Below are 569,143 nucleotides of genomic sequence, written 5' to 3'. Positions count from 1 at the left end.
GAGGAGGAGAAGAAGAAGGAGAGGAAGAAGGAGAGTTCAAGAAACTTCCCAGATAAAAAAAAGACACGTTTTTCACCTGTGCAGCACAACTCTAAAAGGACCCAAGGCATCACAAGATTTCAGAACTAGTGGCTAAAAAGAGAAACTAGTTTCTAAAAAGGAAGAAAAGTTACATTTCAGCCAGCAGAAATCAGAATGGCATGGAATTATTCAGAATTACAGGAAGCTAAAATGTAGTGGATTTTCAACTTCAAAACTGGAGAAAATAATTCTAACAGAATCTGCTTTTAGGTCAAAACATCAGGTAACTGGTGCTTATGAGAGTGTCAGGGCGTGTACTAGGTATGGCTGGGCTGTAACACCCAACATTAAGAACCGGGTTGGGTATGGGCCAGTTGGGCAAGGATACTGTTTCTGCCAGGACAGGTTTAGTACTAAATCAGGCCAAGCCAAGGACCCACTGTTGTGTGCAACATCTGCCACTGGGAGGAGACCTGATAGAGGAACTTGGGGAACTCCTTTGTCAGGATTCGGTCCTTGCAGGTGAGCACAGGAACCAAGGTTGGGAGCAGCCCAGGGCAGCCCAGGTTACAGTATCTGTCAGCATGCATGTGCTCAGGTATGGGGGCAGGTCAGGCTGGGCCAGTTTATAACACCCACTGGCAGATCTGAGAACCAGGATGGGTGCAGGACAGGCCGAGTCAGGCCACAACACCAGCCAGTTCACATTAGGACCAGGACTTGGGGCTGACTGTGCCAGGTTGAATGGTAGCTCCAGCCAGCATGAGCTGCAATGGGGGCAGACCAGGTCCAGCCAGGCTATAGCATCTGCTGGCAAATGCTGAGGTGAGACAGGGAGCACCAGACTGGGCTGCAGCACCCATCAGCACATATGAGATGGGCGAGGGGTGGGGGGTGTGTCTGATAGGGGAATACTGGGGACTCCACTGCTGGGCCACCAATCATGTTGGCAAGCATGAGAGGTGGGGCTGGGGGCAGACCAAGCTGGGCAGGGCTGCAGTACCTGTTGGCCTACATGTGAACTGGGTTGGGGGAGAGCCAGGCTGGGGTAACCAGCTGTATCTACTGGTATAGGCATGAGCCAGAATAGGGGCAGAAGGGTTGGGCTTTGCAGTAGCATCAACTAGCAAGTTCTGGGACTGGGGGCAAGTCTTGTTGAGCTAGGCTGCAGAACCACCGGGAGAGTACAATATCCAGGGAAGGGAAAAGGTCCGGTGGGGAGGCTATGAGCACCTCTCTAATGGGCTGCAGCTCCCACTGGTAAGCATGAGAACCAGGACTGTAGGCAGGCCTGGCTGGACACGCAGTGGCACCCAATGGCATGAGTGTGGGCTGGAGTGTAGATTCAGTTGGGTTGAGTAAGGCTTCAGTGCCCAATGATCTGTATGAGATCTCAGTGGGATATGGGGCAATCAGAACCAGTCCACTGCACATGCTGGCAGTGAACCAGAGCTGGGGGACTGGTCCACTGGGAGTTATTGGGGATCACTCTGACAGGGCTGTAGTTCTCCACGGTGTGCATGAGGGCCAAGCATGTTTTGGGAAGGACTGGGTTGGGCTGCAGCACCCATTGGTTTATTGAGGATGAAGGGCAGAACAAACTGATGAACTATCCCAGTGAAGCTTTAACAGCAAATTTCTGGGCCAATGGAGACTCGGAGGTGGACTATGACAACCAATCGACCTTGGAAGGATTGCCTCGTCCTTGGAGCAGTGATATGAGAACTATCAAAACCACATGAGCAGAACCCTCAGAAAATGCTCCACAATGGGGATCCTGGGATGGCATCAGGTGGCAAGTTGCCATCCCTCAAGTAATGTGGTGATTAGGAGGTTGGGCATGGTTTCTTCTCTTGTATCCTCCTCTCCCTTATATACAGGAAGAAGCAAAAGAAAATGTGTAAACAATGGTCTCACCTACTATCCCCTGATCCCCAACCTCAACCCTTCCCACCCTGATCAACTATGTAAACATCATCAAAAAATTTTTGTAAAAATCAGGTAAATCTGTGGCTAGGAGAGAGGTATTTTCAGAAATGTACACCAGTAGGCCAGGCATTGTGGGAGAGGGTTAAGCCATGTATGTGATGCTGACAACCCGTATGTCCTCATTTGTGTCATGGTTGCTCTGCTTTCAATCCAGCTCCCTGCAAATGCACCTAGGAAAGCTGTAGCAGATGCACCAAGTATTTAAGTCCCTGCTACTCATGTGTGGGAGACCGACATGGAACTCCTGGCTCCTGACTTGAACCTAGTTCAACCATGGCTGATCTATCCATTAGGAGATTGAGCCAGTGAGCAGATTTCTTTGTCTTCCCCTTCTCTGTAATAGTGATTTTCAAATAAGTAAATACATCTTCTTAAAACTGTACACCTAAAGTTTCTAAACACCTCATCCCAGATGCTACAGAGGGTATCCTTAAAATTCACTTGTTAAAAAGAGGGAGGTCAAGGGCCCAGTGAAAAAAGAATCCAAATGACAAGCATGAGGAAGAAAAGTCCATGATGAAAGTCAGAAACTACTAAATTGGGGATAAAGGCCTCTAGAAGAAATATTTTTGGGCCTGGCATGGTGGCCCAGTGGCTAAATTGTCACCTTGCATGTGCCATGATCCCATATGGGTGCCAGTTCATGTTGTGGCTGCCCCACTTTCCATCCAGCTCCCTGCTGGTGGCCTGGGAAAGCAGTAGAGCATGTCCCAAACCCTTGGGACCCTGCATACCCACACAGGAGACATAGAAGAAGCTCCTGGATCCTGGGCTTTAGATTGTCTCAGCTCCGGCCACTGCGGCCACTTGGGGAATGAACCAGTGGACAGATCTTTCTGTCTCTCCTTCTCTCTGTAACTCTACCTTTCCTATAAAGATAAATAAACATTTCAAAAAAATAAAGCTTTTCAGAAAAAATGGAAGCTCATGGCTCACTTTTTGTATTAAAGGAAGAAAAGACAGCCCAACCTGACAGTTAGGATCTCATTTATGAGGCCTGTTTCCCACATCACAGTACGTTGGCTCCATGCCGACTCCTACTCCTGACTCCAGGGCAATGGTTCAAGTGTTTGAACCCCTGCCACTCACATGGGAGACCTGGGTGGATTACTTGACTCCTGGTCCAGACCTGGGTTCTGAGGTCATTGGAGGCGTGAACCAGCAGAAGGTTAGTCATTATCTGTGATCTCTCTCTTCCTCCTCCTCCTCTGGAGCTCTTTTAGGTTAGTCTTTAATAAAACCCAGAAGATAGAGCTAAGAGGTAAATATAGCGGAAGGAATTCAGAATGGGGATTTGTGGACAACTGCTAACTTTATTACAAATCTAAAAATACTATTTGATACAATCTGTAAGTATGTTATTTTGATAAGGGGAACAATTAAGTTTTGAAAAGTAAATAACCAGTACAAGTGGTAATCATAGTTTGATGACTCAAACTGCCATCAGTGGAGTCCAGTGTTTCCTACCTTACTACAACCTCTCTGGGAGGAGGGCAGTCAGACTGTGTCTCTGCTTCTCATCACAGACTTCCATGAGGATGGGGAGAGAGGGAAAGAAGAAAAGTAACTGTGCTGCCAGCATGCATTCATGGCTTCTGTTGGCACAGGCAGACTCATGGGGGCCGGGGGTGTGGGCTTGTGGGGGGCCTGTGGAAGGTGCCAGTGGGGGTGTTCAGGGACCTGAGGACTTGCTCCCAGGCAGGTGGAGGAAGCTTGGAGATTTCCACATGCTCTTGATCCTGAGTGGGGGAAGGGGGAGAGCCAGAGAGCCCTAGGTTAGCATACTAGTGTGGTTGGCTTGGGGAACTGTGAACATACTTGGACATGGTGGACAGAGGAGTGGGGTCCCAGGTCAGCATGTGTGCCAGGAGCTTGGGTCCCTGATGGGCAGGCGGGACTCCAGGCTAGTGAGCAGCCCCTCCAGAAGACTGGGCTTAGGAAGACAGAGCTGGGGAACCCATGTGCTCCCAGGCATAGGGACTATAGAAGCTCAGGGAGGGGGAATGGGGATGTATGGGAATGAGGACCACTGAGAGAGTATGTTGCAAATGGCTTCTGGGAGACTGCTACCAATGAGACCACTGTACTTGTATGTAAGTTAGGGGAGTGAGACCCAGCAATTAAGAGGGAAGCTGGAGGACCTTTCTGGGTCGGACTAATGCACCTACCCACATGGGAGACCTGAGCTGGGCTGGTTAGCATTGACCACTACCAACCCTATCCACTGACACACACTAAAGCTAGGGCTGGAGGCCTACCTGGCAGGACCAGGCAACAGTACCCACCAGTGAGTGTCAGAACAGTGGACAGGTTAGGCTGGGCCATGACATTGACCAGTACATGACAGAACCAAGTCTGTGGGCATATTCTGTGGGGGATATGCAGGCTCATCCCTGTGGAACTGCTATACTAGCTGGTTTGACCATGGAACCCCTAACACTCATGGGTATTGGGGTGAAGAACAGGCCTGGAGGCTGCAGCACCTGTAGGCACACCCAAGAATTGATGTGGGGTGAGCTGGGTCACAACATTCACCAACACACACAAAGGCCAAGACAGAGGGGGCAGACTTTGCCAGGTAAGGCCTAGCACCCACTGACACCCATGAGATCTGGGTGTGGGAGTGGGCCTGGTGGGAGAACTTGGGAAACACCCCTGGTGGGTTTTAGTTCCTGCTGGTCAGTATGTGAGTTATGCTGGGTGTTGGTCACGCCAGGCAATGTAGCTCCACCTGTCACCAAGGGTGTTGGTTGGTTCTGGGAAGGGGGAACTGGGCAGGGCTGGGCCAAACTTTAGCATACTGGCAGGTGCAGGAGGCAGGATGGAGTGTGGGCCAAGCTGGTGTAGGTTTGCATGAAAGCCAGGGATGGTGGCAGACTGAGCAGAACTAGGCTATAGCACCCACCAGTGAGAGTCAAGATTGGGGGCAGTCCGGACCAGGCCTGACTACAATATCTAATGGCAAAGGCCAAGACTGGGAGCAGCCCAGAACAGGCCAGGTTACAGTACCTACCAGCATATATGTGGGTCAGTTCTGGAGGCAAGTCAGGATGGGCCAGATCATAACACCCACTGGCAGATATGAGAACCAGGACCGGGTACAGGACAAGCCAGATTGGGCCACAATGCCAGCCAATTCATATTAGGGCCAGGACTAGGAGCAGTCCAGGTGAGCTACGCTGTAATACCCACCAGCATGAGCTAGATTTGGCGGCAGGCTGGGTTGGGCCAGGCTAAAACACCCACCAGTGAATGCTGAGGTGAGGCTGGTCATGCCAGACTGGGCTTGCAGCAGGACAAATAGGACCCAGGGGTAGAGGGAGGGGTGGTGGCGAGCCCAGTAGGGGGCAGGGCTCCCCTGCTGGGCCTCTGCTCCTGCTGGTAAGCATGAACACTGGGATCTGGGGCAGAGCAAGCCAGGCAGGACTACAACATACATTGGCCTGCATGTGAGATGGGTTGGGGGCTAAGCAACTGTATCCACTGGTGCATGCATGAGCCAAAGTATGTACAGGCTGGTTGGCCTTTGCCATGGTATCAGCTGGCAAATGCCAGGACTGTCAGACTAGACTGCAGTATCACTTGAGAAGTACAAGATGTAGGGTGGGAATGGGTCTAGTAGGGAAACTGTGAGAATCCCTCTGATGGGCTGCAGCTCCCACCAGTGAGTGAGCATTTGAACCAGATTTTGGGGTGGACCTGGCTGGACATGTGGTGGCACCAAGCAGCATGAGTGTGGGCTGGACAGTGGGGTCAGTTGAGCTGAACTAGACTTTAGCACCCATTGCTGTGTACAAAAGCTGAATAGTATGCAGGATATATTGGACCAGTCTGCTGCAAATACTGGCATGCACAAGAACTGGGTCTGGGGGTGGGACTGATGAGGGTTATTGGGTGTTGCTCCAACTGGGCTGCTGTTCCTCTTGGTGTAGGTGAGGGCTGAATGTGTGGTGGGCAGGTTTGGGCTGGGCCTCAGCATCCATTGGTTTGCATAAGAGATGAAGCTGGAGACAAAATTGACGCAGCAATTGCAACCATGATGTGGGTGATGTGGGTAACAGACTGAGCCAGACCCTGTACTGACTGGCACATAGGAGCCAGGTCTGGGGTCACCTCTGGTGAGGTTTTTTGGGAAGCCCCCCAACTGGATCCTTGAACACAGCACTCCAGGATCTGTGGCCTGACTATGGAGTAAATGCGTCAGAACTGGGCCTCATCAATTGCTGAAGACTGTGCAATGAATGACATGCCCAGGTGCACATGGGAGATATGGCAGTCCATGGAGACCTGCAGAGGACATCTAGTACCATTGCAGAGGATGGAGGACAGAACAAATTGGACAATTCTCTTAGCCAAGCTTTGACAGCAAGTCCCTGGGTAAATGGAAACTATAACATGGACTATGTCAGCCAATGGACCTTGGAAGGACCTTGGATCAATTAAATCAACAGCATTTCAGAACTATCAAAACCACTTGAGCAATATCCTCAGAGCATGCTCCACATCGGATATCATTGGATATCCGATGATATCCGGGATAACATTGGATATCTGTTCCCTATCTCTTACACTGATGTGGTTAGGATGCTAGGTGCAGCTTCTCCCCTTCTCTCCTCTCTTACCCCAGATACAGGAAGAATAAGTAAGGCAACCGCTCGCTAGGCTGCCTGCTACCTGGTAGGCGTGGCTTAGAGCTCACCTCCCTATGACATGAGGCACAGCTTCCAGGCCTTCATGTGGGACATGACCTCTGACATGGCTAGAGGGTCAAGGGGAATACACGTGGGACATGACCTCTGACATGGCTAGAGGGTCAAGGGAAGCAGACATGTTGTATAGCCAATTACAGTGTCTTAGGTGGGCGGGGGGGGGGGGCTGCCAGAAGGCACTCTTCTGCCTTCCCCTTCAGTAATTTTTATAACCCTGGGATCTGTATTGAATAAACGGGCATTTCTCACCAGCTTGTCTCCGGTGGTTCTTATGGCCAAAGAGCACCGTCGTCACCCTTGGTGACCTTGTGGCCTCCTGGCAGGGTAAAACCCCTGAGAAACAAATTTGAAATCAGTGGTCTCAAATACCTTCCCCTATTCCTCGAACCTCCCTACCCTAATCAGTGGTCCACATGGGCATGTACCCTTCTCAAGCAGTAATCATCAAAAAACAAATAAAAACAAAACAACAAACACCTGTAGGTGGACACTGGAAGGTAATGGAGAGTGAGATGTTGAAGAGGAAGACTTCCTTCCACTGAAGAAGAAAACATGGAAAATTAAATGGGCATGGTAGGCATGGAACAGATGTTTCTTGGTACATGTTGTCACTTTAAATACATCATGATTTCTTTGCAAGGAACTTTTACTTGAATGCTGATCTGAATTTCCATGTAGACAAAACCAATTGATCCCCAAATTTCATTTGAATAAATCCACATTCCAGAGAGCAACAACCACAAACATACTGTGTACATTAGATATTCCTGGGGTGTTTCATTGAGGATAGAGGTGTCAGACATTGTCGTGTCTATGATGTCTGGGACAGCGACAGAGAGAGGCAGCCAGGAGATAGAGCTCACCCACAGGCTGAGCATGGCATTGTAGAAGGATGAAGGGTATCCTAGACCCAACTGCTAAACTAACCAGCATTTAATACAGGGTTTTCTGTTACTTGCAATCAGAAGCATATGGTCTGTTCTAGCTTCTTACAGGACTTGTCCTCCGGCTATGAGTAGTTACAAGACAAGACAAAATTAAAACGACTGTTTTCAGGGAGGAAAGCATGGACAATCTTGATTTCTGCATGAATAACACAGGCTGTTCTTGGAAGAGAGCAGCAGAGGCAATGAGGACGATGCCGCCATGGCTCCAGAGAGTTCACGGGAAGGACAGATTATGGGAAAACAATCTGTAGGGTTTTGCACTCAAATGGATTTACCTTTTAATTTCCTTTCACAATAACTGTTTGTAGTACCTAGTTCTGATCCTGGGGAAAGAAAATACAGATCATGGAAGACATTACCACTTCAGACATGTCACAGCAAAGAGGCAAAAGAACGCTATGCAAGAAATTCCTCGAACTGAGGAGAAACAGAAAACTTGACTAACAATTCAGTTTTCACATTAAAGAAGCAGAATTTCTGGGTCCAGTGTTGTGCTGCGGGTTAAGCCACCCATGATGCTGGCATCCCATATGAGTATCCAAGTTACTGCTGTAGTTGCTCTACTTCTGATCCAACTCCCAGTTGATGCACCTGGGAAAACAGCAGACGATGGCTCCTGGGCCCCGTCACCCATGTGCGAGACCTAGATAAAGCTCAGACTCTGGCTTTGGCTCAGCCCAATCCTAGCCATTGCAGACTTTTGTGGGGAGGTAAACCAACAGACAGGAGGATCTCATTCTCGCTCTCTCTGTCAGGCTGCCTCTCAAATCAATACTTTAAAGAAGAAAGAAAGAAACTGAACTTCTAAGAAAGCAAATTTTGTCAGGCTTAATTTTAAGGAAGAAATTTTATTTTCACTTTTCCAGGAGCTGGAAAGGCTGCTGAGGTCTGTAGGTCCACTGTCACAGTGGACCCAAGGAAAACAGATTGTTCACTCCTGCCGCGTTGGTCTCAGACCTACATGCTCTAAGTCAGAGTGGCTTCCTGTCCTCTTGGCGAGTTGGCAGGCAGACTCCACACTGAGGTAGTGAGGGGCTCTCTGCTGGCAAGGGTGGGTGGATTCTGGCTAACACTCAGGACCTGGGTTGGCTCCCCTCTGGTAAGCAAACTGGGCATCTCACTACATCTACTTAGGAATCCCCACACCAGTGAGTCCAGAAAAGAGAATGCTCCACAGTCGTTAGGAATGAGGCTGTGTGCACAGCACCCCCACCCCCACATTCCCAAAAGAAAACGAGGCATCTTGACTGCTGCTCCCACTGTGTTTCCTGATGCGAGAGGCTGAGTTGAAGGACGGACGGGTTGTAAGGTCAGTGTTTAGAAAGCATCTAGAAATGTGTTGATCCAAAAGTGAAAATCTTGCCTGAACCTGTCCCTTTCCCTCCAGCTCCACCCAGGCTGTGTGTCGCTAGGGCCTTTTTCTACAGCCCATTTACTGGAGGAGGGCCTGGAAAGCTGGTATCCTAGCAGCCAGGGCAGAAGGCCCATTCATATACCGCGGAGGGGAAGGAGGGAGAGTGTGGTTTCCTTCAACAGTCTGTCTTCATTCACAGTCTGATGTCCATGTGCATTGTGACAGCCACAATGGGCTAAAGGGCTTATTGTGGCTGAAAACAAACCAAGGAGAATAAGGGATGCTAAGATAAAGGAGACAGGCAGCAAAACTGCTCAGGAAACTGTAGTCTTACATCTGAGATTTATGTTACCTTTTGGCTGTGCGGCCTAATGACCGACAGTTGTGATAACCACTAGAGTTTAATGCACATAAAGATCAATGGGAACTTTATGTGCATTTTAAACGACCCGCGAGTGCGCCAGCGCTGGGGCTGGGTCATGATCGGTGTCCTTCGTGTGCCACCGGCCACAACACACAGGAGATGCTGCTGTGGTCCACGCCCTCAGCAGCAACAGGTGCAAGGTTGAATAACTTCACACGTTTTCAGGAGGGGTGGGCAGGCGCGCGCGGGGGGGGGGGGCGGCTTTGGGGAACCGATTTAAGGATTAGATCAGATGTTATTGCTGGTGAAAAATTAAACAGGCCGGTGCTCTGGGGAGAGCAGATTAATACATTTAGTGACTCGATGCACAAAGGCCGCCCATTGTAACGGCTTCTGAATGCCTGTGAATGGGGGGAACATATGTGGCCTGTCACCGCAGGTGCCCACATCTGTTCCCCGCCGCGCTCGCTGAGGGCGCGCGGAGGCACAGGGACTCCGTGGGCCACCGGGGCCGCGCCCGCCACCCTCGCAGGCCCTTTCTTCCACTCATCGCTCTGGGCAGAGTCGTACCGAGCGCAGGGACCGGGGCGACAAGGACCTGTCGCCCTTGCCCGCGGGTCACGCTCCCGCGACCCCTGGCCTGCTCAACGGTCCCTAGTACCAAATGCCACCATCACCAGGAAGCCCTCAGGGCTCCCGCTCCGTGGTGTGGGTCTCGGTCAGCGTGCTCCTAACCCACGTGCCCGCCCCCACCGTGGCCTGTCCCCGCGGTAAGGCCTTCTTGAGGCCGCTCAGGCCTGGCGCGGGCGGACGCGAGCAGCTGCTGCGTAATCGGATCCCGGGACAAAGGCGCCCGCAGTGCCGGCGCAGGTAACCGCGCTTTGTCATGGAGATGAGGCGGCACGGGGGCAGCGGCTGGACTGTGCGGGCTCTTTACCGTGCAGAAGCGCGCGTGCCTTCGCAGGCAGGCCAGAGGCCCCACTCATGCCCGTGTTCGTGTTCCCCTGTAAGCACGTCCAACGAACGCCCCGAGCGGGCTGGGTGGGAAGCGCCTCCCTCCTGCTGTACGTGAGGCCGCCACGCGGGGACCTGTCCCTGCCCCTCTCCCCGCTCCACGACCAATATCCAGCTTTGCGAGGCCGGGTGGACTGCGGACTTTGTGCCTCAGCACAGGTGTAGCCTGGTGTCCCTTGGGGTCTTCCCCGAGTTGAGGGTTAGTGCCGCCTTGGGCTAAGGGTTAGGGAGCCCGGTGCAGGCAGTCCTGGCCAGCCCGCGCCACTGCTTTCCTACCGTGCTCAGATTCTAAAAGCAGAGAGCTGGCGAGATGCGAGCCTAATACTAATGAACGCACAGGCTCTGCGCCCCCTGCTTCTGCTCCTTTTTTTTTTTTTTTCTCTTTTTTTCCTCAGGGAAGCTGGCATGTTTGACCAACACCAGCTTTGCTGCCGGGAAGTGTTTTATTTTGTTGTTGTGAACAAGGACCCTAATTCTTCTTGGGGAGAAGAGAACCTCTGTGATGGGTATACAGCCTTCAGCTGGGCTGAGGAACACAAGCCCACTCAAGCCTCCATAGGAAACCCGACCTGGCCTGCAGGGATGCAGCCAGCGCGGACTGCTAGGGACAGCCCCTCAACCCCCACCCACTGCGCCACCGCACCTTTATGCCCAAGGGGACTCAGGAAGAGGGGCACAGCTGCGGTGGGGCCTGGCAAACAGCAGCAGCACCAGCACCAGGCAGACACTGGGTGCACGTGAACCCTGATGAGCCTAGTGTGGGCAGGGAATTTGCTGAGACATCAAAAAGTATTTAAAAGAAACTTTCCTGTTTTTTCCTAGGGAGCTAGGTGAGGATTTATGATGTGTGGGGAGGTGGGACTTGGTCTGTTTAACCAGCTCTGGCGCAGCTCCCTCCCAGGCGGGGTGTCCCAGGCGCTGGGCTGTGGAGTATAGAGACATGCAGCTTCGCAGTGAAAAAACGCCATTTGGTTCAGAGCAGATGGCTGGCTAGGGGGCTGATGGCGTCTAAAGGCGTGTCACCCCCTCCAGCTCCCATCCCCAAGGGCCCCCCTTGTCCTCCCAATCAATGAAAATTAAAGTGCAGAGAAAGGGTGAATAGTCGGCCTCCAGCCCTCTTTTGTTCATCCCGCTCCTGGTGTGCAGGAGTTACCCTGCAGCAGCCCCATGGAAACACCCAAGTTAAACAGTCTCCCCGGCCGAAGTGAGGGTGGGGGCAGAGGAGGAGGAGGACGGAGAGGAGGAGGAGAAAAGGGCTTTCTGCTTGATTTCCCCAATATAGAATCGCGTGGCATAAATTAAGTCGGAAAAGAATGAACCTTGGTCAGGATTCTGACGGATTTTACGCCGCCTTTCAGCCCTGCTTTGCCGCTGTAATCGAGAAATCTGTGCCGTGTCAGTTTAACAAATGCCTGATGCTGAGGGGGGTTGTTCAGGACTTGGGGCAAGTGCTTTCCCCCCGAGGTCCGGGCCCTTGCGCGTGGGGCTTTTTATGTCCTCTTCTAAACAGGCATTCAGGAGAGCCTGCTCCCCCACTTCCATTTTCTAATTAAAAGGTTCCTGATATTTTGTTTCTTGCTGAAACCCATGCCCAGGCTCCGGCCCTCACAGAGTGTTCTGGACTCTGACGTCACATCTCTGTCCCCGGCCCCTCACCCCCCAGGAGCTGCGCTGGAGCCTCGCAGACAGTGGCTTTCCGCTTCCAAGAGAAATGTGGACCTAGTGAGAGAGGGCTGCCGACACTAGGTGGCAAGATTAAATTAGGATTGGAACAGGCTCCAATCTGCAGGCTAGCTCCCACCGCAGAGGTGTCAGGGCTTCTGAAAGCTCCATTTGCTCCTAACAGAATTGCGGGGCTCTCAGTGGGGGATCTAAGGGGGGCTCCTGAGTGACCCTACAGATCATGCAACTCTGGAGATGCGGGGGGGGCGGGGTTGGCAGCGGGGGGGGGTGGGCAGCAGCGGGGTCTTAACATCTGTGGCTGCCGGTTGCTTCCCCCAGGGCCCCAGGCATTCTTTCTGGGCTGAGGACAGGATGACCGCGACCCGGGCCATCTTTCTGCCCGGGGCACAGGGCAGTCCTGCCCTCCCCCCCGCCCACACCTTGCGCCCCAGGAGGCCGTCCTGGGCCTCAGCTCGCTCTGGGGCAGGACGGGACAGGAAAGCGGTGGCACAGGGCAGGCCCAGCACAAAGCTGGACGCCAGAGCACTGGCAGGAGCCCCCGCCCCGGGCTTCCTTCCCCGGCGCGCCCGCGAGTGTGAGCGCAATTTAGATAATTCATTGTGTGGTGCTGTGTTCTCAGCCCTCCCAATAAACTCATTTCCCTTTAAAAACCGAAAACAAAAGTTCCAGTGTCTGTCGGACGTGTAGAAACCTAATAAGGTGACGGTTGTGTAAAGGTGGGGGGCGGGGGCGCCGGGCCAGGGGCTCCCGCAACATGTGCCGGACATTGTGGCGGAGGCCGCGGCGCGCGCGGAGGGGAGCTGCCCGCTCGGCATTGTGCGCGGAGCAGGTGCTGCCCACATTACCATACAGCTGAGCGCACAAAGAGCCAGTGACAGCCGCGCACAATAACAGACTGCCTTAATGACAGCCACGCGAGCGACACACACCAAGCCCACTCTTTACCAGGCCGGGGAGGCCGCGGGGGGAATGCCCAGGAGAGCGGGGCCGAGACCTGGGGAAGGAGGCGGCCGCGTACCGGCGAGGGGCAGCCCGGGCTCGGGGGCGAGGGATGGGGGGGGACCCCACCCCCAAAGACCCTGGGCGATCTGGAACCCGAGGCCGCAGAGACGCCGGGGTCCCCGTGGGGGAGGGGTTACGCTCCAGATGCGCGCTCACCACCCTCCGCCAGGAGGTGAATCCCGGTCGACCTCCCCAAACTTCTCGAGATCAGGGGCACTGCCGCCGCCCTCCGCCCCGCCCACCCCTGTCCTTCCAAGCCCCCGTCTCCCGGCTCCTCCTCAGTCAGAGCCTGCGCAGCAGAGGGGGCTCGGGACCTCGGACTCCGAACTTGGACCCCCCACCCGACTCCCGCCCTGACCACCACCACCGCACCGCGCTGTGCCGCCGCCTCCCTAATCTCCGGGGCGGGGGCGAGGAGCCCGTGGGGGCGTCACAGCCCGGTCAGGGCTGGTGGGGATCCGAGGTACTGCCGGCAGGGTCCGTGCGCCAACGGGTGAGCGCGAGGGGCCCGGGGCGGCAGCTCCAGCCCCGCGAGCGCCAGGGCTCCGGCGGCGAGCGTTTCGCAGGAATGTAAATGAGCGCGCTCCGTGCGGGGCGGGGGCGGGAGGGGGCGGGAGCGGGGGCGGGTTGCACATTTTACAGCTCACTGACCATTTGGCGAGCCATTGAGCGCCGGGTTTGGAAAAGTGGCTCCTTTGTGGCCGCGCTCGCCAGATTGGGGGGCTGCCCATTTGCATCTCATCAGCCATGCGGGCGGCCGGCGCGATATAAGCGCGGGCGCAGCGCCGGCGCGGCCAGGGCGCAGCGGAGACCCAGCCAGGGCGGAGCGGGGCGGGCAGCGCGCGGAGCCGCCTCCCACGCCCGGCGAGCCTGTGCGCGCCGCCGCGGATGGCACTGGCTGGCTCGGGCCGAGAGACGCGGGCCTCGGCGGTGGCGCAGGAGGCTCGGACGCTGCACGCTCGTTGACACGGTCACTGCCCGGCCGCCGCCACGGCCGCCGGCACCCAGGTAGCGTCTGCGCTCGCGGCCAAATCACCGCCGCGCCGGGACACGCAGAACCGCGTTCGGGTCGGCTGCGAGGTTCCCTCCGCCGCGCGTACGCGGGCGCGCCCTCCTCCCTCGGTCCAGCCGGGACGCCCGAGACAAAACCAGGAAGGCGACGACGCCGACCCGCCTGCGCAGCTGGGACGCTGACTGCGGCCGGCACCCCGCACTGGGCAGAAGGAGCCTGGCGTCAAGCGCGGCCCGGCGGAAGGGACGAGAAGTGGGTGCCATGGGCCGCCGCGGCGCGCTGGCCCTCGCCATGGTCTCGGCTCTGCTGTGCCAGGTGGGTCTCACGGGTTGCGGCGTTCTCCCCCTCTATCCTCCCATCCCCGCAATCCACACTGGCTCCCGCGGCTCACGCCCCCTCCCCCGCCTGCCAGGTCTGGAGCTCGGGGGTGTTCGAGCTGAAGCTTCAGGAGTTCGTCAACAAGAAGGGGCTCTTGGGGAACCGCAGCTGCTGCCGCGCTGCCACGGGGCCGCCGTGCGCTTGCCGGACCTTCTTCCGCGTGTGCCTCAAGCACTACCAGGCCAGCGTGTCCCCCGAGCCACCCTGCACCTACGGCAGTGCCGTCACTCCCGTGTTGGGCGTGGACTCCTTCAGCCTGCCCGAAGGCTCGGGTGCCGACCCCGCCTTCAGCAACCCCATCCGCTTCCCCTTCGGCTTCACCTGGCCGGTGAGCACCGGCGCGTGCCCGGGGAGGAGGGGCGGGGATGAGGGGCAACTCGGGGAGTAGGGTTTGGCAGGGGGACCTTGGAAACACCCCCTCGCACCAGCCCTGCAAGGAGGCCACGCCTGCGTGCGCACCAAGGGCAGGGGTGGGGAGGATGGAGGCAGATGGCGGGGACGTCTGGACCCCCAAGTCCAGGTGTGGCCTTCAGGTCAGGGATGACCCTGCCAGCGAGAGTACTAAGCGAGGAGGACCTCATACCTGGGCATATTCATGCCCTGTCTACTTCAGTGGTTCTCCGCTCAAGGGAAAAGCACTCGCGGCTCCAGCGCCTCGCCCACAGCCGGGCCCCTGTACCCGCAGGTGCGCCCTCTGCAGCCCTGCATTCTTCTCCCGGCTCTGCCAGCATTCACCTCTCTGCTTTGCCCGCATTCCCGCAGGGCACCTTCTCCCTCATCATTGAAGCCCTGCACACGGATTCCCCGGATGACTTGGCTACAGGTAAACAAACCCTGCTGCCCGACTTGTCCTGCCGCCCATGGAAGGCCCTGTGGACCCTCTGGGCGCCAACTCCCACGATTTCTGCACAGAGAATCCAGAGCGTCTCATCAGTCGCCTGGCCACGCAGAGGCACCTGACCGTGGGCGAGGAATGGTCCCAGGACCTGCACAGCAATGGCCGCACCGACCTTAAGTACTCCTACCGCTTCGTGTGCGACGAGCACTACTACGGCGAGGGCTGCTCTGTGTTCTGCCGGCCCAGGGACGATGCCTTCGGCCACTTCACCTGCGGGGAGCGGGGCGAGAAGGTCTGCAACTCTGGCTGGAAAGGCCAGTACTGCACGGAACGTGAGTGCCTGGACAGACAGGGTTCAGAAACTCAAGTCAGCGTCAGCAGAGGGACAGTACTGCGTTGCACGTGGGTGCCCAGGCAGGCCAGGGGCCAGGAAGTGTGTCTGGTGTAGCCTGGGACATGTGTGGGAAGGAAGGGAGCATGGGACCTGCTTCCAGCCCGTGCGCACTCAGGTCCGTGGCATGTGCCTTGTGCATGGGTAGGGATCTGGCTGGCCCCAGGGAGAGGGAGGGGCTGGGCTGCTGGCCTGGGGAGGGTGTGTATTTGCCTGCCTGGAATACCAGGATGCCCCCCGCCAGGCTAAGCTGCCTGGGTCCCCGGCTGGTTCTGCCTCAGGAGCTTGCGGCGCTGCTGGTGGGTGATGTTTCCTTTTGTCACTGGCACACTGAGCCAGCTCAAAGCCACAGCCGCTGCCTCTGGCCCCCCAGGGCACCCTGGTCGCATGGCCTGCCCCGCCCCAACCTTTTCTGCTCCGCTGACTTGTTCATACACTGGAGTCCGAGCTCGCGTGCCGTAGATTAGATCTCTGTGAGATGGGCAGCCCAGGCTGCCTGCGCTTGGCAGAAGGGGTGTGTGTGTGTGTTTACAAAGGCATGCTGGGGTATGGCATGTGTGTCTCTGCTTACATGTGTGTATGCTGACTGTGCACTCAAGTGTATGCCTGCCTGTCTGCATATGTGTATGTGTGTGCCTGTCTGTGTGAGTACATGCTGGATGTGTGTGTATGCACATACTATGTGTCTATATGCTTGGCTATGCGTGTGGTATATGTGTGTGTCTGTGTGCTTGGTGTTGGTATGTGTATGTGTGTACATGTGTATTGTAATGCTGTGGCTACATGCTTTGTGTGTATATGTGTGATATGTGTACTTGTATTATGTGTATATGTTGCGTTTGTACACAGTTGGTTTGTGTATGTGTGTGTGAAACCCTGGTGTGCATGTACGTGCCTGTGTGTACATGCTTGATGTTTGCATGTGTGTGCATATGCTTGGTGTATGTGTGCATGTGTGTGGTTTGTGTTTGTACATATGTGTATATGCGGTATGTTTGGTGTTTGTGCGTGTAACCTTGGATGCACAGGTGTATACGTAGTATGTGTGTACATTCTTGATGTTTGTACACATATGTGCACAATGCATGTGTGCTGGTGTACATGCTAGGCGTGTGCGTGTGTGTGTACGTGTGTGTACACACGCAGGGCACTTGTGCTTGCTGGCCCTATAGGGTGGGGGTGGGGCAGGAGCGCATTGTTGGGCTGGGGCAGCTGCTGGGAGAGGAGACACAATGGAGCAGCTGTCCGGCCCTGGCACCCTGCATGCCAGCTGTCCACTCTTATCTACAGTTCTGGATGTGGGGGGTGGAGCTTTGTGTGCAGAACCGGGAGTGGGGGAAGGGAAGAGAGGACTTCTGACCCTCTCGGAAGAAAAGGGGAGGGGGCTCCGGAGAGCCCTTTTGTCCTGAGCCACTGTGTGGCAGGGAGGAGTGGACGGGAGTGGCGGGGGTGGGGCGCGGTCACCCCCGGTGGGTGGGCTCAGCTCTGTTTGTCTTCCACAACAGCAATCTGCCTCCCGGGGTGCGACGAGCAGCACGGCTTCTGCGACAGGCCAGGCGAGTGCAAGTACGTGTGCGTGTCCTCGGGGTTGATGCTGCCTGCCGTGGGGTGGGGGTGTCTGCCACGTGACTGGATGCACTGAGTGTGCCGTATTCCATCCAAGGTGCAGAGTGGGCTGGCAGGGCCGATATTGTGATCAGTGCATCCGCTACCCTGGCTGTCTCCATGGCACCTGCCAGCAGCCCTGGCAGTGCAACTGCCAGGAGGGCTGGGGAGGCCTCTTCTGCAACCAAGGTAAGGGCAGCTCTGGACTCCCCTGCCCTGTGCATGACCGTCAGAGAGGCAAGTCTCCCCGTGAGTGACCCTGCCCTTTCTTTCTCCTCCTCCCCCACCCAACGTGCCCCGATAGATCTCAACTACTGCACGCACCACAAGCCCTGCAGGAACGGGGCCACCTGCACCAACACAGGCCAGGGCAGCTACACCTGTTCCTGCCGGCCAGGCTACTCGGGTGCTAACTGCGAGCTGGAGACAGACGAGTGTGAGGCTGGCCCCTGCAGGAATGGCGGCAGCTGCACGGTGAGGCAGGGTCCAGGGCTGGCCTTTGCCAGGGGTCCAGCACCTATGCCTTGGCAGTTCTGGAAAGCATTTCCTATCCTCTCTCATGCAGGACCTGGAGAACAGCTTCTCCTGTACCTGTCCACCTGGCTTCTATGGCAGGCTCTGTGAGTTGAGTGCCATGACCTGCGCTGATGGCCCCTGTTTCAACGGGGGCCGCTGCACAGACAACCCTGAAGGTGGCTACACCTGCCACTGCCCCCTGGGCTACTCTGGCTTCAACTGCGAGAAGAAGACAGATGCCTGCAGCTCCTCACCCTGCTCCAACGGTGAGGGCGAGAAACCATGCATGGGTCAGGGAGGTGGGTGCCCTGAATGTCCTGTGGAGGATACCATGTGTGGGTACCTTGTTCTCAGGAACACTGATGGGGAGCCACACAAACCCCAGGCTCAGACTGCCCGCAGCCCCCCTGTTCAGGAGCAAGTTCTCCCACCCCTGTGTGCCTTCACCCTGTGACACAGACTGGTTTCTGCCTAGATGGGGATCCCCTGCTTAGGTGCCCAGGACAAATGGACAGCAGGGCCCGTCTTGGTGCCTGTTCCCAGGGGTGAACGTGCTGTCCTCTGTGACTAACTCCCAGGTGGCTGGGATGGTGACTGACCCCCTGTGGGAACAGAGTTCTGTGCAGAGCTGTGGTTAGGGCTCATGGCTGGAGCACAGGCTCTGGGAAGTTTGTGCTTGTGTAGCCGAACCTGGCCCCTCAGAGCCTCCTCTTGCAGTTTGAACTTGTCCAGGATTCTCCGTGTCTTTGGCTTGTCTGGTGCTTCTGGGGACCTGCTGACACAGAGATTGTTTAAGGGTGCGTGTGATGGTCACAGTGTGACTGTTCATGTTCTGTGTCTGGGACCCAAGTGATGTGAGGGTGTGAGACTGCTCATGTGCTGTCCGTGTGGTATGTGAGGTTACAGTGTGACTGTTCATGTGTTGTCTATGTGGTGTGAGGCTGTGTGAGGACATAGTATCATGTGCTGTTGATGTGGTGTGAGGGTGTGTGAGGTTACAATGTGACTGTTCATGTACTGTGGCTGGGACCCACATAGTATGAGGCTGCGTGAAGTCACAGTGTGACTGTTGATGTGTTGCTAATGTGTGAGTGTGAGGTCACAGTGTGACTGTTGATGTGTTGTTAAGTGGTGTGAGGGTGTGAGTGTGAGGTCACAGTGTGACTGTTCATGTGTTGTTAATGTGGTGTGAGGGTGTGAGGTTACACTGTGACTGCTGTGCATGTGCTGTGTCTGGGACCCACATGGTGGAAGGCTGTGTGGGTGAGGTCACAGTGTGACTGTTCAGTGCTGTCATGTGGTGTGAGGGTGTGTGTGTGTGAGGATGTATTGTGACTACTGTAACCTTTGTTTTACAGGTGCCACCTGTGTAGATCTTGGCAACGCCTACCTGTGCCGCTGCCCAGCGGGCTTCTCTGGGAGGCACTGTGAGAACAATCTGGATGACTGTGCCTCCTCACCATGCTCACATGGAGGCACCTGCCGGGACGGTGTCAATGACTACTCCTGTACCTGCCCCCCAGGCTACATGGGCAGGAACTGCAGTGCCCCTGTCAGCCGCTGCGAGCACGCACCCTGCCACAACGGGGCCACCTGCCATGAGAGAGGACACCGGTACCTGTGCGAGTGCGCCCAGGGCTACGGTGGCCCCAACTGCCAATTCCTGCTGCCAGAGCCACCCCCGGGCCCCGTGGTAGTGGACCTCACAGAGAAGTTGGTTGAAAGCCAGGGTGGACCATTCCCCTGGGTGGCTGTGTGTGCCGGCATCATCCTGGTCCTCATGCTGCTGCTGGGCTGTGCTGCCACCATCGTGTGCATGCGGCTACGGCTGCAAAAGCGCCGGCCACCTGCCGATCCCTGCCGGGGCGAGGCAGGGACCATGAACAACCTGGCTAGCTGTCAGCGGGAGAAGGACTTGGCGGTGAGCGTCATTGGGCCTGCACAAATCAAGAACACCAACAAGAAGGCTGACTTCCAGGGGGACCACGGCGCCGCCGACAGGAATGGCTTCCGAGCCCGCTACCCTGCTGTGGACTATAATCTGGTGCCAGACCTCACAGGCAGTGATACCGGCAGCAGTGACACTCCTGGGCACCCAGACATCAAGGGGCAGCCCCAGGGCTGTACCGGGGAGGAGAAGGGCAGCTCTGCCACACTCAGGGGGTGCGTGCTGTAGGTTGGGCAGGGGTGGGCACAGCAGGGCGGCCTTGGGACCTTGACCACCAGCACAGGCCAGTGTTCTCACTGTGGTTCTTTGATTTTCTCCAGTGGGGAAGCCACAGAGAGGCGAAGACCTGACCCTTCCTACCCCAGCATGAAGGACACCAAGTACCAGTCGGTGTACGTCATATCGGAGGAGAAGGACGAGTGCGTCATCGCCACCGAGGTTGGTGCCGCCTGCCAGGCGGACGGGCAGACGGGCACCCCAGGGCATGTCCTGAACTCACTTCCCTTCTGTCTTCAGGTGTAGACTGGAAGCCAGGTGGTGAGATCCCCGTTTCTCTGCCCTGAAATTCCCAGGATATTTGCCCCGACGAATGCTGCTGAGTGGTGAGGGAGGCGCCCAGGGCTGCTGCTGAGGAGCCCCCAGCTCGAGCTGGTTCTCTCCCAAGGCTGCAGGGGCTTCAGGGGCTGGCCACCCGCCGCACTGCCTTCATGTCACCCTGTTGCACTATGGGCTGTTGTGTCCGCAGGCATGTGTGACCTGGTGAGCACCGACCATGCGCATACTGCCTGAGGTGGGCCCCTTGGAGTCCTGTGAGCCAGCCTTGAGTTAGAAACACCCACTGCCTTCATTGTCCTTTTTGATACTAAAAATGTGTTTTTCTAGATGAAAAAAATGTGTTATTTTTTGATTTGTAAAAATATTTTCATGATATCTGTAAAGCTTGAGTATTTTGTGATGTTCATTTTTTATAATTTAAAATTTGGTAAATATGTATAAAGGCACTTCGGGTCTATGTGACTATATTTTTTGTATATAAATGTATTTATGGAATATTGTGCAAATGTTATTTGAGTTTTTTACAGTTTTGTTAATGAAGAAATTCCTTTTTAAGATATTTTTCCAAAATAAATATTATGAACAGCACCACAGGTGTGGTTGCTGCCTCACTGCTTGGGGCTCCACCCCTTCTGGACAACCCTGCGGGGTCTCTCAGGAGCTGAGTGTGTCCTGTGTCTAGGGGGCTGCCCTCAGGAGGTGCATCTGCCCCTGAACTGCATTGGGATGTCTGTGTGGGGCCTGGGTCAGCGCCAAGGGGCCCAGTCTGCAGCCAGGAAGCACTTCCATCTGCCTGGGACAAGACCTGTTGCCCTGGAGCAGTGCTTACATGTCCATTTCCTTGGTCAGCTAAAAAATCTGAGTCATCTCTCAGATGTGCTGAGGAGCAGGACGACCATGTCAGCAGGCTCCAATGGGTGACTTGATCCCTGGCCCCATCTGCCATGTGGCTGTGGTGGGCTCCATGCCCTGGGGCCAGAGGGTGGTGTCGGTGAAGGGCAGCTGCTGGCTGAGGACCCGGGCTGGGGGCTCAGTGTTTAGGTCTGGGAGCAAGTCTCCAGGCCCAGTTTGGTTGCTGGTGCCCCTTGGTACAGTCCTAGATGGGAAGAAGCAAGAGGTGCTTTGGAGTGCTAAGGCCCAGGCCATGGTCATGGCCTCCTCAGCCTTGGGAGCCAGCAGTGGTCAGCAAGCCTGCCCTACACATACACTGGAGCTTGTTGGGGTACAGTAGGGGGCTGGACATCCTCTGTCTCCCTCTGGGCAGTGGCTTCAGTGTGGACATTTGGTAGGTTGACCATATCTGCATGCAGAAGCTGCGGCTGCACCCCCAAGGCCAGCAGAGCTGGCTCTGCCAAGGCTGCTGCTTGGGCCATCACTGCTCGGCTCGCATGAGTCAACCCCCATGCCAGTTATGTGATCTCCATGTATGCCTAGACCCTTTGTGTCCTAGAATACATCACATGCCAGGATCCTGGTGAAATCATCCTGCCAGCCTAGCATCCCACATCCAGGAAGTAGCCACAGCAGGTAATGTCGGCCTCCCCACCCCTCAACTTGCAGGCTGTGGGCTTCTGTGGTCAACCTCGGAGGAGCATAGCCAGTGCCATGGGGCTTAGGCCTGGCCCAGTTCTGGCCCAGGTGTGCATCTGGGGAGTGACCCAAGCAGGTGGGTGCTTGCTGCTGTTGTCAGTCTGCCTTTGAAGTAAAAATAAATGAGCATTGAATAAGGCAGCTTCCGAGCCAGCTGTGTTGGGGGGCAGTGGAGGGGGCATGTCAGATGTCGGAGCAGCACCCAGCATGGGACTAACAGCTGCAGCAGTAGCCAAAGCATTAACTCAACAGGCCCCACCTGATGGGACTCGGGGGGTCCCTGCGCAGCAAGGACACAGGGAGGTGGTCTGAGCTGTAGCTCCCTGGGCACTGATGCCATGGGGTCTATTCCATCAGACAGCAGGGCACACGCAGCCTGCTTAGGGGCACTGGTACAGCCCAGGAGGGACAGGGCTGGGTCTCCCCTTTCACACTGCCCCTGGGCATGTCTCGTGGGGCACCTGCCGCCCACGCTGGGTTCATTTCTGGTGCCAGTTGCATTCTCTGCAGCTCTGCATGAACATCCATGCACAGGGCACAGTGGCTGCCTCCCACATTTTCACGATAACAGATCCCTGACAGGGGAACTAGTTTGTTGAAGAAAAGAAGCATTTCCAAGACTATTGTGTCTGTGCATGTTTATGAACTTCCATCAGGAACTGCTTCCAGCAGCACAGTGTTGAAGACACTGTCCAGTCTGGGAGTTGATCCTGCCCAGTGGCCTTTCTCTCCCTACCTAATGGGTCAGTGTCTGTTCAGAGTTTCCTTTTCATTGAGGCCGCAGGCAGTGAAGCAAAGGCTGCTGCCCATGACTGCTGACCCCCGGTGGGCCTGAGGGTGGGCCTGAGCAGTGGAGCAGAGAAGGGAGAAGGAACTGGAAGAGCAGGTGTGGGTCTCTGCAGGTCTGCACAGCTCGTGTAGTGTCAGTTGCCTTTTCCTGTTCTCCCTGCCTGCATCTGGAAGTGGTGCTGGCCTGTGCACCTGCATTTCACCTGCTCTCTCCGGCTGCAGGTCCAGTCCTCTTTTAGGAAGCTAGGGGATCAGGGTGGGTGGAGGCAGGGACATCGGGTGGCAGCTTTGCTGAGCAGCCCCATGAGTGTGTGTGTGTGGGAAAAGCTGTTGCTACGGGCTTGGCCTTCATGGATTCCTCCATTTCAGCATTCACAGAGGCAGTTCTGGGAGATTTTCCGCCCTCTCCACCCTGCCCTCTCCACCCTGCCCTCCCCCAGTGACTTTTCTCTCTCTGCAGACATAAACACACCTGCTCACCTGCTCAGAAAGACTGTCTAGAAGTGCCTGGCTCCTTGTCCCCTCTTCAATGTAGCTGTCTTCTGCTCTGAGCCTTGGAGGTGTGGGAGTTGGGGACAGGGCAGCCAGGCAGGGCCAGGCCACCTGTTCCTCCTAAGGGCATTGTGTCATTGGGTGGCCACTCTGGGCTTGTGGCCTCACTTTCCGACCTGGCAGGGGATCTCAGAGACAAGCCTCTCCATGGTTCCTGCCAAGCCCCACCCAGTACTCAGCCCCTCTCACCTGCATGGGTGCCTGGCAGTAGAGATGACGGTGATGGTCTTGGGGAATGTGAGGGCAGTGACCCAGAAACCCAAGTGAGGCGGGTTGCTGAGATGGTGGCTGGGATCTTTCCAAAGCCCACTGTGACATGAGCAGTCCTGGCATTTCAAAGGGAAGCCGAGATGCAGGTGGCGCTTGTGGCAGCTCTGGGGGTCAGGCCAGGGGCAGGTGCCAGGCAGTGCCATGGAGGTCCACGAGGGGAGACTCAAGGCAAAACTGGCCGCTTTCTCGGCATGCTGCTGGCCAGCACAGGGCTCGTGCCTGGGTGCCTGTGTCAGGATGGTGCTGTGGTACTACCTAGTATTTTGCCTCAAATTGAACACCTGTTCTCCCACTATTTCCACCCAAGACACTTATCTAATTAAGTTGAAAATATTTAGAAAGGACTCAGAATCAAAACTGGATATGACAGCGTCAATGACTGGCTCATAGGACATCACCTGTGGGGCTGGCCTTGTGGCTCAGGGTCCCCTGCTGATGCAGCTGGGAACTGAGCAGATGTCAGCCTCTGTGCTGGGGCTCCTGTCAGCACGTGGGAGATCAGGTGGAGCTCCCCGGCCCCGGCACTGAGGCCTTGTAGAGAGTGAACCAAGAGTGGAAGATCTCTCTCTGTGTCATTCCACCTTTCAAAAGGTGAATAAATCTTTAAAAACCGCCCCTGGCTGTACTGTGGGTGTCTGCTGTGGGCAGGAGCAGAAGACTCAGCAGGGAAAAACTGACCCATGTAGAGGAGACCAGAGCAGAAGGAAAATAGGCCCGGAAAGGCAACAGCTGTTGGCCTGCGCTGCTCCTGGTCCATGGCAGGACGCTAAGGGGAGGTGCCAGCTGCCCAGGCCATGGGCAAATAGGCCTCCCTGCTTCTTCACTGTGGGAATCAGGCTCATGTCTTCCCTCCCCCAAAAGAACTGAATCCTGGGTTCCTGCACCTGACCCTTCTGTGTGCTAACACCCATTTCAAATGAGGAGCCCTCAGGAGCAATCACTCACCCACCCTGACTTCAGCCTGGGGCACCCAGGCCGACTCCTGCTCTCTGTAGCTGTGGATGATGGTGTGTGAGCTGCAGGACGGTGACACACACAGGCCCACAGTGCTCTGGCCTGCAGTCTGGTGCCAGGCCTCCATGACAGGTAGGGACACTGCATGCAGAGAAAAGAGGGAGTCATGGAGCTGCTCCTGATGCCTGGGGGCAGTCCAGACGCTCCTCAAAGAGCCAAAGACCCTTGAGGACACTGGGCTGGGCCTCTGCTTCCTCCTGACCTCATGCTCCTCCTTTCAGCCCATTTCTTGGGGAGATGCAGGCCCCCCCAGTACTTTGCTCTGAGAATCTTGGTGATGTTTCCTGCCCTGCCTTCCCTTTTGTGCAGTCTGAGTTGAGCCAGGAGGCCCAGGAAGCATGGGAGCAGCAGGTCAACAGCAAAGTGTGTTCTGACCCCAACCTGGTCAGGCCTTCATTGGCTTTGTCCCCAGGCATCTTGGAGTATGCATGGCCCACCTGCTCCCTGCACATAGGCCCCCAGCCTAGGGAGGATCATTGGTGGTGCCCAGCCTAGGGAGCACCAATGGTGGTGCCCAGCCTCTAACCCTCAGCAAATATTTGTCAGGTTCCTTTGTTCTGTTCCTGGCTTGAAGGGCACAACATTTATGGTCTGCAAGACAGGTGTGAAGTGTGCCTTGGTGTTTGCCAGACGGGGAGCTCTGGTGCAGACTGAACCATCAGAGGCAGAGCCTTGCTCTGGGATCGGCAGGTCCGGCATAGACTGAGCCACCCTAAGGCAGGGCCTTGCCATGCTTGAATTTTGCTCATCTATGCACCTTCTGAACAGTTTGACTTGAGTCAGTTAAACAATCTCTCAGCTTGATGGCTGCAGGCTTTCCTCTTGCCCACATAGCTGCCCCAGGCCTCAGCATGCTCTTATTGGTGGAGAGTGAGGTGTGCCCTCCAAGGCATCTTGTAACAACAGGTACCACATGCTCACCGCGTGCTTAACTTGTGCCATAGCACTTCAAAGTAAAAACAGGCTGTCGGGACCATTTGCCTGGTGCATGGTACACTTCCCTCCCACACTAGGTACTTGGCCTCGCATCTCCTTCCAGCTTTCTGTTGGCGTCCACTGTAGGAGACAGTGGGTGATGGCTTAGGTTTTTGGACCCCTGCCACCCATGAGGAGACCTGAATGGCATTCAGACCCAGCTCTGACTTACAGAGGTGCTTGGGAGAGAATCAGTGGGTAGGAAAGCCCTCTCTGTCTTTCTAAGTAAGTAACTAAGAATTAAAATATGACCACCTTTCAAATCAAGAATAGGTTGTCCTGGTAGTGTTGCTTGGCCTGCTCACTGGCAATGTTGGGCATGGCTATTCACAGCTTCATCTCCACGTGGGTGCCCTACAAGTCAGAGTAGGAGTCGTCTCCACATTCTGCAGTCACATGAGGAGAGCAGCAGCTGACTGCCTGAAGTCTCTGGCTTCTGCCTGGTAGGGTGAGGGGCTGGTATCTTGTTTATTCCATGGTTGTCCATGTAGATAAGGATTCAAGCCCCATGCTCTCAGGTGAGTGCTCAGGACACCCAAGGTCTTGCCTGCTGCCCCCTCTAGCAGGCAGGAAGTTGGCCATGGAGCAGGGAGAGAGCTGTTCTGATTCCTGCAGAAGTAGAGGGTGAGGGCAGAGGAGGAGCCTCATGGCCGTGGAGGTGAAACCTTGCAGCAGGTGGGACCTTCCTGTCTTTGGTCCCTTGCAGCAGGTGGGACCTTCCTGTCTTTGGTCCCTAAGCGTCATTTCCCGGTCAGTTTGAGGAAGACAGAAACATAATTGTACAGCTGTGGGAATCAGCAGACTGAGACTGAAGTGCTCAAGTGGGGTTCTCACACAGGCTCAAGAGAGCTGGCAAGCTGCAAGTGAGGGGGCCGCACTGCATAGCATGGGACATCCTTGTCATCGCCTTACCCTCCTCATCCTCAACATCCCATTCACCTTTTCCTGCCTCCTCATCCCCTCACTCCCCTCACCCTCCTCACCCCTTATCTCTTCACCCATAATATCCTCCTCATCTCCTCATTCCCCCTCACCCCTCATCCCCTCACTCCCCTCACCCTCCTCACCTCTCATCCCCTCACTCCCCTCACCCTCCTCACCCCTTATCTCTTCATCCCTAATATCCCCCTCATCTCCTCATTGCCCCTCACCCCTCTTCTCCTCACTGCCCTCACCCTCCTCACCCCTCATTTTGTCATCTCCTCGCCTGCTCCCTCCTCCTCCCTCTCCTCTTCCTAGTTACCCTCCCCACCCCCTTCATCCTCCTCTCCCTCCAGGCGCTCCATGCACCCTTGCTTCTGTACAGAACCTTCCTCTCTGTCCCCTCTTTGTCTTCCCTGTCTTCTCTTGTGTCCCTGGGTCTGGACCCCACCCTAATCTGATAGGAACCTTATCTTTGCTTTATCTAACTTTAATGACCCCACTTCCAAGTGTGGTCCATCAGGATGTCCTGGCTGGAGGTTCGTTCTGGTGGACTTTGCTTAATGCACTGAGTTGCTTGTGCTGCTGGCCATAATCAGCTTCCCCAAAGCTGCCTGTCACACATTTACTCCAATGAGCATTTTCTCTGATGACCCAGGCAGCATAGGTGAAGCAGGAAAGAGCTATTCCTGGAGAGGGGTGAGCATGCTGAAGGAACCCATGTGAAAACTCAAGAAGGAGAATGTTCCAGACCAGACAGTGAGTGGGTGCTGACCAATTTGCAAGGATCCTGGGAAGCTCCTGAGTGGATCGGTGTCTCATGTAGAAACCTCAAATGGTCACAGTCCCTGTCCCCCGAGAGGCTGGTTAGCAGAGATGCCTGGGCAACCAACCACTCTTTCTGAACATAAGAAACTGAATTACCTTCTGTGCTAGAAAACTATTTCACAATTTTCTCCATCCCTAACCAACCCCCAGGGGTTTTAAATCCCTTTATCTGGAGACAAATAGAATAATTGGAGCTTATATTCCTGCCAGCTGTTGGGGACACATGCAAAAATAAAAGTGGGGGGGCAGTGAGATCTGGCTGGCGTTGGTGTTTTGTGACCAAAGTGTGTTTTTCTGGGGTTGTTTTCCAATAACCCAAATCTCAGAACCCCACCCATCTCCAGATCCCAGCCTGTGACCTCCGTGATCCTATTGACCAAAACAACTGCAATCGGACGGTGGCCACAGCTGGGTGTGATGACTTCACGTCCATATGGATTCAACAGCAGTCAGGAAGTTGCCTCTTGTGCTAAGCTTTCAACTCTGGCTCTCCTGAGTAACACAATGGGACCTTGCTGGACACACGGACACTGCCTCTCTGTGCACGGCTCAGTACCCAGGAACCTCGATCAATTGCTTGAGGTCACCCAGAGGCCAGACATGGGCCAGAGTTGGCTGCATATTGGAACCTAAGGGAGGAAGGATGAGGTGGATGGGAGGAGGGACCTTCATTCTGCCTGACCTCCTGCACACTTGTGGACACACAGCCCCCCTGGACATCCCCGGTAATCCTGGAATCAGAGACAGTCTGTGGGTGGGCAGTTTGGGTCCCTGCAAAGCCCCAACTTTTCCTTCATGTTTAGGATGGAGAATACAATGGGAGTACCAGAGGCAAGTGAGAGGCCCTGCCAGCTCCTGGTCATCATAAAGTTCATTCAGTATCAGGTTCCAGGCTGATAAAACAGTAAGACTGGAAGCTAGGGAAAGAGGAGGTTCTTGACCCTGGCTCTGCAACTGTGCTGTCTGCTGTACTGCCTCTGGGTTCAGCAGGTCGTGACCCTGGGCCATGAATGTGGTACCTGTGCTTCTCTTGCACCCTGCATGTATTGTGTGCAGGATTGCGCTTATTAATGTTCTGCTGGACATCAACTGGCTAAGAATTCTCTGCTGCTGCTGACAGGTCCCCCTTCCCTGCCCCACCCCGTGAGTCCTGGGTCAGGGGACCTGGACGGATGCGTTCCTCTGCACTTGTTGAGGCTCTCCCTAGATGCTGAACTGATGACTCAGAGGACCTGTTTGGTCAGGACTTGTTCTGAACATTTTTGTAGCATAATAAGGCAAGCAATCATTCATAAGCTACTTGACCAACAGCAAATTTGGCCAATCCCTCATTCAGGCTTCTAATTTGCCTTTTGCTTTATTCTAGCAGGGATGCTAAAGGCTGGAAGCAGGCGACACCCCCAGTGGTTCTGCTCTCCCTGCAGCCGTCAGGCCCTACCCTCACCCTCACCCCAGATCAGCATGAGCCCTGTTTGTTGCCCCATGGAGCCTGGGCTGGTCATCCCTGCATTCTGCCGTGGTGGTGACAGGCCTTGTTTAGCTGCCACGTGCAGATGGGCAGTGGCCAACGTGTGGACAACAGCAAGCTCCTGTCCTTCTCTGTAGCGGGTCAAACACTGCCCACCCTGCCCTGCCCCTGTCCGAGTGGCTTGGGCTGTGCACAGTGCACAGTCCTCTGCCAGAGCCATGCAGGTACAGCAGGACTCCCAAGGCCAGGATTAGCGAGGGCACTACAAGGGGACCCCTGCCAGCTCCCTTCCTGTGCCTCAGGCAGAGGGAACCTCAGCTGCCAGAACTCACAACCTCAACAGCTGGTGGGAATTCTGAGTAATCTTTCTGCTTCCAAAGAGGGCACCATAGTTGATGGAAGCCACTGCCATCCCTGGGGACCAGAAGATCATGGAAAGGAAGGCCATCTTTTGGGCCCAGACCTGTAGGACACGGTACCTGCCGCTGCTCCTGTTGCGTTTGGGATCTTACCTCTTATGTGACACTGCAGAGCTGACGGGGTGGGCAAAGACTCCGGTCCAACTAGGTGGTTGCTCAGTTCTCTTTATGTTTGCCCCACTGTGGTGTGAGTTGGCCACAGCCCTAAAAGCCCTGATGTGACTTGGGCCTCAGTCTCCAGCTGGGCTGGTCACAGTCTCTCTCTCCCTGTAGGCAGCAAACCTTCCCAGGAGGCTATAAGAGGGACTCTGTGTGTCCACTGCCTTTGGCACTGGCTGGGTGAGCGGGAACAGAGGTGAGCGGCCGGGCAGTGACCCAACAATTGATAATGGACATGGCCCCCATGTTTGCTTTGCTTGTCCTATGTCCTGTGGCTTGCTGTGCTGGTGGTGCCAGGTGGAGAGGCTGTGTCCTGAGGCAGGGCAGCGGGTCTCATGGCAAGATGGTGAGATGGGCCCACTGGCTACCTCACCTGGCCCTGACCACCCACCAGAGTCCCTACCTCACACCCTGGGAGGGGGTCAAAGTAGTTTGCATTCTGGCTATGGAGACAACAAGAACATGACTAGGGGTGTGAACCTGGAGATGACCTGGCTGCCTGGCCCCTGGCACGCCTTCCTCAGGCCGCCCCAGCCTGTGCTCATCCCTCAGAGGTTCCCACTGGCACAGGGCAAACCCATCCCTGGCTCAGAGCTGAAAAGTCCTGAGCACAGCGATCACCATGGGACATGGGGGACACAGGTTGGGGAAGCCCCTGTCTCCCCTGCTTGCTCTCCAAACTGCTCAGCCTCAGAGCCAACCCAGGGGGCTTCCTGGGGTGTCTGTCCTGCTTTTGACAAATGAGTAGATTTAGGCCTCTCAAGAGTGACGGTGGTACAGCCAGCTGTTTGGCATTTGTGGCAGAGACAGGACAGGCAGAGGGAGGTCAGCCCCATGTTAGGGTCTGCACACACCTGGAGCAGTGTGCTGCAAGAGAGGCCCAGCCCCTGGAGGGCCTCATGCCTTCCTCTTCGGGCCATCTCCCTGCTTGGCCTGGAAAAGGTTGAGGGTGGAGAAGGAGGAGGAGGAAGAGGAGGTCCAGGAGAACTGTGGATAGGGCTGTGGAGGGAAGTATTTGGGGCATGGAGACCCCAGCAGAAGGGTTTTGGGGTTTCAGCATCTCAGGAGCCCTGGTTCTGGACAGGCACCTGGTTGTCTTGGCTCCCTTCCCTTTCTCCTGGCTTGGGAGTCACTTCCTGATGCTTTGGGGAACTCGTGTTCCTTGAGGTATGGGCTTGACCCCTTGGGTTCGTCCTGTCTGCTCCCACTCTCCTGTGCAGCCAGGACTGGCGGCTTGCTGTGAGCAGGTGGGCTGTATGCACACAACACCAGGTGCATGCCAGCGCAGGATCCATGCCATTCCCAGCACCCACGTGGCATGAGCAGGTGTAGACTCACGGAGCCCACAGCCGTGACCTGAGAGTGAAGTCTTGGCTTCCTCCTTGGGTCCAGACAGCCTGGGCCAGGCAGCACCCTCATGGGAGGCTGGGTGGGCACAGGGGCAGCCCCAGAGTGGGAATGGTTCCGGGGGTGAGGACAGGGAGAGCATGGTGGCTGCTCTAGATACCCTTACTGGACGCTGGCATGGTCAGTAGCAGGTGTTTGCAGGCTGGACACACACGGCAACATCCACGCGAGAGGAGGCGGCCCCTCCCCCAGGCAGGCACCCGAGGCGGCACCGTGGGAACGGACGGACAATGTGTCCGGGGAGGCGCGAAGTGAGAAACAGCAGCAGATGCGGCCGCGGCCAGCAACAGATGCCTCCCGGCCTGGCGGCGGCCAGCCTGCCCCGCCCCCGCCTTTGTGGGCTGCTGCGGAGGAATTAGAAGCAGCAGATGGCGGCAGCAGGGTTGGGTGAGGTCAGTGCTAGGTGTAGGCACACATTTGGTGGTGGTATTAATCACGCCTCCTCCGGGAGCTGACCACCGCCCGGCCCCTTCCCAGGCTCCTCCCCTTCCATCAGCTTCTTGAGGTTTCATTTGATTTAGCACGGTCTAAAGAGAACATATGCTGAATACTTGGTTAATTCAGTCTGTGTTCAAATCAGTCAGGTGGGCTGTCCAGGAGCCCCAAGCTGGCCTGGGCTCCTGCCACCCTGCTGTGGGACCAGGCATTTGGTGCACCTTGCCACCTTGGGCCTCGTGGCTGCTGCCCAGGCCATGTGCCCACTGCCTAGGCTGTGTGCCTGGCGAGTGCCCAGGAGCAAAAGATTGGGAGCAGCAGAGACCCCCGAGGAAGACAGCCCCAGTCTTGGGACCTTGGGGTGTGGGATTTTCACTTGTGGGCGGCCAGAGGAGAATGCTCCTTTGTCATCAACAGAATGGAGCTGTGCTGTATTGGGGGCCCACGCCATGTCTGGAGTGCTTGGCTATGTCTGTCTGTGTCTGGTCAAGTATGTTCATATCTGCTCGTGTCTGGCGTTATCTGGTTGTATCTGGTCATGTTGTCCACGTTTGGCTGTGACTAGTTGTGTCTGGCTGTGTCTAATTGTGCCGGTCCTGCTTGGCGGTATCTAAGCCCACCAGAACAGAGAGAGCTTCACATTTGCAGCAGGAAATCGCCAACTGGCTAAATCTTCGCCTTGCAACTGCCAGGATCCCATAGAGGCACCGATTTGTGTCCTGGCAGCTCCACTTCTCATCTAACTGCCTGCTTGTGGCCTTGGAAAGCAGTCAAGGATGGCCCAAAGCCTTGGGTCCCTGCATGCAAATGGGAGACCTGGAGGAAGCTCCTGGCTCCTGGCTTTGGATCAGCTCAGCTCCAGCAGTTGTGGCCACTTGTGGAGTAAACCAGCAGATAGAAAATATTTCTCTTTCTCTCTCCTTCTCTCTGTATATATGCCTTTCCAATTAAAACAAAACAAAACAAAGCAAAAACTTAAAAAAAAACTTTACAGGGCCTGGTGCAGTAGCCTAGTAGCTAAAGTCTTTGCCTTGCACGCACCAGGATCCCAAATGGGTGTCGGTTTGTGTTCTGGCCCCACTTATCCAGATCCCTGTGTGTTGCCTGGGAAAGCAGTGGAGGATAGCTCAAAGCTTTGGGACCCTGCACCCACATGGGAGACCCGGAAAAAAACCCTGTCTCCTGGCTTTGAATCAGCTCAACTCCAGCTGTTGCAGCCGCTTGGGGAGTGAATCAGCAGATGGAAGATCTTCCTCGCTGTTTCTCCTCCTTTCTATATATCTGACTTTCCAATAAAAATTAATAAAATCTTTTTAAAAGTTATGGCAGCTCAGGGGCAGGGTTTCTTACATGGGCCTGGGTGCTGCACATTTCCTGTGGGTCAGAGGCATGCTTGCTTTGTAGAAGCACTCCATATGTAGCCATGCCTGTGCCCGTGGGCAGGGCCTATATCCTGAACCTCAGGTGCACGGGGCCCAGCAGGAGGCAGTGGGCAAAGCCTCAAGTATTTAGTTCTATAGCATACAGGTTCTACTTGAGGGCAGAGGTTTCCAGCCGTAGCTCCGTGTTAGAAGCCCCACTGGGGCGTCCTCCAGGCTCCTGCCCACCTGCTGGGCGGAGCCCTCTGTGGCACACATCACGTGATGCCCGACTTCACGGTCTGCTTGGGCACATCCTACTCCCTTGCGTGTTCTGTGACCTGATCGTCCAAGAACAGTAAATGCCTGAGGTTGTGACAGAAGTTTACGGACAATGCTGAGTTTTTATTTAAGCACGATTATCCAGAGCTGATCTAATTTTCCAGAGGTAGAATATTGTAGGAATATAAAAGATTGGTCTCTCTTTTCCTACTCCCGAAGGCAGCAGGCACTCACTGCACAAGCCAGCAGCAGAGGTGAGAGGGGGTTGGAAGGGACCCAACAGCCAGGCCTGCTGCAAACCTGCTCCTGTTCCACGTTGAGGGGCTCAGCTCTGTAACCAGCTCACGCCTTATACCTCACCTCTGGCAGCTTCCGGGGGTAGGACAGGGCTGGCTCACAGCTGGATTTGAATTCACTCTGCTGTCACCCAAGTTACTCAATATCCTTTAAAATCTGGCTCTAGCGCATTGAGCATTGGGGTGCAGCATGGGGAGCATCTCATTGCAGTGCTAGCTCAGGGACCAGCTGCTCTGAGCTTCAGATGCAGCTCCTGCTAGTGCCTGGGAGGCCACAGATGGTGGCTCAGGCGCCTGGGTCCCTGCTGCCCACCTGGGATGCCCACATGGAACTCCAGGCTGCTGGTATCTTCTGGCCCTGGCTTGGCTGTTGTGGGCATCTGGGTGGAAGATCTCTGCTTCTCTCTGTTGGTCTCTGTCACTCTACTTTTCAGATATAAGAGCAAAAATTTTTGAAGATTTATGTTTTAACATTTATTTGAAAGGCAGAGTTATAGAAAGAGGAAGACAGAGAGCATCTTTTCCCTACTGGTTTTCTCCCCAGATGGCTGCAACAGCCAGGGCTTGGGCAAGCCAAAGCCACGAGCCGGAAGCTTTATCTGGTTTTCCCAACACAGGGGCTCAAGGTTGGCCCATCCTCTTCTGCTTCCTCAGGCTATTAGCAGGAAGCTGGATCTGAAGTGCAGCAGTTAGGACTTGAACCTGTGCCCATGTGAGATGCCAGTGTCATAGGTTCTGTGCAGATCTCAGTCAACACGGTCTGTGACCCTTCCCTCACTGGGCCTCAGTGCCATGTGTACCCCCAGCATCTCATGTCTTCCCTGCACTGCCCCTTCTAGGAGCCTGCTGTGCAGTGAGCTGCTTTGAGGAGGGTGGTGTCCTTTTCCTGGCCCTTAAATGAGTGAAGTGCAACCCAGGGCCGCATGCCTGAGTCACAGGCTGCACACGTCTACTTGGTGAGCAGGTGGGACCTGTGCCAGCGCCTCAGGCCTTGGCTGGGTGACTTCCTGTCCTCGGCATGGAGGAATGTAGGGCTGCAGGCAAGGCTGGGAGTGCAGGGCAGAGGGTGCAGTGACAAGGAGGAGGCGCAGGCAGGGACTTGTGTCATCTCTGCCTAGGGTGGTGGCAGGCCAGGCCCTTCCTGCCCCAGGAATGAGGAGTAACAGTGATAGCACCCAGGCTCCAGACCCTGAAGCAGGGAAGCACCTGGGCACTGACCTCCCTTGGGGCACGGGGGCATCTTGAGGCCGTACAGACATGAGAGTGCAGGGCCTGGATCCCTGTGGATGCTGACGGCAGGGCCGGCCATCGTCTGCTCTTCCTCCTCCTCCTCTTCCTTCTCCTTCCCCATCTGGGCTGACCTCCATCTGTCCATGGTGATGATGATGAAGCTTTAGGTTCAGGTGAGTCAAAGCTGCCTGCAGGGGCTGTGTGGTGCTGCTGGAGAAGTGGGCACAGAAGCGGGTGCACTAGTACCTGACCCATAAGGTCTTCTGACCTGTGATGTGGGGTCAGGGATGCTAGGAGAGCCAGTGTGTGGGGGTCAGCTTGGGCCCATGTACTGACTGTGTAATAGTATACACCTGGCTCTCTCATGTGTGAGGAATCCCTGTGTAGCCAGTATAGCTGGTCTACCTGCCAGAGTGAGCATGTGAGGCAGGCCTGAAGACAACCCTGCTGCACTGCAGACGCTGTTCATCACATGTGGCTATGGCCCTGCAGAATGATCAGGCAGTGGGGCCAAGCAGACTTGGATGAGCTCTGCCCTGGCACTGTGCCCAGGGCAGCTGGACAGCCCCACTGCTGTGTCCACTCAGAAGCATCTGGGAGTTGCCACTGGCCCCATCCCGGGTGGCTCCTCCTTGCTCCTCATAGCCGGGTTGCCAGCTCCTCTCAGTCTAGCTCAGGGCTGGCTCTGGGTCCCCAAGGATACTGGCTGCACTAGACCAGGCGACGCCACTGCAGCCTGGAGGGCCTGTGGGGACTGATCTCTGGCCCTTGCACGCCTGGGTCGAGGATTCCTGGCAGCCAAGCCTGGTGTAGAGCACTGGGGAGTGAGGAGGAGAGGATCTCAGGGCAGGCGTGACAGGCGCTCAGACAAGCTTGAGGAGGGATTGGCAGCCCCCTTCATGTGAGCTGTAGGGAGGAACAGGTTGAGGTTTGGTTGAGCAGTGGAAGCAAAGCCTCTGCAAAGATCCTGGCATTGGTGCCCATCCAGGTGTTGTGATCAGTTGCAGTGCTTGCAGGGCTGGCTCAGCCTGACCAGCCTTTCCCAGAGACTCCCTAGGCAGTGCTGCCAATGCCAATGCCAATGCCGGTTCCCCCAGCACTGCAGGGAGAAGATGGCTGGTGTTTTGAGAGCCACCCCCATGGGTGTCGGTAGTTCCGCGCAGTGCTGTAGAGCCCCAGCGGAGGCCCATGTGGGTGTGAGAAAGAGAGGAGAAAGGCCGAGAAGGCTGCCAGGCAAGACCTCTGGGTCCAGCATGACAGGCCTCCATGGGCAAGGAGGGAGGGCTCCTCCTAAGGAGACAGAGTGCTCGATGGCAGCCTCAAAGGAGTTGCCACAGAGCCCTATTTCCATGAGTAAGGAAGCCAATGTATGCTGTGCAGGTGGGCCAAGGAACTAACCCCATTGGAAAGACAAGCATGAGTTACTGCTTTTCTTACCTTGGCCGCCAAGCCACAGAGACACCAACAGAGAGGAAGACAAGAACAAGATATTAAAAACAGACATGGAATGTGGAAAAGTGGAAGGACCATTTCCCCTTGTCAGTAATGACCTTGAATGTACAGGTTGCACCCACGCAGGTAGGTGGGCAAATGGGTGAGTGGCTGGTAGGAACCCCAATCCAGGTTCCCCACATGCAGACTCACAGGCGCTGGCAGTGGCAGGTGGGAGGAGTGACTGGATTATGACAGATAAGAGATGGATGCCCACTAGATAGTGGGCAAGGGACCAACTAGACCACACAGAGGGCAAGTCTGGCCATGTGTGCCCAATATTGAACCTCAGAGAACTGATACAACGACATGGGGACTCAGCCACCAGTTGCTGCATGAACCACAGATCGTGGAAGAAATCAGAAGAATGAAGAACCTCTTGAAGCAGATGGAGATGGAAACACACTGAAGTGTGTGTGTGGAGGCAAGAGTGGCCCAGAAGAAGCTACACATACTGACAGCTGGGAGAAGCTGCTAGAGAACCCAAGGGTCCTGAAGGTCACATGCAGAGATGAGAGCAGAAATAGGTAAAAGAAAAACCAAGAACTAACTGAGGGGTATCTTCAGAAAAGAGAAATTGGCCAATCTTCAGACAAAGAGAAAAAATCTAAAGAGGTAAAAGCCGGGATGAAAAACGCAGGGCTATGGCTGATACCAAAGACACACTGTCAGGGGCAGTCAAGCACAAGCAACTCAGAAAACCTGGAAGAAAATGGATAGATTTCCAGTTAATTTACAAAATGGAGCCATCCAGATCGAAAACCTGAACAGACCAGTAATGAGTGAGAAGGTGGAAGGCGTATCAACAAAGAAAAGCCTAGGACTGGAGGAACTTTTTGCTGAGATCTAGCAAAGTTCAAAGGGAGAACCAGCACCTATCCTTCTCAACTATTCCAAAAGCTCGTCTTCTAACAGCAGCATCAAAGCCAGATAGGGCCTTGGCAACAGGGGAAGGAAAACGTGGATAGCCCCTCTGGCTGGACTCAGACACGGCATGCAAACAGACCACATTGAGCCACACCTAAAAATGCCATTTGTCATGGGATCCCGGCACAATAGCGCAGTGGTTAAAGTCCTCGCCTTGCATGCACCAGGATCCCATATGGTCACCGGTTCGAATCCCAATGGCCCTGCTTCCCATCCAGCTCCCTGCTTGTGGCCTGGGAAAGCAGTTGAGAAAGGCCCAAGGCCTGGGGACCCTACACCTGCGTGGGAGATCCATAAGAGCTCCTGGCTTCAGATTGGCTCAGCTCCGGCCGTTGCGCTCACTTGGGGAGTGAACCATCAGATGAAAGATCTTCCTCTCTGTCTCTCTGTATGTCCGCCTTTCCAATAAAAATAAATAAATCTTTTTTTTAAAAAAATGCCATCTGTCATAATCAAGTGGGATTCATAACAGGAGCACACAGGCAACTTCACCTACGGAGATCTATGATTGTAATATGCTACATGAGGAGAATGAGGACCAGGATTCTCGATCATCTTGAAAGATGTACAAGTGTGTGGTAACAATCACGGTTCCTTCCTGACCAGCCCTTGTACAAACTCGTGTGCAAGGCTGAGGTCTCATTATAAAGTCTGCTTGGGAGGATTCAGCCCACATTTTATGAAGCATTTCCTCTATGACTGGGACTGGACACGGCTGTGGTGCTCACCAGTCTTGCTCCGTTCTGGAGTTAGGCAGAATGAAGACACAGGGGCCCAGAAACAGGAAGCAGTGTGTTAGCTGGCATCTGCAGACAACCAATTCCACAGCCAACAGTCACGGCCGAAGTGAACTCAGCACAGCAGCAGGGTACATCATGAGCATGCAGGAGCTACACACTGACAGAGAACCTGCCCAAAGGGACTTGAAGGCCAGCTTCTTCAAGTTAGCTACAAAAGCCGGAGGAAGAGCCCAGAAGTACAGACAGTAACAACACTCAGAGTCCTCTGCTTGGCAAAAGGGTCGCTTGGTAGAGGATGGAGACTCGTGACAGAATGGGAGGACATAGTAGCAAGCTACAGGCTACAAATGATACTGAGTATTCAAGAACTCAGAAAGAGAAACAGTCATTGCAAGCAAGCAGTGGGCAAAGGACTTGCGTAGATTATTTTCAAAAGAAGATGTGCAATGGCCAACGAACACATGAAGAGATGCTCACACCAGCAGCCATCAGGGAGACTGGGATCACATCAACTATGGGTGTCTATCATCCTGTCAGATGGTTTGCTAGACTGTGAGCAAGTGACAACTGATATGGGCATGTTGCAAACAACTCACCAGGGCTGGGACAGGAAGCCGGCAAGGTCCACAACAGTCAAGTTTGCAAACAAGCCAGGCGTCCACCATCACATGTGGTCAGAGACAGTGGACCAAGAGGGACAATCTGTGTCACTTCTTCAGCGAGTCCACTCACCCAACCCTGCCTCAGCACCCTGCCTCAGGCCTTCTCTCTCCTAGGAGGTGGAACAAGAGGTACCCCTCTGTCACACCAGTCTTGGGCTGACCAGGCCAGAGCTTGCTTCTGCATGGGAGTGATGGTGGGTCTGTTGTAGTAGGCACAGAACCAGGCCACTCAGAATGCAAGGCTGGTCTCTTTGCTGCCCTTGTGGCACTTGGCTGCTCCCCCCCCGGTGCCTCGGACTACTACAGGAAGCCACCTACTCACCTACACAGGGGACCTCAGGATTGACCCATGGAATGAGCCGCCCTGCTCAGACCCATGCCACAGTTCCCAGGCATGCCTCCTTGTAATTACATGTCCTCTTTTGCTTGCTGCTGATGGGAGCTCAGCCTGGCTCTGCCCGGACTCTGCCACGGTGTCCAGGACACAGAGCACCTATGGGGTGCTGAGTGAATGAGTGAGTGAGTGACCTGTGGCTATACTTCGAACCATTATCCTTAGTGTGTGGGGATGTCACTGATTTTCAACATGGGTTTTGCTGGATTCTGTCATTAGTCTAGGCTGGTTTTGTCACTATGGTTTTGTATGAAGATGATGACATTTCATGAGTAGGAGAGTTCTGACCATGTTTTATTCTTGCGTTTTTGTTTTAGCTCTTTGTAGTGCATTGTTGCCTTGGATGATTCTGTTGATCCTTTCCTGTTTCAGTCTTCCAGCAGTGCATTTTTCAACATGAATAAATGTACATTCATGTTAAACCCTTCTAAATAAGGCGTTGGTTGTAAACCATCCTGATGCCATAATTAGCGTAGACCATCAAGCTCTAGGCTAATGTGTTCCTTTTCTGTGTAGGGTCCCATGCTGCTTTCAGCAAGAGCTGGTCTGTAGCTGCACTGCTAGGTTCTCTTCATGTTAAGTCACCCTGCCTTCCACTTTTGACAAAGGAACTAGCCTATAATGGGACACAGCTCTGGTACACAGAGTTTCCCCAAGATCTTACTTACTTAAGCATTTTTGCATAAAACAGATCTAAAAAGTTCCTGCCCATACCATAGTCTAAATGTCCAAGGTCTCAGAAAGCTCCTAACCCCTAGCTCCCGAATGGCAGTGTGAGGAGCAGGGCTGTGGGCAGGGCTCTGGCGCGGGAGCCAGGACATCCTTGAGGGTCCTTGCTCTTTCTACCAACAGGAGCCACATTGCCCTTAGCCCAGAGCCAAGCCCTTCCCACCCCCTGGAGCTCAGGTCTTGGCATCTTTCTGTGAATTCAGAGAGCACAGCGTGCCATCCCTGCCTGGCACCTGGTGCCAAGGCCGTCACCAGGTAAACAATGTTTCCCACCCTGAAGCAGTGTGGCAGGACAGGAGTGCAATGGTGTGGTCCAGAAACTTCTGCCAAGGCCAACTGTGGCTGCAATTAAATGTTGTGTCGATAGTGCTTGAGTTAGTTTTCTGTCACATCTTGGTTTTGAGATTTACAAATGTACTGATTCACAGTTATTCATGGTGTTCTCTCGTAATTTTAAATAATTTCTACTGTTTTGTGGCATATGCCTCTGACTTCATTCCAAGTGATGTTTTCTTGAGTCTTTTTAGTGTCTTATTTATATCTTTAGTTTTTCAAAGAACCAACTCATTATGTTATTAGTTCTTTATTTTCCAACCCACTAATTTGTGTTCATTAGCAAGTGCGTCCTTCATTCTGTTTTCTTGTGACTTCTTTTCCTGGTGAGGTTGTTTGCTGCTGCCCGTGTCCCTACATTATAACTCCAGGTGAGCTGCACGGGCTGTGCTGGGCAGTGACATTCACATTCTTTTCATACCCATCTTCAGATGGGAGGGGGTGGTGTGTTAGCCCAGCAAGTGGCCATTTTTGGTAAATCCTTGCATTTTGAATGAAAGTGTATTCTGTATTTGTTGGATTTAGGTTTCTTTAGGTGATGCTATGGTCAAGTGTCTTGACTTTATTCTCAACATTTACACAAGTTTGTGTAACATTTGTTCTACTTTAATTCATCACTGTCTAAAGAGGTGCTAAAGCTTCCGACCAATTCTGTGCATTGTATCTTGTAGTTCAGTAACTTTTGGGTTATTTATTTACTTCAGGTGTGTGCGTATGTTCATGTGTGTTAGATTGATGTCATTGTCACATGATAGCTGTGTGGTGCATGTGTGTTCATGCATGTTAGATTGGTCTACAGGTCACATGATGGCTATATGGTGGATGCGTGTTCACGCATGTTAGGTTGTTCTGTGGTCGCAATACAGTGGCTGTGTTGCTGGGTACATGTATGTTACATTGATTTGTCATTGTTTTACAGGGCCTGGGTTTGTTTTGAACCCTAAGATTGCTTTGTCCTAAATTGTGTTTGACCCTATACTATACAACTGTGACAATTTTTATTTAAGGCTTTTATTATTTGTCATTTATCCTGACTTCATTGTTACTTTCTAGTTGATTTTGTGTGATTTTTCTAAATAAAACTAGTTGGACCTAAATAATGTTTAAAATTAGTCTTTTAAGAAGAAATGTTTAATTTCTGTGGTCCACTTATATATGCTGTAGCTACTTATTCTTTAGGTATATTTTTTAATGTTGTTTATGGTTTTGTCTTTTCTCAAAACTTCTGCCTGTTATTGGGTTAATCAAAATTTCTATCATTTCCACCTTTTCTTTCTTTGTTAAGGATAAAGTTGTATAATTTAGTGTTTTAGGATCCAACATTAAGTTTTAAAGGTGCATTCCTGTATTCATCATACCTTTAAAATGTGGAGAACATTATTCAGTATTCTTTCCTCTTACCTAGAATATAAATTATGTTTGCCACTATCTCTCCTCCAAGTTGTCATTTTGTATGGAGAGTCAGCCTAACCTTTTAAAATCAGAAGCTTATTTTTATAAATGATTTTTGAAATGTAAATGAGCTGGTTGGCAAGCCGGTCTCTTGCGTGTGGCTGCTTGTGCCTGCCGGGCTGGCAGGTCTCCAAGGTCTGTGTTCGCTCGGCTGGGCCAGGTGGTGGTAGGTGTGGTGCAGCAGGACAGAGCCTGCTCCCTGGCAAGGGAAGCAGAGGCCATGCAAGGAAGAGGCCTGGGTTGTGACAGTGAGGCCCTCGGAGTGTGGGTGGCTGGGGTTGGCAGCAGAGATGGAGACAGGCGCTCCACAGGCAGGTGTGCCCCGGTATCAGCGGGTTCTCTTTGCCTCTGCAATGGCTTGATGACCTCTGCGCAGTGGGGCACGTGTTGTCCCAGAGGCGCATCACATTCTGGCCCTACAGTAAGCAGTGCTAAAAGCTGTTCCTCCTGCAGTGAGGCCCAGCCAGGGTCCCTGCGCTTCATCTGCCCTTGTCCATGGCTGTTGTAAGACAGTGCGGCCCCCCATGCCTGTCCAGAGTGCAAGCCCATGCCTCTGGGTCTTGTGCCAACCAAGTGGGCTGTCTGAGGGACACCAGTACCCACATGAGCCCCTGAGCTGAACCAAGCCTCAGGTTTTCGCTGCACAGCTGTTTGAAAAGCGTGAGTGGATCTGGTCAGTGTGTTAATGTGCAGTCAGGGTCAATGTGCTGTTCTGGCACAGAGCCCCTGTGGCAGTGTGGCCAGGACAAGTCTCCTGCAGAGTTCCATCCCTGAGGACTCTCACTAATCTTATTGTGACCATGTTTAGAGGTGGAGTCTACTGGAGGAGAGATGCTGTGCCAGACTGGGATGCTCAGCACAAGAACCTCCAGTAAAGAGGCCCATGGGCCCATCAGTGTCAGTGGCCCCTTAGTCCTTCACTTGCTGATTGTTCTGACCCAACTTGCTGTCTGTCGGCTGAGGACGCAGCCACTCTCCTGGAACGGGCTAAGCTTGTCCATTCTGCTCCATGTGGAGTGTGGGCACAGGGAGGAAAGCCTTGCTGCTCCTGTGGAAGGCTGTGCAGGAGCAGAGGAGGTGGTAGCAGCTCAGACTCCAAGGTGTGTAAGGAGAGAGAGGAAATGCTACTCCAACCTGGGCGTTTGATCACAGCTGACCTCGGCCGGGGTGTTAGGTCATAGCTGACCCTGGCTGGGGTGTTAGGTCACAGCTAACCCTGGCCAGGGTGTTAGATCACAGCTGACCCTGGCTGGGGTGTTAGATCATTGATGACCTTGGCTGGGGTATTAGGTCACAGCTGAACCTGATGGGTTAGGGTTAGGGTTTGCAATCATCTTCCCTATGTATTCAGTAAGAGTCTTTCAAAGAACACCCATGAACTACCACACTGGCATTTTTACTCACACCAGGTGCAATTAATGAGCAGCAACATCTGGGAGAAGTACCAGAGGTGGCTCCGGCAGCTACCAGAGCTGTCTTGGTTGGGTGGAAGGCTGCCAGCTGGAGACCATGGACCTGAACCATGTGATGAACTCTGCACTTGCCCCATGTCACACTCCACAGTAGGTGCTGGTCCTGTCCTGAGAGGATACAGCTCTGGGGCGGCTGCTGGGTGGGTATCAGGTGTCTCTGCAGTGAGGACCATGGTGGAGCGGCCCTGCTCCAGGTGACACTGACCCCTGCCATACGTTGCTGACCCTGAGACCACATGAGCCACCAGGGACACTGAGGCATTGGCACTGAGCCAGGACCTGCACAGCCCATGAATCCCATCCATAGGCCTGGTACCTACCAGGGCTACCTCTGTAAGACTCACAGCCCAGCCTAAGAATGCAAGTGGGAAGCAAAGGGACCTGGCCTTGTCACACTGAAAGAGAAGCCACAGAGCTGAGCTCCCAGGCTGCCTCTAGAAAGGACAGGGAGACCCTGGCTTCACTGTGCCCAGAAGGCTTTGCTGGGGGCTGCCTGGAGGGTGCCCCGGCCTGCACTTGTGTACCTGCTGTACCCTGCATGCCAACAAGGCCAGCAGGATGCAAAGATCCCGGCCTATAAGGACAGTGGCACCTGCTGGGTTAGGCATGAGTAGTCCCATCCAAGCTGTGGTAAGGAAGCAGGAGGCCAGAGATAGAACTGGACAGAGGAGAGGTCAGCCTGCAGAGTCCATGTGCAGAGGTGCATGTGGTGGCCTCCAAGGGCAGCAGGTGGGGCCAGGAGCTCGGCAACCTAGGGACCGTGTGGGAGCTGACCTTCCATCTCCCTGGTCAGCAGTGGACCTTCGCCACATCTCACATGGCTATTTGTGGGCTGGGTTTCCTCCCTCTGTAGTGGCCGTGGTCTCACTCCCATCAATGTCCTCCCCTTTTTTGCAGCTGCCTGCCTTGCAGACTGCTGTTTCTATTCACCTTAGCTGTATCTCTTCAGTCTCCAAACCCTGGCAGCAGGGGACTGACTCTTCTTAGAGCCAGGAACTGGGCTTAGCAGAAGCTCCCTTCCCTTGGAAAAGGCAGAGGTGACAGCTCTGCCTCCCTGCCGACCCATGGGGGGCCGAGAGCCTCAAGAGCAAGACTGCTTGCCCCGGCCAGCCTTCTCAGCCCACAAGCTTCAGCTTCATTCAATCTGTGCTGAGTGGCCACAGCTGATCCGGCTTTGCCCCTCTGTCGCTTCCCTGGCCTCGAGCTCTGGCTGACACTGACTGGAAGCCAGTGTGACTGTGACCCTGGGAACATTGTGCTCTGTAAAGTTGGGGAATTAATCAGCGGGAATGAGTCGGTGCCAGGGGCTGGGACTGCCGGCAGGTCAAGGCTCCACAGGGGGCTAACGAAGATGTAGGGCCAGCCAGCATCCCCTTGGCCCATTTCTGCGGGCAGCAGGGCTACCCTGATGAATGCACAGCACGTCTGGAAGGGTTGCCAGCTTGGCAGCAGCAGGGCCTGGGGCTTCGTGGGGTGGGGCGAGGCGCCGCAGCCTGGAGCCCACATGTGTGTCACTGCCCAGCCTTGGGACCACGGTGGGTTACAGGGAGCTTGGTGGTTTGCTTCTCGGGGCTCATTCATGAATAACTCAGGTGGCCTTGGATTTGAGAGCATGGCCAGACAGGAGCTTAGGCGAAGGGTGAAGAGGTGGCTGGCTGACACCTCGCGCCGAGACTGAGTCGCCTTCTGCCAGGTCCTGGACACCTGCTCTCTCAGGTCGAACCTGTGTCCCTGAGTGTTCTAACTCACAGGACATGGCTCTGTGGGCCTCTAGCACTTCTCCTGGACAGTGGTGGGCATGCGAGGCCCCGACCAGGCCTCATCCCATGTCCTCTGAGTCTGACCATGTCAGGAAGGGCCCTGTTCCCATCCAAGACCTACAACAGAAAGTCCAGGAGTGGAAGTGAGCCAGAACATGACCATGCATCAATGCACAGTCTGCAGGATCACCCTCCACAGATCAAGGAGGAACTGCTGGTGAATGGGGTTGGCTCTATTCCCAAGGAAACAGGTGGGTAAGTTCAGGTTGCTGACACTGTTGTGTTACCCCTGCAAGGTCTGTGGACATAGGTGGAAAAGGTCAAGTCCAGGTGAGCTGAATTTTGTACTGGGAATGTGGAGTTAGGCTTCTTAAAGAGCCTACCCCAACTCCAGCATATGGCTCAGGGGGAACTCTGGGTACAATGTGGAGCTGTTTAGTGGTGACCTGGTGGTCAGTGTGTGGGGATGATTTGGTTGATCTGGTGGTCTGTGTGAGGATGGTTGGGGTGACCTGGTGGTCAGTGTGTGGGGATGGTTGGGGTGACCTGGTGGTCAGTGTGTGGGGATGGTTGGGGTGACTTAGTGGTCAGTGTGTGGAGATGGTTGGGGTGGTCGGCATGTGGAGATTGTCAGGGGTGACTTGGTGATCAGGTGGTGCAAGATGGGGACAGTGAGGACTCTAGGGACACTGCCTCTATACTTGCGTCTGTACTTGAGTCCTGTGTCTACTTCTCATTCCAGATTTTGCTCAGGTGCACCTCTGGTTAGTCAACAGTGGTGGCTTGGGTGATTGGACCCTTGCCACCCACATGAAAGACCTGGTTAGAGTTCCTATCCACTGGTGTCCTCCTGGCTCTGCCATTTGGGGAACAAGCCAGCAGGTGGGACATCTCTGATTTTCAAATAAAAATTCCAAGGGGCTGTGCTTTGGCCTCAATTAGGAAACAGGCCTTGAATTTGGTCTTGGCAGTAGGGAGAGGTTGTTGGCAGATAGGCAGACTGACCTCTGATGGTGACCCCAGGGGCTGCTGGATGTGACCTGTGTGCCTCAGGCTGACCTCATGTCACTGAATCCTCTGATGGTCACCCCCAGGGACCTGTTGCACTTGTCTGGCATTGCGCCACTCACCATGTTTTCGGCCCTGTCCTCTGTGTCTGCTGCTGTCTGAGGCAGCCCTGTTTGTCTCTGCAGAAATGGGCCAGGGCCACCCGTGGCTTGTGCTGCATGGATCCCAGGAACCTGGAGCCATTCATTGTCACTCTGTAAATATTGTCATTAAGTGAAGGATTTCCGTGGTTTTGCCAGCTTGGCCACTGTGCAAGGGGCCAGCCAAGGTCTCCCCCTGTGCCCTGAGGATCACTTTCCTGTACTTTTCTGGCTTCTGCTTGTAGTGAATCTGGGGTTCTCCAAAAAGTAGCTTGTTTCAACATCCCCAGTCCTCACTAAGAGTGCAGCTTTTACACAGGTGTCGATCTCGGGGGATTAGGGTCTTGGCTCAGAGCAGGTGAAGTCTGATGAGTCAGGCTCACAGATGGCAATATCTGCCTACCCCGACGGTCTGGGCTCTGACCGGTGGTGTTGGCAAGGGTCTCCTTAAAGTCTCCTCCCTTACAACACACCCAAAGATACAGCCCAGCTAGCCACCTGTGTCCAGCAGAGGTAGATACAGAATAATTAAATGCAAGAATAACCCAATGATTTAGAAAAAACAACCAAGGAGTCTTGCAACTCAGCATTAGGGGGACGTGATGTTGGCAAACAGATCAGTGGAACAGTATACAGGATCCAGAAAGGGGCCCACACAGAGGCAGCAGACTGTTTTTGACGTGTCCAGAGACAATTCAGTACAGATGAATATCTTTTCAACAAGTTATTTTAGAACAACCAGAGGCTGTTTACAGAAGGAATGAATGGGACCTGACCCTGAACTAGCACTAGGGGTGGGCATTGCAGTGCCATCACCACCCGGGCCTCCTACATCTGTACTGAGTGTTGTCGCTGATCTGAGCTGCACAGGGCAGGCAGCAGGTGTGACCTCACCCCAACATGAGAGCCAGGATGGAGCTCCCAGCTTTGGCCAGTCTGTACAACATTAACACTGAGTGTTCCACAGACTTCCATGTAAAAGAGGAACTTAGAACCTGAGGAAGAAATGAAAGTCCTTGCAGCCTGGTTCAATCAGGTTAAATGTGCCAAAGTTGACTTCTAGAGGAAGAAGTGCTTGCTCTCAGAACATCGTGTCAAGATGGCACGGACCTAGCTTGAGAGTCACAGACCAGGGGATGCTGCTGGCCAGGCCCACATCTAGCACCTAGGAACCCTCAGGGACAGCTGGTGACAGACCTGCATCCACCCTTTACCATGAAGACATGAGGAGGGCGTGTGGAGAGACAGTGCTTTGTCAGTCCTCCAGGAGGGGCAGGTTGGAAAAAGTCAACAGCGCAGAATTCTGGTGACACCAAGAGCCAATGCTGCTGAGTGCTTGTGGGGCCAAGCAGCAGAGAGGTGGAATTCTGGCAATGCCAGGTGCCAGGGAAGGTTGGTAGTTTTGGGTCTGTGGACAATGTTTCCCAATAGCCCAGGACAAAAGTTATGATGCCCCACCAGCAATGAGTGTTAAACACAGGCGCTTCCTGCAGCTCTGCAGCTCTGCTAGGCACCTGGGTCACATCTGGTCTCAGTCACAATGGCCACACAAGAAAGTCCTGAGGGGAAGGCAGCGGGGGCCAGGGTTTAAGGAGAGGGCAGTGCCTGTGCCTGTGGGCAGAGATTGTGGGAGTCCTGATAGGGTCATACCCAGAGTAGTAGGCTGCCCTGTGTGGTGGGCTTGAGGACTCAGGGAGGGAGCTGTCCTGTGTGGCTCGAGGTAGGCAGGCCACAGAAGCCCCGAGAGTTTGTTCCCAAGGCCCCAAGGCCAGAGGGGCACTGGCCTGGCTCTCATGGGGGCGTCAGGGAGGGTGCTGGCTGCCCGCCCAGCCTCCTGGACCCTGGAAAGCCCCGGCCCTGCATTGGGGGAGGGTGGATTGCTCTGGAAGGTTCCGGAATGTTAAATAGAGGAAACATCAGGCTCATTGGACAGAAATGCTCACTGGAGGGGGTGAGCACAGAAAATGTTCAGCTAACTTACAGTCATGGGCTGCGGGCACCGCCGCCAAGAACAGTGGCTTCTCAGCTGGATCCTGAGGCTGGCTGCCCTGGCCCCAAGGAGCTCAGCCCTGCCTGTGGAGCTGCTGGGCTGCAGGTGGCAATTTACACTTCACCTTGCTCCCTTACCCCAGCACAGCCGGCTTGGACCGGCTGGGGGTGTGAGCGGGGGCTGGTGCCTCAGGAACTGACCCAAGGACAGACTCCGTGAGGGCCAGCAGGCTGGTCCTCAGGGATGCAGAGTTTGGAGACTGGGGTGCACAGGGATTGCTTCTGGCTATGTGAGAGGGGCCCTGGGCAGTGTTGAGCTTCCGGGACCATGTGTCAGGCTTTGGTGAGGAGCTGAGTGGAGTCTACATTTGGCTGTGGCTGAGTCCAGCCTTGGCCCTCCTGGTGGCGCTGGAGGGGTGGCATGGAATGAGGCTCCAGAGAGGAACAGCCGGTAACCTGTGCACAGCTTGGATGGGAACCAGTGTGGTGGGGACTTCGCTTTGAATTCAGTTGCCTCACCAGGCACGATGTTGACAAAACATGAGATTTTCTCCTCCACTTCCTGTTCCTGCAGCGGCCTGTGGCCCCTTGCCCAGGACACTGTGCTGGGAGGTCCTCAGCCAGGCTGAATCAAGGGTACCTGTGCAACCCAACACCCTGTTCTGGGGTGCAGTTGGGGCTCTGGGAGCTTCCCTGTTGGGGCAGTAACACCCTATGGTGTCAGGGCAGAGGTTGGATCCAGCCCTGGAAAGGATCTGGGCTAGGAGTAGGGCACAGGTGTGGAAGACAAGCCTGGCCCAAGAATCTGCATTTGATCTGGATCCCTTCCTTGTGGACCTATAGATGGGGGCCTGGAGAGCACAGGCCAGGCCAACGCCACCTTCCAGAGCATGGCAGCAAGGCCCAGAGACCATGGGTGGGATCTGACCTGATGCCTCCCTGGGCTCCTCCTGCCTGCCCAGCAGGGGCAAGCGATGTTGGGATAGGGGTGAAGTGTGGGCCTCTCCTGGGGTGGGGACCTCCTATAAGGCAGGATCATGGGGTTCCTGGAGGAGTTGTAGTGGAGACACAAAGAGTGGGCCGTGTGGGCAAGGCCCTGAGGCTCCCCTGAGACCTGCGAGGCCTTAGGACGGAGCCTGGGAATGCAGCCCAGTGAGCCTTGGGTCCTAAGGGAACCTGATGGGGCAGTCTGAAGTCCCTGGGAGCCAGTGCCCAGTGGTCTGTGGCTGCTGCCACTAGCCTTGAATGTGATGCACATGGAGGGGTGCTGGCTCCATTGCACTCTGCCCAGGTAGTGTCTGTGGGGTGGCAGAATCCCCGGGGGTTGTATTCTGAAGGGGCAGTTCCCAGGAAGTTGTTTCACAGGGACATGTGTCTGCAGTGCCAGTATCAGTCTGTTGGCCCTGGGTCTGCACTTGCTCACAGCTAGCCCAGCCTGTCCCCCTTACTGACCCAGCTGTTGGCCTTTGCTGTTATCTTGGGAACTGGCAGCTGCTCTGTGATGCTGTTGTTCAGGCTGGCAGGGAAAGCCAGCTCCTGTCCACAGAGGAACTGACCCTGTCCACGGTGGAGTGGCCCTGTCCACGGTGGAGTGACCCTGTCCACAGAGGAACTGGCCCTGTCCACAGTAGACTGGCCCTGTTTGCAGCAGCGATGGCTCTGCCCATGGAGGAGCTGGCCCTGTCAGGGCCCTTCGGAGCAGGGGCTGCTGGGGCAGGGGCCCAGGACCCATGGCCATTGTGTCCTGTGCTGATCTATGCTTGGGAAAAGCAACCTGACAGTGGTTGATACCTGCATAGTTTCTTCAGAGACTCCCTACAGGCACCTGGTCCTGCATGGGGGTTCCTGTTGGACATGGGGGGTTGGGGACCAAGGCTGTGCTGCCCAGGATGACAGCAGAGGGCCCTGTGGGAGCCAGGCTCAGTGCAGCTTCTACCTTGAGAAGAAACAGCTGTTCCTAAGTTGAGATGGTAGTTGGCCTTTGCTGGCTGTGTTTCCCCTCACTGCTAGGTGGTGGCTGTGTCCCCACAGCGCTGCAGCTAGGTAGGCTGAGCACATATCTCAAGGTCTTAGTGGCATTCATGTGTGGATCCATGTTCTCATCACCTGCCAGCCAGTGGCAGATGCCTGGGTCTCGGCACGGCTCTGCTCAGCACTGCCCGGGTCTGGGCATGGCCCCTTCTCTGGGTGCCTTCTGGGTGGGGGCCACAGGCCCTTGGTCCTCCCTTCAGGGCAGCCTAGGCAATGCTTGAGCCACAGCGTCTCCCCACAGCCTGTGAGTGAGCCCCTTGATGCCTGTGTGGCCATCCTGGGCCTGCCAGAAGTTTTGCGCTGTGTGGCCTGTGGCTCTCAACCTGGGTCTCTCAGGAGAAGGATGTTGGCCTTCTGGGCAGTGGGTGCTAGTTCTATGAGACAGAGATCTGGGCCACTGAGATCCTGCACAGATGAGACAGTGCGGGGGCTTTGCTTTTTAAAGATATTTGAAAGGCAGAGTTTCAGATACACACACAGAACAAAAGCGAGAGTGAGAGAGCAAGAGAGTGAGAGAGAGAGCGTGTGCGAGAGAGAGAGAGAAAGGTCTTCCATCTGCTGGGCCACTCTCCAGATGCTCACAGCAGCCAGCTCCAGCTCCACCCTTGTATCCCATGTGATCGACAGGAACCCTCATACCTGGGTGCTCCCCTGCTGATTTCCCAGGTGCATTAGTGGAGAGCTGGGCCAGAGACACAGACCTCTGTGGGCTTGGCCATGGTTTCCACGGTGGTCACCTGCCAGCTCATGCTGGCTCCCCCAGGCTGCAGGAGAACAAGGTCTGGGGCTATGGATACATAGGTGCTACACTGGTCTGAGTCTTGTCCTCTGCTTTGATGAGCAAACTTGGAGATCTATTCATTCCTTGCTAGCTTTCTGTTTCCAGAGTGGAGCCACGGTCCTATGAGGGCAGGCAGAGAGGACTCCCCTGTGCCCTAGGGTGTTGCTGCAGGCCTACAGCCAGGCCACCGAGCTTTGGCTGCCCATGACCCTCAAAGCCCCTGAGAGTCTGTTTCCTCAGTTTGTGTAGGAGTGTATATAGGAAGGCTTGGTTGCAGCTGCACCGGCCTGGGCAGTGGCAGAGGCTGGCATAGTTCAGCTGGTGAGGACACCCACCCACAGTCAGGATGGAGGCCATTTTCCCACCCTTTCCTCCTTCCTGTCCTTCTTGGGGGTGCTGGGGTATAGGCGTTGTCTGATCCTTGACCCTGGGTCTGGATGGCTGTGCTACCCAGCAAATAGTGAGCACTGGCAGAAAAGTGATAAGACAGGCTCCAACCCACTGGCAGGGAGCCGAGCATCTTTCCAGCTTGGGAGAAGCAGGCACAGGGCAGTACCAGGTGGTGGTGGGGACTGTGGCTCTGGGGGCCAGGAGAAAGGATTGGGCAGGGTCCTCCAGGCCTGTTTAGGCCACCTTCCTAGGAGGGGAGATGGGGCTGAGTGAGGGACTGGCAGGTAGAGCACAAGTGCATCTTTGATGCCAGGAGCCTGTGGGGCCGTGTTCCAAGTCAGACATCTGATGGTCCCATCCCGGTGCAGAATGCTGAGCAGGCCAAGGCCCTCACAAATGCACATGCTTATCCAGTCTATATCCGTCCACACCTGCCCATGTCCATTAATGCCCACCCATACCTGTCCATACCCATCCACACCCCTCTACATCTGTCCATACCTGCCCACACCTACCCGCACCCATCTATGCTAACCCATACCTTTCCATGCCCGACGATGCTTGCCCACACTGGTCCACACATGCCCACACCTGTTCACACCCATTCACACAGGTCCACATCTGCCCACACCTATCTACACCTACCCACGCCCATCCATGCTAACCCGCACCTTTCTGCACCTGCCCACACCTTACCAAATCTGCCCACACTGTTCCACACCTACCTACACCCGCCCATGCTAACCCACATCTGTTCACACCTGCCCACACTGGTCCACACCTGCACACACCTGCCCATACCTGTTCACACTGGTCCACATCTGCCCACACCTTACCCACATCTGCCCACACTATTCCACACCTACCCACACCCGCCCATGCTAACTCACATCTGTTCACACCTGCCCACACTAGTCCACACCTGCACACACACCCTCCCACACCTGCCCAAACCCATCATGAGCACCCATACTTTTCCATGGCTGCTCATACCTGCCCACACATCTGGCTGCACTGCCCAGCCTTACCATGTGTGCCACACCGGGAGCATTGCAGCAGCAGTGCTGACACATGATCCTTGTCAGGACAGCCTACAGCAGGTGGCAGGATCCAAGGCTTTGACTTAACATCAACATCAAGTGGAGGAACCCAGGTGGGATGAGGGGAATCCAGGGAGGAGGCCAAGGAGGTCAGGAGCCATGGCCTTCTGGGGGGCCAAGAGGAGTCAGCTGTTCCCTCCCTCTCCTTCTAGGCCAGATACAGAGCTCTGGAGGCAAAGGAGATGTGGTGAAGTGGCGACAGCTTAAACATGCCTCCACACGGGGCTCATGAGCAGCAGACACCTGTGTCCTGACCTGCAGTGTGAGGGACACAGGCGAGGCAATGTCTCAAGCAGCTGAGGGGACCTGTGGAAGCATCTCCCCTCGTGTGCTGGATCTGACTCAGGCCCATGGGAGCAGCCAGACCCAGCACTCAGGGGCCCTGTGGCATCAGTACCATGACTCGCTGGGTGACCACCCTGGGGCTGTGAGCTGATACCACAGACCCTTACAGCAACACTGGGGACTGTCAGTGAGTGGACAGTGCCTCTGCCAGGGCAGCCACAAGTTAGGGATATAGCCTCATTGCTGGCTGGCCTGCAGTCAAGTGACTTCACCCTACCTTCCCCAGTTTGCCTTCAACAAAGCAGGGACCTTGAGAAGGAAGTTGTGTCCCAAGGCAGTTGCTCACACAAGGCCCAGAATCCTACCTGGTGCACAGTGGATGCATAGAGAGGGTCATGGCTGCCTTTGCTGATGGATGGCACTGTCTGTGCATGGTGATGTTGCTTGGTGGACCTGCATGCTGTGGGGTTTCCTGGGCAGGAGGCATGCCCACCCCTGGGTGTCCTTCCCTACCCGTGCAGATGAGTCACTCCACTCCTGCATGAACACTGGGCAGTGAGGAGTTGTCTGACCTCAGGAGTTCAGGCAGGGCTGTGATCCCACCCCATTCCTCTAGGTTGTGTGTGGTCCTCACTGCTGCCTATGTGGGGGCTGGAGCAGGTGGTGAAGGGCATTGGGCAGCCTCTGGGTGCCAGCTAGGCTGTGGGAGAAGAATGCACTGTGGGGTTTTCCCACTGGCGTGGAGCCCCTTGCTTGCATCTGTGGCTCATCACCGGCAGTTGTAGAGACTGCCCCACAGGGCCACCTCACTCTTCCATACCACAGTAGGACCAAGGCCCCTGCCAAAAGGTCTGAGGGGTCGAAGCTAGTTCCTCACCAAACCCTGTCTTGGGGGCTCTGGGGCTAGGCTGGACTCTATTTCCACTACCCCCTTGCTCCTTCATGGCAGCTCCTGGGATGGGCCATAGGGTACACCCTCTCTCAGAACCCGCTCTCAGATGCACAGTATCCTCTCTCTGTCTCAGAACCACAGTGTCTCTCTCTCTCTCTCTCTCTCTCTCTCTCTCTCTCTCTCTCTCTCAGATCCGTAGGGACCTCTCACATACAGAACCGCAGTCCTCTCACAGAACGGTGTCTATGTTACCTCACAACAGCGGATGGTCCTTTTGCCGCCTGCATCTGACATGGGCTGTGCTGCCACCAAGCAAAAGTTAAACAGATCCAGGTTTGTGAGGTTGTGTAAATGTCTTATTGTTGGCCGGTCTCTTCTGGACAGGCACCCTTGCATGGTGGGAAGACTGGGTAGGGCTGGCTGGGCTGCATTGTTCGCATATCCCACTGTCCGTGTCTGTCCTGCCTTCTGGTGCTGCACTAAGTGAGTGGCCTGCCTCTGGCAATCTGGTCGTGTTGATCATAAAAATTGTGCCATGGGAGAACTGGGCTGGTTCTTGCCCCACAAATGTTGTTGATCAAAGCAATGTCCCTACCTGAGCCAAACATGGGTGTATTTGTGTGGCCTCCCTGGCAAGGAGGAGTGTGCCAGGCCCTCTCAGCAGGTCCTTGCAAGAACCACAGCTGGGCCAGGCTGAAAACAGAGCTGGAAACACCATTTCAGTGTCCTGTGTGGTTGATACCTCTCAGGATGTGGACTGGATGCTGCCCATTCCATGGAGCCCATTAGGATGACAGCTGTGACCTCCCTGGGCAGGTGGCTCTGTGTAGTCAGTGAGTTGACAACAGACCTGCAATGGATGCCTTTGGGAAAGGTAGGATACTGGGAGCCAGGTGACATGTCATAGCCAGGTGACACCAGATGGGACACCAAAGGAGCTGAGATGCACCGGGGACTGCAGGAGCTGCATGGTGAGGTGGTCATCTCACCCTCCCCTGCACCATGAGGCTGACAGCAGCCCATGTGCAGAGCAGCCCTTTGTATCCTGTGCCCCTGGCTGCCCCCACACTGATGAGGATAGCAAGCTGAACTGTAGGGAGCAGGGCAGCTCTCTGGGTCTCTGCATGTCTGGGAGCCTGGAACTGCCTTTTTCAGTTTCCAGACTGCTGTGCAGAGTGGCTTTGGAGGACACCACAGGGTCCTCTGGAGTGGACATAACCATGCCAGCTGTGTCCACTCCTTTCACCCTGCTGGCCTAAGGGTCTGGGGCTAGGAAGCAGGCTAAGGGGGCACAGACTGTAGCTGAGGTGCCCCTGCCTGTATAATTCTGATCCAGATGTCTCCTGTCTTGTGCCAGCACCCACAGCTCCGGGACAAGCCCTCCAGTTAGCCCACAAGCAGCAGCTCTCTGAGTCCCGGAACTGTGTGTGTTGTCAGCAGCTGCCGGCTGCTCCTTTCTGATGGAGAAGCTGTCCCTCTGCAGGGTACTGAGATGGCATGTATTAGCCTGGGGCAGGCAGCCTGAGCTCCAGACAGATGAGCAGGAGAGGCAGGCTCAGCCCCTCACAGCTGAGGTTTGCTGGGGAGACTAAGTCCCCAGCATGGGACTGCACGTACAGCTGCAGGAAGTGCATCAGGTCCAGGCTCCTGCCATTCCTTCTGCCTGCTCCCCATCGTGGGCCCTGGGTACCCTGTGATTCCATGCTCACCCTGGGGGTTGGTGAGAGTGGTGGCCTGGCACAGGTGCACCTAAACTCAGCCCCAAAGCCAGGGAGGCACTGGGCTCTGCCCCAGGCAGCTCTGGACCCAACTGGGTTATTCTGGTCTGCAGAAGAGGGATGGGCAGTGTGTGCCCTCTCCCTCACACCAGGACAGGCTTTCCTCAAGACACTGCAGGCCTGGCTTGCATGAGGCATGCCAGGTGGCTCCCTGCCCAATGCCACCCATGCTGTGCCCTGTGAAATGGAGGCCAGGTGGCCCTGCTTCCCTGGCCTGCACCCCTGGCCCAAGGCAGAGAGGCATGGGCAGTTTGGTCTGAGTCATTGCCATCTCCTTGACTTACATAGCTGGAGAGAGGGGGTTGTCCCCCCAGGGCCTGGCAGGCAGGAAAAGGTTACCAGCCTCCCCAGGGGGAGGCAACAGGGCCCTGTTCTGTTCTAAATGTGGAGCTCAGCTAGGGAGACAGCTATTTTTAGGCAGCAAATGGCAATGATTAGCGCCTTGAGGCTAAATTTTCAGTGACAGAAAAGCAGCCACTCCCTCCCACTGGAGACGCCGCAGAGACGTTGGGCCCCAGTGTCCCCAGGATGTTGTTGGGACTCCCGCAATTCTTGGAGAATGGAGGAAGGATGGTTGTCTGGTCCTCCCTGATGGAAGAGACTCATTACAGACTCCCAAGCCCTTGCCTTCTGTCCAGGCAGGGCTTGGGGGGTGGGTGTGGAGCAAGCTCTCGGGTGGGCCCGGCACAGAGCAGACATGCCAGATGTCCAAGGGCAGGGCCAGCCCCACTGTTCAGCTGCAGTGGGAAGTGGAAGATGGGAGGGGGAATCTGCAGAGCAACTGGAGACTCAGTGACACCTTGTCCTGGCCTCCTAGGGAGGGGTCTGCATGGAGAGGAAAGCAGGGCAGCCTTCGTGGACAAAGCGTCCCACACCTTTTAGGCCCCACTCCTCTCCCAGTGGCCAGAATCTCGAGCCAGGCCTGAGTGGGCAAGGCCTCTCCTCCTTGGCACAGCCCAGGGCATGGGGCCCCCAGGGCTCACCACTTCTGGGTCCTGCCCTGGAGGGTGGGATGGCCAAGTCGATGGGAGCGGAGGGAGCTGAGCATGGCGCACTCCTGGACACAGCCTGGACAGAGAGCAGAGAAGCAGGCATCTCACAGTGGTATCAGCTTGGTGTCTGAGCCCCGTCTACCCTGCAGGCCAGGCCCACCTGGGACAGGCTTGGGACAGCGTGACAGGCAGGCCACAGCTCACAGGGTGCTGGAATGTCTAAGGGAGAGAGAGGATGTTATCCCTGCCACCATACTTGCCTCAGTGCAGGCTCTGGGACTAGAGGAGGAAGGCAGCCCCAGGGACTTGTGGGTTGGATGGACACAGGGGGTCAGGCACAGAGGGAAGACCAGAGATGCCCAGAAGGATACCAGAACAAGGGTTTGGACAGAAAGTATGCATGCCCCTCCTGTGGAGGGTCAGCTATCTGTCAGCAGAGATCTGTCCTGTCACTGACAGCTGACCAGGGCCTAGTGACCAGCCACCATGGCCCCATCATAGGCCATGAGTGCCAGCTCCCAGTGTCCAGATGGGGTTCACTGGAGGCAGTGTTAGGGGCATGGCTCAGAAAACAAACAAAAATCCTTAGGCAGTGCCCACAGTATAGCCCACACAGTATCCCTGTCCATTAGGGACCTTGATTGTGGTTCCATTTGTGACCATAGTCTTGGGCTACACAGTATCCCTGTCTAGTTAGGGATCATGGTCGTGGGTGTTCCTGCTCTTCCTGCTCGGGAAGGACCTGTCATGTGATCTCAGTCATGCCTGTTGTGGATCCCCTCCCCAGGCCATGCCCACTGTGCAGCCCCCTTCCCAGACCATGCCCACCATGCAGCCCCCTTCCCAGACCATGCCCATCGTGCTGTCCCTCCCTGGGTCATGCCCATCTTGCTGCCCCCTCCCCAGGCTATGCCCGTCATGCTGCCCCTCCCCAGGCCATGCCCATCTTGCAGTCCCTCCCCAGGCTATGCCCATCATGCTGCCCCACCCCAGGCCATGCCCGCTGTGCTGTCCCTCCCTGGGTCATGCCCGTCATGCTGCCCCCTCCCCAGGCCATGCCCATCTTGCAGTCCCTCCCCAGGCTATGCCCATCATGCTGCCCCACCCCAGGCCATGCCCGCTGTGCTGCCCCCTCCCCAGGCCATGCCCATCTTGCTGCCCCACCCCAGGCCATGCCCGCTGTGCTGTCCCTCCCTGGGTCATGCCCACCATGCTGCCCCACCCCAGGCCATGCCCGCTGTGCTGTCCCTCCCTGGGTCATGCCCGTCATGCTATCCCCTCCCCAAGCCATGCCCACTGTGCATTTCCTCCCCATGCCGTGCCGGTCATGCTGTCCCTCCCCAGGCCATCATGGTTCCCCTCCCAAGCTGTGCTCCTGTGCTGCCCCTTCCCATGTGCCCCTAGGGCCTTGGCAGAGCGTTCCCAGCCCAGGAACTGGTGTGGTGACACTTGGCCTGCAGCCTGGCCAGGCCCTGTGTGTAGGAGCAGCCACAGTGAGCCTTAATGACGCAGGACCACGGGTGCCAAGCCAGGATTCAGGCTTGTACAAATGCTCTGTAACCTGTCCCCTGTGAGTCTGCATGATGTGCTGTCTGTTGGTGCCCAAGGTGATGTCCTTGCCTGCTCCTCTGCCTTGGGTGAGTGGCGCTGTGGTTTCCCAGCCCCCCCGGGTCCATCTGCTCTCCCCCATCCTCACGGCTGCTGTGACAGGTCCTCATCTTGGCTGCCTGCCTTCAGATGCCTGTGCCAATCTCTGGGGTCCACATTGCAGGGTCTGCCTCTATTGCTGACAGTTTTGTATAAACAGTGGCTTCCACAGCCGAACACACAAGTAAATTTCCTGTAATACCATGTTGTAGACTCCCCACAGACTTGCAACAGCCCAGGGTGAATGCACGCAGTCCCATCTCCAGAGCCCTTCGAGCCTGTGGAGCTGTGGTTGGCTTTAGGTCTTGCTTGCTTCCTCTGCGATGCTACCTCACTCCTCTGCCCTTCCAAATTGCACACACCTGAAACTCTTCCTCTTTAGATCATACCAGGTGACCTCATTTCTTTCTCAACTATGTCCAAGAAATGAGAGGGTCTTGGGGAGGTGGAATTCAACAATGATACCTGGAGCTCGACTGACATCAGCTACACGAGTGGAAAGAAAGTTGAAGCTAAGACCAGGAACTCCAGCCATTTAGACTCTGAGCCAGGACGACATCCCGGGTCTAGTCTGGTACTTCTGGTGCCACCTGCACTATCAGAGTGTGACCCCGAGTCTTTGAACGGGAAGAGGGGAGATCCTGGAAAGGGTGTCCTCTAGGAGGTAGAACTGGAAGAGCAAAAGTCCCAGGGAGTGACCAAGGGGCTGTGTGACCAAGTGGGACTTCGAAGGGGTGTCCTGGGGTAGAGGGAGGCCCAGCAAACTAGGCTGGACAGCAGGTGGCTTGGGCAAAGAGATCTGGTGAACAAGGCCATCTCAAGAATGTCCTGGGGGTCAATCTGTTACCTGGGAAGAGCCCGGCCAGCCCATCAGTCGTCACCCAGAGATAGGACTTGTCAGCCCCAAATCCCTGATTGATACCATTTGCAAAATTAAATTCCACAGAGGATGAGGACTTGAAGTATTGTAGCATGCTGGAGAGTGGGGAAGGCTTTGAAGTAGGACAGAGCAACCAAATGAAGTAAAAGGAGCTGGGGGAGGCCTGGGGTTGGGCTGTGAGCACAGAGCAAGTGAGAGGCAGAGTGAGACAGGAAAGGGTCAGCACCAGAGACGTGGACACCGAGGGCAGGAGACACAGACAGTCTAAGAACAGGAATCTGTGAAGAGTGGTCAGAGGCCAGGGGCTGCAGAGGATCCATGCAGAGGATCCATGTCCTCTCAGAGGGCAAGGGAGAGATGGGAGCTGGGCCCAGAGACCTTTTCACTTTGGGGAATTCTGAGGGAATTTGTCAGTGCTGATGGAGTTCAGGCTGCACCTGCTCCTTGCTCAAGGATGCCGTTTCTCAGGATCCTGCAGGACAAGGACAGCAGCGAGGGGCCTGAGAGGGGGAGCAAGGACGGAGTGGAGTGGGGCTGCTGCAGCTGCATGTGCACTCTGTGCAGAACGGGGGAAGCCCAGGGTGATGACGCGCATGCAGCAGATGCATGCAATCCTAGCAGCAACACACAGCAGCAGCCAACAGCAGGGAGTGGCCCCCGCAGCCTAGGACCTCCAGCCTGGCCATCTCAGGATGTGTTCCAGGCCCTCCTCCCTCATCCCCAAGCCTAGTGCTTTGAGCAGAGCTTCCTTGGGCTCTGTGCCTGCTTGCCCTGCTCCTGCCTGCCCCTGGCTCCTGCTGCGGATACAGTGGGGTCTGCGGCCGAGGCAGGTATTACAGCAACCTTCTGAATGAGTGGGCACCAGACATGGACCAAGACTCTGGGCTCCTGGACGTACGCTTGGAACCAGAGCCACCCTTGTGCCCTTCTGCAGGGCGGAAGTATTGCTAGCCTCGGTTTTGCCAGCAACATGGTTTCCTGAGTGCAACATCTCACTCGAGGTCACTTTAACATGGCCTCCAGCCTCCCATGAGGCCCAGCCACCTGCTGTCCACCTTCCTGGGTGGGGCAGACTCTGCTCTGTGGTTTCTGCATGACAGGTGCCCTGTGTGGTCTGTAGGCGGTGGGAGTCATGCCTGTGAGATGCGGTGACCAAGCTGTTTCAGCTCTGAGAAGCAGCAGCTCTATTTTCGGAAAACGGAGCAATTTGTGGGTGTGTTGCCACACGGGCCTCCAGAGAGGCTGGCGAGACAGCAAAGTAGGTCACTGGGAGTCACCCACCAAGGCCTTCAAGACCCCTCCTTCCAGGAATGGAAACAGCCAAAAATCAAGACAGTCTGAGGGTCTTTATTCTTAGATTAGAGAGAAAAGAAAAACATCGCGTTACGTGAAAGAGGTTGGGCGGGCGGCTGCTGAGTCCTTTCTGTCAGACACACAGCTGCTGGGTTGTGCGGTGCACACGGCACAGCTCTGTCCCTTGAGAGAATCACACTGCAACGGTAACAACCAGAGGGACTGCAAGGACACCCCCAGCCCCAACATGGTGCTAAAAAAACGTGAGAAGCAGCTGTGGCAGAGAGGACGGACACATGTCGGTTCCTGAGTCCTTGAAGGGCAGGGACACGCCAGCTGGGGCCAGAGCTACATGGATGTGACCACAGGGACGTGCACCCTCAGAATGCAAATGCCCTTATGCAGTAGATCGATTCTTCAATTCAAAAACAGGCAGCCCCCCGTGCTTTTGCTGGGGCTTTGACACTGGCTGGCGTTTAGAAGGCAGATTCAGAATCCAGGACCTCTGGCGTCTGCCAGAGGCGCCCACCCACAGTGACAGCAAACTACTCTGTCATGACTTGTTGATGGGGAACTGCAGAAGTACACAGCAAAGTCAAGTGGACATGGGGCAGGTGGATGGACGTGAGGTCAGAGGGCAGGTGGATGGACGTGAGGTCAGAGGGCAGGTGGACAGACATGAGGTCAGAGGGCAGGTGGACGGACGTGAGGTCAGAGGGCAGGTGGATGGACGTGAGGTCAGAGGGCAGGTGGATGGACGTGAGGTCAGAGGGCAGGTGGACAGACATGAGGTCAGAGGGCAGGTGGACGGACGTGAGGTCAGAGGGCAGGTGGACGGACATGAGGAGGTCAGAGGGCAGGTGGACAGACATGAGGTCAGAGGGCAGGTAGACGGACGTGAGGAGGTCAGAGGGGCAGGTGGACAGACGTGAGGAGGTCAGAGGGCAGGTGGATGGGCGTGAGGTCAGAGGGCAGGTGACTGGAGTTGAGGAGGTCAGCAGGAAGGTGACAGACCTGAGGGGTCACCCAGGGAAGGCCCCCTGGGCTTGTCGTTCTTGCTGTGAGTCGGTGATATCTCCATGCTTTGCTGGTGCCACACACCTTGCGGTTCCTCTGAGTACCTTGGACCCAGGCCTGGCTGAACCGCTTTGGCAACCGTGTGTTTTCACACGTGCCCCTTAGCAGGTGCTCTTCCCCAGCCCCATGGCCACTCTTGTGAAACGCTCCCATGTGACAGTGTGCACTCACACAGGACGTCGTCCGCTCTACAAGGAGGAGGCCAGGGGTTTGCCATTGGCCCGTCGCTGTCATCTGGGCTTCGTGCCGCTCTCCCCCACCCTCTCCCAGGGCCTTCTCTTAGGGAATAGGAATGAGGACCCCTTATGGGAGACACAAGATCTAGGTTGGCCTTGAAGCAGGACCAGGCTGGGCCCAGGCAGCAGCTGTGCTCACCTCCCACCCACCCCCAATCCCATCCTGTCCCCTCCCCCTCTTTTGTGCCCCTCCTCTTTCTCTTCCCTTCTCTTCCCCTTGCTCCTTCTCTCTCCACTCGGCTCCTCTCCTCCTGCCTCCCTGATCTCCCTCCTCCTGTCCTTCCTCGGCTCCTCCTCCCATGCCCACCACAGCAACAGTCAGAACCCTTTCGGCTGCAGGAACAAATGCCATGGCCCTGCCTGGCCCTGGGGTCAGGAGGTTACAGTGGGCGGTCAGCCTGGACAGCAGATTGGGAGCCCCTGCCCCTGCAGCGTCATTAGACAAACAAGCAGATGGCAGGTGTCGGGGGGACAGGAGCCATCTGTGCAGCGAGGCTGCCCTCCGCCTCTCCCGTCAGGGAGCAGTGCCTGCCTGAGCCAGGGGCCCCGGCTTCTGATGAGGCAGCGGCCTGAGCTTGGGCCAGCCAGGGCCCAGGGCCCGGGCCTGCAATGCTCACAGCAGGGGCTTTTCACGTGACTATGAGGCTGGTGGAATCTTCTGCCCTCACCCTCCTTCCTGGCACCCCGCACCCCGCACCACCCTCCCTACCTAGCCTGAGCTGAGGAAGCAACAGCTCTGCCCCCTACCCTAACCCCAAAGGAAATCGAGTTGATGCCACGGTCTGGGGGAGAGGGCAAAGCAACAGGCTGGTGGCTTTGAGCCGACTGAAGCAGCTGAGATCCCTGGCTGGTGAGCCCCTAGCAGGTAACTTGCCCCTTGTTGCATATGCCCTATGTCTCCCTTGCAAGAAGCCAACAGTGGGCCCAGTGCGATAGCACAGTGGTTAAAGTCCTCGCCTTGAATGTGCCGGGATCCCATATGGGTGCCGGTTCTAGTCCCGGCAGCCCCACTTCCTATTCAGCTCCCTGGGAAAGCAGTTGAGGACGGCCCAGGGCTTTGGGACCTTATACCCGCATGGGAGACCTAGAGAGGCTCCTGGCTCCTGGCTTCAGATCGACTCAGCTCCGGCCGTTGCAGTCACTTGGGGAGTGAATCATTGATGGAAGATCTTCCTCTCTGCCTCTCCTCCTCTCTGTATATCTGACTTTCCAATAAAAATAAACAAATCTTAAAAAAAAAAAAAAGAAGCTGACAGTGCTCCAGGACAGGGAGCACTCTTGACCACAGAGGTCCCACTGGCCTTGTGTGCTCTTCCTCCGGTCACTCCAGCTCCTCCTGGTGACAAGGATGCTCCTGTGTCCTAGAGCTCCATTGAACTGATCGCCAGAAATGTGGAGGACACGGAACACTGAGGGGATCGTGATGATCAGTGACTCTGGTGACCAGAGCCGTGGTGGCCAGAGTCCGTGGTGGCCAGAGTCCGTGGTGGCCAGAGTCCGTGGTGGCCAGAGTCCGTGGTGACCAGAGCCGTGGTGGCCAGAGTCCGTGGTGACCAGAGCTGTGGTGACCAGAGCTGTGGTGGCCAGAGTCCGTGGTGGCCAGAGTCCGTGGTGACCAGAGCCGTGGTGGCCAGAGCCGTGGTGACCACGGACTGTGCTGAGCAGTTACTGTGGCTACCAGCAAATGTGGTGACTGGTGGCTGTGGTGACCAGGGACTGTGGTGACCTGGGACCATGGTGGCAGGGACTGTGGGTGAGCAGGGACGGTGGCAAGAAAGCAAGTGTTGCTGTAACCCTCCTAGTGGTAAGCAACTCCTCAAGCGACATGTGAAGTCTGAGACCCGTGAGACCAGAGACTACAGGCAGGACGCAAACTCTAACACATCCACAGCAGGGTTTTGTTTGTTTGTTTAGAAGGGAGGGAGAGAGGAAGAATGAAAATCCACCTTCAAATGGCTACAAGGAGCAGAACTGGTTTGAAGCCAGGAGTCAGGAGTTCCATCCTGGTCTCCCACGTGGGTGCAGGGGCCTCAGCACTTGGTCTCTACTGTTTTCCAAGATGTATTAGCAGGGACCTGACGAGGGAAGTGGAGCAGCCGGGACCAGGTGCTCAATTCCTGATGCCCCCTATGCCCAGGACTCCCAGGTCTTCCTAGGGTGGGCCACAGGCCAGGGAGTCTGCGCCACATGCGTCTACTGCCCCCACAGATCTTGGATTCGGATGGCAGGATGCCCAGCATGCATCTTGTCTGGCTGTGCGTGGGCCTGAAGTGCAGGAAGGACCCCATTCAAGCAGTAACTGTGCCTGAAGCTGTCATCTGGAGCCCACCCACACCTCACAGGAACAGGCACAGCCAAGCTCTGAGCCCAGCTTCTGGTAGCAGAAGTGTCACAGTGTCAGCATGGCTCTAGGTGCTGCTGTGGGAAGGGACTCCTCGTCCCAAGCCGGGGTGAGGGCCAGCAGCACCTGGTGACCTCCATTTGTGAGTGCGCTGGGATCCCAGAAGGAACTCACCCTCTGGTTCTTACAACATGGAAATGAATCCTGTGAGTGGGAGGAGCCAGCGAGATGAGTCATAGCTGCCCGCATGAGGATCTGCTAGCAGATCCAGCCACTCTCATATCCTTCCAGCCAGCCTATGGCCATGCCCACCGTGTTCCCAAAGCTGTAGCTGTCCCACCCTCCAGTCTCTCTCCCACATCCAGGGCCATCCTAGATACATCAGCCATCCCACAGCCATCCCCATCCCCTGCTCAGTACATGCCATATCCACCTCACTCCTTTGTCCACCCGTTTTAACACCTGTTGTTCGGGGGTCTGTTCTCACTTCTGTGACCACTGCCATTTCTACTTAGTCAACTCTCCCACATCCTTCCCCAGACCTACGTGTGTGTGCAGTCTTATATCCACACCCACTCACAGCCATCCGCCCAGGACCACATCCATGCCAACTCGGCACCCCTTGTCATTGTTCTTCACGTGCCAGTGCCCACACCCGTTGCCATTCCTCCTCTTCCTCGGTCCTACAGTCATACATTCCCACAGAGCAGCCCCAAAGTCTCTGGCTTTGGCCTCCATTGTGCAAGAGGTGGTGAAAACTTTCCTTTACTGAGGAACTAGAAGTTTTCAGGGTCGTCAAGGCCCAGTCCCAGAAGTAGCGCCAGTGCAACCTCTGAACAACTGTGAGCCTTTTGGAAGCCTCTGGCCTCCATCTCCGTGACCCCAGTGCTGGAGGCACAACTTCATTACTGTATGAAGCATGACGGGCCAAGTACAATGTGCCTGGCTGCAGATGCTGTGTCACCTGGGGTGGTGTGTGAGGTTGTGGTGTGTCCTGGTATAGCAGCTGTGTCCACTGGGACTGTGTGTGGTGAGGTCATGGTGTGTCCTGGTATAAAAACTGTGTCCCTTCTGAGCTCTGCATGAGGTATAGGAACTGTGTCCCCTGGGGCTGTGTGTGAGGTTGTGGTGTGTCCTGGTGTGTCCTGGTGTAGGAACTATGTTCCTCCTGAGCTGTGTGTGAAGCACCCATTTGTTGCCTGCACTTCCTTACCTGTAGTCCCTGCCATGTCTAGATTCAGGGCCTGACTTTACTTGGGTTGAACACATTATCAGTTGTGCTGGGTGATGGCCTCTTCGGGAGAAGCCCAGACCTCCTCCGTTCTCATCTCAGCTTCCCTTTCTTGCCTTAGACCCACGTGGCATGGGGTCTCCTTGAGAAATCGGGTTGTGGGATAGATGGTATTTGTGTCTCCATGGGACTGCTACCCTGGCACCTCTTCCCTTCTAGCATTCTGCTCAGTGAGTATTGGACATGTTGGGGCCTTGGTCAGTGAGGCCCAGTCACTGAGTCACTGGATCCATGTCTTCTAAGGGAAAACCTCAAAACATGAGCTTCCTATGAGCAGCTCATGGGAATTCAGCAGTGTGAGTTGTCATCTATGCTTTGGGAATGTGCTTGTCCCCCAGGAAGCTGGTGGAATCTCTCCCAGGCCTGCTGTCTGCAGCCCAGACTCCTAGATGCCTGGCCAGGACCCCAGGGACAGCATGGGCGAGAATGGGGCCTTCCGGGCGGCACCGCAATGGAAAGCCACCATGTCCCGACCATGAGGGAAGGCAGTGGTGAGGAAAGGCAGAGCCAGAGCGAGGGGCATCACATGAGCCAGGAAGCTTCATGGGATGCATGCCATACAACCCTGCCCCTGTGCACACAGCACCCTCATACGTACAAACCCCATATTGTACGCACACACCTGTTAGAAGAGAGAGATAAACATATAGATATATGGAAAGAGTTCTGTTTAATGACCCTCAAGCTCAGAGTTGATTCAATAACAAAGCAATCAGGAGAAGGTGCCCAGTGTGGTATGCAGTGGGCTGCTCCACTTCTGATTCAGCTTCCTGCTAAAACACTTGGGAAATAAACAAAGAATGGCCCCAAGTGCTTGGACCCCTGTACCCACATGGGAGACTCCTGATGGAACTCCAGGATCCTGGCATCAGCCTGGGCCAGCCTTGGCCATTGCAACCATTTGGCTAGATAACCAGAAGACATATGTCTCTCTTCTTTGTTTCTCTCTCTGCAACTCTGTCTTTCAAACAAATGATTTAAAAAGAACTGGGAGAAAAATGCAGACCAAGGAGCATGGGGGTGGAGAGGCAGGAAAGGAACAGATTCCACATCTGTTTAGGTTTTGTGAAACAAGTTCCCAGTGCAGGACTGTGCCAGCCAACCACTTCTGTGAATGCTGAGTGCACTTTCTAACCCCTTCAGGCACAGGGCACAGGCACAATTTTGGTCTTATTTTTCAGTGCAAACAGGCTTGTGAATATTTCCCTTCTCTCAAAAAGCTGCAGGCTAGAGAGGCCTGAAGGATCCAGCGGGTCCAGAGAGGGGCTGCAGGTGTTGGCAGGTGCACAGGCACAGAGAAGGGGGAGAGTAGGTGGAGGAGAAGGGCCAGGAGAGGAAGATAATGGGGAGAAGAGAAGTACAGGGCTGGATGTGCCCCTTGTTGCACTGCCAGGCAGCACCTGAGGTCCCCGCCGGCTGTCACGGCTGCGATGGGAATGATGGGCTTTGGGGCGGGGACCAAGAATGTCGTGGAGACCCCCACAGTCCTCAGGATAGTCTTAGGTACCCTCAAGGAGGAACTGGAGGGAGTCCCATCAGAGAGGGCAGTTGTAGCCACCATGGCCCTTGTTGTGCCTGTTGCCATGTGGCCCTGGCTTGTGGCCTGCTCTGCCTTCTCTTGGCTGAGGATTCAGCTCAGCTGCTGGGGCTGGGGTCCCAGCTGTCCTGCAGCCCCACTACCATGCACAGCCCCTAAGGTGAAGGCTGGTTCCATGCTGGGGAGAAGCTGGTTGGAGCCAGTGCACCAGATAGTGTTGCCAGGACAACCAGGGCCTCCCCTGCCTAGCAGCATTTCTTGGGCCCCCAGAAGCTTCATGGGTGCTTGCCGGTGGAAGGGAAGTGAGAAGTGCAACCCCGGGAGCCTAGCATGGATACCACATATGCATGAAGACCTTTATCTAATCTCTTGCTCTCATTTTTGCAACACAAACAAGAAAGAATGGGACCCATCCCCCTCAGGTCTCACTGGTTTGGAATTAGCTGTGGGGTCCCAGGGTGTGGCTGCTGCGAGAAGCTGGGCCTTCCAGATGGGCAGAGACAGTGGAGACCTGTGAGCTCCACTTAAAGAGCCCAACACCTAAGACACAATCACGTCTCCTCCTGTGGAGGTGTTGGACTGACGCGGGCCACGGCTGCCACACCATGTGACCATGTGTCCTGCTGTGGAGGTGCTGGACTGATGTGGGCTGTGGGGTATTGGTGGTACCTGTTTTGTGAAACTTGCAGGAAGACTTGCTGGAGAGTGATCTGTCAGCATCTTCACCAAGATTAGAACACGGAGCCTTGGCTGGCAGCTCCCAAGGGAGAGTTTCGGGAGGGGGTTTTCTGCTGGCAGACTTGGAGCCCTTTGACCGGCCCAGGCACACCCGGGAAAGGCCTGGCTTTATTTACTTGTGTTTATGTTGATTAATTTAAAAGGCGGGGAGATGCGCAGGGAGGAGGGGAGGGATAGAGAGACATCTCCCATCTGCTGCTGGTTTGCACCCAAATGCCTGCAGTGGTTAGAGCTGGGACAGGGATGAAAGCCGGGGACTGGGAACTCCAGCCAGGTCTTCCCCCTTGGAGGAGCTGTCGCCTGCTGTCCCCCAGGGTGCACATGAGCAGGGAGCTGGATCAGAAGAGGAGCTGGGACTCCAGCCAGGCTCCCTCGCAGCACATAGGCGCCCAAAATGGCTACACACCTGCCAAGGCTTACTTGAGACCGATGGAGAGAGCTCCCAGCAGCAGGTTCACTCCCTAGACATCTGCAGCAGCCTGGCCTGGGATGGGGTTACAAGCGGGGAGCTGGGAACTCCATCTGGATTTCCCACCTCCCCAGGAGTGTGTGAACAGGTCTGGAGGAGGGAGTCCAAGCTGCAGGTGGAACAGGCGCTCTGTGCCACCTGCTCCCCCATCCATGCCACAGGGTTCTCCCGGGGGAGCTCACTGCTGGCCCTGCCCCTACCTCCTCCTGTGGGTGTGACTCTGCTGACCACCTGCTCCAGCGGTCCTCTGGCTTTTGTGAAATGCATTCCTGGCTCCCCCTGACTTGAGGACCCCTTCCCCTCAGCAAGAGAGCCGGCCTCACGATCCCTCTGTCCCAGCCTCCCTCTGCCTGGAGGCTTCTCCTGGCTCTCTGGACCATGGGGTCACCTGGAAGTTCCCCTGTTGGACCTCAAACCTGCCTCTGAATGGAGCCCTGTCTGCTCCCAGCAGCTCTGCTCCTGTCTGTACCTCACCTGGGCTCCATCACTGCCCAGTCTCCACAAGCTCCCAGCCCAAGTGTGAAGCTCTGGTGTGCTGGCATGAATGACTTTTAAGAGCCTCCCTCACCTGTCCAAGCACAGCTAACTGCCATGAGCCCAGCCCAGAGTCACAGGAGGGAGATACCAACCCTTCCAGCTGCTCCAGAAAGCTGTTGTCCTGGAGATTCTGGGTCCTCACAGCCCCTTCCCCACACTCCCAGAGCCTCTAGTGGGCCCCAGCCCCAACTCCATTCTCTCCTCAGGATGCAGTGCAGTGAGGGCCTTGCCTCCCCAAGCCTTGTGTTTGAGAGAACCTGGGCATGTGTGTAACAGAGCTGGAATATCTCCCTGTGGCTCAGTCACCAAACTTCAGAGGGGCCGTGTCCTAACTCTGTTCCCCCACCTCCTCTGCAACCTTGCTGGCTTCTCCTGGCCCACCCCATGAGGTTGGTGTCCCCATTCTTAGGTGACCCCTCCGGAGCTTCCATGCCTTCCTGGCAGGTTCCACAGAGTCCATCTCTCAGGTTTGACCCAGGAAAGCCTCGGGATCCATAGCCTCTGTGCTAACAGTCATGCTGCCCCACTCCCGAGTGAGAGGCACTGCTGCCCGTTGGGCCACCATCCTCATGGGTGAGCAGCAGCAGGCTGGCCCCTGCCCAGTGCCTGGGGCGCCCACGACTGCATGCAGAGGTGCCAGTCTGCATGCTGCCCCAGGGACGGACTGCTGTGGGTGAGGTTTCAGATACATGGGATCCTAATGAGAGGCTTGGGGGAGGGCCATGGAAGGAAGATTGCACAACCAGGAAGCCATGGTAGGAAGGAGGAGGTTTCCGCTCGCGTGCTACAGGATGGATGGGAATTCCTGAGCTAGGGTCAGGAGCTGGAGCACGCGCCACCGCCCTGAGCAGCTTGGAAGCGCTGGGAGGTAATTCATGCCAGGTTGTCTGCCATGGGAGGGGCCCTTGGCACAGGTCCTGGGGTGCAGCCATCTGGGCCTAGACAGGCCCCGGCCATTCCCCATCCCACTCACAGCGTCAGTCTTAGAGCCTCAGCCTGCAGTGCTGGGTAAGAGGCTGGGGCCTAGAGGGACCAGGTGCCGGCAGCAAGGCCAGCAGCCACCCACTGGCCCCACATCCCCCACATGTCCGTGCAGCCCAAGCCTGGGTGTGTGTGGGAAGGTACACCCTGAAGGTAGAGATACAGCATTACATGCACAGGACAGGGCATGGCAGCTGGCAGAGGTGGCCTGGACTGCACTGCACAGGCAGGGCTATAGGCCCTCCATAACCTCTGGGGGTGGGCAGAGGAAGGAGGGAGGCCCAGGGCCTTAGCCCACACTGGGTACAGCTTTGCTCTACCGACCCAGGCCCCTTGTGCATGAAGTAGTTACCATTTGATGGCCCTCAGACTGAGTGGACCAGAGAGGGGCAGTGGCTGGGACTGCCAGGCATCTGTGTGAAGGGCTTCCCTTAGGCTGGGCAGGGGCTTCCTGGGGAGGTGACTGGAGACAGCCATGGCAAGGCCTCACAGGGGTTCATGTGGCCTGTGGCAGGCTGGAGGGCTCCGAGGTTGGCCCTGGCTGGGGCTTGGAGGTCGAGTGCTGGCTCAGCTACACGGGCTGGGTCCCTCAAGGCAGGTGGAAAGATGTGGGGCAGCTGCTGCCGGCCTCCTGAGTCCTGGATCTGGTGTGGGCCCCTTCCCTGAGGCAGCATCGGGGACAGTGAGGATCTCCCAGCTACATGTGGATTTGCAGCCAGGACTGCCAAGTGTGGGTAGGAGGTAGTTCTGGAACTGCTGTCAGAAGGCAGTCACCCCTCTCCCTTGTCCCTGTGCCCAGCGCACATGTGTACAGACACCCGATGCCCACCGCAAGCACATGCCTGGGGGTCTGAATCACACACACGCACATCTGGTACCTGCCTCACACACACGCACATACGGTGCCCTCCTTTCTCTCTCTCTCACACACGCACACGTACACACACATCTGCTGCCCACCTCTCTCACATACACATACACACCTCTCTCTCTCACACACATGCACATACCGTGCCCTCCTCTCTCTCTCTCTTACACACACACACACACACATATCTGATACCCACTTCACACACACATACACACACATCTGGTGCCCACCTCTCTCACACACACATACACACCTCTCTCTCTCTCACACACACGCACATACCGTGCCCTCCTCTCTCTCTCTCTTACACACACACACACACACACACATATCTGATACCCACTTCACACACACATACACACACATCTGCTGCCCACCTCTCTCACATACACATACACACCTCTCTCTCTCACACACACGCACATATCTGATACCCACTTCACACACACATACACACACATCTGGTGCCTACCTCTCACACGCACATATATGCACACATCTGGTACCCATCTCTCTCTCTCACACACGGTGCCCTCCTCTCTTTCTCTCCTCTCACACACACACATATACACACATCTGGTGCCCACCTCTCACACAGACACACATCTGGTGCCCACCTCTCACAAACACACACACACACCTGGTGCCCTACACACACACACACACACACACACACACACACATACCTGGTGCCCACTTCTTACCCAGATGTACACATCTGGTGCCCACCTCACACACACATCTGGTACCCACCTCTCACACACACACGGTGCCTACCTCACACACACTCCTGTGTGCTCACCTCACACACATACACCTGGTGTACACCTCATACAAACCCGGGCACAGCTGCCCCAGCAGGCAGGCCCCGAGGGGCCAGGTGTTAGGTGCCTCTGCTTTGGAATATGCTGGAGATGAGTCAGCAGCCTGGCACTCAGAGGTGGGGCTGTGGCTGCCCGGGCAGGTACTTCGTGCCCAGACTTCCACCAGGAATGCTCCTGGCTGCTCTGCAGGGACGCTGGCGCCCCCTCTCCTCCACCACCCCCCGACACAGCCGCAATCCCACCCCGAGGCTCCTGTCACCAGCCTGGGCATGAGGCCTGCCCCTCCCCTCTCAGGCCGGGCTTCCCCTACATTCCTTGTCCCGGAAGCCCCTCCCGCCATCACTGCCTGTGGAGATGGCAGCAGGCTGGACTGTGTGAGGCCAGGTTGATCTCTGGAGCAGGTGTTGGCATGGATGGGACCCCGGACAACATCCGAGGGAGGCTTCCCCTGAATCAGCTGTCCCTGCCCCACAGGGGCTACGTTGTGTTGATCCTGTGGCACAGTCGAAGACACGAGGCTCAAAAATGCATCCCAAACCAGACAGCTCGCCTAGCCACATCCTCCGACTGTGGCCCTGCAGCCCTGCTCTGGTGTCCTCAGGGACGCTAAGTGACTCAGGTCAGTGCTTAAGTAATGTACTTTCTCCACAGTAACCTCTTAACCCTCCACTTTATCTGTGAGAGTGGGAGCTCCACCTGCTGGTCCTCCCTGCCCCCAGTGCTAGGGCAACAGCCCGTGGCTCGGGTTCTTCCACAAGGCGGCAAAGACCCAGACCCTTGAGCCGCCCTGCTGCCTCCCAGGAACCAGAGCTAGCTAGGGGACTCAGACCCTCTGGTATGAGTGCAGGTGTCTTAGCCGCAGGTAAACATCAGCTCCCATCTTCCCCAGGACTCAGTGCCCATTTCTGTGGTTCAGAAACTGCTGTGGAGCTACAGACATGGCCACTCACTGCAGAGCTGGAGGCTCCAGGGTAGTGAGGGACCTGCAGGCAGAAATGACTCAGGGGCTCATATCTATACACAGGTGAGGGTGCTAGGCACTGGGTGGCCTTCCACATCACTGTGTCAGCATCCCTAGACCTGAGTGGGCCCTCCTTAACTTCTACTGGTCTAGCAGGGTTGGACCACACGATTTCCTGAGCCCCTGTCCATGGGTGGCCAGTGCCAGGGTCTCACATTCAGCAAGGCCAATTCTGCTCTGTGGGTGTGAAAGGGCCTGGCTGGCACCAACGGCTACTTCGCCAGGTAGGGCGGGCAGGCACACTGGCATCCAGCTGTATCTGCTGTGTCATCTGGGACTCCCCAACCCTCCCCCCATCTCCGCTTCTAGAATTCTCTGCGCCATGGCACTGAGGAAGCTGAGGGGGTGGAAGGGTGCTGAGAGAACTGAGGTCCTGCCTCAGCACTCCCACGCTACACCCTCCTTTGCAGACACATGCAGGGCAGCTCTGCCTCTGTGACACTGCCAGCCGGGTACCTGAGCTACCCTCCCTCCAGGGGCTGAGCGAGCTTGGCTCACCTGGCCCAGCCTCTCCTGGTGCCTCTTTGCCTAAAGTCTCAAAACACAGGGACACAAGAGGCAGCACTGTCTTCACATCTTTACTCAGGTCTGTAGGTTGCAAATGCGCGCCCCATTGCCAGAGCACATTGACAACAGAAAGTATGAATTCATGTTCCTGAACCTTACAGTTATGCAAATATTATAATTACACAGAAAAGCAAACACTTAAAGTACGTGGCAGGGTTTAAAGCTGTGTGCAGCAGCTTCACTTTTTCCTCTTCCGAGAATGTCAACAGAGACACACATGCACTGAGCAGACCTCTGCAGGGCATCCATGGGTCCCTCCCAGCAAGCTCGGTGGGCACCAGGCACAGAGCGTGTTCCATGGGTGAAGAAATGAGGGAAGGGCTGAGAAGAGGGAGTCATCCGAGAGGCCCAGTGCTGACTGCACCTCTTTGCCGATGGTCAGGCAGGCTCTCAGTGACCCCTGGTTTCGTTGTCTTTGCCTGATAGAGGCAGAAGCTATCATCCCAGAGACCCACCAAGCCTGTCGGAGCCACGTCCTTGTTTCATCTTCCTACCAGGCATCTTTGGGAAGACATGGTGACTGAGAGATGGGATCGGAGGTCCCAGAGACCGCGAGCGTGCTTAACTGCACCAAGCCTCCTTCCACATCTGTGAGTTAGGAGGGACAGGCAGAGGCTGGGTGAGCAAAGCCTCAAAAGTCATGGTGGCAGTCGGCAAGACGCTCTGAAGAGGTGCAGGTATGTATGCATGCTGTGCCTCGGGCTTCACAGTCAGACGAGGTCTTTCGCAGTCACTGGTGTGTCCTGAGAGCGGGTTCTCCCTGAGCCTCATCAGAGCTGCCTAGTGCTCTCAAGCAGCTGGGCAGTGGGGCAGGTGTGACCAGGCCAGGCCCATGTGGACAGAGTTCATCGTTGGCCAGGGAGCAGGAAGCTGCCTGTGTGCTGACGAGCCTGAGGGCCAGGGACAGGATGATGGGGACAGCAGGAGCTCTTAGCAAGCAGGCAGCCCGTCTCCCATAGAGGCCAGCCAGGCACCCGAGAGCTTCACTCCAGAACCAAGTGCCACATTTCTACCTCGTGGGACCAAAACACACCTGCCCCTTCCTCAGGGAGCTTTTCCACAGGAGAGCTGCAGGACAGGGGTTCTGTCCCACACCCGTGGCCTGGGTTCCTCTGTAGGTATGTAGACTGTGGGGACAACATGAAAGCTATGACAAGAAGGGGTGGGGCCCAGTGAGTCAAGCAAATGAGCGGCTCCTCCACCTTTCCCTGCAAGTCCTCCCAACGTCATCAACACAGAACCCAGACGCCAGGCTACTCTGCGACTTTAGGCCTTAACTGCCCAAATACTCATCTGTGTGTAGTGCGTGGACGCATAAGAGACCTCTCTATGCTGGAAGCTAAACTTAGAGCCAACCATCACACACCCAAGTGCACAATTGCAGGCTGCTATAGGTGCTGTGTAGGTGAAGTACAGGGTGTTGTAACAGGAGGGCTTAATTGAGGTCTTGAGCTGGGCAAGCCCTTCACGGAAGGGGTATTTACTGAGACCTGAGCTGTTGGGAGGGTGAGGTGGAGACCTAACGGCCTGGTGTTCCAGGAAAGGGACAGTGTAGTGTAGAACGGCCTTGAAGGATGAAAGGAGAATTGTGTACAGGCCATTAATTCACAGTGGTTGGGGTCCAGTCTCACGGGTCCCAGCAGACTTAGCTCCCCTCGGTCTCCATGTCTCTACTTGGGGTGGGTTTAGAGGAGCCCATTGCCTTCTGATGAACAGCTCCGTGGCCTCAGCCCCAGCCATGTGTTTCCCCCATATCCCCTCCTTTCTTGGAGCTCCCTGGCCCCGGCCCCCTTCTCTGCCTCGCCATGATCCAGCCTCTGTCTGTCCTGGTGAGCAACACCCACAGTACCTCATTACTGCCCTCTGGGTGCCGCTGCGGTGTGTCTCTTCCTGAACACCCGGGCCCTGTGCCCTCCTGCTGCCCTCGAGATCTCCACTCACACTTACAGAATCTCTTCCGGTTCCTCACCTCTCAGCCTGGGTGCTCACCTCCCCTGTCTTGAGTGCCCACCTGCACTTCACTGGCCCCAAACCTGTGAACCAAGCAAGGCTCCATGCAGGCCCCAGGCCTCCCTCACCTCCTGCAGCCTCCTTTGCCATCTGCCCAAGGGATGCAGGAGGCCCTCGCGGGCACTTAGAGCTGCCTGAGTGACCTGAGAGAGCACTTTGCTGCTCTTCCCTGCTTCCAGACTCCCAGGCCGATGGAAGCACCCAAAGTCATGCCCTGCCTGACTCAGTGCGTTCATCTGCACGGTCTCCTGCTCACCAGGTAAGCTGTGGTGACCCCAGCAAGACATCGCTGGGTCTCAAGGAACTTCCTGAAAATCCAAGGAGGAGGTAGTAACTCGTTTCAGGGAACGATGAGATTTCTGCCTGGTGGAGTTGCTTCTGCAAGCGTCCACATGCATCAGGCGGCTCTGCTGAGGACACCAGCACAGCAGACGTCAGATAAGCCTGCTGAGCTGCACAGTTGTCCAGAAGCCAGGACTGGATTCCAGCAATGTGGTTTTTGTTTGTTTGTTTGTTTTAAATGGCCTTAGTGAAGCCCTTCCAAAGTCACTAGGTGTGCATGGCCATTCTTAATGACTGTGGGCAGCAATTTCTCCTGAAGCAAGCCAATGATGCTCACATGTTATTCTCCTGAGCTTGCTGACTGATGGATGGGACCAGAGGCCACATCTAACATCGAGAGAAAAGAATCTTACTTTTCCACACTGCTACGTTCTCAGTCAGGATTTGCATTTCCCTAGGAGTTAAACAAACAGTGTGTTTCCAGGATTCATCTCACCCTCTGCATCAAAGGAGGAGGTTTCAGACAAGGTAAAAAGAGGACTCCTCAACGTGGTGACCTCACACCATCATCTGGAGATGGCCTGTGCCACCACTGTGGGAAGGCTTGAAGAGGAAGCAGTCACCCCACAGCCATTAAGGTCTCTCAGCAGACCGTAAAACAGGAATCTGAGCATAGGAGGGAAAGACCAGGCGGTCACCAGAACCAGAGCCTGAACTCCTCAGAAGAAAACCAGTCATTATTCCATCTACTAGAGGACAGGAGTTTATATCCGTCCAGCAACTGAAAGAGGAGGACATTTCCTTCCCAGGCCACCAAAGGTCATTGTTGTAATCCCAGCTTCATTGCTTCAGATTCTATTGTTAGTCCAAGCAGGATGTGCTCCAGGTGCCACTGTGTCCCTTTAGTGCTGGCCAAGTATGCTGGAGGGAGAGTGTGTGTGCTGTCACAGGGAACCCAGCCCATTCCAGGGAGTGTGTGCTATCACAGGGATCCCAGCCCATTCCAGGGAGAATGTGTGTGCTGTCACAGGGATCCCAGCCCATTCCAGGGAGAATGTGTGTGCTGTCAGAGATCCCAGCCCATACCAGGGAGAATGTGTGTGCTGTCACAGGGATTCCAGCCCATTCCAGGGACAGTGTGTGCTGTCAGATATCCCAGCCCATTCCAGGGAGTGTGTGTGCTGTCACAGGAATCCCAGCCCATTCCAGGGAGAGTGTGTGTGCTGTCACAGGGATCCCAGCCCATTCCAGAGTGTGTGTGCTGTCACAGGGATCCCAGCCCATTCCAGAGTGTGTGTGCTGTCACAGGGATTTCAGCCCATTCCAGAGTGTGTGTGCTGTCACAGGGATTTCAGCCCATTCCAGAGTGTGTGTGCTGTCATAGGGATCCCAGCCCATTCCAGGGAGAGTGTGTGTGTGCTGTCACAGGGATCCCAGCCCATTCCAGGGAGAGTGTGTGTGCTGTCACAGGGATCCCAGCCCATTCCAGAGTGTGTGTGCTGTCACAGGGATCCCAGCCCATTCCAGGGAGTGTGTGTGCTGTCAGAGATCCCAGCCCATACCAGGGAGTGTGTGTGCTGTCACAGGGATCCCAGCCCATTCCAGAGTGTGTGTGCTGTCACAGGGATCCCAGCCCATTCCAGAGTGTGTGTGCTGTCACAGGGATCCCAGCCCATTCCAGAGTGTGTGTGCTGTCACAGGGATCCCAGCCCATTCCAGGGAGTGTGTGGGCTGTCAGAGATCCCAGCCCATACCAGGGAGAGTGTGTGCTGTCACAGGGATCCCAGCCCATTCCAGGGAGAGTGTGTGTGCTGTCACAGGGATCCCAGCCCATTCCAGGGAGAGTGTGTGTGCTGTCACAGGGATCCCAGCCCATTCCAGGGAGTGTGTGTACTGTCATAGTTATATGATCCCATTGCCCCTCATGGGTGACACAGGCCTACTGTGTGGTCTGTCTATTTACAATGAACCCAATTTGGCTCAATTTTCTGTTTTCCATCCTGCGGCTAGGGACACAACTTTAATTTTATACCAGTGGGGTTCACCATGTGCTGTCAACTGCTGTCTCCGGGCCCACCTTGATTGCTTGGGATTCCCTTTCTTGAGCTGCTCTTGGGATGCTTCAAGTGTCGATACCTTGGAATTGAAGGCATCAGGTTTGTTGAGGATTGTATCTCTGTTTAAGTTAAAGAATCTGCGGTTATGGACCCGGTGCTATAGCGTAGTGGTTGAAGTCCTCGCCTTGCACACACCAGGATCCCATATGGTCGCCGGTTCTAATCCTGGCGACCCTGCTTCCCATCCAGCTCCCTGCTTGTGGTCTGGGACAGCAGTCGAGGACGGTCTAAATCCTTGCTGTTCTAAACCTGCAGCCTGAACTTCTGAGTGACAACAGCAAATATGGAACTGCTATCCCACAGCGGAGGTATAGTAGAAGCAAAAAATAAAACTGCTGTCTTTAGCAATAATTTATTTGTCATTGTGTGAGAGTGTTTTCACATACTGGTCCACTTCCCAAGTGGCTGAAAACAGGTACCTCTGGGCCAGGCTGAAGGCAGGAGCCAAGAACTCCCTCTAAGCCTTTCAAATGGGTGGCAGGGGCACAGTTCCTTTGGCCATCATGGGCTACTTTTCCAGGTACATAATCAGGAAGCTGACTAGAAAAGGAGTACCTGGGACTTGAATTGGCACTCCAATACAAGATGCAGGCACCGCAAATGATCGCTTAAAACCTTGCACCACAATGCTGGCCCCAAACCTGTTGTCTTTGATCCATCGAGACCGTGAAACTATTCGTTAGCACAGTGCGACCATCCCGTCCTGACTGCAGAGCTGGCCATGTAGCTGGCTGCCTGTCTGGGACAGTGAGTCCCAGTGCCCGAGCACTTTGCAGTGAACACGGACAAGCAGTGGGCACACGACTTGCACAGATCCTCACTGCAGAAGCCAGGCCAGAAAGCAGCATGGGAGTGACCAGCGTGGCAGGGCTAAAGGCAAGAGGGACAAGTTCCTAGAACACAGGCTTCTTCCCAGAAAGCAGACCGGGATCATCTCAAAGCCAACCACGACTCCCACTGCTGCTTTCATGGGGCAGCAACTTCCTTTTCCCTTACGCATGCTAACTCCTTCCCCTTTTCTGTACAGCTGGAAATCTTGAGGAGCGAGGAGAATCCCAATTACTGAAGCCAGTGAAACCTGCTCCAAGGGTGTCTGAGACGGCTTCTGTCAGTTCCTAGATTCACTGAATCCCCAAGTGCTCCTTAGGGTTTGTCATTTTACATTGCCAAAGATGCTGTATCTATTTTATTTGTCAGAGGAAATTTCCCACCTGTTGGTTCACTTCCAAATGCTTACAATGGCTAAGACGGCCAGACTGGAACTGGCAGCCAGGCACTGGGTGACATAAGCCTGATGACTTGAGCCAACTGGGACTGGAGCTCAGGGACGTGAAGTGAGATGCTAGTGCTGGTTTGTGTCCCCGCTGCTCTACTAACCTATCTAGCTTCTTGCTAGTGGCCTGGGGAAAGTAGTGGAAGACTGCCCAAGGGCTTGGGCCCCTGCTCCCCTGGCAGCTTATCCTTTAGGCCAAACGTTTGCCCTAAATCTGTTTTATCTGCAGTATAAATGATATACACATGGAATTTCCATTTTCCTAAAAAACGATAATATTCAAGGTCAGCATTTTGGCATAGCAGGAAAAGCCACGTGCTTAAATGCCAGTGTCCCTCATGAGTGCTGGTTTGTGGCCCAGACGCTCTACTGCTGTCTAGCTTCTTGCAAGTGGCCTAGGAAAAGTAGTAGAAGATGGCCCAAGGGCTTGGGCCTCTGCTCCCCATGTGGAAGACCCAGAGGGAGCTCCTGACTCCTGCCTTACTCTAGCCCTGGCCATTGTGGCCACTTGGGCAGTGAGCTAGCAGATGGAAAAGCTCTCTCTGTGATTTTCAAATAAACACTTAAAAAAAAAAAACCATGAACACTCAGATAACTCTCCACCCAGTGACAGAATTCCATGTTGGGTAGCAGCAGTCATCTTCACACTCTCAGGCTTGGGACAGTCCCGGGGGGCCAGCCCTGTGCGTGTGTCCTTGGGGGTTCCTCGCTAAGCAGAATCTTGGTTGTGTTCTTTCTCTGACAAGCGGTTCCTGGTGAGTGCTTGGCATCTGTGGAACCTGGTCACTTGCTGGCCCGCTGGGCTTGGCTGCCTTGTATCTGTCGACAAGTCTATAAATATCTGTCGATGTCTACCTACCCATTTTCAAACATGTGTCTACCTGTCATCTGTTCGCCATCATTTATGTGTCATCTCTCGTCTATTTACCTGTTGCAAGCCGCATCTGTATGCACTGGCCACATGCTGTGCCTAAAATGGCGCCGGCTGGAGAAGCCACACCTTCGCCTAGCGCATGCGCAGTGAGCTGCGGCGTGGCCGGCACGTGAACACTGGGACTGACGAATCCGGTCGCCCAGGACCCTGCGTGATCATGACGCTGACCTATCATCGGCGGAGGCGGGGCCAGTCAGCACATAAGAGCAGAAAGACTGCCGGGGTCCCTCCCCTTCCTCTTCCTCATCTTTGTGCGCGCAATAAACTTTACCGCAGAAGGCTTCACTCGCGTCTGCCTCTTACTGCTGGGCGGTAAGACACGTGGGCGCGACATTTACCCACTGTCACCTATCTATCAATCTATCGTGTCATATCTCTTGATCCATTTGGTTGCCTACCTACATACTTACCTAAAAACCATGGGAGAAAAATACTAGGAGGAATAACAGTAGGATTGACCTAACATTTACTGGTGAGTTTTCAGTTCTGCCATGATGGTTTTAACTATTCATTGTTGTCTCCTAAAATGACAAAGCAAAAACAATGCTCCACACCATATGTGGAGGAAAACAGACAGCTGATGGGACTTGCACTTCCCTGTGGAGTCTGAACTGTGCACTTCTGACATGGGAAGCAGGGCCCAAGCGGTCACCTGGATGGGCCTCTGGTGTCTGATATTGCACCTGAAGCCTGGGGATTCCCGTCTGTAGTCGACATCAGTGGACACCTGTGCCCACCTCTTGCTCTAAAGGACCAATTCCCTGCTGTTCTTATGAATGTGAATGGAGGGCCTCCTGGCTTCCTCTGTCTTGAGTTCTCGCCTCTGAGCCTCCCCTGTCAGAACACGCCCTTGAGGGTGGACAGGAGCCTCAGCTTTGGGTGGAGCCTGTGGCCCTTCTACAGGGCTTGTGGGTCGCAGACAGAGCTTCCCAGCCGTCTCACAGTGTGCATGCTGCTAACTAACATTGCCCTTGGCAAAGCTGAAGCTAACACTGCCTGGGAGGCAGCAGGGACAGCCCAAGGGCATGGGTGCCTGCACCCACATGGAAGATCAGGAGGGAGCCCCTGGCACCTGGCTTCCTTCTGGCCCAGCCCCAGCAGCTGCCACCATTTGGGGAGTGAACCAGTAGGCACAAGATCTCTTTCTCTTTCAGGGATGCACATCCAAATATACTGAATGTAGGCATTCCTTCAGTGTCTGGCCTCTGCCCACCCCATCCTGGTCAGCAGATTAGACGGAGGGGAGAGTGGGTGGGACCACTGCTCTGGGGTCCCATAGGAGGCACCTGCGTCAGAGAGGAGCTGTAAAGGCCTTCACCTAAATCCTTAGTGCTGCCTGTGAGTGTGGCCTGGAGCCCTTGGGCTGTATGGCCTGTGGGCGCTGGGCTCTAGCCAGTTTCCTTGTGCAGGCTCCAGAGGAGATGGAGCAGCAGACGCTACCTTCCTTGGGGCTGGCATCCTCTATAAGAGCACTGGTTTGAGTCCCAGCTGTGCACTCCCAGCCAGGGCCCTGCTAGTGCACCTGGGACAGCAATGAAAAGCAACCCAAGTGATTGCCGACATAGGAGACTTGGAACAAACTCCTGGCTTCAGATAGACTTAGCTTCAGCCTTTGTGGCCATCTGTGGAGTCAATCAGTGGATGGAATATCTTTTCTCCCTTTCTTTGCCCTTCAAATAAATACATCTTTAAATGAAACGCTATGGTACCTTGTTCAGTGTTGGGGGCACTGACCATTTCCTGCCCTGTGATTGGCCCTTTGCCCTGATTGGTGTGCCTTGGTTATCTTTAAGTTGATTGGTCAAGTTTGACAGTTAAGCGGGGGGGCTTGGCGGGGGAGGGGCTGGAGCATAACGGTCATAACAGTCACAACGGAGTTAACGGACGGAACGGAAGATCAGAATAAAAGCGCCTTGGAGACTCTCTCAAGTGTCGGGTGATTTCTTCCGCGGGACGGGAGGACCCCCGATATTTGGTACCGTGACTCGGATAGAATATATCTGGTGCTGTGACTCGGATAGAAGATAACTGGCGCTGTGAATCGATAGAAGTCAGCTGGTGAACGCCAGGAAGGTAAGCTGAGCAGATCGCTCAGGGAGCCGTTTAGAGCGGGGAATTAGTTTACAACTGAGCTTTTTGCTCAGGAAGCCGCAGCAGCAGGGGGCCCATTTAAGCTGAGGTTTCAGGTTACCTCAGGGAGCCGCTGATAGCAGCGGGGACGTGCATGTCAAGTTCGCGGATTAGCGACCAGCCAAGTTCGCAGGGTAGCGACGAGTCGAGTTAGTCAAGTTCGCGGGTAGCGACGAGTCAAGTTAGTCAAGTTCGCGGGTAGCGACCATTAAAGTTGGGTTTGCCGCCATTCACGATCGTGGTTTACCGCCATTCACGATCGCGGTTTACCGCCATTCAGGATTGCGATCTAGCACCCATTCAAGTTCGCAGTTAACGATCAATTTCGCGATTTGACAATCGGTCAAGTTTGCAGGTTAGCGGCGATCAGAGATGTTAAAAATATGGCCAATTTAACTTTTTCAGTGCACATGCAACCTTTATTGCAGAAACTGCTGATGGTACTGTTGTTTTTGCAAACTATGCAGAGGATCGCCCTATGGTTTCTGGAGGAGGGCCTTTTGATCCTGCCACAATGGGAACACTTAGGCAGAGACTTAGCTAGGGCAGAACGGCAGGAGCCCCTCTCTCCAGGAATGGTCAGGTTCTGGACATTGATTAAGTCTTGCCTGACAGATGGCACTGATAAATTCAGAGGACGTATACAGGAAGGTGAGAAAGTCTTATGGAAACGCAAAAAAAAAAAAAAAATCAGAATGGATGGTTTGAAGATCCTTAATGATTTCCAGCAGGTATTGGGGTATACTAATTGGATCCAACCATATTTTTGTATTATTAGACAATGCCAAAATTGTGTCCCATTTTTATCCCAGCCTTGCTTTGGGGTTAATCCCTGTGGTCTTATGCCTAAAAATCATATATGGCAGATGGATGTTACCCATGTTCCCAGTTTTGGTCGCCTTTCTTTTGTTCATGTCTCTATTGATACCTGCTCTGGGGTTCTTTATGCCTCAGCTCATACAGGGGAAAAGGTTCAAGATGTTATATCTCACTGCCTTCAGGCTTTTGCAGCCTGGGGAGTCCCCCAATGTTATAAGACTGATAATGGACCTGCCTATGCAGCCAAAGCATTTGGTAAGTTTTGTTCTGAATTTGCAATTAAACACTCTACTGGCATCCCATATAATCCTACGGGCCAGGCTGTGGTAGAGCGTGCCCATGCAACTCTCAAAGCATTATTAATAAAACAAAAAGGGGGAGTAGGAGCCACCCTATATCCCAAAAGTCCTAAACATCAATTGGCTTTAGTTACTTATATTTTTAACTTTTTGATTCTGGATTTGGATGGCCATTCTGCTGCCGAACGCCACACTGTTGGCGCAGGCCCCTGCAAAGATTGGGTGATGTGGAAGGATGTTTTAACAAAACAATGGATGGGCCCGCATCCTGTCTTACGACGGACGCGAGGAGCGGTTTGTGTTTTTCCGCAGGATTCTGATGGACCGGTGTGGGTGCCAGAACGTTTGACGCGAGTGATAAGAAAGCCGGAGCAAGATGAACCTGTGGACGTGGTGGATGCTGACCAGCCTGATGTTCATTCAGATACCGAGAGGAGACAACCAGAATCTCCAGCTAAAACTGCACCATAAAAGGTGTGCAGCAAATATTGACTCGCTGTCTAGGGCCTTGGAAATGGCCCCCAGAATGGACTGCTGTCAAAGTACTGTGACTCCTAGAAGAGTAGCACCTGATCTTGCTGTGACCAATTTATTTCCTACCTGTTCTAATTCTGCCTTTGTGGGGTATAACTATACACATGGTAACCTTGTTCAATCTGTTTCTGCTCAGTCTTGGAATGTCTGGGTACTTTGCACTAGTAGGGGTGGGTGTTCAGATATATCAGCTTTTGCATTTATTGATAAGGTAGTGATAAGAAATTGTAATTATAGTAGTAATAGTTCTAGAATATGGGAAGAAAATGTTAAAGTTAATTGTAGTTGTGATGTTATCTATAATGCTATTTATGTATGTGTACAAGCTCCATTTATGTTTATTGTTTCCATGAGTGCTAATGTTACCCTTTTGAATTGCTCTGTAGTTAAGTGAGCCCTTAACCAGTGTTGGAATGGTTCTGGCACTGTGGTGCTGGTATGCATTCCACAACTTATTTCCATCATATGGGGACCTCTTGTGTGCTTAGTCTACCTGGAATGTGTGTCACTCCCTCTATTGTCACCAATGGTTCCCGAGCACTGAATTTGTCCAGAGAATTATCCGCTATGCTATCCCCTAGTGGAAGCTGGTCCATACGATTCGATAATTTGACATAGGAACTAAGATCCCAAATTATAGCCATAAATAGCATAAAAGTAGAGATTGCCACAGTAAAGCAATGGACAAATTGCATACTAAAGGATCTTTCCTTTGCACACCAATGGGCTGGTATAGTAGCCCTGGGCCTTATATCATTCTTTGGGGTCTGTGGATGCTTCATCCTTGAGCACAGCGTCAGCAGCAGTAACAGCAGCTGCTAATGCAAGCTGTGCTTGCCCTTCACAACAGAGAATCCCCAGAAGTCTGGCTAGGCATGCTGGACTGGTAGCCAGAGATGGGTAAGTATCCGATACGGCTTCACCAACCTAAGACAGGCGCCACATTCCTAGCCACGTGGTTAGCCCATGACAGGTAAGGGGAGCCCAAACTCGGAACACCTAAGACAGGCACGGTCCCTTGCTTAATAAAACAAGAAGGGGGAGCTGTTGGGGGCACTGACCATTTCCTGCCCTGTGATTGGCCCTTTGCCCTGATTGGTGTGCCTTGGTTATCTTTAAGTTGATTGGTCAAGTTTGACAGTTAAGCAGGGGGCTTGGCGGGGGAGGGGCTGGAGCATAACGGTCATAACGGTCACAACGGAGTTAACGGACGGAACGGAAGATCAGAATAAAAGCGCCTTGGAGACTCTCTCAAGTGTCGGGTGATTTCTTCCGCGGGACGGGAGGACCCCCGATAGTTCAGCATCTTAGTTTAGACACAAAGCAGACCCCCTGGAGAGGCTGGGTTTCCCCTGGAGGTTTGTCCTGCCCGGGCTACACAGGAAAGTTGCAGGTGCCTTGGAGCAGGTATGTCAGGTGTCTGGGGAGCTCTCTGTGCCTGGGGCAGATAGCTGTTTCGCCTGCAAGGAAAACGCGGGAAGCTGGTGGTGCTGGCAGCTCAGACGGCATCTGTGTGGTCCGTGTCCAAAGAAGCACTGGCACCTTCCCTGCCCAGCTGCACATGATGCCCACATGCCCAAGCACGTGGGATCAAGTCTTGCCTCTGCCTCCCACTCAGTTTCCTGCTAGGGCTCCTTCCAAGGAGGCAGCAGGGACAGCCCAAGGGCACGGGTGCCTGCACCCACGTGGAAGATCAGGAGGGAGTCCCTGGCACCTGGCTTCCATCTGGCCCAGCCCCAGCAGCTGTCACTATCTGGAGAGTGAACCAGCAGGCACAAGATTCTTTCTCTTTCTACCAATAAACATAAAGCTAAAGCTTCATACATTATTTTTTAAAATTGAACTCACTTGGATTCTTAATACAAAGCAATGCATGCACACTGATACAGATCTGAACTATAGAAATCCTGAAATGAAGGGAAACTCTGCTAATAAAGCATGGATGCATATTCTAGTGTTCCCGGGGTGTGTGTTTACAAATTTAAGTCACTGTAGCTTAATATCTTAATCCTCTCTTAAAGAGTTAAAAAATCTGATGCTGCTTTTCGCTTAAACACCTTTGTAGTTCTCTAAAAATAAGTTTTAGTCAAGGAAGCACTTGCACTCCTTAACAATGACAACGCAGTAAAGCATTGTGAGAGCAGCAGCGCACAGAGCACACGTATGTCAGCAGTGTGTGCACACGTGGTCAGGAGCGTGTGCATGTGCCAGGAGTGTGCACACATGCATGTCATATCAGGTGTGTCAGGAGTGTGCACACGTGTATCAGGCACACACGCACCTGTGTCAGGAACCACCATGTGTTCAGGTTTTGGTGGCTGTGAGTTCTGCCACTCGGGAGACACAGGACCCGGAGAATGAGAGAGAAAACGTGCAAATGGTGCCGGAGTAGCCCTGCGAGCCTTGAGGTCCCGTCCTTGGGGTCTCCAAAGTGCCCATCTCGTTCCAGTTTGCAGCTCTGGTCTTTCTGTGGTCTGCAGCTAGGGCTTTCACACAGGGCTAGATGTACATCTCATACCGAGCAAGGTGAGCTTGTTAGAGATGAGCTCTTCTGAAGTCAGGCCCTTGGTGGTGGGCAGCTGAGGCCGGTGGGCGCTGGGGGACCCTGACCTCTGGGAAGTAAGCAATAGAGTTTTGGGGCCCAGCCTCAATCGGAGGATTCCAGAAGTTTCTTTCATTAGAGAGGCACCCAGAGAACCAAGCGCACGGCGTCTGCGCCAGGCACCTACTGGTTGATTCCTGTCGCTGTCCTGTGCTGACCCTGGGGTTGAGCCCGCCCTCTCTCCTTCCCACACCCAGCTTAAGCGCCAGGCTTCCCCGAAGTGTCAGGAGTCACCCCGAATCCTGCGCCCAGCCCCTGAAATCTCCAAGATGAAGGCCCTGGAGTGTCCCTCTCTTGTCTCTGCATCCCACGTTTCTAAGAAAGCCTTGTCTAGGGCGTTGGAGGTGTTCACAGGACCCCGCCGGCCAGGACGAGACTGGCCTTCCCAGCTCCTTCCCAGGATCCCCGGGCATCCCCACTGCGCCACCCTGCCCCGGTGTCCCTTCCCCCACCGCCTCCAGGCAGCTTGGCACTGGGCCAGGCGTCTGCGCGCTCACTCACCGCAGAAATGTCTAGGGTAACTGGGGTGAAAAATTACAAACAACGTTTATTTTGAGCGTAAACTCTGGCTGCCTGGTTACAAGCCAGAGAGGACCTCCACAAGGAGCTTTAAGAAGAGCACAAACGGCCTCATCAGCCGGGCAGCGCGGCGCGGGCCGGACGCCCCAGGTGGCGGCCCCTTTGTCATGCTAATGAGCCCTTTTCAAGGTTTCCACCTGAGGCGCTCGGCCGGCCCGCGGCTCGCCGTATCCTAGGAAACTCCAGGAATGCGGCTCCCGGATGCCGCGCTGACGTGGGGGGTCATTAAAACACCTGGCACAAGCGGACGCCTGCGACCATCTGCTTGCCACACTCATAAAATTTTGATTTTGAAATCGCAGCAGAGCGCCCCAGCCGCGTGACCGGCCCTCCCCGCGCCCAGCTCCGCGCCCGCGGGCTTCCAGAGCAGCCTCCGGGGGCCGAGGTGGGTCCAGGCCCAGGATCGTCCGGGTTTTCCTCGGGCGGCGCAGGAGGCGCGCACGCAGGTCTGCTCGCGACCACCTCACGGGAGACTGGGCCGCGGGAAGAAGCCTGGGGGTGGGGGAGGACGGGGAGAAAGCTGCCAGGATCCGAGTGCCATGCAGTGCCACCTGGAGCCTGCGGTGTCCCTCATGAGGGAGGGGGCTCCGGCCTGGCGTCGCAGCCCCTCATGGCGCCTCCCTGCTGGCGGTGGGGCCTAGGACATCGTTGGGAGGGGAATGCCGGCAGGGCCTGTCAAGTGGGGCCTGGGGGGCAGGGCTCCTGCCTCTTCTGGGGCCCCAGTCATTTCCAAGATGTGCCAACTCACCCTGGGGCAGAATCTGGGTAGGCGAGGCTGTGGTGTGGCAGGACCTTGGAGAAGGGTGCACAGCCTCACAGTGCGGAAGTCTGCAGCCATGGCTGCTGAGGCGGTGAGTACTAACCTGTGCGCTTCCGGCTGTGCAGCTTTAACCAACAGGGATGCCCCCTGATCTCTGCCTCACAGCCACGGGTGCGGTGAAGTGGGTTAGCACTGTGGGTGCCCCAGGGCTCATGGTGCTGTGACCCCAGGGAGGGTCTCAGAGGACCCTGGTCTCCCAGAACCCAGATCCCCGGCTATGGCCAGGAGGGGACTCCACAGGTGAATGGACCCTGGTGGAGAAGGGTTAGCTCACACACTGCAGGGCACTCTGCGCTCCTGGTCCAGGCTAAAGCCCGTCTCCTGTGGGCTGCCCGGGGAGGATGTGTGGAAGACAGGCTGGCCCACATGTGCCGCCTTGGCCAGACCATGGCAAACGGAAGGTGGCAGCTGCAGGGACTGTGGCCTGGGCCTGTCGTCCCTGAGCCCAGAGAGGCCAGTCAGATGGACATCCTAACCCTACTCAGGGCCCTGGGCAGACGCCAGGGGAGCCTAGGCTCCGGTCCCTCAGCAGATATGGGGATCAGAAGGGCCCTGCCTGACTTGAGGTGAAAGTCTGGCCTGCCAGCCCGTAGCCTTCCGCCCCAGACTGAGGTGACAGCAGTGTGTGTGTGAGACCAGGAAGGAGCTGTGGGCTGCACTAGAGTAGGGTGGCCCCTTCCTATGACCCACACCTTGGGTGTTGGAGGGTCCTGGTAAGGCCATCCCTTTGGCCACCTGCCAAGCACTGTGTTTGGAGGACCCAGGTCCTATAGACCAGAAGGTAGGCAGGATGGGTTACAGCCGCCCCAAAGCTGAGCAGGGAGCCCGTGCTGCCTACGAAAGCTCAGTGATTGGGGGTAGGGGTGGGCCGGGTCTTCTGCGGGAATCCCTCGCATCCCTGCAGCCCCAGCCAAGGCTCCTCTCCCCAGCTCACTCCTCCTGTGCAGGGATCTGCAACAGACTGGCTGTAATTCTTGTCTCTTGAATTTCAAAACCTTGAGTGGACCATACCTCTCTCCCCATGTGGGATGAGAAGATAGCTGTTTCCTTGCACTGGGGCAATCGGCTGTGCGGGTGCTGTGGGCGCGGCCTCTTCCAGATTAAAGACTCGGAGGACAATAGCTCAGATGCCTGCCATGTGCTTGGCGGCTTCACCACAGACAAAGGCCTGGCTTGGCTGCGTTTTGAATATGTTTTGTCTTCTTTTAAGAATTTGTTTTGCGAACCCTTCTTTGTACTCTCATTGTCTCCCGAGAATCCCCTGATATTTCAGGAGGTGCAGAAGTATAAAGGAGAAATCAGAGCCCCAGAGCAGCCTGCTGGGGGCATTCTGCCCCGTCCCTGCCACAGAGCCTGCTCCCAGGGGCCAGCTCTCGGACTGGACTCCCCTGCTGGGTTCCCCAGGCTGCGGCTGCCCGCTTTCCCTTCTCCTAAGCTCATGGGGTTTAGTTTTCTGTTGCAAGCAGCATGGCACCCACGTGGGCTTTCTTACTAGTAACCCTGCTGGTGGCCACAACAGGTGGGATGGGGATCTGCCTGCAAGATGGAGAGGGTGGAGGGAGCTCCCCTCGAAGACATGGTGCCTACATGAGGCTAGGAGACGCTCACCATGTGGCTCCCTGGGCCTCAGAACAGATTCCCGTGCGCTATCATCAGGGCTGCTTGTACAGCCCTGCATGCAGAGGTTGAAACTAGGGTGGGGGGAGGGGATGCAGGCGTGGGCATTCCTCGCTATTCTGCCTGAGCCTTCTGCATGCTGCTCGGCCAGCACAGACACAGCTGGAGACAAGCCTGGGTGAGGACCCGGCCAGAGAGGAGCCACGTGAGTAGACATCCACACAGCAAATGGGCTGCTTGTTGGCTCTGAGTGAGCTCAGCCCAGAAGCCCCATGTTTCCCACTTTACTCTCAGACGCACTGCCCAGAGGTTGTGGCTGCCTGCTGGGGTTCAGCCATACCCTTCAGTGGGTAGAGATTCCCATGCTGTGACCATTTGGGCCTCGGGACCAGAGAGTTTGCTGACGTCACCACCACTCAGCAGCGAGATGCTGGTTAGGCAGGGTTCCAGAGCTGGTGCTGCCCAGGATGGAATGAGCAGGGGAGATGCAGAGCCAGTCTGCGTTTCTGGAAGGTGGGTTCCCAGCCACCTCAGGGTCTGTGAAGGTGCTGGAAACAATGCTACAGTGGGTACTGCGGGCTGACCCCGGGGCTACAGGGAGTCAGATGGACCTAGAGACCCCTTTGTGGGGCCAGGACCCCACGAGAGCAGACTGTCAGCCAGGAGAGCACCTACCTGCTAGAGGAACTGGGTCACCTCAGAGGACAGGAAAGGGGATCCTTCAGGGAGTAAGGCTGAGCCATGGCTGAGATGCTGACAGCCCAGTGAGCCTGAAAAAGTCTACAGAGCACACAATTCTCGTTCCTGGAGCTGTCCAGGCACCTGCCCACTCGCCTTTCCTAGTGGTGAGCCGTGGAAGGTAGGGATTGTCTCCTAGGTCCCCAGTGCCCACCAGAGGCACACACTGGGCTTCGGTACCTTTAAAAATATGCAATATTATGTTTACTGCCTGAGCAGTTTCTAATATTCAGTTCAGTGGTTTTAGACGTGTTTATACCATCACATAGCCATTTTTAGAACTTTCTCATCTTGTAAATCTGAAACATTGTATCCCTTACCTTTTATATATGTGTGTGTGATTAATTCATTTGAAAGGCAAAGTGACAAGAGAGAAAGAGAGAGTTCGCGTCCACTTGTTCGCTCCACAAATGGATGCAGCAGCCAGGGTCAGATGGGCTGAAGCCAGGATCTTGGAGCTTCTTCTGGGCCTCTCATGTATGTGCAGTGGTCCAAGCAGCTGGGCCCTCCTCCATTGCCTCCCCAGGACCATCAGCAGAGAACTGGGTCAGAGGTGGAGCAGCTGGGACGTAAGCCGGTGTCCGTATGGAATCTGGTGCTGCAGGCAGTGGCGTACAATACCTGACAGCACGCTACCCACTTCCCCACTTCGCATAGCTATGGCCTGGACACCCCCTGCCCTCCGTAGGGTTCTTATTGAAGTTAAGTCTGGCACGATTTGTCATAGTAGGATGCCCTCTGGGTCCATGCCCTGTGGAGCGGGTATCACTGGGTCAGGGTGCCTCCTTTCTAAGACCACGGCTTCCAACCATGGTCAGTATACATTTTGCTTCCTTGCTCACCTGGTGATGGGCCTGGGGTCATGCTAAGTCTTGGTGTTGTGATTCATGTTGCTCTGATGTGGAGTACAAGTATCTCTTTGGGTCCTAGCTCACAGTCCCATGTCCTACACTGATGTTGGCTGATGGATGCTGACTGGAGACACGAAGGGGGCAGTGTGCTGAGACAGGGTCAGGCTCTAACCTAACCAACCATTGCCGATAGCGCATTAATCATGAACACTGACCCAGGAACTATGGATGTAGGGGCTGAACTCTGCATAAGCTTGGGGAGCCAGATTTTTAAAAAAAAGATTTATTCATTTGAAAGAGTTATAGAGAGTGACAGGGAGAGAGACATAGAGAGAAAGAATCTTCCATCTGTTGGTTCACTTGCCAAATGGCCATAATGGCCAGGCTGAGCTGGGCTGGGTGCTGCCCTCCCAGGTGCACTGCTGGGGAGCTGTACTGGGAGTGGAGCTTGGAGTGGCTGTTGGTGTGGCCGGTGGTAACTTGAATCATTCTAGCTTGATCGCTTTCCTCTGTTGAGTGGTGAGTTGGGCTCCTCAAGGCTTTCTGGCCCTCAGTCCACCAGCTTTCAGAAAGAGCCCCAACCCTTCTCCATGTTCCAAGTGGGTTATTTATGCTTTCTTGTTGAGTTTCAAGAGCTCTTTACGTGTTGGGCATTTTAGCCCATTTTCAGGTATATTCATTGTAGATTTTTTTCTCTCATATCATTGTTTGCCTTTCACTGTGTTGGTTTTGTTCTTTGATGCACAAATTCTTAAATCCTGAGATTTTACTGCTGTTGTCTATATGTTCAGTATCATATCTAAAGTATTCTTGCAACATTCAATATTAACAAGTTTCTCCATGTATGTTCTAAGAAGTGTGTAGTTTTGGTCTTTGATCCATTTGGGGTTGGGGTGAATTTGCAGGTGGAAGCTCAGGGTTCCCAACACCAGAGCCTTCCGCATTGGGTGGATGTTGTCCCAGTGAAAACCACCTGCCTCATAGCTCCTGCTCCGGGTCTGGCCCATCTTTACACCATTCCAGGCTACTCTGGTGACTCTGGGTGGCCCCTAATCCACTCTTTTCCACATCACTTTTGCTATACAGGGCCCTGTGGAAGTCATGTAATTCTTGGATGAATTCTTCTGAAAATAAAAACAATAGAAAGAAAGACAGGGCCTGGTGTGGTAGCCTAGTGGATAAAGTCCTCGCCCTGCATGTGCCAGTATCCCATATGGGTGCCAGTTCATGTCCTGGTGACCCCAGTTCCCATCCAGCTCCCTGCTTGTGGCCTGGGAAAGCAGTTGAGGACAGCCCAAAACTTTGGGACCCTATACTCATGTGGGAGACCCAGAAGAGGCTCCTGGCTCCTGGCTTTGGATAGGTGCAGCCCTGGCCAGTCATTGGATGGAAGATCTTCCTCTCTGCCTCTGTTCCTCTCTGTATATCTAATTTTCCAGTAAAAATAAAATAAATCTCAAAAAAAGAAAGACAAAAGTCATTGGGATTTTATCAGGAATGTAGGGAATCCCAAGGCAATATGGCCATCTCACCCATGTTGAATCATGTGACTGAGCACCAGGTCATGTTCTGTCATGTGACTGTGAGCACCAGGTCATGTTGTCATGTGACTGTGAGCATGGCTGGCTTGGGCTGTCTCAGCAACATCACAGTTCTCGGTGCTTCCAGCTTTGGGCTCTGTGGTCCAGCTTACTCCTGGCTCTTTCATTCTTGATTGACATAGCTATAAATGGCGTATTCATCCCCTCCAAGGGCTGCTCACTGCTGATGTACCGAAGCTGACTAATAGTTGCATGTTGGCTTTGGGTCGTGTGGCTCTGCTCTTTAGTCACTGAGGACTTTTGTGGAATAAACCCTCAGTCACTTCTCATGCAGAACTGGCACGTGCCGCAAATGGTACTCAGTAAGCATCTTTGTGCCAACCTCTTCCACGCAGTTCCTCATCTGATATTGGTGTTGAACACTTGACCTCTTCTGTTTATGTAGGCATACATGATCCCTCTGCATGCTCGGTATGCCTGCACATGAAATTTCTCCATTTTGCCCTGAAGAAAGCTGAGCCTCATGCCCTGGCACCATTGGACGGAGAGGTCAGAACCAGATGCTGGGTGCAGCTGGGTCTGTCTGTCAGCAGAACCGTGCTGTTGCCTTAGGACCAATGGGTAACTGGATCGTGCCACTTTTCATTCATGCATCTCCTTTGTTGTTTCTTTTGATTTGTAAAGAACCCTCCAACATCTTTCACTACCATCTGGAGCTTCAATTTAAAAACATTAGGAAAAGATCTTTCAAATTAGTTGGTCTGTATCCTCAAAGGACACCTCCATAACCAGTCCCGGCGTGGTCTGTTTCTCATATTGTACATGAGTCAGAGTTAATATCCTTCAGCACACCACACAGCCGATTCAAAAAGATGACTTCCGGGCTTTGTCATGAAAGTAGGAGAGACCCATGGCCAGCTCCGGAGCTAAGGGGTCCCTGGAGGGGGCAGGGCGCCATCCCGGAAAGCCTGTGGGAAGTTGCCCTGGCTACAGCTTACGCCTAAGAGCCACCCTTCCAGGGACAACAGATTCAGCTCCCCAGGGGCCACCAAGCTTTGCATGGGCCAGCTCCCCTGCAGAGTGCTGGACCCCAGCACGTTGTTCTGTGACCCATGTGGGTGTGCAGGGCAGGGCTGCTGCCTGAGAGCTGTGGCTCAGGCCCATCAGTTGATTCCTCTGGCCCACAGCTGGCCCACGGCTGGCCCACTGTCGCTGACCCACAGCTGGCTCACTGTCGCTGGCCGCACTCCTGGGAGCTACCCTTCATAGAGCTGGGGCACTAGGGACAGCTTGGGTAACATGGAGGACCTTGGTGCAGACTACGTGCCCCCAGAGAAGAGGGAGGCGCTGCATCCTGTATGATCTACTTGTCTACGTTTTGGCACAGGTGTCTCCTCACTGTGTTGGAACCCTGAGCGTTTAGACTTCAGATTGCAGAAGGGGCCAGCTGAGGACACCAGCTAGGACACCCTTTGCTGTGGCAGGGGCTTCCCAGCCCTAGGCCCTGCTCTACTTCTTGTAGAGACCCTAACCTGTGACTCCAGAAGCCAGCTCTGTGTAGCAGGAAGAAAGGTCGGGGTGGGGGCTGTGGGTTCAGGCTGGACTTTGGGCCATGCAGGGCTGGCATGGAATAGTCAGACCTTGTCCAAGGGGCTCCCTTCCTCAGACTGCAGAGCCTGGCGTGGCCCTGCCCTTTGTTCACCATACCTGCTCAGGGACCAGTGCCTCACCAAACAGCACAGCCAAGGGTGCACTGCCCAGACTGTGGCAGCCCCAAGCAGCCAGCAGCCTGCTCCCAGAATGCACCCTCATCTCCATTTCCTCCCTAGGGTACGGGAGGGGAAGCCCGTCACATCCGCTGCTCCCAGGGCTGGAGGAGGAAACTCCCAATTGACCTTTGCAGAGCAGGAGCTGGGCCAAGCAGCCCTCAGCTGGGGACAGGAATGGTGATGCCCTCAGCTCCCACCCCAGGGCGCAAGTGGGGCCACAGGCATTTCCTGAGCTAAGGACCAGGAGGGGGTGGCGTTGGGCCTCCCAGGCTCCCTGCTCCTGGCTGTCAGGATCTGCCCCAGTGCCAGGGAGATGGTCTCCAGTGAAGCCCAGAGCCTCTCAGTGCCTCCCTGCCCTGTCTATATCTGGGACCTGAGCCTGGATCAGTTTCTTCAATTGTCATTTCTGGGAGAATGAAGACATAGGAGCCACCATGCGTTCCAGGGTCCCAGCTTCTCCCACAGGACTGTGCCTCAGGAGCTTCAGAGTTAGTCCCAGGATAACGGAGAACACACCTCTGAGCTCAGAAAGAAGAAAGGAACGCCCAAGGACATGCTCTGCCCAGGAGGCCAGAGTGACAGCCCTGGATTGTGCCTCCCAGCCCATCATTTCTGATTCAGTTCTTTGTTTTCTACTAACTGCACCATAATGGGGACCTACTGGCTGCTCAGCCAAGGATGCACCTGCTGTCCTGGTCTCCCTTGGCTGAGGCTTAGCTCGGGAGAGGGCCTTGCTGTCCACACTGGTGCCCAGTCCAGGGAGAGCACGCCTGTCCACACTGGTGCCCAGCCCAGGGTCAGCAGGGGGAGGGAGCAGTGCTCAGGATAGCTGTGCCAACAGCAGGTGTGCCAGCCTCCTTCTGGGTGGGGCCCGGGGTCAGCGAGGCTGTAGGAGCTGTCTGGAGCTGCCCAGCTCCTGAGGCCGCTGCCAAGACTGGAATCCAGCCTGAAAATTGTGGCCTTGGGGGCTCTGCTCACCACATGGACTGACTTGGAGCTACCCTGCACCCTGCTAGACTCCAGGGTCCCCAGAAGCTGGGTCCTCATCAGGGACTCAGCACCAGATGCACCCCAAAATCCCAGACCACACCACCTGCCTGACAACTGGAAGTAGTTCAAAGCCCCGTGTTGCAAGTCAGGGCTCTCTAGTCTCCTTGGGCCCCATGCATGTGAGAAGGGCAGAAGAAACCGAGACAGAGAGATGGCAGCACAGCGTGGAGCCAAGCCAGTCTAGGCGCCTAATGCTCAGCTAGGGTAAACGGAGACCCAGGCCAGGCTGGGCTGGCCAGAGGACAGCATCAGCAATGCCCTGGGCTATCTTGGAGGCCAGAGCCATCTCAGTGAGCATGCAGTGTGGCACTCAGGGTATCTTTCAAATATGTCAAACCATAGGATCTTAAATCCTGAGTTGAGACCGGATCAGCCAGCTGGACTCTGTCCCTGCCCTGGGGGGCCCTGGCGTCCTTCCCAGAGGCAGCTCTGACAGGAAATGTTGAGCAGCAGCTCCCTGGCCTCTCCTGGCTGCTGAACGCCGCCCGGCTTTCTCGGAGGTGCTTTCCTTGTCTTAGTCTTCTTTGTAATGATTTGATTAATTTTTATTTGAAAGGCAGGTCCCCGAGAGGAGAGCGAGATCTTCCAATGCTTCTATCTACTCTGCAAATGGTTGCAACAGCTAGAGCCTTTTCCAGCTCTCCCACGTGGGTGCAGAGACCCAAGGACTTGCATTATCCTCTGCTACCACTCCCAGGCCTCAAAAAGGGAGCTGGATCAGAAGTGGAGCAGCCTGGGCTTGGACCAACGTTCACGTGGGATGGCAGCATTCCAAGCTGAAACTGTTACAGAGCCAGCTCCAGGGGAGGTGCCTTCTTAGCCATCACTCAGGTTGCACCGAATGGCCACAGGTGAGAAACTGGGCAGGGACACCACTCCTCTAGTCCTATGTCTGGGGCCAGAGCTTAAAATCTACTATGGAAGCCCTGCAACAGGTCCCTGGGTCCTTGGCCCCACCTCTGGAACTGGGATACAGGCTGTTTCCCCACTAGTGGTTGCTAGGATCTTGGCAGAGCTGTGTTCCTCCTGCCCCCAGGTCCTGGGAACAGATCCTGACCTGCAGCATCCCCCGCACTGCCCCATCTCATGTCTGCCAGAAACTCTTTTCGTCCATGCTAGGGCACATGGCGGCTGTCACCCTTGCAAGTCTCTGAGACCTAACTGTTGTGGCTGCTTCCCTGAGCTCAGCAAAGACCTGGCATCCATGGGCTTTTCTATGCACCTGAGACCCGAGTGAACAGAGCCAGGCAAGACCCAAGGGCCCGTCCACAGCCACTGGCTATGTGGCCTGGGTGTATGCAGGAAGTCACTTGATAGTCTCCCCCTGGCTGATTTCAAAGGGTACAAGGAGCTGTGGCTGGAGCAACTCAGGTCTGCCCAGAGAGTAGTGCCACCTAGGGTGTGGCTCAGGGGCCTGAAGACCAAGACGGGCCCTTCATGGCCTTGGACTTTCTGATGGGTTGGCTGGGGCTGGCGCCCCTCAGCTGCCCCTATGGGCGCCCAACAGTCCCTGAGGCTGACTGCAAGAAGGGCTCACTGCCGGCTGCCTGTCGCAGCTGCAGCCTTTGATCTAAATCCCTCATGGACTCCACGGCGGCCAGCCGCCCGCTCCCCTGGTGTCAAGTTGCCACGCAGGGCGGCCAGGGCTGCCCCTAGACTCCCCTAGGGCTCTGTGAGTGACGACAACACCTGGGGTGCCTGCTTACCTTCCTGGGGAGCAAGTGCGTGGCATCTGACCCCAGGGATCCCTGCCTTTCTCTCCCTGGCTGATGGCTTCCACAGAGCTGGCCACAATTCACCAGCTGTCACTGTCTCCAGCCAAGACACCCAGTCACATGCCTGTCCCAGAGGCCCCAAACCAGGAGACTGAAGTAGCTGTACTTTCAGTGTGTGTATGTGTGAGAAGGAGTGTGTGAAGGACTGTGTGTGTGAGTAAAGAGTCTATGTGTTGAAGTCTGTATGCGTGCAGTGTGTATGTGAGAAATATTGTGTGGATGTGAGTGCTGTGATGGTCTGTGTGTACGTGTGGGGTACTTCCTGTGTTGTCTGTGTGCACATGTGGGATACTTCCTGTCCTGTTGGTGTGCACATGTGTAGTACTTCCTGTCCTGTCTGTGTGCACATGTGGGGTACTTCCTGTCCCATCTGTATGTGCGTGTGTGGTACTTCCTGTCCCATCTGTATGTACATGTATGGTACTTCCTGTCTCATCTGTATGTACATGTAGAGTACTTCCTGTCTCATCTGTATGTACATGTAGGGTACTTCCTGTCCCATCTGTGTGAACATGTGTGGTACTTTCTGTCCTGTCTGTATGTACATGTATGGTACTTCCTGTCTCATATGTATGTACATGTAAGGTACTTCCTGTCCCATCTGTATGTACATGTGTGGTACTTCCTGTCCCGTCTGTGTGCACATGTGGGGTACTTTCTGTCCCATCTGTATGTGCATGTGTGGTACTTCCTGTTCCATCTGTATGTACATGTAGGGTACTTCCTGTCTCATTTGTATGTACATGTAGGGTACTTCCTGTCCCATCTGTGTGCACATGTGTGGTACTTCCTGTCCCATATGTATGTACATGTGTGGTACTTCCTGTCCCATCTGTGTGCACATGTGTGGTACTTCCTGTCCCATCTGTGTGCACATGTGTGGTACTTCCTGTCCCATATGTATGTACATGTAGGGTACTTCCTGTCCAATCTGTGTGTACATGTAGGGTACTTCCTGTCCAATCTGTGTGTACATGTAGGGTACTTCCTTTCCCATCTGTATGCACATGTGTGGTACTTCCTGTCCAGTCTGTATGCACATGTGGGTTGCTTCTTGTCCCATCTGTGTGCACACATGTTGCATACTTCCTGTCCAGTCTATGCACTCATGTTGGGTACACATATGTGGCCCCTTGTGCTCATTTCCGAGTTTTCGTTCGGCAGTGTGCCATGTCGGGAAGTCCCTCCAGTGCAAGTGTTATGGGGTTTTCCGTCTCGGCCTTCCACACTGTCCTGGGAAGTCACTTATAGCTGTCCCGCGGACACCCTGGTGCCCTCAGAGTGTCCCATGGCCTGGCTGCAGCCCTAATCTCAGGCCTGTTAGGGCACGCAGGGGGCTGCATCGGAGAGGGGAGGTCTCTCCCGGCCTGGGCAGAGCACCCCAAGCACCTCATCTTTCCTGCTGTGAATGAATCCTTGCCCGTCTGATCACAGTGAAGGTTTTGTTGATGCTATTCCCATGCCTGAACTTTCAGCACTGTTACCACTCGCCCAGCTTTGGGAGCCCCAGCAGGCTCTCACGGCACAAGAGCTCCCAGCTCCTGGTCAATCAGCATTCTTCCAGTGGCTTCCCGCCACTTGACCGTGCCTTCTGTGCTCTCGACTTCTCGACAGCATGGCCACTGACCTACGTGGAGCCCAGACCTAGCTGCCGCCCATCATTGTTCACCAGTCAGCCTAAGGGAATCGCCCTCTTCAGCCTGCTACTCAGCTACTCAGAAGAGATCAGCAGGAGTCCCTGCCACTTTATTTACCTGGGTGGAAACAGACTGGCTCAGCAGTCCCTCCAAGAACAGCTGGTCGGTTAGCTCTGTTTGTGACTGCATTTACGCACACAACAAGACCGCAGGGAATTCTCCTGCAGGAGTGAAGTGTGCGAAGAGGGAATCTCCTGGAACGTGCTTTTTTCTAGGTCAGTAATGTGTGTTAGGACATTGAGTAACAAGCACATCAGGAAGCAGTGTCTGTGTGCTGTGACACCAAGCACGGCTGTCCGCTATTGCTGGAACTGTCCCAGGAGCAGCTGTGGGGGCAGCGCCTTCGCTCGGCTCTGCTTTCCCGTGGGGTCTGCAGGCTGGGAGCCACTTCTAGGCATGCCCTGGGCTGGCTGCTCCCCATGGTCTTCCCTGCCACCTCGGTAGTTGGCAGCTGATGCGATTGGCAGTGTGGGACAACTGCGACTCTGTTTTGTGACCAGAGTGAGGAAAATTTGTGTCCACTTACATGGGGCCCAGCCTGGAACAGGGAGGAAGTGCACATGCGGGGAGCCCTCGCTTGTGATCTCAGAACACGGACTATGGCAGGACATGGTGGGGCCCTGGAGGTGTACAGGTGTACACTGCGCAGATCTCACCTAGCAAACTGTAAACACAATATGCTCACATGCACACCAGTCACACTGCCCAGGTAGAACCACAGGACAAACAGCTCTCCCCTCACATACAGAAAGCAGGCCTGTTGTTTCCTGGCAAGTGGGAGGTGGCAGAAAGCCTGGCTTCAGCGTGTTTGCAGCTGACGAGCAGCCAGCAGGGCTCGGGCGGGCCGCCAACGGCGGGTCCTGCAGCCCCAATACACTCTGGGCCAAGAGGCATGTGCCTTTGCTTCTGAGGCCACAGGAGCCCAGGGGCTGCAAGTGAAACTCCGGGCTCCTGGTTCATGCCTCCACTCGCCCCAGTAGGATCTGTAGTGAGAGGTCACACAATTCCTCTCTCACACATGGCCTTCTTAAAGGTTGCAGCAAGGTTTGGTGGAAACGCCGTTTCGTGAGGACCTTCACTTGTTCCAGGAAGCTTGCTGTGTCACAGTGGGATGGCAGGAAACAGGGGTCAGAAGCACCACGGTGGCAGAGGGCACCAAGAGGCCTAGGGGAACTGCTCTGGGTCGTACCTGTCACTGCACCCCTCTCCTTGTGGACCTGAGTGCCTGCTCATGTTGAGGTGTGGAGGGCATATTTCCGACAGACCTGGGCTCTCAGGACCCTTGAGGGGACACTACAGGGCAGTGTTGGTCTCCGTTGCAGGACCTGAGCCCATGGAAAGCTGCATCCATCCTGGGGGCTCTGTGAGCCTGCCCAGCACCCCACGCCTTTCCCATGGGGCACAGAGCACCTGTCAGGAAGCCTCAGTGCTTGAAGGGCTGCTGCAGCTCAGGAGGCCCTCCACAACAACGCCTGGTAGGGCGCAGGCTAACCCTAGCCGGAACCTCTATTGGCGCATTGGATTTGCATTTTGGATATTTCACTTTCTTTTTTGAAGATTTATTTATTTTTATTGAAAGGCAGATTTTTTACAGAGAAAGGAGAGACACAGAGAGAGGTCTTCCACTACTGGTTCACCCCCTAAATGACCACAATGTCCAGAGCTGAGCCTATTCATAGCCAGGAGCAAGCATCTCTTCTGAGTCTCCCATGTGGGTGCAGGGTCCCAAGGCTTTGGGCTGTTCTCCACTGCTTTCCCAGACCACAAGCAGGGAGCTGGATCAGAAATGAAGCAGGCAGGACATGAACCAGCACATTCATAGAATGCTGGCTTTTCCAGGTGGGGAATTAGCCAGTTGAGGTTCCATGCTGGGCCCTGGGTGCTTCACTTCTGATCTAACTCCCTGCCTGTGGCCTGGGAAGCAGAGGAAGGTGGCTAAGTACTTGTGTCCCTGCTGCCCCTGTGGGAGACCCAGGTGGAGCTCCAGCCTGCCCAGCCCTGGCTGCTGTGGCCACTTAGGGAATGGCACAGCAGATGGATAGCAATGCCTCCCTGTATGTCCAGGTCACACCGAGATGACTCGGGTACATCGGGTGCAGCCTGCACCCTCCCGCAAGTGGGCACTCTTCACCTTGTTCCTCCCCATGCCTGGCTGGTGTCTTGTCCTTGCACCCCTCCTTGGGCCCAGCCTCCCCCACACCCATGGCCAGCAGCGACAAAGCCCCCATAAATGGCTCCTGAATCTTTCCTGTGTCTCTCACCTCCCTTGGGCTACATGGCTTCACTCTACCTGTCTCTTGCTTTCCACTCTGCTGCGGACTGACTCTGTGAACCCACTGTGCCTGCTCCTTCTAGGAGCCACTGCGGTGTGGGAAGGATGGGAGCTGGCTCTGTGGTCCGCTGTGGGGAACCTGCTAACGCTCCTGGTCACCCTGGGGTTCTATTTTTTCCATTTGTCACAGTGTTGTCACCTACCTGAGACAGAGGTTTGGGAGGTGGATCTTGGCTGCAGGGCCAAGGGGGTGCCACCTTCCAGAGAGTCTCTGATCTGCGAGAGGACCGAGGAGGAACCCACCTCCCTCCAATGTACAGCTTCTAGGATTGATTTTTTGGTGGGTCGAAGAGCCAGACAGGCTATTACGTTGCTGGAAAGGTGAAAATGAGGGTTAAGAGTGCTTGCAGCCACTCCGTGGGAATTCCCAGGGCCCATGGACTCTTGGCTACAAAGAAGGGGGTGAGTCCTCCTGGGGCACACAGATTACATTTGGGATTCTGGGGCAGTAGACCTGAGTCTGTTCACCAGGGAATTGGAGGTGAGACTGGGATGCAGGGGTCCAACAGGGCTCTCCTGCTGCAACACACCCCTCCTGTCTTCCTCTGCCTCCCCAAGTCACCAAGCAGCCTCTCTGGGCGCCATCCCACACCATCCCTATGAGCTCACTCCAGTTGTCACTTAGAAATTAGAGCATTTTAACCTTGATGTTCAAGCTTATTTTCCTTTGTGATGGTGGCCATGATGTAGCTGGAGAACATTGACCCTTAGCTTTCACACTGTCCGCTACCCTGGCCTCATCCGGCAGAGACACCAGAAATCCCTGGCATCCAGTCCTCCCAAGCAATCTCGCAGAGCCACCCCTACCCCGTAGGGGAGACTGAGGGTTGCCATGCCCTTATCTTCCCAGGAACACCAGGAACAGTGGGCAAGGAGGGACATAGCGGGTGACCCACTGGCAAGAACCCAGAACCCAAGCTTCAAGCACTGGAGCCCAGCTTGTCTGGTGGGTGTGGGTCCTGCTCCTCAGGCCCTGCTTCTTTTCTGTCTCCTACTGGTCCACAGCCTCTGCCCTTTGTTTCCATCAACCAAAGGAAAACTCTGTTTGATTCATCTATGATGGGGCCTAGTACCGCTCAGGGAGAATGAAGCTTTGCTTTCTGAGTAAGATGCTGGGATCACTGAGTACACCTCTCCATCTCATGGCTAATCAAAGTTCAGGAGGTTCAGAGACCCCTCCAGAACTTGACCACAAGTGGCTGCATGTTGTCCAACTCTGCCTCATCCAGGGGATGAGCCCCTGGTGATTTGGGGCCATGCACTTCCATAAGTAAGCTTAACTGGAGCCATCAGCAAGGTCAAGAGGATTCTGGATGCTGAGACCACAGTTACCTGTCTGGGACTGGCAAGCAAACATCAAACCCTTTATTCACAGCAAAGTCCGAGAGGCAACAAACCACAGGGAAGAGAATTCTGCCTACTCTAGGGATAATGGGCAGAGGCCTCGGGACAATGCTAAAACAGACCCTGGCAGCCCCGAAGAGTAGGCTATATTCAGCCCCAACTTGGAGGGAACGTCAGACACTGGCCATGGGACCCCAAACTCCTGTGAAGCAGGTATTAGACATGGCATCTGAGCTGTTTGATAATGGAGACAGGGTGACAGGCAGGAAGGGCCCCAGCACAGCAAGCAGCAAGTTTGTGATACAGCAGCTGCGGTAGCCTGTGAGCTCAGGGCCCAAGTCCCAAGAGACAAGTTTCCGGGTGTGCAAAGCCAGCACTGGCACGCCCCTGCCTGAAAAGTCCACCTGGCCTCTGCCCTGAGATAAACAAGAGGGCACTGCAAACAGGTTTGGCCTAGCTCCTCAAATCCTTATATAAGGACTGATGTGGCTGGGACCCCAGACAGCCTCTACCACCTGTGAGACTGTCTTGGGTGATCCAGGGCATTACTGGTTGTTACAGGAGCTACCTGCTGGGCTATGAATTCCTGATGGGACCATCATCCAGGGTGCTGATGACTGTCTCCCGATGACTTCCCCCATCCTAGTTTTTATAATGCCGGAGTTCTGGCTCCCTTACTTGGCCAAGGTCTGCTGTCCTCCCTGGGCCCATAGAGCTGAATTGTTTGTTATGACGTTGATGGGAGCCATGACCCAACCTGCATGTTCTACCACTGAAATCCAAAGTAGAGTAGGTCCCGGGTCCGGGTTCACTGCTGCCGTCCTGGAGGACGTAGTAAAGCTGATGTCTGAGTCAGTAGTCACCCTGATAAGCGTCTCCACCAGAGGAACTTCATTTTGTGCCTCTGTTCTGCATTGTATAAGTCCAAGTAGGGAATGGCACATACTTCGGGTCCTTGGAGAAGAGATGGGGCTGGCATCCCTCCTCATCCTGTGATACTGAGTCTCACCATAGGCCAGGTATCTGAAGGCACACAGTCCTGGATTCAGAAGGTGTCTTAGTGCCTGACCCTTTCTTTTTTAAGGAAAACAAGAAGTTTAACATTAATATTTGCTCATGCTGAGACATACATTCCTTTTTTTTGCATGTAAATAGATTTAAATTCCATTTTACATGACCTTTTGTGGAATCTTCTTGTATCTCATCCAAAGTTATCTTTAAAAAAAATATATATAGGGCCCGGCGCGGTGGCGCAAGTGGTTAAGGTCCTCGCCTTGCACGCCCGGGATCCCATATGGGCGCCGGTTCTAATCCCGGCAGCCCCGCTTCCCTTCCAGCTCCCTGCTTGTGGCCTGGGAAAGCAGTCGAGGACGGCCCAAAGCTTTGGGACCCTGCACCCGCGTGGGAGACCCGGAAGAGGCTCCTGGCTTCGGATCGGCATAGTATCGACCCGTTGCGCTCACTTGGGGAGTGAATCATCGGATGGAAGATCTTCCTCTCTGTCTCTCCTCTATGTATATCCGCCTTTCCAATAAAAAATAATAAAAATAAATCTTTAAAAAAAATAAATAAAATAAATAAAAATAAAAAAATATATATATATATATTAATTTTGATAATCTTTACATAGCTGATTAGGGCACAATGGGTCAAGGGCTATAGGAAAGTGAGCAAGACCATTGTTTTACCATTTTTTTTCTGTATCTGGGGTAAAGGGAGAGATAAAGGGAGAAGCCCCACCCAGCCTCCCACCTATCCCAGATCCCCAAAAGGGGCATGCTCTGAGCGTCCCGCTCAAGTAGTTTTGATAGTTCAACAGTTCCAAGCATGATAAAATCTCTTCAGAATCCATTGGCTGACATAGTCTCTTCATAGTTGGGGTTCTGACATCAGCAGTTCAGTTGGAGGGATTCCCAAAGAAATTTCATCTGAGGTGATCCTAGACCTGATTCTTGTGTGTGCTTGCCAGTACAGGGTCCAGCACCTTCTGTTGCCCCAATCAGCTTATGCACATGCTGGTCATTGCAATTGCTGGGTCAGTTCTGTTTCCACACGAACCAATGGATGTTGCAGTCCAGCTGATTCTACCCACTTCACACTCAGCCCTCATGCAAACCAGTGGGAGCTGCAGCCTAGCTGGGAACCTCAGACTTGCACAGTCTGTCCCACATTCCATTCAGCTCTCCTACACATGAATGGGCATTGAAGCCTAGTTCAACCTAACCAGCCCTATTATCTAGCCCACACACATGCTGGTGGGTGCCGTTCTATCTAGCCACCCCTGCCCCAGTCCTGGTTTTCATACTCTCCAGCAGGAGTGGTAACCTAAATGCCCATTATTTCCCTACTATGCCACTCTCACTCCCAGATCATGCATTCTCCAGGTGGTTCTGTAGTTACACTTGACAATATTAGTCCCCAGTGCCAGCCTCTGCCAGCTGGTGCTGCGGCAAAGCCCAACCAACCCTCACCCACTCTGATTTTATGCTTGTACCAGTAGAACAGTCACTCCAGCCTGGTCTGGGTTGTTCCCTATCATGGTTCTTATGCTCAGCTGCAGGGACTGTGTCCCAACAGAGGAGTTTCCCAAGCTCCTCCATCAGAACCTCTCCCATTGCCAGATCTTGTGCATACCGATGCATCCTTGGGCAGCTCTACTTAATCCACCTCCTGTCCTAGTGCCTGACTTTTGACCCAGGATCTCAGACATGCCCCAACCGCACACTGGGATTGTCCCTTCTCAAGGCTGTAGGTGAGGCCTTCGTGCTTGGTAAAACACTCACAAGGAGCTCCAAACATGATGATGGGAGACTGGAACCATTCTATAGCACACAGGTGGTTTCCTCACATGTAGCCCTGCTGAAGGAGTCTCAGATGAACACGCTGTCTGACCCTTGCACTTTTTAGGGGAAGCAGGGTTTGAAGTTTCCCGTAGCAAAGCACAGATCCCTAAATGGGAAACAGCCCAAATGAGACATATGCTGTCTGTGGAAATTGTACTATGAGCTGAGAATACTCTAGGAATGGTAGGCTTCTGTAGGGTTAGGGGTTGACAGTAAACCTGTATGCGAAGCTTCCAGAGCCCTGATGCTAACACACCTGAACAGATGGCAGAAGAACACAGGGCTGTCTAAAGATTATAGGCTGTTGGCAGTGGCCCCTGCTCCAAGCAAGTTCTTCACCCTGGTTGTGGCCAACAGTTGAGGAGTATCTCTGAGTGTAAACCCCAAACTGGATCCATGGAAATGACCAATGGCCCAGTTCTTGGACAGATGGGCTCAGTGGCCACAGGACAGTCTAGATGACTTTTTTAGCAGAGGAAATTTAAAAACTGGCTTTACACAAGCCTCTGGTTGTTCAGACTCCACATCAGACACAAGGGGTTCAGAGGGCTCGCCACCAGACACCAAGCTCTGTTTGCAGGTCCATGAGAAGCAACTCAGAGCATATGCAGTCTGTGACCCAAGCTCTGTCCTCCTGCCATTGGAGGGCTGGAGCAGCTGAGCAGGCTCAATGGGTGGACACAGAGCAGGTCTGCTTCCACAGGCCAGACAAGCAAGGCCCATGGACACCTTGAGGCTGCTGAGCCCAGATAGCACAGCCTTACAGTCCATCCTGGTAGAGCAGCATGGAGAGTGCACAACACTGGCAGAAGGCTCATAGAGGAAGACACCAACAAGACCCATGGTCACCCCCACCAGGGAAGACCCCCAGGAAGACCCACGGCTGCCTCCACCTGGGAAGCAGCATGCTGTGCACACTCTCCCACCCTGGCCGTGGTTCCCATGCTGGCTCCTCCCCAGCATTCTCATCATCCTGCCATCTTGCCCAGAATTCCACAGTTCCAGGTAAAAGCAATGGCCATGCAGAGCCCCTTCCCTCAATGGGTGGAGAATCTCAGCTCCTTCAGCAGAGGCTATAGGTCTGCTGGCAAAGGGTTCTTATCCCCGGGCCAGGCACAGGATGAAGAGGGGCCAGGCAGAAAGGGACTGTCCACTTTTGGCCTTCCTCAAAGATGGAAAGGAGGAAGTCACTGATGGGGGGCAAGAGGAGGAACAGCAAGAAGACATGTGAGCAGCCTGGCTTGGAGACTCCACCTGCTGTTCCAGCAGCATGATTACAGACGCATGGACAGCGCCCAATACGATTCAAGGCTCATTGTGTTGTGATTACAAACAAATCCCCATACCTAGCCCACCAGCTCCCACTCTGCCCTCTAAGCACAGCCCTGGTGGCCCTTGAGGAAGGATAGGTGGTGTGTGTAAATATTGACACTGCAGAACAGCACCCACTGAACTCAGTTCAACCTATTGAACACCACCCCCATCTCCCTGGCCAAGGGAGTGAGGCCCACACCCACATGTGCACCTGACAACCCCCATCTCCCATCCACACAAAGTGAGGCCCATGTCCACATCTGCACCCAACATCACCCATCTCCCATCCACACAGGGTGAGGCCCACACCTACATGTCCATTTTCACTTTCAAGTCACACCTTGGATTGTGCCCTGGGGTTCCCCCAACCTAACTGGACATAAAGGAAGAGGGTTGAGTAATGAAAGTGCTTCCCTGGGCTGGAACACAGCAATTCCAGGTACAGAGCCAGTTGGTCTGAGGAAGTTGAAACTCCAGAAGCAAATATTTGGGCGACCTGACACTGGGGCCATGGCCTGGGAGCACAGCACTGCCCAGGTTTGGAGGAATCTGCTCAGTGTCTAAAGCCATCCGCACCTCCTCAGCTCCCTTCTCTGTGTTCCCCACTGTCCCCTCACACTCACAGGACCTCTAGACAATCTGAAAGCAAAAGCATACAGAGATGTCACCATGAGAACATAAGACCAGAGAAAAGCAACAGGATCAAGAAATGCCACACGTGACCAGAGAAACATCACAATACAGCCAGAGGATTGTTCCATGTGGCCGAGACACAGGGGCACAGTCAGCCCACAGCTGCCCATTAAAGGTCGTGAGCCTTGCCAGCCCTGCTCCTCCAAGCCCAGCTACACGGGAGTGACCATCCTGCGGACAGCATGCCTAGTCACAGTCCTGCATAGGGTCGTGAGCAAATGCCAGCCCAGTTGTAGTAGTCACACATGGCACATGGCCATGGCATGTGCCCCATCCATGTTGCCCCGTCATGGCTGTCATCCAGGGTACCCTCTAGGTGGCTTTCTCATGGACTGTGTGAGGGATGGGGAGTGTCACCCCAGGCCAGTCAGGCACTCGGGGGCCAAAGCACAGCTTGCTCTTACAGCTGGGACCTCCAGGCACACGCATTGGTGTGTGAGTAAGGAAGAGGAGGGGACTCCAGTAGGATGCTGACTGGGGCTGAGACCCTGATGCTGAGGAAGTGAGTGCCCACCCCTGCCCCATGGTCCGGCCCTATGTAATAGGGCTGACAGTGGTCCAACCCAGGAGTAGATGGCCCAGGCCTGTTCTCAGAATCCCTCAGAGAGATATCCTGGGTGGCCAGGACCTGGACATCTTGACTCTCTTTCAAGTCAAGGAAACGGTGGCCACCTAAGGGATGTCCATATGTCCCTGTGCAAGCAAGGTCAGTGCAAGGGCAGGTGCCCAGGGCAGCAGCCCAGAGAAGGGGAGCTCTTCCGTCTGACAACTGGCTTGAACGTTCTGAGCCCCACGTGAGGCTCGTGCCATGCATTCACCACAGGGTGGAGGTGGGGAGGGATGCTCTTCCCCAGGGTCAAGGGTAGATAGACAAAAACAGTCTGGGCGCAGGACTGGATTCCAGAGAAGGCTATTACCGCCTCACATAGTCACGGATGCTGCAAGTAGAAGGCATAGGCCATGCGGGAGTGGCCTGTCTGTTGGGCCCCGCAGCTGGGCAGGGCTCCTGGAGTGGCAGCCCAAGTTCTGCCCAGAGGAGCAGATTGGCAGAGGGTGGGGTGGCATTGTTGCATCAGCTATGCCTACAACCGCCTCCTCTTCGGAGCACCTGGTCCCAGCCCTGGCTGCCCAGGCCTCAGCTGCTGGTGAAAGTGGAGTGACAGCCTTCAGGGGACACTGTCAGAGCAGTGTGCTGGCTGGGGGTTCAGACATTTCTCTTACAAGTGCCACATGGGTATGTTGGGCACATGATGGCCAGACTCAGCAGTGCATGGGAGGTCCCTGTCAGCCCCCATGCCCGCCCTGGGAGCAGGAGGTGCCACCTGCTCTGCAGCTGGGGGACGCCATCTCCCTCGACTCTGTTGGCCACAAATGTCATGGTCTGGACGGGCTGACCACCCAGGCTCAGGGTCCATAGGGACTCCCGGGCAGAGCAGCCATCCTCACAGACGTTGGGGGGCAGCAGCTGTCCGGCTGGGAGCAATAAACGGGCGGATGCTGGCAATCGCCTTTGGCCTCCAGCTCCCAGGAGGTCCAACTGAGAAGAGGCTGATGTGGGAAACTTTGCCAGGTGCCCACAGACAGGAGGTGCTGGTTGGATGGGGCTAGCAAGTCCAGATGTTGCAGACTGGTGGGACACACGACTGGGAGCATCAGTAAGCCCCATACCATTACCAGGGCCACCATATGACAGTGATCAGGCAGGCCAGGCATGACTGAGGGGCTCCAATGGGGGAGGCAGGGTGTCACCTGGGCAGCAGTGTGCAAACCCTGTGGTGTGTGGGGCAGCCTGGCCCGCCGAGTCATGGCTGGGATTGCTCACCCACATCCTGCCTGCCCCTGGCAGCCATGTTGCAGCTCCTGGCCATGCCCGACATCTGATGTCCACACCCATCACCCACACCTATCTGGTGCTTTCCTTCCATACAGCCACTCCTGCCTTGCCTGACCCCTGGTACCAGGGCCTGTGGATCCAGAGAAAGGAGGAGCATGGTGGGAGTGTGTCCTCTGCTCCAGGCACACAAAGGGCTGAGGTGGGTGCTGGGCTGGAGACACCCAGCAGGAGGCAGCTGTTCCCAGCCCTTGCCTTCCTGGGCGCTGTGCTCTGGGATGGGTAGGAGTGTCCCTTTCTTCCTGCCCACTCTCCAGTCAGGATGGCATGGTAGAGGTCAGATGAGCTGTTGCCATTGAGTGACATGTGTACTTGAGTGTACGTGTGCATGCCGGTATATATGTGTGCTTGTGTATGTGTTCAGGTATGTCTGCGCACACGATATGCACTGTGTATACATGTCATTGTATGTGCACATACGCATGTACGAGCGTTCATGTGCAAGTGAGATGCAATGCATATACTCGTGCTTGTGTATTCATACATGCACATATATTCACATGTGATGTGCAATGTGCATACATGTGCTTGTGTGTATCCATATGTGCATGTGTGCATTGATATGCACTATGTACACACATGCTTGTATATGTGTGTACTCACACATGCACATGTATGCATGAGTGCAGTGATAGGGGAGAAGCCACACCCAGCCTCCCAAACGCCTCTGCACCCTGCAATCAAGGACAGCCACCTGCCACCACTGCCCCCAGGGTCCTAGATGTGGAGCATGCGCTGAGGGTCCTGCTCAAGAGGTTTTGATAATTCAACAGTTCTGAATTGTTGCCAATCTCGCCATTCTAAGCACAATGGAATCTCTCCAGAATCCACTGGTTGACATAGTCCACCTTAGAGTCTCTGTTTGCCCAGATTTTCACTGCCAACACTTGGCTGGGTTAGTGGATCAATTTGTTCTGTCCTCCATTCTCTGTTGCAGTCCCAGGTGTCCTCTGCAGACTCCAATGTCTGCCATCTCCTCCATGTGCATCTGGGTATGCTGTCCACTGCTCTGTCTGAGCCTCTGAGAAGGTCCAGCTCTGACACATGCACTCCATGGCCAGACCACAGAACTTGCAATTCTTTCCATGGTTGGGGTTCTGAGTCCAGCAATTCAGTTGAGAGGATTTCCAAAGAAACTTCATCTGAGGTGATCCCAGACCTAATTCTTGTGTGTGCTTGCTAGTACAGGGTCTGGCACCGTCTGTCTGAGCTCATGCACAGCTCCCATGCATAATACTGATGGGTGCAATTGCGTCTTCAACACAGACCAATGGGTGTTGCAGCGCAGCCTGATCCTGCCCACCACGCACTTGGCCCTCACACAAACCAATGGGAGCTGCAGCCTAGTCAGAGTGACCTGCAATAACCCCCACTAGGACCACCCCCTAACCTGGTTCACCTGCTTGCCAGTATGTGTAGCAGACTTGCTCAATCTGTCCCACATCCCATTCAGCTCTCATACATGTCAATGGGCATTGAAGCCTAGTTCAACCCAACAAGCTCCACTATCCAGCCCACACACATGCTGGCAGGTGCCACTCTGTGTCTAGCCCCAGTCTTGGTTCTCATGCTCACCAGTTGGAATGGCAACCCAAAAAGGAGGTACCCACTGCTTTCTTACTGGTAACACTCCCATTCCGGGATCTTGCACGCTCCAGGTGGTTCTGCAGTTTATTTAACTTCACAGAATTTGCCCCTCATGCCAGCATCTGCCAGATGGTGCTGTAGCAAAGCCCAACCAATCCATACCACTCAGACTTGTGCATGCATCAGTAGGAACAGTCAACCCAGGCTGGCTTTCCCCTGATCCAGCTCACATGAGGCCGACAGGTATTACAGCCCTGCCTGGTCTGGTCTGCCCCATCCCAATTGTCAGTCTCACCATCTCTGCTTCCTGGCTGCTGTTTCTCCACTTTCTGCTCACCACCGGACTCTGCCATCAGGCCCTAAGTGAACCCTGACTGCCAGGATGAGTGATAGTGGGTTCCATCATCCGACACCAGGGCCGGGCACTGGAAATTCAAGAGCTCTCCTGCAGCTCCAATTGCTGGGAGCACTCAGTCAATTCCAGCTAATCACGTTAGACCTTCCACTGCCCTCCACTAATGGGGTTTCAGGACAGACGCAGGGCGCTCCCAATTGCGCATCCCCGCCAAGTGCCGGCCACACAGCAGCTGTTCACAGAGGCTCTGCAGCGCCCGAGGGTGTGCAGCCGCGCTCCTGGGGCTGGTCCTGCGTGGCTGCCGCCTTTGTTGATGCCCTTACCATGCGGAATGCAGCTTTGTCCTGGGACTGGGGCCTTGCCAGCACCAAGCCACCACTGAGGGCAGACAAAGCAGCACTCTCCAAGGTCAGTGAATGAAACAGCCACGCAGAAGGACTGATCACGTGGTGCTCCCTTGAGGCTGCGTCCATGTGACTCAGCAGACATGCTTGTCCCAGGGAAGCAGTAAAGGGGCCAAGTGCCTCCACACCAAGGAAAGTGTGAATGCTGACCTGGGCCTGGACACCAGCCCTAGCTGCCATACGGGGCCTGGTCCAGCCACATGGTAGTGTGGGCAAGGAGGCAGGACCCAACACTGGCCCTTTCCACCATACCTACACAATTCACAAAGCTTTTCTTTAACAAGATTATCTTAGATTGTCTCCCAGAAGGTGCTGCTGCCATGCTGTGTTGTGGAGCACAGCTGTGTTCTCTGGCTCCCTGAATGCCCTTCCTGGCATGAGGCTGTCCACAAGGTTTGTCAGTGACTCCCTGTTCACCCACACAATGCCTGCTAACTGTGAACCCAGCAGGCATTCATGAGTGGGCACCAACACAGAGCAGGTGACAGCACAAGAAGGGGCTCTGCCAGCAGTGACCTGGAAACCAGTGACCGAGGTCCAGGGATGGTGAGACAAGGCCTAAAGAAGGAAGTTACAGAGGAAGGCGAATCTGCAGACTGGGGTCATGGGGCTGCCAATAGCGGTGTGGCTTGGGTGACAGCATGGAGAATACAAGAGTGATTTCTGTCCCGAAGCTACGCCTCAGATCCAGTTCCCAGGAAGGTTCTGGAAAAAGAAACAGCTTAGGTCTAAACTTGCTGCTTCTGGTGGGAGTAAGTAACATAGTTTGAAACCCAAACAACTTTCTGCCCTGGTAAAAATACAAATGTAAATCCTCAGTACTTCCTGTGCTGGGTCACTCTGTGCTCATGACCACTCAGTACTTCCTGTGCTGGCACTCGGCTGCACTCGACTCCTGTGGGCTCTGTGCTCATGGGACTCAGTACTTCCTGTGCTGGGTCACTCTGTGCTCACGACTACTCAGTACTTCCTGTGCTGGGTCACTCTGTGCTCATGACCCCTCAGTACTTCCTGTGCTGGGTCACTCTGTGCTCATGACCCCTCAGTACTTCCTGTGCTGGGTCACTCTGTGCTCATGACCACTCAGTACTTCCTGTGCTGGGTCATTCTGTGCTCATGGCCACTCAGTACTTCCTGTGCTGGGTCACTCTGTGCTCATGACCACTCAGTACTTCCTGTGCTGGGTCACTCTGTGCTCATGGCCACTCAGTACTTCCTGTGCTGGGTCACTCTGTGCTCATGGGACTCAGTACTTCCTGTGCTGGGTCACTCTGTGCTCATGGCCACTCAGTACTTCCTGTGCTGGGTCACTCTGTGCTCATGACTCCTCAGTACTTCCTGTGCTGGGTCACTCTGTGCTCATGACCACTCAGTACTTCCTGTGCTGGGTCACTCTGTGCTCATGGCCACTCAGTACTTCCTGTGCTGGGTCACTCTGTGCTCATGGGACTCAGTACTTCCTGTGCTGGGTCACTCTGTGCTCATGACCACTCAGTACTTCCTGTGCTGGGTCACTCTGTGCTCATGGCCACTCAGTACTTCCTGTGCTGGGTCACTCTGTGCACACGTCCCCTCAGTACTTCCTGTGCTTTGTACCTCTTCCTCCTGACTCGCTGCTGTGAACACTCATGTGCAGTGAAATGTCCTGTCCTTACTTCCTGTGTTTAACTGTGATGATGCCTGTGTGTGTCCCACGCACTGCACAGGCGTGTCCGCTTGTCCTGACTCCGCCAACACCATCCTCCCTGCCCTTCCTTCTCTTCTTCCAGTCACAGAGGAAGAGACACACCCAGTTCTTTCAGTTTTGGTTTCTCACTGAAAGGAGTCTTCAGCAATTTCAACTGCTCTAAGGAAAATTACAGTAAACATGGCTGTGTTTACAGTTCAAGTTTTAAGAGCTTGTTATATCTGGCATATTTCTTCCTGGGAAAACCACAGCTAAGCCCTTTGGAGTCCTCCCGAACCAAGCCAGGCCTTAGAGCACCCACGCCCATGGGAGCCCCAGCCGCGCTGTGAGCCTGGCTGCTCATGGGAGATCGTGTTGCAGGGATCTGCCCTAGGTGTACTTGCACGTCTCTGCCACCCTTGAAAGCCTTCATTTTTGCGTCATGCCTTCAGCTCTCTGCCTTCCTCCTCAGGGAGTCCCAGGTTGGATTTTCTGCTTAGTCAGCACCACGGCGTGCGCGATCCACCTGGCTGCGTCCTCCATGTATTCACCGCTGGGCTCTCCTGTCACAGGACTAAAGCCCTTCTGCTGTTAGGACACTGGATTGCTCGCCTTGGATGTTTGAGGATTTGTTCTGAGTGGGGCCCCTGGGCAGGAGAAGGCAGCAACCCAAGGTCATTGTCACCGACTTGGCTGCATGCAGGAGTGTGTTAGTGACTCCCATACCCTGGGCATTGTGCACCTGCTCGGCACAGATTTCCCTGCTCCAGGGGAGCTTGGTGGGGGCCCACTATGTGACTCTGTGGGTACTGCCTGACAGAGAGCCCTGGCAGTGAGTGCTCACAAAGTGGGTGGGGCTGGAGAATAAGAAGGCTAGATAAGGAGACAGCAAGTCTGGGTGGTTTGAGGCCTTCTCAGGATGCAAGCAGACCCAAGGGAGCAGAGAGGCTAGCCAGTGAAGGCCCTACAATAGGGTGTGGGTGCTCTTGGCACATGGCTTCCTAACCCAAGCTGCCCCGAGCACTTTGTCTGTCCAGGAAGCTCAGATGCACTTGTGAGAGCAGCATGGCACTTGATTGCTCTAACAGCAACCTGAGAACAGATGGAAGCTGGCAACTGCTGGTGGGGATGTGAGGGCAACGAGAGGATGACAAGATGCAGGGGTGGACCTCAGGCCGTCCCATGCCAAAGCCAAGGAAGCAAGGAATTTCACCCAGCAGAATTCTAAAAGGGGCTACTGGTAAAATGAATAGGAAAAGGTTTTGTGGGCCTGATGTGGTAGCCTAGTGGCTGGGGTCCTCACCTTGAACGTGCCAGGATCCTATATAGGCGCCGGTTCTAATCTCAGTGGCCCTGCTTCCCATCCAGCTCCCTGCTTATGGCCTGGGAAAGCAATAGAGGACGGCCCTGCACCCATGTGGGAGACCTGGAAGAGGTTCCTGGCTCTTGGCTTCGGATCTGCTCAGCTCCAGCCATTGTAACCACTTGGGTTACAATCAGCAGACAGAAGATCTTCCTCTCTGTCTCTCCTCTCTGCATATCTAACTTTGCAATAAAAATAATCAATCCTTAAAAAGGGGGAGGGTTGTGATATCTGGAACTGCAAGTTAACAAGCCTGTGTGGTATGTCTGTGCTCCTGTTGAAATTTTCTCAAATGGAGCTACAATTAGTACTCTAATGTTAAACAAAGAAAATGGGCAAAGGATGACTTGTTTAGATTCAAAGACATGACGTACAAAGTGCCCCATGGATGAAACCGACTTGCTGAAGTAAGGCTGGCTGGGAAGGGATAGTGGGGAAGGAAAAAGGGAACAGTTTGGTCTGTTGCTGGATGGCTTCAATGACTGTTGGGTATGTGGGATGGCTGGTGGGTTGGATGGCCAGGTTGGTGTTTGATGGTGGATGGGTGGGTGAGTTGGTTGAAGTTGATGGGTTGGTTGGTTCATTGGTGGGAGGCTGAGTTGGATGGCAGGTGGGTGTTTGGTGGTAGGTGGGTGGGTTGATCCTGCTTGGTTGCTGGGTTAGTGTTGGTATGAGCTGGTTAGGTTTAGAAGGGTGAGTGGGCTAATGGTTGCTGAGTTAGTGTGGACTGGTTATGTTTGGATGGGTGGGTGGGTTAGTAGGTGCAGGGTTGGCTCATTGTCTTGTATATCGGCTCATGTGTTTTTGGTCTCCTCCAGGGACTGGAGAGTGATCTTTCCAGAAAATGGATGCATTATCAGGTGTTCAAGGGCTGTAACTGGAACTCCAGGCCATTTCTAGGTGTACTGGGGACCCTCAGAGCCTTCAAGGCAGCCAAGGCTTGGCTCCAGTCTGCCTTGAGGCGGCAAAATCCTGGTCATGTCCTGTGTTCTCAGCTCCAGCCACTGTGCCTTATCCTTTGACAGGGTTAACATGAGCTTTAGGAGGCTGCTGGCCATGGCTTGCTCCCACTTGGCCCTCTTCTTCGCACCTGTGCCCCTGTGCTAGGCTGTCCTCCCCTTTGTGACGAGGGTGTGGACCCTGGGGTAGCCTCCCAGTGATGTCAGGACATAGCACATCCTAGGCGAGGTCTGTGTGCTGAGGCACCAGTGTCCCTGCTCTGCTCAGCCTAGGCACAGCTCACGGCCTGCTCTGCTCAGCCTAGGCACAACTCAGGGCTGTCCTGGCGCTGCATGTGCAGGCTTATCACTCCCCCCTGCCCGGGCTGGGGGCTTTGCCTTTCACCAGAGCACAGCCCAACGTTTGGTTCAACACTCAAAGCCTGAAAAACAGTCACAGAAACCTCCAAGCTGAGGTATATGCAACTTAACAAACACTGCCAATGAATTTATGAAGATGAGCTTCACACGCCACTTGGACTGCAGGACTCGGTGGCTTTAGCACTGGAACACAAGTGTATAATCATGACCACAGTCCAACATTAGGACGCTCACAGGGAGCTCTCTCCTCAGCCCTAACCCCTGAGCTCTGTCTCCATGGAGTCCCCTCCTGAACAGTTCTTGTGAATGGGATAATGCACCCTTAGGTCTTCAGACATTCATCACTTTTGCTTAGCCTAATGTTGAGGTTCATACCTCATTTTTCTTTGAAGGCTGGAATATATCCCACTTGATGTGTGTGCATAAACACATATGTGCACCTCTGCTCATCCATGGACACACCGTATGTATTGTGCACATATATGTGCATGAGCATGTTCATGCTAACACGTGCATGTATGTGCATAGTGTGTGTGAGGTGTGCATGTGTATGCACATATAGATACAGCAGTTCTTGCTCTCCAGTGGAGATCTGATTTAGGGCTTCTCTGCAAATCTGCAGATGCTCAGGATCCTCATGTAAGATGATGTAGTGTTTGTGTGGAACCCCCCTGGTCATTGGTCCTCAGCTCCTCAACTCCCAGAGGACCTTGCCACTGACTCAGACACTCGGGATTAAGTAGGCGGCCACGAACAACCCTGTTGGATTGGGGCTTGTACACAGCTTCACAGAGTAATAGGGGCCAGCTGTCCTCCAGAGGAGCTCTCCTGGGAAACAGGGACAGTCTTTTAGGGTTGTCATGGGGGTGTACTTCCTGCTGAGACCTTCCACACTCAAACACCTGGAGCCGGGGCACCACGTCCAGCCTTGCTTTCTTGGTAATGCTTGCTGCTGCCCTGTCCAGGGTGAGTCCAACTTTGTTGGGCTCCTATAGGTCTTTTGAGGCTGCTGGCCCCGAATCCGGGAACGCATGGTCATGTCTATAGACGCCGAGGGTCGACATAACTCCTTCTCAACCTGGCACACGGAGCTGACTGCTGTTGGCTCCCTCCATGGTTGTCTCCAAAGGACCTGTGGTTGTGACTTCCAAGGACCGTAGTCATGGCTGTCTCCAGGGGTCCATGGTCATGACCATCTCCAAGGATTCATGGTCATGACCATCTCCAAGGATCTGTGATCATGACTGTCTCCAAGGGCCTGTGGTCATGGCTATCAGAGGGCCCTATGGTCAGATTCAGCAAGTTCAGAAGTTTCCTGGCACAGCAAGTGTGGGGTCTTTGCAGCTCTATTAGTGTCATCTGGCCACTGTCCAGCTCCCAGACATTGCAGGAGGCCCAGGCACCCTCTGAGGTAGGCTGCCTGAGGTGGGTACTGGGAATCTGTCTCCCAGTGGCAGCCCCAGCTCTCTCAAAATCCCCCACTCCCAGACTTCAGGCTCACTACTTGCACAATTTTCTGCTTTCTACCTGCAATTCAAGCCACAGCTCACTTGCTCAGTATGTCCCACCCACAGGCTTGGTCTTCCACCTGCTGCCCACATGGCCCCTTTGCCGCACTTTGCATTCATCAGGGCATGCCCCTGAGGCCAGCAGGACCTGGTCCTCCTGACCAGGGTCCAGCTCTGTGCCCTGAGAATACGGGCACTGGATAAGGCTCTCCCAGAGCAGATGAATGGGTTCACAATTTGGGTATGGGAAATCCTCAATCTGGCCATGGCTGGCCCCACGGTCACATCCTCAGAGGGGCTGAACTCACACAGAACTAACCTTGTCTGTCCTAAGACCAAGGCCTCAGGGCTTCCTGCATGGGTGCTGGTTTGAGTCCTGACTGCTCCACTTCATTATTATTGGAAAATCAGATATACAGAGAGAAAAAGAGACAGAGAGGAAGATCTTCTGTCCGCTATTTTATTCCCCAAGTGACCACAGTGGCTGGAGCTGAGCAGATCTGAAACCAGGAGCCAGGAGCTTCTTCCAGGTTTCTCATGCAGGCACAGGATTCCAAGGCTTTGGGCCATCTTCTATTGCTTTCCCAGGCCTCAAGCAGGGAGCTAGATGGGAAGTAGGGCTGCCGGGATTAGAACCGGCACCCATCAGAACGGGATTCTGGCACGTGCAATGTGAGCACTTTTAACCACTAGGCTACCACGCTGGGTCCCCGACTGCTCCATTTCTGATCCAGCTAATGGGCTGGGAAAAGCAGCGGAAGGTAGGTACTCTCACACCTGTGTGGAGAAGCTCCTGGCTGCAGACAGGCCCAGTTTGGGCCATAGTGGCCATCTGTGGAACGAACTAGTGAATGAAAGATCTCTCCTTTTTTTTTTTTTTCGGTCTTTTCCTTCCGCTCTTTCTTTCCCTGGAAAGCTGACCTTGAAATTAATGAAATAAATCTTTTTTACAAATCATTCTTGGAAGGCAAGGCAAGGGAGAGACAGATGGCCTCAGCTGGGGCTGGCTCCTGTCCCGGTACGAGGGCATCTGTGTCACTCCCTTGATGGCAACTGCCTGCAGACAGGCGCGAGGTCACCTCGCCCAGGGGCAGGGAGGGGTGCAGGGCTCTGGATCCTCAGGGGCCGTGCCTTCTGGGATGGGTCGGGAGTGTGACTGCCCACCTGCAGATGATGCTCAGCATGGCCAAGTCTTTGTTGACCAGCACAGCTGAAAGCTGGGCACTGTGTCCCCATAATGTCCCAGTGGATAGCTAGGGCATACTAAGCCTCACACCCAGGGGGAGCTGATGCCACAGGGTCCTCAGACACCTACAGGTGTCTAGGACAAGCTGGCACTGAGCTCCCAGCATCCCGGCCATCTTGGGCTTGGTCTCCTGGCCACCTGGTGCACAAGTGTGGTGCCTATTCCTAGGATTCCTGCTGTCCCCAGGGTCCCTGCTGCATCTTTGGTCCCTGCTCTCCCTGGGCCCTTACTGTCCCTGGGTCCCTGGGAGGAGGCTGCTCTGCTCTGGTATTATGCAACCCAAGGCTCCTACAACCCTTACTGAGGTGGCCCAGCACCTGCTGGGACAGCTGCTCTACACTGGGCTCTGCCTACTCCCCGGCCTGACTGTGCCTGGGCTCCACACCCAGGGGACCAGACCTGAGAGAATCCCTGCCCAAGACAGGGCTGGCAGCTCTCTGAGGGCCCCCAGGAAGGAGTGAGCAGCAGCCCCACCCTGGGCTGTGTCCCAAGCCCTGGCACCCCCACCCTAGCTTGGCCCCACCTTTCACCACCCCCATGGAGCACGAGATGGCCCTCACAAGCTGGACAGGCCGTGGCTGTCACTCCTGGCCCATCTGCTGCCCAGGGCACACTTGGTCTGGCAGGGCTGACCCATGAGGATGAGTGAGTGACAGACCACTCCTTGAGCACACTCGGTCTGAGGCCAACACTTGCTGGGTGGGAGACTGGGTGGGTGAGGGGCATGTGTAGCACAGGGCTCACACCACAGGATGCAGGGTCTGCTTGGGCTCTGAAGGATGTTCCCCACCCCCCACCTGGAGGGGCTGGGGCAGGCAGTCACAGCCTGGTCAGCAGCCAGCAGTGGCTCAGGAAGCCCTACATCCTGTCCTCCCTTCCTGCCCTATAAACTCACCCAGTGTGAGTGCCTGGCAGATTTTCTGCTCAGCTCAGCAGGAGGGGCTGGGCCTCTGGAGGTACAGACCGGAGACCCCTTCCCATCCCTGTGGATGCAGGCTGTGGGCAGCCCCGCCTCCCATTCAGAGGAAATGACCAGCAGGAGTCCCAGGCCCCTAGTGGAGCTGGCCCCAAGTCTGGAGTGGGACACGGTGATTCTGTAACTGCAGATGGGGAACCCCACAGGGGCCCTGGAGGGAACAGGTGGGGGTGGGAGTGGGTCTGCATCTGGGGCAGGGGTCCTGGCGGGACTGCAGGGCCACACGGTCATTAGACCATGCAGTTGTTGGCCACGTGGTCATTGGCCATGTGATCATCGGGTCATGCAGTTGTTGGCCTCACTGTGGAGCTTGTGCCAGGACCAAGCAAGAAGCTAAGTGGAGCAAGCAAGGGGGTTCTGTGATGAGGACGCCCCAGGGACCCCTGTGGTGAGGGATATTTTCTTCGTGGGGAGTGGCTGGGGGGATGTGTGGGTGTCAGGGCATTGCCACAGCAGCTTCAACTGAGAGCACTTGCCAAGACAAACATCGAAGGTTTATGGGAGTTGGCTATGGGCGGATGCTTGGTTATCAGAGGGGCCAGGAGGAAATGGCGCCGTCCACTGCTGTTCAGCCTGTGGCAGGCACTGGGCTCCCTGTCCCTTTCTCCCTGGAGTTCACTGCCCCTGCCCTGAAGCAAGGCTGCTGTGCTCAGCACCAGGCCTTAGATCATCCCCTAGGACCATGAGCTACACAAGTCCCGCTTAAAAGCAGGCCCTCCTGGGACTACATTGAGCTCTGCTGGCTGTGGGTTCCAAGCATTATTCATGGGTTCCCAGCTCTTTCCATGGGTTCCAGGCTCTGTCTGTGGATTTCCAGCTCTTTTCGTGGGTTCCAGGCTCTGTCCGTGGGTTCCAGGCTCTGTCTGAAGGTTCCAGGCTCTGTCTGTAGGTCCAGGTTTTATTCATTTGTTCCAGGTTCTGTCTGTAGGTCCAGGTTTTATTCATTTGTTCCAGGTTCTGTCTGAAGGTTCCAGGTCCTATCTGTGGGTTCCAGGCTCTGTCCATGGCTTCCAGGCTCTGTCTGTGGGTTCTAGGCTCTGTCTGAAGGTTCCAGGCTCTGTCTGTGGGTTCCAGGCTCTGTCTGAAGGTCCAGGTTCTGTTCATTTGTTCCAGGCTCTGTCTGTGGGTTCCAGGCTCTGTCTGGGTTCCAGGTCCTATCTGTGGGTTCCAGGCTCTATCTGTGGGTTGTAGGTTCTGTCCAAGGGAAACAGATTCTGTCTGTTCAGGCTCTTCCTGTGGGTCCAGATTCTGTTCATCTGTTCCAGGTTCTGTCCATGGCTTCCAGGCTCTGTCTGAAGGTTCCAGGACCTATCTGTGGGTTCCAGGTTCTGTCTGTAGGTCCAGGTTCTGTCTGTGGTTTCCAGGCTCTGTCTGTGGGTTCCAGGCTCTGGCTGAGGTTTCTATGTGCTGTGAGTTCCAGACACTGCATTTGAGTTTCTGTCTGTGGGTTCTTATACACCCTTCTTCCTCGTGTGCTTGGTGGCCCACATTATTCCTGGGGAAGCAAGGTCCTACCAGCTCAGCCACCTCTGACCTCTCAGGGTAGCAGGGACAGGGTATAATCTGACGACAGCTCCCGGTGTGGAGCAACTGCAGTCCTCCTCCCCCTCTCCTGGTCCTGTTCTGTTGGGGATATGTTGATCTCAGTGTCTTCTCCAGGTCTCTGACTTCATCTTGGGGTTCCCTACACTTAGCACCTCCTGCACATCCCATCTTGTCCCAAGCCCCCTCTTCTCTCCTGGGGCCTTGGGATTCAGAATAGGGCTGGAGGCAACACAGTCCAGCCCCTGGCAGTCATGAGCCAGGGCCATCCTTTTCCTTCTCCCCCAGTAAGCCAGAGGGACTGGACACAGTGGCTACCTGACTGCTTGTCCTCTGCCTGCAGGGACTGTGCTTGTGGCCAGAGCTAGATTGCAAGCCCAGGCCAAAACAGGAATGACACCCATGGCTCTCTGACTGCTCACCAGGCTTCTTGGTACAGGAGAAGGGGAGCTGACAGATCCTTCCTGTACTGCCAAGGACCCTCAATGGCTCACCAGCAGGTCTACTTGGCCAGGGATGCCACAGCTGGAATGTCTGGTTGACCCCTCAGCACCTCTCCCACACCCAATGTAAGCACCGAGGGATGTAGATTCAGGAGCTAATAAAAAGCAGAGTACAGGATGACCTGGTAACCTGACTGCTGCAGTTGGGTTCAGCCACTTCCGGGCTGTATGCTTTCAACAAGAATCACAGCCTTGAGTCATCATCTGTGGTATTGTGGTGCTGGGCTCCTGGGTCTCAGCAGGGCTGACTCTGAGCTGTGCAGGGTTGGGACCGAGATGGTGCCAGCTCAGGGGTTCCTGGTGAGCCAGAGAAGAGGCAGTTATGTGTCTGGCAGGGCAGCCACATCCCAGCCTGATCATGGTGCCCATAGGTGCAGGCACAGCAGGCACCCCAGGAGATGCTGAGCCCTTCTCACTTCCCTACAGAGCACCCTGGTTGGTCCTCCCCCAGGCAGGGTTCTGCCAGCGACCTCAGAGGTGCTTGGCTTCCGAGGAGCCACCCACACAGTCAGCCGAGCACTCCCTATGTGAGCACAGTTAACAAACACCTATCACATTGCTCCACAGGTGTAGAAAAGGGCTGTTTCTGTGAGCATGTATCTGAATGCTCTAGAATGACCCCTTGGCCAGGGTTCTCAGACTCTGAACTCAGCTGTTTCCTATCTACTCTGGGCTCTCTGTCCACATGGGCAGGACCCTGGGACTCCTCAGGGAGGTGGTGGCTGTGCACCAAGGGACGACAGAGCAGCCTGTGCCCAACACCGCACTGATGTCTGCCAACATCAGAACATGGCTCAAGTGCGTGCCAGCCCAGCCAGGCCTTAATAGTTTAGCCTGACACATTTCACAGTACAGAATGAGCCAATTCCTCCCTGTGTTAATACACTGGGCAGCACCCAGCCAGGCCCAGGCAGTAGAGGGACTCATTTCTGGTCCTCCCACACCAGGCCACAGTGGGTGAGTGCCCAGACCTCCCTGGAGCAAGCCCACAGCCCTACACACAGCCTTCTGTCCTCCGCACTTCCTCCTCCCCAGGTGGTCCACCATGGGAAATGGGTCCTCAGGGGAGTAGCCTGACCAGTGACCCTGAAGATGGACCATATAAAAGTGTAAACCTTCACTCAGTCCGGGCTCCCAGGTGCAAGTCCCAGCTCCCACGTTTGGCCGTGGTAGCATCGACTGCGATGTGTCTCTTCCCTCTTGCTGACAACCTGCAGGTCCCTGTTCTGCGCACTGGTGGAGCCGCCACTCCAGCCCTGCCTGAGCCTCCACAGAAGGCAGCACAATCCTCCTTTGGGGGTGACATGGCTGTGATCACATAACCGGATCACAGAGGATTTGGGACTTGGACCTGGGAACTGGGAACATTGCCATCTCCAAGCAATAGACGAGTCTGCTGGAAATCTATGGGCCAGCAAACAGCCTGAGTCCCTGATACCTGCGAGTTTGCTCACAGTTAGCACAAAGCTCACACTCCGCCAGGCCCATGGAGGCATGCACCCTAAGACACTGTCCGTGGGACTCTGTGTCTCCTCTGTGATCTCAAAGGGGCTGGGCTTGGCGGCCTCAACCAGCCCAGCGTTCCTTCTGAATACAGGGGTCAGAGCCGTGGTTGAAACTTGCTCCTGAGTGGGACTCCATCTCCAGCAAGCCTGCATGAGGTGACGCCAGCTCGAGCCTGCCAGGGCAGCTCCCACAGTCCATGTGGCTTTCAGGTGCTGTAGTGTGTTCAGGCACTCAGTGACCCAGGCCAGAACTGACACGTGCATGCTTGTTTCCTTCTTGAACAGCTCACGTGACCTTCGATCCCGGGTGCTGCCCTGGGCACAACTCAGTCCTGAGGCTGTCCTAGGAGACTGCCCAGGGACCTCAGGCAAGGGGATGCCAGTGCAGGTTCAGGCTGGCAAGGGCCTTTGGCTGTGTCCAAGCACATTGAAGGAGGGGTAAGCTACGCCGTAGGGGAGCACTCAACTACCACTTGACCCTGACATGGAGGGCTGTCACAGGAAGTTTGGTAGCAGGGAAGGAGAACATGGCATGGAATTTACACCAAATAATCAGGGTTGACAGCATGGCATCAGGTACCTCATGAGTCAGTGGGACAGCAGTGCTGAGGGCACAAAACATCCACCAGCACTGAATAGTGCTGGGAGGCTTCCAGTGTGCTCCTGAACACACATGCACGGTACATATGAGTCAGGGAGGCTTCCAGTGTGCTCCTGAACACACATGCACTGTGCAGGAGTCAGGGCGGCTTCCAGTGTGCTCCTGAACACACATGCACTGTACAGGAGTCAGGGAGGCTTCCAGTGTGCTCCTGAACACACGTGCACTGTGCATATGAGTCAGGGAGGCTTCCAGTGTGCTCCTGAACACACGTGCGCTGTGTAGAAGTCAGCGAGGTCAGAGCACCTCAGTCAGGCAAGTTTCCAATCTTTTTGTATTCATCCATACCTGCTAGTGTATGGAAACACCAGCCGAGCAGCCTGGCTAATAAAGACGTAGTGGAAGCGACCATGACAATACAACCGTGTGCTTCAGACACTTACTTTCTAAGCTAAATCAAGAATTGCACTCATAAAAGATGTTTACTTAGAGGTGTACGTCTGTATTGCCAGTGTTCACGCACACACACATGCAGGCACTCCAGCATGAGCATGCTTGCATAAGCACACAGATCCATGCATACCCAATGCACACACACAAGGCACACATGCATGGGCCATGTGCATGTACAAACAGGGACTTACCCTGTGTATACACATATGCACACAAATGTGCCCATTGGATACATACCTGCACACACATACAGTCACTGGACACTGCACACATGCACAGGCACACACACAATCCCTCCCCAGCCGGACTGACCCCACATGCTCATGTCACTCAAAGCACGTGGCGTGCTCTGCACTTCACCTTGTGTCCCTCTGGCTGAGCTGCCTCTGTGCTCTCCTTGGTGCTGTCCCTCTCACTGTCAGATGCTTAGTGTCCCCTGTGACATGGCTCGGACAGAGGCTGGGCTTCATGTACGAGCCACAGAACTGGCCTCAGTGTTGGCCCCATAGCAAACACAGCAAGGGCTGACCTGTGCCAAGGATCTTCTAGACAGGTTGGTGAAGTAGATACCACCTCTTGAATCTGGAGTTGACGTCATTTGTCATTAGAGGCCACGCATAGGCCAGTTTACTCCATAGTCCAGGCTGTCTCCCAGGTGTCCTGAAACACAAATTGCACTGTACATTTGAAGTCAGGGAGGCTTCCAGTGTGCTCCTGAACACACGTGCACATATGAGTCAGGGCGGCTTCCAGTGTGCTCCTGAACACACATGCACTGTACAGGAGTCAGGGAGCTTCCAAGTGTGCTCCTGAACACCAACGTGCACTGTCATATGAGTCAGGGATGCTTCCAGTGTGCTCCTGAACACATTGCATGTACAGGAGTCAGGGAGGCTTCAGTGTGCTCCGGAAACACGTGAACTATGCAGGAGTCAGGGAGGCTTCCAGTGTGCTCCTGAACACACATGCACATATGAGTCAGGGAGGCTTCCAGTGTGCTCCTGAACACACGTGCACTGTACAGGAGTCAGGGAGGCTTCCAGTGTGCTCCTGAACACACATGCACTGTACAGGAGTCAGGGAGGCTTCCAGTGTGCTCCTGAACACACAGTGAAACTGGGCAGGAGTCAGGGAGGCTGGGCTACAGTGTGCTCCTGAACACCGTGAACATATGAGTCAGGGAGGGCTCGCCTGTGTGTCCTGAAACACGTGCACTTTTACAGGTGTCAGGGGAGGCTTCAGTGTGCTCCTGAACAACACCACATGCACATATGAGTCAGGGGGGCTTCCAGTGTGCTCCTTGCACACACATTGCACTGTACAGGAGTTCTGGGTGGGCTTCCAGTGTGCTCCTGAACACACATGCACTGTACAGGAGTCAGGGAGGCTTCCAGTTGTGCTCCTGAGAAAACACAAGTGAACTGTTACAGGAGTCAGGGAGGCTTCCAGTGTGCGCCTGAAAGCACGCGTGCACTGTGCAGGAGTCAGGGAGGCTTCCAGTGTGCTCCTGAACACTCGTGCACGGTACGTATGAGCAGGGAGGCTTCCTGTGTGCTCCGATCCACACGTGCACTGTACATATGAGTCAGGGAGGCTTCCAGTCTGCTCCTGAACACACGTGAACTTTGCAGGAGTCAGGGTGGCTTCCAGTGTGCTCCTGAACACACGTGCACTGTGCATATGAGTCAGGGAGGCTTCCAGTGTGCTCCTGAACACACGTGCGCTGGTAGAAGTCAGCGATGTCAGAGGCACCTCAGGTCTGGCAAGTTTCCAATCTTTTTGTATTATCCCATACCTGCTAGTGTATGGAAACCACAAGCGAGCTGCCTGGTAATAAAAGACGTGTGGAAGAACCATGACAATACAACCAGTGCTTCAGACACTTACTTTCTAAGCTAAATCAAGAATTGCACTCATAAAAGATGTTTACTTAGAGGTGTACGTCTGTATTGCCAGTGTTCACGCACACACACATGCAGGCACTCCAGCATGAGCATGCTTGCATAAGCACACAGATCCATGCATACCCAATGCACACACACAAGGCACACGTGCATGGGCCATGTGCATGTACAAACAGGGACTTACCCTGTGTATACACATATGCACACAAATGTGCCCATTGGATACATACCTGCACACACATACAGTCACTGGACACTGCACACATGCACAGGCACACACACAATCCCTCCCCAGCCGGACTGACCCCACATGCTCATGTCACTCAAAGCACGTGGCGTGCTCTGCACTTCACCTTGTGTCCCTCTGGCTGAGCTGCCTCTGTGCTCTCCTTGGTGCTGTCCCTCTCACTGTCAGATGCTTAGTGTCCCCTGTGACATGGCTCGGACAGAGGCTGGGCTTCATGTACGAGCCACAGAACTGGCCTCAGTGTTGGCCCCATAGCAAACACAGCAAGGGCTGACCTGTGCCAAGGATCTTCTAGACAGGTTGGTGAAGTAGATACCACCTCTTGAATCTGGAGTTGACGTCATTTGTCATTAGAGGCCACGCATAGGCCAGTTTACTCCATAGTCCAGGTCGTCTCCCAGGACCTGTGTGCACTTCCTGCAGGGATCCAGTCCCTACTGGTTCATTATGGTTGATGCCTGTAGTCTGGTTACTTGGACTCGTGCAGCCCTGAACCCTTTGGGTGCCAACATGGCATGGCCAACCGCAGTGGGTGTTCTGCAGCTCAAGTTGCCCCAGAGGCCCATGCATCACAGTGCTGTCTGTGGCCAGCACCCATCCACTCCACATGCTCCCACAAGAGAACTGCAAGAGGTGCCTCAAAGCTCTCATCACACGCATCCACAGACAGACACAGGGGCAGACACAGACACACAGAGAACACATGCACACACAGGAGTGGACACACACAGAGGACACATACACACAGGAGTGGACACACACAGAGGACACATGCACACAGGAGTGGACACACACAGAGGACACATGCACACACAGAGGACACATGCACACAGGAGTGGACACACACAGGAGTGGACACACACAGAGGACACATGCACACAGGAGTGGACACACACAGAGGACACATGCACACACAGGAGTGGACACACACAGAGGAGACATGCACATAGGAGTGGACACACACAGGGGACACATGCACACAGGAGTAGACACACACAGGAGTGAACACACACGAGTACATGCACATACACAGGAGTAGTGTCACACACACACACCTGCAGGCTGTTGATGTTTACACAAGGCACACATTAAAGGGGGAAGCCAAGTACCCATGAGTGCATGCATACAAAGGGAGCAAGAACCCATCACACATATGGACACATACATGAATGGGTGCACAGGAGTTGTAGGCACAACCGTGGTCACACATGCACACGTGTCTAGGTGCACATGCTGGGATAAACACACTCTTGTGTCCCTAAATGGAAATGCACTCATGCACACACATGCCATTGCTCTCTGTTCCCTGCCCCACACTGACACTGTCCCTTTGCCCTCACCTCAGGAATGACTACAGTCTCGGGACTATCTTGCCCTGTGACCTGGAGCTGTGGAAGGATGCAGGGGTCGGTGAGGCCCCGGTGAGCACCCTGGGAGAGTAGCAGCCTCGCTCCACCTTGCTGCTGTGTCCAACAGAGCAGATCACGCTGGATGTCACACTGCTTGGTCCTCACTGTGAGCAGCAAGTGAATGGGTGACTGTTGAGCTGAGCCCCCACTCGGCTGCCCACATCAGAGTTGCTGCATGTGTGTCTCCCCATCTGAACTCAGCCTCCCACTATTTGGCACCCTGGGAACAACCAGGGAGAGTTCAGTGCATAGGGGCGAACAAGTGGATGGGCATGCCTCCCTGCCTGTCTCTCTCTCTTCCTCTCCCTCTGCTTGTCACCTCTTGAAAAAATAGTGGACACCTTTTTAGAATCAGCCCTCGGTCCATGTGGAGTGTCAGGGTGGTTACCGCGAGTGCTCCGAGTGAGCCGGACAACGGAGGACTGGGCTGCCTTGACTCTGCATTTCTTGAGCTGGCACTGTGATCTTGCAGCTGCCCCTGGTCCTGGCCCTCAACTTGGCAAGACGCCTGTCTTTATCTAACCACCCAAGGCCTGACTGGCTGACTCTGCTGCCTTGAGTTGTGGTGACTTTCCAGACTTTGAGTCAACACACAGGAGGACAGCCGGCAAGGACAGCACGGGCAGCAGGCGTTCCAAGCATACAGCACAAGGTCGGCCAGCGAGATGCACACACAGCTCGGCCTGCATGCTCGCACTGGGGAATGCTGCACTGGCATCTGGCCTAGCCTTTCTGATTGGGTGGCCAAGACACAGTGTCCCTGGCCAACATTTGGGTAGCAGGATTGAGTCACCGTAGGCAGCTTGCTCAGGGCAACATCAGGGACACTCGGCAAGACATTGGCCTGGGAAAGAGTTCTTGGATCAAACCCCAGAAGCACAGGCTATGAGGACGAAAATAGACTTGGGGGACTGCAGCAAGCTGAGGACATGCTGGGCCAGGTGAGAGGCACTGGCACCAAGGGAGACCTGCAGACAGAGCATCCAGTAGGGGCTCAGGAAACAGCAACAACCAAGCAAACGGCCCAATTGGGAACTAGGAAAGGATATGAGCGAGCACCGGCAAAGGATGACACACCGAGGCATACTGCCCTGGATCACCAGTCATCAGAGAAACACAAATAAAATCCACTCTGAGACCTCACTGCACCTCAAGTAGAAGGGCTATTGGCCAGAGATTTGAAAATAATAAGTGCTGACAAGGAGGAGGAAAAGTCACCCCAATCCATTGCTAGTGGTGACGCAAACGAGCCTCAAAGGAAGATGGAATGAGCCTGCTCAGAGGCCACCCCAATTCACCACAGCTAAGACAGAGTCAACGCAGATGCCCGGCAGCTGACGACTGGCTAAAGGAAGCTGGCTTTCCATGTACACACTGGGATGGAATGCCGGCAGCGGCAGGGAGCATCCCATTTCTCACTGAGGAAGCTGGGTCACGCCGCTTGGCATTTAGCGACCCGTGTGGCTTCACGCGGTCACAGTGTGTGACAACACTTGCTATCCTCATGTCATGACCACAGTCACGCGTCCAATGCACACGTGTGCACAATGTCCATGTTCAGGATGAATAGGTTTGTTAGAAACCGGAAAGTAAGGATTTTCTCAAATGTAAGAGGAGAAAGTTGCTGACCCCAGACAGGAAGAGAAGGATTCTGGAGGGAGCACCCCTCTGTGGGGACTCCTGGAGCCAGGCGGGCCAGACGCCGGTGTCAGGTGGGGCCCTACTGGACGCAGACCAGACTGCCCCAACATGTGTGTGCTCTTAGCTAACTCGAGACAAACCCCACACAGCACGTGATTCAGCCCTGCCAGCCTTGCCATGCTGATGCCAAGGAGCCCCACGACCGCCCCCACCCTTCCCTGCCACAAGCGCAGCCAGGGCAGACCAAGTCCAGTGCCTGGAGGGCTCCTCTCTTCACCTCTGCGCTTTCTCCTACACTTCAGTGCCTCAGTGTACTGTTAGAGAACCATCTTTCATAAGCACGCTTGCGTAAAAACTCTAGCAGTGCTTTAAGGATTGAAAAGAAAGAAAATCCTGAGAAACTTGCACTGCTGTGGAGGCAGCAGTACATGATGCTGTCATGTAACAGGCACGTGAGCGTGCAGGTGCAGCCACAGGCACACACTGTGTGCACACGTGCAAGCTGTTCTGAGACAAGAGCCCACACCCGGGATGCTGGGCTGCCACACCTCTCTAGACCCTGCTCACTCAGGGTGACCACCCTCTCTCGCATCCTGCTCACTCACTGGTGGCCACTCCTCCCTCACATCCCTGTCACCCTCTGGTGGCTGTTCCTCCCTCAACCCGGTCTCTCATGGTCAACCACACAAACCTTGGGCTGCCCTGCTAGGTGCCATCTGCCCTCACCTCCACAGGGCACAGGACCACCAGGTGTCCATAGCTGAGGAGACATGGTCATAACTGCTGCTCGCTCTGATTCCTTCCTCCCTGAGGATGGCCTTGTCTGTGACGGCCACAACCCAGGCATTGTGGGAGCTGCCATGGGCTGCACGTGAGTGCCTTTTGGGACAGAGGCAAACGGCTGGCTTCCACCTGCTGCCTATACAGTATCCAGTTGAGTACTCCTGGTGACTCAGCCCACATCAGCAGTCATGACGCTGGTGGCAGTGCCATTTTACCTATGGTCCCTGTGGCTGGGAAAGGAGTGTGGGTAATTGATCAGGCTGCTGGCATGAACAGGAGAGCCCACATGAGACTTGGAAGAGGAGCTGTACCACTTCTAGAGGAAAGCCTGGTGTGTGCCTGATGGCTGCTGTGAACCAGCTTGGCTTTCAGATGGCTAGCACAAGACCATGAGGCTGCCCTGGCCACCTTGTGGCACGTGGGCCCCTGCCATCTCCACAGCCATGTCAGACAGCTGTGCAGGACACACCACCCATGTGCCTTACTGCTGCTGACTTAGTCTCTACCCCCACCTGATGTGTTAATCAGTGCATGGGCATGTGCATGGGAAGGTGTGTGTGGAAGCAGCGCCCACGGCTGTGTCCTAGCTGGGTGCTGGAGCCATCTGCACCTTCGAAAGCCCCGTTTCCATACTTGTCTGAGGGGGCAGGAGGCAGAGCCTCAGCCGCCCCCACCTGTGCTACTGCCCCCACAGGCTCCTGAAGGAGTAGTACGGACACCCATGCTATGGCCCCCACGGGCTCCTGGGAAGCAGTGTGGACACCTGTGCTATGGCCCTCACAGGCTGCAGAGTGAGTGGTGCAGACACCCGTGCTATGGCCCCCGCAGGTGCTGAGTGAGCGGTGTAGACACCCGGGCTATGGCCCCTATGGGTTCTGGGTGAGCCGTGTGGACACCCGTGTTACAGCCCCCATGGGCTCCTGGGTTAGCGGTGTGGATGCCAACACCACACCTCATTTCCCACTGGCCACTGTTCCAGTTCCCCCAGGCCATTTCCCTCCTCTGCACAGGAAGAGTGACGAGCGGCCTGAGTCACAGGTTGGTGACATCAAAGGGTGTTTGTCTTGGTGTAGAGCCCGGTTGGGTTAGCCCCAAGACAAACTGTCCATGGACTGGATCCATAAACACAGACCGACCAGGTCACGGCAGCTGAGGTGTGTCCAGTGTGTGCTGGCCTGTGCAGCGGCGGCTGCTCCTCGGGGGAACAGCATGGGGCGGGGGATGCTCATCGTACGTCTGCCACTCTGAGGGCCGCTGCACAGTCCCACCCGTTAAGGACTGCTGTCGTTTGGGGCTCCACTCTCGGCCCTGACAAGGGAGAGGGATCAGGGCTGTGCCAGGGTTAATTCCCTCTGCACCACCCTCGCTGAGTGTCACATTGCTCTGGGACAAGAACAAACCACCATGTCTTGCAGAAGTCAGGGGCATGCAGCCGGATGTCCCCACCAGAACCAAAACCTAGTCCTCAGGAGCAGTAGTGGAGCCCCAGAGCCACCATGCATCTTGGGGGCAGACCTGGCATGCATGCTCCTTTCGTGGTCACTCTCACGCAGGGAGGGGTCTCTCTCCCGAAGGGTGTGGTCACTCTCATGCAGGGTGGGGTCACTCTCCTGAAGGGAGGTTGGCCACCAGCTTTTACCACCCTTGTCTAGCTTAACTTCCAGGACATGCGTGTGACCTGTCAAAAGCAGCTAACCTTTACTGTCTCGTATAGAAGGGAATTTGTGCATCCATAAAGTGCATTCCCACACCTGTGCCTGTGCCCTGTGGAGGTGAGGGGAGATGGGTTGGTCCCACAACAATGTGTGGGCCATATGAGGGGAAGGCAGACGGGTTGGTCCCACAACCGTGTCTGAGCCCTGTGGAGGTGAGGGCTCGGTTGATGTGGTCATCCTGTGCCCAGACTTGCTGTTTTGCAGTCAGTCACAGTTGTTACAGAGTTGTGTCCAGTGTCCGCAGTTCGCCCTCAGCAGGCTAGCTAGCTGCACACTGTGTCCATGGCTGAGTGCCTCTTCTGGTTGTCACAATGAGGTCTTGTCCCCTGTTTCCACTCCAGCCTTGGCATGGGCCTTGTGGCAAAGCATGGCATCCACGGTCTCCCTTGGAGCTGAGATACAGTCTCTGGTGGTCACACAGCAGGAGAGCAGCCCCCAGAGCATGCACAATTCAAACCAGAACAGACCACCATCCCCGGGCCCAGCTTGGTAAGGCCCTGCAAGCGAGGCTTCCACCTCTATGGTGCAGCCTTGCCTGTTTGCCTGCACGTCTGTGTGTTTGCTGGTCTTCAAGCAGCTGCAGCCATTGTGCACACAGCAGGCTGAAGAGTGGCCATCTCCTGTGGCCCAGAAGAAGCCAGGATCACTGCAGGGAGTATCTGCGGTCAGGGTGCACAGACCACCAATGTGGGCAGCAAGCACAGAGCTCCTGTGCACCGAGCCTGGCTTCTCAGCCAAAAGGAAGGGAGCGGCTCTGAGACTGTATGGGCAACACTCCCCCAGCTTGGCTTCCGGAATCCTCCAAAGATTCTGGAAGGAAAGCACTGAGCTCAGGGGTGTGAGGTAGGCGGCCTGGAATCAGGCTGCCACGAGTAGTTGGCAGAGTCTGCAGCCCAGAGCCTGAAGCACTTACCTCTGCCGACATGAAGCCGCTGCTGACCAAAGATCACACCCCTGGCGGACGTGAGATGGAGGTTTCTCTTCTGGGTCTGCTTGAAACCAAAGCCCAATTCACTCCTCAGAAACAGGCACAGAGATGCACCTGCTTGGCAGGCAGCTTGGGGATGCTCACTCAGGTCTGAGCATGCTGGGCAGGACTGGGCGGTTCCATGACCTCCCTTCACACCTGAAGGAATCAAGGAAAATGCACAGTGGAGAAAGTGCAGGGCCCTCCAGCAAGGACCAGGTGGCCCCACGCTGTGGGCTGCCTCAGCGGTGCTGGGGTTGTCAGGGGCACAATGGGAGTGCTGGCCACAGTGGCTTTCATCCTGAGGAGCTGCAGCTCACGGCTGGGTACGGCCTGCAGTCATGTTGCATTCCTGCAGCTGGTACCCTCTGCAACTGGGTGTCACACAGTTCTGGTGCCTTGCCTTGTGTTACACAGGACGTGAAGGCAAACACAGTGTAAGAGCAAGCCAGCCAAAGCCATCACATCACAGCTCCTCTTCTGTTGCCACCTACCTGCCTGCAGCAAGAGGAAATCCATCTCTGGGTGATCCTGAATGGACGTGGTCCCTCCCACCAGCACCCCACAAGAGACACAGACGCTGACCTCCCGTTCTCACTGACTGCCTCTGGCTGCTGACGGAGTCGTCGGGGTAAGCAAGGTCGGGTTCCTTCAGGGCATGCTCTGGCAGGCTCCCCCATCAGAAAGGGAAGCAGGCCTAGGCTGGGCCCGCCGGGAGATCCAAGCCGGGCCACAGCCCTGGCAGGAAGCCGGCTGTGCTCCCAGGAGGCCTCGGGAGAAAGTCAGGGCTGGAGCGTCACCATCTTCCCTCACCGTCTGTACTTCCTGCTCAGACACAGGGAGCAAGGCCAAATGCAGGCACACGTGTGAGTTGCAGCTCCTGCGTACCTACTGCAAGCAAGACCTTGAGGCATGTTCTGGACCCAGTTCCTGTCAGGGCCAGCTTTGGCCCAGGACAGACCTGAAATCAGGCTGCACATGGCCTGGGATTGCACGTCCTGAATGTGGGAGTGCCTATTCCCGACAAAGCAGAAACTGCAATGCATTTCCTTTTTCCAGTGGAAAAAAAAAGAGTCCACTCCACACAAAAGAACTGCGAATGTCGGCTTCCTCGCGGGAACCATCGCCCAAGCACAGGAAGGGGCTGCGGGCAGCTCAGCCCCCATGGCGTGAGACCAGATGCCCGCTCCAAGTGACCTCACACTGGGGCCAGGAAGGGGTGGGCACAGCTGGACCGGAAATCCCCTCCCTGTCACCCTGTGGGTCTGGGAGGAGGAGGGATCCCCACTGCTGAGAGCCCTGAGTCCACGGGAGTCGGGTGGATGGTGCCATGTCTGCTCCCATTCCGGCCTCTGATCTGCAGGTTCCTGCTACAGTGGAACATGCCTGTGCTCACCCCTATTCTAGTTCATCTCAGCAGACATGAAAGTTCTAGAGACAAGGGAAGGTCAGAGGCACAGGTTTGGGAAAGAGCCATGTACCCACGTGGTGTAGACATGGCAGGGAGGACACATCAGAGGAAGCTGCCCAGGCCAGGCACAGGGCTGGGCTCCTGGGCTGGCTGCAGCTGTGGCTCTGCCACCAGGAACTTCTCTGCTGGCTCAGACACAGGGCTCAGCAATTAAACACATGTCCCGAGTGACCATCATGGACCCAAGCAAGCCACGTCCCATCCACTGCAGCCAGACAGACAGACTTGCTTTCGGGAGCTGACCATTGAGCTGCCCCAGCCTAGCAGCCGATCTACATCATGCTTTTCAAGTGTGCAACACACAGAAAAAAAGATTTTGAAAAGTCTGGCTTTCATTCGAGTTGGAAAGTCCTGACTTAAACAGCAAAGAACTTGCTAGAACAGAGCAACTTGTTAATTCTTGGGGAAAAAAGTCTGTCCAGCAACAACGGGCTGACATTTCTTCTTTGGGTTTCAGCTGGTGCCGTGAAGGACACACAGATGCACTGAGCTTGTGCTGGTGAGAATCAGGCAGTGCCAGGCCTCAGCCAGTGCTCTGGGCACAGCTCATCCCTGTGGGAGCCGGGCAGTGCCAGGCCTCAGCCAGTGTTCTGGGCACAGCTCATCCCTGTGGGAGCCGGGCAGTGCCAGGCCTTAGCCAGTGCTCTGGGCACAGCTCATCCCTGTGGGAGCCGGGCAGTGCCAGGCCTCAGCCAGTGTTCTGGGCACAGCTCACTCTGTGGGAGCCGGGCAGTGCCAGGCCTCAGCCAGTGTTCTGGGCACAGCTCATCCCTGTGGGAGCTGGGCAGTGCCAGGCCTCAGCCAGTGCTCTGGGCACAGCTCATCCCTGTGGGAGCTGGGCAGTGCCAGGCCTCAGCCAGTGCTCTGGGCACAGCTCACCCCGTGGGAGCTGGGCAGTGCCAAGCCTCAGCCAGTATTTTGGGTGCAACAGGTGCTGTAGGAGCTGGGCAGTACCTGCCCTCATTCAGCATTCTCGGTGAGGCTCACCCCATGGGAGTCAGGTAGTGCCAGGCCTTGGCCAGCATTCTGGGTGCAGTTCGCCCCATGAGAGCCGGACCATGCCAGGCTTCGGCCAACGTTTTGGGCACATCAGCACTGTGGGAGCCAGGCCATGCCAGGCCTCGGCCAGTGTTCTGGGTGCAGCTCGCCCCCATGGGAGCCTGGCCATGCCAGGCTTCGGCCAACGTTTTGGGCACATCAGCACTGTGGGAGCCGGGCCATGCCAGGTCTTGGCCAACGTTCTGGATGTAGCAGACACTGTGGGAGCCGGGCCATGCCAGGCCATGCCAATGTTCTGGGTGCAGCTCGCCCCCATGGGAGCCTGGCCATGCCAGGCTTCAGCCAACGTTCTGGGCGCATCGGGCACTGTGGGAGCCGGGCCATGCCAGGTCTTGGCCAACGTTCTGGATGTAGCAGACACTGTGGGAGCCAGGCCATGCCAGGCCATGCCTGTTCTGGGACACACAGCAGGCACCTGGTGCCTGGGACCTCTCTCTGCTGCCACCTCTGGATTCACAGTTTTCAGGGTCTGACTCTGATTTTCACCCCCCCTGTGTAACATATTTAAGAAGATATAATTACTGTAATTAAATTTAGAATGTAACTTTAATTAGAGACATTGAAGTTAAAATTTTATAATTAATTATAATTAACTTACAGTTTACATTTTATATATAATTTTGAAATATTGGATGAAATATATTTTAAGGTACAATTTTTAACTTTGTCTTACTTTAATTAAAGATGGCTATGCATCTGATTTGGGAACATGTTCAGTATAAATTCATTTTATTTAGACCCTAATTTAGCTCATTAATCTCAGTGGTACAAAAATTACAAGGCAAAATTATAATATTTTGAAACAAAATTAAACAAGTAAACATGATGATGTGGAAAACATGAATTCTGTATGTTTTTTAGTTTTATATAATACAACATTTACTGACCCACCAACAGACGGCCGACCTCATGAATAATAATAAATTTAAATTCAATTGTCTTTGGAGAGTTTGCCAATTTTCACCCTATTAAAAACCAGGGCTTTTCCACATTTTCATTTGTGTCTTGTGAACATCTATTGAACAGAACATATTATTGAGTTTCCCAGTGGGCTCACAGTTTGGCAGCAGCAGCATGTCGATAAGGCCGCCATGTGAGCCTCGTGTGTTAACACGTGTGGCAACACTGCTGTGCACCCAGCAAGCCTGTGAAGCTATGTGTGCCAAAACCGGTCCTAGCCCAGGCAGTCTGTGAGCACACATGTGAACAACATGTGCTGTAGGTCCCATGCTTAGCATGGCTGATACTTGGAATATGTGCCCAGCCTCTGTTTTGTATTTATGGGAACCATCCAGAAGAGCCCAGTGAGGAAAGGGTCTCCCCACAGGTCCAGGAGTCCTGCCTGCTACGGGCACAGCATCAAGAAGCGACAAGATTATGACGAGGGTCTGGGGCGGAGCTGGGCCTCATCTCCACCTTGCCAGCAGGAGGCTGTGCGAAATGCAGGCGCTATTCTGGGAACAAGGCCCAGAGCAGAGCAGGAGCACATGTGTGGGAAAGCCTCTTCCCTTGGCACCCTTGGGCCCACCTGTTTTCACTGGCCCAAAGCTTGAGTTGCAGCTGGCGGGACACCTCCGAGCTGGCTGAGTTTACAGGCAAGCTGGTGTGAGGGGCAGCCGGGGAAGTCCCATCCAGGGTTGGTGCTCACAGGAGCTCCCCCCTCCCCCCCCCCCTGTTGGAAAAAAACTCCCAACACTCACCGCAGCTGTGGCGACACCTGGGGCTACGTGTGGGGGCTCGCTCTTAGGAGACCAGAGTGCGGCTGAAGGGCGGCTCTGTTGGTTTCCAGCGTGAGTGCTGACAGGACGACCTCCCTGGGCTGCTCCATGGGCGCTGACGCAGTCAGATGACGTTGCACTTCGACGAGGCGCACACGTGTTCTGTCAGGTGAGGTCCACCTGAGAGGGGAATGTCCGTGAGCAGGTGAGTTTGCTGGGAGCCGCCGGGTCTGATGGGCTTCATCATCTGGTCCCCTTGAGACCTGCAGGGTGCCTGGATGGTGCTGAAAACTCCCTTCGCCAGAAATAAAAGGGGTCACGTTAGCAACAGTATGTGTGGTGGGGCAGTGATCCAACCCCAGGCGAAGCTCCGTCACACACCAAACACACGCCGCATGCACACCACCGGGAACCAGGCTCTGTCCACACACCCACACAACAGGAGACAGCTTCTGTCTTCACACACGCACACCCTCACACAGAGGAGACAGCTCTGTCTCCACACAACACATAGAAGGACAGCTCTGTCACACGGACACACACACACCACACACACACACACACAGGAGACAGCTCTGTCACACAGCACTCATAGAGGAGACAGCTCTGTCACACACACACCTCACACACACACACACACACAACTTGGAGACAACTCTGTCTCACACACACATGGGAACAGCTCTTGTCACACACACCCACACACAGAGGAGACTAGTCTGTCACACACACAGAGGAGACAGCTCTGTCACACAAACACAGGGGCAGTCTGTCACACAGGGGGGTCTGTCACACACACAGGAGCAGGCTCTGTCACACAAACACAGAGGGGAGACAGCTTTGTCTCTCACACACACATAAGAAAGAGACAGCTCTAGGCACACGACCACACACACACACAGGGAGACAGCTTCTGGCACACACACAGGGAGCAGCTCTGTACCACAAACACAGAGAGGAGACGCTCTGTCACACACAACCACACACACAGCTCTGTCACATGTTGTCACTAATTGCTGTCACTGTCCATTCAGGTTCTTAGCATCTGCCCTGTCAGAAGGGTGTGGGATTTTCAGTGAAATGAGCAATCATTGCACGGGTACCTGCGACCCCCCGTGTCAGAGCCTGGGCATAGCGGTTGTGCTGACTGGACAGCTCACAGGGTTGAGCCCTGGACCTCAGCTGATGGCTGATTTATCCCCAGGGGCAGGTGGCACTGGGGCAACGGCACACACTTCAGACAACCCAGGCTATTGCTGCAGAAGCCACACTTGCTTTCCTGGAACTTGTGTGAAGGGTGGTGGCAAGACTTTGTGGGAGCAGAGTGAAGGCTGGCAGGAGCACGTGTCCTGGCCCCCACCCATGAGGCAAATCCTGGTATAGTCACTCCCTGGGCCGTAGTAGGACCATGAGCAGGACCAGGTGCACCATGGGGTTGTGTGCCAGGCTGAGCTGGGCCAACCCCACACCAGAGCGGCACATTTGGCCTCCCGCGTAGGACCTCCTGCTGGTCGGCGACATGAACCACAAGGCCTGTTGTATATGAAAGCTGTGATCCTGTGGAATCTCTGCTTTTCAGATTTTAAATCTTCTGTGATCCAATAACTTGTATGTAACAGCACAGACCTGCTAATGGGCTGTGTTTATGCAGTCCAGTATGTCGCTTGCGGAGTGCTTGGCCTGTTTGTGTGCGGTTCTAAATATTTAGTTTCTGCCGGTAAATGGGGGTTCTGTGTACATTACGCAGAGTTCGCTTTCATCCAGCCGGGAGGGGTCTGCGGCAGCGGATGCGCGCTGCCAAACAAACACTGTGTCTTCCTGCAGCTGGAGGCTTCACCACCGCCTCGGACGGGCCTGCAGTTCCCGCGGGTACTCCTGGGCAGGGCCACAGATCAGAGCAGAAGGCACAGGGGAGGTGGCAGTGTGGGAGCTGTGGTGTGCGGTGCGGCTTGGTGCGGTGTGGTGTTAGAATGTCGTGCTGTGTGGTATGATATTGTATGTACCACAGCACAATGCGATGTTATTCTGTGGCATGTGTTGTGCTACACTGTGGTATGTTATATGTGGCATGATGTGATGCCACACAGAAGATGCGGTAATATGTATGTGGTGGGTTGTGTATCATGTAATGTGTGTGGTGTGTGTGGTATGATATTGTGGTGTGGTATGTGTGGCATCCTGTGTAGGACAGTGTATGGTGTGATATGTGTGGTGTGCTGTATATGGTATCATGTGTAGTACGGTGTGTTCTATGATATGTGTGGCGTGGTGTGTGTGGTATCATTTGTGTGGAACAGTGCATTGTATGATACGTGTGACGTGGTATTGTGGTATCCTGTGTGTAGTATGGTGTGTTCTATGATGTGTGTGGATCAGTGCATGTATGATACGTGTGGCGTGCTATGGTCCAGTCCCTGGCTGTGCTCTCAGCATCCTAAGGAAAATGCTGCTCTGCTCAGCGAAGGCTGTGGTCTGAGCCCTGGACCCTAGTGCTGTGAGGCTCTTGCTACTTCAAGGGCAGTGTGGCCAAGCCAGCCCAGCCTTCCTGCTCTCAGATGGATGGTCTACGTGGAGTAGAGTGAGCCAAGCGCCCCAACAGGGGTGCGTGGTAGTTGGGGGGGGGGGGAACCCAGGAGAGCTTCCTGTCAGAAGCAGCCCGCTCAGCTCCTCACACTCTGAGGGCGCCGCCTGCCGGCTTGCACGCAGCATGCTAGGGCAAGCCCAGAAGCCAGGACCCAGAGCGACTGGACGTTGGCTGAGTAGTTGGGCCTGCCTCCTCTTCTCAGCCAAGCTCCACTACACGTGTGCACACACACCCACGACCACACGCACATGCCACCAGACCCGAGGCCACACCTACCGTCTGGAAGCGGACACGGTCTCCCAAGTTCCCGCCCTCCAGTAGCCCAGGGCCCTGTCCCTCAGGGGAGGCCTGCTTGAGAGCTGGGCCCAGGCTGGAGGGCCAAGCAGAGCGCTCATCTCAGCTGGGGGGCAAGATTAGAATGAGTGACCGACTGGCTGTCACAGAGAGGTTGCAGCCCTGCAGGGGCCACAGGTGTTCCTCCACGAGTGCCCCCCGAACAGGGGTTGGGCCAAGGGTTCAGTGTGTGTGTGTTTATTGTTGCTAAAAATAAAGCCTGAAGCTAAACACCACTAGGCTGAATTATTTCCTCCGGCCAAGTGTGCGGCGCTTCCACTGTCTTTCCCATAACACTGCGTTTCCTTGGTTAAACACTGACAACATGGACATGAGACAACTGGGGCAGAGTGGCCACGAGGCCCGGGCTGCGTGCACGCGGCGGGGGCTGCTGTGCACGGCTGCTCCAAGTCATATTTATTCCAGGATAAATGGCATTTCCCCGGGGGCATTCCCCGCCTGCTGCTGATTACACAGCACTGCACACCCAGCCAGGGCAGGCTCGCACGCGGCGGGAGAGCAGGAAGTGGCCGGCGCTGACCTCCCTGACTCCCTGTGTCCCTGCCAAGAGCTTGCTGCCGTGGGGAGGTGGCCACGTGCACTGTGCCCACTGTGTCTAGGAAATGCTCCACAGGCCAGCCCGTGCGCCTAGAAGCGTCTGTCCCTGTGATTTGGCCAAACCAGCACTAAGTGGCCAAGCAGATGGTCCCCAGGGACTGCTGTCCGAGCCAAGTCACATATCCAGGAACCTTTCCCCCAGCCCAGCTACCAGGACTGGAGGCCTGGCGGCTCTTGGCCCTCACCACGTGGATCTTGCAGTCTGTATCTGAGGCGGACCCCAGGGGTCCTTGTAGTGGTGGCTCAAGTGCGGTTGCTGTGACCACACCCTCTCTGAAGCACAGCCAGTAGGAGCACTTCCATCTTCTCTCTGTCCACTCTGGCATCCCCTGGTCTCTCGCCCCAGACCGCCCAGCCCCAGATCTGGGCTCCACGTCCACCAGACAGGACCCACCGCCACACCTGGCTGTGGGGTTCTGACCAGAACCGCTTTGCTGTGGAAGCTGGGGCCTGCGCATGCGCAGAAGGAGAGCCTGGGATCCAAGGTCGAGCTGCTCAGGGGAGCCGCAGCCCTGGTACCTGTGCTGAGTCAGGCCTGGCTGCCACAGGTCTGGGTTCTGAGCAAGCTGAGATGGGAGTCCTGAGCCCCAGATGAAAGGGGCCTTGGGGGAGACTGCCAGCCTGTCCCCACGCCACCAGACATGCCAGCTGTGGTCCGTGCAGCAGCCGGAGTGTGAGCTGCAGCCTGGCCATCTGCCGCCCCTATGTGCCCTGGAGGAGCTGCAGCATGGCTGGCCATGTGAGGAGGCGGGTGGCCATGTTTGGATCAGGAACCACCGTCCAGAGCTGGTACCACTTCTTCAGTAGCTTTAGCTAAAGGCTGGCACGATCGCCATGGCCGGGGCTCACAGTCTTGTCGCAGATAACACAGTAATGGTCAGTACCGTTGTGTGTGGCTCTGCATGTGACAGTGTGTACCCGTATGTGTGCTGGTGCAGGTGGGTATGCATATGTGGGTGGGTGAACATGTGTGCTTGTGTGGGCATTTGTGGGGACTGCATACCTGTGTGGGGTGGTGCTGTGCCTTGAAGTCAGAAAGGTCCCACGATGTGAGCACAGATAGGCAAGCCCAGGAAAACTTTTTTTTTTTAGAATCTTATTTTATTTTTAGTGTTGCTTACATAGTTGAGAAGGATGTATGCCCATGTGGACCACTGATTCAGGTGGGGAAGGTTGACATATAGAGAGAGGAGTGTGAGAAAATTTTTTCCACCTTCTTTTTTAAGTATCTGTAGTGGGGAGGGGGCAGGGGAGAGAAGGGGCTGCTCCTTGCTCTGCCAAACTACATTGACACCCAGGGATGGGGGAACAGTCATTGGATGTCATTTTATAAACTCCAATGTGGGGAAGAAATGCAGAACTTTCTAGAAGAGGCAGTTTAGCTGGGAGGAAGCTGCCCCAGCCCATATGGCCAATGTCGAAATAGGACTGCCACGTCACAGTTACCCATGGCCACCGGAAGGTCAGCTCCCAGAGCTGGTTCTCAGCAGGCCTTGAAAACCCGCGTTTTCCAGCATTTCCCAATCTTCAGTTATTTGTAAACCACTAGTATGGCTGAGCCACACTGCCCATAAGGCATAACCGGGGCATCTGAGGCAGTGGCCTCCAGTCCTGATGACAACATCTGCTGCCTCCTGTTTACAAAATGCAGCACAGCGCATGCCAGGAGAGGTGGCTCACCTAGGTCCCTCCTCATGCAGGCCCCACCCTGGAGGCCGTCCCCTCCCAGGGCCTCAGCCAGCCCCCCCCACCCCGGGCCCCTGGCCACACCAAGGCTTCTCAACCACCCATGCAGGATACTGGCCTGGCTCTGTCCTGTGCCCGAGCCCCACCTGTACAAACATGCCCTCAGTTCATGCGTGGCCAGCTCCACTTGGGGCAGGAGAAGCTGACAGTCAGGAGGGCACGACCCAGCCCTGCAACCGACACATGGCCACAAGGACACAGGCTAGCCCCATGGATTCTTGCAGTGGCTGCCAGCTGTGATGCCAAGTGCTGACCTGAAGGCTTCTTTTACAAATCAATCTTGAGATACATGGCTGATCCCTGACCTTCGGTGGGCCTCCTTGCCGACCTAACCCCTGGAATTCCACGGATGGCTGGGAATACACGTGGGCACGAGTGTGCTGTCTGGGAAGAGCAGCTGTTTGGCAAAGGATGACCCAAACCCAGGGTCTCCTGCCAGCCAGCAAACATTCACCTCTCCAGCACCATGGCCAATGCTACATTTCTGGTCCCACATGAACTTTATGCAAAGTTCATATTTATGAGAGAGAGGAGAGGGATTTCATTCACAGGTTTGCTCCCCAGCTGAGCATGATCGCCAGAGCTGGGCCAGGTCCAAGTTGAGAGTGCAGCTCTCCATCTGCATGGGTGGGAGGGGCCCGTGTCTGCTACCCCCGCAAGGCTGTGTGTTAGCGGGGAGCTGGACTAGAAGAGGATGCTCCCCCTTGGGGGAGACAGGCCTCCGGAGAGGGGCTCCCCTGTGGAGCCTGATGTTGCTCCAGCAATGGCTTTATGAATCAGTTTTGGGGGGAGTGATCTGAGACCCTGGCTGATCTATTGAAATCCCATTCACTGGTTTGCTCCCCACTTGTGCACTATAGCCAGAGCTGGGCCAGGTCGAAGCAAGTTCGGCTTGTGTCTCAGCTGCTCCACTTCCTACTAATGGCCTGGGAAAGTGGGGGGTGGGGTGACTTAAAGCCTTGGAACCCTGCACCCACACGGGAGACCCCAAAGAAGCTTCTGCCTTCAGATCAGCCCAGATCTGGCTGTTGCAGCCACTTGGGGAGTGAATCAGCGGAAAGAAGAATTTTCTCTGTGTCTCTCCTCTCTGTAAGCCTGCCTTTCCGATAAAAATGAATAAATCTTAAAAAAAACAAGCAACATATAAACACAGAAGCAGTAGGCATGTCTACCCTCCTGTGGAATAACCACACAATGGCAGTGTATAAACCTGTGTGCTTTAGAAAGCTTGTGGGAGACGGAACTGAAGTCTATTTCAACGCAGAACACCAGGGGCCTTCGAGACCTTCACACAAAACAAGTACTATGAAAAAACAGGCAGCATTTCCAATTTTCTTTCAGCAAAATAAACATTTGGTTCCGTTTTCTTCAAACCCTCTAAAGTGTCCCCATGGGTATGTGCACACTCACTAGATGACCAGCATTTGCACACGTGCCTACACATGCTCACATGGAAGGGCGGGGAGCCGCTAGCGCCAGGGGGAAGGACATGCTGTCCTTTGTGACTGTGGGAGGCGGCTCCTCACAGAGCTCAACACAGATGCTGCTGCGGACTCCACACCACAGGGAGGATGTTGGCTGCTGGATGATCTCTGTGCTGTTAACCTTTCAACAAAGCCAGGCAAGCAGTGCACACAGGAGCCGGGAGAGGCAGGCGGGAGCGATCACTCCTCAGAGCAGAGCACAGCTGCCGTTTGCAGTTCTGGGAACATGGCCCCATGAAGCCACCCTGGCTCCATGCTCAGCTCTTCAGGGCTGAGACAGCTTCCCCACTGCTGGCCTGGGCCCCATGTGGCTGTGGTGGCGAATTGTCTGCACACAGGTGGCGGGGCCAGTGCCCAGGACTCAGTCAGACTCAGTCAGACTCAATTCAGACCTATCCAGGCACTGTCAAGAGGGTGCTGGCATGCATGAGCACTCCCGACCACATGGGTGGATCTGCCCAGAGGAGGGAAGGAAGGAAAGCAGGGCCTCCACCTTGAGATTGCCACCAGGCCACATGCCGCCCCCTCACCCAGTGAGGCCCACTACCTGACCCTAAGACCCAATCAGTCTAGGACCTGATGGGGCAAGACATGGGGCAAGTCAGAAGACGGGAGCCCACAGCAATCCAGCACAAAGAACTGGACTCCCAGCACAAGGCTATCTGAAGGGCTCGGCCGCCCTGGGCCCTGGGAACTGGTCCAGGTCTCCCATGTGATGCTGTGGAGCCCCCTCCTGCTGCCCCCGGGGGTCTATATTAACCAGATCTTGGAATCAGCAGCTGAGTCAGGCCAGGGACATGACATTCCAACTAGGTCCCCAGTGCTAGGCCGACATCCACCCGAATCCTGCTAATTTACCAGTTGCTCCTGAGGGCAATCGTTGAGCAGGGTTAACAGTCCCAGAGTGGAGCAAGGTTGATGGTCCCACGGTGGAGCAAGGTTGATGGTCCCACAGTGGATGCTGAGAGGGGCCTCGGGCACAGCAGTGCAGGATCAGCAACATCTCCAGGACAGCCTGGGCCTGGGAGTGTACAGCCACCCAAGACGCACACCAGGTGGTCACACAAACAGTCCTCTGATTCCAATCACATGTTCTGACTGGCACAAAGAAGGAACTGGAAGACCAGCGCAACAGAAGTCACACACTGACCATGGTAACGAGTAAACACACACCCCAATGAGAGCACAGCAAAGAAAACCTGAGGATGTAGGTACTCAGAAGAGCTCCAGATGGAGTCCAGGCATCACCTAACAGTGCACAGATCACAGCCAACTCCATGTGCAACAGTCCTGTCCACTGTATCCCATCAATGTGCACAGCACACACTGAGCTCCATGTCCATGCACTCCTGTCCACAGCATCCCCACACACTCACCTCCATGTCCATCCACTCCTGTCCACTGTATCCCCACACACTCACCTCCATGTCCATCCACTCCTGTCCACTGTATCCCCACACACTCACCTCCATGTCCATCCACTCCTGCCCACTGCATCCCCACACACTCACCTCCATGTCCATCCACTCCTGTCCACTGCACTCCCACACTCACCTCATGTCCATCCACTCTGTCCACTGTATCCACACACTCACTCCATGTCCATCCACTCCTGTCCACTGTATCCCCACACACTCACCTCCATGTCCATCCACTCCTGTCCACTGCACTCCCACACACTCACCTCCGTGTCCATCCACTCCTGTCCACTGTATCCCCACACACTCACCTCCATGTCCATCCACTCCTGCCCACTGTATCCCCACACACTCACCTCCATGTCCATCCACTCCTGTCCACTGCACTCCCACACACTCACCTCCATGTCCATCCACTCCTGTCCACTGTATCCACACACTCACTCCATGTCCATCCACTCCTGTCCACTGCACTCCCACACACTCACTCCATGTCCATCCACTCTGTCCATGTATCCCACATACTCACCTCCGTGTCCATCCACTCCTGTCCACAGCATCCCCACACACTCACCTCCATGTCCATCCACTCCTGTCCACTGTATCCCCACACACTCACCTCCATGTCCATCCACTCCTGTCCACTGCACTCCCACACACTCACCTCCATGTCCATCCACTCCTGTCCACTGCACTCCCACACACTCACCTCCATGTCCATCCACTCCTGTCCACTGCATCCCCACACACTCACCTCCACGTCCATCCACTCCTGTCCACTGCACTCCCACACACTCACCTCCATGTCCATCCACTCCTGTCCACAGCATCCCCACACACTCACCTCCATGTCCATTCACTCCTGTCCACAGCACTCCCACACACTCACCTCCATGTCCATCCACTCCTGTCCACTGCACTCCCACACACTCACCTCCATGTCCATCCACTCCTGTCCACAGTATCCACACACACTCACCTCCATGTCCATTCACTCCTGTCCACTGTATCCCCACACACTCACCTCCATGTCCATCCACTCCTGTCCACTGTATCCCCACACACTCACCTCCATGTCCATCCACTCCTGTCCACTGTATCCCCACACACTCACCTCCATGTCCATCCACTCCTGTCCACTGTATCCCCACACACTCACCTCCATGTCCATCCACTCCTGTCCACTGCACTCCCACACACTCACCTCCATGTCCATCCACTCCTGTCCACTGCACTCCCACACACTCACCTCCGTGTCCATCCACTCCTGTCCACTGTATCCCCACACACTCACCTCCACGTCCATCCACTCCTGTCCACTGCACTCCCACACACTCACCTCCATGTCCATCCACTCCTGTCCACTGCATCCCCACACACTCACCTCCACGTCCATCCACTCCTGTCCACTGCACTCCCCACACACTCACCTCCGTGTCCATCCACTCCTGTCCACAGCATCCCCACACACTCACCTCCATGTCCATCCACTCCTGTCCACAGTATCCCCACACACTCACCTCCATGTCCATCCACTCCTGTCCACTGCACTCCCACACACTCACCTCCATGTCCATCCTCTCCTGTCCACAGCATCCCCACACACTCACCTCCATGTCCATTCACTCCTGTCCACTGTATCCCCACACACTCACCTCCGTGTCCATCCACTCCTGTCCACTGTATCCCCACACACTCACCTCCATGTCCATCCACTCCTGTCCACTGTATCCCCACACACTCACCTCCATGTCCATCCACTCCTGTCCACTGCACTGTATCCCCACACACTCACCTCCACGTCCATCCACTCCTGTCCACTGCACTCCCACACACTCACCTCCATGTCCATCCACTCCTGTCCACTGCATCCCCACACACTCACCTCCATGTCCATCCACTCCTGTCCACTGTATCCCCACACACTCACCTCCGTGTCCATCCACTCCTGTCCACTGTATCCCCATACACTCACCTCCATGTCCATCCACTCCTGTCCACTGTATCCCCACACACTCACCTCCATGTCCATCCACTCCTGTCCACTGCACTGTATCCCCACACAGTCACCTCCATGTCCATCCACTCCTGTCCACTGCATCCCCACACACTCACCTCCATGTCCATCCACTCCTGTCCACTGTATCCCCACACACTCACCTCCATGTCCATCCACTCCTGTCCACTGCATCCCCACACACTCACCTCCATGTCCATCCACTCCTGCCCACTGTATCCCCACACACTCACCTCCATGTCCATCCACTCCTGTCCACTGCACTCCCACACACTCACCTCCATGTCCATCCACTCCTGTCCACTGTATCCCCACACACTCACCTCCATGTCCATCCACTCCTGTCCACTGCACTCCCACACACTCACCTCCATGTCCATCCACTCCTGTCCATTGTATCCCCACATACTCACCTCCGTGTCCATCCACTCCTGTCCACAGCATCCCCACACACTCACCTCCATGTCCATCCACTCCTGTCCACTGCATCCCCACACACTCACCTCCATGTCCATCCACTCCTGTCCACTGCACTCCCACACACTCACCTCCATGTCCATCCACTCCTGTCCACTGCACTCCCACACACTCACCTCCATGTCCATCCACTCCTGTCCACTGCACTCCCACACACTCACCTCCATGTCCATCCACTCCTGTCCACAGCATCCCCACACACTCACCTCCATGTCCATTCACTCCTGTCCACAGCACTCCCACACACTCACCTCCATGTCCATCCACTCCTGTCCACTGTATCCCCACACACTCACCTCCATGTCCATCCACTCCTGTCCACTGTATCCCCACACACTCACCTCCATGTCCATCCACTCCTGTCCACTGTATCCCCACACACTCACCTCCATGTCCATCCACTCCTGTCCACTGCACTCCCACACACTCACCTCCATGTCCATCCACTCCTGTCCACTGCACTCCCACACACTCACCTCCATGTCCATCCACTCCTGTCCACTGTATCCCCACACACTCACCTCCGTGTCCATCCACTCCTGTCCACTGCACTCCCACACACTCACCTCCATGTCCATCCACTCCTGTCCACTGCATCCCCACACACTCACCTCCACGTCCATCCACTCCTGTCCACTGCACTCCCCACACACTCACCTCCGTGTCCATCCACTCCTGTCCACAGCATCCCCACACACTCACCTCCATGTCCATCCACTCCTGTCCACTGTATCCCCACACACTCACCTCCATGTCCATCCACTCCTGTCCACTGCACTCCCACACACTCACCTCCATGTCCATCCTCTCCTGTCCACAGCATCCCCACACACTCACCTCCATGTCCATTCACTCCTGTCCACTGTATCCCCACACACTCACCTCCGTGTCCATCCACTCCTGTCCACTGTATCCCCACACACTCACCTCCATGTCCATCCACTCCTGTCCACTGTATCCCCACACACTCACCTCCATGTCCATCCACTCCTGTCCACTGCACTGTATCCCCACACACTCACCTCCACGTCCATCCACTCCTGTCCACTGCACTCCCACACACTCACCTCCATGTCCATCCACTCCTGTCCACTGCATCCCCACACACTCACCTCCATGTCCATCCACTCCTGTCCACTGTATCCCCACACACTCACCTCCGTGTCCATCCACTCCTGTCCACTGTATCCCCATACACTCACCTCCATGTCCATCCACTCCTGTCCACTGTATCCCCACACACTCACCTCCATGTCCATCCACTCCTGTCCACTGCACTGTATCCCCACACAGTCACCTCCGTGTCCATCCACTCCTGTCCACTGTATCCCCACACACTCACCTCCATGTTCATCCACTCCTGTCCACTGCATCCCCACACACTCACCTCCATGTCCATCCACTCCTGTCCACTGTATCCCCACACACTCACCTCCACGTCCATCCACTCCTGTCCACTGCACTCCCACACACTCACCTCCATGTCCATCCACTCCTGTCCACTGTATCCCCACACACTCACCTCCACGTCCATCCACTCCTGTCCACAGCACTCCCACACACTCACCTCCATGTCCATCCACTCCTGTCCACTGTATCCCCACACACTCACCTCCACGTCCATCCACTCCTGTCCACTGCACTCCCACACACTCACCTCCGTGTCCATCCACTCCTGTCCACAGCACTCCCACACACTCACCTCCATGTCCATCCACTCCTGTCCACTGCACTCCCACACACTCACCTCCATGTCCATCCACTCCTGTCCACTGTATCCCCACACACTCACCTCCATGTCCATCCACTCCTGTCCACTGTATCCCCACACACTCACCTCCATGTCCATGCACTCCTGTCCACAGTATCCACACACACTCACCTCCATGTCCATCCACTCCTGTCCACTGCACTCCCACACACTCACCTCCATGTCCATCCACTCCTGTCCACTGTATCCCCACACACTCACCTCCGTGTCCATCCACTCCTGTCCACTGCACTCCCACACACTCACCTCCATGTCCATCCACTCCTGTCCACTGTATCCCCACACACTCACCTCCACGTCCATCCACTCCTGTGCACTGCACTCCCCACACACTCACCTCCGTGTCCATCCACTCCTGTCCACTGCACTCCCACACACTCACCTCCATGTCCATCCACTCCTGTCCACTGCACTCCCACACACTCACCTCCGTGTCCATCCACTCCTGTCCACAGCATCCCCACACACTTTGTGCAGCACATACTCACCTCCGTCTTCATCTCAGTCATTTTCTGCAAATGCATTTTTAGTTTCATATTTTCATTTTCCCTCATGTCTTCTCTTCTGTGCATACCCCATTTTGTTTGCATGAGGCCCCATTTCTCCTCCCTCTGTATTTACTCGTAGTTTCCTCTCCTTGTGTTCATGCAGCACATGTGACGCCTGCGTTTGTCTCCCTTTTGCATCTGCTCATCTTTGTTCTTGCTGCCCCTGTTTGGTGCACACAGGTGTCATTTTAGCCATTCCCGATCATCGTCTTGTCATCCTTTGGTTGGGAAGTGCCAGCCCCAAGCTCAACCTCCACCATTTTCCTTTTTCCTGCCCTGGCACAGCTGAAGAGTCTCAGGTAAAGAGAACAGATACAACATTGCAGGAGAAAGAAGCCTCTGCCTGAGTCAGAATTTTCATCCATGGGAATTCCTGCAGAAACTGGCCTCCCTCTGTGTGGGGCACTGTCACCCTCACAACCATGCAGCTGCACTCAGATCTATAGAACCCCAAACTCCTGCCTGGGAGCATGAGAGTGTGGGGCATGGGAACAGGCATCCTATGGAGCAGCCTGAGCAGTGTACAGGGCACGAGCTGGGGCCACATGACAGGTTCAGGGTGCTGCTCTCTGCCAGGGCAACTCACAGAGCCACAAGCTGGGCTTGTGCTGTCCTTGGCACCAGCACTGGCTAGCCTGCCATCACAGCTGCCTGAGTCACCCCCTTAGGGGCATTAACCATAGGAGGAGCCCAGACCCCCACGGCCTGCTGTACGGAACCCACATGGCCTGGATACATCACTTCCGCTCTGGTCCCAGGCCTCAGGGTCACCTCCAGGGAGGGTCACGTGTCCCAGACACAGCACAGCAGGGGTTTACGGAAGCAGCCAGGCCCAGGTGTTTGATGGACTAATTACCACTTGCTGACACCAGCACGGGGCATCGTGTGCACATGCGGGGTTTGCCTCCCAAGCCCCTCATTAGGCGCCCTGCACACATCTGATCAGCACCCTCCCTGGGGACAGAGGCGGTAATTAGTCCACCAGGCCCTTGTCTCACCTGCTGGAGCTGAGGCCAAGTATGGCCATCTGTCAGCAGGCACCCAGGCCCTGCCCCTTGCTGCTCTGGGGGACCTGGAAGGGGCTGGGTGCACAGGCATCCACCTCTCCCTGAGGGGCCGGCAGCAAGGAGGAGAAACCTCTCAAGACACCCAGTCCACGAGACTGATGCACCCAAAGGAGCGTCTGACCTAGCAAGCATGCTAATGGAGCACGGGGAGGCCTGGGCAGGGCGAGGGGTCAAGACACGGGCTGGGCTGAGAAGGTCAAGGGTCATGGGACAGAACTCCCACTGACATGCCATGGAAGGCGTCAGAGAACAGCCCGAGTGCTCGTGTCCCTGCACCCACATGAGAAACTGGGATGGGGTTCTGGGCTCCTGCTTCAGCCTGGCCCGACCCCGGCCATGGCAGCTCTCTTGGGAGTCAGTTAACAGGGCGTGTTCTCTCTCTCCCATTCTGCCTTTCAAACAAAGGCTGCAGCCAGGATCCTGGAACTCAACCAAGATGTCCCCTGTAGGTGGCAGTGGCCCCAGTGCCTGAGCGCCTCCGCCACCTCCCAGGGGCAGCACTGGCAGGAAATTGTCTTTGAGTCGGTATTGAATCTAGGTGCCTTGACGGGCGTTTTAACTTACAGGTTGAGCTCCTGCCCATTAAACTAATCTGTCTGTGGGGCAGAGAGACACCATCTGCTGACTACTCCTCAAACACCTGCAGTGGATGCGGTGACAGCTGGGAGCAGGGAGCTTGATCCAGGTCTGCTACCAGGTGGCAGACTGCCAGTTGCCCGGGTCACCACTGCTGCCACCATGCTGGAGTCAGGAGCCTAAGCAAAGGTGCCAGGGAGGACCAGGAATCCTGACTGCTGGGCTGCACGCCCACCACCTGTTCACGTGCTTCGCTGGGAGAGTTGGCCCTGTCTGCCAGAGTCACCGGCCAGTGCATACTCTCCAGTGCTGTGTGGATGAAGAACTGGGCGCTATGGTCTGAGGGAGGAGAGAACGCTGGGTGTTGGTGCCAGGTGGCGGCAAATAGGCTTTCAGAGAGGGTGGACTGTTATAGACCCTGCCCACCCCGCCTGCCTTGCCCACTCCCTTCTGGACCCTGTTCCCACTGCGTGAGGCAAGGTGCAGGCACCTGCTGTGTAAGCCAGGCAGACTCCTTGGTGCCGGCTTGGGTCTGTGCGGTCTCATAAAAGCCCTGAGCTTCCTGTTCCACCTGCAGGGCTGTAATTATGGGGACTCATTTCTGTGTGAGTTGAAGCTTCAAGCAATCCTGGAAGCTTCTTTGGCTGATGCTGCCCGGCCCCGAGCTCTGTTCAGAGGGGACTCCTTGCTTTTTTCGCTACCCGATGGCTGGCGAGGAAGCAATGTGAGCTGGTTGCTTGTGGGCCAACCTCCACACTCTCCCTTCAGCCTGGGACCCATTCTGGCCCCTCAATCAGCAGCATGGTCCTGCTCTGTACAACTATAGCAGGTGTGGAGAGCAGGGAGTAGAGATCACTCAACTTGATTTTTCTTTTTAAAATTACAAACATTCTAGCTGCTGTAGGGTATAGCCTTTCTTGTTGGAGGCAGAGGGCGCATACTGCACCTCTAACTCAGAGCGTGTTGCCTCTAAATGCTGTGGCCCCAGCGTGCTCAAGGCAGATGTGAGCGGTCCTGCCTGCTGCCGCTGCCGGTGAGGGGAGCTCACAAAAGGACCGGGTGTGATGTGGCTTGGGAACACAGGCGCGGGGCAACTGCACACACTGCCAGCTCTCCTCTTCCCAATGCTAGTGCTCTCACCTAACAACACCCAAAAGGATGTTAGCTTCTCCTGGTTCTAAAATTCAGGCATGCACAGTGTTGAAACACGGAAACAAAATTGCTGAGGGTGCCATCATTCTCACAGCCAACATACACAGCTCTCTCAGAGTCTCGTATTTCAGTTGATTCTTCAGTTTTTGTTTTTGTGTTGCCTGTGACTGGATCACCCTGCGCTTGTGAACGGTGACACGGCAGCTGCGCCTGAGGGTTTGTCCGTCCCGTCCTGTCTTCCCGAATTCTCTTGCACCCACACACGTTGCAGCCTCAAACCTCGCTTTGCACTGGGTTTCTGTTCCTGCTCATGCCTCTGTCTGTGCAGACCTCCTGGCCACCTGTGAAGGGACCACCCAACCTCCCTCCACACGACTTTCCAGCAGAAGGTGTGGGAAGAGAACTTCAGCGGGAGGCAGCAACTCTGCGTTTCTGTTGAAGCCCATTCACTTCTGGAGACACTATGTGTCTACACTGTAGGTACGTTTGCAGGAAGCCAGATCAGGAGCAGAATGGTCAGGAATGCACCCACCATTCCAGTGTGGGCTGCCATCATTCCGAGTGGTGGTTTAACCCACAGTGCAACAGTGCTGGCCCTTCTTTAGTTCTCTGGAAATCATGGGTATCCCACACTCATGTACATCAATTCTCAGGACTTATTACTGTTCTAAAGAACGTGGTCGACTTGGAAAGCCAACGGTCTATCTACAACCAGGCCAAGCTTTTTTAATCAAGTCTTTGGGCCTGCCGACAGCAAGGCTGGGATATGGACGGGATTCATCCCTGGAACTCATGAAGGATTTAATCCCCAAAGTCAGTGTGCATGGCCCTGAGTGGGGGGAGACAGCGCAGCCATGATGTCCGGAAATGTGGCTTCTGGGAAGTGGCCTTGGGACTGGGTCTTCAAGGGGCGCCCTGACACCTGAGGGCTGCATGCCCAGAGTAGTTCCCCACAGCCCCTCCTGGTCTCTTTTATGCTTGCAGGGCTAGCTGCCTTGCGTGTCCCCATGGTGATTGTCCTCGTCCCCTTGGCCATCCCCTCAGAGGACAGAAGAACCTGTTGCAATGCACTGGTACCTTTCCAGATGCCCTTCTGCCCTTGGAAAGCTGTGGTGTTCTCTCCAGCGACATTTGTGGCTGCATCCATCCAGCTTGTGTTGCTGGTAACTGAGCACCATGAACAGGCCACGTCTTAAAGGAAAGAGCATTAGTTCTGGCTCATAGTTCCAGCAGGGAGAGGCAGGGGCACTGCTGATGGTGATGGCAGAGTCCTGAGGTGGTTTCCCCCAGCAAGCATCACCCTGCAGCTCTGGGCCTGCCAGGTGTGCCAGGCACTCTCGCATGGGGACCCCAGGGGACCCGCAGCTGTGCAGGGCGTGGCCAGTGCTGGGCCCTCCTGTCCTGTTGCCTTTCATGCTGTCAGACTCTGTGGCATCTAGCGTCTACACGGCACCTGCTCCTGTTACCATCCTTGTTTGAGGACCGCTGCTCCTCCATGCACACATGTGTATGCATGCATGTGAACACACGTGAACACATGTGCACTTACCCCTGTTAACACATTCCCCGTGTGCATGTATACACACACATACACACACCACTCTCCCTCTCTCTCTTCCTCTGTGTGTGTGTGTGTGTGTGCCTGTGTCTGACTTCCTCTCTCCATCTCTGTGTGGTGGGAGGGTTGGGGGTGAGGGGGACAGCACCCTGATGCCCAGGATGTGGGAGAGTAGTTTTATCTGGGAAAGAACTGCTGGGGCAGGGGCCCCAAACTCACTGGGGCTCAGCAATGTTCAGAGAGAGTGGGCAGCCCCGAGGCTCAGAGGCCCCCCACCCAGCAGCACCTGTCTCTGGGAGCTGCTTAGCCAGGCATTTACCAGAGGCAGTGGCAGGAGGCAGAGGGTCCCAGCCATGCCAACCAGGGCACAGTGTGCCACTGAGGTAGGGAGGAGCAGCGACAGCTTCAGCTTGGGGAGCACGCCAGCCGCCTGGGCCTGGAGGGGAAGACTGGAAGATGGGGATGTCCCTGAACACAGGCCCGCCAGCCTGTCAGAGCACACCTTTCCTGGAGGCCCTGCTTGCTTGCTCCTGAGAGAGGATGAGGCAAAAGGCTGAAGGCACCCCCATTTCCTCATCTCATTTCCCCACCGCTGCTCTCCAGCTTACTGAGAGTGTGTGTGTGCGTGTGTGTGCATACTGTGCATGGATGTGTGTGTACATGGATGTGTGTTCATGTGCATGGGTGTGTGTATGTGCATGGGTGTGTATATGTGCATGGGTGAGTATATGTGCATGGGTGTGTGTATATGCATGGATGTGTGTAGATGTGCATGGGTGTGTGTGTATGTGCATGGATGTGTGTATGTGCATGGGTGTGTGTATATGTGCATGGATGTGTATATGTGCATGGGTGTGTGTATATGTGCATGGGTGTGTGTATATGCATGGATGTGTGTATATGTGCATGGATGTGTGTATGTGCATGGGTGTGTGTATGTGCATGGGTGTGTGTATGTGCATGGATGTGTGTACATGTGCATGGATGTGTGTACATGCATGGATGTGTGTAGATGTGCATGGATGTGTGTATGTGCATGGGTGTGTGTATATGTGCATGGGTGTGTGTATGTGCATGGGTGTGTGTATATGTGCATGGATGTGTGTATGTGCATGGGTGAGTATATGTGCATGGGTGTGTGTACATGCATGGATGTGTGTATATGTGCATGGATGTGTGTATACGTGCATGGGTGTGTGTACGTGCATGGATGTGTGTATATGCATGGATGTGTGTATATGTGCATGGATGTGTGTATACGTGCATGGGTGTGTGTACGTGCATGGATGTGTGTATATGTGCATGGGTGTGTATATGTGCATGGATGTGTGTGCATGTGTTTCTATGTGTGTATATGTGCATGGATGTGTGTACATGTGCATGGGTGTGTATATGTGCATGGATGTGTATATGCATGGATGTGTGTATATGTGCATGGGTGTGTACATGCATGGATGTGTGTATATGTGCATGGGTGTGTACATGCATGGATGTGTGTATATGTGCATGGGTGTGTACATGCATGGATGTGTATATGTGCATGGATGTGTGTATGTGTGCGTGGATGTGTATATATGCATGGATGTGTGTATGTGTGCGTGGGTGTGTATATGTGCATGGATGTGTGTGCATGTGTTTCTATGTGTGTATGTGCATGGATGTGTGTATATGTGCATGAGTGTGTACATGCATGGATGTGTATATGTGCATGAATGTGTGTATGTGTGCATGGGTGTGTATATGTGCATGGGTGAGTATATATGCATGGATATGTGTATGTGCATGGATGTGTGTATGTGCATGGATGTGTGTATATGTGCATGGATGTGTGTATGTGCATGGATATGTGTATGTGCATGGATGTGTGTATGTGCATGGATGTGTGTGCATGTGTTTCTATGTGTGTACATGCATGGGTGTGTGTATAGGTGCATGGGTCTGTACATGCATGGATGTGTGTCTATGAGCATGGATGTGTGTACGTGCATGGATGTGTGTATGTGCATGGATGTGTGTACATGTGCATGGATGTGTGTACATGCATGGGTGTGTGTATATGTGCATGGATGTGTGTACATGCATGGGTGTGTGTATATGTGCATGGATGTGTGTATGTGCATGGATGTGTGTATATGTGCATGGATGTGTGTATGTGCATGGGTGTGTGTGCATGTGTTTCTATGTGTGTACATGCATGGATGTGTGTATATGTGCATGGATGTGTGTATGTCTGCATGGGTGTGTATATGTGCATGGATGTGTGTGCATGTGTTTCTATGTGTGTATATGTGCATGGATGTGTGTATATGTGCATGGATGTGTATATGTGCATGGATGTGTGTATATGTGCATGGATGTATGTATGTGCATGGATGTGTGTACATGTGCATGGATGTGTACATGCATGGATGTGTGTATATGTCCATGAGTGTGTACATGCATGGATGTGTATATGTGCATTGGTGTGTATATGTGCATGGGTGTGTATATACGCATGGATATGTGTATTGCATGGATATGTGTATGTGCATGGATGTGTGTGCATGTGTTTCTATGTGTGTAGTGTGGGCGGGAACTCTTGGGCAGGAAGCAAGCATGTCCTGGGTTTTGTTTCTCTCCAGACCCCACTGAGGACACCCCTGAAGTAAAGCACTGGCCCAGGCAAATCCGGTGTTGCCCACAGCTGGCTGGCTCCCAAGCGGCAGCCAAATGGGAGTCTCCAGACCCCGGCCCTGTCCCCTCACTGTGCCAACGCACCACAGGCTGGAGAGCATCCCCAGCTGGGCCTCGTCCACAGGTTAGGTGGGGGCAGCCGTCCAGGACCCAGGTGGACCCATGCCTGAAGCTGCCGCCCCCAGCTGGGACAGAATCTTGTCTGGCCAGGGGCTCCTGCTCCACCATTGTTCTGCACACAAGCCAAATGGCAGGCAGGCAGGCAGGCAGGCAGGCAGGCAGGCAGGCAGGCTGCCCCTCTCCCCCGCGACCTCCACCCCTGCCTGGGCCTCGGGTTTCATTTCTCTGGTTCCTAACAAATCCCTTTGTCCCTGGACTGCCGCTAGGTCAGCTGGCAAAGCCTGATAGGAATGCCCTGGGCCCTGCAGCCTGCCCCTAGTCACAGTGCCATACGCCAGGGTGGGCCCCAGACAATGCCGTGTTCTCCCTGAGCCCCTGACCACGGGCCTCTGTGGCTGAGATTAAGACCCTAATCCAGGCTTCATCTCCGGCCCTTTGAGGCCAGTTGGAGAGGGAATTCAGTGCGGCCTGGCGCGGGACAGGACCACAAAACCCCAGGCAGGCTGACCTTTGCCTCAGGTCGCCGCGCCTGCTAATGCTGCAACAGGTGAAGGCCTGACCCTCTGTGGACAGCTAATCTCCCCTTTGTGCTGGGCCAGGGGCTGGGCCACTTCTTTTGACTGTGGGTCTTTTAACTCCTCTAGTAAATCATAACACAACCCAAGGGCCTGGAATTAACTCCCACAGGAAGTGCCCTCCAGAGACTCCCGCTGACCAGTGCCTTCCCAGCCTGCACTTCCTCCCCCCATAGCCTGGAAACTAGGAGAAGCATCTGTGGGCTCCCAGCACTGGGGTTCCCAGATGGCAGAGCACAGAAGGGTGTGGCTGGAGAATGGCAGCTCCAGGGCTCTGCACCCTCCCAACCATAGCCCAGCAGAGGTGAGCCCAGGCCACAGGGCACTCTCACCTGGACATGGGTCAGACGCCCTCCCCTTGGCCGCTGGCCCCTCGCGCAGCGTGACAGCATGGAGCAGATGCCTTCACACCAAGCAAACTGGTCAGAGACAACCACATTTCCTGATGTCACCAGATCTTTAAGTCCTGCTCTCAGGAAACACATGCCCTCCCCAGGGTTTAACGCCCAGAGCCCCACTTTCTGCTCTCAGGTCAGCACCATCACAGAGCTATAACAACACGGCTCTGTGTGGTATGACTACTCATGTGGGCGCTGATCTATATGCTTGGGTCATTGTCATGGGCGCTGACCTGTGTGGTGTGGTCACTGCTGTGGGCACTGACCTGTGTGGTGTGTTCACTGCTGTGGGTGCTGACCTGTGTGGTGTGGTCACTGCCATGGGCGCTGACCTGTGGGGTGTGGTCACTGACCTGTGTGGTGTGTTCACTGCTGTGGGCACTGACCTGTGTGGTGTGTTCACTGCTGTGGGCACTGACCTGTGTAGTGTGTTCACTGCTGTGGGCACTGACCTGTGGGGTGTGGTCACTGCTGTGGGCACTGACCTGTGTGGTGTGTTCACTGCTGTGGGCACTGACCTGTGTGGTGTGTTCACTGCCATGGGCACTGACCTGTGTGGTGTGTTCACTGCCGTGGGCGCTGACCTGTGTGGTATGAGCACTGACCTGTGTGGTGTGGTCACTGCCATGGGCACTGACCTGCATGGGGTGTGGTAACTCCCATGGGCACTGACTTCTGCTGCCCTTTACTGCTTGGCACTCACAGGGCCCACAGAGCAGGACTCTGACAGGAGAGGTCACTGACCTCAAGCTGGGACAGTGACAGGGTTCACTTTAGTAATTGCAGGGTCAGACACGGGATGAGGCCAGCTGGTGAGCAGCTTGCTCTTGGCGGAAGGTGGTCAGTGGTGGGATTAGAGCCAAAAGGTTTTTCTTGAACCCATCAGCCAAGCCGAGAAGTACAGGCACTGTGGCGGGGGCAGTGACTCCTGAGACATGACCTAGAGACCCGGCAGCTCGCTCCTCATTGCCTCCGAGGCAGATATTTGCTCACCTGCGCACACAACTCTGGTGACAAGGCAAGGACATGAACTGGTGTTCAGGAGTGGATGCCAGTGTTGCACAGGGCACACCGAGTCTATGAGACAGTGGCACTCTGACATGCTCTGATATGCCACTGCATGGACAGGCCTGGAGCTCGCGTGAGCAGGACAATGGATATAGAGGGGCTGGGCTGGCCAGGCCCTCCCTCGACCAGCCCTGCCTGCTTGGCAAGCCCAGTCCTGGATGAAGCAACTACAGGTCATCAATGCCGGCCAACAAGCCAACAGCCAAAATGTTGACAGGTTCATAAAATGTGGAGCTCAGTTATAAATATTTTCTAAGTTCTGTTTGTAAAAATATATGTGTATATTTTTATTTGAATAGCATATTTTTACAGAGAGAGACACACAGTTTTCCATCTGTTGATTCACCCTCCAAGTGGCCACAACAGCCGCAGCTGAGCCAATCCGAAGCCAGGAGCCAGGAACCTCCTCCAGGTCTCCCACGTGGGTGCAGGGTCCCAAGGCTTTGGGCTGTCCTCTGTTGCTTTCCCAGACCACAAGCAGGGAGCTGGATGGGAAGTAGAGCAGCCAGCACATAAATGTGTGCCCACATGGTGCCACAGATGGAGAATTGGCATGCTATGCCATGGTGCCAGCCCCAGCATCTCCTATACTAAAAGCACAGTTTCACTGTAAAATTTCAGGCATCACATGCCTCAACAAGTGTTGTGTGGGGGTGGGGACACGTGTCTAACAATGAACACATGACCTATACCACCTGTCACATGTCTCATGCAGGAGTGCATGGGGAGACATGGGCCACACACACGTGTCTAACAATGACATACATGACCTATACCACCTGTCACATGTCTCACGCAGGTGTACATGGGGAGACATGGGACACACACATGTGTCTAACAATGAACACATGACCTATACCACCTGTCACATGTCTCACGCAGGTGTACATGGGGAGACATGGGCCACACACACGTGTCTAACAATGACATACATGACCTATACCACCTGTCACATGTCTCACGCAGGAGTACATGGGGAGACATGGGCCACACACACGTGTCTAACAATGACATACATGACCTATACCACCTGTCACATGTCTCACGCAGGAGTGCATGGGGAGACATGGGCCACACACACGTGTCTAACAATGACATACATGACCTATACCACCTGTCACATGTCTCACGCAGGTGTACATGGGGAGACATGGGCCACACACATGTGTCTAACAATGAACACATGACCTATACCACCTGTCACATGTCTCATGCAGGTGTACATGGGGAGACATGGCCACACACATGTGTCTAACAATGACATACATGACCTATACCACCTGTCACATGTCTCATGCAGGTGTACATGGGGAGACATGGGCCACACACATGTGTCTAACAATGAACACATGACCTATACCACCTGTCACATGTCTCACGCAGGTGTACATGGGGAGTCATGGGCCACACACACGTGTCTAACAATGACATACATGACCTATACCACCTGTCACATGTCTCACGCAGGTGTACATGGGGAGACATGGGCCACACACACGTGTCTAACAATGACATACATGACCTATACCACCTGTCACATGTCTCATGCAGGAGTGCATGGGGAGTCATGGGCCACACACACGTGTCTAACAATGACATACATGACCTATACCACCTGTCACATGTCTCACGCAGGTGTACATGGGGAGACATGGGCCACACACATGTGTCTAACAATGAACACATGACCTATACCACCTGTCACATGTCTCACGCAGGTGTACATGGGGAGACATGGCCACACACATGTGTCTAACAATGACATACATGACCTATACCACCTGTCACATGTCTCATGCAGGTGTACATGGGGAGACATGGGCCACACACATGTGTCTAACAATGAACACATGACCTATACCACCTGTCACATGTCTCATGCAGGTGTACATGGGGAGACATGGGCCACACACATGTGTCTAACAATGAACACATGACCTATACCACCTGTCACATGTCTCACGCAGGTGTACATGGGGAGACATGGGCCACACACACGTGTCTAACAATGACATACATGACCTATACCACCTGTCACATGTCTCACGCAGGTGTACATGGGGAGACATGGCCACACACATGTGTCTAACAATGACATACATGACCTATACCACCTGTCACATGTCTCACGCAGGTGTACATGGGGAGACATGGGCCACACACATGTGTCTAACAATGAACACATGACCTATACCACCTGTCACATGTCTCATGCAGGTGTACATGGGGAGACATGGGCCACACACGTGTCTAACAATGACATACATGACCTATACCACCTGTCACATGTCTCATGCAGGTGTACATGGGGAGACATGGGCCACACACATGTGTCTAACAATGAACACATGACCTATACCACCTGTCACATGTCTCACGCAGGTGTACATGGGGAGACATGGGCCACACACATGTCTAACAATGACATACATGACCTATACCACCTGTCACATGTCTCATGCAGGTGTACATGGGGAGACATGGGCCACACACATGTGTCTAACAATGACATACATGACCTATACCACCTGTCACATGTCTCACGCAGGTGTACATGGGGAGACATGGGCCACACACACGTGTCTAACAATGACATACATGACCTATACCACCTGTCACATGTCTCACGCAGGAGTACATGGGGAGACATGGGCCACACACACGTGTCTAACAATGACATACATGTCCTATACCACCTGTCACATGTCTCACGCAGGTGTGCTGTGTGGGCTGTGACTCACATTCATGTCACTTGCTGTCACGGGAATGTCCAGTGCTGGGGTTCTAGCATGCCAAGTCCAAGGTGTGTGCTGATTACAGTGCTGCCCACGAAAATGCCAACCTCAGAGCACATCTGAGTTCTCTGGAGCAGCCATCGGCCCACCCCCCTACAGAGTTCCCCGACCATGTGTCCAGTGCCACTGTGCTGCTGGGCCGTGAGCAGAACAGCCAGCAAGAGGGCAGATGGAGTGCAAGTTGAGGTTAGACATGGCCAGGCCCTCCGGGCCATAGCGCCTGGGCTGGTCTTGTCGAGCCCTGACAGCACAATGGGCAATCTGTCCTGAGGCCAGCACCAGGGCCCCCAATCTGCACAGACACTGGGTGACCACCAGGGCTGTGCAGGGAGGTCTGGAAGCCCCAGCCTGAGCCCAGCAACACACAACCACCCAGGAGTGGGCTCTGTGTCCGGCCTCCTGGCCACCCTGTACCCTACTTCCTGTGACTGAGGGCCGCCCCATGAGGCCCCTAAAACCACATGAGGCACCTGAGGCAATGACAGATGACCCCGAATGGCCCCCACCTGGCAGTTTGCCCTTGCTGAGCCAGAGCAAAGTCTTGGCAAAGTCTGGGAATCAGGTTGGCAGGTAGGGTCCCAAGAGAAAGGAGGGTGGAGAAATCCCCTGGCACACCTGTGCTGTGTCCCTGGCCAGTGTGAACTGCAGGGCCAGCAGGGCACACTGCCCAGCAAGAAGAGCAGCAGCTGGGGGCGCATGGGGAAGCCAGCCACCATGAACGCGTGGGACCTCCCAGCAGGAAGCAGGGCCCAGCAACAAGTGAGAATGAGGGGAGGGCGGGGGCCAGGGCTGCGGGCACCAGGTGAGGGCGGCTCCAGGGGCCAGGGGTGCAAGTGACAAACATTAACCAGATCACGAGGTTGGGCTCATTTGTCTCATTGTAGCTCCAGGGAAAGTTTATCTGGCAAACAGGTCCACCTGCTCTCCTTGTAAAACTTTGAGTTCTTAGGGCGCCTGCTATCTGTGCCTGAGCAAACAGGCCATGGAAGAGTTGGGCAAGAGGGGGCACATGTCTGGATCCCCAGTCCCTCCCCTCCTATGGGCATGGGGCCCTGAAGGGCTCTGGATGCAGCAGTGCTGGCAACGCCTAGGCTGGGCACGTAGATCGGGAAACCACTTTAGTTGGCTGTGAAATCTCCCAGACTCAGTCCCGGCCTCACCTCAGCTTCTGCCAGAGTGGACAGCGAGCATGCAACCCAGGGTGACAGCTGCCCTTGGGCCTTGGCCAGGCCATCCCTAACCCAGCCCTGGCTCAGCCCTGGCTCTGCCTGGAGGGAACTCAGGCTTGGGCCACAGCTGGCCTCTGCGTTCTGTGGCCAGGGTGTGCGGCGGGAAGCTGTGGGATCCTGGCTGCTGCTTGGCACAGACACCACAGGCTCTGAGATGTGATGGGGTCATGAGAATATGGGGTCATGCCTGTATGCCCCTCCTGTGCCTGGGGCAGGTCCAAGGCCACATGCAGGGCAGCAAGTCCACAGGGCAAGGACAGCGATTCCTCCCTGTGGGCCTCGCAGGGCCCTGTGGGCATGGGTCCTCTGTATTGCTATCCCCTGCCTGGCAGAGCAGCATCCCCCTGTGCCCCAAGCCACCCATGTTCCAGTCTGTGTGGTGACTGCAGTGAATGCCACCCACAGAGTCAGCGAGTGGACACACCGGGATGGACGTCCCATCCTTATGTCGGCCACACAACTTCTACAGCCACAGATGGGCTCAAGTGACAGTGAGCCCATCAGAACATGGGTGCCAAGACCCCTGCATCTCTGTCGAGCCCTCCCCAGCATTCATGAAGAGGAGTGCAGCTCAAGTCAGGAACAGTACAGGAGGGTGCTTGGCTGTTCACCTGCAGGACCCTGCCCAGCTCCTGGAGACTGCTGCCAGCAGACACATGACCTTGGTGACACAAACCATGTACTGGGCCGGGCACTGGAGGGGGCACAGATACATGGGCGTTCTGACAGGATGCTGGACAGGATGCCAGAGATGGGTGGATACATGTGACAAAGCCTGCAGATGGCTTCCGGTTTCTGGCAAGCACCAGTTCTGTGCCTGTGGAATAGGGGCTTCCCAATGCCTCAAGCCCCAAGAGACCCCAGAGCAGAGGCCAAGGTGCTCAGCATGTCTGGTGAGAGGGGCTCAGAGCAGGACTGTCCCTGGAGTCTGGCCGGGGCAGCAGCCCCTGATCTTCTCGATCCGTGTGTCCATGGCCTCCCCATTCATCTTGGCTGCTTGTCAAGACAGTGTGGTGGACGTGCTGCCTGCTCCTTCCCCCGTGCGAGAATCTGGGCTTGTGACTCCTGCCACGGCTGTGCTGCAAGGGTTTCTGGCTGCGACACGCAGCCAGAGGAGCCAACAAGGCTGCTAGGCTCTGGATGCCCTTCCAGAGAACCAGATTAGAAGGGCCCTTCAGATGCCACTGAAGGCAAAACTTCAGAAACCAGTAAAAGCAGCTTCAAAAGCTTGAGCAGATTCAAGGATGAAAAATAGACACATCTTCCTAGGGCTAGGGAAAAATGAAAAACCCAGTAAAACAGGATGAAGTAGCTGCTTTCTCGGGCAGGCAGGGAGCATGCCGGTTAAGATGCCAGGGTCCCATGTCAGAGCCTAAGTTGCAGAGGGGTGGCTCAAGCTTGTAGCTCAACTCTACCCAGGGAGGCAGTAGGTGACACCTCAGCTGGTCCCTGCCATGGTACTCCTGTACCTCAGCCCAGCCCCGGCTATCACAGGCACAGGAGAAGAACCAGCAAATGGAAACTCTGTCACATAGATGCAAAGGTATTTCTAAACACAGTAAGGTCTGTGCATCCCATTACAAAGTACAGCATCAGGCTAGAACCTTCCACGAATAAGAGAACTGAGGAAGAGAGCAGATGTGGCACTAGCACGCAGCAGCCAATATTGTGGGCCAGTGGGTTATGTGGCCCTATGATGCCAGCCTCCCACGTGAGCATCAGTGAGTCCCAGCTGCTCGACTCCCCATCCAGATCCCTGCTAATGACCTGGGAAGGTAGCAGAGGACGGCCCAAGTCCTGGGGCCCCTGGTTCCACGTGGGAGACCCTGACAGAGACCCAGGCTCCCAGCATTAGCCTGGCCCAGCCTGGCTGTTACAGCCATTTGAGAAATGAACCAGTAGGTGGAAGATGAGTCTTTCTGTCTCTCCCTCTTCTTCCATAACTCTCAAATTACACACACACACACACACACATACATGCAAATGTGCTGAAGTCAGAAGATAAATGAAAGAAATCACCTCCTTTTAATTAACAAATAAGCAAAATAAATAAGACAAAAACTGGGAATGAGCAGATGGGAGGCTGAGGCACACATGAATTAGGAGAGTAAAGGAGAATTCTCTTTAACACACTCAAAATTTCAACGAAAGAAAACTTAAACGCATGGAAAGATTGTTAATGCTGTTCTTGAACAGGAAAACCCAGCATCACAGAATATCAATTGACTCCAACTAACATCACGAATTATTGTCCCCCATAACAACACGGATGAATTAGGCTGTGGTCTGTCTGGCTCTTATCGTGCTGTAGGAGAGAACAGAGCATCTGATGTTCAGGTAGGAAAAGCAAATACAGGAATGGGTGGAAAAATCCTAAAAAGGAGAAAAGAAGGAGCTGAGCCCTGGCTGCAGCCTCTGCTGACACACAACCAAGAAAGCTGTAGCCACAACCGTCAGTGTGAGGCCCGAGCACTCAGCCGGCCCCTCGGCCTGCGCTGAGGACGGAGACCCAGAGGAAAGCCCCTCGATCCCCCTCGCAGCCTCCAACTCCAGCTCTTCTCCCAGCCCAGGAGAGACCCTGGGGAAGACACCGAGCCAGAAGGAGAGGCCAAGGGCGCTCTGCTCAGGTGCCCAGTGCCCTGGAGCGTGGACGTGGTTCTCCCGAGCAGTCCCCGGTTCCTCCATTGTAAGGGCATGAGGAGTATATGTACACACATTCTTTCTTATTTCATGGAAAATTCTGGGTTTTTTTTTTTAATCTCTCTAGAACTTAAAGCTGGAACCCAGTAACTCTGCTTTTGTGATGGAACTTCCTTTTTTTTCTCCTTGTCAAGTAAGTGCTGTCCTTGGTTATTGCTAACATACGGACAGACACCAGAACGCCTGCCAAAAAATGCTGCTCCTGGCTGTGCTACTCCGTCAGATCCAACCTGCAGATCTGTCACAATGAGCTGAGGCACACTCCCACAGTGCTCTGTCTTCACTGCTACGTTCAGAGTTAGTCTGACTTGTCCTAAATGGAAAATTCATGGAACCCATTAAAATGCTTTGGTCCTTTGAATGCTGCTGCTGGTATGAAGTTGTTATCCATTCTCTTCTGGTGCATGCATGAGCCAGAGTAGGTGCAGGAGCCACGGTATCAGTTGGCAAATGCCAGGACTGAGGGCAGGTCCTGTCAGTCTGATCCAGAATGCCACCTGGAAAGTGCAAGATGTGGGGCTGGAGTGGACCTATTAGGGAAACTATGGGCATCCCTCTGATGGGCTGTAGCTCCCACCAATGAACGTGAGAACCAGGGCTGGGGCAGGCCTGACTGGACAGGCAGTAGCACCCACTAGCATAAGTGTGAGCATAAGTGTGGACTGAGTAATGGGGTCAGTTTGGCTCAGCTAGGCTGCAGAACCCATTGATGTATACCAGAATCAAAAGGATGTGAGATGGTCCCAATCAGACTGCTGCACGTACCAGTATGCATATGAACCAGGGCTGGGGGCAGGCATGATGGGGGTTATTGGGCATGGTTTGACCAGGCTGCAGTTCCTGCTGGTGTGTACAGGGCCAAGTGTGTGGTGGACAGGGTTGGGCTGGGTTACAATGTCCATTTGTTTGTTTAAGAGATGGGGCTAGGGACCAGACAACCACCAGTGTGTGTAGGCTAATGTGGGTGATGGATTGAGCCAGACCCCACACTAGCTGACACACATGGGGGTCAGGTCTGGGGTCACCTCTGGCAAGGTTTCTTTGGGGATCCCACCCTCCTCCCCCCCGAACTGGAACACAGGACTCAACCACAGGGAAAATCACAAGATCTGTGGTCTGGCCATGGTGTGCATGTGTCAGAACTTGCCCTCCTCAATTGCTGAATCCTGTGGAGTAAACAGCATGCCAGGATGCACATGGGAGACATGACAGATCACTAATGGCCTGCAGAGAACGTCTAATATCATGGCAGGCAGAACAAAATGGACAACAGTTCTGGCCAAGCTTCATAGCAGGTGTCTGGGCAAGTAGAGACTCCGAGGTGGACTATATCAGCCAAGGAACTTGAGCGATTTCCTCAATCTTGGAGCAATAGTAGCTTAGAACTGTCAAAACCACTTAAGCAGTTCCCTCAGAACACAGTTCACATCAGGGACCCTGGGATGACATCCAGTGGCTGTCCCACATCCTTGGCTATTGATGCTGTTAGGCTGTTGGGAGCGGCCTCTCCTCCTCTCTCTCCTCTTCCCCAGAAACAGGAAGAAAAAAGGAGATTGGAGGCAGTTGTCCCAACCATTTTCCCCCATTGCTTGACTCTTCCGATCCTAATCAGTGGTTCACATGGACATGCATCCTTCTCAACTGTGAAACATAATCAAAAATAAAATCTATTATGAGGGGAAAAAAGATTAACATCACATTTTTCTGTGTGGTCTTTTTACACTTTGTGGAAAGAAGCGTTGCTTGTAAAAAAAAAAAAACTTTGATTTTTACTAAATACAAGTTTTGAAAATTAAAAACAAAAACCAAAAAACCTCTCTGGATGCTACACAGGAAAATGTCCAAGCCAAAGAACAAAGAGCATCCTAGATGCATCAATGTTCCTGCTACATAACAGGCAGGGAGAGGAAAAGTGATTCTATTTATTCGCACTTGTTGGCAATTCATGATTGCCTTGGAGAAGTCAATAACAATGAGTACAGCCTGAGTGGACAGGGGAAGGCATGCGTGGAAAGCAACATTTTCCTGAAAAATTCTGCCCAGTTTCTGCATTCTGAACCCTGTAAGTTATTACCCACCCAACAGCTTTAATTTGGAAATTCTAGTTGAAGGAATAAGATTATCATTTTAATTTAAACAATAATCTAATGTTCAGGGCTTCAAATAACAAATCTGCTGATTTTTTTTTCAACTGGACTAGCTCCCAGACTCCATGGCCCAATTATTCTGGCATCAAGGATGACAACAAAAAGTTGCCAAAATATCTCAGGTTGGGTCAATAGAAGCAATCTTTTGAAATGCTGCCTCATACTTTTTTCCAACATGATCTCTTATTTTCTTGTGTGCCCTTTGCCACCACCTTGCAATTCCGGGGTTCCACAAACCAATTCAGAGCAAGTCCTTTAAGTTCCACATGTGGACATTCCCTACGGCCAGCTTCTGCCAAGGCGGGAAAACCAACACTTCTGACTTTCCTTGTCAAGACCAAATCCAGGCCACAGGTGGCAGATGGGCTCCTGAGCAGTGCAGGGTCCTGGCATGCATGGAGCCAGCTGCAGAGTCTTCCTGAGTGCTGACTTTGGTCTTCTCTGCTCCCATTTCAGCCCCAACAGAACTGGTATCACTCAGACAGTCCGCCCAGTGCCAAGAATCCAGCAGGAGAGAGAGGAGCTCAACCACCCAAATGTGGCCAAATTGTGAAACTTGGATTTGTAACCCCATGGAGGTCATGGAGGCCGTCAGTTCCTGTGGAAGCTGTCAGTCCCCTTGGAAGCCACTGGTCCCATGGAGGCTGTGGGTCCTCATGGAGGCGCTGGGGTCTGCGGAGGCCATGGGTCCTCCTGGAGGCCATTGGGGTCTGTGGAGACCATGTGTCCCTCCTGGAGGCCGTTAGGGTCTGTGAAGACCATGGGTCCTCCTGGAGGCTGTTGAGGTCTGTGAAGGCCATGGGTCCCTGTGGAGGTTGTTGAGGTCTGTGGAGGCTTTGGGTCCCTGTGGAGGCCATTGGGGTCTGTGGAGACCATGTGTCCCTGTGGAGGCTGTTGGGGTCTGTGGAGGCCATGGGTCCTCCTGGAGGTCGTTGGGGGTCTATGGAAGCTATCAGTCCTCATGATCACTGGTTTTCCGTGGAAGCTGTGGGTCCCTGTGGAGGCCATCTAACTTTGGAGATCATAGATCCCCATGGAGGTCTTGGAAGGTCCCAGTGGAGGCTGTTGGTCCCTGTGGCGGTCACGCAGACTGTTGCTTTTGTCCCCTTGGATGCCGTGGGTCCCCCAGAGGTCAAGGCACTGACTTTTCCAGTTCTGAGCAGAGCCACAGCTGCCTGGCATGTATCCCTTGACATTCATGGTTCTACACACACAGGTGGCCACAGGCTCCAGGGTCTGGGCCAGACACTGCTTCCCAGTCCACCTGTCACAGATGAGCCAAACCTCTGACTACGGACCCCCCACTTTCATGGCCCATGTCCCCACAGTCTCCTGCCAGAACTGAGCTCCCTGGAGTCAAAAGGAGGCTGACAGAGCTGAGCAGCCTGGGCTACAGTGCCAGCTCCTCTCTAGAGGTTATGGCAGCGTCGCTCCCTGTGTCTCTCCAGCTATGTCTCTGTCTCCTCAGGATGCACATTCAGCCCCCTTTCTGGGCCAGAAGCACAACCCAAGCTCTTGGGGCCTCTGGGCATGCACTGGCCACCTCCCAACCCCCACATGGGCCCAGGCTGGTTCCTGTGCCTTGCACATTCTGCTCTGTCTGGCTCATCTTGGGACCTTTCTGTCCTTCGATCTGTCTCAGCTGCTGGAGGCTTGTAGTCACCATACAGCTGCAGATAGAGCTGAGGACGAGAAGAGGAGGGCAGGATGTCCCAGTGTCCCCTTTGCTTCTTTAAGCTGGCACAGAGAAAACATATGCCTACACCTGGCGAGGCTTATTCCTACAGTGGAGGCAACAATGCGGTGGTGCATGAACCATGGAGCAGGCAGTCGTAGATGAGGAAACTGTCAGAACAGGTTTGTACTCCACGGAGCAGGTGAGTGGTGTCAGGAACTGTGAATGAGTCCATGCTCTGGGGAAGAGACTGAAACGCACCCTCTCACTGCACTCTCTTACCCGGCGGACAGCTTCCTCTCAACCAGACTATGACTTTCTTTCTTTTTTTTTTTTTTAAGATTTCACTTATTTTTATCATAAAGTCAGATATACAGAGAGGAGAGATGAGAGGAAGATCTGTCCGATGATTCACTCCCCAAGTGACCACAACAGCTGGTGCTGCGCCAATCCAGAGCCAGTAGCCAGGAACCTCCTCCAGGTCTCCCACGCAGGTGCAGGGTCCCAAGGCTTTGGGCCGTCCTCGACTGCTTTCCCAGGCCACAAGCAGGGAGCTGGTTGGGAAGTCGAGCTACCGGGATTAGAACTGGCACCCATATGGGATCCTGGCACATTCAAGGTGAGGACTTTAGCCACTAGGCCACGCCACCGGGCCCCAAGACTATGACTTTGAGGCAGGTGACTATAATATGATTTTCATTTTCTGCTAAGCAGGAGACAGTGGTGTAAGGAGTTGAAACTCTGAGGGAGGTGATTGTGGTGTGAGGGGTTCATGCTGTGAGAGAGGGAGGTGATTGAGGCGTGAGGGGTTCACACCCAGAGAGTGATTGTGGTGTGAGGGGTTCACACCCAGAGAGGTGATTGTGGTGTGAGGGGTTCCCTCTGAGACAGATGACTGATGTAAGGCATTTACACCGAGGGAGGTGATTGAGGTGTGAGGGGTTCACACTGTGGAGGTGACTGCTATGAGAGCGTCACACTCTGAAGGAGGTGAGTGAGGTGTGAGGGGTTCACACTGTGGAGGTGACTGCTATGAGAGCTTCACACTCTGAAGGAGGTGAGTGAGGTGTGAGGTGGTCACACTGTGAGGGAGGTGACTGGTTGAGGCATTCACACCGAGGAAGGTAACCATGGTATGAGGGGATCACACTCTGAGGGAGGTGAGTGGCATGAGGTGTTCACTCTGAGATAGATGACTCTGTGGGGTGCTTATACTGAGTAAGGTGACTATGGTTTGAGGTGGTCACACTCCGAGAAAGGGGGGACCGTGGTGTGAGGTGGTCACACCCAGGGAGATGACTGTAGTGTTGTGTGTTCACACTCAGGGAACGGAGCGAGGCGTGATTTGAGGTGTTCATACTCAGGGAGGGACCATGGCGTGAGGTGTGCAGAGCCAGGGAGGTGATTGTGGTGTGATCACACTCCAAGGGAGGTGACTGGTGTCAGGGGTTAACACTCTGAGGGTTAACACCACTCAGACTGTGGTGTGAATTGTTCACACTCAAGGCAGGTGACTGAGGTGTTCCCACTTTCTATAAAAGATCACTCTATTGTGAAGCGAATCATAATTCTTATGCAGGTGAGTATTCTGTGTGATGGTCTCTCTCCAGGTGCTATGGTATGCTGGGCATTCATACTCCTCCTCTCTGACTTTCTCTGCTGGAAAGTGCACTCAGCAAGTTGGGAATTCATGGCTAAATAAAGTGAAGCTGAAACGGTAATTGTCATTCCACATCAGTCCTAGTGACCTAGGGAAGCCAGACTGTGCCGCTGTTGCCCGCCTAGCAGTGACCCATGAGCTACTGATGATCACAGCCACAAACTACAGCGCTCTCATCTCAAGGCAAGCCTTGTTGGCTGCTGCGAGAAAGAACTTGGGCCAGTCCCAAAGCATCAAACCACTGCTTCCGTGTGCCTCGGCGAGTGTCCCGTAGCCCTGCTCTGAAGAGTGGCAGTGGAAGAACGTAGGAAGATTTTGACTCCAGGTGAAGTTGCCTCGGTACTGCAGAAGGCTTGGAGACTTGGGAGTACAGCTGCAGTGTGGCAGGTAAAGCATCCCACATGGCACTGGTTCATGTCCCGGCTGCTCCACTTCCATCCAGGCCCTTGCTTGTGGCCTGGGAAAGCAGTGGAGCAGTGACCAAGTCCTTGGGACCCTGCATTCACATGGGAGACTTGGATGAAGCTCCTGGCCTCTAGTCTTGACCTGGTTCAACCCTGGCCATTGTGGCCATCTCAGAAATGAACCAGGAGATGGAAGATCCTTCTCTCTCTTTCCCTTGCCCCTTCTCTGTAACTCAAACAGGCAAATCTTTCTTTAAAAGTTAAGGACTTTCATTGGTGAGTCCTGGGAGATTTCATTACGCACAGGCAAGGGCAAAACAAAGGGTCACAGGATTAGGAGGGGGAGACAGGACAGGGCCACACCCAAGGATGCAAGCCATCGCAGGGACAGATGCTGGCTCTGTGCTCGTATACCACCCTGCTGCGGCCAAATGTGAGGGTGGTGACATTCCCACGTTGGTCTCTGCCTTCAAGGTATCACCCTCAGCCCCTACAGCACCCACGGCTTCCTGACCCTGGTGTGTATGGAGCAAACACTGCGAGGCCAGTGTCCTTTTCCTAACATCTCTGCAGTGACCCAACTCAGACTACACCTGTGACTTGGCAGACTGGCTAGGACAGGCAGCGCCAGCTCCCTGCAGGGCATCAGAAGGGAAGGCAAGACAGCAGTGCTGGCAGACGGCCTGTCACATTGGGGTAGGATCCAGATTTCTTTGTGGAAGGAAAAAGTGGGACCTGTTCGTGTGCCCCAAATGTTGGAGAGAACTTTGTTCTTGATCATCGTCCCACCCCCTGCGCTCTCCAAGTTGCTGCCCCCAGCCCTACCCCAGCCTACCTCTGTCCCTACTCTTGGCTATCTAAGCCCCTCAGCTGCTCTGGTTCTTGCCTAGAGCTGCTTTCCCCCTCCTGGGAAGTACCTGCCCCAGGTACTCAGCTCTCTTCCTCTCCTCCAGGCACCCCCACAGCCTGACTGCTCCCCACCTCTCCTGACCTTTCTGGAAAGAGGCAGCCCCGTGGCACATCCACGCTCCTCCATCAAGCCCCAGGGGACCCTCTGTCTTGGCTCAGCCTGAAGCTTGCTCTCATTACAGCCCAGATCTGTTCTTTCTGCTCACCCCTTTGTCCTGGCATGCAGGGTGCCCAACAGTGTCTCCCACATGCTCTGGTTTGGTGTGGGCCATCTTGGTCTTGCCTTGAGTCGCAGCACCACCACCCTCATCCAATGACCCATGCCTAGCAATGGGAGATGCCACAGGGATGGGGCATGATAACTCAATGACTTCCTGGCAGAGCTGTGCCCCCTGGTCCAGGCCTGGTATTACCACCTGCTCACTCTCATTCCTGCCCCACAGACCCTCCTTGGGGACTGCCAGGCATCAGTGGCTGTCCTGCGGGTTCCACCTCCCCTCTCTGATGCACTCTGAGCCCCAAGGTCAGGGGCCTCCTCTCACCACTTCCCACCTTCCTCCCAGGACGAGCACAGCAGTGCTCTGGAAGTCCTTAGGCGAGAACTGCTCATGCTGCTTATGGTGATGCTGTCAGGCAAGCCAGGAGTTGAGGCCACCTTGAGAGAAAAAAAAGCAACAAGGCCTGGAAATGCAGATGCCAGGCCCATGCCAAGAGCCAGTCACGCCCAGGCATGACGTGGAGACCGCATCAGGCAACCTGACCAAAGAGCCTGAACAGGCAGAGTGCCAGGGCAGTGAGAGTCAGAGCAGGGGCTTTCAGAGTGGACACAGCCACAGCCTGCAGCTGGTGAGCTTCTTCCACTGGCCATGGCATAGGAGGCTGGAATTGGAAGCCATTTCCACAGGACCCTTAGGGCCAAAGTGGACTGGAGAGCAGCAGGTATCTGTGCTCATGGTGCCCTGAGTGCCACCTGGGCCTCTCATGGACATCATTGCACAAACACCCAGCAGCCTGGGCCCAGCCTTGGGGGAGGCATGCCAGCCAGGCTGTGGAGCTCCAGCTTTCACATGTGTACAATGGGACCCAAACAGCCTCCTTCCCACGTGGCCCAGGATGAGCAGCCTGCCGCCTGTCAACCAGTGGATCACTGGGAGATTTATGTCCCCACAGGGAGGAAGAGCTGGGTCCTGTCATGAAGGAGACGCGAAGCCAGGAGGGGCGAGCCCCTGCAACGCTGGAGCTTGTCTCCTCCGTCTGGGTGGAGATAATGGCAGCGTCTGCTCGGACCATTATGGAGGACTGCGATTAATGGAGGCAAAGTGCTCTGGAGCAGCCGGGCCTGCGGGAGGGTGGGGCATGGTGCTCAGGATGGGTCTGTGGCTGCAGGCCTCAGACAGCCGGTAGTGGTGCGGGTATTGCCACGACGTGCCAAGAAGCGCTCCAGGCACCCACCAGGGTCTTGGCTTGCGTCTGTTGCAAGAAAAACCCAGATTTGATCAGAGGTCTTAATAGTCTGGACTTAATTCACGTGCATCCTTTTGTATCAGGTCTCCCAGTCTCCCAGACCCGCCCTCCTCCCGGGACACACAGACACTTTATGGGAAGTGTTCCCTCTGGCTACACTACAAATCACACCACAGCTACTCCTCTTGTCCAAGCGTTAGTGGTCTCCCAAGAGTCGGGCCCAGGCATGCATGCGACAGTACCCTCCGCAGTCTCTGCCACCCGTGGACTGATTTACAGGGACGCTGAGGTGCCAATCCAGACTGTGCCTCATAAATACAAGTCGTTAGGAGGCACCTTCCACAGCGAATTTGCACCCTGCCCATGGCGCAGCGGGGCTCAGCCTCCTCCTTCAGACAAAGAGCTGCCACCCCCACCGCCGCACATCTGATTAATGGCGATCCGCACGCCTCCCTCCCTCTCCGGGGACCGCCAAAGGCCATGCCGCTGTCAGCACAGGAGGGTAGGCCCGGTCCCCGTGGGATGCAGGGGTGATTTAGGGAGCATTTGCTCCTGTCGTCCATCAGCCACAAACCGGGAATGGAAAGCTCATTATAGGGCTGGGGTTCCAGGTCCTTGCTCACCTTCGCCATCTGGTGACGCCCAAACTCCACCTGCTCACAAAGGACAAAGACCACGTTACCTGAATGGAGTGAATGGAGGAGCCCTAGGATTTTCCCTACGCTTTCATCTGGCACTTAGCTGAAGGGAGTCCTGGGCTCCCGCTCATTTGCAGCCTTGTGTTAGCAAACAGTGCCACCCCGCGTCTTACTGGAAGAACTGCCGCACATCCCATCCCACTGCTTCCCCTCCCCCCGCAGGCCTGGCACGCGGTCAGCCATTCCTGCCCAGACATGAGTCTCCTGCCCACAGAAGTCGTGCCCTGGCCACCAGCGGTTCAGAGCCACAGCTCAAAGGCCCGTCTCCGCCAACCCTCAAGGGACAGGGCCTGCCAGATCTTTGCCCAGGGCTGCACAGAGGCTGACAGAGTGAGTGGGTGGGCGGCAGGGATGCCCAGGGATCCTGCGCCTGCGGCGGGATAGGGCCATGCAGAGGCGCTGGTGTCTGCAGCAGGAGCGGGCCTCGGCTCCCACTTCGCTGCCGGCCAGAAGCAGAGTGGCTGAGTTGGTGTGCCGCCTGCCCCTGCAGAGGAGCCCACAGACACAGGGGTCTTTCTCCCATGCCTCTGAGCTTCTGCCTCCTGTTTTGTCCTGGCTTACAACTTGGTCAGGAGCTTTTGTAGCAAAGGGCAGAGACTCAACCAGGAGGTTGCTAAAGGACACACTTGGCAAGGGGTCCAGGCAGTGCAGGGTGGACGGCCTTGCCTGGGGGAGGTAGCCATACCAACGCAATGCCTTGTTGCCGTGGGGGTGAGCTCATTTAGCCATCCTGGCTTTTGTGTCTGTGAATGTCAGTTTCAAATCTCCAGCTGGACCCTTCCTGGCACCCCTGTAAACTACCCACCCACCTGGGGATGGGCCTCCCTGAGCAGGTGTACAGAGAACCTGATGGGATGGCCCTGCTCTGTCCCCTCAAGGTGGAGTGGGAGGGGGGGCTGAAAGGGCCACGGATGAGGCAGCACCATGGGGCTATTCCGAACACAGTCCCTGGATAACAGCTTTCTGCAATTTCTGAGCCATTTGAGCAAAGCAGACCCTACAGCATGTCTTTGTCTCACTGTTCTTTGTGCTTCTATTGTCCTTCTAGAAGTGCCCACACCCTGCCCAAGCCACCTCTGAGCAACAGTGTGCAGCCGGCTCAGCCTGCAGGCCAGGGAGGGCCTGTCACATTCTCATGCGTTGGACGGTGTCCTGTCACCAACACTGTTACATGTTGGGAGGATCATGTCTGACATCGTCCCTGTATGTGATATATAATGGTGCTCTGCCACTGTACCACGGACTACATGACTGTGTCGCTGTCATGTGTGAGAGGACGGGGTCAGCCTCCATCATGGGCGATACACAGCAGTACTGGGTCACCATCACCAGGAATAGACAATCATGCTTTGTCACTGTGCTATCATACCCAGCTTCCCTGGAGTGTTGCAGTAGGAATTCTCCTGCCCTGTGGGACAGTCGTAACAGCAGTGGGGTGCAGGCAGCCACTCCCCTAGCTGGTTTGGCCATGGGAATGGTGTGCATACAAAGGTGAATGTATGTAAGAAACGCCAGCAGGGGCATCGGGTCATAGGGTCAGGTGGCAGTTCTCTGCAGGGTTTTTTCTTTTATTTTCAGGATGAAAGCACATTTACAACAACAGAAAGGGTGTTCAGGACACTCTAAGGGAGGATGGGTTCACAGCGCAGAATGGCAGGCCCCGACCTCAAAGGGTCTCCGCGGCCCATGTGCCCATCAGTTAGCAGGTCACAAGGTGTGCAGAGCTGAGGTTAGCTGCATCTACAGGAGAATGGATGTCTGCAGATTGACACCATGATAGGGGACCCAGCATAGTAGCCTAATGGCTAAAGTCCTTGCCTGGAAGGGCCAAGATCCCATATGGGCGCAAGTTCGTGTCCCAGCTGCTCCACTTCCCTTCTAGCTCCTTGCCCGTGGCTTGGGAAAGCAGTTAGGGATGGCCCAAAGCCTTGGGATCCTGTACCCATGAAGAGACCAGGAAGAAGTTCCTGGCTCAAGGCTTTGGTTCAGCTCAGCTCCAGCTGGGGCGGCCACCTGGGGAATGAACCAGCGGAGGGAAGATTTCCTCTCTATCCTTTGCTCTGTAAATTTGACCTTTCAATTAAAAAAAGAAGAAGAAATCTTTAAAAAAAAAAAAAAACCCACAACAGGGTTAATCTATAATGTGTCTGCCACCACATATTTGTCAAGAAGCACATAGTGGGCTGGGAAGGACAAGGACGATGCCCCTCAAAGGCCATGTGCTGTGCTCTGTGCAGTTGGCTGGGAGCGCACTGACCATCTGCATGGACCCAGAGCATGCTGTCCTCTCTGCACTGACCATCTGCATGGACCCAGAGCACACTGTCATGTCTGAGCAGGTGGCCAGGACAAGCTGTTCCATCTGCACAGACAGCCAGGAGTGTGCCAACTTGTTGGTTCAGCATGAGACCAGGACAGGATGGGTCACAGCTCCCATGTCAATACCAGGCCACACCTCAACACGCGGGGCTCTGAATGCTTTTTCCTGTGTCCTAGAACAATCTGGAACATTTCTTTCTGTACCCAAGCATGGGGAGGCCACCTTAACTTGGTAACAGCTGGTTGCTGCTGAAGGATTTTTGAAAAGGGGAGGGAAAGAAGGCACACCCATTCAGCAGTGCACCCCAGGGCTGGAGGCAGAAGTGGAAACTCAGTGCAGGTCCCCACGTGGCAGCAGGAACCCAGCTCCATGGGCCCTGCGTGCTGTCCCCCAAGGCTGTGCCAGCTGGAATCCTGCCCTTGTGGTCCTTGGTGGGGTGCAGGTGTCAAGAAACTGACTACACGCCCACTCCCACAACGACTGATACCACTGCTTTCAATGGAAAATCTAATCTCCACCTTTCCCCTTTTCCCCAGTGACTAAAGTCTGCTGAGGTCAGCCAGTAGGAAGAGAACAAAGGGAGCGGTAGGACGGGGGCTTGCTGCCCATCAGTCCTTTGAGTCCCTGCCCAGCACACGGACACTGCGGTTCAGCCAAGAGCAGCAAAGAGTGCTGAGAACAGTGATTCCTCTGAGGTGAGCCGCGACAGAGCCCATAGGAAACTGTGGGTGAAGTGGAGAAGACACAGCCGCACTTCGTGGGCTCCACTCCTCCACCCCTCAATTCCTCTGCAACCTCAGCATCCCTCGGAAGCAGTCCACTCACCTGGGAGCCAGCGGGTCTCTGCCGGAACACAGCACCCACCTCAGAGCTGCGGCTCCTCCAAGGGCAAGAGGGGCTGACAGCTGGGCAGTGTGGCCTGTGGTCACCACCCCTCTGCAGAAGCATAGCCCATGGCCGGGGGTCACCGCCCCTCTGCAGAAGCACAGTCCATGGCCGGGGGTCACCGCCCCTCTGCAGGAACACAGCCCATGGCCGGGGGTCACCGCCCCTCTGCAGGAACACAGCCCATGGCCGGGGGTCACCACCCCTCTGCAGGAACACAGCCCATGGCTGGGGTCACTGCCCTGGCATAAGGTAGCAGCAAACCTCGGACAGCACGCAGAAGCCCATAGGCACGGTCCTCCCAGCTCAGAGCCCAGACCAAGCCAGATGCACGACCAGGGCCGGCTGGTACCTAGCAGCATGCAGGCCAGCCTGCAGCCTCACCTTCATCCACAGCCCTACTGGGGCTGCACTGTGTCCACCCCTAATCCCCAACTAACAATGGCCCAGTTGGGATGGTACCACTTACTGCATTTGCCAGGTCTAGAAGGACAGGGCGTTATTCTGCTCCTTGAGTTTGAAGGAAGGACTGGCTGAGCCCACCCTCACCCCACAGGGAGGCCTGGTCCCTGTAGGTAGGGTCTTGGTGAGAGTGCCAACACTTGGGTGCAGCCAGCCTGAGTGATACCCGACCTGCTGCAGTCACATGGTGCACACACAAACAGCCTGAGCTCACCCCAGCCCAGGAAGCACAGCGTAGACAGTGGTGGGAAAGACAGCCTGGCCCCTGAGCACACACCCTGCCCACTCTTGTCCTGCTCCCCGCTTTCCACATGGCTCAGACCAATTGAATGGGATCTTCTGGTAGAACAACAACAGCCCAACCAACACAGGATTTTCACAGGGTGACTTCACTTGTGCATTTCTTAGCTAAGTGCATTAGCATTTGTTTCTTCTCATAAAAAGTCCAGATCTTCAACAAAACTGTTTGTGTCAGACTGATGGCGTCATGCCATTTGTTCTTCTCTGGGCTGGTGTAAACCGCCAGGTTCTCAGTGTACTGCAAGATTGATTTTAAGAACCTGTTAGAAAAAGAGCAAATGTAACTTCTTTATCCATTCAACTGTAGAATGCAATGAGGATTTGAATTTTTCATTCTTGGAATTATCCTTAAACTCCACCCTATTGAATGGTTGGCTGGGGATTCAAATCAAAAAGAAAAGGAAACAAACTGTTTTAGTCTAATTACATTTGTCTGCCTAGGAACTCAGAAAACTCAGGTCCAGCACAACGGGTCAACTGGTTAATTCTCCCTGCTGTATGCACCAGGACCCCAAGTGGGTCCCGGTGTGTGTCCTGGCTGCTCCAGTTCCCATCCAAGTCCCTGCATGTGTCCTGGAAGAGCAGCAAAGGATGTCTCAAAGCCTTGGAACCCTGAACCCATGTGGGAGATCTGGAAGAAGCTCTGGCTCCTGGCCTTTGCAGCCTCTTGGGGAGTGAACCAGCAGATGATCTTTCTCTGTCTGTCCCATTCTGGAAATAGGCCTTTTAAATTAAAAAATGAATAAAACTTACAAAAAAAAACGAGGAGGAGGAGTTGGAGAAGGATGAGGAGGAGGAGAAGGCGAGGAGGAACAGGATGAGGCGGAGAACAAAGAGGAGAGGACAAGGAGGGGGAAGAGAAGGAGAAGGAGAAAGAAATCCAGACTTCACTGCAAAGCTGTGGGGATGCTCAGGGCCCTGGGGCACCAGTCCTTGTGTTATGGAGAGCAGCCAGTGATAGCCAGCACCCATTGACAGTGGGCTAAGGAGTTGATTAGCGTTCATTGAGCTGGGCAGGAACAGGAACTGGGCTTTGGCTAAAAACACTTAGATTAACTGGACTCATCTGTACCCAATATCCTGGCTAAATTAAGACGTGGGGGGAAGAGTATATAAGGAGAAGTGAAGGAACAACAAAGCGAGACTTTGCAGACTTCCACCATCACTGGTCTCCTGTCGGTGCTTCACCCCCAGACCCTCTCCCTGTCCACGTTACTGGCTCTGCTGGTCAGAGCAATCATGGTCCCTGTGTACTGCTTTGATGGAACAATGGATATAGTAGTGTTGTTTCTGGTTTGTGTACTGTCAGGAGTTCCAGGAGAAGTGAGGCCTGGCAGTGATGGAATGTGGGCAGAGAAGCCAGGGAAAGGTGAATGTCTGCAGCTTTGTAAGTGTGCCCAGGTTATTCGTTGCATGTCTCTTTCGATAACTTATGTTGTTGGGGAAGCTGGGACATAGGTCTTCAGCTTAACGGATGGACTTCAGGGTAATGGCCATTTGTTCCCTTTTAGGATTATGTTTGGTTGGATTATAATTGGTTGGATTGCCGTATGGACTTGTGACCTGCTATGTCTAGTGTGCTGTATTATCACTAAGCTTAGTTAATAAAGACTCCTTAATAAACCTTAGACATGTCTGGTGTGATCTCACTCGCACCCTGTAACACTTTCTCACAGGGCTGGGCCAGGTGGCCTCTGAGGGAGGTGCCCACACCCTTGCTACTGGGAAGGCAGCGTCAGGGCCTCAGCATGGGCCAAGTACATATAGGCACCAACCTCCTAGATGCCAGCTTCCAGCAGCGCAAGAAATTTCCCAGGCATTCAGCAAGAGCCAAGGGAAACTAAGAGAAACAGAGTGAGGAGGCAGAACGCTGACGGGGGAGGCACAGGGTGCTCAGGTGAGGGCAGGGGGCACTGCAGGCGCTCTCAAGGGCACTTTCACACCTACCTTCCAAATCCAGCCACCATTTCTTCTTAAAAGATTTATTTATTTGAGCTTGGTGCAATAGCATAGTGGGCTCCGGTTCTAATCCTGGCAGCCCTGCTTCCCATCCAGCTCCCTGCTTGCAGCCTGGGAAAGCAGTCGAGGACGGCCCAAGGCTTTGGGACCCTGCACCTGTGTGGGATACCCACAGGAGGTTCCTGGATCCTGGCTTCGGATCGGCATAGTATCGGCCGTTGCGCTCACCTGGGGAGTGAATCATCGGACAGAAGATCTTCCTGTCTCTCCTCCTCTCTGTATATCTGACTTTGCAATACAAATAAATACAGCTTAAAAAAAAACAATAGTCGGAAGCTATGAGAGTCAGGGCTGGTGCTGTGGCAGAGGTTAAAGCAGCAGCCGACAGCACCCAAGTCATATTCATCCGAGTCCCGGCTGCTCCACTTTCGATCCAGCTTCCTGCTAATGGCTTGGGAAAGACAGCAGAAGACAACCCCAGTGTTTAGGTCCCTGTCACCCATGTAGGAGACCCAAAAGAAGCTCTTGGCCCTGGCTTTGGCCAAGCTTCAGCTGTTGTTGCACTATAACTACCTTTCAAATAAAATCCTTAAAAAGGAAAAGAAAAAGCATCTATGAGGTTAATAACAGTTACCTAGGAAAGTAACTGAGAAAGTACTGGAAAGTAACCCAGTATTCATTCACCCGTGTCCCCCCGCGATGCACTTACCCGAGGTAGTGCTGGTACTCAGGGGCCTATTCATTCACCCGTGCTCCCCCGCGATGCACTTACCCGAGGTAGTGCTGGTACTCAGGGGCCTATTCATTCACCCGTGCTCCCCCGCGATGCACTTACCTGAGGTAGTGCTGGTACTCAGGGGCCTTCTTTCCAAGGACGCTGTGAATGCTGAGCAGCTCCAGCGCAACGAGCAGTAGAAGCAGGTAAAGCACGGGGGACAGGAGCCTCATGCTAGGAACACATGAACACAGACGTGAGCAAGCACGCATCCTCCGCATCATGGGGACACCGATGTGCAGCCTAACCAGCACCTTTCTCCCTCAGGTCCAACCCCATCGGCAGCCCGACTCCAGCCTTCCAGCCATGGGACCTGTGGAGGCCAGGGTAGCCGGCCCCGGCCTCACCCTCCACTTCTCATCGTGCACGCCCGATGGCAACAGCCCGGCCTCCTGCTGGACAGCGTCCTCTCAGAGGATGCAGGGAAAGCTCGACTTCTCTGATACAACTGATACTCAACAACAAAGACAGCAGCCTGAGTATGAACACGTGCTGGGTGTCTCCAGACTCACTGAGACCTGGATCAAAGCTCGGCCTCATCTTGCCCATGAAACCACCAGCATTTTAAAACGGTTTCGGGAAGTAATGATTTGCAAACACATATCTTCCACTTTCACAAGGAAGATTATCTCATAGGCCGCAGGTAAGAACGAAGTGGACATTATCTTTCAGGAAGGCAGCCAGGCCCACTGAAGTCTTGAGAACAGAGCCATCGGGACAGTGCTATGGCCCAGCCGCAGCAGCCTGCAGCCCTAGCAGGCCATATCTGGAGGGCAGCTTCAAGCTCCGGCTGCTCGACTTCAGGTCCAGCTTCCTGCTCGTGTGCCTGGGAAGGCAGATGATGATGGCCCAAGCTCCTGGGCTCCCGCCACCATACGGGAGACCCAAATGGTATTCCTAGTTTCTGGCTTCAGCCTGGCCCAGCCACTGGAAGGGAACCAGCAGACGGGAAAATCTCACTTTGCTGTGCAAATAGATAACTCCATAAAATGTGGACTGATGGACAGACACTGATCCGGAGCGTGTACCAAGCGCTCTTAGAACACAGCCGTTCTGTAGCATTCCCTGAGAGTAAAGACTCAGCATGAACACAAGTCAAGCTGACCCTCCTGAGTGCTGCAGCCCACAGCCTACACTCCACGGCTATGGCTGTCTCTGGAAGGGAGTGCAGAGTGACACCCAAGGTCAGCCCGGAGGACATGTACCTGCTTGCCATGCACAAGTAGTTGTGCCGCTGGCGTGAGCGCAGCCTCCTCTCCAGCCACTGCCTGTGCCTGAGCGCTGCGGAGGCGGCCACCTGCTCAGACACACGCTGGCATTGCGAGCAGATGCTGCGCAGCACCGTGAGCACCTCAAGCACAGCCCTGGGGCAGAACAGGGTGGAGATGTGTGTAGAACACAGCGCCCCAAGCAGCTGCCGCCACCTACAAATCAAGAACAGCTCTCAGGGCATGTGGCTCAACACCCCTCAACCCCCTGCACGGACAGCCCGCCCTGTGAATGACCCCTGGTGAGACATCCCTGTGTGGACAGCCCCTCTGGTCAGCCAGCTGCCCTTTGTGGATGGCCCCCTCAGGTGAGCCAGCTGCCCCTTGTGGACGGCCCCTCTGGCCAGCCAGCTGCCCCTTGTGGACAGCCCCTATGGCCAGCCAGCTGTCCCTTGTGGACGGCCCTCTCAGGTGAGCCACACCCTGTGTGGATACCCCACCCCTCGTGAGCCACCCCTGTGTGGACGGCCGCCTCTGGTGAGCCACTCTGTGTGGATGGCACCCTTGAGTGAGCCTCCCACGGCAGGTGTTACGTGAACACTGCCTTGTGGGGAAGCCAATGTACGCCTATACCTCTCATCAGACACCCACACTCAACTGTCGAAGCCCACTGAGTAATTCCTCACGAGAAAGCTGAACAGACAGCTATGCCACATGCCCCACGGTGTCTTCTCTCGCACCAGCACTTACTGCTCTGTGGCAGGATGCTGCGAGTCAGCACACACACATTGCTCAGGCACATGCTGGCGCAGCTCTTCCAGAATCTTGGCAGTTAAAGAGCTGCAGGCGTCTGCTTCGGAATCGTCTTCTTGTCTGGAAAACAGGACACCTTCAAGAACATGCAATCATCGTTAAGATGCCCACTTCAGCCACAACACAAACAGGCTTTACTTTCATGCCTCACGAAGCTGAAACTCAGTTTCCCCAAACATAAAACGGGACAAGCCACTGCCACACAGACCACACGGAGTCCGATGCAGGCTGTCATTGCAAACAGGCGCTGTGGGGCCCGGCAGCGTGGCCTAGCAGCTAAAGTCCTCGCCTTGAACGTGCCAGGATCCCATATGGGCGCCGGTTCTAATCCCGGTTCTTCCCATCCAGCTCCCTGCTTGTGGCCTGGGAAAGCAGCTGAGGACGGCCCAAGGCCTTGGGACCCTGCACCCATGTGGGAGACCTGGAAGAAGTTCCTGGCTCCCGGCTTCGGATGGGCGCACTACCGGCCGTTGTGCTCACTTGGGGAGTGAATCATTTTTCGGAAGATTTCCTCCGTCTCTCCTCCTCTCTGTATATCTGACTTTGTAATTAAAAAAAAAAAAACAAAAAACAAAAACAGGCACTGTGCTGACGAAAATGACCCAAACATCACCAAGGACTGTGCCTACTCGGCCGACAGCTCAGCTCAACTCCACCACCCCACTTCCTCCTAGCCTCTGACCACCGTCTCCCTCCCACACAGAAGAGTCCTCAGTGGGGGCCCTCGGAGGGGGCTGCCCACAGTGGGGCCCCACCCCAAGGGTCCTGCTCAGCACCGTGTACAGCTCTCATGCCCGTTCCAGCCCAGATCAGCTGCCTTCCATCCATCTTCTAGCAGACTCATGAATGGAAAAGCATTTGAGTTTTTAAGTTTTTGAGAGTCAGGGATGGCAGGGGCTTCCTGAACACTGACTTACAGCCCCGATGTCTGCAGGAGAAGGGGCTAAGTCAGGCCCAAGCCAGGAGCCAGGAACTCCACCTGGGTCTCCCACCTGATTGACAGAGACTCTGCTCCTTGGGGGCGTTACATGAGAGAGATGCAGCACCAAGAGTACAGCTGGGATACACCTGGGATGCACTCGGCCCCACCAGCAGCGCGGCAGCCAGGTCAGACACCTGCCAGAGAAACACTGCTGACGATGTCACTGACAGCCCCAGTGGCACAGCACCTGCTTCAAGGAGCTCTGCTGCTGGCTACGAGGCCCTGATGACACACACCTGGTCGCCTTCCAGCTGGTTTCCTCAGGCAGAGGTAGCAGAGGCCAGATCCGGACACTCTCCTCACAGCTCAGCACCTGGGGTAACAGGGCTCACTTGTGACATTTTTGCAATGACATCCTGGGACACATGCATTTAGGCCACTTCACATGCTAAATCGGTCTCTGGAAAACCAGCACTTATGAATCTGTGATGACCCATGACACTTGAGAATTTGTTGGCAGTCTCAGGTATACCCCAGAGAAGCAGCTGGGGCCACACCGGTCAGCAGGGTGGGCTATCGAGGGCTGGGGGTGAGTGGGGATGGCCGTCAAGGACTGTGGGATCAGTGGGGGCAGCCATCCAGGGCTGCAGGGTCAGTGGCGATGGCCACCGAGGGCCTCAAGGTCAGTGGGGGTGGCAGTCCAAAGGTCATGGGATCAGCGGGGGTGGCCATTGAGGACTGTAGGGTCAGTGAGGGTGGCAGTCCAGGGCTCCAAGGTCAGCGTCGGGGCAGCCATCTGGGGCTGCGGGGTCAGTGGGATGACTGTTGAGGACTGTGGGGTCAGTGAGGGCAGGAGCCATCCACAACTGTGGGGTCAGTGTGGGGGCGGCAGTCCAGGGCTGCGGGGTCAGCGTGGGGGTGGCAGTCCAGGGTTGCAGGGTCAGTGGGGGCGGCAGTCCAGGGCTGCAGGGTTAGTGTGTGGGCAGCCATCCGGAGCTGTGGGGTCAGTAGGATGGCCGTCGAGGACTGTGGGGTCAGTGTGGGCAGTCATCTTGGGCTGCGGGGTCAGTGGGGATGGCTGTCGAGGACTGCAGATCTCCCATCAAGGCAGGCAGGGGTCGAGTGGCTCCAGGCCAGGCTGGAGATGGGTACGTCCTGGTTCTCAGCGCCCCACACCAACACCTGGGTCCCAGCCACCAAATAAAGCAGTATCCAGTGTTCGTGAGACTCCTGGCCAGCGTCCAACCTGCTCTGACGGGGCAGCGGCTTAGCAAACTCATGAAGAACCACAGCCCAACCCCAGGTGAAGCTGCAGAATGGACTCTGAGTTCACCCCAAATCACTCACGCCACAAGTGCACTAACTGGAGGCTGCCAACGCCCCAGGCTGGCTGACCAGCTGGCCAGCAGCAGTAACTGCAGTAGCGTGAAAGAGTGAAGTGTGATGGACCTGGCGGCAGAAGGCAGCAAGCCACTCCACCGAGGGGAAAGGGCAGGCCTTCCTGTGCAGGAACAGAACAACAGGACAAGGGGAAGCCGGAGAGGTGGGAGCCTGGACGGCTCAGGCCACAGAGACACACCCACCATCAAGGACGTCTCTCTGACTTCACACTCTCCCCACTGGCATCCCTAAAGGCTGGCCCGGTCCTTCTGCCTTGCAGACCCCTGTGAAGGGTTCGTGTGCTGATTCACAGCCAGGTGCACTGGCTCCAAGCTGTACCCCAGACCACTGGGCAGGAGGATGAAGCTGCCGGTGACTGCCCTCAGGGAGGCCCACCTCAGCTTTCCCTGCCATGGCCCACTTCCCGCTGGTATTCTGAGACACCACTGCTCAAGCTTGGCTTCTTCGGCTCTGTCTCTCCGACCTGCCCTGACTCACCCCCAGACCCCACGTTTAGACTTGCAGCTGTCTTAGAGGGTGTCCTTCTGGCGAGTGTCCACAGGTGACTACCTGGGGACCACGCCTTTCTGCACTAAGTCTCCCGTCCCACTAGACACAAGTACAATAAAGTGGCACCTTAGCCATGGTCCCAGTCCTGGCAGAATGCTGTCAAGTCTATTGTCTACAGGGATTCCTAGGTCAACACTGCAGATGGAGGAGAAGGCTGCCCCTCAGCATTGACAAAGGGTTACTGCCAGGGCCAGGCTGAGGGCACGGCCTCTGTGTTGCTACACCACACCTGAGCCAACACTCATCCACTACCAAACACACCCAGCATCACTGCCGTCCATCAGGTACCCGGAAGAGACTGCGTGGCCACAGCTGGAAGTGTACTCCCTTCCAAGCATCTCTCCAAGGCCTCACCCAACCACCCTGCGTTCAGCATACCTGCTTTCGAAGCTGGGACGCTGGATGGCAGTGAGAGCTGTAGCCCTCTGCCAGACTGAGCAGTGACCGGACTGCTGCACTTTCCTGTCGGAAGAGACCAGACAACAACCGAGACTGCAGCTCGCGGCTTTTGGTTCTGTTTTACTGAATGGCAGGTCATTTCAAGGACAGTTTTCATTATTTTCTCTTGAGCAGTTCTGTTCACTTTAACAAAGCAACAGGCCTGACAAGGGAGAGCCCGCAAAATGACCTGAAAGCCACAACCTCCCTCTGTCCACAACAAAATGACACACACAGAAGGAAGAGTCCAAGCTAACAGATTCTCCTCAGAAAAACAGAAAAATGATAATTTGAACATTATGTCTACACAATTAAGAGAACCGCACAGTGATAAAAACATAAAATGGTATTAAGCTTTGTCCTGTTGTTAAACATATAAATACTGAAAAAAACTGTAACATTTGCAGCTGATACACCTATACAACTGGAACCTACTAGAAACCAAAAGGAAATCAGCAAACGGACAGTTGGCAAGTCTGAAAACAGGAACAGAAAGCTCAACAATGGTGCAGGAACTAACAAACAGCTGAGATGAGTGCCAGGAAAACTCCCCACGACCACCGCCCACTGCGTCCAAAAGGCTGGGGTGGGACCCCTGGGTGGGGCCTTTCACACTTGACAAACTGCCAGCAGGTGGCAGATGTCTCTCTCCTTGTCTCTGACTTGCAAATCATTAAAGCACAGCTTCTGGAATTCACGTCGTGAGGAGCCCAGGCTGACCCCCCAGATTCATCTGCTGTGGTATAGATGGAAGAAAAAAGCAAAGGGAAGGGCAGGCTAATCCTCTGCCTGCATGCGCCAGCATTCCACATGGCTCCACTTCCCATAATGCCCTTGCTAAGGGTCTGGAAAAGCAGTGGAGGACAGACCAAGCCTTTGGGCTCCTGCACCCACGTGGGAGACCCAGGAGAAGCTCAGAGCTCCTGGCTTCAAAAGGCTCAGCCTCAGCCACTGAGGCCACTTGGGGGATGAACCAGAGGATGGAAGATTCTTTTTCTCTTTGTAAATATACCTTTCAAACACAAACATAAACAAACAAAACTTTAAAAAAGAAAAAAAAAAGAGAGAGAGAGAGAGAGCACAGAACCCAGTCTTGGAGTAGGCATCTGGCCCCAAGGTTGGAATGTTCGTGTCCTACCAGCAGACTCTTGCAGTACCTGGGTGGATTCCCACCAGGTTCCAGACTCCTGCTGGCAAACACTGAGCAGACGGATACTCCATGAATAAGACACAGTATGGAACAGCAACAAACAGATGGAGGCAGGACAAAGATGCCAAAACGAGGGTGCTGGGGAACCGTGCAACACCCCTTCAGTGTGTGGGGAAGGCGGCTGTTAGCAGCCACGGCTGCTTCAGAGTTTAGGCGCATGAGGCTTCTACTTCTTAGATCTATTTTTCTATCTTTTCTGAACTTCTAAACAATTTTTAATGACTACCACAAACATATTAAAATGTCAACATTAAAATTGTTTTGAAATAAGAAAAGAGTTATTAGTGCACTGACAGATGCACACGTCCCCTTTTGTGAGCTTAATAAATGTGTATTTGGTTAGCATGTTCCGTAATTTGTTTTCAATACCCTGTTAAAAACAGATGTGTTTTCAAGCAATAAGACTCTGTGTGAGTTTAGCCTGGATGCTGCTGCACTGACTGGCCTGTCACAGAGAAGCAAGCGAACGTGGAATCCAGTAGCAACTCCACATTGAACTCATCAGAACTGAAGAATCAACTACCCTTCCCTGGTCATGCCCGTCCTCACAGCTTACCTTACAAAGTGCCAGCAGCTTGGCATCCACACACCGTAGCAAAAGGACAACAGAAAACGCCAGCAGCTGACTGGTCACTTCTTTCGGAAAGTCAGCCAAGCTGATCTCTCCATGGCTTAAGTGGTCTCTAATCCGGGGGCCCTCCTGATGATTCAGGAAATCCCAGAGAAATTCCTTCCAAGAGAAGCAGAAGATACCTTATTAGTCACCTAGGAAAGGGGAGAGCAGATGCCAAGCCCAGAGAGGACCCATCCCAACCCAGTGTGGACAGAAGGTAGACCTCAGAGACCAAGCAGGTCCAAGGTTACCTACCAGGAGCAGAGCTGCAAGAGTGGCATAGGAGTGTCATGTTCCCCCCACCTCCTGCAAAGGAGGGAACCCCACCCGTGCAAGCACAGCCTGGAACCTGTGCTATCCTCACGCTCTCTTCTTTCACACACTCTTTCTGGAACCTTCTTGTCCCTCAGAAGCCAAAATGGAAATTGGTTTCTCCCATCAACAACTTAAGTTCAAGACCTCTCTCTCAGGTTACACAGCAAAAGGGTCAGGAAACAGCAGGCCTGGGAAATGGACCGCTGACAGAAGATGCAGACAAAGAGACAAGTAGACCAGAGGCAACAAAGAACCTGAGATACGAGATGACAAGCACAAGAACATGATAAAAAAAAGAATGAACAGGGGCCCGGTGGCGTGGCCTAGCAGTTAAAGTCCTTGCCTTGAATGCGCCAGGATTCCATATGGGCGCTGGTTCTAATCCTGGCAGCTCCACTTCCCATCCAGCTCCCTGCTTGTGGCCTGGGAAAGCAGTCAAGGACAGCCCAAAGCTTTGGGACCCTGCATCCGCGCGTGGGAGACCTGGTAGAAGTTCCTGGATCCTGGCTTCGGATCGGCATAGCATCAGCCACTGCGGTCACTTGGGGAGTGAGTCATCGGACGGAAGATCTTCCTCTCTGTCTCTCCTCCTCTCTGTATATCTGACTTTCCAATAAATAAATAAATCTTTAAAAAAGAAAAAGAATGAACAAGAGCAAACAAGGAAAGCTCCAACAGCTGGATCAGCCATCTTCCTGCTGGTGGCAGCAGTGGATGCCCAAAGAGCACAGGCAACTAACGAAGGAGCCCCTGGAGCTGCATCTTGGTCCACCGCCTCCTGGGGGGACACACGCTCACACACCCCACCCTTCTATACCCACAAGGCACAAACTGACACAAAAAATGGCTTCAAACACTAATTTTTTTATCTGACACCCAACCTTACTAGTCACATTTGATCCTAATTCTCTTCCATAAAATCATGACCAACAAATTCAAATGCTGCTTGGGAACAGGGTGGGCAGCCTTTGGGAAGGACAGTAAGCCACGTGTGTCAAGCAAATGTTTTGGCTGACAGGCAACATGGCAAAAATTACTCAGAAATGCCACAACCCAAGCCCAACGAGGACATTCTCATCACATTAAAAATGCCACAATAAACACTGAGAAACACATAACACCTTACCATGGCAGGCTCTCCAAGAAAAAGAGGAAGCTGATTGATTTTACCGTCATCCAAGTGCTTTGCCAGTATCTGAAACACCAAAAATAAACACAAGTGTGGAACCTGCACATCCAGACACACCCTGACACGCACAGATACATACACACACACCAAACACAGGCATGTGAAACCTGCACATCCAGACACACCCTGACATGCACACAGATACATACACACACACCAAACACAGGCGTGTGAAACCTGCACATCCAGACACACCCTGACACGCACACAGATACATACACACACACCAAACACAGGCGTGTGAAACCTGCACATCGACACTCTGACATGCACACAGATACACACACACCCTGACAGGCACACAAGCAAACACACTTGTCGCTAAGGCCAGTTTTTGTGAACCCTGGTGTCTAAGTCTTGGGAACAATCCATTTCATTTTGTTCATGTGGCAGGTAACCCTCTTGAACTGAGAGTTTTTGAGAGGACATGTGTATACAGTACAGTCACTTTAACAGTCACTTTCAACTCATCACGGTCAATGGAACTCAACCACCCCAACTCAAGATCTACCACCCTAAACACTCAATTCTTACAAGCCCAAATGTATTGTGCTTAGAGAACCAGCTGACTGCCAACAGAATCAATTCTGCAGGCAAGCAGGCACCACACAGCTATTTTAGAACCAGATGTCCTGAACGCCCCCAGCTCTCAAGCAGCCTCCTTTCTCAGTCCTTCCTGCAGCCTGAAGGGCCATCACCCCTCACACAAAGCAGCACCTCCTAGGAACCCCAGAGCCTGAGGCCTCCAAGGGTGACAGGAGGCATCTCCAACTGCAGGACCCACAGCAGCATGCACCTGCATCCGACAGCAGGGAACAGGAGGTGGCAGTAGATACCCAGAGGTAACAGGCGAGGGCCTTTCCTATGTTGAATCTAAATGGGAAGCCTCAGGATAACTACAGCCAATAACACGAGCAGCGGCATTTCCCAGCTTGGAGCTTCACAGGATCTCAAAAAGTGTGTTAGTAACAGTGGGTCCCAAAGTCAAAGTAAAAACTTGGCTTATACTACTATGAACATTTCTCTGTACACAGATCATTTATTGTTGAGTCTTAATTTTGTGCCTCAATTTGAAAAGATAACAACTGCGGCCAGCGTTACGATATAGTGGGTTGAGCCATAGTCTAAAACACTGGCACCCCTTATAAATGTAGTTCAAGTCCTGGCTACTCTACCTCTCATCTAGCTCCTTGATGTGCCTTGCAAAACAGCAGAAGATGGCCCAAGTTTTGGGGCCCCACCACCCATGTGGGAGACCCAGATGAAGGTCCAGGTTCCTAGCCTCAGAATATCCTGGCCTGGCTGCTGCAGCCATTTGGAAGATCTTTCACACAAACGAAAGAGGGACTGGTGCACCGGCATGGCAAGCTAATCCTCCAGCTGCAGCACTGGCATCCCAAATGCGCATCAGTTTGAGTCCTAGCTGCTCCACTTCCCATCCAGCTCCCTACCTACAGATAGGAAAAACAGTGGAGGATGGCTCAAGGCCCTGGACCCCTGCACCTACACGGGAGACCTGGAAGAAGCTTCTGGCTCCTGGCTTCAGATTGGCTCAACTCTGGCCATTGCATCTAGGGAGTGAACCAGTGGATTATCAGATCTCTATCTTTCCCTGCAAATCTTCCTCTCAAATAAAAATGAATAAATCTTAAAATTAATAAACAAATAAGAATGTTTTGATGGTTTCAAGCTACTTTGTAAGTATACTTACTTCATCAAAGGTGGTATAGAAAGCTGTTGACTTCAAAAAAGCAAAGAAATGAAAAGACATTATTAAAGCAAAACACAGGTACAGTAACATTCAAAATGGAAAATTTTTTGTGACATGCTCCAAGTCTAAAACTTTCTTATGCAAATGAACATTTAAACACCAACAATTTGGGGAAATCATCATAAATAAAAACAACATGTTGCAAAAGGCATGCAAATACAGTGCTCCTAAGAATCAAGCCATGTTCAGTGCTGCCCTTATAATCCTGTAGCTCAGTTAACAGTGAAATTGTCAATCCAGACCTTTACAAATCATCACTCATCAGAGTGTTTCTCCCAATGACTGGTATTTGCACACAAGTGAGCCCAACTCTACTGCACTTTCCAACAAAGCCAGGTTTAATGGCCCCTGACGCCATCAGCAGCCTGTGGGCACAGGCTGCAAGTGGTTCTCTCCTAGTTCCACCCCAGCCTCATAACTCTGCAAGGGAAGCCCAGGCACCTTAAGCAGCTCCACTGGCTTTCTCTTGAAACTTTCCAATGTAATGCAGGTTGATTCTTCCTTTATCAAAAAATGCTTGTGTCCAGAAATGTCTCCAGTACCTCTTGTTGGGGATTATAGACTATTTCCACATATGTAAGCCATCCAGGGCAGGAGATCCAAGTCCACATGAAATTCTCTTATGCTTCACTTACACCTTGCACATGGCCTGAAGGTGGCGATGTTCAACATGCCTGTGATTGGCTGCAGTCCAGCACACAGCCTGAAGGGGGCAATGTTCAGCATGCATGCACTTGGCTGCAGCCCAGCACACGGCCTGAAGGAGGTGATGTTCAGCACACCTGTGCATGGCTGCGGTCCACCACATGGCCTGAAGGGGGCAATGTTCAGCATGCATGCACTTGGCTGCAGCCCAGCACACGGCCTGAAGGAGGTGATGTTCAGCACACCTGTGCATGGCTGCGGTCCACCACATGGCCTGAAGGGGGCAATGTTCAGCATGCATGCACTTGGCTGCAGCCCAGCACACGGCCTGAAGGAGGTGATGTTCGGCACGCCTGTGATTGGCTGCGGTCCACCACATGGCCTGAAGGGGGCAATGTTCAGCATGGCTGTGGTCCACCAAACGGCCTGGAGGGGGCGATGTTCAGCATGCCTGTGCATGTAGTCCAGCAGCCCAGCAGCCCAGCCTCCCACCTGGGACATCCTGGATCTCCAACACTCACTTTTTGGCAGGTGGCCCTAAAATCTATCCTGAGCTCTAACCTGCCCTGCTGCCCTGGCATGTTGCCTGTCCTCTGTTCTAAACGTTTAACTAGATTCTAAATAGCCCCACTACTTTTTCCCAAAATACTACATTTTTTCCATAAATTACGTATATGTGAATTCTGTCTAGTTTCATAGAATGAGTAGTAACATCTTCTCTTCCATAACAGACAAGCTATTAAAAGCCAAATCTCTTGCTCATGGACATATTTTCGCAGATCCACAAGAGGGCTCACGTTGCAGACAGCACTTGGAATCCTTGACACATCTACAAAACAGCTTCACATACACATTGCCTTAACACTGGTCCTGTTCTTCTATCCAGAAACTTAGGCCATTTCTTGACAAATTACATGCTCTATATAAGCAGCCATGCTATTATTTGTGTAACCAACTGACAAAAATCATTTGACTTACTTTTTTTTAATTTTATTTTTATCTGAAAGGCAGATTTATAGAGGAAGAGACACCGAGTTCTTCCATCTGTGGTTTATTCCTCATGGTCACAATGGCTATAGCTGAGTCGACCTGAAACCAGGGGCCAAAAGCCTCTTCCGGGTCTTCCATGTGGGCCTTGAGCCATCTTCCATTGCCTTCCCAGGCCACAAGTCAGGAGCTGGAGTGGACTCAAGCCAGTGCTCACACTGGACCCCAGCACCACAGGTGGCGGTTTAATCCACACCACAGTGCAGAGCTCTCAGATTGGACATACATGGTCACGAGCAGCAACTCACTGCAAGCATGACCCTGAGAGCTCTGGGGCTCTGGTTCTTTCTGAGGTGACGCCTCCTTCCACAGCTGGGCTCTGAGAAAGCCTGCATCTTAGCCAGGAGCACGGCCCTGGCGCAGCCCCAGGATCCTCCACCAGAGTGCAGAGTGCACCAGTGTGAGTGCTCACTACTCACAGGCATCACTAAGCTTCAAACACAATTTGGAAATCGAACTACAAAACCATGGCCACAATAAGCAGAAATCTGAGAAAAGCATTAGAATAGGAGCAACAGCAAATGACAGTAAAGTCTTCCAAAGAAAGTTCTTCACTAATAAATTCACCTCAGTGATAAATGAACTTCCTTTTAAAGTTTCAGTTAGTTGGGGTTGGCACTGTGCACAGCAGTGAAGCTGCCACCTCCAGTTCTGGTTTCCTATATCAGCACCATGTTGTGCCCTAGCTGTTGCACTTCTGCTCCAGCTCCCTATCCAAGGCCTGGGAAGGCAGCACCCCCGTGGGAGATGTGGACAGAGCTCCTGGCTCCTGGCTTCGGCCCAGTGGAGCCTCTACTGCTGCAGCCTGGGGAGGAACGAGCCAGCAGGTGGAAGGCTGCACTCCCATGCTCTCACACTGCCTCGCTCCCTCAGTTTCTCTTTGTAACCCTGATTTTCAAACAAACAAATCTTAAAAAAAAAAAATAAAAAGGTTCAATTAGCCACAGAAAACTGTCAACAGAAGCACAATCTCACAGATGCCAGAGCTTATGTGTACCTCGGCCGTCAGGAGTCTTCTGGGACATTGGTTGACCTTGGCAAAGATGTTCCTAAGTCCAGCCTCAAGCTGTGTCAGTAACAATATGGCACAGTCTGCAAACCTGTGGAATCCAAGAAGCAGCAAAACCGCCCTTTTAAAACTGACCATTGGCACCACAGCAACCACGCTGTGGCCTAACGAGACCAAGGCCGTATTAAACAGGAAGGAACATCACTTACCAATAAGACACAACATCAAAGGCCCATTACATTAATATTTTTAAAGCCACATTCCAGTGTCTTAATTTTTAAAAAAGATTTGTTTATTTTTATTTGAAAGGCAGATTTACAGAGAGACCTTCCATCTGCTGGTTTGTTCTCCAAACAGTGGCAAAGGCCAGAGCTGAGCCGATCTGAACCCAGCAGCCAGAAGCTTCTTCTGAGTTTCCCATGTGGCTGTACAGAGGGAGCTGGATGGGAAGTGGAGCAGCCAGGACACAAACTAGCATCCATATGGAATGCCAGCACCACAGGAAGAGGCTTGGCCTACCACACCACAGTGCCAGCCCCCACTGTTAATTTTGGATGCACTTTGTAACTTCGCATGAATAAAATTTCATCAAGGACCAGCCTCACTAATTGCTTTATCTCTACCAAGCACTAAATGCCAGCACGCAGTAGGTTCTAAGGCATAAAAATGAGGACAGAGTCACCAAAGTGAGGCCGTCTCAGACCCGTCTGCTCTGCGCAAAGGCCTCACTCCCACACAGGGCTGGATCTCAGCAAAGAGAATTACGGGGAGTGTGTGCCCATCGGTGGAGGTGCCACCTGGCACACCCGGGGTGAGCCCCTCCCTGTTCCTGAGCTGTCTCCTGCTGGCATGCAGGAGCTGATGGCTCCAGTGGCTGTGTCCCTACACTGCAGCAGGGTACCTGGCTCAGCTTCCGGTTGTAGCTTCAGCCCCGTCCAGCACCCTGTGTCCTTTTAGAGTAAACCAGCAGGTGGAAGCTCTCTCTGCTTCAATTTCTCTTTCTCTCATCCACTCTTCATAGTTCTACCTCAAATTAAAAATGCAAACAAACAATTTTAAAAGCCTGAAAGAAAGAACAAAAAAGCTGACTCCCCTTCCCTTCATGATTCTTTAACACTGTACACATAGCAACAACTCAAAAATATATAAAACTTGGCGATGAAAAATAGCACCAACTGCAGCATACACATGTGCAAACATGATGACGAGCTGCCGCTTCAGTTTCACGTGAATACATTCCACGTTCCCACAGAGCTGGCCCCACCCCTGCAGCATAGTGTGGAAGACAGGGTGCTGGGGACACCAGCCACGCTGCCTCCTTACCTGCCTGCCTGGAACCTGGCCACGGCAGTCTCCCAGTATGGCAACATGACTTTCAACACAAAAGAGGACCTCGCCATCACTCCTTCTAATACTGAAAGTATTTCATCAGTAACATCTGCAAAACAGCAAGTGGTTTTAAACAAAATCACACTAAGCAACTGAAAAAGATGGACATGTGGAGTCCTGCCCTCTCCACAGGGCAGCCCTCCAAGACCAGCTAGAGCCACAGTGAGGTGGCCCAGGGCAGGGGGAGAGGGGACACACACACCTGCACTCTGCAATGCTTCCCTGACCGCGAGAAGTGGGAGACCCTTCCCAGCCCAGGCACCTGGGGCGCAGAGATCCTAAGCACCGACATTTGAGAGGAAAGGAGAAGATGTGCCAATCTGTCCAGTAATACAGAGGAGGAGCAAATGGGCCCTGAGCCACCTCGGGGAGATGGCATGCTTTGCCCGAGCGCCCAAACAGCCGGCACGTGGACCATGCTCCTGTGGCAGCGTTCCTCATTGCCTTCTTGTGCCCGATTACAAGCCCTGTCACGGGGAATGCAGTGAGGGCACTGCAGAACGGGGTACTTGCCGGGGAACACAAGCAAGTCCTCCACGTTCCTGAGAACCACCAGAGGTCGGTGTGTCACCCTCAAGGTGCTCTGCTGCAGGAAGCTCTTGAGCAGCTGTCCCAGCCCTGCTGTCAGCAGCAGCAGCATCGAACAGTACCTGAGGAAGCAGCATGCAGACCCGGGAGAAACATGAGGCCACTCACACACAGGGATGCCTTCATTTTCAAAAAAAAGTTAGATTTTTAAAACTAAAGCACCATTAAATTGCAGAAAAGTCCCCCTCGATGTGAGTGCAGCAACCCGGGTGAGCCACCACCAAATAAACAGTGACCATACAAGCACCCCTGCCCACACCTGGGACACGGGCACACTACCTTATCCTGGGTCACACCTGAAGAGCCCATAGCCTGGTGGTGCCCTCCCACCCCCTGCCACCCACACCCAGGACCTGGGACCTGGGCACACTACCCTGCCCCAGGTGGCCCCTGAAAGGACTGCAGACTGGTGGTACCTCCTCCCTGCTGTCCACACCCAGGACCTGGGCACACTACCTTATCCCGAGTGGCCCCTGAAGGGACAGCTCCTGGCAGCGCCTCCTCCCCTCTCAAGCCCTCCATCACTGCAGATCAACACAGAACTGAAGGTGCTTTCCAGCAGCTTACTTACTTGGGAGGAACCTCCTGGGGGGATGCAAAGCCGTGCCACAGGACATTGCGCAGGTTCAGTCCCCGTGGAGAGCCCAGGAAGACTTTCAGCACACTCATCTGACAAGGGGAGCACAGAGCCCTGGTTACGGAGCTGGCCGGAAGGGACACCACGCCTCCGGCTTTTGTCCCACCAGCAGCTAAACGGTTTGAGTGCAACAGAGTACTCAGCACGCCCAGAGTGTTTAACACAGTGACCACGGAACCCCTCCTCAGGAAGCAAATCCCATGGGTACACAACAGGGCAGAGCACACCCTAGCAAAGGTCCCAGGCGCGTCACAACAAGAACCAGTGCTGCGTAACCAAGGTCCCAGATGTATCAGCACAGGAACCAGAGAATCAGCAGCCTCTAACCAGGCAGTGAGCAGCTGAGTGGGAAGGCCCAGGAACGGAAGGAAAGCAAGGGAACAGTCCTGAAGGTCCCTCACAGCACACTGCTTCCAGAGCAAACTCCACTCTAACTGAGCACTCACCCTCACTCCATCTCTAACCACACTCAGCACTCACCCTCACTCCATCTCTAACCACACTCAGCACTCACCCTCACTCCATCTCTAACCACACTCACGGCTCACCCTCACTCCATCTCTAACCACACTGAGCACTCACCCTCACTCCATCTCTAACCACACTCAGCGCTCACCCTCACTCCATCTCTAACAACACTCAGCACTCACCCTCACTCCATCTCTAACCACACTCACGGCTCACCCTCACTCCATCTCTAACCACACTCAGCGCTCACCCTCACTCCATCTCTAACTACACTCAGCACTCACCCTCACTCCATCTCTAACCACACTCACGGCTCACCCTCACTCCATCTCTAGCCACACTCAGCACTCACCCTCACTCCATCTCTAACCACACTCAGCACTCACCCTCACTCCATCTCTAACCACACTCAGCACTCACCCTCACTCCATCTCTAACCACACTCAGCACTCACCCTCACTCCATCTCTAACTCAGCACTCACCCTCACTCCATCTCTAACCACACTCAGCACTCACCCTCACTCCATCTCTAACCACACTCAGCACTCACCCTCACTCCATCTCTAACCACACTGAACACTCACCCTCACTCCATCTCTAACCACACTCAGCACTCACCCTCACTCCATCTCTAACTCAGCACTCACCCTCACTCCATCTCTAACCACACTCAGCACTCACCCTCACTCCATCTCTAACCACACTCAGCGCTCACCCTCACTCCATCTCTAACTACACTCAGCACTCACCCTCACTCCATCTCTAACCACACTCACGGCTCACCCTCACTCCATCTCTAGCCACACTCAGCACTCACCCTCACTCCATCTCTAACCACACTCAGCACTCACCCTCACTCCATCTCTAACCACACTCAGCACTCACCCTCACTCCATCTCTAACCACACTCAGCACTCACCCTCACTCCATCTCTAACTCAGCACTCACCCTCACTCCATCTCTAACCACACTGAACACTCACCCTCACTCCATCTCTAACCACACTCAGCACTCACCCTCACTCCATCTCTAACCACACTGAACACTCACCCTCACTCCATCTCTAACCACACTCAGCACTCACCCTCACTCCATCTCTAACTCAGCACTCACCCTCACTCCATCTCTAACCACACTCAGCACTCACCCTCACTCCATCTCTAACCACACTGAACACTCACCCTCACTCCATCTCTAACCACACTCAGCACTCACCCTCACTCCATCTCTAACTCAGCACTCACCCTCACTCCATCTCTAACCACACTCAGCACTCACCCTCACTCCATCTCTAACCACACTGAACACTCACCCTCACTCCATCTCTAACCACACTCAGCACTCACCCTCACTCCATCTCTAACCACACTGAGCACTCACCCTCACTCCATTTCTAACCACACTCAGCACTCACACTCACTCCATCTCTAACCACACTTAGCGCTCACCCTCACTCCATTTCTTTCTTTTTTTTTTTTAAAGATTTATTTTTATTATTTTTTCATTGGAAAGGCGGATATACAGAGAGGAGAGACAGAGAGGAAGATCTTCCGTCCGATGATTCACTCCCCAAGTGAGCGCAACGGGCCGATACTATGCCGATCCAAAGCCAGGAGACTCTTCCGGGTCTCCCACGCGGGTGCAGGTTCCCAAAGCTTTGGGCCATCCTCGACTGCTTTCCCAGGCCACAGGCAGGGAGCTGGAAGGGAAGCGGGGCTGCCGGGATTAGAACCGGTGCCCATATGGGATCCCGGGCGTGCAAGGCGAGGACCTTTAACCACTTGCGCCACCGCGCCGGGCCCCTCACTCCATTTCTAACCACACTCAGCACTCACCCTCACTCCATCTCTAACCACACTTAGCACTCACCCTCACTCCATTTCTAACCACACTCAGCATTCACACTCACTCCATCTCTAACCACACTTAGCGCTCACCCTCACTCCATCTCTAACCACACTCAGCACTCACCCTCACTCCATCTCTAACCACACTTAGCGCTCACCCTCACTCCATTTCTAACCACACTCAGCACTCACCCTCACTCCATCTCTAACCACACTCAGCACTCACCCTCACTCCATCTCTAACCACACTGAGCACTCACTCACTGTGGTTATTTCAGTGACTATTGGAACATATCCAGAGCCCTGTTTCTGAACACCACGGTGTACCACAGCCATGGATAATAGTCAAAATGTACCACGTGAGCAAGAATGCCTGAGCGACCGGGGGCTCAAGGACAGAACCAAGCTTCTGTTTTTTCCCAGAACTCAGGCACGGTTAATCAGACAGGCCTGTCGAGTCTTTCTCTGTGGACAAGTGAGTCAGAAAGAGGATTTCTGCTTAACACATCAATAATGATAAGCAGGTCTTCATTCCATCTCCAACGAGTCTCTGCTCTCCCACTAATTGCATGTGTTTTGTTTACATTACCTGGGCAAACTGGAATAGCCATGGCAGTAGCACAGTTCCCGCCTGCAGTGGCTAAAGGGGTTCCAGTAGGGAAGGGAGCTAGCACCCAGACTTTGCCCAGAAGCAGAGCGCAGACTGATCCACACTCATTGGAACAGCCCTTGCTTTGGCAGAGGCAACAGTCAGGCTTCTGCGCAGTGGGTCTCAGCCAGACAAAGGCTGCGCTTTGGACTGCTGTGGCGAGCCCAGCTTTCTCAGCCTGGCTGTCCTGGGGTTCCACTTCATGGTAACCTGCTTCAGGATACACGTCAGTCTAAAGTGTAGAACAAGGTATAATAATGCAGGATTTCGGGCCTGGCGGCGTGGCCTAGCAGCTAAAGTCCTCGCCTTGAACGCCCCAGGATCCTATACGGGTGCTGGTTCTAATCCCGGCAGCTCCACTTCCCATCCAGCTCCCTGCTTGTGGCCTGGGAAAGCAGTCGAGGACGGCCCAAAGCCTTGGGACCCTGAATCTGTGTGGGAGACCTGGAAGAAGTTTCTGGATCCTAGCTTCGGATCGGCATAGCATCGGCCATTGCGCTCACTTGGGGAGTGAATCATCGGACAGAAGATCTTCCTCTCTCTCTTCTCCTCTCTGTTTATCTGACTTTCCAATAAATAAATAAGCTTAAAAAATTCTAAAAAAAATAATAATGCAGGATTTCCTTTTATCAGTACCTAATCTTTGGTTCTCAGTTAAAATGATTGCCAAGGGCCCAAGTTCTCACATGTCAAAACATTAAAATTCTAGAACCAAAGTGTGCTACCACTTTTTAAGGAGTCAACCCTTTCCTCTGAATTAAGTCGGTACTATAATTTAGAATGTGTGATTGAGCAAAGCCAAGTGCTTCCACTGTCTCTGGGCTCCCAAGATATCCAGCACTGGGAGGGGGTCGGGGGCAGCCTGGCTGGCTGCAAGAGCCACATCTTAATGATGGAAGGTGGGACGGGACGGCCTAGAGCACCATGGCAGCTCTCCTGAAGCGGCGTCTCCGCTGGAAGAACAGGAGAGGCTGCGGCCATGTGCCCTCTGTGGCCCTCACGCTCCAGGTTCAGAAAGGCTCACCACAGGCTGACCAAAGACTTGTGCAAGTTCCACGGAGGCGAGCAGATCTCTTAAAAGAAAGGGACACTCCTTGCCAACCAGCAGAAATACCTACAATCAGAACAGAAACTGTAATGACGGCACACGAATGCTCTTGCTACTCAGGCAAGTGATTGCAAGTTAACGTTGCTTAATGTGAAGAAAAAACAATCTACAAAGCATACAGAGGAGAAAAGTAAAATTAACTTTAAAATATTAAAAACTGGTAACAAATAGTTATATTTTATGAGAAAACAATAATCAAGAAAACTGAAGAAACTGTAAAACAGTTAAATGCTCATTCAGACAAATTTCATGGAGCAATAATGACAAGACTTACATCGCCCAAGGCCCGTTCCAGACATGACGTCAGTTTCATCAAGCTGAGAGAAATGGCCGGTGACTGCAGGCTTTTCAATGAGTCGAATATTTCAGGAAATAACTGTCCAGAATGAGCCACAAGTTAGATTTCACATTCAACAATAAATGTTTCTTATATATTATATATTGAATTTTAAAGTATAAACATTTTAAATGCCCTTTGCAACTGCTATATTTTCATTTTTTTGGCAAATATTATATATATATGTGTGTATATATATATATATATTCTATATAAAGAGTCAAGAAAAGCATTCGAATATCTGAGTTCTGAGAAAGTATTTCAATGTTTACTACAATCAGTAACTGGCAGAATAATGAATTTAAAAGCCAACCACTTTGACCTAGACCTCACCTCTCCAAGTTTGAGCTGTGTTTTGCCATAACACGGCAGCAATGGGCAGCCCAGCTGAGTTTGAAGTCACTGCTGTAAGGGGAGGCCTGCTTCTTCCATGTTAACACAGTCACTGCTGTAAGGGGAGGCCTGCTTCTTCCATGTTAACACAGTCACTGCTGTAAGGGGAGGCCTGCTCCTTCCACGCTAATAAGACGATGCGAAGCAGCTCAGATTTAGACCACAGTCACTACTCTTACAGCCACTGAACCTTCTAGACGACACAGAAGGTTCTGGTTAGGATCCCCGTTTCAAGAACAGCTCCCGATCTCTCTGACTCGGCAGCAATCTGCCTTGTCCCAGAAAGGGTGGCCCTGACCTGGGTACGCCAACCCATAGGTCTCACGATGCACCCTGACCTTGCTTTCTCCTGAGGGCCTGTGGCTCAGCTCAGGTTTTGGAGATCTTGCATCAAAGCTCAGGTTTCTTGAAACCAAGACTTTTTCTGGGGGCCTAGTGCAGCAGCCTAGTGGCTGAAGTCCTTGGCTTGCATGTGCCAGTATCCCACATGGGTTCTGGCTTGTGTTTCACTTCCCATCCAGCTCCCTGCCTGTGGCCTGGAAGAGCAGTCCAGAACAGTCCAAGCCCTTGGGACCCTGCACCCCTGTGGGAGACCCGGAAGAGGCTCCTGGTTCCTGCCTTCGGATCGGCTCAACTCCAACCACTGCGGCCACTTGGGGAGTGAATCAGCTGACATAACATCTTCCTCTGTCTCTCCTCCTCTCTGTATATCTGTCTTTCCAATGAAAATAAGTAAGTATTAAAAAAAAAAAAAAAGGACTTCTTCTGGCTGGACAGCCTAGGAATGGAGGTTCACTTTATTTATTTGGGAAACAGACTGCCTTCCATCCAAATGTCTGTAAGCACTGGAGCTGGGCCAGGCTGAACCAGGAGCCAGCAGGTCAGCCTGTGGCAGGAGAACCCAACCACTCAGAACGACACCTGCTGTCTCCCCAGCTGAACACAAAGAGCAAGACGGAACTGGGAGCAGAGCTGGGAATCAAATCTGCCACCCCATTGTGGGGGCTGGCTGCCCCCGAGACCACCTCAGAACTGGCAAATAAATGTGGACGAGCACTGTGACTTCCACCTGTGGCGCTGGCATTCCACACAGGCGCCAGTTCAAGTCCCAGTGGTGCCACTTTTGCTCTAGCTCCATGCTCATGATCTAGGAAAACGATAGAGGATGGATGGCTCAAGTCCTTGGGCCCTGCACCCACATGGGAGACCCAGAAGATGCTCCTGGCTGCTGGCTTCCAATTAACCCAGCTCTAGGCATGAGTGAACCAGCGGATGTAGACCTCTGTTTCTGCTATTCTCTGTAACTCCACCTTGCAAATAAAAATAAATTAAAATTAAAAAGCTGGCAAATAAAAATTACAAAGAGGCGCTAAGTGGTATTTGTAGTCTTTCATGTGTAAAAGTTACTCAAAAGCCAAACCTGGGGAACGCCTGTCCACTGGAACCATGGTGCGTATCGCGTCTCAAACTGCCCCTTGGTCAGAGAGAAGAAATGCAGCTGCACGGCATCACACACAGGGCCCAGCAGCCGCACACTGTCCCGGTAGTCCAGGTCACAGCCTAAAGAATGACAAAGCAAGTTTTACTATCATGGTTCCACATCATGCAATGAAAAACATCTAAAATATCATAGAAAAGGTGCTTTGACTATAAAATCTCCAGCAGCTTGTAACTGAACATATGAGAAATGTATAGTATTGAAATGAATTACATAATATTTACTCAGTTATAAAATAAAATATACTATCAATAGAGTTTGAAGAATACAGAAAAGTTCAAACAAGAGAGAAGTTTTTTCTTCCATGTCTTTTCACATAATTAAGTTTATACAACCAGGCTCATGTGCATGCAACAGTGCCTCTTCATCCAGCTCCAGCCGCTGGTGGTCAGCCAGAACCCCAAAACACTAACATATGCCAGAGAAAAGTAACTGCCACATTTCACCTCACATGAGATTGTACCTGCCTTCTTCATTTGGCCAGCACACACAATCACCCCTTGTCAAGCCCACGCACAGCAGATCTGCCCCCCAGCTCAGCACTGATGCAAAGTGCCCTCAACAGGCAAGGTCAGGAAAACTGGCCCCACGTGGCAATGCTGCCAGCCCCACAGGAACCAGCAGTGTGTGTGGTTCTGGTGCAGCCACGTTCCAGCATCTACCGGAGTGCTGGAGCTAACCCCCATGCCTGTGGGAGAGCCACTGCAAGTGTTGCCACTTGACTTTATTTCGCATAGAAATACCCAAGGTGAGTGTACCCACGTGGTGCCTCAATTCTCCATATAGCAGCTACTTTTACTAGTTTCCTGTGAGCACTTACAAATATTTATACCTATACAAGCAAATACAAATAAATGGGTTTTTTCTTTGGCTTACAGACTCCTCAGTCTCCCTCACCACTTCTGTATTCACTGTTGATTACTGAGCCGATCGCCTACCACAGCTCACAGCACAGCACAAGCTGCTTCCAGATATTAACCTATCACTTTATTCAGCTGTTACAAAGAATGTTACAATGAATAACCTTGCACAAACACATTGCTGGAAGTTTATATGTGGTTTGGCTCCTGAGCTGATGGCGTAAATTTAAACCCTAAAGTGATATGAACAGAAAGGACAGTGACGAGTTAGTGACAAGGCCTTTGTGTTGGCAGCTTACTTCCGCTTAGCTCCAAGATGGCGCCTGGCGCCCTGCCCAAAGCACCACCAGTTGTATACTGGTTTAAGTAAGTCTCTTCCCATTGGCTGTAAAAGGCGTGCCGTGCACGTGGACAGCGCATGACCTGTTTGAGGATTGGTGTGCGCTGTGCATGTTGGAATGACCTTTATGCAGACTGGTTTATGCTGTGTATATATATGCCTGTGCTCTTCCTTCCTGGGAGGAGGAGAAGTAAGCCGGAGAAATAAACGCTGAGCGCCTTGTTACTGAGTGTGGAGTGTCCTTTCAGCAGGCTGAAGAGGGAAGAACCCCACACCTTTGACTAGATCTGATGAAGTCGTTGGGGTGACAGCCCTGACCGGATCATGATGGCTTGAAAGGACAGATTCAGGCGGCACCCCTTGCTCTGAGACGCTCTGGCCGCCTCACAACTCTGTAAGCTCACCATCACATGAGCAACCAATGGGTCCTACCCAATCTACACCGGGCAGAACACAAGGCCAAACAGGCGTCTGATCAGAAGTAGCTTGTTTCAGATATTGAGTCATAATAACAAAACCCTGAGTAACACACACACCTTCAGACCCATGAGCACATCTCCTTGTGTCGGGAACAGAACTGCTAGGCCAGTGTTCACTGGTGAGTATTATATCAATGCTACTGTTGCTCTGTATACCAGCAACTCTCAACTATTTAAAATGATTTTACAACCTATGTTCAGTCACAGAGAATCTGGGGTCTGTGCCACTGCCTGCCCATCTCGCTCAGCCAGCTCTCATCAACATCCCACACTCCCTGGTCTCCTCCGTTGTTTTTCACACTGAAATCTCTTCTCGTTTAAACCAGGCTTGAATCACAACACTTTGAGTAGAGCGAGTCACTGACTTGGGGTTACCAACCTGTCTCCACGCACTTTACACATTTGGTGACTGCTTCCCAGTGTACCTCTCCCTTGTCAGACACAACACTACTGACAGCACAATGTTCTTGAACTTCAAAACCAAGCTTACAAATCATGTCATGCACCGAGGGAGAAAGACATGTGGCAATGGGCTCTCCTGTTAGCATCTGAAATACAAAACACAAACAGCACAGCTTAACAGGAAAAGGGAACACTACTTAAGTTACAAGAAGTCTACCTAAAACACAGAATTACTTGCATATAAATGCTGTTAACACGCTTCCTGGACATTAGGAAGACTATATGATTAAACCAGTGATTAGATGTTTAAGATAATGTAAGCACATGTTTTCACTAAAGGATATTTAAAGACTAAATATCATTTTACTGATGAGTTTAAGGTATGAGTTTCAGAAGCTCAGTCTTCTAAGCAGTGTGGCATCGCCATTAGTCTTCCTTTACTAGCTCAGAATTATCGAAATGGGCAATTTCTTAGGGGGATGGAAGAGCAGAAAATCTGCGACAATGAAAAACATAAAAGCCTGACTCGATATATTGAAGGAAACTAGAATATCACCTTGAGTTATGTTGCTTCGATATAGAAAACAGCAGCCAAGAGAGGAAAGTCTCTGTCCTCCTCTTCCTCCATGGAACAGCCAAGCTCTCCGTGGCTGGAGACAAGCTGAGATCCTCCTGAGCCCAGAGACGGGGCCCGGGAATCCGCAGATGAACCTTAAGCCACAGCTTCCTCCCCGTTTTCAACTGCTCCAGTTTCCAACCCAGACAAGCCTAAAACTGCTCTTCGTTCTGCCGTTTCTCTACAGATGAACTTCTGAGAGGCTGAGCAGGACAGCAGCCCCGTCCACTGACTCACTCCTAGATGCCGGCAATTAGGAAATCCATGCCTCCCACATGGCCGGCACGCTGGGCCCCAGTGGCTGGGACAGGAGCTGGAGCCAGTGATTTAACCACACACTCTGCTGTGGGGCCTGGGCTTCCTCACCAGATGCTCAACCCTTGGGCTAAAAGTCCACCACTGGAGGTCTGGGGGACTTTTCTTGAGGACTCAAATGCAATGTGCGCAGCATTGGCACCTGGCTCTGGTTACAGGGGTCTATTGCAACCAAGGACCAAGGTGGGTATGACCCAGGAACCGAGGTGGGTGTGACCAGAGAACCAAGGTGTGACCCAGGAACCAAGGTGGGCGTGACATAGAACAAGGTAGTTGTGAACCAGGAACGGAGGTGGGTGTGATCTGAGAACTGAGGCTTGTGTGAACTGAAAATGCTAGGTGGGTGTGCCCAGCAAACCGCAGGGATGCCCTCTTGCGTCTGGCTTTGCCTAGCGCAGGGAGGCGACAGCCAGACTCAGGGGCCACACTTCGGGAGTTCACAGTCCAACGTGCGCCTTTCAGAAAGGGCGGGACAGCAGCAAGACAAGAGGCAACTCTGGTTTTCCTGTGCAGTCTCGGGTTCCCGCTCCTGGAGATCTCTGGCCCCCCCGGCCCCCCGGCTTTCGGCCCCCCGGTCCCCCGGTCCCCCGTTCCCCCGGCCCCCCGGCCCCTCGGCCCCCCGGTCCCCCGTTCCCCGGTCCCCCGTTCCCCCGGCCCCCGGCCCCCCGGTCCCCCGTTCCCCGGTCCCCCGGCTTTCGGCCCCCCGGCCCCCCGGTCCCCCGTTCCCTCGGCCCCCCGGTCCCCCGTTCCCCCGGCCCCCCGGTCACCCCCCCGGCCTGCTACCTCCATGCTTGGGCCCGGCGCAGGCGGATGACGCGGCCCCAGCTCTCGCGAGAGGCGGCGTTGGCCGGCGGCGGCGGCGGGTGTGTCGGCATGGAGAGGCGGGAGCGCGGCGGGAAGGCGGCGCCGGGCCCGGCCCCTCAGGCGTCGCCCGGGCCGGCCCGGAGGGAGAGGCGGCCCAGCATGTTCGAGAAGGAAGCAGTGAGTACGGCAGGGAGACGCCCCCGGAGCCCTCGGCCCTGCCCGGGCTGGCCGGCGGCTCGGGTGCTTCTGTCCCGGGCCCTCTCCGCGGCCTGGGTCGGGCGGGTCGGTGTGGTCGGACGGGCCGACGAGCCGTCTTATCATACATTTTTTAACAGGAAGATCTCGTTTTGATACGTTTAGTGCCATGGTCCGATTTTCCCAGCCAAGGATGAGGTGTGTGTGTGTTTCATGTGGCATGTTATGTGACACACCAGGCAGGGAATGAGGTGTTTCGGATGTCACGAGCATCTGCAGTCACCACTGAAGGAAGATGTGTGCAAGAAGGGGTAGTTTCCGTTATTACCAGAGTCAACATTCCCACTCGTTTTGTGGAGACTTGAAGACAAAAATGATTATGCTCAAGGATCCAAACCTGACAGCAGAACTTGTGGCTCGGGACCCATGACCCACTTTTCTTATCCTTACCCCAGGGGACCCACAGTTGATAGGATGAGGAGTCAGTTTGAAAACTGAAGGAAAATCACTGCCAGGGAAGGAGAATTCTCAAAAACAAAAACACAACACTGGTCACACGTTTTAGGCTGCAATGGTCTTTGATGCCTGTGAGCTAGAAGGAAGAAAACCAAAGGAGGCCAAGCTCACATAGCTCAGAAAAGAACACATCAGAGCAGAGGCCTGGGTGTGTTGCACTGTGTTCCAAGCACTACATGGACCTGCCTGTCAGTAAGTCTGAAGTAACAACTTACCAGCAGTCAGGAAAAATTAGAGATTTGGAAACAACCCAGGGTGACTTCTATTAGAGGGTGTGATGGGCGTCTGAACTGCTCTTGAAAATTGAGGCAAGTTCAGAGTGAGGAGATGTGGGTGTTCTAGGTCAAGAAGTTAACGTCTGCACGTAAGAGGACTTGGGTCAGGCAGGTTTTTTTGTTTTAAGGTTTATTTATTTTTATTGGAAAGGCAGATATACAGAGAGAAAGCTCATCCATCCACTGGTTCACTCCCTAAGTGGCTGTAATGGCCACAGCTGAGCCTATCCAGGGGCCAGGAACTTCCTCCGGGTCTCCCACAAGGTACGGGGTCCCAAGGCTTTGGGCTGTCCTCGACTGCTTTCCCAGGCCACAAGCAGCAAGCTGGATGGGAAGTGGAGCTGCCGGGATTAGAACCAGTGCCCATATGGGATCCTGACGCTCGCAAGGCAAGGACTTTAGCTGCTAGGCTACCATATCGGGCCAAGTCAGGCAGTTTGTTTGAAGTGATTAGTCACAGCTTTTTTTTAAATCCAGTTTTCTAAAGTAAATAAATAGGGAAAAACCAACAATTGGAAAGAAATTGAGAAAGAGTCTCACAAATAGCCACTTAACTACACCTGAATGTGCCCCAGTGAGTCATTTCTAGCTGCACTAGCTGCTGATTATCATACTTTGAGCATAGGAAAAATCAGAACAGCTGCACTTACACTAATGAGTGCCTCTTGATTTTATCTGTCATGCATTTGTGTTTTCTAACAGTAGCACCTCAGTTTCCCTCCAGAAAACGCTTGTGTCTCATTACTGGATATAGATTTAATGTGATTATCAACCAAACCGGTGCCTATATGGGATCCTGGCGCTTGAAGAAGGATGATTAGCGAATTGAGCGATTGCACTGGGCCCAGAACTTAGTAGAACTTTAAGTGCCCCAATCTTGCAATTTGAGATACCAAGTGAGAAGAAAGATGGAGGTGTCTAAATGATTGTGGAAACTATGAAACATGAATCACTGAAGCTCAATTAAAAACTTCAAAAGACATGAAGAAAAAGTGTGTTAAGAAATACTTGAAGGGAGTGATAAAAAAATTGGAAGACAGCTAGAAAAAAGATGTACAGAGAAACAAATAACAGGCTCAGGGCCCAGCACAATGGCTCCAGTGGCTAATCCTCCCCTCATAAAACAACAGGATCCCATATGGGCATTGGTTCATGTCCCAGCTGCTCTATTTCTGATCGCACTTTCTGCTTACGGCCTAGGAAAGCAGTAGATGGTGGCCAAAAGCCTTGGGACCCTGCACCTGTATGGGAGACCCGGAAGAAGCACCTGGTCTCAGATCGGCTCACCTCTGGCTGTTGTAGCCAGTTGTGGTGTAAATTGGCAGTTGGAAGATCTTTCTGTCTCCTTTCTGTAAATCTGCCTTTGCAATGAAAATAAATAAGCCTTTAACAACAACAAAAAAGATGATTTCTTTGCCAAGCAAAAAGTAGAAAACATGGAAGCATTTTTTTTTACTGAAATAGATCTTCAATCTAGGATTCTATACCCAGCTAAAATATCTTCCAAAACATGAAAGGGAGCAGCGAGAGACATTTGGCCCAAGTCCCATAACCAGAGTGCCTGAATTGAACACCCAGCTGTTTCTCACTCCAACTTCCTGCTACCTAAAAACTCTGGAAGCAGCATGGTACCAGAATAATTGGGTTCCTGGCATGCATGTGTGAGTCTTGGATTGAGTTCTTGGCTTCCAGCTTTGACTCAAATCACAGACCTTTCCAGGCCTTTGGGAGAGTGGATCAATGGATTGGAGTACTCTGTATCTGTTCTCAAAATAAATAAAAAACAAAACTTAAAATAAGATTTTTGTTTCCAGTTCTACATGTGCGGATCTTGAAATCACTGCTTCATCTTGGCAACAACAACAACAAAACATCAACAACAACCAAAATGGTGGTCACACTGAAAATATAACTCTTAGGCCCCATTTGTAGGCAGCTACCCAGATTGCCTTGTGTCTAGGCAAGTGTTACATGGTTGGGAAAAATGGAGCCAATAGCTGGTGGGCATTCTGGGCTTGGTTAATGCCAAGTTTATGTCAACTGTACCAGTGTACCAGCGTGCCAGCATAGTTGCCTTTTTTTTTTTAAATATAGGTGGGAAAGGCAGGGAACACGGGGCTGAGACATGCCACACTGGCTCCCAATTTTCAGGGACTTCAGATTGGCCAGGGAAAAGGGTCTGGGGACACATTGTCGTGGGAAAGGCTGATGGCATGTTTGACAGGTGAGGAGTAACTTCTGAAGGCTTGCATGGGCCAGGCCACTGCACTCACAGGTAGGTGAACGAGTTGAGATGGAATGGTTTAGAGTGATGAATCCAGAGGGCATGTCTGGGTCAGGTCAAGGTACCCGCCCACATGGGGTACCTGGGCTGAGCTTAGTAGCATCATGTGCCATTACCCACAAAAGCAAGATGATACACAAGTTGGGCTGTGGCATCTGCTGGTATGTGTGAAGACTGGGCTGGGCTAAGCCACAGCATCTGTTCACTTCAGAGATGGGGCTGGTGCAGAACTGACCAGGCAGCTGCATCCGTCAATATGTGCGTTGGCTTGTACAGGTAACAGACCAAACCTGACCATGGACTAGCTAGCCCAGAGATTCAAGTCTGAAGTCATGGGGGATTTCCCAATTAGATTGCTGGATTCTAATCCCAGCCACAGGGAAAATGTCAAGATATGTGGTCCGCGCTTGGAGTATATGTGTCGGGACTGGACCTCCTCTGTTGCTGATGTCTGTGTAGTACAGCATGCCCAGACGCACACAGGAGATGTGACAGTCAGCTCCTCTAGGCCAGCAGAGGATGTTGCATGCCTCATCAGAGGATGAAAAGCGGAACACTCCTGGCAAGGCTTTGTAGCAGATGTCTGGTTCTGTGGATGCCCACAGAAGTGGACTTGGTCAGCCAACAGACCTGGAGAGGATTTTCCCAACTCTGGTGTAGTGAAACCGATATCTCAGAACTATCAAAAACACTGAAGTAGCACCTTCACAGCATTTCCCCACATCAGGGTCTCTAAGGCGTCATCAAATGACTGTCCCTCATCACTGGGTGCTGATTTAGTCTGACGGCAAGAAATGGTGCCCCTCTTCCCCGCTTTGCAGACACAGGAGGAAAAGTTGTCCCACACACCTTCCCTCATGCCTTGACCCTCTCCATGCTAATCAGAAGCCCACATGGGAATGCATCTCTGTCAACTATGTAAACAATATTAAATAAAATTTAGGGCCTGGCATGGTAGCCTAGTGGCTAAAGTTCTCGCCTTGCATGCAGCAGGATCCCATATGGGCACCGGTTCTAATCCCCACTGCTTCACTTCCCATCCAGCTCCCTGTTTGTTGCCTGGGAAAGCAGTTGAGGGCAGCCCAAAGCCTTGGGATCCTGCACTCGTGAGGGAGACCTGGAAGAAGCTCTAGGCTCCTGGCTTCAGATTGTCACAGCTTTAGCCATTGTGGTTACTTGGGGAGTGAACCAGTGGAGAAGATATTTCTCTGTCTCTCCTTATTGTCTGTAAATTGACTTTCCAGTAAAATAAATAAATGTTTTAAAAAAATTTATTTTCCCCAGCAATGTCTGGCATCAAGAAAAAACAAAAAAAATATTAAGAAATACTAAAGGACAGTGCAAACATCAGAACTAGACATGGCAGGAATGCCATAATTCTCATGAGACTTGATTATTTTGCTGAGAGCAATAGTTGATAAAATAGATAACATGTAAAAATAAATAAACAACATAAGAAAAAGTGTGGCTCTAGGGAAAAACAAGAAGAAATGCTATGGATAAAAATAAAAAGTGAAAGGTAACTTTGATGCTGTTGACTTATCGGACTGGACAAACCATGGGAAAGAACATAAGAGCTTTGGGTTCTATTGATAGAAACTGCCAAGGCTGCAAAGCAAGAACACAATTGGGAAAAAATCCAAGAGATATAAAATTAGAAAATGGCTCATAATGGTGATATTAGAAGGGGAAGAATGAAATAGAAATACTTTTAAGAAGCAATGAGATAATTTTTGGGTTTTTTTTTTTTCTTTTTATTGGAAAGTTAGATATACAAAGAGGAGGAGAGACAGAGAGGAAGATCTTCCTTCCGGTGACTCACTCCCCAAGTGGCCGCAACGGCTGAAGCTGAGCCAATTCGAATCCAGCAGCCAGGAATTTCTTCCGGATCTCCCACATGGGTATAGGGTCCCAAAGCTTTGGGCTGTGCTCAACTGCTTTCCCAGGCCACAAGCAGGGAGCCAGATGGGAAGTAGAACTGCCAGGATCAGAACTGGCGCCCATATGAAATCCTGCAGCATGCAAGGCGAGGACTTTAACCACTATGCTATCACGCTGGGCCTGTCAGAAAATTTTTGTAAAATTAATATCAAAGATCATATAGATTCAGGAAGATTAGAGGACACAGTGTGAAGTGCCAAAATAAAACAAATATATGTAGGCACAACCTTTTTTAAAAAAATTGCACAGGTTATAAATCAAATACCATACAAAGTTATTCTCAGGCTCTCAAGCAATGGCTCAAAATTGGCTAGTCCTCCATCTCCAAGCTCTGGAATCCCATATGGGCACCAGTTTGTATCCCAGCTTCTCCACTTCCTATCCAGCTCTCTGCCTCTGGCCTGAGGGGGCAGCAGAGGATGGACTAAAGCCTTGGGACCCTGCACCTACGTGGGAAACCGGAAGAAGTTCCTGGCTTCTGGCTTTGGATCGGCTCAGCTCCGGTGGTTGTGGCAAATTGGAAGAGTATACTGGCAGATGAACAATCTTTCTCTGTCTACCCTTATATCTTTAAGTCTGCCTTCCCAATAAAAATTAATAAGTAAATTATTTTTTAAAAAAGTTATCTTCAAATATGAAAGAACTAGAATGTGTCCACAGAAAAATTGAGGGAATTACTGTTAAACCTGGCATGCAGAGAATGTTAACAGATCTTCATTAAATAGAAGGAAAGTAATATTAATTAGTAACTTACATATATTTAAAGAAAGGAATATTGTTAAGAAAAGACTATATTTTTGTGTTCTTGATTCAACAGATAGCAGTTAATGATAGCCATGACATTCAGTTAAATATGTTTATCATTTACATTATGTATGCTTACATGAAACAATGACAGTAATGATGTTGCATGTTTCCATTTTATTTCTGGAAGTTACCACTTTTATTTTTGGTTATTACAAGTTACTATTACAAGCCATGAAGTAATGCGATAGTTGAAAGTGAGTTTGATTACTTCTAGATCAAAATCTGTAGTGGCCATACCTGATACACAAAGAACAGAAAATTAACTCATGGAAAATGCTCCGTTGAAATCTGGAGTCAGTCAGATGTCTGAAGGAAAGTTCCTGCAGTGCTTTCCTTCATAATGAAGAACGACTGCAAAGAATAATCATTAGCTGGTTAAAGTGAGAAGTGTGGTGTGTGATGGAGATGGGGCCTGGGGCAGACATATTGAAGAGCAAGGAGACACGTGATGGCTTATAAAGAAGGAAACTACAGAACCTGACATCCTGTCTGAAGATCAGTGCTGAGCTGGGAAACTTCCCTCACCCTAACCTTGTTAGTCCCTGTTAGCATCATGAACACACAAAGCTTTTCTTGCTAGAGAAACCTAGAGTTTACTTAGGCCCTGAGTCCAATTTGTTGCAGGAAAAATCACTGCATTACCACTAGAGAAAGAAACCAGCTCGGGGCTGGTGCTGTGGCTCAGCAAGCTAACCCTCCATCTTCAAGTGCCAGCATCCAATATGAGCACTAACTCATGTCCTGGCTGCTCCACTTCCCATCTAGCTCCCTGGTAATGGCCTGGGAAAACAGTGGAGTATTGCCCAAGTCCTTGGAACCCTGCATCTATGTGGGAAACCCAGAAGAAGCTCCTGGCTTTGGATTAGCTCAGCTCTTCCATTGCAGTAATCTGGGGAGAGAAGCAGCGGGTGGAAGGCCTCTCTTTCTCTCCTACCCTCTTTAAATCTGCCTTTCTAATTAAGATAAATCTTTTTAAAATAAAGAAACCAGCTCATGACTTGTCCTCCTACACTCGGATTTCTGCTGCAGTGCTATTATGAGATCTTGCCCATGTGTGGCACTATGAAGCAGTAAACTTCCCCCAGTATGTTAACTGACCCAGCTCCCAAGTGAAGCTCACCCTTATGGCTGCAGGAAGCATCGGAATAAACTGCCTTGCATTGTTGTATCCACTGAGGACCCTAGGAAACAGAATGGCTGGCTGGGGGATTGGGGGGGGTGGCACGGCAAGGCAGCCATTCCTGAGCAGCACAGCCTAATCATATGCGTGGTTCCAGGAAGCAGAATGGCAGTTCACACCAACCATTAGTCCATGAAAGGCAAGTGGCCCATCCACTGTCTTGCTGCCTCAGAAGCAGGCAGCCAACCAGCCTCAGTAGCTCCACCTGAAGAGACATTCGGTATTAGACGGGTAATCCCACCACCCATATTGGAACCCAGAAATGAGCAAAGCAGCCTGGGGTGCTCAGCCCAGCTACACTCTTGGGAAATGTCAAAGAATCTCTGCCCGTCCCCTTGCAGCCACAAGAAGTACATGGGCCCCCAGGAGTTTCCCTTGGTGCACTCGGACATTGCCAAGTGCACCATCTGGGCCTACTGGTACAGCCTGCACAGCTGCTATCACTCCACTCCAGGCCCCCCAAAACAGCTCCATACCCACAAGTTTCTCAGAAACCGACAGGTATCCACCATGCCTTGTCTGTAGTGCCCCACCCAACTGGGTGTGCTCTGGCCAAAGCTTGTGAATTGTGTCCCAGCCAGCTGTGCAATCCCATATTCCTTGAGTCTAGGCCACCGAGATGTTCAAAAACATTGCAAATGTTGACTACAACTGCACAAACACCAAAATGAAACACCCACCTGTAACCAAAGCCAATGAAGAGTACATGATTGACACCTGAGGGTATATTGCCAAAACAAAGTGGTTTGCTATGAAAGTCATTCTATACAATTGTTAAAGACCAGATGCACAAAAATAAAACAGGAAAAGAGGAAACCTGAATACCCAAAGTAACATACAAAAGTCTGAATAAAAGCAACACTCTGCTAACATACTGAGAGATTTATTGCCTAAAAAAGGAATTCAAAATCATCATTGTAAGAAAGTTTAGCGACACAAGAAAATGCAGACACTTCTATGAAATTAGGATAATATCCAGATATGAGTGAAAAACTGAATAAAAAGGGGCCAGCATCGTGGCACGATAAGTTGCACCACCAGCTGCAACACTAGCTCACCGGGTCTGAGTGCCAGTTAGAGCCCCAGATGCGCACATGCGCAGGAAGAGAAGACAGCCAGAACCCTGTCCCCTGCTGCACATGCAGCAGACCAGGTGCAGTTCCAGGCTGCTGGCTTTGGGCTGGCCCAGGCCTTGCTGTTGTACCAGCTGGGGAATGGGTCAGCAAGTGGAAAAATACCTCTGTCTCTTCTTTTGCTGTGTAAAACTTTCAAGTGAGTAAATAAATCATTAACGTGGGCGAGGGGAGGGAAAAGGGTCTATTCACCAAAGTAGTTTTTGGAAAATAAGTCTACAAACCTTGGAAAAGATACACACATCCAGACCCAAGGAACTCAAGAAGCTTCATAAATTGTATTGAAAAATTAAACCTTGATCAGAGAAGATTCTCTGAAATGTGGTATCTTCAAAAAGTTCATGAAATAGCTGTCTTATGAAAACATTGTGCATGATACAGATTCATCCTAAATGTGTATTATTATACTACGACATCTAAATAGTATCTTGCAAAGCCACTGAGAAGATTAACACATCAGATTGAAAGCCCCTATCAGAGCAACATAGATTCAGTTAAGATTGATAAATAATAAAAAAAAATCACATTTATGGTGAGAGTTGGATGCATGAGTAATTAAATTATTGCTGTTTTATAGAAGGTTTATGAGGAAAATCCACCAAGCAAATTTGTTCACAAACACCTAACTCATTTTTTTTTTAAAGATTTATTTATTTTTTACCGGAAAGGCAGATATACAGAGAGGAAATACAAAAAGAAATACATTCTGTTGGATGTGTTGGATGGCTCATTCCCCATGTGGCCGCAATGGTCAGAGCTGAGCTGATCTGGAGCCAGGAGTCATGAGCTTCTTCTGGGTCTCCTACATGGGTGCAGGGTCCCAAGGACTTGGACCATCCTCTGGTGCTTTCCCAGGCTGTAGGCATGGAGCTGGAAAAGAAGTGGAGGTTATGAACCGCTGCCCACATGAGATCATAGATAATGCAAGGCAGGGACTTTAGGCACTAGGCTACAATGCCAGGCCCATAAATAAATAAATCTTTAAAAAAATAAAACTGCAGGGGCCCAGCACGGTAGTCTAGCACTAAAGCCCTCACCTTGCACGTGTCAGGATCCCATGTATGCACTAGTTCTAATCCCAATAGCTCTGCTTCCCAGCCAGCTCCCTGCTTGTGGCTTGGCAAAGCAGTTGAGAATGGCCCAAAGCCTTGGGACCCTGCATCTGCATGGGAAAGTCGGAAGAGGTTCCAGGCTCCTGGCTTCAGATCGAGCTCAGCTCCAGCCATTGTGGCTGCTTGGGGTTAGGGTTAGGGTTAGGGACAGAAGATGTTCTCTGTTCTCTATATATCTGACTTTCCAATAAAAATTAAATAACTCTTCAAGAAAAATACTGCATGCCAATATCTTCTATGAATATTGATGCTGAAATTCTCACTGAATTGATCACTTATATTCAAAAGATCATACAACGTGATCAAGTGAGATTTATTCTTGCAATGCAAGCATGGTTCAACATATGAAAATGAATGTAGTCACCACATAAACAGAGTGAAGGACTAAACCACTTGGTCATGTCAATTGATAAAGAAAAAGCATTGATCAAGATTCAACACTCCGAAATGAAAAATAGATATACTCAACAATCCAGTACTAGAAAGAAACTACCTCAATATTATAAAAGCTATATTTGGAAGTTATGCAACAAGCATTATATTCCATAGGGAAAAAATGAAAGCTTTCCCTTCTAACATGAGGGAAAAATCAAAGATGCCCATTTTCACCATTTCCATTCAGCATACATCTAGAAGTTAGCTAGGAAAGTTTAGCTAAGAAAAAGAAATTCCTGGCTGTTATGAAAATGACACCTAAAGAATTTAGAGAACTAATCAAGAACACATTAGGCTCGAAATATTTCATTAATGTATGTTGGATGCCATAGAATGAATATTGCATGTCAAAAATTAACTGATGCATATTCCAAATAAAAAATTTTTATATTTTTCAACCTAACATTTATAAATATACTACTTGAATAATTGTATTTTTGAAGATAAATAGAATCATAAAGAATTTTAAAGAGGATAATGGACAGTAGTTTCATGGCCTCAGGGTAGGGAGCTGAAAGATTTTCTTGTATCCCTCTTCGGAAGTCACTCTTCTATCTAGTTCTTTTGGATTTCCCGTGTATGTATGCATGGAAATTTCTATGTTTGTTTCTCCATGTGAATAAATAAGAAGATAGGCAGAATTTTTAAGATTTTGTTTGCCAATTGACAGTTAAGAGCAAATCTTGAATTTGGTAAGTACATAGAAGTTCATTCTAACAAATTCCCAGGCTTTTGTTTGTTCAGCTCTGCCCCACTGTACCTCTACCAGGCCTGTTTAATATGAAATTGCATTTTACAATCTAAAACCTCTCTCTCTCTCTCTCTCTCTCTCTCTCTCTCTCCGCATTCTCTCCCCCTTCAGTATGCACAGATATTAAAGGAAAGACTGAGAGAATCTTTCCATGATGTTCAGTATGTTGAACCTCCATTTGATGACTCAATTGCTGATATAGGTAAAGAATGGAAGACGGCCCTGGCAAAACTAAAGTTTGCTAATTCATACAGAATGGAACCGTTGAAGAAATTCCAGGCTCATTCAGTAGAAACCAAAGTGCAGCAGATATTAAAGGTAGGCTGAGATATGTGTAATAGAAGCATTAAGTTTCTCCAGAGTAAGAAATCAAAAAGAGATTCTAAGAACCTTGTTGTGGGAACTGACTCATGCAGTTATGGAGGCCAAGAGACCCTGTAGTCTGCTCTGTAGAAGCTGGGAGGCTGCAAAAGCTTGTGGGAGTACATTGTGCATCCAGAGGCCTGATGGCCAGGGCGTCACTCAAGCCCAAAGTCCAGCAGTCTGCACAGCGCCAATGTCCAGGGGCAGGAGGACATGATGTCCCAGCTTGAGCAGACAGGAAGTTGACCCTCTCCGTCCACCTTCTGGTTTTTTGTTCCTGCCCTTTGCAGCTTGGATGATCGCCTTTTGCCTGGAAAAGGATAATCTTTCAGACTCAATCTGTCGTTTTCTGTTTTTATTAATCTCTTCAGGAAACACCCTCATAAACAGAACCAGACATGTCTCACCAGCTGTTGGGCTAGCCTTTAACCCAGTTACAATGACAATCGATCTTAAGAACCCCTTTTTCCAAATTGACACTAACACAAATATCCTGAAAAAATTAGTATCCAAATATATGGTAAAAATGTTACATAATATGATACTATTATCCTACCCACTAATGAAATATACTGATCCCTTCTCCAGAAGTGGTAACATCTCAGTGATGTTCACTCTTTCTGGTATGCCATGACTCAAATAGCATGATGTAAAATGAGAGAGCTTTCATACTGCTAAGTCAATACATCCTATGTTACAAGCTAAGGGAATACTAGAAAAGAGGAATGTGGAATTGGTGAGTTTTATTTTCCTATCAGAATAATGAATAGCAGCAAATGAGCACCTTCCAAAACCACATCTAAATGTCACAGCTGAATATAAATTCTTATATTTATACAAGAAGAGGTCTCCATAACTGGGAAGTAAATAATGTCTTTCCTGCAGTCTCTCAGAAGACGTATTTTCTTAATCTATGTGTGGCATATGCATCTCATACAGTGTGATATGCACACATTTTTGCAAAGAGAAAACATGACAGTCCTCTCTATATGTAAAGCATATGATATACAATATACAAGCAACATTGGGTGTGTGGTCATAGTAAGTAGTTATAGCTATCTTCCGCTGTCATGTGTTAGTTTGTCGTCGGGAAACATGTCGGCTGCTTTTGGTTCTTCCTCTGGCAGGCTAATTGAAGCCTTCATTCGTGGAGAGTGGGATATTTATAATGCTATCTGCTTTGGTAGTTAAAGTTTTCCAAGGTCGTTGTGACACAATCGGATAGTACTGAGAGCCATATTAAGGAATCTGCTTTATCCCGGACATACACACTCATGCTTACCTTTCTCCTTGATAATCATATTTGGTAGCCCTAGCCAAGACTGTAGCTCCTTTTTTTGCTTATTCATTCCAAGGCATTAAAAGACCAAAGAGGGCCCAATGTGATGGCCTAGTGGTTAAAGTCCTCGCCTTGAATGCTTATGGGTGCTGGTTCTAATCCCAGCAACTCCACTTCCCATCCAGCTCCCTGTTTGTGGCCTGGGAAAGCAGTTGAGGGCAGCCCAAAGCCTTGGGACCCTGCCCTGTGTGGGAGACCTGGAAAAGGCTCCAGGCTCCTGACTTCGGATCGGTGCAGCTCTGGCCATTGTGCTCACTTGGGGAGTGAGTCATCGGACAAAAGACCTTCCTCTCTGTCTTTCCTCCTCTCTGTCTTTCCTCCTCTCTGTATATCTGACTTTGCAGTGAAAATAAATCTTAAAAAAAAAAAAGAGGCCAAAGCATGGCTGTCATATCTTCCAAGTCAATGGGATATTGTTTCATCTAATATGCCATTCGTGTGGGCAGCCAGTTTGCATACAAGTTTGGAGACTGTGGTCAAGCACTCAGTCCCTCTGAAGAACCAGTAGCAGCAGGCCAAGATGGCAGGATGGCCTTGGTCCAAGTTTCCACAGGCATGTGCTGTGCTTCTCCATGGGGCCTCAAGGCTCGACAGTGTGCCTGTCCGCCTCTGACACTCAGGCAGAGCTGCATCTGTGAAACCATGGGCCACGTCTGGAGGTCACCTCCTGAAGTCAGGGCCTGTTGCAGAGCCTTGCTGTCGCCACTGTCCAGTAGTGGTGACACTAAAACGATGAGGCACGCTCTTGAAGGTCCGGGAAAGCCAGAACCACAACCGGACCCCTCACTGCCAAAAGCAGCTGTGTTTAAATCCTTATCTCTGCTGCTCCTGTCCCCATTGGTCTAAGCTTTCCTCCCCGCTTCCCCAGCCCTCTTTCCGCCACCCTTCTTCCCACGTTTCTTCCCGTACTTTCTGCTGCATTTCTCTGTTCTTGTCTCTGTACTGTGTTTATTGCTTCTGTATGTATCCCTCTTATGCAGCTTACACCTAGCTTTTCCACCCGAAGATCTTAACCCTTCTTCCCATCTCTGCTGCCCCATTCTTCCCGTTCTGTGTGTCATTCTTTCCCCAGTCTTTCTTCTCGTCGCTGTCTGTCTGCCCATCCATCCCGTCCTTCCGTCGTCCGTCCGTCCCTCGTCGTCTCTACCTAGCTTTTCCAGCTACTTTTATATCATTCTCCACCAATTACTTCTCCCCGTGGGTCCACTTGGTGCTGCGTGATAGGCCAGTAGTAATGACATAATTGCAGTGGGGGCATTAGCCTATCCCTGTGACTTCTTGTTTACCTGCTGGCGAGACCAACTCCGCCTCCTGGCCCTGAGCCCGGCCTCCATCTTGCGACAGCCCCTCTCATTCCCAGAGCGGGCTCAGCTCCCGGCTCCCCACACCTTGCTGTGTCAGACTCTGAGCCCACAGCGTGGCATGTTTCTTGGCAGATGAGTCAGAGTAACAGAGAAACTAGGAATGCTTTCTGCCAATATTCAAAGAGGCTAGACCTTGTGCTTGTACAAGAGCTTGTGCTTCTTGGTTATAGGATGGGCTGCATGCAATAAAACACTGTTAATTTTAGAAGGGATTCCTTGACATGCCCAACAATACTGGGTGCCTAGAAATCTCACAGAGCTATAAGATTCTTACTGGTCCACTTAGTATCTTACCCATAACCCCCAGACAGTTGCTTGTTTTCACTCACGGGGTCGAACCCACATCATATAATCAATGTGATGGAGCAACGGTATGTGGTGTCTTCCTGAAATGAAAGCACTTGAGATGTCTGTGAATTCAGCCATCATCTGGGGCAGGACACAGAAGGTTTGTTACTGGTTTTACCAACTGACAGCAAGTTGTTTTTAGAAGAGTTTATGGAGAGACAAGAAAAACGTGTTTTCTAGGTTAATAGCTACAAAGCAGGTGCTATAGAGATGCTAATCTTCTCGAGCAATCAAACTTCATCTCGTATGGAATCTACAGCTGGAGTCACAATCTGGTCAAGTTGATGACAATCTGCTGTCATTGTCACATATCTGCCTTCTGAACAGGCAGATGGAGCTGAATGACAACCTGCATGTCCTCAGTGATTGTGTCGGTTTCTGTAATTTCTTTGAAGAGACACTGCTGGACTGATTTCCTATTTTCCTAAGTAGAGGTGGGCATCACTGCTTCCCCCTGGGTCTGCCACTACAAGAGCCCTCCTTATGTCACAGTTTATGCCAGCTGTTAAGTGCAGCCACTCCAGCTGTGCATTCTGCAACTAGACACGGGAGGCTTGGGGCCCAGTGGTCCCAGTGTGAGAAGGACTTGGGTGTAACTCAGTCTGACTCTGAAGACCTGAAGCAGGGGAGCTGGTGGTGTGAGTTCAGGTGTAAGTCTGAATGCCCAGGGTCCAGGAGCACTGACATCCAAGGGCTGGGAACATCTCATCTCAAGCAGAGAGCAGATGTGCCTTTCTGTGTTTGAATCCTGTTCAAGCCCTCAGTGAGTCGAGTGATTTGACTCAGTCCGTTGATTTAAATGCACATGTCTTCCAGAAACACCTTCACAGATGTGCCTAGAAATGTTTTACTAGCTATTTGGGCAGTCCTCAGCACAGTCAAATTGGCATATAAAATTAGCCATCGCAAACATGTTGGTTTGGGTATTTGATAAGCTGTTTAAAAATATATGATGTAGGGCTGGCATGGCAGCCTATAGGCTAAAGTCCTCGCCTTGCATATGCCAGGATCTCATATGGGCAGTGGTTTGTCCCCTCTGCCCCACTTCCCATCCAGCTGCCTGCTTGTGGCCTGGGAAAGCAGTCAAAATTGGCCCAAACCCTTGGGACCCTGGACCCACGTAGAAGACCTGGAAGAGACTCCTGGCTCCTGGCTTCGGATTGGCACAGTTCCGGCCATTGTGGCCACTTGGGGAATGAATCAGTGGACAGAAGATCTTCCTCCCTGTTTCTCCTCCATCTTTATATCTGACTTTTCAATAAAACTAAAAAAATAAATCTTTAAAAATATATATATGTCATATGTATATATAACATAATGAGTAGCTGCTTTGGTTCATTTAGGTCCTAGTTCACCTTGGGGAATATATTCACATTCATTTTCTATGTGGCACTGCTGTATTAGGAATTCTGCATCTCAGTGTAGACCAACATGATCATTCCCTAATTTATTCCAGGTTTTGATCAGCAGAAATGTATTACATTCATGCGCATACACAAACCATTCATTTGATGGAACCAATCCTGTTGATTAAACAGCAACATCTTTGTGTGTTTTCATTTAAAAAATAAATATTTATTCTTTACTTGAAAGCCAGAATTACAGAGAGAAAAGAGACATAAAGAGAAATTTCCATATGCTGATTCACTCCCTAAGTGGTCCCAGTAACCAGAGCCAGGCCAGGCCCAAGCCAAGATCCAGAAACTCCAGGTCTCCCACACAGGTAGCAGGGCCCATGTTCCTGGGCCGTCTTTTGCTGCTTCACCAGCCACATTAGCAGGGAGCTGGGTCAGAAAGAGCGACCAAAACTCAAGCCAAAACCTGTGTGGGATGTTGGCATTGCAGGCAGTGGCTTAACGTGCTACACCACACTGTTGGCCCCAAATTATGTAGTATTAAACTTGAAGCTTTCGTTGTTTACATGCCAACATGGCCAAATCGCTTCAGAATTTTTTGTCAAATGCATTTGTCTTTATGGAAATAAACAAATTTCATTGTTAACATCTTAAGATTCACTTTTAGAAACTTAATTTTTAAAAAGTTAATACATTTACTTTGAAAGACACAGTTATATATGCTACATCTCACACCTGCTGGTTCACTTCCTAGAGGTTATGATGGCCAGTGTTGGGCCAGGAGCCAGCAACTTTAACTGGGTCTCTCTCATTGGTAACAGGGGCCCCCAAACTGGGACATTTCTGTTGCTTTTCCTAGGCCATGAGCAGGAAGCTGGATCAAAAGCGGAGTACCAACACAAACTGACCTCCACATGGCATGCTGGCATAGCAGTTGGCAACTTCATCCACCACACCATGATACCGGTCCCCACTTTTAAAAACTTAAATCATGCAAAAGGTGTTAGCCTAGCCGTTACGATACTTTGTATGTCTCAGGCACTGACATTGTAGCATGAGGGTAAAGCTAGTGATGCTGGTATCCCACATGGGTGCCAGTCCAAGTCCCAGTTGTTCCACTTCTAATCTAGCAGCCTGCTGATACACCAGGGATAGCAGTGCAAGATGACCCAAGTGCCTTAGGCACCTGCCAAATTATGGGAAACCTGGAAGAAGTTCCTGGCTATGGCGTGGCTCAGCCATGGCTATTGCAACATTTGGAAAATAAACCAGCAGATTGCAAGATTCCTTTCTCGCTGTCTCCCTCTGTAACTCTGCCTTTCAGAAAAATTAGTAAATACGTTTCTTTTATAAAGGGGGGGATACTGATGAATTTTAAGGACATTTCTGGAAAAGGTTAAGGAACATACAGATAATGAACAAAAGATTGGAGGCAGTTTGTGCTGTAGCGCATGAAGCCACCTCCTGCCATGCTGGCATCTCATACTGGTCACTGGCTCATGTCCCAGCTGCTCCATTTCCCATCCAGCTCCCTGCTGGGGGTCTGGGAAACAGTGGTGGATGGTCAACAGCCTTGGGACTCTGCACTCACATGGGAGACCCAGAAGAAGCTCCCTGTTCTTGGCTCTGGATCAGCTCAGCCCCAGCAGTTGCGGCCAGTGGATGGAAAATCTTTTTGTCTCTCCTTCTCCCAATTTGTCCCTCCAACAAAACCAAATTAATTTTAGAAGAAAAACAAAGATCCGCACATTAGGATTCAGGGTGTTCCTGCTCTGTGTTTGGGCTTTTCTTGGCATTACTTGAGGGAAAGTGCCATTGAGTACTGGTAGGAGGAGCCTGACTGATACAAGAAAAATGGGGATGTTTTTATTTTATAAAAGAAGTTGAAGTCAAAACATGAAATAGATTTTGAGCTGCAAAGCTTTAGACCATAGAATGTGGGAGACCTCGTCCCATTCACTTGTCCCCAAGAGAGCTTAAGACTTGGTGGTGCACGTTCTTTCCCCGAGGATGCTGAGACCAGAGCATACTTTGTGTTCTCTGGAGTGGGAGATGGGTCCAAGCTTCATCTAAACTCTTGCCCTTCCCTTAGAAAGCACTGTGAGCACTGCCACACACGGTGCAGAATTACAGTTTATTCAGAAGGTAAGAAACAAACACACAGAGTAGTTAGCGTGGGTCAGAGAGAAAAGGGAGTAGGGTAAGGGACATGTAGAGAGGGGGAACAGAGTCAGCACCTCTGAGCTCCTTCTTTTATGAGGCCATGTGGTCATGGGGAAAGCGTAGCGTATCTCCATGACATTCCACACAGAGCCTAACATACATGCTTACAGGGCGACCCTAGGAAAGGGGTGTTCTGACAGGCAGGGTCTTCAGCATGTGCCCTCCTGATATTGTCACCACCTCATCTCATTCCTATGCTGAGACGTGCATGTATCATTCAGCAGAACAGCCCAATTCCACAGAAAGGAATGCTTCCTGCTACCCTTTGCGCCACCACAAAGAGCTATACAAAGTGCCACTTTAGTTACCTGCTGTTCACGAGACAGTCTGTCGCCCTGCCTGCCCCTCTTAGGCACAGAAGAATGTTTAGGAGACACAATACAGAAGGTCAAGCTTCTTAACCTTTCTACATAGCCTAAAAATGAAACTGATGTGGAACAGAAACAGCTAGGCCCAAATGCCTAGGTACTAATTCAGAAAAAGATACCAATTTGTGAAAACATGACAGGAGAAATGTGTTTGGGCTAGGACAAATAATTGCAAAGACGTGATTAGAGAGAATGGAGTTGGCAAGGGTTGTGGTGAAATTGCTTAAGCACCCTGTGACACCGTCAGGCCATACAAAATGCCCATTTGAGTCCCAGCTACTCAGCTTCCAACCCAGCTTCCTGCAAGCATTCCGGGGAAGGTAGCAGATGATGGCCCAGATGCTCAGGTGCCTGGCACCCGAGAGATACCAGGATGGAGTTCTAGCTCCTGGCCTCAGCTGGACCCAGCCCTGGCTTATAGAGTCATCTGGAGAAGGTCTCTCTCTCTCTTTCAAAAAAATTATATATATATATATGTATATGCATATGCAACAGAGGCCTAAGGGCTGGAGCTGCCAACTGCTGCCCACCAGGGTGCCCGTGAACAGGATCTGGACTCAGCCACTCCAATATGGAATGTGGCTATCCTGACCAATGCACCAAATAGCCACTCTAGCATTCAGAGGTTTGTTTTGTTTTGTTTGTTTGTTTCTGTTTTTTTTTTTTTACACTAATTTACAGAGAGAAGGATTTTATTGCTGGGGAGATTTACACTTGTTGATTGGGGAGTAAATCAATAAATATGTTTACTCCCCAAGTGGCCACAGTGGCCAGAACTGAGCCAATCCGAAGCCAGGAGCCAGGTGCCTTTTTTAGATCTTCCAAAGCAGGGAGCTGGATGGGAAGTGGGGCAGCCAGGACATGAATTGGCACCCATATGGGATGCTGGTGCTTGGAGGTGGAAGATTAGCCAGTTGAACCAATGTACCATCTCTCACACTTTTTAACATAATCTACTATAGGCCAATTTCTGTGCTTTGAATTTTGAATTATGTGGTACAATTTTGTATAGGCTGGGATTGCACCCCCAGACAGATTTTCCCCATTTTACTACAATGGTATAGTCCTTCATAAGGAATCATAATTCCATCAGTCTTATTGACGTGTACCCCCTCAACATTGTTGGTACAGACAGCGTCCGACAGTCCAGCATCCCATTGTCTACACATGTTCAACAGTTTCATTGGGAATCCATCTTTCATCTGGAAGCAGGGATACATGTTCCATTATATTCCCACATCTATATATGATAGACCCAAGTACTCCATCACTATATATGCACATATTTGAGAAGCCAATAAGCAAGGTCATCAAGTGGTATGATTTAGAACAGCTACAACAACAACAAATTTCAGCACAATGAAAAAACCTGCCACTGAATAACCAACACATGAGTGACAAAAAGGAAGCACAAAAGTTTCTTGGGAAAATGATACCACGGCCAAAAAAAAAAAAAAAACCACCACACACACACAAAAAAACAAGAAAACAGTATGGATCATATTTTTGAAGTTACACTTTTCATACTGGTTTCCTTATATAAGAGAGAACATATTGTATTTGCTCTTTTTTGGTTGACTCATTTCACTGAGTATAATGATCTCCAGTTGTGACCACCTAGTTGTAAGCAGTATAATTTCTTTTTTTTTTTTTTTTTTTTTTTAAAGATTTATTTATTTATTTTTTATTGGAAAGGCGGATATACAGAGAGGAGAGACAGAGAGGAAGATCTTCCATCCGATGATTCACTCCCCAAGTGAGCGCAACGGGCCGATACTATGCCGATCCGAAGCCAGGAGCCTCTTCCGGGTCTCCCACGCGGGTGCAGGGTCCCAAAGCTTTGGGCCGTCCTCGACTGCTTTCCCAGGCCACAGGCAGGGAGCTGGAAGGGAAGCGGGGCTGCCGGGATTAGAACCGGCGCCCATATGGGATCCCGGGCGTGCAAGGCGAGGACTTAACCACTTGCGCCACCGCACGGGCCCGTAAGCAGTATAATTTCATTCTTCCTAATAGCTGAACAATATTCCATGGAGTAGATGTACCACAGTTCCTTTAACCACTCTTCTTTGGGCACACATCTAGATTGTTTCAATGTTTTTGCTATTGTAGATTGTGTTCATTCAAATACAGGATAATAGATCCCCTTCTCATATGCAGATTGCATTTCTATTGGGTATATTCCTAGGAGCAGGATAGCTGGGTCATATGGCAGGTTTATTTGCAATTCTCCAAGCACTCTCCATACTGATTTCCACACTGCTTGTACTAGCCTACACTCACACCAGCAGTGAAGGAGGGTACCTTTCTCCCCACATCCATGCCAGCAGGTGTTGTTACGTTGAGTTCTGAACGTAGGCCAATCTCACTGGAGTTAGCTGGTACCTCAATGTGGTTGTCATTTGTATCTCTCTGATGGCTAGGAAGCCTAAGCATCTTTTTCCTATGCCTGTTAGCCATTTGAATCTGTTCTTTTGAAAAATGTTCATTTCCTTTGCCCATTTTGCTATAGGGTTGTTTTGTTGTTGTTGTTTCTGAAGCTCTTTGTAAATCCTAAATATTAGTCCCCTATCGCTTGTGTAGTGTGCAAAAAATGTTCTCCCATTCTGTCGGTTGCATCTTCACTTTCTTAATTGTTTCCTTTTGTACAGAAGCTTTTAAGTTTGATGTAGTCTCATTTGTTCATTTTGGCTTTGATTGCCTTTGCTTTGGGCATCTTTTCTAAGAAGAAGTCTTTCCCTGTTCCTATATCTTAGAGTGTGTTTGCTATGTTTTCCTTTAATAGTTTGATGGTTTCTGGGTGCAGATTTAGGTCCTTGATCCATTTAGAGCTGATTTTTGTATAATGTGACAGGTGTGGGTCTTGCTTCTTAATTCTGCAAGCTGCTATCCAGTTGTCCCCACAGCATTTGTTGAATAGACCAGGCTTTTTGCCTGGATTGTTTTCAGTTTTCTTGTTAAAGATTAGTTGACTATACATGTATGGGCTCCTCCTGGTGTTTCTATTCTGTTCCACTGATCATCTTCTCTGTTTCTGCACCAGTACCAGACTGTTTGATAACCACTGCTCTGTAGTATGTCTTGAGGTCTGGAATTGTGATTCCTCCAGCTTGATTTCTATTTTTCAGGATAGCTTTGGTAATTCGCGGTCTTATGTGATTCCAGATGAACTTCTGTATCATCTTTTCTATTTCTGAAAAGAATGCTGTTGGGATTTTGATTGGGATTGTACTGAACTTGTATATTGCTTTTGGTAATATGGTCATTTTGATTATGTTGATCCCGCTAATCCAGGAACATGGCACGATTCCCCATTTTTCAGGGTATCTTATTTCCTTTTTTAATGTTTTGTGGTTTTTGTCATAGAGGTCTTCCACATATTTAGTTAGCTTGATTCCTAGGTATTTAAGATTTGTCTCCTCCTTTTAAAGGGGACTGTACTTACAATCTCTTTCTCATCCATGTACACTATTGCCATTGACTTGTGTTCATTAATTGTGTATCCTGCTACCTTGCCAAAGTCTCTTATGAGTTCCAACAGTCTCTTGACTGAGCCTGTTGGCTCTCCTATGTAGAGAATCATGTCATCTGCAAGTAGAGGGAATTTCATTTCCTCTTTTCCAATTTGGATTCCTTTAATTGCTTTTTCCTTGCCTAACAGCTCTGGCAAGGACTTTCAATACTATATTGACTAGTAGTGGTGACAGTGGACATTCCTGTCTAATTCTAGATTTTAGTGGAAAGGTTTCCAATCTTTCTCCATTTAGTATGATGCTGGCATTGGGATTTTCGTAAATTGTTTTGATTATGTTGTAGAATGTTCCTTCTATGCCTATCTTGCTTAGGGTTTTCAGCATGAAGTAGTGTTGGATTTTATCAAATACCTTCTCTGCATCTATTGAGAGGATCATATGGTTTTTATTTTTCAATTTGTTGATATGATGTATCATGTTTATTGATTTGCAGATGTTGAACCATCCCTGCATGCCTGGGATGAATCCCACCTGGTCCAGGTGAATGATCTGTCTGATGTGTTGTTGGATCCTGTTGGCTAGTATTTTATTGAGGATCTTTGCATCTATGTTTATCAAGGATATGGGTCTGTAGTTCTCTTTTTCTGTTGTTTCTCCATCTGGCTTTGGTATTAAGATGATATTAGCTTCATAGAAAGAGTTTGGAAGGATTGCCTCTCTTTCTTTTGTTTGGAAAAGCTTGTATAGGATTGAGATAAGTTCTCTTGAAACATTTGGTAGAATTCAGCAGTGAAGCCATCTGGTCCAGGGCTTTTCTTGGTTGGGCTTTAATTACTGATTCAATCTCCATGCATGTTATTGGTCTATTTAGATTTTTAATTGCTTCTTGATTCAACTTTGGTGGATTGTATGTGTCCAAAAATCTATCCATCTCTTCTGGGTCTTCTGATTTATTTGCATATAGTTGCTAGTCATAGTTCCTGATGATTCTTTGTATTTCTGAGGTATCTGTTGTTATATATCTCCTTTCTTGTCTCTGATGCTATTGATGTGTATTTTCTCCCTCCTGTTTTTGACTAGTTGGACTAGTGGGGAATTTATTTTGTTGATTTTCTCAAAGAACCAGCTCTTTGATTCATTGGTCCTATGTATAATCCTCTAGGTCTCTATTTGGCTTATTTTCTCCCTTATTTTGATGATTTCTTTTTTCCTACTAATCATTACATTGCTTTGCTATTCTTTTTCTAGTTCCTTCAGCTGTAAGGTTACCTGATTTACTTGATGCTTTTCCAGTTTCTTGACATAGCACTGATTGAGACGAACTTACTCTTAGCATCATCCTGATTGTGTCGCATAAGTTGTAATATGTTGTGCTGATGCCTTCATGTGTTTCAAGTAATTTTTTGATTTCCCCTTTGATTTCCTCTCTAACCCATTCCCGATTTGGTAACATACTGTCCAGTCTCCATGTGTTTTCAAGTCTTCTTGGGTGTTTTGAGATCTTGGTCTCTAGCATCACTCCACGATCGTCTTAGAAGATGCATGGTATGATTTTGATTTTTTAAAAATTTGTTGAGGCTTGTTTTGTGTCCTATAACATGGTCAATTCTGGAGAAGGTCCCATTTACTAATGAGAAAAAGTGTATTCTCTGTAGGATGAAAAGTTCGATAGATGTCAACTAAGTCTATTTGTTCTAGAATTTGGATGAGTTCTGTTGTTTCTTTGCTGAGTTTCTGTTTGTTTGTTTGTTTTTTTAATCTGTCCATTGATGTTAATGGGTATTATGGTCTTCCACTATGATCTTATTGGAGTCTATTTCTCCCTTTAAGTCCATTAATATTTGTTTCATGTAGCTAGATGCTTTGACATTTGGCATATATACATTTGTTATGCTGATCTCTTCTTGCTGAATGGATCCCTTGATCATTATTCATTACATCATTATTCATATCATTCTTCATCTCTTTTGATGCTCTTCACATCAAAGTCTACATCATCTGATATAAGAATGGCTACACTTGCACGTCTTTCCTTACCATTTGCTTGGAATATCTTTTTCTATCCTTTGACTTTCAATTTCTCTGACCTTTGTTGGTGAGATGTGTCTCCTGTAAGCCACAGATAGCTGGGTTTTGTTTTTTGATCCAGTCCTCTAATCTATAGTATTTGATTGATTAGTTTAAGCAATTCACAATCAGAGTTATTATGGATAAGGGGCAAATTGGTTCTGTCATTTTAGCGATGTGTTGTTCTATGATTGAGTCTTCTGTTAGTCTTTTAGTGGGATGTTCTCCACATTTGCCTTTGTTTCTGGTAGTTGCTATTTCTTTTTTCTTTCATGGGAGCATCCCTGAGTATCATTTGTAGAGCAGGTTTAGATTAAAAATATTTTGAAGTTTTTCTTTATTGTGGAAGAATTTATTTCATTTTCAAAGACAAAGGAGAGCTTTGCAGGATAAATTATTCTGGGCTGAAACTTTTTCTCTTTTAGAATTTGGAATATGTCACTCCATTCTCTTCTGGCCTGTAGTGTTTCCAATGAGAGGTCAGCTGTGAGTTTGTGTGGTTCCTCTATATGTCACTTGATTTTTTTCACGTGCACATTTAACCTTTTTTCTTTTCTTTTTTTTTTTCGACTGAAGAGTGCTTGCTTATCATGTGTTGTGGTCAAGTTCATTTTTGATCAACTCTGTTTGGTGTTCTGTGGCCCTCCTGTGTATTGTTTCCCAATTCTTTCCCCAGATTTGGAACGTTTTCATTTATTATTTCATTGAATACACCTTTAATACCAGCTTCTCTTTCTGCACCTTCTGGAACTCCCATAACTCTTATATTTGGCCTTTTAATAGTGTCTTTCAATTCTTGGATAGTTTTTTTTTAGCTTCACCCAGCTCTGCTTCCAGCTTTTTGTTTGTTTCTTCATGGTGATAGAAACTATCTTCCAATTCTGAAATTCTTTCTTCTGCCTCATTCATTTTATTTTTGAGATTCTCCACTGTACTTTTAATTTGATCTGCTGTGTTTTTAATTTCTGATATATCAGCCTTGATTTGAATCATTGCTGCTATTTCTTGTGTAACAAATTCCTTAAATTCTTTGAACTCTTGTATGTGCTTCTCATTGTTGATCAGAATCTTTATAATGAATTTTCTCAATTCTGTGTCCCCCATTTTCTCAATGTCTTCCTCCGTTAACTCTGTGGTTGGGCAAAACTTCTGCTCCTTTGCTGGAGAGTCTTCAGTAACATTCATGGTGCCTTTGTCTTTTCTTTTACCTTTTGTAGTTGCAATGCTGTTTGATGGTATCTTCTTTAAGATGTATTACCTACAGGTCTACAAGTTGATTTTTATGTTCAATCAGTGCCCTGGATTTGGAAAACACCATTGTCCCAAATAATTGCTTTGTTGGTGGCACTGATTTTGTAGGCGGCACTGATCTTGTCAAAACCTGCTGGCCGATAAGTCTGAGGGCCTCCTTGAGTTATTTTAGGTGGAGTTGGTGGTGTGCCTTGCCAGGGCTGTTTTTTCTGCGGAGCCTGTGCAGTGCTCTAAGATGGAGGTGATTTTGTTCCTAGCTTAGCTCTTGGGCAGCTCAGCTGTCCTCCCTTCAGTCTAACAGTGCCTGGTCCCATGACACTGATATCTGAGTGCTACTTATTTAGCACATGCGCAGTTTACCACTGCTCCTCCCGCAGTTTATCAGTGCTCTGGACCCTTGTCTGTCTGTGTAGGATGGTGCCTGTAGGGGCACCAACAAAGATCAAGGGGCTGGGCTGCTGGCCGTCAGCCTGAGGGACCACACAGACCCTGCAGGCTGCAAAGTTGGCACTGTGGGTTCAGCTCAGTGCAATTAGCTCTGGACCTTCACTTGAAATCCATACGTGCTGCCCTGCTACATGAGATGGTGCCAGATAGGATGCTCTGGAGAATTGGGGGCTGCTGGCTTTCAGCTCCAGGGACCACACAGACCCTGCAGAGAGCAAAACTGGTGCTGCCCTCCCCACTGGATCAGTTCCATGTGATTAGCCAGAAATGAGCCTCCTCTGGGCTGCTCCATCAACTCTATGCTCAGCCTCTCCACACAAGATGGCACCCTGAGTCTCCTACTCTTTCTTCACTTGTTGCTGGTCCAAGTCACCCAGCACTACTGCCAGGTCCCAGATCACACTCATCTCCCAATCTCCCCACGCGGACCCAGACTCCCACCTGGCGGTCACAAGAGCAGTGCAGAGACCACTGCATCTTGTACTTTACCTTCTATAAAGATTTTCCGTCACATAAAACATGTCGGTACCCTATGCTGCCATCTTGCCTCTTGTGCTTTTAAACTCTTAAACAATTAAACAAGTGTATGTGGTATTAGCCAACAAAGACAAAAGCAAAGCCCCGTTTTGCTCTTTTTAAATGGCTACAGAAACAAAGTTGCCAAATTATAACCTGGGCAGGTTGTAGAGGACTCTGACCCAGTGGCCACATCCCAGGGCTCAGAAGGTGGTCAGTGTGATGGTCAGTACATGGCTGGGAAGGTTTCTAGACAGACAGTCAAGAGTCAAGAGGGACCGTGAGCTGTGGCCAGCTTCGGAGCAGCAAAGAGCACTGGGAAGCAATGGGAGATAGCCACTGCCTGCGGCCCTGGTGCAAACTGCACTTCAGCTGCATGAGTCTCTATCAGTCACCAGAACTAAATCAAAGGATGAGCAGTGGGAAGGACAGGTTTGGTCTCTCTGGCTGTTCAGCCCAGGAACAAGCTGTTGGGGTTGGCTTGCCTGTGAGTAGGGCCAAGCAGTGGGAACTGCTAGTGCCTGCCTGAGCCGGTCCATCAAAGGCATCGTGGTATGCTCATCCATGGGCGGCTTTACCCTTGGTCTGTGGGAAGGCTTCATTTCCTCCAGGCTGCACACTGATTTCTCACTAAACACTAGTTACCATTAGCTTCTTTGCATTTCCCTGGAGGCCAAAGAGAAAGTGTGGCAGAATAAGGGGTTGTAGTTAGGAATACATGAAGAATGAGGAGGCCGATGAAGATAGCAAGGACCCAGTGCAGGACTGGATTTCAACATTGATGCATATTTTTAAATGTTGTCACTGCCCGGTCTGGGTAGCCCTCAGATCTGATGGCCAGCAGATCAAGAACTGTAGTGGTGGTACATGAGGTGCCATTTTGTACACTGTGGCAATAGCTTTAGGACTGCAGGGATAATAGTGAACTGAGCATGTGCTGAGCTCGCGAGAACTTGCTGAGTTCAGCGAATTGCACTGGTCCCACAGGAAAATAATACCAATTGTGGCATTGTACCAGTTAAAATAGGTCCGTGTGGCACTCAGACCTAGCGTCCAACAGGTTCTGACAAGTTCAATGCCACCAACAACCTAACTATATAGGACACCTGGTGTCTCCCTAATCCTGGGACCTGCTCCAACCGGAAGAGGGAGAAAGGCTGCAGAGATAACAGTGCAGCCTCAGTACAGTATCACAGGAGGAGGAGAGTGGTGAGCCAGGAGCTGGGGCTGTGGAGACCACAGTGGAAATCTAACATAAGAACTCAAACCTGGAAATCACTGGAGGTTGTGGCACAAGCGGCTGCCAGCAAAAAGTTGTGTACCAACTGCAATAAGTAAAATCGCATTGTAGACCTGTGGATGACAGAGCTTAGAAACCTGCCCCAAGGAGAAGACTCTGCTAACCAGAAATACAATGACCAAGAGCAAAAGAAGAGACAAAGGTACAATGCATATTACTGAAAACTCCCCTGCAAAGGAGCAAAACCCTATGCCAACCTCAGAGTTAACTGAGAAAGACATCAAGAAAATGGGGCATACAGAATTCATAAAACTCATTTTAAAGCTTCTGATAAAAAATGAGAAACACATACAAGAGTTCAAAGAACTTAAGGAAGCAATAAAGCAATCAAGGCTGATATATCAGAAATTAAGAACACAGTAGAGCAAATTAAAAGTACAATGGAGAGTCTCCAAAATAGAATGAAGCAAGCAGAAGAAAGAATCTCAGAATTGGAAGATATTTCCTGTCACCAGGGGGAAGCAAATAAAAAGCTGGAAGCAGAGCTGGGTCAGGCCAAAAAAAAAAAAGTATTCAAGAATTGAAAGACACTATTAAAAGGCCAAATATAAGAGTTATGGGAGTCCTAGAAGGTGCAGAAAGAGTTGAGTTTGCAAATGTATTTAATGAAATAATCAAGGAAAATTTCCCTAATCTGGAGAAAGAATTGGGAAACAAGATCCAGGAGGGACACAGAACTCCCAACAGGCTTGATCAAAAGCGATCTTCACCAAGACATATGATTATCAAGCTCTCTTCAGTTGAACATAAGGAAAAGATCCTTAAATGTGCACTTTAAAAAAATCAATTGACATATAAAGGAAGGCCAGTTAAGCTCACAGGAGATCTCTCACAGGAAACTCTACAGGAAAGAAGAGAATGGAGTGACATATTCCAGATTCTAAAAGAAAAAAATTGTCGGCCTAGGATAACATACCCTGCAAAGCTTTCTTTCATCTTTGAAAATGAAATAAAATTCTTCCACAGTCAAGAAAAGTTAAAAGAATTTGCCTCTTCCAAACCTGCTCTACAAATGATACTTCAAGATGTTCTTTTGGGCTCAGTGGCGTGGCCTGGCAGCTAAAGTCCTCGCCTTGAACGTGCCGGGGTCCCATATGGGCGCCGGTTCTAATCCCAGCAGCTCTACTTCCCGTCTAGCTCCCTGCTTGTGACCTGGAAAGCAGTCGAGGACGGCCCAAAGCCTTGGGACCCTGAATCTGTGTGGGAGACCTGGAAGAGGTTCCTGTTTCCCGGCTTTGGATCGGCAGCACTGGCCGGCCGTTGTGCTCACCTGGGGAGTGAGTCATCGGATGGAAGATCTTCCCCTCTCTCTCTCCTCTGTATATCTGACTTTGTAATAAAAAGAAATAAATCTTAAAAAAAATGTTCTTTTGTCAGAGAAGAGGAATAGCACCTACCAAAAACAAAGGCAAATGGGAAGAACCTCCCACTAAAATGACAACAGAAGACTAAACCAATGAACAACCCATTCCTAAAATTACAGGACCAAAGTACCATCCATACATGTTAAACTCTGAATGTAAATGGCTTAAGCTCAATCAAATGTCATAGATTAATAGACTGGATTAGAAAAAACAAAACAACATATATTTATTGTCTAGAAGAGACATACTTCACCAACAAAAATCAGCGGAAACTATATCGCATGGATTTTAATGTTTTCTGTTAGTTTCATCTCTTTAAAACACTTTTCTTCTGATTAAATCATTCAATGACTCACAGATCCTACAGTAGCATCATTTTCTTCAAGAAGGTTCTTGATTTTCATCTCTAGCTACACGTTAGGCATTTTGTAGCATGTTATTTAACTTCATGGTGTTGTTAATTTCTTTTTTCTCCCTGATACTGATTTTGTTTTGTGGTTTTTCAGTGAAGGGGAGGTATAGTAACTGTGTAATGGAGACTGTCATATCTAGTAACTTCATGGCATTGTAAATCTCTATTTTTCTTTCTGTTGATGATTTTGTACTGTGGCTTTTCATTTAAGGGGATGTACAGTAGCTGTAAAATGGAGACTAACATCCAGATGTGAGGATACAATATAGTATTAATTTCTACTTCCAGACAAAGATGGACTTACAATGAAACTGTTTACTATATCTTGACAATAGGATGCTGGACTCTCTGTCATTGTCCATGCCTGCAATGATGGACATATGACTGTGTATGGAGAACTATATTTTGGTAATGATATAGAGGAACTAGGTGGGGGGAGGTTTTGGGGAGGGGATAAGGGAAATGCCAGGAGCCTATGGAACTATATCATAAAATTATAATAATAATAATAATAAAATGTTAAAAAAAAAAAAGGTGTCCCTGCCCAAGAATTTCCAGAAACCTCCTTTGAAAATTCCCCTGCGTCTCCCTAATAATAGGTTAGCAGAGTAGTCTGGCCAAATAGAATTATATCGTTAGTGTAGGGCAAGCAATAAAGCATTAGAAAAAGCAAAACACATCATTTAAAGACCTGTTTGTTTGCTTACTTGAAAAGCAGATCATTAGAGAGGTGGAGCCAGAGCAGGCTTCCACCTGCTGGTTCTCCCCAAATGGCTGCAATCGTTGGAGCTGGGTATGTGCAGGCTGGAGCTGCATCCTGATACCCCACCTAGATAGCTAGGCCTGCTTCCCGGGGCATAGCTGCAGAAAACTGAAAGGACAGTGGCCAGGATTTGAATAAATACTTCAACAAGAAATGCTGGTATTGCAAGAAGCAGTTTAAGCCACTTTGCCATGGTACCAATAAAACAGAGTGATTCTTTTAAAACATCATTGAACTAATGTAGGAAGTACAAAATTTATTTACTGTTATTTGTTAGTAATGTGTATATGTTTAATTGTTTTAAATAGTGTATAACTTGGGTATGTTTCTACTTGTATTTTTACATTGAAAGTATTTAAATGGAAAACTAAACTGTTTTCTTCAAAATGTTTTCAAAGGAAAGTCTTAAAGATGTCAAATACGATGATAAAGTCTTCTCTCATTTGTCCCTTGAATTGGCAGACCGCATATTGTCAGCAGTCAAAGAATTCGGGTTCCATCGTTACAAGTTCATTATAAAAGTATTGTTTATTCAGAAAACTGGTCAAGCAATAAATGTAAGTAGCCATTGCTGTCTCCAGCAGTAGAATGCTGGCGATTTAAGGGTTCTGCGGTTGGCTCCAGGGCACAGCACTGCTCTGAGGGTGCCCTGGATGGGAGGATGCTTTTGTAAATACATTTTGTTTCACTGCAAATGATTTGAGAAGCATTGAGCTGGAAGCTGTGGTGTGTTGTTGATAGTTTATTAATCTGCACAGCTACCACATGCTTTGATCATACCAGCTTGGATGATTTAATGTTAATTAACAAGTAAGTTTTGAAGAGGAAAAAGGCCGTAAGCTTGTGTCTGGATGATAGATGGTGTAGAAAATACCTTGAATGTGACTGTAACTCTTGAGGTGTGCCCACCGCAGCCAACTTTGGGGATTGTGGAGACAGCCTCAGTCTCTGGGTGAGGCTGTCCACGAAGTTGAAGCAGCAGCCCACATGGCCATGGCCTTGGGATGTTGGCTTTATCTACAGATGGTGCTGTAATAGCTGCTCGCCAGAGCTGCTGTGAGGGATGATGAAATGACCCGTATTGCACTCCTCTGCATAGTCCCCAGCACAGGCCCCGCAGGAAGCAGTTGGTTACTGCCATTAGCCCACGTGGCTGTGTAGATATCTTAGGGAGTGACAGTGCATGTTGGGAACAATCTGTAGGCTTCCTGGAGGGGGACCTGCATACTGCAGCATGGGGAGGGAGATTGTGTGTGGGGCAGGCAAAATGTAATTCAGCAAGACTGACCCAACAGGGACGTTCTGGATAGCACTGGTGCTCCAGAAAGGAAACTGAGGAGGGCAATAGGCAGGTATGAGGCAAATGGTGACCTGGGGTCATCTGGAGAGGGGAAGACCCTCTGAGGTTCCAGTGGGAAAGTCTGGAGAGTAGACTTGGTGTGCTTAATTAATAACCAGGGTTTCTGTCTGCCTGTAGCTAAAGGAGACAGGAATGGGGCAATGGTTAGCCAGTATGACGTCATATCTAACCACTGAAGAGCCTGCCAGCTTGGAACCACAGCCATCCTTGGGCCAGCTCTCTCCGGAGCCACTGTTCGGTCAGCTGAGCCTGTAGCTCCACAGTACTCTCTTCAACATCTGAGAGCTGTTGCTGCTGCTCGGAGGGATGCCAGGGCTCTCCTACCGTGAGCAATGTGCCTCCGTTGCAGAGTGGGCGTCTACGCACAGCAGTCTGTGAGGGCAGGCGCTGCAAGACCTTGAAAGGATTAGGTCATAAGTTGCCTAGGGTCACTTTCTGTTGGCCAACAGATAAAGGCAACTCCATTCAGAGAGCGTGCACCAGGGCCAACCTTCTGGTAGGGAAAGCGCTACGGAGTGGATGGCCCCTTAGGCTGAAGTGTGGGTGCCATTGTAAATGGGACAAATGAGTCAGGATTTTCTGTAGCAGCCTTCCTGGATAATGAGCACCATTTCTCATTTCAGGCTGAGGTCCTTCGGTTCAAAGTACTTGAAGGGTGGGAGAACTTTGTGCAGACTGTAACGTGGAGTGCAGGCCACTCTGCAGTTGTTCACACCCTGCTGAGGTGGCACTGCCCTGTCAGATAGATCCTACCCTCTTCCAGAAGGAGGGTGGGCCCAGCAGCATGGAAGAAAAAACTGACAGATGGTACCAAGACACCTGCTTTGGAAACTCAAACTATTTAACAGAGATTTGAAAATCACTTTTTAGCGTGTTCAGTCTAAAGCTGGTCTTTTAAAAACTTTCCTCACAGATTGCCAGCAGATGGATCTGGGATGTTGCATGGGACAGCTGGGTTGAAGCTAAACATGAAACTGAATCGTACGTGGCACTGGCTTTGGTATTTGCTCTTTATTGTGAATAGCTTCTGACCTGTAACTGTTTAAAAATAAATGAGACGGAAAGATTGTGGCCCTTGTGGTGGTTTGGGTTAGCTGTCTTGTCGTCTACAGTTGGGGGCTTTTAATGAAATTCCTTTAACAGACAAGCAAACGCTGGGTTTTTACATTTAAATTAACCAATTATATTTATTAATATTCTGTCCCAAAAAAGTAGTATAGAAAGTGTGTATCTGTACCCATGTCTATATTTATGAATTTTATTGTGAATAATAGTACAGGAAAAATTTTCAGGTTTATGAAAATTAGAATTTGTTGCAAGAAATTTAGATGCAACCTTGTGAAATATTAAATTAAACATATTTTAAGATTAATTTTGGAAAACTTCTAAAGGCAGCTTCATTTTATATGGATTTAATAGTTTTTACTTATTCTTTTGAAAATAGTTGACAAGTTTGAAAGAAAGACACTACCATATTTGCTACTTCCATCGCTAATCAAAAAGTATAGTTTCTGTTTGTTAGTTGGGCTCCTTTCTAAATGTGTTATTTATTTATTTTCATTTTATTTGCCAATTAGTAAGACAAAGAGACAGCCAAGAGAGAGATGTTCAGGCACTGAAGCCTGTAGCAGCCAGGTCTGACTCAGGCCCAAGCTGTAGAACAGAACTCTGTCTGGCTCAGTGGCCTTCCCAGTGAACACATACTCCGTGATTGTCCGTGTCTGAGGTTTGGGATGCCGTCACAAACAACACTTCTCACGGTGCCGCCTGGGGCTGAGTGACTTCCTTTGTGCCCTCCAATACTAGCCTTTCCTGGCCCCATGCCCTCCCAAGCCTCTTCCCCTAAGCTATACTCAGGCTTGCAGCAGCCAACCTCTGCCGTGCTCTCCTTCACCCACCCCTCCTAGGCAGCATGTTGCCATGAGCCACTGAGCCATCACGCTGACCCTGCAGACCGAACTGCCCAGGCAAGGACCCCTCCTTGAGGAGCTGTCAGGGAAATGTACACCACAGCCACAGGATCACTGGAGTGCGGGATCCTGGCTGTTCCCTCAGGAAGACCCCCATTGTATTTTGAAAAAAAGTTATGCGTTCGTTCGAAAATTCTTCCTTTCTCTGCAAACCTTTTTTTTTTTTTTAAGATTTATTTTTATTATTTTTTTCATTGGAAAGGTGGATATACAGAGAGGAGAGACAGAGAGGAAGATCTTCCGTCCGATGATTCACTCCCCAAGTGAGCGCAACGGCTGATGCTATGCCGATCCAAAGCCAGGAGCCTCTTCCAGGTCTCCCACGCGGGTGCAGGGTCCCAAAGCCTTGGGCTGTCCTCGACTGCTTTCCCGGGCCACAGGCAGGGAGCTGGAAGGGAAGCGGGGCTGCCGGGATAGAACCGGTGCCCATATGGGATCCCGGGCGTGCAAGGCAAGGACCTTAACCACTGCGCCACCGCGCCGGGCCCTCTGCAAACCTTTTAAAGGCTGCTGGAACAGTCCTGTAGCTCTGTTGCTGCTGCCTGTAATTTGGCTTACTCCTGCCTTCGCTCAAGAACTGGACCCACTGGGCCAGCATCTTCCTCTCTTTTCCACTCCTGCCACGCCCATGGAAGGGCCTTTGAACAAGGGATCCTCTCACTCTCCTTGGTTCTGGCATATGCACATCTCAGCTATGCTTTAGGGAGACAGCACTGTCCTCCAACTACAGGGTTCACAGATCACTATGTATGTGACGGATGGGCCCTGTCTGTATCTTCTTAGGCTGCCACATGGAGCATCTTGGACAGGGTGGGCTCAACCATAAGCATTTCCTAAGATGCTGGTGTCCTGGGAGAGGGACTCCTGCTGGCGATACCTCCCAGGCCTTTCCTTGCTGAAAGAGGATCCTGTGTGTCTCCCTGCTTTCCGACCTGGAGCCCTCGTGAGTTTGTCTGGATTCAGCCGCCTCCTGAAGGCCTCACTTCGAGCACCATCACCCTGGGGATTTGCAACTTCCCCATATCAGCCGCAGGGGACACCCACATTCTGCCCACAGTGGTCTCACATCCTTTCTCCAAAACCCCCCGGACTTGGCTTGTTGCACATATCCAGCCGGTTCTTCCCTTTCTGCACAGTCACAGGTAGTTGTGCTGCCTTCTTGTTATCAATGACAAACCCATGTGGTGCTTTCTAAAAAGGTATCTCCAAAGGAGGGAGCTGGTTAACAAAAAGCAAAGTACAGCATGTAAATACAAAGTATCAGTGCTGGAAGCCTAACTATGTGATTACTTGAACATGACAATGGCAAAGCCAAGTGCAGATAAGGAGGCGTACACAAAAGTCACTGTGAGGGATGTGGAGAAAGACCAGGCTCGCAGAAACCACAGGTGTGCTTGTTTCAGTTGTCCTGGAAACAGAAGAGTGGTGATGTGGTAGTTGGGACTGGAGAGGGACTTTTCTCCCACTTTGCATTGAAGAACAAAAAGTCCCAAATAGTTTGATTAGAATTCGGGCCAACATGTTCAAGTCAGTTGCCATGTTTAAAGACGATAACTGCAAAGACATTGAAAAAGAATCTCTTTTTTCCCCAGTGAAGTCTGCTCTCATCAGTTTAGCAGCTGGCATGAACAAAGTGCGAAGCAACCCAGTGGAGATGCTGTCTAGCTCAGAGTGCTGGCATGAAATCTGCACAGTGGCCTCAGAGGTCACTAGGGTGGGTGTGGCAGAACCACTGAGATGGAACAGGGCAGGTTACTGGCTGGAGGTGTTTCACAATGCTGAAGACGCAAAGACAGTGCAAGCTCAGCAGAGTGTATTTGCTTTTCAATACACAAGAGCTAAGTCTCAGACAGCAGAAAGCCATCAGGCCACTGTCAGTACGAAGAAAGTCCTAGCACCCAATGTGATAACCTAGAGGCTAAAGTCCTCGTCTTGCATATGCCAGGATCCCACATGGGTGCCAGTTCATGTCCTGGAGGCCCCTCTTCCCAGCTAGCTCCCTAGCTGGTGGCCTGCGAAATCAGTACAGGATGGCCCAAAGCCTAGGGACCCTGCACTCTCATGGGAGACCTGGAATACGCTCCTGATCCTGGCTTTGGATCAGCTCAGCTCCAGCTGTTGCGGCCCCTTAGGGAGTAAATCAGCAGATGGTAGAGCATGCTTTCTGCTTCTCCTTTTTTGTAAATTGACTTTCCAATAAAAATAAACCTTCAAAAAAGAGCAAGCCTTAATGCTGCATGTTTCCCATGTAGTAAATGGCAATGCCCCAGATATGTATCTTAAAAACCCCGCACAGGGCCGGGTGCGGTGGCCAAGTGGCTAAAGTCCTTGTCTTGAACGTGCCAGGATACCATGTGGGCACAGGTTCATATTCTGGCAGCCCCACTTCCCATCCAGCTCCCTGCTTCTGGCCTGGAAAAGCAGTGGAGGATGGCCCAAAGCCTTGGGTCCCTGTGCTTGTGTGGGAGATGTGGAAGAAGCTCCTGGCTCCTGGCTTTGAATCGAGCTCAGCTCCAGCTGTTGCACTCACTTGGGGAGTGAATCGCTGCCCAGATCTTCCTCCCTGTCTCTCCTCCTTTCTGTATACCTGACTTTGCAATAAAAATAAATATTAAAAAAATTACATTTTAAAAATAAATAAATAGTTTTTAAAAAAAATGCCACACAGTTACAGTTAGCAGCAAGAGAGCTCTAGTGTTTTAGTAAAAGTTCACAACAATTGTGGCAGTTCTCTCTCGGGTTGATGTCTCTGTACAATGTCTCCATGGTCATTGGGTCCTGTGCTACTGCACACAGAACTTTGTACACTCCCTTCACACCTCTGACTCCTTACTTCTCTCTGTAGACCTCACCAGCCCAGGACTGCTTGTGAGGGGTGGGATTACAGCTGGTTTTCCCATGTTCTTCCCCCAACACGTGGGGCAACAATGGTGTAGAAAAGCAGCATGTATTCAAAAGTGACAGTACACACCCAGATCTCTCTCCAGCGAGGAACAAATGCTATTGCCCACACCCAACTGGGAGGCCCGAGGAAGGTCATGAGTGGGCTGGAGCTGAGCTGGCTTCCCCTGGGCTGTGCAAACGACTTTTCGGGGCGTGGGTGGGCTTCCTCTTTGGGGGCTAGGAAGCTGGAAAGGAGAGCAGGGGATTGGCTAGGCTGTTTGGCCTGGGAAAGCAGTGGCGGTAATCCAAGTCCTTGGAACTCTGCATCCATGTGGCTGACATGGAAGAAGTTCTTGGCTCCTGGCTTCGGATTAGCTCAGCTCTGCCCGTTGCGACCATTTGGGGAGTGAACAGTGCATGGAAGACCTCTTTCTCTCCTTCTGAATGTAAAATCTGCCTTCCAAGTAAGAATAAATTTTATAAAAAACGAATCCTGGTCCTTGTTTATTACTTAAAAAGCACGTTAAGCAACAGGCACATAAGCAGTGATAAAGCTTATTAAAAGCGAAGAAAACACAGCAGCAAGGTGAAGGAATGCACCATGGGGGGAGGGTTGGGGGTGGGGGGCTCCCAGAGCCTGTGAGACTGTGTCACATAATGCAATGTGATTAATAAAACATATATATAATTTAGAAAAAGCGAAGAAAAACACTCACACACGTGGGTATAGAGTGAGCGAGAGATAGAAGGGGTGGGGTGGAGGGAAGTAGTCGAGTTGAACCCCTATAATGCAAAAGCATGGCCAGACCCTGGTCCTCTCTCCTAGCTCTAGGTGGCCTGTCTGTTGCCCTCAGCAGTTCTCAGCCCCCATTTTCAATCTGTTAGCATCTTTACCCCTCACTCCTCAGGGAGCCTGGGAATTAACAATAGCCAGCTCCTTGCTCTGTGCTTTGCTTCCTGTGCAGTGGGTGAGCAGACCCAGTCTGGGGGTTCTACAACAATGCCTCCGACCAACTGCAGGAAGGGCACCTCAGCTCCTTACCTAGTCCATGTCTCCAAGGGAAGGAAGCGAGCACCCCTTTTCTGAGATAGTGTGCTGAGGGATTTATGACATGTCCATAGCATTCCACATGCTTGCACATGGGGCAGGGCCTGAAGCGTGTGCCCTGCAGCTCAGCCTGCTACCTCATGTCAGAGGTGCCCTCCTGAGGGAGGGTGTTTGTGGGGTCTTTTCTAAGCCAGGCCTCCATCCTGAACACCAGAAGGCAGCCTCAGTGCTGGCTGCTCTGGAAGGAAACGTTCTGATTTTGTATTCGACCCAAAAGAGAAAATCAGAACCAAATAAAGGAACAAATTCCAGCCCCCCTCCCCTTTGATTTAAACACTATCCAGAAAATCTGGGTTCCCAATCATACTCTCTTCTTGGCAGGGTCAGAAGCATGTTGGGGACAGGATGTCCCCGGCATTTCCTGCGGGTTCTCTCCCAGGAGAGGCTGGGAGGACAAAGCAAGCAGGTGGCCCCTGGGACTGCGAAGAGCAGGCAGTGGCAGCTCTGGGGGCACGTGATGGACACACTGCCCTTCCATGTGCAGATCTGGGTGGCAGGGAAGCCGAGCAGCTGGGCCTCACCTTCACTCAGCTGCCTGCAGGTCCCCTGAGGTTCTCCGTGTTTTTGGTGAAGTGGGCTGGCAAATTCCCCCAGCCACCGCCGCACCATCACCCTGAGGCCCGGGTGTCTTCACAGCTCACACGCCGGCAGACGCAGGTAGAGCAGGTAGAGCGGCGGCGGGAGTCCGGGGGCCCGCGCGGGGGGCCTCCCGGGGCGCTGCACCTGCACGTGCTAGGCCAGGGCGTCCCCGGAGGGAAACGGCCCGTCCTGGAGGCCCTGCGGGCCCGGGCCGCACGGCAGCCCGGAGAACAAAGGCTGCCGAGGGCGGCGGCCCAGGGCGCCGGGCGAGCCAGGGAGCGGCCAAGGCCGCGGCCGGGACCGAGCTCGGGGCGCCCAGGCAGGCGCGAAGCGAGCGCGCTCGGAGCGGGGCGCAGCCCTGCAGCGAGGGGCGGGCAGCCGGCAGGGCGGAGCGAGCAGGGACCCCGGCAGGGACCCCGGCTTGGGAGAGGAGGGGGCTCCACCGGGAGGCGTGCGGCGGGCACCGGGCGGGGTGCGGGGCTGGGCGGGCCCCCGTCGGGGAGGGCGGGCCGCCGCCCCCGGAGCCGGGGAGGAAGGGGCGGCGCGGGGACCCCCGAGCGGGGACGCGGCGCGGGCGGCGCGGTGGGAGGAGAGGGCTGACGTGTGGAGGGGCCGGGCCGGGGGCCGGGGAGGGGGCGGCGGCGAGCCGGGGCGGGGCGGGGGCCGAGGCGGCGGCGGGCCGAGGCGGGGCGCGCCGGGCCGGGGCTGAGGAGGACGCCGGGCCGAGCGCGGCGGCGGGCTGAGGGCGCCTGGGGCCGAGCCGAGCCGCGGGCCGAGCGCGGCGGGCCGCCGGGGCTGACGTGAGGAGCGCGCCCGCCGCCGCCGCCGCCGCGCCTCCTGCATCCGGGCCGCGCTCCTCAGGCCCGCGGCGGGCGGGCGGGCGCGCTGGCGGCGGCCATGGCGGCGGCGCTGGCGGGCCGCGGGGCGCGCGGCGGCAGGGGCCGGCCCCCGGGCGGGCGGGCGGAGGGGGCGGGGCCGGGGCGGCGGGCGGCCCGCGCGGCGGCGGCGGCGGCGGCGGCGGCGGCGGCGGCCGGGACGAGGCGGCGGCGGCGGCGGCGGCGACGGCGCGGGGCGCTCGGGCTCATGGCGGCGGCGGCCGGGCCCGGGGCGGCGCTGTCCCCGCGGCCGTGCGACAGCGACCCGGCCAGCCCCGGAGCGCAGTCCGCGAAGGTGAGGCCCGGGGCCGGCCGCTGGCTTCCCCGGGAGGGGCGGGGGCGGAGCGGGCCGCTGGCCCCGGCGGTGCCCCTCGGGACGGCGGAGAAAGTTCCGCGGGCCCGGAGCGCGGTGCCCTTCGGGCGGCCCCCCGCCGTGCCCGTCGCCGCAGGAGCCCGCGTCGGGCGCCCTCCCCGCCAGCCGGAGGCTCGGGGCGGAGAGTGCCTCGGAGGTGGACCCCGCGTGGGGTGGGACGCGTCCCGCGCGGCGCTTCTCAAGTTGGCGTGGCTTGTGGGGCGGGGGGACGGGTGTGACCCCCGAGCTGAGGCCGGCCTGCCCGGGCTGTCCACGCGGTCGCCTCCTGGGGCTGCAGGCACCGTGTCCCCAGCTGACCCCATACACCCGGCCCTGGAGGTCATTGCCGTGGGCCTCCGCTGTCCCGCGCGGCCCAGCTCCCGGGGTCGCCCCGGGTTCCCCCCAACACCCCGTGAGCCCAGTTCCCCCGCATACCCCCTATTCCCAGATTCCCCCCACACACTCTGGATCCCCCCACACCCCTCCTGAATCCCCCACGCCCCCTGCTCCCCCCACACCCCCTGGGGCCCCAGATCCACACACCCTGCTCCCCGGGCGCGGGTGTGCAGCAGCTGGGAGAACTGCCTGTAACTCAGGAACAGGTATGCAGGCTTCAGTGCGCTTGGGAGCTTGGTGGCCTCCACCTAAACCCCGGGTTGGGGTGCTGCTGCGACTTGACACTCCAGAAAGGGGCAGCTTCCCAGGGACCGCCTTTTTTGTTCCTGTGTGGAGAGCCTAGCCATTGATTATGGCCTGGGCATTTTTTCATACTTTGCCTTGAAAGTTTAGTCTGTTTTCAGATACTCATCCAGAGGTGGTTTTTAAAACAAATTGATATGGAATTTCTTAAAGTGCTCACAGGCAAGAAAGAAAAGCTGAAAAAGGTAGTATGAACTGTGTGAAATGCGAGTGCGTTATCACTGTTGGTTGGGAAGCTTGTTCTGCCAGCCTGGGTGCTGCCCTTGGAGGGTGTGGAGCCTTGAGTGGGATGCTGACCTGTGATGACTGAGAGGGAAGGGATGTGGGCTTCCCAGTTGGCACAAATGCTGGGGGAGGGGACACGATCCTAGTTTGATCTTTAGTGGACAGGTGTTTTGCTAGTCCTTGGCCCAAGTGCCGCTTTCTGTGTGTAAACCACTGGTAGTCACCTCGGTTTTCCAGAAATTCCCAGGAGAGTGAGCACCACACGCCAGTGGGCTCCCAAGTGCGGCCCAGCAGGCAGTCCCGGCAAGCTGGCCACGTGGAGTGCTGGTCTTTATTTGGTCAGGACTGTGTTTTTAAAAGAATTGTGTGAGCGTCAAGCTACGTTGGCTTGACTTAACAAGAGAAAAATGATCTGTTGTTACCTTAAATTTGGACTAGTATGCAGTTAAATCGGTTTCCGGAGGATGGCGCCTCACCACGTGCTTTGGTGGAAGGACTGGTTGCCGCAGCCTGGATGGTCGGTGCTTTTGGTAACTGCAGGGATGCCTCTCCTGTGTGTATGACCATTGCAGGTTGATGGCTCTTACTATGTGATATTTTTGCCAGAAATAGCTGTCTGGGTTCAGTCCTTGTACTCCAGGTCCCCTTCGCTCCCCTTTCTTACAGGGCTGTGACTGAAGGCACTCTGGCCTTAGTTAGACCTCCTCTAAGTCAGTTCAGTGACTGAAATACTCCTGTGTGCCGCTCCCCCCAGCTTAGGTGGGGTCATGCCATAGTTTTCTGTCTAGAAGCACAAGACATTTGTTGAGAAAGCAAAAGTAAGATCAGATTGATGGTTTATTTGGGAGTTTTCTTGTTTTGTTCGTAGTTTTGTTTCAGTTTGTGCTCAGTCTAGATGATTAGCTTCTTAACAGGAAGTTAATATTTGCATTATTGAGACTTTGTTCTTGTTGTTTATTCTCTAGTGATGACTGTTACTGGCTTTTTCAAATATACAGGATGACACTGAAGATAATTCAAATGACGGCACGCAGCCATCCAAGAGGAGGCGGATGGGCTCAGGAGACAGCTCCAGAAGTTGTGAGACTTCCAGTCAAGATCTCAGGTACTTCCTTTCTTGCTTGCTGCTCCAGCTGCGCAGCTGTGGCCAGGGCTAGGAGCGCTTATGTTTTCCTCCTGTTCATAATGTGATGGTAAAGTTGATATTGCCACTGGGAGCGAGGGAATAAAATATATCCTAGTAAAATTCGCCAAATTAATGGTTTTTAGGTCTAAAATCCAGTGGCGTTAATGAATCGCACTTACCAAGTGTTTGCTAAGCTCCTGTTGTCCCACATAGGCCCGCAGACATTCAGCGGAAACTGCACTTGGTGTCTTCCTGCCCCTGTAGCCTGGCACCCAGGAAGCCGAGCTCTCAGCAGCTGTGCATTTGGTGTAATGTCGTCACAGCTCCTGATGTGCCAGCCTGTGTCCCGTCAGAGCTGCCTCTCCAGGCCGAGTCCTTTCCCCTGCAATGTTCCGTGCTTTGTTCATCCCTGTCTCGAGGGATGCTGGGGTTGCGTCTACGCCTGGCTATGCACTGGTTGAGTCAGCCTGCCCATCATCAGCTCAACATCCATGTAGTTGGTGACTTCCTGTTTTGTTTTGGTCGTGTTGTCCTGCGAGGTGTGAGGTGTTGCATTTCCATGATGACTGGTGATGTTGAGTGTCTTGTGCTCACCAGCTGTTTATGCTTGGAAAAACGCTTCAACAAATCCTTGGTCCATTTTTCATATGGGTTTTGTATATATACATATATGTATTTTAGCAGTTCTTTATATATTCTGGACAGTATTCCCTTTTCAGATATATAATTTGAAAAATGGTTTTTCTTACATACTTTAGTGATAGTGTCTTTTGGTGCAGTTTTTAAAATTTGATAAAATCCAGATTATTTTTTCTTTTGTTGCTTGAGGTTTTGGTATTTTGTCTCATAATATGCTGCCAAATCCTAAATCATGAAGATTTACTGTGTTTTTATCTAAGAGTTTTCTAATTAGCTCCTATTTGGGTTGTTGATTCCTTGAAGTCATTTTTGTTTGTGATTTAAGGCCAGGGATCACCTTTTATATTTTTGCATGTGGCTTTCCCGTTTTCTAACACAAACATTGGGAACACTGACCTTGTCCATTTCTTGCTAAATGAATAGTTGCAGAAATAGCGTCACGTTTCTGCCTGTCCCATAGAAGTTGGCCGACCACAGCTCCTGAGGCCTGTCCTCAGTGCAGATGGACTGTGCCCTGGAGGACAGGTCATCCTGGCTCGTTTCCCTGCTGAGCTCTGCCCGGCCAGCTGCTCAAAACTTGTTGAGAATGAGACAGAAGCTGGTCACACTTTGGAGGATAGCAAAGCAGGACTATTAGAATGTGTATGGAAAAGCTCTTTTGTTTGGTACTCTGGTTTGAGTCCTGGCTGCTCTCCTGGTCCAGCTCCCTGCTAATGTGCCTGGGAGAGCAGTGGAGGATGGCCCCCCAGGTGTGTGGATCCTTGCCACTGGGGGCCCGGGCCTACCTGGATGGCCCTCCAGGCTTCTGGTTTCAGCCTGTCCCGGCCCAGCTGTTGGCATTCTTTGGAGAGTAAACCGACAGGTGGACCCTCTCTCTCTCACTTCTCTCTGGAGCTCTGCCTTTCAAATCAGATATTTTTTAAAAATATAGCAAAAAACAAACAAAAAAACCACAAAAACTGCATGATTTTCAAAATTCGTGATAAATTTCTTAAATTTAATTAACATTTCGCACAAACATTTGGCACTGCTGTCCTAGTGCCCATGGGCCCATGATGCAGTGGAGGGCCGCCCAGGCCTCGTGGGCCCCTTTCACCGTGTGGAAGGCTTTGGGCTTTGAAACATCAGGTGCTTGCTTCTCTGTTACCTGTTGTGCAATCTTTGATATTCGTGCGAAGTCATAACAGGCGAAGAATTTTCAAAATAACCTCCAGGGTAGAAGTAGCTAAAGTTTGCTGACATAAGGTATGCTTTGCACCAGCTTCAGTTACTATCCAGCAGAAAACCTGATCGAGTACAAGTGGCCGCCCGACGAAGCCGGCGAGTATTACATGCTCCAGGAGCAAGTCAGTGAATACCTGGGGGTGACGTCCTTTAAGCGCAAGTACCCAGGTACTGCAGTCCTCGTGTGGGAAGGGTGGGGTCGGACTCAGCTGAGAAGCTCTGTGACTCTGGTTCGAGTTCCCGAGCTTTGGCTTCTCTGCCTGCTTACTAATGTGTTCTAACGTCTGTGAACTGATTGAAAAGTGAGAAAGGTGGCTTTCTGGGGGAGTTTTACCAGAAAATCTCCGTGGCTGCGATTTCTTTCTTGAGTACTGCCGCTTGAGTTTGGGATGAAGGCGCAGCTGCCGGAGCTGAGGGCGGCCTCTGCTGACCTGCCCTGCACAGCTGTTTATGCTTGCTTGCTTGGATTATTCTGTTGCCAGTTTTATTTTTTCAGTTGATGGAGAGCTTGAGTAATCGCTTTAATATTATTTGAAATACATAACGAAGTACTTCTGAAAAAGTTTGTAAGCTTTCATAAGTGTTATCATGCCTGCCACTTTACTGTTAATAACACTCTTCTGTTCTTTGTTGTTGTTTTTGCTTTTTTGAGATTTAGAGAGGCGAGATTTGTCTCACAAGGAGAAGCTCTACCTGAGGGAGTTGAATGTCATCACGGAGACTCAGTGCACGCTAGGTAATGAGGATTCTTGCGACCTCGTCAAGCCGAACATGTGTGAGGGGACACCAGAGCCGCGTTTCCTCCAGAGCATTGATCAGTGGTGGAAATACGGTGAACTGCTTAAATTCTAGATTGTTTACTAAAATGCAAAGCTCATAATCTTTATATTCTGTAGCAACATAGACGTCTGTATTCCATGGCAATATGATTTTTAAATAATTTTTATGGAGCTATCAAAATATTTTATGTGCAAACCTTGTAGTTTTCTTTTTTTCCAAGATTTTATTTATGTATTTGAGATGTAGAGTGACAGAGGGAGGAACAGAGCGCCCACCCATCTGGTTCACTGCTAATGGCCACAGTGGTCGTATTTGGTCCAGGCCCAAGTTGGGATCCCAGAACTTCATTCAGGTCTGCTATGCAGGTGCAGGGTCCCAAGGCTTTGGGCTGCCCTCCGATGCTTTCCCAGGCCTTAAGCAGGTAGTTGGATCAGAAGTGGAGCAGGCGGGACACGAACTGGTACCCAGATGGGATCCCAGTGTTTTGCAAGGGGAGGGTTAGCTAATTGAGCTATTGCTCCAGGCCCTATTTTCAGGTGTTTTAAAATATTTTGCTTTGACTGTTTGAAAACCTTTTAAATGAGTTTGAAAGAGAAACAGATTTAAAGAGTGATTTTGTCCCGTCATCATTAAGAGCTTTACTTTTTATTTGTCTGTCATAGGGTTAACAGCATTGCGTAGTGACGAAGTGATTGATTTAATGATAAGAGAGTATCCAGCCAAACATGCAGAATACTCGGTGATTCTACAAGAAAAAGAACGCCAGCGAATCACCGACCATTATAAAGAATATTCTGTGAGTTGTGGGGTGACCCACTGCTTTTATCTGGGTCTGGGCAACTGACATTTAATACACGACTTTGAAAGATGCTGTTTTTATTTCAGCAAATGCAACAACAGAATACTCAAAAGGTCGAAGCCAGCAAAGTGCCTGAGTACATCAAGAAAGCTGCCAAGAAGGCAGCCGAGTTCAACAGCAACTTAAACCGGGAACGCATGGAGGAGAGAAGAGCTTATTTTGACTTACAGACACATGTAGGGTGATTTAAGTACTGTCGTTTCCGGGCGTGTACTGTGGCTTATTACTGCTTTTTTGTACTGCCTGAGTCCTTTCCTGTCCCAATTTGAGCTGTGGTTTGTGAGGAGTCGGTAGCCTCCCGCTGCTGTTTGCTGCTCACCCTGCCTGCTCTTTAGTGTTAAAGCATGTGCGTAGTCCTTCAGCTCTTGGTCACGTCCTGCTGCGTTGAGTGGTGAGTGTGAGATAGACTGCACTGCTGGAATTGTGCTTACAGGGAGGGATGGCCAGAGCGGCCCCGTGGAGACAGCACCGAGGCTCCTCAGGTTATGGCCCTGTTTCGCTTCAGTTTGTAGCTCTTTCACAGGGGAAGAATTGATGCAGTTGAGAGCAGGCGGTGGTTGCCATCCCAAGGGAATCCCATGATTCCCAGTGTGGAGTGAGCCCTGTTCCCCTTTGTGTTGGTACAGGTCATCCAGGTACCTCAGGGAAAGTACAAGGTGTTACCCACTGATCGGACGAAGGTCAGCTCTTACCCAGTGGCTCTCATCCCCGGCCAGTTCCAGGAGTATTACAAGAGGTATTCATCAGCTCTCGCCTTTGGTAATGGGTTTGGCAGCCTTGTGCTTGTTCCCGACAGACAGCTCGGAGGTCTGTAAGCATGCCCTAAGCACAGGGTGTGTGGCGGGTTAATCTCATCTGATTCTCTGATCAGGAACAGTTGACAGATTTGGGCTGTGGTGTCTGCTCCCCCGGGGCCTGGTGCCTCCCTGCTCCCAGTGTGAGGGCTCGTCACCACTGGTGGACGAGCTCAGAGCCTGTGTTCTGACAGATGCTTCTGTGGTCATGTGTGGGCTAAAACGGGCTGAAGACACTGGGAAAGGAGCAGGTGGCTCTGGCCTGTCCCTGTGACCGAGAGGCTGCCAGCCTCCTGCTTCCAGCCTGCGTTGTACTAAAAACTCAGGGCTGGTGGGTCATGTTGTGTTCACCTGAGCTGGGAACTATGTGTTCTTAGGGACAGAACATAATTTTGGGGGAATAGAATTTAAACTAGAGTACAGAATCCCTGCTGTCTGAAAGTCAAATTCAATTCATGGGCAGAAATTTCTATTTAAAATTTTTAAATTTTGGATTGGCAAGTGAGCAGGAGTCCTGTGCTGGTGTCCTGCCTCCTTTGTTTTCTGAGTGATGGCTGTGGAGGGACATGCTGTCCCAGGCCGTTCCTGTATGAACACTTGCTGAAGGCAAGAGCAGCATGTGGGCGGGGGGGTCTGGTCTAGCTTCAGACAGAATAGGTGATCAGTTTTGTTAAGGTGATGCTTCTAGATTGGTTTAAAATAACGTGTTACTGAAAGCTATTTCTTAAATGGTGTCATATACAACACAGTGCTGTGGTTGCTACGCGTTACTCTCCTTAAGCCTCATGTTCTGTGAGGCCTGCTCTGCCTCGGTTCTCATTGTACACATGGAGGAATGCAGCATGGAGAGCAGCTGAGCCGACCCAGGCTTTTCACCCCTGTCCGCTGACCTTCCTTGTTTTGTTATTTTTTATTTATCGATTGAAGGTGAAGGGGAGAGGCATTATCTTAGGTAATAAGAAATCAAATGCTTGTTTGATGTCATCAGTTTAGTAAAGAAATGTTTAAGCTTATTCCATCCTGGTGATGGAATGAAAAAAAAATGCCATGGTTATTGAGATGATGTGGAGTCCCTGAGGTAGTCTAAAGCTGTCTTCCTAGCCCAGTAGATTCAACCCCTCGTATTCAGTGATAAAGGAAAAGTGACTAGCTCCCTGTCCTTCAGGTACTCCCCGGATGAACTGCGATATTTGCCATTGAACACAGCCTTGTATGAGCCCCCCCTGGATCCTGAGCTCCCTGCCCTGGACAGTGAGGGTGACTCGGATGAAGCAGAAGATGGCCAAGGCGAGGAGAAGCGCAAGAGCAAAGGCGCCTCGGTGAGCACGCTTTCTTGATCAGGATGTGTTCCCCCAAAGTTGTGCTCATTTCTCTATGGAGACGTTAGATTGTCCCGTTTTTGTAAAAAGGTTTCACTTGTGTTTGTGGATAGACACAAGCTGTGTGTGGCCTTGGGTGTGTTTCACATTTGGAAATGCCCCTCGTTCCTGTGAGCGGCTTGGACAAACGAGGGTCCCGAATAGTTCACACTTTGCTCATCTAGCTACTCCAGAACAGAAACTGTGGAACAAAACAGAGCTGGATCTCTTGCCACTGAGAAAATGTAGTTCTTGTGTTGGGAGAGCATGGTAACTTGTGTTTCTGTTGCTTCGTTAGTCTGAGGCCCCTTAGAGAAAAACTCAGCTTTGCTAATGTGTTGTGCGGTGTGATTTGTTCATGACCCTGTTTTTGGAGTAGCCAGATGCAGCTGCAGGGCAGTGGGGGATCGATGAACTCGGGGTGAACAGAAGCCTCGATCCCATCCCAATGGCAGGCAGAGCTCAGGCTTTAAAACCTGAGAATGTGCTGCCTCTGCAAGGACCTTGTTTTCTGGTTGCCAGCATCTTCTAAATTGTGTCTAATGCTGCATAAACTAAGATGCCGTCGAGCTGCTAATGTTCACAGTGGATGAGACTGCACAACATTGGCAGGCTAGAAATACAGTACAGAGACTATCTGATGATGTAAGAAAGTACGCACTCACAGTGTTAGCAGGTTGGAAGCTGTGTATGTCTGGGCATCTGGACATATGGCCACAAGGAGAACAACCAAGAGATCATTGGTTCTTCCAGTGATTGTCTTTAGTGGCATGCTTGGATTTAAGCAAAACAAAAATTTAAAATTAAGTGTGTGGTTATTAAGCAGTCAGATATTGAGGTTTTAAACTTTGTGTAACATGTCACAGTATCCCTGATGCTGGGACTATTGGCCGCTGGTCATGTCTCCTGGAAGTGCAGCTTTGTTCTTGGTGATCACTGAGCACACACTCCCTTGTGGTCCCTCACTAGCTCCAGTGTGCAGCTGTATTGTTGACGTAACTCAGAAAGCAAGGAATGGATTAAGGCTTGTAACTGACAAAATGGAATTAACTTTGAGCTATATTGTGATTGTAAGCAGTAGATACTATTTTAGCTTCTCAAAAATCTCCACTGGAAAGTTTCCAACTACTTAGAATGATCTGCTTGCAAATGGACCTACGCTAATCTTGTTTTTTTGCCCTTTTCTTGTACTGTTCACAGTTCAGCCTCTAGTCGATCTTAACTCCAAGGAACCTTTGTTTTTGCCTTCTGCCCTCCAGGACAGCTCCTCTGGCAATGTATCTGAAGGAGAAAGCCCTCCTGACGGCCAGGAGGACTCGCTTCCGGGACGACAGAAGCCCAAAGACAAAGCTGCCACTCCAAGAAAAGATGGTTCCAAACGTTCTGTACTGTCCAAAACACTTCCTGGGTACAAGGTAGAAGAAAAAAGCCCCTGACTCAGCTTCTTTCCTGACCAGCCTCTCCCTGACGTATGTTCTCTCTGTGACCGGAGCCCCGCTTGCCGGCCTCCCTTGCTCTTCTGTGCTGTGCGCCCTGCAAGCCTCTTCCTCTCTGCTTGGTTCGCTGGTGGCTTTTCTGTCACTTTGGCTATGGATTAGCTTCTGTTCTCTGTGTGTGTATTACTTTAATATATTTTTTCTCATTTTAAATGACCAGGCAAGTATGGGTTTTTAAGTCATTGCTTCATAGGCAGAATTTTGTATTTTTCTTTCCTTGGAGTTAAGATCACAATTGTCTCATTTTAAATATCTAGCCATTGGCATAGCTCATGCTGAACTGTTAGGCTGAGGGGCTGTACCATCACACTAAGTTGGAAGTTTTTGTAGTGCCTTTCATTAAGAAAGATCTAAGCTTATTCTGAGGATTAATTTATCAGTCTGCCGAATTTAGCCAAGTATGAGATAGAAAATAGTAAATTTTCTGAATGTTATTTACATTGTGGTGATTTTTAGCATAACCTTGGCAATTAGCCTCTAGAATCTTATGACAAGGGTAAAGCATTCTTGTCAGCTTTGGGATCTGATGATTCTCAGAGGTTGTTAGCAAATGTCACTTTGAACATTTGCTCCCTCTGTCTTCCCCTTCCCGTTCTGAAGGTTAGGTGAGAGGTGAGTGATAGTATTTGCATGTGGGGGTTAAAGAATATCCTACCAGGAATAGAGATAACAGCACAGTTTATGTTTTGGGGTGATAGTGAATTGTGCAGCTCTTTATTCTGAACTGTTAGTGTGGTTTCTGTTGTCATGACGAAGGTGTACTGAAGGAGAACATTTGAGTAAGGTAATTTGCTGGGAAAGGTGTTAGATGCATTGATATCGAGCTGTACTAGAATTGCACTTGTGGTGAATAACCGAGGAAAACAGGTTGATGTGAACTGTTAGCTTCCCCACAACCTAATCAGAACGTGTGATAACAGTTTGTTTACCTTTGTTTTCTTGAAGTCACAAAGCGACCTAAAGCAGTTGGTGTCTTCCGTGTCATCAACTGGAATCGTGTGCTTGGCAGGCTTTGGCAAGTGGGAGCTTGAGTCATTGAGGGCTGGCTGCCACCATGGCTTCCTAGGCTGCACTCTTGGGATTTTTGCACTTGTTTTTACATACGTACTTATGTAATTTTTTTAAAGTAAAGATTTAAACTAGTGCTTGAAAGCAAATGAACTCCAAAGATTAAATTTCGGAAACATAGCCTCCACGAATGTGTGTGCTATTGGTCTCATGAGAGATCCAAGTGGGAGTGGCAGCTCGAAGCATGGTTGTGTTAACTCTTCACTGTAAACAGGGCTTTTGGACAGTGAGTCTGTTCATCATGGATTGAAAAAGATAATTTTGAAATAGATGTTTAATACAGGTTGCAAATGAGGAACTGTTCAATTCTATCATTGACTACAAAGTAGTATAATTTATCAGCTGGTATTTCAGATGGGAACTGCCAGTATCTAGACGTTAATGTGAACAAGTTTATTAAGAGTTAAGCTGTCTATAAAAAGTATTAATAAGCCAGGATGTGCCTCCATATTAGGTTACTTCAAACTTGAAGGTCATACTTATGTTTTAAAATATGAGTGTTAAATAAAAATGATAATGTATCTTGATGTATTGCTTAGTAAGATTCACTAGTGCTTGCCCTTAATTTGTAGGACAGTATTGCTTAGGTTATATTAACCTGAAATTAGGCATAATTGTTAGGATTCAGGCCTGTAAGCATGTAATTGAAGTCTACACTCTGCTAGAGCTACCATGAAGGACTCATGTAAGTGGACTGGTAGTGTGGTTTTCTCGTCAGCATAGCTAGGTCTCCGTCACACACACTAGGCCTCTGCTCCCTTCATCTCCGCAGGGTTCTCCCTGTTCCTTTCCCTCCTGCCTCTCAACTCTTCTGTTTGTGAATGGATACTAACTTCCCAGCCATGCTCATAGTGGGTGCACAGGGATCTGGGTTAGGCACACGGCTTCTCACAAGGTTGGGACCGAATGGGGTCCTTTTGTCTGAGTGTTGAGGCATTGTCGTAGCAAGTGTCCTGGAGCTCTCTGTTCCCCTCTTCTCCACTCTCCCTCTTATGATCAAGATGAAGATGTCGGATTGGGTAAGAAAAATTTCAAGTGGTTTGACAAACATGATTTGGGCTTGAAAGTAAGCCTAAATTTTCTTAGTGTCCCCCTCTATTGCAGGTGTCATATCTAATGATTATAGAACTTGAAGGGCACTGGAATGTGAATGACTAGTGTTGTATTTTATTTCCTTTGAATTTTGTTTTGTAAAGTATCTTCTATGAATAGTTCTCCTTAGAATTTGTTGTTGTATGATGACATCCTGACTTGAGTCAAAGCTAAGAGAGTACTTATCGTATGAGCATTAACTTAGACGACAAGTGTGGAGTCAGTGGCGCACCTGTTTGGTGGATTGAGTGGTAGCTTGCTGCTGTTCCATCATGGTAATTAGCAGGTTAGATTGCAACTGAACTAGATTTTGGATTACAGAAGAGCATTTCGTAGCTACTTTTTACTTAGATGTAGAACACATGAAGAGACCCTTACATTTAGAATGCAGTAGGAACCACAGAGGGCTGCTACACTACAAGACTTGAAAGGTTTGAGCATGTGACACTGTCTTGTTGAGGGGAGCAGGGTGCGAAGGTACATGTAGGAGATGTAGAATAGTTAATGAAAATGTTTTATATGTATGTTCAATTGCCATGATATTTATTATTTTGTAGACATTTGTCATTGTTTAGTTATTGTTTTTATTATGTGTAAGATTGATTTTTTTCTAAATAAATAAGCCAAAAATTCTTTTTGAATGCCTCTGTCATCTTTTGCAAAGAAAGAGAATTTTAAAAGAATTAGGATTAAGTTATTTAGATCATGAAAGAGGCAGTGAGATATTTCAAAGCTGGAATGTTGAATACAAAGTTGTTACTAGTTTTATTCAGAGTCCTGTTTGGCTCTGTAATTTAGGACAGAGAAATACTGAGAATTTGCCTGTGTTGGAGTAAGACAGAAGTGAACATGCCTCTTGGGCCCATTTTGTTGTCTGCCCCACTTGCTGTCTTTTCTGCTGGTTTTGGCACCGTAACGTGGGGGTGGCCTACAGCAGCGGTCCAGGCCTCCACCCTCTCTGTTCGTGTTTCTCTGTCCTTTCCCTTGTGCTGCCTACAGGGCTTCCCTGGACCATGTGTGTTTTACTATGAAATAGAAGTGGTGCTCAAAATAGGAGTGTGGATTTTTAAGTGAATACAGTGTTTTGCTTGTTTGAAACCTTGTTTTTTGTTTCTCTTTTTGTTTTGCATCTCATAGTGAATGCTTTTTTCTTTAGTGTAGGTTCTTTTATTACAAAAGTCACAAAACTCAGTTTCCCATAAACATTTATGAAATGTTAACAGAATATGAATGAGATATTTTCAATTAAAAATGTTGATTTTTATCTTGAAAACATTTTAAACAAATAATTGTCTTAACAAATCTTATCTTAACAAATCTATTTTATGACTTTGGAAAATACCAGCAGTCAATATATAAAACTGCCTAAAAAGTAAGTCCTTTATAATAATCTTAACTTTCATGTAATGGTCATTTGAATCATGATTTACTTCCAGTTAATGGACACTTGACATTGTATTTATTCTTGCTTCAAGTTCATTCATTATACAGATCTTACTGTGCATGTAGGGAGTGTAAAATGCTACATTTAATCTGAACATTACATCATGTTTACAGAATTTTAAAATTAAACCTAAGGCTTTGGTCAGTAAGTCCTAATGTTAACTGACTGCTGTCAGATTCTCTCTGGTAAAGATAAGGCAATGAAGTAACAGTTCCTTTGAACCCACATAAGCTCGTCTGACACACATTCATAGCCCTCTTCTGCCCTTCCAGCCAAAGGTCATTCCAAATGCTATATGTGGGATCTGTCTGAAGGGTAAGGAGTCCAACAAGAGAGGAAAGGCTGAGGCTCTCATACACTGCTCCCAGTGTGAGAACAGTGGTAAGTACGCCCATGTCTTCTTACGATGGTAACTTTTTTGCTTCAAAAACTATAATTTATCATTGTCTGCTAGACTTCAACCAAAAATTCAGCTTACTTGAGAGGCAAAGTCCTTGTGTTTTTATTTCTCTGGTGATTAAATGTGAGCCATTCTTGACAACTCCTGCAGCAGCCTCCTATTTTATATGCCATATGAAGTTGACATTCTTGTGTGAAATACTAACACTGATTTTGATTTAGGCCATCCTTCCTGCCTGGACATGACCATGGAGCTTGTTTCTATGATTAAGACCTACCCATGGCAATGTATGGAATGTAAAACATGCATTGTGTGTGGACAGCCCCACCACGAGGAAGAGATGATGTTCTGTGATGTGTGTGACAGAGGTTATCATACTTTTTGTGTGGGCCTTGGTGCTATTCCATCAGGTAAAGACTTGAGTGTGGCATGATGAGCCTGTCGATCCTGTTCAGATAGGACCAGAGTTTCCCAGGCCCTGCCCACTTGCTTTTTCATCCCTACATATCCAGCTGTGACGTCCTATTGACTAAGAGTGAGCTGGTATTTCCCATGGAAGTATCTGAAAACAGTCCATTTCAAAACCTTGATTTTATTTTCATAAGTCATTACTTGGAAAATTAATGACTACTTTACTTCCATAACATACTAAGCCAGGTTTCTATAAATTGAGGCAGCATAATTCCAGACAGCTTTTGCATGAACACAGAACTGAAATCACAATAACTGGACTGAAACATTACACACCTAGCTGTAATTTTAGAACTTCCTTGCATAGTTAGCCCTAAACAGTACTTCATGCGCCAATAGCTAAGTTTCTTGGGAATCGGTGAGCAGTTGTAGTGACTCAGCTCAGGTGTACAGTGCAGTTCACTCCTGGACAGCCAAGTGCCGTGCAGGTGTGGTACAGCAGGGCAGTGTGGCAGAAGGAGAACAAAGCTTCCAAAAAGTCAAATTCAGAGGCAGGTTTTAGTTTAGGCTTTATATTAACTGGATTTTTAACGTTTGGTAGTGTTTGGATTTGGGCAAGGATTCTCTAGTCATTTTTTAAGGGTTCATGTGCATAGCATTATTTTACCCTCTGCATGACACCGATTACAAGATTGTTTCAGTGGAAGTTTAGAAGTATTAGTGTCCTTACACTGCAAAGGTATAGGAGACGGTCATGAGTGACAGATAAGGAGGGCTTAAATCAGTCCTGTAAAAACAACATTTCATTGAATATTAACTAATTTTTCTCCTAGGTCGCTGGATTTGTGACTGTTGTCAGCGAGCCCCCCCAACACCCAGGAAAGTGGGCAGAAGGGGGAAAAGCAGCAAAGAGGGATAAAATAGTCTGTCACACCGCATATGCATTTATGTGGAATATTTGGTGCCAGTTTACATTTTCGTTTTTACGCTAATAAAGAGATTTTTTGAAAATAACTGTGAACTTAAAATCTGCAAGCTGATTTATTTCATTATAAATTGTTCTTACTCTTGAAAGTAATTTCAGGTAGAAAAATAATCTATCTTCCAAGGGATTTTTTTTTATCTCAGTGTTCCCTGCAGAAACCCAGGCGACAAATGTAACGACCCGACTGAAAATACTGAGCTGTGCCTCCACTGGCTCGAGAACTGCCTAGTTTCGTGAAGCTTTCCTAATTTTGCTTCTGGCCCACCACAGGTAGAATAACAAAGGAATTTAATAACAAGAACTTTCAATAGTCCAGGATGCAAAAAGAAAAACTTGTGGCTGGAGACTGGGTTGATGCTAACTGGTGGAAAACCCTAACGTTTACGAATGCCTGCCGAAGTCCGGGCTCAGGAAGTGTACAGAAAGCACTGTCTTGCTGAAAAGCTACAGTGGTAGCGTCCTCAGGTGCCAAGTTCCTGCAGTCTCCCCACCCGCTCGCGTGGGGTGGCCCTGGCGAGGGGCGCTCCGGGAGCAGCCGGGGGACGGACGCCCCGGCCGGCGTCCCCGCGGAGGAGCAGCCCCGGCAGCAGGAGGACGGACGCCCCGGCCGGCGTCCCCGCGGAGGAGCAGCCCCGGCCGGCGACCCCGCGGAGGAGCAGCCCCGGCAGCAGGAGGACGGACGCCGGCGTCCCCGCGGAGGAGCAGCCCCGGCAGCCGGAGGACGGACGCCCCGGCCGGCGTCCCCTCAGAAGAGCAGCTCCAGCAGCAGCTTGAGGACGCCGATGGCCAGCGTCCAGAGCACCGAGTCCTCGTCGGCGGGCGCGGGCTCGGGGCCGGCGGGGGCGGCGGGCTCGCCGGGCGCGGTGCGGTCGAGGTAGACCTTCATCTCGAACTCGCTGTCGCGGTGCGAGGGGTGCCCGTACACGCCGATGCCCACGGGCCGCCGGAAGCGCGCGGGCACGCACACGCCGTCGCGGCCGCAGGTGGCCGACTGCAGCTCGTAGTCGTCGAAGCTCGGGTGCAGCGTGCGGTCCGACACGTAGAGGTCGGCGTCCCCGCGCAGGCTGCGCATGCGGAGCACGACCCTGCCCTCGTGGTTCAGCCGCAGGTAGCTGTAGTTGCCGGCGCCGACGTGGCCCTGGACGACGTGCAGCAGCAGCCACTCGGCCGGCACCTCGTCGTCGTCGTCGTCGTGCGCGCAGCCGGCCGGCGCCGCGGCCTGCCAGGCCAGCAGCAGCAGCAGCAGCGGCAGCAGCGAGCCCCTCCGGGCGGCGGCCATGGCGGGGGCCGCTCGGCCGGCCGAGGCCGTCACGGGCGCCGCGGAGCCCCGAGCCTCACGTCCGCCTGCGCTGCCGGAAGGCAGGCCGCGCGCGGAAGTGACGCGCAACGCCGCTCTCGCGAGAACGGCCGAGCGGGCGCGCGGGCGGGGCGCTCGTCGCCATAGCGACGCGGCGGGGGCCGGCCCGGTTGCGGAGGTGCCCCGGGTGAGGCCTCCGTCCCCGGCGCCTACCCGGCCCCTTCCGTCGGGGGGCGCGGCGCCTTCCGTGGGGGGCGCGGGGCCGGGCGGCGTGGCCCGGGCTCGTCGTGCGGTCCGCCGTCCTCGGGCTTCGTGCGCGCCCGCCGAGTGCCGGGGCGGCGGACGGGAACTGCAGCGTGCGCCCGGGACAGCCGAGAGGACCCCGGAGTGGGGTTGGTGGCGGAAAGGCGGGCTCCGGTCCCTCGCCCGGGCCGGCGTCTGGGGTGAAAGGGGGGCACACGCGTTCTGACTGGCCTTGCCTCACTAAGATTGACAGCAGGCATTGGGGGCGGTGTCGGGCTGTAGTCCTGACAGCGCCCTGCTGTGTGTCGTGCTCACGCGTCCCACAGGCTTGCTTCTGGTCAGATGGGGACTCAGAGACCTGTGTGGCCTTCAGCCCTGGCCGGGGCGTCGGGAGAGCCAAGCGAGTCAGTGGTGGGAGGATGCGTGGGCCAGCCCTGTGAGGGGCCCACCTTGCCAGCCGCCTGGTGGTGCCGCCCTGCCCGGGGCTTCCCTCCCTGTAAGGGAAGCTTAGGGATGTGGCTTGGGTCTGCGCTGTGTGTCATGGTTCCTGCAGTTGTTGCTGTCTCACCGCTGCCGAGGAGCCCCACGGGGCGTGCAGCCGCCTGCTTGCTGCTCCCTGCTGTGCCCTGGACCTCACAGTCCAGGCCTGCTGTGGGCTGGGCAGGGTTCCACTCCCCAGCTTGGGCAGGAGTTGGAACCCTGGAGCTTTATGTTATGGGTGATGCATGACGGGTGGGGACCTGGTCTAATGATGGCGTCTGAGGGCCAAGTGCTGTCCACAGCTGTCTGCGATTCACACAGCATGCTCTTGTTTTCTTGTTTCTTCCTGATAGTCGTCCATGTAGTAAGTACTCATTGAGTCAGAGACAAGCTTGTGTTTGTAGGGAGCTTGGGTTTCCAGTGAGGAGAGGGCACTGCTGAGGTGATGGTGTTCCCAAGTGCACCGGCCAGCAGAGCCAGTAACGTGGACACGGCGAGAGTCTGGGAATGAAACACCACCGACGGGAGACCAGTAGTGGTGGAAGAGGTCTCTCTCCGGCCTCCCTTTATTCAGCCGTATACTTTTCCCCCAAGCCCCTTGGCAGAACAATAGGATGCCAATGAGTCTGATAGACCAGGTGCCACTAGCCTCAAGCTCATTTCCTGCAGGTACTAAGCTTAACAAATGCTAGTCAACTTATTAGCCCACAACACCCAAGCCCCCAGTGCCTGGGCAGGGAAGCAGGGTGTGGCCCTGGTTGCAGAGCTCCTGGGATTTGAGACTCAGGCGCCACAGCCGCTGGGATGGTAGGTTGTCAGAAAAGTGCTGTGGGTTCCATTTTTAGCTCTTTCCCTCAGATGCAGGTAGGGTTTTGTACTTGTCTTGTGATGCGAATACTTAAGAGAAAATGGGAGTGTCCCTGCAGACACAACAAGCTGCTTTCAACAGAAGGGAGCCCTGCACCTTGCAGTGTCAGTTCCCTGAGGTGTTTTCAGTGATGTTGTTGCCTTGAGTGCTGTGAGTGGCTTTCCCCATCAGAAAGAAGCTCACCTTGGAGGGTGTGCCCTATGGCACAAGCTTGAGCCAGGCTGGCAGAGGGCAAACATTGGTGGCGTCAGGTGGGCCTGACTTCAGCTGACTCGGTGTCAGCTTTGACTCGTTTGGTCAGATTGACACAGCGTGGCTGAAGGCCCAGCTATAAAAAACTCCACGCTCAGGCAGAACATCCCCAAGCCTGGAGTGGAGCTTTGTGGGGACTGTGCTAGGGCTGAGTGGCCCTGGTCTGCTGAGTCAACCTTTTCCTGCCACATCTCAGTGGAGCTCAGCTGTTCTACATTGTCTCTCACCAAGGTGAATTTTGCATGTAGTCAGCCCCACACGGGTGTCTCTTGTTTGCAAGCTGTGCATGTGTTCTGTGTGTGCGCAAGTGTATACATGATACATCATACTGGTTGAGTGTCCTGTGTGTGTGACGTCAGGCAGATTGTCCTCTGCATGTACACATGTGCATGATTCATCCTACAGGTTGAGTATCCTGTGTGTGCTCTGTGTATGTGCACATGATACATTCTGCAGGTTGAGAGTCCCTTACCCTAAATGCTTGAGATCAGAAGTGGTTTCCAAGTTTGTAGCGTTTCAGATTTTGTAACTTTTGCATAGATATTTCCAGTTGAATACCTCTTACCCTCAAATCAGAAATCCATAATTCTCCAGAATTCAGACCTCGATGATGCTCACAGCCTTTTGGATCAGAGCAGTTGTGGCTCTCTTGTAGTTGCTGTAGCCTATCTGCTTCTGGAAAGGGGGCCACTCTTGCTTGGGGGTACATCTGGAGATAGTTGAGGAAGAATTTATTTTCTTGGAGTTGTTTTGATTTTCTTACACAAAAATCAAAGACTAGAGTTATTTTCTAAAGATTTATTTATTTGGAGGCAGAGTTAGGGAGAGATACAGAATGATTTTCCATCTGCTGGGTCGTTCTCCAAATGGCCACAACCACCAAGAACCTGGAAGGCCACCTTGGTCTCCCATGTGGGGGCAGGTGCATTAACAGGGAGCTGAATGGCAAGCACAGCAGCCCGGGCATGAACCTGCTCTCAAGTGGAATGCTTAGCATCGCCTAACCTGTGCCGCAACGCTGGCCGGGTTTTGACCTGAATATGTTTTCATTTTAACTCTGTTCATTTTATGTGTTCCTACAGGGAAGCATTGAGGCATCTGCTGCTCTCATCTGCTCCTTGCCCTTGACCAGTGCTGCTTTCTCCTCAGCAGAGCCCAGCCAGATTCAGACTAGGATGGTGTGGGGATGGCCAACATGCCCCTTCCTCCTAACTGCAGATGAGACCTGGGGCTCTCTGTTCCATGGCAGGTGAAGAACCAGTGGTGACTAGTCCTGGAGGAACTTGGTGTTCCTGCCTGCTGTGATTGAGGGCGACTCTGGGAGGGTCATGTCCTGTGAATGTGAGGAGAGGCAGTGGAGTGATAAGGCCTAGCCCTGAGAACATCTGATACATGCTGGTCATGAGGGTTGCGAGCCTGACCCCTCCACAGCCTCTTTATCCTGTCTGCTACATGCTTCTCCCACATGTGTTTGTGCCGCGTGGCCATCCCACGTGTGTTCCCACTATGTGCTTTCCCACTATGTGTTCTCACCACGTGCTCCTTTACATGTTTTCCTGTCCTGTGGCACTGTCGTACCCTCAGCAGTGACAAGCACAAGCCAGCAGCCTGTCCGTGAGCTCTCAGAACTCCTTGTACCCTCCAGCCTTAGGCGTCATGCAACAGCAGATAGGGAAGGGGGCTTTTTCCTCATGGCTAGGCCATCTCAGGCATGGCCACCACCAGTGGTTCCAAGTTGCACGGAGGCTCTATTTCTCAGTCCTGTGTTATCTGATTGGAAGACCAGTCATCTTCCCAATCTCAGTGGTGACTCTAACAGATGGACGGGTTCGAACACCTGTGAGTAGTTGTGTTTTATTTTGGATGTGTCTTTGCAGTTTATTTGAAAAGCATGTCACAGTTTGTGCTAAAGATGCAAGCAGCTGAGGGAGGAGTCGGGACTGGGTGAAAAGAGAAGAGATAGTGCTCATGACTGGCTGGGCAAAGGGCTTGTGGGTGACAGAGCCAGGTGAGTCCTGGCCTTGATGCGACCTGGCTCTGCTCTCCTGGGGAAGGCAGCTTTTGCATCATTGGCCAGGGTGTTGACAAGGCTGTAGGGGGTGGGGTAAGGAGAAGAGCTCCTAAAAGAACTGTAGCTGCTGAAGGCAGCTCAGCAACAGTGACAGAACAGCGAGCAGTACACACTGGAAAGGGCCCCTGTCAGCTTCCCGTAGTCTACTAGGTTATGGAACCTGAATGGGACCAACCAAGGCAACAGCAGGTGGATACAGAATTGTATGTACCAGGATGGTAGATGAGCTTGGATTGAGTTGAGATGGGGGATTGAGATGGCTAGGGTTTGAGAAACCTGAATGTCAGAGTGGCCTGTCCCAGCCACGCTGTTTCCAGAGCCCCATCTCGTTCCCACACGGCCACTGTCTCCTTCTCTCACTTTGTCTCTATGGAGTCCAGTGTGCTTGTCAGCCTAACACAGGCAGTGTCCTGCAGTTGTTCAGTCTGGTATGAATCCCGTGTTTGTGTGTGTGTGTCCAGTTTGCATCCCTGCAGAGCTTGTGTTGTGTGGATGCACTGCTGGGTCTGTTCTGTGGCTGATGGGCCTATGGGTGGGTTCTGATCCGGAGTTAGGAACATTGCAGCTGTGGCATTCTTGGGTGCTGTGCATTTCTTGAGGCTTATATGTTCCACCTGAACACATGTAGCAGGGAGAGCTCCTGAACTTGTGTTCCCAGTGTAACCATACTAACCACCAAAGTGTTCTGTTGTCAGGGCCTGGTCTGCCACCCTGTGGCCCAGTGCTGTCTTCATGTAGACAGAGGTTTTCAGGATGTCAGCCAAGCATTCCTGGGTTGAATCAAGACAGCGTGGTGGTCTTCCAGCACAAGCCCCAGAGATATATCCTAGGTGTGAGGTGGGCCTGTTCTCTCTTTCATGGAAGGGGAAGGGCCGAGGACTGCCCAGGGCCCAATCTACCTGCCCTCCTGCCTCTTGGTCATGTCCCAGGGTGGTTAAGCTTCTGCCCAGTGGTGTCCCACACTTTCCTCCACTGTTTCCTTGTCTAGTCGGAAGACAAGTGGATAGTCCATCATTTAGTGTCCTGTTGTTGGTAGGAATAGAGCGCAGCCTCAGTAGCCTGAGAGAGAACTGCCCCCCCAAATCCTGGGCCAACAGACCTCCTGGGGCCTCATTGTGTGCTGCATGCATTCTCACTCTGAAGCGCTTGGCTCCATATGCGGAATCCAGCCTGCCTGCAGCCTCTCATCCACACAAAGCAGACACGTTCTTGTCTGGAGCTGCTAGTTACTCTGTTGGTATTGAAATGGGTGATCCTGTTAGGATTTGCATGATCTTGGCTCTTGCTGAGAATGAGGTCCAAATCTTGGACAGCAGGTCTTCCTCTCTGTCTCTCCTCCTCTCTGTAGATCTGCCTTTCCAATAAAAATAAATAAATAAACCTTTAAAAAATTTTAAGTCCTAAGAAGAAAGAAAAGGCTAGGGCTGGGAGATGAAGGAAGAGCAGGGGCTCAGAGGAGAGGAGGATGTGGAAGTGAGTGTTGTGTTCTAGTAGACAGAGGGGCAGACACCTCTCTGTCCCCTCCTCAAAACGGGCTCCAGACACTGAGCAGAGGAAACCGTTTACTCAGCAGCAGGCTCCGTTGGAGTCATCTCCCAAACATTGAGCTCCAAAGATTTCTTAGAATCACATTCTAGCATTGGTGGGTTCACTTTGCGGGTTCTGTGACGTAGGACCACACGTGGATAATTAGTCTACCTGACTTGAGACCACATTTGGGGGTTATCCCCCAGCGGTTCGAGATCTATGGAAGGAGATGCGGGGAACAGATGTCAGGATAATTTTCTTTGGAGACAGGGTAGTCACAGGCCACCGTGTCACTGATAATTGGAAGCAGCCAATTTCAGATAACTTTTCGGAGTTATCTTGCTGGCTTGGTTAGCCCTCCCTTTGTAGTCCCCCTTCAGTATGACCCCCTGTTCTCTTGGACACAGGAGTTGGACCTTGTGTTGGTGTTCTCTTCGACACCACACTCTGTCGATTGTGTTCACCTTGCTGTTGGCTTTTCCTACATGGCAACTGTAATTTTCTCCCTTCTTTCTTCAGTAACCATCAATGTCTCCAAGTTTAAGTACAACCCTTTCTTTATGATATCCCATCTGCTGGCCATGGCATAGCCAATAAGTTGCTAGTTTTATAAACCACAGAATGCTGTGAAATGTTTGAGTACAACTCAGCTAGCTATAGGGATCTGGCTTGGTCTTGGCATCTACCACTCCTAACTCAGCTGATTAATTTAGGCAAAAATCTGTGGCCCAGCTACCAAGAACCCCCTTTGAGTGCTCTGTGCAGTTCCCAGCATTGCTTTTGCCTCTGTGAGGTAGGTCACATTTTACAATTGTGGGGCATATCCAAGTGAAGACTCCTGTGTGGGAGGGGGGAGGGTTGGACCCAAAGCATCTTGGATTGGGAGGTGCAGGAGGCCTCGGGTACTCATGGCTGTGGAAGCCCCAGGGTTTCCTGGGATGGCACGATGTGGGGCTCGCGGAGTTGTGCCAACAGTTGTGACGCATGCTTCTCTTCCCTCCAGTGCAGAGCCCTCTCTGAAATCAATCTCCTCTGTTTTCAGGCTGAAGATGGAAGGCCCTCATCAGGGCCTCTGTGCTAGGGACAGCTGTGGGAGCAAGGTGGTCGTAGAAAAGTACCTGCTGGAGTCCGGGGAGTCTGCCTCTCACGTGCAGCTGGCATGCCGCGGTCGGCACTGTGCTTTCCCACGTGACGGAAACCAGCTGTGCGTGTGGGATGTCGAGGGCCCAGCTCATGAGGTATTTAACAAGCATCTGAGTTTCTTGTCCAGTGCAAAGTCATGAAGTTTCTGTTTGAACCGCATTGCCCCCTGTGGATTCAGCTACCAGCTGTGGGTGGAAGATGTTAATAAAATCAAAGCAAATTATATTATCAGGAACAAGTGTTTTTAAACAATAGTTATTCACTAAGAACAAGCGAAAATTCTTCTGCAGGGCTCTTGAGTTTGGATCTTTGGTCGGCACCTCTGCCTCTCTTCAGAGGGCCTAGGTGCACATAGTAACACGCCCTAGGCACCCACCGCCCAGTCTTGCCTACTCTCCCACATACAACCAGCAACCTCCTGACTTCTGTCGGTCTAGGTTAGGTCCTCATGTCTGAGCTTCAGTCAGATGGATCCCTTGTGACGTGTTCACTTGTGCTGGTGTCTTTGTTTTACCACGCCGTTCATCGTATCATTGCTGCCCGGTATTATGTCATAAAAAGACCACATGTGGTCCTTTCTGTGCCGGCAGACATATGTTTCATGCCCTGCCGTTGGCCGCTACAAGCATTCCTCTATGACCTTTATGTCGAGGGGTGTGCGGGTGCTGAGTTATAGGGCCTGTGTGTGCTGAGTCGATTTTGCCCCACACGCCTTCTTCAAATGCTTGGTGAGAGTCTAGTTGATCCACGTGTTCACACGCACGTATTCCTTTTACTGTCAGTCCTGCTGGGAGTGAGTGATAACCTGTTTTAATTCTCAGTTCCTTGATGAGGAGCCATGTTCTACATCTTACTGTCATTTATGTATTCCCTTTTGTGATGTATGTGTTCGCGTTTCTTGACGTTTCTCTACTGGATTATCTTTTTTCTGTTGATTTGAAGCAGTTCCTTATATGTTGTAAGTGTAAATTTTCTGTCACTTTGCAGTTTCTCTAATTTTATAGGAATGGAATTTCACTTTATTGTTTTGTTTTAGCTTTTTTTTTTTTTACTGAAAATAATCATTTTGAGATTTGTTTCCATTGTTGCATGTACCAGTAGTCTACTCTTGTATTACTGGTAATATTCTCTTATGTGAGTACTCTAAACTGTGCTTATTCATTCTTCTGTTGTTGCATGTTGATGTTGCTTATTAATTGATTAATTAACAAATGAAATGACCACAAATATTTGAGTTTTGTTTTATGAATGTCAGTTAGGTCAAGTTGGCTAGTAGTGCACTTTAAGTCTTCTATATTCTTACTGATTTTAGGTTTACTTGTTTTATCAATTTTTCAGAGGGGCATATTCAAATCCATGGATTTGGCCATAATAGCAAAGACATGACCCCAAAATATTTGTGGCAAAATTTAAAAATTATCTAAATGACATTTATGTTTTTAAAAGGAGATTTCAGAAACATATTCAGACATAGCATTTCAGAAGCCCCTTGGCACAATGGAATAGTTAATAACAATTCACATATACTGGGGCTGGAAGAGTGGCGTAGCAGGCTAATCCTGTGCCCATAGCGTTGTTATCCCACATAGGTGTCAGTTCAGGTTGTCTGCTCCACTTCTTATCCAGCTCCCACTTTGGGCCTGGGAAAGCAGCACAGGATGACCCAAGGCCCTGGGGCCTTGCACCTGCGTGGAAGACCCAGAAAGAAGGTCCTGGCTCTCATCCTCAGTAAGGCTGAGCTCATTTCATCTAGGGAGTGAACCAGCAGATGGAAGATCTCGTTCTCTCCCTTCCTGTGTAACTCTGACCTACAAGTAGAATAAACAAATATTAAAAATACACATGTTTTTACAAGTATAAATTCTCAGGTAGGTCAGTGACAGGTACAACTGCTGTGAGTAGATGAGCCATGTTCATAAAATGCATGAACATGAGTTACTCTTGCTGGTGACTGTGTGCACCCGGTCCTACTGCTGCAGTTGGCTGAAACACATGAAGGACAGTCCACATGTTTGGGTGACGTCATTCACAGCCCACAAGGGTCACCCAAAGGGCAAGAACTTGGAGGAACGTTCTGTCTCACAAGTGCAAGTGTGAGGAAAGCACATATCTTCATTTTGTGAGGGAGTTCTGATATATTTGTCTACACTCACAATGAGTACATAGAGTCAACATTGCAATAATTTTCTTGAGGCAAATTTGCAAAAAAAAATGCATAAAATGAATTAAAATTCTCTGAAGTTTATAGTTGATTGCTCTGGTATTGGAAATGCTGTGTAGATGTTGCATAGCATAGTACATTGCTAAAAATAATGTAGACAATTTAAAGTAGTGGAGAGAAAACTACAAAAAGAATTAGAAAAATAAAGAGAAACTAAAAAGAAAGCAATCGGAACCAGAAGAAGTGTTGATGTGCTGGGCAGATGCCGGGGGGAGTTGTAGAGACTGCAGCTCCACCTCAGTGGGTGTTTGGGAGTCTTGCATGCCATGGATTGCTGCTTTTTGTCTTTGTGGATAAGGCTGTCCTTGGAGAACATATTCATGTTCTTTTCCTACCTGGCCCTGGTCTTTCCAAAGTCCTCTGACCCAGAAAATGGGATGTGAGCATACCCTGCTAGGTTCCCGACCCACCATGACTCTGCTAGGGACTGCTGGAGCTGCACTCCGCCCACACTCACACACAGACCACGTGTCTGCTGGCTGCTGGAGCTGCACTCCGCAAACACTCACACACAGACCACGAGTCTACTGGCTGCTGGAGCTGCACTCCGCAAACACTCACACACAGACCACGGGTCTGCTGGCTGCTGGAGCTGCACTCCGCACACACTCGCACACAGACCACGGGTCTGCTGGCTGCTGGAGCTGCACTCTGCAAACACTCACACACAGACCACGTGTCTGCTGGCTGCTGGAGCTGCACTCCACACACACTCGCACACAGACCACGGGTCTACTGGCTGCTGGAGCTGCACTCCGCCCACACTCACACACAGACCACGGGTCTGCTGGCTGCTGGAGCTGCACTCTGCACACACTAACACACAGACCACGGGTCTGCTGGCTGCTGGAGCTGCACTCTGCACACACTCACACACAGACCACGAGTCTACTGGCTGCTGGAGCTGCACTCCACACACACTCGCACACAGACCACGAGTCTGCTGGCTGCTGGAGCTGCACTCCGCACACACTCACACACAGACCACGGGTCTGCTGGCTGCTGGAGCTGCACTCCGCACACACTCGCACACAGACCACGAGTCTGCTGGCTGCTGGAGCTGCACTCCGCAAACACTCACACACAGACCACGGGTCTGCTGGCTGCTGGAGCTGCACTCCGCACACACTCACACACAGACCACGGGTCTGCTGGCTGCTGGAGCTGCACTCTGCAAACACTCACACATAGACCACGAGTCTACTGGCTGCTGGAGCTGCACTCCGCAAACACTCACACACAGACCACGAGTCTGCTGGCTGCTGGAGCTGCACTCCACACACACTCGCACACAGACCACGGGTCTGCTGGCTGCTGGAGCTGCACTCTGCACACACTTGCACATGGACATTGATCTGCTGGTACCCAGCAGCACCTTGTGTGTATGCAGTGCCATGGATTCCTCAGGCAAATGTGGCTTTCATTCATTAAAAGTCATTGTGATTTGGCCCAGTGTGGTAACTTAGTGAATCAAGTCCTCACCTGCATGCCCAGGGAGCCCGTATGGCTGCTGGTTTGTGTCCCAGCAGACCTGCTTTCTACCCAGCACCTTGCTTGTGGTTGGGAAAGCAGTTGAGGATGGCCCAAAGCATTGGGACCCTGCACCCCTGTGGGAGACCCGGAAGAAGTTCCAGTTCCTGGCTTCAGGTCAGTGCAAATGCAGTCATTGTGGACGTGTGGGGAGTGAATCATCAGATGGAAGATCTTCCTCTCTAGCTCTGCTGCTCTTTCTATATCAGATTTTTCAATAAAAACAAATAAAATTAAAACAAAGTCACCAGGATTTCATCAGCTGTATGGAGTGTAAGTAGTGTATCTTGAGCTGCATCTAAACAGCTGGCCTTGCATCTAAACAGAGCTGACGCACCACATAGCCCACCAGATACAGAGTGCTAATCGCCACATAGTCAGCCTCTCAGATGCAGCGGGCTGATATGCCACATAATCATCCCACCAAATGCAGAGAGTTGATGCACCACATAGCCCACCAGATGCAGAGAGCGGATGGCACATAGCACACCAGATACAGAGAGCTAATGCACCTTATACTCAACCCAGCAGTAGCAGAGAGCTGATGTGCCACATAACTAGCCCTAGATGCAGAGAGCTGCTGCAGCACATAGCCCACCAGATGCAGAACTGATGTGCCACATACCAAGCCAACCAGATGCAGAGAGATGTTGCACTACGGAATCAGTTCACCAGTTACAGAGTGCTGATGCGACACTTAACCCACCAGATGCAGTGGGCTGATGCACCATGTAGTCAGCTCACGAGATTCACAGAGCTGATGCAGCATATAGTCAACCCACACGGTGCATTGGGCTGATGCCACATAGTCAGTCCACCTGATGTACAGAGCTGAAGCCACACAGTCAGCCCACTAGATGTAGAGAGCTGATATACCACATAGCCCACCAGATGCAGTTGCCTGATGCACCACATATTCCTCCAGATGCAGAGAACTGATGCCACTTATTGAGCCCACCAGATGCAGAGAGAATTGCACCAACATAGCCCACCAGATGCAGAGAGGTGATGCCACATCATCAGCTCACCAGATGCAGAGAATTGATGTGTCATATATATAGCCCACTGATGCAAACAGCTGATGCCGTGTATTACCTGACCCGATCCAGCAAAGTGATGAACCACATAGCCAGCCCACCAAATGCAGGGAGCTGATGTACCACATAGTCAACCTACCAGACGCAGAGCTGATGCGGCACATACTGAGCCCACCAGATACATAGAGTGGAGGCACCATGAAGTCAGCCTACCAATGCAGTGTGCTGATGCACTGCTAGTCTTCCCACCAGATGGTGAGAGCTGATGCCACGTAGTCAGCTCACCAGATGCAGAGAGCTGATATACCACATAGTAACTACCAGATCACAGAACTGATGCGCCACATAGTCAGCCACGTGATGCAGAGAGCTGGTGAGAAAATAGTCAGCTCAGGAGATGCAGTGGGTTAATGTGCCACATAATCACCCACCAGGTGCAGAGAGCTGATGCACAAGATAGCCCACCAGATGCAGTATGCTCATGTCACATATAGTGCCCATCAGATGCAGAGAGCTGATGTGCCATATGGCCAGCCCACCAAATGCCACAGTCAGCCCACGAGATGAAGAGAGCAGATGCAAAACTGATGCGCCACATAGCCAGCCCACTGCATGCAGAGAGAATTTGCACTACATAGCCCCCCACTGATGCTGTATGCTCTTGCCACCTAGTCTGCCCAGCAGGTGCAGGAAGCTGATGCCACCTTGTCAGCTGACCAGGTGCTGGGAGTTCATGTACCACGTAGTCAGCACAGCAGATGCAGAGAGATGATGAATGCCATAGTCAGTCCAGCTGATGGAGTGGGCTGATGCACCGCGTAATCAGCCCATGAGATGTCGAGAGCTGATGCCACATAGCTCACCAGATGCAGAGAGCTGATATACCACATGGTCAGCTCACCAGATGCAGAGAGCTGATATACCACATGGTCAGCACACCAGATGCAGAGAGCTGATATACCACATGGTCAGCTCACCAGATGCAGAGAGCTGATATACCACATGGTCAGCTCACCAGATGCAGAGAGCTGATATACCACATGGTCAGCACACCAGATGCAGAGAGCTGATATACCACATGGTCAGCTCACCAGATGCAGAGAGCTGATATACCACATGGTCAGCTCATCAGATGCAGAGAGCTGATATACCACATGGTCAGCTCACCAGATGCAGAGAGCTGATATACCACATGGTCAGCACACCAGATGCAGAGAGCTGATATACCACATGGTCAGCTCACCAGATGCAGAGAGCTGATATACCACATGGTCAGCTCACCAGATGCAGAGAGCTGATATACCACATGGTCAGCTCACCAGATGCAGAGAGCTCAATGGATGAAACATACTAGACTTTTGGAAGACTTGCTTGTATTTATCTTCACATCTCTTATCCTAATTTGGGATTTAGTTGGAATCCATTTTCTTTTTTGGAAGTTCACCAAATTTTCACATGAATGTTTGTATAATGCTTTCGTTTCCCCAGTAATCCACGTTCACTGAATTTGGGACAAGTCCTCCACTTTCTGGATGGCAAGACTGTGATGTCACTTGTTGGTAGGGGAGTGGGGACACAGAGGACACACCTTGTCCTGGCACTAAGTGTGCAGTGTGGCTGCTTTTCAGAGGACTCATAATTGGTGTGTTTAATGGGGCTGTTGTTGGGGTTTTCCTTACAGATCAACAGTGGGAAGATGTTTTTCAGTTTTTGTCTTTCAGAATTGTGGTTGTCACTGGCAGACTGACTGTAATTGTGAATTTCTGTTTACCAGTTTCTGCTCATGTGTTTTGAAGCTATTTGTGAATACATAAATGCTTGTTATTTTTGTATCCTCTTGACTCCTAGTATGAAGTAGCATTTTTAAGTTTTTTTTTTTTAAATTTGTAAGGCAAACTTACAGAGAAACGGGGGGGAGGGGGAGAAGACAGGGGAAAAGATGGAGAGGGAGATATAAGAAGAGAAAAGAGGAGAGAGGGGAGAGGAAACAGGAGAGGAGGAGAGAAAGGGAGACGCGAGGAGAGAAGAGTGGAGGGGAAAGGAGAACTCTTCATCGGCTGGATTACTCCCAAGTGGGCACAGTGGCTGTGGCTGTGGCTGTGTCTACCCCGAAGGCAGGAGTCTGGACTCCATCCTGGTCAGTCTGAGTCTTGGCCATCTTCCCCTGCTTTCCCCATGCAATAGTAGGAAGTTGGCTCTGAAGTGGAGCAGTTGAAGCAGTGTTCACATGGGATGCTGGCACCACACGCAGTAACTCCCCACAATGTCAGCACCCTGAAGTGATGTGTTTAAATGTAAATAAGTACTATTTGCTCTAAAATTTACTTTGGCTGATTTTTTTTCCTTTTGAAGATTTAGTTGTTTATTTGGAAAGCCATATTTACAGAGTGGAGTTACAGAGAGAAAGATCTTCCATTTGCTGGTTCACTCCACAACAATGAGAGTTGAGCCCATCTGAAGCCAGGAGCCAGGAGCTTCTTCTGGGTGTCCCTTGAAGGTGCAAGGTCCCAAGGCCCCGAGACATCCTCTACTCCTTTTCCAGGCCACAAGACAGGAGACAGGAGCTTCTTCTGGGTCTCCCTTACAGGTGCAGAGTCCAAAGGCCCTGGGACGTCCTCTGCTGCTTTCCAAAGCCACAAGTAGGGAACTAGATGAAGTGGAGAGACCAGGATACAAACTGGTGCCCATATGGGATCCTGGTGCATGCAAGGTGAGGGTTTAGCTACTAGGTTACTGTGCCAGGCCCTTTGGTTACTTTTTAAATTTTTTTACTTCTTCATCTTCTTACTATTATTTTATAATACAGTTTCATAGGCCCTTGGATTTCCCTTTTCCCCTTCCCAAATCCCTCCCCCCTCACTGAGTTCCCTTACATTATTACTATAATATAGTTCTTCATAAACAGTAATATGTCCATCATTGTGGGCATGGACAATGGCAGAGAGTCCAACATCCTATTGTCAGGTTATAGTAAGCAGTTTCATTGAGAGTCCATCTTTAGTCTGGAGGTAGAGATGCATACTGCATTGTATCCTCACATCTGGATATGACAGTCTCCATTACACAGTTACTGTACATCCCCTTAAATGAAAAGCCACAGTACAAAATCATCAACAGGAAGAAAAGTAGAAATTTACAATGCCATGAAGTTAAATAACATGCTACTAGATATGATAGTCTCCATTACACAGTTACTATACATCCCCTTAAATGAAAAGCCACAAAACAAAATCAACAACAGGAAAAAAAAAAAGAAATTAACAACACCATGAAGTTAAATACTATGCTATTGAATGACTGATGTGTTGCTGAAGAAATGAAAAAGAAAATCAAGAACTTTCTTGAAGAAAATGATGCTACTTTATGTTCTAGGGGTCAGTGACAAATTTAATAAAAAAGTGTTATAAAGAGATGAAGCTAACAACAAAAAAAATCCATGAGACATAGTTTCTGCTGATCTTTCTTGGTGAGATATGTCTCCGGTAGGCAACCACTAGATGGGTTTTATTTTTTCTAATAAAATCTACCAATCGTTTGATTGATGAGTTTAAGCCATTTACACTCAGGGTTGATATGAATGCGTGGTACTTTGGTCCTGTCATTTTAGCAATGAGTTGCTCATTGATTTAGTCTTCTGTTATTTTACTGGGATGTTCTTCACATTTGCCTTTGGTTTTCGTGTGTGTGGTATTCATTTTCTCTATCAAGAGAACATCTTTATCCTTTGTAGGGTAGGTTTGGAACAGGCATGTTCTTTTAACTCTTCCTTACTGTGGAAGATTTTATTTCCTTTTCAAAGAAAAAGGAAAGCTTTGCTGGATATGTTATCCTGGGCTGACAATTTTTTGCTTATAGAATCTGGAATATGTCACTCCCTTCTCTTCTGGCCTGTAGAGTTTCCTGTGAATTTAATTAGCATTCCTTTATATATCAATTGATTTTTTTAAAGTGCACATTTAAGGATCTTTTCCTTATGTTCAACTGAAGAGAGTTTGATTATCTGTGTCTTGGTGAAGTTCGCTTTTGGTCAAGCCTGTTGGGAGTTCTGTGCCCCTCCTGGATCATGTTTCCCAATTCTTTCTCCAGATTATGGAAATTTTCCCTTATTTCATTAAATACACTTTTAATTGCAGTTTCTCTTTCTGCACCTTCTAGGACTCCCATAACTCTTATATTTGGCCTTTTAATAGTGTCTTTCAATTCTTGAATACTTTTTTGGCCTGATCCAGTTCTGCTTTCAGCTTTTTGTTTGTCTCCACCTGGTGAAAGGAAATATCTTCCAATTCTGAGATTCTCCTTCATTCTATTTTGGAGACTCTCCACTGTACTTGTAATTTGCTCTACTGTGTTCTTAATTTCTGATATATCAGCTTTTATTTGATTCTTTTCCTGTGTGACATATTCCTTGAATTCCTTGAACGCCTGCGTTACATGCTTCTCATTGTTGATAAGAAGCTTTATAAAGTGTTTTGAATTCTGTATCCCCCATTTTCTTGATGTCTTCCTCAGTAACTCTGAGGTTGGCATAGGGTTTTGCTCCTTTGCAAGGGAGTCTTCAGTAATATTCACTGTGGCTTTGTCTCTTTTTTTTGCTCTTGGTCATTGTACTTCTGGTTAGCAGAGTCTTCTCCTTGGGACAGGTTTCTAAGCTCTGTCAGCCACAGGTCTACAGTTCGATTTTACTTACTGCAGTTGGTACACAGCTCATTATTTGTAGTCAGTTTTGCCACCCCCTCCAGAGTGTTCCAGGTTGGGTTCTTATGTTAGACTTCCACCATGGTCTCTGTAGCCCCAGCTCCTGGCTCACCAGTCTCTACCTCCTGTGATACCGTATTGAGGTTGCACCATTGTCTGAGCAACCTTTCTGTCACTTTCGGTTGGAGCAGGTCCCAGGATTAGGGAGATACCAGGTGTCTATATACCTAAGTTGTTGGTGGTGAGCTTGCTGGACCCTTTTGGCCATTAGGTCAGAGGGCCACATGGACCTATTTTGATCCGTAAGATAGCATAGTCAGTATTATTTTCCTGTGGGACCAGTGCAATGCACTGAGCTCAGTGAGTTCTCACTACCCAAAGCTGTCTTGGGTGGAACCTGTAGGATGCCATGTTGCTGCAGTTCACTGAACCCCAAATGAGTTCGCTCCCAGCTCAGTGGGTGCGCTGTCCTTTCCCTGGCCCTTGCCTCCTTAAACAAAATGGTGCCCAATTCAGCTCTAGGGGGTGGACTGGGCTGTGAAATGCACCTCACTGCCTGTCTGGGACCTGCTGCTCTGTCTTTGCTCTTGGTCCAATCAGACAGACCAGCAGGACAGGCAGTTCTTTGTCTGGGTTCATCTCCTGAGCTCCTGGTGAAAGTGCTTTCCCACCTTGTTGCTGGTGGAGTTCCAGCTGCTGGTGCAAATCAGATCACCACTTGTTGACTGCTGCTGGGATATCAGTCACTGCAGCGCTCTATCATTGTCCGCTGCTTTCCTTTATCTGTCAGTCTCCAGGTTTCCCTCTGCTGTTGTTCTGTCCTCTCCTGTTTCCTGGAATGTGCCCTCTCTGCTTCACACTGGCCAATGTTTTTCTATCCATTTAAATGTGTCCTTAACCTATTCCACCATCTTGATTCTCCACAGTGCACCCCTTTGGCTACTTTTTATTGCTTTCATCAATGTTACCAGTTTCTTTTGCCTCACAATCTTTAGTTATTGCATTTTACCTTTAGGCCTGTTATCAGACTCACAATGCTTCACTACTTTTGCGAAGCAGTTATTTAATTGCAGCAGGATCCCTGTGGTATCCTGGCCTCTATGTGGCCTGAGTGTTTAAAGGTACTTGGCATGCCTGAAGAAGTTTTTATTCTGCTTCTGGGTGGAGGGTTGCAGCTGCACAGCTATCTCCTGCAGTCATCCTGGGCTTGTGAAAGGGACGTATTCCTGGGCTTCTTTATGCCATTTTTCCAAGTCTGAGCAATTTGGTCATACGTATGTCAGTTAGCACACTCCTGTTTCTTATTCCTGTGGTTCTGTAGGTTTTGGTTCTCATCAAATCAGGAAAAATATATTGCCAATTCTTTAACATTTCATCCTCCCGGACCAAAAGCCAGGAGCAGGAGCTTTGTCTGGGTCTCCCGCATAGCTGTCTTCCAGCATGCATGTCTACTTGCAGCTGGATTGTAAGCACAGGATCTGGGGCTGGCACTGGGCCTTGGGATCGGGAATGCAGCATCCTCAGCGACGTCCTCACCGCCAGCAGAGTGGTTGTCCTTCAGAGCAGGTGTGTTCTTAACACTTTCTTTGCCATGCTCTTCAGGAGGGTGGGTGCAGATGAAGCAGCGAGTCTGAGCCGAGAAGCATGGCTTTGCTGGTCTGCCCTTTGGAGTGATGGCTCTCAGCCTCCATTGGTCACTTGTTTGGTGGCCACTGGAAGAGCCTCAGCACTGCACCACGACCTTCTTGCTGCTCTCCTTCTCTCTCATCTGCAGGGCCATTTTGTGTCTGCCTCAGTGTCTTCACACACCCCCAGGGTCCCCATCATCCCCTGACACTGGCAGCAGAGCTGGGTTCCTGAGGCAGCTCTCCCTCTGCCCCCACATTTTTCTTGCTCCCCTGAGGCTCTGGCCCTGGCACCAACTTGCTCCTTGCCTGGCATCCACAGTGTCTTGCTTATGGCTTCCTTTGGCACCTACCCGGAGGGTTGTTGCTTCTAGTCCTGCCTGCCTTGGTCTTTCAGTGTTCACCGTGGCTGTTGTTCTTTTGGGCTGCGGTGGGTTTGTTCAGCTAACAACCAATGCCTCTTTTTGTGCATGTGTGATACTGAGTACCAGTGACCTGGTGAACTGGAGAGAACTTTAGGCACATGTATACGTGTGTTAATGAAAGTTAAAATGAAACTGTGAAAACTGTATTTAAAAAATTCAGCCTATTCCATTTTTAGGATTGAGGCTATGTTGTCACACTTTGTGCTTTTGAAGTGTTGTCTATCCTCCACACCTTTGGTATCTGTGAACTTTTTCAGCTTCTGACCTTACACGGACACCGCCAGTCTATCACGGCCCTAGCATTTGGGAACGCAGTGGACCCCCTTCTGCTCTGCTCTGCGTCTGCGGATTGTGTTGTGGTGTGGAACCTGGATGCATGCAGCAGAAAGATGCTGCAAGGTAAATGGAAATGTTCAGTGTGTTGTTTTAAATGTACAAAGGGAACGATTCATGTTCAAATATACCTGATAATACAAGTGTGTGTCTGGGATCCTTTTTTCTTTAAAAAATTTTTATTTATTTTTACTTGAGAGTCAGAGTTAGAGAGAGCGTGAGCCACTGGCCTACTTCTCAAAGGGCAACAGTGACTAGAGCTGGCTGATCTGAAGCCAGAAGCCAGGAGCTTCCTCTGTGTCTTCCATGTGAGTGCAGGGCCCAGGCATCAACAGGGAGCTGGACGGAAAGTGGAGCAGCTGGCACTCAAACCTGTGCTCATGTGGGTTGCTGGCATTGCAGGTGGAGAATAAGCCTTCCGTGTCACCATGCCAGCATCGGGTGTCCTTTGTCACTCATTCAAGCCTGAGTGCAGAACTTTGGGCCGGATGCTCTATGTGGCAAACATCCCAAACTGTTACAGCAGATTCTCTTTGCTGCATGCAAAGCTGGGATGGATATTACAACTGTTGTTTTTTATGTCCTAGTATATTTTATACACAGTGAATTTTTAAAAGCTATAAGACATTAGGAAAACTATGAAAAATTGAGACATCTCTTTACCCAGCGAGTGTTTAATCCCTGCCACATTTTAGGTGAGCTATAGGCATTTATTTCTGCCTTCTGTGGAATGAAAATAAATCTATTTTTATTTGTTTATTTATTTGAAAGGTAGCTGGGGAGAGAATTTTCCAGCTCCTGGCTCATTCCTTAAGGAACTCTGTGTGGGTTTGCCAAGGATTTTGGGCTGTCATCTGCCACCTCAGCAAGGAGTCTGTTAGCAGGGAGCTGCTGTCAGACGTGGGTGTGGGACTCCAGCCCAGAGCCCACTGTGCTAAAACCTGCTCTGTCTGTGCAGGTCCTCTCTTAGAGGGGCAGAGGGGGCAGTCCATGAACAGGAAGTCAGTGGCTATGGAACAGGTAGGTGCTATAGAGCAGTAACAAAGTGCTGGTCTCGAGGCTGGGCCAGCCTGGGGACGATTAGCGGTGTTGGAACTGAACAATTGGGTGGTGGATGGAGGGGTTGTGGTGAAGGCACCATGGTGGCTGGGCTGATGGAAATCTCTGGGCATGTGCAAGGAAGTATATGAGGGGCTTGGTCTTGGGGTGCTTGAGTGCAGAGCTGAGGCCATGTCAGGTTAGTGGTGGCCACTTGTCACTGCTCTCTTATTTCCTAATGCTGGAAGATAGGCTTTTCAAACTTTTATGTGTCAGCACCCACCCTTCACCCTGCACCGCATTGCTGGTTTGGCTTCAAGCAACATCCAAATGCCCACATGTGGTAACTGTCTATGTCTGGTTCTTGCTGAGCTCTCTCCCTTGGCCTCAGACTTCCACTCACAACCCACCTGACCCTGTCCACCTGCTCGGGATGGACTCCCTCTTGCCACCTTCCCAGGATGTCCACTGTGCAGTTCGCCAGCACACCCTGTCTGCCTTGCTGTCAGAATGCATGTGGAGTTTGAGAGGTTCTATGCGCCTGTGGCTGCCTCCCACACCCTGGCCCCAAGCTAGCACCTGGTTCTGAATGCAGCCATCAGGGATTCCTTTTGATGTAGCTCTGGGCCCCACACAGCCTAGGGACACTCCAGCTGTGATGTTGCCTCAAGGCATTTGCAGTTGTGGCTTCATCACAGTCAGGGCTGCTGGTGGGCCTGCCTAGTCCTTCAGGACTCTGCCCAAAGGCCCCTTTGCTGTGGGCCTTTGCTGCTTCTCTTGCACCCTTACCTCCTTTCCTGGTTTACTTTGGTCCACAGTGCTTGTGTCAGTGTGGACTGACACAAGTCATGGGATTTGTTGATTTTGGTCTTCAGTGCCTCACTGCCCCTTGCCTGATTATTGGAAAGAGGCTGGTTTAGTGTCAGCTTGTGCTGCTGCCTGTTCACCTCTTTCGCACAGGTCCTGGATTCTGATGTTTTCAGAGCTATTTCAGTGTTCTCAGTGCTTTTCAAGTACCAAAGTCAAGTGAGAGCCTGCTGCAGTTTTGTGAAAGTGAATTGTATGGTCAGCACCTCTGCTGACAGTGATGAATGTTCAGTGAGCCTGACAGCTAACACGAATCTGGAACTCGTTCTAGGACGGAATCCTCAAGGGACTGTCTTGGGCACCTGTCTGGGAACAGTCCTGTGTGTAAGATTTGGTCTGGAGGATCACATGGTGGCAATGGGTGCTGGAAATACAATATTGGTGCAGGATGCCAAGGTAAGACCTAGTTTGCCATGCCATCTGTTCTTTTTTGCTCTCTCTTTTCACAGTATGTTTAGTTATAAGACATTAGGAAACCCAAAGGAAAATTTATGTTGTAACTGGGAAGTCCCTGGAATCAGATACTGCTGTTTATGTTAATCGTAATAACTGTACTTCAAGTGTGGGTGTTGGAGATGGTTGTAAACAGTTCTAGAATAATACTGATTTCTTGGGTCTTCTACTCTCCGTGGCCCTTCCAGCACAGTGCTACTGTTGGACTCCTTTGTCTACATTTTTTCTGTCAAGAATCAGACTTGTCTCACTTCCTTGTTTTTGAAGTTTATTTGTTCAGGTGAAAGGCAGAGAGACAGAGGGTGATCATCCATGCAGTGGTCACAAGAGCTAGACTGGGTACATTGAAGCCCGGAGCTAGAAATTCCCATCTGGGACTCCCACATGGGTGGCAGGGGGCCAAATAGCTGAGTTCTCATCATAGGCTTTCAGGAAACACTTAGCAGGAAGCTGGGGTGGAAGCAGAGGTGGAACTCAGGCTCAGGCCCTTGGATACAGAATGGGGGGTACCATGTGGTACCCCAACTTCGTACCAAACAGCTTGCTTCACTTATTGCCTAATTGGGAATAGCTGTAAGTGGCACTCCTTCCAGGTTGTGAAACTGTCAATCTAGCATTTATTGGAAATTACATCTTCAAACAATGTTTGGCCTAATTCTGAAATTGAAACAACACTAGGACAAAATCATCATTGAGGGTACAGGCAGACTCAGTGTGTGTGTGTGTGTGTGTGTGACATTCAGTGAGGGCATGGGCAGTCTCAGTGTGTGTATGTGTGTGTGTGTGTGTATGTGACATTCAATGAGGACACAGGCAGACTGTGTGTGTGTGTGTGTGTGTGTGTGTGTGTGAGAGAGAGAGACACACCCAGTGAGGGCATGGGCAGACTCAGTGTGTGTGTGTGACAGTGAGGGCACAGGCAGACTCAGAGTGTGTGTGTGTGTGTGTGTGTGTGTGTGTGTGTGTGAGTGAGACACCCAGTGAGGGCACAGGCAGACTCAGAGTGTGTGTGTGTATGTGACACCCAGTGAGGGCACAGGCAGACTCAGTGTGTGTGTGTGACACCCAGTGAGGGCACAGGCAGACTCAGAGTGTGTGTGTGTGTGTGTGTATGTGACACCCAGTGAGGGTACAGGCAGACTCAGTGTGTGTGTGTGACACCCAGTGAGGGCACAGGCAGACTCAGAGTGTGTGTGTGTGTGTGTGTGTGACACCCAGTGAGGGCACAGGCAGACTCAGTGTGTGTGTGTGTGTGTGACTCATGAGGTAGCGATCGTGTGTGTGTGTGTGTGTGTGTGTGACACTCAATGAGGGTACAGGCAGACTCAGTGTGTGTGTGTGTGTGTGTGTGTGTGTGTGTGTGTGTGTGTGTGACACTCAATGAGGGTACAGGCAGACTCAGTGTGTGTGAGACACTCAGTGAGGGTAGAGGCAGACTCAGTGTGGGTGTGTGAGACACTCAGGGCACAAGCAGACTCAGTGTGTTTGATCTGCTTCAGTTGGTCAGTGGTAGACACCCCCTTAGCTTGGGTAGGAGACAGAGATGTAGTACTCTTGATTTTGTTGTTGTGAAGCCTGCTAGCTGAAGTGTTTTGTGCAGGCTTCTTCTGTGAACTAACCACTCAAGTGGAATGAATAGTATTACCTGAGGTAAAGTTTAATTGGATAAATTAGGAACACAGTTGCTTCTGTGGGTGTTGGAGGAAACCCTGGCGGGGCCAGGTCTCAGCCACACTCTAGCAGGTTTGTTTGCATAGAGTGAGCTCTGTGAGCCCCACCAGCTCCCTTGTGGGTCCATAGGATAGTTTATTATGAGAAGTACTTGGACAGAATGCGTGACAGTGCTGCCTGGCCACCGTGCAGAGCTGCCACTAGATGACAGTCTTTAGCAGGACACTCAGCAAGTAAACATGAGCTCCTGCAGTTTGATCCAGGACTGTGGAGTCCTTTTTGTAAAGGTACTTTATAGTCAATCTGAAAAACAGCCATAAAATGTCACAGTGTTCAGGTTGTCATGCTGTCTTATAGTTGCCTCCGCTTAGTTTGTGGAATTGGGAAGGAACGAGAACACCCACCAGTCTGATAACTATTGCTGTTTTTAATTTTAGCAATATGATGCTAAGTGATATAATACACTCTGTATTCTAAGTTGTGGCTATCAATGACTGTATACTCTTTTATTAAAGCCAGGCTATCTGGGTAGGTGTTTGGGTTCAGCTGGTTGGTTAAGCTGTTTTGTGGTAACCTGGTTCCAAAACAGAGTACCTGGTTCGAGTTTGACTCTACGTCTGATCTAGTTTCCTGCTAATGCAGGACATCATTTGAATTAGCAAATTAAGGCTCCAGTCCCTTTGTCCTGCCGCTCATGTGGGGGACACAGGTGGAGTTCTGGGCTCATGGCTTTGGTGAAGCCTCCCAGCTTTTGTGGCAACTGGGGAGAGAAACAACCAATGGAAGGCCCATCTCTCTTTCACTCTTTCCCCCTCCCCATCTCTATCTCTGTCACTCTTTCTTTCAAACAAGTAATAAAAATGAATAAGCTTACAAAAAAGGTCTTTGAGAGTGTAGTTATCTAAGTTAAGTACCTGTAATTCTCTTGTATGTTACTTTTCTTGTTAAAACTTAACCGAAAGTTCAAGGAAAATGCCCCACCCCATGGGACCCTGGCATCCCACTGGAGGTACTCAAAGGATGGGGACTGTGACTCTATGGTCCCTGCACGGTGACATCCTGGGTGCTGGTGGACTGCAAGGAGGGACAGGCAAGCTATTAGCAGCCGTTAGCACACAGTCTTGCTAAGATGAGTCCTCATTTGTAGAGTAGACATGGTGGAACACAGCATGGACGCATTCTGATTGAGGGAGGAAGGGGTTACTGCCTGGCTCGAAGGTAAGGGGAAGTGCATTCTTACTGGTAAAGGAGATTTATCTTCTGATTGTCTGGCTGGGGGACAGGGGAAGACACTGGGATTGCTGGAGGGAGGCAGAGGGACTGACAGACTCACTGGAGCCCAAGGGAAGATAGGTTCTGATGAAATCAAAAGTGGGAATCACTAACTCAGAGGCCGGGGAGGCATTCTAGTAAAGTAAGGCGCATTCTGACAGATCAGGGAGGCACTGGAGGGGGGTGCAGCAACGTTCTCATGAATGAAGGAACGGATCACCTGCCTGCTTCCGTGTAGCCAGATGTGCCCGTCCTCTGCCTGCCTCTCAGGGCTGCCCGGCTTTCCAGAGCAGAGACAGAGCCCCGTGGGGGGAGTGTGAACAGAGGCTGGGTGGTAGTCTTGTCCATGGTCAGCCTCAGGGAGTTCTGTCTCTGCAAAGGGCGCTTGATGGAGCCGTGACTGCTGGTGCTGTCCCTGTGACTCAGGCATTGAGGTTCAGCTTCTGGCTTTATAAAGATGGTTCCAGATTTGGAAGAGATAATTATGGAAAAAGAATCTCTTTTAGTAGGAACCTTTTGCTGTGATGTACATGTAACCTTGAGTGTATTCCCAGACAACTCTGTTAGTAAGCTTCCTTTCAATGCTCTTAGGATAAGTGTGTCATCGGAGAGCTGCATGGCCATGCCGGCCCAGTGACCGCTCTTGAGTTCTGTCCTTGGCAAGCCAGTATAATCATTTCCGTGTCTGAAGACAGAAGCTTTAAGGTGAGGGGTGGGCACTGGACACCTGCCACAACGGTTTGTGCTAATTGCCCATAATGTTTAAGAAGCTCATTTGTTTGAGAGGGAGAGAGAAAAAGATTATGACTGCTGGTTTATTTCCTGTAAGCCTCCACAGCTCAGTGTGGGCTAGGCTGCTACACAGAGTCCAGAACTCAATCTAGATGACCTATGTGGGTGCCAAGAACCTGAAGCTTGAGCCACCATGGGAGGGTGGCATCAGCAGTGCTGCTGGGGCTGAAACCACGCCCTCTGCTGTGGGTGCAGGTGTCTGTAACACTGGCCACAGCTCTGAGCAGCCCTCTGCTGTCTGGAGTTTTGGGGTGGTTGCCTGGCTGGAGTCTGCACTCTCACATTGCTTGACATCAACAGCAGGACCCCTCCACAAACTCACATTCCAGAGCTCCATGTCTCTGTGTTCTGTTCACAGTCTCACATGCAGCTTCCCAACAGCTGACCATAACTGAGCAGCCTTCCTCAGTATTAACCCTCTGAGCTCCATGTTAACTACTTACTCTTCGACTGAAGAAGAGGGCGCTATGCCATCAGTTTGATGGTCAGAAGAGGGACGCTGTGAAAATGTTTCCTTTGTCATTTGAACATTGCCACCTGGTCTCCCCCTGAAGCCATAGTAAAGGGTGTTGGATCTCCCTGCTAGCGCAGCGGGGTACACTGCAGTGAACTTGGGGACATAGTCGACAGCAGCTGGAGGGTTGGGCTGTGTGTGCTTCCCCGCCCTCCCCTGCCTGTTGCTGCACTGGTGGGTCTCTGACACTCTGTTGGCCTTTAGAACTGTGCCTGCAGGTGGAAACTGAGTATCTCCTGGGAAGGAGCATGGCCTGCAGCCTGGGGAGTGGGCTTCTCTCTCATTTGATCTTGACAGCTTCTAGCCTTGTCCTATCTCTGTGTCTTCTGGTTTCTTTTAAATCCATATGTAGTTATTTCTGGAAGTGTTGTTACTTTTTTTTCCCTATGATTTTGCCATCTCTTATTGTGTTTCCATAGTTATATTATTTGTATAATGCTTATTTCATTATTTTCTCTTTTAGTTAGCCATTCACATACATAAGGTCAGTCTGTGATTAGATAGGATTTTCCTTCAAGCTATAGTGAGAATGGCAAATTTGCACCTGTTCTAAAGAGTCCTGTGTTTGTTTGAAGGTCTGGGACCTGTCTCGTGCTTCATTACTGTATAGCTCGTGTGTGCTCACAGGTAAGCTGCAGGCCTCTCCTGGGATTGGGCCCTAGGTGACCCATGCTCCCCATGCATCTGTTCTCCAGGGAGACACCCCCGGGCCCTAAGGCAGCATCTCCCCTCCCATCTGCACATGGGAAGAGTTCACTTAATAGCTACTGTCTTTGACAGTTTTCACTTAACGTTCAGCAGCTGGTTGGAATCCCAGCCTGGTTGTTCCCAGGAAGAGTGTGATTCCCTGGCCTCAGCTGGTGCGGTCAGGAGGGACCCTGTGATTCCCGGTGCTCCTGTGCTGGAAGGGCAGTGGGTGGATTCACACAGCCTACTCTGCCCCAGCTGTGTTGCTGGGGGTCGCAGAGCTGCTCCTGTCCGCATGTGAGGGTGCCCGGCGTCTCCTGCGCACGGGTGGGTGCTGGGAGTGTTGTCCTCCGACCCAGGTTACCTGCAGCCCAGGCCTCTTTCCCTCTGGTGTGCTGGTACTGGCATCTGGTCTGCTTGTCCCATGTGCACACTGTTTCTCTGTGGAAGGGTTGATTAGTGTGGATGGTTCTTTTCCTGGGCTGAGTGACAGGGATATGCCACTGGAAGATCTTGGGTGACCTGGGAGGGTTATGTTTTCAACAAGATTCAGCAATTAATTTTTCATTTGTAGAATATGGTATTTTAATAACTTGAATACATCTGCCAATCTCAGGATTAAAGCAAATTTCTTTGAAGTATGCTGGCATCATTACTCAAAAATTAATAACATTGTTTTTGGATGTTTTTCCATATTCACTTATTTCTCTTTCTAAATTTGACAATTTTGAGAAAAATTTAATTGAGGTAATGATAGTCTTTTTAAAAGATTTATTTATTTGAAAGAGTTGCAGAGAAAGAGATGAACGCACACACACAGAGACCACCCATCTCACTCACTCCCCAGACATCAACAGTGGCCAGGTTGAGCCAGACCAAAGCCAGGAACCAGGCGCTTCACCCAGGACTCCCATGTGGGTATAGGTGCCCAAACACTTGAGCCGTCTTCTGCTGCTTTGCTCAGGCCATTAAGGTCGCTGAATCACAGGTGGAGCATCAAGGCCACAAACTGGTATCCATGTGGGATGTGGCATTGCAACTGGTAGCTTTATGTGCTGTGCCATAATATTGGCCCCAACAAGGGGCCAGAAGTAGGAAGAAGAAAATTTCTCTCTGCTTTCCAGATACCTTCAACAGCCACAGCTGGGCCAGGCTGAAGCCAGGAAACAAAAATCAGTGTGGGTCTCCTGTGTGGGTATTTGAACCCCCTCTGCTGCTTCCCAGAGTACACCTGTGCAGCAAATGGATCAGAAGTGCAGTGCTGGGAGTCAAGTCACATAATTGGATATGGGATATATGTATCTGAATCAGTGACCTAACCAGTGTGCTATGTTGATGGCTCAAGGGCAACATTTTATTTTTTAAAAGCTGCTTGGCTACTATGTCTGCTGGTATTATCCTGGATGACTCAGAGATTGTTTGGGTCCTGGCACCTATGCTGGCCTATCTGTGGCTCCAGGCCACACAAAGGTAGATTTGGCAGGTGCCACTGATGGGTCAATGAAATTCACAGCCATTGGGAACTTTTTAGAAAGAATTTTAAAGATTTATTTTTTTTTTTTATTATTTTTTCATTGGAAAGGCGGATATACAGAGAGGAGAGACAGAGAGGAAGATCTTCCGTCCGATGATTCACTCCCCAAGTGAGCGCAACGGGCCGATGCTATGCCGATCCGAAGCCAGGAGCCTCTTCCGGGTCTCCCATGTGGGTGCAGGGTCCCAAAGCTTTGGGCCATCCTCGACTGCTTTCCCAGGCCACAAGCAGGGAGCTGGAAGGGAAGCGGGGCTGCCGGGATTAGAACCGGCGCCCATATGGGATCCCGGGCGGCAAGGCGAGGACCTTTAACCACTTGCGCCACCGCGCCGGGCCCTAGAAAGAATTTTAAAAAGATGTATTTATTTTTATTGGAAAGGCAGATCAGATTTATGGAGGAAAGGAGTGATGGACAAAGAAAATCTTCCATCTGCTGGTTCACTCCCCAAATGAAAGCCAGAGCCTAGCCAATCTGAAGCCAGGAGCCAAGAGCTTCTTCTGGGTCTTCTTTGTGGATTCATGGTCCTAAGGCTTTGGGTCATCCTCAACTGCTTTCCCAGGCCACAAGCAGGGAGCTGGATGGGAAGTGGAGCAGCTGGGTTACGAACTGGCACTCATAAGGGATGCTGGCACTTGCAAGGTGAGCATTCAGTCATTGAACCATCACACTGGGCCCCCTTGGGTGTTTTTTTCTTTGGGGCAACTGCATCGTCTTTCTCATGCTCATGAGGTTCCTAGAATTTTTATTCATTTACAGTTTTCATTTTTTGGCAAAGAAGTAGTTTCAAAATAGTTTAAACCTAGTTTAAAGTTGACTGCAAGACATAATGAGTGGAGCTGGCATTATAATGTAGTGGGTTTAGCTGTCACCTGTGATACTGGCACCCCATGTGAAGCACTGATTCTAGTCCCAGCAGCTTCACTTCTGCTCGTGGCCCAAGAAAAGCAGCAGCAAATGGCCCAAGTGCTTGGGTTCCTGCCCCGTGTGGGAGACGTGGGTGAATCTCCTACATCTGCCTGAGCCCGGTGATGGGGAGAGAGCCAGCAGACTGGTGATCTCCTTTTCTCCGTCCCTCCCTCTCTCACTGTAACTCTGCCTTTCAAATAGGAGAAATCTTTAACAAGAGATGTTATGAGTAAAATGGGTAACTTTTAAAAACATTTATTTATTTTCAGTGCAAAGGCAGATTTACAGAGAGAAGGAGATAAAGATACTCTGCAGGCTCACTCCCCAAGCAGCCGCAATGGCCAGAGCCAAGCTGATCTGAAGCCAAGAGCCAGGAGCCTCCTCCAGGTCTCCCATGTTGGTGCAGGGTCCCAAGGCTTTGGGCCATTCCCACTACTTTCCCAGGTCACAAACGGATGGGAAGTAGAGCAGCTGGGACACGGACCAGCTCCTATATGGGATCCCAGCGGTTGCAAGGTGTGAAGGTTTAGCCACTAGTCACCCTCCTGGGCCCCAGTGGATGTTTTTTAGCGTCAGAGACGGCAGGCGTTCATGGAGCTCCGTGTTCTCTGCTCTTTGCCCAGCATGTCCTCTCCTGAGTTTGTTCCTGGATGCAGACACCGAGCAGCTTGTCACCGGCTCAGCCGACGGCCAGGTGAGAGGCCTGTGGCTGGGGGACATGTGGTACTCACCAGGTCCCCCATGTGCAGGAGCAGTGAGTGAGTGAACATGTGTTCCAGAAGCTGGGCAGTTGGTTCTGCAAGTCGCCAGGGTGTGCGGGTGCCAGCACCGGAAGACATGGAACAGGAGGGGCAGAGTTCTGTCAGGTTACTTCACGGATGAAGTCGGATAAAGTCGCTGTGGACTTGCTGATGTGTTAGTGGAGACAATTCCTACAAAGCTGTGTCAGGACCTGGAGGACACACTGGCCTTAGCCCCGTGTGGAGGGGCTGGGTGTGGGCTGTTGGAGACCGTGTGCACTGTGAACACCAGCTGGGGAGGGGTTTGCACAGCAGTGTCAGAGGCAGAGATGCCTGCGGGTACCACGCGGGGTGCTGCCAAGTGAGCTGTGTGTGCCTTGGTTCTTCTCTCGCAGCTGTGGGTCTTCAGTTTGGTGGAAAGACATCATTACCGCCACGTTGCCTGTGTCAACCTGAGGAAGAAGAGGGAGGTTTTCTACGCTCGAAGGCTGTGGCCTGGGCTGCACTGCCTGCCCGGTATGTTGTTCAACTTCCCTGCCAGCACTGTCTGTCTCCACATCCCAGGGCCCTTGCCGTGTACAGTGGAGTATATCTGCAAACAGTCAGGGTCCTGGCAGGTCATGTGAGGGACATGTGTGGGCCATGCAGATCCAGGCATGAGGGGTGTGAGGTAGGGCGTGGGGAGCAAGCATACTCAGCCTGCCGCTCAGGGCACACGCACCCTGTTGTGCAGCTGCAGTCCTGCCCCCTCGTTGCAGGTGGCCACCTGCTGCCACTGGCGCTGCCCTGACTGTGCCTTAGCCCTGCTGGGAGCCCTGCTGGTTCCTATGGGGAGTTTTGTGATCACAGGGGATGTCTTTGCTTCCTGCTCAGTCTTCTTGCAGTGTTTTTACAGTTGGCTTCATGGGATTTCTTTCTGTGTGAGGCTGGAGATTAACCCTTTCTAATAGGTCAGTTGGTTTTTAATGTCTTAGACCCCGGCTCTCATCTCTGTGTTTATATCTACTGATTATGAACATAATTACTTTGTGAAAGATTTGTTTATTTTTATTTGGAAGGCAGAGTTACAGAGAGAGAGCAAGAGAGAGCGAGTGCTTCTATCCACTGGTTCACTTCCTAAATGGTCATAAAGATTGGAGCTGGGCAGATCCAAAGCCAGAAGCCTGGAAGCTTCTTCCAGGTTTCTCTTGTGGTTGCAAGGTCCCAAGGCTTTGAGCCATCCTCCACTGCTTTCCCAGCCACAGGCAGGGGGCTGGATGGAAGTGGGGCAGCCAGGTCTTCCACTGGTGCCCACATGGGATGTCTGCCTTGCAGGCGGAGGCTTAATGTACTGTAGCCCCACACTTTCCTCTGCTGATGTTAATTCTTAAACACATTTCAAGAAACATGAGCTTAACATTTTGGTAAACCATTTCTTTTCTACTACCTTCTAGTGTTATATTGGGAATTCCATCCCTCAGAGATAATACAGGTATATGTGGTTTTAATCCTGTTTTCTATTATGGGTAAGCGGATGACTTATATTTTTCAATTCTTTTAAAAACTTTTATTGATTTTTGTACAGTTGGCCATGGTGGGAAGGTTAAGGATTAAGGGAAAGTGGGTATGATCATTGTTTCTTCCTGCTGTATCTGGGGGAAGGGGGGAGACAAGGGGAGAAGCTGCACCCAGCCCCTCAACTGCCTCAGCACCCAGGGATGGGGAACAGCCACCTGATGACATGCAAGGGTTCCCAATGTGGAGCATGCTCTGAGAGTTCCACTCAAGTGATTTTGATAGTTTTGAAGCATTGGAGCCAGGACTCAAGCCCAGCACTCTTAAGGATGTAGGTGCCCCTGGCCTGGCATGATAGCATAGTGGTTAAAGTCCTCGCCTTGCACACGCCTGGATCCCATATGGGTGCCAGTTCTAATCTCAGTGGCCCTGCTTCCCATCCAGCTCCCTGCTTGTGGCCTGGGAAAGCAGTTGAGGATGGCCCAAAGCCTTAGGACCCTGCACCCGCGAGGGAGACCTGGAAGAGCTCCTGGCTTCGGAATGGCTCAGCTCCAGCTGTTGCAGTCACTTGGGGAGTGAACCATCAGACAGAAGATCTTCCTCTCTGTCTCTCCTCTCTGTACGTCTGACTATCCAATAAAAATAAATAAATCTTTAAAAAAAAAAAAGGATGTAGGAGAGAATCAAGATGGCGGAATAGGGTAAGGACACGTTTAAACGGACGGAGAAGCATTTAACCAGAATGAAGCAGAGAGGACATATTTCAGGAAATACGAAAGGACAGAACAACAGCAGAGGGGTACCTGGAGACTGACAGACACAGGAAAGCAGCGGGCACAGCACTGTGGTGTTGCAGTGAATGATATTCCAGCACGGCGATCTAAACTCCACCAGCAGCCGGAACTCCACCAGCAACCAGGTGGGAAGGGACTTTGACTGGGAGCTTGGGTGGTGAACCAAGACGGGGAACTGTCTGTCCTGCTGGTCCGTTTGATTTGACCAGGAGCAGAGACAGAGCAGCAGGTCCCAGGCGGGCAGTGCGAGAACAGCGAGGATTTCATAGCCCAGTCAGCACCCTAGAGCTGAATTGTTCGCCATTTTGCCTAAGGAGGAAAGGGCAAGGGAAAGGACTGAGCATGCTCTGAGAGGGAGTGAGTTCATTTCTGACTCGGTGAACTGCAACGACGTGGCATTCTACGGGTTCCATCCAGGGCAGGTCTGGGTAACCCTCAGATCTGTCAGCGAGCAGATCAGGAACTGTTGTGGTAGCATGTCGGGTGCCATTTTGCGCACTGTGGCAAAAGCTTTGGGACTGCAGGGGACAACAGCATGTGCTGAGCTTGCGAGAACTTGCTGAGGTCCCGCAGGAAAATAATACCGACTGTGGCATCGTACCGGTCAAAACATGTCCGTGTGGCACTCAGACCTAGCGTCCAACAAGTTCCCACAAGATTAGCGCCACCAACAACCTAACTAGATAGGACACCTGGTGTCTCTTTAATCCTGGAACCCACTCCAACCGGAAGAGGGAGAAAGGTTCAGAGACAACAATGCAGCCTCAGCACAGTATCACAGGAGGAGGAGAGTGGTGAGCCAAGAGCTGGGGCTACAGAGACCACGGTGGATATCTGACATAAGAACCCAGACCTGGAACCCGCTGGAGGTTGTGGCACAAGCGGCTGCCAGCAAAAAGTTGTATACCAACTGCAATAAGTAAAATCGCATTGTAGACCTGTGGGTGACACAGCTTAGAAACCTGTCCCAAGGAGAAGACTCTGCTAACCAGAAGTACAATGATCAAGAGCAAAAGAAGAGACAAAGGTACAATGAATATTACTGAGCACTCCCCTGCAAAGGAGCAAAACCCTATGCCAACCTCAGAGTTAACAGAGGAAGACATTGAGAAAATGGGGCACACAGAATCCATAAGACTCATTTTAAAGATTCTGGTCAAAAATGAGAAGTTAATGCAAGAGTTCAAAGAATTTAAGGAAGCAGTAAAGGAAATCAAGGCTGGTATATCAGAAATTAAGAACACAGTAGAGCAAATTACAAGTACAGTGGAGAGTCTCCAAAATAGAATGAAGCAAGCCGAAGAAAGAATCTCAGAATTGGCAGATATCTCCTGTCACCAGGGGGAAGCAAACAAAAAGCTGGAAGCAGAGCTGGATCAGGCCAAAAAAAGTATTCAATAATTGAAAGACACTATTAAGAGGCCAAATACAAGAGTTATGGGAGTCCCGGAAGGTGCAGAAAGAGAAGCTGAGTTTGCAAATGTATTTAATAAAATAATCAAGGAAAATTTCCCTAATCTGGAGAAAGAATTGGGAAACAAGATCCAGGAGGGACACAGAACTCCCAACAGGCTTGATCAAAAGCGATCTTCACCAAGACATATGATTATCAAGCTCTCTTCAATTGAACATAAGGAAAAGATCCTTAAATGTGCACGTGAAAAGCATCAATTGACATATAAAGGAAGGCCAGTTAAGCTCACAGGAGATCTCTCATAGGAAACTCTACAGGCCAGAAGAGAATGGAGTGACATATTCCAGATTCTAAAAGAAAAAAATTGTCGGCCTAGGATAACATACCCTGCAAAGCTTTCTTTCATCTTTGAAAATGAAATAAAATTCTTCCATAGTAAAGAAAAGCTAAAAGAATTTGCCTCTTCCAAACCTGCTCTCTAATGATACTTCAAGATGTTCTCTTGACAGAGAAGAGGAATAGCACCTACCAAAACCAAAGGCAAACGGGAAGAACATCCCAGTAAAATGACAACAGAAGACTAAATCAATGAACAACCCATTCTTAAAATTACAGGACCAAAGTACCACCTATGTATATTTAACTCTGAATGTAAATTGCTTAAGCTCAATCAAACATCATAGATTAGTAGACTGGATTAAAAAACAAAACCCATCTGTTTATTGTCAGGAGGAGACACACTCCAACAAGGATCAGCAAAAACTCTATCACATGGGTTTTGTTGTTTTTTGTTGGTTTCATCTCTTTAAAACACTTTTCTTCTGATTAAATCATTCAATGACTCGTAGATCATACAGTGGCATCATTTTCTTCAAGAAGGTTCTTGATTTTCACTTCTTCAGCTACGCATTATACATTTAATAGCATGTTGTTTAACTTCTTGGTGTTGTTAATTTCTTTTTTCTCCTGGAAGTTGATTTTGTTTTGTGGCTCTGCATTTAAGGGAAGGTATAGTAGCTGTGTAATGGAGACTGTCATATCTAGTAACATGTCATTTAACTTCATGGCATTGTAAATTTCTATTTTTCTTTCTATTGTTGATTTTGTATCATGACTTTTCATTTAAGGGAATGTACAGTAGTTATGTAATGGAGACTATCAACCAGATGTGAGGATGCAGTGTGGTATGCATCTCTGTTTCCAGACAAAGATGGACTTACAGTGAAACTGTTTATATTATATTTTGACAATAGGATTCTGGACTCTCTGCCATTGTCCATGCCCGCAATGATGAACATATGACTGAGTATGAAGAACTATATGTTAATAATGATATAAAGAAACTGGGGGGGGAGGGAATTGGGGAGGGGATAGGGGAATATGGAACTGTATCGTAAAATGATAGCAATAATAATAAAATGTGAAAAGAAAAAAAGGATGTAGGGGCCCCATGCCCCACACGCACATCTCCAAGGTGTAGGTTTTTTTCATATTCATGGTTATGATTTATTCCAGTAAAATCAAGCACAGACAGTTAAGGAGAGGGCTGTATAAGTTTGTGAGGAAACATTTGCAGACTTCCGTTGTCTTCTCCCATCAGAGTTACACGGCTGCTTGTGACAATGCCTACAAGGCTCACCAAGGGGGAGTTTTCTTGTAGGTTTGTGTGCAAGCACAGGATGTCTGCCTGTGATCCAAGTCCTTCCAGTGGGCACCCCAGTCACATGTGCTGCAAGACCCAAGACAGGCAAAGGAACTCCCCAAGCAAGATGTTCTCGGGGTTTAGAGCATGTGTCCCTGGAACCCCAAGGTCAGTCTTAGTGGGAAGTATTTGGACACTCCCTACATTGAAAACTTTCTCTTTACTGTATGTCTATTTAATTCCACAGCGTGAAAATGTCCCAAAGGAATGAGGGACCAGCACTGTGGTATAGTGATACTGTAGTGAGAGCTGCCCATGATAACAGCATCCTACATGGGCACCAGTTCAGAGTCGGCTTCAGTTCTGATCCAGCTCCCTGCTCATGGTTTGGGAAAGACAGTAGAAAATGGCCCAAGGGCTTGGGCCCCTGTCGCCCATATGGGAGACCTGGATGAGACTCCTGACTCCTGGCTCCAGCCCGGCTTAGTTGTGGCATTTCAGCCACTTGATGGAGCAGTTGGAGGAGCTCTCTGTCCCTCTCTTTCTCTCCCTCTCTGTGTAACTTTGACTTTCAAACAGATACATTAGAAAAGACAATTAGAATGATCCCGTGTCCATCCTGAGCCATCATGAGAAGTGGTTAGACTGGCATTCCTAAGTCACAGGAGATAGCTAGAGGATCCTGAGTGCATCCTAAGCCATTGTGGGGATTGGATTGAGTTCCTGGCACCCGGTTTCCTTTGTGCCCATCTTAACCACTTGGGGAGCACTCTCTGTATGTCCCCCTGTCCCTTTGCTCTCTATAAACATCTCCACTAACACACCTGCCAGCATAACTCACTCCTCTGTAAGGTGTGTAGGACTGAAGGGATTGATGGTGGGCTCTGTCCTTCCTGCTTTGGCTACTGTTGTGAGGGGAGCAGACGAGGGTCTTGTGTCTTTGAGCATGAGATGTAGATGAAGTGTGGTAGAGGAAGAGGACTTAGTAGCAAAGTAAAGTTTACACTCAGGAGGGAGTGCAGCATGCTCCTTCCGACTGTCTCAGTTAGTTTAGGAATATATTGACTGCTAAATTCCATTGTGTTACTCGTTGGCCTTCAAAAACTTTGAAAAAATTTGTCTTCAATTTCTTTGAGGAGCAGAGACAGAGATAGACACACACACACCCCCACCCAGATCTTCCCTCTGCTGATTTATTCCCCAAATATCCACAATACACAGGGCTTGACTAAGCAAAGCCAGGAGCCAGGTCCTCCCTCTGGGTTTCCCATGTGGATGGCAGGGACCCAAGTCATTGAGCCTCTCTGTGTGTGCATTGACCGGAACCTGGATGTGAAGTTGAGCAGATGGCTCTGGTCAGGCGCTTGGGTACACAGTGCAGGCGTCCCAGCTGGCTTCTTAAACCCACCAGGTGCCCTCTCGTGCTGTTTGCCTGTGAAGTTTGTGGGTAGTGTTACTCTCGCCTCTCATCAGTGATTCCTTTCCTTAGAAGAGCTTCCCTCCACCAAGTACCTGGGGGGAGAAGAAGTTGAAGTGATGCATCCCATCCTGAGCCTTGCACACTGTGACCTCTCAGCCGTCTTGAGTTCTGACTGCAGTTGGTAAGTATGATGAGCCTGGCCAAAGCCAGAGAAAGAAAGCCTCTTAAATGGCTTAAATGGCCAATCGGTTCTTTTAAGGATGACTAAGATGAAAACAAATAGCTTCTAATCATGGCTAACCCTGATTGTCCTCATTGTGCCCTTTAGTTAAGTCTTACATGTAGTGAAGGTGGGGTCAGTTATGTCCAAGAATGGACCTTGAGGAGAGGAATACTGCATCTACTCCGGCTAAGCTTGGATGGGAACAATGATGGCTTGTGAGCAAGCCTGGGCTCGAGGCCATGGGCCCAAGTCTGGCCTGGCACACCTTGGCAGAGCCTTGTCAGGTTCTTTGCTGACAGCTCCAGCAGTCACACCTCTAGTTGTCTTCATGTTGCTGCTGTCATGGGCCTGTGGGCTTATTGCATTAGAAACACCGCTGGCAGCATCTTTTAAGTACAGTGGCTGCAGCATAAAAAATAGTACACTCACCAAAGCCAGGTGTTCACTTGAGAAGAACACTCACCCCAGCTGAGACATTGACCTGAGGGAGAAGCTCACCTGAGGGAGACACTCAGCTGAGCTGACACTAACCTGAGGGAGATGGTTGCCTGAGGAAGGCGTTCACCTGAGGGAGGCGCTTACCTGAGAGAGGGAGACACACCTGAGCTGACATTCACCTGAGGGAGACCCTCACCTGAGGGAGATGCTCACTTGAGGGAGAGACCCTCACCTGAGGGAGATGCTCACCTGAGCTGAGATGTTCACCTGAGCTGACATTCACCTGAGTTGATACTCACCTGAGGGAGATGCTCACCTGAGCTGAGATGCTCACTTGAGGGAGACACTCACCTGAGTGCTGACTTCATAAAGGTGCAGATTCTTTGGGTACCTCAGAAAGCAGTGAGTTCCTTACAGACCAGGGTGGAGCTGGGTCAGGTGTCAGGCTGTGGCCATTTTGAGTTAGTTGTGTTTAGTAGACGGTGGATATCCGGAAACCCAACACTGAGGTCAGAACATAAAAATCCTTAGAGCCACCCAAGGGTGTAGCAAGCAGACGGCCCCCTTAGGGGCCCACAGCCACTCAGGTGTGTCTGTGGGTGGAGACCTGGCAGGTGCCCAGTGGGATGTCCAGCCTGGCCATGAGGAGTCTGGCCAGCAGGATGCTCTTCCCTCTTAGTGTCAGCCTCTCTGCCGAGCACACCAGGTGCTTGTGGATTGGGAGCTCCGCTGGCCTGTTCCTGCTTAATCTGGCGAACCTGGAGCTGGAAGCTGTCTTACAGTACAAGGGTAAGATCGTGAATTCAATCTTTGCTGTAAACCACATATGGCTGTAGTACTTTTCCCTGGCTGGTGTATGGGTTGGTGAAAATTGTGGTGTAGAAATCTTGTCACTTAGATTTGAGGACAAGAGCTGTTTAGCTATTAGTGGCAAATGCCTTATGCCATGGTGCTTGGCAGCTGTGGCCCTTCACCTTGTATGTGTCAGGCATGCCCAAAGGCGTTTCCTGCCACCATCGCCCCTTGTTTCTGTGGGACACCCGTCTCTGCTCCAGACATCCTTGCAAGCTCCTCAGCCTCAGATGTCTCAGCTTGAGCCAAGGCCCTCTCCACTCTTGTCCTCTACCCTGGTGTGTCATGAGCAGCAATGCAGAAGCAGTTACCCCAGCTTACCTGCTTCCCCCAGCAGATATTCTAGCAGTGAGTAGTCCACTAGAATTCAGTTTCTCCTCTTCCCCTGTCATGTTCTCCCAGTTGGTCTCCAGTTCCTGCTGGAAGTCCAGGAGCCACCTGGATTCTTACTGCAAATTCGATGGCATTGCTGCCCTTGGCCTTCAGAGGGTCCTGGTATTTGCTCATGACCCTTGGTCTTGCCTGGGTCTCACTCCTCAGGTGGTGTGCTCTGGTCAGGTGACTGCCTGTGTGGCTCCCGTGTCACAAGTTCTTGTGGAGAACTGACTTCAGCCCTGCACCACTTACTCAGATTTTCAGTTTTGTGCTGATGTTCAGCTGCATGAGAGAAGGGACCCACCTCCCGGCGAGGTCCCCAGTGCTGTGCTGGTGCATGGTGGGTGCTTGGATGGGCTGTGGGAGTCGGCAAATGCTCATCTCTTAGATGTTGTATGTTTGTGTTTCTGAAGATTTCAGGAGTCTCAGCATTCAGGTTGCTGGTTCATGTTCTGTGACAAGTGGAACCTCTGGTCTCAAGGTCAGTCGTCAGCTGCTTCCCATGGTAGAGCTAGCTGTAGCACACCCAACCTTTGGCACAGTGTTCTAACAGCCTGCCAAGCAGTGAGATGTTACACATGAAGAAGTGCTTTTGTCTGCTATACAACACCGAGTAGCTGCCGTTCCAGCCAGGTGGAGTGACTGAGTGTGAGTGAAGCTCATGCTTGTGGTTGCACTTGAGTTCTGTGTCAGTGGTGAAGTCTGCTTGTAGCTGGACCTGTGTCCTGTTGGTCAGCAATGTGACACTCATCCTGTGGTTCTGTTCCTCACAGTCACTTTGCCTGCTCACCTCCTTGTTTGGAAACCAGATCGCTGTGCTGGAGATTGACCTGGCAGCCCTGGCAAGGGCACAGTGGAGCTTGGCCGAGGGGTGGGGTCTCTCTGTGTTGGCCAGGTACAGTCTTCTCCTCGTAGTATTCTCATGGCTGGGTCTCAGTTCAAAGCATTCTGCTGGCCTTTGATTGTTGAGAAACGTAAATTGACTCCCAACTACACCACCTGAATCCACATCCGAATGTTCAGAGTGGATTTCAGTGCAAAATATTGCTTTAATTAATGGAAATTGTAAAATGGCACTGTAATTAAAGTGCATTAGCTTTTCTGTTGCCAGAGTAAGAATAAGCTGGATAATTCCCTATCCAAATATTGTCTGTCCACATCACTTAATTGCTGTGATTACCTTTAAGTGTGTGCTTCCTGGAAACGACTCTGTCTTGTAATTGTTCTCGCATCGTGGCTTTGCTTTCATTTTAGCTCCTGTGTCCTGCCAACATCTCCGCTCTATCTTGGAACTATTCAGGGAAAAAGTGCTAAGCCTGCCAGTCAAAAGCAATCTGGTAAGAATAGGAAAGCTGTAAACTCCAGACCTTCACCTTGCAGCCAATGTGTGCGCGCCCCATGAAGGCACACCTGCCAGCCCTCTACTGTCAGCTGCCCTGTGCTCTGCTCCTGCGCCAGGTGACTGCTGCCCTCCTGCTGGGAAGCATGTCCCTGGCTCTCCCTGAGCTGACTCACAGGGATTTTAAAGACTGGCAAGAACCTGTGGGTGGTTTCTCTGGTGTTGGATCAGAGGGGTGTTGAGCTGTGGTGTCTGTGGTCACTGTGTGGAGGTGTGTGGTCAGACAGATCATTCATTTGGACCATCTCTGGAATGCAGAGATGGTATAATTTATACAAGTCAATACATGTGATACAGCACATCAAAAAATTGAAGAATACAAACCCTAAGCAAGATAAGCTTAAAAAGAACATTCTAGAACACAATCAAAACAATATATGGGGCCTGGCTAGCCTAGTGGCTAAAGTCCTTGCTTTGCAACTGCTGGGATCCCATATGGGTGCTGATTTATATTCTGGCTGCTCCACTTCCTTTCTAGCTACCTGCTTGTGGCCTGGAAAGGTAGTGGAGGATGACCTAAAGCCTTGGAACCCTGCAGCCATGTGGCAGACCTGAAAGGCTCCTGGCTTCTGACTTTGGATCAACTCAGCTTTGGTGGTTTTGGGCACTTGGGGAGTGAGCCAGTGGATGAAAGACCTTTCCCTCTGTCTCTACTTCTCTCTGCAAATCTGACTGCAATAAAAACAAAATAAATCTTCAAAAAAAGAGAATATATGAAAAACTAAACACCAACATCATACTGAATAGGGAAAGACTGGAAGCTTTTCTACTAAAATCTGGGACTAGACAAGGATGCCTGCTTTCTCCACTGAAACATAGTATTGGAAATGTTGAACACAGTATTAGAAGTCCTGGCTAGGGCAGTTAGGCAAGAAAAATAAATTAAATGAATTGAAATAAAAAATGAGGAATTAAAATTATCCCTATTTGCAGATGGCATGATTCCCTACATAGGAGAACCGAAGGACTCAATAATCAAGAGACTACTGGATCTTGCAAGAGAGTCTGGCAGGGTAGCAGGGCGCAAAACGAAATGATGGCCCTGGTATACAGCAGTGACTTGTAACCACACTCCCTTTAGAATAGTGGAGAAGAACCTTAAATACCTTGGAATAAACCCAACCAAAGACTTGGAAGACTCTGTGATGAAAATAATAAAAACAGAAGAGAGAGCTAGAAGAAGACATTGAAAGATAGAGTACCAACACAATCAAAATGTGCATATTACCAGAAGTAATACACAGATTCAGTGCAATCCCAGTCAAAATCCCTACAGCATCCTCCTCAGAAATAGAAATGATAATAGGAAAATTCACCTGGAAACACAAGACACCATGAATAGACAAAGCTAACCTGAAGAATTAAAATAAAGCTGGAAGAATCACAATTTCAGACCTCAAGACATACTACAGGGCAGTGGAAATCACAGCAGTCAGGTACTAGTACAGAAGCAGAGAAGATTAGTGGAACAGAATAGAAACCCTGGAAGGGAGCCCACATGTGGTACAGCCAGATAATAATCTGCAAGAGAACTGAAAATAACCCAGGGAAAAGGGTTGATCTCTCAAATGCTGTTGGGGTAATTGGATAGCAGTTTGCAGAAGTACAAATACCCTAAATGGATCAAGGATCTGAATCTGTACCCAGAACTCATCAGACTATTAGAAGAAAACATAGGAAGCACTCTCCAAGATAAAGGAATTGTGAAAGACTTCTGCTTAGAAAAGTCAGCAAAAGCACAGGCAGTCAAAGGCAAAATAAACAAATGGGACTAACTGCATCAGGTGGAGAAGCTTCTTTATAGCAAAGGAGATAATCAGCAAAGTGGAGAAGCAACCAACAGGGAGAAAATTGTTGCACACTGTACAATCAACAGGGAACCAATGTCCAGGATTTATAAAGAGCTTCAGGGACTCAACAACAGCAAAACAGACAACCCTGTGAAGAAATGGGTGAAGGAAGTGAACATTTTTCGAAAGGACAGATTGAAATGGCTAACAGACTTAGGAAAAGATGCTCAGGTTCCCTAGCTGTCAGGGAGATACAAATGAAAACCACATTGAGATCCACCTAACTCCAGTGAGATTGGCCAATACTCAGAGCTCTACTAACAACACCTGCTGTTAGGGGCGTGGGGAGAATGGTACCCTGCCTCACTGCTGGTGGGTGTTGACTGGTGCAATCAATCAGTGTCACTGTGGAGAGTGCCAAGAGATCTGAAAATTGACCTGCTGTATGACCCCGCAACCCCACTTCTGGGAATAGATCCAAACGGAAATAAAGCTGCATGTGAGAAAGGGATCTGTAATCCTGTATTTACCATTGCACAATCTGTAGTAGTGAAGATATGGAAACAACCCAGATGCCTGTTGAAAGAGTAATGGATAAAGAAACTGTGGTATATCTACTCCATGGAATACTACTTAGTTATTAAAAAGAATGAAGTTCTACCATTTGCAACAAAGTGGTCCCAACTAGAGACCATTATGCTCAATGAAATAAGATAATCCCAAAGGATAAATATATGTTCTTTATGATATAAGGCAACCTTCATGAACAATGCAAGATCAACAGATAGGTAAACATGCATGTTCATATATTTATAATGTGGATGAACTGTATAATAGAGGCAAGTACATCATGAAATGAAGATGCATTGCAATATGAATCTTTACTCCTGAGTAAAAAGATCCCCAGTGAGATTATTAAATATGTGTTGAGAGGGCCTGGTGTGGTAGCCTAGCAGCTAAAGTTCTTGCCTTGCAAGTGCCAGGATTCCAAAAGGCCTCCAGTTCTAATCCCATCAGCCCTGCTTCCCATTCAGCTCCCTGCTTGTGGCATGGGAGGCAGTCGAGGACGACCCAAAATCTGCACCTGTGTGGGAGATCTGGAAGAGCTCCTGGCTCCTGGCTTTGGATTGGCTCAACTCCAGCTGTTGCGGCTGCTTGGGGAGTGAATCATCGGATGGAAGATCATGCTCTGTGTCTCTTCTCCTGTCTGTATATCTGCTGCTCCAATAAAAATAAATAAATCTTCAGAAGAAAAGAACCCTGGCTCTGCCCTGCCATCACCATCTTGTGGCAGGAAGAGCCAGGGCAGTATTCAGCCCTGGGGCTGGGGCGAAAGGAGCCCCCTACAGTGTGGCTGCTGCACGGGTTGGAGACCGAACTCCAACACTTGGGACTCAGGCCATGGTCACTGCTGCCACGCGGTGACCGAGTCCTAGCTTTGAGCGGCCAGTTCGCCCGTACAGTGCCAGGCTCTGCTTGCTGGTTGCCTGGCAGTGAGTGCTAGGGTTTTTAGGGTATGTAATTGCTGCCAAAGGGACATCTAGGGATAATGTCAATGTGAGTAGGTGAGGGATGAATCCTGTGTGACTCCCAGCGACAGGGTCACAGAACTTGCTGACAAGCGTGGTGACTGAGTCCTGGTGATTTGGAGGGGAGAGTCCATTACATTCATTTTGGCCAGACTGATTCACCAGCCCATATGGGAGTTCTCAGGCTGTTAGCGTAGAGCATCTCTGGCTGTCACATGCCAGTCCACATGAAAGCTATGGCTGGGGGCATGTCTGGCAGTGCTAGGTACCTGACAGAGTGCTGGAACAGAGGATGGATCACATTATGCAGGGTCATGACACGAGAGAAACAGGTCCAGGGGTAGATTTTGTGGGGGATGTGTGGGGAAAACCCCATGGAAATACAAGTCCAGAGGGCCTGGAAGTGGATCAACTTGGGGAACTTGAGAAATCCCCTGGTGGATCACAACTCTCACTGCTGACCACTGGTCCAGGCCTGGGGTCGGGCAAGCTGGGCATAGTAGTTCCAAAGCCTGGGTAAAGTGTGGTTTGGTTATGGAAGGAGGTGGACTGGGCAGGACCGAGCAAACCTTAACTCACAAGCAAAAACAGAAATCAGGATGGAGTACAGGTCATGCTGAGCTAGGCTCTTACACTGGCTGGTTTGCATGAACCAGGGAGGCCAGGACACAGCATTGAAGGCAAAGGCCAAGACAGGTAGGGTCTGTGCCACGATGAGTCAGAGCAGCCACTAGCATGTGCACGATCTGTGGCTGGGAGTGGGCCTTGTTGGGGAGCTAAAAGAACACCCTGATTGGGTTGGGGTTCCCACTGGTGAGTGCGGCGGCCAGAGTGGAGGCTGTGTCCTGGTCTGGACATGGCTGCAGTCTCCCTTGGCACAAGTGTGGACTAGGGTTCAACACTCCAAGTTGGGCTAGACTCCAGCCCCATCTGGTGCTCTGGAGGACCAGGGTAGGTGTAGAACAGACTAGGCTAGGTCTCTGCCCCTACTGAGCCATGTGTGAGCTGTGTTTGGGTATGGAGAAGCCTTGGCTGGGCTGAAACATCCACCAGTAAGAACCAGAATGTGTTGAAGGCCAGTTAGGAAAGACTACTGTTCCTACCAAGACAGGAGGTGGACTGAGTCGGGCTGGCTCATAGACCCACCAGTATGCACAAGATCTGGCACTGGGACAAGTCCTGATGGAGGAGCCTGGGGAACTCCTCTGGCAGGACACAGTCCCTGCAGGTGAGCACAAGAAACACGATAAGGAGAAGCCCAGACCAGGCCAGGTTACGGTACCTACTGTCATGCATTGCACAGATTGGGGTGGATCAGGCTGAACCAGTTCACATCACCTGCTGATGAATTGGAGCACCAGAACGGTGTGGGTTGGGCCAGGTATGGTCGCAATGCATACTAGTACAGATTACAGCTGGAGTAGGGTGTATGCTGGGCTGGGCTAGGCTATAACCATCACCAGCGTGAACTGGAATTGAGGGTGGGCTGGGCCAGGCTGCAGCACTCACTGGCAAATGCCAAGGCGAGGGGTACCAAGCCAGACTGGGCTGCAGCATCCAACCAACACTAGTAAGAACCAGTGGGGGATGGGGGAAAGCTGGCAGGAAGAATGGGGAGGGCTCCCCTGTTGGACGGCCACTCCCAGTGGAGAGCGTGAGTTGGGATGGGGCCAGACCAGACTGGGCAGGGCTACAACACCTGTGGGCCTCATGTGAGCTAGATCAGGGGAAAGCCAGGTTGGACTGACTCTTCCTACTAGTGCAAGCATAAATCAGATTGGGTGAGGGTTGTTTGGGCTTTGCTGTAATGTCACCCCGGAGAGGCTGACACTGGGACCTAATTCTATCAAACTGCAGAATCACCTGAGGAGAGCATGATCTGGGAGTGGAGTTGCTCAGTAGGGAAAAAGTGGGCACCCCACTCTTGGGCTACCACTCCCACTAGACAGCATGAAAACCAGGACTAGGGCAGGGGTGGCTAGACAGAATGGCACCTGCCAGCATGTATGTGGGCTGGAAAGTAGGGCTGGTTGGGTTGAACTAGGTTTCAATGCCCATAGACATGTGTGAGAGCTGAATGGGATGTGGGACAGACTGGACCAGTCTGTGATACATACTGGCAAGCATGGGGACCAGGATAGGGGCAGGCCCAACTAGGCTGCAGCTCTCACTGGTTTGCTAGATGGTCAAGTGTGTGCTGGGCAGAATCAGGCTTGAGTGCAACACCCATTGGTTTATGTGGAAGACAGGTCTGGAAATAGAAATGACCCAGCAAATGCAACCACCAGCATATGCATATGCTGATTGGGGTGACACTGTGTGACCCTGTACTGGCAAGCACATACAAGAATCAGGTCTGGGATCATATTAGATGAAGTTTCTTTGGGGATCCCTCCAACTGAACTGCTGATCTCAGAACCCCAACCATGAAGAGACTTTCTGCCAGTGGATTCTGAATAGATTTCATTGTGCTTGGAAAGGCAAGATTGGCAACAATTCAGAACTAATGAGCTATCAAAACTGCATGAGCAGGACCCTTGGAGCATGCCCCATGCCAGGGAACTGGGATGGGTGGGGGATTGGGTGGGGCTTTTCCCTTTATCTCTCCCCTGACCCCAGATAGAGAAAAAAAAAATTAATGTGGAAACAATGATCTTACCCACTTTCCTGCAGCCCTTGACCCTTTATGCCCTAATCAGCTATGTGAAGATTATCAAAATGAAATAATTTTAAAAAATATTAATAATTTAAAGTGGGAACCGTGGATTCCCCTAGCTAACACTGGGTGGCAGCATGTGGCAGCTTTCTCCCCTTTGAGCTGTGATGTGGCTGGTCCGTGGTGCTTCCACAGCAGCCACTCTGTCTTCTCTAGTGCCTCAGGGCCTTTGTTTTTTCTCTTCTTCACTAGAAATTTCTATAAGATCTCTGGAAACATAGCCCTTCCTTTTTCCTTTTCATATCCCAGTATCATTTGGGTAGCGGGATATTTCTCTCAGATTAATTAAATGGGGCTGAGAAAACAATTTCACATGAGAGCAAAAACATAAAATCGAACCCCAATCTTAACCCACACCCAAAAATGAATCTAAAGTATAGGAAGGACTTAAAGAGAAGATTAGAAAGTATAAAACTGCTAGTTGAGAACTCAGGAGAGGTGTGCCTGGTCTTGGTGTGGCAGAGATTTCCTTGGACTCGCCAAAAGGTCAGACCCCAAAGCAAAAATAAATCAGTGTGATCCTGGTTTGCACAGCAAAGAAAAAGTAAACAGAATAAAACAACAGCTAAGATCTAGGAAAATTATTTGTAAATCACATGTCTGATAAGGGTTAGTATCCAAAATTTATTTATTTATTTTTTTTATTATTAATAAATTTTATTTTGACATTCTTTACATAGTTAATTAGGGTAAGAAGGTTCGAGGGCTACAGGAAAGTGGATAATACTAATATGTTTTCCATATTGTTACCTTCATGTTTAAAAGGGGGGTATTAAGGGAGAAGGCCCACCCAATTTCCCACCCTCCCCAAGTCCCGGGTGTAGGGCATGCTCTGAGGTTCTTGCTCAAGTGGTTTTGATATTGCAACAGTTATGAATCGCTGTCAATCTTGCCGCTCCAAGCACTATGAGGTCTTTGAAAAATCCACTGATTGACATAGTCCATCATAGCTTAGATGGTTGGTTGACCCGTTCTGTCTTCTCTCTTTTCTTTGTTATGGTTCTGAGTCCAGCATTTAGATTAGGAAGATCTCCAAAGAAACTTCTTGTATGTGCTAACAAGTACCGGGCCTGGCACCGTCCATCGCTCCAATCAGCTGGTGGTTGCAATTCCTGGGTTGGTTCTGTTTTCACTCCCGTCTTCCACTGGAGCCAATGGGTGTTGCAGTCCAGTCTGGTTCTGCCCAGCACATACTTGGCCCTCACATAAACCAGCGGGAGCTGTAGCCTAGGTTGGAGCGACCCACAATAACCCCAACCAGGCCCACCCCCTACCCTGGTTTGCCAGTAAGTGTAGCAGTAATCCAGTCTGTCCCACATCCCATTCCACCCCAGCCGCTGTCTTAGTTTTATGTCCTCCCATGGAAGTGGTAACCCAAGAGGGATGAGCCCACTATTTCCCTCCCAGGCCTCTCCCACTCCCAGATTCCAGTTGATGCTGCCCAAACAAACCTCACCCACTTTAATTTTGTTTGCACCAGTAGGAATAATCCGCCCAGCCTGGCTTTTCCCTGATCTAGTCCACATGAGGCGCACAGGTGTGGTAGCTCTGCCTAGTCTGGTCTGCCCCCATCCCAGCCCATGCTCTCCTGCGGTAGTAGCTGTCCAGCAAAGGAACCCTCCCTTATTCCCCTGCCAGCTCTGCCCACTTCCTTGCTTGTTCTCAGGCTGGTTGGGCGCTGCGGTCCCTTCTGGTACAGGCAACCTCACCTCGGCATTCCATAATGTGCACTAGTCTTTGTTGCGACCGAACCTGGGTCGACCCACACTGGTGCCTGGATTTGCCAGGGGATGATGTGGACAGATTCAGCCTGGTCTTGCCCCCACGTCTGCCAACTGTATGCCAGTGGGTAGGTTTCCATGGCCTTTTCTGGGCTGTTTCCTATCATGTTTCTTGCGTTTACCTGCTGGGTCTGTGTCCTGCCAGAGGAGTTGCCCAGGCTCCTCCATCAGAACCTCTCCCAATGCCAGGTTTCACGCTTACCAGTGGGTCCATGAGCCAACCCTACTCAGTCCACCTCCTGTCATAGCAGGAACTGTGGCTTTTCCTGACTGGCCTTCAACCCAATCTGGTTCTTGCTGTTGGATGTTCCAGCCCAGCCATGGTTTGTCCATACCCACGTATGGCTCACACATGGCTCAGTAAGGGTTTGAGACCCTGCCTAGTCCATCCCACATCTGCCCTGGTCCTCCAGAACACCAGGGGGAGTCGGGGTCCGGCCCAGTTCGGTGCATCCAATCCCAGTCCACACTTGTGCCAAGGGAGACTACAACTGTTTCCAGATCAGAACGCAGCCCCCTTCCAGGCCACGCGCCTCTTGGTGGGAACCTCAGCCCAGCTAGGGTTGTCCCCTTTGCTCCCCAACCGGGTCCGTTCCCAGCCATAGATCACATGCCTGCCAATGGATGCTCTGACTCAGCTTGGCACAACCCCTCCCCTGTCCCGAACTCTGCCTTAGACACTGTGGCTTAGTGTCCCAGGCTCCCACAGACCAGCAGGTACAAGAGCCTAGCTCGGCATGACCTCTGCTCCCTCCTGGTTTCTAGTTTTACTTGTGGGCTAAGGTTTGTTCAGTCGTGCCTAATCTACTCTGTTCCATTACCAGTTGACACATTGGCCAACTGTTGGAGCTACTTGTGCAGGGCAAGCCCCAAGCCATAGCTTCTGCATGACTGGTATTTGGTGCTCAGAATTATTAGTGATTACAAGTTTTGCTAAGGAAGAGTTACTGCCTCTTTCAGGTCCAAGAAGCACAATGGGTTCAACCTGGAGCTAATTAAGCAGCAACTCAAAGAACCAAATCCCCAGAGCTCCCCAGCAGGGCGGCCAGCAGGCAGAGCCTGGCACCAAATGGCGCACTGGCCGCCCGGGGAGGACGGCTCACCATGTGCCCATGGCGGCCGTCCGGGATCCAGGCATGAGACGCCCCGTCCTGAGACCCACCAGCTGCCAGGAGGCAGCTGGAGGTTTAAATAACCCAGGCCCAAGGTCGCGCCCCTCCCAAATCCCATTCACCGCCCCATGAAGGCGGCGGGTGGGCCCCGGACCTGCCCAGTCCCGGAGGTCTCCCCCCCTCGGTCTACTCACCCCGAAGGAAGCGGCCCCCGAAACCCAGCAGGCCCGGGGAGGACGGCTCACCATGTGCCCATGGCGGCCGTCCGGGATCCAGGCATGAGACGCCCCGTCCTGAGACCCACCAGCTGCCAGGAGGCAGCTGGAGGTTTAAATAACCCAGGCCCAAGGTCGCGCCCCTCCCAAATCCCATTCACCGCCCCATGAAGGCGGCGGGTGGGCCCCGGACCTGCCCAGTCCCGGAGGTCTCCCCCCCTCGGTCTACTCACCCCGAAGGAAGCGGCCCCCGAAACCCAGCAGGCCCGGGGAGGACGGCTCACCATGTGCCCATGGCGGCCGTCCGGGATCCAGGCATGAGACGCCCCGTCCTGAGACCCACCAGCTGCCAGGAGGCAGCTGGAGGTTTAAATCTATCCAAAATTTATAAAGAGCTCATTAAAAAATAACCTGAGTAGGAAATGGGCAGACTTAGATATGTGTATAGTCCCTCATCTCCAGGAACACCGTGCGCTAGTGCTGAGGCTCCAGCTCGTGTCTGTTGGGATGGCTCTTAGTGGCTCAAGGTTGGTGGGTGGACTGTGGCGAGAATAGGAACTCTGGGCAGTGAGGGTAGAACTGCAGATTGGCACAGCCATTATGGAAGATGATGGAAGCTTGCGAAGAAATTAAAAATGGAATTAATGTTCCACTCAGCATAGCCTCCTCCTGACAAGAATTCCCAGGAGACAAGGGGGCCACCTGCACTTGGACCTCGATTGTTGCAGTGTGTGGAGAAACCGCAGGGAGGCAGTGGGTGAATGCACACATGTGCCCCAGAGTCACTCAGCCATTGCTGCGCACAAGTGAGCCTGCAGTGAGTTCATGAAGTGACTCACTATGCCAACACAAGAGGAAGCTTGAATCTTTCCAACTTTTATACAGAAATAGTGTGGGCAGTGATGGAGAGAGGGAGTCGGATGGCAGATCTGTGGGGTGAGCTAGTCTAGAGATGCATGTAGGGTCTGGCTTATGGGATTTATGCTGAGGAGGAGGTATGCTTAGCAGCTGTTGAAACATGCGTGAGTTGACTGTGAGACAATGCATGTGTTCACACATGCACACACACAGGGTAACTGTGAGATGATACGTTCACACACACATGGTGATGGGGGTGTTTGCTGTCTTCAGTTTAACCCCTGTTTATGTTCTACGTGTGTCCCTGGTCATGCTGAATGCCTTCTGGGACTTGAGGGTGTCTGCGATGGTCTCCCACATTGTCATTGCACTCAGCAGGCTGTGCTCACGCCCTGTTGCCTTGAGCTCTGGGTGTTGTGTGCTGCCGTTCTATCACAGCACAGACACAAGGGGAGACATTTGGATTAAGATCACTGATGCTGCTGATGAGTGGGGCTTCAGAGTGAGTGTCTCATGGGGCCCTTTCCTCCTCTTCCATGGGTGGAGTTGCATGCGCCGTGCAGTCCTGTGATACTCACCTTCTCTGCCTCGTGTTCCTGTGTCCACGGGTGGGAAAGTCGCTGTAGCAGATGTGCAGAATGGGGTGAAAGAATGGGATTTCCTCATACATTTAGTGCCTTGGTTGACTCTCCTTTTGCTGGTTTTGGTTGACGTGGCTTCAGGTAGGAAACCTCAAGTTTATGGGTCAGAAACGTCGTTATACCTGTGTGACTGTTTCTAAGAGCGTGCTCTTTCTGTGTCTGTTAATGATAAATATTTGCTTCTCCTTTAAACTTGCCTTCATGCAGCAGTCAAGAGTATCATAAAGGACCGACCTCTGGTTTTTCACAGCAAAATCCGGTCATCGGGTTACACATCAGCACCATGGTAAGCACGGTAGCTTGCATGTCGCTTTGTGTCAGCAACAGACAGAAGCAGTGCTGTGTTGTAATGCAGGGTTTAGTTGGGCAGAAAATGTGTCTGATGTTGTGAGTGGGGCATTCCATGGGGAGAGGAGGCAGAAATGTGGGCAGCCCCGGAGCGTCATGTCAGGGCAGTGGCAGCCATTGCTCAGTGTGTGCTGCGTTGAATTGGCCTGTGAGGTCCTTGTCAGGTTATACCAGAATTCCTGGTGAGTTGAAAAGTGGGCAGAGCCTGCATCAGGGGCAGGTGGTCTTCCAGGTCCCATCCACAGGGCTCTTTGTTAGAACACAGCTCCGTGTGAGCCAGACTGCCTGCTGGAGGTGGTTCAGCAGGGAGACAGGAAATGGAAATGGCCTTGCACTCTGACCATGAGCCTTAGGGACCCCCAGATTTCTTACTGGCAAAGTGAGTTTTTTTGTGTGTGTACAGTACTGACACACATCTCTTCTCTTAGTCCAAATCTGGACTATTTCCTGATCCCTTACTATAGTGGTTGACCCTGCGTTCAGAATGCCAAGGCCCCTGGTGAGGTACTAAGCTTCTCTTTGGTTGGCTGGCTAACTTTTGTCCTCTCCTCCATCAAGCACCCAACACCTGTTGACCTCTAGCTTCACTCACCTGAGCCCTTTGCTCGGAGGACTCCAGACCTCCATCCCAAGTTGCTTTGTGTAAACGTATGGCTGCCACCACCCTTGCCATCCATTTCTTGCCTTTCTGTTTCTCTTTGACATGACCAATGATAGATGGACCTTTGTTTGCTCAAGACCTGTTCATCAGACACTTACATGGGGAGGGAGTGAGGAATGCAAACAGAGGCAGTGGGTGGAGAAAGAAATGGATGATAGTGGGGACAAGAATGGATAAGTGTGTGGATGGTTGAAGAGTAGAATGATGTGGAGAGAGGAATGAATACAAGGATGGAGAGACGGTAGAATGAATTGAGGGATGAGTTGAATGTAAAGATAGTGACACGGGAAGATAGGTGGAGGGGCAGTGAATGGAGAGTGATGGATGGAAGAGCACGTGAGCAGATATTTAGAGCAATGGAGGAGTTCAGGACTTGGTCCTCAGCAAAATGATGCCTCAGTCCATGTCCCAGACCGGTCAAGGCCTTGATGCTGAGTGTGGACTTTCAGGGTGTAGGACTGTGTGTGAAAGCCCAGGAGAGTAAGTGCATCTCTGTACCAGGGATGGCCCTGGGCTCCACTCAGGCCTTGGTGTTAAGAAAGTACAGGGGGATAACACAGGATTTTAAACAGTCACAAAGAAACATGGACTGCAAGACGTGTTCCCTGAGGCTGGAGTAGTTGGGACTGTGAGGCAGAATGAGGAGTTGGAAAAGAGGAACAGCTGGAAGATTTGGTGTTCAGATATATGAGGTTTTTCATTATGAAAAATGAAAAATTAATTTAAATTAATTAACTAATTAATTAATTAAAAATTAAACCCTTACATCTTTGGAGTTATACAGTAGTTTTCTTTCCACAGTGTAACCATGTTTTCACCGAAGACTAACAGCAGGAGAGATGGTAGAAAATCTTCAAAATTCAGTAACAGTTACAAATGGTATGTGACCAGTGTGCATGTGCAAAGTCAACTTGAAGTAATTCAAGAAAGGCACTTTAAATGTGTCAACTGGTAGTTTTCCATGAATGTGATATTAATGTGTGTATGTGTGCACATGTATATAAGGAGGTGTAGATACGTGTGTGTGTGATTTTTATATATTTGTGTTAACAACATCAGCCATATTATTTTATTATGTTATTAGTTGTGAAAGCAACATTTTTTATTAATACCTGAATATAGAGAATGATATAGACAGGACCCTATTTGTGAGAATCTAAAAGAAAATGCTATAGTCATGATGCTGTTGGTGAGTGTGTCACGGGGAATGCTGTGGCTGTGAGGCTGTTGGTGAGTGTGTCACGGGGAATGCAGTGGCCGTGACGCTGTTGGTGAGTGTGTCACAGGGAATGCAGTGGCCGTGACGCTGTTGGTGAGTGTGTCACAGGGAATGCTGTGGCTGTGACGCTGTTGGTGAGTGTGTCACAGGGAATGCTGTGGCTGTGAGGCTGTTGGTGAGTGTGTCACGGGGAATGCTGTGGTCACAATGCTGTTGGTGAGTGTGTCATAGGGAATGCTGTGGCTGTGAGGCTGTTGGTGAGTGTGTCACAGGGAATGCTGTGGCCGTGACGCTGTTGGTGAGTGTTATCACGGGGAACGCTGTGGTCACAAGCCTGTTGCTGGTTTTTCGAAGAGAAGAGTTGAGGAATACCCTGAGCCCTTCTCAGGCTATGCCCTCTTATGGACATCCTGCCTGTGTTTATACAGTCATTGCATTCACAGAATTCTGGCCGCTAGAGATACTGTGCTGTGTGGGGGCACTCTCGGCCTTGTCGCTGGTCTGCTCCTTGCTGTTGCGCTCTTTCAGTAGGTCAGTAAGGCTGTGCTGCCTGTGACAATGTGTACCTAGTAAAGTCTGAAAGATTCTGAGCTCAGCTATTTGTAATCCTTGAATACAATCGATGCAGGCACTTCTGTACCCAGCTGGTAGGTCCTTGTGGGTGAGGGACATGCCAAGGTTGAGGAGAGCTGCCTTTCTAGAGCTCTGCTTGCTCCTCAGATATGTAGCTTCCTGGACTGTGGCAATGGGGACCTTCTGCCTCAGTCAGATGTCCTCATCACTGCACTGTGCTGGACTTTAGGGTTAGCTTCTCTCTACCTTCCTCCGCTTTTTAAAATATGAAGCCATGGGACTATTCTCATGGCAATGAAACCATTTGTAGATGGCAGGTCACTCATCAATTAGTGCTTCAGATGTTCTTGTGTGCTCTCTGGAGATGGCTGTTCGGGTCTGCGTTGGTTCTTTCCAGGGGCCGTGTGCAGTGAACCTGCTCACTGTGCTGGGTAGACCCAGGGTGTCAAAGGTGAATGACCAATGCAGAGTGGTGGCTTGGTAACATGTTCTTCAGATTTCTCACTACCTGCAGCTCAGTGTCCTTAAGACATTTTCAAATTACAGTTCTTTCTTCTAGTGGGATGGAAACCTATTGCTTTCAGGATGTGTCTGCGGCAACTTTTGTAATGGCCATGAGGAGAGCAGAGAAAGAAAAATGGGATTTTTTTTCTTACTGAAAATGTACATACCAGCTTGTGTCTACCATGAGAGATTGTGTTTGCCATGAGAAATGCTGCTACTTTATGTTTAAAATACATACATGGTATAATTTTTAAAGAATAATTTGATTTTGAATAGAAGATACAAGACACATTCAAATTCAGTGCAATGAAACATATGAGCCAGTGGCAGGAGAGATCCACTTTATCTCCATTTTATCTTTTATTTGAAATTTCATTTTATTTTTTTTATTTCTGCTTGTTTTCTTTATAGCAAGGACTACCCTTGGGAGAATTCTGTACCAACCAAACCTGGCCAGCAGGTGGCTGTGGCGCACAAGCCAGTGGCTGTGTGCTGCATTCAGTACTCAGGTAGGCAGAATCTAGGTGTTCAGTCCTCAGGGGTGGAGCGTGGGTGTTTAATACTCAGGGTGGAGCGAGGGTGTTCAGTACTCAGGGTGGAGCGAGGGTGTTCAGTACTCAGGGTGGAACGTGGGTGTTCAGTACTTGGGTAGAGTGTAGGTGCTTAGTACTCGGGGTGGAGTGTGGGTGCTCAGTACTCAGGGATGGAGCGTGGGTGTTCAGTACTCAGGGGTAGAGTGTAGGTGCTTAGTACTCGGGGTGGAGTGTGGGTGCTCAGTACTCAGGGATGGAGCATGGGTGTTCAGTACTCAGGGGTAGAGTATAGGTGCTTAGTACTCGGGGTGGAGTGTGGGTGTTCAGTACTCAGGGATGGAGCGTGGGTGTTCAGTACTCAGGGTGGAGCGTGGGTGTTTAATACTCAGGGTGGAGTGTGGGTGCTCAGTACTCAGGGTGGAGTGTGGGTGTTCAGTACTCAGGGGTAGAGTGTAGGTGCTTAGTACTCGGGGTGGAGTGTGGGTGCTCATTACTCAGGGTGGAGCGTGGGTGTTCAGTACTCAGGGTGGAGCGTGGGTGTTCAGTACTCAGGGTGGAGCATGGGTGTTTGGTACTTAGTACCTGGCTTGTCTGCCGGTGCTGCAAGCTTGGCCCGCAGGTCTGTCATCTGTTCTTAAGCTCTTGTTTGAACAACAGCTGGCTTGTCAGGCCCCACCCCCACTAACAGCAGCTTGACGTCAGGCAGCTCCTGTGTGAAGGTTGCTGTGCTAATGGTTAGCAGCCAGGTGCTTCAGATTTTTCACTACCTGAGGCAGTGAACAGAGGGTTAACAGAACTGCACATATTCCCTACTGTCATGGTGCTTACAGGATATTCATGTGTCTTACACAGGAGATGGACGTAGGTTGGCCTGTGGCTTGGCCAACCATCTCTCCATGGTCTTTGATGCCAGCCTTACTGGAAAGCCCGTTGTTTTTTCAGGTAATATTTTAGTGTGAGTTTAGGGCTGGGTGGTTATTTGCTGGGTGGTCATTTGCTTTAAATAACAACGGAACAGAGCCTAGACTCAAATTGCTTCTTGTGGCTGTGGTGTCAGGATGAGCTTTGTACACCGGACTGCTCCTGGCATGTCCCTGGACTGAGCGAGTGTGGCTGGTGAGACCCACATAGCAGCTACTGCGATGGCAGGCCCTCTGTCTGCCAAGAGCCAAGTGTTTGTAGAATCCTAGGAATCACACGTACTTGTATATCAGTGCACATCCCCCACACATGTGCCTGCACACATATAACACCCACACAACCCTCATATATTTCTCTGCAGCTCATCTGTCTGAGCAGCAGTGGGCTCTGCCTCCAGGGGTGTACTTGTTGGGAACCAGGGGGCCAAGCTTGCAAGCATGAAGTGTGCTGTTGCCCACATTTCTGAGCCTGTCAGGCTGGCATTTTCTGCTGTGTCTGGTGCCCCTAATTGCCCCCATGAATCCAGGGAGGCCCTTTGTGGTGTGCTGTATGGAGAGCTGCAGGCACCTGGAGGCTCTGCATGTGAGCAGCTGAGGCAAACGGTTGTGAGGTTAACTGGCATCCTTGTGGGTTTTCACCGTGGGCCTGCTGTGAGTTCAGCAGGGATGCGGGGTATGCAGCATTCCTTTGGAGTGGTACCCTCGCCATCCTCTCACACAGCCCCAGTCACTGTGTGTTTAACTGTTTAAGTGCCATAGCATTTGACTTTGAAAATACTGTTGGTTCCTCAGCACACACTCAGGAAACATGAAAAGGGGTGTTTCTCTTTCCATCCTAATGGAGACACATCAGGCTACTGTGAATTGAAGTTATCTCCTGGGAGAATGCAGGGCCTCTGAGGTTGTGGCCAGGTGTGCTGCCCAGCTTGAAGACCATCAGGAGTGACCATGTCTGATTCAGCACTGGAGTTCAGTGTTGTTGCTTCCAAGTTTAGACTGTTCTCCATCAAAACCCTTCATGGCCAGTGTCAGGTGCACCAGGCACAGGCAGACTCTCTGGGTTCTGTTGGGTCGGGTGGGCAGAGCCCTGCACCTGCCAGGGGTGCTCTTCCTGCTGTCTGCTCCTTACTCCCTGTGTTCCTTCTCCCATGGACAGTGGCACATGTTGGCTCCACCTGCTGTACCCCTGTGGACTGACTCCTTTCTTCCTGTGTGGACCCCAGTCCTGATGGAGGACACTGGCTCAGGTGGTGACCAGTAGGAGTCAGCTGTCATGTAGCATCAAGTGGTAGCCTGCCTGTCTTCAGTGTCTTCAGTTGACATGACAATTGATCCCCGTGGAGAGCCCCGTGGAAGGAGCTTGGCCGAGTCTTCCCACCTGCTTCTGGGGTCTGGGAATCTGAGGGCTCCAGAAGGTACCCCCAGGGCTACAGCAAGGCACATCCAGGTTTTGGGGGCTAGAGTCTGAAAGAGGAAAGGGGCCTGGTTTTGGCCAGTCCCATAGCAATTGGTGTTCTCACTCATGGAGCACGGCAGTCCCTGTGTAAGGTGTCCTGGCCACTTCCTCTGCTGGGCAGGAAATGGGCAGTCAGTGAGCATATGTGAGGTCAAGGGCAGAGACCCAGGAAATTGCTTCCCATCCTGCTGCTCCCTCCTCTTCCCCTCTGTGAGACTGGCCACAAGCGGGCTTGGCTTTGGCATGTGGACCTTCAGGGTCTGCCAGGGCTGGCCCCTGAGAGAGAACTTTCATGGTAGCGTGGAGTCTCAGGCTGAACTGCCACTTAGATGGGTGTCTTGGGTGCTGTCTGCAGGCGACTCCTCAAGCCCTACCCTTGGTGCGCTTCTCTGGCCAGCTCAGGGGCAGGGGAGCAGGTTTGAGTCTGGTCTAATAGGCCTCAATATGATGTTGGAACTACCCAAAGTCTACACAAGGGGGTAGCAAAGCTACATCAGAGGATTACCTGCTCAGTAGATTTTTGGCTCTAAGGTTTCTTGAGCTCGGACTACAGAGTGAGTTATAGATGTCTTTGTGTCATTCTATTTTTCCTTGTTGGTTTTCTGACCCATGTGATTTTGTGATTTGTGATTCATGCTCTCATCTTTAGATTGCTATGTGCCCTGTGTGTGCCAGACCGACATGCTGGTGGTGGCCACCCTCCCTGGATGACCAGGCTTTTCCCAGAGTGGTAACTTAGGTCACTTGTCCTTGGTGCTAGAGGCAAAATGCAATCCCTCAGCAATCAGGGCACCGCTGCCTGCCCCATCTGGCCCGGCCACTCCTGTCCCCCGCTGTTGTCCTTCACGGCCTCTGCACAGCGCCCAGCGGCCCTTTGTGCAGCATACACATCGCTCTGCTTTTCTCAGGATAGGAGGTGGTAACCTGGGGACACTTAGCAGGTGGGACACTTAGCAGTCTTATTTGAGTGACCTCCCTGGGCCTGAGGCACGCCCACAGTTCCAGGCCAGCCAGATGGACCCAGAAGTCAGGTCTGGAGATGAGGGCCCACCCTAAAGCAGCAGGCCTGAGCTGGGCCACAGCCAGGCTGGTGTAGGAGCAGGTGGGTGGCTGTACAGTAAGTACAGTAAGTAAGCACTCTTATCTCACCAGCTGTGTCCCCCAGGCCCACATCCCAACTGTGCAGGACTTTTAATGCTAAAGAGCATGTTAGCTCCACGGTCCATAGTCAGAACAGCCTTCTTAGGGGTGATGTTGTAGCACAGCCAGTTAAGCTGCAACTGTGACACTGATACCCCATATGGGCACTTGTTCAAGTCCTGGCTACTGCACCTTTAATCCAGTGCCCTGCTAATGGACAAGATGACGCAAGTGCTTGGGCCCTTGCACCCACATGGAGACTTGGGTGAAGCTTCTGGCTCCTTTCTTTGGCCTGGCTTGGCCCTAGCTGTTATGGCCTTCTCGGCAGTGGACCAGTCAAACTCTATCTTTCCATTTCTCTGTCTCTCTGCCCCCCAGCCTCACTCCTTCCCTGCCTCCCCCTCTATTTGTAATTTTTTCATAAATAAATAAATAAATGAATAAATAGATAAATCTACCTGTCTATCTATCTATTTAAAGACAGTCTTTTAAAGTTCAGATAAATGTTCAAATCTCACAGAACGTGATCAGATCCTACATGAGTAAATAATTTTCCTTCCATGTTAGAAAAATCTTGGTTTGAAAAGACTCATTTACCCACAGACCTCCTTAGAGTTGTGCTGTTCACCATTTGCTAAAACGTGTGCTCACAGATGCACAGCTATTTTGAATGTTGCTCTTTACGAACTATGAGGCCAGAACTGTCCACCTTCAGACTGGCGTCTGGTCCTGTCCATTTGGTGTCCCTGGGAGCTGCAGGTGCAGGGGTGCTGTGCAGGGCGGACACTACTGACCCTGTCTACACCCCCTTCCCGTGCCGCCAGGTCACAACGGAGCTGTGAGCACTGTCTGCTGGAGCCACGACAAGAGGTGGCTGCTGTCAGTGGCCCAGGACGGGGCCTTGCGGGTGTGGTCCCTCTGCAGGAAGCAGCTCCTGTTACTTCTGGTAAGGGGTGCTGCCCTCGGGTGGCCACAGCAGTCCTGCTCTCTTACCTTACTAGAGGTCGGGACCTGGACTCCCATCAGGAATTTGCTTCAATGCAGTGACAATTACTAAGTAAGGAAGCGCTTAGTTAAATGTGTGTTCATGCTGTTCACCCATGTAATTTGCACACATGCGTGTACACATGTAGTTACCTGACAGCCAAGCCAGAAGCCACTGGTTTAGTGTTGGTTTATGACAGAGGTGACACTCCTGGCAAAAGGGATACTGCACGAATCTCTTGGGAGAAACATGGCTTGTCTGAACAGATGGGGACAGTGGGACCAGATGGCCATAACGAGATGCCATGACAGGAAAGGAAGAGGTGGTTGCACCAAGTGGCTCTGATTTGTGAAATTGCGAGACATGGCATGCAAAGTGTTGACATTTCATAGGGATGCTTACTGTAGAGTGGACTGAAACGGAGGGTGGATGCAGCCCGACAGCCACGCGTGGGTGCCTGTTTAGGTGGCTGACACTGTCTGCTCTGAGAGGTAGAGCCTTAGCACCAAGTTTTGAAATCCAGCTGTAATAACATTCCTGCTACTTACTATGCTCATTCATGGTTTGAACTTTCTTTCATCTGAAAGGTTTTAAGTGGCTAGAATCCCTGCCCCGTTTAGGAGCAGAGAGCCTGTGGTTAAAGTCAGCAGACCTGGGGTGCTCAGATGGGGCCACTGGTGCCTGTTAACCTTCCTGGTTTGCATCCTAGGGGAAAGGAGTGTTCCCCAGACCCGTGCACTCAGCACAGTTCTACTACGTGGATGCCTTCTTGCTGCTGTCCTCCGGCCCCGATGTGCACCTGCTGAGATATCACCTGGACCCTTGCAGGGACGAGCTCAACAGGTGAGAGACCCGTCCCTCAGCAGGACAGCACCCACATCCTGTGATGTCCTCGCGGGGGCCCAGGCGCCCATCAGGGCTGGGGCTCTGACCTCTCTTTGTTCTGATTCTCGTATGATTCTGTGCTTGACAGCATGGCTTAGCTGGTGACATGTGGGATGGTTGCCACTTAGAGTAGAAGTTCACACTGGGAAGTGGAGACACCTGTGCGGAATAATACACACAGGCTGGACAGGAGACAATGTCGGGCTGTCTTTGCTATCAAAATTTGTATAGCTTTAAGGATAATGTATTTCTAAATATTTCTATTGTTATTTGAAAGACAGAGAAAGATAAATCCCATGTACATCTGCCAGCTTACTCCCCAAATGCCTGCATAGCTGTGCTTGGGCCAGGATGCAGTCAGGAGCCCCGAAATGCATCCAGGTTTCACACACGGATTGGCAGTGGTCCAAGCATTAAAGCTGCTGCTTGCTGCCTCCATGGGTGCACATTAGCATGAAAATACGCTCAGGCATTGGAGCTGAGCACTGCCCTGTGGGATGTGGGCGTCTCCCCAGGCCAAACACCAGCCTCTCCTCTCTGTCCTGTGCTGGTGCTCGTATCCCAGCTGTGGCTCGTGTTTTCTGTAGCTATGTATGCATGTAATTTTACACTCTTGCATGTTCAAATGTGCAAGCACGCTCTTCTTAATCCAAGTTGTGTGTCTGAGCTGTGTGGTTTTGGGTTTCAGCTGCTGAGACACCTGCAGCAGGAGTGTGCCTGGCAGCCCAGCCTTCAGCTGCGGATTGGTGCCTTGTCACAGGGACAGGACACTTCTGTTGAGCCCCATGTGCACAGTGCACACCTTGCAGCTCCTTCCTGCTTGGTGGCGGGAGAGGAAGGCGTGGCTCTGTGCTGGGGGCTGACCTCAGACCTGTGGCAACTGTGCTCCTGGCTTCCATTTCTGCAGCCTCACACCCTGGCAGTGTGGCTCACCTGGTAGGCTTCTCCTTCATGTTGGTGCCTTGGAGGGGCGAGATGCCTACTTTGTTCCCAGGCATGGCAGTCTTGGGTCTGTGTAGGGCAAGCCTGTCCACCTCTGCTTGAATGGGTGTGAGGTGTCGCCATTGCTCAGCAGTCTCACGGTTCACTCTGTAGCCCTTGGAAGCCACCTTGCCACTCTGGGTTTGGAGCCCTCTAGGCAACAGGCCCATGCCATGGACTCAGGGCGCCAGTCCCTCTGCGGTGGGCATGCCTTCCTGGGTGCCATGTCATGGATTCAGGTGGCAGTCCTTCTGCAGGGGTGTGCCTCCCTGGGTGCTGAGTGCCTCAGAAGGGTGGTTGTACCTGGCTGGGTGCTGTGTAATGGACTCAGGGTGCCGGTTCTTCTGTGGTAGGCATCTCTGGGTGTTGTGTCATATATTCAGGGTGACAGTCTCCTGTGATAGGTGTGCCTCACAGTGCTATGTCTTCAGTTCACCGTGTGTGCCTCTTTAAGGCTGAGGGATGTTTTGTTGTATGACTAACCTGTTCATCCCTGGCCACGCACTAGGGCTCATTCACACCTTGTCCCTGTGGGCAGTGCTGTGATGATGTGGACGCACACATGTCTCTCTGAGATTTCAGTGTCAGTCCTTCTGGTTGTACACTTGGAGGTGGGGTCTGAGTCATGCGGCTTTGAGGACACCCCTGTGGTTTTCTGCTTGCCTGCCCATTTTGCGCTGCCACTCGAAGCGTCATCTTCTGCTCTTTGCTCTTGTTGGGCGAGATGTGAGCAAGCCATGCTGGCAGATGTGAGGTGGTGTCCTGTGGTGGCTTCGATTTGCATTTCCCTACTTTTTAGTAACATTGAACATTTTTTCATATTTGTGCTGGCCATTTACTTTTAAAACTAAGACTAAATGTGTGTTCAAGTCTTAAGCCTATTTTTAATCTGGTTATTATTATTATTATTATTATTTTGCCTGTTGGGTTGTAGGATTTTCTTATGTGTTATGGGGGTTAACTCTGATCAGAATCTGGTTTGCAAACATGTTTGCCATTCTGCGGGCTATCTCTCCACTCTGTTGGTTGTGTCCTTTGCTATTTAGAAGGTTTTCTTTTGATGGACAATTGTTAGTACTACAAAATAAACTTAGTAAAATTGGAGGGATCAAATCTAGCATGCAAAAAAATCTATTACTTTCATATTTAATAATCTTTATCTTAATTATCTTAAATTTAAATTTTAAAGAGTAACAGTTATTTCAAAGAAAAAATTAGAAAACAAATCTTGTTTATAATAACACCAAAATAGTAAAATACTTAAGAATAAAGTTGACCAAGGGAGCAAACATTTGCATACCAAGAACTGCAGAACATTAATGAAAGAAATTAAAGAGGACAAAGATGAGAAGAAGCTCATGTTCATGGATTGAAAGGCTTATTGTTAAACTGTCAGTGCTGTCCAAGCAATCCCAACTGAAAATCTGTGTCTTACAGAAATTGAAAATAAAATGAAACTTATAAGGAAGGATCCACAAAAGACTCCAGATAATTAAAGCAGTCCTGAGGAAGAAAAGCTGGAGGCACCCTATTCAATGACTCCAATTATGTTACAAAGCTGCAATGATCAAAACAGTGTGGTAAATCAGGCCATAAACCTGTGAAGGGGGAAAGGCCTCCTCAGCTAATGGCTTTGGAAAACTGGCTGGCCATATGCCAAAGAAGGAAAGGACCCTGTTTCACACACACACACACACACACACACACACACACACACACGGGCTTAAAATGGATGAGACTTGAAACTGTGGAATCAGGAGAGTGCTCAGAGTGGATTGGGTCTGGCCATGATTTCAAGGCTGTGACCCCAATGACACAGGCAACAAGATGAAAAATGAACAAGGAGGCATCCAGATTCTTTCTATTCTCTCGCGATTTCATGTCTGCTTCTCACTGGATGGACCCAGGTATAGGTGAGTGGCTTTTCCTGGCTTGGCTGAGCCCATTGCTCATTCACCGGCAAGGAGCTGTGATCCTCTGTGATGCCGGCATCCCATATGGTGCTGTTCATGTACGTTGAGGGCTGCAGAAAATCTCTATCTGTTGCTGTTTGTAATTCCGGTTCTCAAATAAGCCAATAAAGCTTTATTAAATATAAGAGCTGGAAGTCACTGCAATGGAAAGGTGGGCAGCACAGACAACCCCTGCTGACCTACCTGTCCCTGTTGGTTGCTGAGTTGGACCCTGGTTCCTGGGGGGCAGTGCAGTCACTGCAGGGCCACACACCCTCCCCTGGTTCATAGGAGCAGTGCTGTGGCTCCAGGACCACACTCCCTGCTCTAGGTCGTAGGGGCAGTGCTGTGGCTCCAGTGCCACACCCCTCCCCTGAGTCATAGGGGGTCATAGGGGCAGTGCAGTGACTCCAGGGCCACACCCCTCCCTGGGTCATAGGGGCAGTGCAGTGACTCCAGGGCCACACCCCTCCCCTGGGTCATAGGGGCAGTGCAGTGACTCCAGTGCCACACCCCTCCCCTGGGTCATAGGGGGTCATAGGGGCAGTGCAGTGACTCCAGGGCCACACCCCTCCCCTGGGTCATAGGGGGTCATAGGGGCAGTGCAGTGACTCCAGGGCCACACCCCTCCCCTGGGTCATAGGGGGTCATAGGGGCAGTGCAGTGACTCCAGGGCCACACCCCTCCCCGGGGTCATAGGGGGTCATAGGGGCAGTGCAGTGACTCCAGGGCCACACCCCTCCCCTGGGTCATAGGGAGTCATGGGGGCAGTGCAGTGGCTCTAGGGCCACACCCCTCCCCTGGGTCATAGGGGGTCATGGGGGCAGTGCAGTGACTCCAGGGCCACACCCCTCCCCTGGGTCATAGGGGGTCATGGGGGCAGTGCAGTGACTCCAGGGCCACACCCCTCCCCTGGGTCATAGGGGCAGTGCAGTGACTCCAGGGCCACACCCCTCCCCTGGGTCATAGGGGGTCATGGGGGCAGTGCAGTGACTCCAGGGCTACACCCCTCCCCTGAGTCATAGGGAGTTATAGGGGCAGTGCAGTGACTCCAGGGCCATACCCCTTCCCCTGGTTCACGGGGGTGTGGTGGGGAGGAGTGATAAGATGAATCAAAAAGCTGGTTCTTTGAGAAAATCAACAAAATAAATTCCCCACTAGCCCAACTAATCAACAAAATGAGGGAGAAAATACACATCAATAGCATCAGAGCCGAGAAAGGAGATATATAACAACAGATACCTCAGAAATACAAAGAATCATCAGGAACTATGACTAGCAACTATATGCAAACAAATCAGAAGACCCAGAAGAGATGGATAGATTTTTGGACACATACAATCCACCAAAGTTGAATCAAGAAGCAATTAAAAATCTAAATAGACCAATAACATGCATGGAGATTGAATCAGCAATTAAAGCCCTCCCAACCAAGAAAAGCCCTGGACCAGATGGCTTCACTGCTGAATTCTACCAAATGTTTCAAGAACTTATCCCAATCCTATACAAGCTTTTCCAAATAAAAGAAAGAGAGGCAATCCTTCCAAACTCTATGAAGCTAATATCATCTTAATACCAAAGCCAGATGGAGAAACAACAGAAAAAGAGAACTACAGACCAATATCCTTGATGAACATAGATGCAAAGATCCTCAATAAAATACTAGCCAACAGGATCCAACAACACATCAGACAGATCATTCACCCGGACCAGGTGGGATTCATCCCAGGCATGCAGGGATGGTTCAACATCTGCAAATCAATAAACATGATACATCATTTCAACAAATTGAAAAATAAAAACCATATGATCCTCTCAATAGATGCAGAGAAGGTATTTGATAAAATCCAACACTACTTCATGCTGAAAACCCTAAGCAAGATAGGCATAGAAGGAACATTCTACTACATAATCAAAACAATTTACGAAAATCCCAATGCCAGCATCATACTAAATGGAGAAAGAGATTGGAAACCTTTCCACTAAAATCTAGAACTAGACAGAAATGTCCGCTGTCACCACTACTAGTCAATATAGTATTGAAAGTCCTTGCCAGAGCTGTTAGGCAAGGAAAAAGCAATTAAAGGAATTCCAAATTGGAAAAGAGGAAATGAAATTCCCTCTACTTGCAGATGACATGATTCTCTACATAGGAGAGCCAACAGGCTCAGTCAAGAGACTGTTGGAACTCATAAGAGACTTTGGCAAGGTAGCAGGATACACAATTAATGAACACAAGTCAATGGCAATAGTGTACATGGATGAGAAAGAGATTGTAAGTACAGTCCCCTTTAAAAGGAGGAGACAAATCTTAAATACCTAGGAATCAAGCTAACTAAATATGTGGAAGACCTCTATGACAAAAACCACAAAACATTAAAAAAGGAAATAAGATACCCTGAAAAATGGGGAATCGTGCCATGTTCCTGGATTAGCGGGATCAACATAATCAAAATGACCATATTACCAAAAGCAATATACAAGTTCAGTACAATCCCAATCAAAATCCCAACAGCATTCTTTTCAGAAATAGAAAAGATGATACAGAAGTTCATCTGGAATCACATAAGACCGCGAATTACCAAAGCTATCCTGAAAAATAGAAATCAAGCTGGAGGAATCACAATTCCAGACCTCAAGACATACTACAGAGCAGTGGTTATCAAACAGTCTGGTACTGGTGCAGAAACAGAGAAGATGATCAGTGGAACAGAATAGAAACACCAGGAGGAGCCCATACATGTATAGTCAACTAATCTTTAACAAGAAAACTGAAAATAATCCAGGCAAAAAGCCTGGTCTATTCAACAAATGCTGTTGGGACAACTGGACAGCAGCTTGCAGAATTAAGAAGCAAGACCCACACCTGTCACATTATACAAAAATCAGCTCTAAATGGATCAAGGACCTAAATCTGCACCCAGAAACCATCAAACTATTAAAGGAAAACATAGCAAGCACACTCTTAAGATATAGGAACAGGGAAAGACTTCTTAGAAAAGATGCCCAAAGCAAAGGCAATCAAAGCCAAAATGAACAAATGAGACTACATCAAACTAAAAAGCTTCTGTACAGCAAAGGAAACAATTAACAAAGTGAGGAAGCAACCAACAGAATGGGAGAACATTTTTTGCACACTACACAAGCGATAGGGGACTAATATTTAGGATTTACAAAGAGCTTCAGAAACAACAACAACAAAACAACCCTATAGCAAAATGGGCAAAGGAAATGAACATTTTTCAAAAGAACAGATTCAAATGGCTAACAGGCATAGGAAAAAGATGCTTAGGCTTCCTAGCCATCAGAGAGATACAAATGACAACCACATTGAGGTACCAGCTAACTCCAGTGAGATTGGCCTACGTTCAGAACTCAACGTAACAACACCTGCTGGCATGGATGTGGGGAGAAAGGTACCCTCCTTCACTGCTGGTGTGAGTGTAGGCTAGTACAAGCAGTGTGGAAATCAGTATGGAGAGTGCTTGGAGAATTGCCATATGACCCAGCTATCCTGCTCCTAGGAATATACCCAATAGAAATGCAATCTGCATATGAGAAGGGGATCTATTATCCTGTATTTGAAGCAACACAATCTGCAATAGCAAAAACATGGAAACAATCTAGATGTGTGCCCAAAGAAGAGTGGTTAAAGGAACTGTGGTACATCTACTCCATGGAATATTGTTCAGCTATTAGGAAGAATGAAATTATACTGCTTACAACTAGGTGGTCACAACTGGAGATCATTATACTCAGTGAAATGAGTCAACCAAAAAAGAGCAAATACAATATGTTCTCTCTTATATAAGGAAACCAGTATGAAAAGTGTAACTTCAAAAATATGATCCAGGGCCCGGCGCGGTGGCGCAAGTGGCTAAGTCCTCGCCTAGCACGCCCGGGATCCCATATGGGCGCCGGTTCTAATCCCGGCAGCCCCGCTTCCCTTCCAGCTCCCTGCCTGTGGCCTGGGAAAGCAGTCGAGGACGGCCCAAAGCTTTGGGACCCTGCACCCGCGCGGGAGACCCAAGAGGCTCCTGGCTTCGGATCGGCATAGTATCGGCCCGTTGCGCTCACTTGGGGAGTGAATCATCGGACGGAAGATCTTCCTCTCTGTCTCTCCTCTCTGTATATCCGCCTTTCCAATGAAAAAATAATAAAAATAAATCTTTAAAAAAAAAATATGATCCATACTGTTTCTTGCTCTTTTTTTTTTTTTGCTGTGTCCCATGTGATTCAATGTTGTTTCATTTCTGTTTTATTTATTCCAAACAATTTCTTTTCTCTTGTTGAATTCATCACTGGCTCATGGATTACACAGTGGCATCATTTTCCCCAAGAGACTTTTGTGTTTCCTTTTTGTCACCCATGTGTTGGTTATTCAGTTGTGTTTTTTTTTCATGGTGCTGAAGTTTGTTGTTGTTGTTGAGGCTGTTGTTCTAACTCATACCAGTTGTTGACCTTGTTTCATGGCTTCTCCATTATGGAAATGTTTAATGATGAGTACTGGGGGTCTACCATATGTGGTGGTATAATGCAACATGCATCCGTGCTTCCAGGCAAAAGATGGATTCCCAATGAAACTGCTGGACATGTGTAGACAGTGGGATGCTGGACTGTTTGACAGAAGAAAGATCGTCTGTGTGCTGATTCACTCCCCAAATGACCACAACAACAACAAAAAATTATATCCGATAGAGACCAATAAGGAAAGCTTAGAACAGGCAGGAAATAGTCAGCTTGGGCTCACATATACCTATTAGGTAGGACACAAAGATTAGTCACTCCTCACTAAGGTATTGAAGATTTCTCTGCACACCCCTCCTAAAATTGTTTTGCGCCTCAAGTGTTAACATGTGCCTTGTTAGAGTTATAAGCCTGTTTGGACTATCCTAAAATTTGCCAACTTCAGTAAAAATTGTGCTTGAATACTATAAGCTGCTCAATATGAAAGTGAAAATAGACACAAGACTACTGAATAGTACCCTATAACCATTTTAAGGTATATAGCTTCCGGTTGTGTATAAATTAAAATTGAAAGGTCAATGAAGCAGTCACAGGATGTGGTTAAGAACTTGCACTTTCTAACATATTGGTCACACAATGCCTTGTCAATTAACTCCATAGTGTTGTAAATTGCTGTTGTGTTGTGGCTTTTCATTGGAGGGGATGATATTCTGCCAGCTAAACTTTCAGACCAGGGATGGGCTCCCAGTGAAACTGTTGAATTTATCTGGACAATAAGATGCTGGACTCTATGCATGATAAATGCTTGCAACGACAGAATCGTGAGTGGATTTAAACTGTACTACTGCAACAATGTGGAGGAACACAATATTGGGGGAGGGCTTTTTGGAGGGGTTGGGGGAATCCCAGAGCCTATGAAATTTTGTCATAAAATGAGATAAAAAGAAAAAAATAATGTGATTCTGGATTAAAAAAAATAACCCAGAAAATAAACAAACAAACCCAAAACACTAATTCTGACTTATAATTGAGAAATGAGCCGGATTAGCTAAGGCACTTCAGCTCTCCTCAGCCTGTGGTCCTGAACTACAGGAAGGAAGCAGGGCTCAATTAAAGCAGAGATGGCATTGCCCAAGGTAACACGGAGCAGTAACCATGTGCCCAGGGCGTGTCTGTCAGCCCCTGCATGGTGTGTGCCCAGGGCGTGTCTCTCAGCCCTTGGGATGGTGTGTGCCCAGGACATGTCTGTCAACCCCTGGGATGGTGTGTGCCCAGGACGTGTCTGTCAACCCCTGCATGGTGTGTGCCCAGGACGTGTCTGTCAACCCCTGGGATGGTGTGTGCCCAGGACGTGTCTGTCAACCCCTGGGATGGTGTGTGCCCAGGACGTGTTTGTCAACCCCTGGGATGGTGTGTGCCCAGGACGTGTCTGTCAGCCCCTGGGGTGGTGTGTGCCCAGGACGTGTCTGTCAACCCCTGGGATGGTGTGTGCCCAGGACGTGTCTGTCAGCCCCTGGGGATATGTGTGCCCAGGACATGTCTGTCAACCCCTGCATGGTGTGTGCCCAGGATGTGTCTGTCAACCCCTGGGATGGTGTGTGCCCAGGACGTGTCTGTCAACCCTGGGATGGTGTGTGCCCAGGACGTGTCTGTCAGCCCCTGGGGTGGTGTGTGCCCAGGACGTGTCTCTCAACCCCTGCATGGTGTGTGCCCAGGACGTGTCTCTCAACCCTGGGATGGTGTGTGCCCAGGACGTGTCTGTCAACCCCTGCATGGTGTGTGCCCAGGACGTGTCTCTCAACCCTGGGATGGTGTGTGCCCAGGGCGTGTCTGTCAGCCCCTGTGGAGGTGTGTACCCAGGACATGTCTGTCGGCCCCTGGGATGGTGTGTGCCCAGGGTGTGTCTCTCAGTCCCTGGGGTGGTGTGTGCCCAGGACGTGTCTGTCAGCCCCTGCATGGTGTGTGCTCAGGACGTGTTTGTCAGCTCTTGGGTGATGTGTTGAAGTTGGCAAATCTTTTTGCTTTCCAAGGGGGAGGCATGGACCTCTGTGATGGGTAGTTCACATATGTGTGGCACCAGTTGGCAAAAGCAATTGCCACTGCACAGCTCTGTTGGCAGAGTGGGTGAAGAAGCTTCCTGGTCTGGTAGTGTCGCTGGTGGGCTGGACCCAGGTATAGAGCAGTCATTCCAGAACCACAGCCCAGATTAGAAAGCACAGACCCTCAAGTGTAGGGTATGACAGAATGTAAGGAAGGAAGGAGGTGGCAGGTGGCAGGAGTGTCACTATACTCTTAAGTCTGTGTTTATGGAACACATGATATTCATTCACTTATCTAAATTAAAAAGGTTAGTAAGAAGCCGGACAGCCAGGTGCGGTTATGCCCTGCAGGCTGCCCTGGCGTCACAGTGCCTCGGTCCTCCTCGCTGTAAGGACATTGCTATTTGTCTTCAGGTTGGATGTCCACTCCCGGTGGTTCCTGTCTCCCTGTACTTCTCTGTCCTGATCCTAGGTTGCCCACTGAGCATCCTCCAAAGACATGATGTTGATGACTGTGGTCCCTGTCAGCTCAGACCCTGACGTCACTGCTCCCTCCTGCACCCCAGGCTGGCCTCCACTGGGCCTGGGCCTGTTCCTTCTCCCATGCAGCTCCCTGTGGCTGCTGGGGTGTAGTCTCCCTCCTGGACCCCCCCCCCCCCCATGGGCTGCTTGGCCGCCCTAGAGTGTTGTAAGCCTTAGGCTCGAGTGGAAAGGCTGGTAATGTGTATGTGTTAGGAGCCACATTCTGTCCTGTGAGTAGGAATACGTTATTTCTGACTGTATGCAATATATTATTTTTTATGAAGTTTTCCTAAACAAAAAATCAGGGTTTCCCAATGGAAAACTAACTTTTCTAAGGCAGTTCTCTGCTTTCCTCAGAATCAGAGTGGTGCAAGGAGAGCTTCCTGTGCTGTCCTCTGGGAGAGAGAAGCCAAGTGTCTTCTGTCTCCATCTTTCTTCCAGATACAGCCCGAAGAGCTGGTTCCAGCCAGTGCACAGGCTCTCGGTGGCCAGCAGTGCCCACGTGACCAGCCTGTCTGCAGTGAATGACTTCTACTCTCGTATCCTTTCCTTAGGTTCTCCAGGACTTGGGTGCTGTGCATTGTCCTTGTACAAAGGCATCTGTTGAGTGTCCACTGGTCCAGGCTATGCTGGGCACTGGGATGTGCTCCTCACAGGGAGTGTGTGCTCATTTGCAAGACTAAAAAAATCTTTTAATCTGCCTTAAAAGCAGAGCAAGGGGTGGGAAGGGAGAGAGAGTAGGAGTGGAAAATAAGAGGGAGAGGGAGAGAAGGGGAGAAGACAGTTCTTTCATGCACTGATTCACTCTGCAGAGGCCCACAGCAGGAGGGCTGGGCCATGCTGACAGTGGGAGCCAGGGACTCCTCTGGGTCTCAGGCACAGGGACCCCAGTACTGTGTCATCACCTGCAGGCTCCTAGGGTACATTAGCAGAAAGCTAGATGGACTTAGCCCTGGCCCTCTGGTGGGAGTGCAGGTGTCCCTGCATGAATGACCATGGCACTATGGTGATGCTGCCACATGCCTTGGTTGTACCTGCACTGATTTTGTGATAGTGTGAGGAGCATCTTGGAGTAGACAGACCTGGCACCACAATCTTACGCCAGTCAGCAGGGGGGGTCAACCTGTGCTGGGTGTGTCGCTGGGTGTGAGCTGGTAGTTATGGGGTGCTCTGAACCAAAGGCGGCCCTACTCGTTTTGTGTGTAGGCTCTACCCCTGTGGGGGACTGACAGATCATAGCCTTTGCTAATGGCGTGTGATGTTGAGGTCAAGACTTCAATTTCTGAGTTTGGGGGCCATTTCTTTTCATTAAAAAGCATTGATTTTGGGGCTGACCCTGTGGTGTGGTGTGTTAAGTTACTGCCTGCAGTGCACACTGCTACCACCAAATATGGGCATGCATTTGAATCCTGGCTGCTCCACTTCCCATTCATCTCTCTGCTCATGCTCCTGGGGAAGCAGCAGAGGAAGGCCCACATGGGACACCCTGAAGATGCTTCTGGCTTAGTCTGGCCCAGCTATGCTTGTTGTGTGGCCATCTTGGGAGTGAGCCAGCTGATGGAAGATCTTGCTGTCTCTCATCTCTCTGTAACTCTGCCTTCCAAGTGAATAATCTTTTTTAAAAAAGACAATTTTAAATTATTTAACATCAAAGCTCCTAGTGGTTAAGAATTATCTTTATAGAACTTTAATTTATTCCAAGATTGAATTTTATTTATTTATTTTTGTTTCACCTTCTATTTAATTTATTGGCAGGCAGAGAGTCAGAGGAGTCTTCTACCCACTGGCTCTCCCCCTTGATGCCCACGACAGCCAGGTCTGGGCCCCTGGGTGCCAGGCACATGAGCCACCTCCACTGCCTCCAGGGTATGTGTAAGCAGGAATCCTGAGTCAGGAGTGGGCTAGTGTCCCTCACAATGGCCCAGGCTGGCCCTGGCTGCCCTCTGTGGAAGGGTTTCCATTTGCTGGTAGATGTTCAAAAGGACTGAGGGGACCCTAGTGGATGTGAGTTCCAGGGGGGTTGTTTTTAAGTGTATTGTTTATTAACACCATGTGGGAAGGATATATTGCCCTTAAGGTTATTCTGGCTTCCATCACCACTCCTGGACACCTTTCCATCAGCCAGGGGCAGTTCCCCCAGACAGCAGCATTTAAGGGTAAACACCAGAGTTCTGATGTGTCCCATTAAAGCAGGGCCAAAAACTGTACCTCTAGCCTGCTCAGGGCAGCGTTGCTCCCAGCATCCCAATATTGTTTGCCCAGTACTTGAGGTTTAGCTGTGGCTTGGTGTCTCAGACACTATCTGGTGGTGAACTCCAGGTCTCTGCCTCTAGGTGTGCACCTGCCCAGGCTTCTGCATTCCCTAGCAGAAGCCCACCTGGAGTCAGATGGGGACTGTTGGAACCTGGGAAATCTCTGGGCACCCGTGAGTCCCCTAAGAGCACTGTACGCTCTGCGGGCCACTGCTTCCTAGAGGGCCTCCTAACAAGGCATGCAGACATTGTGCTCACAGCTGCCCGGGACAGAAGCCTGGAAGTCTTCGACCTCAATGTGGGCCGCAGTGCTGCGGTGATCGCCGAGGCCCATTCACGCCCTGTCCATCAGATCTGTCAAAACAAGGTGAGTCTTGACTGGGCTACAGGTGGAGGATTAGTGTGCTGCACCACCGTGTTGTCACCTCATCATAATGTGTGCATTTGGCCTGAACCAACAGGATTTTGGTTGGAGATGATGCAATCCAGGGTCTATTTTTGGAAACAAGATCTAGTGTTTTCCTGAAAGGACCGTCGGTAGGTCGAAACTACGGAAGAGGAGGTCTAACTTACAGCGCACAGTGCTGACTCTGCTGTTGTACTTCAGTTGCAGGCTCTGTTGGTAAAACATGGCCACCTACGCTTGGCAGCGTGAACCAAGAGGGATGACCTCTTCCCTGGTGGACGCTGCTGTGGCGTCACACTGTGTGGTCACAGCAGGGAGGCACAGGCTGGGGATTTGGGATCAGGGGTCAGGGTCCTGGCCCTTGTGCTGAGTTCATGATCCCAGAGCTGTTCAGTCTGAAAGATACTTTGTTACCCCAAGGGCATTGAAAATTTGTGAGCAAAATTCTTTCTGTTTGGCTTTAACTAAAGCTGCAATTTTGATCCTCAGTATGTTTGGAAAGGCTTTTCCTGCTAAGGGTTTAACTTAAAATGCTTTTTGAACTACGTTATAATTCAAGGGTCTCATTTTACTAAGTGACGTCTTAGCATTTTGGTTAAAAAGACTTTTTTGTCCATAGCTTACCAGTTTTCCAGGCTTATATTGAATTTGGTCTGATAATTGGTGAGGTTTATAAACTGCTTCTGTGGGAAAGGGAGCTGGACTTTGGGTCCCTGGGGCTTTGTTGGAGCCAGTGGGTCTCCAGGGAGGGTACAGGAAGCCTGTCCTTGCAGGTCTCAGTGTGGTGGCTTTGCAGGAGGTGGATCACCCACACTTGTGGGGGACCCTTAGAGGTGTGGGAGGCCAACCCCCTGGGCTTGTGGGGGCACTTAGAAGGCAGACAGGGCTTGATGTGGACATGTGAATGTGCTTTCTCAGTTTTCTTCGCTGGACGCTCAGGGACAGGACACTTGCCGTTAGTTCAGAAGGAGGCATTTCTAGTCCGTGTAGCTCTGTGGCAGACACCCGCCAACAGAGTGTCATGGGACAGACAGTTGTGCCTTTTGTCCATGCCCCAGGATGGTGTTGAGCAGGACAGGCCTCTTTTAGACACTGTGTGCTGTGTCTCTCCAGGAACAGAGGTACCCTTGGAGGAGTTTCACATGTGTGTGTAATTCCCATGTTTCAGTTCTGGTAAGAGCTGTGAAGAGATGGGGCCAGTGAGAACAGGTACACTGTTCTGTCTGCTGACTGTGACTTCAGGCTTCTGGCTGCACTGCTGGGTCCAGCCTAGGCTGACTGTAAGGCTGACTAGCAGAATTCACAAATGTCAGGCTTCTAAAGGAGGTAGCTTTCACAGTGATGGTTAGCATTGCCTTGAACTCAAGTGTGGCTCTGGGAGACACTGGTGGTTGGTGCTTTGATGTTCTGGGTTTGTGGGACTGGGTTTGTTTAGCATGCTCTCAGGCAAAAGCTTTGGGATCAGTTTCCAGTCACCTGCCTGGCCTCGGTGGCATTGAGAGCCTGAAGTGTACTTGACCAGCACCTGCTGTTTGAGCCGTTGTGCACATCAAGGAAGACAGATGAAAATCCAGAGAGGAAGTGGTTTTATATTGTATCTTTGTGTTTCACTTATTTACCTATTTTAGAGAAGGAGACAGGCAGACAGATGTCTGGCTCACTGATTCACTCCACAGACACCTGTTCTAGCGCACGTGTCTCCCAGATGTTCCTCCTGGGGGCTTATTAGCAGGAGGTTCGAGTTATCACACAGGCACTTGCCCAGCTGGAGACCAAGTGCCCACACAGTGGAAAGCTAGTCAGCAAGGACATGTAAAAGGCTAAAATTTCATGAGTGGACTTTTGAACTTTTAAATGTATTATTATCAAAATATGCTATGTAAACATTTATTTCAAGATATTATTGTTCATGTTAAAACATCTTCCTTAAGTAGTTGTGCATTTAGATAAATTTGAAATACCTTTTTAAAATAACACCTCAGTTTTAAACTGTTTAGTGGGAACAGTTCTTTCCTAGATGATTTTTCTCATACTTAGAGATTTTGGAACATAATCTGGAGTTCTGGGCAATACCTTGTTATTTTCTTGTTTTTTTCCCCTCTTGTTCTCAGGTCTTAGTAAGCTTCGTTTCTCAGTGCCGAAGATGACCTGTGCTTTCACATTGCTTAGCAGGTGCCAGGCCCATGGGACTGATGCCAGCACTCTTGCTTCTTGGTGTGTCCTCTGTGAAGGCCTTAAAAGCTCATCATTCTCCACAGCCTGAAGCACATACTCCCCACGTTCTTGGGAGAGCTGCGATAGAGGCTGGCACTACTTTCAGGGAAATCCCAGGGCAGGAGGTTGTAGATGTGGGCTGGTTGTGCGGGACACTTAGTGACGTGAGAGTGTCACAGTGACATGTGATACTCAACTTGTGTTCTTACATGTTATGGAGCACACAGAAGCTGGAGTCTGGCCTGCTACAGCCAGAGAGGAAAAGCCACATGGTTGAACCTCCCTGTTCTTGCAGATAAGAAGGTGAGAACAGGGGCTTGGTGCTGCAGTAATGGCAACTCTTGGCTTGTCCCTGGGTTCAAGTCTCAGCACCACTCAGGATTCTAGCTTCCTGCTAACACAGACCATGGGAGACAGCAAATAATGGCTCCAAGTCCTCGGGTCTCTGCCACTCATATGAGAGACTTGGGTTGAGAACCAGAGTGTTGGCTTCTGCCTTGCCCAGCTTTGGCCATGTGGGGCTTGTGGAGTGAACACAGACACACATGCATGAGATGGAATCATGGGTGTGCGTGCATGTGAGTGAAGGCCTGCTGGCTGAGTTGTCAGTCCATTAAGGCTGCTGGGCCTAAATGCCTCACACAGGGGCAACTGCACCACAGCAAAGCCACATTGTCCCAGTATCTGAGATGGGGGTCTCTGTGTTCTCTTTGTAAGCATGTGAGCCCTGTGTGGCCACCTCACCTATCTGTACTGTTACCTTGGGGTGAGGTTTAAATGACATTCAGACCTGAGCGGTGAGTGACCATGAGGACATCTGTAGGCACTGTGTGGGTAGACTGTGGGAGTGTCGTTGCTGACAACCTGTGCTTGGCCAGGCCCTTTGTTGTCCTCATATTCTCACAGCCTCTAGGGAGGACACTTTGTGGAGAATAGTGCTGGTTGGCACTGATGGGGCTTGCTTCTTAGCCTGGACACCTATTCCTCTCCTCTGCACCATATGAACCGTCCCAGGTGAGCACGCTCTGTCATGGGGGACTGAGTCTGGCCAGTACGCCCTGCATGCTCCCCAAAGCATCTGTGTCTGTCTGTGGGTGATGGTGTGTGCCTCAGGTTTACTCTGTGTTGGGGGTGGAGATGAGGTAAGTAGCTGCTGCTGGCAGGCAGGAGGCAGGACACATGGGTGTATAAAGGACGCCAAGCAGAATGGCTTCTTTATTTCTCCATCTAGTACAGAGTGCTTGCAACTTCTTGAAGTAAACTAAACTTCTGGAGTTCACTGATGAAGCTCATTTTTTCCGCTAAGACAGACAGCAGGGACGTGCAGGTGTGTGTGGGTCTGGGTTACTGAGACAGGAGGTCCAATCAGCAGAGTGTACAGAAGTGCTCCGTGGGCACACAGCACAGTATACGGAAGTGCTCCGTGGGCACACAGCACAGTGTACAGAAGTGTTCTGTGGGCACACAGCAGAGTGTACCTGGGATATGCCCTCTCCTCTCTGTTAATCTAAGCCCTGTTTTGCCACAGCTATTTACCTGTTGGTCTGTAACTGGCTGTCTCCTACCTGTGATTTGCTGCAACTCTGTGGGAAGTGCTTTTGGCACAGTTCCTCTCCTCTTCTGTACCTGGTGTTCCCCACTCTCCTCATCTCTCCTGCCCTCTCCTCCCCTCCTGCTTCCCACCCCTTCTGCTCCCCCCACCTCCCCTCCTGCTCCTGGCTGCTTGGAGACTTGGTAACTGATAGTTCTGTGTATCAGCTGTTCAGAGTGAACTTGCTCTGCTGTTGTATCTTTTTGTATCTGTAGTTATTGGTGCTTCTCTCTGGATTCTGAGCAGTGGTGCACCAGCCATGGACTTCTACATGGTTAGTAACCAGCCATGGTTACTCTACAGTCACAAGGAGCGTGTTCTGAAGGCTGTTGCTGCTGACAGAGTGCATGGCCTGTACAGGGCAGAAATTTAAGACTGCATTGGTGTGATGGCGATGTGGTTGTGCACACCAGTTTTCTTGACCCTGTGTCAGCACCACACCTGCGAGTTGAGTTAGGGAGCTGCTGTCTTTGTGATTGGTGTGGAGGGTGTTATGTTCCTGCCTTCCTGCCTGGGGCCTCTCTTGCATTCCTTTTGTCTTCTGTTAGGATTTTGGCGTCTGGTCTTTAGGAAGCAGGTCTGCACTCAGTGCACACTTCGTAATGGCTTTTGCAATGACCGCACAGTAGTCTGACTCTTCCTCAAGTGTCTGTGGTCTCTTGGTGGTGACCATAATATTTTGGGAATCACTGTGGTGTGCTGTTGGATGAGCAGTATTATATTAAGAAAAATTATTATGATGGTTTTTTTTATGGGAAAATAACTGGTTTTGAGTCCTGAAAGTAAACCTCTGAGTGGTATGTGATGGAATGAAAAGGAAGCATTGTAGGGTTATGCTGTCTTAATAGCTTGTCTTCTAATGAGCTTTTTCACATTTTTGTTCAGTTACACAATGGACATCAAAGGGCTCAATCCACCCATAGCCATATGGGAGCCACTGATCATCTGCTGCCCACCCCACAGACTGTACTCACTCAAATGCCATGTTCCAGTAAAATAGGAACTAGGCCAGTTTTGATTCCTTCTCAGCTCGATGGCCAGCTCAGTGTGTTTGGCCTCAGGACTACGTAATGCTTTTTCACAAGCACCCAGTGCCTGGCCTTGTGATCTCTTCTGAGAAGTGCTGTGGCTCGAGCCGCAGTGTGTGTACCCCAGGATGATGGCACATTTTCCTTTCTTAGTTTTATCATTTATTGACTCATGGTAGGTTGAAATTCACAAACCTTTTTATAATTTATTGATATCTCTTAAAGTCAAAACACATGTTTATCAATTGTAAAACTTGATAGGCTATTCTTTTCATATTATTGAGTAAGGTGTGGATTGTTTTCTATAGATTCATTTATTTTTATTGGAAAGGCAGATTTACAGAGAGGAGAGAAAGTTCTTCCCTGCACTGGCTCACTCCCCAAATGGCCACAACTGCCAGAGCTGAGTTGGTCTGAAACCAGGAGCCAGAAGCTTCCTTCAGGTCTCCCAGGCAGATATGGGGCTCCATCCTTTGGGCCGTCCTCCACTGCTTTCCTAGGTCACAAATAAGGAGAGGCTGTGTGGGAAGTGGAGCAGCTGAGACATGATTTCAAATCAGTATGGGATCCTGGTGCTTACAAGTGGAGGAATAGCCAATTGAACCATTACATCAGGCCCAAGGTGTTGGCTTTTTATAAGTATATAGTACTAAACCACCAGTTTGAAGTGAAAATTAAAAATTGACTGCATTGACAGTCAGAGGTGGAGAAAACAGAGATCAATTCCACCTGAGGGGAGTGCCACACATCTCTGTTTGATGGGCCAAGGGATAAGCCAGGAGCTGGGAACTAACCCAGGTCTCTCACGTGGGTGGCAGAATCCAGTTATGGAACCATCACATGCTGCTTCCCAGTGTTAATGTTAGCAGGAAGCTGGACCCAGGGCTGAAAATGGGCTCAGCACACACCCTCAGGGCACAGCACACACCCTCAGAGGTCAGTACCCACCCTCAGGGCTCAGCACACACCCTCAGGGCTCAGCACACATCCTCAGGGCTCAGCACACACCCTCAGGGCTCAGCACACACCCTCAGGGCACAGCACACACCCTCTGGGCTGAGGACACACCCTCAGGGCTCAGCACACACCCTCAGGGCTCAGCACACACCCTCTGGGCTGAGGACACACCCTCAGGGCTCAGCACAGACCCTCAGGGCTCAGCACACACCCTTGTGGCTCAGCACACACCCCCAGGGCTCAGCACACACCCTAAGGGCTCAGCACACACCCTCAGGGCTCAGCACATACCCTCAGGGCTCAGTACACACCCTCAGGGCTGAGGACACATCCTCAGGGCTGAGCACACACCCTCTGGGCTCAGCACACACCCTCAGGGCTGAGGACACACCCTCAGGGCTCAGCACACACCCTCAGGGCACAGCACAGACCCTCAGGGCTCAGCACATACCCTCAGGGCTCAGCACATACCCTCAGGGCTCAGTACACACCCTCTGGGCTCAGCACACACCCTCTGGGCTGAGGACACACCCTCAGGGCTCAGCACATACCCTCAGGGCTCAGCACACACCCTCAGAGTTCAGGACACACCCTCAGGGCTGAGGAAACACCCTACAGGTTCAGGACACACCCTCTGGGCTTAGCACACACCCTCAGGGCTCAGCACTCCTCCTTCAAAGAGGCCTTTGGTATCTTAGTTGCCATGTTGAATGTCCCCCGGACCCCAGTAGCTTTTTTAATTAAACAGTTATACAGAATCTTAGATTTCAGAGTCATTTGTGTTGATATTTTGATTGAATTTGATTTAGAGGGTTTTGTTCTGTTTTAAAGAGATAAAGTGATTATTGCTGCAGATAGCTGTCTCCTCCTGGCTTCTTCTATCCTGGCCACCTGCTGCTGGATTTGAATCTGCTCTGGTGTGCGCCTGGGAGCAGCCTAATGCCTCGTTCTGTATGTGATTTTCTGTCTACCTTGGTGTGTTCTTCTGAACACTGCTGACCACATTGGCCAGCTCTGGAATATTCTGTTTTGGTTGTTCAGCACGTCACGTGTTTTCTCTCTGTTCTTGTGGGTTGTTGCAAGTTGGCTTTTGCTGTTCACTGAAGCTTCCTGTCTGTGAGATGATCCCTGCTCTGCAGAAATGTTGTTCTTGATGTCTCTGGAGGTTTTCTCACCCTCCCTCTGGGCCATGTCTGTGGGAGCTCGGAGGCTGGGCCGCCTTGTGCGTACTCACACTGTTCTTGGTTTCCGACATTTTGCTTGTTTGGTATTTAATGGGTGTGCAAATCTCCCATTTTGGTTGCAGCCCTGTTCGTTTCTCCTTATAGATCTATTAATTTTTGGTAAGTTTGGTGTTTGAAGATGGTTTTACTTGTGGTCTGGGCTTCCTGTATCTACCTGTGCCGCTGTTCCTGCTGTCTGGAGGGAAGCTGGATGTGATGGAGTGTCGTGTCTTCCAGCCATCCTCGGGTCTCCTGCTTGTCTGCATTTGCTGTTTTCCTCCTACTCATCACGTTCAGCTTTTTAAAAACTTGACGTTTTTCTTGAATCCAACACTAAGAGTAGACTGGGCCATTGTGTTTAATCTGCTTGGCAGTAGTCAGGAATGCTGACGCATTTGTTCTTGTTTATTACTTTCCTTCCTACCTAGCTTCTCTGTTTCCCCACCCCCACTGGGCTGACATCATATTTTACAGCTCTATTTTCCCCGAGTGGTTTCATCGCACATCCCGACTTCCGGCTGAGATTGGTGGTGCCGGGAGGTTGGCTGTTGTCATGGTTTTTCTTCCCCTTGGTCTATGCTGCATTGCCTCCCACTCTGCTTCATAGATGATCTCTCTGCTTGTGTTGGGATGTGCTAGGCTCGTTGGGCTCCACCATGAGCTCCCATCTGGCCCTCCGCAGCTGTGGCAGGCCAACAAGGAACGGTGCCCTCTGTCTGCACATTTCTTGCCTACAGATGGATGGAAGGGACTTTCTACTTTGCTGGTGTGTGAAGAAGTGGACAGAAAGGAGAATGCCGGAGTCAGGCTCCCGCTGAGTTTGGAGCTCGAGAAGGGTGCATGGAGTTGGCGATAAAGAAAGGCACAGACACTGTCACTTGGTGCCTTTTTGCTGCTTTTTTGCTCAAGAAGCTGTCCTTTTTATTTACTTAGACACATCACAAGTCTCTGCACAAACATTTGGTTTTTTTATCTTTAACTTTAGAACTAAGACAGCATGCACAGATGTTCAGTTAAGTTTTATTTCATGGTCAACCAGGTGCTCTTAAAGATAATTCTGTAAGTTACTATAATCAGTTTCTTTAAAGCAAGCCGTTATTCATTCTTCAGAAGTGGCCATTAGGTGACAGCCAGAACTCCAAGGCCAAGGCACAAATGGTTACCTGCTAATCAGCAAAACATTCCTCCTACATTTTATTTTCACAACTTATCTATCACTTAATGGGAGAAATACATCAAAAGAGAAAAAACATAAGGATCTAAGACAAAAAGTTTCAAACATGAAATCCCCCTACAACTGCAGGCTCTACAACCTCATAAGCAATCAAACAATAATCAAAAGTATATCTCTCTGATGTTAAAAAAAATTACCCTATACTTCCTTTAGTTAAAAAATTATGAAAGTGGCTAAAACAGCTACATTTTCTTTTTTTTAAAAGATTTATTTTATTTTTATTGGAAAGGTGAATATACAGAGAGGAGAGACAGAGAGGAAGATCTTCCATGCGATGGTTCATTCCCCAAGTGAGTGCAACGGCCGACGCTATGCCGATCCGAAGCCAGGAGCCTCTTGGGTTCCAAAGCTTTGGGCCGTCCTCGACTGCTTTCCCAGGCCACAGGCAGGGAGCTGGATGGGAAGTGGGGCCGCTGGGATTAGAACCGGCACCCATATGGGATCCCAGGCGTGCAAGGCGAGGACCATAACCACTGCCGGGCCCAAAACAGCTACATTTTCAATGCTCCAAAGAAACTGCAAAGACAGACTAGCCTTTGAGATAACAATAACTATATTTATTGCCATAGCAGTTTCAGCCCTCACTCCCATCACATGCATTAATATTTAGGATATTTTCAAGCTCTTTCCCAGAAGGTGTGCTGCATGTCTGGGCCAGATTCTGAGGCAATGGTTAGCACACAATAAGGTGTCCAGAAATGTCACGGGCTTAATTGTGCTCCTGTGTGTAAATTGTTAAAGGCCCACTCACCAAGACATTATCAGTGACATTAATTCTCAAGCTCTCATCCATTGTAAAAACCATCCCACAGGGGCAAACAACAATGGCTCAATACATTACAGAATTCTTAGTGGGGTGCTTGAGTGTCCATGCAAATGGGGGTGAGACCTTGTCAAGGTGGGCAGAGAGAAATCCACTGGGCCCTGCCAGCAGCTGGAAGCTCCCCCGGCCCTGCCAAGCAGGGAGCTATTCTCTTCACACCTTCATGCACTCTACACCTACTGCATGGACCCCAGCAGGAGAAGATTGGGATGGAGTGGAGGCCATGCAGGTGCCTGGTTGCTGTGGTCATTGGCCCCTCAGTGAAGGAAAAGCAGCTTCCGGGGGGGGCGTCCTGTATTAAAAGTGGCAATCTCTTCACCTGGAGGGGTGGGAACCTGTAGCCTGTTAACCCTTTATAGCATGAGTGGGCCAGGTGCTCATTTGGGTGGAGGTCTGGTCAGACCTTCTCAGGCTTCCAGGCGATGCTGGCAGTTCAGACAGCAGCAGCAGGTCAGGGCCAGGGCTGGGAATGGTGCCCACACAGGGGACGTGTGGTTCTCCCAAGGGATCTGCTTTGCACATTTTAGGATTTGACCTTTCATAAATTCATGGCTGACCTGGCCTCTAGTACCTTGATCTGTGCTAGGCAAATAGACTTTGTAGTTATTATCCTGGTCTTCAGGTTTTTCACTGTGTAGTCCTAAGGCCAGCAGTCTGTAGTGACTGCAGCCCAGGAGCTTCCTCTCACTGTTTCCATGGACGTTCTGGAGTGTGATTCTGAGATCCTTAGGCGTAAGAGCAGTTTGTGCTGAGGCTTGCCTTGGGTTCAGGTGTGAGGAGCTGTTGTTGGCTCAGTGCTTACTAGTTCAGTCTAGAGATGCACCTGTTTTTCCTTTTCCAATTGTAGGGGTCATTGTTCACTGCCCAGCAGCCCAAGGCATACGACCTTTTCCTAACCACAGCCATTGGTGATGGGCTCAGACTGTGGGACCTGAGAACTCTGAGGTAAGGCTGGTGGCCAGGCCACAGAGGGTGAAGCCACAGGATGGTGCACTCACTTTGATCTGCTTGCACACGCTGACAGTGTCAGCGAAGAACAAGTGACACATGAGGCAGCTGGCTTGTGCATTTGGAATGGGCAGTCAGGGAGCTGCTCTCTGCTTTGAAGGGAGGAAGGCCCCGGGTTCTGAGTGCCAAGGCCCCATGGGAAGCAATGAGGCATCCTTCCGCTGCAGCTCCCTGAGACGGGATGGGCTGTGGTTGGGTGCTGTCACCAGGCTCTGAGAAGCCAGTCTGATTCTCTACCTGATTTGTGTGAAGCGTGTGGTCTGCCTCTTTCCAGAAGCTTCTCTCTGCCCTCCCAGGTGTGTGCGCCGATTTGAAGGACACCCAAATCGCTGCTACCCCTGCGGCATTGCGTTCAGCCCTTGTGGGCGATTCGTGGCCTGTGGTGCTGAGGACCGCCATGTAAGTGTGCTCTTGGCTTGCTCATGTGGGCTCTGAGGTTGACTCCTGCTTTTTCTATATTGAATTTTATGGTATAATTACATAGAGTCTGGGATCCCCCCCCAATTCCCTCTCCCAACTGATTTTCCCATATTATTACAATAGTATAGTTTTTCATAACAAATTATAATTCCATCAGTCTGTTGTTTAAGTGTGCCCCGACATTGCTGGACTGTCTTGACTCTGTACCAGCAATCAGTGTCAAGACAGTCCAGCAATCCATTGTCTAGTTATATCCAACAGTTTCATTTGGAGTCCATCTTTGATTTGAAAGTAGGGATACATATTGCATTGTATCCTTACATCTGGATGTGCTAGTCTCCATTACTCTATCACTATATAGTCCCTTAAATGAGAAGTCACAAAACAAGGTTGACAACAGACATGAAGATAAAACCAAGACAAAAAAAAATACATCACCATAGAGTTGAAAAAATATGCCACTGATTAACCAATGCATGGCTGACAAAAATAAAGCACAAAAGCCTAATTTGCATGATGGCTTCCTTAGATTAGAGAGAGTATATGGTATTTCTCCTTTTGGGTTTGACTTATTTCATTGAGGATGATGATCTCTAGTTGGGACCATCTAGTTGCAAATGCTATTATTTCATTCTTTTTAATGGTTGAGTAATATTGCATGGAGTAGATATACCACAGTTTTTTTAACCACTCCTCTCTGAATGGGTATCTGTATTGTTTCCATGTCTTTGCTATTGTAGATTGTGCCACTATAAATATAGGATTACAGATCCCTTTTGCATATGCAGTTTTTATTTCCTTTATGTATATTCCTAGGAGTGGGATCACTGGGTCATATGGCAATTTTTTGTTTGTTGTCTTTTTTTTTTTTTTTGCAAATCTGTTATTACTCTCCATACTGATTTCCATAGTGGTTGCACTAGTCTGTACTCCAACCAGCAGTGAAGGAGGGTACCTTTCTCTCCACGTTCTCGGCAGCAGGACACCTGCTTGACGTGGGTTTGTGTGTGGCCATGTGAGGTGTGAAGGGTTCACATGTGTTCTAATGACATACAATACACACTGATCATCCATTCCTCCGCAGTTGTGAGTTGTCTCAAAGAGACACGTGCAGGCCCCTCCCGTGAAAGGACTTGATTTCTGTGAATTCTGTGATGGTAACACCAGCAGCTCAGCTGTGGTCTGAGTTAGCTCCCACCAAACAGTGAGCTCATCCCAAGGAAGTCCCTGCTGTGTCTTCACATGTCTCATGTGTCACACACATGTATCTGTGATGGACCCTCCCCCACCTGCACATGTCACACACATGCATCTGTGATGGCCTCTCCTCTTCATGTGTCACACACATGTATCTGTGATGGACCCTCCCCCACCTGCACATGTCACACACATGCATCTGTGATGGACCCTCGCCCACCTGCACATGTCACACACATGCATCTGTGATGGCCTCTCCTCTTCATGTGTCACACACATGTATCTGTGGTGGACCCTCCTCTTCACATGTCACATATGTGCATTTGTGATGGACCCTCTTCTTCACATGTCACACATGTGTATCTGCAATGGACCTTCCTCTTCTTGTGTCACACACATGTATCTGTGATAGACCCTCCTCTTCACGTGTCACACATGTGTATCTGTGATAGACCCTCTTTTCATGTGTCACACACATGTATTTGTAATGGACCCTCCTCTGCCTGTTTTATACACACAATACACACACACATCCAGTGAAGAACTGAAACAAAGCTGAAGGGGACCCACCTGTCCTCACAAAAATGACCGGATTGGGCCCTGGGCAGTAGTCCTGTGGCTAAATCCTTGCCTTGTATGCTCTGGGAGTGCTGGTTCATGTCCTGGCTCCTCCACTTCCAATCCAGCTTCCTGCCTGTGGCCAAGTCTCCTGCATGGGTGCAGGGTCCCAAGGCCTTGAACCAAGGTCATGGGCTGGGAGCTGGAGCTGAAGTAGAACAGCTGGGGCTTGAACTATTGCCCATTTGGGATGCCGGTGCCACAGGCAAGGGATTAAAATGCTGTACCATTGCTTCCACCTATAATTGGTTGTCTTTGAAAAGCAGAAGCAAAATGAATTTTATCCAACCAATTAAAAAAATTAGTGAAAGTTTAATATATAATAAAAGATGAGGAGAGAAAACATGGATCAGGGAACATTAGATCATGAGACTGCTTTCCAGAATATAAAATGTTAATGATTATAGTTAATATGAAACCTCCATCAAAATGGGCAGTTTGTAGAAAAGTCTGTGTTTTACAAGTTTCCTCAGAAGAAGAAATAAATATAGGTCAGTTTTCATTAAAGAATTAGAAAAAAATTCCCAAGAGCTGTTTTGGGAAAAAAGTAGGAGGTACAGATGATTTCTCAAGTCATTCTTTTTTATCAAACATTTGTTTTGTTTATTTCAAAGACAGAGTTATGGAGGAAAAGAGAGAGAGGAATAGTCAAAGCCAGGAGCCAAAGTTGCGTTGGGAGTCTCCCATGTGGGTGCAGGGGCCCAAGCACTTGGGCTGTCCTCCATGAGCAGGGAGCTGGATTGGAACCAGCATGCTTGTGGGATGGGGCCCTTCAGTCCGTGGCTTAACCTGTCATGCCCTTCTCAGGGGTTTTATAGTAACACTTAGTTGTTTCTGAGCATAGATAAGGAAATCACCCAGATTGGTTTCTTGATGTGGGTATGTCCTACAAAAGAATTTAGATAAAATTTCAGTAAAAACAACTAAGACTCCAACCCCAACTCCACCATGGTTGCTGGGGTGGCTGGTGACACTCAGCTTTGCGTATGACAGCATCAGGTCCCCTCCTCGCCTCCAGTGGCCCCAGTCCTTCTTCAACGGGATGATGGGCATTCTCCCCAGAAACTGCTCTGCAAAGTTCGGTGGCTTAACTATCCTACACAAGCTTCTCCAGAAATGCTTTTTTTTCCCCTTGTTTGTTTGTTTGTTTCTTCTGTGAGCAGAATTCAAACAAGTAATGTCTTATTGAGCTTGCTGGCTCAGGCTAGATCCTGTTTAATTAACTGAACAAGTCAGAACCAGTTTCTTTGTTTTTGTTTTTTGTTTTTTGATGGAGAAAGCTTTTCAGTCCATGCAGTTTTGCTAAACACACATTCTCCATCAAATTAGAAGACTTCAGACTTGCCTGGAATTTCTTTTTATAAGTAATGCATATTCATATACAGATATTATACATCATTCCTAGAAACATCGTTGTTTTATGAGAATAGTAAATGATGACTTCCTGTCAGTTGAGTTCCCTGGTGACAACATCGCTCACCTTGACAGACTGGGTCACTTCTGGCTTCCTGTGTGCTCCAGGTGGAGGCACATGGGAGCTGCTGGCAAAAGGACATGGAGGACTGCAGGGAGAGGACAAGGAGGACTGCAGGGAGAGGACATGGAGCACTGCAGGGAGAGGACATGGAGGACCGCAGGGAGAGGACATGGAGGACTGCAGGGAGAGGAGATGGAGGACTGCAGGGAGAGGAGATGGAGGACTGCAGGGAGAGGACATGGAGGACAGCAGGGAGAGGACATGGAGGACCGCAGGGAGAGGACATGGAGGACTGCAGGGAGAGGAGATGGAGGACAGCAGGGAGAGGACATGGAGGACAGCAGGGAGAGGACATGGAGGACTGCAGGGAGAGGACATGGAGGACAGCAGGGAGAGGAGATGGAGGACAGCAGGGAGAGGAGATGGAGGACTGCAGTGAGAGGAGATGGAGGACTGCAGGGAGAGGAGATGGAGGACAGCAGGGAGAGGACATGGAGGACAGCAGGGAGAGGACATGGAGGACTGCAGGGAGAGGACATGGAGGACAGCAGGGAGAGGAGATGGAGGACTGCAGGGAGAGGAGATGGAGGACAGCAGGGAGAGGAGATGGAGGACTGCAGGGAGAGGAGATGGAGGACTGCAGGGAGAGGAGATGGAGGACTGCAGGGAGAGGACATGGAGGACTGCAGGGAGAGGAGATGGAGGACTGCAGGCAGAGGACATGGAGGACTGCAGGGAGAGGAGATGGAGGACTGCAGGGAGAGGACATGGAGGAATGCAGGGAGAGGAGATGGAGGACAGCAGGGAGAGGACATGGAGGACTGCAGGGGGAGGAGATGGAGGACAGCAGGAGAGGACATGGAGGACTGCAGGGAGAGGACATGGAGGACTGCAGTGAGAGGAGATGGAGCACTGCAGGAGAGGACATGGAGGACTGCAGGGAGAGGAGATGGAGGACTGCAGGGAGAGGAGATGGAGGACAGCAGGGAGAGGACATGGAGCACTGCAGTGAGAGGAGATGGAGGACAGCAGGGAGAGGAGATGGAGCACTGCAGGGAGAGGACATGGAGGACTGCAGGGAGAGGAGATGGAGGACTGCAGGGAGATGGAGGACAGCAGGAGAGGACATGGAGGACAGCAGGGAGAGGAGATGGAGGACTGCAGGGGGAGGAGATGGAGGACTGCAGGGAGAGGACATGGAGGACAGCAGGGAGAGGACATGGAGCACTGCAGGGAGAGGACATGGAGGACTGCAGGGAGAGGAGATGGAGGACTGCAGGCAGAGGACATGGAGGACTGCAGGGAGAGGAGATGGAGGACTGCAGGGAGAGGAGATGGAGCACTGCAGGGAGAGGACATGGAGCACTGCAGGGTGAGGACATGGAGGACTGCAGTGAGAGGAGATGGAGCACTGCAGGGAGAGGACATGGACGACTGCAGTGAGAGGAGATGGAGGACTGCAGGGTGAGGACATGGAGGACAGCAGGGTGAGGACATGGAGGACTGCAGGGAGAGGAGATGGAGGACTGCAGGGAGAGGACATGGAGGACTGCAGGGAGAGGAGATGGAGCACTGCAGGGTGAGGACATGGAGGACAGCAGGGTGAGGACATGGAGGACTGCAGCGTGAGGAGATGGAGGACTGCAGGGAGAATCTCCTGGGGGAAGACAAAACAAAACCGCTTTCTTCTCACTCCTTTTTTTAGGCCATGCTAACCCACGGTGGCTTCAGCTTGGCTCCAGGGTCTTGATTCCATTGCCTTTGAATGGTTGGCATTTTAGTTTCTAGCTTCTCTGATTGGATCGAAGGAACATCGTGCACTTTCTCTTCCTGGTGAACTCTGGGGGAATTTGCAGTTACTCAGTGCTGTCCTGCTGTGTAGCATGCAGTACGTCTCCTTCTTCGGGAGCTGCTGAGCCTGGAGGAAGTTCCAAGGCTTCCAGGATATGGACCTTGTGGTGTGCATGAGGTTCAGGTTTTAGGGACCCTGCAGAAGCTCCGAGCCATGGAAGACTTGCTGTGGCTCCATGTGCAAACCTGCTGCTTGTAGGACTTTTCCAGCCACCTTCAGAAACCCAGGGCACTGTTTCCCATAACACACATGAATCCTTTTAAGATTCTATACAAATGAAAAGCAAGACTTAATTCTCACTAAGAATTAGTGGGGGGACCTAATGAGTATCAGGTAATTGTATAATGGAAGCTGATCTGCTGTAAAATATCCCTGTCTTTCCACGCTGTCTTCAGTGAGTGGAGTATTCTGACATCAGACCTAAGAAACACAAGAAAAATCCCACTTTGTAACTGTTAATACAGGCAAGAAACCTCATTTACATGCACAGCAAGTCATAGCCAGAGTGAGAATTGTAACGGAATCGTGGCATTCTTCCCGAGTCCCTCCTGCCTGTCCTGAGGTCATTCCTACCCTTGTCTGTGCCCGCACCTGCAAGACCGTGCTCTCACTCCTCAGGCAGTGCAGTCCTCAGGCAGTGCGGTCCTCCCTGTGTCCTGAAGTGACTGTGCTCCCCCTCCTCAGGCAGTGCGGTCCTCCCTGTGTCCTGAAGTGACTGTGCTCCCTCTCCTCAGGCAGTGCAGTCCTCCCTGTGTCCTGAAGTGACTGTGCTCCCACTCCTCAGGCAGTGCGGTCCTCCCCATGTCCTGAAGTGATTGTCCTCCCACTCCTCAGGCAGTGTGGTCCTCGCTGTGTCCTGAAGTGACTGTGCTCCCACTCCTCAGGCAGTACAGTCCTCAGGCAGTGCGGTCCTCCCTGTATCCTGAAGTGACTTTGCTCCCACTCCTCAGGCAGTGCGGTCCTCCCCTGTCCTGAAGTGATTGTCCTCCCACTCCTCAGGCAGTGCGGTCCTCCCTGTGTCCTGAAGTGACTGTGCTCCCTCTCCTCAGGCAGTGCGGTCCTCCCTGTGTCCTGAAATGACTGTGCTCTCACTCCTCAGGCAGTGTGGTCCTCCCTGTGTCCTGAAGTGACTGTGCTCTCACTCCTCAGGCAGTGTGGTCCTCCCCGTGTCCTGAAGTGACTGTGCTCTCACTCCTCAGGCAGTGCGGTCCTCCCTGTGTCTTGAAGTGACTGTGCTCCCACTCCTCAGGCAGTGCAGTCCTCGCTGTGTCCTGAAATGACTGTGCTCCCTCTCCTCAGACAGTGCGGTCCTCCCCTGTCCTGAAGTGAGTTCATTCTCACTGCATGCGCAGTGCTCCCCAGATGACTACAATGGTGTGGGCGCGAGCAGGGGTTTCATCTGTCTCCCACATGGATGGCAGCCGCCCATTTTTGCTGCTTTCATAGATGCTCCTGCAAAGAGATGCATCAGAATGGGAGCAGCTAGGATTTGAACTGGCACCCTCTGGGTTGCTGGCACTCAGGCCACAATGCTGGGATCTTTCTATATTTTCCCATCTTTTCTCAGCTGCTCTCCACCGCTGCCTTTTCCTCTTGCTCCTTGTCTGGGTTGTTTCAAAAGACTTCTGTTCTTTTTCTTTTGCTTGATCAGTTCTGCAATGAAGGGTCTCAACTGGATTTTTAATTTTTAATTTATTTTATTTGAAAGTGCTAGAGAGAGAGAGAGAGAGAGAGAGAGAGAGAGAGAGAGAGAGAGAGAGAGAGGAGAGAGAGTATGAATGAGAATTATTATCTCTTATGCACTAGTTCCTTCCCCAGATGGCCAAAATGGCCTGTGCTGGGCCAGGCCAGAGCCAGGTGCTGGGAGCTTCTTCCAGGTCTCTTCCATAGCTGCTTGTCATATGTACATGGTTCAGGGCCCAAGCACTTGAGTCATCATCATCTGTGGCTTTCCCAGGCGCATTAGCAGGGACCTGGATTGGAAGTGGTGCAGCTGGGACTTGAACCAGCACTCACATGGGAAGCTGGCACTGGGGGTGGAGGCTGGCACTGGGGGTGGCGCTACACCAGCTCCACTCTCGACTGTGTTTACTTTCAGTTGTTTAGCTGCACGATTCCTGGATGGATTCTTGTTTGAAATCTCTGATGTCACTGAATCTTCTGCTTTAGAACTACTGCCCCGGTGTGAACAGTCATTGGCCACATCCCAAACTGAAGGACTCATTCTTGGCTAAGATTGTGGCTTGTGGGCAGCAGCACAGCCTCAAGGCTCTTCTGCCACCAGGCTTCCCTACCTGCCATAGCCATTGGCAAATGGGGGTGCCCTTGCCCTGTGCCCTGCGTTGTCAGATGAGGAACTCAAACTGGGCCCTGTCAGGGTGTTGTGTCAACACTGGAGTCTTGTCCTAAAGTCAGAGCCAGAGAGAACACTGCCAGATGGCAGTGTTATCAGAGAACCGTCGTCTTACCAGTACTTAGGGAGAAAAATTAGGGAGTACTGGATTACTCAGCTGGGAAGCAAAGTATAGGACATGCAGTTCTCTCAAGATTCTGGACAATATAACCTTGGTTTATTTCACTCGCTGTGGAACACTGAAGTTGGAATACAGAATTCCCTTACTGTCCTTAAAGTAAGCGCTAAAATGAGTATGTGTGTGTGTGTACACATGTGTATAGGTAGTATTGTGTACGTATGTACGCATGTGTATGGGTGGTATGTCTGTACAAGTATGTATAGGTGGTGTGTGTACACATATGTATAGGTAGCATCTGTGTGCACGTGTGTATAGATAGTATGTAGCATGGTCAGCTACTTTGAGGACATGATGGAAGCTCATGGTAGGGATCAGCAAGTGTGATGTGTACTCATCAAGATATTACAACTTTTTAAAGACATGCTTTTGCTAATATTTACTTCTTACTTGAAAAGTAAAAATATATGTAGAGAAGGAGAGATAGAGGAAAATCTTTCATCCTGTTTCATTGCCCATATGGCCACAATGACCAAAGATGAGCTGGTGAGGAGCCAGCAGCTTCTTCCAGGTCTCCTGCATGGGTGCAGTCTCCCAAGGCCCATCCTCTGCTGCTCTCCCAGGCCACAAGCAGGGAGCTGGATGGGAAGTGGAGGGTCCCAAGGCCTTGGGTCGTCCTTTGCTGCTCTCCCAGGCCACAAGCAGGGAGCTGGATGAGAAGTGGAGAGTCCCAAGGCCTTGGGTCGTCCTTTGCTGCTCTCCCAGGCCACAAGCAGGGAGCTGGATGGGAAGTGGAGGGTTCCAAGGCCTTGGGTCGTCCTCTGCTGCTCTCCCAGACCACTGACAGGGAACTGGATGGGAAGTGAAGTAGCTGGGACTCAAATCTCACATGGGTTATTGACTCTGTTCCTTGTATCTTGTCTCTCAGGCATACATGTATGACATGGGCTCAAGCACTTTTTCCCATCGCCTGTCAGGGCACACGGACACAGTCACAGGAGTGGCCTTCAACCCGTCAGCTGCCCAGGTACTGTCCCATCATATGGGTAGAGTGTCACCATAGCACACAGCAATAGTTGCTTGTCAGGCCTGATCCTGCTGAAATTTCCCAAAATTGAAGCTTACATGCCAGTTTTAATTCAGTGCAGGGAAAGCTTAAGAAATAGTCTTTACTGGTGAGAAAAATCTAGATACTTTCCATTTATAGTTGAAGTAATTTCTAATTCTTTGACTACATATGTTTGAGCTAAGACAGAAATATCCATGAACCATGTGGTGAACCTTGGTTAAAGTTGAAGACAGAAGGCAAGAAAGCAAATCCCAGAGCATGTAAGACAGGAGCCAACAGGGAAGAGGACCTCCCACTCCTCTGTGCTCCCCAGCACTACAGTTAAGGAATGTCACAGTCAGAGCATGTGCAGATCGATGACATGGAGGGGCCAGTGGGCTCATCCTGGAAGGCAGAGGGGGATGCTTGCGACAGATGGAAAGCATTATCTTAGTGATGCTGAGAAGGTGGGGTAGATGCCTTTAAGATGAAGCTGGGCGGTGTGTTTGCACTGAGCACAGCTTCTGGTGTATGTTGGAAACTGAAAAGGCGAGTAAATGAGCCTGTGTCCGTGACAAGAGCTGCCCACACCCGCCGACCGCAAGGCTTGGTGATCAGCCGTTTCATCCCTGACACTGGCTTGTATCCTTGGGGCCCGGCAGCTGGTGGGCAAGTGGCCTGGGCCTCACCTGTTCAGAAAGGAGGTCTGGATCAAGTCCCACCCCTGCCTGTGTCCCGAGATGCACTTGTTTCTTTCCTTGAGTCCAGCGGTACATAGAAAATGCATATTGCAAGAGAGCTATGCATGGAGTTCAAAATATCAAGGTAAAATGACCTCAATTTCATCTTCATGAACTTCTTGGTTACACCTGTCACATTTTTACACGTTGTTGGAATTCTTGTTTAGCCCTTTTGACACCATGTCAGTAAGGGAGCTGAATCCAGCAAGTGTGAAATGTGGAACTGGCCGGGAGTGTCTGGTGGCATGCACTGGAGTGTATGGATTTCATTGTGTTTTAATTCCTTTTTACACAAGTGCTTCGAAGGCTTTGAATCTCAGAAGTCCCAGGGCGTGAATGGTCAGTAAGGCTACCTCTGGGCAGGGTGGGACCTGGCCCAGGACCCCCTCCCAGGGTCATTCCAGGACTGAGGTCCATGGCTCTGTGTGCAGCTTGCACTGTTAATGTATGGTCACATTTATGGAGAAGGGAGAGGGAGTCATGGTCAGGGAAACCCTAGCTGGAGGTTCTGTGGAGGGCTTCTGCCATCATGGGCTGTGGGCTGTCGCTGGGCCCCAGGCAGTGCTGACCCTGTGCCTCTGCCTCGCTGGCCTGGCAGTGCTGACCCCGTGCCTCTGCCTCGCTGGCCTGGCAGTGCTGACCCCGTACCTCTGCCGCTGCGCTGGCCTGGCAGTGCTGACCCCGTGCCTCTGCAGCCTCGCTGGCCTGGCAGTGCTGACCCCGTGCCTCTGCTGCCTCGCTGGCCTGGCAGTGCTGACCCTGTGCCTCTGCTGCTGTGCTGGCCTGGCAGTGCTGACCCCGTGCCTCTGCCTCGCTGGCCTGGCAGTGCTGACCTTGTGCCTCTGCCTCGCTGGCCTGGCAGTGCTGACCCCGTGCCTCTGCAGCCTCGCTGGCCTGGCAGTGCTGACCCCGTGCCTCTGCTGCTGCGCTGGCCTGGCAGTGCTGACCCCGTGCCTCTGCTGCTGCGCTGGCCTGGCAGTGCTGACCCCGTGCCTCTGCTGCCTCGCTGGGCTGGCAGTGCTGACCCTGTGCCTCTGCCTCGCTGGCCTGGCAGTGCTGACCCCGTGCTTCTGCAGCCTCGCTGGCCTGGCAGTGCTGACCCCGTGCCTCTGCAGCCTCGCTGGCCTGGCAGTGCTGACCTCGTGCCTCTGCCTCACTGGCCTGGCAGTGCTGACCCCGTGCCTCTGCTACCTTGCTGGCCCCAGGCAGTGCTGACCCCGTGCCTCTGCCTCGCTGGCCTGGCAGTGCTGACCTTGTGCCTCTGCCTCGCTGGCCTGGCAGTGCTGACCCCTTGCCTCTGCAGCCTCGCTGGCCTGGCAGTGCTGACCCCGTGCCTCTGCTGCCTCGCTGGCCTGGCAGTGCTGACCCCGTGCCTCTGCCTCGCTGGCCTGGCAGTGCTGACCTTGTGCCTCTGCCTCGCTGGCCTGGCAGTGCTGACCCCGTGCCTCTGCAGCCTCGCTGGCCTGGCAGTGCTGACCCCGTGCCTCTGCAGCCTCGCTGGCCTGGCAGTGCTGACCCCGTGCCTCTGCTGCTGCGCTGGCCTGGCAGTGCTGACCCCGTGCCTCTGCTGCCTCGCTGGGCTGGCAGTGCTGACCCCGTGCCTCTGCCTCGCTGGCCTGGCAGTGCTGACCCCGTGCCTCTGCAGCCTCGCTGGCCTGGCAGTGCTGACCCCGTGCCTCTGCCTCGCTGGCCTGGCAGTGCTGACCTCGTGCCTCTGCCTCACTGGCCTGGCAGTGCTGACCCCGTGCCTCTGCTACCTTGCTGGCCTGGCAGTGCTGACCCCGTGCCTCTGCCTCGCTGGCCTGGCAGTGCTGACCTTGTGCCTCTGCCTCGCTGGCCTGGCAGTGCTGACCCCGTGCCTCTGCAGCCTCGCTGGCCTGGCAGTGCTGACCCCGTGCCTCTGCTGCTGCGCTGGCCTGGCTTTGGCCTGCATGGGTACAGACAGGCTGTCTTTGACCTAGTTGCTTTCTAAACTTGCCTTTTTAAGGAAGTAAAAACAGTTTTTGCTTTCTCTGGATTTTTCTACATTTCCTCTTTGTTGCTGTTGTCTGTAGACTCGAGCTACCTCCTGCCTTACCCTCAAACATGTTAGCTGTTTTGAAAATTTAATATTTGGGATCAGAACATCTTTGGCATGGCTGAATTGAGGACATTTTTCAGTGTTTGAAAAGTTTCCATTAAAAACCATCAATAACTGGTTTATATTAAACCGGTGTCATGATGTGTAAGAAGCAAACACGAGCTGAACTGTAAATACGTGAACGTGATAAAAAGGGTTTTCCTTTCTTCTCCAGTTACAGAACTTGGAAATGGGATGTTTCTTTGGCTTTGATAGGTGATTGTGAAGGTTCCGATAGTCTGCTCCTGTCACAGCCTTGTCATGGATCAGCTGGACTCTGTCTACCCGGGGTCACCTCGGCCCAGTGCCCTGCAGCGGACTTCGGCAGTTTGGAGAATGATCGGCACTCTGGTGACCATGTGGGTGCCTTTGTCACCTGGTAGAACAATGATCAGGTTTTTGGTGAAGGACGCCCTGGGAGCAGGGACCCACGCTCAGCAGGAAGCTAACACACCCGTGGGGCTCTCCTCCAGAGGACCACAGCAGCACGACCTCCACTGTTGACTTTCCAGGTTCTGTTCTCTGACCAAACCCATGCTTCCTGGGCTGTGGAGGTGTTTGTCTCCTACCAGGGTTGGTGGGGATGGGCACTTGACAAAGCTTGTTGGCAAGCCCAGGCTGAGCATAAAACATGGGCATGACTGGGAGCTGCGAAAGATACTGCACTTGCTTCACCTTGTCCTGGTGTCAGTCTCTCACTCCACTGGGACAGGGGAGTGTTGGAGGACACAGTCTCACTCCACAGGGAGGTGGGGTGGTGTCAGAGGGCACAGTCTCACTCCATGAGGTGGGTGGGGTAGTGTCAAAGGGCACAGCCTGTCACTCCACGGGGAGGTAGGGTGGTGTTGGAGGGCACAGCCTCCCACTCCATGGGAAGGTGGGGTGGTGTCGGAGGGCACAGCCTCTCACTCCACGGGGTGGTGGGGTGGTGGGGTGGTGTCAAAGGGCACAGCCTCTCACTTCTGCAGAGGCCTAGTCTGGAGGAGTCTGTGAAAACTGCAGAACTGGTTGCAGCTGCCTGCTCCCAGGGACATCTTCCTGCCTCCTGCCTTCTTCGCACCACGAGCCTCGTAGGAAGGCCTCTTACTCCATTATTCCAGCTCCTATTTGCTCCTTGTCTCTCTATAGCACAGATTTGTATTTCAATGAATTTGGTGCTACAGCCTAGCTTTCCCAAGTAGCCCCCAGTCCAAGCTCAAGTATGAACTTGCTGATGATGCAGCCCAACTCATCCCCTCCCAGACCGAATCCTGGATCTCGGATCTGCTAGTGAATATTAGGAACTGGCCTGGCCTGGCCCACTCCCTGACCTGACCCACATGCCTGCAGGTACTGTAACTTGATCTGGTTTGAGCTGCTCCTTGCCTTGGTTCTTATGCATATCTGCAGGGACTGCAAACTGACAAAGAATTTCACTAAACTTCTCTCTCCGGTCTCCTCCCAGTGGCAGATCTTGCACGTGCAAGTGGGTCCCTGGCCCAGGTTGACTTTGTCCACCTGTTGTTCTGGGAGGAATGGCATTCTTGTCCAATTGGCCCATACTCTTTCCAGATCTTACTGTTGGGTGTTGCAGTCTATCCACACTTGGTCTGTACCCAGACACAGCTCTCACATGGTTCAGCAGGAATCGAGACCTAGTCCAGTCTGCTCTATACCTACCGTGACTCTCATGAGCACCAGTGAATGCTGGAATCTAGCCCAGCCTGGTCCTTCCCAGACCCAGGCCCCATCTGTGCCAAGGGAGATTGCAACCATGTTCAGCCCAGGACATTACACCAGTTCTGGCACTCACATTCACTGATGGGTATTCTAGCCCAGCTGGGGCGTCCCGTTAACTCCCTAACCAGGCCTGTTCCCAGCCACAGTTCTTGTGCTTGCTAACGGAGATTGCTGTTCCACGTGGGTGAGCCCAAATACTCCCCCACAGCTTCTAACCCAGACCTGATTCACTCATGTATTTGTTGGATTCATGGCCCAGCCTTATAGAACCTGTTCCCTTTTCTGACACACTCTGGTGAGTTCCATGTTGTAGCCTTTCAAATAGAGTGGTCTTGTCCATGGAAGTTCCAGAGAAGTCATTCCTCACCTGGACTTGACCGTATGATCCTTGGTAATGCCTACATGTGCCATCTCTCAGACTCCCTGTAAGCCCACCCTTCAAGATCCCAGAGTGCATTGCCAGGAAGCCCATGGATCTTGTCTGGCACTGTTGTAGCCCGGGCCACCTGGCCCTGGTCCTCCCAGCAGCTGCCACACAGCCAGGAGGTCTGTGCACCCATGCTGCCCCCACTCCGTCCAGATTGAACTCACCTGGGCCCCTCCCATCAAGATAGTGGCAGTAGATGGAACCAGGGACCTGCTCATACTCAGAGCTGCCCGAGATCCCTTCACAGTGTAATTACTGTGGAGGAATAAATCTCTCAAGCCTAGACAAGCCCAGGATTTGCCCACTGCCTGGCAGCACTGGCCTGGGTCCAGGGCCTCAAGCATTGAGCCTGACCTGGTCCGGGAACTCCCAGTGGCTGTCATATGGTCAGTCCAATCACCCGTGTACCCAGATCAAATTTGCCTGGATCTGTTACTGCACAGGCAGGCTAAGGACCCAGGCCAGGTGACCAGGGTCCCACTGGACCCCCAACCCCAGGGTTCATGAATCTGGCATTCACTGCACAGGGAGGCCAAGGACTTAGGCTAGAAAACCTGGGTCCTGCCGGACCCCCTGCCCTCAAAGCTCACAGATCTGACATCTACTATGCAGATAGGCTAAGGACCTGAGTGAGGTGACATGGACCCCACTGGACCCCCAATCTCTGGGGCTCATGCACCCAGCCCCCACCACACAGGGAGGTCAAGGACCTGGATCAGGTAACCTGGGTCCTGCCAGATCCCTTCCCCTGGTGCACATGGACCAGGCCCCTGCCATGAGGGCAGGCCAAGGACCTGGGCTAGGCAACCTGGGCCCCACCAGAACCCCTGCCCTTGGGGCACACGGATCCGGCACCCACCACATTGATGGGTCAAGGACCTGGGCCAGGCAACCCAGCCCTGCCAAACCCCCTACCCCCTGGGCTCATGGACCCAGCACCCATCTCACATTGGGCCAGTGACTCTGGCTGGGCAACCCAGGCCCTACTGAACCCCTGCACCTGGGGTTCATGCCCCAGCACCCACCTGCCCTGACTATTATGGCTTACCTCACCCTGGCATCCACCAGTGGTTGCTGCAGCCTGGTTCAGTCCAGCCTGTCCCCAGTTCCAGCTCATGCTAATGGGTTCTGCAGTCTGGGCACACTTGAATATTTGCCACACACAGCACCGCCTTAGATCCTGAAGTATTCCAGGGAAAATACAAGCTCAAGAAGTTTCAGAGGTAAATGAAGAGCATGTAACCAAGCAGTTGTTGCTTCTAGCATAGTTGATTGGAGGCAAAAATGAAAAGAGAAGGAAGATGGCTGCATGTAAGTGAATGGAGGCACGTTTGAAAGGTTGGTTACATGGGCCCTACCTAGCTACCATGAGAAGTTCAGAGAGAATGTTGGGAAAAGGGTTGGTCAGCCAAGGAGGGAAGCTGCCCATCATGAAGAAACATGTGGACAGCTGTCACAGACAGGTGCAGACACCCATGTGGTTCTGTGTCAGTCCTGAAATGAGCCAATGAGGACTGAGGGAGAGTGAGAGAGCCCTTCATGCAGGTGGGACAAGTGTGTTTCTGCGTTTTGTGGGTTTGGGGCAGGGCTTCTGCTTTGGTCTTGCGTTGAGACTGTGTTAGCACCCTAATCCTGAGTGTAGAGTCAGATATGAGAGAGCTGGCTGGCCTATATGGAGGGAGTGCAGTCAGGTAAGGGTGGCCAGCACCTGAGAGTCCAGGTGTGCACTGCGTGGCTTAGACCGTGACCCAGCGATGGGCACGGCAAACACACTGGGGAGGGCATGGAAGAGCAGCCATCCTTCATGTTGGTGATGACAGTTGAGGGCTTATGGAAGCTTTTGATTTCATAAGTAATGTTTTGCTGGACACCTTTGGGCACACAGTGTTTTTATATCTGGATTTATTTTCTCTAGGTTGTTAGGGGTGGAGCTTTGGGGGTAAAACAAAGTGAACCTTGTGCGCAGGATAGAGACTCATATTTCTGTGTTTCTATTCCTCGTGGCTTCCCGCCGACTTCATGACCATTGGTTTGGAGCAGTGTTGATCTTCTTACTCTAAATGACTTGCTGTGTCTGTCAGATCCTTATCTTTGGGTTCTGAGTGCCTAGATTCCCATTTAAAATTCAAGTATGTGTCTGTATTTATAGCAAAAACTTATGTCAGAGGTTTGCTATTTATTTTCTTGCTTTCTGTCTCAAGTGGTGTTTATTTTATTGTAATTACTTTAGGCCTAAAAAGCTTCCCCTTGGGAAAGATTTATCTCCTCGCTTAATTCCCAGTAGGATAGTCAGTGTTTTAATAACGGTTCTAGAATTGTCAGGGAAGCGCTGATGCCTGGGTCATTCGTGAACCTGACTCTGTTGCTTTTTCTGCTGGCCCGACCCCTCTGTGGGGTGTGTTATGTGTTAGAAGGGTTTTGGTGGACCAAGGCACCTTACCTCCATACCCTCACCAGCATCTGTTATTTCTTCTTTATTTTTGTTATTTTTGGATGATATCCATTGTAATGGGGGTAGGGTGAAATCTCATTGTAGTTTTTATTTACAATCCCCTGAGGACTAGCAATCCTGGGCATTGTTTCTCATGTGTCTGTTGGCTGTTTGTATTTTATCCTTTGAAAATTCCCTATTCATGTCCTTTGCCCATTTCTTAAAGTGGATTGTTTGTTCTGTTGGTTTTGAGTTCTGGAGCTTTTTATAGATCCTGGATATTAACCCTGTATCAGTTGCACAGTTTATGAATTTTTCCCATGTCCTGTTGCTTGCTTGTTTATTTTGTGGAGTGTTTCTTTTGCTGTGCAGAAGCTTCTTAGCTTTATATGTTCCCACATTGCTTGTGCTTCTGGCATCTTAGCTAAGAAGTCCTTGCCTGCTCCGTGTCTTGCAGTGTTTTCCTCCATTTCCCGGTTTTCATCAAGTAATTTGATGATTTCAGATCTTAGATTTAGATTCCTGACTGTGAGTGATTTGTAAAGGGTGTGAGACAGAAATCTTACTTCACATACATGCACACGTGGAGATCCCAGCACCATTTGTTGAGAGATTGTCCTTCCTCCAGGGCGTGGTTTTTGCCTATTTATCAAAGATTAGTTGGTTGTAGATATATTAATTTCTGGTGTCCACATGTTTGTTCTTGTGTCAGTACCAGGCTGTCTGATTCTAAATGTCCTCCAATGTCTCTTGAAATATGATGCTGTGATACTTCCAGCTTTGTTTTTAATTGTTTAGAATTGTTTGAGCTATTCAGAATCTCTTTTATTTCCATATGAATTTTAAGGTCATTTTTTTCCAAGATCTTAGAAGAATCTTTGGTATTTTCATTGGGATTGCATTGAAGCTGTAAATTCCTTTGGATGTTAGGGACCTGATATTAATTTTTTCAAGCTATTAATATGGAATATTTATTTTTTTGGTGTCCTCTTCATTTTCTTTCCTTACTGTTTTGTACTTTTCATTGTAGGGCTCTTCTATCCCAAGGCATTTAGCTTTGATTCTAGCTAATGTGGGTAGTACTAACCTTATGAGCTCTTCTCGGCCGTGGTGTTGTCTGTCTGTTCAGAAGCTGCAAGTTTGCCAAACTCTCTGAGTGATTTTCAATAGTCTCTGGGTGGAGCCTTCTATTTCCCTATCATGGCATCATATCATCTGCAAATAGGGATAATTTGACTTCTTCCTGTCCTGTTCATATCCATTTGATTTCTTTTTCTAGGCTAATGGATCTGGCTGAAACTTCCCAAACTGTATTAAACAGTAATGGTGAGAGTAGATAGTCTAGTCTCATGCTTGATCCCAGTGGAAGTGCTTCCAACTTTTCCGCTTTCAGTATCGTGCTGATGGTGGGTTTGTCATATACTGCCTTGATTGTGTTGAGAAATGTTCCTTCTATACCCAATTTACTGAAGATATATATATTTTATCATGATAGGATATTGTGTTTTATCAAGTGCTTTCTCTGCATTTATTGAGATAATCTAATCATATTTTTAATTCTTCACTTTGTTGATATTATGTATCACATTTATTGATTTATATACGTTAAACTGTCCTCGCATACCATGGGGAAATCCCACTTGGTCTAGGTAGAGGATATTTCTGATACGATTTTAGCTTCGGTTGAGAACTCTTACATTGAGGAGTTTTGCATTTGTGCTCATCAAGGATATTGATCTGTAGTTCTCTCTCGTTGTATCTTTTTCTGGTTTTGGAACTAAGGAAGGGCTGGCCTTATAGAAGCAGTTTGGTAAGGTTCCCTCCCTTTCAGTTTGAGTAACGTGAGAAGACTTAGAATTTTTTCTTTGAAAGTTGGGTAGCACTCAACAGTGAACCTGTCTGGCCCCGTGGGTCTTTCTTAGTGGCTCTATCTTTGTCTTGGTTACTGGTCTGTTTTGATTTTCCATGTCTTAATGGCTTAATTTTAGTAGAGTGTGTCCAGAAATCTATCCGTTTCTTCCATATTTTCTGCTTCATTGGTGGATATCCAATTGTTTCTGCACATCCATTGCAACATCTTCTTCACATCTGTCTGTTCCCCCTTTTTTAATTGGGCCGATGCTGTTTCAACTCTTCATTTCACTCATTTACTGGTCTTTTTGTTTAATTTTGTTAATTTCATTTCTTTTAAAATTTTGTTAATTTCATATTATTTTTTTTAAAGATTTATTTTTATTGTTTTTTCATTGGAAAGGCGGATATACAAAGAGGAGAGACAGAGAGGAAGATCTTCCGTCCAATGATTCACTCCCCAAGTGAGCGCAACGGGCCGATACTATGCCGACCCGAAGCCAGGAGCCTCTTCCGGGTCTCCCACGCGGGTGCAGGGTCCCAAAGCCTTGGGCCGTCCTCGACTGCTTTCCCGGGCCACAGGCAGGGAGCTGGAAGGGAAGCGGGGCTGCTGGGATTAGAACTGGTGCCCATATGGGATCCCGGGCATGCAAGGCGAGGACCTTAACCACTGCGCCACCACGCCGGGCCCAATTTCATATTATTATTATTATTATTCCTTTCCTCCTAATTTGACATTTGGTTTGTTATTGTTTTTCCAGATCCTTAAGATGGATGATTGAATCATGCTCTTTGGCCTGCCATATGGCCTATCAGTCTATCCTAGAGAAAGTTCCATTTACTAATGAAAAAAAGTGTTTTTTTCAACAAACTGTGCTATCCATTAGAGCCATATGGCCATGACGTAGGTTAGCTATGTTATATCTTGGTTGATTTTCTAATTCATGTTCCGTGAGATAAATTGGGCTGTAGCTTCTCCCCGTTCTTGTTTTACTGGGTCTGCATCTCCCTTGCGATCCGTTTACGGTGGTCATACCTTCTTGTTGGATTGATCCATCATTCCATGACACCTTCTTTGTCTCTTTTAGCAGATTATTTTGTCTTCTGTTAAAATGGCTGCTCCTGCTTGTTTTTGCTTTCCATGAGCACAGAATTTTCCACTTTTTCACTTCAGTCTATGGGATCTTTGTTGGTGAGATGTGTTTCTTGTAGGCAACAAATAGATGGGTCTTCCTTTTAATCCATCAGCCAGTCTGTATCTTTTAATTGGAAGATCTATTTACACTCAGAATTGTTATTGATAAGTAACAACTTGATCCTTTCATTTTCTATAAGTAGTTCTGTTATTTGTTTCAGATTCCCTTTTTGACTTTTACCAGGAGATTTTCTGTCTTCATGTTCTTTCTTAACGATGACTGCTGTTCTCTGTGTGGCACATCCTTAAGAATCATTTCTATCTTTTATCTGTGTGTTTGGAAGGGTTTTTGTTCCACCTTTGCTGTGTGATGTGCTCTGTGTTGGCAGTTTTTATTCTTTTAGGCCTTGGATTGTCTCTCACTTCTCTTGTAGACTGTGGGGGTTTCTGATGAGAATTCAGCTGTCAGTTTCGTTGGAGACACCTTGAAGATAATCTAGTGTTTCACTCATGAATGTTTTAGAGCCTTTTCTTTGTGTCTTACTTTTGGAGGCTTGACTATAATTTATTTTGGCGAAGATGTGTTCTGGTTAAGTATAAGAGAATTTTGTGTGCTTCCTGTAGTTGGATGTGCTTATCATTGTGCAAACTGGGGAAGTATTATGCTGTTATATCACTGAATATGTCTTCTAACCCACTCTCCCTTTCTGTACCTTCAGGGAATCCTAAGTGTGTATCTGGTTGTTTGATGGTTCTGTTGTTTTTCTTCTGTTTGTCTGGCTGAGATATTTACAAGCATTGTCATCTGACTCATATAGGCTTTCCTTTGCCTCACCAAAGTTCTTAGGATTTCTACTCTAGGTTTCATTTGACACATTAAACCCTTCACTTGTAATATTTCAGTCTGGCAGAATTTCTTATCCATGATAAGTATGAATTTCTTTAACTCGTGTCTTTGTTTCTCTGTGCTTTTGAGTAATCTCGTGAAAAAGGAAACTTCCTGCTTATTTGTTACTGTTGTTTTCAGCAAATTCTTTGAACCTTGAATTTGTTTCATATAAAATTAGGATATTGAAATATGTGATGCCTGTGATACCTGGGTAAATTTCTTCTCCATTAAGAAAAATATTGGTTAGAATTCTCTCTGTGTGTGTATATTATGTGTAATATCTTGGTAGGGCCCAGGTTACCTGGCCTGGGTTCTTGGGCCAGCCTGCATGGTGGATGCTGGATCCATGGGCCCTGGGAGTGGAGGGTCTGGTGGGGCCCAGGACATCAGGCCTGGGCCCTTGGATCTGCCTGCAAGAACTGGTCCTCCTCAGCGGAAAAGATGGAGCAGTGGACTCCAGGCCCTGAAGCGCATGGAGGTTATGGCAGCCCATTGGAGCCTGCAGAGGACATCTGGTACCATAGGACAGGAGAACAGAACATATGGACAACTACCCCCGCCAAACGATGACGGTGACAATCTGGTCAAATGGAGACTGTAGGGTCAACTACGTCAGCAAATGGACATTGCAGAAGTGTTCTCATCCTTGGATTGGCGAGATTGACAACATTTCAGAACTATCACAACCTCCTGGGCAGAACCCTCAGAGTATCTGCTATTCTGGGTTGACATCAGGTGGTTGTTCCCCATCCCCAAGTACTGGGGTAGTTGAGGGGCTGGGAATGTTTCCTCTCCTTATCTCTTTCCTTCCCTAAGAAACAGGAAGAAGAAATAAAAAGTTTGGAAACAATGATCGCACCCACTTTTCCTTAACCCTCAATCCTTCCCACCCTGATTAGCTATGTAAACATCATAAAAAATAAAATTAAAAAAAAGTTTTACAAAAAAATGTATCCCCAAATTTCTCTTTAGCTATTTATCAAACAGCATAACATGAAAGTATTGCTCTTGGACTACTAAAAAACTAAAATATGGGTAAAATCTTTATGTATGCTGTATATCCATAAACAGGTAATGTGTGTGTGTCATGCTTGATCATACAGTCCCCGCATACCTCACTATGTACCTGAGGAAGACAGCTGAATTGAACACAGTCTGACATCGCCCAGGCTATAGGGCTGGCTCCCTCCCTGGGCGCCAAGCATGCAAGGCACCTGCTGCCTGTCCATGGTAGCCTGTCCATGGCAGCCTGTCCATGGTGTCCTGTCCATGGTGGCCTGTCCATGGCAGCCTGTCCATGGTGGCCTGTCCATGGTGGCCTGTCCATGGTGGCCTGTCCATGGTGGCCTGTCCATGGTGGTCTGTCCATGGTGGTCTGTCCATGGTGGCCTGTCCATGGTGGTCTGTCCATGGCGGCCTGTCCATGGTGGTCTGTCCATGGCGGCCTGTCCATGGTGGTCTGTCCATGGTGGTCTGTCCATGGTGGTCTGTCCATGGTGGCCTGTCCATGGCAGCCTGTCCATGGTGGCCTGTCCATGGCGGCCTGTCCATGGTGGTCTGTCCATGGTGGCCTGTCCATGGTGGTCTGTCCATGGTGGTCTGTCCATGGCAGCTCGCCTGTGACAGCCTTGCTTCTGGCATACCACTTACCAGTGTTCCCGTTGATCACCTAAGGTGTTTTTCTCAATGACCTGCACAAGTCTTTTGTTATTTGTAGCCAAAGACAGAATTCTAAAACGTCAGTATAAATACAGGGTGATTGTGACGCTGGTTAGGGTGTGCACATCTGCATTGGAGTCTCATCCTGGTGCCTTCTAATGCGTAGACCCTAGGAGGCATTGAGGATGATATGAGTCCTGGGGTCCTGCCACCCTCAGGAGAACCTGGGATTGAGCTCTGGGTATTTGGCTTTGGCCTGGCCTAACCCTGTCCACTGTGGGCGTGGGGGGAGTGAACCAACAGAGGGAGAGCCATTCCTGGGTCTCTTTTTGCATATCTAAGACTCTTAAATGAAAACCTAACTTGCACTTGTGAGGTTGTTATCATGTACCTACCTTTAAGTACTTCAGCTCAATAATTGTTACAACCTTAAGAAGTGGGGAACATGTGAACATATTATAGATAAAGAGATTGAGGCCTGAGGACATTGAAGTGTTTGAATGAACCAAGTAATAAGTTAGCTGTGTCTGCACTGCATGTTGAGGAGCCATGTAGAAATGGAGGAAGGATGGTGGCAGAGACCTGCAGGGAAGAGGGCTGAGGGAGCTGGGCTCTGTGAGGCAGCTGTGGGGCATGTGGGTGAAGACAGGGCTTCCTCTCTTTTACTAGAACTGAATTCCACATCAAAGCATTTTTAAAGAGTTGCTGGATTTTGCTGTGTGAGAGGCATGTATTTTTTTTCCTACTGTGATGTTAACATGCTGTTTAATCATTGACTAGCTCCGAATAAGTGCTTTTATATACAATATTCTGCTTCTGAGGCATCTATCATGCCCAGATACTTCCTGGCCTTCTCATTGTAACCACATGTTGAAGTTACTTTAGTTCCTAAGGAACTTGGAAAATGTTCTACAGACTGGCAAAGCCACGAGCCTTAGATTTAAATGACATACGGTCTAGAGGAACAAGTAGCCTGCCTTGGTCAGTTACGTATTTTAACATTCATCTGACTCTTGTAATAGCCAAAAAACAGTGCACATAGCATTGATCTTTCACTGTAATGCAAGACTGACTTGTCTAAATGACAGAGTAAGAACTGAAAACATAACGAAGGGACTGGCATCAAGGTCTGTGGCTACCAAAAGCTTCTTGAGCAAAGGGAATGGACGCAGAGCTGTGGGACTGCCAGGGCGGTGTTGTTTCGGTGCACTCTGCCCAGACCTGTGGGTTGGACGCAGTGGGTCCTGGCCATGCACTCGCAGTCTGGCTGGGGTCATTATGACCATCAGAGTGGAAGTCATGCTCAGGAACTGTGGGAAAGAACTGGGCCTCCTTTAGCTGAGTGACAGGTGTTTGGATTGGAAAGTTGCAGTATACAAAGTATCCTCTTATGAGTGTCCCAGTGTGTATGAGAAGGTGCAGACATCTGGGCCCCATCCCAGAAGTTCTGTTCTGCCGAGCAGTGAAGGAGTGCAGAACTCAGGGTTGGGCTGCATGTTGTCACTTGCAGGAGTGCCGTCTTGGTGAGGACCATGGGGCCTCCCTCAGCCCCAGCCTTCCCGCTGGGCTCTGCAGAGGCTCGCGCTGTGATGGGTGGTCCACTTGCATGCCCTGGCTCTTTCCCAGCCAGGGCCCTCGTGTGACTGTTAGTGATTCAGCAGTTGATGTGGTCAAACTGACGCTCCCTGAGGTAGATTAGCTGTCTAAACTCAGAGGCTCAAAATCGCTAATCCCTGTACTTTAAGCGCAACAGCACAGAAGTGACGAGTGTCAGAACCTGTCACTATTTGTGGGAAACAGACAAATCAAAAGGGATGTTGGGCTTAGAACAGTTTCTGAGAAATCCAGTTCGCTTTTGCCTGTTTGAACCTGTGATCGTTTAAAGTAAGTGTGGCAATAGGATGACATGAATTATTCAACATTCTCACAGTTGTTTGCAGTCATAAACTGCTATAAAGCTAAAAACAGATTTATAGACTTACGAGTGTCTACAAAAAATAGGAAACCTGTCTGTCCATTTGTCCACTAAGAGTGACCACATTTTCTCACATCAGAGCTCGCACACAATGTAGGAAGCGTCATGAAAACACCTCCCATTTTGGTTCTGACCATATTTTCACTATGTGGAGAAGACATCTTTCTGTGGTTGTATGTTTTAATAAAATATAAATGTTCTAGCATAGGAATTGAAAATGAAAGACTGGAGGGAGAAGTGCAGGTGCCAAGTTTGTCTGAAGTAGCTGGGGTCAGAGAAATCTCTGTGTGGCATGACCCATGGTGCCTGCCAGACCCTGTGACCATGTGGGCACCTGTCCCCATTGCCCTGCAGGCATCTGCATTTCTGCCCCCAGGCACCAGTCTTGTCTGGCTCAGACCTATCGTTTTCAGTCTCCCGTAGAAGTCCCTGCTGGGTTTGTCTTCTTGGCCTGGCCTGAGGATGTTGAACTCCACCGTGCTCTGCTGAGGTGAGGGCTGGGCAGTGTGTGGGCATGGCCCAGCCCAGCCAAGCTGTCACGGCTCAGGGCTGCATCAAGGTGTCTGCAAGAATGCAGGCTCCCAGTGAAGGTGTTGAGAGTGGGGAAAGGGCGTCTGTTCCTGTCTGTCCATTCTGTGTCCAGCAGTGGGCAAGCGCCCTGTGCCATTCCATTTCTCCAGGCTTTTCATTGGAGCCATGGAGGGCCATGTACTTTGTTTTGCATGTCGTTCATAATAAATGATGTTGTACTTCATTGTAAGACTGTAAGCCTGTTTCTGATTGCTTTTATTGAGTTGAGACCCTCTTAAAATGTATGCTTGATGTTAGTCATTTGTCAGAACAGTTATGGCAAATGTTTGCCCTTGGTGGTGGGGCCTTTGGACGTCAGAGCTGAGTCCTTCCGTGAGCAGACTGTCTGATGTTCAGGAAGAAGCCTGACTGGGTTTTGCGGGGCCAGTGCTGTCCGTGGCTGATCCATGAGCAAGGATGCCCACTTTTATGCTTCTTCTGGGAAGTCTGTAGTGGTCACTGCTATTCAGACCTTTGACCCTGGGTTGCTATCTGCTGGCTGCTGGTAAAACAGAGCACGTGTGCCAGCTCAGGTCCGAGGGGATGGTGCTCAGGGGCCGGAGTCTCGCTGTGAGGGACCAGGATGCTGCTGGGGACTGCACAGGTGCAACCCGGTAGCCAGCCCCACTCAGTTGAGGCCATGTCGTTCTGTGGGAGTAGACCCAAGGCCTACATTTATTTGGGCTGGACCAGAAGATGTCAAAGTTCATAAGGGCTACTGATATCCTTCACAGCACTGTGTCCACACCTGGCCCAGTGCTCCCCAGGAGGCTGGGCAGGAGGGCGCACGTGTCAGGCTGAACCATACATATGTGTTCATAAATGGCCTTCCTGTTTCCTGAGTGCCACAGGGAGGAAGGACATGGGGCCACTTTCCCTTCCCCAGGCTCTCTCCCCTGTGGTCACCCTGTCCCCCAGAGGCTCTCTCCCTTGTGGTCACTCTGTCCCCCCAACCCAGACTCTCCCCTGTGGTCACCCTCTCCCCTGTAGGCTCTCTCTCCGTTTTTACTCTGTCCCCCACAGACTCTCTCCCCTGTGGTCACTCTGTCCCAGGAGGCTCTCTCCCCTGTGGTCACCCCACCCCCAGGAGGCTCTCTCCCCTGTGGTCACCCCACCCCCAGGAGGCTCTCTGCCCTGTGGTCACTCTGTCCCAGGAGGCTCTCTCCCCTGTGGTCACCCTGTCCCCTGTAGGCTCTCCCCTGTGGTCACCCCACCCCCAGGAGGCTCTCTGCCCTGTGGTCACCCTGTCCCCTGTAGGCTCTCCCCACTGTGTGTGTTTCCTAAGAGTTGTGACCTCTTTTCACAGAGCAGAGTCAGTAACTCAGGCAGGTGACTTGATGCTTGCCCGTTATCCATTTGACGATGATGTGTGCCATTATTTATGTCGTAGTGCCTTTTCACTTAGAATATTTTCGCTGTCTTATTTTGAGTTTCTTGCGTTTTACTTTTTTAAACACATGGGCAGTTCCCTTGTAAAGTTTATCAGTTTTACTTTTTATTTGATATTTTCATATGTGGGTTTTTTTGAGGGGGGGCAGGAATAACTCAGAAGAATTTGGGTTTTGTACCAGTTATAGCATGACTCTGGGTTGTTCCAGATATCTTGTGTAATTTGATAACATGGCCAGGATGTGGCACATTTAAAGTTCCTATTTCTTTCTATAATTAGTCAGTATTATGGAGTAGGCAGTTTGAGATGCTATAAAGATCTTATTAAAATCAAATTTCTGTTTCTAGTATTATCATTCATTGATGATCTTTGTCATTATGCATATAGATTTTTACCTGTTAAAAATTCACTTTTAAATAAATTAGGAATATTAAATAATATTAAATTATAATAATATTATAATATAAATTGTGAGGAATGTTAAATAACTATTTAAGGTATATAGCATCCAGTTGTATATAAACTAAAATTGAAATGTCAATGAAGCAGTCACAGGATGTGGTTAAGAACTTGCACTTTCTAACATATTGGTCACTCAGTACGATGTCAATTAACTCCATAGTGTTGTAAATTGTTGTTGATGTGTTGTGGCTTTTCATTGGAGGGGATGATATTCTGCCAGCTAAACTTTCAGACCAGTGATGGGCTCCCAGTGAAACTGTTGAATTTATCTGGACATGCTGGACTCTATGCATGGTAAATGCTTGCAACGAAGGAATCATGAGTGGATTTAAACTGTACTACTGCAACAATGTGGAGGAACTCAATATTGGGGGAGGACTTTTTGGAGGGGTTGGGGGAATCCCAGAGCCTATGAAACTGTGTGATAAAATGAAATTTAAAAAAATTATGAAGAATATTAACTAATCATATGCAAGTATTATCGTGAGGAGTTTTGCAGATAACCCCTGTCTGTGAGAACAGTTGAGCCAACAGCAGTGGGCCTGTTAAATAGCTTATCTTCATAAATCATGCAGCTGAGCCTCCAAGATGTGGTTGTTTCTTCCTCCGCAAAAGCGCCATGTCAGCAGGCCATGGGACTGACACGCACTGTCTCATCAGCATGGAGAGTCTCAAGGCGCGGACTGCTTGCGCTGGTGACCACGCCCAGGGCGCTGTCCCTCAGGGTCTCACTAGCTGGTTGGCTGGGGGCCATCAGAGGGACTCCATGCTGCCAACACTCTCCTGGTCTGTGGGGCTCAGCCTTGGCTGCACACACTCAGAAGGGGTCCTGCACGAGCCCAGGGGCCGTGCTGGTTCTTGCCTGAGGGTCACTGGCTCTCTGTGGCCGTCTTGCTCAGAAGACGCTGGCTGACCTAGGCTCTCCAGTGGGTGCCCGAGTTCTGGGCCTTGAGCATGATGCTCAGCCTCGGCCAGCTCATCAGCCGCTCCTGTGACCCTGGTAGGAGGGTGCAGCTCTGAGCAGCCCCCCAACCCCTGGGCATCCAGGTTGGGGTCCCTTGTGTGACTCGGGTGCTTGTGTGGGTGATGGCACTGAAGGCTGGTCCCTTGCTGGCCTGTCTTCTCCCTTCTACCCCTCTCCCCCACCGGGACCCCAGGTTTATATGTGAGGGTTTTCACCTCACCTTCAACGCATTCCTGTGGAACCCGTGTGTAATTCTGCGTGATTCGATCTTTGCCGCTTTGCTGCCGTGGAGTCTTCCTTCGTTTGAACCTTCTGGGTGTTTTCTCTTGTCAGCGCCCCTTATTCTGCGTTCACATTCATTGTTCCCTTTGTACTTTATCCCGAGTTCTGAGGGTCACTCACACGATTAAAGGGAAGGCTATAAGACATTCTTTCCTGGGAAACTTATCTGAGTATATCTCCAGTGTGATGGGGGAGTACAGGAAAGATAGCACAGACAAGACTGGTCACCTTGGGGTAGATGGGACCTGTTCAGGACAGAATGGCCTGGAGCAAACAGAGGCTTCTAGACAAAAGACTTTGCTTTTGTGAGTATGAAGTGGATGTGGTATCTGGCCTAGTGACTGAGCCTGCTGCATGCCACAAGGAAGCACTGGGCTGGGCTCCTGGCTCTGGGAGACACTGCTGATGGTTCAATGAGCGGGGCTACTGCCACCACATGGGAAACCTCAGTTGAGTACCCAGCTCCTGGCTCCAGCCCTGGCCCAATCCCAGCAAGTGGGCAAATTCAGACTGCCTCACCCTCCTCATTCGTCACATCTCTGTGTCTTCTTGAATGTTAGTAAAAATTAAATGAAGAAAAGAAAGCTTAACACAGAGAAGGACTCAGAGTGAAAGAATTTGTTGCAAATTTAAGCATCTTGGTCATGGCCCTAAGTAGGCGGTGCAGCTGAGGCAGAGTGTGCTCTGAGTGACCCTGAAGGATGACTTCATGCTTGCTGAAGTGTGATGCACTGATCTCACCTGGGTTTGCTGCGGGCATGGATGCCTCAGGCTCCTGCAGTATAGTTGACGTGGTCAGGTAAAAGTACCCAGGAAAGCAGGAATGCGGACTGATGTGGGGTTTCAATGAGCACTGTCAGAGCTGACCCGGTGGGCATGCCAGCTGCATCCCAATCCCATGATCTCCACAGACACATCCACTCCAGGTGCCCATCTTGGCTAGTCTCCCTGTCAGTTGCTCACTCATGGTGCTTCCTGGTGCTGTATGTGTACGTAGGTGGCATTGGCCTTAGTCCAGGTGGACATTTTGTTAAATCCTATGCTGCTTCAGCTGGCCTACTTTTATTGCAACCAGGGGCGAAAGCTCTATTTCTTTATTGTAGCTTGGTGTTAACTTGAATTATGTTACATTGTTAAACATTTGAAAAAACAAAATTTACACAGAGGCATCCATGTTACTCTGTTGCTGAATTTAAGCATGACATACTTTGTGTTACTCTCATATGGTTGTAATACATTCTAAGATTGGTGCAATGGAATTCACATCCTCAGTAGAATTGCACATAGGGTGCGTGCCGACTGTAGCACCGCTTGTGGCGTGTTGTGAGGGCTGCATGCTTGGGCTCTGACCAGTTTTTAGCCAGTGTTGCTCAGGCTTCTAAGAGTATTGTGTTCTCCTGGGGACACCTGTAATCCCAAACATGATCAGCCATCAAGACGAGATGGTCCTTAAAACTATGTGACACCCTGTGTGAATAACTGCATGACTGCGTCATTGTGTGAATGTGAAGCTCCATGTGTGACTGTGTGTGACTGTGTGTGTGTGTGTTGCTGTGTTTGTGAAGAGCACATGAGGTGTTGGGAGAGCTGTGGGTCTCCTGCTCCAGTTTCCTTCAGTGACATGGGAATTCATATGGGTGATGGGCTGCTTAATTAAGCATATGAACTGCTTTAAATAATCCACTGAAGAACTACAGAAACGTTCATGCATATTCACATGAAAATTTTCTTAAATGTAAGTAAGCCTTGTGTTTCACCGGGTTGACCAGTTTGTACATCCCCGTGTTGGATGACATGAGATGACACAACGAGCTGAAGCTCAGCAGGGAAAAGGGTGGAGGCTTGGAGCCCGCGTCCCAATGAAGGAGGGGGCCCGCAGCCACAACCACGCTGACCTGTGGCGTCACTTGGAACAGTGACTCATCTGTCCGGCACAGATGGAAGTGTTGAATGACTCTCTAACAAGGAATGAAGTGAGCTGAATGACCAGGACAAATCCAGGCAAGTCAGCTGCGTGCGCGATTACTTACCAAGATGAAGATCTGAAGCCCATTCTTCATTGCCTCTCTACAGCAGATGGCTCACACCCTGAGACCAGACCTCCCTGAGCACCAGGCCCAATAGGAGGCAGTGAGAACAGAAAATCGTGATGCCACTGTCCTCACGGCAACACACAAAAACCAAGTCACCAGAAGATCAAGTCCAGATGTATGGCAAGGACTCCAGGGACTCATGGTGACAGGGTGTGACCCATGGTGACAGGGAAGGACCCACGGTGACAGGGAGGGACTCAGGGTGACAGACCAGAGCTGTGGTAACAGGGAAGGACCAGTGGTGACAGGAAATGAACCAGGGTGACAGGCAGGACCCAGAGTGACAGGGAGGGACCCACGGTAACAAGGAAGGATCCAAGGTTACAGGCAGGAATAATGGTGACAGGCAGGGACCCACAGTGACAGGCAGTGACCCACGGAAATAGGCAGTGCCCATGGTGACAGGGAGGGACCGAGGGTAACAGGGAGGGACCCACCCAGGGTAACAGGCAGGGACCCAGGATAACAGGGAGGGACCCACCCAGGGTGACAGGCAGGGACCTATGGTGACAGGGAGGAACCAAAGGTGACAGGCAGGGACCCACGGAGCCAGGGAATGACCCACGGTGACAGGTAGGACCTGTAGTGACAGGCAGGGACCCAGGGTTACAGGCAGGGACCCGTGGTGACAGGGTGGAATCAATGGTGACAGGCAGGACCCACGGTGTCAGACAGGGACTCATGGAGACGTGGAGCTACCCATGGTGACAGGCAAAACCCATGGTGACATGGAGGGACCCATGGTACAGGGAGGGACTTATGGTGATGGGAAGCGACCCAGGATGACAGGGTGGGACCCGTGGTGACAGGCAGGACCCAAGGTGATAGGACCCATGATGACAGAGAGGGACCAATGGGGATAGGCAGGACCCATGGTGACAGGGAGGGACCCATGCTGACAGGCAGGAGCCAGGGTGACAGGGATGGACCCTTGGTGGCAGACCAGGCCTATGGTGACAGGGACTCATGGTAACAGGCAGGACCCACAGTGACAGGATCCATGGTGACAGGTCTCAAGGTGACAGGCCTCACAGTCTGGCATGGAGAGATGGCTAGGCGTGCGTATGAAATCGGAAGGACATGCACATCTTTGCTGTTGCTGACCTCAGAAACATGTGCAGTGTGTGTGAGTCTTAGGGAAGCTGATAATACTTTTAGGAAGAGGGACTCTCTAGCCTGGAGTCCAGACCCTGGCTCACAGCAACTGAGGAGTTGGCCTTGTAGTGGCCAAGTGTCCTTTATGTTGACTTCAGTGAGCAGAGACTTGGGGGCCTTGTATGTGAGGAAGGTGGGGAGGCAGTGGCCTCCCATTGCTGAGCAGAGTGACAGTGGCAGCTAGCCTCTGGTGGCACTGGGCACACTGGAGCCAGCTGCAAGGGTCCAGTCAGTGATTCTTGGAGCTGGGGCCCCAGCCTGGAGAGGGCCTTCTGCTCAGGGGCTGAGAAATGAGGAGGTACAAGTGTGTGCAGGGCAGCTGTGTCTGTGGCCACGCCACACACAGGAAGCTTGGATGGGAGGGCAGACTGAGCTTGGCCATGCATCATGAAGGCTGGCTGCTGTGTCTCAGCAGCCTGCGGGTCTCTGCAGAGCTCAGCCAAGGAGCTTTGTGCAGCCTCAGGCCCATCAGCCATGGGGCGCCCACGTGTCTGCTGCCCTGGTTGCAACTGTCTGTATTCACAGAGCTTGAGCCCCAGCCATGAGAGATGGTTCCCATTATGTTTAATGGCTGTTGATCTAATATCTGGCTGGTGGAAGATATTTGTTCCTGATGGTCTGGCAAAGCTCTCGGCTCTGCAATCGCTCATGCCCGTGGCCTCTAGCCCTCAGCTCGCTGCGGTCACACAGCAGGAATGTGACACTGGCCCATAATTTTAGTTCTGCTCCATTTCTTTGCAAATGATTTATAAGCCTAAGTTGAAAAATCTATCTTTAAATAAGTTGCGGCACTCTAGCTATACTCAACACATAGGATTCCTATTACACATGTAATTCCATTGTTACCAGTTATTGCACAGCACTAATGAAGCGTGTGCATAAAAATTGTGGCGTCCTCTCTACATTCAAGTGAACAGCCGTGAGATGCCCAGGGAGATGATTCAGCCAGCAGGTTCCACACACGCGCAACCCCGGAGTGTGAGTGATGCTGCTGCACACCCCGTGTTCTGCTCTGTGAGCCCGCTGCACACCTGGCATTGTGTGCAGTGAGCCCGCTGCACACTCTGTGTTCCATGCTGTGAGCCTGCTGCACACCCTGGCATTGTGTGTAGTGAGCCTGCTGCACACCCTGGCCCTGTGTGCAGTGAGCCCGCTGCACACCCTGGCACTGTATGCAGTGAGCCCGCTGCACACCCTGGCCCTGTGTGCAGTGAGCCCGCTGCACACCCTGGCACTGTATGCAGTGAGCCCGCTGCACACCCTGGCATTGTGTGCAGTGAGCCCGCTGCACACCCTGGCCCTGTGTGCAGTGAGCCCGCTGCACACCCTGGCACTGTATGCAGTGAGCCCGCTGCACACCCTGGCCCTGTGTGCAGTGAGCCCGCTGCACACCCTGGCACTGTGTGCAGTGAGCCCGCTGCACACCCTGGCATTGTGTGCAGTGAGCCCGCTGCACACTCTGTGTTCCATGCTGTGAGCCTGCTGCACACCCTGGCATTGTGTGTAGCGAGCTTGCTGCACACCCTGGCATTGTGTGCAGTGAGCCCGCTGCACATCCTGGCATTGTGTGCAGTGAGCCTGCTGCACACCCTGGCATTGTGTGCAGTGAGCCTGCTGCACACTCTGTGTTCCATGCTGTGAGCCTGCTGCACACCCTGGCATTGTGTGTAGTGAGCCTGCTGCACACCCTGGCCCTGTGTGCAGTGAGCCCGCTGCACACCCTGGCACTGTGTGCAATGAGCCCGCTGCACACCCTGGCATTGTGTGTAGTGAGCCTGCTGCACACCCTGGCATTGTGTGCAGTGAGCCCGCTGCACACTCTGTGTTCCATGCTCTGAACCCGCTGCACACCCTCATGTAGTGTGCTGTGGTGCCCTTGAAGGCTGTTATAGTCGGTGCTCTGTTTTAATGAGCCTGCTTCATGCTCACTTGCCTCTGTCATTCACAGAAAGACAAGCTAGGGGTGCATTTAAAGGAAAATTGTTTCTCCGGTGTAATGAATTTGGCTTGGCAATAACAACAACAAAAGTATCTATTCTTAGAATTTTGTTGAACATGCAGTCATTTTAGGGGAAATGCAAGGCATGGCTAAAGAAAATGTTGGTGGAGTTATTATTGTCAGCATCAGAGATATTTCTAGATGTGTTCTCATGTGAAAAACATGCATTGTTTTGGAAAGCATAAAATCAAGAGATACAGGGCCAAGTGTGGTAGCACAGCAAGTTCACCCACAGCCCTGCGCACTGGCATCACACAGGAGCTGGTTCATGTCCCGGCTGCTCCACTTCCAACCCAGCTCCCTGCTCATGATTGGGAGAGCAGTGGAGGACGGCCCAAGTGCTGGGGTGCCTGCACCGTGTGGGAGACCCAGATGGAGCGGGTAGATCCCAGCTTTGGTGAGCCAGTAGATGCAAGATCTCTCTTTCTGTCTCTCCTCTCTCTGTAAAAACTTCCTTTCAAATAGAAAGAAAACATTTTTTAAAAATTAAAAAAATATATACAAAAGAAGCCAAATAAGGAAAAGGAGAGCCTGCAGTGGCCCCAGCAGCAGAGGCGGCTGCCTTTCGTCACCTGCCCTCTCTTCCCACACCCACCTCCCCTCCCCCCTCTGCTTTTGCTGTTTAAGATTTGTTCATGTGAAAGAGGACTGAGAGAGAAGATGGAGACCGAGTGGCAGTGGTCCCAGCACTTGGGTGATGACCCGCTGCTTCCCAGGCACCTCAGCAGGGAGCCAGATGGACAGCTAAGAAGCTGGGGCCCACACAGATCCCTGACATGTGATGCCACGTGTGCCAAGGCTTTCCTGCTGCTGGCACTGCACAGACCAGGGCATGCCTGGCACAGAGCCCCTTCACACACATGAGGAGTGACAGCCGGTCACACACACCTGGACACCTTTCACGGAGCCCCTTCACACACAGGGAGTGAGAGCTGGTCACGTAGACCAGGGCACATCTGGCAGAACCCCTTCACACATGTTGGAGCACGTGTCATGGCGTCCCATGTTGGAACGTGTGTCCTGCTTGTTGTCATGTTGTCCCATGTTGTACTGTGTGTCCTGCTTGTTGTCATGGCATCCCATGTTGGAGCGTGTGTCCTGCTTGTTGTCACAGTGTCCTGTGTTGGAACATGTGTGCTCCTTGTTGTCATGGTGTCCCATGTTGGAGCGTGTGTCCTGCTTGTTGTCATGGTGTCCCATGTTGGAGCGTGTGGTTTGGGTGTTTCCCCTCTGGGACTCTGCTGTGAGGAGCTGTGTGCAGCATCCCCATGCGTCTGGGTTGTCTGTGCCTGTGCACAGCTCTGAGAGTGGATCTTCTGAGTCACACAGTAGTTTAAAGTTTTGATTTGTACCAATGATTGCTGATGCTAAACGTCTCACGTTTTTCTTGGCCATTTATGTGTTTCCTTTAGAGAAATGTCTGATTCGATATTTAGCCCAATTTTAAATTGAGTTAATTGACATTGCATCTTATTGGTTCTTCTTTTGTTTTCACAAAAAGAAATTGTTGATTTCTGAGACACACACACACACACACAGAGAGAGAGAGAGAGAGAGAGAGAGAGAGAGAGAGAGCGTGAGCAAGCAAACAGTGCTGTTTGCATGTTCATTTCCCAGACATCCACCTAGCTGCAACCTGAAGCTGAGGATGAGTCCACACCCAGGTCCCCCAGGGCGGCAGGTGTCACGGCTGCATCCTACTGTCTGCCTTAGGGTGCTGCCTTCACAGGACCATGGTACGGAACATGGGCAGTGGGTGTCTTGCCTGCTCTGCCACATGCATGAAGGTATTGAAAAAACACATTCAAGGTAATTATTGACACACAGCAGCTGGCTCCTGTAATTGGCTAATTCCATCACTGGTGCTTTGTTTTTGTCATTTTGTCTGTTGTTTCCAGATTGTTCTGTGTGTCACTTATTTCTTACTGTGTTGCTCTTGGTTGCTGCAGTTTGGTGCTTTGCTGTGGTCACATTTGATCTTTCCTCTTTCTCTTTTGTGTTTCCACTTCATGGGTGGATTTTATCCACTGAGATAATGAGAGCCTATTTGGAAGTCTGATTCAGTGCCTCTCATTCAGGGCCCTGGAGCGGGCAGCCAGGTTTTACACTCTGTTCCTGGGCAAGTGGCTGCACCAAGGCAGGGTTCTCCAGAAACTTCAGGGACACCTGGTGATACCCACATGGATGGTGTTCCTCGTCTCACCCACTAGAGCAGCCCTGAGGTATCCAGGCTCCACTGTCTCATGCTGACAGGGACCTGGAAATTGGTCACAGCATCCCTGAGGACTTGGCCTCTGCTCTGACCCTCCCTTCCCTTGCAGCTCAAACCATGGTAGCTCACCATTCTTTCCTATTAGCCCTGCCCACAAGGGCACTGTGACCCTGAGAACACCTGTCATGGCCCCTGTCACATCGCATAGAGCAGGGTGTGTGACTCTCCGATGAGGATGCCCTGGGATCTGCAGTCCTGTACAGGCATCTCTAAAGCTGGCGCAAGGCCTTCCAAGACCCATGGAGAGGTTCTGTAGGCAATCACAAGCAGACAGCCTTCAGAGCAGCTGCTTTTGTGTTGATAATTGTGTATGGGCCTGTGAGTGATGCTCCAAACATCCACAGCCTTGTCAGAGATAAAGCTCGAAAGGAAGTCAGCCTGTGGGAGAGATGCCTGCACTCTCATGTTCATTGCCTGAACTAGGTGAGTGTGCAGTCAACCTCACTATCAGTGTGTGAGTAATGGATGTTTGGTGTGACTGTGTGTTGTAGTTTAGTGTGTCCATCACAGGATGCAGTGTCCAGGTGGTGGGGTGAGTGCAGTGACCCGTCACAGGATGCAGTGTCCAGGTGGTGGAGTGAGTGCAGTGACCCGTCACAGGATGCAGTGTCCAGGTGGTGGGGTGAGTGCAGTGACCCGTCACAGGATGCAGTGTCCAGGTGGTGGGGTGAGTGCAGTGACCCGTCACAGGATGCAGTGTCCAGGTGGTGGAGTGAGTGCAGTGACCCGTCACAGGATGCAGTGTCCAGGTGGTGGGGTGAGTGCAGTGACTTGTCACAGGATGCAGTGTCCAGGTGGTGGGGTGAGTGCAGTGACCCGTCACAGGATGCAGTGTCCAGGTGGTGGAGTGAGTGCAGTGACCCGTCACAGGATGCAGTGTCCAGGTGGTGGGGTGAGTGCAGTGACTTGTCACAGGATGCAGTGTCCAGGTGGTGGGGTGAGTGCAGTGACCCGTCACAGGATGCAGTGTCCAGGTGGTGGGGTGAGTGCAGTGGCCTGTCAGGATGCAGTGTCCAGGTGGTGGAGTGAGTGCAGTGACCCGTCACAGGATGCAGTGTCCAGGTGGTGGGGTGAGTGCAGTGACTTGTCACAGGATGCAGTGTCCAGGTGGTGGGGTGAGTGCAGTGACTTGTCACAGGATGCAGTGTCCAGGTGGTGGGGTGAGTGCAGTGACCCGTCACAGGATGCAGTGTCCAGGTGGTGGGGTGAGTGCAGTGACCCGTCACAGGATGCAGTGTCCAGGTGGTGGGGTGAGTGCAGTGACCCGTCACAGGATGCAGTGTCCAGGTGGTGGGGTGAGTGCAGTGACCCGTCACAGGATGCAGTGTCCAGGTGGTGGGGTGAGTGCAGTGGCCTGTCAGGGTGCAGTGTAGGTGGCATTTATACTGCCCACACAGAATGTTCGGTTTCAGGTCACTGCATGCCCATCAAGGTGCAGAAGTAGCCTCAGGTCAGGTTTATTCAGGTGAAGCTGAAGACATCCTCTGAGTTTAGTCCTTTGGAAGATGATCAATGCAGGGACTCCATTGATCGGTCACAGCTGTTTTTTCGTGATCCCTTAATTCTGGGACTTTATGTAATTGATCGTTTCCCTGCTGTCCCATTCTCCAATCACTGCATTTCTCTCTAATTCTCCTTTTGATGCCATGTGGATTCTGTAGACTTCTAGGCAGTCCTCGAGGAGGAGGTGGTTGGAGATCATTAGGTTCAGATGGCTGAAGCAGTCCCTGCATTGCGATGGGCAGCAATAGGCTGGGTGTTAGGGTGCAGCAGACTAAGCTGCTGCTTGGGGTGCCCTTCCTGGGTCCTGGCTGCTTGGCTCCTGATTCAGTGCCCTCATATGGGCTTGGGGTGCCCTTCCTGAGTCTTGGGGTTGCTTTCTGAGTCTTGGGGTTGCTTCCTGAGTCCTGGCAGCCTGGCTTCTGATTCAATGCCCTCATATGGGCTTGGGGAGCAACAATGAAAAAGTGCCTGGTCCATGCTGCCCATGTAGGAGACCTCGTGACATTCTAGGAGCCTGTCCAACTATGGCCTTTGCAGGGGCATCTTGGTGTGAATTAGCAGGTGGGTTATCTGTCTCTCCCCCAGACTCTCTCTGTCACAAATGAAAAATATCTAAAACATAGGCAACACAAAGCTCTTTCCATGCTTTCTTCGGTACCGCCCAGTTCCTCAGCTGTAAATGAGTGATGTCTACCATTGCTCAGTGTTTGCTGTGTAAGCTGACCGTGCTCTGCTGGCTCGTGGACCAGTCTGAGATTCCAGGTGGAGGTAGCGTGTGTGTGCCAATTTCTGAGCTCAGAGCTTCTCCCATGCAGCACCTGGCAGCAGGTTCAGTTTGTAGCTCAGGTGAATTTTGGCATCTCTGGGAGATCCAGCTCCACTGAAAAAGAGGGACATGGAAAATGCAGATGCGCCAAGTGGCAGACATGTTTGGGAACTTTCCTCACTGCTTTAACGGCCAGATGTCAGCCAGCATGTGTATTTCTGAAAATGGATGCAACTGGGTGGTTTTGGGGAGGCAGCAGGGACAGTGTTTTTCAGTGTGGTCACTGGACCCACGACCACTATGCCTCCTGCGAACCAGGTAGGCATGCAGGCCTAAGCCCACCCAGTCCTACTCAATCAGAAGACCCAGGGCACACAGCAAGCACATGGAAGTCTCCCAAGGGCTGTGAGCATGCACAGTGGAGGGCACGGACAGGGGTGAGGTGATCACAGGTGAACACTTGGTGGGTGCTCAAAAGTGCTGCTCCTCGGGGCAGGGCTGTATGACTGACCACTGCATGGCCACTGAGTTACTCATCTGGGGTCACTCAGAGCTGCCATGATGCTCTCGCCCCAGGTCTGGAAGCGCCCTGTGTGTCCTGGGTAGGTAACGGGTGCACCTGCCCATGGTGGTACTTTGCACTGTATGTGCAGTGTTTATGGGGGAAGGATTAGGAATATTAGCTTTTATGTTGCTCCTTTAGAGGTGGAGAAGGGGACATCTATTTAAAACTGCCCTGGGAACTTCACGTGGCTGTGGCAACACTGGGTTGGCCAGGACACAGCAGAAATGCATGTTCTAAGTCATGCCACATGCAAAGCTAACACAGCTGTGAATTTTTTTTCTGTCAGTCACATCCTGTCATTTCTTTCAGAACAAAGAGAGCATAGAATGAATAGGAGTGTCAGCTTGGGGGTTCTGGCCAATGAATGGACACCTGTGTCCTGGGCTCCACCGTCACTGTGCTGCCTTCTCATGTCCAGTGGTGAGGGCCATGCCCTGTCCTGGCTGGGGCCAGAGGCCGGGGTCCTGAGGAGCATAGTGGCTGAACATGGTCCTTTTGGGTTGACAGATAGCAGACCTGAGGGTGGGTGGCTCCAGCCACGTCTCTGCCATCTGCAGGTGTGTTGTAGGACCAGGCCATACTGTGCTGACAGCATTTGGTGGACATGGGGGCCCTTCCGTCCCACACATGTGGCACATGCAGTGTCCCCAGCAAAAAATGTCCTGAGATTCATGACCAGGCCTTCTGTGCCTGTGGGCCAGGCTGAGTGCACAGGCCCACTCCAGGCTCTGAACTCATGCCCCACAGCAGCTGGGGTCACTCTGATTGAAGGGAGAGGCATGAGGAGTGTCAGGTCACAAAAAGGAGGTGTTGGCTCTGGACTCAAGCTGGTGCTGAGGGACCTTCCTGGGACTCCACTGGCAGAGGACAGGGCTATGAGCGGTGACCTGATCCACCCAGAATGGAGGACAGGGCTGTGAGAGGTGACCTGGTCCACCCAGAATGGAGGACGGGGCTGTGAGTGGTGACCTGGTCCACCCAGGATAGAGGACAGGGCTGTGAGTGGTGACCTGATCCACCCAGAATGGAGGACGGGGCTGTGAGCGGTGACTTGGTCCACCCAGGATGGAGGACAGGGCTGTGAGCGGTGACCTGGTCCACCCAGGATGGAGGACAGGGCTGTGAGCGGTGACCTGGTCCACCCAGGATAGAGGACAGGGCTGTGAGAGGTGACCTGGTCCACCCAGGGCAGAGGACAGGGCTGTGAGAGGTGACCTGGTCCACCCAGGGCAGAGGACAGGGCTGTGAGAGGTGACCTGGTCCACCCAGGATGAAGGATGGGGCTGTGAGAGGTGACCTGGTCCACCCAGGGCAGAGGACAGGGCTGTGAGAGGTGACCTGGTCCACCCAGGATGGAGGACAGGGCTGTGAGAGGTGACCTGGTCCACTCAGGATGAAGGATGAAATTGAGTCAGTTGACCCCCAGAGGCATCCCAGCTGCCAGCTCTTCTGCATGGTGGTGTCTGTGTGAAGCTTCCATGGCTGGAGCTGAAGCACAGAGAGGGTGGGATGAGGGAAGTGCCTCCAAGCAGACATGTTCCACCATGGCTGGCATTGCCTGGCCCTTCACCTGGGCACAGGCAGTGGCACAGGTGGCCTGAGGGCTGACTCTGACACCTGCAGTCTCAGCTCTTCTCTGACTTGAAGATGCGATGTTTTTTAGTGGAAACCAGCCTGGCTTAAACCCGCGCTAAATCTCCATGGTATCTCCTGTACAGGGAGGTGGCGTTTGAGGCCCGGCTAGAGATGTCCATGTAGAGGGCTGTGCTGGCCGCCTGGGTCCCTGCTGCGCATGGGTAGGGTAAGCTGGGAGGCTCTGCCCTGAGTGCCTGTCCAACTCTGCCCTATGCAGCTCTGACATCATGCAGACAGATTGGGCAGCAGATGAAATTTTGTGGCCTTAATGAGTGTGTACTGACAGAAGTTGATGTCGGATGTGGACAGAGGTCTAAGCGAGGGATATGGAGGGACAGGAAGCAAAGGCTGCTGCTCACTCAGGTGTCATGTTTTTGGACCTACCTTCCCGAGCCTTCCATCAAGACCACATGATGATGGGAGCTGGGTATATGGAGTCCCAAGGACAGTCAGCTGCTCTTGGGGACTTAATGTCCAGCACTCTGAAGCTTTGTCATGCCGTCATTCCCACATCACTGTGACAAGATGCACACAGGGGCCAGTGGGTTTGCTGAGGCTCATGCAGCTGGTGACCAGGGGTGCTAGGGCCTTCTCTGACCTCCAGCGTCCAGGGGCTTTTGGCCTGCGGTGGTTGCTTTAGGCCCTGTCTGACTGGAGGTATTGCACTGTACCCCATAGATGGGTTCTCACAAAGTTCATTTAAGAAGTCAGCTTGGAGGCAGGAGTCTGTCCTGGTAGCCAACACACCCTGTCTCAGTGCCTGGAGTTTGGCTGTGCCTTTGAGAGAGCCTTGATTCCAGCTTCTGCAAACGCAGACCCATGGAGGCAATCTGGTGGTGACTCAGACTGGGGGGAGTCCCTGGCTCTTGGCACTGGCTGTTGTGGACATTTGAGGAGTGAACCAGCCAATGGAGGCTCTGTTTCTGTGTCTGAAAAAGTGATAAGAGGCCTGTATATCATCCACGTGAGTGACATGAGCAGGGCTGGGGTCACTGCTGTGAACTCTTCCCACACTGGGGTATTTGGCAGCAGGAGGAGCCCTTCCTTACTGGAACGGGAGTGTTTGTTCTGATGAACTCACTCAGGGTGTGGCTGAGCAGCTGCCTAAGGACCCAGCGGTCACCAAGGGACTTCATCTGTAGGGGCTGGGAGCAGAAATGGGGTACACATCAGCAGAGTTGTTCTAGGGTGAACCAAACAGGAACAGCCACGGATGACAGGAGAGAGCCTGACTCTCAGGTGCAGGTGCCCCTGCAGCCAGAAGACTCAGGTGATTAGAAAGGCTCCCCCCTCACCTCAGCCCATCAGGTGGGGCCCATTCCTACTGGATCTTGAAAGGTGGAGGGGACCGGGGTGCCCCATCCAGTGCCCTGGGAGTCCACCTGTGGAACTATGGTGGCTTTGCCCATTTTGGATTGCTCCAAGAAAGTGTTTAACACTGTGCAGTTTCACAGTGAGTGGACAGGTGTTTGCAGGACCAAGGTCAGTGCACTGGCACATGGCAGCCCATGGTGGGCAATGGGAGGACAAGGGAACACATACAGGGACAAGTGGGAGAGGATGGGCAGCATGGCTAGAGTCTGTACAACTGATTCGGCCCACTCTCACCGTGGCTGACCTGTTCTCAGCACACTGGAGATATGGTGAACTCCCAGTCCCCAGGCCGAGATTCTGATTGACCTTTGGCAGGTGTCTCAGCCTCATGGTCTGCTCTAGTTGGCCCCAATGGGCTTTGGATTTGCCTGGAGACACCAGCTCTTCCTCCTCTCTACCGATTTTTCTGGAAGGGGAATGCCTGCCCCAGGCTGGTCTCACCACTGTATTTCAGAAGCACAATGCTGGCACAGGAGAAATCTGACCTCGAGCTTGGTTCATTTCTGACATTGGTGATGTTTGGACAGGACTTTCAAGGTTGATTTGTTTGTGTTTGCTCAGGTGGAGCTGATCTACTTCATGGGTGAGAAGGTTAGGGTTGGTCCGATGTGCAACATGACATGTCACATTGCATCTGCTGGCTGCACCCCCAGTGTGCCCGTGTTTGGGGACAGGGATTTTAGGGGACAGCTGTGGCTATGTGGGGTTGTAAGGATGGAGTCCTGAGCCCACAGGAGAGGAAGAGCAAGAGGGAGGGAGCAGGCTATGGAGCACCCTGCTGGAGGCACTCATCTGTGTTCCAGGGGCTGAGCGTAGCAACAGAACCCAACTGGCCACCTGGCCCTGGAATTCAGTTCTCCCAGCAGGAGAGGCGTCTTAATGATCAGGCCCTTATTCTGTGGCACAGTATATCCAGCCATGAGGATGCTGGCAAGTTTGTTAACATTTCATTCATTGTCTGTTCATGTGTGTCGTCTGCTTCGTCCAACTGATGCTTGGCAGATGGCACAGAGCTTTGGGAAGCTGGTTCCTCTGAAAACTGGGCAGACGGGCAGACCACTCATAGCTCCTCCTTCTACACCTCATTCTCCCCAATCCCTCCTGGATTGAGCTGTCTCTTCATGGCCAGGAATGGCAAGGAGCTGGGACAGTGATCCAAGGTGTCCTGGGTCCCTGAGGCCATGCAGCTTGGTTCCAGAGTTCAGCTGCCTGAACTCTGGGTGTACAGCTATCCACTGGGCTGTGTAGCTGTCATCACCTTCCATCTCCATCTTTAGGTCACATGGAAGCTCTATTCCCATTAAACAGGACTTCCTCCTTTCTCCTTCGTTGAGCTTCTGGAAAAACCTATTGTGTTTTGCCCTGGTATCAATGACCACTAAGCCCATCAGTGTTTACCTTTCCGTGACTAGCTTATCTTCCCCAGCAGAATGTTGAATCCCACTCACACCGTGGCACAGCTGAGCCCTCACGTTGCCACTCAGACAGAATGAGACACAATAGATGATGCTGTGTGCTGCTTGCCTGTTCGTCTGTTGGTGGACACCCAGGTTACTGCCACATTTTGGTTGTGGAGATGGAAGTTCTCAAGAACAGAAGGGCAAAGCTTTATCTTTGAGGTCCTGATTTCAGATATTTGTAAATCTACTCAAAATTAGGGTTGCCAGATGAAGTGATAATTCTGGTTTTGGTTTTTGGAAGAACTGTCATACAGCAGGTGTACTATTTTCCCCTAGCAGGGCACAAGGATGCCAATTTCCCTGTGCACTCGTGTGTGTGTGTGTGTGTGTGTGTAAGGGGAGATGGAGCTAGGTAATAGCGGTAGGCAGATAGACTGCCCAGTCTGTCCCTTCTACAGACACTTGCAATGAATGCGGCTTGAGCCACGCTGTGACCAGGAGGGCAAGGACCCAGCCACATGAGCCATCACCTGTTGTCTCCTAGGCTAGTCTTCAGTTGGAAGGTGAACCTGGGATTTGAACCCAGGCCCTCAGTACAAGGCAGGTATCTGAAGCAGTGTCGTACTGTGATACCACGTGCACTCACATTGACAGTGGCCACCCAGTGGGTGAGGTTGTTGATAGACAGCTGCTGAGGGCAACTTGCAATCGTTTGATTTCTGTGCAATCAATGGTGATGCCCCCAAATTTATTTTTTTTAAGTATTTTTATTTGAAAGGCAGAGTTAGAAAAAATGAGAAACAGAGATCTTCTATCCCCGGGTCTATTTCTCAGATAGCCACAAGGCTGAGCTGATCTGAACCAGAAGCCAGTAGCTTCTTTCAGGTCCAAGGACTTGGGCCATCCTCCATTGCTTTCCCAGGCCACAAGCAGGGAGCTGGATGGGAAGTGGGGCAGCCAGGACACAAGCCATCACCACAGGCAGAGGATTAGCCTGTTATGCCATGGCACCAGCCTTGATGTCCCCCAATTTCATTGTTGATCTTAGTGATTCGAATCTCATCTGAGAGTACTACATTTATTAGCATAAACCTTTAAAATCTTGTTTATCTGTCCAAAATCTCCACTGTTTCATTTATCTTCTTTCTCATCTTTCCTCCGAGTCCTCTGCTAGCTCTGTGTTTTGTTCATTTTCTTTTTCTTGTACCTGAAGTTGCAAGTTGGGTTGTGACATGACCTCTGTTCCTCAGAGAAGCATTCACAGCCAGAGATGTTCCTGTTAGTGTTGTTTTTGGCATATCCTACATTGTTGGAAGTTGTGTAATTTTTATTCACCTCTATGTATTTTCTAATTTCCCTTGTTCTGTTTTTGAGTTCTCAGTTGGTTAGTGCTTGCATAATTTTGTGAATGTTCGAGTTTTACTTCTGCTGTTGATTTCTAACTTTGCCCTGTCTGGTGAGAGAAGGTGTTTTAGCCAAGGGCTGTGTCTGAAGATCGGGCATGCTTAGATTTGTGATGTAATTCGTGGTCTGTCCTTGTTCACTTGAGGGCACCAGGTGTGGGTTCCTTGTCCAGGCAGGGTGTTTTCTGTGAATGCTGGACATGGTATCATGTTTGAAGTCCCTTTTTAAAATATATGTTTATTTTGACTTTAAGGGCAGGTTTACAGAGAGAAGGAGAGACAGGGAAAGATCTGGCATCTGCTGGTACATTCCCCAAGTGGCTGCAACGGCCAGAACTGAGCTGATCTGAAGCCAGGAGCCCAGAGCTTCCTCCAGATCTCCCATACGGGTGCAGGGTCCAAGGCTTTGGGCCACCCTGTACTGCTTTCCCAGACCATAAGCAGGGGCTGGATGGGATATGTACCGGGGCCATGTGGGATGCCGGCACCTAAAGGTGCAGGATTAGCTTTTTGAGCCATGGTTCTGGCCCAGGAAGTCCTTGACATCATTGCCTCGATTTTGGCACCTTATCTGTAGGAATAAGATGGAGGGGTGCAGTTTACAAAAATAAGCAAGGATAACTGGCTCATTATCTCTTCCCCTCCAATCTTGTGTCTGCCCCAGATGACTTTTGTGGATGATAACAAGCTGTGTGAATGCAATGACTGTATGTCCTTGCTGCATATGGCCTTCTGATACATCTGACATCCTTCTGCTCTGTAACTTAGTTTTAAAGCCATGACCCCTTGTTCTCCTTTGGGTTACAGCTCCACATGGATGTGCTTTCACATCCTTCAGCTTTCAGTTTCTGTCAGTTTGGATCTGAGTTTCTTGTAAATGATATCTGCTTGGATCATGTGATTTTTAAGCGATTATTTATTTACCTATCTATTTATTTATTTGAAAGCAAAATAAAATGAGACAAAGGCACAGAGTCAGAGGATGGCTCACTCCCTAACTGGTCTCAGCAGGCAAGACTGAGCTGGAAACCAGAAGCCAGGGACTGCACCTGGGTCTCCCACCTGGGTCACAGGGACCTCACCCAGGTCTCCCACCCAGGTCACAGGGGGCTCTTAGAAGCCAGGGACCCCACCCAGGTCTCCCATATGGGTCACAGGGGCCCTTGGAAGCCAGGGACCCCACCCAGGTCTCCCACCCAGGTCATAGGGGGCTCTTAGAAGCGAGGGGCCCCACCCAGGTCTCCCACACAGGTCACAGGGGCCGTATGTGCTTGGCCATCTTCTGCTGCCTTCTCAGTACATTAACAGGAAGCAAGACCAAAGTAGAGTAACTGGGATGTGAACCATCACATTGACCAGATTGGTGGTGTCACATACTGAGGCCAGTCTTGCTGCACCACAATGCAGGCCCCAGAGCAAGTTTTTCTGAATCCATTCTGCCAATTGTCTTTTCTTCGGAGACCTTAATTCATTCACACGTTAAATAGTGATAACGAAGGAATTCTGAGAGGTTCCTCCTTGTTTTCTGTGTATCTTTTTCTTAATTTTTTTATTTTAAAAATTTATGATGCAATTCCTTAAGCTCGGAGAGTTTCCTTTCTCCCACCCTCTGCATTTCCCCATATTATTAAAATAGTATAGTCCTTCATAAGCAGTCGTAATACCATCATTCTGCTATTGAAATGTATCCTGACATTTCGGGTAGACAATGGCAGACAGTCCAGCATCCTGTTGTCAAGATGTATCTAACAGTTTCGCTGGGAGTCCATCTTTTCTTGGGCAGTACAGATGCACACTTGCATACTGAAGTGGATCTCCCCTTCTCTGTGCGCACAGTCCCTCCAGGGGAACATTGGCACCTGCAGTGCCCCTGTCTCCTCAGCTTCCTTCCTCTGTTTCCTATGTCATTGTCCTCTGCGTTTGGCTTTGCCAGTGTTGTTGCCTGTCCTCTCCTTCTGCATTTGCACTCAGGGCTCTGTTTGAGCTCTGTGAGTTCCAGAATTTGACCAACCTGTAGCAGCTGGAACTCTGCCCCTTACATCGGTCTCCTTGCAAGCTGCTTTTTTGTCCTTGTGTTCCCCAAAGCATAAAATAACTCATGACTCTGACATGCATTGGTCTCCTAAATTCTGTAGGAAACAAATGTAAGCTTATAAACCAAAGTGGCAATAGTATCTTTGACACTAGCAGAGGATTGTTCTAAGTCACACGGGGGCCAGCGGTAAGGGTGACTCTCGTGTTGAAGGAGGCAGAGGAAGTGCTGGCGGCTCTGGTTTTGACAGCTACACCATGCTATTGCAGGGATACAGCCTGGCACTGCCTGTGCACACACTGTCAGTCTCGGGCAGGGTCCAGTGTGCTTACCTGCAGGGTTCTCTTGGGCATTCCTTGTGCAGAAGGGCAAGTAGAAACCTCTCCTTCAACCTGTACTCATCTGGGAAATCCTGATTTCCCCCTCACCATGGAAGGGCTGTTCTTTGGACAAAGGTACTTTGTTGGCAGGTGTTTCTGTTATTCTGTTAGCCTTTCTTGGGCCTGTCACCCCTCTGGCTTCCACCTGCCGTGACCTCATTTCAGGCCTCTTGGACAAGCTGTGTCTCTCCTCCCTTGCCAGCCTGAGGCTCTCATGCTTTTTGTCTTGTATTCCAAGTTTGATCCTGAGGTGCCTGATACTGCCTTGAGATCACAGTGTGTAGGACTGGTTGAACCTCTGGAGTATTTGGTGTTCTCATCATTAAAGAAAGTTGGGCAGTGTTGAGTCAGGTTTCTTTAGATTGTCTTCTCTCTCCCTTGAGGTGCCTGTATGGCCTGGCTGATGGCATCGTGTAGCCCTATGAAGCGTGTTCAGCTTTGTGCCCTCTTCCTCTCTGTACCCTAACCCAGCCTTTACCGTCCTGACTTCATGCTGATAGCAACAGTCTAGTTATAAGTGTCTGTTCACTCCCATCTGCATCTACACTGCTCCAAATGGTATAGATGAAAATGAATCCATGGGAAATATGGGTAATAATATTATCAATAATCTCAATTATATCCTTAATATCACTACACTTTTATCTGGGATTGATGACCCAGAAATAGCTGCAATAATAGACCTTTTCTGTAAGTTATGCTGTGACTTAATAATGGATATAGTATGTGTAAGGACTTATTCCAATATCCCACCCTGGACCCTGTGCCATTTCTTCTTCCTCACAGCTCACGGAATTTGCGCCAGTCCAGCCGTCCACCAATCAGATGTAACCTGGCATTCCACCTGAGAATCCCACCCCCAATCTCCCAGCCCCTTCCCCAAACCCGCCTACTCACCAATCATCCTCAGGCATTCACCTACAGGCACCAATCCCCTGGGGCCTTGACCTCAATCCCTCCGAATCCCCGCCCCCCACACCTGGCAGACAAAAAAGGCCCCCAGGTGCGGCTCTCCCCCTCTCTCTTCTTGGCCTCCTCTTCCTTGCTCTTCCCCTCTCTCCTCCTTCTGGCCTCCCTTCTCCCCCCCCTCCCCCTTTCCCCTCCCCCTTCCCCTGTTCCTGCCCTGCTGGAATAAACTTCCTGAGATATGTCGTTGCGTCTGGTGTTTTCAGCTCGCGGTAAAGAACCAGGTTGCGGGAATTAGGTGCGCGTAAAGTATCGTCATATCCTATGAACTAGAACTAGAACTCTTCCACTGTTTTAAATAACTAACAGTATGTATGTTGGAGTTTTTGAACAGAGGTGACTCCGTCTTCCTAAGCTACTGGTGAAATGGGTCCCCTCTCCTATCCTCCTGTCAGACACCCCTGTGTGCAAGCCCTCCCTTACCACCCTTGTCAAGAAGCCCCAATGTACCTAAGCCCTCTCTTCTCACTCCTGTTACAAAGCCCTAATGTATGTAAGCTTGTCATAAAAAACAAGTTATGGCAAAACTGATTTAAAAAAAGAAGAAAATGTGTCTTGATAAATATGTAAAAATAAATGTTTTCTCAGAACTAAGAGAAAGCAAGTGTGACTGATAGATAATGTGTAATAACCAATCAAAATGTTGTAACTGCTTGCTTGACCCCCTGAATTGTATAAAAACCCACGCTTTGATCCCAGTCACTGAGCCCAGCAGGCTCCCACTAGACCACAGCCAAAGCCCTTGGGCTTCCATCTGAAACTTGCAGGCTCCCAAAGGCCCAGCAGACTTCCACGAGATCGAAGTCAAGGGCACTCTCGGTGGCTTCCCCCATCCTGTTTGGTGTGTGCTCACCTGAATAAACGCTTGATAGCAAAGCATCCACTCTGACTCTTAGTGTTTGTTCGAGTGACTGGGCTCGGTGTTCGCAACACATGGCTGGGCCTTCTGCCTGCTCGGATCCAGTGTCGAATCCCTCTAGTAGACTTTACATTTCCTGGACTTGCTTTTTAGACTTAAAATCTTTTTGGTTTCACTTTAGATTGCTTATATCTCTATTGATGTTGCCATTTTATTTATTCGCCATTTTGCTGACTTTATTTACATAATTTTTTGTTTCGATTTTATTTATTTATGTATGTATTTATGTATGCATTTATGTATGTATGTATGTATTTGTTTATTTTACTGTGGCACAGAGTGTATTCTTCTTCCCCTCCCTTTTTTGATAATTTTTACATAGGTTATTATGGTGCAAAGGGTCAAGGGCTACAGGAAAGTTTCCACACTCTCTTGTTTCCTTCCTGTAACTGGGGGAAGGAGGGAGATAAGGAGAGAAGCCACACCCAGCCTCCCAATCCCCTCTGCACCCTGAGATGGAGGACAGCCATGCAACACCACCCCTGATTCTCTATGGAGGGCATGCTCTGAGGGTCCTGCTCAAGAGGTTTTGATAGTTCATCAGTTTTGAACTATTGCCAGTCTCACCACTCCAAGCATGATAGAATCTCTCCAGAATCCACTGGCTGACATGGTTCACCTTAGAGTCTCCGTTGGCTCAGGTATTCACTGCCAACACTTTATTGGGGTAATTGATCAGTTGTTCTGTGCTCCATCTTTTGTTATGGCACCAGGTGTCCTCTGCAGGTTCCGATGTACTGCCACATCCTCCATGTGCACCTGGTTGTGCTGTCCACTGCTCTAAGTCACTGAGGACGCCCAGCTCTGACACATGCACCCCATGGTCATACTATGGAACCTGCAATTCTCTCCATAGTTAGGGTTCTGAGTCCAGTGGTTCATTTGGGGGGATTCCCCAAACAAACTTCATCTGAGGTGATCCCAGACCCGTTTCATGTGTGTACTTGCCAATACAGGGTTTGGCACTGTTGTAGGGTTTTTGACCCCGAATACGGCAGCAACCTCAATTCTTGTCTCGCAGGAAAGAATTTTCGTGTGGACACAGTTATTTATTAGAAAAGTTGAGAAAAGAGGCTCCCGTCCTAGCGACGGGAGGGGGCTCTGAGATAGAAAGGACCCTTACCCCCTGCCATTAGTGGCAGGAGGAAATGTAAAAAGACCCCAGTCCCCTGCCATAGTGGCAGGAGGACAAGTGAAAAAGAATGCCCGTATTAATGGTGGGGGAAGCATCTTTTAAAGGTTTCCCTCAATGATGTTTCTCCATAAACAAAGAAAATTCCTGGTTTCCATGGGCACCTGGCCCTAGGACAAAAGGCCAAAAAGGTGTCACTGGCCAACTTCCTTGGTCCCTTTCTAATGATGAAGAGGCCAGTGTGAAGCCCTCCCCTTTGGCAATGGCCAGAGACAGAATGGGGCTGAGGCTCCAGGTGGGGAATTGATATGTTAATATCACCTTTGTCTCTTGGGGAAGGGTGTTCCTGATATGTTAAAATATGCACTTGTCTCAGGAGAGACATGCTCTGGAGAATCCAAGACATGGTGGGGGATTTTATATTTGAGAAAAAAATGACTTGGGGACCCAGAATAGCCTAACTGCCTGCTACCCAGTCTAACTCCTCTCACAGCACCATCTGTCACTCCAATCAGCTTATGCACATGCTGGTGGTTGCAATTGCTGGGTCAGTTCTGTCTCCAACCCTGTCTTCTACACAAACCAGTGGGTGTTGCTGTCCAGCCCAATCCTCCCTACCTCGGCCTTCACATATGCCAGTGGGAACTGCAGCCTAGTTGAAGAGACCTGCAATAACCCCTAACAGACCTGCACCCTGGTTCCCGTGCCTGCCAACATGCATAATAGACTGGTACCTTCTGTCCCACATCTCATTCAGCTCTCAGACTTGTCAATGTGCTTTGAAGCCTAGTTCATCCTAACCAGCCCCACTATCCAGCACACAAACCTGCCGTCAGGTGCTGCTCTCTGTCCTGGTTCTCATGCCCTCCAGTTGGAGTGGCTACCCAGAGGGATGTGCCCCCTATTTCCCTACTGGGCCCACTCCCACTCCCAGATCTTGCACTCTCCAGGTGGTTCTGCAGTTTAACTTGACAGAATTGACCTCCATGCCAGCACCTGCCAGCAGATGCTATGGCAAAGCCCAATCAACCCACACCCACTCTGGCTTATGCATGTACCAGTAGGAGCAGTTTACCTAGCCTGGCTTTCCCCTGATCCAGTTCATGTTAGGCCAACAGGTATTGTAGCCCTGCCCAACCTGGTCTACCCCCAACCCAGCTGTCATGCTCACCAGTGGGAGTGGTGGTCCAACAACTTCCCTAGAAGGTTCACCTCTTTTCCTCCCGCTGTCCCCAGGTCTCACGTGTGCTGGTTGGACCTTGCAGTCCAGTCTGGCAGGTGTGCCTCACCTCAGCATTTGCCAGTGGGTGCTGCAGCCTGGTTGGGACCAGCCCACCTCCAGTTCCAACTCGCATTGGTGGTAGGGGTTACAGTTGCTAGTCTAGCCCAGCTGGCCCCCAATCCCAGCCTTCATGTGAACTGACTTATTCTGCAACCTGATCTGGCCTGACCCACACTCCATTCTGGCACTGAGATTCACTAGCAGGTGATGTAAACTGGCCCAGCCTGGTTCACCCCCTACCTGAGCCAAATATGTGCTGATAGGTACCATAACTTGGCCTGGTCTGGGCTGCTCCCTTTCTTGGTTTTTGCGCTCACCTGCAGGGACTGTGTCCTGACAGAGTGTTACCAGAAATGCCCGGTGGGTTCTTTCCTCAGCTTAGTATAGAAATAAAAAGCCAGGAATCTGTTACAAACAGAAAAGTTTATTTGCGAAGGGACCAGGGAGCAGGGAAGGGAAAGAAGGGGAAGCACCTCCAGAAAAGAAGCCTGGAGATGGGGTGCTCTCGAAAGAGGAGGGAAAGAGAGACACAAAAGGTTTGAGGAAGGGTCTTAGGCTTTTAAGCATTTCCTGACGCCTCCTTGTTGGGCGGGAGCCTACAGGTAAGATGTTTCCCATTGGTGGTCTCCTGATTAGTTAAGAAATGGGTGGGCAATGCTGGTGCCACCCACCTGAAGGTGTGGCCAAGACCTCAGAGGACCTGGAAGGTCTCAAGAGGAGTTCCCCAGGCTCCTCCATCAGAACCTCTCCCAATGCCGGATCTCATACCCATTGATGGGTCCATGGGCCAGTCCTACTTAATCCATCTCCTGTCCCAGCAGGAACAGTGGCCTTTCCTGACCGGCCCTTACCCATTTTGGTTCTTGCTGTTGGGTGTTATAGCCCAGCCAAGCGTGATCCATATCCAAACACATCTCACACATGGCTTAGCAAGGGCAGAGACCTAGCCCAGCCTGTTCTACAGCTGACGCACCCCAGAGCCAGTCCACACTTGTGCCAAGGGACACTGCAGCCATGTCCATACCAGACAGCTGCCCCTACTCCAGTGTGAATCCCAACCCAACCAGGGTGTCCCCTTAGCTCCCCAACCAGGCCTGTTCCCCACTCAGATCTCACGCATGCCAGTGATTGCTCTGACCCAGCTTAGCATAGTCCTTCCCCTGTCTTGGCTGTTGCCTTCAGATGCTACAAACTGGCCTGGCCCAGCTGGACCCCAGTCCCAACTCTTGGGTGCTAGACCCTGGTCCTGCTCCATCTGCTCCCATCCCTGGCTCATGCAGACCAGTAGGTGTGATAGCCTAACCAAGCATGACCCGTGTTCCAACCTGGTTTCTGCACTTGCTAGTTAGCTAAGGTTTGCTCAGCCCTGCCTGGTCCATCCCCTTCCTAAACCAATCCACACACTTGCAAAAGGATGGAATTTCCTTGCCCAGCCTGCCCAAACCCCAGGCTTGGACCACATGCTCACCAGCGAGGTATGACCCACAAGAGGAGTTTCCCAAGTTCTCTCACTAGGCCCACTCCCAGACCCAGATCTCACACATGCCAGTAGTTGCCAGGCCCTTGCCCAGCATAGCCTGGCCCTCCATCTTGGCCTTTGAATGAGCTGGTGTATACTGAGTATTGGCCCACACCACACTCTATTTTAGGATGCACATGCAGGTGCTGCAGCCTGGACCTGCCTAGCCTGTTTTTGGTCCCAGTACCTGTGTCAGTAGAACTTGTATTTCCACAGGGTTGGGTCCACATATCCTCAACTGAATCCACCCTTAGACATGTTTCTCATGTGTGCTGGTTAGTGTCATGGCCCTGCCTAATGTGACTCATCCCCTGCTCTGACATTTCAGTCAGGTACTGGGTTCAAGTCCTGCTAGACAGGCCTCCAGCCCTAGGTTTTACATGGAATAGCATGTGGTACTCAGGAATGTTCCGCATTAGCAAACTTGTCTTGAGACTCCCATGTGGGCAGGTGATTGGTCTGACCCATACAGAATTCTGATCTCTCCCCTCCAAACCACCAGGTCTCAGTCCCCTCGCTTGCCTGCAAGTACAGTGGCCCTGGTCTTAGGAGCACCTCAGGGGATGGTGATCTTATCCATGAATATCCTTGGGCAGTAATTCCACACCTCCAGGTCTCCAGAGCTCACTGCCAGGTGGCCAGCAGGTGAACCCTGTGCTGGTTGGTGCTCTGGCTACCGGAACCAGGATGATCCCTGCTGCCTATTTGCATACATTTCTTAATTCTCTGAACATATATAGAATAGTTGCTTCAGTTTTCATTTAGAGGAACAGATTTTTTCAAGGATAGTCTGATTTTCTTTTAAAGATTTATTTATTTTTATTGGAAAGTTAGATATACAGAGAGGAGAGGCAGAGAGGAAGATCTTCTGTCCGATGATCCACCCCCCAAGCGGCCACAGCGGCTGGAGCTGAGCCAATCTGAAGCCAGGAGCTTATTCCAGGTCTCCCATGCAGGTGCAGTGTCCCAAGGTCTTGGGGCCATCCTTGATTGCTTTCCCAGGCCACAAGCAGGGGGCTGGATGGGAAGTGGGGTTGCTGGGATTAGAACCCGTGACCATATGGGATCCTGGCACGTGCAAGGCGAGGACTTTAACCACTACGCTATTGCGCCGGGACCTGATTTTTTTTTTCTTTTGAACGTGACATACTTTCCTATTTCTTTGTTGGTGTTGTTGAAAACTGGGCATTTGAATGTAAAATGTGATGATTGACGTATGATCCTCTGTTGCCTCCTGGTTTTTATTTATTTGTTCTGTTTACTGCTTTTGCTGGTCTGTTTCAGCTGCTGTCTGTGTCAAGTTTTAGCTGGCCATGTACATTTAAAGTCTTTGCAGTTTTGCTTCTGAGCTTCCCTTGAATATTTTCTTAAAGACTTATTATTTATGACTTTGAAAGAATGATAATGGGATTGTGATCAGATCCTCTTGGTCACTGCCAGAATTCCAGAATGCCTGTAGCAGCCAGGGCTGGGCCAGACTGAAGCCATGAGTCCAGAAAATTTTGTGGTGGCAGAGATCCAGGTACTTAGGCTGTAATCTGTTGCCTTCCTAGGCACATTAGCAGGAAACTAGATTGGAAAAGGAGTGATTGGGACCCAAACTGGGGCTACAATGTGGAATGCTGGCATTGCCTAACCTGCTGTGTCAGAACATGGCCCTGGTGTGAGCATGTTCTAGCCTTGGCATGTCTCACTGTCTGTGAAGGGGCAGAGCCAATGGTGACAGTCATGAGGTCAGGGAAATGTGACACGGCAAATATGAATGCCAGCAGACACTGGGGAATGGGCCTTTGCCAAGTGACCTTGCCACTTCCTTCTGTGTGCAGTTTTGCACCGAGTGGGGACCCTGAGTGGAAGGGGGCAGTATCCTGAGGTCTTAATCTTAGCTGACACTGCTGGAAGTGCAGAGTCCCAGGGCACTTGCTGTAGGCAGGCTCTGCCAGGATGGGTTTGGGGTAGGGTGGATTCTTCCAGAACCATCTCCCTGCCTCGATGGCAGGACCCAGGCATTTAGACAGGAAGTTCTGTGTAGACTGACTTGGATTCACCAAGTACAACTCATGTTGTGCATATGGGTTTTTATACCGACGCCTGTTGTTCTATTATTGGATCATCTGTCACTTTTGCCCTACTTTTATCACAGGTTTCTCAGTTAAGGGAAAGTGATTGAAAACACTTGGCACTATATTTTATTTTTTAATTGTAGCTTGCCACAGCCACTTTGGATGGAAAACTCCAGTTGTTCTGTGCTGAGTGACCGTTGACCTATGAGCTGGACCAGGAACACAAGAAGAACAGAATGACAGTTTGCCTGCCACCAGCCAGTCAGAGGTGGCTCCTGCAGGAACGAGGTGCTGTGATAGGCTCATGGCTGTGAAGCTCTCACCCTGACATGGAGGCGGCTCCTCATGCGCCCCTGGAATTAGGTAAAGTTAAAGCAGAATGTTCCTAATGAAAGTGAGTTGCTGGTTTTTTTTTATCTGTTCTTTAATTGGATGTTCACACACACACACACACACACACACACACACGGACTCTCTTTCGAGCAGTAGTCTGCCCTAACCAGTTCTGCCTTTCCAGCCCATGTGGCCATGGCTCTGGTTGGTAAATTCTAGTCTCTGACCAAGGCACCCACATCACTGTGCATGGCCTGGCTGAACTGTCTATGGGGAGGGCTCCACTTGCTGGACATCACTCAGAAATGAGTCACTGTGTGGATAAGACTCCAGAGATACAGGAACCAAGTCTCTGTAGGACTCCAGAAAAGTCTTAATGCTTCCAGAACATTCCAGATTCCAAAAGATGTCGTGAATATCTGATGTCACTCACTTTCTAGCTCCCAGGACTAGCCTGGGAGTTTGTGAGTTGGTGGAGTTCTTCCCAGCCATGATCCCAGCTGAAACACTGGACTTCCCTCTGAGCTCAGTTTCCCGAGCTGCAGCTCTCACCTCTAAGACACATCACAGGCTTGACTTCCTGCCCCTGGTTGGGAGTTGCATGCACTGAACATACCATATTGTTGTGACATTTTTGAGAATTCGTCCTCCAGGGATTCCCCATCGGAATGTCATGAGTGCCATGACTGAGAGCAGGCACTGGCACTTGGCATTGCAAAGCAGGCCACCAGCAAGCATGGAGTCTAATGTCAGCAGATGCTTACACACCAAAATGATTCTCCCTGGGCCCCCTGATCCACTTCTATCAGTGAGCTGGGTACCCTGCTTCCTGCTCACTTCTACCCAGACTCCACACTGCAACCCCCCCTGAGTCCTGAGCTGCTCCCTGCTTGGGGAGGACAGGAGACCTCATGGTAGGACATGAAGGGTCTTTGGGTGCATTGACAAACTGCTCATGAGTTTGGGAGGCTGGAAAGCTTGAGAGCGTCCAATCATGAAAACGTGAGATGGTAAGCGCCTAGAGATGCAAGTGTGGAATCTTAGCTGAAAAATACAAACACAAAACTGGATATGTCCTCTCTCAGAGTCCTGGGTCCTGGGTCCTGGGTGTGTATGTAAGAGTCCACACATCACATGGACAGGCACCCAGAGCATGGCTAGTTATGTCCTGCAGTCTCGGCCATTCCCGCAGCCCACACCATGGCCCTCAGGAGTACAGGCTGTGAGCTAATGGTGGGAGCCTTGTTGGGCCCCCCAAATCCCTCTCAGTGCCCAGCTTCTAGAAAGAGAACACAAACTATACCACCCTCAGACTCATCCATTTCCAGGTCTCTGCTTCTGGGTGCTGTCATTGCAATGGCCTTTGCCGGCCCTCTATCCTTTTATGGCAGGGAGCGGCAACTTGCAGCTTTCCAGATGGCACCAGATGGTCTGGCTTCTGCAGCAGGTGCATGCATATCCGGTGTTGACGAGCCAAGGACAGCAGCTCATGCTAGGGGCACTGTCTGACACTGTAGTCCAACCACAACAGCTTTAAAGGGCTCAGACTAGTTGGAATGTTGTCTATACTTGCAGCCAGTACCCCGTGTCCCGGGGTGAAGCAGATCAGGCAGCTCTGGGTGTTGTTGACACTTGCAGCCGTAACCTTGTGCTCAGTGACTCAGGATTGCAGACTTGGACTCCAGCACTGCTACCAGAGAGTATCTGGGGACAGAGAAATAAATTTTCTGGGAAGAAAATATCATAAAATTCATTGGATTGAAACATAAATTTTCAAGTTGTTTACTAAGTATTTTACCTGGCTCAAAAGTTCCTTCGAGACTAAATTCTAGCTTGCAGCCTGTCCTTTGCAAGCTCTCATTAGCAGAATTTCCACCCGAGCTGCCTCCATTCATCATGGGTCTGCACAAGTCGGCTGTAGTATGGGAAAGCCATCACAGGTCCAGCCTTCCACTCAGACCTGCGCAGCACCAATGCTGTGCTCTGACCAAGGCTGGTCAAAGGCTGCGTGTCTTTGCATCTCTTCTCGTGCACTGCTGGTTCCATCACTGCTGACTGTGCGCTGCGTGTGAATCAGCTAGCAAATGAGCAGCCGCTGGAAAGATAAAACTTGAAAGAAAACAGTGCCTGGTGTGCTGGAATTGGGACTTGGGTGGATTTAGCCAAGCCTTATTTTGGTTGGAAACCAATTAAAAATGACAAAAATTTCATGTCAGGCCGAAGTTTTAGTAGGTTATTAGTTCAGTTCATCTGGTCCAGCATGTTATCAGCAATTCCAAGACGAGTTACTGAGCTGCTTGAGAGCTCAGTGTTTGGTCAGTGTTTCAAGGGCGTGGCTGCCGGGCTGGCCTCTGCGTGTGGACGAGTTGCGGGAGGGCCACTCTGGCTGGCCCTGGAGACCAGAAGTGGCTGCTGGAGTTTGGATTCGTCTACTTGCTGTTCTCAGTCTGTCTTTCGCAGTGGGAGACGCATCCATTTATCCCCCCTGCCCATTTCTCACATCTGAAAGAGTGTAACATTCCGGGAAAGAGAACAAAATGCAGAGAACTAGATCTGATTGGAATAGATAATTTACATTTCTGTTCTTACATGGTTAAGTTGACTTGAAACCTTTTAAATTCACACTCATTTACGAGATTGTCACAAGCAGTGCCCAATGTCAGTGCAGCATTGCTCATGCTCCAGTTTGTACCGGCCAAAGCAGAAAAATAGTTTCCACCTTATAAAATCTTTCAAGCCGCCAGGGGAGACATGTTGGCCTGCTCAGTGCCGAGGCAGACAGGCCTTCAGCAGGGCAGTGGAAAAAGTGTGAGGAGACCAGATTTTTCCACAACTCAGCAGCAGCCAGAGCCTGCCTGCAGCACTGGGAACCTGGGGAGCTGACCGCCGGGGGCCCTTGCCTAGGCTCTGGGACAGCTTGCGAGAGGGTGCACGTGGCTCTCGGAGCACAGAAAACACCTGGGCACAAGTGGCTTTTCCTGGTTCTCCTTCCTCTGAAATCGGGCCAACAGGGCTTTGCACTGACAAGAGAAGTGAAGAGCAGTGTTCTCTGCAGGAGCTGCTATTTGGACAATGTTCCAATGAAAAAGAGGAACGTGACCTCTCATTTGACTCAAGTTTTGTTTACAGAAAAACTAGTACATTGATGCTTCCAGACATCCAGCAGTTGGCCAAGTGCATCGGTTCTTGTTGGGAGCCTGTTTGGGGTGGTCAGATCCAGGACTTAAGGCCTTGGCTGTGCCTGGTCCCTATGGCTCAGGTTCCTACTGTTTAATGCTGTCCTTCCGCCGTGTCAGCCACAGTACAGAGTGTAGATAAAACATTATTCTTCGGTTTTTAATTCAGTCAAACATCAGAGGGTTCCTAAGCTGCTGTGATGGTCATCAGTCACATCCCCCTTACGTTTGGGCTTTCTGTAACTCCATGGAACCCAGAATCACCCCTAAGACCAGCTGGATACTTTTTAAAGCTCTGTTTAAAGTCCTTCTTCAATAAAAAGACACATGACTTATACATTCTAGTTCTAGTTATTTCTTTAAATCATATTTAGCTGAGGTGTGAACTAAGCAGAAAGTAAGTGCAGATTCAGAAAGCAATGTCTGCTTAGCAAGTTTCAGTGAAAACTTGTCCACCTGACATCTCAACCACACGTACACACACTTGAGAATCACCGGCAAGCCAACTGCTGAACTCGCACGTGAGAGTAACAGTCACCACCAGAGATGAAGACTCAGAGAGCAACTGGAGATCCATTTCTGTCATGGCTGAGCACCCAACCCTTAGCTGCTGTTAGCTTTGTTGACCACCCAAGAAAGAAAATGCCAATTGAGTAGAAACCAAAGAGATGCCAGCTCCTGGGCCTTTGCCTGCACAGTGGGAGAAAGGGCTGCTAGCAGGAAAGACAAGCTGGGTCGTGGAGACAAAGGTTTTAGACCCCTTCTGACGTGGGTGCTGGCATTGGCCCTGCTTTGGTCCAGACAGAATAAGGAATGTTGGTTGGCCTTTGTCCATCATTGGCCCATATGTGGCCTTGGCTGCTTCAGGGCATGCTAGATCTCTGGCTGAGGTCACTGTGGTGTCCACCCACTTCCTGTCACTGCAGTACCAATCAGTTACACCAGGAGTATTAGCGGCGGATGTGAAAGTTGGTGGATTTCATAACTGGGCACCCAACCTTAGCAGTGACACCAGCAGTCAGGATGGGGACTCAGAGTCAACCAAGGACTTTCTTAGTTGCAGAAACCAGCAGTAAAGAGGCAAGATTTTAAATTTGACCAATGATTTCCTTTAGATGACTGTACACACAACCCTCGGCCATAGCAGCACTAAGGGCAGGCGTGAGTGAACCCAGGGCCTCAGAGGCCAGCAGCAAAGCAGGTGTTCCTGGACAATGCTGCATGAATGCGTCTCCTGCCTGGGATGCAGGCGGCCCTGGTGTGTGGCGGTCTCTTCGGCTGTGTCTGCAGCTTGCAGAGGACCACGAGGATGACCCTGCGAGGCTGATGTGTGGTGGTCAGTCCTGGCACAGAGTCCCAAACAGTGCCCCATAGGCAATTCTCTAGGCACCCAGATGCTGGCTCCTGTACGCAGGGGCTGCTTTCCCAATTTCTGACCAGACTCAGCAGGTGCTGTCCATTGAACTGGTTCTGGGCCAGTGTGGCCCTGACTGAGCGTCTAAGCATACGGGTCCTGGCAGGACCTGCGCAGCATTCAGTGCTGCCTGCATCTGCACATCTTGATTTCTGAAGATTGCTTGGCTTCTCCCAGATCTGCAAAGCAGGATCGCTCAGGGTTGCCCTTTCCACTTCTGTTCACTGTGGACACTGACTCATGCACCCTGGAATGCAGTCCCAGCTCCCTGGTTCTGGGCTGCAAGCCGGCTTCAACCCTGGCCCACGTCAGCCCTCACCGTCCTTTTCTCAGGAGTCTGATGGGGAATCACTCACGCCTGGCTACAACCAGAAGCAAACCTGGACAGTGCGTTTATGAGTAGAGCACATGCTCTGGAGAATGTGGGCGAAGGCACAGGCCGGCTAAAGGCAAATGCTTCCTGCTAATAAGGACTGGCTTTGCCTCCGTGTGGTACCACCTGCGCACTGCTCCCCAGGGATGTCTCATGCACTCGCAGGCAGAGCCCTGCTGACCAGCTGAGGCAGGAACAGTTTACAGTCACATGCGGTTCCTGGGTACTGGCTGTGGCTTCACCTTACAGAGCAGTGACCACAGCCACGGCTGTGGTGGCCTGTGAGAGAATAGAGAAGCCAGGACTCAGAAGACAAAGAGACACACAAGGCCAGCCTTAGATCTTTCTAGTAAGATTCGCTGTTTTTTTGTATCAGTACAGGTGCCTCCATTGTACTTGTAAAGCAGACATAGACACATGTTCTCCTGCAGTGCAGCTTGGCTCACCCGGAAGCCACATGGAGCGCCCAGGGCTGCCCCTGACCTTGACGTCTGGGGTCACTCCATTCTGGATCAGAGATAATGTGCACCAAGGAGCTGGCCTGGCTTGTGTTAATCCCAGAGGCCCTGACAAGCTGTTCCCTCATCCTGAGGGAAGTAGCAGCCGTGTCTCTAGCTGCCTCTGCTGGCGTTATACGATTGGGGTTCTGAAGACGAGACTGCAGTGCAGCCTGTGTTAGTGGGGTGCCTGGCTGCCCTTGGGAGCTGCTCTGTGGGTGGTGGGAGGTGTGGGGTGTGTCTCGTGCAGCCCTGGAGCTACGACCCTCAGGGAACCTCTGCTTGTTCACCTCTAGCAGGAGGAAGCCAGGCATCGAAGGCTCGGTGAATGGGACTCCTGGCTGATCTATGTGCCCTGAACCACAATTGAGTTGAAGCCCTGCTGTTTTTGGGGTGCCTCCTTGCATGAGTCCCCAACACAGCGCTCAGTGGCCAAGGCCTTGCCAGAACCCGTATGCAGCCCACGCCAACAATACTAGAGTGAAACTGCAGTGCATGGCGGCCGGCCTCCGTCCCACAGTTGCTGGACTTCATGTGTCTTGGCGCCACACACCCTCCTTCCAGGATGCACCATGCATCCCGACTGGTGCATGCTCAGGACCTTCCTTACAGAAGGAGGCTGCCTGCCCGCCTGTGGTGCCACAGGCGCTCTCTCAGAGATGGATCGTCCACACGGCAGGTACTGTTTTCTGATTTTTGTCTTGCTTTCCCTTGGGGCAGCAGTTTGGCTTACTGGTGTTGCACCACGGTCATGCATGGTTGTGAGTGTTCAGCACTCTTAGCACGTGCCAGCAGGCATGGCTGGCCCCAGGTCAGGTATCAGATATTCCTTTCCTGCATTGCTCCCAGCTTCCTCAGAAGGCAGGTCCTGCCTGGTTCGGCCCTGCGTCTGCTTCAAGGACCCCTGCCTATGTAGGGAGACGAGCCTACATGCAGCCGCCACCACAGCTAGGAGTTCAGGAAGAGCCAGCAAACACCTTGGAGCATGACCAGAGTAGCCCAGAAGCTTCACATTGGCCGCAAAGTAGTGAAGAAAATGTCCCAGGGCGGTGAGGCAGGAGCGGCCCGAAGCTCTCAATCAGGATGTCACACCAGCAGCCATTGGGCCACACCTGTCACACGCGACTCCCCAAAGCAACAGGATGCAGTGGGTACGCACCGGGCAATGGCTGCTCAGCGGGGAACACTGGACAGATGCAGGAAGCTGGTCTTGACCCTGAAGTTCGGCACCCAAGTAACTCCTACCCGTTTCCCTGGTGAGTGGAGAGCCGTCTCCTGCTAGGCCAGGGGCCTGCAGCACTGCCAGGCTGGCACCCTCCTGGAGCTGTGACTGATGAGCTGATTGAAATTCCTTTCCAGCTCATAGGTCCCCTCCCCGGGGAGGTCCCAGCCTTGCTGTCCCTTGAGGCTCCTCCCTGCCAAGTCTGGCTTTTACACAGCCACTGGGACTGCTGGCTTTCTGCGCCTCCGGAATGTGTGGACCCAGGGAGGCGACCATGTTAATCTGTGTGCTCAGCCCCGACATTAGCAGCCAGGAGAGTGGCATCAGGTCCGTGGCACACAGGGCTGCCTCTGGTGCACGTATATTTCTGAGTTCAGCCCAGGAGTACTCACGTTCATAAATCACCCTGACTTTTCTTACTGTTTGTACAGTCGCAGTAATGAGTCCGTTGCTCAACTCAGTTTCCATTTTAGAACTTCTGGGATCATGCACTCGTCTCTGATTTATGTATCTATCATCTACAGCCAGTATAACGTGAGAGGGAAATGTGTAGCAGTAAGAATTAATTGAGCGTGACACTGAAGCCATTGCTTTGCTGTGAGCTTGCTTTCAAGGTCAGGTGCTGCTGACAAGCTGAGTTGGAAGACACACTGCCGGGTCTCTCCGGGCACGGTGCCTTTCGGCAGTAGGAGCCTGCGCTTTGAGGGCCGAGAAGCCTCCTTCTGTTGGTCTCATCTCTGCCTGTCCCGCTCTTCCCCAACATTGTCCAATGGGAAGGCCGGACTTGTAGCCTCATAGGGCCCTGCTGGGTGCTTGGTGGCAGGGCCAAGTGCGGCCCAGATGTTCATAGGCCCTACCGTGTAGGATGAGACCTGGAGACCTACCTCCTGCCACCCGCTGTCCTGCCACCTGCTGCTGCACCACTCCGATGTCATTCATTTCCTTAGCACTGAAGCTCCTAATGATAGAGTGAGTTTGTTTCTTGAAATGTTGCTTTGTGCCCAGTCTCTTCTCCTTGTTGCTCTGGAAGCTGACCTCTGCAGGGTGGTTTTCTGGCTGTGGAAGAGCTAGGGCAGTTCCACTGCTCAGGAGAGGAGCAGGTGGTCTCTCCTGCAGCAGGTGGGGGGCACTGGATTAAAAGGTTGCTTTAATGTAGGATAGGAAGAGAGGTAGCTAGACTGGGATGGAAGCCACACCTCCCCAAAATAATTCATTCTACCCATCTGTCAATCAAACACCCCTTTCCCCAGGATGTACCTTCCCTCATTTGGGACCACTTTTCTGGTTCATGAGGAGCCTGGCAAGCAGGATGGGAGGGTGGGGTAGGCTCTCTGATGAAGTGGAGGATGCAAGGCAGAAATCTCTCATTCATTTCCTGCCCCACTCTATTCCTGAACATGACCCACTCATGGCTGTGATTTCTTCACATTTTTTCACATTAAAAAATATTTTATTTTGCTTCATGATGTAGTTCCATAGCCTCTGGGTTGCCGGTGCCCTTCCCCAAGATTCCCCCACCACCTTCCATCTATTTATCCTTTAGTAGTACAATGGATGTCCTCCATAGACAGTCACAAGTCCATCATGCTGCCATTGAAGTGTTTCCCAACAGTGTAGGCATGGCCACTGTCAGAGGGCCCGTCATCTTACTGTCAGGATATATTCAGTTCTTCACTGGGAGTTCATCTTTGGTCTGTATGCATAGAGACATGCTGTACTATGTCTCCACATCTGAACATATCAGAAAATTTCAATGCTAATATGGCTAGGGGTTGTTTTGCTCGTCTTCTTATGGGATGGCCCTTTCTTGTTTCAATTTGCAGTTTTGTAGTGTCAATTGTAATTGTTTTTGCTGTAAATCTTATCTTTCCGCACTTCCTAGTTATGTTTCTCTCCCAATAAGTTCTGTGGTTCATGAATTGATCATCCATAAGAGATGGGTTGCTTGTAAACACTTGAGATTATAATTGTCCATTTAACACTGTTTTGCTACATATCATGAATAATGAAGGTCTAGTTTTTAGTTGCAATTCCTTCAGCGCCACAACGGTCCCGCACTAGCATCTATTCCTATAAGAACGTTTTGGAGTCCCATTTTCGTCACTCTTGTGATGCATCTTTATTTTGTAGCATGTTAACTCTGTGTTGACAAAAATTTGCTTTCACCCTCTTGTGGACTGTGCTCACTGGATCTGTATTTCAGGGAGCATATAATGGATGTGTAGTGGGGACTGATACGTTCACATTTCCTCACTTTTTAAAGAACTTTGCTACTTTGTAAACCATATTTGTGCCGGTATTTAAAATGCTTTTTAGATAAGTGGCAAGAAATTTGAAAAGAGGCATTAGGCTCAAACTATCTCAGAACAACTCAGGAGCGAATTGGCAGGCCAAGAGTGGACTGTCCAGCTTTGAGCTTCAAGAAATGGAAGCACTTGTCTCTTGTAAAATGGAAATTAGATCTTAGAAAAAAGCTGGGGAACCAGACTAAGTAGAGAAGCGGAGGGATGTGGGGCTCAGGGGCAAAGAGGTCACTAAGTCACTAAGATGGCGACTAAGTCCAGGTCACTGGCAGGCAAGATGGCGGCCAAGGACAGAGCCCTGGGCGTGAACCAGGGCAGGAGTCACGTAGCTCCAAGGAAATACTGATTGACCAGGGCCATCTCGCTCACCTACCCCGGCCTATGGGAGGTGGCTTCCGCAGTCATGCTCCTAGTAATTGGCTCCTAGTTTCTCCCCTCCTGGAATTCCCCAAATTCCTGGCCTGAGGCTATCCCTTACCCTATATAAGAATCTGAATTTCCCCAATAAATCGGAACTGCTTAGACAGAACCCATGTCCCTCTGTTTGTCTCTCGTGGGCCAGGAGGCCAGATGGCAGGAAGCAGGCTCATCCCCTCCGGCAACGGGGTACTAAAGGAATCTGTGGGGGAGACCCTGCAGAAGGAGAGCCACAGCGGAGCTGAGCGGCTGAAGTCAAGGAGAGTTCTGGAAGCCAGGAGAGGTCCGGGATCAGAGCACCATTTCTGTGTGGGTGAGGATCGTTTTTGAGAAAACAACTCAATCCACTGGAGAAGACTGCTATGGGTGCCTGCACAGAGCAGATGACATCCTGGAGGTGTGGGTCAGGGAGATCCCAGAGCTGGGGAACTGGAGTGGTCTGTGGGGCCAGGTGAAGGGTGAGGAGACAGCGAGGTCAGTGCAGATGGTGGGCGTCACATGGGTGGACCTCAGCTCTCTGTGAGACACAGCATGTGGCCAGCGTTAGTCACATGGTGGTGGGTCCTGGGGTTCAGGTTTGTGGAAACAAGTGCTGTTGGTTTGTGAGGCACAGTGAATGCTGATGTCACCAATACCCCGGTGAACAGAGGCAATTCCAAAGGACCAAGACAGCATTCCTCCTGGAGACCTGCGATGGAGAGCAGCCAGGATGCTGTGTGCCTTCCCAGCCTACAGACATGAATTGTAGCCCAACATGGACACTTCTCTGTGTGTGGAATCTCCTGCAGGTATGGGTCTCTTGCAGGTCCTCAACCAGTGCCACCCTGGCCTAGGCTGGTGGGCATTTGTGGGTTCAGGTGGAGCATTTCTGAGGCTTGTGGCTCATGTGCATTCTGCAGTTGGTGGCCTCCCAGGTGTGGCTCTGAGTGCTGTAGGAATCTGCTGAGTTCAGGAACAAAAGGCCAGGCCTGCGTGTGACATACATGTGGACTCAGAACTTGTCTAGCAAAGTGGATGCAAGATGGGGAATGGAACCAGAGGTGGTGGGGAGGAGCAGCCCTGCGACCTGGAGCACAAAATAGGAGAAATGAGGCCCTCCTGACAGACAGTGCTTCTTCAGGGAGCAGAAAGATGCAAGGGTTCAGCAGGGCCAGTGCCTGGTGGTGGGCTCTATGTCCAGGGACACAGATAGACCCAGAGGTGGTGGGTGCTCTGTCCAGGGAGATAGATAGACCCAGAAAAAGTGTATCTTCAGCCGAAGCTGCCAGGCAAATGATTTTTGGAGCTAAGCTGGTGATAATGTCAAAATTATAACTAAAACCAGCTTCAGTCAGTGGACAAAAAGAATTATAAGAATATTTTTAATCCTAAGAAATGGTGACATCATTAAGAAATGATGTTTGGAGCTCATGAGACAATTTGGCAAAGTAGCAGGGTACAAAATTAATGAACATAAACTGATGGCTTCAGTATACAAGAGCAAGTTCATGGCTGAAAAAGAACTTATAAGAACAGTCCCATTCAAAATAGTGGAGAACAACTTTAAATACCTTGGAATACACCTAAAATATGAAAAACAGGAATGTAAGAATACATTAGAAGATGGAGAAATTTACCATGTTCCTGGGTCAGCAGGATCATGTCATCAAAATGTCCATATTATCAAAGTAACATATGGATTCAATGCGATCCCAATCAAAATCCCAACAACATTCTCCTCAGAGCTGGAAAAAAATGATACAAAACTTCATCTGGAAACATGAGAAACCCTGAGCAGCCAAAACTATTTTGAAGAATAAAAACAAAGCTGGAGGAATCACAGCACCAGATTTTAAGACATATTCTAGGACAGTGGTAATCAAAACAGTCTGGTGCTGGTACAAAAACAGAGATCAAGGGAACAGGGTAGAAACCCCAGAAATGGGCCCATGCATGTACAGCCAACTAATCTTCAACAAGAGAACTGAAGATAATCCAGGAAAAGCCTGGTCTCTTTAACAAATGCTGTTGGGACAACTGGACGGCAGCCTGCAGAGGTCAGAAGCAAGACCCCACCTGTCAGCTTATACAAAAACTCAGCCCCAAATGGATCAAAGACCCAAATCTGTACGCAGAAACCATCAAACTACCAGAGGAAAACATAGGAAGCACTTTTTGCACAACATGCAACAGATAGGAGACTAATATCTAGGATTTACAAAGAGCTTCAGAAACTCAACAACAGCAAAACGAACAATCGTGTTAATAAACGGGCAAAGGACATGTACCAGCAATGTTGGGGCACACTTAGATAGACTGCTGGAATTGTAACTCCTTACGAAGGAATGCACTGTTGTGACAATATGGGGAGAATCAATCAGGGCATGGGGATTAGGAGAGGGAAATACCAGACTATACAGAATTGTACCATAAAATTCAAAATCTAAAATAAAAGTGAACAACCAAAGAAATGAGCAAAGGAAATGAGGCAATTTTTAAAATGAAAATTCAAGTATCTAATAGATACAAAAAAATGCTCAGGCTCAATAGCTGCTTGGGAAATGCAAGTAACAAGCACATTGGTGTTCCACTGAACTCCAGTGAGAAAGACCTGCACACAGAAATCTAGCAGCAGGTGCTGTTGACGCTTGGGAGAAAAGGCACCCTATTCCACTGAAGGTGGGAGTAGAGGTGCTACAGCCACTCTGTGAGTGTGGAAAGTGCTCAGACAACTGCAAATCGATCTGCCATACGACACAGCTGTCTCACTCCCGGGAAGATATCCAAATGAAGGGAAACCTGCACCCCACACAGTCCACAACAGCAAAGACATGGAGACAACCTAGATACCTGTTGAAGGAGGCATGGGTAAAGAAAATGTAGCACTGTAGTAATCTTCCTATACAGCCATTACAAAGTGAAATTCTACCATTTGCAACAAAAGGGTCCCATCGGGAGACCATTAGGCTCAGTGAAATAAGCCAGTCCCCAAAAGACAAATACCCTATGTTCTCTCTGATATAAGGCGACATTTGTGCAAAATACAAAACAAATATATATGTAAATAAGTACATACATATATACATATATAGATGAGCTGTGTAACAGAGACTAGCATATAGGGGAGTGAAGATACAGTGTAGTACGCATCTCTACTGAATAAATGGAGGACTCCCAATGGAGTAGTTAAGTATATCTTGGCATTATGAAATTAGAGTTTCTGCCCTACAGTGCCTTGGCACACTTACATAGCAGAATGTTAAATTTGTAAATATTACTAAATATTGCAAATGCACTACTGTAATGTCATGGGAGGAAATGAGGGAGGGGATGATTGGAAGGAGGGAAAATGAGGCGGAATGATTTCCTATACATGTGAAGCCATCATGGAAAATAATAAAAGTTAATTTAAAAGAAACAATGGTTGGAAAGAGATGATTTAAAACTGTCTTGTCATTCCTTGTAATTTTAACACAGGATGAGAAAATAATCGACATGAATTTTTTTGAAAGGTAGGGATGAATGATTCTCATGTATGTTTTCATGCTTGTAAAGGTGTTTCCATGTCATTGTGAGGAGTTGTTTTGCAGTCTTTTCTCAAGTGAAAGCTAAGAGCAGTGACGGCAGTCTTTATTTAAAATGCCTCTGTAATGTCCAAACGTTGGTGTGGAAATGCTCTGAGGCCTTGTCCCATGCTTATCTCTGGCTTCAGGCAACCAAAGAATGTGACATTTGATTTACAGAAGAGTGAGAGCTTGCTGGGCCAGCCTTGGCCTGAGCTGAGTAGAGCAAGGTCTTTTGGGGGATCCACCATCTGCCCAGTTGTTCCTCACCAGAATTCCAGATCATTCCTTTGGCTCCCGCAGCAGAGGACACACCCTGGGGTTGTGTTATGGTACCAAGAGCTCCCAGCACTGCCTGGCCACGCTGTGCTGGCACAGGGTGTGGTGGTGTGTGCCAGGCAGAAGAAGGGACTTGAACTCCTGTCCTTTGTTTGCTGTGAGCTCTGCGTGCATCATTTCTTCACAAATAGCATCCTGGGTTGGCTGACCTCTGCCTCTGCCCTCCAGAAGGAGTCCTCCGGGAGCCTCCGAGTCCCCCAGTCTCACTGCCAGCTCCTCTGGGCAAGCTTGCTGTGTCTTCTCAAACCTCTGCCCTTCAGAAGGAGCCTTCTGGGAGCCTCTGAATCCCACAGTCCTGCTGCTGGCTCCCGTGGGCAAGCTTGATCTGTCTTCTCACACCTCTGCCTGTTGCACAGTGTGGACATCCTTCAGACCAAGATTTTACACTATAGTCAGTCAAATGAAAGAGTGAGAAGCAAAACACAGGCCCTGTAAAGACTGTTTTCTGCGACTTCTTTTCTTCAAGCTGAATCACATGCTTGTAGGACTTTGCCTAAATCTTTCCACAGCCACAGGGGTTGGTGCTGGGATCCCCTGTGGATGTCAGCATTTCTGGGGACTGCAGTTTATGCATCTGTCACAATGCAACTTTTTCATGAAGGGTTTTAAATCTTCCTCTCCTGCATGAATTTCAGCATTTTTCGGGAGACTACAATAAACTTATCTCTCTTTTTTAAATTTATTTTCATTGAAAAGACAGATTCACAGAGAGTAGAATCTTCCATTTGCTGTTCACTCCCCAAATAGCTGCAACAGCTGGAGCTGAGCTGATCCAAAGCCAGGAGCTTCTTCCAGGTCTCCCATGTGGATGTGGGATCCCAGGGCTTTGTACCGTCTTCCACTGTGTTCCAAAGCTGCAGTGGGAGCTGGACTAGAAGTGGAGCAGCCAGGACACAAACCAGCACCCATATGGAATGCTGACACTTGGAGGATTAGCTAGTGGAGCCACTGGCCCCAATAAGCTTCTGCGTTAATTCCAACAACCCCTAACCTCCTAAGTGTCCTGGTGTGATGTTTGCATGTAGCTTACGTACACATCAGTGCTCTGTATATTAGCTCTAGATGAGTTGGCACATCTAATTCACTGTAAATGTTGAATTATTGCTGTGTTGTGCTGTGTGGAGAAAAGGAATCCAGAGCTTCTTGTCTTTTTTTTTTCAACCACAAATTGGGTAAATCTGCAGTTGTACAACCTGTGGAGAGAGGGCAAATTGTATGTCATGGGGCAAGAAAAGGACTAGAAATAATAATAAAAAGGCAGACTTGGCCTTCAGCAACATTTAGAGCTTGTATCTGACAAAGGACATCTGAAAAGGGGTGGTGTTCATTGGATTCTTGGTACAGAAAGAACCATGCATGGCCACCAAAAGACAACATTCATGCATAGTCCAGCAGTTGCAGAAACCCCTGAGGCAGAAGAGCCCAGTGATTGTAGAGCACATGAGGGCATGGCCAGGAGATGGAAGAGTCCAGTGGTCATAGAATGTGCCCAGAGGCCAGCACATTCGCCTGGATCTCTGAGACCACAGAACTGAAAACACTGACTTCAGGAGGCTGTGCAACCCAGGACACTCCCCTGGTGCTGTGGGAATAGAGGTGGGGCCCATGTGAGCCACTCTGCAACAGCTGTCACTGCCTGTCCCGTGCCTGCCCTGGGACACACACTGTGCACGCGCTGTAGTTCTAAGGAGTGGATAACTCACAGGGAGCCGTGAAGAATTGGCAGCAATGAATAAGTAGATGGTTTTCCATGTGTGCCACAAATCAGGTAGTGGAATTCTAAGGGCTTTACAAAAGCCTTGCTTTGTTATTCAATTTTCTCAACTACAAAAGAGAGTGAAAGTATTATCCATTGAGGGGGACCTGAAACTGCTGTTCGCACTTTCCCTTCTGTCAGTTCCTGTTCCTTTAGCCACATTGCTGTCGGCGTGGTGGCTGCTTGTTCGTGAGCACTCTTTGGGGGTCAGGCCCTGATGGTTCAGCACAGGGACTGGTTCACTCCTCTTCTGGACTTCCCCCAGCCCAAAGTCTGATGGATTTTCAGTCTCAGCATTACCCAGCCATGTGGCCGTAAGAAGCAGCTGCCAGGATCTGTTGCACAGAATGGCTGCTTTTGTCCCCACCCCCACCCACAGTAGGGACCATTCGACTAACGACCACCTGCACCCCCAGTAAGGACCCATTCCATCTATAGCCACCTGCACCCCCAGTGAGAACCCATTCCACCCACCCCCACTCCCAGGGAGGACCCATTGTTCCCTCACCCAGGAAGCTCGTTGGAGGGGTGCAAGCTGGAAGGGGGCCAGTGCTGGATGGCGTTATGCGATACCTATAGCACCTGCGATTCCTGACACTGACTCCTTTCTTTGCTTGGACCGCTCTTTCCAGAGCTGGGTCCTGGTGGCTGTGTTAGGTGCTGCAGGCTCGGTTTGAACATGAGAGCATTTTTGTTTTGTGGAAAGTCCTGCCTGGCTGGGCTGTTCCACACTCCATCCCCCAAACACACACACACACACACACACACACACACACACACACACACACTCCATCCTAGTCTCGTTCCTGCGAGGAACTGAGGACTTTGAGAGCCTGTGCAGGAGCTGGTGGGGAGGGCAGTGCTGCACTTTCCTCTGGCTTTGATTTTCCAGAACTATGCCCAAGCACCATGGAAAGTTTCATGGTTTGGAATCAAAGACAGTTTTCCTGCAGCAAATGGGTTTTATTTTAGAAGGATCCATTTACACTTGCGCTAGCATTTACTGGCATTTTGATCTGCTCTGAGCCGTGTGTGAGACTCGGTGTGTTTGGCCGCACTGGTGCTTACTGAGCTGAGAAGTGTGCTTACCGAACCTGCTGGGCTCTGCTCTGACACGTGGACTCCTATGGCTTTAAGACCCCCTCCCCACTCGTGCGGGGACTCCAGGGAGTCCTTCTTGCAGTCAAGGGTTTGCAGTCCAGTGCACCCTCTCTGTGGAAAGCTGGGGAGCCAACTCCAAGTCTGCCTTCAGCTTTTCTGCCACTGCCCCACTCATCCTTGTCAGTCCAGGGGGTGCTCAAATGATATGTTTGTCCCAAATTTCATTTCTTTGCAAGTTGCCGTGACTTGAAAGTGTTTGCTTGTCTCTGTATAGCCATTTTCATCCCCCCACGGGGACACAAAATGCTCACAGGTTCCCGGGAAAGCAGGGTCACTGGGCCTGGTTCCCTCCCAGGTCATTGAGGCCCATGGTCCCTGTGCTGCCTGCCACTCCCACCCCCACCCTAGGCATGCTGCTTTTCAAGTTCTAATGTTGGGCTGATCACACAAGAAAGAAGTGACTACTACGACCCGGCATATTTTATAAGGCACCGTGTCCTGTCACCTGACATTCAAATCTAGTGGGTGTCACACCTCCAGAGGTCTGGGAAAGCAGTGGAGGGTGATCCAGCTTCTTGGGCCTCTCCACCCATGTGGAAGACCCAGAAGAATCCCTTGGCTCCTGGCTTCAGACCAGCACAACTGGCCATTGCAGACAACAGAGGGAAGATCTCCCTGTCTCTCCTCACTCTCTGTAACTCTCACTTTCCAAGTAAAATAAATAAACCTTTAAAAACAAACAAAAATGTCTATACTGTAAAATCCAAGGACTTCACTGCAGAAAGGCCCTCATCTGTTAATTCCCTTACTGACTCTATTTAGGAGAAAATTATAGGTGCTTGGGAAGACATCTTAGGCAACATGTGAAAATACTGTCAGCTGGTTCTGACAGCAGCAGTGGCTGCCTCCTGGACCAGAATCACGGCCTCGGCTTTCTGATGATGGGTAGGGACGTGACCTGAGGGCAGGATGGTGCTGAGGAGGATGAGTTGGTTCGATAACTGCCTGAAATGGCCACGCCTGGGCCTGGAGCTGGGTGCTCAAGCCAGGTCTCCTGTATGGGTGGCAGGCATCCGTCACTGCAGCAGGTGCTGCTGTACCCCAGGGTCTGCCCTGGCGGGAGCTCGAGTCAACACAGGGAGCTGGGCGTCAAACCCAGGCATCCTGACGTGGTGTGCAAGTGGTGGCTCCACCACTATACCCAATGTGCGCCTTTCTTTTTTGGTACTTTTAAAAGAGTGAATGATAAGTCAGTAGGAATTAAGATCATGGTATGCATAGCTATAGGCTGCAGATCACTTCCTGACATCCAGGACCCCCTGGAGAGCTGCTGTGGTGGGATGTGGCTCAGGGTTATCAGCTTGCTCCCACCCTCTGGATTTCCTTTCTCCCTTGCTGGGGCCACACGGCCTTGTGGATAGAAATGGTATTTGCTCATGCACACTCATCCGACACCTTTGCTCTGCCCCATGAACAGCAGAAATGAAAGGAATGGAGGTGGTAAATGCTGGGAGGAAGCAAATCTTGGACAGCTCCTACTCTCCGGTGCCCCAGACCAGAGTATATGTGGCACCCGAGGGTCAGGCTCAACAACTCCTGGCCCAATGTGACTGGAATCTTGTCTGTCTCATCTCTGTTTCTATGTAGTAATTTCCCTTGCTTCTCTTAGTTAACTGTATATCTTAGGAATCCCACTGAGTTCCCTGAGTAATCGGGGTTCTTTGTGTTACTGTCTGGCCTACAGTCGACACTGCAGACCTTTCCTTCATCAAAATTTGACCAAAGTTGGTCCTTACTCCTTACACGCCTGCCAAAACAGGCTTGAGCTCATGAATGTGACAAGTGGAGAGGCAGAGGTGGACAGGGCAGGGCTGGCAGGGACACCATGCCAGGACTTTGGACTTGGGGTGACTTTGGAGCTGGTGTCCATGCTATGGGGAGTTTTTCCTTATGATCCATGGTGCTTGGCAGCCTTAAGTCCCCTTGCTTTCCTCAGGCGTCCATGGCACTTGGGCTTCCTGTGTGTTGGGGGTTGATCATGGGAGTGCACAGGCCTCTGCTTCATGGTTCAGCGAGATAGAATGTGTGGCACTGCAGGTGGTGACCCTGGAGTCGTCACTGAAGGAGGTAGGAATGCTTGCTCCAACACATTCAGACTCCTGAACAGAGCATTCCTTAGCCACATCCAGACCCTTCTTCTTGGCATTGCCGTGGGTGTTGGAGCCAAAAGAGCAAACAACTCTAGAAGAGGCAGGTGGGGTAAAGGATGTGAGGTGGCCATGTTCCACCTGCACGGGTGGTGGGTGAAGGTTGTTGGGGTCAGAGGACGTGAGAAGGCCATGTGCTATGTGCACACAGCATGGGTGCTGGGGTCAGAGGATGTGAGCTGGCCACATGCTGTGTGCAGATAGACAGTGCAGATACTGGGGTCGGAAGATGTGAGGCCACGTGCTGTGTGGCCACAGACAGTGCAGGTGCTGGGGTTAAAGGATGGTAGCATATGTGTCTTACAGATAGGCCTTCCACATGGGGTCCAAGGCCTCCTTGGTAAATGTTGAAGGGATGAGCTTTTAATGTCACAAAGAAGCACAGTGTGGAGGAAATGTGTCAGAGTGACAGGGAGTCCAAGGAAATGCAGGGGAGAAGCCAGACTAGTCCACTGAGATCAGAGACATAGAAAGCCTCTAAAGTCTTTTTGAATGGTTTGTTTACTCGGGTAATTGGAGGCACCACTGGCCCTGATACAGTTTGCTACACAAAAGCACCAGCTGCAGTGTAGTGGCACAGTGTCCCCTCGTGGCCTTCCTATCTGGGTCATGTAATTCTGCATCTGGCGTCACTCCCTGTGTCCTGTGCTCCACATTGTCGGCCACTGGGATTTCTTGTTTCCTGCCATCGCTGCAGATACGGGCTGTTTCATATGATGTCCACATCCTCTGGGGTGGTGTCTGGATCATTTATAATCTCCTGTGTCTGACCTTGACCCTGTGTCATTTCCAGGGTCTTAAGCACTGTAGCATGTTCTTTTGTTGAGTTCTATACCTCCCCACGAATTGCCTGTGCACTTGCATGGTGACTCAGTGTGGGGAGCTGAGGGCAGCTCTGGGTGGTGGCACTCACTGAGGCCAGTGTCCTGTGTTTGGGTAGGGGTTCACAGTCCCAGGTCAGGAAGCCCCTGTGGGCTGGCGTCTGGGGACAATGGGGGCAGGGTAAGTGTGAGAGTGAGTGTGTGGGCCACATGTGGAGCCAGGGAGCCCCCATGGGAGGCATCTGGGGATGATGGAGCCAGGGTGAACATTGGAGCTTGGGAGAACAGAGATGCTGGTTGGGCCCACATGGTTTTCAGTCCACCCCATTGGGGGAGCTTCATCAAAGGGCAGCCCCTGGGGACCAAAGGGGAAATGCTGGGCCTCATCTCTGGGCATGGTCTGTGTGTCCCTGGAGAGCTGTGGGGGTGTGACCCCTGTGTGAGTTGGGGCTGTTTCCTGCTCACATCATTACCTGCCTAGGACAGCTGAGGTTACTTTTTCAAGTTTAATCTGTGGATGATGGCATCTGGCATTAACGTTACATTTGAACTGTTACAGGCTAGTTATATTACTGAGTTTGCTTTTTCTGCCCAGTGAATTGACTGGAACCCAGGGCACTGGTGAGAGACCACCCAGGCCTGCTGAGGTCTTGGCCATACCTTCAGGTGGGCGGCACAAGCATTGCCCATCTATTTCCTGTTGGAGATCACCAATGGGGAACATCTTACCTGCAGGTTCCCACCCAACAAGGAGGGGTCAGGAAAGGCTTAAACCCCAAGACCCTTCCTCAAACCTTTGGTCTCTCTCCCCATCTCTCCTCTCAAGAGGCACCCCACCTCCTGACCTTCTCTCGGGTGGTGTTTCGCCTTCCCTCTTCTTTCCCCACGCACCTGGTCCCTTCACAAATAATCTTTTCTGTCTTCAGCTGGTCCCCAGCTTTTTAATTATGTATGAAGCTGAGGAAAGAACCCACCAGACTTTTCTGGTAGCACCTGGGTCTTGCTTGGATCACCTCACTGCACAGAAAGCCTGTCTTTGGCTCTTTTACCAATAGTTAAACTTGAAGACAAACATCCAGAATGATGTTATTGCCACTCTAAACAGGAGCTCAGCAGAATCCCAGAGCTGGGGTTGGCCAACGTCATGAGGGGTCAGACCCAGGCCCTGGGGAGCTGGCAGGATGGGAGCTGCTCTTGTTGCTTCTCTCAGGTGTTACGGTCTCAGCAGGACTGGGCCCCTGGACCTGCAGGTGCTTGAACCCTAACCTGTGGCTGATGCCCGTTCCATCACCATGTGTGGGAGTCCTTGCAGGAGGGCGGTATCAGCTGAGGGGACCCAGCTGCCCTTGATTCCCAAACGCATGGACCTGCTCCCTGTCCCCAACATTCTCCACATGGCAATCCAGCTGCCCTTGCTTTCTTTCTGTGGCCCCGCCATTCACTCTACCCCTTCCTTCCATGCTCCCCCATGGCAGCCCTCATCAGGGCCATGCCAGTGGGACTTCTTGGCCATGGACCCAGACTCTCCAGAGCTGTGAGCTGAGCAGACCTTGGCAGCATAGATCCGTTGGCCACTGGTCCATGCCTCCTGCATCCCAGCTGAAGAGGTCACCACTCAGGCATTATGTGTTGCTCTCTTGGGAGCACGAATGTGGTTTCCCCACACAGGCCCAAGGTAGGACTGGTGGTGCCCTTGGGTCCGTGTCCACACCTTGACCGTACCCATCTGTGTGCTCTATGTCTACACCCTGATCCTGCCCATCCATACCCAGATTCTGTCCATCTGTGTTTCCATGTGCATGACCCTGCCCCTGCCCATTTGTGTGCTCCGTGTCCACACCCTGCTCCTGCCCATCATCTGTGTTCTGTGTGTATGGCCCACATCTTGCCCATCTCGAGTGCCTTGTGTCCATATCCTGACCCTGTCTGTGTGCTCCGTGTGCATGGCCCTGACCTGCCTGTCCACGTGCCCGTGTCCACACCTTGACCCTGCCTGTCCTGAGTACTCCGTGTCCACACCCAGACACTGCCTCTCTGTGTTTCTGTGTCCACACCTTGACCCTGCCTGTCCATGTGTTCTGTGTCCACACCCTAGCCCTGCCCATCATCTGTGTTCTGTGTACATGGCCCTGATCCTGCCTGTCCTCAGTGTGTCCACACCCTGAGCCCGCACCTGTGTGTGCACCATGATCTGTGTGATCCATGTCAACATCTGACACTGCAGTTCCTTGGTGCTCCATGTGGTGACCCTGACCATGCCATGCTGAAGGGAAGATGGCTGGGGCACTGTAGTGATGGCAGGGAAAGCAGCTGCCAACCACAGAAAACTGCTTCAGGGTAGAGTCATGCCTCCCCTGAAGTAATCCCACCAATCCAAGCATATATTCCTACACAGGAAGTCATCCCTGCTCTAAGTACATGGTCCTCCCAAAGTCATCCCATCTGCCAAACAAGCTCCTCACAGGAAGTCCTCCCAGCTGTCCAAGCATGCTCTTCACAGGAAGTCCTCCCAGCTGTCCAAGCACGCTCCTCACAGGAAGTCCTCCCAGCTGTCCAAGCATGCTCTTCAAGGAAGTCCTCCCAGCTGTCCAAACATGCTCCTCAAGGCAAGTCCTCCCAGCTATCCAAGCATGCTCTTCACAGGAAGTCCTCCCAGCTGTCCAAGCATGCTCCTCAAGGCAAGTCCTCCCAGCTGTCCAAGCATGCTCCTCACAGGAAGTCCTCCCAGCTGTCTAAACACCTGCTTTTTCCTTGAAGTTGTCTCAGCTCTATAAGTACATGATGCTGACAGACGTCTCCAAAAGCTGAAATAAGTCAGAGGTGAAGGTGGAAATTGCTCTGTGATCACGGTAGTCTACTGGAGAGACTGAGGCAGAGAGGGCCCATGCAGTCCTTCCCTCTACAATGCCACCGTGGCTGGGGCTGGTCCAGGCCCAAACCAGGAGCCTCTAACTCTCTCACAAGTTTCTCCTGAGGTGGGCAGTGACTCTTCCCAGTGTGTGTGTTGGAGCAGGTCTTGACCTTGACTGTGGCTGTGAAATTGAAGGTGGGCCTCTTGCCTTAAGCCTCAATCACAGGCCAAACTTCCTTCTCCAGAGTGAGACTTAGATGCTACCCCCTCTCTGAGCAACTGGCAAAACAACCATGTGAATTGCAAAAAGGACTCAGCAAAGGCCAAGAGCCACCAACAGCCCAGAACTGCCCTTGGCCACAGGCCCCAGGTGTGGAGGCAGCACAGGGGGCCCAGTAGGTGGGGGCAGCGGGGGGGTTGCTGACAACTGGAGATCCTTGGCCTCAGGCCCTGAAGCATGGAGGCAGCACGGGGGCCCAGTGGGCAGGGAGCAGCAGGGGACTGCTGACAACCGAGACCCTTGGCCACAGGCCCCAGGTGTGGAGGCAGCACAGGGGGCCCAGTAGGTGGGTACAGCAGGTGGCTGCTGATAGCCGCAGACCCTTCTCCATCCAGTTTTGAGGCAGGTTGCCAAGGTGTGCACCCTCCTCCCCAACCTGGCAGAGCCCGGACTCTCAGAGTCTCAGACAGTATCCTTCCATTGCCTGTGGCCCAGGCTGACTCAGGGCACCCCACTTCTTCACTCATGCATTGAAATTGCCTCTGCTGCTTCGGCTCTGTTCCATGAGAGGGTGGATCAGGAGGACACTGGAGGCTGCCTTCGCGATGGAGGTTGGCACATGTTCCCTTCCACACCTTTGGCCACTGCAGCCTTGGGCATGCAGCAGACCAGTGTAAACTTCAGGGGTCGCCAGCATGGGGTAGTCACATCTAACACCTGAGTGTGAGACACACAGGGGCGTGCCAGGCGGGTGCAGCTGCAGCTCACCTGCCTGGGACCTTCTGGAAGGTTGCCGTGCCTCCTTGTCTGTCCCCAGCACCTGTGTGATGTGGCTGCCATCTGGAGGACTCTCCAGCTCCTGGGGGCCCTGAGCCGAGATCGCTGGGCAAAGTGCTTCATGGATTCATGGGGGTCCAGACAGGCAGCCTTCCCTTCTCGCTGCCTCGCTTGCCTTAACCTCAACGTTCAGATGACCCAATCATGACTCAGGCTGGCCCGGGGATGTTCTGATGCAGCTGTCTGGGTGGTTCCAGAAGCTTCCATCCCAGGGACCCTTCTTTCTGGAAGCCTCACTGACTTACCACGAATCACTCCTTTATTTCTTTCGTGTGGTGAAAACGTTGCTGCTAAGATCCACTGCCCTTCCTTTGGTTAAACGCACATCACCTGTGGATTTCTTTAAGACTGGTTCAGATTTACAGGGAGAAGGAGAGACAGAAAGCTCTTCCGTCCTCCGTATCACTCCCTAAATGGCCGCAACAGCTGGAGCTGAGCTAACCTGAAGCTAGGAGCCTCTCATGCGAGGGCAGGGGCCCATGTCTTTGAGCCATCCTCCACTGCTTTCCCAGGTCACAAGCAGAGAGCTGGATGGGAAGTTGAGCAGCTGGAACGAATACTGGCCTCCCTATGGGGTGCTGGCACTTGCAGGAGGAGGATTAGCCAATTGAGCCATCATGTTGGCCTCCTCACCCACCCCCTGGATTTCTAAAAAACTGTTGCCTATCTCAAAATCATGTGAAATTGCAGTACTATGAGCAATATGGAAACCACATCTCCTTCCATTCCGCTCTGCATTTGGACGTGGCAGATGGAATTTTGGTTGAGTCTGTGTCAGAATGTGAGACGTGGCCAAGACTAACCTCCTGCTACTGCTAAGGCCCTAATGACAAGCAGCTGCTGGGGAACCGAGGCCAGATTGGAGACAAACACGGTCGTCCTGTGGCGAGGTCTTGCCCCAGGCCCCAGAGCTGTTGGGAGCTCTGCCTCGGATGGGCCTGGGGTCTGAAGGCCTCTTTGTTCTCCCAAAGCAGCACTGGCTGCCTTCCCCTGCTGTGGTGAGCCAGGAGGACAGCAGGGAATGAATCTAGGGGTGCAGGGAACAGTGTGCACCAGCAGGGCCTCGGAGGACCAAGGAAACAAAGAATCAAAGTCAGTGAAAGTGGAACGTCTCCAAGCTGTGCCTTTCTGAGCAAGAAGATGAGCAGAAAGCAAGCATCCTGAGCAGCTCCCCTCCAGGTCGGCTCTTCTTGACTCTCAGGAGCAGCAGAGCTGAGAGTCCAGGCAGCTCAGCCACCCTCAGCACTGGGCAGGCTCTGAACAGTGCCCCGACCTGGAAGAAGGCACGGTGGGCAGGCTGGTGGGCACTCAGCCTCTGCGGCTACGGGACTTCCAGCTCCAGGGCCATGGCTGTCTGTGCCAGGGCTTCCAATTTCCATACATTGCTGTGGTTTTACTGTTTCTAAACTGTGTGTGGTCAAAAAACGCTATATGTGACATGCACACACCTGCAGTCACTGTGCACAGAGAGAATCTAAGAGGACCTTGTATCTTGCACCCTGTGAGATTGAGTTTAAGTTTCTCTCCTGAGTCTCCCGTTTATGATGGTTTTCTGGCATGGGCACCCAGGCAGCATTCCTGACCACGGTCTCACACACTCTGGACTAAGGCGGGAAAGACCTGCGGACTCTGCATTGGCACTGCAGATGAGAACTGGCCAGTCAGCCTCACACATGTGTGGTGCTTTCATACTTCTGTGAGTAGAAAGAGGCTCCTAGTTGGAGTTCCCAGCAAATTCAATTCTGTGCTTTTAAACCGAAACCTGAGTTCTCAATATGGGCTCCCCCGACCCAGCCCCACTAGAGGTTATGGAATGTGGGGAGAAGGGTCCCGGGGCTCCCAGCACAGCCCTCCCAACAGCTCTGGGGCAGCTCAAGGCTCTGTGGCTCTGTTGGCGTATTGGGATAGTCAGCGGTTCTCTGCTAAGCTGCTCTGGGTGATTCCTCTGAATACAGAGCAGCACCTGCCACCACTCAGCCAAGGCCAGGGCGCTCACAGCTGCAGGTGCGTCCCAGGCTTTGCAAACAGCTTCTCAGCCATGTCATCAGTAGGCTCTGCCTTGTAAATCTGTGGTTCCCATCCACTTTGGGATAAAATTAGATCTCGGCTGGGCTCTTGGTATCCACGCGGAGTAATGATGCTGGGCCTCGGTCCCAGCCCCGTGCTGAGCCACATCCTGGGCTCTAGATGTGTGTGGGCCTGAGTGCCAGCCCAGGAGAGGCTCTGGGCCACAGATGCCCTGTTTCGGTGTCATCCTGAGCTGAGGCTGGGGGCTTTGGCTGCATGGCCGTGTGGGCCAAATCCTGCCCCCACTTTCTATCCAGTGCAGACTGCAGAAGTTAGCAGGGGTCCGCTTTGCCTCTCCCTTGAAGTTGCTGGGAAGAATAAGGGAAGATGTATGAGGCAAGGCTTCCCCTGAGCCCCTCAGCTGGCAGGGCTGTTCCACCAGCAGTGCCACAGCAGGTGCTCAGACCTTGCCTGCCCCCACTGTGCCCTGCTGGCCCCAGGGGTCGCCATGCCCACATTGACAGGATGCAAAGGACCCTTGGAGTGCAGAGCACCTTGCCTGGTGTTAGGATCTGCACAGGTGACTTGCACCTCTGGTTTAGTTATTTCCTAATTATTTAAAGGTTCCCTTACTGGTGTGAAAGGCAGTGTCACAGAAGGAGAGAGGCAGTGAGGGAGAAATCTTCCATCTGCTGCTTCGCTCCCCAAATACCAAAACAGACAGGGCTGGGCCAGACTGAAGCCAGGGACCAAGAGCTCCACCCGGCTCTGTGTGGGTAGCAGGGGCTCAAGTGCTTGAGCGCTCATCTGACACTCTCTAGGTGCCTCTGCAGGAAGCTGGCACTTAGCTCAGGCCCTCCTGGTTGCTCGGTGTGCTGGCTTTGGCGATGGTGGTCCCTTGGTGATGCACTTCCTTGTTTGCTGGAATGTCCAGTCTTAGGGTCGGGCATGTCTCCAGGCAGCCCTGCTTCCTCTTGGTGGTCCTGAGAGGGTTTTTGAGCCAGCATTGCAGCTGGCTGAGCTGTCTGCTACTGGAATCTTGCAGCTGTCAGATGCGTGTGCCCAGTGACAGTGCACACACTGCCCCTTGCCTGAGTGTGGCCAGGCCTGCGCGTGGGCACCCACTGGGGCCATGCTGAGCACAGCAGGTGCCCACACACTGCCCCTTGCCAGGCCTGTGCGTGGGCACCCACTGGAGCCATGCTGAGCACAGCAGGTGCCCACACACTGCCCCTTGCCAGGCCTGTGCGTGGGCACCCACTGGGGCCATGCTGAGCACAGCAGATACCCATTCGGCTGCTGCTTGTGTCTTTCTTTCTGTTATTGTGCTATTGAGTTTTGCAAATCTATGCTGTTGTCTTCTCTAACAACTGGAAGAGGTTAAATTTGTCTAAAAGTGATGTTTTTGATGGACATTTTAGCTTTGTTTATATTGTTTGAATTTTCTTAATGTATATTATTTCAGCATTCTTTCATTTACATGGTGGTTTCCACTGTAGTGATGTAATGTATTTGCTTGGATGTGTCCACTGAGGCACCGACTCTTCAAATGGGAGCTGTCTCTCTTGTTAGTTTTGCCCCCTGCCCCTGAGCTGGACGTCCAGTTGTGACCTGAGTGTGCATCTCCTCCCTCCAGGCCTTGGGACCCAGAATGGCTGGCCTGGAGGGGGCCACTGCGTATATGACCATGATGGCTGGCCGTGAGGCGGGTCACTGGCATGGGAAATAGAGAGCAAAGATAGACACGTGATCCTGTAGGAACTTGGAAACTGGGGAAGGAGCTGTGCAGGGGAATGCATTGAGCTGTGGGGAGTGGGTAGAGCAGGGCCAGGCTGGCGTTTCAGAAGATGCCCCGTGCTGGGGCTGACCAAGGTGGGCCTGGGTGCAGAAGCACGAGATGGACAAGGTCCCAGCCATGTGTGTGAGGGACCTGAGCCTTCTGACTGGTTAATTAGAGAACTTTCCTGTCTGTTGCTTCACTGCCCAGATGTTCAGAATGGCCACAGGACTGGGCCAGGCTGCGGTCAGAACCAGGAACTCCATCCGGGTCTCCTGCATCTCATGTTGCTCTTGGACTCCATCACATGGCCCAATGCTTGTTGCCTCCTGGGATCTGCATCTGCAGGAAGCTGGAGTGGAACTGGAACTTGGTTCCCACAGCGCCAAGAGAAAACTCACTTCTGTTCAGCCAGCTCCTTGGAGGAAGGCATGCTGATACAGATTAGTCTGCAAGTGAATGTGGAGCACTGAGAGTGTATTCCATGGGGGTGGGAATCGTGGTGCGCACCGGGTCAGGCTGACCTTCAGGCAGAGGTCAGCAGTCCTGTCCAGCACCCAAACCAGCCGGTGGCCGCTTCTTGCGCAGCGGAGCCTCTGCAGAATCCTTCTCTGAGCGGGCCACCACAGTTGGGAGCACACAGCATTGCCTCCCCGAGGAGCAGATGCTGCAAAGTGCTTGGCCGCACAGAGCAGAGGGCCCGGGACACCAGCCCACTGGGGCTTTCTGAGCGGACAAACAGTGGTTACGTAGAAGTGAACACACGCTTTGCATCTCTTACCACAAGTTCAGGTCAGTGTCATGATTCCGTCCCTGTCTCTAACAACATACATAAGCATCTTTCCCTGCAGTCCACAGCCTCTGAGTCTCAGTTCAAGGCCATTAGGGTCATGAGAAGCTTTGCCAGTCTGATGGCAATGTGGGCGTGGGAATGGAGGGGACACTGCCTGGGACTAGTCTGTGAACGCTGCCTCAACATCGTGACATAAGCAGGACACAGCAGGCCATGGTGGCCATGGACCCTGCGGGGCTTGAGTGTGGCCTGAAGGTCATCAGAAACCGTGGGAGGATGAGGGAAAGTCCTGACAGAGGATAGGTCTTAAAACGAAGGAAAGCAAGTTTGGCCACAACACCCATGGGGCCATGGTACCCACAGTGCCATGACATCCACAGGGCCCTGATGCCCACAGGGCCATGACACTCACAGGGCTACAACACCCACAGCACCAGGACGTCCACAGTGCCATGGAATCCACAGTGCCAGATTCCCCTAAGCCCTGTCCTTAGAGAAAGGCATGGATAGAGCTGGAGAAAGAGCTGACTAGGGAAAAGCAAGCAGAAACTCTAGAAGATTCCCTGGAGTCGTGTCTTCTGTGCAGAGAGCAAGTGGGCTGAGATGGCTTTAGAGGCAGGGGCCGGGAGGCACACACCACAGGCGTGACCTTGCTGCTTTACATAAGCACTGACTCCTGACGACCCACCGCACGACTCCCTCTAATGATCTTTTTCTATGTTTGATAGTATTCTATGCTATGGAGTGGCCAGAATATCCTAATTGAAGAGAAGATTCCAAACAGTTTAGGGGATTCATTCCACATGATGTGTATCTTCAAAACCAACATTCCGGGCCCCAGTGCAGAAGATCCAAATAAGATTGGGAGCACATGCTGGTTTTTCTTTTATCACAACTTAGGCAACGATTTCTTTTTTGTTTTGAACATTTGGAGATTGGATAACATACTATTGTCCCTAGAGTAAATCTAGAGCCCTTCTTTCATGTCACTTAAGAATTTTGGGTGAACACCACTGCATGTGTTTTTGTGACACAACAATCCTTTATTATACTCAGAGGAATTGTATATTGCTAGAATTCCTTGGTTAATGCCAAGGATTGTGTTTGTAATTCCTTTCATATCATAAGTTTATGTTTATAAGACGATGCTTTGTGCAGACCGTGAGCTGGTCTCAGCAACATGTGTTTCCACACATGTGAGTCATCACAGCTTGTCACCCACCTCTCTGCCAACTCCTTCAGACTCCAAGGGGAACCCTTGGTGGCCAGGGCCCCTGTCGACCTTGTTGGGTCACAGCGTTGGGCTCATCCTACTGAACAGAGATGCTCTGGTCTCTGCAGAATGCCAGCCCCAGAGGCAGTCTCTTGTCAACAGCTCACCCTTCAGCACAGGGAGGCGGTCATCTTGTTGCCATGGGCTATGGGCAGTGCCATGCTGTGGTCAGCAGGGCCCTGGCAAACTTTTGAGAACCTACTCAGGAGTCTGCTATCTCTCCCTATAGAAGAAGTGCTGTGCCAGCCACTTTCCCTGTCCCACTCAGCTGGCGCCTCTCTGAGGCCACCATGCCAGGCCCAGTACTGCCCCACAGAGTGTATCTTGTTAGGAGGTACAGGGTGGGTGGTTTTAACTTTGGATTTGTGACAAGCTGCATACACATCTGCCATGTATGTGGGCTGGAACCAGATATAAAGACAAATGCTCATGAGACACCCACACACGCAGTAGCTGTGGGCACCCAGAGCCAGGGCGCTGACTGTGCTCTGCTGCTAATGTGGAGCTTTCTGTCTGTGTGGCTCTAAGAGTGGGTGTCTGAGCCAAGGACCACCCACACTTGGCATCCTTCCCATCTCAATCGGTGGATTTGGTATTAATTATAAGCAAAGCAACCATTTGTTACCATTTGGACTTGAGCGTAGTTTGAACTCACACAAATGTGTTTCTGTCTATAAGGCTGAGTCACTCACACACTGATGTTTATATGCACTGCACAGTGGTGATCAATAGCACAGATTCTGGTCCCAAATCGCAGGCTTTGAATCCCAGCTGTGACTCCTGCTGCTTGTGTGACTCAGTAACTTAGCTCATTGCTCTGCTCTGGTTTTCCCATATGTAAAGTAGAGAAAATTATTGCACCCCCCCCCCTGCCCCGCCGACTGACCACATCATTGTCATGGCACAGGACATGAGGACCACTTCAGGTCTGTCAGCAGGAAGGCAGACTGGAAGTGCAGGTGGGACTGGAGCCAGTCCAGCTCGGACTGCGAGTGTCCCAAGCGGCAACTTTCCTGCTTATTGCAGTGGCTGCTCCTCCCTGTTTTTATTGTTGTGGAAATGGAAACTCACATGCAATTAACAGCACTGAAATGAAGACTACAGTAGCTTTCATACACACACGTTGCTGTGCCAACCATCACCATAGTCTGGTGCCAATGTTTCCTCCAGCCCAGAAGAAAACCCCAAACCCAGTGACTCTCAGTCCTCTGCCCCCAGGCCCCGACAGCCACCCTGACTTGTCTCGTGACCAGAGCCATGTATACAGCAGGTGGCATCCTGGGTCTGTCTTCTTCACTCAGCCTACTGTGTTTAGGGTGTGTCTGTGCTCCAGCAGGTGTCAGGACCGAACTTGTTTTGATAGCTGAATGACATCCCAGTGTATAGATAATGCACAGCTTGTCCACTTGTCTGTCATCTTTGGATGGCTCTGATGAACACAGCTCAGGAACTGAGGGTCCATGATTCTTTGACCTCGAGCACTTTTGAAGAACTAGCAGAGACTTGGTGTTTGGGGCTGATTGCACGTCATTGGGAGTCAGTGGTGAGCGACAGTCCTGGCGTCCTTGAGTGCCACTTGGTCTCCTCTGGGGGACTGCGGAGAATGTGTGCAGTGGGGTGTTTTACAAGCAGTCACAGTGTAAACACTCCCCTGTGAGTCCTTCATCTAGTGCCAGAGAAGTTCCCTGTGCCCATGGCGTCTGTCTGGCCATAAGCTGTGTGTGCAAACACAACCGAATTACAGCGCACACAACCTGAATGGTCAGATGTAGCAAGCATTTAAAACACTTTGTCAGTGGAGGTTTCTGAAAATCACAGAATGAAAAACACACAAAAAAGACACAGGAGTCATCCTCATGCCATTTACAGAAGATGTCGAGAGATGGGCTTGTACAGGGTTCAACAGGTCAATTGTCCATCTGAGATGCAGGAATCCCACGTGGGCACCAGTTCATTTCTTGGCTGCCCCAGTTTTGGTCAAGGGGAATGACAGAGGACGGCTGAAAACCTTGGGACCCTGCACCCCATGGGAGACCCAGAAGCAGGTCCTGGTTCCTAGCTTTGGAAGTGGCTCAGCTTTGGCTATTGTGACCACTTGGGGCATGAACAAGTGGATGGATGGAAGATCTTTCTGTGCCGGAGTCCAGCTCCAGCTGAGTTCAGAACTCGAGAAGGGTGCGTGGATGAGGCGTAAAGAGGAATGAAATGGATCACTACAATTCCATGATCATTGTGGACAACGCATGAAAGCTGTCCGCTTTATTTATACAGAGCCAGTCAAACGCTGGCTCAGACTCTTTACGTCATGGTCAAGTGGGTGTTTCTAAGGACAATTCTGCCCTTTGTTTCACCTAAGGCAGGATGTTATCCATCCTGGCACCATGGTTAGGAAGTTCTCAATAGATGGTGCATATCAATCAGTAACACATTCCTACTACAATCCTCATTCTACAGCTTAGTCTTGAATCAGTTCAGGGAGGAAGTGCATCACAGAAGGCAGGACCTAAAGATCAAGGAAAGAGGGAAAGAAAAGATTTCCACTACACCTGGGGACAGAGCACCCTTGATTAGCATAGGATCAATGGGGACAGCAATAATAAAAGGCCCTTTTGCTAAAAGGGTATCAGCAACATCAACTTCCAAGCTCACATTGATAAAACATTAACTCCGCAGAGGCAGACAATGCCTAAATAGATTACAGAATTCTCAGTGGGGTTGTCCGGTGTCCATGCAAAGGGAGGTGGAGCCGCATTCAGGTGGTCGTAGAGACATCCGGGTCCTGTCAAACAGCGGGAAGTTCCTTGCAGCCCTGCCTGCAATGGAACGATACTCTTCACACCTTCCTGTCTTCCACACCCATCACACGGACCCCAGCATTTCTGTCTTGTTTTCTCTCCATATATCTGTCTTTCTAATAAAAATAAATAAATATAACCTAAAAAGAAAATGCCAGGAGGTTGAGCAGAACCCCCACTCCCACCCCCTGTAATGCACATGAACAGCCTCTTCCAAGGTCATGGTACAGACGTCTGCTTTCCTCATTTTTGTTCATGCTAGAGACTTGAGGTTTGTGGAAGTATTTCCTCTTGGTTCCTGGGTTCGTAGTTGTGGCTATAAATGAAAATGGTTAATTATATGTTGAATGCCTTAGCAGGGTGTGGTTGTTACTGCATCCATTTGGTCGTTTAGCATCCATTTTAGCAAGCACTGATTAGTCGACACAGGTTAGACCCTGGTAAAGCAGAAGGTTGCGGGTTACCTGTCCCTGACTTGGAGGTCACAGTACCTCCCTGCATCTTCCCTCCCTTCCTGTGAGTATGTATGGCTGAACTTGTAAACATGTCACAGAATCACACAGAACAAAAGGTCAGCTTGGAGAATGCGCCAGCCCATCAGCTCCAGAAGAGAGGGCCGTGTCTTTCCCAGTGTGTAATGCTATTGTCTTGATTAAGTTTTACAGATGACCTGTTAGGGGTCACAGCTACTTGCTCCTGAAAGAGAAACTTGTTGGCTGAGAAGCTAAATGTGATCAGCACAGTTGGTTAGAAGCCTTGTCCATCTCCTCGTGAGAAGTGGGTGCATCCCGTGTTCAGTTTACACGTGTCCTCTGGTGATGTTGGAGCATGTTTTAGTCCCTTGACTTGTTATAAACCCAAGGTGCCTGGAGGTGGCTGGAGTCTGCCGTGAAGTCTGTAGCTCCGCATTCTGCAAGCACACATTGCATACGTGCTCAGAGACCCAAGGCAGTGGCTTGAATTGTTGAGTTACAGTTGGCCTGTTTGATAGAGATCCAGGGTCATGCGCGTGTCTTGGGTTGCAGTGGCCACCCATGATGACACCCAAAATTGCCATCTGTGCCTGACTTCACAGCAGAGATAAGCTGAGTAGGCAACCTTCTCTTTGCATGTGGACAGGGAATGGGACCAGGTGGGATGTGTCCCTCTCTGTGTTGTCGATGCCATGGTGCTGGAGCACGTCATGAACTAAGAGTGGGGAGGTGACGGTCAGATGGGACCTCCAAGACTGCTGCCCAGTGTCCAAGTCTTTCAGCCCAAGGTGCCTTCTTGCATGTGTCTGAGTTGGGCTCAGGGTCAACATTAGCTTTTGCATCTGACAGGTCGTACGAGTGCTGGCGGTGGTGTGTCATCCTGAGTGAGCAGGGCCCCTTGCTCTGGGTTATTAACTGCAGGTTATAATACCCATTGCCATGGCCATGATGCCCACTCTCAGAGGACAGAGTGCACTGCCATGACCTAGTCACTCATACCAGCTATACTCATTCCACTCCAAGTGGAACCCCACCCATGGGTCATTGGTTGCTGCCCACATGTTTACCAGTTTTCCCAGTGCCAGCGTACACATTTGCTTTCACGCGTGGACCATGTGTCTGCACAGTTGTCTGCTCCATCCAGGGCTCAATAACAAAACCTTGGAGGGATTTAGCAATTGCACACCCAGAAGACTTTGCTCAGGAGAGTAAGGGAATGCGATATGAGTGGGAAGAAGTGGACTCGTACCACACACACATTTCACTCTGGGCACTCAGGGTAGTTGTGAGTGAAGCTTGGGGTTGGAGGAGGCACAACGTCCCCTGGGTAGCACAAGCTACTCCCTGGGTTTTGCGTGTTTCCCGACTCTGCTTTTGTCTACCTTTTCACTGCTGGTCAGGCCCCGGGAGGCATCTATGATGTGCCTCGCACTCAGGGACTGTGCTTGGCAGGGAGCCCATCCCCTCCCTCAGGCTGCATACCATCATCTGCTCTGGTGACCTGGCAAAGCCCGGTGGGAGGAGGGCAGGGCCGTCCTTGCTTCCGTGTGAGTGCTGCACTCAGCCAGCTCACACTCTGCTTTCTCATTCACCAGAGGGACATGCCTCCTTCCTGGATTTCTGTGGCATTCAGTAGGGCAGGCCAGGTAAGTGGGTACCATCGGTGTGCTTTCTCTGCCCAGCCTCCCCGACCCCTTGCAAGGCAGCAGGGTCTGTGCTTGCCACTCAGACTGTCTTGGCTCTAGCACTAGCACCAGAGAAGTCAAAGGGAATGACAAAAGCCAATGACCACTCCCGGTCAGTCCACCCCTGGGACAGTGGTCTCACATCTTGTGACATTGTCCTTTTCCTGCCCACAGCCTTGCTCAGTGTTACAAAATCTTCGGATGCTCTCAATATCTGCCTGCGGGTTTGTGCCAGCCTGTGTTTGTTTGTTCCTGCATACTCCAGCCGTCGCTAGGAGCTGGATCCCATCACCACTGAAATCTGCACATGTGCCTCGTTGCAAACTCATATCTGACCTTGCTTTTCTGTGTGAGACAGTAACAGCCAGTGAGCTTCATTCTCCTGACACTCACAGAAGGGCAGTCCTGATGACCGCCAGGCAGGAGCAGGGCATCCGTGCCAGTGTGCTCCACTCTCCTGACACTCACAGGGCAGTCCTGATGACCGCCAGGCAGGAGCAGGGCATCCGTGCCAGTGTGCTCCACTCTCCTGACACTCACAGGGCAGTCCTGATGATCGCTGGGGCGGATGTGGGGGGTGGGTATCCCGTGAGAAGTCTTGGGCAACTAAATCTGACTCACTTCAGTGTCCTGATGAGGCAGCAGCCACACCCGCCACGTGCCACCCACGACCTCCTGGTTTGCCTTTTCTCCCCCAGGCTGTGAGGCAGCAGCTGGTCAGCGTGCTGATGAAAGCTGAAGCCGGAGTTGACAGCGAAAGCATAAAATGCATCCTTCCTTCCTCCTGTGCCTCAGTCTTCCTGCACGCCATGTGGGAGGAGCTCAGCCTGTGGCATGGGGCCCTGAGCGCTCTGTGAGCGGGGCAGGCTGCAGGTGCCAGCGTCTCATCTATGGTCTTTCCTGTGACCCGTGGCAAAGGACAAACATGGGGGTGGCCGGGGACAGTGCATCTCCCAGAGCAGCCACACAGCCCACTGGGCCCGGAAGCTGTCACCTTAGAGTCAGCCTCATCCCAGAATCCCAGTGCCAGTGTTTGCCACCCTTAACCCTAGGGTTGCCTATGACCATGATCACCCTCTGGTCTCCACGAGGACACATCACCCTGCCCCCATGTCTCCCTGCAGATGCAGCAGGGACATGGTGCCAAGCCTGTCTTGGGGTCCTTCCTGCTCTGTCCCACCTCGTCGAGAGCTGGCCGGGCACTGTATTTCTTCCTTGTCCATGTGCGAGAGTTCTAGGAAAGGAGGTTGTGACAGCAGATATGCAGCATCCGTCAGCAGGTAGCACTTGCCCTGGTCAATGAGGAGGCTCCGGAGGGAGGACTCAGGTGGTCCAGAGGGTCGGGGAAGCCGCACTGCTGGCCTGCTTTCCCAGCCACTGTCCCCATATTGCCAAAGGTGGAAGAGCCGTGCCAGAAGCCAGCAGCAGTCTTGCCCTTGCCCCGCCTGGCTCAGCTCCTCCAGCTTTCCTCAGGGGTTTGGTCACTTGGCTGCTCTAGTGGTTGGATGGCAGCAAGCAGCCGAGCTGACTTCAGGCCCTGGGGCATCTGAGGGAGCTGGCCGGGCATACCGATCTGGAGAGTGCTTGGCCGCTGGGAGCCTCGTTCCTGCTGCTGATGGCTTGTGGCTCAGTTTGAGTCATGGCAAGACCGGGCTGTGCCAAATCCAGAGGCATCTGAAGTGGCGGAAAATGCCGAGCATGCGGGCGGGCCGTTAACAAAGCCAGCGACCCTGGAGAATTTCCACAGGGATTCTGTTTCCGACCCAAGCCAAGCCTGTGAGCGCTTTGTTCCTGACCACCCCCCATTGAGCTGTGTCCATGTGTGTGGGGTGTCCACATGTGTAGTGTATATCCTATGTAATGTGTGCCCATGTGTGATATGTTCATGTATGGTGTGTGTCCATGTGTGTGATGTGAGTCTCTCTGTGTGGTGAATATTCATGTGTGTGGCGTGTCTCCATGTGTGTAATATGTACTCACATGCAGCCATATTTGCGATGTGTGCCTACGTGTGTCCACATGTGTGCTGTGTCCGTGTGTGATGTATGTCCATGTGTGTGGTGTGTGTCCAGATGTGCACTGTGGGTTGGGGTGTGTGAGTGCCCCAAGGGTGGTGGCAGGAATCTTCCTTGCCAACTGGGCTTGGGGCTGAATCACAGGTGAGTGACTCAAGCACTGTGTCCAGAAAGGTTGGTGGACCAGGCAGGGCTGTGTGTGCGCTCGGAGAGGCCCAGGGCAGAGCTACCTGAGGCCCACGTTGTCCAACAGCCTTGCAGAGTCCCCAACCAGCCCCATGCCAGTGGCCTGTGAGGCCTCAAGGGGCCTGGGACGCCCCCCATGAGCCCAGAAGGAAGCAATGGAATCACTGGCTCTTGGTCTCTGTGGTGATGAGGGTCTGATTCCTGGCAGGGACCTGCATATTCTTGTCCTTGCTGCTGTGTTTGGCCTGGAACCAGGCTGCAGTGAAGGCCATGAGCCACCTTTGTTTTTGGTACTGCTGAATTCCTGACACAACGGGTTTTGCTCAGATTTGAGGCTTTGGACTTTGTGGCCCGTTGGAGCATCTGTTTCATCGTTGCGGCCAGCACTGATTGGGCCCTGACATGTAGCAGGTCTGTGTGCAGTTAAGAGTTGTGGTGGGATCCTCGTGGGGATGTGTTCGTGCAGTCTTAGGAGTTGGGCTGTGCATTCTAGGGCACCAGCTAGTTTTAGGTGTAAAAATTACAGGCTGACAACTTGAGTGTTTTTGGAAAAATGGTTTAATTTCACTGAGGACAACTTAAAATCAATGCAGCCACAATGGTGTGAATTTTGGAAGTTTGCTAGAAAAGATTTAAAATGCCTCAAAAACTGGTCAACATGCCTAGATGCCCATGAGGTTGCTAATGGAAAGCTGCCTCTCAGCCGACTGCTCTCACAGACAACCAAGGGAACGCAGACATGTGGGTGAGTGAGCTCGTTCCACTGGCCAGAAGCACACTCAGAGGGAGGCTTTTTTTTTTTTTTTTGGTGCAAAATGTCTTACATTCCATGCATAGTTTTTCATAATATTCATTTATATTAGATTTTTAAAGAGCTCTCATAAGTATACTTATTATACGTCAGTTAGAAATAAAAAATAAAATTAATACGTTTACCCTATACATTTTTGCAATTCAAATAAATTTTAACTAAAATAGCATAAATAAAAGGGCTGAGTTAGTTTAGTATTATGTGCACGGCACATGGGTACTTTGTAGAATGGGAAATGTCCTCTGTATGGGTATGTGTGTATGTATGGGTGAACGTGTGTGTATGTGCACATACACATGTGTAAAGACGCACGTGAATAGCATGTGTGCATATGTGTGTGCTGGTGTGCACATGCATGTGAGTGTGAGCCCATGTGCATGTGTACGTTTCCAGCTCTGGGTGGTATTGCCAAAGGTTCCCTATAAATTATTTCTGGTTGGCTTAAGGAAAGCAAGTTGTGCTATCAATTAGCCATTTCTGACTTTTAGAGCTATAAAAGGTAACCCAAATGTTCTCACAGGTCACGTGCTCTGGAATTGTCTTCAGGTGAAGGGAACTATCTAAATTAGTCGGATTAATTAAGACATCAGATTGTTAGTGTGCAAGGTGCTGACCCAACTCTAATTTCACCCAGCTGGCCAAATGGGCTTATGTTATATCTACCAAGTATCCGAGAATCTAGAAGAGTTCCCTGTAACAGCGCATGCGAGATGGAAAGACACTGTTGGTACCTGCCAAGAACAAAGTGAAACAAAGCAAGACATGGTTTATTTCTTTGAGGATCATGCTTTTCTGGTGATTGCCTGATGTGGGCATTCTGTGGAAGGAGTTAACACTGACAAGGACACGTAGCTTTATTTCACGCCTCATGAGATCCCCCTGCACCAGCGGCGCACAATCGCTCAGAACAACGAAGTTAAATAGTCGTAGGAAGAACGCCTGCCAGCAGGGATTAAGTTTTACATTTCCTGATTTGTTTTCTAACTTTTATACTCTGCACCTTGGAGTTTGTTAAATGAATAAAATGATGCCCAAGCACTGAGCGTCCACATTATTCCTAAGTCGGATAATCAAGACTTGTTGGGCAGCCGAGTCTTCATGGACAGTGCTGCCCAACCATGAAACAAGATGGTGGGTCAGTAACAGTAATGAAGGGTGCGGGCCAGGCGGACCCAGGCCTCCCTGCCACCATCTCAAGTTCACTGTCATGGTCAGCAAATCCTTGTGGCCAGGGGACCCAGTGCAGAGCTGCCTCAGCGACGGTGTCTGAGGACCTGGCTGGGAACCACATGGCGTCTGGGACTGCGCTCACTGGCCAGCAAGCCAAAGCTTCAAAGACGGTTACTCACAGAAGGCTGGTGTTCTACTCATAATTAGCATGAACCGGGCACATGCAAACTCCATCAATACGAAGACAATCTGCAACATAAGCCCGAGTGAGCAGTTGTCTCCTAACCCGTGCCTGCCCATCTGGTGACTTTTACCCAGAATCATGCAAAAGTGGGAATAGTTTGTCTTTTAAAATCAATTAGCATTCCTTAGGAGCTGTAACTCATAAAATGTTGACTTGCACTTGGCACAGGGAGATTGCACTTCTGCTAGTTTATGTTCTAAACATGTTTACATTGAGCACAAAAATTGTTAAATATCACTAGGCATCAACTTAAAGAGGTGTAAAAATGCTAAAAGTGCCTCATCAATTGTGCATCTTCTACGTCTGTTGTAAGTACAGGGTTATGTGTTATGACCATAGCAGGCTCAGCCACCAAATTATTTTTAGATGATCTAAAAGCAGAATGTGGTTTAAACATCTGTCTTAAAAACAATGTTGTGAGTTATTCCTTATTTTTCCTTTGGGAGAGCATTCTATTTGGTAAGTTTATTGCCTTTCAAAATGCGCTCAGCACCTGCCTTAAATAGCATGGAGACCTTGTGCAAGTCTTGAATTATTTTAACTGATAGAGAGTAGTTTTAGAGCCAGCACTATCACAGAGTGAGTAAAGCTTGTTTGAATCTGAGCTATCCACTTCCCATCAGCTCCCTGTGCCTGGGAAAGCAGTGGAGAATGGGCCAAGGGCGTGGGCCCCAGCCACCCATGTGGGAGACCTGGAAGAAGCTCCTGGCTCCTGGCTCCTGGCTGCTGGCTTTGGACTGGCCCAGCTCTGCCCATAGCAGCCATTTGCAGAGTGAGTCAGTGAACCAGTGAACGGAAGATCTCTTTCTCTCTCTCTCTCACTTTTTCTCTAACTCTTCCTTTCAAATAAATATATACATACATACATACATACATATACACATGTTTAAAAATAATTTCATGTTATTCTAAAATTGAGGCATTTTATGGAAGTCTCTCTTTCTTTCTGTCTCTCTCTGTCTGTCTCTCTCTCTCATGGGAAGGGCAGATTTACTGAGAGGAGAGACAAAGATCTTGCACCCACTGGTTCACTCTCCAAGTGACTGCAATGGCCAGAGCCAGGAGCTTCTGATGATTCACTCCCCTAGTGACTGCAAAGGCTGGTGCTGCACCAATCTGAAGCCAGGAGCCTGGAACTTCCTCTAGGTCTCCCACGCAGGCACAGGGTCCCAAGGCTTTGAAGGACCATCCTCCACTGCTTTCCCAGGCCACAAGCAGGGAGTTGAGTGGCAAATGGAGCAGCCAGGACATGAGCCAGCACCCATCTGGGATTCTACCATGTGCAAGGCAAGAATTTACCTAAGCTATCATGCCAGGCCCCATGTTATCTTTTGCAAAGTTACCAAAGTGAATTGGGTGTAAGTGGCAAAAAGACAATGAATTTAAAACATTTTAAAAATCTTTATTTATTTGAAATGCATAACTGCAGAGAAAGAAAGAAGGAAAGATAGCTTCCATCCGCTGGCCCATTCCCCAGATTGCCTCAGCGGCAAGCTAAGCAGAAGCCAGGAGCCTGAGATGCTGAGTCTCGAACCCCTGGCCGCCCTCTGCTGCTTGCCCAGGAGCAGCAGGGAGCCGATGGGAAATGGAGCAGCTGGCACCCAGGTTGGCACCTGTCAGTGTTGTTATCCCCAGTAATGAAGACATTGTATATGAGTAAAATGTAGTTTGATATTTCTGTAATAGCTGAGCAGATTTCCTCTATATCAATTCTCATCTAGTCTTTTAATTTGTGCTGCACTAAAGTGTAATTTAGTCTAAACTCAAGTTCTGATTCTCAATCAGGGATGATCAAGACAATATTGACCTAATTTTTTACACTCACAATTTTGAAAGTGAGGCATAACTTTGTCAGACAGAATAATGCTTAATCTTGAGTTGTACGTAATTTTTTACTATCTACTCCAGAAATTTTTATGAAAGTTCTAGAAATATTATATGGTCTGATATCATGTTATCAGATATAATTTCAATATATTAGACATTGTGTACAGCATAAATCATGCACTTTCCACGTCAAATAAATTGTCATGAACTTTTGTCAGATCTTTAATCATGGCCATTTTATATACTTGTGAAACGTTTTTGTGTTTGAAGATACTTACCAGAAAAGAAATATCTGATAAAAGCAGGTTTCTGGTAAATTTAAGGCAGTGCAATGGGGCAAGAAATGGATTCATAAGCTTGCCCTGTTCAGTTTACTGTGTCATTTTCCGTAGTTGCGGATGCCTTTTGTTCCTGCAGCTCTTTGCTGCAGCGATTTGGTGAGGCTGCACCCCCGCACACAGTAGGGAAACATCTGCTCTGTTCTGACACCTCTGAGAGGGCGTGTCCTTGGCCACGCGGCCATCAGCACAGCTTCCAGAAGGAGGTGCTGTGGCTTGTCTAAGCCCTGACCAGAATGCCACGCGCTGGCTAGAGGAAGCCTGTGCTTGGAAAACTCCTTTGTGTTGGTGCTGAAGGCTCAGGCAACTCCAGGGCCCCGTGGAGAGAATGCAGCACAGGTGGTGCCGGCTGTGTCGGACGGGGCCTCCTTGGCCGGGCTCTCTGGCCTGCACGGGCCCTGGGGACTCCCAGCTACGTTCTTGGAAGGAGTTGGAGCACAGCAGGCGCCACAGGACCGGATGACCCAGCGCTGACCTTGCGGAACCTCACTGACTCACAGGCGTGCTGGACGGACAGCCTGAGTCAGAAGGGTCTAGCTGGGATGGTCTCCGGTGGCAGTGGGGGCAGCTGCAGAGGGAAGTATGGCTTGGCGCTGGCAGATTGCACCGTCCCTGGCAGCTTGGGTCTGCTCGTTGCTGTGTTCTCAGCATTCGCCACTGTGATGGGAACCACTGGACATGTCCAGGGGCTGCAGGGCCGCAGAAAGGCCCTCTCAGACTTTTCAAGGAAGCTGTTAGGAAAACATATTTCACGCTCTTGGATGTCCACCGTGCAGGACATGGAGAGCAGAACTGGCACTCTCTGCTCGCCACAAGTTCACAGAAGGTGGGCAGTTGATGCAGCAACCGAGACGCCGCTTGGCACACCCCAGTCCATACCCAGAGTCTGGGTGCAAGACCCAAGTCTGCTCCAGCTTCCTGCTAACGTGCTCCCCGGGAGGCCACGGGACATGGCTTTTTTAGGAAAACATATTCCAAGCTCACATCTAAAAGTGTTACCAATGGGTTGATCTCTGACTCAGATTGAACTTGTTTAGGTCAAATGTTTAGGTCACAAGCAGCCACCTAGTCAACTGCTTTTAGAACCTCCAATCAGATCAGGCCCCAAGGACCTTTACTCTGTCTCCTTGAGCAGCCCATGGGCGCTCAGCGCCTGCACCAAACTCAATCCATTCTTGCTGTTGGGTCCAAAACCACAGCAAGGCGAAGGGCCAATTCATGTATCATGCTTCGCTCAAATGCACTCTTAAATTTTCTCTGGTTCAAGGTTTTCTTTTAACAGCTGCAGTTTGTCTAGTTCTTCTGAGCAATTTGTGTATAACAGAGGACCTCAAACATTCTGTGGATGGATGGAATTAACTTTATTTTGGTGAAGAAACTTTTGAAATCTACATAGATTTTTTTTTTACAATAGATAATTCCATGAGTGTGTTGTAGATCCTGCATGGGTGGGGGTGGGAGGCAGGGAGAGGGAGAGGGTTGGGGGAGAGCAAGAAGGAGTGAGAGAGGGAGAGAGGAAGACAGGGAGAGAGCGAGAGAGTCAGAGGGAGAGATGGAGACAGAGAGGGAGAGAGAGGGAGAGAGACAGAGAGGAAGATGGGGAGAGAGATGGAGAGTCAGAGAGAGAGACGGAGACAGGGAGAGAGGGAGAGAGAGAGGGAAGGAGAGAGAGAGAAAGAGGGAGAGAGAGAGAGGGAGAGAGACAGAGAGGAAGATGGGGAGAGAGAGGGAGAGTCAGAAGGAGAGAGAGACGGAGACAGGGAGAGAGGGAGAAAGAGGGAAGGAGAGAGAGAGAGGGAGAGAGAGACGGAGACAGGGAGAGAGGGAGAGTGAGGATACTGAGGAGAGGGGTTGGGGGAGAAAGTGGTGAGGGGAGAGAAAGGAAGCACTGCACAGCAGGCAGTTCCTCCACCTTCTGGAATGTTCATTGCCGGAATGTTCCAGCGGCCACACCTGAGACCCCAGCAAGGATGCTGAAGCTTTGCCAAGCTCTTTGAGTGGAGAGCAGAGATGCAACCACCTGAGCCATGTGCACGTTAGCAACAAGCTGGAGCAGAACTGGGTCTCGCACCCAGGCTCTGGGTGAGGAATGGGGTATCCTAGGTGCTGCACCAACTGCCTGGCTTCTGTGAACAGCAGCAAGTGCCCGTTCTGCTCTCCATGTCCTGCAGGTGGGCAGCCTCGAGTGCCCGTTCTGCTCTCCATGTCCTGCAGGTGGGCAGCCTCGAGTGCCCGTTCTGCTCTTTGCCTGGTGACATCAGCAAGAACCCTGTTCTGCTCTCCTTGTCCTGCCCAGTGCACAGCAGGTAGCACCTTGTTCTGCCTTCTGTGTCCTGTCTGGCCCTTGCCCAGCACAGCAAAGATGCTGATTTGTGTCCAATCCAGCATTTGAGCCATTCATTGGCTCTGTTTAAAAAAAAATTATATTCAATGATGCTTACATAGTTACATACATGCCCATGTAGACCAATGTTAGGGTGGGAAGTGTCAAAAGACGGGAAGGTGGATGAGATCCTCATCTCCAATTTTCTTCTTCCTGCATATGGGGGAAGGGAAGAGATCAGAGAAGTGACACCCGGCATCTCAGTTGCATCAGTGCCCGGGAGGGGAGGGCAGCTACCCAGTGATCCGGGTCCCTGATGTGGAGCTTGCTCTGAGGGCACCGCTCAGGTGGTTTTGATAGTTATGAAATGCTGTTGATTTAGTTGATCCAAGGATGAGGAAATCCTTCCAAGGTCCGTTGGCTGACAGTCCACCTTAGAGTCTCCATTTGCCCAGATTCAGTTAAAACTTGTCCAATTTATTATGCCCTCCACCCTCTGCTATGGCACTAGATGTCCCCTACAGGCCCCAAGGGACTGCCGTATCCCCATGTGCCTGGGCCTGCCGTCCACTGCATCGTCTTCAACACTGACCCTTACAAGGTCTCTGTGGATATCTGCTGCTTGAATGGAAGTCAAGGGCTCCGTGGGGATGGGGTCTCAGCTCCAGCCATTGCCCTCAAGTAGTTCACAGCCTAGGAATGTGGTCCCAGACCTTCAAACAGCGAGGTAAAGGCAAGTCCTGATGGAGAACAAGTTTAACATCAGCTGTTTGACCAGAGAGCATGAGGTGGCTGGAGCTGGCTCACCTGCACAGGTTTTATTACTGGAAGTCCAAAAGGCACAGGTTCACTCTGGGGCCCTGCTGGGCAGTAAGTCCTTAGTTCAGAAGTTGTAAAAAGTCTGTTTAGAACCCTCCTAATATTTCCTTTGCATTTTTAGAGACATGTGAGGATATTGGCAGGAACAAGCCAGCCCCTCTGGCAGCTGCCCCATGTGACTTCTTTCTTGGGGTTCAGTGCAGTCATTTTCAGGGTCTGTCACCGCCTCCAGGGTCTTTGAGGGCAGAGAAGAGGACAGGACATTCCCACTGCCATGTTCTATGTGTTGCGCCAGGATTCCTGAGGGCAGCCACTGAGCTGCACTCATCTGAGTCCATCCCTTCATGACAGGCATGATGGACTGTTGGTCACTGCAGCAGCATGTGGTCTGCAGTGAAGCTGGGGGAGTCTGCATAATGGGGTGTCGTGGGCAGGCGCCAGGTACCACGCAGTGCTGTGGTACAGGTGTTAGGGATAGGGTTACGTGCATGTGGGTCAGATTGATCTCTCTTGTGGGAGATCGCCCCTGGATCTCTGCCTGCCTAGCCCATGTGGGAGGCTATAGGCACATGGCACACCATGTCCCCAGGGGAACCCGACAGGAGTCTCTGTGGAGAGCGGAGCCGCGCCTCAAAGATGGCGCTTGTTGATGATTGCTTCATGGCACAAAGGTGATAAACAGGTCTTGGGAAGTTACTGAGGATTGGGCCGAGCACGCAGGGAAGCTACGTGACCTAAGTCATGATTGGTGTGCTTACCGCATGATGTAAGAAGCTGTGTATGGATTGGTTTGTGTAATGTAAAATGGTCTGAGTAAAAAAATAGTTAAAAGAGAAGACGCGCCCAGGCGTGGTTCAAGGCTATCCCTTCAAGGCTATGTTGTAAAGGCTATCGCTAGCGCTAGGCTATAGCTGCTTTTGCTTTGCTGCAGTAAATCTTACAACTGCTGTAACTGCTTTGCCACTACACTTGAAGTTTTGACCAATAAACTTTTCAAAAAGTCTTTACTGTATCGGGGTCTTGCTCACGGGACGAGGGACCCTGACATTTGGTGCCGTGACTTGGTGGCCAGATATTTGGTGCCGTGACTCCGTGACCCAACAAGTCTCGGCTAACTCAGACCCCAACGTGGCCTGGTCACTGGGCATGCAGCAAGAGTGATGGGCTGCACCCCAGTCTCTCTTCTCTGCTTCTTTAACAAACTGTGCTAGGACTTCCTTGGTAAACAACTCTGGGAAGTCAAATGTTACATTCATCCTGTTTTTGAACAGACAACAAGTTTGTCCTGAGACACAGCTTACTGTGCTTCCTGTGTTTTATGATCTTTAACTTCATTGGAAGATACAGAGAGATAGACATATCTGTTAGCCAATTACAGCATTGTTGGCTGGAAGTACTGTTGGGACCGCCTTCTCACTGCCCCCATGTCCTCCCCCATATAAGCTTGTGACTTCTTTAAAATAAACGGGCATCCATCACCACCAGTTTGTCTCCATGTTTCTGCTGAAGAGCACTGTTGCCTAAGCTCTGACACTTGGCTTTTTCCACTTTGAAGTTAAAGATGATAATTCCTATGTGACAAGGTCATTAGCTGGGAGCAGACCTGAAAGTGGAGGGGCAGGACTCTGGTGGTACTCCCACTTGGGACACTGGTGTTGTAGGGGTGGTGGATCAGCCCCTGCCTCACAGAGCCAGCCCCAGGAATGGTTGCCTGCTGGATACATCACTACCAACTCCTGGGGGGAATTGCAGCTTAAAATGAGTGCAGCGAATCTGGACAGAGTCGGGGGAGGGCCTGGGGTCCTTTCTGCACAGGCTGTGGGACACACCCCAAGGGGGACACACCCCAAGGGGGACACACTGACTCTGAGAAGGCATTAGGGTTTATGTTCAGCCCAGAGGGCTTCCTAAATGGCTGCATTTGGAAATCTCAGGATTTTTTTGTTTGTTTTTTAGAGAAATGCTTCTTTAAAGCAGATGCCTTTTTAGGCCATTTCCATGTGCCTGGGCTCCAGGTGGGAGCAGGATGGACCCTCAGTCCCTGCAGGGCTGTGCCCTGTGGAACCAGGTGAGAGCTTGGACGGGCCCTCTGTTCCTCCAAGGCTGTGCCCTGTGGACCCAGGTGAGAGCCGGGACGGACTTCTGTCATGGGGGTCATGCCTCTCTCAGCTCTAGGTGAGAGCTTGGATGAAATCTTTGTCTCTGGTAGTTGTCCTTGATCCATGGTGTTCTTGGGCTCATGGTAGCTAGCATCTCTCCAATTCTGCTCGCATCCCTACGTGACTGCTTTCAGTCCATGTTCTTGTGTCCAAGCCCCTCCTCTCCGGGACATTAGTAACTGTAACCATGGTGAAGGTGCCTCTCTTTCCTTTCCATATTGTGATGAATACAAGCTGACTACTTCATTTCAACCTGATTCCGTCTGCAAGACTTAATTTTGTACAGGTTCTGGGTGGATGGGACTCTTTGGTGGACTGTTAAGCCACATGGTCCCTGAAGCTTCGGGCATTCCCCAAGTCTCTTCATTACTGGTTCCCACTTCACTTCTGTTGTAGGGTTTTTGACCTCGAATACGGCAGTAACCTTAATTCTTGTCTCGCAGGAAAGAAGAATTTTCATGCAGACACAGTTTTGTTTTAAAGCAAAATTTATTAGAAAAGCTGCAAAGAGAAACTCCTGTCCTAGCGATGGGAGGGGGTTCTGAGATAGAAAGGACCCTTACCCCCAGCCATAGCGGCAGGAGGAAAAGGACCCCAGTGCTCTGCCATAGTGGCAGGAGGACAAGAAGAACCCGTATTAGTGGCGGGGAATGCACCTTTTAAAGGTTTCCCTCAAAGATATTTCTCCATGAACAAAGAAAATTCCTGGTTTCCATGGTACCTGGCCTTGGGACAAAAGGCCACAGAGGTGCCAGACATGGGACATTCCAGGCCTAGGGCAGATGTGTATTACTTCTTCCAGCTCTCCTTTCAATGATAAAGAGATCGGCCTGAGGCCCTCCCACAATGGCGAGAGATAGTGGCCAACACTTCAGGTGGGGAATTGATATGCTAATAGCATCCTTGTCCCTTGGAAGAGATGTGCTCTGGTGAATCTAAGACAGGATGGGGGATTTTACATTTGAGAAAATGACTTGGGGACCCAGAATATCCTAATTGCCTACTACCCAGTCTAACTCCTCTCTCACTTCCATTGTATTCTGAGAAAACACAACATTTCTTCCAAAATCATTTGGCTGTGTTACAGGAAGGGGCAGATGCCAGAGTTCAGCTCCAGCTGCGTTCGGAACTTGAGAAAGGTGCGTGGATGAGGCGTAACGAAAGTAGACAGACCACTAGGATTCTGTGATTATTGTGGAGAATGCATGAAAGCTGTCCGCTTTATTTATACAGAGCCAGTCAAACGCTGGCTCAGACTCTTTACGTCATGGTCAAGTGGGTGTTTCTAAGGATAATTCTGCCCTTTGTTTCACCTAAGGCAGGATGTTATCCATCCTGGCACCATGGTCAGGAAGTTCTCAATAGATGGTGCATATCAATCAGTAACACATTCCTACTACAATCCTCATTTTACAGCTTAGTCTTGAATCAGCTAAGGGAGAAAATGTATTAAGGAAGGCAGGACCTAAAGATCAAAGAAAGATCAAAGAAAGAGGGAAAGAATAGATTCCCACTACACCTGGGGACAGAGCACCCTTGATTAGCATATGGTCAATGGGGGAGGGAAAACCCTAAGCATAGGTTCCCACTACACCTGGGGACAGAACACCCTTGATTAGCATTGGATCAAAAGGGGAGTTAGTACCCTTGATCAGCATATTGTCAATGGATGCAGCCGTGACAGCGATAATGAAAGGTTTTTTGACTAAAAACGGTATCAGCAACATCAGTTTCCAAGCTCACATTGATATTAAACATTAACTCCGCAGAGGCTGACAATGCTTAAATAGATTACAGAAATCTCAGCGGGGTTGTCCGGTGTCCATGCAAAGGGAGGGGAGCTGCATTCAGGTGGTCGTAGAGACATCCGGGTCCTGTCAAACAGCGGGAAGTTCCTTGCAGCCCTGCCTGCAATGGAATGATACTCTTCACACCTTCCTGTCTTTCACACCCGTCACACGGACCCCAGCAGGCAGATCCTGGAGTGGTGTGGCCATGCTGTTCCAATGCTGCAACTCTCTGCCTTCCTTAGAGCACGTGGTCGCATTCTGGGATGACTTGAGAGCATGGAGGTCTCAAGTGGTACCCGTCCCTGTGGATGCGTCATGCAAACTGGAAAACAGAACAAAGTCAAGGTGAGCATAATTAAACACCAAAGCAAACATATCACCTAGAGGCACTGGATAAAAGTGATACTGAACCTATTGCTTAAGAAATAGCTGGTTTGAGGGTAATGAGAGCATATAGTTCTGGAAGTAGTTGTCACACACAGCCCACAGCACATAGTTCTAGGTGTAGGTGTCACACAGCCCACAGAACAGCACATAGTTCTAAGCCTTCGTCTTACGGAGAACACACTTGTGTCTATTGAGGACAGAGAGCAGTGGCCCTGCATTCTGCGTTCATGGGCTGTTCGCTCCAGTGCCACACCCCACTGCATAGCTTAAAGAATGGTGTGCTGGACGTGGCTTGCTTTTGACTCAGGAGAGATGAAGGAGGGGCTGGTCCTGGACCCGTGGTCAGGTCAGCCATGGTCTTTGCTGTTGACCCCAGCATCGCCATGTCAGCGCTGCATGACATGCCCACTCCTCCTGGCTCACAGAGGGCAGCCGTGTCCACCTGGAAGTACTCTCGTGTTGGCGTCAATGGCCTCCACCCGTCCCACTCCACACCTGGCCCCTGCGCTGCAGACTCAGATGTGTTCTCAGGCCGACAACCCTGGAGGGCTGTGTGGGGCCGAGAAAGTCTGTGGTGTCCTCGTGGCAGCAGTGTATGTGTTGGGAAGAGGTTCTGTGAGAACTCCAGGGCTGATGTAGGCAGAGAATGAGGCCTCTGTGTGACGCGTCCTTGTCATTTTGACCTGTGGAGCTAGCGTCTGTTTCTGCTTCCACCCACAGGAGCCCAGCTGTAGGGATGCAGCAGCTCCCCCAGGCACCAGGAGACAGCTGTGTCCATGTCAGAGTCCTCAGAGCAGCCGTCAGCAGGCCTGGTCAGCTGCCTGTCCATTCAGTGGACCCACATTGCTCTCTATGGGGCAGATGTAAATGAGACCTTAAAAATTTCCCCTTGAACTTTAGCTCCAAGCATGAAAACACAGCTGTGAAATGTGTAGTGACCAATAGCCGTGTCCCCTAGTTGACTTACTTAAAGGAATGTTAAAGAACTGGACCCTTATTGCCTTAATGTAAAACTTGCACCCAACTTCCAGCACGCACTGCTGGAGTGGCGTGAGTTTAGGAGCCATGCGAGAACCCGAGAGAGGGGCCAACAAGCTTGGCTCCAGTGCCGTCAGAACTCCAAGGTGTCCAGATGGGATTGAGGGCAACAAACTGCTTCCAAATCTCTACTGTGAAAAGTGTGAAATCTACTCATTGTATATAAAGTCAAAGAAAAAAAAGCCATAATCAAAAGCCAAGTTAGACCAGGCTAACTTGATCCGAACCACTGGGCTGGCTTGAGCAGAAATGAGCTTCTGGCTCAGGTGGCTCGAGGGGCGTAGTTCCGTCAGCAGTCACGAGCCGCCCGGTGGAGGGCTGCCTGTGTCTCAACGCCCATTGGCAACTACAAGAGGAGGTGTGTGAGCTGACAGAATCCTGACTAGCAGAACCGTGACAGACAGAAACACGGACAGATGAGGCCTTTGCTGTCACACGCAAGGCCTGGGGTGTCACTGGGTTGTGGTCATTTATACTCCTGGAGTGTTATTCCTGTGAGACTTCGCACTTTTGAGAAAATCTCTAAATGCATGTGTGACCTGGGGCAGGTTTGTGGTTGGAGTATTGTGCTCTGGCTGCTTACACAAGGATGGAGAGAGACCCAGGGCTGTGTGCCAAGGCTCCTGGACTGAGCATCTGACAGACCTGCTGTTCCTGTACAAGGTCCAGGACAGGGGAGGCATGGGGTCATTGCCTTCAGGAACCTTTGGTCAGCTCACCCTGCCATGCAGTCACCGTGCTTCATCTGGGTGGCCTGTCTTGCACAAGCCTTCTAGAGCCTTCTAGAGGCTTCTAGATGCCGGACAGAGACATTGTTTCCAAGTTATGGGCAGGCACGAGTTGCTGGGCTTCTGGTGAATGCTACAGGGGAAAGTGCATGGTTCTCACAAGCTGGAGGCTAGGGGCCAGTGCAGTGTGATCTGGGGGGTGGTATACAGCTGGAGGCTAGGGGCCAGTGCGGTGTGATCTGGGGGGTGGCATGCAGCTGGAGGCTGAGACCACGGACAGGATGTGAAAGAAGAGAAGTTGTTGCAGCCTCAAACAATTCTGCAGGCAGGGCAGTGGCACCAGCAGGGTGAGCCATGGGAACGTCACAGCCTGTGTGCTGGCCTGGCCTGTGTTCCTCTGACCAGCTCCCTCGCAGTGCGGTCTAAACCACCTTCAGATTTCCTGTATAAATCTCCCACTTTGCACACCTCCTGTACCCCCTACCCCAGGAAGCTGGAAACCACAGATTCATGGCTCCGCTGCTGAGAAAGCACATAGGCTCAGCGCGGCTGCAGACTGCCTCTCTGGGACAGGCCATCATGGACAGCAGCCCTGGCACCATGACACTTGCCCATCCTGGTCCGGGTGAGCTTATGGTAAATGAATCAGCTGGTGGACGGCCTCTGCCTGCTTCTCTCTCTTTCTCCCAGTCTCTCTAATTTTCTATTTAAAAAAGATGATAACTACTCCACAGTTTATTTTGTTGTAAAAGTCTTGATGAGAATGAAGATTTGGGGCACACAACTCCCAAAACAAAGTCCTTCATTCGAGCCTGTCACTGGGGATTAGCACTGGAGCGGCAGTGAAAGTCATCGCTCAGGAGTGTTCTCTTGACGATGAGAAAATGGAGACACTGGAGTGCAAGCGACTTGGGTAGGGCTGTGCAGGACACTTCACCACAGGGTGTCTACCCAAACAGACACTGTGTCTGGTGTCTAAGTGCACAATGAGGCCAAATGGCTGAACCCATGGCAGACTGAATGATCCAGTCTCCTGCAAGGGCAGAGAGAATGTGAATTATGGGGAAGTGGCTGTAAGGAGTTGAAGGCGATGATGGGAGTGGGGGAGAGGGTACCTGGTTGTGGAGCTGAGGTGACCATGGGGTGATAGGGTATCTGGCTGTGGGGCTGAGGTGATCATGGGTAACAGGGTACATGGCTGTGGGGCTGAGGTGACCATGGGGTGATGGGGTAACTGGTTGTGGGGCTGAAGTGACCATGGGGTGATGGGGTAACTGGTTGTGGGGCTGAAGTGACCATGGGGTGATGGGGTAACTGGTTGTGGGGCTGAGGTGACCATGGAGATGATGGGGGTAAATCTGGTTGTGGCTCAGTGGTGACCAGGGGACACAGTGTGCTGTAAATGCCTTTGGGCGTCCTGGTATCTGTTTGGTCGCTCAGGCCCAGGGCTGTGTTCCCTTGCAGCATCTAGGGAATGGGGCTGTGGACGCTGTTTACAAGGGTGTGACGGCCTCTGATGTTGCTCCCCAACCACCCCATCTTGGGGCACTCTGGAGGTGACACTCAGATTGTTTCTGGGTTCAGGCACATGTCTGGCCACTTTTCCTGGTGATGTGCTGGACACCCCCAGGTGGCTGTGCAGTTCATGCGGATCGGTAGCTGGGTCTTCCATGCTCAGCCTCCATCGGCCCTGATGTTGCAAAGTGGGATTTCCTGATTTGAGGGGACACTGTGCTAGGTTTAAAACAAAAGGCCTTTGCCCTGGGCACATGGCTTCCCTGTGTGCCCATTTATGGAAGGCCTCACTGCTGAGGCCTGGCGTCCGAGCAGCTGGGCTGTCACACCAGCACTCCACTGCTACTTACAGATGAGCAGCTGTTGCCAGCTCTTCAGCAAACCATTGACACTGGATACCTGGCTTTGGCGAAGCACGGAAAGCCAGTGACAGCCCAGAGTGCATTTAAAAAGATCTGAATAGCTAGCAGCAACAGAGCACCACACAGAGGTTTGATCACATGCATGTAAACATAACAGATGCACACACACCTCACACAGGTGCACAATCACACAGCCACACACACAACCACACATATATCATACACTCATGCAAATCAGTCACACATGAACACATGACCACACATGCACACACATCACACACGTACGCAGCCACTCTCACACATGTCACACACATGTACACACAACCACACACAACCGCAATGCACATATCACATGTGTGCTGCACTGCTGGGGTCCGTGTGATGGGTGTGGAAGACAGGAAGGTGTGAAGAGTATCGTTCCATTGCAGGCAAGGTCGCAAGGAACTTCCCCTATGTGGCAAGGCCTGGTGGATGTCTCTACAACACCTGAACGCAGCTCTGCCTCCCTTTGCATGGACACCGGACAACCCCGCTGAGTATTCTGTAATCTAGTTAGGCATTGTCTGCCTCTGCGGAGTTACTGTTAAATATCAATGGGAGCTTAGAAGCTGATGTTGCTGGTGCCGTTTTTTAGCCAAAGAGCTATTATTGCTGTTAGGGCTGCATCCTGTGGCAATATGTTAATCAAGGGTGCTAACCCCCCTTTTTGATCTTATGCTAATCACGTGTGTTCTGTCTTCAGGTGTAGTGGAATCTATTCTTTCCCTCTTTCTTTGATCTTTTAGGTCCCTTCCTTCCTTGACTATCTCAAGACCAAGCTGTAAAGTAATTGTGGTAGGAATGTGTTAGTGACTGATATGCACCATCGATTGAGAACTTTTTCCTAGCCAGGCGCCAGGTGCCAGGCACCAGGTGGTTAACATTCTAGCCTTAGGTGAAACAAATGGCAGAGTTATCTTTGGAAACACCCACTTGACCATGACGTAAAAAGTCTGAGCCAGAGTTTGACTGATTTTGTATAAATAAAGCAGACAGTTTTTGTGCGTGGTCCATTATGATGATGAAGAGTTATTAGTGGTCCGTCTCTTTCTTTCTCTCTTTCTTTGCGCCTCATCCACGCACCCTTCGCGAGTTCCGAACTCAGCTGGAGCTGGACTCCGGCACTGCACGCAATCACATACATGCCACACAACCACACATACGAACACAATCACACAGTACACACACAACCATGCATGCATCATGCACATGTACATACATCAGACACATGCACATACAACTGCCTACATGCACACGACCATGCATGCACACATCACATGTGTGTCGCACAGCCATGCACCACACATGACCACACATGTGTGCACAGTCACATATGTATACACAATCACACACATGCACTCACATGCCTGGCTATGCCTGCCCCTTGAGAGGGCCCTGTTGTTCGCTCCCATAGCCTTCCCTTCTTTCCCACACCTCCCCACTCCTCCCAAGTCAGCATTGGTTTTCCTGCAACTGTAGATTGGTGGCAAATTCCAGAATTTTCATGAATAGACATCTATGGCTTGCACCTCTACTGTTTATTTTTTCTTTCAGTGAGAACAGTTAGAACTCACCCATGTTGCTGTGTGAGCAGGCTGAGCAGCGGATGCACTGCCTTCATGTTCTGCTGCATGGCGGGCACACTTGGGCATGCTGTGGATGGTGCTATGTGATGACCCCAGCACACACTGTTGAACAGACTCGGTTTCTCCTGAGGAAATATGTGGACGTGCATGGCTGAGTCACGTGAAGGCAGACTATGTATCGCTGGAAGTCACCTTGTCACAACAGTGAGTGAGAGGCCTGTACTTCCCAATACGCCAGCAGTGGGTTTCTAAAAAGCAGATTTGTTTACTTATTAGTTGGATGGCAGAAGAACAGAGAGAGGGAGAGCCAGAAGGAGAGATCTTCCACCTGCTGGTTCACTCCCTAAGTGCTTGCAGCAGCTGAAGCCGGGAGCTGGGACCAACATCTGGGTTACCTTTGGGCTGTGCCAATAGTGGATCCTGGGAACTCCAGTATAGGGCGCACAGGTCCTGCTGCCATTGGGGTGACCACGACACCTGCTTGTATGGTCACTTCTTACGGGTGCACAGTGGGATCTTGCTGTGACTTTGACTTTCAGTGTTCTGTGAACTAAGGAGGCAGAATGTCTTTTGGCCACACGCGTTTTTGATGGAAGATGGTTCAGACCCCCCACCCCCACCCGGCTCCCATGTCTCCAACAGGCATTCACAGGTGTTGCCGCAATATGGAGGCAAGTCCTCCTTCAGCATCTTCTTCCTCCTGTGTTCATTTTTTCAGCGGCTAAACATTGTTGCTTTAATTAGGCATGGCTGTTTCATAGTGATGAATCGTAGTTTATCAAAACTGACTCATGGAAGCAGTCTTCCCACGGTTTCTTCTACAGTTCTTGGTGCTTCAGGTTTTGTGCGCAGACCCAGCATCCTTGTGGGCCTATTTCCTGACGCAGTGTGTGGTATGAACAAAAGGGCTTTCTTTGCTTGGTTTTCTGTTTCTGCAAAAGTTGCTTCCACTTCTCCAGACTTGCGACGGTAAATCCAGTCCTTTCTCTGCTGACTCGCTTTGCAGCTGTGCTGGAGTCTGTTGTCCGCACACATGAGAGTCTGTGTTCTCTGCACTGTTCTCAATCCGACCAGTCTGTCGGGCTTAGCTTTCTATGAAAACCTAGACCACACAGTGCCAGCCTGCTGCTTCAGGTGCTCTCTCTCCCAGGGACTTCCCCAGCAGTTTGCTATCAGCTTCTCAGCAGTGCGCCTGGGTCCCGATGGAGGTGGCACTGGATCTGTTACCAGCTTCTCAGCAGTGCGCCTGGGTCCTGGTGGAGGTGGCACTGGATCTGTTACCAACTTCTCAATGGCACACCTGGGTCCCGATGGAGGTGGCACTGGATCTGTTACCAGCTTCTCAATGGCACGCCTGGGTCCTGGTGGAGGTGACACTGGATCTGCAAGTTGGTTTGGGAATGACAGACATCTTCCCGATGTCAGCGCCCTATTCCCAGTATGGCGATGTGCCCCCCACTGCCAATGGGGGCTTCTTGCTCCTGGAAGTGTATGCAGCTCTGAGTACCCAGATCCTGAGCTGACGAGGCTTCATTGCTAAGTACTCGATATTTCTGTTGTGACCATAAATTACATTGTTGAACTATCAATTTCTGACAGCTCACTGTACATATAAATAAAGTCAATTTTTGTGTACTGATTTCATACATTGAAAACTTGCCAAATTATTTCTAGTGTTCTGTCTTCTTTCTCTCTCTCTTTCTTTCTTTCTTTCTTTCTTTCTTTCTTTCTTTCTTTCTTTCTTTCTTTCTTTCTTTCTTTCTTCCTTCCTTCCTTCCTTCCTTCCTTCCTTCCTTCTTCTTTTTTCTTTTTCCTTTTCTTTTTGTGGATTCCACTGGAGTTTCTACACTCCAGAGCATTTCTTCCAACCACCTGGTTGCGAGTCGTTCTCTCTTATCTACTGCCTGGCTTGCACGCTGGGTCCACTGCAGAGTCGGGGTACCAAGGGCAGCTGCCCAGGTCTTACTCTGCACCTTGAAATGTGGGCCTAGATCTGCATGAGTGGCATGGCTGCCAGATTCCAACGTGTCCTGCACGGAGCTGGGGGAGGTCCCGTGCTTCGAGCATCCCTCCATGGTGGGGAGTGGTGGGCGTTGTTCTGTCTCTGCAAAGCGATTTTCTGGGCGTTGAGTTCTGGCCTAAGCGTTTTTCTGTCTCGTGGTCATTTGAAGATTGCCCACTGTCTCCTCCCCGTGCAGACTGGACATAGTTCTCTCCCTCTACCTGTGTGTCCTGTCCTGGCTTCTTCCATGACTGCACGTCTCCTGGCCTGAGGCAGGCATTGCACAGCGTGCTGAGGCATGACCCCCGCTGTGCCTGTGACAGGAGTGTGTTTGGCCTCTTCAGCTTGTTATGTCACAGCACCAGAGAGAGGAAGATGTGCCGGGATTGGTGCCTCCCTGTCTCTTTGGGGGTCAACACTGGCAGGACGTCAGCTCTAGGAGCAGAGATGTGAGACGCTGGCATCCCAAGACAGCATCTAGCCACTACGCAAAATACACCCCGCCGACATTTTGAACAAAAGCAGTTTGACATAATTTTCTGCTAATGCCAGCATCCACACTGATTCTGGGTCAGTTTCACTGGATTGAACTTTATTATAATTGTATTAATTTGCAGTTTCTACATCCATTTGTTGTCGCCTACTGGGTAATCACCAGGCAGATAATTTTAATTTGTGTAATTCTCAATGCTTTGGTTATTGTTGTTATATTTCTAGAAATATTCTTCTATTGTGTTTGGGATTTAACTAAGTATGTAAGGAAAGCCTAATCTTTTTTTGTTTTTCTTTTTAGATCTTGCTTTTAAAATCAACAGTGGGAGGAGAGCAGCAAGAAGGTCAGGGCTATTTCACCTCTAAGGCCGCAGCCACGGGTCTCAGGGTCTGACCCAGGCAAGGGTGGATCAGACATGGCTGGGGCTGGGGAAGGAGCTGTGGGCACAGGTGCTGGGCAACAGCAGGCATAGCCTGGCTGGGAGTGGTTGCCAGGCAGAAGGAATCACGGAACAGTTCAATCTATCCAGTTCTATCCACTTCCAATGTCTGTCAGACGCTCTGCCAGGAGCGCTGCCTGTGGTCAGCTTTGTGGGACCCTCCGTGCCTGGATTCTCGTCTGTGGTCAGCTCTCCTCTCTTCAGGAGTGTCCTTGGCTCCTGTGTGTCCAGGTCCTCTCCCGTGGGGCTCTGTCATCCCAGGGCCATCCTGCGGAGTCTTGGAACCTGGGGTCCTCTCCTATGGGTCTCCGTTGTCCAGGGCCATCCTGTGGAGTCTTGCAGGCTGGGGGTTCTCTGCTGTCAGGCTCTGTTGTCCCAGGGCCATACAGAGTTTTGGAGACTGGGTCTCTCTCACTGGCCACGTCTGCCCTCCCACGGCTGTCCTGTGGAGCCTCCCTCTGGCCACGTCTGCCCTCCCACGGCTGTCCTGTGGAGCCTCCCTCTGGCCACGTCTGCCCTCCCACGGCTGTCCTGTGGAGCCTCCCTCTGGCCACGTCTGCCCTTGTCTTCCTCTCTCCTTCTCAGTGGTGTCTTGGGGGTCCTACACATGTGGCATCCTCTCTCTGTCCATTTCTTCCCTCCTAATAACTCTTCTTGGGGTTCCTTCTGGCTGGAATCTGTCCTTCTTAGGCCCCGTTTTGAAGGCAGAGTTCCACCAAATTCAGGTGTGTCACCTAGTGTTTAAGACCCCACATCACAGTGCCTGGCTCTGAGTTTTATTTGCAGCTCCAGGGTCCATCTCGGCCAATACAGACCGTGGGAGATAGCAGGCCACAGTTTGAGTGTTTGGGTCCCCGCCAGCCATCTGGGGACCTGGATGGAGTTTCCAGGTTTGAGCCCCAGGTCATCCCTCTCCTGGGGAGAGTGTTTCCTGTGTAACCCAACACTATGTTTCTGGAAAGTAGCAGAGGCCATTCTTGGCACATGCAGTCCACGTTGAACCCCAAGGAGTCAGGGCGCGTGGCTAGATGAGCTCACCTGGTCTCTCTCCTGGGATGGTTTCCACGCAGTATGCAGTGGGGCACAGCTGTGATGGCTAGTCGGAGGGAGACTGTCCTGCAGCAGTGGGACATGCATGGCATGGTGGTCAGCACTCAGATGCTTTGTACAGTGTTTCAAGGGTGTGTGGGCAGGTCATCGCTTGCCGCACACACTACACTGCACGGTCTCATGTGGACTTCTGGCTCATGGATACAAGTATGATCCCAGGCTGCTACTGGGATGAGCTGGAGACAGCATACAGGGTGTTTCAACAGGGACTGACAAGGTGTGCTTCCAGTTCCTCGCCAGCTGGCTTGGCTCGGATCTCACCTCAGCCACCTGCAGGTCCTCCCAGGGCGCCAGCCTCGAGTCAGCAGACACTTGCGCCCTGGCTGAGGTCTTCTGTCCCGGGGGCCTTGTGCTCACTGCAAATACTAGCTGCCCTGACTGCTCATTTGCCATTGCGAAGCACGGCAGAATTAGAGCTCAACGGGGGACCTTGGAACTGCCTGGCTGTATCATGCTTTACCATGATGTTCATGGTGGACTATGAAATGGAACAGCCTGCTCTCCATGTTTGGGTAGCAGCAAGTGTGTGTGGCTGCACTCCTACCTTACACACTCTCAATTCTGCATGGACAAAGGGGTCACACTCGGGTTGGAGGGAGGAGGTGGCCAGCCTGGCCCTGGGCCCACCTGCTTGCTGCGACCCAGCCCTCACAGGGATGGGTGTGAGGCTGCCACAGGGGAAGCCATGGTGGCTGCTCTGAGTCCTGCTGTGGCACCTCAGGCCACACGGACTCAGTCCTCAGTCCAGGGCAAACCTATCAGCAGACTCTGACATTCTGGGCAATTACAAGGTGGTGGCCATGATCCTGTGAGAGCCCGGGACCTCTGTACTACCCGGATAGAAACCCATGGTTCTCAGCCCAGAAGATGCCTGCCACCCCCACGCCCATGTTCCTGCAGGCCCGGCAGGTTGCTGTTTGCTGTGGATCTGACATCGACTGCTCTGTCTGTCCACTGTTCTTTGAGGCAGTCAGTAAAATGCTTTGTAAACTGGGGCTGGCACCATGCATACGCTTCTCCCTGCAGCGCTGGCACCCCACATGGGATTCCACATGTCTCAGCTGCTCCACTTGCAGCCCAGCACCCTGATCATGTCCTGAGAGAACACCAGAGGATGGCTCAGGTCCATGACACCCTGTACCCATGTATGAGACCCTGGAGGAGCTCCTGGTGCCAGACCGACTCAGCTCTGGCCTTTGCAGCCAGAAGTGAACCAGCAGAGGGAGATCTGCCTGTCGGTAAATCTGCCTTTACAATAATAATGAATCTTTAAAAAACACATTATGAGTCTACTGTCAGAGAGAGCATCTAGTCTGACCAGGTTTCAACCAAGAAGTCAATGCACGGTTAAGAAATCCCTCCCTTATTAAGGACGGAGTGGAAGGGCCCCTCGGAATTCTCTCAATAACATGAGCTCACTTTACGGTCCGGTCGCTGAGGTTTCAGTGCATTATTTCAGGAATACATTCATTCCCCAGGCTTTTAAACATTTGTATTGATTTATTTTATTAAGATTTGTCTACTTGAGAGATAGGACAACGAGGGCAGTCACTACTGAAATGCCCCCAGTGCCCGGGCATGGGCCGGGCCAGGGAAATGCCCCCAGTGCCCGGGCATGGGACAGGATTGCTGTGATTCGCAGCCCTTTTGGGCTAACTAGCAAATTTTGCAAACAGTGAGGCACAGAGCAAGCCGGCCAGTCTCAGGTCTTCCGCTGGGTCTCCAGCATTAGATTCCTGCCCAATTACACACATAATGTCAGTCACGTGAGGCCATTTGTGGAAACCCCGCGGGTGTGTGCGTCCTCCTGGGGCATGGCACAGTGTCTCAGCATGGAGAAGCCTCCCAGCCAGGCCCAGTGATTACCAACGCTGAGCGAGCAGATGGGGGCAGGGCCCTGCTGACTGTGGCCCAGCACAGAGCTGCCCTTCCTTAGCCGGCCAGGAGGGTGCAGGGACATCTCAGCAGTTCAGACCAGGCACCGCATTCCCAGGTCGGACTGTGTGGATGCCCTGGCTTTGCTGTTAGGGTCTGAGAAAGCCAGAGGCCCAGGCTGTCCTCTGCAGCAGCTCCTGCTGGGGACAGGGCTGGAATGGTGTCTGCTTGCAGCTCTCCAAGGGGTCATGGCCCACGGCACCCCCCAGTGCAGGGACTTTCACCAGATGGTTTCTGTCTCCCACCCGCCCAGAGACGGCTGTGGCCCGTGCTCAGAGGGCCCTTAGCTAATGCCCTGAGCAGCCAGGGGCAGCAGTAAAGCACGATTGCTGGAAATAACCCTAACCTGTCTTGCCCTCTAGCCAATCGCCTGCTTCCTCCAAACTTTGCGAATCTTCCAGAAATGAAAGTGCCTAGGACCCCGCTTCCTACGCTGGACTCTCCCCAGAGGCCAGCATTGGCTTCTGCCCCTGTGGCCTCATCTGCCCAGCGCTGGGCTCAATGCAGGGCCTGAGGGAGGCTGTGTGCGGGACTGGGACTCCCTGTACGGGTCCCGTGTCTCAGGACCCAGGGCAGCCCCACAGGTGCAGCCACAATCTCCTGGGGCGCCCTCAGCCGCCCACTAGGGTCCTCAGTGTCTGTGGCCCACTGGTGCTAACTCACAGAGCTCAACGACAGCAGGAAGCAGTGCCTGCGGTGCGACCTCCTGCATCCCGGTAGCCCTGGGCATGCCAGGCCCGTCTCCCCAGCAGGGGAGAGTGGCAGAGGCTGGAGCGGCCCGGCTACCCTGTCCAGACCAGCAGTCCTTGGGCCTGGGCCTGCCCGGGCAGGGCCAACCTGGCAGCCCTGGGAGTGCCGAGGTCCAGTGAGGCGTTTGTGTGCTCACTGACCATGTGGGCTCTGTAACTCAGACAAGCACCAGGCCTGTGCACAGTGCTGCCTGAGACACACATCACATCTGCCCAGCTGGCCTGACCAGAGGTCACCTGGCTCTGCCCAGATCCTGCCCAGGCTCCACCCCCTGTCCAGCCTGGCCTGCCCAGGCTCCACCCAGTCTCTATCCAGGTCCTGACCTGGCTCCTGGGTGCTCTTGTCTGTAGCTGGCATTGCTCTGCACCCATGCCAGGCTGCCCAGAGCTTGGGGTCCCAGCTGGTTCATTTGCCTTTCTGTGTGGTCCGGGACTCTGCGAGACAGTGCAGGCTCCCGTGGGCTGTATCTCTGCTTTGGGGCTGGGCTTTCTCATCCCTGTGCCGGGAGGCTGGGCAGGCCCAGCAATGTCCCTCCCTCCAGGCTCCCAGCCTCCCCTTTGGTTCTCCTGGGGAATGGCCATCCTCTGCTGGGTTTGGCAGGTGTACCTGTCTGCCAGGAGCTGCCCCTAGGCTCCTAGGTGGAAGGTAATTGTTGCTGCACCGTCTTGCTTCCCGCAGCTCCCTGCAGCTTGCCCCCCACCACATCTGGGCACTTGACTTCATGGAGCGCTCAGCAGGGGCCGACATTTTAGTCAGCAGAAATCTCGGCTCAGTGGGTCAGATAACGGGGTTTACCTGCAGGTTCTCTCAGCGAATGGGCTGGGGAGCAGGTGGCCCAGCCAGAGCCATGCACCTGGCTTGTCCCTCTTCATGGCTGCCGTGTGGGAAAATAGCGGTCAGCTGAGGGTCTCCAGGGTAGGCAGCACCAGCTGACCATGGAGGGCCCAGCTTCTGAGCTGCTGCAGTGACCAGCCCATCTCCTTCCCCATAGACCTGCAGGGTCACCCTGGGGACCTGCAGCCCATCCTTGGTCTGTAGCCCTTGTCCTGGCCCCAAGGGGACCTGGGGGAAGCTGGCCATTGGGTTCCTGCTGGGAGCTGCTCTGCACTCTGCACCCCGGGGAACTGGTACCGAGCACGCTGGCTCTGCCAACCTCAACCAGCACTTTGCTCCAGGCATGTTCTCCTGCACACCTTGAGTTCCTGGCGCGTCTGTTGCGGGCATGCCCTCCCACTGGCACCCTCTGGGTCCACAGGCCTGTGGCTCTCCCTGCTCTTCTCTGAGAAGCTGGAGGACTTTGCGGAAGAAATCTCTCCTCATCATCCCTACGCCCGGGCTGTGGCCCCTGTCACGGGCCCTGAACCCCAAGGTTTCTGATTTGAGACCCTTCAGCCCGTACCCCTCTCCTCAGTGAGCACGTGTGGACGAGGTCACCACAGGTGGTCTGGTCTGCCCTCCCCACCTCCCCTGCCCATGGCGTGGCGTGACAGGGTCCCTGGCTCCTCATGCCTGTGTCTGCACAACCCACACACAAAGGGAGACGTGAGGACTCGCATGGTGGGCTCCTCCACCCCCGGGCTTCTGACTGCTGGGCTCCCTGTGCCAAGTGCGATGCCACGGGCAGACGTCAGCTGTGGCAGCGCGGGTAGCGAGATGAGGCAAGTCTTGGGTTAAAATCAGGCCCCTGAAGCTGCGGTTCTGTTTGTCCGTCTGCTGCTTAGAGTCTGCCAGCTTCTGCTTAGGCTGAAGGCCGGGCTTTTGCGCACAATTACTGCCCCTAAGACCTTCGTCTGTGGGCACTAACAGTCAGTCACACCCACTCACCAGTCTCACTCACGTGGTGTGGGAAGACCAGTGTCCCTCGGGTAATTTGAAACACATTTGAAGTGCAGAACTTGCATTTTTTTTCCTCTCAAGCAAAATGGGGACTCCCGGCCAATCTCACTCGTTTTATTTATAGCGTTTTATTTCCTGAGAGAAGACAGGGAAAGTGAGTCGCTGCCTCCCGCGTCTGGCTCCTCCCGCGCAGGGCGGCGTCAGCGCCCCAGGGGCTGGACCTGGCCTCGGGCTCCAGGTGCCGGAGCGAATGGTGGGATGGGAAGGAGGAACTGGGTCAGGCCTTCGAAGGAATGAATTAAACGTGCTTCCTCCAGCAGCTGATTGACAGCGCGGCCCGGGCGGCAGAGGATATAAGGGGGCGGCAGAGAGGCAGTGTCCAGCAGCGCTGAGCCCAGCACCTCGCCTCCACACTGCACAGCCTCGCGCTGGAACCTGGCTAGCGGCTCTCTCGCCAGCACCACATCTCTTCAGCATTTCAGGTGGGACTTTGAAAACTTTTATTTGCTAAACCGCTTGGTTGCGCTGTGCTGTTCAGAAGAGGCTCTGGGCTCCTGAACGGAGAGAAGCGCCTGTGCACACTGGAGCTCGGGGGACCGGGTGGACGTGGAGGCACCCCTGGCAGCGGCCAGGAGAGCCCACCATATCCACATCCCGTGGGCAGGGGCCCACCGTCCTCCTCTGGGCGCCTGCCTGGCTGGGGGGTCGCGCCGCTGTGGATGTGTCTGCAGGGGGCCTGGCAAGGGCTGTGCTGGCAGCTCTCACATCGCTTCCCAGAAGCTTGCTGACCAGCACTTGGATGCAGGGCTGGGGAACTGTGGCTGGGAATGTTGGGGAAGCTTGAGCCTAATCCCAAACAGTGAAAGAACCTGCAAAGTGTATCCGAAGCTGCCAGTGTGAGCAAGTGCTGGCATTGTCAGGGAACCTACTTGTTCCCAAGGAGAGTGGGGCGATCTGCATGTGTGCGGAAACTGGCCTTTGGGCTGAGTGCCCCTGGGGGAGGCCCCAGGCACTGCCAGTGTTCACCCAAGGGTCCCAACCTTACTCTGCTGTGCACACTCAGAGGACCGTGGGAAGTACGGACCGCCCCCCACCCCCAGGCGCACAGCAGGAGCCTGTGGGAGTTTGTAGCAGAGTTCACGGTTAAGGGGCACCCAGCAGGTGGCTCCCCGTGCTGAGGGCTAGGCAGCCTGTGGGCCGATGGGAGGAGCCCATTTGGTGAGCACCCAGCACAGGATCCCTGCAGCCATGCAGCGGCCCATCTGTCCCAGGGTGGCTGATGTCTGGGGCTGTGAACTCCCTTGAGACAAGACGCAGCTTCCCTGTCAGAGCCACGTCCAGGGGGAGGATGTGCTGCCAGAAGGACCTGCTGGGTCGGGGTGAAGATGCAGGAGGAGCCCATGCGTGGTGACCCTGGGCTGATCACGGTGCAGGTGCCGGCTCCTGCGGCCGAGTCCTCTGCTAGTGTCCCCGTGTCCAGATGCACGCTGTGCAGATGTACACAGCCTGCCCCCACTCTCCCTTGCTGCTGCACTCGTGTGTCTCTCGTTTCTCAGGGGTCCAGTGAGGGGGGCGGCTGAGAAGACTACAGACGAGGAAACCACGACAGGGCAGTTCGACTGGGGCGGGCGCTCATCCCGCTGAGTGCTGCCTGCTGCCTTGTCGTCAGGGAAGCCAGGGGGACGGGAGCTGGTGGGCAGCATGGTGGGCAGGGCTCCGGCTGCCTGAGGAAGGCCCAGGGTCTGCCTGGCCTCCCCTACTCCCCGGAAAGTGGCTGTCCTGCTCCAACATGGGAGGAGTAGGCGTCTTGGTCTTGACTCCCACTGAGAGCCGTAGCAGTAACCATGGGAGCCGTGGGGCGGTGAGGACCGAGGCCATAGGGTTCCCAGCATCCACGAGGTGGTTAATCATGGGGCTGGGCTTCCATCCAGGCCTCTGAGCCAACGTCAATCCCGCGGAGGAAGAAGCAGGCCAGCAGCAGGGACAAAGGCAGGAATAGCCAGGAGCGGGTATGTGCGAGTGCCGCCGGCCGCCTGCGTGCTTGGTTCACTCCTGCACAGCTCTCAGCCCTGTTGGCTTTTTCTCGGGTGTTTGTAGGACCTGCCCACTCAGGGCATTTACTGCACTCTAGCTTCCCGCGTCCAAGTCTCGGGCTCTCGGCCCTTGGCAGATTACTGTGTCCAAGCACGTGCCTTTGTCTCACCCCGCTCGCCCCGTCTCCAAGAATCTGCAGACGGGGTGCACTAAGGATCAAGTTCCCTCCTAGTACATTCCACAGTGTGAACGTTTGCAGTGTGGCTACTGCAGTGGGCCGATGGGAGGCGCCCGTCTGGTGACGGGTATGCCAGCCTGCCACACACGGATATGCCAGCCTGCCACACACGGGTCTGCCAGCCTGCCACACACGGGTCTGCCAGCCTGCCACACACGGGTATGCCAGCCTGCCACACATGGGTATGCCAGCCTGACACACACGGGTCTGCCAGCCTGCCACACACGGGTCTGCCAGCCTGACACACACGGGTATGCCAGCCTGACACACACGGGTATGCCAGCCTGCCACACACGGGTATGCCAGCCTGCCACACACTGGTATGCCAGCCTGATATACACTAGTTGTAGGTAGAAGAATTCCGTGTGAGAAGCAACGTCCCTCGCTGGCTTGCAGCTTTGTTTCCGATCTTTGTGTTCAGGTGGGTAAAGACCCTGATGCTCGCTGTCACTAACAGAGGTCTGTTCGTTCCCAGGAGCCACAGCTGAGGAGGCAGCATGCTCTGGGGGCTGGCCCTGCTGGCTCTGTGGGCATGGCAGGGTGCACAGGACATCCAAGGTGAGTGTTCAGGACCTGACTCAACTGCAGGGGGCAGGGCCAAGGCCCGGGTGACACAAGGCAGTGCCAACCTGCTGTAAGGATGTAGATAGGTAACAAATGGATAGGTAATGGACAGGTAGTTGTAGATGAGGGAAAGCTTGATAGGTGGCATTTGGAGAGATAGTCATAGATAGATGGAGACAGATAAGTAAATAAATGAGTGATGGATGGATAAATGATAAATGACAGATGGGTGGGTGATGGATGATAAATAGGGGATAGATAAGTGGATGAAAGATGAACGTACATGGATATCACAGATGACAGATGACGTGAGAGGTTTTATTGGCCATGAAGTGATGCCCTTTGAAGAATCGGGGTCCACTGTGGGCACAATCTCCATGGGCATAGTTACGCCTCCCACTCCCCATGGTGCTCACAGAGCCCAGGATTTGCTGTAGCATTTGTGCCTTCTGCTTCCTTCCACTTACCCTGTCCTGTGTGTGAGCTCTCCCACCACATCCTTGTGCTCCTGTGGGAGGGAATCCCATTGGGTTGCCACTTTGCTTTTATGAGTGGGAGGAAATGGGCTGCCCTTTCCCTACTCCAACCCTACCCAAACCCCACACTGCCCCAAGCCTAGCCCTAACCTTACCCCAACCCTACCCTACCCTTAACCGTACCGTTAACTCTAACCCTACCCAAACCCGACCCTATCCCTAACCCTACTGCTAATCCTAACCCTAAACCTACACCTACCCCTAACTCTAACCCTTACCCTAATCCCAACCCTCCCCTAAACCTAATCCTAACATCTAACCTTACCCCAAACCCTAACTCAACCCCTAACCCTACTGCTAACCCTGACCCTAATCTTAACTCTAACACCTAACCTTACCCCAAACCCTAACTCAATCCCTAATGCTACTGCTAACCCTAACCTTAACCCTAATATAACCAACACTTTGTGAAAGCAATGTGTATGACCACAACCCTTGGCAAGTTACCAACATGGACACGTTGAATCATTCAAAATTTTGACCAATAACCAGCCACATGGACTTTCTGCCATCCATTGGCCCAGCCACACAAGGACCGTCCAGGAGAGTGGGTGTGGGTGTGGGGAGTCTGGCCTGGCCGTGGCCTTGGTAACACCCCTCCCTGCTCTGGACAGCCGTGGACCCTGATGACGATGCACCCTTTGACCTCTTCCGCATCAGCAACATCAACCGCAAGACCATTGGGGCCAAGCAGTTCCGTGGCCCTGACCCCAGTACACCTGCCTACCGCTTCGTACGGTTCGACTACCTGCCGCCCGTGAATGCTGCTGACCTGGGCCGCATCACCAGCCTCATGCGACAGAGGGATGGCTTCTTCCTGACTGCCCAGCTCAAGCAGGACCGCAAGTCCCGCGGCACGCTGCTGGCGCTCGAGGGCCCTGGCGCTGCGCAGCGCCAGTTTGAGCTGGTCTCCAATGGCCCGGCAGACACGCTGGACCTCACCTACTGGACGGATGGCGGCCAGCACGTGCTGTCCCTGGAGGACGTGGGCCTGGCCGACTCGCAGTGGAAGAACATCACCGTGCAGGTGGCTGGCGAGACCTTCGGCCTGTATGTGGGCTGTGACCTCGTTGACAGCCTTGCACTGGATGAGCCCTTCTATGAGCAGCTGACAGCCGATCGGAGCCGCTTGTACGTGGCCAAGGGTGCTGCACGTGACAGCCACTTCAGGGTGAGTAGGGGGCAGGGATCATGTCAGAAGCACACAGACTGGCCTCTGAGCACACCTCCTGACAAGTTAGCTGTCTCAGTGCTGGGATCTGGCTTGTAACACACACATGTACAGCACACACATGTGCAGTACGCACATGAACAGCCACACAAGTGCACAGATTCTACAGCACACAGATTATGTGTTCATCATGTATATGCACATATAAGCACATGTGTTTATACCATATGCCTTATAGCACACCACAAGCTCATACGCAAGTGCACACACAACACCACACATGCAGAATTGCACATTCACATGCAAATGTACAAAGACCACCATGTGTATGGGCACCAGATGAACTCGGATGATCACCAGACACAGATACACCTAGACACACTACAAATACACATGTGTTCACCTGCACACATGCCCATACACACAGACACACAGTTCAGACTCACACACACACACACACCTCAGCACCCAGCTAGGACTAACAGAGTGAGCCATCATGGGCATGCTCTGTCGTGAGCAGCAGCCACTGACTGGAAGTGAAGCCCTTCTGTGAGCAGGGTGCCCTCCTTGTAAGTATTTCTGGCCATGTAGACACCTCATCAAAAAATTAATTGATTTGTAAAGATGTATTGCCTTATTTGATGGTTAGAGTGAGTGAGAGAGAGAGAAATTTTCCATTTGCTACAGTGGCTAGTGCTGAGCCAGGTTGAAGTAAGGAGCCAGGAGATTCATCCGGGTCTCCTACGTGAGTGTAGGCACCTAAGCACTTAGGCCGCCCTCAGCTACCTTTCCAGGTCCTCAGGGTGCTGGCATTGCAGGTGACAACTTGACCTGCCGGGCCACAATGCCTGTCCTCTTACTTTTTTGTGGCTGTGCCCTTTCACGAATCCTGTGCTTTCAGTATGAGAAGAGGCAAACAAATGCTGACCTTCCGAAGGAAAGAGCTTTCTCAGGAAGACATGATTATTTGCAGGAAAGTGTGAGAGAGAGATCTGTCCCCCACTAACAGGGTTCACTCTGCAGACGACAGTGGTGCCTAGACTGGGCCGAGCACAGTCCGTGGTCCAGGATTTCCTTCCTGGTCTCCCAAGGGCCGAGTGCTCAGGCCGTGGCCTCCTGCCTCTACAGGCACATTATCAGGGCTCTGGAGTGAAGGCAGAGCAGCTTGGATCAGAATCAGCGCTTGGATACCAGTGGTGCAAGTGGTGACTTAACCCACCATGCCTCAGTCCTGGCCTAAGGGAGAGCTGCAGCTCAGGAGAGAGCGGGCTCCTGTCCATCTGAGTTATACTCTAGAATCTGTCTTCTGATCCAGACGCTGCCTGACAGTGGCTGAGGTTGCGGTTTTCCCACTTCGTGATGGTGTAGAAGCATTCAGACTTGGCTGTTTTCCCAGATGGGTGCTTGGGTCTCTGGCCCTCTAGGTGCAGGGGATAGCAGTGAGCACACCCACAGGGCAGTCCTATAACCACTCTGCAGTGGCGCTGTGGCTGCAGAGTGCACAGCTGTGAGTGGTTCCTGTGGTCACTGCAGTGGCTGTGTGTTACAGAGAGCACAGCTGTGAGTGGTTCCTGTGGTCTCTGCAGTGGCCCTGTGGCTGCAGTGAGCACAGCTGTGAGTGGTTCCTGTGGTCTCTGCAGTGGCCCTGTGGCTGCAGTGAGCACAGCTGTGAGTCGTTCCTGTGGTCACTGCAGTGGCTGTGTGTTGCAGTTGTGTTTGGGAGTGTGGGGGGAGTATTTTCAACTGACTGGTATTCTTAGCCTGAAGTAGCTTCCCCATTCTCTTCCAAAGGCATGATTTGTCATGCAAAATTACATAATTACATTTTGTTATTTGCATAGAAAGGCTAGAGATGCATGATGGGTCATTGAATTAATTTATACTTTGATTTTAAGAAATCATAGGCTGGTTTATTTTGGAATATTTTTATTAAGTACAGGAAATGCAGGTAATCCACATGTCAAATGGTGACTACTTATCCACACATGTTACTCACACTCATACATGTTACATACATACACACCCACAGCACACGTTGCAAAGTGCACATTCACACATATGCATGAAACACATCCACATATCACATATATGATTCACACATGTAGCTCACAATGAATGCTATGCACACACAATCCCTACACACTGGCTTACACATGTGATCCACAGTGTGCCACATACATGCACAATACATGCCGCATGTATGTAACCAGCACACATCACAGCAAATCAACATATACATGTTACAAGCCCATACATGCCATGCAATGCAGCTCTCATATACCTCACACATTCACATGTGTGTTGTGCATGGACATGTTATCACATGTATGTTGCACACACATTCAGACATGCATGTTTAAGGCTTGCATCTACACATGCATGTTGACACCTGTATGTTGCATACATTTGCACATTAATGTCATGTAATTCACAATACATGCTATACACATACTATTCACACATGGGGCACACATGTGTTCACACATGTGTAGCATGCACTGGGATGTTCATATATGCGACACACATGTATGTTGCCACACACATGTTCTACAAATGCATGTTCTACACATGTGTTACAAACACATGGTTCACACATGTGGCTGCACATGCATGGTGTACAATGCATTCTCATATGCTTGTGCTCATGCATATTCACATGTTATGCACTATCGGGATCCCTCGTCCCGCGAGCAAGACCCCGATATGGTAAAGACTCTTTAAAAAGTTTATTGGGTATGACTTCAAGGGTTGTGGCAAAGTGAAAGCAGTTACAGCACTTGTAAGATTTACTACAGTAAAGCAAAAGCAGCCTAGTGCTAGCTAGCAATAGCCTTGAAGTGATAGCATAGCTCTAGCAGCGCACCCGGTGGAATCTTCTTTAACTATTTTTCACCCAGACCTTTTTACATTACACAAACCAATCCATACACAGTTCCTCACATCATGTGGTAAGCACACCAATCATGACTAGGTCACGTAGCTTCCCTGCGTGCTCGGCCCAATCCTCAGTAACTTCCCAAAACCTGTTTACCACCTTTGTGCCACGAAGCAATGGTCAACAAGTGCCATCTTTGAGGCGCGGCTCCGCTCTCCACAATCCACATGCAATTAGCATATGTACATTACACTCACATATGTTATAAGATGCATTCATACATGCATGTTAACACGAGACCCGTGTCATTCAGTGAGCAGCTCGGCCCGCCTCTGCCGTGAAGATTCACTTCCTGACTCACTCGGCTGTTCTGCTGGTAACCTTCCTACGTTAAACTCCCAGTTCATGGGCCAGGCCCGAACGTGAGGCCTGGAGACCCTGCTGCATCGAAGGAAATGTGCTCAGCACCCAGAAGAGTCCGTCTCATGTCATTAAGCTTACCACCAAATGTGTGACATCTGCCTGTTGTCTTATATCCTTGTTTGTACCCACAGGGTTTGCTTCAGAACATACACTTAGCCTTTGAAAATTCAGTGGAAGACATTCTAAGCAAGAAAGGTTGTCAACAAAACCAGGGAGGTAGGTATTCCATTTCCTGTCCTGGACCGGTGTCTACTGTGACGTGTGTGTGTGTGTGTGTGTGTGTGTAGACATGCCTGCATGGAGCATGCGTGTGTGTGTCTACCAGTGGGGATGTGATTAGGGGAGAGCATGAGAGCATGGGGCATGCCTGTGTGTGTGCGTCCCAGTGAGGGTATGTACGTGTGTTGGGAGAGAGCATGCCCTCACCCACCCAAGATGGGCACTGAACTCCCTGGGTATTAGTCACCACATGGGCCACCCCAGCCCTCACCGTCCTCACCATTGTCCCCTCCAGCTGAAATCAATGCCATCAGTGAACACACAGAGACACTGCACCTGAGCCCTCACGTCACTGCGGCCCACGCGGGTCAGAGTCTGCAGCCGAGACCAGAGGTGTGCGAACATTCCTGTGCTGAGCTGAGCAGCATGATGAATGAGCTTTCCAGGCTGCACCTGCTTGTGGGCCAGCTCAGCGACAACCTCAAGAGAGTGGTAGGTGTCAGAGGGCCAGGTTGGCCTCGTGTCCACAGGCCACGGGCCGGGGCCTTCAGAGGCCTGCGTCGTCCTGGGAATATGCAGCCTCTGGTTAAATTCCACTGGCAACAGGCAGAATTGGGGGCAGGCTCCTTGGGACTCTGCCTGGAGGCTGGAGAGACAGCTGGGTTCACAGGGCATCCCTGGCACACTGCAGGTCATGCCCAGGGAGCTGCTTGGGTGAGGCCAGCAGCACAGAGGGTTGTGAATCCTGCTGTGGTGCCCGCAGGCCTCAGCTGATGCTTGCCCAGATGGGAGGAGTGCTTGGTCTCCTTCCCTGTGGGGGCAGAGGGTGGGAGCCCAGGAGCCGGTCCCCTACGGCGCTGTGCCTGGAGAGCCCACAGATGGAAAGCAGAGACCAGGTCCCTGACTTCCTGTAGAGCACCCAGGCTGGGGGAGGAGTCTCCAGAAGCAGGGTATGTGATGGGGGCCCTTGGGTGAGCTTTGCTCAGAGCAGACTCGCCCTGCGAAACTGCTGGGGGCTGTCTCGCCAGCAGACCACCCCTGGTGCCCTCTACGTCAGGAGGGCAAAGCCTCTGCTGCAAGGCCTGGAGACAGCTCCACGGGGTCTGGCAGTGCTGCCCCTCAGTGAATCCTGCTGCAAGGACCAGGCCACACAGCACAGGAAGTGGGCCAGGGTCAGCATGGCTGGGTGTACAGGAGCGGGTCTTACTGCCCATTAGGTGCCTAAGGGACCTCACTGGCAGTGGCCTGTAGGAAAAGGCGCACACCCGGACGAGGAAGGCCACACACACACATTGTACTCAGCCACGTCACATACACACACACACACACGTGTGCTCGGCCATGTGACAGGCACACCATACACTGTGCTCGGCCATCTCTCTCTCTCACACACACACACTGTGCTCGGCCATGTCTCTCACACACACACACACGTGTGCTTGGCCATCTCTCTCTCACACACACACACACTGTGCTCGGCCATGTCTCTCACACACACACACTGTGCTCGGCCATGTCTCTCACACACACACACATATGTGCTTGGCCATGTGACAGGCACACCATACACTGTGCTTGGCCATCTCTCTCTCACACACACACACACTGTGCTCGGCCATGTCTCTCACACACACACACACTGTGCTCGGCCATGTCTCTCACACACACGTGTGCTCAGCCATGTCTCACACATGTGCAGATGTGTGGCACACTTCTCCAGCCTACAGTCCTGAGACAATAAGAATCCTGCCTGTTACTTCCTCTGCTGCCCACGTGACAGCCCTCAGTCAGGGGAGCACTACTGCCCCCGCCCTGAGTGATGGCCACATGCTGGGTCCTTCTTGCACGTCACGGGGCTCCCTTCATTTTTCAGTCCAACGACAATGAGTTCCTGCTGGAGCTTATCGGGGTTCCCCCCAAGACAAGGAACGTGTCGGGGTGCTGGCAGGAAGACCGCTTGTTTGCAGAGAACGAGACCTGGGTGGTGGACAGCTGCACCAGCTGCACCTGCAAGGTGAGGCAGGGACCTGTGCCCAGTGTGCAGGGTCTGTGGGCGGCCAGGAACCTCAGGGCTGGGGCTGGAGGTGACAGGTGCAGTGATGGGGCGCTCTGCATGGGGGTCAGAAGCAGCTGGGCTGAGCAGGGCAGGGGTTGCTCAGGGCTGGACCTCATTCCCCCGAGGAGCCTTGAGGACCAGCAGGAGTGCTCACTGTCCAGGATCACAGAGATGGCCGTGCACCCCCCTTGCTGGATGGGACACGGTGTCTGCCAGCCACAGCCAAGGGCACCGGACGTGGGGCAGCCACTCAGATGGTTCCTGCTCTCCAGCCTCGGTGCTTTCCTGGCTCAGCTAGGGACCAAGAAACCTAGAGCACAGGGGACCTTGGAGCCCTGTTCTGTTCCACTCTGAGACTAATGGGAGCAGTGCTGTTAGCCACCCACCTCTGTGGCTTCAGCTACCCAGCTGCCCCTGCCCTGAGCGCGTACTTCTCTTCCCTTGCCTGCCTCCCTTCCACGACTGGATGCCACCTGGGTGCTTTCTTTACCTGCAGAAATTTAAAACCATTTGCCACCAAATCACCTGTCCTCCTGTGACGTGTGCCAATCCATCCTTGGTGGAAGGCGAGTGTTGTCCTTCCTGCTCCCACGGTGAGTGCTGCCCACCGGACAGCTGCCCTGGGCCCATTGTGGCTTTGCTGGAGACACAAGAGGCTCAGACTGGGGAGGAGCGGTGCTTAGCTGCCACGGGGTCTCAGAAGAGAAGCCAGGCCAGTGGTCACCTGTGGGTGTGGAGAAGCAGGGTTTGGCCCAGCGTGAGGCCCTGGGAGAGCCTTGGCCATGGGTCAGAGCACAGCAAGGCCTGAGTCCGGGCAGTCGAGGAAGGTCCTGGTGGGAGCACGCCTTGTACCACGTGAACAAGAAGGTAGACATGGAGCAGTGGAATGCACTGCTGGTGGCAGGAGCTGAGTCTTGGGGGCTGTGACCACGTCCCCAGGGCCCTGCACATTGCAGGGTGCAACAGCTGCCTGGTCCTCTCGCTCAACTCCCTTTGGCGTTTCAGTCCCCCTCCACTGCCACAGCAAGCTCTGTCTCCTTAACCAAGCCTCCCCCCTCAGCTGGGTCCCCATGGAGCTGGACCTGGAGGGGCTGAGAGCACCTGCCTTCTGTCTGTGGCCACAGGGCTGGCTCTCAACCCCTAGAGCCTGCCTTAGGGTATGGACACAGAATGGGTTTAAAAGGAGCACAGGCCCTGGGGTTCTTGCTCTGAATCTCAGACTGAGCATCTGTAACATAGAAAGTGGCTCACACAGGGTCTCGATGAAGTACAGTGGTGCCCTCCTGGTGGCTCTGCCTGGCAGATGCACTCAGGCCAGCTCTTGTGCCCAGCACAGGGACAGCAACACAGGTGGAACTATGGACTTAAAGGAAAGTTGGTTCTGGTGCAGCAAAGTTGGTTCTGGCGCAGCAAAGTTGTCAAGTTCACACAAGGTTTTCTCTTGTGATGGATTTTCCCTCAAGTTTTGAAGGCCACAGGTGTGACAGCTCAAGGGGGCTGCAGGCAGAGAGGCCGGGGAACACTGAGTCGCCCGCTGGGTCCAAGGCCACCACGACGGCCTCCTTCCTCCCAGAGGGCACCTCAGGGTCCTGCCCTGCAGCCTCGGGGTGCACATGGGCAGGGAGTGATGGGGCTGTTTCTGATGCTACTGTGTGTGCTTCCTCTGCCAGCAGCAGACAGCGAGGAGGGCTGGTCTCCATGGGCAGACTGGACTGAGTGCTCGGTCACCTGTGGTTCTGGCACCCAGCAGCGGGGTCGCTCCTGCGACGTCACCAGTAACACCTGCCTGGGGCCGTCCATCCAGACGAGAACCTGCAGCCTGAGCAAATGCGACTCCCGTGGTGAGTACTGGCGCCTGTGGTCCTGTGCCTGTGAGTGCCATGTGTGATGTCTGGCCCGCGTGTGCCCATGTGTACTGTTCAACTCCTGTGGTGAGTGCCAACGGTTCCAGTCCTCATGCCGGGCCTGTGTGTGTGACTGTATGTGCAAGTGTGCCCATGCCTGGCTTGTGTGTGCATGTGTCATGTGAACTGTGTGACTCCTGTGGTAAGTGCCCATGGTCCCCTGCCTGGCCAGTGTGTGCCCATGTGCCTGTGTATACTTCTACAACACCCATGGTGAGTGCCAGTGGTCCTGGTCCCCCTGCCTGTGTATGTACACCCCTGTACCTGTGTGTTTGCCTCTGAGTGTCCCTGTGTGCCCCTTGCATGTATGTACATGCATGTATTTGTGCATATGCTCTTGTATGTGCCCCTGTATGCATGTGGGTGTTTAGGGGTGTATGCCCATGTGCAACATGTGCCCATGTATGTGCATCTACCTGTGTGTGCCTGTGAGTGGGGGTACCTCCATGTACCTGTGTGCACATGTATACATGTGTGTGCCCCATATGTCTGAGTGTGTGCGCTGTGATGTTCCTGTGTATGTGGTCCTGTGTGTGCACATGTGTGAGCTCAGCTGTGTGTACAGGTGTGTGCCCCATATGTCTGAGTGTGTGCTCTGCAATGTTCCTGTGTATGTGGTCCTGTGTGTGCACATGTGTGAGCTCAGCTGTGTGTACAGGCGTGTGCCCCATATGTCTGGATGTGTGCTCTGCGATGTTCCTGTGTGTGCGCGCATACATGTGTGAGCTCAGGTGTACGTGTGTGTGCCCATGCATATGCACCTCTTTGGGTGGCTGTGTGCATGTGGGGGTGGCCAGCACTGCTGTCCAGCAGGTTGCTGGGGAGACCACATCCCTGTGCAGGGGTATGCGTGCCCTCCCCCTGGCAGGGCCCCCACACTCACTCCGGCCTCTGCTGCCAGTGCGGCAGGATGGCGGCTGGAGCCACTGGTCACCCTGGTCTTCCTGCTCCGTGACCTGCGGGGTCGGCAACCTCACACGCATCCGCCTCTGCAACTCCCCGGTGCCTCAGCTGGGCGGCAAGTCCTGCAAAGGGGGCGGCCGGGAGACCAAGGCCTGCCAGGGCGCACCGTGCCCAAGTGAGTGGGGGACCCCTGGGGCGGGCAGTGGGGCTTGGTCAGACTCCTGAGGGGGCAACATTCAGGGGGCAGTGCACTGGGCCCTTCCCTTGACCGTGTCCATCCACTCTCACAATGAAGGCCTCAGGGGATTAGAGATCCTGTGGCTGCACAGAGTTGCCCAAGTGCCGTCGCGCGCATCACACCTGGCTCTGTTCCCGAGCATCTCAGTGGCTGGCCAGAGGGCCACGGGGACAAAACCCACCCTTCGTGCCTCTGGGTGTCTGCGAGCGAGCCAGCCCGGGCCTCTGCTGAGCAATCCGCTGCTCTCCTGCAGTCGATGGCCGCTGGAGCCCCTGGTCCCTGTGGTCTGCCTGCACGGTTACCTGTGGCGGGGGCATCCGTGAACGCGCACGCGTCTGCAACAGCCCAGAGCCCCAGCACGGTGGGAAGAACTGCGTGGGCGATGTGCGGGAGCAGCAGATGTGCAACAAGAGGAGCTGCCCTGTAGGTGGGTACCCGGGGACGCGCCCTGTGGGGAAGTGCCCGCACGTGGGCGGGGGCACACTCTGGGAAGGGGGGGCTTCCCTTCTGTTGCAGGGGTTTCTGGAAAGCATGGGCAATGTTACGAGGGGGGAATCCTGTGTGCTCTGCCGGGAGTGGTTGTGCTGTGTCCCTCCATCGCCTGCGGCCACTGTGAGTGGCCAAGAGCGGCCGGGGCTTCAGGCCCGCACACTGCAGTGCCTCCTGGGTGCCCTGTGGCCTCAGGACTATGGGCAGACACGGCCAGCTCACCTGGTCTGCCCTGCTCCGCAGATGGCTGCCTATCCAATCCCTGCTTCCCTGGAGCTGAGTGCAACAGCTTCCCCGACGGCTCCTGGTCTTGCAGCGGCTGCCCTGTGGGCTTCCTGGGCAACGGCACCCACTGTGAGGACCTGGATGAGGTGCGTGTGCCCCGACACCTGGTACCCGGAACGGGGCTGCGCTGGGACCCACACAGCAATGCTCATATCCTTCTGCTTGCCTTGCAGTGCGCTGTGGTCATGGACATCTGCTTCTCCACCAACAAGGCGGCTCGCTGTGTCAACACCCAGCCTGGCTTCCACTGCCTGCCCTGCCCGCCTCGCTACAAGGGGACCCAGCCTTTTGGGGTGGGCCTGGAGGCCGCCAGGGCTGAGAAGCAGGTAGCACCACCCCCACCTCTTTGTCTTAGAGACTTTTAAAAGCTAGGTTTGCCAGGGTGGAGGGTAGGGGCGTGGAGCCAGGAACCGGGGACCTGGAGGCCACTGCCTGCCTCTGGCCAGCCCAGAGTGCAGGAGCTGGGGAGGGCCCTGCTGCACACCAGTGAGGGCAGTGGCTGATCTCTGCTGTCAGTCCCCGGGCTGGAAGGCAGAGGAGGCTCCCAGCCTGGCCCTCTGCCTGTTGAGCAGAGGCTTCACCCTCCCTGGAGGACGGGGGCTAGTTAGTGCAGGACACCGCTTCATGAGTCGTGGGTAGACACACAGATGAGGTTGCATGACTCATGAAGCTTGGAAAAGTGCCCCAAGAAGCTTCCAGAAATGGCAGAGTCCCCTTTCTTGCCCCTTGCCTGTGGCTGCCATCACCTCCCCACCCCCTCTGGGGATGGGACCCCATGCAGACTCGTGGCTACCGCGGGTCTACCCTCAGCTCTCTCTCTAACCACATGTTGGGGACCATGTGGCCCTTTGCCCCCAGGTGTGTGAGCCAGAAAACCCATGCAAGGACAGGACTCACAGTTGCCACAAGCATGCCGAGTGCATCTACTTGGGCCACTTCAGCGACCCCATGTACAAGTGTGAGTGCCAGACTGGCTATGCTGGCGACGGGTTCATCTGTGGGGAGGACTCGGACCTGGACGGCTGGCCCAATAGCAACCTGGTGTGTGCCACCAACGCCAGCTACCACTGCCTCAAGGTGAGGACGCTGCAAGCTTCAACAGCTTCCTTGGTCCCAGCACCTAAGCACCTCCTGGCCAAGCTTCATGCTGCTGCCTTCTGTTGAGGACAAGTGTCTGACATGTGTGCTCAGCCTCACACACATCCACTTCCTGTTGAGGTGTTTCAGACAGATGTGGCTCAGCCCTGGACTGGCATGATGCTGCCTGCCTCACGTGGAGAAGGGGCTCTTAGAGTACCTCCTGCTGTCATAGTGACCTCCATCTTGTCCCGCAGGATAATTGCCCACACCTGCCCAACTCGGGGCAGGAGGACTTTGACAAGGATGGAGTGGGCGATGCCTGTGATGATGACGACGACAATGATGGTGTGAACGACGAGAAGGTGGGTGAGGCCGGGAAGCTGTGCTGTGTGCGGGGAGCACGGGACTGGGTCCACGCACTGCTCAAGGAGGTGGGTTAGCCAGAGCCCAGGGCTGCTGGGGCTGTGTGCATTCAGTGATGCCATTCTCCAGCAATCCTTGCCTGCCATGGCGAGGATTGACACTGCTGCGTGGTGACACTGCTGGCTCCGTGGGCGACGTCCCTGCCTTGCAGCCACTGAAGCACAGGTGTGATAGGGTGGGAAGGACTTGCAGAGCTCCCAGAAGTGGCTCTGTCTTTTCCACACCCGGTGGCTAGCTCACTGATGGATCCATCTTTGCGTGGGTGTGCCTGGGTGTCCAACCTATTTTGCGGAAAACTCCATAATTTAAGAGGTCAGATGCAGGGTGGTGAGCGAACATTCCGACCTAGAGTGGGCCAGCCAGGACTAGATTTTTTGGTCTGGAGTATGTAGGTTGGCCTGCTTGTAGCCCTGTGAGTGCTGTGCTGCGCCCTCAGCAACCTGCCAGGTCTTCCTGAGACTCTGTCTCATCCCGTCTCTAGGACAACTGCCAACTCCTCTTCAACCCGCGCCAGTTTGACTATGACAAGGACGAGGTCGGGGACCGCTGTGACAACTGCCCATATGTGCACAACCCAGCACAGATCGACACGGATAACAACGGCGAGGGAGACGCCTGCTCCGTGGACATCGACGGGGATGGTTAGTGGTGCTCCACAGACCCTGGTGTGGCCTCAAGCTCTCCTGAGTGCATGTGTGTCTGCCGAGGGTGTGAAAGACACCTGAGCCTTCCCCACGCACTGTCCCTGCCTTTCCCAGGAGCCTCCTCTCCCCTTCTCCCATCCCTGTGGTCACAGACTTTTATGTCCTCCTGGTATCCTCCATGCTGTGTGCGTTCCACCCAGCAGTGCAAGGAATGTGGCCTCTCTCTTCAGGAGGCCACGTGTCTGAGAGAGGGCTGGCGGTGTCCTTCTGCCTCTGGTGGGACGTCCACTCCCTTGCCCCTCTCACAGGGCCCCGGGCTGTCAGACAGGCAGTCGGTCCTCGGCGTTCCCATCAGTGCGTGGCATGCCTGCTGGTTTGCCCTCGCCATGGACCAGCACTTCTGGGGGTTCCTGAGTGGGCTGATGCTCCCCTGCCGTGTGGCCTGGCCTCCAGGTGCAGTGCTGGCCTCTGTGGTTGTGGACTGCACTGAATGCTCAGCTGAGCTGGGGTCTGTGTTGTCACTCCGGCATTGGCAGGGTTAGTGCTTCTCAAATGGCTTAAAATTAAGTTGTTGGATCTAAAACCCTTCAATCTCCTGCCTTCCCATCTCCTTCCTGCTGTCGTGGGCATCCAGGACACCCTGCTGAGAGCTCAGTGTGTTCTCAGGTAGATATTGGGGGGATTGGCATAGCCAGCAGACCCTCCCCCCAACCCCCCGAGCATCAGGGCACCACGTGCGTCGATCTGCCCATCACCCTGAAATCCCAGCCTTCAGTTCTACTTTAAAACAAGAAAATTCTGTTTTTAAAGCTCCACTTGCTTGTGTTAAAAGACAGAACTAAAGAGAGAGCGAGAGAGACAGCACCTTCCATCTTGGTTGGTCTTGTTGGTCTCCTCACATGCTGGGCCAGGCTGTAGCCAGGAGCTAGGGTGCAGCTGGGTCTCCCTGGGGGTGCAGGGGCTCGTAAGGGAGCTGGAGCTGAAGCAGAGCAGCCGGGGCTGATCCTGATGCCGCTCTGTGGATGCCCGCCTTGGCCTAAGCCCTGGCACCGCTCTGTGGATGCCCGCCTTGGCCTCAACCCTGGTGCCACTCTGTGGATGCCCACCTTGGCCTCGACTCAGCCCTAGGAAGATACCATATTCAACTATGAATCTGGCCATCCTTGTAGTGCCCTGGCAGGATTCTTGGGTTTGCAGTTACCATTAGGGGCAGATTTGCTGTCAACTGTGTAGACTGGCCATGTCGCCAGCTCTCATGTCTTTTCTTCCTTTGCACACTCTCAGATGTCTTTAACGAGCGAGACAACTGTCCGTACGTCTACAACACTGACCAGAGGGACACCGATGGTGACGGTGTGGGAGACCACTGTGACAACTGCCCGCTGATGCACAACCCTGAACAGGTACCGCGGGCGGTGCACCAGGCCCCTGGTGAGACATAGCACTGGCTTCCGGAGTGTTCTCTGCACTCTGTCAGGACGTAGCAATCAGAGCTCCCAGGACTCAACTGGGAGCGTTCACAGACTCCAGGTTGAGCGTGATTCATGGGGCCGCATGCTCTAAGGGGGCCCGTGGCTGACACAGGTCAAGGTCACCCTGTAGTTCCCGCATGACACGACTGTGGTCACAGGCAGCTTGGCGCAGTGATGTGGACCCAGCGAGCCACCCTCTTCCCAGTAGGAGAGTGACCATCTGTGACCAAGCCCACGTGCTCCCCGCTCTGTCCCCAGACCGATGCAGACAACGACCTTGTGGGCGATCAGTGTGACAACAATGAGGACATAGATGACGACGGCCACCAGAACAACCAGGACAACTGTCCCTACATCTCCAACGCCAACCAGGCCGACCACGACAATGACGGCAAGGGTGATGCCTGTGACTCGGACGATGACAATGATGGCATCCCCGATGACAGGGACAACTGCAGGCTGGTGTTCAACCCAGACCAGGAGGACTCAGATGGTAGGCATTGCTGCTGCCTGTGTGTGCCCTGTCAGGCCGGCCCCAGCCCCTGCGGGAGCTACCAGCATGGCTGGGGCACACAGCTCGGGCCGGTGCTGGCTGTGAACGTGCCTGGCTGGGGAACGTCTCAGCACCATATCTGTGTGGAAGTCAGGCGTACAGAGGATGGAGCTCCGTGTCCCAGGAGGGACTCATAAGCACCAGCTGTGAGGACCCGGCCTGCTGTTCCGGCGACCACTGGGAGGGAATAGTCCTTAGCTGCGATGGTTCTAGACCCCAGAGCCCAGGGGGCTGTGCTGAGGTGGCTCAACAGGGCTGAGGGCTGAGGGCTCAGGCAGGGCCTCAGCAGCTGGACACTGGCTAGATGCAGAGCCAGCATGACTCAGATGCACGTGGAATGTGAAGCAGGATCTGTAGGCTCAGTCACACTCAGAGAGGCGTGGCTATTGCACAGGAAGCACCAAGTACTGTCCAGGCTGTTGCTGCTTCTCTAGGGCTGCGGAGAAGAAGGGCCACTGTGCCAGGGCACCCCGGGCTGGGGCTGCCATCCCTTGGAGACTGCTCTGAGCAACAGTCCTTGGCTGTGGCTCATAACTGCCACAAGAGGCTGTGGCTCAGAAGGCCCCATCGATCTCTCCTGTTCTGAACCAGAGGTCTGCAAGCCCGAGAGGTCCCTGCCAACCCTGGAGGAGGTGTGACTAGTGTGAGACACTGCCTGAAGGACATGGAGGGTATGAGAGGCAGGGATGGGTAGGAAATGTGCCCACAAAGAAGGCAGGGAGAGCACTGGAAGCACTGCACGCAGAGCCCTGAGCTCCCAGGCACAGGAGCAATCAGTGGAGTGCCTCCCCATGGGAGACCACAGCGTGCCAGCTGTGCGCTCACTCTCACGTGCCCAAGTGAGGGCAGGTGACTGGCAGCCGCCCGTGGCCCACTCTGCTCCCTCTTGTGCTTTGTGTACAGGTGATGGGCGGGGTGACATCTGTAAGGACGACTTTGACAACGACAACGTCCCGGATATTGATGATGTGTGTCCTGAGAATAATGCCATCAGTGAGACAGACTTCCGGAACTTCCAGATGGTGCCTTTGGACCCAAAGGGGACCACGCAGATTGACCCCAATTGGGTCATTCGTCACCAGGGCAAGGAGTTGGTTCAGACAGCAAACTCAGACCCTGGCATCGCCGTGGGTGAGTGTGAACTACCCTGAAGAGGCCACGCAGGGCCGCTCACAGGCAGGGTCCAGGTGGTCCTCATGCTGGCTGTGGCGTGGGGTGAGGACAGAGCCTGGCTCTGAAGGTGAGTCTGCAGCCCCACTGGTCACTGCTCTTGGGACTTGCTCACAGCTCTGTGGGGTAAGTGGGCCATTCCCTCTGTTTCTTCATCTCCTGGGCAGCAGCTGGGGTGGGATGCAGGATGAGAACCAAGCCAGATTTAGGGGATGGGGAGGAAGGCAGCTGGGGTCTGGTGGGAATGGCGGCTCAGGCAGTGACCTTGTCTTGGCCTCCAGGTTTTGACGAGTTTGGGTCTGTGGACTTCAGCGGCACGTTTTACGTCAACACTGACCGGGACGATGACTATGCTGGCTTCGTCTTTGGCTACCAGTCCAGCAGCCGCTTCTACGTGGTCATGTGGAAGCAGGTCACGCAGACCTACTGGGAGGACCAGCCCAGCCGGGCCTACGGCTACTCCGGGGTGTCTCTCAAGGTGGTGAACTCCACCACGGGTGTAGGCGAACACCTGCGCAACGCGCTGTGGCACACAGGCAACACCCAGGGCCAGGTGAGAGCTGGGGCGATCGCCACAGGAGCCGGTAGCCGTGTGCTGCTGGAGACCCTGAGAGGGGATCTAAGGGTCTCAGTGTCCTGCCCACGGCCCCTCAAGCGGAAGGCCCCGAGGGGAGGTCTTGTGCCCAGACACTGGCATGCCACCTGCCTCTGGGCCTGGGTGACACTGCCGGCTACAGCTTGTAGGGGTCACCCTCACTGCCCAGCAGGTCTGTGCTTCTGGGGAGCCCAGGCAGATCCTGGCACCCTCTGCATCACTGGCTCGTATCTTACAGGTGCGCACGCTATGGCATGACCCCAAGAACATTGGCTGGAAGGACTACACGGCCTACAGGTGGCACCTGACACACAGGCCCAAGACAGGATACATGAGGTGAGGCAGCTCTATGCTGGATGTCCTCAGCCAAGGCCCCTGCATTTCGAGGGTCCCCAGGACTTGGGGGCTCCCCTGCTGAGCTCTCTCGGACTGCCATCCTGCAGAATCTGCTCTTCTTCTTGCGTCTCTACCAAGCAGGGGTCCCTTTGTAAAAGAGGAAAGAAACTAGTCGAAAGGAGAAAGTAGCCTGGGGAGGGCAGGTGCTGAGGGGTCTGGGTCGTGCCCTTATCTGGATCCTGTCTCCTACTCTGTGCTCCCCAGGAGGCTTGGGTGGCATTCCCAGTTACCAGTTGCAGTCCCAGCCTAGCTCTGGCCATTATGGGCAATGGGGCAGTGAACTAGCAAATGGGTAGTGTCTCTCTCTCTCCCTGTCCTTTTCACCAAGTTGCAGTGGCTGGTGGTGGAGCCACCCCTGAGCGAGTATGTGCTGCTCTGGGTTATGCCGAGCTGGTGTGCAGAGCTGGCATGGCTTGCAGCAGGATATACAAACCCAGCCAGTACAGTAGAACATGGCTGTCTAGGCTCTGCCGTTTTCATGGTTGGCTTTGATGAGAACAAGACGTGGACAGCTCAAATGTAGGGTCTGGATTCTCCCAGGGTAAAGTTAGTGACAACCAGGAACCAGTTGGGCTCTTCACAAGTCACTGGGGGTGGTGCACACCTGAGCATTCCTGTCACTCAGGCTGTCCTTGCCCCTGCTCTGGCTGGTCCCCTGGCTCACACTGAGTTGGAAGCTCCTGACATCACTCGGGAGGGGGTAGGGTGGTGGCATCGCAGTAAGAATGCCCTGGGGCTGATGCTGGCACCCAGAAGTGGAAGGGCCACCGGGAAATTCTCTGCGTCTTGTCGCAGGGGGCTCCTGTAGCCAGGGTCGCTGCGCCCCTACATGGGTGCTGCATCGTTCTGCTGTGTGGCAATGACAGGAGACCCAGGAGGGACTGTGTGTGTCTGATGAGTTCCCACAGACTGAGCCGAGGGGTCAGATCCCAGGTTCCTCCGTGCTCCTCTCTGGGGCATGTCACAGAACTCACACTGTCCCTCTTCTTTCCCCACCCTCATTTTCAGAGTCTTAGTGCATGAAGGAAAGCAGGTCATGGCTGACTCAGGCCCTATCTACGACCAAACCTACTCCGGTGGGCGTCTTGGTCTATTTGTCTTCTCCCAAGAAATGGTCTATTTCTCGGACCTCAAGTATGAGTGCAGAGGTAAGTGAGACATCCTGTGGGCAGAGGGCTGGTGTCACGGGCCGGGAAGGAACACCCAGCCCACAGCACATGGATAGGCGAGGACAGGCCCCTGTGCAAGGAAGACGCATGGGAGCACCAGCGTGGCCGTTTTGGACAGTTCAGATCTAATTGTTTTTTTCACTTTGGATTGAGTTGTATTTGAATGCCTTTGGTTGGACAGAGATATCCCGATTGTTCACAGAGGCACTCATTCGAGTTGTCCGTTATGCTCTGGCCTGCAGAACTCTGCATTTTATAAACCTCTGAAGGTCACTGCTCTATGGCAGGTGGGAGGATGGGGGAGGGTGGAAGGATGGGGGATGGGACAAGATTCCCCTGGCTCTCCCTGAAGATGTTTTTGAAGGGTTGCATGTCTGGAATCCCATCATATAGATTGTCATGCCTTCAGTTCAGAGATGGTTCCAAAAATCATGCTTTGAATTTGCATGTAAAATAAAGAGATGACAACAAGAACATTCATTTCTCTGCTTACCTCATGAAGTGTTCTGTGGATATGCTTACTGTGCCATGTTCCACCCACATTATCCATCATATACTCACCTTATCCTGCCATACTTCTCATCCATCTCATTCTTCCAATGACTCACTCATTTGCCCTTCTGTTCATCCGTGCATCCATGCATGCATCCACCCATCCTTGCATCCATCCACCCACATATACATCCATCATTCTCATTATTCCATACTTGTCATCCATCCATCCAACCATCCATCCATCTTTCTGTCCAGCCATCCACCCAACCATCCACACATCCATCACAGCCACACATTCATCCACACACCGTCATCTATCCAAGCACCCATGTATGGTATAGACATTTTTTTAAAGTAAAATGGTAGTATTTTAAGCTGCAGGAGAGACAGTAACACAGAACTCAACTGTGGTTGAATTCTGATTTTTTTTTTTTTTTGCTAGATGTCTAAGCAGGTTTGCTGTGTTGGTGGCCTGAGCTGCCCATGCCCAGCACCTCTGCAGCTTCTCTCTCTTCCCCGGCACCTTCTGTTCCTTGCTCTCCGAGTTTTCTACCGCCCATCATCAGCCTCATACCCAAGTGCCTCCTGGGGATATGCACTGAAGGAGCCCGAAGAGGAGGACCCACCCTGCCACAGGGAAGCCGTTGCTCTGATCCAAGACTGTGGAGTGAAATGCGGGCATGACACCACGTTGTTTTTATTGTTTGAAAGGAATGACGTTTACATACGAAATGTAATTACTTATTTTATATATGTGTATATGGAGTTGAAGGAAATTGTGTGTGTGACAGTATTATAAATTAAGCATGAAAAATATTGCTCAGCTGCTGTTGGTGCTTCAGGGGTCAGTGTGCCCGGGTGAGAGCTGTGCCTGGTGACACACCATCCAGCGGGTCAGTGTGGCAGGAGGGAAAGGTTCAGGAGACTGTGGTCTCCCTGTCACGTGCAGGAAGGGACCGTTGATGAGTGGCAGCTGGAAAATGACCGCAGGGATGCTCAGGCACCTGCTGCCCCGCTCTCCCCTTCCCCAACAGAGACGTGGTTCATCCAGAAGGGCCATGCTTGGGGCTTGGGCCTGGCGAGGCCCCCATTGGAGCACTCACACTGGATGGTGCTGAGGGGCGCCAGGCCAGCTGCTGGCTCTGCCACCAAGTCGGCAAAGCCACCTGGCGCCTAACGCCTGGGTCAACCCCGACCCCATGATGAGTTGCTTTCACCCAGCCTCACTCAACATTTCTGGGAGGTTTCAGTTAGAAACATTTTCTTAATATTTATTAAGTGAACAGACACGACTCCATTTACTCATAACTTATTTTAACTAGGATGCATACATGGCTTGACTGCTTACAGGCGTATTCCACGTGTCCCCTGCCTTTGAAATATGACACAGACCCTAGGAAGTGGTCAAGATAAAGCTTTGTGTGAGACACAGATGGGTAAATGTCGTGAAGCATTTTTCAAGGGACCTTAATCTTTACTGTCGTTATGGATGCCAAGCTGGTGGTTGTTGCTGTGAGCTTTGCTGTGTACAGGATCTCCTAGAGTTCACCCCTGATTGGGCTATGGTAAACACACACAGGTCACTGGTTTTTGCTCAAAGCTGACTCATTTTCATGTGATGATGTCAGTTGATCTCACTCCCCATAAGGAATTTTCTAAGAGGAGTTTGCCTGGTGTGGTTGGGGCAAGCCTTTCTCCCGCTGTTCATCATGGTCACCATTCTAGGTCCAGCAGAAGGACACGCTCTTTTGCTGTATTTACACATTGCATTTTGATAGCTTCAGTTTTGTTGCTTACTTTGGGGTTTTTTTTTTTTTCTTTGTTTGCTGCACTTTTTACATTTTTCTCTTTTGAAGAAATGTATTCCCACCACAGCAAAGGGTTGGGACACTTCATTAAATATGAGGGTTGTAAACAGTGTGCAGGTTCCTTCCGGTGGTGTCGGCTCAAACAGGACAAGGGCGTGGATGATATGTGAATATTCAGAATGTACCATATTTCTTGTAAATTATTTATGTCTTTTTTTTAAACTTTCATATAGGTTGATGAAATTTTGTTTTGCCAAAGACTGTAAATACCTATTTATTTGTCCACATGGTCAGAATTGCACCATTGGAACCCTGCGTTTAGCTAGAGGCTCATTTTTATACGTTCAAGACTCATAACAGGAAATAAATTGTAAAAAGGTTTTCTATAAATGAATTGCTCTCCCTTTCTTAAAAGAGAAAGTTAGCAGGGCTTCCACTGCGGGGGGAGGGCAAGTCCAGACCAGGAGACAGGGCCTTGTACTCCCAGTGGCCTGGCCCTGTACCCTTGCCCACACCAGGCAACATGGCAGGTGTGCCCTGGTTACCATGCCCCCCGCCCCATCCAGAGCCTTACAGGAAGGACTCAGAGTCAGGGAGGGGGTCTGAGGGACCCCAGAAGTGGACCAGGGTGGGGGTCTGAGGGACCCTGGGAACAGAGTGAGGGAAGGATGGGTGCCCAGGTCCTCACGTGAGGGTGGCAGTTGGCACGTGCAGAGGGTGCAGAAGTCCCCGGAGCTTAGCTGGCTCCGCACCTGCCTGCCACTCCCTGGGATGTCTCGAGTGTTGTGGTGGAGGCAAACATGGGGAAAGTGAGAAAGGCAGAGAGAGAGAGAAATCCAAGGCAAACGACAGGATGTGGCTAGGAGAAGCTGGAGTGAGGCAGGCAACTAAGCAACAGGGAGGAAAACTGGCGTCTGGGCTCCACCATGCTTTTGACGGAGAGGCCGAGGAGGCATGCCCGTGTGGGTGAGGGGCAGCTGAACAGTTCACAAGTGGAATCTCCAGGGCTGGAAGTGACAGCCGCTGTGGGAAGCCAGAGTATCCTGTTAACTTCCAGCACAACCGCCTACACGGGGCCCATAAAACGGCTCCAAGTCTGCCTACGAACGGGGCATGCTCCCCCTGTGAGCTAGAGGCTTCTGGTGTTCACCCAGAGCAAGTTCTGATAAATGCTGCCCTCTTCCTTGGCCATGACAGATTGGCATGTCGTCTCCAAGGACTGACTGGGGTGCCCAGCCTGGAGTTCCCTATCGCTGTGGCCCTGCGGGACCGTGCCATCCCCAGCATCCACAACCACTGTGAGGTCACACAGCTCCAGCGGGTGCCAGGTGCACCGGGAGAGTAAGCGTAGATGAGCAAGGGTCATCCCATGTGGGTGCCTGAGTGCCAGGCTGCCACTCGGGAACCACAGCTGGTTCAGCTCCCTCAATCCTCATGTGCCGGCATGGAATCATGGTTGTTAGAAGTTTCCAGAATGGAATCAGAACCCCATTACTCTGAGCGTCTGCCAGGGGATATCTAGGTATCAAAGCCTCAAGTAGCTCCAGCAACTGCTCTGAGATGCACAGTAACGGCTGAGTGTGGGGGTCTGGAGGCAGGTGGATGGGGGTCTAGGCACATGGACCATGGGGGAGAGAGCCACTGCTCTCCTTGGAGGAGTCTGCAGAGGTGCCCATGGCTGGACCCTCCCTGCCTCTGATGTGGACCCCGGAGGTGCCTGGTGGAAAAGCTGCATGCAGCCCCTGGCCACTGAGGCAGGCAGACCGGGTCCAGCTGGGCCAACCACAGCAGGCTGAGAGCTTTGGCGATCGCCTTGGGTCTCCTACCTCTGGCCATCTGTGCAGTGTGGGGTGGTGGGATTTGCCGGGTGACCTCCCTTCCCCCGCTGCTCCTGAGCCCTAGCAGTTGCCCCAGCTGTGGGCACCTCAGAGGTGCCGGCCAGCCTGGGCCAACCATGCCCCACAGAGGCTGCCTTGAGCCTGTGTCTCTGTCCCCTCCCTGAGGTGGCATGTGAACGCTGGCTCCCAGCATAGACTTGCTGCCCACGAGCCCTGACTTGGGTGCTGGGTGGAGAGTGCCACGTGGCACACACATAAGTGCAGGGCCTCCTGGGGGACACTGTGACTGTCCTGGAGCCTGTGTGTCCATAGGAAGCATGTCCCCACCACCTCTTTGTTCTGTCACCCCCGCACCCCCTCTCCAATGCAGCAGCCCTCCCCAGGTAGGATTCTGCAGGGATTCTGCAGGACTCCACACCCAAATCAGGCTCCACACCCCAGATGTAGAAAAGAGAAGCAAGAAAACCAGTTTATTGAAGCACATGAATTAGTCAGCCAGGAGCAGGTCCAACTAAAGCAGTGGAAGATTTGTGTCATAAAAATGGCAAAACACTGCTGAAAGAAATTGTAGAGCCCCAAGCAAGCGCAGTGGCATCCACGTTTATGGAGGAGCAGTTTAGCATGGCTGAGATGCAAATTCACAAGGGTAAGGCAATGTTGGCAAAATCCCAATGGTCTTATATTTTCCAGAAATGGAAAAGGCAGTCCTTAAATTTAATTCCTTACATATTTGGGGTTGCAAAAGACTCTAATTCACCAAAAGAAAGAGGGAAAAAGGGAAAGAAAGGAAAAGGAAAGGAAGGAAATGGCAATTCTACAGCTCGGGGCTTGCTGGTCCAGGGCTCACTCAGCCACCGTGCAGCCGATTCAGCAGACTGCAGAGATGAATGGAGAGACACACAGAACCACGGACAAGAGTCCGTGAGTCAGCAAACCTGTGCGGCCCAGGAATGTCACAGGGGCCCAAGAGCACTTAGCGAGGCAGAAGACACACTTGAGTGAACAGGGTGGGACAACCAGCATTGCCACATGGAAGACGGCACTGAGGCTGCCTCACAGCACCTGTGAGATCCACAGAAAGCCTGGTGCAGGGACTGTAACCGTGGAACTCCTAGACAGAGGGGTTCAAGGGGTCACTTTAGTCATCTTAGACAATGGACCAAGGTATAGGCAACAACAGCAGAATTCAAAGGTCAGCCTGTGTCCACAGGATGAGCTTTTGGGCGTCAAAGTGTGTTATGGATAACTCCAAGTCTTGAAATGGGAAACGCGTTTGTGGTCGTATACCTGGTAAAGGTTTATCGGACTTCTGCCAGGGATGGCTGCCCACATTGCCAGCACCATGTATGGGCACAGTGCAAGTTCTGGCTGCCCTACTTCCTGTCCAACTCCATGCTAATGAGCCTGCAGAGCATGCTCCAAGTGCTTGGGTCCCTGCATACACCTGGGGGACTGGGATGCAACTCCTGGCTGCCTAGCATTGCAGCCACAGTGGAGTGAGCCAACAGATGGAGTCTGCCTCTCTTTCCTTTCCTTTCTCTCTATTTTTTGAATAAATAAAATACATTTTTGAAGAACTCTTGTAAGGCAACAACAAAAAGCCCATGGATTTAATTTAACAATGGTCAGAATGCTTAAGAGGACATATCTGCAAAGGGAAGGTATACACCTTGAGTCTGGCACCTCAGACCAGCTGGTCAACCTGACATCCCACGAAGGGGAGGTGAGCTGCAGGTGCAGGCAGCCTGGGTGGCATGGGGTGGCAGGGCAGGCAGTGAGTCATGGTGAGTGTACTGCATGGACAGTCTGGGCAGCACGGGCGGCAGGGCAGGTGGGTCAGTGAGCAGTGAGAACATGGGACTGCTGGTCCTGGCTCACTGCCAGGGAGATGGGACAGTCCCTCAAGACACACCAGAGTAGTGTCCCTTGGGTGGACAGCCATAGGAGTTGGCACGTTGGCACCAGCAGGGACTTAGGCCAAATGTCCACTCCATTTGTGACAGCTGGGACAAGTGAGCAGCCCTGATGCCTGAAGCAGAGGGTGATGGAACAAGCCTTGGCATCACCAGGAGCCCACAGTGATGGGCTGTAATGCACTATGCATGTGCACACGCATGGGGGTGTGTATGTGCAGGCATGTGTGTGCATGGTGAGTGTGTGCACATTTGGAAATGTGCGTTTTGGAGGAAGGCAGGCTGTGGGCAGAAACTGGCACACACTTTGCCCCCAGTACATAGTGGGGAAACGAGGGCCTGGTTATGTGGGGCCACAGGGTCTGCACAGGGCAGGAGCAGCAGCAACTCCCTGGGCACTGTGCCATTCCCTTCACCTCTGGAGCAGAGGGGGCCATGAGGACGCAAGAGCACACTGGGCATAGAGCAGGCTTCACAGAACTCGTGTCTGAAGGTCACCTGGGAGTCCTGGAGGTGGCTCGTACTCCCACACTGGATGGGAGCCAGGGCCGACAGTATGTCCAATCAGGCTCTCCACGTGACTGGCCTGGCGTGGTGGGGCAGGACTGTACTGTGGGGCAGCTGCCCTCAGTGAGGGTGAGGCCCTGTGACTTTGCAGCAGGATATTCCTTGGCCTGGGCTGCAGTGTGTCTTGCTCCCTGGATGGTGTGCTCACCGGAGCTCACTGACACTCAGGGCTCAGCTCACTCAAGGGCTCGGCCAGGACCCACTGGTGCGGGGGTTTGCACGCTGTTTCAGGACAGCCCACAGGAGTGCGTGCTGTGGGAGGGTGGGGCCTCCACTCCTGACTTCAGTGTCTGGCTGAGATGCACGAGAGGCAAGTGCTGCTAGGCGTTCAGATTCCTACCACCATGTGGGAGGCCCAGGTAGATCCCTGGTCCTGGCTATGACCTGGTGGATCCCCGGTCCTGGTTGTGACCTGGTGGATCCCTGGTCCTGGCTGTGACCTGGTGGATCCCTGGTCCTGGTTGTGACCTGGTGGAGCCCTGGTCCTGGCTGTGACTGGTGGATCCCTGGTCCTGGCTGTGACTGGTGGATCCCTGGTCCTGGTTGTGACCTGGTGGAGCCCTGGTCCTGGCTGTGACTGGTGGATCCCTGGTCCTGGTTGTGACCTGGTGGATCCCTGGTCCTGGCTGTGACCTGGTGGATCCCTGGTCCTGGTTGTGACCTGGTGGAGCCCTGGTCCTGGCTGTGACTGGTGGATCCCTGGTCCTGGTTGTGACTGGTGGATCCTTAGCTCCCCAACTCTGACCTGAGTGGATCTCTAGTCTTGTCTGTGACCCAAATAGATCCCTGCCTCCCCCCACCCCCGAGCTGTGACCTGGGTGAATCTCTGGCCATGACTGTGACCCAATGGGATCCCTAGCTCTGGCTGTGACCTGGTGGATCTCCAGCCCTGGATATGACCTAGGTGGTTCCCTGGCTCTGGCTGTGACCTAGTGGGTTCTTGGCTTTGGCTGTGACCTGGTGGGTCCCTAGCACTGTCTGTAGCCTGGTGGATCCCTAGCCCCCCATTGTGACCTGGTTGGATCCCTAGCCCTGGCTGTGACCTTGTGGATCCCTGGTCCTGGCTGTGACTTGGCCTGATCTGGCTGTTTCAGGCATTTGGGAAATGAACCAATGGATGAGACATATTTATCCATTTGTGTGTTCCTGTTTCTGCCCTACAAATAATTAAAAGTAAGTTCAACATGAATCCTGGCAGAGACTCCATGTAGGGGCCACTTGTTGCCCTGGCTCAGGGCTGTGTGACTTCAGCTGTGGGAGCCACATGGCCCTGGGAGCTTTCATGTTGCAGGGACCTGATGTGTAGGTGGCATGCTAGACTCAGAGCCCAGCAAGCTGGCAGGGAGCTTTTAATGTGTTGTGTATTGGCATGGGCAATCACCACCATTCCTGCAGGAGTGTGGGGTGTGGGTCGCTGCCCCTCATCCAGCCTAGCTGTGCATTCCTGGAGAAGTCTCTTGCCTCATCTGAGCTTTAGTTCTTGCCTCTTTCATGGAAATAACTGAGACTTCACAATGTTCCCACCGAAACAGATGGAAACCAGCATCAATAAATGCAAATTAGCCTCTAAGTTCAGGCTCGGAGTAGAAGAAAGACAAAGTAACTTGGCATCTCGAAGGGGCAGAGCAGAAAAGACCTGGCCTAGTGAAGACCCAAGCCACAGCCCGATTGTCAGTGCAGCTTGGAAGAGAGGGGCCAGAAAAGGCAGGAGTGAATGACATGACAGTGACAGGGCTGAGCTTGCAGTAGAAGGGGATGGGGACACGGCAGTGAGGGGAAGGGAGGGGGACACGGCAGTGAGGGGAAGGGAGGGGGACATGCCAGTGGAAGAACAGGGAGGGGGACATGGCAGAGGGAAGGGGGACATGGTACTAAGAGGGAGAGGAGGGGACATGGCAGTGGGAGGAGAGGGACATGGCAGTGAGAGAGGAGGGGACATGGCAGAGAGAGAGGAGGGGATATGGCAGTGAGAGAGGAGGGGACATGGCAGTGAGAGAGGAGGGGACATGGCAGTGAGAGAGGAGGGGACATGGCAGTGAGAGAGGAGGGGACATGGCAGTGAGAGAGGAGGGGACATGGCAGTGGGAGGAGAAGGAGGGGACATGGCAGTGAGAGAGGAGGGGACATGGCAGTGAGAGAGGAGGGGACATGGCAGTGAGAGAGGAGGGGACATGACAGAGAGAGAGGAGGGGACATGGCAGTGAGAGAGGAGGGGACATGGCAGTGAGAGAGGAGGGGACATGGCAGTGGGAGGAGAAGGAGGGGACATGGCAGAGGGAAGGGGGACATGGTACTAAGAGGGAGGGAGGGGACATGGCAGAGAGAGAGGAGGGGACATGGCAGTGGGAGAGGAGGGGATATGGCAGTGGGAGGAGAGGGAGGGGACATGGCAGTGAGAGAGGAGGGGACATGGCAGTGGGAGAGGAGGGGACATGGCAGTGGGAGAGGAGGGGACATGGCAGAGAGAGAGGAGGGGACATGGCAGTGAGAGAGAGAGGAGGGGACATGGCAGAGAGAGAGGAGGGGACATGGCAGTGAGAGAGGAGGGGACATGGCAGTGAAATTGGCACACGGTAGTAGACAGGAAGAAGGATGGGAACATGGAAACTAGGCAGTGGGATGGGAAGACATAGTAGTAGAAGGGAAGGGGACATGATGATGGAAGGTGTGGACATAGTGGTGAATGGGAGTGGGGCTCATGGCAGTGGAAGGGGTGAGGGCCATGGCAGTGGAAGGGGTGGGGGTCATGGCAGCGGAAGGGGAAGGGGCCATGGCAGTGGAAGGGATGGGGGTCATGGCAGAGGAAGGGGAGGGGGTCATGGCAGTGGAAGGGTTGGGGGTCATGGCAGTGGAAGGGTTGGGGGTCATGACAGTGGAAGGGTTGGGGGTCATGGCAGAGGAATATTAGCAGTTTGGGTGTCATACCTGGGAACCCCTTCCTCCCTTCCTGACTTACCCCTCAAGTCAGATTGGGGCAGGGGGCACCTCTGAGGCTGGACATCACGTCTCAGGTAAAAGTGCCCCTAAACTGGCCACGGCTTTTATTTAATATCTGAGGCAGCTCATAACTCAGATTTTGAAAAGCTGACAAATCCTTTCAGTAAGGATAGGAAATTGCACAAAATGCCTGAGACAGATCAAAGAATGTGGTGAAGAGTTGGGGATCGTACCAAGGCAGTATGCACGCAACTCTCACTGATGAACACGTGGTCCAGGCCTGGCGGTTGGGCAAGCTGGACAAAGTAGCTCCAATGGCTGGCTAATGTGTGAGTTGGTTATGGAAGGGGGTGGACTGGGCAGGGCTGAGCAAACCTTAGCTCACAAGCAAAAATAGAAATCAGGATGAAGCATAGGTCATGCTGAGCTAGGCTCTTACACCGACTGATCTGAATGAGCCAGTGACGCTAAGCCACAGCATCGAAGTCAAAAGCCAAGACAGATAAGGGGCTATGCCAAGATGGGTCAGAGCAACCACGGGAATGCACATGATTTATGCCTGGGAACAGGCCCAGTTGGGGAGCTAAGAGGACAACCTGGCTGGGTTGAGGTTCCCAGTGGGGAGTGCGGGAGCTGGATGGAGGCTGCGTTCTGATCTGGATAAAGCTGCAGTCTCCCTTGGTACAAGTGTGGACTGGGACTGGATGCGCCAAGCTGGACTAGACTCCAGCACCATCTGATGTTCTGGAGGGGAGAACCAGGGTAGATGTGGGACAAACTAGGCTAGGCTCCTACTGAACCATGTATGAGCTGGGTATGGACGAGCCTTGGCTGGGCTGAAACATCCACCAGTAAGAACCAGAATGGGTTGAAAGCAAATCAGGAAAGGCCACTGTTCCCGCCAGGACAGAGGTGGACTGAGTAGGGCTGGCCCATGGACCTACCAGTATGTGCAAGATCTGGCGTAGGAAGAGGTTCTGATGGGGGAGCTTGGGCAACTCCTCTGGTAGGACACAGTCCCTGCAGGTGAGCGCAAGAACCGCGATAGGAGCAGCCCAGACCAGGGAATGGTAGTCAGTGGCATACATTTGGCACAGGTTGGGGGCAGACCAGGCTGAACCAGTTCACATCACCCACTGGCGAATCCAAGCACCAGGACAGTGTGGGTTTGGCCGGGTTTGGTCACAACACATACCAATACACATTACGGCTGGGACTGAGTGCCGGCTGGGCTGGGCTGAGTTAGGCTGTAATCCTCACCAGCGAGAACTGGAATTGGGAGTGCGCTGGGCCGGGCCAGGCTACAACACCCACTGGCAAATGCCGAGGTAAGGTGGGCGATGCTAGACTGGGCCACAGTGCCCAACTAATAGGAACCAGCGGGGGAGTGGGCAAAGCTGGTAGGGGGAATGTGGAGGGACCCCCTTCTGAAACACCTCACCCACTGCAGAGAATGAGTTGGGATGGGGGCAGACCAGACCAGGCAGAGCTACAACACCTGAGGGCCTCATGTGAGCCAGATCAGGAAAGAGCCAGGCTGGGCTGATTGTTCCTACTGGTACAAGCATAAATCAGAGTGGGTGAGGGTTGGTTGGGCTTTGCCGCAGCATCAGCTGGCAGTGGCTGGCACCGGTGGCTAATCTGTCAAGTTAAACTCCAGAACCACCTGGAGAGTGCATGATTTGGGAGTGGGCCCAGGAGGGAAATAATGGGCACCTCCCTCTTGGGTTACCACTCACACTGGACAGCATGAAAACCAGGACAGGGGCAGGGGTGGCTGGACGGTGAGGCACCCACCAGCATGTGTGTGGGCTGGATAGTAGGGCTGGTTGGGTTGAACTAGGCTTCAATGCCCATTGCGTGTAAGAGAGCTGAATGGGATGTGGGACAGACTGGACCAGTCTGCAGTACATGCTGGCAAGCATGGGAACCAGGGTAGGGGCAGGCCTGGTGGGAGTTTTGGAGAGTCGCCCCCCACTAGGCTGCAGGTCCCACTGGTTTGCATGAGGGCTGAGTATGAGTGGGCAGGATCTGGCTGGACTACAACATCCATCGGTTTGCATGGAAGACAGGGCTGGAAATAGAACTGATCCAACAATTGTAACCACTAGCTGATTGAGGCGACGGACTATCCTGGACCATGCACTGGCAAGTACACACAAGAATCTGGTCTGGGATCACTTCAGCCAAAGTTTCTTTGGGGATCCCCCCAGTCGAACTCCTGGACTCAGAATCCTAATCATGAAGACAAGTGCAGGTTCCATGTTCTGACCATGCAGTACAAGTGTCAGAGCCGAGCCTTCTCAGAGGCTCAGACGGAGCAGTGGACAGCATATCCAGATGCACATGGAGGATATGGCAGTCCATCAGAACCTGCAGAGGACACCTGGTACCATAACAGAGAACAGAACAAATCAATCAACTACCCCAGCCATATATTGGCAGTGAAAAACTGCGCAAATGGAGACTCTAAGGTGGACTATGTCAATCAGTGGATTCTGGAGATCTCATCGTGCTTGGAGTGGTGAGACTGGCAGCAATTCGTAACTGTTGAACTATCAAAGCCACTTGAGCAGGACCCTGGGAGCATGCCCCACATCAGGGACCTGGGGTGGGTGGGAGGCTGGGTGGGGCTTCTCCCTTTATCTCCCCCTTTACCCCAGATACAGAAAAAAAAATGTGGAAAGAATAGTCTTACTCACTTTCGTGTAGCTCTTGACCCTTTGTGCCCTAATCAGCTATGTAAAGATTGTCAAAAATAAAGGGAAAAAAATGGCAAAAAAAAAACTAAATAAATAAAATAAAAAAGAAAGTTGCCAGATCTTGCTCGGACACCTCACAAGTTCCTTTCGGGTACAGAAAATGCAGCAATCTCAGCCCTACAGTTTGTGAGGCGAAACCCTCATCACGCCTTCCTTCTCAGGTGTGGCCCCACTCTTGGTGAGGTGGTCAGCAGACAGATGAGCGGACTCACGAGGTTGCCAAACCTTCTGCCTGTCCACTGCCACAGCCTTTGGCCTGCTTGGCTCCGCACAGCCCCACAGCCGCCTGCTCCCCTCCCTCCACCCTCCACGGAGGCCCCGGCTGTCGGCATCCCTCCCCCAGAGCTGCCACGTTGCTCCCAGGAGCTGGCAGCCAGAGGCTGACCTCGTCTGCTGGCACTGCTCCCGGGGCTGCAGGAAATCTCTGGCTGTTTGTTTAATTTCCTTCACAGACAAAAATCTTTGACTCCGGAATGATTTCCAGGAATTACAGTATGAGAACTGAGCATATGAGGGTTTAATTAAAAAAAAAAACCCAGAAATGAATCAAAGCAGAGGACATGAGATTGGATGCTCTGCTTCCTGGCACAGCCTGCTCTGTGAGGGACCTGCAGGCTTCCCCCAGCCCACCCACGGCAGCGATTACCAGCTTCCAGGCTCTCCTCTGCCAGGAGTCCAGCGATGGGTCAGGCTGGGGCGCGAGGGGCAAGTGGGACTTGGGAAAGGGCCTTTCTGCTCTCTCCTTTCTTCTCAGCGCTCAAGGTCAGCAGGTTGGGGTCCTGCTGGGTGCGGGGGTCCCTGACAGGTCTCCAACTCCCCTCGCCCCTGCCCAGTGAGCAGGGTGGCCCTTCTGGCAGTGGGGGGCCCTGGTAGAAGGTGCTGGGAGGGGCCGTCCTGGGGGACTCACGGATTCCCACGGCTCAGGATGGGGAAGGCAGCATCTGTGAGAAATTGAGGCAGCCCTGGCATCCCCCTCCTTCTGCTGATGGCACCTCTCACAGCATGGTGCCACATACAGGGTGGTGTTCTCAGCAGCTGCAGCAGCCTCTGCTGGCCTCGTGACCTGTGACTTGCAACTGCAGACCAGCCGTGCACTCCCGTGGCTGCCCTGGGTGTGTCACAGAGCACATGAGCAGCTTGGCATGTGGGCAACTTGCCCACAGTGTTGGCTGGAGGGATCAGCCCCTACTGACTCCCTCCTGAGACAGTGAGATGGGAAGACAATGAGACTAATGTGAAGAAGCTCCTTCTGTGCATTCAGGCCAGTGATGACTGAAGTGTCTGCCCAGAGCCACTAAACAAGGAAGCCTCTCTGAGACCCAGGCACCTGCTGGTCTGTTTCCTCTGGAGCAGCCATGCCTGTCGGAGGACCATGCGCCGTCCCGGCTGCTCTGCTGTGTGATGACTGTGCCTCTCACAGAACTCAGTAGCTGAATGAACACCTGCAACCTCCACAGTCCCTGAGTGTCAGATGCTGGGGGCTGCTCAGTGGGGTGCCTGGCTCAGTGGGGTTATTGGTACAGTGGGGTGCCTGGTGCAGTGGGGTTACTGGTGCAGTGGGGTGCCTGGTACAGTGGGGTGCCTGGCTCAGTGGGGTGCCTGACGCAATGGGGTTACTGGTGCAGTGGGGTGTCTGGCTCAGTGGGGTGCCTGGCACAGTGGGGTTATTGGCTCAGTGGGGTACCTGGTGCAGTGGGGTGCCTGGTGCAGTGGGGTGTGCCTGGCTCAGTGGGGCACCTGGTGTAGTGGGGTGCCTGTACAGTAGGATACCTGGTACAGTGGGGTGTCTGGCTCAGTGGGTTATTGGCTCAGTGGGGTACCTGGTACAATGGGGTATCTGGCTCAGTAGGTTACCTGGTGCAGTGGGGTGCCTGGTGCATTGGGTGACTGGCTCAGTGGGGTATCTGGTGCAGTGGGGTGCCTGGTGTAGGGTATCCCAGGGTTGTGATTAGGGCATTTCCAGGGATAACCTTCCCCTGAACCCTTAACTAGGCTTCCCAGCAGCTCCCACAGCTGTGAGGCCCTGGGCTCTTCCCACAATGGGTCTCTACAGGGCAGCCTCCTGGCGTGACCCTCCATGAGAGGGCAAGGTATGCCCAGAGGAGGCTGCTATCTGCCGTGGACTAATCTTGGATGGGACCTGGTACACTGCTGCGGTATCCTGGTCATCAGAGGCCATGGTGTGGAGGGCGAGGAGCCCCTGTGGACACAGCAGTCACTGCTGGGTGGGTGCTGTGCTCTGTGGACGGCACCCTTCCTGTTCGCGGAGTATGCACCTCCAGCCGTTGGCCTGCACCATGTGCTGAGCACCACAAGTAGACGAGTGTCTGCACTGTCACACAGCCATCCCCAAAATGGAGCAAGGAGCCAGTGAGGCTGGCCCTTTTCCAACAACACGGTCATGTCACTTGCCCCTTCCTTAATACAGAGCCCCGCATTTTTAAAAAATTATTTATTGGTAGAGTTATAGAGACAGAGATATGCTCTGCTGGTTCACTCTCCAAGTGGCCACAATGGCCTGGGTCAGGAGCTTCTCCAAAGTTTCCCATGTGGGTGCAGGGACCCAGCCACCTGGGCCACCTCCCACTGCTTTCCTAGACACCTGATCAGAAGTGGAGTAGCTGAGACTCAAACCAGCACCTGTATAGTTTGCTAGTGTCACAGGTGGCAGCTTATCCTGCTGCGTCCAAGACCTCAGAGCCACTCATCACATCCCTTCTGCCCTGCTCCCCTTTCCAGCAAGGCTCGGGCAGGGCACTCCATGAGTCTCCTGGGAAGCCACTCCAACCCCACTTAGCTAGAGGTGTTCTTGTCAGCCACCACACAGCTGCGCTCCTCCCTGGCTGTGGCATGGCTGACACACCTCGATCTACTTTCTTAGCCACTCTGTCCAACCCAGCCTCTCAACCCAGCAGAAAACAAATCTGGTGTTCCCTTCTCTACTCCATCTTGGGGGGCTTCATGCCCCATCCGCAGGCTACTGAGCTAGAACCAGCTGTGGGTTCAAACCACAGTGACTCTGTACTCACAGAAAAATCTGTCCACAGGGCCTCTCCATGTCCATGTCCAGTGGACACTGGGACTTGGAAGTGTCCACACTGAGCTTGTCATTTCCCAAGGAGCCCTCCCTCCTCAACTTAGGGGAGAGCTCAGCCAAAGCCTTGATGTGACCCATGGTCCCTTTTTACTTCACACCCTCCCAGCAGGTGCAGAGTCCCCCATCTCTGTCACTTCTGGCTCTGAGCTGTCGTTGCCACCGTCCTGGGTCACAGTGCCAGTGCTCAGAGGCCCCCACCCCCTTCCACTCTGCCTCTCCTGCATGCCATCAACCAGTAAAGTCTAGCCCTGCCATCGCTGCCTGCATCTGCCGTGGGTTCCAGCTGGGAGGGGACCTGGAGTTTCTATGAAGACTGCCCTCCTTGCTCTCTCATTGTGACCCAGCTTCCCTTCCTTGTCACACCTCCTGGACTCCCCCAGGATGCCCCTCTTGCTGGGCCTGCCAGCTCCCAAACCTCTATCAGGTTGAATGGAAATGTCATTCTCAATGAACTTCAGGTTTTGGCAGCACCGCCTCCTGTGCCCCTCCACTGTCTCATTGCCTCTAGTTCCTTCTTGGTGGACACATGCTCTCCATCCTCTGACCACCTGGTCATGCACCTGATGGCTTATTGTTTTTTCCTTCCTTCCCCACAAGGCCATTTTGCTTTACTTTTCATTCTCCACCCCTGCACCCCCTCGGTGGAGCTAGACACCTCGCAGATCTCACCAAGTGAGCAGTAAAAGCCCCACTCAGAACTGGCACTATAGTGGGTGAAGCTCCTGCCAGTCCTGGGCCCTGAAGTCCCCAGAGTTGCCGGTTCATGTCTCAGCAGCTCCACTGCCACTCTAGCTCCCTGCTAATATGCCTGCAAAAGCAGCAGAGCAAGGCGTCCGTGTGGGAGACCCTGATGAAACCCCTGACTGGCTGCTGTGCTGTTAGGGGAGTAAGCCAGCAGGTGGGAGGTCTCTGTCTCACCTTCTTTTTTTCTCTAACCGTCTCTTTCAAAGAAGTAATTAATTTTTAAAAAGAAAAAGACTGTCTTGTTTGCAGTGTATACGAGGTGTGTCTGCAGCGACTGTGAGTAGATGCTTCTGGTTGACACTTTGCAGACAGACTCATACAGCAGCTCCTGATGCTTTGTTTATGTTGTGCTAACTGGGACAGGCATCCAGCGTTGACTGAGCGCCTACAGGAAGCTGTGGCCACTTTACAGGAGAAACGTGGTGCCCGTGGGGACCCAGGCAGCCTCCTCTGTGGACGTGTGCACTGCATTGGGTTTTAAGTAAGTATTTACTGACAGGGTGAACTCAGAAGGGAAGTGTGGTGATTTGGGACTCTCAATTAGAGAGTGAATGAGCTAGATTCCCCATTGTCCATTTTGGTGGGCAGTTGGTACTAAGAAGCTTTGGAGACTAATTCTGCAGACTGGGAACCTAGTGTTTCATCAGTCTGGAATGGGTTACTAAGGACCCCAAGGAGCCAGAGGCTCAGCCATCAACACACGGCTTAGCATCTGCACTTTTGCCTTGCAAGCATTTTTAATGCCAACATCCTTTTGGGTTAAAATCATGCTTTGCCGAGAATCTGGTAGAACACTTGAAACATCACCAGTATCCACAACGTATCAACTACCAGCTTGGAACTCCTGAAGGAACAGCTTTTTGCCATTAGTAATGCAATCTGCTTGCTGCGGTGACTCCTCAGAAGACCCTGCCCAGCCAGCACAGTGCTGCTTTGCACAACTCGCCCACAAGCCAAAGGACACCCAGTCCACAGCAGACCAGTGGGCAGGCTGTTCCTGTGAGAGTGCCAAGGCATGGTGGCCACCCGTACACTGGGAAGGGGTTACTCAGTGTGAGGTGGTGAGCGTTCCCTTTATAGAAAGTGCAGGGAGCCAAGGGGTTTCTGTACAGCTTGCTTTCTGATCATCGTGGTTCGACATTCCATTACAGCCTCCAATGGACTGTTTTTGCTTAGGCACACATAAATTCTGTTAAATGTCATATTTAGGATGACCTGAGTGTTTCTCAGTTTGACCTTTGAGTGATGTATGAGCCCCAGGGGGCTCTGTACTTAGCTGCTAATGTTTCATAAGGGCAGTAAGTTAACTGGTAAAAAATGGGCCAAGCTCTTGAACAGAAATATCTCCAAAGAAGACCTTCACATTGACAATAAGAATGCGAAAAGGAGCGAACCATCACTGATTGTTGGAGAAAGTCAAATCAAGCCTCATCCGTCAGAAGCTGCTGCACAGGAAAGAAGACAGCAAGTGTCGGTGAGAGTGGGAGGAGGTGGAGTTCGCTGGGAACAGCCAGTGTGAAAGCAGCGCTTCAGCTCAGCCAGCGGCTCGGAAGGAACCACGGTGGGCCTCAGCACGCCCTTCCAGGGGCGGACCAAGAGGCCCTGGGGTCAAGATCCCACAGAGATCCGGGTGCTCTCCTGCTCTATGGGGTCAAGAAGTGGGCACAAGCTAACACCCACAGATGAGGAACAGCACAGCGCGCACGGGCAGCTGAGAGGAGAAGGAAGTGTGTCCAGTCCTGAGCCATGGAAGGACCTGGACGATGTCATGCTGAGTGAAGTGAGCCAGACACCAAAAACAATCACTGGTACCACTCCCCCACGTGCACCGAGTCTAACCCAGACAGAATGCAGGGTGGAGCTGTGGTTGCTAGGGCCGAAAGACAACAGGGAGATGCTGGTCAGGGGCACCAGATGAGGAAGTGGGTGGATCTGCTGTGAGCATGGCTCCTGTAGTTACAAGGCTGTGCTGCCTCCTTAGCAGTGTGCCAAGAGGGCGAAGCTTGTGTTGTCAGTCCTGCTACAAAGTCCCAACAATAAGGAATCACAAGGAGGCATTGGAAAGTGACAGACTGGCCTACAACACGTGAGGCAATGACGCCCTACCTCTAACCGCATGAAGTTACAGATGCCAAAATACACTGTTTTATGTCAATCATACTTCAGTAAGGTGCTTTATAGAGCAAAACTAGAGCTTAATGGAATGTACAAATTTACTCACACATTAATTCTGAAAGTAGTTTTAGGCTTTAAGAGTCAAAAGAATGCACTGTGTTCCACCCAAGAAGTCTTCATTCCTATGTGTGTTTATATCCACTGTCGGTGCGCTTTGTGCATTAATGAAAATTCATTTTCCCTGATGAGATTTCCCTGGGTCCAACATTCAAATGCTGCCATGCGTGAGCGGGCCGTGGGTGTGCTGACAGCAGAAGAGGGCAACTCTCAGCTGGCGACCTTTACTGAAGGAATTCTGTGAGGAATTCCTGCAGCACGATGGCAGTGCAGCCACCTCCACCTGAAGATGGGACCCTCGTGCCCACAGAGCTGGCGAACCAGGAGGCCAGGAAGCTTCCTCCAGGACAGCAGCCCAGGAGCCAGCGGGCAGCCATCTGCCCCTGAGGTGAAAGTTCTGTGCTGGTGGCTGGCCTGAAGGGACATCATTGTGGAAAACACATCTGAGTTTGTCTCCACACACGTAAACAACGGAGAGCACGGTGCCTGGAAGCTTAAACGAAAGGGCAGCGTCACTGTGCAGTGCCCACGGAGTGCAGAAGCACTTTCTGAGACCACAGCCGCCCGTGGCAAACCACACGTAAGGAAGCCTTTCTTTAAGTCATTTTCTGCTCTAAGCTGACACGGCCATTCTGTTTTCCTAAGTAATTTGTTTCTCATGAGGAAAGTTTTAGAGTACGGAGACTGCATCTCTATACTGCACTCCTTGCAACACAAATATATAATGCAAAACTGAGATTAACAATAACACTGGTTGAACTTTATTTTAAAAAGTTTCTGATTGTTTTCTTTCATACTTAGTTCATTTAAGCACATACGTAATTGACTATTAAACATTGAAGTTGTGCAGCGCACATTCCCCTCCTAGTCTTGGTGGAATTGCGCCTTCCGTCAGTTGGCACAGTATGGGTAATATTTTCCAGACTGTAATCAGAAGGTGATGAGCCCATTGTGTTTCTGTCATTCATTCCTATGCCACTCCCTCAGTTCATTCACTCATTTTTGCTTTGATGAAGGTTGGTAAGAGTCATTTTAGCGAGGGCCATCCTGCCGAGAGTAACTCTGACACAGCTGCTTGTGAGGGACTGCTGGAAGGCTTGGGAGCCAGAGGAGAGCACCCCTCCTTTCCCTTGCGCTTGGCCTGCTGGGGAGCAGATGCAGAGCAGCCAGTGGCAGTGGCCCTCTCGCAGGCAGCAGGGCAGCGGTGCCCGCGTCTGGAGAGGGATCTCCACGTCCATTTCCTCCGTCGGCTCACATGGTGTCGAGGTGGAGTGTGGAGCAGAGCGGGTCTGCATCTGCGTGTGTCCATGGAGCTGAGCACACTTCCTGTGTCTGGAGGAATATGCTGGGCACAGACAAGGCTTTTCACTGGAGACCCCTAGTGGCTCTTGCCCAGGAGCAAAGTCCAATCCGGAATTGGCAAGTGTGGAAGACTAATAGAGCAGGTTTGTATTCCACGGACTCGGTGTGTCTAAGTACTGAGTTTGTGAGAAATAAGAAAACCTGCTAGATGTGGGGCCGTGGAGTCAACGCCTGGAATCACTTCCAATCCTCACGTGATTGGCCCTGCTCCAGTCTGCCCGCCGACACATGCTCGGGGGGGAGTGATGTTCCCCAGTGCTCCCGGCAGTCATCAGAAACTATCCTCAAAATCCACAGCAAAGGTGTGAGCACTGCAGGAGACAAACTGCAGCAGAAGTGAACAAGGAACAGCCCATCTCTGATTGCTGCATGGATACCAAACAGCACATGTTGAAAGAAAAGTGACAGTAATGGCAAACCTGGTGGTCATCTTGATAATAGCCTGAACAGAACATGATGCTAAATCAAACATGATTGGTATTGGTAATCGCATAAGAGAATTAAAGTCTGTAAACAGCTCTTAAAGAAATGAGAACTATATCTGAAATTGAGACCTCAAAGTCGAAGGGAAAAGTTGGGGAACTGGGTGATGGACTAGAACAAAAATTGTATACAAAAAGAAAGGAAAATATATGATAAAGGAGTATAGGAAATGGGGAAGGAAGTTGAAAATGCATTAACTCTGGGCTCAAGAAGAGAGAAAGGAGAAAATCCACATAATGTAGGAAGCCCACGTGAAGTTCTAACAGTCAAATATTTTCCAAATGGAAGAAATTTACCATTTCACCAATTTAAGAATGAGACATAACAGACAGGTAGATAAGCAAGGGCTAGCTGGATATGTGGCAGTTGAAAGGCTAACAGCTGAATGAGCAATAGCTGATGGTCAGTTGATAAGCAGACAGTGGAAACTGGATGACAGCTGATAGACAACAAAACCAGGGATATGCCAAGGATGGATGGTCCAGAGATGACAGGTTGTAGATAAGCGAGGGGCAAATAGCACCCTGGTCACATTACTGGAAAGCTTTTGAAATTTAAAGACAAAAGAAACATAAAAAGAAAACTGAGAGAGCCATACTGCAGCTGAGAAAATACATCAGCACGGGGACATGACAGAGCAGCACTGGGCCTGGGGACCACATCAGCATGGGGACACAGCTGACAGGTGCACTGGGACCATATTAGCAGGAGGACATGGCTGACAGGTGCACTGGGACCACATCAGCATGGGGACACAGCTGACAGGTGCACTGGGACCATATTAGCAGGAGGACATGGCTGACAGGTGCACTGGGACCACATCAGCATGGGGACACAGCTGACAGGTGCACTGGGACCATATTAGCAGGAGGACATGGCTGACAGGTGCACTGGGACCACAGCAGTGGGAGGACATGGCTGACAGGTGCACTGGGACCACAGCAGATGGGGACATGGCTGACAGGTGCCCTGGATCCAGGGTCTTGGTGCTGGCAGCGGCAATGGAACACACCATTTTGATTCTCAGCTGTTTCCACTTCTGATCAAGTTCTCTCAACCCAAATGTCTTTATTTATGGTTCAGCCATAACTTGTTTTCATTGGACACTCTGAGCAATGTCCAGGAGATCTCTTCTTACCCCTGTTTTTCAACACGTCATGGTGGCTCTCTAACGTGTATGTTTATGAAATACATACAAGTGTGCACAGTTCATAAGCAAGTACATAGGGTTACAAACACATATGTATATGTTACACATGTGTGCAAGATCCACACGCAAGTGTCCATGAATTATAAACACATGTGCAGGGTTCACATGGAAAAGTGTATGGCTTATAAACACATGTGCTTGGCTTATATTTAAGTGTGTACAACACACACACAACAGTGAACAGGGCATATAAAAATATGCACTGGGCTTACAGACATGTGTGCAGGGCTTCACCAGGCATCGCATTCCAGCACCCCCTGAGGACATGTGAGCTCAACGGTCAGTGCATTCAGTGACATGCACAGCACCACAAGCCAGGATTGTGCAGGACACAAAACTGCTTCCAGTCAGTATACACTCAATGCTTCCATGAGATCCTGCCCTCACTCTGCATGCCTTGCTCCTCTCCTGAGACCTAGTGTTACTTGCACACCCTCCTCTCCCTGTGATCCTCCTCCCCTTGTGATCCTCCTCCCCTGCACACCCTCCTCCCTCTGTGATCCTCCTCCCCTGCACACCCTCCTCCCCCTGCACACCCTCCTCCCCCTGCACACCCTCCTCCCCCTGTGATCCTCCTACCCCTGCACACCCTCCTCCCCTGCACACCCTCCTCCCCTGCACACCCTCTTCCCCTGCACACCCTCCTCCCCCTGTGATCTTCCTCCCCTGCACACCCTCCTCCCCTGCACACCCTCCTCCCCTGCCCACCCTCCTCCCCCTGTGACCCTCCTCCCCTGTGATCCTCCTCCCCCTGTGATCCTCCTCCCCTGCACACCCTCCTCCCCTGCACACCCTCCTCCCTCTGTGATCCTCCTCCCCTGTGATCCTCCTCCCCTGCACACCCTCCTCCCCCTGCACACCCTCCTCCCCTGCACACCCTCCTCCCCTGTGATCCTCCTCCCCTGCACACCCTCCTCCCCTGCACACCCTCCTCCCCCTGTGATCCTCCTCCCCTGCACACCCTCCTCCCCTGCACACCCTCCTCCCCTGCACACCCTCCTCCCCTGCACACCCTCCTCCCCCTGCACACCCTCCTCCCCTGCACACCCTCCTCCCCCTGTGATCCTCCTCCCCTGCACACCCTCCTCCCCCTGTGATCCTCCTCCCCTGCACACCCTCCTCCCCTGCACACCCTCCTCCCCTGCACACCCTCCTCCCCTGTGATCCTCCTCCCTGCACACCCTCCTCCCTGCACACCCTCCTCCCCCTGCACACCCTCCTCTCCTGCACACCCTCCTCCCCCTGCACACCCTCCTCCCCCTGTGATCCTCCTACCCCTGCACACCCTCCTCCCCTGCACACCCTCCTCCCCTGCACACCCTCTTCCCCTGCACACCCTCCTCCCCCTGTGATCTTCCTCCCCTGCACACCCTCCTCCCCTGCACACCCTCCTCCCCTGCACACCCTCCTCCCCCTGTGATCCTCCTCCCCCTGTGATCCTCCTCCCCCTGTGATCCTCCTCCCCTGCACACCCTCCTCCCCTGCACACCCTCCTCCCTCTGTGATCCTCCTCCCCTGTGATCCTCCTCCCCTGCACACCCTCCCCCCCCTGCACACCCTCCTCCCTGCACACCCTCCTCCCCTGTGATCCTCCTCCCCCTGCACACCCTCCTCCCCTGCACACCCTCCTCCCCCTGTGATCCTCCTCCCCTGCACACCCTCCTCCCCCTGCACACCCTCCTCCCCCTGCACACCCTCCTCCCCTGCACACCCTCCTCCCCCTGCACACCCTCCTCCCCTGCACACCCTCCTCCCCCTGTGATCCTCCTCCCCTGCACACCCTCCTCCCCCTGTGATCCTCCTCCCCTGCACACCCTCCTCCCCTGCACACCCTCCTCCCCCTGCACACCCTCCTCCCCCTGTGATCCTCCTCCCCTGCACACCCTCCTCCCCTGCACACCCTCCTCCCCCTGCACACCCTCCTCTCCTGCACACCCTCCTCCCCTGCACACCCTCCTCCCCCTGTGATCCTCCTCCCCTGCACACCCTCCTCCCCCTGTGATCCTCCTCCCCCTGCACACCCTCCTCCCCTGCACACCCTCTTCCCCTGCACACCCTCCTCCCCTGCACACCCTCTTCCCCTGCACACCCTCCTCCCCTGCACACCCTCCTCCCCCTGTGATCCTCCTCCCCCTGCACACCCTCCTCCCCTGCACACCCTCTTCCCCTGCACACCCTCCTCCCCTGCACACCCTCTTCCCCTGCACACCCTCCTCCCCTGCACACCCTCCTCCCCCTGAACACCCTCCTCCCCCTGCACACCCTCCTCCCCCTGTGATCCTCCTCCCCTGCACACCCTCCTCCCCTGCACACCCTCCTCCCCCTGAACACCCTCCTCCCCTGCACACCTTCCTTTTCTCCCTGCACACCCTGCCCCCACTGCATTCCCTCCTTCCCTCACTGTGCTTTGCCCCATCCTCACCTCCCATAGGCCACCGTGTGTCCCCTCTCTATGTCTGTGCCATCATTATGCAGTCTACCTTCTGCCCATGTCTGGACTTCCAGCAGCCACAGAGCTTGGCCCCCAACCTTCTTTACCTATTCTCCCATGCACCCTCCACAGTAGTGGTGACGCATACAGGGCTGATCCTGTCTTCCCCCTGCATGGTGACTGGTCCAGGATCCCTGCTTGAACATCCCCTGCGTGCATCTCTAGGAGCCGCTAAGCCCCCTTGCACCCCACCCTGTCCTAATGCATGCTTTCCCAACAGCTCCTTCATGGCTCCTGTCTACCGCATCCTGGCGTGTCAGCGCTGGCCACTGTCCTCTGGCCCTCTCCTGTTCTCCCCCAGCCTAGGGCCTGGGGCCTTGTTGTCCTCACCCAGGAGGCAGGACTGTGTCTCTGCCACGCTTCCTTCGGATGCTCTGTGAAGGCAGAGGTTGTGCTTGTCCATATTCCTTAATTCATTTCAGAGTGTAGTATTGGGCTTGGTTTACAGTTCAGTTCAGTAAATCCTTGATGAATGGACAGAGAAAAGAATGTTGTGTGTTGTCTAGGACTAAACAGAAACATGGCACCCAGTTGTGGAAGCTCACCTCTTGCTCTGCCTCCTGTTTGCACCCACCTGCTGTGGGATTGGCCTCCATCTTGCGTTCCTTTGTACCAGACACCTGCTGAGGGCCAGCTGGGAGGGCCCATATTCCAGCCACAACCTGCAGGGCTTTGGCTTTAGGCAGCTGCGATTCCAAGTCCCTGCTCTTGCCTCTGGCCTGGAGTCAGGCCCTGCATTTGGGCCTGAAAGGCAGGCGGCAGCTCTCTGTCCGACCCCCCACTCTGCCCATGTGGGCCTCGCTGCCCAGGCCAGGCAAGAGAAGAAAGGAGCCCGGGCAGATTGTACTGGCTTTGAGCAAGACACCAGGCAGAGCAAGACGATGGGGGGCGGGGGAGGGGGAAAGGAAAGGTCGTAACCTGACTCCCACTTGGAGACCATGTGTCAAGGGCACCAGACACAAGAAGGGGAAGCCTTGGTGGCTCTAGCCATGGAGAAGCTACCCCTCTGCTGAGGAGAGGCCACAGCCAGCAGCAGTGAGCAGAGCAGGGCTGGCTGCTGCCACAAGGAGAGGGACTCAGTGTGATTTGGACAGCAAGACTCTGGCCGGTGCCCAAGAGCAGTTGGGACCCATCTACTGCCCCAGGCCTTCTCTCCAGGTGGAGCATTCAGGAGAGGGCTGGCGGGAGCCACAGCCTCAGGGAGAGCTGGTTTAGCTCTGCCACATGCCACGAAGGCTGGTGCCATGAATCCGTATCCAGATGGTGGCAAGTACAGGAAGGGGGATAGAGCGCCTGGGCTGGCTGCCGCAAGCAATGTGCGGGGATAAGATTGCCCCGCCAGGTTCGAAGGGAGTGTGGAATAAACAAGGCTGACGCTGCTGGCTCCCAGAACCCTCCTGTTTATCATCGAGGCTGCAGCTGAGCCAGGAAGCAAGCTCCCTCCTGCGGTGGCTGTGTCCCCGCCTGCCCTTGAAAGCACATGGCATTCGTTATGCGGTCTGCACTCTGCTGGCTGCTGTGCCCCTGGGACTCGCTCCCAGGGCCGTGTGTGTGCACCTTGGTTCTTCATCTGCTGCCCACGCAAGGATGTGCTGGTGAGAACACCTGCCAGGAGGCATGGCCGAGTGTGCAGGCTGCCCCAGCCTCTCCACCCCAGCCAGTCCACCTTCTGCTGGGTGGAACAGAGCAGAGATTCATGTCTTGGGTTTATCTGGAGACAGTCAGGCTGACGTGACCCAGAGACCCCACCATCCACACCGAGAAGGGCTGTGTGAGCTGGTCCACAGGGCAGCTCTGAGCTTAGTGCTTGTGAAACAGGTTTACTTATTCTTATTTAAAAGTCAGATTTACAGAGAGAAAGATTCTCCATCCACTGGTTCACTCCCCACTTGGCAGCAATGGGCACATCTCGGCCGGACTGAAGCCAGGAGTCAGGAGCCTCTTCCAGGGCTCCCACAGGGGTGTAGGGTCCCAAGGTCTTGGGCCGCCCTCTGCTGTTTTCAACGCTTCAAGCAGGGAGCGGGATGGAAAGTGGAGCAGCCAGGACAAGAAGTTACATTAAGCTAAGAAGTTTCTGCACAGCAAAGGAAACAACAAAATAAATAAGAATCCAACAGAATGGGAGAAGATTTTTGCACACTACACAGAAAACAGAGGGCTAATTTCCAGAATATACAGAGAACTCCAGAACAACAATAACATCAAAACAAACAAACCAGTCAAGAAATGGGCACAGGAAATGGGCAGACGCTTTACAAAGGAGAGAATCCAAATGGCTAACAAACACATGAAAAAATGCTCAAACTCTCTGGCAATAAGGGAAATTCAAATAAAAACAAAACTGAGGTTTCACCTAATGCCTGAAAGAATCGCCCACGAACAGAAAACTACCAACAACACCTGCTGGTGAGGCTGTGGAGAAAAGGGAACCCTACCCCACTGCTGGTGGGATGCAGGCTAGTGCAGTCAGTATGGAGAACACTTAGGCAATTAAACATTCACCTACCATACGACCCAGCAATACCACTTCTAGGAATATATCCAGAAGACTTGTTATACGACAAAGCAACATACACTCCAATGTTTATTGCAGTACAATCGACAATCATAGGAACTTGGAAGCAACCTAAATGCCCACCAACAGAGGACTGGACAAAGAAACTATGGTTCATCTACCCTACAGAATACTGCTTGGTGACTACAAAAAATGAAATCCATTACTTTGTGGCCAAATGGGCCAAACCAGAAACCGCAATGCTAAGGGAAATGAGCCAATCCCAAAAGGTTAGATATCATGTTTGTTCTAATGTGACATGATGTCAAATCTAGATATCATATGTGAATCTTACTCTGAGTCAATCGATGTTACTTCATACTTACTTGGACCTATGTAACAGGAATTTGTGCTGCATTCATTAATTAACCATCCACTTGGATTGTGATTGTTGGTGTCCACATATAATTGTTATTGGTATGGATCATAAACAACGAAGGCCTAATCCTCACTGTACCTATGTTAGGGCCCCAGGATACAAGAATTAACCCACAATGAAAAGTTATTTTCCTACATGGCAGGGAGATACTCCAGTGGAAGCATGATGGACTTTGGAAAATTCCTGATGGACACGCATTATGATTCTAGAGGGGAGAACAGAGGGGAGGGAACGGGGGAGGGGGAAGGGAGAGCCACTGCCAAATAAATTATATCAAAAAAAAAATTTAAAAAAAGCAGTACCCAAGTGGAGTCCATTTCTCATGAGTTAAGGACTCAGCTGTTTGCTTGGTTTTAAATTTGTTAACATGCATTTATTGCAGGAAATGGGATGCAGCAGTGAACAACACAGGCAAAGCTCTCTTACAAGAGCTGACCTGAGGGGGGTGTCAGGTGCAGGTGTCGTGGCAGCAAAGACAAAAACCCAGTAGCACAACAAAGTGACAGACGGGGCATGAATGCTCCATTCACAAAGACTGCCACCGAAGGAGGACAAAGCCTCCAGGATTGGGAAAGAGCCCCAAGACAGCTGAGATGCAACAGCAGATGGTGGGGAATATCTTGCTCAATGTAGGGAAACTGGAAGTTCCATTATCAAACGGGGATCAGACGGAGGGTGGGGGAAAGTGTTCCACTGCAAGGCAGGGACAGTATCCTGATGACATGGTGGGGACAGTGTCGTGATGACATGGTGGGGACAGTGTCCTGATGACATGGCGAGGAGAGTGTCCTGATGACATGGTGGGGACAGTGTCCTGATGACATGGCGAGGAGAGTGTCCTGATGCACAGCTTGGAGGACAGTGTCCTGATGACATGGCGGGGACAGTGTCCTGATGACATGGCGGGGACAGTGTCCTGATGCACATGGCGGGGACAGTGTCCTGATGACATGGTGGGGACAGTGTCCTGATGACATGGCGAGGAGAGTGTCCTGATGCACAGCTTGGAGGACAGTGTCCTGATGTATGTAGTTGCAGTAGTGTCCTGTTGCATGTACGGGGCATTGCCCCCTGCACGTGGTCATGCAGTGTCCTGCTCCTGGGTTGAAGACCTGTCTTAGTCTCTCATTTATTCTTCTCGTGTTTCCTTCCTGGGATACCAGCATGGAAAATTCCCTCGATAGCTTGGGTAAATGCGGCTGCTAGGGGCTCCGCAAATGACCCCTCTCATTGCACCCAGCATGGGCTTGAGCCCAACCCTGGTCCTGCCCCTCCCTATGGTCAGTGTCATTGTTAGAAGCATGTCTTTTATCCAAAGTGTGCTTGTCTTCATCAGCTGATTGTATTCTGTTCAAAGATGGACTTGCTCTTTGCTTCTCACCCTGCCTTACTGACCAGTGCAGAAAGCACTGCGTAGGTGGTTCCCGGTGTCTTGCCACAGTGCGCTGGGGGGAGTAATCAGCAAAGACCCCAGCAGCTGCCTCGTCACTCTGGTGTCAGCACACAGAAGTACACACCCACCGTCACAGGCCAGCATCGATGTGCAGATGCTTGCTTAAGCAGTCTGTAATAGAAAGAGTCCCTGGAGCCTTCGATCAGGACCGGCAGTGCCAGCCGTGTGCACTCCTGATCCATGAGCTCAACAGCCATGCTCCGTCTGCTCGGCAGCTCGTCTGCCTGTTTGCTCCCAGGACAGAAGCATAGTGGTCTCTGCTGTGGCCTGCACCTTGGTGTCTGCTGTGACCTTTGCCATGGTCAGCACACATTCTTCCAGGCTCTCTTGTGGGATGGCTTCACTTCACCAGCTCCCCTCTCCCTTCCCCTGTGGCCCCCGGAAGGGCCAGTGCTACCTTCAGATGATCCTCTCTGCTTTGCTGCCTTTCTCTCACTCAGTGCAATGCACGCTCCAAGTCGGGAGTCAGCAAGCATGCCTCTGCATGAGGGGCGCACAGGAGTCATCCCATCAAGACTGGCAGGGGCAAAGCCAGACATTGCCCGCCATCACGTGGCCATGTTGACCCACCTTCCAGGGGGCCTTCTGCAGAGCCCTGTGCTCAGGTTCACACACGTCGCTGCTGCTGGCTCCTTCCCCAGGATACAACAGATGTCTGAGGACCTGTTTCTCCTGGAGACAGACCACTTGGGTCCGACGTTACCCTTGAGTTGGGACAAAGTGCTGAAGATGAAAAGCAGTGGCAGTCGAGTGGCAGAACTAGGCGAGTTGGTCCCAGTCCACGGCCGGTGGCTCCAGCCATTCCTGCTCCTTGTGGCATCTGGGCAGATCCCACGGAGGGCCGGCCGTGGCCTCGCCAGGAGCAGATGCTCTCTGTCATCTTCATTCGGCACACAGAAGGAGAAGCTCAGCAGAAAAGCATGTGAAGGGTTTTGGCTTTTTGTTCCCTCCAGTAACCCAAGATTGGGTCAAAAGTGAAAAATACCAGAACAATGAGGGCTTGCCCTGCGGTATTCCATCTTATCATAACTCCACGAAGGGTGTTTCTCATCTCCGCGCAGGGCAGCTGCGGGGCTGACACCCCGTCTGTGCGACAGGGCAGATCCATCTGAGGTGGGGCTCTGGCCCCTGCCTGTGGTGGGCCCACTCCTGGACGCACGCTCCACAATGCAAGTGCAATCACAGACGTCCCAGCAGCCTGGCGTGTCCTGACTCACTGAAACCCAGCACCTGGGAGCCAGGCAAACAGGTGGAGTAGGGGACTGCTTGCGGAGTCTGTGGCACACAGGAGGGTCGCCCAGCCCCAGTGACAGAAGTGACTCCCAGGCACGCACAGCTCACTTTAAATGAGTGCCGAGCGTGCTGGGAACCAATTCCAAAGTCTGTTGAAAGCTTGCCCAGCAGCCGGCAAAGCCAGCACGGCCTGGCCCTGTGTCAGCGTGAGGCTTGGTGGGAGGCGTTTGTGCGGGCTTGGGGCTCTGCACACCCTGGCCTGAATCCTCCGGCACTGAGGAGCAGTGCAGTGGGCCACAAGGCGTGCCCTATGGGCTGTCTACAGTAACAGAGTGAGAGGAAAGGCTTCTGGGGGCGCTCCAGGGGACTCCAACAGCTGCCAGATGCACACCGGAGGAGCGCCTAGTGCCCTGACCTTCGGAAACACTGAGTTGGGGAAATGGTCTTTAGAATAAAGAGAGAATGTTACTTTAAGAACTTCAATCTGCTCCTGAAACGCCCCCTACACGTACAAACATATGTAAGCAGACACGTGTGCTCACGGGTGCAAACCGTGGACATGAAAACAGGGTCAGAACACGGCTCTTCTCAGCAAGTCATGGGACACGCCTGGGCATCGTCTTTGGTTTTCTGTGAAGTAGTTAACTCGCCATTCTTGGGCCCAGTACCATGGTTTACCGGCTACATCCTCACCTTGCAAGCACCAGAATCGCATGTGGGCGCCAGTTCGTGTCCTGGCTGTTCTATTGCCCTTTCAGCTCCCTGCCTGTGGCCTGGGAAAGCCACAGAGGGGGTTTCTCTGAACCCACATAGGGGACCTGGGAAGAAGCTCCTGGCTCCTGGCTTTGGATCGGCTCAGCTCTGGCCGTTATGGCCATTTGGGGAGTGAACCAGTGGATGGGGGGTCTTTCTCCTTCTGTGTTTCCTTGTCTGTAAATCTCGTCTGCCTTGCCAATAAAAACAACTAAATCTTAAAAAAAAAAAAAAAAAAAAAAAAAGAATTGTGCTCCTGAGAACTGAGAAGTAAGCGACTTTGCTTTACATTCTTGGATGACTGAAGCGGTGCATGCTGGGACCAGGAGGGCCATGTGGCTGCGGTCCAGGACAGACGCGGACAGCTGTGAGATCAGTTAAAATGCCGGCAAAATTTCCCTGAAGACAATGCAATGGTAAATGTTCCGATTTGGGGCGTTTCTCTCCTGAGAGTTCAGCTCTGCCATGGTGGTGTGAAGCCACCACCATTAACCCAGATATGAGCCTGGATGCACTGCAGCAACCCCACTAGAAACAGCGCCGTCTGTCCCAGGCCAACTCGCACCGACAGGCAGCTGAACCTGGGAAAGGGAGACTGTGAGGCTGGGACCCTCTCATGTCCCGCCTTTCTTTCTCTGGCTATGTTATTGCTGGGCACAGGGCAATCAGAGCTGAGGTCAGGGCAGAGAGAGAAGCTGATGGATCAGCTCGGAGGAAGTGCAGGGTTGAGGAGCTGGGAGGACAAGGGGGAAAGCGGTGAGGTTAACCTCAGGAGGTATGGCCCAGGGGAAGGCCCTTTGGCAGAGGGCAGGACTTGTGCAAGTTGGCATGGTGGTTCCACAGGCTCACGGGACGAACATGGCTGCAGTGGTCTGTGTCACCAGTGGTGCACCTGCTTGTGGAAGCTCTCTGTCACAAACTATCCACTCCACTGAAGCCAATTCCAGAGCAAGAGACAGAAAACTTGCTTTCTAAACATAACTGTGGAAGAGAATACTGTGCTGTGGGGTCCACTCCACGCTGCTGACAGCTGATGTGCTAGCACCTGCTGAGCCTGCCATGTGCTGGTTCTCACTCCAAATCATCCTGTGAGCCTTGAGAGTGCCTGCTTCCCCTGAATTCATCGCTGTCCCCTTCTTCCTGCTGGGCTATGGTCACGCCAGCTGCATCTGCAGGCTGTACCAGACGAATGGGGCCTGCTGGCCATCTCCCTTCCCCGGGGAAGGAGCGCCTGGTTGTCCTCCTGTCCTCATGTGCAAGTCTGTGTGGATCACCCCGACCCACACTTGTGTCCGTTGGGTCTCCTCTTGTACTGTTTTGAGATGCCCCTTAATGTGTGTGGTAAGGGACCTTGATTTTGGGCACATGGAGTATCCTGGGAAGACACTCTAGGGCCTAGAGCCCTTCTCTGCAAGGGGTTCATGATGCCTGCATGGCCCAGCATGCATCCGACCCGTCAGGCTTCGATTGTGAGGCCTGACCCCTTCTCTGGTTGTGGCTGCAAGGCCAATGTAGTTTCGTGGGACTTCCGGCTCTTTCCAGGCCCATCCACCCCATAGGTGCACAACCCAGGGCCAGCTGGCCTGCACTGCCCACCTGCCCGTAACCATTGATTCAGCTGCCTACAGCCAGAGCCAGGCGTCCAGCAGTGGGTCTGTTGGCTGAGGAGGGCCATTCCTGAAGGTCAGTCCTCTTCTATGTGACCCCCCCCACGCTGGGGGGTGTGCCCTCCTTCTCTAAAAGTGGCTGAGATTCTGTTTTGTGGGCTGTCACAGGCTTCCCTTCAGGGATGGCTCTCTCGACACAGGAGAACAGCACCTGCCATGGCTCCCTGAGGGTGCCCTGTTACCGCCTGCTCACAGCACCCTCTCCCTGCTTCCTGATATCAACCTGGGCAATCACAAGGTGCAGGAGACAGACCCGGGTCACCGGTCCAGGACCCTGTTTGCACTGACCCCGCTGGCCCACACAGCGTCCCTGGCAGGCTTCCATGTCTATGCTTGCACTCTCGTGTACACACAAGCGGAAGCACATTTTCACCCCAGAAGGAAAAGGTCTTTGTGCATTTTAAGCATTATGAGCAGGCTAGCAAAAGTACGTGAAATCCAGCTGGTCACTGCTGGCATTTTTAAAGCTACGTCTACTGATGCAGAGGAATCTGGTTATGGTTTGCCCTGCCTGTACTCGCTGTTCGTTGAAACGGTACGTCGCTTTTCCGCGTTGACCGATGTTACCTCACACTGTGTGGGAGAAAGAGGTAACACCAAGAGGCTGAAAAATACTCAAAGTCCGTAAAATTCCATACCACTTAGAACATATGTATAAAAGGCGACTGACTAATGCACGCTTGAGTTATAGGGATAGTTTGGGAGTGTCACAGCTTTCTAAATGTTTATCTTGGGCGACTGCAGCTGTACTTTTGAAATATATATTCCGCCAGCTCAGCTTGAACATTAAATATCACAGGTGACTGATGTTCTGCTCTGTGCGTCCAATGCAGTTTTCCATGAAAACCTTCCAGCCATTTCCCCCGTGAACGTGTAGTCTTCCCTGAATTCTGCTTCTGCACACGTGGCTCCAAGGGAGCCAGGTCGGCTTCTGTCTAGAAAGCTCTTTCCTTTGTCACCGGGCCTCCAGGGAACCTTGGGGCTGAGATGGCCTCCCACAGCCTTCCCGCCCCGTGGGGAATCCTGAGTTGAGACCGAGCGGCAGCCACCTAGTCCCGCACGGGATCCTGGGGTTGACACCGTGCTCTGGGGCACACGCATCCTGCACAGCACAAACGCTAGCAGAGGATAAACCAGAGATCCACTTCACCCACAGGACGCCGGAGAAAGGACGGTCTGTTCAGGAAATGGTGCTGGGGAAACTGGACATGCAAGCACGCGAGAGTTAACACAGCGACCTTCCTTCCCTCACTGCAAGCATCAGCTCACACTGCACCCAGACCTGCAGGTAAGGCCCCGAACTGTGATTCTACCGAAAGCAGATGTAGGAGAAACACTTTGAAACTTTTAAGTGGACCAAGAACTTTAGGAGGAGATCCTGAGTACACGTAACCACAGCAGAATTAGAAAAACAGTGTTAGAACCAGGCTAAAGAGAACTGCAGAGCAAAGGACAGGAGCAGGAGGAAGCAGTCACAGACTCAACCGGAGGTAGGGCCCACAGCCGGGACACCTGGACACATGGACACCCAGGACACCCAGGACACATGGACACCTGGACACATGGACACCTGGACACCCAGGACACATGGACACCTGGACACCCAGGACACATGGACACATGGACACATGGACACCTGGACACATGGACACCTGGACACATGGACACCTGGACACCCAGGACACATGGACACATGGACACATGGGCACATGGACACATGGACACATGGACACATGGGCACATGGACACATGGACACATGGGCACATGGACACATGGACACATGGGCACATGGACACATGGACACCCAGGACACATGGACACATGGACACCTGGACAGCCAGGACACCTGGACACCCAGGACACCTAGACACCCAGACACCCAGGACACCTGGACACCCAGGACACCTGGACACCTGGACACATGGACACCTGGACACCCAGGACACATGGACACCTGGACACCCAGGACACATGGACACATGGACACATGGACACCTGGACACATGGACACCTGGACACCCAGGACACATGGACACATGGACACATGGGCACATGGACACATGGACACATGGACACCCAGGACAGCCAGGACACATGGACACCTGGACAGCCAGGACACCTGCACACCCAGGACACCTGGACACCCAGGACACATGGACACATGGACACATGGACACATGGACACATGGACACATGGACACATGGACACATGGACACCTGGACAGCCAGGACACCTGCACACCCAGGACACCTGGACACCTGGACACCCAGGACACATGGACACATGGACACATGGACACATGGACACATGGACACCTGGACACCTGGACAGCCAGGACACCTGCACACCCAGGACACCTGGACACCTGGACAGCCAGGACACATGGACACATGGACACATGGACACATGGACACATGGACACATGGACACCTGGACACATGGACACATGGACACCCAGGACACATGGACACATGGACCCAGGACACATGGACACATGGACACATGGACACCTGGACACCTGGACACATGGACACATGGACACCCAGGACACATGGACACATGGACACATGGACACATGGGCACATGGACACCTGGACACATGGACACATGGACACATGGACACATGGACACCCAGGACACATGGACACATGGACACCCAGGGCACATGGACACATGGGCACATGGACACATGGACACCTGGACACATGGGCACCTGGACACCCAGGGCACATGGACACATGGGCACATGGACACATGGGCACATGGACACAAGCACCTCAGAGGCGAGAGCCAGACGCAGAGCTGGGAAATGGACGTGCACAGGCATCTCATGAAACAATACATAGAAATGGCTAGAAATGATGTGAACGAATGGGAATGCAAACCCAGCCCGCCACAAGGTGCCAGCTCACCCTGGTGGGGGAGAGCGTTACAGATGGTGAGACAAATGGTGCTAACCATGGCTAAGGCTGTACTCACTGTGGGGGAACCCAAACTTGTGCGACCATTGTGGAAGACCGACAGTAGGCTGCCCCCAAACCTGAGCGTGAAATGACCACGGGGTCCTGTGCTCCCAGAGCAGGGCGCTCACACGGAGGAAAGGAAACCTCGTGTCCGGCAGACACCTGCCCTCCCATGCTACCGCAGTGACATTTACCAGAGCCAGACATTCCAGTCGGGTGTCTGTGGACAGAAAAAAAGATAAGCAGTGGTGCTGTGTGGACACCGTGGGATTCGTTCAGCCACGACATTCAGGGGCCTTGATGTGAAATAAGCCAGACGCAGAGACATACGCTTGAGCACAGGTGGGGCTGCAAAGCAGATCATAGGGCAGGGAGGGCGGCACAGTGGTCACGAGGGCCTGGGCAGGAGGCAGGCGGAGAGGGCAGTGATGATGGCATCCAGTCAGCCAGGAGGGGTCCAGGGATTCCTCACGCTTCACACCAGAGTGCCTACAGCCCAACAGCTCCCGGCACATTTCAAACTCTCCAGGACTTTCCAGGCACCTAGTGCAGAGACTCAACTGCAGACCTGGGGTTGATGCCAGCGAGCCAGGCCACGATGTGGGCACAGATGAGCATGGCAGCCTTTGTCCACTTCACGCTGTGGACTTCACTGCCTCTTCCTACACTGTGCCCAGCACCCCGGCTGCCAGCCTGCTCCACGCATGCAGGTGCCCAGTGGCCAGGTCCTAAGAAACGCACATGGGGTTTCTCTGCGGTGACAAAGGGGGCCATGCAGACACACGCATGAACACATGGGCAACGCACAGGCTTCTGATGACAGATGTGCAGTCCATGCCTGACAAGTCACATCAGACCCGGCCGAGACCATTGCTCCCAGGGCTCACTTCCATGTACGGTCGGCTCCATGTGTGCTCACCTCTGCCTGTGCAAATCTCCACCTGTGCTCACCTCCAACCATGCTCAGCTCAGCCTCTGCTCACCTCTGCCTGTGCAAATCTCCACCCATGCTCACTTCCACCCATCTCACCTCCACCTGTTCTCACCTCCACCCGTGCTCACCTCCACTTCTGTTCACCTCCACCTGTGCTCACCTCCACCCATGCTCACCTCCACCTGTACTCACCTCCACTCGGGCTCACCTCTGTCTCTGCTCAACTCCACGTGTACTCATCTTCATGTGAACTCACCTCCACCTGTGCTCACTTCCACCCATGCTCACCTCCACCTGTGCTCACCTCCACCTGTTCTCACCTCCACCCGTGCTCACCTCCACTTCTGTTCACCTCCACCTGTGCTCACCTCCATCCATGCTCACTTCCACCCATGCTCACCTCCACCTGTGCTCACCTCCACCTGTACTCACCTCCACTCGGGCTCATCTCTGTCTCTGCTCTATTCATCTTCATGTGTACTCACCTCCACCCGTGCTCACCTCCACCCATGCTCACCTCCACCCATGCTCACCTCTGCTCGTGCTCACCTCCACATGTACTCATCTCCACATGCTCGCCTCCACCTGAGAGGCCAGGCTCTGATCCTACTCTTTGCGTGGAGGTCACAGTCTTAGTCTGCCTCTCTTAAGGGAGACATAGGGTCTGTCCACCCACCCCGTAGAGAGGCTGTGGCCTGTTTTGCTGCCCCACAGGGAGGCCAGCCTCTTATGTTGCTTCTCCACGGGACTGCCCAGGGCTTGGTCCACCCATCCCACAGTGAGGCCATGGTCTGTTTTTGCCACCCCACCAGGAGTTTTTGGGTCTAAACTATTCATCCTTCAGGGAGATTTAGTGTCTGACCCACCCATCCCACAGGGAGGCCGGGCTCTGAGTGGGCACTTTGCATTCCGGGGCTCTGGGCTCCCACATGCCCAGCACAGCTTCGCTCATCAGCTTGTGAACTCTTGTAGCCATTTCACGCTCCATGGTCTGGGAAGTCCAGGGTAATGGTTGTCATATGTGTCTCTGAATATTTTTATCTTGGAAAAGAAAACTTTGACCAAGAAATCATTGCATGTTTATTTTAAAATTTCTTGACTAGAAACACATTTTCTTTGTTTTATCCCACCCTTCAGCTGGCCTTCCGGAAGGGAGAGCAGGGCTGCTCTGCCAAGCTCTGACTGCAGGGAAGCTGGAAACCATTGGAAGTGGGAGCCTGAGGCTCCGCATCTCTGGTCCCGCATGGTGAACCCAAGCTTTTCCAGGGTCAACGATCCTCACTCTTGAACTTGACAACGTCACAGAACTAGACTGATGTCTGAGTGTTTGGAGGAAGAGCATGGCGAAGGAGCTGTCCCGTGGCTGGCATGGGGCGTGGCTACCTGAAACTCCTTTCAGCCACTGCATCTTGCATTGGGCTGTGACGCAGCATTGAGGCATCGCAGGTGCTGGGTGCAGTGTGCACATCAGAGCACCCGTTCCAGGCCAGGGGCTGCACCCCATCTGGCTTCCCATGGTAGCAACCTGAGGAACAGCCTTACCGGCACCAGCACTGCGTTCCTGTGTGCCAAGGGGCACGGACTCCTGGCCGCAGCCCACACCAGTGCAGGTGCCTGGGGCTGAACCAGCAGGAGGAGGGCGCTGTTGCTCTCTCAATGCCTTTTCGAACCCAAAAGTGAAAATCTGGCAGGTTAGACCTTGGCATGGTGTCATTCACTCTAATGAGCAAATTCCAGACATGTTTTTTTTTTCTGAAGGACTTTGGGAGATACTTCTCACCTTGGGTTTAGAGGTTTCTCATCCTACCTGCTATGCGGCGTGTTGACAAGTCCGTGGTGCTGGTAAGTCAATAAAATGCCTCCAACCAGCTACTGCTAGGGGAGGGAACCCTCACTTTCTGACAATGCGTTGCAAGTAAAGCACCAAAATGTCTCGTAGCACTTTGGTGAAACTTCCCTTTGCCTACACACACGGAAACCTCACATTCCCCGGGGAGCTGGACCTTGCTGGTGAGTCAGGCGGGCCTTGTCCCAGCTGGCACTGCTCAGCTTGTCTGGAAACAAGGCCTGGTGCGGGTCCCAGCCCAACACGTGGCCTGCGCATGTTTATGCAGAATGTCATCAGGAATGCTGGCATGGAAAGCTCTGGGATGCTAGCATTTCAGTGGGAATTCCTCACTCCTCACTCATCAGGGACAGTGCGAAGGGGCACCTTGGCTCTGGGTTCTTCCTTGAGTTCCGCAGTTTGTTCCCTTGGTGGGTTTCACACCAGAGGCAAGGCCCCTCTGTCTAGGGCTCCCACGCCCCCGGAAATGACCTCACAGCAGTACGCTGACGCTCCCACGCCCCACACCGTAGCAGGTGGAGAACGAGCAGGGGGCTAAGGAGCGCATTTGCTCTTTCGTTTGCTGGGAATTAAGTCGTACTTTCCTCTGAACCTGTTGTTGCACTCAGTCCAGTCCTCCCGGGGATGAATTTGGAAACAGCAGCACAGCTGCCAGCGCCATTCCTTCTAGGACACATGGCAGGGGAGTGGCACATTAGAGTGGAGGCTGTTGGGAGGATGTGGGGACCCACGCTCTTTTTCAAAGTCCACCCCAACCCCACCACGTAGTCGGGCTGCTGGCTGCCCTGGGCTTGGGCACTTCTTTCCTTCTATTGATCTGAAGAGAATGAGAGAGAGAGATATCCTAATTGTTGGTGCACACAGCAGCTGAAACGAATCCAGACCAGAGCTGGGAGCCAGGAACTCGGTGTCTGTCGCACAGGTAATAAGAACCCACTTGGGTCGTCCCCGCTGTCTGCAGGACACACATGAGCACAAGTGACGGACCGCAGTGGCCTTGGGGCTTCAAGCAGCCTCTGCTATGAGCCGCGGGTGTCTTAAGGGGCGTCTTAACCACTGTGCTGAGCTCCTGCTGCTGGCTGGAACGGCAAGCTGGAACAGCCTCATGCTGCTGAGGCAATGGGCCCTACACACACAGCAGCCGTGGAGGCATCGTGTTCTGAGGAGAATCGGTGTTGGAGACAGCACTCGTGACATCCGGGGACTCGTTTGTCAACACAGGGCAAGCTCCGCCAATGTTGCTGTCACCAAACCAGTTCTAGAAGGAGGGCGCTGCCCTAAAACCAGAAGACAGTGGTAGGGAAGGCTGCTGGGAGAACGGGGGAGGCGTTAGTGACACGGCCCACGGTAGGGTGGGAGGAAATGGTCCATTCCTTCTAGAACACATAGCAGGGAAATGGCACATTAGCAAACCGAGTTTGTTACTTTTGGCTGCACATTACAAGGTCTACAAATCAAACAGATAAAATGAGACATGTGGCCAGTTGGTGAGTGAGACTGAAGGGACTCGAGTCTGGCCTCTCCAGCTGGAAGAGCCGCTGCTTTCTCACACACTATAAAAGTTAGACGACAGCACTGCACTGGGAGGCGAGGGCCGTGTGGACGTGAGCCTAACTCCCATGGAGAGACCCGGGGCGTGAACCTGACTTCTCCAAGCACAGGCTCCGCTCCAGGGAAGTCCTCACCCCCAGAATGGGGCTCTGAGGGAGGCGTCTCCCGTCGAAGCCCAGAGCCTCATGGGGACCAAGGGGTGCTACAGAACGAGCCCACAGACTCAGATGAAATCAAATGCATCTGTGTGAAAAAGAGCTGCCTCCATGATGTGGGCACAAGGATCTTTCTAGAAGCAAATAGATGAGAATTGACATGCAGACCACAGGATCTAAGTTAAACTGTGAGTCCAAAACCAGCTGATCGTCAATAAATGAGCGAACTGATGCCCTGGGGGACGGTCAGCTTCCTCATAGAGCAGTGTGGGAAAATCGGATTTTCACGTGCAAAAGTCTGGAACAAGGCCCTGACCTTACACTTCACACAAAAATCAACTCATCATAGATCGAGGATCTAAACTGGAAGCCTGAAACCACCAATTAACTAGAGAAAAACATCAGAGAAACAGTGAAAGACACTGGCATAGTCAGAGACTTCTTGTATAAAAGCTCAGAAACACAAGAAATAAAGGCAAAAACAGACAAACTGGATTAAATCAAGTTAAGAAGCTTCTGCACAGCAAAGGAGCAGAACGGTAAAGTGAAGAGGCAACCGACCAATGGGAGAAAATACGGGAAAAGGCACCCGGTGAAGGATTAATAACTAGCATATGTAAAGAGCTCAAGAAACTCAATAGCAACAAAGTGAATTATCCAGCTGAGACTGAGCCAAGATTATGACAAAGTATATGTCAAAGGACGAAATACAAGTCACCAATAGACATCTAAAAAGTCCAGGACATGCAAATAACCACCTCACCCCAGTTTGAATAGCTCTTGTCTAAAAATCAAAACAGAGCGAATGCCTGTGAGGTTGCAGAGAAAAAGGTGCCTAATACACTCTTGGTGGCAGCACTAACCTCAATGGAAAATAGTATGAACATTCCTCACAGAGCTAAAAATAAATCTGCCGTTTGCCCCAGCCTCCCGTTTGTGGGAATATATACAAAGGAAATGAACTAGCACAAGAAGCAAATGCTTGAAACTCCCATGTTTTTGGCAGCTCGATTCACAATAACAGATCCAGAATCCGTCTAGATGCCACCAACTGATGACTGGGTGACAAAATGTGTTCAGTGGAAGGGACTGGAATCCTGGTGTTTGCAACAAAATGGACACAACTGGACGACATTATGCTTAGTGAAATATGCCACACCCAGAAAGACAGACATTGCTTTTCTCCTATGGAAATGATTGCCCCAAAAGTGTAAAAATGGAGTGAATGTCACATCATTTGATATTTGATGATAAATATTGCTTTCCTGAATTATACGGGGTACCTGACACTACACTTCCCACTTTGAAGGAACATAAGAAATGGTGGGGGAGATAGTGTGAATTCTTGGGGTACCATTAACGCTCTGTTTTTACTTTGGGTGTGAGTTGTGGTGTGCCCAGAAAACCCAAACTCATTTGTCTGTGCATGAGTACGCATTTCCTGGTGAGAATATTGAACATCAATTAAATGTTTAAAAAATAAGAAACTGGTCCCAGTGCAGTAGTGTAATGGCTAAAGTCCTCACCTTGCATGCACCAAGATCCCATGCAGGTGCTGGTTTGTATCCTGGCTGCTTCACTTCCCTTGCAACTCTCTGCTTGTGGCCCAGGAAAGCAGTCGAGGATGGCCCAAAACCTCAGATTCTGTAAGAGCTTAGAATAACCGCTTGATTTTGCTTCTGTATATTGCTTTCTGCTGAGCAAGAGTAGAGCCATGTTGGAATAAATATAGAAAAGCTATTTCATGAAGGAAGTAAAAGTTTCAGTTTCCCAGACATGAACAAGGCAGCTGCAGGAATAAAAGAGATAAGGTAGCAAGGCCGGAGCAGGCAGCTGCAGGAATAAAAGAGATTCTAATCTTAAAGTAAAATGCCAGCTGTTATGCGAAGTTTGCGGTTTTGTCCTTTAAAAAGGTGCTTTAACCTGCTTGGGGCGCACAGAGTCCTGGATGCCTCCAGAGACTCTGTTGCCCATTCGCGAATGTTCAATAAAATCCTCATGCTTATTGCAGCCTCTGCGTTTGACTTGTTTTGCCAATGACGGTGTGACTCCCCTCCACGGGGTTGGACTCTCCCCGAGTCTAACGATTCCTGCATCCACATAGGAGACCCAGAAGAAACTTCTGGCTCCTGACTGCCGGCTTCGGTTCAGCTTAGCTATAGCCATTGTGACTACGTGCAGAATGAACCAGTTGATGGGAGATCTTTTTCTCTGTCACTCTTTCTTTCTATAAATCTGACTTTCCAACAAAAATAAGTAAATATTTAAAAAAAAAAGAGAAATCTCTAAAACTTTTCAGGAAGGAAGGAAAGGAAGGAAGGAAAGGAAAGAAGAGGAGAGGAGAGGAGAGGAGAGGAGAGGAGAGGAGAGGAGAGGAGAGGAGAGGAGAGGAGAGGAGAGGAGAGGAGAGGAGAGGAGAGGAAAGGAAAGGAAAGGAAAAGATTGAAGTGACTCCATGAATGAATGGGCAGGATGGACCAAATAAAGACATTTAAGGTGTGTATCCTGGCTGGGCTCCCAGAAAGAGATGAGACAGATGAGCAATAAAACTGGATGAAAAAAGAAAATGTGACCCCAGAGCTTTTGGTTTTGGTTGGAGAATTTTCGGTTAATCTAGAAATTTCAGCATAGGTAAGGTACGGAAGTCAAAACTCAATTTGCCAGGATTTTTAAGCTGAACTATATTGTTTATCCTTAGCATATGGACAGTTGGTTGTTTCCCCAGTCTGCAATAGCAGAAGGCTCTGTTAGGCTCCGTTAATGCTCAAAGACCATCATCTGCCTCCCTGTCCCCCACCTTGCGGGGTCAGGGTCCGAGTTGGCATCAACTGTGCTTCAAAACCACCATCTTTAGGTAAGGAAGACGATGTGTGTGTGAGTACACGTGCACGTGTACATGTGTGTACATGCATGTGTGGGCACATACGTGTGAGTTGCATGCATGTGTGTGTGCACGAGTGGTTTGTGTATGTACTGATGTGAGTGTGAGAGAGAACATGGGTTCTCAGGGTTCACTTTGCTGGGTTTCCCCTAACGAAGTGCCACAGACTCTGTGACTAAGACACAAAGTTGTGTGAGCTGGATCAGACCTAAAGCCCGGGTTAGGCTTCTCCACACAGAGTGGCCCTGGGAAATATCTGCGGTTTAGTGTTAGAAGCAGCTTTGCCTAGCCATTGTTTAATTTTAGCTAGTTTTTAAAGTTAATTTATCATTATATATGGTTAAAGCAGAGCTATTAGGTCAAATGATGTAACTATAAAAGATTCACAGTGTGTATGAGCAATGGTACTCTGCGTGTGTAGCTCATGTGTACTTTATCTCCAGGGAGGTGAGCACGGGGTCGGGGAGGTGAGCACGGGGTCAGGGGAGGTGAGCACGGGGTCGGGGAGGTGAGCACGGGGTCGGGGGAGGTGAGCACAGGGTCAGGGGTTTATACAATTATGCTGTATAGGATGGAGGCACATCAGACATCAAGCAACTGAAAGCCCCAGCTGGGAAGTCTTCCTCAGCCAAGTAGACCACGCGATGTCACAGTTGGCAACCCCAGAGGACAGCACTTAGGGTGGCCCCGGGTCCCACAGTGCATGGGAGGCACCTTCATGCTGCTTTTGCTTAGTGGGAGTTGCAGAGTGCTCAGGATCTCACAGAGGGTGGACGGCTGGCTGAGAGGGGGGCACCCACGATGAGGAAACGGTGGTATGCTTAGGCATGACTGCATGGCCTGGAGGTGAGGCGTTCGTGGAGAGCAGACAGCTTGCCATGTTCTAGTCTTGCTTTAACATGGACAGCTGCTCCCAGAAGACACTCCAGTGCATGCCCAGGAAATGCCATGGCCCGGGTCGCTGGCCTGGAGGCCTTCTGCTCCCTGCAAATGTCTCCTGTGAGGACACCTTGGTGATCACATCGGAACTGACCACGGCCAGCTGCACAGGCCAGCAATAGTGGTCACATCACTCAGTCCCTGGAAGAGGCGGCATGCCTGCAGTGTCCTCCCTCAGTAGACCCTGATGTCCCTGGCCGCCATGGTTTGCAGGTCACTCGCCCTGGACTGAAGCAGTTCAGGTACCAACACCGTCTTTCATGGCATGAGAGAAGCAAGCTGAGTCACCCGGGGTTTGGAAGAGGTGAGTGGGATTGGCCTGGGCTGCTGGGCTGGAGCTACTCGTTGTGGGGGCAGGGCAAGGAGGGTGACCACGTGGACACGCAAAGCCCGAGCTGCTGTCAGGTGCTCATTCTGACCTTAGGGGTGCAAAGGGAAGCACTTGGCTGCTACAGTGTGGAACCAGTGACGTGACCCTTGAACCTCGGCCCCTGAACTTGCATCTTGATGATTTGAAGCCAGATAACAATGTTAAGAACAACAGGACAATAGCTACTTTAATGTTTAAAGCGCAGTCATCCAAAAAGAACAATGTCCACGTCCCACTCATTTCCGGCAAATCAAGTCAGGACCTGTGAGAGGTGATTTCATCTTCCATGGCTCCGGAAACGCAGAGCAACAGTGATGAAACTGCTTGTCTTTGGCATCTCATTCCACTGGGATTAGGATTCAATTCTGTCGTCACTGCCGCCCGCTAGGCTCTGCTGAACCAAGGACTCAAATCAAGAGATGCTTGTCGCCGACCGGCAGTTAGGGAGCAGCCTCACACCCAGTCAGCCCGTTTTAAAGGCTGTCCCAGCGAAGTGCGTGGTGCATAACACACACATTCATACGCACGCGTGTGTAGGTAAACACGACACACACGCACCTGTCTTCATCTTGGTCCTGTAATGCTTATTTCAGACTAAATGTGGAAGCACAGAGGAGTCATTCCAGCGCACCCACGCTCCCCCACATTCTTCGTCCATCTTCACTCTGCTGTTGATAACACTGGTCTCACGGAACCCTGAGGCCACCATGGCACTGAGACCCAACACAGGCACGAGCTCCAGCCCCAGTGCCTCACATTTCTGCCCAGGATCCAAGACGGACTGCGCTCGCTTGACTGTCCCGTGCTCGCAGCTCCTCTCTGTGACACCCACACCTGGCTGTCCTGTGCTCGCAGCTCCTCTCCTCTCTGTGACACCCACACTTGGCTGTCCTGTGCTCGCAGCTCCTCTCCTTGGTGACACCCATACCTGGCTGTCCTGTGCTCGCAGCTCCTTTCTCTGTGACACTGATAACCTTGTTTCCTGCCAACTCAGTGGTTCACAGTCCCGATTGCTGGTGGCCCTGGCCTTTGACTTAGTCACAGCACTGTCCATCGCCACCTGCTTACTTGGCTCACGTGTGTCCCTGGACCTGGAGGTAAGCTGCCTCCCCTCCAATGCCTGTTGGCTATGTCCGGGGCCCCCTTGCTGGATGCTGGCACATTAATAGCTGTGGGCGCCTCTCGGACAGCTGACTTGTGTCATCTTCCACTTGCCCAAGTCACTGTCCTTCCTGAATGCTACTCCGAGGGCTGGTGCAACTTCTCCACTGGGCGTCTGCATCTCGTGTCTTCTCCATCCTCGTCCTCCAGACAATCGGTGTCCAAAGCAGCTTCATGCAGAGGGAACACAAGTGGGCTTTCCTGTCTCATGCCTTCCCACGAGCTTTGCACATCTCAGTTACCCATAGGACTGAATGACAGTCCACTGTCCTGACTGCTGCAGAGTTGCTTCGTTTAGGCTGGCTCCTTCTTTAGGGGAAAGCGAGGACTTGCCAATTCTGCGGAATCTCTTGCTGGTTTTGTTATGTGAACTCTTTAAAGCTCGGGGCTCACCGAGGGTTCAGAGGTTATTTTATTCTCTGACATTGCCCACCTCCTGAGTCACAGTAATATTACAGACTAGTCCGCCTGTCTCACAAGGGAAGGTGTGTGTCTCTGGTGTGGTGGAGGGGGCAGAACTTGTCAGATGCTTGTCTTGGGGACACACGTGTACCTGCAGCAGGTGAGGTGGAGGGTGCAGCAAGCCTGGTGGCTCACAGCCCACAGCGAGTCACTCAGAACTGGCCTGTGGTGGCTGCTGGCCGAGCTCACAGGCTGGGCCGGCTGAGTGTCCTGTGCAGGGGGCATGAGGCTTCTCCAACATCAGGGGCCGGGGGAGCCTTGTGGCACCCCTGCACCGCTTGGGACAAACTGCTCAGTGCGATACCCCAAGGCCAGGGCTGTGCTCTGCAGACAGGCCCTGCCTGGGATGTGCAGGCCCGGCCTCAGGTGAGCTGTGGAGCTGGTGTGTGCCCTTGAGAGGACACCGAGGGGAACATGCAGCATCAGACATGGCCTCAGTGGGGTCTTCCTGGGCCTGAGGCCTGTTGGTCCCACTGTCTGTCGGGTCTTCAGTGCACACGGCTCTGCTCTGGGCTCAGCTGCCAGGCGTACTGCCTGCTGCTCCACCTCCCCTGGGTGCTCAGGGATACGTTGGGCCCACGGCATGGATGGAGATGACTTCTCTGCTACTTTGGACAATGGCAAACCCACAGACAAGCAGCTCCTGTCCGGGGCTAGATAATCCCACAGTCCACATGCGGGGTGGTCATGCTGCCGTGGCACCCGCCCACATCCCTGGCTCCTTCGGTCGGCTTCCTGAAGCTCCAGTCCTAGTGATTTGGCCAAACTTGAGGCAGACAGCAGCAGAGAGGAGAGGTCAGGTAAGGCCAAATGCAAGGGGGCTCAGCACAGCCTGACATGTCCTGGGCCCTTGGCAGCCGCGGAGCACAAGTGACGCGTCTGGCTCTCCCCCCCAGCTCCAGGCCCCTGCCCCGCAGCACCTAGCTTTGGTTTCCGATCTATCAAACGTATCATCTGAACTGTAAACAGAGCCACCCATCCCCACAGCAGACCTGCCTCCTCCGGGCTCGGGATGCCCCCCAAGGCTGGCTCTGCTTCCCCACCATCCACACCTCCCAGAACCAGGGTGGTTACTGGCCATGCGACTGCTGGCCTGGCCAATCTCCATCACCTGTCCGACTGTCTGGTCCTGCGCTGTGCTGTGCAGACTGCCTGCTGCAGCCTGGGCATGTCACTCTGCACTTGCACAGTACATGCCTTCCCCGTGAGCCAGGCAGGCTCTCCCTGCATGCAGGAGCAGTGGCCATGTGTCGACACATGGTGCACGGTGACACGCTACCGCTCAAGGCCCAGCCTGCGTCTCGTCCTCCCTTTGTCTGGCATGCTGGCCACATGCTAAGAACACAGCCCGAACTGTTTCCATGGTTTTCCCAGTGATTCTCCCACTGCGAGAGGCCCCCAGCCCTTCCTGTGATGCCGCTTCTCCAAGAAGCGTTTATTCACAGTCTGACAAGTTCAGCTTGCCTTCCTAGATCGTTCTTCAGAGCTGACATTATTCTAACAATGAAGCTGTAAATCCCTTGCAAACAAGAGAGTCTCTTGTTGGAAGCGCTTGATAGACTCTGGTGATTATGTAATTATTTACTCCTGGACGGTTCAAACTCAAAAGCAGTAAACCCATTGCTGTTTTCAAATCCTCCCTGACCTTCTGCCGTGCTTGTCCCTGCCGCTCTCAAAACCTTTGATCCGAGTGGGCTTGAATCAATTATCCTGACTCATCTCTGAATATTCCGAGCATAGGGTAGCCCTTGGCTTGGTCTCAGGTTGCCCAATATGTTTTGTTTGCTTCTCATTCCTGCCAAGACCAACGCCCCTGCGAGAAGAAATGATGACGGTGCCGGAGTTATTTACGACAGCTCCAAGGGACCAAACGGTTCCATGAGGCGGAAGCCGCGCCCGGGGGTGGGCAGTGTGACGCCACACCTTTGTTTGGGGTTCATCATAGTTCGATCCCATGATGGGCGTTGTTTTTCTATTTTAGGTGGGCACGATGCCCGGCCTTCCCAGGCCTCCAGGCCCTTCCTGTGTCCCCGGCACGGCGCTCCCCAGGCACTGCCCTCCTGCTTTGTCCAGAGCCACTGGCGGAGTCTTCCTGTTGACTTCCGTGTGGGGATGGTGTCTAGACTCTGTTACACAGCCTGCGTTCATCCACTCCACAGGTGTGATTCCTCCTGGCTTTGCCTTACAGGGCTTGGTTCTCTTTCCTGCTTTAGTACCTGCTGTGCTAATGTGAATGGTTCATGAATGAAGCTGAGGGAAGTGTCACAGACAGGCCATGTACTCCGTTCCTTTGAAGTATGTGAGCTTCCTATGACTGTGCCACCAAATGGCCCAAAGTCTGCACTTCCCATCACTCATTTGTGATGGGCTGGTCTGGACTCCTGTCCTTGTGTCCTGTGCTCAGGAGGCCTCAGGGAGGTGGGGGGCCCAACCAGCTGTGCTCCTTCCTGGACCCCCGGGACGTTTTCCATGGGTGGTGGGTGGCCGCTGGCAGAAACGCAAAAACACCCCTGTGCACTTGGACATTCAGGAAAAGCTCCGGGCACTTGGACATTCAGGAAAAATACACAGTTTATTGCTACCTCAAATTGTAACTCCAAAAATAGCTTGTGATGGAGTATATAAGAATTCCAGAATAAGTCTATGATCTTGCACGGGGTGGAGAATGTCCAGTCCACAGGGGGCACATGATTCCCCCCAAATCATTGGGTCTGACTCTGCTGAGGCAGCTGCAGGCCAGACCCCAAATTAAATAAGCCTGGAGGAGATCATTTTTAAGTTAGTAATTCTTGTGTACGGAACCACAAATGATGCTATAAATAGTCAAATGATCCTGGCAGAAACAAACGTTCCCTCCCACTGGTTTATGTGTACAGGTATTTAAGCAGATGTGCAAACAGTTCTAACCTTGATTGTGAAAATGTGACTTTTAAAACTTGCATCTTAATTGTATTGATTATATATGAATACTTACAGTTGTAAAACATCCAGTGTGGTATCTCTCTTTTGGTATATTACACATCAGTACACACTCACCGGGAGGGCTCCAACTTGATTGATGACAGCACCGAGTCATGACCTGGAAGACAGCAAATCATCTCCTTGATTCACTTTTTTAAAAGATTTATTTTATTTTATTTTATTGGAAAGGCGGATATACAGAGAGGAGAGACAGAGAGGAAGATCTTCCGTCCGATGATTCATTCCCCAAGTGAGCGCAACGGGCCGATACTATGCCGATCCGAAGCCAGGAGCCTCTTCCGGGTCTCCCACGCGGGTGCAGGGTCCCAAAGCTTTGGGCCGTCCTCGACTGCTTTCCTGGGCCACAGGCAGGGAGCTGGATGGGAAGAGAGGGCCGCCGGGATTAGAACCGGCGCCCATATGGGATCCCGGGAGTGCAAGGCGAGGACTTTAACCACTGCGCCATCACACTGGGCCCTCCTTGATTCACTTTTGATCCCATTATTCTAGAAAACTGACGTTAAGCATTAACTTTGAACATGCCCACATCTTCCAACAAAACAATTTCATTCCACATATGCATCTTTCTTGTAATAGGCAAGTCCAAGACTGAGCTACCTTTGTAGTTGAGTTTTAGTGTTAGGAGGATGAGCTGGTAGATGAAGTGTGGAGGGTCAGGTATGGCGAAGCGCAAGGAAGCCAGAATCCTAGGTAAGTGTTGAACCCCAACCTCAGGGAGGGCCTGGGCCCTTCGTGGAACAAGTGCCCTGGGACTTGTCCTGAAACCTGTGGTGTAGCGTGCTCCTGGGGTGTGGTTCTCAGCCCTGTCGCCTGCGTGGGATGCCAGTCACTGCCAGGCCACACCATGAGAAATGCATGAGTGCATACTGACTTGTTTCCTCAGCTCCACTCTGTTTCTCTCAAGACCGGGATGGAGCTCCTTGCACAGGACCCAGGGAATGCCGCAAATGTAATGTCTGTGGGAGCACAGCCCATTTGTCGCCTGGCACTGTGTACAGATGGTTTAAAGACAGAACGGATCCGTGGTGTCAGCTCTAGGGTAGACCCTCACAAGCTGCCAAGTGGGGGACTTTCCCTGGCTGTCAGGGAAGGGTTTTCAATGGTAAGCTACTTATTTACACGTAGACTTGGCTTGGACTGTGAATATTAAATATGAACCCAGCTCCCTCGTCCTACAGCCTTGGATGTTGACGCCTTAACGCAGCAGCAGGTGCTGCTGGAGACGTGTCCCACTTCAGAGCCCCTAGGCCAAGCCCTGGCTCTTCCCCCCAGACTAGGTTGCTGCCGCGTTTCCAGCTCCCCCCCCCCAGCTTCTCTCTTGCCTACCTGGGGCTATTGTGGACCCTTATGGGAGTTGCCTCCATCTCAAAGAAAGAAACATGTAAGTAGCTGCTTTACATTAATACGAGCTTGAGAAGATGCAGACTTTCTCTATGTTAAGGTGATTTCTGTTCTGTGTCCAGGAAGGCCAGAGGATGATGGCTGGTCAGAGGAAACACAGAGCGGGCAGGAGCTCCTGTGTGGGCACCTGGGGTCCTGTGTGGGCATCTGGGGTCCTGTGTGGGCATCTGGGGTCCTGTGTGGGCATCTGGGGTCCTGTGTGGGCACCTGGGGTCCTGTGTGGGCACCTGGGTTTGCCTGTTACGTCTCAGAGAATGATAGAAATAATGTTGACATAGCAGAGTAATGGTGGAAATGACTGAAACTGGGTCTCTGGTCCACATAGCTTGAATTGCTTTCTTCAGGCTGTATGGCGCAGGATTCTGTCTCTCTGAGATGCGTGGGGTGCATGCAGAGAGCACTCCTTATGCTAAACTGTAGGGGTGTGTGGCGCTCACGGAAGAGATCAGCTCCACAGTCCCAGGTAACCTGGGAAGCCCCGTTCTTCTCCAGCACCCGGGGCAGGTCCCCTGGCTAGGGAGGCCTACACCCGCCCGTATCTCAGGCCATGCTCGATGACCTCAGAATGACTCACACTCAGGCCCTCGGTTCCTTCCAAATTCCTTCCCAGCTGCCGTGTAACTAATTACTGGGTTCCTTCATACTTACTAGCACAGAATCCCCGGTGAGAACAGAGTGAAATATCCGGGATTTGCTCCTTTTAAGGGACTCCAGTTTGGCACAGGCTAACTCCCAAAGCATCTTTTGCAAAACGTCCTAAATGCTCCAACCCTCCGGTCCCTGGAGGATGGGCTGCAGCTCTGACATTTGCTTCTAATTACAGTGATAACCTTGTGTTCTTATCCACTTTCTGTCTCAGGTGAACATGATAGGCTGGGACACTTTCCCGACGTGCACACAGGGCAGTTTCTGCCTGTGCTGACTGGCATCCCTCCACCTTGCAGGGTCACTTTGTGGGTGTATCTATGGGAAGAACCCTCAGCCTGCACGGTGCCGAGTCAGCCGGGCAAAGGGAACAGCTGGTGTGGGGCCCACAGTGGACAGGTGCTGTATGGCAAGCTGCCACACGCTCTCCCTGCCTCACGAAGGCCACCTCAGCTGAGGGCTCCACAGCAACACAGGATGCTCACGCTGATGCCATTGGCACTCAGGAGTGCTGAGTCAATGGAGCTTTATGCCAGACCCACTTATTGCTATTTATTATACAACAGGCCTCACATCTTTTCTCCTTATATAGATTTAACTCAGTTACATAAGATACAAAATTAGAAAAGTGGGTGTTATTTTCTGAATGCCCAGCATTAAATTATAAAATTAAGATAATGGAAATAAATTTAAGTAAGTTTAACTATTATTCACTTCAGTACAGAGCGTAGATGTAGATTCTCATTAGGACACAATTTGCATTTTACCAAGTTAGTTGAGAGTACTCGGTCCCGTCTTATGACTCAGTCACTAACCCTACAGCAACAGGGCTGAGGAGTGGGTGCCAACTGCGCCTCTCCCAGCGGGCGGCAGCTCCATGACCGGCCGTCCCACTGTCTCCTGGGGGCTGCAGGGATGGGAAGCTGAGCCAACTCATGTGCCCCAGTGTGGGAAGTGGGGTGTCGGTGGCTACGTCACAGGCTTGCTCAAGATTCTTACTGCGTCAGCATCAAAATAGTCATACTAAGGAGACTTCCTAATGGGAAACCAGCTCTTGTTAAAAATACCAGCAAGCACAAATAGTTCACACGTGGCTCTCGATGTTTGTTAAACTATGGCACTGATCAAAATAGTCATAAGAAAATGTGGCTTTTCAATTCACCCCCACAGCGTTGAGTTTGTGTGAGAATGACGGATTGGCAAGCAGTGTGGTAAGCAGAACTTGACACAGAATGGTTGAGCAAACTTCTGTGAAAGGCACTTGAAGATACCTGGAGTCAAGCGTCAGGGCAACGGAGCCTACAGCGTGCAGACGTTCTGCAAAGAGCGTGAGCTGGCGCCCCTTGCCTTTCGGCAGCTGTGCCGCCAGCAGGGCCGGCTGGGCAGCGGGCCCACGGCACACAGGCAGAACAGCCGCACCTGAAGGTTTGGGGAAATTTAGCAGAAACACATTCTGGAGGCTGTTAACAAGTGGGCTACAGTGGGCTTACGTGGAAAGAATCCTGCATCGAGAGCAAGCACAACCCCACGAGAATTATCCTGTAGTGTGCGAGTTCAGCCAAGAATAAATATGCATTAAAAATAATATTTCTGTCCTGAAATACAAGAGTTTTCTTTTCCAAAAGCATGATCAAATATTCTTTGAAGTCAGCATGAAAAATCAATAATGTCATTAAATAAAGTGAGTCATGCCATGTTCTTCGTCTTAAACAATAAGGAATTTTTTAGAGTTTAACTGTTGAGATAGACAATCAAGATGTTGCTATAGAAATTACACTTGTTGGAATGAATTGCAATCCTTTTCCAAACAGTAAAGAAAAACATTCACAAATCTTTTCTACCAAAACTTTAACAATGAGGTCCACTTTAAAAACCAACTGCTCTCTTCTTTATTAACTACATCCATTCCATTTTAAGACTTTCAGAGATGCATTTATTTCATCTGTTTTAAAGGGACAGACCTTCCGTCTGCTCTGGTTCACCCTTCAAATGCTCTCTTTGATCGGAGCAGTGCCAGATCAAGGCCAAGAATATGGGCTGCGTGCACATCCCCTGCACACACATGGGCTCGGTGAGGATCCGAGCAGGGGCTCCAGTGCACATCCCCTGCACACACACGGGCTCGGTGAGGAGCCTGGGACCATGTCCACATCCCCTGCACACACACGGGCTCAGTTAGGACCCAAGCAGGGGTCCAGTGCAAGGGCTCCAATGTGGGGTGCGAGCGTCTGAACCGGAACTGGAACCACTGTGCCTCATGCCAGTTCTGCTTCTCATGTCTCCACGGTCAATCTCAGGACTCCATGCATTTTGGCTGAAATTGACTTGCTCATACTTATACATTCTAAGTTAGAACAAAACTCTTCACATTCATTAATAGTTGATTCCAATTTTGTTGAAAAATCAGAGTAGCCAAATATCTTAGAGTCATCTCACATATATTAAAAAAAGAAACTGGAAAGTTGAAGCTGCTTGAAGCTGGTGGCATGTACTGAATCTGTCCACATGTTATGGAGTTCTACACAGTACATGAAGTTCAAGAAATCTGAAGGACAGAGAGCATCCAGCTAAGGAAAACATGCTTTCCTGATTTACATCCTGCTTGTATTGGTCAGGAGCTGCTGCGAAGCAACTGGCAGGCCAGAGTTAAGACTGTGAAGCGTTGGTTTGGCTCCAGTTCCGGTGAGAAAGAGACGCACTGAGCTGACTGGGCATGAGGTGGGTCTGATTCTCGTGTGAAGACACGGAGCAGGGATTTTGCTAGGCAGACCCTTGGAAGGCTCCGTGCTGAGAGGATGCCACAGGGGATGGGAGCCAGGACACGGGGCCTATGTCTTTTACATCGGTAGGATCCCTCCAAAGTAGCCTCACTGTCACATTAGATGTTGTGAGTACTCCAAGCCCAAAGCAGGCTCATTTCCTGCTCTGGGAGCAAAAGAGATGTGTCAATTACGATTCAGTCTGCCAGGCAGCTGAACAGGTGGGCTACAACGTGTGAAATGCTACGAGGAGCTGAAGGCAGGGACCCGGGTGGGGCTCACAGCTGCCGTCTGAGGGCTCTGGCTTGGAGCAGCCGCCCTTGGGCGGTGGAAGGCTTTCCTCACCGCGTTACCCATATACGCAGACTCCAGCATTGCCACGTTGCGCCCACTTCCCTCCCCATGAAAGATGGAATTATTTTAAAGCCAGCTGCTTAATAAACTTGGTGAACAAAAACTATAGGAAAACAGGAGGTTTTCTAGCTCTCGACCATCTGCAGTTTAAGCCCAGGTCAGCATGTGAATCAAACCCATGTGGATGACTTTAACTCTAATGAATGAGTGCAAAGATCCAAGAGGATCTTTCTCTGATTTCAAAACACATCTGTCCAGACATGGAGATTCTGAAGTTCACATCCCATGCAGTACAGTAGCTCGTGTCCCCAGCCTGGGGTGGGCGTCTTTTCCCAGGACAAGGCATGTGAGGTGGTCCCCTGGGCTGCACAAAGTGCCCTCCACCTTCTTGCAAGCAAATCTCTCACAGCCTCACTGTCCGTCTCCGTGTCCAGCTGCACTGATTGCTTAAGAATCTGTGCGTGTGCTTCAACAGGAAATGGCTCACACGCCTGGTTGTATTTTAGAGAAAAATGAAGTAGTCTTAGTTTCATTCCCAAATTTGTATCTTGAATATGGAATCAACAGGAAAAACATTCAGCTGAAGGAAAATTAAATTGGATTTTTCCATCATCTTTCATTTTCTTCCCTAAGTGGAAACTTGCCTGGCCAGCAAAAGCTCATGTCTCTGAGAGCCAAGGGGGCTGGTGGAACATGTCCCAGGCGCTCACTCATGCTGCTCCCATGGATACAGCCCTGCTGCTCGTCCATTGGAAAGGAAATTAATAAAACCTTTTCCATGGTGGGAACTCCATGGATTCAAATACAGAAGGATGTGAAGCTTGGGAGGGACTTAAAATGCTTTCTTTTAGTCTTTTTTTTGCACAAAACGGAAGCCTAAAGTAGTGAAGGCAGTTAACTCAAATCTGAGAAATGGTGACGAGTCACAGAAAAGGCTTTGCTTTATCTATTGCTCTTGCACTAAAAATAGCACAATTGGAAAAATATGGTTTAATGTCACAAATGCAGTGGATAAATCACTCCAGAAACACACACAAGTATTTACCAGAAATATGTTTTGTTAAGGTTAACAATAAAAAGAACAGAGAGAGTGACAATGACAGAGTTGCCAAGCCCATTCTTTGTCCCAGCTACAGAAAGGAACAGCTAGGTGGCCGTGCGTGAACTGAGCAGCCACGGGAGCACTCAGGAGCTTGGGCTGAAAGCTCCAGCAACACAGAGGAGTGGGACCAGGGAGTCAGGGCCTTGCCCGGCTCGGGAGGCCTGCCTCTTCTCAGCCAGCACAGCCCAGCTGGCAGAGGGTGAAGCAAACAAACAGTGGGCGGGTGGCTCGGAGGCGATGGGGACAGTTCCCGGAAAACTGCCTCAGGAGCACCTGCCCCTTGGGCCACGGTGCAGTTCCAGCACGGAGGGGGCTGCTCAGAGCCAAGAGTCAAGAATCCACCCACAGCCATGACTGCTGAGGACCGAAGTACACACCACGATGAGCCCAGGGCTTGCTCCAGATAGGACTCCGAAGGCTAACTGCTGTGGCACTATCAGCCATCATCGAATCACTGTCCTCCATTAGCACACGCACATCTGGCCTGGAAGGGCCCACAGTGTCTGCCCCGTAGGCCCCACGCTTGGCCCAGGGCTACTGGAGCCGCTCTAGCCAGCATCACTGGCCCCAAGATGCAGCACAGCCTCAGACAGACTGGGCTCCCATCACCAGACACAGACCCCAAATGCATGCACACGTGTCCACAGCCGGGCTCCCACGGCCAGGCCCCGCCCTCAGCTGCACAGGTGTGCTCACTGTTGGACCTGCTGTGCCTGGGCAGCTGCTGTGCGCCGGCTAACACTGCAGAACTGAGCTGTTTAGTAACCAAACCGCTGTGCACCCCAGGCTCAGAGGCGCTGCATGCCCCTCACACAGCATGCCCCCAACCCTCTCCTCCCTTCTCACTGAAGCCTGTTCAGAAATTCCGGAAAGAAGCAACTACCAACTAACAAAATGTGCAGTCAGCAGTGTGCAGACAAGGGACATAGCAATGTGAGGAAGTACAACTCTAGTGAACTTCCAGAAACTTCTGTCAACCACAACAAAAGATCGATGAACTAGATGACACAGAATTGCAAGTAATTTTCCTAAAAAAAATTTCATAAAAAATGACAAGAGGGCACAATAAACCTTTTAGTGAGGTCAGGAAAGTTACTGAAGAAAAAATGTAAGACAAAGAAATAGAGAATATCAAAACAAACCAAACACAAAAATTAGAACGGAAGAATTCAGTCAAGAGCTTCAAAACCAGACCCAAACCAGCAGAAGAAAAAAAAAAAACCCCAGCAAATTCAAAGACTGGTCATTTGAAATTAGCAGATGAAAAAGAAAAACAATTGGACACAATAAAGAAAGCCTATGGGACAGTATCATATATACATATGTATATATATATTTGATATCTATCTATCTATCTATCTATCTATCTATCTATCTATCTATCTATCTATCTATCTACCTATCTACAGGAGTCTCAGAAGAGAATGAAAAGCAAAAATACAAAGTCTGTGCAACAATAACCGAATCCACATTTGGGGAATCCACATGTGGGGAATGGTGGACATCAAGCCGATGAAGTACATAGAGTCACAAACAGGTGTAATACAAAGGTTTCTAGTCAAGCGATCTGAATCAAGGACACAGAGAACTTTGAACACAGGAGAAGTGACTCAGCACATGGAAGGGAACTTCTTTAATATTGATAATGAATTTATCAGGAGAAACCCGCGGAGTCAGGAGAGGAAACGACGACATACTCAAAGCACAAACAGAAAAGAAAAAAGTTAGTTGAGGATGCCGTATCTTGAAAAAGCATCATTTCAAACTAAACATTAAGTTTTTTTTTCCCACAAAAACAGAGGGACTTTCTTTATCCAAAGAGCTGGCTTCCAGAAAGTGGTCCCATCCATTTATATCCTGCCCAGATACCAGCATCAGCCAGATTGGGGCCACAGTGAGCTTCCGTCTGCTGTGTCGGGGGGGAAGGGCCACAGTGAGCTTCCGTCTGCTGTGTCAGGGGGGGAGGGCCACAGTCAGCGTCCGTCTGCTGTGTGGTGTGGGGGTCGGGGGGCACGCAGAGTCTGCACAGGGAAGCCAGCAGCAGCAACCAAAGCCAGAATAGAACTCAGGCTCTGCATATGGGATGAGAAACCCTAACCATGAGGCTTCACGTCTACTTCCTGTTTTCTTAATGCTTAAGGGGTCATGAACCAATCGGCAACAACAAAACCACTATGACAGGAGGCAGCTAGGGACGAAGAAGAAAAAGGAGGCAATCATGATTACACACAGAGAGGGGGACCCACGGTAACCAGACCTCTAGGGTCACACACAGATCCCGGGGGATTTCTCCAAAGGGACACCCAAATCCTTGCCACCAAGATCACCGGCAGTCATCTACTGATCATTCACCAAATTGCACATGTCAGTGTCAGGCAACCGAAACAGCAGTGAGAAACAAGGGATGTATGATCAGCTGAGGGCAGCTTCCCAGCAGCTTACCCCAAGCAAATGTGATACAACATGTGCTAGATACAATCACTACCTGACAAACAAGGGTTCTATAAACAGTCAACAAATCCAGGAAAATACAGAGAAACAATTCATCTGAGTCAGAGAAAGAATAGGCAAGCAAAACAAAAATTGAATTCCTAAAGCCGGAAACCTAGAGCTAAAGGACACAATGAAAAAAATCAAAAGTGAAACAGAGCGGCAAAAGCAGACTTGATCAAGTAGATTAAGAATCTAAGCACAAATGTGCAGTTATAGAAGAAATATTTTGAAAGAATGAAAATAAGTGAGAGCTTCTACAATGCTAAGGTAGCATCAGAAGAGGGACAACTTGAATCGCTGAAATTAAGAAAGAAGAAACAAAATGATAGAAATTTAGAGACAAATCATGATAAAACCTTCCCATCTGTAAGAAGACAGTGATAATCAGGTGTCAGAAATTCAATTATCTCTAATCAGATTTAATCCAAACAAGGCATATTATAATAAAATTGTCCAAAATGGAAAACAAAAAGAATGCTGAAAGCAAGAGCAAAGAAAATGACAACACCTTTAAGAATGTTTCAATGAAGGTAGCAATGAATTTCTCACGAAGCAAGAGAGAGGGGGAGAGAGAGAGGGAGAGAGAGAATGTAGGAAAAGTCAACTGTCAATCAAGAGTACCTTGCCGTGACGCTGTCCTTCAGGCAAAGTGGAAGCTTCCCAGGCAAACAAGAGCTGGTGGAAGACTTGCCAGAGCCTGCCTTCCAGCAAACTGCGCAGGAGCTCCCCGGCTGGGAGAAGATGATGTTAGTGATGTGACGATGTGCATGTCTGCATCTTAGTGACCCAGGGCAGAACACCATCTAATTCTGAATGGTTTAATGCCTTTAGTACGAAGGTTAAAAGCACCAAGCATTGAGAAACAATGGCTGTAATAATTTCTTAATGGATACAAACTACACAAATTGTGACATGATTATAAAATATATGGGGCATGGGAAAACATCAAGCCTTATTTTATTACTAATTTTATATGATATGTTTTCAGTTTTGACAGCCTGTTATAAATCACAAGATGTTTTACAGGAGGCTCTAGGAAGCCACACAGACATATTTAATAGATGCACCAAAGATAACAGCAAGGAATGAAAACACAACCCCAGATGCATAGAAGTGCATTAAAGTTTGCAACGAGAAGACACCGAGTAACTGAACAGATAAAAATAGTACAAAGAATCAATGATATGCGAACCACAGAGACTTACCTTATTTTTAAGGACAAATAGATTAAAGGGTAGGAAACGGGGTTCTGTGGGAGGGAACCACGTACATGTACCACGCAGGATGGACTTTAAGTCAAAAATTGTAAAAGAGACAAAGCTTTCACCGTGTAGTGAAAGTGGATCCACTTAGCAAGCAAGACACCAGTACTGTGAGTATGTGAGTACCATCTGAGACACGAGGGCACCAAACAACGCAGCGGATCTGAAGGGAGAAGCCGACTGGAACACAGCGACCCTTTGCACACTTTCAGGAATGGGTAATCCCTGCATAAAGAAAATCAACAGAGGCTCACAGGGGGAACTGTGTTTGGAACAAAACAGACCCAGCAGCTACACCCAGGACACTGCAAGCTCTCCCCAGGATAGATTCCTTGTTAAGCCACAAACAAGTCCTAACAGATTAAAGGAGGTTGGAAGGATATCAAGTATCTTTTTTGACCACACTGTTTTGAAACTAGAAAACAATAATAGGAAGAATCTCAAGTAATTCACAAATATGTGGATATTAAGCAACATGACCTACAACAACAGAAAGGGTTGAAGAAATAATAAAAAGGGAGATTTTTAAGTCTCAAGACAAACAAAAATGGAAAGACTTAATGCCTAAATTTATGGGATTCAAAAAGCATTTTTAAGAGAAACGCCTTCAACAAGAAATGGCTAAATTAGAGAAAAAAATAAGATTTCAAATAAACAACCTAATATTCCTCAAGGAACAAAGAAGCAGAAAAAACAATGCCTGAAGGTAATAGTGAGAGGGAATGCATAAAGACTAGAGCAGAAATAAACGAGACAAACAACAAAAGGCTCTGCAGAAGTTAGAGGCTATTTTTGAAAATATAAGTAAAACCACACCGCCAGGAAAGCAGGAGAAATGACAGCAGCTCTGAAGATGGATTGACATAGTAGGTACTGCAGAAACACGGAGAACCGAAAGCCAAAACCGAGCACACCAAGATGCTGGAGAAGTGTGCTGAGGGTCCTGAAACCCACTAGGACCGAATCGGGAAGACACAGACCATCTGAGCAGACCGATAACGAAAGAGGTTAGAATCAGTAACAAACCCCTCCGCTTACGCCAAGGCGCCGTGGACTGTCCCGCCAGATATCTGAAGCATAACTGACACCAATGTTCCTAAAATGTAAAGGCACATGACGTTTCCAACCTCACTTCGTACAAAAGTCAGACCAGGCCCGCGTGCTGGATTGCTGGCCAGTGAAACGCAGCAGCACTTGAAAAGCATCACTTTCAGGGTTCAGTGCGATTTACTCCGGGGGTGCAAGGATGACTCCTGGTAAGCCGAGGGAGACATCTGACAGGCCACAGCAACGGAATAGGACACAAAAGTGGATATTGCAACACATCCAAAAGATTTTAACAAAATTCAATAACTTTTCATGACAAAACTGCCAAAACCTTAAATATGAAGCTATGGGCCTCAACGAACAGCCCACAGCAATGGCATGGTCATCCATGAGTACACTTGAAAGGTCTCTAAGTTCTGGAATAAGACCAAAGTGCCCATGACCGCAACTTGTGTTCATCACAGTGCTGGAAATCCCAGTTAGGGCATGGCCATGACCACTACTTAGGGCATGCAAACTGGCAAGGACAAAGTTTGGTTTTCTGCAAGGAAAGCCTCGCAAGACCACCAAAAACTGTGAGTATTACTGAAGCATCAGGAATGCTGAACATACGAAATCAGTGTTTCAAAATCGATAGTTTCCACATCCCAAAGTACACCATCTGGAAAAGAAATCAAGACTACGATTCCATTAAGAATAGTTACAAAGTTACAATAGTTCCGCTGGGTGCAGAAGCCTTGTGACTCAAGTCCTTGCCTTGCATGTGCTGGGATCCCATATGGACACCATTTAGAGTCCTGGCTGCTCCACTTCCCATCCAGCTCCCTGTTTGTGGCCTGGGAAGGCAGTGGAGAACAGCCCAAAATCTTGGGACCCTGCGCCCACGTGGGAGACCCAGAGGAGGCTCCTGGCTTCAGATTGGCTCAGCCCGGCTATTGCGCTCATTTGGGAGTGAATCAGCAGACAGATCTTCCTCTCTGTCTCTCCTCCCCTCTGTGTAGCTGATTTTCCAATAGAAATAAATGAATCTTTAAAAAAAAAAGCTATGAAAAGTAAAAACTTTGGGAGTAAATTTAAGCAAGGAGATAAAAGATCTGTAAGCTCTAAGATGTTGATGAAAGTAATTGAAGACACAAATAAATAGAAACGCTTAAGAAATGGGACGAATAAATAATGCTACAATGTTGCAACTCAAGATTCAACACAAACCCTATCAAACATCTAACATTTTTCACAGAATAAAAAAGCAAATCTCCAAATTTTTAGGAATTCACAAACTTTCCTGAATAGCCAATGCAATCTGTGTTAGACATCACACAACTTTATTTCACAATTTACCACAAAACTGCAGCAAATCTTTATGTAAAAAAGCACAATTTTTTTTAAAAATGACCTTAAACACACATGCAGGCCACAGGAGCCATGAGGCAGCCCCTGGGTCCACCCACACGTCTATTTCCAGGCTCTTTAAGGCAAGTGCCACAGTGAACAAAGGGCAGCACTGTCCACCAGCAAGCTTAATGAGGCTTTTGAAAGTTGTGTGTTCATACCAGATACATGATGTTGCCACCAAAGTACAAAATAATGTACCAAATAATGTAGATTAAAATTTATATGGCTGGATTGACACTAAGAACTTTTGAGAGGACTACACAAGGGAAAAACACCGCAATATTTATCGTTCAGTGATTCTTGGGGGAATGATTCCAAAAGCAGAAGTGGCAGAAATGAAAGGTTGTCAATCAGATCTGGTCCCAGAGGTCACAAGGGCCACAGAGGTCACAGAGGTCACAGAGGTCATAGAGGTCACAGAGGTCACAGAGGTCATAGAGGTCACAGAGGTCACAGAGGTCATAGAGCTCCCAGAGGTCATGGAGGTCATGGAGGTCATAGAGGTCACGGAGGTCACAGAGGTCACGGAGGTCACAGAGGTCACGGAGGTCACAGAGGTCACGGAGGTCACAGAGGTCAGGGAGGTCACAGAGGTCAGGGAGGTCACGGAGGTCAGGGAGGTCACAGACAGACCAATTATTTGGAGTGCAGAGATAATTTCACAATGTGTATTTACACCAAGCTGAAAAAAATGCAAAAAGTTGGGGTGAAAAAATGAGTTACATTATATTCAATTTTATGTCAAGTAGACTAAAGCCCCATTTTAACAACCAAATCATATAAAAATATCAAAAGAAAATATAAAAATTCATAGCTATAGAAACACTGATTAAGGTCACCAATGGCATTAAAAATAATGGACATGGGAAATATGTTGAAGTGTATAAACAAGCTGTCTAAAATTGAAAAAAAAATTGAAAAGCAAGTAATTTGATAGATCATTCTTTCAATGAAAACTACAGTTGTCCAAAAGGACATGTATAATCAGAATGAAAAGAGGGCTTGGGGCCAGTGTTGTGGCTTAGCCGGAGAGGCCCCTACTTGTGGCCCAGCATTCCATGTGGGTACCCGTTTAAGTCCTGGTGGCTCTACTGCCAGTGCAACATCCTGCTGTTGACCTGGGAAAAGTAGAGTAAGATGGCATGGTGTTTGGACTCCTGCCATGCATATGGGAGACTCAGATGAAGCGCCTGTCTCCTGCCCTTGTCTCAATCCAGCCCTATCCATTGTGGCCATTTGGGGACCGAGCCAGCGGATGAAAAAGCTCTCTCTCTATCTCTGACCGTCATTCTCACTTTCAAATACATAAATACATATTTTAAAAGAATGATAAACAAGTACTATTTCTCACAAATTGATATGTAAATATGGAAAATAGGAATATCAGTATTATTAGATACTAAAATAATATTGGGGAGTGTAACTTTTATGTACAACTAATGGGGTATAATTTATAACCCAACAATTTTAACTAAATGGATTTATCCTATGAAACTGAAAAAGTATTAGAGACTCAGCAGTCTTCCTAAGTCGGACGTTGATTCAACCCGTTGTTTTTTGACTCCTGAAACTTCGGATGATACTTTGTGACTTAGAAAATGTTGCTAATATATTGATAATTTTTAAAGAAGGTTAAAGAGAATGGAATTGATTTTGCTGAATAGATATTTAAAGGTATTATATAAACTTTATGTACAGTTTATACAAACTACATGAAGATAAAAATAGAATTCACTAATTTGCTATAGTGATAGCATTAAAAATGTCAAAACACAGAAGAATTACAAGACCTGTGGCATAGAGGTAAATGATACTAAGGAGACCTAGCTAAGGAAAGATAAGCCATGTTCGTGGATTATAATGCATTCTTCTAAGAATGTTGATGCTCTGAGCTGATTTTGTAAGTTTTATAAGTGAATAACACTATTATTTCAGTCATGTGTGAATCAATCGACAAGTTGATTCTAAGCCGCAAATAGGAATTAAAAAGTCCATCAAGAAAAGAGGAGATCTGGGATTTATAGTAAAGGTATAAAATTAAATACGGGTTATCATGCAAACACAGTTTAGTAGCCAACTGAAAGATCAGAAAATTCAGAAACTTACCCTCGTATATGTGTGGCCATTTGATGTATGAGAAATTGCAATAAAACCCCAAAAATAGATATTTCTGGTGAATTCAAGTGGACCAATACAGTGCACCCACCAGGGAAAAGATGACCTTATATCTCTATTTTGCACTATTCACAAAATCTATTCTTCGGTTCATCATACATCTCAATATGAAGGGAAAATAGTGGAAAACTCAAAGACAACAGGGTAATCTCTGTGGCCTCAACACAAGGGGTTGAAATGTTGCTTGGGCAAATCAGAAAAACTCCAACCCTGAATTTAAGAACTCGGCTTCCGCCACCACAGAGCCCAGCATCAAGTCATCCGTACGAAACACTAAATGTTTGATTTGAGCTCAGAACACAGGAAAAAATCTTACACAGCAACAACTGCCAGAAAAACTAGGAGGAAAATGATCCTGAAGCAGCTGGGCCCGTTGTGGAAGTGGCCACGAAGGCCATGGGTGAGTACAGGCATTAAGAGCAGCCCATGAAGTGCAAGTTCAAGCCCTTCAGATGTGGGGACGCAGGGTCCAGGAGTTTCCTGGGGTGACGGCAGGAGTGGGGGGCCCGGAAGCCCGCACCTGTGGGTCTTTGACTCCCTGGGTCCTTGACTGGCCATGGTCAGAGGCTGGACAAGGGAGCTCATGGGAGTGAACAGCTGGGGACAAACAGGGCCATCCTTGGGGACGGGGTTGGTCAGCAGGGCTGTGCCGTGATGTAAAGCCAGCTGGCCAGAGCTCCCCACACCTGCAAGGTTGTTTGAGGAGGGAGCCCAGGACCATGCCCCAGGGGCTTGGCACCCTCGTGGTGACACTTCCAGCTGTAGCACACCTTGTCATGACCTCAGAAGCCGCCGGAGGAGGACGAAGCATCCTGTGCAACGTGGCTTTCAGTATGCACATTCTACACACTCAGGAAGGTCACACTTCATCAAAGGCAGATTGCAAAAATAAAGCAGCACTGTTCAGTTTCATTGCAAAATACTACTTATGAGCCCTTCTCCCACCTGGAGGTAGTATTTCTGTCCCAGAAAAGGAAACTTGAGACGCGTGACGGAGTCTGAGTTGATCCTGCGGCGACCAAGGGCTGCCGGCACTCACAGACACCGTTCCTGTGGTCCAAAGGCATCCACAAGCCGAGCCCAGGCAAAGGCTCAGGTGCAGACACTTCCCCCACAGGTGTGCGCCTCCTGCCCTGCGGAGGCTATGATGAGAGGAGCAGAGGGGCTGCAGGCCGTGCTGAGGCTGGGCAAAGGAGGAGCAGGGAAGCCAGCGCACTGCCCAGAGTCAGGTGGGTGTCCACATCGTCCCAGGAGGCCATGTGGAGCCGCTGGGGCCACAGGCAGGTGGGCAGGCCCAGAAGCCCCGCTCTGCAGCAGACCCCAGTCATGGCCGCTTTCTCCACAGCCTTCACGCATGGAGCTCTTCCTCCACCTGCTGCTGGGGATGCCCTGTGCTCCCCAAATGGTCCAAATCCTGGCTCCAGATGCCTGTTAGCTTCTGCGTAGGCTGTCAAGTTCCTATGCAGCCCACAGATAGAAGGGAGAAGCTATCCCAGCAGGAACAGCCAGCGCTGGGGCCTCGGGTGCCAGCTGGGACTGGGAGGGGAAGCATCTGCTGGTTTTTGCTTCTCCTGGCAGCCCCTGAACTCAGGCACCTGGGAACCCGCAGGCCTGCCTGCTGCAGCCTGCTTTGCCTGGTTTCCACTCTCCCCTGCTGACTGTGTTCCTGTGACCTTGGAGTGAGGCAGGGACCTTGTGGTCACCACCATGGCCACAGGGCTGGGCTGGGCTCTCACTGCCCTCTGCGGAGTGCCGGCAGCAGTGTCTAGGATGGGCAAGCCCACCAGGGCCGCCCACTGTGCATGTGAGTCTGAAGTGTGGGGTGGCCGACAGGAGCATGGCCAGGCCCGGATGCCATGCTAGGCCAGGGGCACACATCCCTCCAGATCTTCGTCTTTCCAGGTGGAATGTGGGCGCTCTGCCTGGGCCAGTCCTTGGGCACCTTTTCACAGACTTTCGAACTGGCCATTCCCAGAGCTACAGGGCATGTCATCTGGTCCTCATTAGCCTAGGATGCTGACATTACAGACCTGGGTTTCCAGGGCACTGTGCACTGGGCATCCACGGGGTGTCCTTGGGGTGTCCACGGGGTATCTTCGGGCTTCCGCAGAGCAGTCTCCCTGCGTGAGTGTCTGTCTGTGTGTCTCTCTGTCTCTCCTCGTCCCCCCCCCCCATTCTCATAATTTGTGGGGTGTTTTTTTTCTTCCCTACAAGGCTGAGAAATAGATGAGGAAAGTAGAAATAGATGAGAGTTTTGTGAACATGACATTTCTCAGAACTATTTTCTCTGGAGCCTTGGAAGGTTGCCTAACAATCCATAGGATTTAAGTTCTTGGCCGTGGCGGGCAAAGCAAACAAGGACAACTGGAGAGAGAAATTCCCTGTGGGAAGGAGAGCAGAAGCCACATGGAGGGGTGGGGCCACTGTCGCTGGAGGCCAGGCCTGGGAGCAGGGCCATGCCACGACTGGGACCCGAGGATCTGCCATGGCCTGCAGGCCTCCCAGCTGGCGCCCTGGCCACTCCTCGCAATGCTCAGTCCTCAGTCCACACTTGAACTGGGAATGACTTTTCTCTGGTGGCAGACCACTGAGCCACGCTGCCAGTGGGCCAGCAGCTGTGGACAGGGACTGAGCCACGTCAGAGGCACGAAGCCTGTGGCACAGTGGCATCCAGAGTCTCCGGGAACGTTACGTCATGAGGAGTGAGGCTCAGGGTCAGCTGGTGGTGGCCGGAGGGTGTCTCACCCCCTAAGAGGTCATTGCAGGAAGTAATTCCTCTGCATTCGAGAGCTCTGAGCTTTCTCTGTGGCTGTCCCCCCTACTCTGCAGAAGGCAACCCAGCATGGTCTATCCGCATTAATTATATTTACCCTAAAAATGTGCTGTCTTAAAAAGCAAGGCAGTCAGCATGTATTCGAAAGCATCCTGGGCCTTGGACCACAGCGCTTCTGGCTTCTCCCTGAGCCCTTCCCCTGGCTCTGTGAGAGCCTCTCACAGCCCCCTGCCCCGGGCCAGGGAGGAGCAGGGTCACCTGGACCACAGCGTGTTGTGGAGCCCATGGGGACACCCTGCAAGCCAGAGGCAGTCGCTCTGTTCTGTAGAGGGACGTGAAGTCCTCAAGCCATCCTCGGAGGAAGAACTCACACTGGCCTAGGTGTGGAGAGGGGCTGGCATCAGGCGGCTGTACAGGTGTGTGGTGTGAGCAGCTGTGTCCTCTCGCACACCTGGGGTTCATCCCCTCCCCCTTCTCTGTCCACAGCATTGCCTGTGCCTGGATCTGCTCCCTTGGCGGTTGCTCCGAGGGGGCGCAGCCCGGGGCTACGTCTCTGGGTTGCTTTTTCAATATAAACAAGGGTGTTAGCTACGTCTGACATGTGCTTTCGCTTAGATCTTTTTTTCTCTTTTTGTGAGAAGCCCAAGTTCCGAGAACGTGCATTTTAACAACAGCAGCATAACCTGCATTTATCCAAACTATAAATTACACTGCTTAGATTTCTATTGAATTAATCATCCATTAAAGGCTTACAATTGAGCATACGTAAACATTAATGCCAGTTTAGGGGGAGGCAAAATCATGACAAAAAAAATCAAGAGATGTTGCTTTATGTTGTGGTTCCTAGGTTGGCTTCCTACTGTTCTCGGAGAAGCGTTCTCTGCTGACGTTTCAGAAGCCAGACATGCCTGTGGGTGTGGGTCAAGTGCCCCGAGCACGCAGGCTCCCAGCTGGCCTGGTGGGGGGAGCCTGTGCCCGGCTGGCTCCATCCGCAGGCACAGCCGGCCCTGGGGGAGGACTCCGCGTGGCAGCAGCGGGGTGCACCAGACCATGGCTGTCAGCAGGGGCGGCTTCCCGCAGGCACATTCCTGGCTGGTAGGGCCCTGCGGCCTGGGCAGCTGCCACCTCCTCCGGCAGCCAGCTGCAGGCCCCAGGCAGGGGCTCCTCTGTTCGGAGCAGCTGCCTCTTGGTCCTCATCCCACATGCTCAGGCCTCCGGTGTGGGCCCATGATTCCTCACTCCCCGACTGGGGTGGGCCCCAGGAGTCTCTCTGGCTAGCCCCTCTCCAGATGGGGTGTGGTTTCCTGCCCACTCTGTGTAGGAGATGGATGTTTTATAAAGATTTATTTTTATTATTTTTTCATTGGAAAGGCGGATATACAGAGAGGAGAGACAGAGAGGAAGATCTTCCATCCGATGATTCACTCCCCAAGTGAGCGCAACGGGCCGATACTATGCTGATCCGAAGCCAGGAGCCTCTTCCGGGTCTCCCACGCGGGTGCAGGGTCCCAAAGCCTTGGGCCGTCCTCGACTGCTTTCCCAGGCCACAGGCAGGGAGCTGGAAGGGAAGCGGGGCTGCCGGGATTAGAACTGGTGCCCATATGGGATCCCGGGCGTGCAAGGCGAGGACTCAACCACTTGCGCCACCGCGCCGGGCCCGGAGATGGATGTTTTAGAGACCACCAATCATTGTTTCAGGGTCAGTGGCCACGTCCTCTTGCAATGGCACAGATATGGAGAGAGAGAGCCTGGCCTCAGGCGGCCCCTTTTCCTTCCTGGTCTTGGCCTGTCTGTAGGAGGGCTGGACCTGCATGATTTGGGGTCAGCTCCACTCAGCCTGTGTACACTGCAGCCTCAAGGATACCGCCCATCGCATGTCGGTTGTGTGCCAGGTGCTGTCCCAGGTTGGTGACAAAAAGGGCAGACAGCCATTAGAGGCCCATCCAGCAAGAGGTCAGAAAGTGCAGCCTCCAGGGAAGCAGGGTTGGCCAACAAGCAGCCCCTGGAGGAGGGGGTGGGGCAGGGGCTTCTGGACACTTGGCAACAGGGAGCGGTTGTGTCTTTGCAGCACTCACCAGACTTCCTGGCATGACACTGAGCTTGGGAGTGCGAGGAACCCAGGGCTGTGCTGGACCGGGCTCTGAGGAGAACCTGGGGCTGTGGGCTGTGCTGGGCCAGGCTGTGAGGAGAACCTGGGGGTATAGATTATATGGTGACTGGCTCTGAGGAGACTTGGAAAGGGTAGGCTATGTTGGGCCAGGCTCTGAGGAGAACCTGGAAGTGTGGGTGGGGCCTTGCTGGGCCAGGCTCTGAGGAGGACCTGGGGGTGTGGGCTTTGCTGGGCCAGGCTCTGAGGAGGACCTGGGGGTAGTATGGGCTGTACTGGGCTGGGCTCTGAGGAGAACCTGGGGGTGGTATGGATGTGCTGGGCCAGGCTCTGAGGAGAACCTGGGGGGTATGGGTGGGCCTTGCTGGGCCGGGCTCTGAGGAGAACCTGGAAGTGTGGGTGGGCTATGCTGGGCCAGGCTCTGAGGAGAACCTGGGGGTAGTGTGGGCTGTACTGGGCAGAGCTCTGAGGAGGATCTGGGGGTGTGGGCTGTGCTGGCCCAGGCTCTGAGGAGAACCTAAGGGTGTGGGCTTTGCTGGGCCAGGCTCTGAGGAGAACCTAGGGGCGTAGGCTTTGCTGGGCTGGGCTCTGAGGAGAACCTAAGGGTGTGGGCTTTGCTGGGCTGGGCTCTGAGGAGAACCTGGGACTGTGGGCTGTGTTGGGCCAGGCTCTGAGGAGAACCTGGGGAAGAATGTACTGGGCCAGGCTGAGGAGAGCCTGGCAATTGGATCTGGTCTCCGGCTCCTGCGCTCTGCTGACATACGCAGTGACCCATCTTAGCCCAGGACTCACTGATATTCACTTATTGACAACTATTTACTTACTCTGCTTATTTGAAAGGAAGGAAGGAAGAGAGGGAGGGAAGGAGAGAGAGATTCATCAGATTCCGGTGGCATCTGGGACTGGCCAGTCCCAAGCTGCTGCCGGGGCTTCTGTCCAAGACCCTGCAGGGGAGGCAAGCTGCTGCCGGAGTCTGCCCCAGTGAGCAGCGGGATCAGCAGGAGGCCTGAATGAGCCTGGATGTGGACATCCCTGCTGCAGAGTGAGACTGATCCTGGCACCGGACACTGCCTGGGCTCTCACTGCAGTCTACTTGAGTTTTGGGGTTGACGGTGGATCTTTTACCAAGAACACACAGCTGGGCGTTTCACTGCTGTTCTTGCCCCTTTTGTCAGTGTTCGTGCCTCACGGGCATGCCTTGGCCATCGCTGCTTCACAGTGATGGATGTGGTTGCCCCAGTGTCGGCCATGTTCGTGACTGCTTTCTATTCAACACACATGGTCCTTCTAGCTCTTTCTCAATCATGGAGAAAATGTCCACCCTTCACTCATCTGCAGATGGGTGTGCCTCGGGGACACCAGCTGAGAGGAACATTTGCAGGAGGGCAGGGGGGATGCACCCTGATGCTGGGCCGAGTCCCCACTGTAGCCCCAGCAGCCATACAGGGTGCCTGAGCATGTCGGGGGGGTGGGATCAGGGGGAGAGCAGAGCCGCAATAGGCATGCAGGGTGACAGGTAAGGTGGTGACCCGAGGGGGCAGCCTGGCTCAAGCTGTCAGACTTGGCTCAGGGGATGGTGGAGACAGTTGCCCCAGCACAGGTTCAGGTACAGGGAGGGCAAGAGTGGGCAGAAGACAGCGGGAGGACAAGGGCTGTGTTATCGAAGCAGGACACTGCGCCACGACAAGGATGGAGCTGACACGACTTTGTGCCATCAGATCCCCTAAACAGCAGCATGCAGAGGCTGTGGGGATGCACAGGTCTGCACAGGCCTGTTCTAGAAGGTGAGACGTTAGGGGAAGGCCGCTGCCAAGGACAAGCAGCCCCTTCTAGCCACAAGGGCCTCCTTGCTGCCTGCATGGCTGCTGGTTCTTCGCAATACGCAGAGCTCCTCAGACTCTGGCCAGGATTTGAACTTGGAACTCGGCTATGTGGCCAGACAGTTAAGCCAGGGAAAGACTTGCTGTGCCTGAGCCCGGCCGCAGTCACCTTGCTCTGAGGGTGGATTTCTCGTTATGGCTTGTGCAGGCAGACATGTTTCTACTTAGCTTGTCCTGTTTTTGACTTTTATACTCCAGCAGAATTTTCCTCTCTTGAACAGCTGCATCTGTGGCGAGGGCCTCAAGCAGATTTGCTCATTCTGTTTTTTTGTGGCAGGAGACTGCCAGGAAGCACCTGGGGTAGCCTTCCAACCTGTTTTTCCAGAGTAAAAAATGTCTGGAACAGGAATCAGAACTGGAACAGTGCTGCTTGATTTTGGAATAGCAGAGGCTGATGGGTAACTGAGAGGGCAGCAGAGGCTGATGGGTAACTGAGAGGATAGCAGGGGCTGATGGGTAACTGAGAGGACAGCAGGGGCTGATGGGTAACTGAGAGGGCAGCAGAGGCTGATGGATAACTGAGACGATAGCAGGGGCTGATGGGTAACTGAGAGACAGCAGGGGCTGATGGGTAGTGTGAAGAAACAGAAGAGAGGGGTACCATGACTGTGAAAGGTTATGAAACATGATAGCAAGTGTCACAGTTTATGAAAAAGATAAAACAATGTGAGCCATCCTGGACAGCCAAGGCCCCCGTGAAGTGGTCCTTCAAGCTGCACCTGAGGAGCACGTGTGTTACTGAGCTTGGGTACAACAGAGCTGAAGTGAAGGTGGGGCCTGAGGCTGAGGTGAGGGTGAGGGTCCAGGCTGGGGTGAAGTAAGGACCCAGGCTGAGGTGAAGGTAGGGCCTGAGACTGAGGTGAAGGTGAGGACCTAGACTAAGGTGAAGATGGGGACCCAGGCTGAGGTGAAGATGGGGACCCAGGCTGAGGTGAAGGTGAGGGTCCAGGCTGGGGTGAAGTGAGGACCCAGGCTGAGGTGAAGTGAGGACCCAGGCTGAGGTGAAGTGAGGACCCAGGCTGAGGTGAAGGTGAGGGTCAGGCTGAGGTGAAGTGAGGACCCAGGCTGAGGTGAAAATGGGACCTGAGACTGAGGTGAAGTGAGGACCAAGCTGAGGTGAAGGTGAGGACCTAGACTGAGGTGAAGATGGGGACCCAGGCTGAGGTGAAGTGAGGACCCAGGCTGAGGTGAAGGTGAGGGTCCAGGCTGAGGTGAAGGTTTGGACCCATGTGAGGTGCAGGTGGAGATCCAGGCTAGTGTGAAGTGAGGACCCAGGCTGGGGTGAAGGTGGGACCTGAGATTGGGGTGAAGGTGAGGACCCAGGCTGAGGTGAAAATGAGGCCTGAGGCCTCAGGTAAAGAGCTTCCCTGAGGTTAAGTTTTGGAGCCTGATGGGAGAAATCAAGGGAGGAGGTGCATCACTTGGAGGCAGTGAAGCTGCAGACATGGTGGTGAAAGCGGGCCTGGAGCCCCCGTGTGGTAGAAACGTGAAACCAGAGCAGCCGGAGACCTTTGTGTAAGTGCAGAGGGAGCCTGTGTGCGTCTAAGAAACTCAACAGGGAGGCAATCCGATCTGAATGGTTTAAGGTCTTTCTTATTAAGTTGTAATTAGAGGCGAGGCTAATCGTTGCTGAGAAGTCCAAGTGAGAGAAGTCCCTGTGAATGATGGGGTGTCTGCTGGAGCTCTGAGAGGCCCATCAGCGGAGGGAACCCCAGCCGAATCCACCACCCCTGGATTGAGTTAGCAGTCCATTGAGTTCCCTGACATAGCTTCTGACGGGGTAAAAGCCTGAGCCCTACCAGTCAGGGGCCTGAGCAGAGCAACTTAACATAAGCTGCCATACATTTCTATGAGCTGTGACAGTCCAAAAAGCAGAGGAGGTCAAGGAGAATCAGCCACAGAAGGCCCAGGTGTGCATGGCAGCGCAGGCCTCCCAAGTTCAAGGAAACGGAAGCCCAAGACTTGTGGTAAAATAAACAAAAACATCTACTGGTAACTTCTGGAAGCAAGGCCTCACACAGCAGGGGCCTCGCAGCGGTCTGGGGCCCCTGGGCTAGGCCACCTGTCATAGGTGGGCTGGCTGTCTTGCTCAGCACAATGACATCCAGGCCAAGGCACACTGAGCTTTTCTTAATTTATTTGGTAATAAACCTATGTTTTCTGTGAGGCTAAAACAACCTTTTTGTCTCTTTAATTGCTTGTTTTGTTTTTGTTGTTGTTTGCTGTTCTCTATAAAGTCAAATAATTTGTAAATTAGTTTTCATAACTCTTCAGTTACATCAGCATATGAAATTATGTTTAATCATTTTGTTCTGAGCCCGTTGCAATAGTTGCTGGCTAAATCCTTGTCTGGCAACAACTGGGATCCCATAGGGGCACCAGTTTGTATCCCAGCTGCTCTACTTCCCATCTGCTTGTGGCCTGGGAAAGCAGTTGAGGACGGCAGCCTTGGGACCCTGCACCCATGTGGGAGATCCGGAAGAAGCTCCTGGCTCCTGGCTTCGGATTAGCTCTGCTCCATCCATTGTGGCCACTTGGGGAGTGAACCAATGGACACAAAATCTGTCTCTCTGTAAAATACAAATAAATCTTTTTTAAGAAGCACTTTGTTCTATTGTTCATAATTTTTCCTTCACGACCCCTGTATTTTGGGATCCCTTTCTTCCCATTTTCTCTGGTGAGCTTCATTCCGTGAGCGAGCCGACGCAGCTGCTCTGGTGGCTCGCTCTCTGGACATTGGTTCTGTGTGAAGGCTGCCTACTGTCAACATGCTTTATGCATGTCGGGTAGCAAGGGTCCACAGATCCACCTGCTGCCCCCCAGAGGCCACACCAGCAAGATGGCGAGAAGCAGAGCTGGACCTGCCATGTAGGCACCCACATGCCATCCTAACACTGCTGAAGGGAAAGGCTCTGCCCTCACTCCTTTGTCTTATGACTGGTTATTTTTATCATCCAGGTTTTCTTACCATCCCTTACAGTTATATACCGCTTTTAGTAGGTTGCTTGTATTCTAAGACAATTTTACCTCCTTTAAAAAAGAATTTACTTATTTACCTTCAAGGCAGAGTCAGAAAGAGCAATCTTCCACTAGCTGTTCACTTCCCAGAAGCCAGGAGCTTCAGCAGGCATCCCGTGTGGGTGGAGCGGCTGTGGTCTGCTGCCTTCCCGGGTGCATCAGTGGGCGGCCGGAGTGAGCGGAGCGGCAGAAACATGAATGGTGCCCTTAGGGAGGTGACCTGAATCTTGTAAGGGGTGCCCAGGTCGGGAGCTGACATCACAGGAGGCTGTGTGGGGCAGGAGCCTCATGCTTGCCTGTGTCCTTGCTTCCTGGTGCCTCTGCTGCTACTTCAGGGCATCCTTCGGCCCTGCCCACACTCGGCTGTGCCATCAGGCCCCTGCCCTGTGCTCCTTGGCTGTGACCGGCCTCCGTCCTGCTCACTCTCGGCTGTGCTGTCGGCCCAGCCCTGCGCCCTGCACACCCTCACCCCGAGAACTCCTCTGGGTGCTAGGGTTCCCTTCAGAAGTGAGCCTCTTGACAAGGTGGATCCAGGCAGCACCAGCAGCTCCCCATTTGCCCTGAGAGTGTGGACATTTGAAAATAAATGTGGTATGGTATCACTAAATTCTAAAATTATTAAAGTCTAATAATGATAATATCTTAGTTACATGAAAACATCTTTGCATTTTGAGTTTGAGAGAAAAAGTGTACTTGGATGGAAAACACCTGTGATCTCATGGCTGTGCTGTGAAATCTCATGGTTGATAGCAAATAGGTAAATAAAATAAATGGGAAAGGCCGGGATTCACAGCACATCACAGCCGCGGGAGCCTCCTGTCCCGTCTGTGAGCAGTGGCTGCCCTCTTGGGGATGAGTGGGTGACGTCATTCTTACTTCACGTCCTATCAGGTCGGTCCCAGCGCACACAGAGCTGGTGGCAGTGGCAGAGTACCCGGTCAGCACAGACCCCAGCCAGCTCTCTTAGATGGGGGATCTGTGTGGGTGAAAGGACAAGAAGGTGTGGAGGGGTTCAGGAGGTCGGAACGCTATGAGCCAGCTCACCAAGGCAGCGGGGGTGGTCACAGGTAGACCCCCACTTACCTCCAGACTCTATCCTTTTTGATTGCTGTCTTAGAGCCCAGAGAGCAGTGAGGCAGGGGAGGGGACACAGTGACGGCCAGCTCTGGGCACCTGGGGCTTACACAGTGGGACGCCTTTGGCAGAGAGGGGGACACGGGGACTGGCAGAGACCATGTGGTTGACACCAGGAGCCACTTAGAGAATCAGTTCATCCCCAGCAATTTGACAGCCCCTCCCTAGAACCATCCAGTGGTCTTTGCACAACCAAGGCACTTGGGAATCACTTCTGTATGTTCAGTGCAAGAGTGGATCGTGGCAGGTGTGCTGGGGTGAGGGCACTGCAGGTCATGGCAGGGTCGGCCGTGGCAGGTGTATTGGGGAGAGGGCTGCTTCAGGTGTGGCAGGGTGGGGTGGCATGGTGGGCTGTGGCAGCTGTGCTGGGCTGAGGGCCTTGGTGGGGGTGGCAGAAAGGGCTGTGGTAAGTGTGCTGCACTAAGGGCTGAGGGAGGTGTGGAAGGGTATGGTGACATGATGGACCGTGGGGTGTGCTGCAGTAAGGGCCATAGCAGGTGTGCCGGGGTGAAGGCCACGACAGGGTGCAGGGTGGAGTGGCATGGTGGGCCGTGGCAGGTGTGCCGGGGTGAAGGCCACGACAGGGTGCAGGGTGGAGTGGCATGGTGGGCCGTGGCAGGTGTGCCAGGGTGAAGGCCACTGCCCCTGTGAGACTGCTCACAGCAACGCCCAGCAGAGGCCCCCAGTGCCGTGCCTCCCACCACACCCAGGACGACGCGAGTCTTCTGCTGCTCTGGAAGATGCTGCTGTCCTGGCAGGCACGGGTGGCTGCCTGGTGTCCCACTGCCTCTCCCCGCCTGCCCTGGGCCTTTGTCAGCTCTCATTCTAGCGACCCTGTGGCCTGAACAGCCTAGGAGACCAACTGGGTCAGGTTTTGTTGAAAGCTTCATGCCTGGAGGCAGAGCATTACGTGGCTGCTCTCCCCTGGAACAGCGGGTGGGACAGAGACTCGGCACAGCCGGGGAGGGACCTTGAGGGCAGAGAGGCCCCTGATGGGACAGACGGCACAGCCGGGGAGGGACCTTGAGGGCAGAGAGGCCCCTGATGGGACAGACTCGGCACAGCCGGGGAGGGACCTTGAGGGCAGAGGCGCCCTCAGAGCCAGTAGCATGCCCATCCAGTGCCATGTTTCAAAAGACCTTACAGAACATGCATATTTTTTATTAGGCCAGAATATGTAATTTATGCTAACTCACCTGCTATGACTGACCTGTGAGACAAGTCCAATTCTCTGTAAAACTTTGGCAGTCATTGCCTTTGCAGCTTTTCTGGTACTTCCTGCTGCTGACACTGCCTCGCCTGGGCCCCTGGGGCCTCAGTATGGACAGGGCAGAGTGCTGCAGACACATCTGGCTCTGGAACCCAGGCCCAGACAGCAGCACTGGACCCTGTGTTGCTCACAAGGCAGTGGATGCTGTCCTGACCGCAGGCTGTACATGCCCACAGGTCCCTTCCATAGACGTGAACTAGCCGTCTGCAGCCTGCAGGCTGACCATGCTCTGAGTCTAGACTTGTGGGAAATGACCCCAAATGGGAATTGGGACCGAATCCCACCTGAAGTGTTAGGGACCTGTCCCTCCAGTGACATATTGGAGAGATTTGTGTGTTTGCTAGAAATTGGCAGAGCAGTGCTGGAGGCCAGGGCTTACATCTGGGTAGGGTATCCACCCCGGTCTCCGGGACACGGGCCTTCCTCCGCAAGCACCTGCTGTGCTTTCCAAACCTGAGCCCCACTGGCAACCCCGGGATCCACTTGAGGTGACTCAAAACCAACAGTGTGGAGGCAAGCTGCGCTTCCTGTCTTTTTTCTCTTTCCAAGCCTGTGGACACAGTTGTTTTGAAACTTTCTTTTCAGTAAGTTTTGTGTGTCATTTCCGAGCACTGACATTTAAAAAATAGATTCAAGCTCAGTGTTGAGACATTATTAAAAGCAGAAGCTGTGGGCCGCTGCGTCTGAGCCCAGCAGGAGAGGCTTTTGTGGGTGTTGCCAGTTGTGCGCCCCACGGATACAGACTCCACCTACATGCAAGCCACTTCTGGCCACTTCCAGGCGGTCCACTCATCTGCCCACAGGCTGAGCATGCCCCAGAGACGCCACCTCTATGCAGGTGAGGTGGGGGCTCTACCCCCTGCAGCGCGGGGTACACGGCTCCCAGGCATCCTGAGCATTGAGCGCCTGCCGTGCTAGTGTTCCAGGCTCTTCGTCCTGTTGTCATGCATGAGCCAGGTGTATCCTGTGTTTGTCGTTGCTGCTGCTTTTTCAAGACAGAAGAAAAAATAGTGACACTGTTACCCTCACTGAAGTTAGTAAACAGAATATTTCTAAACAATGAATTGACATTTGGTATCATTGAGTTTTGGCATGGAAACATGCGATGGGTTAGCTTGGGCTTGACGGTGGGGAAGGTTCTGGATGCAGCTGGATTGTAACTTCATTGGCTCAGCTCTGACCAGCTTTTCAGCCTGCAGGGTGTTGTTCGCATTTCCCCCTGGGTCAGTCAGCTGGGAAACCTTGAGATGGGCTTGCAAGGGACTAAGGAGCAGAGGCCGCTGCTCTCACTACCCCTGCTTCAGGTTTTGGCTCAGACAAGCCCATAGACATGCGTCGAATTTCTATTGCTGTTGGGGGTGGGTGGGTTAAGTTATTCTTTAGGGTCCTGCTGAAAAGTTACCTGCAAAACACAAGCCCCTTTCCTATGTGCTCAGTAAGCTCTGCTGCTTGTCCTGCAGGCAGTGCTGCTGACTGCCCTGGCTGTGCCCTGTCTGTGCCCTGTCTGTGCCCTGGCTGTGCCCTGGCTGTGCTCTTCAGGCAGATCTTATGCTGTGCTCACGCCATGTTCCGGCTGTGAGAAAGAGTGTGAGGGGACTACACCCAGGAGTCATGAAGACAGGAACTAACTACACCCAGGGAACAGGAAGAGGGGGAAGTACACCCGGGAACAGGGAGAGAGGAAGTAACTGCACCCAGGAGACAGGAAGAGGAGAACCAACTACATGGGGGACAGGAAGAAGGGAACTAACTACACCCAGGAGACAGGAAGAGGGGAACTACACTTGGTATCAGGAAGATGGGAACTAACTATACCCGGGGGACAGGAAGAAGGGAGCTAAACTTGGGGGACAGGAAGAAGGGAGCTAAACCTGGGGGACAGGAAGAGGGGAGCTAAACCTGGGGGACAGGAAGAGGGAAATAGGAAGAGAGAAACTATACCCTGGGAACCATACCTGGGGAACAGGCAACGCATGTGAACCCACTGCCTACAACCCAGTCTGACTCCACGCACACTCGGGGCACTGAGAGGGCCCTGGAAATCTGAGGGGTGAGCTGGAGGGGGAGCTCAGAGGTACCGACCCCTCTCTCTTAAAAACAAACACAGAAAACCTGACAGGGAAAGCACTGATCCCCAGTAAAGGTGATGGGTGCAAAATGCAACCTCCCCCTCCCTCACAGACCCACAGGGCTCTCCCCCTCCCCCTCCTCCCTCCCTCACAGACCCACAGGGCTCTCCCCCTCCCCCTCCCTCACAGACCCACAGGGCTCTCCCCCTCCCCCTCCTCCCTCCCTCACAGACCCACAGGGCTCTCCCCCTCCCCCTCCCTCACAGACCCACAGGGCTCTCCCCCTCCCCCTCCCCCTCCCTCACAGACCCACAGGGCTCTCTGGCCCCATTCTCTCCCTCTCTCTCTTTCTCAAATTTAATATATGTTTAAAACTTTACAGTTTTGTGATTTTTTTATGGTTTTACATATTTGTATTTAATTATTTTAGTTTTGTATTTCATTGTTTGAAAGGTGAAGGGTCAGACCAGATATGGTTGGTTCCCACAGTCTGGGGTGTGCTTCCAATGGCCTAATGTGGGCTTCCATGGCTGTGTGTGTGTTTCTCACAGCTTAAAGTGGGCTTGCTATAGCCTAAAGTGGGCTTCTCATGGCTTCAGGTGGGCTTCTTGCAGCACAGGGTGGACATGTCATGGCCTGCTAGACAGTAGGAAGCCAGTATCAGCAGTGGGAACTCCTGTGTGTGTACAACTGCGGCTTCCCCACTTCATTTAGCTTTGCCTTGTGTGTCAATAGTGCTGGCCTGGGGTCCTCAGTATCCCCCAGCAGAGCATCGGAGGCTCTCATGTGGTCAGCAGGTGATTCTCCTATGGTCCTCAGGTGGTCCTCCACGGCCCTGCCTCTCTCCATCACGTGTCCCAGCCTGGGAGGATCCCTGCTTCCATTCTGGTCCTCATCTGTTGTCTCAGCTTCGTGCATGAAGTTCTCAACACACAGACTTGGTGGAGTCTAACCATTCTCCCACCCACATCCTGCGCACCTGGGGCCCTGCACCCACAAAGTTTCAGTAGGGCTGTGACTGGGACAGGAGTTGTTGGTCTCACTTCCACTCCAATCCCAGTTCTCCAGGGTGATTTCTCTTCAACTCAGTCTCCTTTTCTGTGGAGGTTCTACATGCTGAAGTGAGGTTACATGAACAGAGATGCAGGTCATCTGCGTTTCATGTGAAGTTACATGAACATGCAGGCCTGGAACATTCCACAGGCTCTTGTGAGGTTCCATGTGCAGAATACGTCACGATGAGATGAAGTGAGCACTCAGCACAGGACAGCCCTGGTGTGTGACATCATGTGAACACAGACACAGGACAGCCCTGATGTGTGAGGTCATGTGAATGCAGACACAGGACAGCCCTGGTGTGTGACATCATGTGAACACACAGACAGAACAACCCGCAGTGTGTGACATCATGTGAACACAGACACAGGACAGCCCTGATGTGTGAGGTCATGTGAATGCAGACACAGGACAGCCCTGGTGTGTGACATCATGTGAACACACAGACAGAACAACCCGCAGTGTGTGACATCATGTGAGCAGAGACAGAGAACAGCCTGATGTTGCTCCAGCGTCATGGACACACAGGTAGACATGTGCTTCTGCTGTGTGAGGGCAAGTGGCCGTGCACTCAGAACATCTGTGTTCCACCCCTGAAGCCCTCATGTATGTGACTGGGGAGGCAACGTCCTTCTTGGCAGATTTCTCCTAGTTCAGTTCTGCCTGCATTTGCCCCTGCTGAGCACAGCTCACTTTGCACTCACAGCTCTGGCATTGTTCTCATGTCACCAGACCAGGAGCGTGCATTCTCTCAGGGGTTGGCTGCGTCACTCTGTCAAGCTCCTCCTCTTGATGCAGCAAAGGTGGGAGATGCTGGCATCCACGCTGTACCTTGCTCTCCCAAGAGGGTCTGTCTCAGCAGTGTGGGTCAGAGCCCAGGGGGCAGGTTTGCCTGTTATTCTTACTCCCTCCTCAGGTGTGTCTCTAACCCTGGTGTGTATATAGACATGCTCACGGTGAGGTCCAGGAAGGCCCCCGAGTTCACATGGAGGCCACGTTCACTGGAGGTCATGTAAATGCAGAGGTCATGTTCATGGTGAGGTCGTGTTCACATAGAGGTCATGTTCATAATGAGATCGTATTTATGCAGAGGTCATGTTCGCATGGAGGTCATGTTCACGTAGATATCGTGTTCATGATGAGGTCGCATTTATGCAGAGGTTGTGTTCATGCAGAGCCTGTGCTCACATGGGACGCAGAGGGGCTGTGTTCCTCACCTCGTGGCTCCCGGAGCCCTTCTGCCCCCGGGGCAGCCCGCCAGTGGCCCTGCATGCACCAAGTACCGGAGACACACGGAAGCAGTGCTGGAGATCCAAGCAGGGCTGTGTCCCTGCCCCAGCCGGCCCCGAGAGCTGACCCCTGACCCCTGCACTACTGCCGCCCTTCTCTGTCCGCTGCTGTGATTAATCCCCCAGACACTCCCCAGGACCTCCAGCCTGCAGGGCTCCAGGCATGGTCAGCCGCCCTCTGGTGTGCGCTGGGCAGCCCTCTTCCCCTCTCAGCCGACAACATGCCCTCAGCAACCCCCAACCCTGCCGTTGTTTCACCGTGGCTGGTTCGTCCACATGGTTCCCACACGTTCTAGCCACCCAGTGAGCTGTGACCAGTCCTTTCCTGAGGTGCCTTCACCTGTGTTCCTGCTGCATGGGAAATATGTGCCAAAAGGTCATCTTGCTTTGCTGCTTGAGGACATGCTTGGCATGGCAGACCCCATGCTCTCACCAGCGGGCGTGCCACACAGAGGAAGATCCTAGGGTGATGGGAACCCAGCACTGGTCACCAGGAGGCCCCTGGGTGAGGACACACTCAGTGCTGCCAGGCAACTCCACCAGAATGGGCACCATGCTGACCTCTGCCAGCATGGAGGGAGCTCGGCAGAGGCAGGAAGACTGGGGACAGGGAAGCTGCCTGAATGGGCAGGAAAGCCCCTAGGCAGAGGGCAGCAGGAAATCAGAGAACCCCAGGACACAAGGTGGTAGCTGGTGGGTGCCTCAGGGAGCTGGGCACCACAGCTAGTGGGCGGGTGGGAGGGTGGGCACCTCTGAGAGCTGGGTACCATGGCTGGCAGGCGGGCGGGTGCCTCGGGGAGACGGGCACCATGGCCAGTGGGTGGGTGTGAGGGCAGGCACCTCAGGGAGCTGAGTACCACAGCTGGCAGGTGGGCAGGTGCCTTGGGGAGCTGGGCAGGGAGATGGGTGCTGCAGCCAGTGGGTGGGTGAAAGGGTGGGCACCTCAGGGAACTGGGTACCACAGCTGGCAGGCAGGCAGGTGCCTCGGGGAGCTGGGCACCATGGTCAGTGGGCAGGTGGGTGGATACTCACCTCATTGAGCTGGCCACTGTAGTGGACAGGTGGGCAGGTGCCTCAAGAAGCTGGGCAGGGAGATGGGCACCATGGCCAGTGGGTGGGTGGGCACCTTAGGGAGCCGGGCACCACGGTTAGCCGGTAGGAGGGCAGGTGAGTGGACAGGCACCTCAGGGAGTTGGGCACGCCTGCCAGGGTCTGTCTTTGCTGCACCCTGAGCAGCCCAGGCACCCCTGGAAGTGTCACTGGCATCTTGGAATGCTCCCAGTGTGGCTGTGGGCCTGTTCCTATTGGGCGTATCCGGAGACTGACCACTTGAGGAGTCACTCTAAATGTGAAGGTTGAAGTTCTGAGAGACACACAGTTGCCCTCACCCACTGTTCAGAAAGTAGTCACGGCAGGGCTCATGATTTTGAAATGCAAGACTGTAGGAAATGCAGATTCCGTCCTATAAATAGTCTGTTTTGTTTCTTGAGTTTTCATTTTTTTGCACTTGGTCGGACACAGAGTGCTGACTGGGGAAGGAAATTCAAGCCATCAATTTCAAGTTTCCTTTATTTCCAACAAATTGGGAAGACTTGGTTTGCAGAGAGCAATTCCCAAGCATTTCTGGTCATTCAACATTTCTTACAAAGGGCCTTTCAGAGCGCGATGGCGACTTAATCAAATGCACATGGCGTGAGATTTTCTGCAAGCCCAATGATTGTAGGAAAAACCAATCTTGCGCAAAACAGACTTGCCAGAATCTCTCAAAGCATGCTGGATGTGCTTTGTTGAAAGTGAAAGGCTGCTGGTCCACCCACGCCCACCAACAGACAGCTGTGTCGAAAACAGGGGCACCAGGCCAGGAAGGGCCAGGCGCTGACCCACTGTGGGTCCCACTAGGAAGTTTCATGATGTTCCTGGCAGGACACGCTGCTGGCTTTGTCAAACAGGGCTGCAGGGCCGAACAGACCAGGGGTGGATGAGGGGCTCGGGAGCCCAGCTCAGCTGCAGCAGGACACTCCCCAGGTCAGCTGCAGCAGGACACTCTTGCCCCAAGGGGCTTCCCATGGTCACTGCCCTGGAGCCGCTGTGGGCTCCACGCTATGTCCACTGCGTGCATGCCAGGCCTTGCCTGTGCCTCATTGCAGGCAGCGGGTACTCCATGGGTGTTGGCTGTGTTGGGGCCTGTCTGGCAAGGTGCCTGCAGAAGACACACAGCTGCCTTGAGTGCCTGCTCCCCGTGTAGCTGTCCTTGTTCTAGTGCCCAGGATGGGGTGAGCTGACCTGGGCAGGATGGGGTCAGACTTTTCACACTCAACCCCAGTTGTTTGTGCACAGGCAGTGACACTGGTGTGACCACCTTGGCTTTCCAGCAGTGAGGTTCCAACTGACTAAGACTGCCTCCCGAGCAAGGTGCCTGTGGTCAGCCTCCTGTGGCTGCAGATGCCTGCCTGTCCGCTGTCTGAGTTCTGGATGTCTTCAAACAGCATGTGGTGGGCTCAGGTGCAGGCAGGAGCACGCGGGCTGTTACTTCCCAAGTTGCTGATCCAAGGTTTGTACACTTTGCTGTTCTCTCTGGAAAAAACCCACAGATTTGTCCTCGGAACTAAAACTGGGGGCCTGAAGAAGCCAGCTCATCTCCCACTAAAAGGCTTTGTCACTTCATCTCGGTTGTGGATAGAAGCGGCCATGTTTGAGAGGTGGGAGTGGACTCAGCCCCCGTGAACAAGTGCCTGACCACACGTGACAAACGTGTAACTGTGCCAAGGGGCACCACAAGCAGGATGGTGACTGGCAAACTCGGGGAATGGCGACGCTGGTGACAAGTGTAAGAACTGGAAGAGCAGAGACTGACACAGGATGGAGGCGGCTGTGTCATCATGAAACAGAACGATTCACAGCAGAAAGTCACAGAGCTCGTCGAGACACTGATGGGTTCCTGGGAGGGCCCACACGTGAGTTGTGGGAGCAGGCCCAGGGGCCAGGAGCCCAGTCCTCCAGGGAGGACGCTGCTTCCTCCTTGTGGCCCCAGCAGAGGAGTGCAGAGACAGCTGCTTCTGACCCAGGAGAGCAGCCACCGTGCTGTCCCTGGGATGGAGTGGAGACAGTGGTGGGGCCAGCATGACTGCTCTGCTCTCGCCTGCCCCTGACTCTGGTTGCGGGGTGGGGGGTGCCTTGAGAGACTCTGAGAGCCTTTCGGAACTGTGTTTGTCCCATTCCACCTTGAAGGCAGGCTGGGGCTGGGTGGGGATAGTCGTGGGTGGATTTGGCAGAGTGAGTTGGGATGACCTCGGGAACTATCTCTCCCTGCTGTGAGCAACAGCAGTGTGAACGTCCCTGGTGGGGACAGCACAGATGGAGGTGTGCTGGACGCTGCCGGGGCCACCTTCATACCCCTCCAGAGACTTTCTGAACAGCTGGACAAGTGGGGTGCGCCAGCCTGGGGCTGCTTTGCACTTGGAGTTCTTTGATAAACTGTAGCCTGACCCAGCCCTGCTTAAATAGCGGGGTCTCAACTGTAGAGGCCCACGGAGCAGCCAACCACGGACACCCAAGGATCAGCCCGTCTCAGGCAGGCCGGGCCTGGGTGACTTGGCCAGCCCAGTGGCTGAATTCTCTCTGTTGTTTCCAGCTTGGCTTGTGCAAACTCCTGAACCTCTATGGCCCGGAGCGCTGCCCGGCTTGTAGGCCATTCTCCAAGGAGCGGTGTTCGTTTAGCCGGCCTGACGTGCTCTCTGCTGAGTAGAGTCTGCAAGGCTTACGATCAGTGTTCATTACTCTTTTCTCCTTCCCCATGGCTCGGCATCTCAAGGAATGCAGAACCAGTCACGTGCAGAGCATCAGCGGATACGACACAAGACTTTGGGAGATGCTTCCGAAGCAGGTGAGGCTTGGATGCAATCTGGGGAATGGGAGAGGTGCAAGTCACAGAAACACCCCTGGGAGACAGGGCCTCCCACTGAAAAGTCAGGTGTGGACAGCAATGGGAGTGTCAGGGAGCCAGGGGTGCCAAGCAGGCGAGCTGGCAAGCTGCTGAGGGCTTGGGGTGCAATGATGGCAGGAGGCGTGCAGTTTAGCAAGAAAGGCAGCAGTCGGGGGACGGGGTGGCAGAGTCTGCTGAACCCCTTCTTGGGACAGTTGCTGCTTAACTTCCCACCCAGCTTCCTGTTAGTGCGTGGGAAAGCAGGGGAAGTCGGCCCTGAGCCACTGCCACCCACGGGGAGACCCCAGCGGAGTCTTGCCTTCTGGATTTGGCCTGGCTGAGCTCCAGCCATTGTAGTCATCCGGGAAATGAGCCAGCACATGGACTATTTCTTTCCCTCCATCTCTCCCCCTCTCTGTCCCTCTGCATTTCCAATAAATAAAATGGATACTATTTTGAAAGAAAACTCTAGCAAGTCTGTCAGTGTCGGGGAATGGCATAATGGTCACTGGGAAGAGTCGTGGGAAGGCTGGGCGTGTGGCCTTCCTGTGTGGGAGGCAGAAAGCACAAATCCCCCTGCAGTCCAACAGGGAGGGCGGAGCCAGGGCCGCCGGCTGGACAGACGGAAGTGAGAAGGGGAGAGGAGGGGATAGGAGGAGGGTAGGGCAGGGGAGAGAAGAGGAGAGAAGGGGGGGGAGGAGGGGAGAGCGGGAGGGCAGGGAGCAACACCGTCCGCCAGGCCTGCCCGCAGTCTCAGCGTCCCTGGTCTAACCAGGTTCAGACAACAATTTAAAGTGTGTGTGTGGCCTGTCTTGTCAGCGTTCCTGTGACGATGCGGTGTGACCCTGTGCAGGGTGTTTGCACTAGGCGCTCTGAGGATGATATATCAAATGTGGGGGCGTATGCTCTGTGCAAATGCTCTGCCACACCGGGGACTCGAGGGGCTGGGGGCTGGGGCTCTGTGCGAGTCTGGGAATCAGTGCTTCCTGGAGACCACCTGGTGACTGCATTTCCATGCATTTTGATTTCCTTTCACAGAACTGAGACATCAGACAAGGCCGGGGAGGGAAGGAAAGCGTTGCACAAGGCCAGCTGCGAATTCCGAGATGATGCACAGACTTCCTCAAATCCGGAGACAGCTCTGCCTGCCGCCAGCCAGCACCTCCTGGGAACAGCCCCAAGGACCTGGGGTGGACGCCTGCTGGAGAAGACCGCCTGCCCTCAGTCACGGCAGCCTGGCCGCGGACAGTGACACAGGGCACGCTGCAGCGAAGTGAGAACAGCATGTGCCCCGGTAGCAGGTGGGTGGAGTGGGAGGTCTGCGGACTCAGGACGGTGAGCAGGGACGGAGGACGCCTCCACACAGCCACGTGACAGTGAGAAGGAAGATGGCTCTCGACCAGTGGTCACTGCAGGCAGGAAAGCCAAGGCGTGAGGGTCGTGCACCAGGGGGCAACACACGTGTCTGGCAGAGTGCTGCAGTGTCGTGAGGCACAAAGGGGTGACCCTGCCCACGGCACCCAGCAGCTGACTGTATGTAAACAGAGCACTGCACCCGGCACGTTCCTACAGCTGGGTGACTGTGCACAGCACTGCACCCGGCACGCTCCCACAGTGGGGTGACTGTGCATAGCACTGCACCCGGCACGTCCCCACAGTGGGGTGACTGTGCACACAGCACTGCACCTGGCACGTTCCTACAGCAAGGTGACTATTCACACAGCACTGCATCCAGCACACTCCTACAGTGGGGTGACTGTGCACACAGCACTGCACCCAGCACGCTCCCACAGTGGGGTGACTGTGCACAGCACTGCACCCGGCACGCTCCCACAGTGGGGTGACTGTGCACAGCACTGCACCTGGCACGTTCCTACAGCTGGGTGACTGTGCACAGCACTGCACCCAGCACGCTCCTACAGTGGGGTGACTGTGCACACAGCACTGCACCTGGCACGCTCCTACAGTGGGGTGACTGTGCACACAGCACTGCACCCGGCACGTTCCTACAGCTGGGTGACTGTGCACAGCACTGCACCCAGCACGCTCCTACAGTGGGGTGACTGTGCACACAGCACTGCACCTGGCACGTTCCTACAGTGGGGTGACTGTGCACACAGCACTGCACCCGGCACGCTCCCACAGTGGGGTGACTGTGCACAGCACTGCACCTGGCACGCTCCTACAGTGGGGTGACTGTGCACACAGCACTGCACCTGGCACATTCCTACAGCAAGGTGACTGTGCACAGCACTGCACCTGGCACATTCCTACAGTGGGGTGACTGTGCACACAGCACTGCACCCGGCACGCTCCCACAGTGGGGTGACTGTGCACAGCACTGCACCCAGCACGCTCCTACAGTGGGGTGACTGTGCACACAGCACTGCACCCGGCACATTCCTACAGCAAGGTGACTGTGCACACAGCACTGCACCTGGCACATTCCTACAGTGGGGTGACTGTGCACACAGCACTGCTCTCCTGGCATCGTGCCCCCTTTGGTGGCTGTCCTAGAGTTTGTGCAATGGGGTGTTTATTTTTTCTGACTCTTTCAGGCCTCGCCCGGCTCACCAAGGTAAGCTTCCCCGATTCGCTTCCTGCTGTCCCCGTGACAGCCATGGTTTCCCTCACACACATGCTGTGGCTACTGCTTGCAGGCAGGAGGAGCCATGCCACTCCTTCAACACTTGCTTGGGAACATCGGAACATCCAGGTTGGTCACTGACCAGGTCTGCCTGCCACCAAGCTCAGGCCGGGAGGACAGTGAGCACGCTCCCCACTTCCAGCTTGGGTCTCTGCCTACAGCTGCCAGCGGGCTGTCCTCAGATGCCGTCTGAGCGACCCCGGGAGGCTGCACCTTGTGCTCGATTCCACAACAGCTGGAAGTGAGCTCACACTGGAGCCACAGCATTGGTTTTTCCTGGGTGGACTTCACACCAAACTGCTGGCAGCCCCTCCCGCACACCCTGTGTCTCCTCAAAGGTGACCCTAATGCGGGGAAGGTGCTAAGTCAACCACAGGGAAGCAGACACTGAAGTGCAAGGGCCTCATAGAAGAAACACCAGGCCGAGACAAACATGAAACGTGCTCAGGGTCACTAGCCATCACGGAACGGAGTGACAACCACGCTGGGAAACTCTCGCTCCAGTTGGAACAGCCTTCGCCAGAGCACCTGCAGCAGCTAGGACACTGCGTGGACTCCCGAGTGTCATGTCGAGTGGAGTTCAGTTATAACTCCACATCTGATTCAGCTTCCTGCTAATGGAGAACCTGGTGTTAGCGGGCGATAATCCAGCTATTTGGGTGCCCGCCACTATATGGGTGCCGAGTTCAGGCTCCTGGCTTCAGCCTGGTCCGGTTCTGGGAGGCGGGGCCTGTGGGGAGAGGGGCAGCCCAGCAGATGAAGATGTTTCTGTCTCTTTATATCTCTGCCTTTCTGTCTTTCAAACACTTAAAATAGATAAATAAAATAATCTAGAATGAATGGCTCCTACAAAAGATAAAGAACATTGAATTCCTGTGAGATTTTGGAACAGGGGACCTACAGTGGCCCGTTGGTGGGTAGGCAGATCAATGTGTTATTGTGGAGAACAGAATGCAATTTTCTCAGATAACTGAGAGGTTCCACCGTGTGACACAACCCCCTGCGTCCTGACCTGCAGCACAGCCAGGCTGTGGACCAACCTAGACACCCACCAGTGGGTGGGTACAGAAAGACAATGGGGCGTGTCTACACTGTGGAATGTTGTTTAATCTGACCTTCAGATGGACAGAACTGGAGGGCATTGTGTCCAATGAGTGACCAGACACCAAAGTCAGGCAGTCTGCTTCTGCCATGGAAGGGACCTGAGGAAAGACCACACATGGTCAAGTTGAGCCTGAAATGGTGACTGCCAGAGGCCGGGGAGAGTGCGTGGTGGATAACCGTGACTGTGGGCTCTGCAGCGGGTGGAGGACACTGGGAGGGCAGTGGGAGGGCAGTGGGAGGACACTGGGAGGGCAGTGGGCGGCAGGGGAACCCGTGACTGTGGGCTCTGTGGCGTGGGTGGAGGACACTGGGAGGGCAGTGGGAGGACACTGGGAGGACAGTGGGAGGACAGTGGGAGGACACTGGGAGGGCAGTGGGCGGCAGGGGAACCCGTGACTGTGGGCTCTGTGGCGTGGGTGGAGGACACTGGGAGGGCAGTGGGAGGACACTGGGAGGACAGTGGGAGGACAGTGGGAGGACACTGGGAGGGCAGTGGGCGGCAGGGGAACCCGTGACTGTGGGCTCTGTGGCGTGGGTGGAGGACACTGGGAGGGCAGTGGGAGGACACTGGGAGGACAGTGGGAGGACAGTGGGAGGACACTGGGAGGGCAGTGGGCGGCAGGGGAACCCGTGACTGTGGGCTTTGCAGTGCAGGTGGAGGACACTGGGAGGGCAGCGGGTGGCAGATAACCCATGATGGTGGGCTCTGTGGTGTGGGTAGAGGACACTGGGAGGACAGTGGGAGGACAGCGAGTGGCAGATAACCCGTGACTGTGGGTTCTGCAGAGGGTGGAGGACAGTGGTACTCCAAATAGCAGCAGCTCTTGTCGCTGCGAAGGAAAGGTGAAAACTGCTCACGGCTGCACGGGCTGGAACTGCACAGGCTGTTGCAATGCAGCATTGCCACACATGAAACAGGGAATACCCACAGTAATCCAAGTGTTTAAAAACTTAGGCCCTGGCATGATAGTGTGGTGGATAAAGTCCTCACCTTGAATGCACCAGGATCCCATATGGTTGCCAATTCTAATCCTGGCCGACCTGCTTCCCATCCAACTCCCTGCCTGTGGCCTGGGAAAGCAGTCAAGGACAGCCCAAAGCGTTGGGACCCTGCACCCACATAGGAGAACAGGAAGAAGCTCCTGATTCCTGGCTTTGGATTGGCTCAGCTCCAGCCATTGCAGCTGCTTGAGGAGTGAACCATCAGACAGAAGATCTTCCTCTCTGTCTCTCCTCCTCTCTGTAGATCTGACTTTCCAAATAAAAATAAATAAAACTTAGAAAAAAAAATTCTGTGAGCTTTGCCCATCACCCTGCCCCCAAAGGAGCTCATGTGTTTCTAGGTGCTTGTCACAGCAGGCATCCCATGCTGGTACCAGTTTGTCTCACCTTGGACTACTCCAGTAAAGTCCCACAGAACAGATTTTTGAGAAAATGGGTCTCTTCCTCAGCTCTCGGGCCTGCAGTTCCGAGATCAGGTCAGAGCCAGACCCTGGGGAGGCCCCGTGCTTTCCAGACAGCTGCTTCTGGCTGGAAACACACAGGGAGACGCGAAGGCCATCGCTGGCTCTTGCTGACGGCTCTCAGACAAGGCCAACCACATGATGGGCTCCACTCGATGGCCCCAGCTGACCCTGCCGCTTCCTGTATGGACTCCAGCAGATATTAACTCGTAGGCTGCTGGTGGATGGAGCGGGGTGGAGGCGTGATCTAATGTGGTGTCTGGGAGGCAGGCCCTTGTGGAGGGCTCTGCGCCCTGGGCTGTCCTGGGCAGGCGGCTCTCCAGAGAGGGCTGACCAGGTGGAGCTTGGCCCAGCCTCGCCCTCTGCCTCCTACTCACGGAGTGATGGCTTGTCTGAGCTTGCTCTGCCTTGTTGACCAACACCAAATGTGGGACTAACAGATCCTGGGCGCCAAGCCTCCAGACGCTGAAGCCAAAGTAAACTTCTCCTTCCCAAGAAGCAGTGAGATGCTGA

The 569,143-nt window shown here is 52.0% G+C and overlaps 7 protein-coding genes across 14 annotated transcripts; 5 read left to right on the top strand and 2 right to left on the bottom strand.

Moving 5' to 3' along the window:
* Positions 1-14,356: 14,356 nt before the first annotated feature.
* On the top strand, positions 14,357-20,293 carry DLL1 (delta like canonical Notch ligand 1). The gene is made up of 11 exons (XM_040965373.1): positions 14,357-14,410; positions 14,508-14,801; positions 15,236-15,296; positions 15,386-15,643; positions 17,208-17,268; positions 17,366-17,496; positions 17,612-17,781; positions 17,873-18,089; positions 19,182-19,986; positions 20,092-20,209; positions 20,288-20,293. Exons 1-11 carry the CDS (start codon positions 14,357-14,359, stop codon positions 20,291-20,293), a joined length of 2,175 nt encoding a protein of 724 aa, XP_040821307.1.
* Positions 20,294-176,575: 156,282 nt separating this feature from the next.
* On the bottom strand, positions 176,576-204,606 carry ERMARD (ER membrane associated RNA degradation). Of its 3 annotated transcripts, XM_040965333.1 has the most exons (17): positions 204,440-204,606; positions 202,304-202,443; positions 200,428-200,529; positions 200,070-200,159; positions 196,015-196,112; positions 195,369-195,505; positions 194,790-194,904; positions 193,455-193,557; positions 190,706-190,735; positions 188,932-189,000; positions 187,434-187,607; positions 185,608-185,691; positions 183,576-183,652; positions 182,295-182,417; positions 181,542-181,760; positions 180,397-180,510; positions 176,576-177,862 (listed from the first exon to the last, which is right to left on the bottom strand). In XM_040965333.1, the coding sequence occupies exons 1-17, from the start codon at positions 204,555-204,557 to the stop codon at positions 177,679-177,681; spliced, it is 1,977 nt and encodes a 658-aa protein (XP_040821267.1). In that variant the 5' UTR covers positions 204,558-204,606; the 3' UTR covers positions 176,576-177,678. The 3 variants fall into 3 exon arrangements, with proteins under 3 accessions (XP_040821267.1, XP_040821270.1, XP_040821268.1); XM_040965336.1 differs by lacking the exon at positions 181,542-181,760 and having other exon boundaries at positions 180,397-180,579; XM_040965334.1 differs by lacking the exons at positions 195,369-195,505; positions 202,304-202,443; positions 204,440-204,606 and having other exon boundaries at positions 200,070-200,601.
* Positions 204,607-206,266: 1,660 nt separating this feature from the next.
* Positions 206,267-252,128, top strand: DYNLT2 (dynein light chain Tctex-type 2). The gene is made up of 5 exons (XM_040965168.1): positions 206,267-206,374; positions 216,938-217,144; positions 236,175-236,333; positions 238,050-238,170; positions 252,117-252,128. Exons 1-4 carry the CDS (start codon positions 206,267-206,269, stop codon positions 238,158-238,160), a joined length of 585 nt encoding a protein of 194 aa, XP_040821102.1. The 3' UTR covers positions 238,161-238,170; positions 252,117-252,128.
* PHF10 (PHD finger protein 10) lies at positions 244,694-259,835 on the top strand. 6 transcript variants are annotated; one of them, XM_040965165.1, is made up of 12 exons: positions 244,694-244,846; positions 246,826-246,932; positions 248,854-248,984; positions 249,469-249,552; positions 250,259-250,392; positions 250,482-250,631; positions 251,082-251,191; positions 252,415-252,568; positions 253,867-254,022; positions 257,980-258,088; positions 258,329-258,517; positions 259,352-259,835. In XM_040965165.1, the coding sequence occupies exons 1-12, from the start codon at positions 244,760-244,762 to the stop codon at positions 259,435-259,437; spliced, it is 1,497 nt and encodes a 498-aa protein (XP_040821099.1). In that variant the 5' UTR covers positions 244,694-244,759; the 3' UTR covers positions 259,438-259,835. The 6 variants fall into 6 exon arrangements, with proteins under 6 accessions (XP_040821099.1, XP_040821100.1, XP_040821096.1 ...); XM_040965166.1 differs by having other exon boundaries at positions 244,745-244,846; positions 249,475-249,552; XM_040965162.1 differs by having other exon boundaries at positions 244,745-244,846; positions 249,475-249,648.
* A 330-nt stretch (positions 259,836-260,165) lies between these two features.
* On the bottom strand, positions 260,166-260,839 carry CUNH6orf120 (chromosome unknown C6orf120 homolog). Its single transcript, XM_040965169.1, has one exon. It carries the CDS (start codon positions 260,780-260,782, stop codon positions 260,249-260,251), a length of 534 nt encoding a protein of 177 aa, XP_040821103.1. The 5' UTR covers positions 260,783-260,839; the 3' UTR covers positions 260,166-260,248.
* Positions 260,840-266,655: 5,816 nt separating this feature from the next.
* Positions 266,656-431,562, top strand: WDR27 (WD repeat domain 27). The gene is made up of 25 exons (XM_040965372.1): positions 266,656-267,034; positions 267,284-267,479; positions 279,175-279,316; positions 281,427-281,551; positions 285,143-285,256; positions 286,433-286,484; positions 289,609-289,679; positions 290,121-290,241; positions 296,559-296,670; positions 297,836-297,939; positions 298,791-298,858; positions 299,151-299,272; positions 299,632-299,714; positions 310,626-310,704; positions 312,229-312,306; positions 314,135-314,232; positions 315,109-315,198; positions 318,597-318,718; positions 319,467-319,600; positions 330,045-330,142; positions 332,101-332,222; positions 342,179-342,276; positions 342,636-342,738; positions 351,303-351,401; positions 431,404-431,562. The coding sequence occupies exons 2-25, from the start codon at positions 267,291-267,293 to the stop codon at positions 431,560-431,562; spliced, it is 2,583 nt and encodes an 860-aa protein (XP_040821306.1). The 5' UTR covers positions 266,656-267,034; positions 267,284-267,290.
* A 31,195-nt stretch (positions 431,563-462,757) lies between these two features.
* Positions 462,758-483,692, top strand: THBS2 (thrombospondin 2). The gene is made up of 20 exons (XM_040965689.1): positions 462,758-463,150; positions 466,580-466,664; positions 466,963-467,159; positions 468,541-468,681; positions 469,220-469,316; positions 470,394-470,564; positions 471,529-471,705; positions 472,022-472,195; positions 472,501-472,628; positions 472,716-472,868; positions 473,401-473,619; positions 473,877-473,984; positions 474,527-474,686; positions 475,974-476,092; positions 476,420-476,654; positions 477,618-477,845; positions 478,166-478,437; positions 478,718-478,815; positions 479,884-480,023; positions 483,565-483,692. Exons 1-20 carry the CDS (start codon positions 462,773-462,775, stop codon positions 483,690-483,692), a joined length of 3,408 nt encoding a protein of 1,135 aa, XP_040821623.1. The 5' UTR covers positions 462,758-462,772.
* The last annotated feature ends 85,451 nt before the right edge of the window (positions 483,693-569,143 follow it).

Source organism: Ochotona curzoniae, unplaced genomic scaffold (assembly GCF_017591425.1).
Source record: "Ochotona curzoniae isolate NIBS_2020 unplaced genomic scaffold, NIBS_Ocur_1.0 scaffold_3890, whole genome shotgun sequence".
In the NCBI taxonomy this organism is placed as follows: Eukaryota; Metazoa; Chordata; class Mammalia; order Lagomorpha; family Ochotonidae; genus Ochotona; species Ochotona curzoniae.
The sequence above is the reverse complement of the archived record's forward strand: the minus strand, read 5'-3'. Positions and strand labels throughout refer to the sequence as shown.

Excerpts from the sequence above, each read along its gene's own strand:
- DLL1 (XM_040965373.1), top strand. The coding sequence starts at position 14,357 with ATGGGCCGCCGCGGCGCGCTGGCCCTCGCCATGGTCTCGGCTCTGCTG. Across the intron at positions 15,297-15,385 it reads CCCGGATGACTTGGCTACAG|AGAATCCAGAGCGTCTCATC; the intron begins GTAAACAAACCC and ends ATTTCTGCACAG. Across the intron at positions 18,090-19,181 it reads CTCCTCACCCTGCTCCAACG|GTGCCACCTGTGTAGATCTT; the intron begins GTGAGGGCGAGA and ends TTTGTTTTACAG.
- ERMARD (XM_040965333.1), bottom strand. The coding sequence starts at position 204,557 with ATGATTTGTAAGCTTGGTTTTGAAGTTCAAGAACATTGTGCTGTCAGT. Across the intron at positions 200,160-200,427 it reads TGGAACGGGCCTTGGGCGAT|GTATTTCTGCTGGTTGGCAA; the intron begins GTAAGTCTTGTC and ends TTCTGATTGTAG. Across the intron at positions 182,418-183,575 it reads ACCAGCTGGAAGGCGACCAG|ACAAGAAGACGATTCCGAAG; the intron begins GTGTGTGTCATC and ends CCTGTTTTCCAG.
- DYNLT2 (XM_040965168.1), top strand. The coding sequence starts at position 206,267 with ATGGAGAGGCGGGAGCGCGGCGGGAAGGCGGCGCCGGGCCCGGCCCCT. Across the intron at positions 217,145-236,174 it reads AAGTGCAGCAGATATTAAAG|GAAAGTCTTAAAGATGTCAA; the intron begins GTAGGCTGAGAT and ends ATGTTTTCAAAG. Across the intron at positions 236,334-238,049 it reads AAACTGGTCAAGCAATAAAT|ATTGCCAGCAGATGGATCTG; the intron begins GTAAGTAGCCAT and ends CTTTCCTCACAG.
- PHF10 (XM_040965161.1), top strand. The coding sequence starts at position 244,760 with ATGGCGGCGGCGGCCGGGCCCGGGGCGGCGCTGTCCCCGCGGCCGTGC. Across the intron at positions 248,985-249,468 it reads CTTTAAGCGCAAGTACCCAG|ATTTAGAGAGGCGAGATTTG; the intron begins GTACTGCAGTCC and ends TGCTTTTTTGAG. Across the intron at positions 252,569-253,866 it reads GCAAGAGCAAAGGCGCCTCG|GACAGCTCCTCTGGCAATGT; the intron begins GTGAGCACGCTT and ends TCTGCCCTCCAG.
- CUNH6orf120 (XM_040965169.1), bottom strand. The coding sequence starts at position 260,782 with ATGGCCGCCGCCCGGAGGGGCTCGCTGCTGCCGCTGCTGCTGCTGCTG.
- WDR27 (XM_040965372.1), top strand. The coding sequence starts at position 267,291 with ATGGAAGGCCCTCATCAGGGCCTCTGTGCTAGGGACAGCTGTGGGAGC. Across the intron at positions 299,273-299,631 it reads GGTCTCTCTGTGTTGGCCAG|CTCCTGTGTCCTGCCAACAT; the intron begins GTACAGTCTTCT and ends CTTTCATTTTAG. Across the intron at positions 314,233-315,108 it reads GTGCTGCATTCAGTACTCAG|GAGATGGACGTAGGTTGGCC; the intron begins GTAGGCAGAATC and ends TGTCTTACACAG.
- THBS2 (XM_040965689.1), top strand. The coding sequence starts at position 462,773 with ATGCGACAGAGGGATGGCTTCTTCCTGACTGCCCAGCTCAAGCAGGAC. Across the intron at positions 477,846-478,165 it reads AGACCCTGGCATCGCCGTGG|GTTTTGACGAGTTTGGGTCT; the intron begins GTGAGTGTGAAC and ends CTTGGCCTCCAG. Across the intron at positions 478,438-478,717 it reads CAGGCAACACCCAGGGCCAG|GTGCGCACGCTATGGCATGA; the intron begins GTGAGAGCTGGG and ends CGTATCTTACAG.